Source organism: Chelonia mydas, chromosome 1 (assembly GCF_015237465.2).
Source record: "Chelonia mydas isolate rCheMyd1 chromosome 1, rCheMyd1.pri.v2, whole genome shotgun sequence".
Lineage (NCBI taxonomy): Eukaryota > Metazoa > Chordata > Testudines > Cheloniidae > Chelonia > Chelonia mydas.
The window spans coordinates 61875167-62451882 of NC_057849.1; the positions used below are offsets into that span (position 1 = coordinate 61875167).

Consider the following 576716-nt stretch of genomic DNA (forward strand, 5'->3'; position numbering starts at 1 on the left):
TCAATGATCTTTCTATCTTATGCTGCCTAGGATCTAATGTCTTCTATTTGCTTTCATTATTGCCATTTCAAGCTAATTGTTCATTGGGATTCAAGTTAAGCTTTGAATATTACAACAAATCATTTTGGGTCACTTCAAAAATAATACACAAAAATAAATAAATGAAAAGTATTCCAAGTATGGGCTCTGATCCCAAGAGGAGGTGAGCACATGGAGCTCCCACTGCATTCAAGCTGCCAGCTCTGACATTTAAAAGATCTGGGTTACTAGAAGAATGCCTTTCTGATTCCATACCTTTGCAGTTGTGTTCAGCAATGACACTCAGGTTGGAGACAATAGGCATTGCAAGTGATCAGAACCTCAGGAACAGGCCCGTAAGTCCAAGAACCGAATCGGGTTAATGTTTCACTGGTCTTTCATTGGGGGGGGGGGGGGGGGGGGAAGACTCTCCTCTGCATACACCATGATCAGTGTAGCTACTTTCGCATCATGTCCCCTGTGAGTACGAGGCCAGTAGCCTACCGACCCAGAGAACAAAAGCTAGTCCTCGTCTGCTGAAGTCGCCTCTGAATCTTGACAAGAGATCAGGTCATTCATCAGTTTAGCTGGGATGGCCGCTCAGATGTTCAATACATACCTCTAGAAGAAAACTGTTTGTACTACTATCACTTACCTTGGAAAAATGGGCACTGCTGTATATTCAAATTTAAAGTCAGCTGTTACTTTAGATTTACACTTGCATCCTTTTTTCCCCCTTCATTTAATTTGCTGTATGTCAGCAACATCTAGCATAAGATCCCTTCAAAAGTAAACACCTACACACACAGTGACCTACTTAGAAATTACACGCTGGCTTGTACGTAGGCATAAAGAAGGATTTTTTTAAAAAAAAATCACATTTAAAGGCTGTAATTTACAACTTTAGGGCTTTGAGTGGCATACTGCAAGGAGGTGATGCACGATAGCCACACCCCCAAATTTTATTCCATTTGAATTTACAGAGTTTTCTTTTAAACTTCAAAGGCTCAGTTGTGCCAACAGATTGAGGCAGAATGTCCTCTTGATTTAAATGGGGAATCTTGCTTTAAAAGTGATGGCATTGACAAGGTCCCAAGTTCTCAATTCCACAGCTTAGCAACTAAAAATGCATCCCCACTAACATTTAAAAGTCAGGAAATGACAACTTTATCCAAGACTTTGTTCAACATCCCCTACATACAAAGAACCCAAAGACTTATTACATTGAATGCATTCTGTTTATTTAAGAAGGAAGATCTCAAGTGAGTGCCCATTACAGGAGGCATCTCTCATAATGTACAATAAAATCAACCATTGCTTCCAGCGGAATACAAAAATACACATCTCAGTGACTTCCATACAATAATAAATATGTAATCATGCATCCGACAATAAAAAGGCACAGAAAACTGGTCACTTAGTAGTCATAAAAATTACTAACTATATTAACAAAGCCACCCGAATTATCTGTACAAGGAAATGTAACAATATATTCCAAAGGTGAAAACACATAAACCATCTTTAAAATAGTATATGCAATAAATACCTCAACTGTTTTATATATTAAAAATAAAACTGTGCCATTGTAAACAGTATGTAAACAAACAAAACTCACTGTTCCTTACCATTATTAAAAGGAAATAAAGCTAAAAGTTACAACCCTGCTCTGTTAGATATATTTCATTGGCAAGTTTTTCAGGCAGTTTAAAGTTGTACTCTTTTCTGCAGCAAACAGAGCCCACTGTGTGTCTTACTCTTAGAAATAAGTACTACAGCATTACTATCTTTCAAAACTGACCACCTGAAATGTAGTAGGTCCTTAAATATCAACAAGATTGTCAAAACTGAAACTTAAGAAAAGCAATTTTTGTAGTGTTATGGACAAAAGTAACTGAATTATATGAAATATTATAGCGTCAATAAAACTTAGTCACCTATATAACACCGTTCATCCACAGATCTCAGAGTGCTTTACAAAGGTGGGTAAGCATTATTATCCCCATTTTACAGAAGGAGAAACTGAGGCACAGCGTGGTTAAGTGACTTGCCCAAGGTTATACAGGAAGTCAATGGCAGAGAGCTAGGAATATAATACAGGGCTCCCAACTCCCAGTCTGGTGCTCTATCCACTATACTATACTTCCTCATTCCCTATATATTCTTAGTTTGAGATTTAATTTATGTCATGTCCTTTAGGACAATGAGTATGGAGCCCTGCACTCACAATTCCCAAGTATAATTATAGAAAGATAAGGAAGATGTGTAGGAGAGTTATCTGCTCACTGAGCCCAGAATCTGCTCCCACTGAAGGAAATGGGAGTTTTTCTGTTGACAACAGTGGGGGCACGATCGAATATAGGCAGACTGGCGTGCCCATGCAAAGCCTTAGTAAGTCTCTGCACTAGCCTAGCGGTCAGCCCTTGCAGGCCTGATTGCAGAATCAAGGCCTTTATGTTTACTCTTTTGGGGTCTGATCCTTCAAGTAACAAGCAGACAAAACTTCCAGGACGCTCAACCAGGGCGGCAGATCAGGCCGTTTTCCAACATCATTTTTATCAAGGGGGTGGAGGGGGTACAAACAAAAAACCTAAAGAACTCTGAACCTAAATAATTTTCCCTTGGAAAAGAATCATCAGGGAAGAAGTGACATACTGTAAAAATGCCTTTAGAATATCTCGGCCAAAGGAAAATGTTTAGCTTCTCAGTTCTTCAGCTTTTGATAACACTGGTACAGAGTCATAATTTTAAGTACCCTATTGTATCCCTGGGAGGTTCTTCACCAGTGATTATCTGTGACAGACAGACACTGATCTTTTTCAGATGTGCATATGCCAAAGTGCATGTGGTTCTTATCTGAAATTAATATATTTAGGTCTAGATTAAGGTATTAAATGTAGGAAGGTATTTTTATGTTGATGTTTCACAATATAACATCTTTTCATGGCAAGCAGTGAGAGGCATTCACCTAAAGTATACACAAGTTCACATATCCCCCTAGAAGGGATTCAGGAAGCACTTCATTATTGTATTTCTATTCTACTAGTGCATATCAAGGGCCTGATCCGTCAGTCGTTATGTTAGCAGTTCAATTCACTTTAATTGGTTGCTGCATTTGGCCCCTCCACTGCATACTTATGTAATACATTTTTATTTATCTGAAGAGAAAAGAAAAAATGCCACTCTAGGACTAAGAGGTTAACACAACCCACGTCTTAGTTATAATTTTAAATTAGTGTATTTTTGACCCCCACAAAAAAAGTTTTTAAAGTGTCTAACTGAAAATCTACAAAAGCCAAGAAACAAAGTGAACTATAAAAAGAAAGGAGTACTAGTGGCAACTTAGAGAGTAACCTGAACTATATGATATCTGGGAGTGTGAAAATTAAATGAGACAAAATAATTTTTCTGTGTCCCTCACCAGTAGGCCATATATGTGGGGGGAAGAAGAAGAAATGTGATCTTTTTAAATGCAGATCCTACATTAATTTTTACACATTTTAGAAAAAATGTATTAAAATTCATTATTAATTTTCTTAGGTGTATTAAAGGAACAGAACAAAAAAAAAATGTGAATGCTCTAAAATGCATACATTCCTACCTGTGCTGTATTTTGCAGGTTCGATAGAAAAATCCAAAAAATAACTGTAGAGTTCACATTGGGAAAAATAAATAATTTCACTTATTAAAAAAATCACATGAAGAAAACAGCTCAAGCACAAAACTTTCAAAGGGGGGAGGTCAAATCCTGGCCCCATTCAGGTCAACGGCAAAACTCCCATTAACTTTAATAGGGCCAGGATTTCACCCAGAATCTTTAAGGACTCTTTAGATGGCAACAATCAAAAACCTGCTATTGCATCATATACTTTATACATATTTAAAATATTCATTAGCATCTGTAAACATCTTGAACAAACATTAACTAGTTTCTGCAATTCATCTGATTTAAAAATACTACTATGAAAAATCCATCTTTAGTATCGGATATACACCTCTACCCCGATAGAACGCTGTCCTCGGGAGCCAAAAAATCTTACCACGTTATAGGTGAAACTGCGTTCTCTCGAACTTGCTTTGATCCACCGGAGCGCGCAGCCCTCCTCCCCTCGCCCCCCCCGCCCCGGAGTGCTGATTTATCGCATTATATCCAAATTCATGTTATATTAGGTCACGTTATATCGGGGTAGAGGTGTATTTTAAGTTTTCCTGCACAGGGGTTAGAACCATTACACACACACACACACACACACACAGTATGTATGTAAACATACACTCTTGCTTACACACTATATATTATCCACATGTATACACATACCATGGACAATATAAATATGTATATGCCTATGTAATTTAAGTTTGCAGACTCTAATGTTCACCAATTTGATACCCATTTTTATGCGAGGAATGATTTCTATTTGCATTGAGCTGGTACACCCTGATCCTGTGAAGACTTGTGTAAATGCTTAGCTTTAAACACATGAACAGTCTTAGTTTAAAGCTAAGGACATGCATAGGAATTTGTAGAATCAGAGTCTCATTTTGCATGATGTTTGCAAAGATATTGAATTTTCCTATATATAACAAATTGTAGAGCAGTTTGGCATGTTCACACCAATAAGATCTCTGAAAGAGCTTTGATTCAACAAAAGTGTCCAGGACATTCACAATGTATCTGTAGATAAAACAGCATAAAGCATGTTGGATTGTTCTACTTGCCAATTAATATACTCAACTCCCTCCACCTCATTTGTAAGTCAGGTCTTACTTTCAATCTCTAATATAACTAGAAGCATTTGAACTATATGATGATTTCATAAAACATTTTAGCAGATTTTATTAACTACGGGATTTATCCTGCAACTCTTATGTATGGACTAGTAGTCCTTATTCATGCAAGTAGTCAAACATTACTAAAAATAAAAACAGAATAACTTCACGATTAAAGGCTGAAGCCAACAGGAACAGACTTCATTTGGACTGCCAGTTTTAAGGACAGTTGCAGGATTGGGCGCTACTTGCACATTTGTTTGGTGGGTGGTGGTTTTTATTATTGTGTTTGCAGTATGGATAATAAAAGACTCTATGCTAACTGTCCAAATAACTTCAGTGAATAGATATTGAATAGCAGCTGTGTGGGGAAAGGAATACAGCAATGGTGTTAAAATGCAGTCAGAATCTGATAGTGATATTTAAATCATCAGGATGATTTAAATTAACATGACTACTACAATTTTAATGATTTATTCCTCAATTTTTGTTTGGCAATCACCTTTTTTGGTAGCCACTGTATATATAGGTGGGAACAAGAGAAAGAAATCTGATTAAAAAACAAATATGAAATGCAGAAACTAAACTGACAGGTTTCAGAGTAGCAGCTGTGTTAGTCTGTATCCGCAAAAAGAAAAGGAGGACTTGTGGCACCTTAGAGACTAACAAATTTATTACAGCATTAGCTTTCGTGAGCTACAGCTCACTTCATCGTATGCATTTTAAGCACGAAAGCTCATGCTCAAATAAATTGGTTAGTCTCTAAGGTGCCACAAGTACTCCTTTTCTTTAAACTATTTCTACTACATTAGATGTCTTTAATGGGACATCTGAAGAAGTTAGTCTTTAAGGTGCCACCGGACTCCTTGTTGTTTTAATGGGAATATAATTGTGATAAACATTTACAGCCTAGCATTAAAAAAAAAAAAGGTATCTTCTCTTCAAGGTGTACTGTGAAAGTTAGTTGAAGGGTTTGTGCTCTGGGTGATTTAAGAGATCATCTGGTCCTGAGTGAACTTTACTGCTTAATTCTCTTTACTGCATTGCTGTCCTTAGGCATACGCGGCTGCGTAGGGCACCCACCACAGCTGGCTGCTGCAGCCTGCTGAGTCTTCCTCCGGAGGGGATCTAGTACTTAAAAGTGAGGTTTCAGAGTAACAGCCGTGTTAGTCTGTATTCGCAAAAAGAAAAGGAGTACTTGTGGCACCGTAGAGACTAACCAATTTATTTGAGCATAAGCTTTCGTGAGCTACAGCTCACTTCATCGGATGCATACTGTGGAAAATACAGAAGAAGTTTGTTTTTATACACACAAATCATGAAAAAATGGGTGTTTATCACTACAAAAGGTTTTCTCTCCCCCCACCCCACTCTCCTGCTGGTAATAGCTTATGACTTTACATAAGCTATTACCAGCAGGAGAGTGGGGTGGGGGGAGAGAAAACCTTTTGTAGTGATAAACACCCATTTTTTCATGATTTGTGTGTATGAAAACAAACATCTTCTGTATTTTCCACAGTATGCATCCGATGAAGTGAGCTGTAGCTCACGAAAGCTTATGCTCAAATAAATTGGTTAGTCTCTAAGGTGCCACAAGTCCTCCTTTTCTTTTTACTTAAAAGTGAAAAAGCCTTCCAGCCTGCCAGACGTATTAGCACAACACTGAAACTGTTAAAGAGCCATTCAAGTGGTAATGAAGCCATTTAACAGGCATTTGCCAAGCCCCAGGTATATACTGTCAGTTTCTGAATTTACTGATAAAAAACAGTTGTGCATTACTGTAATATTTACTCAAAACATGTTAAAATTTGTTTTAAAAATATTTCATTAGTTTGTTGTTGAAGATTACAAAATCACATCTCTAAAAAATCCTTGCATAGATTTTTAGATGCACAATCTGAGTATTCATCTTTAGCCTTAAATGCTTGGATCTTCAGACATATAGTTTTTAAATAAATCCTTCAAAAGGCCACCCGTATCTAAAATACACATGCGAGCCCGGGCTGCCGTCGGGCATAGGGGCACCAGTTTTATAATACTGCATAGGGACTCATAAATCCTAGGACGGAGCTGAATACAACAGTTAAGAATGTTAGGAAGCTGTATACTCAACTCTTCAGGAGAAGGACAATATTTTATCAACAAGTTATTTTCCTGAGGCTGTGACACATTAAGGTGCCTGGGATTTTAACAGTGAGTGCTGTTAAATAATTTAGCTAAACCTCCTTGTGCTGTTTTGGGGCCTGGTCCTACATTTCCTGTACTGGCAGAACTAACTTTGGCTTCAACAGGAGGTTTGCCTGTGCTAGGACTGTGCCATCTAGTTCTATTAATTTTAAATAAATGTCTGCTTTTACTTAACATTTTGCTCACGTTATTTAACTGATTCGTGGACTGCCATTATGGATTAAGACATGAGGCTTCTGGTTCTAGATCAGACAGAGGCATTAAGCTGGTGTTTCTGGTTTTTCAAATTCAATCCTGAGAGTTGCCAAGAGTGGGCATTCCTCACCTCTCAAAAGTTACTCAGTGCCTCGTAGGCTCAAATGAAGCTAAGGTTTTCGTAACAGCAAATCCCATTTATTGTGACTATAATCCCCTGCCGTGAACATTATTTCCGCTGTGTGACAAGAACTCTCCCCTTACCCCCGCTAAACACACCAACTTACAAACAAACTAAATGACCAGATAGATAGTTTGCCTGCTCTAGGAAGGTTCAGTGTTCCAGCCTTCCCAGGCTTCAAAGTACATAGTATGAGTGTGTGGATAAACTAAGTAACTGTTTCAAGGTTCAGACACAGATCAACTGTTTGAGGGAGAGTAGCGTTTGTGTGGGAAAATGATGATTTTATCATATATATGGCCAAATTTTCCAAAGTGTGTGTTTTAAGCATTTAGCCAATTTGACATAGGAAACACTCAGATACTACAATGAAGGGTGCCAGTACAAAACCCTAAGATAGCTGGATAACTAGAAGGTAAAGCCTGTTGCACACACAAATATAGAGACACGAAATTCTGTGAGTCTAGGGTAACTGGAAATAAGTGTTTTGTGTGTGCACCTGCATGCCTGAACACTTCCTTACACATGCTAAATATCATTTTTTTCAAGATGTCCAAAGAAAAGCATATATTCTCACAATTGCCTACTGATCACCCCCAGACCCCTGATCACCAACATACACATTCTCTTTAATTTATGCCTTCATCTGAACCATGGCACAGTAAACAGCCTCCAAGAGTTTTCCTGAACCCCCTCATTCTCACAAACAGTTGCCTCTGTAACCAAAACGAAAATTAGTCTCAAGCAAACCCTTCTTCCACAGATATTGAGAGGAAAATGTTATTTACCTTAAAATGTTAATAATTTGTTCCTTCTGAATTGCTATTAAAAGGATGCTATAGAATAATTATTGCACTAAAAACAACAACAAGGATTTTAACATTCTAATTTATTCCTTATTATTCAGATTCATTATTTATTTCTGCATTTCTCTCAACTTCCACAATGAAAACAGACTCATCAGTTTCACTTTTGCTTTTAGTCCATTTCATGTCAGGTTCATTTTCCTGTTCCCATGCTCTAGCCCAAAGCTGATATTTTGGGTTGCAAACACTACTTTTGAATAAGGATTTGTTTCCACCAGAATTAAAAAAAAATCATAGAAACATTTCTACTGGTCTTAGGTTTTGTAAAATATTGTTTTAGTTTTATTTTAAAGAATATTTTTGACGCTGTGTGTGCCCATTCCAATTTCTTACAGATATTAGTTTGTTTTTAACCTCTGAAATATTTGTTCCACAAAAAGACCTAAGAGACTAACCCTTACATACTTTACCTATTAGAAATGTAAAAACATCTCATTGTTTTCACAAAAAGAACAGGAGGACTTGTGGCACCTTAGAGACTTACACATTTATGAGAGCATAAGCTTTCGTGGGCTACAGCCCCCTTCATCGGATGCATAGAATGGAACATATAGTAAGATATATATATATACACACAGATAAGTTGGAAGTTACCATACAAACTGTGAGAGGCTCTATCTATCTATATCTTACTATATGTTCCATTCTATGCAACCGATGAAGGGGGCTGTAGCCCACGAAAGCTTATGCTCTAATAAATGTGTTAGTCTCTAAGGTGCCACAAGTCCTCCTGTTCTTTTTGCGGATACAGACTAACACGGCTGCTACTCTGAAACCTGTAATTGTTTTCAGTACTTTAAAAACCACCATCTGTGATCATAGGGGTTTCTGTCTAAAAAATATGCTGCAATCGGGAGAAATGTTAGTTGCTGGTGGAACACACATGTCTAAAGAGCAGCAGGTCAAATACTATCCCCAGTTGGGTCTGTGCAAGTATAACTAAGGGCAGAATTTGGTCCCCTATATTATTATAAGTATGAACCAACCCCTGCAGCCCTTACTCAGATGTGTAATACTTACATAAACAGTCTCATAGAAAGCCACAGGACTGCTTGTGTAAGGACTGCTCACATCAATCAGGGTTTCAAGATCAGGTCTAATTTTGGATCAGAGTTACAGTATTCTACCGTATATTGTTTTATACAGATTTTTATTATTTTAAAAAATTATATTTGTCACTTTGGGCTATGTGTTATTTTTAGATTTATAAAAAGTTAATGGTAAACTAATTTCAAATCAAATATACACTCTGGGAATTTGTGTACAACCATATAATACACAGCACGTTTCATTAACTCAGCTGTTGTCACATACAGGTAACATTGGTTTTAATGAAAGTGCACTTTTGTGATTACTTAGCTTCCCAGGCCCCTGCTCTCAATTGGGTATGCAGTAGTATTTGGCCCAGATTTTTGCCAAACAGCTTCTTTTTTAGGCACCCAAATAAGTGGCCAGATTTTTAAAAGTGCTCAACTTCTACTTAGACACTTATGATGGAATCCTGGTCCCAATCCCACCGGCTTCAATGGGGCCAGGATTTCGTCTCTAAGATAGCTGGATAGCTCAGTGGAAGCTGATAGGCAAAATCAATCTGCTTCATTTAGGTTCCTAAGGCTACATCTACACTACAGCCGGGATTGACGCTCTGACATCGATCCACCGGCGGTTGATTTAGTGGATCTAATGAAGACCCGCCAAATTGACAGCAGATTGTTCTCCAATCGACCCCTGTACTCTACCCCCGAAGAGAAGAGTAAGGTAAGTCGACAGGAGAGTTTCCTTATTCACATAGCTGGAGTTGCATAGCCTAGGTTGACTTACCATGGTAGTGTAGACATAGCCTAAGTAGGAGCTCAGGTCTTTTGAAAATCTGGCCCATTGTGTTTAAGCGCCCTACTTGTTGGAAATATTAAAGCACAACTGCACGATCACTTAGGTGCACAAAAGTCAGCATTTTTGCCAATTTAGCCAAGGATGTTAAGTGTTTGAATGTCATTGATGAGGGTGATAATGTTTTATTTTTCTGGGCTGTGAATGGATGAAATACGTCTTTTGTTGTAAAATTTAGCATAGCAATACACATGAAAGTTTAAGACTTGGTGAAACCTGCCTGTAAGTGCTGGAAATATTAAAATCCTACATTTCTGATGGTTTTACTTCTCCTTTTTTGGCTGTTTTGTCCTTTATCACATTCATTTTTAAAACAAATGAATTTGTACTTAAGTGCCTATTGTTACAGCCTTTAATTCAATAATTCAAAAGAAGAATAGGAGCCTCTTCTTATTTCTACTGAAATTAATGGGAGTTTTGTCACTGACTTCAGTGGGTTGCAGGGTTGGACCTGGGAATTCTAGAAAATCTTTTGTGAGAGTAAAGATGGGAAGCTTTCCAAGTGCAATATAATTTCTGAGAAATAAACTGGGCTTCTGTATGGCAGAAATGAGCATTTCAAGTACATAAGCAAACCATTAACAGAGCTATTAAACATAACACAACAGCAGTAGAAAAGAACTAGAAAATGCATTTTTGTATAAAATATCCAATTCCACACTATATCCCATAGATAGATAAATACACAGATTTATACAACTGGTGAAGACCTTCTATTGATGATTATCAAGTGATACTTTATAATATTATCAACACTGCTGATAGCAGTATCAGGTTTTTATCTATAAAAGTATACCAGCCAAATTTTAATTCCTACCCAAACTCCTCAATTATCTCAAGTCACCAAAAAAATCCAGCTAATTATTTTACTCAAGCCAACAATATAGTCATGTACAATTCCTGAAAACATTAAAATCTTTGCAGCTTAAATGAGCAGCATTTTGATATAAAAATCATACCCCCAAATTTATAACCTGTTAGTAAAGAATCAGCAAAAGGAGGATCTTGTTGTATAAATGTAACACAGTATAATGCAGTAGTGAGATATTTATCCTACTTGGGAGAAAGGAGAAAAACTCCATATAACTCTCTGTGGCTTTGAATTACTCACCCATGAATGATCAGCTAATTCCCTGGTTGCAAGATAAATATATTACTCCAACTCATTTATCCTCAACAATATATATATATCTCACATAACTGAAACTTTGACAAATATCAACACTTTTTACACCACTAGTTACTAGTTACCAGAACTGTCAAACAAATGAAGGAGCCTAATACTTAGAGGTACAGATATAGCTATGAATAAACAGTGGTAAACATTAATAGTGCAATTATAAACATTAGGAATCAAGCAAAATAGATTCTCTTTCCTTTTTGTCTTTCATGTCCAATTGGCATTATCTATGTACAATATATTTTCTTAAATACATTTTTGAAAGTAACACTACTGTACTTTCTGTTATGTCTGGGTTTATATATTAATTTACCATTCAGTATGAAACAGGTTATCTGTCAACCTGCCAGAAGGCAGGGCTATGATACAATGACAGAACACAGACAATCTTTACCAGGATACCTTGCGAAAAAAAGTATGTGTCTCATGTGGGTAGTGTGCAGTTTTCATAAGGTGAATTGGCATTATTTAATCCAGTTAAAAAGTATAAACTGGCAGATTACATATTTGTATAGACAAAATATCAGAGAATGCAGAGAAATCCACAAAAATGGAATAGGAGCATTATATTTGAAAATAATAATTCTTGTTTGCATTAAAATGATACGATTTAGTGCACATTAGCTATAATGATACTCCTTCCCCAGAGCACAAGAGGCTGAGAGAACTATTATGTTGAAATAGACACAGTTCAGCTGGGGTTTTTTTATTACTGATTTTCTCTTCCCCCTTAAGTGTAAAATCTTTTCCTTTTAAACAGAAGTGTACTGGGGAGTAGATGGGAGGCAGGGGGAGGGTTTTACATGAAAAAAGTAGAAAGGGGAAAATGCACAAAAATATAGTGAAAAGAAAAAAATATAACAATTTCACATTTTTGCACATATTTCCCCCCTTACAATACCGTAAAAACGAATACCATTTGCATTTGTGATTTGAACAGACTTTTTTAAAGAAGGCATTTTGTATTATAAAGGCAGCACATGTACCATCTGAAAAAGTGGTTGCTACAATAGTTGAATGCAAGAAAGTAGAAAACATTATATAAAAAACAAACCCTGATTTTAAGATAATATCTGCCCATGACAATCTACTACCATTTTAACATGCATGTCTCCTTTTCCTCCTTCTAAGTAGTATAGCCAGGTCATCTGAACAAATACTGTCACTTCCATTTTAATAACAACTGCCCTGTTTTGCCTTGCACATATTTGCAATGGGGCAGAGGAGAGTTGTCTACATGTAGGAGCAGAAGAGTCATCTTAAGTGTATTAAATCATGTTTTTGTTTCCTCCAGTGGGGTTTTATTTTTATTTTTTTGGTTATAGTATTACCTGACACAAGATTTCAACTGTCATGAGTCAGATCCCCCCAAAATCATATTGGTAAAAAAAAAATGAGATTTTTAAAAATAATAATTGGGGGGAATCTCTTCATTTTCCTTCTGAGCCCTTTGAGTACATGTTTTCAACCTTTTCTCCATAGCCATGAGGACCTGAAATTCACTTAAAAAAAAAAAAAGGACTCCAGGAGCTGGGGCTTTAACAAAAAACACTAAATATTTCCAAAGTTGCTATAAAATCATAAATTAGTAACATTGTGTTTAAAAAGTACTTTCTGCAGAAAATCGACATAGGTAAACAACATTATAGACTTATGCCTTCAGTAAAAAGATTCCTTAGTTATTTTTGTTCTACTCATCAATGCACTTGGAACTGATATGAAATACATTTTTAAGTCATAGTTTCTTATAAAATTTGCTCTCCTGGACCTCTGTCAAATAAAGTATAAATAAAGTCTGAAATACTTAGTCTACTTGTACATTAAAAAAACCTCCACTTACATAACTGATGTTAAATTCTTTGGCAGTCATTTAAAAAACCTGGACTACTGATAGAAAGACAACAGCTGAAAAGTTGCCCTATCCTGAGGTAATTTTAGGAGTGTTATAACAAAGAGGAATTATTAATAATACATTTTCCGTCCAAAAGGAGTTTACCCTTTCCAGAGGCAGTCACTGAAGCCTACACAGAAATTGAGAAAGAAGACTAAAGAAATTCTGCTGCATATGCCCAATTCTATGCATTGTTTAGTGAGACAGTGGGTATGTTAGAGATAATTCATCCTATGACTAGGAAATTATAATCTTGAGTTTACCAGCAAGATTAATTATATATTCTATCAGAACACCCACAAATTAGAATGCTGCCACACATTAAAATGTACACACTGTAGCTTACAGAGAAGCTGGGAGAGAAAGGAAAGATGGCTTATGGAGACATAACAGATGTCATCTGAACATAATTAAAGGGTCAGCGTCAAGTACATTTTTAAAACTCTCTATTGTTTGCATACCTTTTTAGGACAACAGCTTGAAAATAATGCACTTGGCAAACAGTTTTTGTTTTGGTTTGGTTTTTGCTGAAAACCTAATGGAACACAGCTTCTTTCTTTTGTTTGTTTACCAGCATAATCAGTTATGTCAGCACAATTCTCGGAACTGCGTCCTTCTATTTACTCTACAGCACATGGCGCTTGAGACAGACAGACTTGAGCTATTTTTTTTTTTTTAAATAAAATTTCCTGGCAAGAGTGGTGAAGGATGTTAGAAAAAAACTTAAAGAAGACATTTACCTTCCAGGGGACAACCCCTACCAAATGAGAAAGATAGGTCAAAGTTAGGACCTAACACTTGACACTTTTCCCTTTAAAACATGTGGGAAACAAACTTTTTTAAACCAAATGAAAGTCTGCTCAAATATTAGAAAGGAATAATATATTAACCTACTCTTTAACCTTTAAGAGTTGACAAAGCCTCTGCTGTTGAAAAGGAGGATCTATGATTAGTAAAAGCCATGCCTCTTCAGCTGGCATGCTGCATTCTTGCAAATGGCAAGGAGGTATCCATTTTATACAAGCTCAGTTAGGGTATGTCTACACTTAAAAGGCTACAGGTGCTACTGTAGCACTTCAGTGTAGACCCTCCCTACAGTGACAGGAGTGGTTCTCCTGTTGCTATAGTTAATCCACCTCCCTGAGAGGCGATAGCTAGGTTGACAGAAGAATTCTTCCGTCAGCGTAGCACTGTCTACACTAGGGATTAAGTCGGCATAGCTAAGTCTTGCAGGGCTGCGGATTTTGTACATCCCTGAGAGACACAGTTATGCTGATGTAAGTTTTCAGTATAGAGAAGACTTTACCGTGTAACTATACCCAAGCTGTGAAACATCAAGATATCCTAATTATTTAAGTAGTTTTACTGTAGTTTTTACTTCCACAGATATTTAAATTCTTTACCCATTAGATAAATACTTGATGAAAAATTATCTGGGAACTCAATTAATTATAAATCTATGTCTTGTTTAGATGCACCCCAACTGAATTTCATAAAGCCTGTCGTAATGAAATGTTTAGCATCGGAGTAATTCTAAATGAACCTGTTTACACTCTGTATTATTGTTTTGCATGTGATTTACCTAAGCATGCATAGCGTACAATACTTGGGAAAGGATTACCGTTTTTACTAAATATGTATGATTTACCAGTGCAGTAGTACTGGTAAGAAACAGACTGAATATAGATATGTGGAGTAGATGCGTACATTGTTTTGGTATTTAACGAATCTTTAAAAAACAATATTAAAATGGTGCACATGGCTAAGTTCTTATATCAGACTGGGGAAGTTTACCTCACAAAATCAAATCAGCTGTAACATTAAAACATTTTATACACATAGTAAACAACATTAAATTACTTCTGGCTTTTAAAAAAAAATTTCACTAACCTTTTTAATCCTCTTTTTGCATAACAAATAAAATGAGTAACGCCTAAAGTTCAGATATGCTACAGATATTCAAGGTAACTGACTAGCTATATTAAAATGCGCCATAAGAAAGCTCTCTGATAATTTTCCATTTGGGAAGCTGATTCATAATTTTGTGAGGTACCTGTCACTCCAAAACACTCAGGAGTTAATTACCTGATATACCTACTCTACATGGGTAATTTAAAACCGAACTACAGAATGTGTCAATTATATACAATGCACATAATTTGCTAAATATGGCACAGATGCTAAGTGTTCACATCCACAAGTCTTTGCCACATAACATGTTCAGGTAAAATACAACACTGAAGAATAGAAAAGTGCCTGTAACCAAATAAAAGACACACAAGTAGTAATAAATTAAATCTTATTAAAACCGATATAAAAATTGTTCAAGTGTTTAAAGTATCAGATATGTCATGCAACAGAAAGACAGACGATTCAGATAGGTACACCATGCATTATAGTTTGCATTCGTGCTGTCTGTAACCATACTCCTTGGCCAGTGAGTGCTAAGTACCTGAGGCAATGACAGTCTTGCGAGCAAAACCAGGAACATTCCATCTCTCAGTCTTCTGTACAAAATGTTTTAGGGAAGCTGTGCTTCAGAAAGTTAACCAGGCAACCTCAGGCTCTACAGTGATATGTTGCTGCATTGTAAGAGAGCTGTACTGGGCCATATGTAAGGAAAGCGATCATTACTTAATTACATTTTCCAGGCAATGCAGTTCACTATATACCAACCTCTTTACCAAAATGTGCTCACTTGAACTTGCCAAGTTTGCACACTAAGAAAAGGTCTTCACTGAACATATAACCTTTTTTTTTTTTTTTTTTTTTGGCACAAAACCGTTCAGATTCTCAGATCAAGCTCTTCACCACACAAGAATGCAGATATATTAACCTGCATTGTACACCAGTGCTTATCCAACCATATAGTAAACTACAAACTAGCAAAGTGCTTCCACTTTGCTAACTAGCAATTCTCCCTCCTTCCAAGGATAGCACCAGTATAGTTACACTTCTGACAAGGGAGCGCTCTTGCCAAGCTCTTTAATTCCCTGGAGAATTCGCTTCATATGACCCACTTTCGTTATCCCCAGGTCCTACAAAAGAAAAGGAGAGGAGGGTTTTATTTACAAAAGAGAAAAAGCCCAACATGATTCAGCTATGCAGCAGATACAGAATCCTTTACAGTTCATTGTAAGTAATTTGCAACAGCAAACACATTTCTAAATGTGGAAATAGCAAAGTGTTATCTAACGTTGCAAAAAATATACATTACAGACAACTTATCATGAACCTCTTTCTATTCAGCACAGAGAAAATTACTTACCTGCAATAATCGCTGTACCTCACACAAACCCTTACTTTTGTGTTCTCCTGACTTCTGTGCACAGCCATTAGGTTTTTTAAATTTCCAGAAATTGCTCAATCTCCCTCTCCTCTCTAACATAGCAGTTGTTGGCTTCAAAGGATGTGATAGATCATAGCTTCCATCCATCAATTTTTATTTTATCTGTGGCCCTAACATGCCTATCTTAATCAGCAAATATGCACATCCCCATGGGAAAGTGGATGTAGGTCTACAGGTATGTAGGACAACTTTCCTTCAGAGAACAATAGCTAAGGCTAGAGTGAATTTCTCAGTCCAGAAAGGTAAGTATCTTAACATGGATATGCTTGGTAATTAGAGGAAAGTTTCTGACAAACATGGCAATGACATCCAGAAGGAAAATGGGAAAGTACACATGAAACAAATCTGAATGTATTGTATAACTTTCTCTATGTACATCAATGTGGCAGTTAACATCAGCTGAAATGTTCTCGATATTGTTTTCTGGGACCCAACCTTTCAGGACTGGCACTAGCAAGGACCTCTTAAGAAAAGGCTGCCACTCCCCACCCACCCACACCTTTGGAACTCATTCCCTTTGGCAGTGAATTTGCAGAATTTCAAGGGCATTGTGCAAGAATTATTTATTTGTTTCAGCTTACTCATTGTCATTCACGTTATTTCAACAATTTGTCTACATTTTTTGCAATGGCCATCATACTTTTATTTAACCCAACCCACTATGGATTGCTGATGGAATTCATTTTTTATTTTTTTGTAAACAGTGTGTAGTTGAAATAAAAAAGGAATCGAACCTTGTTTAATTGGTATTGGTCTAGTGGTCAGAGCAGCAGAATGGGATTCCTGATTGTGCTACTGACCATGTAACTTCAAGCAGTTTACCTAACCTTTCTGAGTCTCAGTTTCCCCACATACAAAACCCACCTTTGTTAAACACTTTGAAATCTCCTTGGATTAATGATGCCAGGCAAGTACAAGGTATAAATATTATTAAAGTTATTTGAATAATTATGAACATATTAAATATTTCTGAAATATAAAATCTTCCACTTTAGGAGAACACATTTTCCACATCAAGGATAATAAAGAGGGAAAGGGCAGCATAAAATAATTCTTATTATTTTAATGTACTGTAAAAACTGTAGTAACAATATATATCCTGGTATGCACACTTTCCACAAAGAGTTCATATATATGTTTTCTGCAGTTATCAAAAACTCTGGAAATAAGCACTGATATTAAGATATTATGCAATTTAATTTCCATTTACCAACCTGAGACAAGGAGAGTGTGGTATAAAATTGAAAGAAATCCCTTTCTCTCTATAAAATTTAAGTGGGTACAAACCGAACACATGGGCCTCTCTTCACCTTTGAAGATTTGAGTTCAAATACAGGTTAGGCTGGAAATGGAAAGAAATCGGTCCTGTTTCCTAATGGACAATTATCTACACTACAGCTCAAGATCATCATATATGATGATTCGGCATAGTTAGAAGGTCCTGCTCAGAATGGACCCCAGACTAAAACTGCAAGGGTTTTGCACATTTAGTTGGATTGACAGACGAATGTGAAGAAACTTGTAGCACAGCTGTCTGTACTGCACTTTGCTCTATCCTCTGCTGTCAACCTCACTCTTTCTTGAATACTCAACAAAAACATCTAAGAAAGAAAAATAGTTAATGTATGCAACAATTATTAAATGCCCATAATGATGACTGCAACTTTTTTCCTGAGAACGAACTGGCATAAGGCTATAGATTCAAAGCTGGAGAAATTTTCTTATTTGCCTTCAAGTTAATTTTCTAATGAGGAAAAGAAAAGTTCAAAGCAACTACTCAGAAACCTCCTTGCAACAATTTGTCAGAGGATCTACTGTTTCCATCTAAATTACAGTCACTACAAAATAGAATGAAAATAGAATATATATCTTTCACCATCACCACCAAACTTGGGCATGCATTTGATGAGGCTTTGCCAGGGTTTTCATTCGTAGGATTTTTTGGTAGTTGAGCGTTGTAGCAGAATTTTGTCAGATTTCAGGGACTAGAAAGAGGACAGGATCATGTTATGACACTTCCAACATATCAACAGCTCTTTCCCAACCCTAGGCCTCAGACTCTCATTACAAATTCTCCTGGCCCCTCAGTTAAAGTTTGCCACCCTCAAGAAAACAAACAAACAAAGGTAAAAAAGTTCTGAATTTTCACTTGTGGAGATCTTCCTAAATCATTCTGTTGAGAAGACACCACATAAGACAACTTTGGAAGCCATCTAGATGCCAAAAAGTTTGCAGGGATTTTTTTTATTCTGACTTTTGCCCTACACAAAGGGAGGGATTTGGAACAGCAACACACTGCAAATCATTCACAAAGTAGACCCCACCCTCCAAAAGCATACATTAATTACCTTATATATGGTACCATATACCTCTATTTAACTAACATCTGATTAACGAACTTCCATTTGTCCAACATTTGTTCCATCCTCTGGGTTTTCAAAGACGGCAGGCTAACATATGTTGGAAGGGGGACCCACAGCACAATTTCAAGTCTAGTTCCAGAGCAGGACCTTCTCCCCCCACCCCCATCCTTTCCATGCCACACTGCTAGGCTACATTGCCAGCCCATTTCAGTTTCTACCGCCCAGTGATGTAAGTACTCAAGAGGTCCTTGAAAAATAACTAGAGAAGTACCTGATGAAAGTTCTTGCAACAATTTTTTTCTTAAATTGTTGTCAGCTGTCAGGGAGTCTTCATCTGTACTATACTCTGGAGGTGAGGCTAGAGACGGTAGGCTGCCTAGCCAGCTTTGCCCCCTGCCCCCCGGCCAAAAAAAAGGTTTGCCACTCAATCTTTGGCAAAAAGGGTTCCATTCTAATATTTCCAAACAAATAATACATATAGAATTCTCTGTTAACATCTTTAAGATCAGAGATTTCTTCTAGCTGTATTACTAATTTAACAAAGACATCCAATAAGGCCACAATCTAACAAATCTCAAAGGATTTTTTTTATATTCTCTAAAGGAGCTTTTTTTTAAAACTGTAATTCCTATGAGAGACACAAGGTGGGTGAGGCAGCAGCTTTTATTCGACCAACTTCTGTTGGTTAGAGAGACAAGGTTCACGACCTATGCCGACAGGAGGGGTTCTCCTTTCAGCGCAGGTAAGCCACCTCCCCGGGAAGCAGTAGCTAGATTGACTGGGGGTCAGGTCGGCTTAACTACACCACCCTGGGGTATGGATTTAATTTTCTAGTGTAGATCAGGCCACTTCTTCTTCAGGTCTGGGAAATGCACTTAGGCCTGGTCTACTGTAGGAAATTAGGTTGGTATAACGACATTGCTCATGGGTGTAAAAAATTTGCACCATAACTCTAGCAAAGTTATGAATTGGGAGCTTAAATTCATAACTTTGCTAGACACTAAAAATCATGGACTGAATAGAGACATCAGCTTTATAGCTTATTACAACAAATCTATAACACACTAACATCTCCCCTCAAGCTGTCTTTCCCCTGCTCCCCCTTTTCCTTCCTCCTTTACTGGAGTGTGTTAAAGTGCCACTTCATCTTGAATGGTCCATTGAAATATATGTTAACTAAATAGGCTAAACAATCTGTTCCATCTTGTATTTACCTGTGACACTGAGTACGTTTCTCAGACCTGAAGAAGGGCTCTGTGTAAGGTCGAAAGCTCATCTCTCTCACCAATGGAAATTGATATTGATATTGAGATAATGATATTATCTCACCCACTGTCTCTGTCTAATATCCTGGGACCAACACAGATACAACAAACATTTAATTCCTATTACTCAGTAAACAAAAACTAAAGATGAAAACAATACACAACTCGCACATTTCAGTTTGACTCTCATTATACAACCATCCAGATTCTGCATCTTCAAATATCGGACACACTACTGTGCTGAAATCTTTCTATAGAGACATTAGAACTACAGTACCACTGTAGCCCAGTAGATACTCTTGCAGCTAGGAATATTAGCAACCAGCTCTCGTGCACAGGAGCAGTTTTAAAATGCTAGTAACTGTTAATATTTCTTTCTGTAAATTAGTAGAGAGGTTAATTCTCAGGGAGAAGAACTCAGCTACAATTTTCCTATTTTTGAGTAATCCATGTGAAAACAAGCATTTTAAATGCCTTAACAATATAGAATTAAAGAGTTGGGACATGCTGAGGGAGTCTGCTTGTAGAGCAGACAAAGAGAACTGAGGTCTAAGTCAGGCCTTCCTTCCGCAGCTTCTGTGGCACTGACACTCAATGTTTCATTCCCACGACCATCAAAGGAAGGGAGAGATCTCGTGGATGGAAGGTCCATGCTAAGATCAGGTACTTGGGGCTTGGGAAGGGGCATTATGAAAGGGCAAGAGAGGCAGAGTCTTGAGGGACATCTGGCACTGCTTGCAGATGTTCTCCATTTTGAACAGATGCCACAGAGGCACAAACTGAGTCCAGGACACACCAACTATGGCAGAAAAAAGACTGGTGTCATGGGCTCCTCAGCTTGTTGAGTTACTTTCAACCCACTTGGATGCTGGGGTGAGGAGGAAGTGGTCTCATTCCAGGACTGGGGATCTGGTTCATGAAAGGGCTTTCCTGGTGCTACAATTTTGCAGTAACCCTCAGATAGTAGAAGAGAGAGGTGGGCCAGCAGGCTCAGATATAACGGGCAACAGACAGAAGCCATTTCCCATAGCTCAGGCAAGATGAGAGGTAAATCCACTGCAGACAGTCTAGGGAACAGGATGGTTACATACAGGTGAGGGATCAAAGACCATGCCACATAGTACAAGTACAGGCCTTGTACAAATGTGGATCGCAATGAGGAAAGGATGTACATGGATCCTAACTTCCATGTGTATTGAAGACCCATTAAGTTTTCACATTTCAGAAGTCATGTGGGAGAAAAATATGATAGGGGAAATTTGTGGATGTGTTTTCCAGTGTCCTTGTAGCACAGGGATATATCTTTGATCAACTCAGCAGTCAGAAAACCGTAGGTGCCGAGCACTGTCTCTAATTGGCAAACTGAATTCAGAGTTCATGCCAGTATGGTTTGCAACAAACAGGCTGAGTGCTCCTCTCAACTATTCAGATATGCTGCTATAACACAAAAAAACACAAACATTTGGCCAAAGGGTCTGCTGGGATTTAATGAGCACTTTTGGTGAAAGTTCCACAGCGATTCTGGCAAAAATATGAAACACTCCCGACATGACACTGTGGTTACTGCACACGACCCAGCCTCTAGTTAATGGACAGTGGCTTCCCTGCATCACGGGCAATTAAAAATCAGTCTGATTCATCATTTGCCCTAGCTTCCAGGAGAGTCAGTTAATGGTCATGTTGCAGAAAGCTACTTGGTTAAGTTTCAGTTTGATCACACAATCAAAATGATCCTTGAATAAGCCAGAGGGACTTTACTTGCCTACTGTAATGCTGTTTACTACCAGTCCACTCCAATAATTTTAATCTTTTAGGTTTTTTTCTTTCAAGGAAGCCACAGCCCTGGGGTGCCAAGTTTCCTCTCTAGCTTTTGAATCATCTAGTCCCTGTTGAGAATGACTGCACTGCACCTGAAGCTTGGGGGGAGGAATGTAGCAGTGCTTTACAGGTGTGGGGGAAGGAAGGAGGTCAGAAGCTGATCTAAAAACGGTGGATGGAAGTCAGCATGGCAATGCTGACTCATCCCCTGGGTACCTAAGTGTGGAAGGCTTTAAAAGGGGCAGATTCAGGCATTAAAAGCCCTTTCTCCATGCAGCGGACAAGGCAGCACCTACCCTCCTTTCCTCTTGTCAGTGTTCCTTCCTGACTCTGAACTCTAGGGTACAGATGTGGGGACCTGCATGAAAGACCCCCTAAGCTTATTCTTACCAGCTTAGGATAAAAACTTCCCCAAGGTACAAACTTTGCCTTGGCCTTGAACAGTATGCTGCCACCACCAAGCGTTTTAAACAAAGAACAGCGAAAGAGACCACTTGGAGACGTCTTCCCCCAAAATATCCCCCCAAACCGTACATCCCCTTTCCTGGGGAAGGCTTGATAATAATCCTCACCAACTGTACAGGTGAACACAGACCCAAACCCTTGGATCTTATGAACAATGAAAAATCAATCACGTTCTTGAAAGAATAATTTTAATTTAAGAAAAGGTAAAAGAATCACCTCTGTAAAATCAGGATGGAAAATACTTTATAGGGTATTCAGATTCAGAACACAGAGGATCCCCCTATGGGCAAAACCTTAAAGTTACAGAAAACAGGAATAAACCTCCCTCTTAACAGAGGGAAAATTCACATAAAACAAAAGATAAACTAATCCACTTTGCCTGGCTTACCTATACTGGTTGCAATATTGGAGACTTGGATTAGGATGGGTTGGAGAAGATGGATTTCTGTCTGGCCTCTCTCAGTCCCAAGAGAGAACAATCATGTAAACAAAGAGCAGAAACAAAAGCCCTCCCCCCACCCCGCCCCGAAGATTTGAAAGTATCTTGTTCCCTTATTGGTCCTTTGGGTCAGGTGCCAGCCAGGTTAGTTGAGCTTCTTAACCCTTTACAGGTAACAGGATGTTGCCTCTGGCCAGGAGGGATTTTATAGTTCTGTATACAGAAAGGTGATTACCCTTCCCTTTATATTTATGACACCTCCCCTCGAGATGCAAATATCAGGTTGGGTTAGGACTTGCTGTGAGCATAGCGCTAGCCACTCCTTTTTAGGGGGGCTGAGAAGGAACGTTTTCCCTCACCACCAAATTGGCTTCGGTGGAGTAGGGTTTTTCCGCCTTCCCTACAGTGGGTGTCAGGGAGGACCTATTATGGTAAGGAGGAAAGGTTGCTAGGCTATATGTCGCAATTTATTCTGTAAGCGTGGGGCGGATGTCCAGTGCAGGTACTCCATAGAGAAGGCATTCAGTGACCAGATAAATGGGCTGGTAAAGGACTTTAAAAGGAGGTGCTAGTTAAAGGAAGAGAATGGGGGGGTGGGGCAGGTTCGGGGCTTCTATGATTGGTATGGCAGAGAGCCAACCCCCTTTCTTATAGTCCATGTTAACCCTCCCCTACAAGGTGGGGGGTGGATGCTAAGATCTAAGCCAGGGGTTGGCTGGGGGACCTGGATGAAAAATGAAGCGTGGTTGATAGAAGCCCCACATAATTATTTGAATGAACATGGAGTTGCCTGCACCGTATACTTTTATCTGCCAGATAGTCCCAGACATCTAATAATAAAGCTGCGGCCTCATTAAATCCATATAAAGTTTCCTTCTTTCAGTATAACTGGACAATGGGCAATTACACCAGAGACTGGAATGTTGTCTGTGATGTATTATTTGGATAATTTTCTGTTTCTTGGTTCTTGCAGGTTTGGACTCTGTGAGGCCTCAATGGAAGCATTTAATTCAGTGACAAAGAGGCTCCAGGATCTCACTGATGCAGGATAAAACAGAAGGACCAGTGACATGTATCAAACAAGACTAAGTACATTACAAGAACACAACTACCTATGCCAACAACATTCCTCCTATGGCAGATATACAATGTCAGCACTCTCTTATCAGGAAGTATTGCAGGCTATGGGAGCAATTTTTAAAACAATTTAATGGCGCATCCTTATAGATATCCACATGGAAAAATAGCCTAGACATGCAGCAGTATTCAGATGTGGCTGGACACAATGACTTGTGTTTTAGATGTAAATGTTAGGATACTGTATAAATTGAAACCTCTTGTTTTATGCAGTATGAGAAGTTGCAATTTGTTGCATGCAGATTTCTCAAACACATTATCAAAAGGTCATGATTTCTGTTTCAGGAAAAAGTAATTTAATGAATCGCCAAAGATACTGTCTCTATTACATATAATGGACACACTTAAGTAGATCCAGAAAAAGACCAGCAATCTCAAACAACACCATTTCAAAGAGCAAAGTAACTATCATCTGCCAGGCTAATGTTTTTCAACACACTAACACAGGGGTGGGAAAACTTTTTGGGCCGAGGGTCACATCTGGGTGGGGAAATTGTATACAGGGCTGGGGCAGAGGGTTGGGGTGCAGGAGGGGGTGCGGTGTGCAGGAACGGACTATGGGCAATGGAGTGGGGCAGAGGAGGGGTGCCGACTGCAGCAGGGGGTTGGGGTTCAGGAGGGGTGCGAGGTGCGGCAGAGGGCTCAGGGCAGGGAGTTAGGGTGCAAGATGCAGGCAGGGAGTTGGGGGGCGGGGTGCAGGAGGGGTTCAGGTTCAGGGGTGGCACCAGCGCACACCGGGGCCAGGGTAGGCTCCCTGCCTGCCTGCCCTGGTCCCACGCCATGCCTCTCCGGGAAGCGGCCGGCACCACGTCCCTGTTCAGCCCCTGAGGAAGCGGGGGGCATAGGGCTCTGCGTGCTGCCCTTGCCACGCCTCCAGGTGCCTCCCCCGAAGCTCCCATTGGCCGCGGTTCCCCGTTCCCGCCAATGGGAGCTGGGGTGGGGCAGTGCCTGAAGGCAAGGGCAATGCACAGAGCCCTCTGCCCCACCCCCACAGGGATCTGGTGCTGGCCGCTTCTGAGAGCGGCGCGGGGCCTGCAGCACCACGGGGGCAATCCTGTGGGCCGGATCCAAAGCCCTGAGGGGCCGGATCTGGCCCGCGGGCCGTAGTTTGCCCATCCCTGCACTAACATTTCTTCTCCCAAAACATGGTTCTTATTTATTTGAACTGAACAGGGAGGAATGATTTTTCATTTTTTAAATAAGTGATCTCAGAAAGATAGAAGGCTTGATTTTTTTCACAAAATTAAAAACTGACCAAAAACAAAACAAAAAGCTGTTCTGAAGGATATATTTGGACACCTGACAGACAAACTCATAAGCCTGCAAATGGCCAATGCTGAAGACTATCATCAAATTGTTCATCTTCCACACACTGACTACCGAAGTAATGTATTCATAATTTTAAATGAACTTTTACCTGCTGACCTTGCACTAGATACATTTAAAATAATTATCACTAGCCTAATAAATTGATTATGAACAATCCACCTTCCACACTGATCCTCTTTACTAAATCTAGTTAAAACCGAGTTTTTTTAAAGTTAACCCTGTAATATATTGATGTAGCTAAGACAATGGGAGTGCTTTCACTGAGCCTGATGAAACATACTATAATTCTATATGAAGCATGAGAAAAGATAATCTCCAATATTGCTAATATCCATGGCTTGAAAATACAGGACAACATGTAAGAAATTCAGGCCACAGGACAGCGTTTAGTAATTTACTGCATATTTGCACAGTATAAGCCAAGCTACAAGCACATAACAGAAGCAAGGACAGTAGAAAGGTTTTGTTTTGTTTTTGTCAAAGAAAATTCTGAAGAGCAGAAAAGTAGCACAAAGGAAATACCTTAAGATCTCGCCTTTCCAGGTGTAAAAGCTCAGAGCCTCGGATGTCATGGCTGATGAAGATTTCTTTGTACTCTCCCAAACTGAGCAGATCCAGCCAAGCAGCAACTTCATCTGTGCCCCATTTTTGAACTACCAAAGTTAAGAGCAAAACCCCCTTAATTTCTACATGCTCAAATGCATTACAAGCAAAGGTCAGGCCAAAGAGTGTGGAAAACAGAGTAGAACTGCCGTGCTAGCAAAGGGAAAGGTTAAAGGCGTCATTTCCACAAAAACTGAGTTTCTTTTTACATGCAGGTTAGAGGTTAGCAATAAATATGAGAAGGTATCTAAACAAAGATGGGGTTCTTTGCTTTGCAGCCGAGCTTTCAGCTTTACTCCAGTTTCCTCAATAAAGCCATCAAACCTCATATACTTCAACAAATTCACTTTTAATCATCTTAGGATCAGTGGTGCAAGGTCCAAGTTTGTTCCACTGTATACTAATGACACTTTATTGGTTCAGTGCAGCCAGAAATAACACACACTTCAAATACTAACTAAAATGTAAAATCAACATATATACTGTACTCCTATAGAGATCGCAGCATGCAAGCCCAACTTTAGAAGTTTTTCTAGTGTTCTTAATTAATGCAACAAATATTCTATTAACCATACTGGTTACATAGGCCATTAAAAAGCTCTCTGTCAACATTGTTCTCTAAGGTTAGTTGCCCACATTAGTCTTAATAGGCCAAGTTTATTCAAAGAAAGTAGGTTTATGTTACTATTATTCTTTTGCACCTTTGTTTATCTTTCATTCAATGCTGATTAGCTTCAGACTGAAGTACTCTAATATGTTTTATATTTTAACATATTAGAGAACTGAAAAGCTAAATTCAGATTAACAACTGTAGAGAGCTTGTTTTGCATTTGAGGGCAGTGTAGCACACTACCTGCTATGAAAGACCAAGGCGTGGGAGCAGTTTTAGGTCTATTGTGACACCAGTTATTTTCAGGGCATAATATCAAGGCAGTATGTTCACAGAAAACAGTGGGGAGAGAGGAGAGTGGAGTTTGTTCAACTTCTACTAACTAATTAAGAGAGCAGGATTTTGTTTGATGTACAAAATTAACTGCAGTGAAAACTTATTTGGGACTTTAAGGGACAACTGGTTCAATTAAACAAGTGTTAATGAAAGCCATTGTCCAGCCTCTCAGACTACCCTGAAAAACCGGAATCAGTGCTTTATACAGAAACAGAACTGGTTTATGTATGACTTGTATTGGCATGGAGCTAGTTAAACAAAACCACCCAAACAGACACATGGGACCTAACCTATCCCAAAAGTAGATGGCAAAACAATAGCTACTGAAGTATTTTTTTAAACTACTTCTTCTATTCACCTAGTTGTTTGGGGATCCTATTGACACACACCTGCTAAATGTACTGCATGAAATCCTCCTCCCTTTGAAGTCATCAATCAGCAAAACTCCTCCTGACTTCAATGGAGCTAGGATTTTATCCTCTAGGTGTTGCACATTATTTTAGCTGTTATGAAAGATACGAAATCATGTTTTCTTCCAAAAGTTATGATCTTTCTTGCAATGTCAAAACACATACCAGGCTGAGGGCTGCTCTTATGCTTTTGGACTTTTTCCTTTTTAAATTTTGGCACTATGCGAAATACTGTACTTCTGTTGTTTCTCTTAGAATAATCCAGAGGGGGATCCTGCATGGAAAAAGAGGAAAACAACCACTAAACTTTAAAAATGCCTCACATGATGATGGAGAATTCTAATGTACTCTTGTCTAGTGAAGTAAAATTATGTTCACTTAGAAGTAATCACCTGACTTACCTCATCATCATTTGGCTGGAAAACATAATAAAGCCATGGAATCTCAGCAAGTTTTCTCAATTCAATCTCCACACTGTGTAGTGCATCAGACAGCAGCTCTTCATGGGGAGGATCCAATTGCTATTTATGAACAAACCAGAAAAGGAATGTTAAATGGCTGCCTTATACTGAAAGTAAACAAATGGGGGATTTCTTACCCCATTTAATTTCCCTGCGCATGCATTTCACCATTCTGGAGACTGCATTTGGGTTGGTCCTAACTACAAGAATGACAAACAGCTAAAACTTTGGTGTGTGCCCACCTATCCATTTCTGCCATCACTCATCGCACTCCAGAAATATAAATGGAGATTTAAAGCACAAGGGAGAGTCTCCCAAACTAATGGATGTACAAACCCAGAGAATCCAAACGTACAGAAAGAAATTCCCTAGTCTTGTGGCCTTCTACCTCCATCAATCCAGAAGCACAACTGGTAATCAGCACAGTGCCAAATGTAGAAATATTAATATTTTTTGCTTTTCCCAATTCTGCTATAAGCTCATAGTTGTATGCTCTTATTGCTGGACTATGATGTCATGTAACAATGGAGGTAAGAATTTTAAAAAGGCCAGTGGCCTGGAGAAAACTTAGATAAAAAACAGCATCAGAGAAAACAAGTGTAACTTATAGTGTCAGGAAGCCCAAGGTTGCCATTCCTCAAATTTTTTCATGTGATGCACAGCTCTTCTCTGGTTAGGAGGTAGAAATGGAATGGGTGGAGTAACCAGGATTCTTCCATGAAAGCCTTTCCAAGATTTCAAAGTCCCTTTAACAGACTAAGCAAAGAATTAGCAACTAGGACAGGGGTCAGCAACCTTTGAGAATTGATGTGCCAAGTCTTCATTAATTCAAGGTTTCGCGTGCCAGTAATAAAATTTACATTTACAGGGACCCCCGAGGGAACCCCAGACTGGCAGCGGGCTGAGCGGGGCCAGCAGCCAGGACCCCGGCTGGGAGGGGTCCGGGTGGCTGGATCCCCAGACTAGCAGCAAGGGGAACAGAACCCCAGGCCGGCAGCGGGCTGAGCGGGGGCCAATGGCTGGGACCCTGGCTGGCAGCAAAGTGCCAGTAAAAATCGGTTCACGTGCCGCCTTTGGCACGCATGCCACAGGTTGCTGACCTCTGAGCTAGGAATTCCCAAATTCTAATCCCAGCTCGCACAGTGACTCACTGTCTCTCTGGAATGAGCAGGGGGAAAAGTAGGTATGCTGGGGTCAGAAATAGTAACTAGCCCTTTGACAGACCACTTAATCAATTGCTCTAAAAAAAAAGGAAGATAAGAATCGTTATCCCCTTTTGCAAATAAGGAAAAAAGAGGTGTGCAAGAAGGCATCTTTGTTTTGCTGAAACCAAAAAAATCCATACCGAATTCCACATTCAGGTTATTTTGAAAATGACCACCAAAATCAGTACAATTGCTCCCCTTTGAAAATGAATGTAATATCCACTAATAATTTATTTTATACTCCTTCCACATTTTCAGTCTTCAGTATGCCATAGAGTTTTGTACGGAAATGTAGCACTGCATAGAAGTTGTAATGGAGGAAGCTGGAAATATCAGCTGAGACTTTTGGCACCAGGAAAGGGGTTGGTGGTCATTTGTGATATGGGATAAGCACAATAGCTGGATATTTCTGCTAAAAAGAGCCATCATGTTGAAATTTTAATTTGCCATCATGAGGTTTCAAAGTAAACACCCCCACTGAGATCGATGGGACCATTCACACTTCTCAGAGATACAGTTTAGGGTTGGGAGCAGACTCAAGCAGACACATGGCATCAGTTTAAACTGCCATTACATTTTCAAAATTTCAAATTTAATTTTCATAATTAAGAGGACTTGAAGTTCATTATATTTTCTATTGAAATGAAAGCATAGATTCGAGGACACAGTTCTGCATCGAAAGGTTGGATTCTGTGTCAAGTTCTGCAGAGTTACAGAATACATGGTATCCTGGATTTGATTTCAAGAGTCCATTTGTCTGTGGCCAAGATAGTCCAGAGTGGTGCTCTTGCAGACTTTATCTGTAGGGGTTGGACCTGCTGGATAGCAAAGATTTACACAGTTGTTGAAAGGGCCTTTGATCTCTAGTTCTGGAGAAATTTTTTTTTTTTTTGGAGATATCTTGGAAGGTAGAATTTAACTATAGGTATAGTAAAATACTTTCTTCCTTCCTGCCATTAGAGTTTGTGTATGTTAACATTTTTTTCTAGTGAGAGATCTTCTCTTGTAAGATGTTACTGTAGTGTAATGGGATTGGAAATCTTAGTTTTCCCTTGTTATGGGATTTTTTAAAGGGAATATTTTAAAGAAGTTTCTAAGATTTATGGAGAACATACAAGAGTCACAGCAGCCTTAATTCCCCCCCTCCAGGCTGCTTGAGGTTCTCTGAGCTGCACAGTGGTGTTTGGGAGAGGCTTGGAGTCTGGGCATAGATAACAACGAAGCCTCTCTCTTTCCACTGAGGAACACATCACTCTAGAATGTTTTCATTTTCTGGATTATTCTGTTTTTGATTTATTCTTCTCAGGGGAAGATGAAAGAAGTGGACCAGTCCAAATGGTATGTGTTTCCTCAGATGGCACCTATCTACGGTCTCACAAAGAGTCTCAGAGAATTACATTTTGGCAGTGGAAAATCAATTAATTCTGAACTTATGGTGAGAAAGTGCACTAAGGGCTTGATCCTGCTCCCACTGAAATCAATGTTGAAACTCCAGCAGAGATAAGAGAATTGACCAATTTAGTGCAAGATCTCTTCTCTGCATGTCAAACAGACCATGAAGTCTTAGAACCTCACTGTTTCTAATGGAAAGATTAGCCCAGCGAATTAGAGTCGGACTTGTCAATTAGATCTTCTTAGTAGAGAGATGAGAAGTTTGAGATGGAAGGCGCAACACTGGTGGAGACAACCCCAGCTGCCTCCTCCCCTCCCCAAAAAAGATCAACAGGCAGTACAGGCAATGACGGCATCAACTGCATGGCTGTCAGGAGCACTGGGCGCAGAAAAGGGGAGTGTGGAAGGAATGGAGGGATAAAAAGAGGTAAAAATAAGGAAGGAGCAAATTAAGAGATCTGCTTCTTTGTCAGGGGAGACGGTTAAACTGGAGTATGGTGCGGGACTGGCAGTTTAAGTAACACCAAACGTTTCAGCTGTATCCATCATCTCCATGGGTCAGCCCAACCTACATGTTGTTTCAGCACTGACGGAAGTACAAGCCAACAAGACTGTCCAAGACTAAGTTATACTGCTGATTCACAAATGAGAGTTCTGGGTATCTCTAAAGTCAACATGCGGACTGACACAGAAGATATATTGATATCAGATAACAGCCTTGTTTAAAAAAAAATGGTTTGGCACAGATACTCTAAGAGTAAGGTTACTCCCTCTATTGGCTGAAAAATGAGAGGTGTCAGTGTGTATGATTTCATAATTTAATCAGGTCCTATCATCCCTTGATACATTACACCACTTTTAGTATAGCATCCCAATCATCATCTGAAGACTGTTCGACGAAATTCCTTACCCCAAACATTTTAAAATCCAAATATTGCATTCTTGCCTTCACATTAACATATAGGAATTTGAAATCTCAGCAGATTTCTTCCCCTATATTTGATAAATTTATCTAAAGAGTTTTGTTCCCTTCCTAAAGTTAAATAAAACAGAGCATGTGCCTAACATGTTAATACTTCTAGAAGTGAACTGCTGACAGAGTCTTCAGATGGCAATGACTTTTAGTCACTATGGAAATAGAGTGGATTTGTACCATTTATTTAGGATGTGAAAGGGTCTTTATCTTAATATCAAGCCTTTCAGACTAAAGTCCCTCTACAGGAAAATATTCCAATCAATATCCATTTGTAATTATCACACACTTAGGGTAATTAATAAAATATTAATAAATTTTCTCCTGAATCTGAAGACTAAAGGCATGGAACAGACACAACCATTCCTACTTAGTGTATCAACTGGTAGAAAAGCATGAGGAACCCTATCAAATGTACCAATTTCTAACTGTATATCCAGAGCACAATGTGTTATTATTGAAGAACTTTACTACTTTTAGATCCACACACAAGCAACCAAGGGAAGAGATACAATGACTTTCAATGCCAACAAAACTCTACTGGACATCACCAATTAACAAGGGTTTAGGAAGAGAAACTAATGCCTGCCATGCTGCAGGTGAATGGAGAACTAGGAGAACAATTCATAACCCATTTCAACTCAGATAATAGGTGTAGTATAAAATCCTCTGGTCCAGCCTTTTATAGGTTCTGAGGTATAGTATTTCATTGCACTATAACCCTATGGTGCTCCTTTAGAGAAGCATGACATACACAGTGACAAGTTACACAAGATGTTTATGAGTAAACAAATTAAACATTTATATTATCTTCTTACCAAAGGAACCCTTCCTACTAGTAGAGATTCAGTTTCATTATGTAGTGCCTTCACATTGACAGCTATTTCAATGGCAGTATTTCTAGTAAGACTCTGGGGAATAGAAGCAGAACAGTCAAATAAGTTAAACTGTGAGCACAAGTACATTGAGTTTACAATCCCAACCTTAGGCAGTTTTTCCGAAAGGAACCAGCTTGATTCAGCTCTGCTTGACAAGTTTATTCTACCAGACCAAAGGGAATAAGATATAGAGCAATGTACAAAATCTGATCTCAGATGCATCTGTATAACTGCCACTGAAGCTTGTGGGACTTTCACCTGTTTATTTAGGGGCAGAACAGACTGTATTAGTTTATGTAAGCATCCAGAACGGAATGGCGGGGGGAAATGTACTGTATCTTTGCTGGATGGTTTTCACCTGACTCGGTTTACTGAGGTCTCAGATGTACTAGAGCACCAAGTGACCAGCTGCATGTTCTTTATGACTGGTTAAGGGCCACTAGAGAAACTCTGGGCCTTTTATTAACAAGGATTGTTAATGAGGGTTGTTCACATCACCCTTGAGCGAGGCAAGCTGCCACACTTTAACAAGCAGTGGTTAGCCTGCATAGTTACTATGGTGATGAGGGCTTAAGTAGATTAGGTTAGGTTAGACAAAATTAGACCGTGAAATCAGGTTAGTGCCCAGATCTTGCAAAAGCTCAAATTGTGGGGGTTGGGCTAGGAGATAAGGAGCTCAGTTCTGCTCCTGCTGAAATTCTCCCATTAGCACCATGTCCTCCATTAAGGTGTGTGTGTGCATCTGTGTGAGTGTGCCCGCGTGACTGTACCTGGGTGTAGTTCTTTGTCCATCTCCCAACACTCTGAGTCATGCCCTTAATGCGATGCTCTGCCTTGCCCCTGTATCTTCCTTTGCCCCGTTCACACACACCCCTATTTCCAATATACGTAATGTCCCACTCCCACTTAGGTCCAGTCGCCACAAAAGGGAATGTTTTTCTACCCAGCAGTACCTTCCTCCTCCCCAGTGGGAGCTGTCAAGTACCCTCTACCTCAGGGGGTCAGCAACCTTTGAGAAGCGGCGTGCCAAGTCTTATTAATTTAAGGTTCCGCGTTCCAGTAATAAATTTTACATTTACAGGGGCCCCCCCCGACAGAACCCCAGATTGGCAGCCCACTGAGCCGCTCAGCCCGCTGCCAGTCTGGGGTTCCGTCCACTGGCCACTAAAATCAGCTTGCGTGCTGCAGGTTGCCGACCCCTGCTCTACCTCTTCCAACGTGCTCCAGGTCTGTGGGGAAGGGAGTCTTTCTCCCCCTTCCTCTTCCCTCTGGTTGCCCCTGCTGGTGCTGCCTCGGCCTTTCAGACTCACTGCAGTAGAGTCTCAGCAGAGCCCATCAGCTATTAAGTGGCCCTACAAGCGTAAAAAGGGGGCACTGAGGCTGCTGCTGCAGGGGCAGGAGAAAAGGCATTGTTGGTTTTCTCCCCATCCCATTGGGTGGTTGTGCCTATGTCACACTCTTAAAGTTAAGCACGTTTGCAGGATCAGGAGCCTTGCATATCAATAACCTCAGCAGTTAACATATTAGCCATTGGAAAATGGTGACTGGGACTACGGGACTACTCCGGTGACTCCAGAAACACTTCTGCACACAGGGGCTACAGTTGATTTATAATTAAATAAGGCTCTGTTGTTCCTTTACCTCAGGAAACCTTGGATTGGCTTTATTTAATGCATGTGAACACGCATTGACAGCATGAGCCAGCTCCTGTTCCAACAGGTTGTGTATTTTTGCGGCTTCACAGATTCTACAAAAATATGAAAAACAGGAAAGGTACTTTGCCACTTTCTTTTACATCCAGTTAAAATGTGATTGAAATTAAAAAACATTGGCAGATGGAAAAGAAATATTTCACAGAACATTTACACAAGCTGTACTAGCTGTACTAAGCATATTGCTATGTATCTAAAGCTTAAATATAAGTATCACCTTAGACAACAAAGAACTTTTCTCTCTTGTCTAAATGACATTCTTAGTACAGAAGATCTGCTCTGATATGAGGGCTTGAGGAACGTTTATTGTCTTAACTGGCATGTCATCCGACCAGCAATGGGTATATATAGATTATACTGATTAAACCAGGAATATTCATTCACATAATTCATACAGGAAACACATTCTGAAGAGAATTATTATGGTGATGTCATGTGACAGTCTGTATACCCTGTTAGTGATGCATAATAATACATGCAACATAAAGCTGAATTTGACCACTTGTGATCATTAAAATTCCAGTGCAACTTACAATCTAAGTACAATTTTTTACAACAGTAAAGGTATTAACCTGTGACCTGGCTACATTTCATTTTGGATAATTATATTTCATTATGCCTACATAAATTCCCCCTTTCTGCCTACATGAATCATCCCTGCAATTTAAACTGAATATGCTGTTCTATAATTCCTGTCCTAAACTTGTTCAGTTAAACAGTTGCTCTGGTGCAGTGTCTGGTGCATGAAATGATTTCTATATTATAGCATTTGTGACAGTGAGCACCATAATACAGTCCACTGTAAACTGGTATTTTCACTTGTTCATAATGGACTCAAAAACATTTTTTAAACTGAAAATATCTATGTTTGTCTCTGCCCAAAGGTGAGCGTTTTAAAAAAACATATACAAGACTGGTTCGGCGATTTTTCAGGTTGAGATTGATGGGTTGACAGGGGGGAGGGTAAAAATTCCACACACACCTGTTGCAACTGAAATTTTGCGCTCACACAACTCAGATGGCGCTAGTTAGAAACATCAAATGTGGTGCTATCCTAGACATTGCTGAGCCAGGAAAAGCAATCCAAGTTTGAAGACAATCTCTGTTCTAAAATTATGAAGGTCTGAAAACGGTGTGTGTGTCTGCATATGTGTGATAAAACATTTTTTATTTAAAATATAAGACCACCAAAAAGCTGATCTGTGTTAGTATTTTGAGAGGGTGCTGGAATATTTTAGCATGAAGGTGCCCTTAAGTTGCTGGAGGCTGTCTGATTCAGGACCACAGCTCTAAAAGGATTTAGCATGATGCGGCGGACAAAGTCAGGAGGACAAGGACTCTATTCCCAGCTCCATCACTTGACTCAGAGTGTGCCCTTGTGCAAGTCACTTATTTTTCTGTACCTCAGTTTCCAACTGTAAAATGGAGAGGATGCTGCTCACCTTTGTAAAGCATATGGTGATTTACAGGTGAACAGTGCTCTACAAATGCCACATATTTTCATAAAGTTATTTAGTGCTTCCTATCAGCAGCAGCAAAATGGTGGCTCTAAGACCGAGATGTCAGGTCTTCAGACTGCTTCTCCAAGCAGCAAATGGAGAGAAGGGTGGGGCCACCATCATCACATTGTGTGCCAGGGAAGGAATAATGATGAAGCTGCAGGGACATTGCCTGACATCTGTCCTCAGTGCACATTGTGGGGAACAGAGGGGAGTATGAAGAAGGGACCGGAAACACAGGGGTCTGTCTGTGGGGAGTCATGTGCTGAACTCAGAGATATTCTCTACACCTGTCTAGGCAAGAGTTCTTCCTACAACACAGAAAGCCAGTGAAAATGCAGGAGGGGTACGACAAGGCTGAAGCAGTGAAAACAGCCAGTGAAACAAAGCTGGAATCAAGGCTGTGCGGCACTTCAAAGACTGGCATAATTAAAGCAAAGACCAGAGACTCTCCATTGGATATCGAGAGATACCCCTCCCTAAACACATCTATCATCTCAGACATAAAATCTCTCATTCAGCGTCATCACTTAGGGTGCCTTTGTAGCAAGACTAAAGGTATTTACACTATTTTCTGTTGAAAGATATCATCTGAAACAGAAAATGGGATAAAATGCAACATGAGTTTGCCAAAGATACATCATGTTAATCTAAGCCAATATGTTTCTCTGATAAGATAACTGATTTTTAAAGACAAGAGAAATGCAGTAGATCTAATCTATCTGGACTTCAGTAAAGCAATTGACACAATGGACTATTATTAGTTAAGACAGGGATTAATACTGGAATTGGAAACTGGGTAAGGAACTGGCTAAACAGGGAAAGGCAACAAGTTATGCTGAAGGGAGAGCTATCGGCTGCAGAGAGGTTACTAGTGGAATTCCTTAAGGATTGCTCTTGGGACCAATCTTATTTAATATTTTCTTCAATGACGCTGGCAGAGAAAGTAGGTGTGTGCTAATGAAATTTGTTCATTACACAAAGTCGAGAGGCATCATCAATGCAGAGGAGGATCAGATTATTATACAGGAAAATCTGGGTGATGTAGAGGACTGGAGTAATAGAAATGGGATGAAATTAAATAATACAAAGTGCAAGGTAATATACTTATGGACTAACAACAAGAATTTCTGCTACAAGCTGGTGGCTCAGCAGTGGGAAATGAAAGAAGAGAAAGAAAGAAAGAAAGACCTGGGTGTATTTGTCAATCAGACATGACTAGGAGCCAGCAAAGTGATGTAGTCATAAAAAAGGCAAATGCTATCTAGGATGATTCAGATGAGGTATTTCTAGTAGAGATAGGGAATTATTAAGGCTATCGTATAAGGCACTTCTAAGACCTCATTTGGAATATAGTGTAAAATTCTGATCATCCATGCTCAAGTAAGATAAATTGAAACTGGAACAGGAGCAGCACAGAGCTACTTGGTTGATCAGGGGAATAGAAAGCCTAATTAAGAGAGGAGACTAAAAGAGCATAGCTTGTTTGGTCTAGCAAAATGAAGGCTGAGGGGGGATATGACTGCTCCTCATAAATACATCAATAGGGTAAACACCAGGGAGGAAGAAGAGCTATTTAAACTAAGGGAGAACATTGGCACAAGAACAAATGGGCCATGAATAAATTTAGGCTGGAAATTAGAAGAAGGTTTCTAACCAACAAAGAAGTGAAGTTTTAAGATGGAGCTTGATAAATTTATGGATGAGATTGTATGATGGCATGCTGTGATAGCAAGGGACTGGACTCGATTACCTAGGAGATCCCTTCCAATCTGTGTCCCGTGTTTCTCTGAAACATTCAGTAAACTGACTTAAAAATGAGTGAGTGGCTTTGCTTGCAGTACACGCAAAACAAATACTTTTATAAAAACAAACATTTGCTTCTTTGAAAGCATAGGGCCTTTATTTTTTAAAAAAAAACATAAAGAATTCTTAGTGGGCCTTTTCGCTGTTTTTCAAGGGGTGTCTCATGTAAAAATAAAAGAGCTTTGCAAGTTGCCTGGAAAAAGATGAGTGGTGATTTGGGGGATTAAAATGTTTTATAAGCTTTGCTGGTGGCTTTTAAAAATGTTTGTGACTCAATAAAAACATACTTTTCTTTGAAAAAGTGGGGTACTTCTGTGAAAACTGAATTTTCACCTTCTTAAATTTTTTTTGCATTTTAGGGGGAAACGGTTTCTGGGGTGAGTGGGAGAGCAGAATCAGTTCCGTGTAGGCATATCCCTAACAGCCAAAAATAATTTTTTAGATGCATTACTCAAGATTTGGAAAATATTGAAACCAACAGAATTTGAACTCCAAACTGACATTACCACACTTCTAAATAAAGTGTGGCTCTTGTGTACTTTGGCTAATGCAGAATGATTCAATGGATGGAATTCCTCTGCCACATAGAGGAAATGATTTGGAGCGTGACACTGAGGGCTTGTCTACTTGGGGACACTCAGAAGGTTAATCTTAATTAACTTTTAATGTGGATTAGTTAAACCACATTAAATCCATGTGGATGCTCTTACTAAAGTGTCCTTAATTCAATTTAGCTTAATTCACTTCCAAAGTGAATTATACTGAACCAAATTAAGGCCACTTTCATTTTGAATAAGAGCATCCACACCATGTTTTAATACAGTTTAACTAATTTACTTTAAATTCACACCTTTGGTTAATTCAGATTAATTTTCCTCAGTGGCCCCAAGTAGACGAGCCCTGAGAAGGCAAAAGAATTGGATGCATCATTTGAATTCCTGAGACAAGAAAGCAAAAAGGGATTAGTTTGTGTTTGATTATGAATAGAAGGATGGGAAAGTGTATGAGCCAAAATTTAAATTCAAAGTGGATTTCTTTAGTATGTCGCTGGATACAACACTGGTTTCATACAGCTTGGAGTTTTCAAATTAATAGCTGAAATAAATCATTCCAGCTTGTAGCTGATTTGGAACTTTATGCTGATTTGGAATGGAGAAAGGAACAGCAAAGCCTTGCTGAAATGATACAAACCACTAGAAATTCTTCACTGTTCTTGTGAAGAAAAGATTTCAGCAGATTAAGCCCTGGTCTACACTGGGGGTGGGGTGGGGGAATCTATCTAAATGACGCAACTTCAGCTACGTGAATAATGTAGCTGAAGTCGACGTACTTAGATCGACTTACTGTGGTGTCTCCACCACGGTGAGTCTACTCTGCCTGCACCTCTCACGGCGCTGGAGAGTACAGGAGTCGATGGGAGAGTGCTCGGGGGTCGATTTATCGCATCTAGACTAGACGGGATAAATCGATCCCTGCTGGATCGATCACTGCCGCCGATCCGGCAGGTAGTGAAGACATACCCTTAGCCACACGTAAGCCCCTAAAGGGCAAAACTTCAACTGATCAACAGTCAAGAGACCCTTGGGACTTGCAGCAGAATGTGAACTCTCATAACAATGAATATGTACACAAAAAGGTAAGAAGGGTCTATCGGACAATTAGACTTGCTTAGACTTGCAAATATTTAATTGTTCAGTAGTTTAAGAGTTAAGACTGCGCTTATGTTAAAAAACTGTTTATAAAAGCAGAAACTGTGCTGTGCATTTTCATTAATGCAAATAATTGGGTGATTGGGGGACACAAAATTTTTTGTGTTGGGGTAAGGAATAGGAGTCATTAGAGATAAAAGTTTGGCAGATGGAAGGATGGAGGAAAAGCCTGAGAAAAAATGTTAAGGATTGAACACCCATGTCTAAGGTTCAGGATTGAACACATGAGGAGTCGCAAGATATCAGAGATTAAAACCCTTTGTATTTTATGCACAGAAGAACTGTTCATAGATTCAGAGATCACACTAAGAGGCTGTTACTGGCTCAGGATTGAATTCTTTCCTAGGACAGGCATAATTTCGGGGGGAAATTCCACATCTGAGGGGAGAAGGAAGAAACTTTTCTGCGGCTTGTGGATTTTCTTTTAAATCGAGGATTTTTTAAGACGAGGTGGTTATTGGCATGTGTTTAATGTATTGTTCTGTTTATCACATGGATGTCACCTCCACGTATGCATTGTATGTGTGTATTTTTATACATTTCTCACATGCACAGTGAGGATGTGTTTTCGGTTTAAATGTAACATTTTGGTGACCTCCAATTCAATCCAGTAACAACAGTATATTTTTAACTTTAATGTATCACTTATTATTAGGGCTGTCAATTAATCGCAGTTAACTCATGCGATTAACTAAAAAAAGTAATCACGGTTAAAAAAATTAATTGCGATTAATGGCACTTATAACAATAGAATACCAATTGAAATTTTGAAATTTATTAAATATTTTTAAATAATTGAAATTTATTAAATATTTTTGGATGTTTTTCACATTTTCAATATTGATTTCAATTATAACACACAATACAAAGTGCACAGTTCTCACTTTATATTAATATTTTTTAATACAAATATATGCACTGAAAAAAGGATAAACAACAGAAATAGTAATTTTCAATTCACTTCATACAAGTGCGGAAGTGCAGTCTCTTTATCGTGAAAGTGTAACTTACAATTGCAGATTTTTTTTTTGGTTACATAACTGCACTCAAAAACAAAACACTGTAAAACTTTAGAGCCCACAAGTCCACTCAATCCTACTTAAAAAGAAAAGGAGTACTTGTGGCACCTTAGAGACTAACCAATTTATTTGAGCATGAGCTTTCGTGAGCTACAGCTCACTTCATCGGATGCATACTGTGGAAAATACGCTGTAGCTCACGAAAGCTTATGCTCAAATAAACTGGTTAGTCTCTAAGGTGCCACAAGTACTCCTTTTCTTTTTGCGAATACAGACTAACACGGCTGTTACTCTGAAACCTGTCAGTCCTACTTCTTATTCTGCCAATCTCTAAGACAAACAAGTTTGTTTACATTGACGGGAGCTACTGCTGCCTGCTTCTTATTTACAATGTCACCTGAAAGTGAGAACAGGCATTTGCATGGCACTTTTGTAGCCGGTGTTGCAAGGTATTTACATGCCAGATATGTTGTTTGCCCCTTCCATGCTTCGGCCACCATTCCAGAGGACATGCTTCCATGTGATGATGCTTGTTAAAAAATAACAATGAAATGTGTGACTGTACTCCTTGAGGGGAGAACTGTATGTCTCCTGCTCGGTTTTACCTGCATTCTGCATATATTTCATTTTATAGCAATCTCGGATGATGACCCAGCACATGTTAGTTTTAAGAACACTTTCACAGCAGATTTGACAAAATGCAAAAAAGGTACCGATGTAAGATTTCGAAAAATAGCTACAGCACTCGACCCAAGGTTTAAGAATCTGAAGTGCATCTAAAATCTGAGAGGGACAAGGTGCATGCTTTTAGAAGTCTTAAAAGAGCAACACTATGATGTGGAAACTACAGAACTCAAACCACCAAAAAAGAAAATCAACCTTCTGGCTGGTGACATCTGACTCAGATGATGAAAATGAACATGCATCAATCCATACTGCTTTGGATCGTTATCAAGCAGAACTAGTCATCAGCATGGAAGCATATCCTCTGGAATGGTGATTGAAGCATGAAGGGACATATGAATCTTTAGCACATCTGGTACATAAATATCTTGCAACGCCAGCTACAACAGTGCCATGTGAATGCCTGTTCTCATTTTCAGGTGACATTGTAAACAAGAAGCAGGCAGCATTATCTCCTGCAAATTTTAACCAACCTTGTTTGTCTGAGTGATTGGCTGACCAAGAAGAAGGACTGAGTGGACTTGTAGGCTCTAAAGTTCTACATTGTTTTATTTTTGAATGCAGTTTTTTTTTTACATAATTCTACATTTGTAAGTTCAACTTTCATGATGAAGAGATTGCACTACAGCACTTGTATGAGGTGAATTGAAAAATACTATTTCTTTTGTTTTTTACAGTGCAAATATTTGTAATAAAAAAATATAAAATGAGCACTGTACAACTTGTATTCTGTGTTGTAATTGAAATTACTATATTTGAAAATGTAGTAAACATCCAAAAATATTTAAAATAAATGGTATTCTATTGTTAACAGCACGATTAATCACGATGAATTTTTTTTATCACGCGATTAATCACGATTAATTTTTTTAATCGCTTGACAGCCCTATTTATTATTAATAGTTAGGCATAAGAAAGATAATCATTTTCATTTGCTGATCATAAATATGGAGCCAAATATAACATGAATAGATTCTGTGTATTTATAATTTTTCCATCACTTGTTACCCCTCTCTCATTAATTTTAACACAGTTACCCACTAGATAACTATTGGGTTTGTATATTAAAGCTATGTTCTTATGGTCTCATCTAGTCCAGATAAAGAAAAGAGATGAGTACCACTATTTTATTGTACTTTCTATCTCTGAGAAATGGTACAGCTATGAGTTTAAAACAGTGATATTTGAAGAAGAAGTTATATGGCTAAACCTACTTTGATTATCAGAAAATAAAATACCAAAGTGTGTATTATTTTATGTATGCAACAGGCCCAAATTAACAATTTTTGGTCAAAATTGTTTTTTGACATAAAATTATATTTTCGACTAAACTAGTATTTTTGTGAAACGTGTCTGCTTTTTGCAAAACTGCTGAGTTTTCATCAAAAACTCTCTGGAGAAACACTGAAAACATTCAGTTTTTGGCAGAAAATGTTTGATTTATCAACACAAAGTCAAAAATTTTCATGGGAGAAAACAATATTTGCTGATCTGCTATAGCAGTGGTTCTCAAAGCTGGTCCGCCGCTTGTTCAGGGAAAGCCCCTGACGGGCCGGGCCGGTTTGTTTACCGGCCGCGTCCACAGGTTCGTTTACCGGCCGCGTCCACAGGTTCAGCCGATCACAGCTCCCACTGGCTGTGGTTTGCCGCTCCAGGCCAATGGGGGCTGCGGGAAGGACGGCCAGCACATCCCTTGGCCCGCACCACTTCCCACAGGCCCCACTGGCCTGAAGCGGCGAACTTCAACCAGTGGGAGGCGCGATAGGCCGAACCTGCGGACGCAGCAGGTAAACAAAGCGGCCTGGCCCACCAGAGGCTTTCCCTGAACAAGCGGCAGACTGGCTTTGAGAACCACTGTGCTATAGTATATAAAATAGACTTTTAAAAATACTGATACTGTGATAATAAATCTTCAGTCAGAATACAGAAATACCCTCAGTTTTATAAATAATTTTACCGTGGGGAGTATGCTACTATTCCATTAAACCCATTTGTTCTACTGTACCTGGTAATAAGTTCTTCTGCGGCTTGTGAACACAGCTGGATCTGTGCAACTTCTTCTTCCGTAGCCAACTCAACAGCCTGTTGAGGGTACAAGTGAGATCGGAGGACAGGTTTGCAGGAATCATACTTCTGTTTGTCTTCCCAAGACTTTAAGGTATTTTCAAAAGCCTGATGAAAATGGTATGCTACATTAGCTGACAGTACTTGCAGTTTTTTAATTAAGCTTATTAGGCACACAGATTGGTACATCATTTTACATAAATATTACAAATACTCCACATTATAAATGGTGTTTAAAATTAGTCTTTAAAACTAAATTCAAAGAACAACAGTTACTTCTGTGAGTAACCTCTCTCTCCCCTGTCCTCTGTAAAATATGCTGTTAGTTAGAGATACATTTACATGAACACATTACTGTAGGCATACTTTGTCAGGACAAGATGTTCTGAACCTTCTGCTGAGCACAGTGGGAATCTAACAGTCATGCAGAGTCCAAACATGAAAACAAGGAAAAAAAAAAAAAAAAAGCCCTAACAAACTTTCTTTAAACAACAAAATAGCTATCATAACACAAGCCATGATGCAGGGAGAGGACTGAATTTAGCATCCACTCAGGCCAATGGACTGAGGAATTATGGGGAAGTTGAGAGTGTTTACATCAGGGGAGGGCAAACTACATCCCACGGGCTGGATTCAGCCCATCAGGGCTTTCAATCTGTCCTGCAGGATTGCTAGCCCAGTGGCGCAGCGGGGCTAAGGCAGGCTCCCTGCCTGCCCTAGCCCTGCGTGGCTCCCGGAAGTGGCCACACCACATCCCTGCGGCCCCTGGGGGGTGGGGGGTGGGGAGGAGGGCGGGAGGTCTCCATGTGCTGCCCTTGCCTGCAGGCACCGCCCCCCGCAGCTCCCATTGGCCGGGAATGGGGAACCGTGGCCAATGGGAGCATCGGGGTTGGTACCTACAGGCGAGGGCAGCACACAGCAGAGCCGCATGCCCCACCCCACCCCCAGGAGCCACTGCCGGACATGCTGGCCACTTCCGGGAATGGAGTGGGGCCAGGGCAGGCAGGGAGCTTGCCTTAGCCCCGCTGCGCGCTTCTGCCACCCCGGAGCCGCTCAAGGTAAGCGGTGCTGGGCCAGAGCCTGCACCCTGAACCCTTTCTGCACCCTGCACCCCAACCCCCTGCCTGAGACCCCTCCCGCACTCCGCACCCCCTCCTGCACCCAACCCCTGCCTGAGACCCCTGCCGCACCCCGCACTGCCTCCTACACCTCAAACCCCTTCCCCAGTCCTACATTCAGGGCCCTACATACAATTTCCCCACGCAGATGTGGCCCTTGGGCCAGAAAGTTTGCCCACCTCTGGTTTATACCCTTGATTCTAGAGTGCTAGAATAGCGCACATGCCTCCAAGAGGCGAACTGGTTTGAAATAGGTTCTGTTACTATTTGGCAGGGCATGCAATCTTGCTGTGGCAGTCATGAAGGAGGCACGTTGTATACCTTATTACCTATGTAATTGCAACTAAAACTTCCAATTTATGATAAAGTACAAAGCTAGTGTCTGAAAGAGAAAGTACATTATAGTCACTAATTCTCTTTTATGTTTATACAAAAGTATACATAGTACTACGGGCAAAGACAGATAATCAGAACGTTTCCTCCTGGAAGTTTGAGGATTTCATCTTATCAAAAAAAGATGGGAGTTAAGCTATTTGTGTACAAGAACATATCTGTACCAACCTTTTATTTATTATTTCATAAGCTATTTTCTCTTCTTATAACTGAACCAAGTTGTTATAATAATGGCACTAATGAAGCATCCCATACAAAAGATAAAATGCTTTCTGTAACTTACTCTGTCTCGTGTTAGCATCTGAGCTCTGTTTTTATGCACAATTTTAATAACTCCTGGAGGTTGGATCCATGCCTCTCCGTCTACTTGCACTGGAACCCCTTCATCTCCAAGTATGGTGATCTTTACTGACCGACACTGAAAGAGAGTAAACACGTTATTTCACAGAGTAATATATTAATGAAATTGACAGTCCACCTGCATTAGACTGGTTGTTAGGAGCTGTGGCTTCTATCCAGGTTTGTCTTGAGGGTAAAACACTGTTGTATTTCATTAATCATTTATGATGACTTGTTACCCGTTACAATTAAAACAAAGTCAACATTTTATTAATGTATAATGCAGTAGTTGTCTAGACTACCTCTTTTCTCTGCAGCCTCCCAGCATGCCAGCTATCTTGGTTGCTTTCCAACAAGACACATACCTGAGCTATTCTGTGGTGCTGCAATTTGATGACTCTTGAAACTGCCATCTGCATGCTGCCAAATACCGCAACAACTTCTAAGATTTTGTCATCAAATGATGGTGCTCCAAATATCTGAGAGGAAAAGAAAATATCAATATTAGACTCTAAACTCTTATTGCAATCTACACAGTGCAGGGATTCTGTCTCCTTTTGTGTCTGATGCAATTCCAAACACACGTTAGGTATTTAAATAGTAGAACTGATGTATTTGAAAAATAAAATTCTAGATTCAAGTATATATAAATTATACCGTCACTTGAACACAGCAAAGGACTGTCATAACAAGGGTGATTATAATGGCCACAGTATATTATCCATATATAGGGTTGAAAGCCACAGTATATTATCCATATATAGGGTTGGTGGCAGGTTTAAATGCACATACTGGGAAGTGTTAGTCAACTCAAGATTAATGTGGCAAACATTACTATGCTAATCTTCACCTGGTCAATATTTCTGAAGTCCAAGAGTAATTAAGAAGGACATTTATTTATTTTAACAGAGCTCAAAAGTGTTTATCTTTCTTTGTCCAGAATTCTCTTTAGACCATCTTCAAAATCTATACGAGTAAATGAAGTGTCAATGCCACTTCATTTAATGCTGAAGAAGAATCTCATTTTATAGCATAAAATTTACCTGTTTTAATAATGAAAACTTTACTTGAACATTCTGTTTGTGTATCAAAATAATGCCCTAATCCAGCATGTACTTAAGTACGTGTCCGTTGACTTCAATTGGACTAATCACAGAGCATAAAAGTTAAGCACATGAGTAAGCGTTTGCAGGACCAGGACCTAACACTGAAAGCAGATTTTGTAAATTAGCTTGGCAGTTCCCTAAAATAAAGTCTCTCTCTAGGATATTATATGACCCTCATCATCAAGAGCATGCAAATGTCTTACACGAATATAGAACAAAAAGATTATTCTTTGCCAGGTGCTTCTCCTGCCTTTTCTATTTCAAGTAACTTTTGATATATCCAGCTTCAGCTTATTTGCCTTTAAGAAAAAAATGAAAGCATTTCTTTCATCCCTGAAATTATTCTTTAAAAAGCAGAGATGAAATGATTATGCTGTTTCAAAGCATGGAACAATTATCTATGATGGTTTAACTTTTCTGCTCTATGATTCAGACCAGCCTACCACTTTTTAAAAGAAAAATTAAGATACTACATATGATGAATTAACTGACGAAACATCCTTTAGAGATACTGAGTAATTTAATGTGAGACTTTGTTTATGTTTTTTAACACTTATTAATTTGGTGAATTTTTTGGATTCCTCTTTAACTGGATGTGTCTGTCTTGTTTCTGTTTTTTCTCTTTTAAATTTAAATTGATAGGTGGTGACTAGATAAATTGTCCGTTGCTTATCCAACTGAAGATCAGTGCGAACTTGTCCAAAAGTTCCAAATTGGATCATAGAATCATAGAATATCAGGGTTGGAAGGGACCTCAGGAGGTCATCTAGTCCAACCCCCTGCTCAAAGCAGGACCAGTCCCCAACTAAATCATCCCAGCCAGGGCTTTGTCAAGCCTGACCTTGAAAACCTCTAAGGAAGGAGATTCCACCACCTCCCTAGGTAACCCATTCCAGTGTTTCACCACCCTCCTAATGAAAAAGTTTTTCCTAATATCCAACCTAAACCTCCCCCACTGCAACTTGAGACCACTACTTCTCGTTCTATCATCTGCTACTACTAACAACAGTCTAGATCCATCCTCTTTGGAACCCCCTTTCAGGTAGTTGAAAGCAGCTATCAAATCCAGGATACAGGCTGCTAGGTGTTTCCGGCTCGTCTTGTGACATTTGTAGGCATTGTATTGGTTGTTTATGTTGCTTTACTTCACACGTTCTTTTTGTTGATGAAAAGCTGATAGGGCCAGAAGTACAGTTTGTTAAACCTCTACAGTGCAGTTAATCTAATGATCTGCCAGAAATGTACCAAGGCATGATGTCTCATTAATAATTACTGACTCACTCAGTCATGCAAAGAGAGATGTTCCCTTCTTTACTTACATAATGGCAAATACCCATTAAAGCCTTGGGTATTCAATTCTGTGCTTGCAGGCCTTTTTAGTCTCCTTCTTAGCATAAGCACAACATGCCTCAGGTGGCACATGACCAGGACTCATCACTGAATGTGGTCTGCTGGTTGGATCATTAGGTTCCCAAGCTTGGGCCTGGTACTGGTACTGAAGGGGAGTGTGACATGAACACTGATCTATGCCCCAGGCCTTCTTAGTGACATTCCACAAAATGGCATCCTCCATGCAGTGTGACCTGACTTTTTGGACCACATTTGAATTCTGAGGCATTCAATGCCTGCATAGTGTAACATAGGTGGCATGCCCCTGCATTTGGAAGGCACTTTGCTTGTAACCAGTGGATCTGAAATTACTCCAGGATACCACTTTTCCATCTTCCCAGGAACTGGATTACAGCCTACTCACAAGTTGGGATGAATTCCATTCCCCTTGCTTGCTTACAAAAGCCCATTTAGCTTGTGTTTTATCTTTAGTGCAGGGATGGGTGTTGTTATATTCTGGTTTTTCTGCATGTATAATTTACTTGCATAGAATTTCTGTAGCATGCTTTTTTCCCAACAACAAAAAAGAAATAACAGTCTTCTAAGAAATCAAATTCAAAGATTAGGATATCCCCTTTTCCCCCCTGGGTTCTATTTCTAATCTCCCTGTTCTTTCCAAACTAACAAGCTCCCTGGGATAACTCCGCATATACAAAATTCAGTAAGGGTGTTGTGGCAAACCCCGCCAGGCTCACTGAGCAATATTTTAGGAATAGACATTGCTGTCAAGATGATGACTTTCTTCTGTCCAGATAAGCAGAACCAGCAACCTCTCAAAGACTACAACTAGTATTGCTCTGTTGATCAGTCACCTGAGACAGCACGAAGAGCAGTGAGTTGTGCACCTAACCTCCCACAGAATAAATACGTCACCTTTTTGACGTTTGATTATGAGTAGCAAAAATATTGCTCCCAAACATACATGTGTGTTGCATACAAATATGATTGCTAGAACAGTTTCCTCTCTTTCTTGACCCTCTGGGGATAAAAGCAGAAATTCCTGAACGTAACCTAGATGGATGTTAGGGAAACTTCCATGCTGCAAATGTGAATATGGAGGCCACCAAAATGCTTGATATCTTCACTGAAATGCAGCTTGAGCTGACTGCCATGCTCAAAAGACATGTAGTATGAATAGGAAAAAGACTCCAAAGAATATGAAATAATGTTTTTGATGAAGAAAGGCGGGGGAAAAGGGTGTGGGATTGTGAACAGTAAGAAAGTTAAGCACTTCGGGGAAAACGTAAGGGATAGTCTATGTTAAAACACAATCTTACTAATAAATCTAATTTTACATGATAATTAAATGTACAAAACCAGGTCAAAGCAATGCTGTGATTCAGACTTCACACACACTAAATCAGGAAATTAAAAATTATGCTAATCCCACAGCAATCATACTAGATCTTTTGTGCATAAAGTACACTTCAACAGTAAGAATCCCATCTGGCATACCCTCAAAGCAGTGAAACAGTAGCGTATGTAGTGAAGTGTCTGTGCAGTATAAGGTCTGTCAAGAAAAAAAAGGACCATTTTGGATCAGTCCATAAGCTTACTGGCAATAATATATACAAGATATAGACACAGAAAAAGGTAATTAAAGGATTCTACAATTTTTAATCCTCTCTTTAGTTAATTTATTCTCAGTCCCCGTTTTAAGATTCACCAATCCACCTACAGCTTTTTAAAGAATAGGAACAAAATGAAGATATAAGCTGTGGGAATGATGCAGCTGGCCAGCTTCCTTTTCTGTTGGATATAGCACACAAAGTGCGTGCACTGGGAAACCTTGATTATAGCAGATCATAAACTAGTACATAAAAGAGGAGAGGAATTGCTATAATTCATCATTGTTTGACAACGAGTCATGGCTAAAAATTCCATCTTTATAGCCATATATTCTTTGAGTATTGAGCCCTATTTGGAAATTTTGGTGACTTTAAGGGGAAAGGAAAGGAAAGAAAAAATAAATGAAAATCAAAGTGACATATTTTCAGTAAAAATGGAAAAACTTAATGCAAGAGCACACACATTTCTAAACTGAAATCACCTTACAGAACAATAGCTTCCTGTTAGCTATCCAAACTATATACCAGTACTATTACAATTAAATGAGAACAACAATAGTACAAAGTGCTTTTTGTAAATTTTGCTTCAAAGGGTTACTTTTCTTTAATGTTACTTACATCATCCTCTTTGGTTCCACCCCAGAAATTAGTCCCACCAGCATAGCTTGGAATGTTTAGCACAGCTATGCCTTGAAGACTGGGGAGGGGGATATATTGTCCATCACACTGTAATGCATAAAAACCTATGTGAGAATGTAAAACAAATGACCTGATAAAGTAATCAACCATTTCTAATTCACAAAGCATTTCAACAGAGCCAGCAATGGAAGCTAAAGTCAATATTGCATTAGTAGCTCTATATGAGTCTATTTTCCCTAGGCTGGGAAGTAGCTCTACATGAATCTATTCTTCACACACTAATCAAGATTTTTTTCTTACACTACAAAATATTTGAGCTACAAATATCTGCAACAGCATCAAAAGGTAACTCTCTCTGTCCCTTCATAGAAATTTGCTCAAGTTCCCAGCAGTAACTTCCTGCATTTATATGTCAGTCTCTAACTACTAGGAATTTGGAAGTTTTTTGCATCTTCTCCTGAAGCATATGGGGCTGGCTGCTGCCAATGACAGGATACCGGGCTAGCAGGACTGATCTTGGTGCATATGGTCCAGCATGTCTACTCTCTTCTAACCAGAAATACTACCAACAGCAGATAGCATCTTTTAGTTGCAATTTAGATCTCATCACTGGAAAAATAACTATACTACTGCCGCGCAAAGAGGTCAAATGAGCATACAAAATATTATAAGCATAAATATAAAATGAAAAATTATTAAATTAATGTTTAAACAATGTATAAAATGTTAATAAAATGTAAAAAGCTATGTAAGAATATATAAAAAGAGGAATACTACTTTCTTAAATAAACTAATACACTGTAGCATTCCATTTGTCAACCACATAATGACAGAAGCCATTGCAGCATATCTACTTGTTAACTCTGGGATAAAATCTAGAAAAAAATTGCTATGAAAAATGAGAAAAAGTACTTATTGTGAGATTTCACTTTAAACGTGAGATTTCATTGGATGCTGCCACTTTCATCTCTCATTATTTCAAAAAAGGCATAATTCACCCACTGGATAATTAGAATCTCACCCTGCAGAGGTATTCATAGTATTGCTAAACTATTATTATTAAGATCTAGCATCCAAAGCGTGCTAGATCCTTTGCTAAATATGCAAGAAGACTGTTTCCTACTCTGAAATACTTAGGATATAATCAGACAAACAATGAAAGATGGAGGGAAATGATTTAACAAACAAGCACAATGAGAAAGGTGGAGTTAACCAAAAGTCCAATTAGTGCTTATATGCTTGGCTTCACTTCTGTATTTGCCTCAGTGCCCTGAACTGTTCATGCCCATTTGCCAAGATGAAAAGACTTCTTTCACCATTTCCCTTGTACTCTGCATCGTCCACTTCTGACAATTTACAGAAAAACAGCCAGTCAGAAGATACTCATGAAATTCCAGATGTGGACAGAGTCTCTGGAGTAGTCCCTCTTTCTACATCCCCTATCACTAAAATACTTAAACAACTCTGGCTGCTGCTAAAAAGTAACCCTGGAGTCGGTGAGAGAACAGTTCTGGAAGTACAACATATTGAACCCACTTCTGAAAAAGTGGCTCAAAACGTATTAGAAATATGCTTAGTAGCACCTGTGATCTCTGCTTTCATGTTATTCCACCTTAGCAGCAATTCAAAATATAAAAACTTAAAATATGACAGTATCCAAAGTATGGCATGAAATTAATAGATCTGACTTCCACTTGTGAGTTATAGTATATGATTAGTTCTAACTTTTGAAAATGACTAATTTTATTTCACTCTTCAATGCTGTGTATTTTATTACCGCACATAACACAGATCATTTTGTAAGACAATACTAAATATGAAGCTTCCACTGACTTTTTTACTTCCAAAAATATTAAGAAATAATTATGAAAAGGTCAGATTTGAATGCTAAAATATATCTTATTCAAAAGAAATGTTACATTTGCAGGTTCTTAAATTAGAAATTCACCTGGAGCATACATAATGTTCTTTCCTATCATCATCTCACTAACTACAGCACAATTTCTAGATAATTGCTAAATCCTTCGGTAATGGAAACTTTCTTCTATAAGACTAAACCTTCTAAAGTGCACTCAAGAGAAAGAGTTATAATAAATTAAAATTACGCCCTCAGGTTAACAGGTATCTTCATATAAATAAAATGAACTTCCAGATAAAATATTTAACACAAAGAAAAAGACAATGCATGTTCTTTCCTTCCCCATCACACTTTGGAAGAAAACTTACGTAACAATTTCCCAGACTTATATCACGGCTAATCTCTTGCTACATATCTGAACTTGTTAAGCATTAATGTTTTCAAGTTCCCAGTATTTTGAAAAAGGCTTAAATTTGGTTTTAGAACTAGAGTAGGAACTAGCCAGATTGAATTGATTTATACATGTATCTGTGTTGTGGCAAGACACAATATCTTGCTACTTCTACACAGCTCCCTCAATATTGGAATTAGGAAAGTCTCTCTAAATGCCCTAGTTCTTTATGTACTAAATTCTTTATGTACTACATTCATCTGTCATTTATCATGAAGTCATTTTTAATGATTCTTAAGCCTTCTTTTCCAAGATGTTTATTATGTACTTTGTATAGACATTTAGTCAGTTTCCATACAGGTTAAACCAACCTGATAGGATTAATGATCTTTTTTTTCCATCAACGTATATATGTTTTTATTGTTGTTCTTGAGATCTATTCTCCGTTCAATGTGCCCCCAAAACTCTTATTGGTGTCAGTGGGAGTTGCATATTGAGAAAACAGATCACTTAGAGTCTATTGTCTCTTTAATTATACAAAAAAATAATAGGAGTGACAACGATAAAAGTTATTCAGAAACATTGGATGCCATACTTTTGCAGATTTCAGAATACTTATTGTGTGTCCAAGGAGTCACATTGTGATGAACTTCTCATCCACGGCATTTCACAGACTACATTTATGAGGGACAGATTTTTCATAGTTTCACCTAACTTAGGTAAAAAACAAGTGAGATATTTCAAGATGATCCCCATGTTCTGCACTGTAAATTTTAATGGCAAAAACTCATTGAATCTGTAAATAAAATAAATATTACCTCAAGCTGAACTTTTTGTTCTAAGTTCTTATAGGTCCTTTGCAGTAATTCTTTGGTACCAAGCACCCCATACCACATCATGTTCTTTGTCCGGCTTCTGGAAATAAGTAAATAAAAATTCATATACTGAAGCATGCAATTTGTTATGTATCAAAGCTGTGGAAAGAGTCAAAAGTTAAGGATATAAAATAAAGCAAACAGAATAACAACATTAAGAAAAATTAAATTCCTCTGCTTTATCACTAAGAAGTCCATTACCGGCACTTTTCAGGGTGTTCCTCTCGCTTATTATTAAATTCTAATGAAATTTTTGCATCTAATCCAATTCCAAAGTAGTTGTTCATGACACATTTTTCTGAATATCCTTCCCTGTGAAAAGAATACATATATGTAAGTATCCAGTTATGAAGTTATCTGAACAATTACTTTAGAGCTTTGAGCTAGATTGTGGCTGGCCCGAGCACAGGCACATGACCGAGGCAGGGTGCAAAGCATTTGATTGATTGATCTTAGATACTGATATGGCCCCATCACTCAGTATCTGAACACCTCACAAACTTTAATGTATTTAAACTCTCAACACCCCTGGAAGACAGGGAAGTGCTATTATCCCTATTTTACAGATGGGAAACTGAGGCACACAGGAAGTCTGTGATGGAGCAGGAAATTGAGCCCAGATCTCCCATGTCCTAGGCTGGTGCCATAACCACTGGACCATCCTTCTGCTCTATAGCAGTCACAGGGACCATGGAGTGTAAGTCACCTCAAAAGGGACAGAGAAGAGACAGGGCTTTACCTCCCCAACCCTACCTAGGGGAGCTTGCCCATGGTGGAGGAAGTTGCATGCTCCTAAGGTGAACAGAGAACATGCTTCATGTGTGTATCAAGGAGCTTCACTGGCCACAACGCCTTCCAGTGATCCTGCTGTAGCAATGCGACTCTGCATTGCCTTTAACTCAGCGCCTCTGCCTAAAAGACACCATCTGGCTCTTTGAATTTATTGAGCATTATTATCTATAAAAATTGTGCTTTAAGGCTTGCGTCATACATTCTAGTAATTACAAAGTACAATTTCCTAAAGAAATGATTAAGGAAAAAAGACTGAACCTCAACACAGTCAATTTGAGAAAACAAGGAGATTTTCTTACAGTGAATCTGGATCAGGGTCAATAAATGGGGTAGCACCAAATGGATCAATGTTTGCAAGTAACATTTTGCTGATAATAGAACTCCCCGCAATTGAGGCAGCTAAACCAGCTCTTAAACCTGAAGGAGAAAACACAGAAACAAAACAATATTAAAAAACAGAGTCACAGCAATATTTTTTTAATGTAACGCATGAAATCCTGAGAGATAGTATTGTCTATAGCCAAGCACAGGATGGACAGGAAGTGCGCTTTCTCAGACAGCTCTGCTACTGCATCTCAGTTCTACCTACATTACCTCTTTCTTCCAGTCTTGGCCTCTCTTGAGCAGAAAGCCAACTGAGTTGAATTCTGTGGTGGTTCACTGTCCACCATTGGAGAAAAATGTCACGATTTCAATCCAAGACTCCGGAGGTGACAGGTTGCACAGTAATTAACTGGCTCACCTAATGCCACTGAAGGTTACCATATTTTTCATCTCTTAGTCCAGTCACCCAGTCTCCAAACTATTTCATTACTTCGGGTAGGTTTTGGGAGGAGTTGGGGGTGGGGAGGCGCGCAGGCTTCCAGAGCAGGATCATTGTTCATGCAGCCTGTCATCACATTTAGAATCTTTGAGAAATGCTTAACTCCTTAATTTGGCTTGATAAATGTATGTTCAACAGGGAATTCTTCCCTTGCCACCCTTTTACACAAGAGAACTTCCCTGCAAAATGTGTAAAGCCAGCACTTTGATCTCTTAGACAGGGAGGAAGGGGTTGAAGACAAGTGAGAGAAGGACAAAGAGACAGAACAAACAAGTATGGGTGGAAAATGAGGGCAAGGGGAATAGAGAACAGAAAGACAGTGCTGGAAAGAAGAGGGATGGGGAGGAAAGAGAGAGAGAGAGAGACAGACAGGTGTAAAAACACAGAAATACAAGTTAAATGAAAATAAATAAGGAAGACAGAAGAGGAGAGGCTGGAAGGGAGAACTTGACTAATGAGCTAAGAAACAATTTTTGTTTCTACCATGGGAAGGGTCAGAGCCTGATTAGTTTTGCCTACTGGAAAGTTGGCAACCCTGCCATGCCCATTTTGGCTAATATCAAAGTAACATGCACAGCTGTGTTTAATTAATGCAGACAGAAATTTGCTTTCAAAAGCTTTTAGTTAAAGTGATCTACAAACAATACATGCTTAGTTTCAACCTATGTTGTTAATATTGATAATGAAAGTTCATTAAGCCAGTGTTTTAGCAATGCTTTCTGGTATACATTTTTAATTTGGGATGTGTACAGATTTCCTAACTGCTATTGTTGCAAAGTACCTTTTTACAGTTTAATTTATGATATTTTTACTGACAGGTATGTCCCCTTGCATTTAATTCAGTCAAAAGATCATTTCTTACCGAACTCTGGCCTTTAGTCTCTTACTAGGCTAGCACAGCCTTCATCCACTAGGGGATCAAGGTTCCTTTGACTCCACTAATCAGTCAGTAATGGACGATGAACACAGCCCTCCCATTTCTGCTCCTCATTCCCAAACCAAGTGCAATGCTTTTGCAATATATCTGGTGCTCAGGACAGTGACCAGAAGCATTTTCAATTAACATACTTTCTCAATTGTACCACACAAAGAGGTTATGCATAGAAATTCACTCATTTTTGTAAAGTCTTTGACATCTCTGGGTGGAAGACACTATGTAAGTGCAATATTATTATTTAACAACTAATTGTGGCATATAGCACGATACTAAAAGGACTAATAGAGTTCAGAATCATCATTACCTGGGCAGATTATCCTGGTGTTAAGTACAGGGAGGTTTTCTTTGCCGGCTGCCACAGCTGGGGCAGAGAAAGAGCCAGTATGAGAGGGGATGCCCCGACTCGTATGTCGATCTGGAGATTTTGGTGCAGTTTTAACTATGCCAAAAAAAGAAGAAGAAATAACAAAGTTAGAACAAAATATACACCCACACACGAATTGTAGATACAATTGCATATGTGCTTATCTAAGGTTCAGAGCCTCAACATATTGTACAAGCATGAATTATTAATCTAGCCCAAGGGTTCTCAGACTTTTGCACTGGTAACCCTTTTCACATTGCAAGCCTCTGAGCGCGACCCCCTTTATACATTAAAAACAATTTTTTATATATTTAACACCATTATAAATGCTGAAGGCAAAGCGGGGTTTGGGGTGGAGGCTGACAGCTCGCGACCCCCCGCATGTAATAACCTCATGACCCCCCTGAGGGATCCCGACCCCCAGTTTGAGAACCCCTGATCTAACCTATTAAATCTCTTTGAGATCTCTGGAGAACTGGCAAATATCTATATTGTTTTGTATGAATATTGTGTGTCCCTCTGTGTGTTTGCTTGTGATGGGTTACTTGCTATAGAGTTAGATCAAAAGGAGTTGTTAAAGAAACCAAGCAGGAAAGATGAAATAATGCCCTATATAAGAAGCACCCCAGGAAATGTTCAAACACAATAACCAGGAATATAGCTGTGAAGATGTAGCTGTTTTGCCAAGGCGGAGAATCTAGAGATCAAAAGACACAGATCTGTTAAAAGATCTGCCCTGCAGAAAGGGAGTGGGGAGAAAAGGTTGTCAGCTGCTACAGACTGACAGAGTCTGGGTCTGCTGAAAGCACAATGTAACTTGGTCCCCAAGAGAATGCAGGACACCACAGCTAAGTCATGTCTACTGAGGGGCTGAGAAGGAATGCCAAGCGTAGTTAAGACAGTCAGCACATAGATGTGTTATTTTAAATCCACTTCTTGGAGTGCTGTGCACCTTTGGCAAATAAATCACAATTTGTTTTAAAGAAACTGCTTCTGTGTCACTGCATATTATTACTGTCCACAGGCTGCCGAAGGGAAACTCTGATAGGTGCCATGCCGATGGAGCCTGCTAGATATCCAAACTGGCAATCAGGGGGGTGTAACCCAGACACCCAGCCAGGGAGTGATTGGATCATGGATATCCACCCCAAAGAAAAGCGAAGGCACAATCATGCCTTGCAAGGGTGCATGGAACTGGAAAAGGATCTCAAAAGGGTCAGCCTAAGCACGGGACTGTAACCAGAAATATCCCCATTTATTTGTTTATTTATTTCATTTATTTTACTCATGGAGAAACTCAGATGCAGGAAGTTCAAGTGATTAGCCCAAATGAAAATCCTCAAAGATACACAGAAGACGACCTCTGGAGTTCCCAACTTCCACTTCAATTCATTAGGGAAAACACTAATTTAATATTACCTTAAACGCTGCACTTCATTTCTGATAAATGTAATAGGATGTCCCATTGAAAAAAAATGCAGAATTAAGAAGGAAAAAAAGGCAAAATTAATTCTAAGTTTAAAAGATTTGCTGCAATATGAATTATGTATAAGGCCACTAACCCACATCCAAAGTTCTTGGAGTGCTATATAATAATTTCATAATAAATTATAAACAAATCTAATAAAAACTGCCCTAATAAAAATAAAGAAAAATGGAGGAGAAAGGAAAACATTCTAATAGTTGGGGTAACAAGTAATCTATAATTAGGGGTAAGAGTACTTCCCATTTTTTAAAAACTGGGAATAAATGCAAGTCTTTACTTGGTGTTTAAAGGAAGGGAGTGGAGGAGCTGTGGCAAACGGAAAGAGGAAACACCATAGAACCGACTACAGTTTGGGACAGATTATAGGTCAACATGAGGCCCTGGTTCAGGAAAGAATTTAAGCAAAAATACTTAAGTATGTGTTTATGTCCATTAACTTCAATGGGACGGAAGCGTGTGCTTAAAAGTTAAAGTGTTTTCCTGAACTGGGACCTAACACATGATCATGACATCAGCTCTAGGTGCAGGCTCAAAGGGGAGATCAAACTTAGCTGGGCCTACAGTCAAAAATATGGTCCTGCTCTGACAAGCAACTCAATAAAATGGCTTTGTAGGGGGTCTATGTTTATTGTCTCTACATGACATCTAGGTCAAACATGATCCACTTACAAGTAAAAGAGATGGGGGAAGGTGTTTTCTAATTACTAGCTTTGCAAAGTCAGCATGGGATCTGAAAGCTAAGCTCATCAGCAGTGTAACCACACTGTCTTCAGACTATACTTTCAGTGACGCTTGTGCAACCTCCTAATGTCAATGGAATTACATAAGTCTGACTGATTAGCCAGGTAGTTGGACTTTAGTAAACAATTTTGTTAATGATGCACAAACTGGAAATAGAATCCAGCTCAGACTCTCTCAGCTGTGTTGTGTCTGCAGGAGCAACAGCAGTAAAAATGTATTATTGTCACTAAAGTGAGCAGATATACTCACTATGCCACAGAGAAGGGATAAAGATAAGTAAAGAGATACCATTTTAGAAGTCATTTTCAGAGTAGAAATTCACATTAAAGGCTCTAACAGTGACAGTTTAAAATTCATCCACAACGTTACAGGCAGTCAGTGTATAAATAAAGAACGCAGGGTGGGAGTATTACACAGTGATGGCTTCTTAAATCACTAAGGAAACACCCTGCAGCATTCTGTACTAGTAAGCTGTGACAAAAGCCCACTGCTGGAAATCATACCAGGAGGGAATTATAATAATGGAGCCCTAGAGCCGCCAGAGCATGTTGCTGTTGTAACGTCATAAAAAACGGTTACTTACCTTCTCGTAACTGCTGTTCTTCGAGATGTGTTGTTCACGTCCATTCCACAATAGGTGCGCGTGCGCCACGTGCACAAGCGTCGGAAACTTTTTGCCTTAGCGGCTCCCGTCGGGGCCCCCCCGAGTGGCGCCACTGCACCCCGCATACATACCGCTGCCGCCCGACCCCCTCCGGTTCCTTCTTGCCGGTGACTCTGACAGAGGGGTAGGAGGATGGGTGGTGGAATGGACAACACATCTCTAAGAACAACAGTTACGAGAAGGTAAGTAACCATTTTTTCTTCTTCGAGTGCTTCTTCATGTCCATGCCACATTAGGTGAATCACAAGCTTACCTCTGGAGGAGGGTAGGAGTCACGGAACAACTGCTCGGAGGACTGCTCTGCCAACCGCCGCATCCTCTCTAGCCTGCTGGTTGACCGAGTAGTGGGTCGTGAAGGTGTGCACCGAGGACCAGGTGGCTGCTCTGCAGATCTCCTGGATTGGGACCTGAGCCAGGAAAGCCGTGGAAGTCGCTTGCGCCCTGCTCGAGTGGGCTGTGACCATCGGAGCCGGAACACCTGCGAGCTCATAGCATGCCCAGATGCAGCTTGTTATCCAAGACAAGATCTGCTGCGCCGACACTGAGAGGCCTTTCATTCTCTCGGCTACGGCCACAAACAGCTGCGCAGATTTACGAAAGGGTTTGGTGCGCTCCAAATAGAACGCTAGCGCTCAACGGACATCCAGGGTGTGTAAGCTGCGGTGACTCAGGTCCGTATGGGGTTTTGGAAAAAATACCTGCAGACAAATGTCCTGGCCCAAATGGAATTGCGAGACCACCTTAGGGAGGAACTTGGGGTGCGGTCGGAGCTGCACCTTATCCTTGTGAAACACTGTATGTGGTGGCTCAGAGATGAAAGCCCTCAGCTCGGACACCCTTCTGGCTGAGGTAATGGCAACCAGAAATGCCATCTTCCAGGAAAGGTGGAGGAGGGAGCAGGTAGCGAGGGGCTCGAACGGGGGTCCCATGAGTTTAGAGAGGACCAAGTTAAGGTTCCAAGGAGGGATTGGGGGGCGTGAGTATGGAAACATCCTCTCCAATCCTTTAAGGAACGGTCCCACCATTGGGTGGGAAAACACCGAGCCCCCGAAAACCCCGGATGGAAGGCGGAGATAGCTGCCAGGTGCACTCTAAGTGAGGATGGGGCCAGCCCCTGCTGCTTGAGGTGCAGGAGGTACTTGAGAATGGCTTGCACCGGGGCCTGGCACGGCTGCACCTGTTGGGGCTCACACCAACAGGATAACCTTTTCCAATTGGCCATATAGGTAACCCTGGTAGAGGGTTCCCTACTGCCAAGCAGAATCTGCTGCACAGGAAGAGAGCACTGGCTCTCCAAGACATTTAGCCACAGAGCTTCCATGCCATCAGGTGTAGTGATTGCAGGTCAGGGTGGAGAAGCCGCCCACGGTCCTGCGTGATGAGGTCCCAGTGTAGGGGCAGGACTACAGGGGCCTCCACCGACAGCTCTAGGAGCGTTGTGTTACCAGTGCTGGCGGGGCCACGCCGGGGCGATGAGGACCACTGCCGCCCTGTCCCTGCGTACCTTGAGCAGGACCTTGTGTACCAAGGAGAGCCGGGGAAACGCATACATCAAGCCCCTTCCCCACGGGATCGCAAATGCATCTGCAACTGAGCCCGGGCTGTGGCCCTGGAATGAGCAGAACCGTGGGCACTGGGCATTGGCCCTTGGCCCTGGTGGCAAACAGGTCTACCCGGGGAAACCCCCACCTGCGGAAGAGCGAAAGCACGACGTCCGCTCTGAACGTCCACTTGTGCATGTGATACAACCTGCTGAAGTAGTCCGCCAGTTCGTTTCGCACCCCCGGGAGATAGGACGCCTCAAGGAGAATGGCGTGGGCTATACAAAAGTCCCAGAGGAGGAGAGCCTCACGACAGAGCGGCGAGGAATGGGCCCCGCCCTGCTTGTTTATATAAAATATGGCAGTAGTGTTGTCTGTCAGAACTGTCCCGCTGTGACCATTCAGAGTGGCGTGAAAGGTCTGGCAGGCGAGACGAACTGCCCTGAGCTCCTTCACATTGATATGGAGCGACCGCTCTGCCCCGTTCCACAAGCCCTGAGTCCTGAGGTCCCCCAGATGAGCCCCCGATCCATGGTCTGATGCGTCCATCACCAGCATCAGGTCCCGCTGTGGGGCGGCAAAGGGGATGCCTTCTCAAGCCACAGGATGGGACTGCCACCACAGCAGGGAGTCCAGCAAGTCCCCTGGGGCTGTCACTATCACGTCCAGGGAGTCCCTGCCTGGGCGGTATACCCAAGCGAGACACGCCTGCGGAGTCCTGAGTCTCAGTCTGGCATGCCGCAGGCAGCACCTGGCCGTTGTCGTTGGAAACTGGCGCAGGAAGGCCACCTCTTGCTGGATAGCTCGGAAGCGGGATACTGGAAAGGCTTGCCCTGGCCTGCACCGCGTCCAGGACCGCCCCTATGAATTCCACTCTCTGCGTGCGCACGAGAGTGGACTTGGGGAAGTTGATCAGGAGCCCCAGCTCATGGAACAATCTCAGGACCACCTCCACGTGGCCCCGCACTTCCGCTTCGGATCAACCCTCCAGGAGCCAATCGTCGAGGTACGGGTACACCCGGATTCTCTGCCTCCGTAAGAAGGCTGCCACCACCGCCATGCACTTCGTGGACACCCGTGGGGCCACAGCTACACCGAATGGGAGAACCGCAAACTGGTAATGCTGTTGGCCCATGGTGAAGCGCAGGAACCGCCGATGAGCTGGATGGATGGCGACATGAAAGTCCGCGTCCTTCACGTCGAGGGCAGCATACCAGCCTCCCGGATCCAGGGAAGGGATGATGGTGCCCAGAGACACCATGCGGAACCGGGCCTTGACCAGGAACTTGTTGAGCTTTCGTAGGTCTAAAATGGGACGAAGGCCCCCTTTGGCCTTGGGGATGAGGAAATACCTGGAGTAGAAACCTTTCCCCCTTAGGCCATGCGGCACTGCCTTTACCGCTCCCGCCTGTAGCAGCGAGCGAACCTCCTTCTCTAGGAGATGCTCGTGAGAGGGGTCCCTGAAGAGGGACGGGGCAGGGGGGTGGGAGGGAGGGAAGAGAACTGCAGCGAGTACCCATTCCGTACCATGCGTAAGACCCAACGGTCCGACGTAATACTGGACCACGCACGGGAGAAATGGGACACGTGGTTCAGGAAACAAGGGGACGGATCTGGTGACTGGTCTGGTATGCTGTCCTCGAGCGCACCTTCAAAAGCCCGGCTTAGTGCCCAGCTGGGATTTGTGCTGACCTTGGTTCTGGCCCGGCACATTATTATTGTTATTATTGCGCCGTCGCCTGTTACCCCTGCTTCGCCTACGGTAAGGCTCATGCCTATGACGAGGCTGGTACTGACGCTGAGGGGAAGGCTGCAGCTTAAAGGGCTTCCTCTGCATCACTGGGGTGTGCATACCCAGCGACTTAAGTGTAGTCCTTGAGGCTATGCATCCTTGCGTCTGTCTGGTCCAAAAAGAGCCTGGACCCTTCAAAGGGGAGGTTCTCAAGTGTACTCTGGACCTCAGGTGGCAGGCGTGACTCCTGCAGCCACGCCGAGCACCTCATGACCACCCCCGACAAGATTGTTCTGGCCATCGCGTCTGCTGAATCCAGAGAGGCCTGGAGAGAGGTCTTAGCCACTGCCTTGCCCTCATCCACCAGGGCCATAAACTCCTGTTGGGAGCCTTGTGGGAGGTTGTCCTTAAACTTCCCCACCGCTGCCCAGGAGTTAAAATTATGCCTGTTGAGAATGGCCTGCTGGTTAGCAATCCTCAACTGAAGGCCCCCCGACGAGTACACCTTTCTGCCAAAAAGGTCCGGGCGTTTCGCCTCCTTGGCCTTAGGTGCCGGGGCCTGTTGACCATGGCGCTCCCTTTCGTTCACCGCCAAGACCACCAGTGAGCAAGGACTTGGGTGGCAAAATAAGAATTCGTAGCCCTTTGACGGGGCTTGTGCTCCACACCCTTGGCCGTTGGAGCGCTGGAGGCCAGGGTCTGCCATATAGTCTTATAATTCGATTGGATGGTCTTAATGAGCAGGAGCACTATTCTAGATGGACCTTCGGGGCTCAAAATGTCCACCATGGGGTCCTCCTGCTCAACCATCTCCTCGTCCTGCAGCCCCAGGTTCTGGGTGACCCTATACAGTAGCTCCTGGTGGGCTCTGTGGTCTATGGGTGGAGGGCCAGACACCACTGTTCCTGCCACCGCCTCATCCGGGGATGACGAGGAGGTTAGCAGCTGCTCAACCCCCTCTGGCTGGTCCTCCTGCTCCCCTTCTCCCGCGGGAGGGGCCTCCGGCTCGGGAGACCTCAGGGCTGCACCGGGTTCAGTGCTGGTCTCTCCAGTTTACCCTGGGGGGATGCTGGAGGCCTGAATACTGTAGCTTCCAGCGCCGTCAGGCATGGTTGCAGGGACCAGGAGCACTGCACCAAGTAGCTCGCCCTGGATGGGGCCTCTTGGCGCTGTTGATAGGCCCAAGGAGTCCAGAAGGGCCAGTGACCTGTTGGCCCCCATTGGGGGTGCCACCCCGTCTGAGGGTCCTTGCTGTCCGGAGCACAGTGCGATTAACTGCAAAGGCTGGAGTCGGCACCAGACTGCGGCAACGCCAACTGCAAAGGCCACAGCAGTGCCAGCGAGAGATTGACGAGTGGCTCCTAACAGAACGGGAGTGAGACCGGTACCAATATCCCCAGGACAGGGATCCGGACCAGGACCGGCGTTCTTGAGACCGGGATCGTCGCCTGCGGGAGTCCTCCGGTGAGGGCCGTCTCGACTCTTCCTGGTGCCAGTCTCCAGTTGGTGCTGGGGAGTGTCATGCCTCATCCGTTACTTCCTCGCGTCGATCCACTCCCAATACCGCGACTTCCTTCTGAGCCGTGGGTAACTGGGAGTCCGCAGACAAGGAGCTCGACCAGGACCAACTCCGGGAGCAGTGCCGGGATGGCGTCCTCAAACGGCACACCATTTCCAGCTTACCCCTCGACAGCACCCGTGGCATGGGTGCCAGAGGATTCTCCCTGTACAGGAGGGGGCTCGTCGCCAACAGCTCAATGAGGTCCTTTGCCATCTCAAAGGTGTCAGGCGTGGAGGGCATCCATTAAGTCCTCGAGCCAATCATCCGCACTGAGCTCACTTAGGACTGGGCTCGGTGGGACTTGTGGTGCTGGAGCCGCCGGTGCCAGGGCCGGTACAGCGGCCTTCCCACTCTTATCGGCGCTTGGGGCCTTGGAAGGTGCCGGCCTCCTATGCGGGGAACGTCCACACCTTCCTTTTGGCTGCGCCGTGGGCCGCACTGGGGAGGACGATTGGTGCCGGGGCCTAGTCTGGTGCTGTGGGGCTGACAGCTTTCGGTGTTTAGCCGGTGCTAGGTCTCCGGACAGCTCCGGGGCACTACGCACAGAGGAAGCTGGAGCCGACGCCGGGCGCTCTGGGTCTGGTGGCTGTAATGCGGCTTCCATCAACAACTGCTTTAAACGAAAGTCTCTTTCTTTCTTTGTTCTTGGCTTGAACGCCTTGCAAATCTTACACCGCTCAGTTTGATGTTCTTCCCCCAGGCAACATAGACACGAGCCATGGGGGTCACTAACTGGCATAGGCTTGCGGCATGTGGCACAAGCCTTAAACCCGTGGACTTGCGGCATGCCCCGTGGCCCGGAGCCGGTGCTGGAAGCGTCCAAGCACCTAATCACTTAAGTTTGCACAACAAAGGTATGCTAACTGATAACAGCTATCTATAAGAGAAAGGCTAAAGGACCGCTCTCATACAAGAGAGAGAGGTTGTTCCAATGCCGTCACGGACAGTAAGAAGGAACTGGAGGGGGTCAGGCAGCAGGGGTATATATGCATGGCACAGTGGCGCCACTCGGAGGCCCCGCCGGCCGCCGCTAAGGGGAAAAGTTTCCGATGCTCGTGCACGCAACGCACACACACATAATGTGGAATGGACGTGAACAAGCACTCAATGAAGAATGGGATAAATTGGGGTATAGCACAAGAATCTGGGAAAGTAAATAAATGTCTCCTATCCATGCCCAAAACATGGTTTGCCAGAGTAAAGCTGCCATGTAGCAGTAGTGAAGTATCCAGAAAGACTTACACGATAAGAAACTTTTTTAATTTAACAAAAATACTATTATTTCTGAAGCTACTCATTACGTGACTGTAGAATCTCAGCTAGAACCTTCCTCAGTTCCCTCCTGCTTGGCTTTCTGCTACATACAATCTCTTAGGGCATGATCAAAAAAGACTACCTGTTTTAAAACCTCCAAACAAGACCCCACTAAATGGGAATAGTAGAGAAGAGGAAGGTGTCACATACTGATGACCCTCCACCCCAGCAAGATTTCAATCTTCCCAGGGTTGAGGACAGAAAACTACTATAATTCCAGTGCATCCAGCTGGAACTGACTATTGTCAAGTAGTTCGCCAAGTCAAGACAGATCTAGTAGGTCTATGTGCAATAGATGATATTCAGCTGTGTATCATCAATACACTGGTGATGTTCTATCCCGTGTTTAGAAATAACTCCCAGGGCTGTAAATGGTCCTCGTGGCTGCTCTGACCCCAGGAGCAGCCAAGATTTGGAAAAGCGCAAAGAAGGCTTAAAGACACCTTAGCCCCCCACATCCCGTTAGGCTCCTTAGATGTGCAGCATGGAATCTCACTCCATTTCTTGAGGACAGGGAAAACCTCTACATAACTGAGGATGGTCAGCATCCTTCTCTCTAAAGGCCTCTCAGCACATGAAGTTATACTGGTATAATTGTACAGATACAGTTAAACCACTGCAACTCCCCATGAAGACACTCTTATTCCAAAATAAGAATGGCTCTTCCCATTTTAGCTTAAACTGCTTCTAAAACAACATAAAGATAAACGAGAAAAAAGGCACAGTTTTACAGAATAAAAGTTTCCTCTTGGAGAGTTATACCAGTATAACTGTAGCAGTTTAAATTCACACAGTACTTACTGTATACTGGTACAACTTCCTTTGTAGAAAATCCCTAAGTTAATCATTGACAGTGGCTGCCAACAGCGGCATCAAGTAACTAGGATGTGGGGGCAAGAGAGCTTCCAGGTATTGAGTTTCTGGGAAATCAGAGAAGTACTGATCTTCCTCGTCCAAAACCAAACTGAACTCAACAGGGGAGAGAAAGCCTTTTGAGGTCCCCTGTCTCTTGATGTCAAAAGGCTTGGTAAGGGAAACCAGTCAAGAGCTGACCCTTCACAAAGACCACAAACTCACGGAAGCGATCAGCAGAAGTAACTGCTAATAGAATGGAGGAGAATGGATCAATAAGACATCACACTATGTAGAGGAGCTGAGTAGTCCATCAAACTATCAGTGTTAAAGACTGTGGATAGATCAAAGACGAAAGGATGGAAAAGTGGCGCTTAGCCATGGCCAGGAATAGGTCACTAGTGATCTTGGTAAGAGCAATTTTGTAACACCTATTGGCATTTGGCAAGGCACTTCTGTGTGCCTGCATAGACAGAAGATGATCACACTCCTGGTAGCTCTTGGCCATCTCCTCCGCAGTTTACTGTACATGTCCAAACTACTTCAACTTCTGATGGCCTGAACCATGCTGACCTCCACGTACATGGAAAAGAAAAAAACCCACGGAAATCAGCTGACCTGAACATTTTCTTTCACCATTTGCACTATCATGGTTTCAAAAAGTTCACAGAAAATATACTATAAAAAGTCAACAGTTAATATAATCTTGCACATTACAAACAGAACAATGTGAAAATGTCCTGCATTTCATATGGGTGAATTATTATGCTGACAAACTGAAGAGAGTGCAGAGAAGAGTCACAAAAATTATTTGAGGGCTGGAGAAAATGCCTTACTGTGAGAGACGCAAAGAACTCAATCTGTTTAGCTCATCAAACAAAGACTGAGTAGTAACTTTATTATGGAGTGTAAGTACCTTCACATGGAGAATGTAAAGGGTATCAAATCTAGTAGAGAAAGTTATAACAAGAACCAACTGCTGGAGGTTAAAGCCAGACAAATTCAGATTAGAAATAAAGCACAATTTTTTAACAGTGAGGGGTGATTAAGCATTAGACCAAACTACCAATTAAGTGATGGTTCTCCAGTATCCTGAAAAATTAAGCCTAAATACATTTCCAGAAGATATACTTGAGTCAAATTCAAGTTATTGGGCTCAACATAGGGGTAACTGGATGAGGATCTATAGCCCGTGATACACAGGAAGTCAGACTAGGTCATCTAACTGTCCCTTCTGGCTTTAAATTCTAAGAATTCACAAATTAACTACAGACGTTATAAGGAGATGATGTTGAAGGACATAATATCAACACAAAAAAATGATTCTCGTGTGTATGACAAAACACCATTCTTACGTGTTAGGGAGCTAACAGAAATACAGATGGAAAATGATATTCAAATTTTATCTAATTAAACATTATTATCTATTTAGACTAAGTTAATTAATGCATGGAAAATACTACTTTCATAAAGCAACTGAGGAAGAATCTCAGAGGATTAACAAATAATACTCAGAACACAATTATCTTTCACTCTGCTTAATGCTCCTCAAAAATTCACAGTGCTATTCTTACAACTCGTTTTCTCGGTACTCAGGAACAAGGCAGTAGCATTAAAAGAAAAATCAGCAGAACAGCTGCTCTTTATTTGACAGATGAGACTCATGGGGATAAGCTGCAATAAAAATAAAGTTTTGCTGTTCATGCTCTTATAAAAACGAACACAGTCCTCATGAGTAAAACTGATGTTTCATTGCAGGTAATTGAATTAATGTTTCATGGTTTCTCCTGAAACACCCATCTCCCACTGACAACATTAACATGTACTCCACTTCACACATTAGATGTCTGAATATTGATACAACTTCCTAATAAGTACACTAGTATTACTATAGGAATCAATGGTTATTTGATGCACAAACAAGTTCAGTATTGTTGGCTATTCCTATCTAACAGAAATGTTTATCGGCCATGAAATCAGCAAATGCAAACTACCACAAAGTTAGGTTAAGCTTTGTCTCTCTCTTTTTGCAATAACGAGGATGTTATAATAACGAGGATGCTCAACTCTGCACATGCTGTTTTAAATAAAGGTCTACATATTTATTTTTAAATACTGTGGTTCTGATATGCAACCCTCCATTATTTTAAGAGCAGAATTTGTGGAAGAACAAATTCAGCACAAGTTTCTGTATATGAAGCAGAGACTTCTTAGAAAAATATTTTTTCCTAACATAACAGACTCTTTGGCTTGTCCACCTCCAAATAACTCAACTCAGCCCATTTCTGTTCAAGTATGGCAATGGGGAGCCCCAGCACATGGTACATCCCCATTCTAAAGGTAATTCCCAATCACCAACAATTAATTAACAATATAAGTAAAATAAAATTCTAAGTTTCATTCTTTATTATTGTGATAAATAAAGGGGGGCGATAGCTCCCTTTGATGGACACCCAGCCAGCCAGTTAGATGTAAAATCCCTCTTGGTAGCTGTTCTTTACTTGCTTTACCTGTAAAGGGTTAAAAAGTCCCCCAGGTTAAAAAAAAAAAAAAAAAAAAAAAAAGTGGGCACCTGACCAAAAGAGCCAATGGGAAGGTAAAACTTTTTAAAATTGGGAAATAAACTTTCCCTTTGTCTGTTGTTCTCTGGGCTGGAGGGTCAGAACAGCCATGCTATAAGTAGCTTAAGCCAAGAATGATCATAAATCATCACATCATGCCTAGAACTACTTATCTGAACTCCAAATGTGTAAGTAGACCAGAATGTTTAGCTAGACGCGATTAGGGTTATTTCTTTTATTTATTATTGGCTTGTGGACTCCTCTGTGCTAACCACAGATGCTTTTGTTTGCTTGTAACCTTTAAGCTGAACCCCCAAGAAAGCTATTTTGGGTGCTTGATTTTTGGAATTGCTCTTTTAAAATCTAGCAAAAGCCTAAGTTCCAGACGTAATTTTTTCCTTTTTGTTTTTAATAAAATTTACCTTTTTTAAGAACAGACTGGATTTTTGGTGTCCTAAGAGGTTTGGTGCATGTGGTTTGATTAGCCGGTAGCTACAGCTAATTTCCTTTGTTTTCTTTCTCAGCTCTTCCCTGGGGGGCGGGGAGCGGTGTGTGAAATAGCTTGAGGGTACCCCACAGGAAGGAATTCCCAAGTGCTCCCTCCTCAGTTCAAAGGGGTTTTTTTTGCACATGGGTGGTGGCAGCCAAGCCAAGGTCAGAGACAAGCTGTAACCATGGGACTTTAATACAAGCCTGGAGTGGCAAGTATTAATTTTTAAAATCCTTGAGGGCCCCACTTCCTACACTCAAAGTGACAGAGTTTGGATTCAGCCTTGACAACTATAATTAAACTTTAAACATAATGGTCATAAAAATTTCCAGCCTTAGAGTCTGAAATCCTCTCAAAAGGGCTCAGCATAGGCAGCAGGAACAGAAGCTTCCCACATTAGCCCTTCTTTGTGCTCTAACCCTGCTTTAAAAGGAACCACCTACACGGAACAAGTTCGTTTCCATGCCCATTCAGTCCTTCAAAACCCTAGCCTCTCTGGTAAGTGCACACTTATTTATTGCCGTTTGTGCCAATTTCAGTAACATTTTGTTCCCTCTTTAAAATATTTAACAACAATACAGATCTAGCACATAAAATCAGGTTTCTGTTATATAGTTATGATGTCCTAGTATGGATATCAAAGTAGATGAATATGGCCCAGACTCCAAAGGGCACATTCTGGATTCTTAGCATGTCATCTGCCCAAATACCACACAGAGAAACAAAGGTTTGGAAAGATACCCACATAGAAAAAAATAAAAGTTAGGGTTGTGAATGTTGCATCCATTAACTAGCATTAACAGAATGCTATAGTTTAAAAAAAAAAAAAAAAAGCCAGAAATTCAGGATATTAACAATTAAGGTTCCAACATCATATTAAACTCACCCGCCTCCCACCTATGGATTAAAAACTATCAGCAGTTTCCATCTGAAACTAAAATCTGTCCTGTTGAGAACACGAATTCTAACAGATGATCTTAAATTGTCTCATATAAACCTGCACTGATCTTTTCAACTTATATCAGGTGCAGGAAGGTTTCACGCTGCTGTTTCTCAGGAAGGTGTCAAAACAACAGAACAGAACCGTACGATACCTCAAAGAAGTTATAAGCTTTGCAAAAACAACAATCAAAGCTTACAGCACTGAGCCCCACTTTCAGGCTTCATACCAGTTTCAAGAGCCACTACAAGTGAAGCCAGGTGAAGTTCAAGATGGCTGCTATCGAGAGATATATAGGACAGTTTACTCACAAAGACGACTTTTTTTCCCAAAAAGTGGAGGGTGTATATGTGCATCAGAATCAGGCTAATAATGGAAACTGTCTAACCAGTTTAACTATGAAGTCACTACTTTGGTTTCATAATAGAAGTAATACGCTATAGAGTTTTAAAGAATTTTACTCTGGATTTACTTACTTGTCAGAGATTCATATTCCTTTGTATCTTCCTCTTTTTCTTCTTCTTTGGATTCATCCAATTCCTTACTATATTCTATAGGGGATTGGTTCACTTGTTCTTCAGTGTGAGCATTCTGTTCATCCACAACTGAATAGCAGGAGGAAAAATAGTTAAAATTTCTTCAGAGAAAATACACATATGCAAAGCTTCTGTAGAAAATTAACATCCTACTTCTGTAGCACTAATTTAGGACATACAGATATTAAGAAAAGGACCGTTCTGCCTAATCAGTTCAAGAGCAGTTTATCAATCCTCTGCCAGTGATAATGAAAAAATAAACTGAGAGGTGATTCACCACCATATCGATAATAATACTTTAAAAATGGAACTCTATGATGGTTTGGCAAAGCGTCCTGCTGATAATTTTCAGTACTTTTCTTTCTGAAGGAGAAGAGTTACAAAAGTAAACAAAACATATTACATCAGAAATCCCATTTAGCCCAGTTATACACTATATAGTTGGGTCAAATTTTCTAATATCACTGTATTTTCTGAGAATATATTTTGGGTCTAATTTTCAAAATTACATGCACACAACTGTGTGCTTAATTTGTGCATGCAATCAGTATAGTGTCTGAGCATGCTTAAGGCTAGTTATGTATAACTGGCCACCTGCATTCACAAATACCCACAGTAATTGTGAGACTCAGTGCAAAGCAGGTGCTTTGCTACAAGTACATTTTTGTAAACCTCACTAATTTTGTAAACAGAAGTTTTCTCTCTTACTTTTGAATAAATGAAACTCTGAATTATAGTTATATAATGTAGCCTACCTATGCTATGAGGAACCTGAAGAGAACACTCAGACATTGTCACATCCTGTCCATTTTGAAGTAAACATTTGCTGATATACAACATATGAAGCTACACATTTAATCAGAAAAATAGGAACAGAAAATATATGTACCTATGTGTACACAGGTAAATTAACACTACTGTTGAAAGCAAAACTTAGCACTAAGAAGCCTGATTTCCCAGCCGCTGCATGCAAGCTAATCCCTCTGACACCTATGGAAGCTGTACACATGTAGCACCTGGAGAAGTGGGTCCCTGACTTCTGGTGATCAACTATGCTATCTTATTGCTACTTTCACCCAATTTTGGCATCCAATTTCTTCATTTTTAAAGAAAAATATTCCTGTAAGCTACATTACACCATAAGACTTTTCTATAAGAAAATGAATTCAGTAACTATAAATTTAGTTTTAGTTTTAGTGCAAGATTAAGAAAAAAAATAGGAATGCCATTTATTTCTGCAAATTTAAAAAACAAAACCCAAAGCATATGTGATTGTACTCCTCTCAGGAATTCAGACCAACATGACAATAGGAGCAAAGAAAGAGATTTCTTACATTGTTGAGTACATCTCCACTAGCTACTCCCTTTGGCAGCAAACAAATGTCATGTTAAGGACTCCATCTTGTCCATCAGATAGCACAGGAATGAATATGGTATAAAGATGCAGACAGACAGACAGACAGAATACTCCTCTCCTCTCTCCCTCTCTCTCTCTATAGGATAGGAGTATTCTAACACATGGCATGTCTTGCCAGATAGCTTATAACAACCATCTACTGAATTTATGTAAGAATATGGGAATCAAATATTAACAATGGAACTTTATGCAACAGTAACAGTGACACTCTATGGTTAACAAGTAAACCCTTGCTGATGTTCACCTTTTTCTGCTTGTTCAATGATTTGCCTCACTGCCTTCTTTAAACTGTTTGCCCGCAGCATTAACTGTTCTCTTGGTTTGAAGATTTTCTGAGTGGAAGACTTTGCAATGCTGTCTGTTAACTGTTCCTTGCTTTCAGACAAGGATTCTTCACTTGAAAACTCCTCAACTTCTTCCTCTACAATGGGGGGAGTGATCCGTGGTAGGATGGGAGTAGCCTGGGCTTCGGTGTGAAGAGCCTGGAGCAATAGGTCTAACTTCTCATTTAATTCTGAACACTAACAAAGTTACACATACAAACAAAAAGAAAAAAAATATCACTTGAGTGTCAATTCAAAAGTTAACTACCAGATTGTAGTGTGGGGACCTAAGAGTCTAAGCTGGGATAATGATTTCTCTTGTGCAGGATATTTGTTGTATTCTTCATTAAACACTATTTTAATAGTTTTCTGTTTTGTTTAAGCATACAGTGAAGAAATAATATCAGAGACTGAAATACAAAGGCATCATTGTACAGCAACTTAGTCAGCAGAGTAAGTATTCTTTTTTCTGCTATGTAATTTTTCTCTCTCAAACCAGATTCTTAATTTCCTTCCCCTCTCTAAATCACGGGTCCGTGATTTCAGCCTGGCCCACTATATGTACTATTGTCTCCCCTCCTCCAGCTGGTTATTTTCTCTTCACAATCTCATTGTTTTATTGCAATTAATTGTATCCCTTTTAGAGAGAAGTCAATTCCAACAGCAGTATATTTCTGCAAATGACTGTGGTTGTAGCCATGCATTTTACACACTTTCCAAATATATGCCTAGGACAGCAGTTCTCAAATGGTAGGTCGGGACCCCAAAGTGGGTCACGACCCCATTTTAATGGGGTTGCCAAGGCTGTCTTAGACTTGCTGAGGCCCGGGGCTGAAGCCCAAGCCCTACCGCCCAGGGCCAAAGCTGAAGCTCATGTTACAGGCCCCATGCCTGGGGCTGAAGCCCTTGAGCTTCGACCTCCCTGCCCAGGACAGTGGGGGCTTGGGTTTGCCCCTCCCCCCAACCTCCACTGGGCAGCAAGGCTCTGGTGGGCTCAGGCTTCGGTCCCCACTCCTAGGGTCATGTAGTAATTTTCGTTGTCAGAAGGAGGTTGCGGTGCAATGAAGTTTGACAACCCCTGGCCTAGGATACATGCTCTCTACTAACTGAAAAGTAAATAAATATTTTTTTCAATTGATAAGCTTTTCAATAACATCAAGTGTCCACTATTTAGCCTAACCAAAACAAGGCTGAGGGGAGATATAATTGCTGTTTATAAATACATCAGAAGGATAAATACCAGGGAGAGAGGAGAGTTATTTAAGTTACGCACCAATGTGGACACAAGAACAAATGGATATAAAGTGGTCGTCAACAAGTTTAGACTTGAAATTAGATGAAGGTTTCTAACCATCAGAGGAGTGAAGTTCTGGAACAGCATTTCAAGGTCAGCGGTGGGGGCAAAAAACCTAACTGACTTCAAGACTGAGCTTGATAAGTTTATGGAGGGGATGGTATGATGGGACTGCCTACAATGGCATGTAGCTGCAGTCCCATCATACCAGTAGCAGCAAATATCTCTAATGATTGGTTATGGGACACTAGATGGGGAGGGCTCTGAGTTAGCACAGATAATTCTTTCCCAGGTATCTGGCTGGTTGGTCTTGCCCACATGCTCAGGGTCTAACTGATTGCTATATTTGGGGTCAGGAAGGAATTTTCTCCCGGGTCAGATTGGCAGAGAACCTGCAGCATGGGGCACCGGTGACCTGCACGTTTAAAATAGTGCAAATGGTGGATTCTCTGTAACTTGGAGTCTTTAAATCAGGATTTGAGAACTTCAGTAACTCAGCCAGAGGTTAGGGGTGTATTACAGAAGAGGGTGCATGGAGTTCTGTGGCCTGCAATGTGCAGGAGGTCAGACTAGATGATCATGTCGGTCCCTTCTGACCTTAAAGTCTATGAGTCTTGTGTTTATTTTGTGGAATGGGAAAGAAAAAGGGTCATCTTTAGTAAATTTAATAGATTGTTTTCTAATGTAAAGTTGGTCCCTTTAATGGAAAGAAAAACAACTTATAGCCACTGACCTCATTGAGAATAGGGTCAGGTCTCCTAAACTACTTTTGAATTACAATACCCAGTCCCCTGAATTACTTTAATTTTCATTAAATTTTAAAAACCTAATAGTAGCTGGAAAAAAACATGTTATGAAATGTTCTTACTTTAATGGCCATGGTATCAGCTTCCTCTGCATTTTCCATTGTTTTTTCATAGGTCTTCCCTATTTTGGATACAAAGTCCTTTACAGTTTCACATAATATCCTTTGGATAAAAAAAGGGAGTAAAATAGAAATAAATGAACTGGATGTATCTATTAATATTGATTATTGGATGTATTTTTTAATTACTAACTTATTTTTGGTTTTCTTACTACAATTCCACCAAACTCAAAGAGAACTCCCATGCTTCTTTTGCATGAGAACATTAAGAAAAAGTTATAGTGAAAGTTTTAAAATCACACACTTCACAGGTGGAAGTGGACGAACCAATACAATTATAACCATTACTCTACAGTGTATACTACTGTAAACCATTCTGGTTGTAAAGGGGACACCATCAAATCATTTTTAAAAGTAGATTTTATATTTTTCTTTTTAAGTCTCCAGTGCCTTTTGGTACACATTGGTTCCCTACTCTTTCCTTCCGTTTTCCCTTCTATTTCTAACTGAGATGACATTAACATGGTCATTTTTATTTATTGCCTTGTTTGCATACCTTTCATTATCAGTATCATCAACCATACCAGCAGAGTTGATAGCAACTTGTGCTCCCTCTATGGACTTAGGCCAATCTGCAAATCATTCCACATGGGCAGACCCTTGCACTCATGCAGACTTCAGTGAGACTCTACGTGGGTACAGGGGTCTGTACTGGGCCAGCACTCACCTCTCGAGAGTGCCCCCTTCTGGTACAGTGTGTCTGCAGTCTTTCAGTTCTGGTGACCCCTCTCAGTGGTTCCCAGGTGGTTTTCCAGTGACTCAGCTCTCCGCTGAGTCACACACACTGTGTATGTGTATCAGAACGGACCCCTTCTGAGGTATACAGTCCACAAGGGGCCTGTCTCATCACCCCTTGGCTGGTGTCTCTCTAGCCCTCCCTGGGCTCAGTCGTTAAGTAATCCTGGCCCTGGTATGGGGTCATATCCCTAGAGCTTCCTTTCTGGAGACACTATCTTCCTGTGGCCCTCCCCAGGCTCAGTCCTTACTCAGTCCCAGCAGCCAGCCAGGAGCTCCTTTGTTGCTCCCCTGGTCCCTGCCCACATTGAGCTGTCCGTGGTTCTGTTTGCCAGAAGCTGAGAATGGTCAACAGGGGATGGATCACTTGATGATTACCTGTTCTGTTCATTCCCTGTGGGGCACCTGGTATTGGCCACTTTCAGAAGACAGGACACTGGGCTAAATGGACCTTTGGCCATTTAGTATGGCCGTTCTGATGTTCTTTTTCTCAGCAAGGTCAAATGGAACACTAGGATTTCATATGGGATTCATGATTTCCAGAGAGATGTGCCCTCATATATAGAGGTGTTCAAATTTGGTATCAAAATTTTGTGGCTTGAGCTCATATTTAATTATTACATATAGCTGCAGACTCCTACTTCTACAATGGTTATGTGTGTGCTTCTAAAAGAAAGGATATGAACAACAAAAAAACCGCTTTAAGTAAACCAGATCTCTTATATGCAGAAGTAACAATATGGCTTACATTTTAACTCAGTATACTAATGTCTTAATTAACTAAGTGATTTTTGCATTACATGATCTTTAAGATTTTTGTGTGATTGATTTGTTTAAATTACATTAACACATACAATATAATTATACAATACAACATAATTACAAAAAGAAACCAACTGTACTTTATAACATGTAAATCAGGATACTGTTAGGTCAAACTAGCTCATCAAGAGTCAGAAGGAATTTGAGCTTACTGGAAAGGTTATAATGTTCATATATGTATATGGTACACAGGAATTTATCCCACACACTATACATCAAAATCATCAACTCACTTGGCAGATGATATGACAACTGAGTGTTGATCAGAATTGAGGATTTTTGTGAGATGAGCAGCAACTGAATCCTCATAAGCAGATATCTGAAAATGCAGCAAAAATGAGTCTTCATATTCCACCCGTGTTAGCATTTAACACAAAGTGGTAATTATATTCCCAGATAAGTGGGATTACTTCCAAAATATTAGATCTACACTTAGTGCAGAAAGGTCAAATGCTTCCCCTTAACTGCAATTTAATATTCAAAATCACGGTGACTGTGAGATGTTGAATTAGAGTTCTCTCTTTTCTGGATAAAAAATTAATGATAGTTATTTCTGTGCTAAAAATCCAATTAAAGGTTTCCTTTAAATTATTAGCCTCCATAGCCAACAATATCATCCTATTTTTCTAGATGATGGTCTGAACAGATTTCAGATCTATAATAGTCAGAATCTTTTTTTCCAGAAAAAAGTGAAAGATACCCTGCAACTAAATCAATGGGTTGGGAATAAATCACAGTTTTAGGGCCAGCTTCTGAAATCCTTATTAGTACTGAACAGTACCTCATTCTACAAGTTGTCCAGCTGAAGTGAATAGGGTGAGCAGTGGAGTATGGGCTTCTAAACTGGTATAATACTATCAAAGCCTAGCCCTTAGTGAATAAACCATTTGTGATAATAAACCATTTGTCACCAAGTTCTGCTTGGCCTTCATGTAGATGCATTCAGGGAAGAGCACAGAGACCTCCCATGCCCCCAGCTTGCATAGTCTGCGTAAGGATCACACAGAACTGCACCCCCTATGCTCAGGGAGGGTGTAGGGAGGCATCATGGACCAGAACCATGTCCATAGACTTCACCCTGCACCAGCATGTAGGAGAAGCAAGCTACACCTTAATAGCATATGATTTTTCTCTGTGCACCAGTGAGCCATTCTGCCTCCTGACACTCTCTCTAGGGTGGTGCAGCTCCACGCTGTCCCTAATAGTGGGCAGTCCACATCAGGTATGGATCTAGCTCTTAGTTTAAAATCTAAGTTCTGCTTCAAAATGACTGTGTGCTCTTGAGATTTAAACATTAGTTACTTGAGTTTCCATTCATGACATGGAATAAGTAGAAATATAATTTCTTCTTTTCCTTTATCCACCCACCTTAGCTCCAGAGCTCTGATATGAAACATCTTTAATTTTAAAGAGAAAATAAATAAAATGTAGCATGGGAGAACAAACACTGATGTCTGAGCTCCCAATGTGGCCCAAATGAAATGGTTATGATGACAATGAGAGTGTGTGTGTGTGTGTGTGTGTGAATATCTACCATTTTAAATCAATGCTGCAATTTGGTACAACACATAATGTAAGATTGGTCTATTAGTCTCTACTGTTTCAAATACTTAAAATTCAGTTTAACCCAAACTAAACCATACAGAAAATATTAATATGCGGGGGAGTTCAAGGTGCCCAAAAGAAAATGATCCTTTATATTCAGAATACTTACAGTTAGCAAAATGGCCTATGGTACCTAGTCTCTAAATACTAAGATTACAAGTATTCTACAATTAGTTTCTTTAGCTTTAATTGGAACTAAATTTAACAATTTCATAGGAAGATATAACTAGAACATTCCATACATTTTCTTTTTCTTAACTATAGAAGATGAAGATGTATTTGAAGGCACTGACTGTTCTACAAAATGTTAGAAGAATACCTAAACTCTGCAGTGCATTACTGACATCTATCCACTGGTGACAGAGTTGTGTGGCAAAGGACCATAGGTACGGGAAATACAGGTGCTCCACTCCTGGCCCCCAGCTGCCATCAGCCCCGCACCCGGGGTCCCCTGGCTGCCACCAGCCTTGCACCTGGGGCTCTGCTCCCATCCCCAGCTGTGGTCCCAGCCTTGGCCCCCTTACCCCTGTCTGTGTGCCCCCCGCCCAGAGCCACAACCCTGCTCCTGGCCCCAGCTCTGTGGGGTAGGGAGAAGAGGTAAAAAGTTGGGGGATCACTGGCTTTCAGCACCCTCACTGTAAAAAGTGTTCCAGCGCCACTGCAAAAGGACAGTAGAAATTCAGCTGTTGGGACCCCAGCCTCTCTGAATCTCAGTTATCTAATGAGCTCCCAGAGTTTAACAACTCCTGACTATCCAAATAGATTTGGTAATGTTTGAATGGTTAAATTAATCAGCAACCTACTAATTAATTTCTGTTTCTCAAGCATTCTCAAGTTAAGATTGATAGCTGCATGGAATCTTGCAGGAGGGTGACATTTTACCATTTCCAGACATAACTACATTTTTATACCACATGAATTTAATCACAACACTTCATTCCACCCCCAGATCGATGCTACAATAGCAGTGAGGTAGGCAGCTAGTTTGAAAGCTGTATTAAGATATTCCACCAGTCCAGCAATTATTTGGAGACTTCTGAATGGACAAAAAGGGGAGAGGAGAACATGAAGTCCTGTAAGGCACTTTCATCAGGTCCAAAATGCCTTTATTCTTGGCAAGAAAGCACATTCCTTCCCAAAAAACCTCTCATTTAATTTTTCCCAAATTCAAGATATACTAGTAAATGTTTGCTTTTACAAGAAAATTATTGCACTGTTGGTATGAGTTATTTCTGATCCCTCTGATGAGGACCATCCACTCACCTCACTCTTTTTTGGAAAAATCATATGAAATATTTTAACCAAGAAATGGAAACCTTATTATCTTATATACTTATGACATGAACTAGATCTGTCTTAAAGAGCAATTGAAGAGACTTCTTATTTCCTGTACCACTTCTCAGAACTGTTTTCATTATCTTTTCAGTGTTGTCACTCAAATAGCTAAGTGTATGCAAAATAAAGCTTCACCTGACATTCCTCAGATTCCTCTTCTGGAGTAACTTGAAGAATAGAAGGCTTTGATGGTAATTTCAGTTCATATGACATTATACTCCATCTGAAGGAAACAGAAGCAGCAGCTTTTGAAGTTTTCCAAATTATCAGAGTCTTCTAAGAACATCCACAAAACAAACACTTTCACTTGTCAACAGAAAGAAAATTCAGTGACCAATTACTAAATAATCACACACATAAGGGGTCTTTCCTGGAGTTTTCAGCCTCAAAAAGGATTTCACCCTGAGCATGCTGAACAACAAAAACTCTTATTAGAAAGTTAGTGGGAGTTGTGAATTATCAGCATGTCTTGAAGTCAAGGCACTGAGCTATGAGAATTTGTTGTCATCTCACAACAATTCACTGTTTAATTATTTAACATGTATTATCTATGATATCCAAATTACTTCCTGTATAAAAACTTCCCCATCAACTTTCATTATGCATCAGATACTTATAGCAGGTAGTGTGGTGCACTGGATACGACTCTGGATTGGAAGTCAGGAGACCTGGCTAGTATTCCCAAATTCTGCTACTGACCTACTGTATAACCTTAGGAAAGTCACTTCACACCTCTCTGTGCCTCAGTAACCCCATCTGTAAAAAAGGACTAACGATACTTACCGTCCTTTCCGAAACACTTTGAGATAAGAACATAAGAATGGCCATGGTGCGTCAGACCAATGGTCCACCTAACCCAGTATTTTAGAGTAATTTTGTATAGTCTGCAAACTTTGCAACTTCACTGTTTACCCCTTTTCCCAGATCATTTAGCAATATGTTGAGCAGCTCTGTTCCCAGTGCAAATCCTTTGGGAACTCTGCTATTTACCTATCTCCATGTGAAAACTGACCATTTATTCTTTCCCTTTGTTTTCTATTTTTTAACCAGTTACTGATCCTTGAGAGGACTGTCCCTCTTATCCCATGACTCCTTACTTTGCTTAAGAGCCTTTGGTGAGGGACCTTGTCCAAGGCTCTCTGAAAGTCTGAGTTCACTATATCCACTGGACCACCCTTGTCCAAATGTTTGTTGACTCCCTCAAAGAATTCTAATAGACTGGTGAGGCATGATTTCTTTTTATAAAAGCCATAATGACTCTTCCCCAACATATCACGTTTATCTGTGTCTAATAATTCTATGCTTTGCTGTGGTTTCAACCAATTTGCCTGGTACTGAAGTTAGGCGTACTGGCCTGTAACTGCAAGGATCACCTCTGAAGCTGTTTTTAAAAAAATTAGCGTCACATTAACTATCCACCAGTCATTTAGTATAGAGGCTGATTTAAGTGATAGGTTACGTATAATAGTTAGTAGTTCTGCATTTTCACATTTGAGTTCCTTCAGAACTCTTGGGTGAATACCATCTGCTCCGGGTAACTTGTTATTGTTTAGTTTATCAATCTATTCCAAAATCTCCTCTACTGACACCTCAATCTAGAACAGTTCTGGGACAACGAATCTTCATTAATATCAACTTCTTTCTGGCATAGCACAGTATTGCATAGCACTGACAGTATGAAACTGCTAAAACTAAAATGCCTCAATATATGCAAAAGAAAGCAAGTAATTGCCAAAAAATGACCTTGGAAACAGTCTATGGAATTTATGGGGAGAAGTGACCAAGTTTTTTTTAATTAAAACAGAAAAAAGTGATTTATTAATAGTCTTCTAGGCACGTTTCTGAATGCCTACATTAAAGTTATTACTAAGGATCAATAACAAAGAACTTTTTTATGTTGTAAAATGATTAAGTGATCAGATGAGGAGTTCACATTAAAAAGGACTCCTGATTTTGTGTGAGACATGGGAATGGGGGTAGTATGTAATTATTTTATAATATCCACATACATACACACACGTGTACAAAACACATATACACACCAATAAACAATATGGTATGATGTCTTCCTTGGATTGTCAGTACAGCCAATTTGTATTTTAAAAACTCAAAGATCTTCCTTTGCTACATGAATGAACACAGCTGGCATGCAGCTCTCATACAAAACAAGGAAGAGGGAGAACAGTTGCTTTTGGACCAAGAAAGTCTTAACAAAACTAAGAAAATGAACTCAGCTGGTCATGGGTTTTGTTAATGTGCTACCTTTTAAGCTGTTTAAACAAACAACAATTAAACCGCTGAGAAAGAGTTTTAGGCCATTAGAAACCCAGGCAAATATTTCTGAAATTTGTCACAAATACACATACATACTTATATTTTTACCTGTCCAGCATTTTAGTGCTGGCTCGTTCTAACTTTTCCAAAATCTGAGGAAGTTGTGTGTCATCATCACATGACCCTCCCCAACCAAGGACACGGGCAAGATCATTTCCAGTACCAAGGGGAAGCACTCCCAGCTGACACTGAAATACAGCAAAAGAACAAATCTTTTATTGCAACTAAAAGAACTGGAAGCATGAACTAACACAAATGTTTCAAGAAGCAAATGTTAATTATATAGCTGATTACTAATTCAAACCTGTAGGTCAAATCCTATGGTCTATATTCAGTTCAAATTTCCCAGCAACTTCAGGGGGAGTGTTGATTAAGTAAGGACTACAGGATTTGGCCCTCTCTCTACCTACCTATCTATCTATCTGTGGGAAAAGGGAGAAAAAAAAAGTAAGTACATACACTTGCCTGTTTGTGCAAGCTGAGTTTATCAATTTCTGACAAAACCCAACCAACGCTTCCATCTCCACCACATACAAGAATCCGGAAATTGTCAAACTTCTGAAATAACCGTAAACTGAAGGGAAAATGCAACTGGTTAGAATTCATGCCCATTAATGGATATTCAGTGAAAATGCTTGTGGGGTACATAGGTGCCTGCTTTTGCTTTTAGGATAATAGGGATGTAGATAAATCCAACTATTACACCATATGTAACTTACACGTTGTCTGTTATAATATACTCTACCACATTTTCTGGGAAATAACATACAGAATTTTAATGAAATTTTTCCCTTTAAGATATCATGCACAGTTTTCAGGTTTTTTAAAAATATGAGGTTTGTCAGAATACTGGGCAAACCATAGAGTCCATGCTCTGAGAATGCCAATCAAAGTCAGATGTTTGAGGCACCATAGCAGTCAATGGGAGTTTTGCACCAGTAAAGGTTAAGTAATGACTGCACGGTGTGGTGCAGAATGTGGATGTCCCTTGCCAACTTGTGACTTTTCTAAACCAAAGGAAAATCAATCACTATACATGACATGGTGCTCATGGGTATATAAGGCAAACAGAGCGAATATATTTCATACTGGATCTTCAAACAATATCTTGTTTCTGCTCATAGACTTTACCTGCCTCCAGTTCCTTCAGTTCTCCAAATTCTGCCAAGATATACAATACAATACTCTCCGTAGGGGATAAAGAAAAGGAGGACAGAGGAGACAGAGAACAAATGGAGAGGTGAGACTATCAGGAAAGGAGAAGGAGACATGAAGAAATAGAGATCAAAGAGGAGAGAGAGCAGGAATGGGAAAACTAAGAGAAAATAAAGGGAGAAATACTAAAAAAATACTGATTCTTTAAACGATAAAAATAGGGCTGGGTATTTTTGTGCATTTTATTTTCCAGAACATGTATCATCTTAGCATTATTTCTGTATATAATGTGAATGTCAGATTTTTGAAAAGTAGTGGGAGATAGATATATTAGTTCCAGGCTAAACAAATCCCTGGTACCAGGATAAGTGAAATGGCAGCTGCTCGAGGTCAATTAAGACACCTGGGGCTAATTAAGAACTTTCCAGAAGGCAGGGAGAAGGCTAGGTTGATTGGGACACCTGAAGCCAATCAGGGGCTGGCTGAAACCAGTTAAAAGCCTCCCAGTCAGTCAGGTGGGTGTGCATGTCAGGAGCTGTGGGAGGAAGTTGTGCTGTTGGAGAGACTGAGAAGTACACACCATATCAGGCACAAAGGAGGAGGCCCTGAGGTAAGGGTGAAGTGGAGCTTGAGGAACTGAGGGCTGCTGTGGGGGAAGTAGCCCAGGGAATTTTAGTAGTTTCTAAAAGGTCAGCTACCATAGCGGATACTATTAGGGTCCCTGGGCTGGAGCCTGGAGTAGAGGGTGGGCCCGGGCTCTTCCCCCCACTGCCTCCTGATTAATCACTGAGACTGGGAGACAACAGAGACTGTGCAAGGAAGGATAACTTCTCCTCACCTCCCTTGCTGGCTTATGATGAAAATGGCTCAATGAAGACTGTGACCCTTGTCTCTAGAGAGAGAAGGGTTACGAGGAGGGTCACAGTGAGCCTCTGAGGCTAGTGAATTCTGCCAGGAAATGCGGGACCCACAGAGGCAAGGACAGAGCTTTGTCACTATATATACACACACACACACACAGAGAACATGAAAAGGTGGAGTAAGAGGCTAATTAATTAAAATGAGCTATTATCAGCAGGAGAAAAACTTTTGTAGTGATAATCAAGATGGGCCATTTAGACAGTTGACTGGAAGCTGTGAGGATACTTAACATGGGGAAATAGATTCAATATGTGTAATGACCCAGCCACTCCCAGTCTCTATTCAAACCCAAGTTAATGGTATCTAGTTTGCACATTAATTCAAGCTTCCTGATGTCAGATTTGTGTCCATTTATTCTTTTGCACAGACTGTCCGGTTTGGCCAATGTACATGGGGGGAGCGATAGCTCAGTGGTTTGAGCATTGACCTGCTAAACCCAGGGTTGTGAGTTCAATCCTTGAGGGGGTCATTTAGGGATCTGGGGAAAAAATTGGGGATTGGTCCTGCTTTGAGCAGCGGGTTGGACTAGATAACCTCCTGAGGTCCCTTCCAACCCTGATAGTCTATGAAGTGTTTGACATTTCTAATGAAAATAATGAATCTTGTATAATAGGCAGATGTATATTCAAAACAAGACAATATTACTCTTCTCAAACAGTGTTTGGAATCACAAAGCTGATGCCAAAATGATATTTGCCATGCCAGGAACAGAAATAATCCTCCAGAGAGCACACTATACAGAGAATCAGATTTTGCCTTTCAAATAGCTGAAAACAAGAAGTTATCAGCATCACCTGATAGACCAGGTGCCACAGACCCCTGTTTGGGAACCACTGCCATAGTGAATCACCTCCCAACTTTAGTACTGTGTCAAGTATTTAAACCAAGGTGCTTTTGAGATACAACTTTACAAAAACCTCAGACGTTTAAAAAACTTAAGATTCATTTTTCAAATTTTCATCTCTCAAAAATGGCTTGTCCAATTCAATTGAAGCTTCCTCTCTTTTTCCTCTGGCAAGAGACCACTGTGAAATATTAGGTGGAAAGGATGTTTAAGTTAAGTCTGGATCTAAATTAGGGTTATGCTGGAAAGTGAGTTACAGATATAGATATAGAGAATATAAATATAGATACATGCATTTTTTATTGGGGTGGGGGGATTTTTAAATTTTTATCATAGAAACATAATTCTGCACGTAAGTGCTAGAACTAGGGGTGAGGGGGTGGAGTAGCACCCCTGTCTTGCAGTGGTTTCTATTATATACAGCGTTTACAGTTTCATTCAGTGGCTCTCAGCATTCCCACTTCTGCATCTTAAAAAATGTAAAATCAATATATTCACTTGGTGTTACCTGCCATGACTAGGCCATTTAATCACAAAGCAATATTTGAATGGAATCGGTTTAGGTCACAAACATTTGTATATAAATTTAGTATTTTATGAAAGCATTGAAGTAGATAGAAATATGGCAAAGACTGGGCAAGTTTCCCTCCTATATCTCTACCAATTTACTTAAACCTTGTCTTGCATTACCTCTGCTATTTCAGTCCTGGCTTTGTCTCAAACAAAGACATGACAAATTCTGTGTAAAGCTCACAGAATAACTCATTTGCATTTGTGACCTAAACTGTAACCTGAATTTAGGTCTCCAGTGGTGAAAAGCTATTGTACTTAACCAACCACATGATTTCCTATAGTATTTTCAAAGTGCCATTTGTGTCCAAAATTCTAAGGGCAAGTCTATACTACAGCGCTACATCGGGAGAGCTGCACTGATGCAGCAGCACTGCGGTAGCATGCCTGGCGAAGGCGCGCTATGCCAATGGGAAGGCGTTCTCCTGTCAGCATAATTACTCCACTGCGGTGAGAAGCAGAAGCTATGTCGCGAGAGAGCATCTCTTGCTGACATAGCACTGGTGTGGACAGTGCGAAACTTGTGTTGCTCTTGCGGGGGCTTTTTCACACCCCTGTGTAACGTAAGTTAGATCAGCTTTACCGGTAGTACAGACCTGCCCTAAAGCTTTTTTTAGATTATTATTCTAAAGCTATTTTAAGACATTACAGAAATAGTTACACGTACATATTTCTGTATATAGATATTCACAATGAGCTGCCAATCATGGCTGAACTGTATGTTGAAAATACACACAAAAAACAACAAATTTCTTTCAGCTGTGTATAATGCCCTGATTCAGGAAAGCACTTCAGCATGTGCTTAACTGCTTTCCTAAATCAGGGCCTTAGTAGGTATGTCTACACAGCCTGTGGCAGATCAGCCCCCTCCCTGGGCTTCAGAGCCTGAGCTCCAGCCCCAGTCACAACTTCAAAGCGCTGTCTACACAGCTATTTTTAGACCGCTAGCACAAGCTCCACAAGCCCCAGTCTGTCACTGCTGCAGGCTGTGTAGACATAGCCATAGAGACCACAGCCTGGAGCTAGCCAACAGTCCATGAAAAATATGAATAAATTTTTAATTTCAAGTGAATCTTTATTAAATATAAATAAAATCCTACACACCCACAGAACTGATAATGACGTTATAGGTGACTGGTGTTTTAAATTTTACTTTTATCCATTACAAATGTTAATAGGAAAGCAAATATCAGAGATTTGTAAAAAAATACTATAATTAGGGAACAACTGAGTCACTTTGTACTCAATTCCCTTTGAAAATGCTTGCTCAAGATTGCAAAGTTCATTACCCTAAATGAGGTCCTCCATTCATTAAATCAAACACCTGAGCTGGATTTAGCGACTGTTTGAATCGACGAAGAAACTTTACTCCCTGATTGTCTCCACTCTTTGAGTTAACAAAAACTAAAAGAGGACTGGCACAGGATGGCGGGCATGTGGCTTTCCAGAATCCTGTGAACAAAGTTAGAAAGAATGAAATAAATAAGATCTTTATATATGAACACATTCAAGAGAAATCACGAGAAAGAGGAGGAAAATGGATGAAAGGACAAAAGGGATGCTATCATACGATGCATAATGCAAAAACGGAATTGAGTATTAGCCTCAAGGAGAATGGCACTGTTATATTAAACCTACTTCAGATTTACTACTTTGCTTTTTGTCTCCTGGATTTTTACCTGAATTTTTTGTCTAAATTTAGCAAAACACAAAAGAAAATAGCTTTATTTTCCACAGCAAAAAGGTGGGGTGATGGAATGTTGCAATTATTTCCAGCACACATCACCATAGCATCAAATACATTTTCCAGATACAAAACATATTTTTTTCTGACTTTTTTTTTAAAAGCTTCTATTAAGTTGTACCAGAGTGCAGTAGTGTCAATTGAGTCCTCCAATCTACAAAAGTTCCCATTCCCACCAAATCTAAGAACCCCCATACATTTCCACAAAATGTTATATTGTTAAATTACTCCCAACTGAGACTTTGCATGAAAACTTTTATTTCAGACTGAATTCATACAGCTGAATTATAATGGAAGGACAGAACAACACACCCTTATGGTCTAATCCAAAGCTTTGCAAGACTTTCAATTGATTTCAATGGGCTTTGGATCAGGACTTTAGTAAACAGTGCTAATGGACAGTGTTGTCATGAAAATCACATTCACTGAGGGCCCAATGGGAGTTATGGATACTCAGCACCACTTTGAATCAGGCCATATGTGACCAGGTTTTGACTCTTATTTCAGGCAAGAATAAAGCAATTATCTCTCTTTAATTGTCTAAAAAGAAATCTGAAAGCTAAAAATCTTATCAGTTCTAATGAATTAAAAAAATGGACTTTGAAAGTGTAAGAAGTTTAATATAATTCCACTTTCTGTTAATGCATAATTTAAAACAATATTTTTTTAATGGTAAGCAATCTAATTGCACTTATAATGAAAGCAATCTTCTTAGCATGAATAATAAATAGCAGCAATTTCACTGCTTCAGCCAAAGACATTAGACAGTAAGTTCACAGAGTCAGTGAACATCTCCAGTATTCAGTCATTTATATCAATCCCATACAAAAAAAAGTGCCTAACTTAGAGGTAAAGTAGTTGGGTTGCATATGCCACCAACACAAAGTATAAAAAAAAATATAATAAAACAGTTGTTTCTCAACACTCCACTCAACAATTCATCTTCCCAACCTCAACTTCACCTTCTTTCCCGCACCTATAGTCAAGCTCATCTCTGTCCTGAACAACCAATGCGCACCTTTCAATTTTCACTATTTTTAATGGTGATCTGTTCATGTTTCATGTTTCTGATTAAAATAAAATCTTGACAGAAAATGGAAACTATATTTCTTTATCCTCAAACTTCAGAAGAGTGCATCTGAGGAGTTCAGTAAGCTAATCTGTGTAACACACATTTTGAGTTAAAAAAACCATTCTTTGTGTTTTTTGAAAGTGGCCCATGTCAGAATGCATGTGTGTGAAGTTTTCAAGGACTCTGGTTATTTAGCTGGTGGATCCCAGAGAAACATGAGAACAGAAAATTTTTAAAGGGGAGCATTTAATAATATTTCCTCTGCAAGCTAGTATGGACTTTTCTAAAAAATAATTACATGGAAAATTCAATTACCATCTGAAGAGTTATTGTGCTAAATTTGGAGACTAAATTTATCTGTGAAAAAGAGGGATTTTAGCCCTGCTTCAGGTAGAAATCTCAGTGAAACCATAACTGCAGAATTCCTACTAATGGCCCCGTTATACTACATACCATCAGAATCTATGCTGTTGAGTGCTGTTGGAGGTATGATGGATACCTTACATTGTCCAAGCGGACATTTATGAGGATACAGATCTTTACAGGCAGTGTGAACCTGAGGAAAAATAAGTTAAATGAATAATTGCTTCCCAACACATAATCTCATTTTATGGTAAAATTGCAATAGATACAGTAGCTAGATATTATTCAGAGATGGGGTAATATATAACAGACTATATTGCAGTATATTCAAACATATACAAACATTAAACCATAGATTTAGTTATCTAGTTCTAAACAAAATATTCTGAATGCACTACTATACTTAAAAATTCTGCCGATTTCCCACTTCTAGGAAAAGCACTGAATTGCAGGAGAGAAGCTAACAAGAGATAAAGGCATCAAGGGAAGAAATGCAATTATATATTGATGAGAAGACAGTGATAGAAAGATGGAGAATTTAAATCTATACCACATGAAGAATACTACAGAAGATAGGAACAAGGGAAACAAAGTCTCAGCAATTATATATTTCAGGATAGATTAAAGACAATTAGTTTTATATTTATTAGAAGAGACTAGGAAGCCAAAATGATAGACATACATATAATTATAAGGGGCACAGAGTATGTCACCAACTATTCAAGCAGATGACCTGCTTGAAACACAACGGGCCTCTAGTATAGGATGAAGTACTAAGGGCCTGATCCAAAGCCCACTGAAGTAAAAGCAAAAAATCTCCCTTTGATTTCAGTGAGCTTTAGACCATGGCCTCAGGGAGTTAGGAGAAATGCAAAGGATACATGATACGTAGCAAGGACTATTAAAGAAAAACTTGTATTTGTGGACCTATTAAAAACAACAGACAAGTGGGAGAGACATTCTAGATTATGAATGTTACGCATCTGTCCAGGTCACTCACTATGAACTGATCGGTCCCCTTCCCTTCCAAAAGGTTAAATAATGAAAGATGAGAATAAAGGGTAAATAACCATCCTGGCAGAATCCAAGACATTTTTACAAGCCATATGGTACCTACCATAGCTTTACACCAAAGGCACTTCCAATCTTGGAGGCGTAAAACGCTGCCACAGGTCTTGTCGCAGACTGCACATTTGGCACTAACAGGCAAATTACCCTCTAACCATTGGTGAGGCATAGCTATCTGTGAGGAAGTTGTTAGAAAGTTAAATACCATTGCACGGAAACTTGCCATTAAAACTACACAAAGATCAGTAATTCAGCATCCTCCTGAAACTTTCTTCTAATTTACTCTTTGCACCAATATCTAGGTATGTAAATTTCTGTATGCATGCATATTTTTGGCAATTCTAGCACTAATCTTCTAGATAAGAATTATATGCCAGTGGCTGTAAATTTAACTCATCTACTTTGACACAACTCACAAAAAAACTGTTGTTACATTTTCTACTTTTAATTTTAACAGTTACATGTATCAATAGAACTACAATCTGTATGTCAGTGAATTCCAAACAGATCTTCTGGAGAACTGGTGTCAGTTACAAGTAGACAAAGCAGGCCGAGAAAACAGCATATCAACAAGACTAACACAAATACAACTTCTTTGCTCAGGTTTGAGGTAGGAAAGAGAGGGGCTTCTCACAGCAATTCTCAAAGCTCAGAGGATCCGTCCATACTTCCCCCAGAATTCTGTAACATGGAATTCTTCCTTCTAGAGCCCATTGATGGTAAATGCGTCTCCTGAAGAGCCCCTGAATTAGGCTTTTAATATAGTATCTATAGCAATACAGCTAACTACCATTAACTTTAATGGGTCACAACATTCTATACTTGCCAATTAAAAAATAAAATACCCACCAAACAATTAACTGTTGTGAAGTACTGAAAGCCTGAATAATACTTACACCATCTTCATCCTCAATGATATCTTTCCCAATAGAGGCTAACGTAGTCCACTTGCAATTATTTGTTGCCCTGACTGCACACCTTTTATGTGCTTTAAATTTACACACTAGAAAAAAGAGACAAATGTACTTTATATTATTTACTCCCTGATTGCAGTCTCTGTAAAGCATTACATCAACAGTTAAATTTTCAGAAGTTCAGTCAAATGCAAATCACTCCATAAAACAGAGGAGTACATGTTCATGTACTGTTTCAGACAAAACACAAACCAATTAAAATAAAGAAAATTCAGAGTTCAAACTCTCAGTCTGCCTTTTACTTGCTGAACTGCGTCTAGGGAATTACAGACTGCTGTTTGCTGGCTGCAAGATTACTCACTATTCTGTGTCCTCTGAAATTCTTTAAGATCTACAGACAAACCATGGAATGGCAGTCTTAAGTCGTCTTGCTCTTCTCAACTATTCATCTGTAAAACTTTAGTTATTTTAATTACTTTTAAAAATGCAATTGTTTTATACTGTAGCTTTTAAAAAAATCTTCAATTGACATTATAAAAGACAGCATAAATGTCTTGCTCGATACATTTTGAATGCAACCCTCATTACAATTATCAATGGCTTTGTCACCTTGAAACTGAATTACTGCAATTGGAATACTCTGCATGTGGTTATATTTGGAGACCATTTGGAAACTTAAGCAGATGCAGAATGCAATAGTCAATTTGCTTAGTTATTCATGGAAGGAGCATATTATATCTGTCCTCTGAGATTCACATGGGCTTCCAATTTCCAAGTGCAATTCAATGTACTTATTTTGACCTATAAAAATGTAATTGTTTGAGTCTTGACTACCTGAGAAATTGTGTCTCTGTGTGACAGCAGCAGCTGAAATCACCTGAGGCATTTGAGCAGCTAGCGCTCTGGTTTAAATGTGAAGGAAATGCTTGCCGGGCATTTCCAGAGAAGGAACTTTATACTGGAACAAACTTTCCCCTTTGTCCAACATAGCCTGTTTTCGTAGATTTCTGAGAAGGTGGAGGATTAGGAGGGCATGTGTCTATTCAACAGACTGGGGGTTATTGTTGATTCTCATAGGTTACCTGAGTAAGGACAAACCTAATTTTTAATAGGTTTATTTGGAAAATCCATAGTTCTTTTAATATATTATACATATGCCTCATGCATGTGGCTTGATATTTTAAAAATCTGAATAATTTTTGTTTTGTTTGATATAATTAGCATACCATGTAATGAAATCATATTGTACCAAACAGACTGATGGATTACATTTGAGTCTTTGTTAGTGGAAGTATATGAGATCATTCCATTTATAGAACTTTATATAAATTATATTTGCAATAACCATGAAAGCTTTATAAGAGCATGGGCAGTAGCAGTAGTTTCATGGGCTCCAGCGGTATCTATGTCTAGCCCTCCTTAGCCAGAGGAATAGGGCCAGATTCTCAAAAATGCTGAGTACCCACATTGGTGACAGATTTCCAAAAGCGCTCAGCTCCCCTTGAGGCACAGAAATAAGGGATGGATTTTCAATGTGATCAGCACTCTGCACTTTCCACTGGAACAGCCTGGGGAAGACTTTTCAAAGAGTACCCCATGTGCTCAGCTCACTTGAAAATCCACCACTTAATCTGGTATCTGAATGGGAGCTAAGCACGTCTGAAAATATAGCCTTGAAAGTGGGTGCTGAATGCTTTTGAAAATCCAGTCCATGAATGTGGGGTCATGAGAACAAGAGCAGCACTACACACAGTGATTCACACTTTTGTCACCTGCAGGTGGTCTATTGCAAAACCACTGTGGACTAAATTGTAGAGTCAACCATGAGCCCTAAGTAAGAGGCAGTGTGGAGTTGTACTGCCTGAGAAGCAGACCAGAAATGAACCTGACTCAGTCACAGTCTGAAGCCTACTTGACTCTTGCTCCAGGGGAAGCAAGCTGTGCTACTTCTAGACCTAGCAGCTTACTTCCCCCTGTACATCAGCTCAATTGCGATGGTGAGCACATGGGTGGGAATAAGGGGCTGCAGAACCAAGGCTCCCCACTTCACCAACCTTGCCTGTCCTCCTATACAGGAGCAGCAACCCCACGGAGGCCACTCACTCCTACAAACAGACCTACATTGTGGGTAGCCAATACAAGGGAGTAAGGGGGTTCCTTGTGCCCTGTTACTCCTTTGAGAGCATGAAAAGGGAATCCCAACCAAGCCCTGTATCTAGGCCTGAAGGTGGAATCAATGCAAAGGCTCCAGTTCAGGCAGAACGCAGCAGCAAACCTCAGGGGGACAGGCTGTTGTGAGGCTATCACACTGCGGACTGATCCCTCCACTGGCTACCAGTCTGCTTCTATTGCCAGTTCAAGGCTTTTGCCCTGACCTATACAGCAATCAGCAACTGAAGACCAAGCTGCATCATACCCCACATCCTCGCCATGACCCACTAAGACAGCTGTACTCTGAAACAACACAGAGTATGAAAGCCATGACAAACACAAGAGTGGGAGGAAGAGGGAGCTCTGCTGTAGAACAACCTTCTGGAGGGGATTAGACTAATTCATAATATGATCACCTCTAGGGCATGCTGCAAGGAAAGCATTTCTCAGCATACCTGAAATGATTTTTAACAAATGTTTATATGTATATATCCCAAGCAGAATTTCCTGTGACCTTGGAAGGGAAAGGAAAGGAATGAAGACTCCATGAGGTCCACCAGGAACTTGCTATGCAGATCCAATCCACCTGTGAAGAACCTGGAAGCTCTAGTGATGGGAATGAGAGGTAGGAAATAATTGTACGTCCTCACTTCATTACAGTACATTGGAAGAGCTACCATCCAATCAGATAGCATGGCTCTGTGTCCAATGTCTCATCAACCTGGATGGCTTGCTGCCCGATTGGCTAGGGCTATGGGTGCTAATTAGGACCTGCAAATTCAGACTCAGAACCAACCAAAAAGTAACTCAAACCTACTTATAACCAGCATTCCAGTAAAAAGGCAAGTATCCAGTCAGGAACAGTGGATAATACCCTGGCAAGTGACCGCTCACATGTGCTCTCTGAACACCCTGCCTCTTGTCCATCTTCAAATGTGGCTGTCTTTAGGCAGCCTTATTTGAAGATGGACATCTATAAACCCACCCACTACCAAAAAACAATGCCTGCCACCCTGTATGTTAAACACTGTCAGAAATAAGGGTGGTGGGAACAATGACCTTTGGAAAAGAACAAATGAATAATGGGGAAGAAGACTTGCAATTTCTTTAAATTATGAACTTGTTCATAGTGTCCCTTTTAGCAATGCCACCATTTAAAGATAACATTTATAAAGAAAAGTGGAATTCAACCATAACTAACGTAGAGCTTTGCAAATGTGACATTTTAAGCGCTCCTATCTCAAATGATACTGGGGCTGATTAAAAAATGAGTTCTGTAGCATTCTGTATATCTCTGGATATCAACTGACAATTTTCTGATAAAGCTGGAAAGGAAAGGAAAGGAAAAATGCAGCCAGTCAGAAACCAGGTTATTCACAATATATAGTATAATTTTAAAAAGTATAAATTGTCTGGTATAGTTCTCTGATTAACTGTAATATACAACATTTTTCCCTGAAAAGCAATCAAGTAGACCATTTAATTACTCAACATTGTCACAGTTGCACCAACATCTGTTGCCAGATACAATAATTAAAATCTATAGCAATTATTAGGTATAATAGAAATAAAGTTAAGGAAATAATACACTGTCATGGGACCTCTTGCTTTGAAAACAAACATCTCTGTTATAACATGGTTTTGCATTAAAGATATTTCATTTTCTTGACTGATTTATTAATTATACTGCATTGAAAAAATCTGCATGTCCTGCCAAGCCTCTCTGTTGTCCTACAAGGTTTTTTTGGTGGTTTTCAAAGAACAGCTGCTTATTTGGGAATGTTTTCCCTGACTTTAAAAGCTAAAGCCAAACTTTTGAAACTGACAAGGAGATCACTGTTCTGGTACCCATAGTTTATGTTGTCAAGAAACAAACAGTTGTCCTGTGAGAGTCCACAGAAGCTATTATTTTGTTACCAAGAATACTGGGCTTAAAAACCCACACTGAAAAGAGATTCAAACACTGACATGAAAACAACAAAATTCAAAGCACTCCAATTGCAGCCTGTATTAGGTAAACCTGTTCAGGAAAATAATTTGGAGATCCCTTGTTAGCTTCCTCATTGTCATGTAAATTTAGTCAGCCAATAACAAAATATTTATATACTACACACACAAAAACTATATTAAAACATTAAGATTGAATGGGTAGGCATTCAAATATTAAGAAATGCCACAATTAAGGTTGCCTCTGCAACCTTAATTCGACCCCCCCTGTGCATATGCATTATGATAGTCTTTAATTATAAAATCACATACTATATTTTCCGCACAGGACCCCGGTCTCATTCAGTGCACAGGATGGACACTGCACAAATAACAAGCAGCTATTCAATGTTATCTTTTATCTGCAGTGTTCCACATGTGCCCCTAGCCCTATTTAATCCATACTATTCAAACCCTGCTCTGAATACACAAATATTAATTTCCTTATGGACTTTTCTATGGCACTCATTGCTATAGAATCTGAGTGCCCCAGAAACATTAATGAAATTTATCTTCACATCACAACAACCCTGTGAGATGAGGAGGTGGTGTTACCCTCATTTTATAGATGAAGAACTGAGGTACAGAGAGAATACGGTCAAAAGCATCCACTAATTTTGGATGCCCAAACTGAGATGCCTAGAACCTGATTTTTCAGTGCACTTAGCAACACATAGTACTATATATGTTCAAAGCTCTCCACTCATTGACTTCAGCTGAGGCTGTGAGCACTCAGTACTTCCACAAATCAGACCCCAGGGTCTCATGTTGTGTGCCCAGAAAATGAGGAACACGCAGTTAGTGACCACCAAGAAAAGTTTGGTTTAAGTGACTTGCTTAGCATCACATAGAATCCAACCCTCCAGGGCAGCATTCAATTAATGATCTTTTCTCTTCGTACAATCCATTGCCTCACTCACTTCCAATTTCTACAATAAACGAGGCAGAAGTCCTACCACCCACAGCCTCCTACACAACACAATCCTTATTCGTCCTCAGAGCAGGTCCACCGTGTTCACTGAATGAGGTAAGGGTCCTATGGAAAAAATATGTGATTATGTAACTGAAGACAGTCTCATAATACACAGGTGCCACCAGGGGGACGGATTAAGGTTGCACAGACAACCTTAATTCTGACATTTCCTAACTTTTGATTGTTTGACTTTGCAACCTAAAAATGTTAATGTAATTTGTGTGTGTAAGAAATAAGGTTGAAAGTGTCTCATTTGCACTGAAGTCTTTAACTTACCTATGACTGACATTGAATTGTCAATGTTAGCTCTGTTATGAAAAATTTATCGACTCTCTCTATAATGCTATATTCAGAACTAAACCTGGGTTGAGTTTACTCTATTTGTATTCAGAATACACAAGAGCAATATTCCTTAGAAAGTGATATGGACAGAAGCACCAATAAATACTAAACTTATTAGTGGTGAGTGACTGAGGCCAAGGAGCATTCTTAGGGTTCTGTGGGTTATTATGCTTCTTTGTCTGAAAACTGTCTCTACACTTAACCAACCTCCTAAATTCAAGACTCCTAAATAAGGCAGACTTCACAACTTTGAGGGAAAGAGAAGTTTGGAAGGGATGGGGAATGAGAATTTCACTTAACTGAAATTATTCGCATGGAATTCCAAAGCAAGGCACTTCATGAATTTTTCTGTATTACTAATGTCTGTGCACAAATGCAATAGGAATCAGGATGTTATTCACACTAGCTAGATGCAAACCTGGACTTGCTGGCATCACATTTAGTGGGATGATTCTGATAACGGTAGATATTGTACTTAGACGAGATAAAAAGGAAAGAAAAACTGGAGGAATAGCACTGTATCGCAGAAATAATTATGAGCTACAATTAAACAAAGAGGAAAAAAACACCTTCAGACCAGAAGGACTGGAGGGAATGAAATATTACTGGACCATTTCTCAAAAGTTTTTAAGCTGCAAGATACTAATTGAGAGAATTTTGTTTAGCTACAAGGTAACAAATACAGCTAACCATGAATCAAAGAATACAAACAATCTAAGTTACACAAAAGACAATTCATGTGCCAGAAAGCAGAAACACCAACAAGAAGGAAGACATCCTGGATCTACTGATAAGGAGAAAATCACTGAGTACATATGAACAACAGGGAAGCCTGGAACCAGTGACCATGCACTAATTGAATTTAGCATAGAAATGATTATTAGGTATAATAGAAATTATACAGAAGTACATGGGTATCAAATTTCACGCATGACCATTTTAGCAAATTAAAAGAAACAAGCGAGTAAGATGTAATGGGAAGAAGTGGCATTGAAGATTTCTGGGTTACTCCTAAAAGACATCATACCTCCTACATTACCTCTGATAAAAAGACTGTGTAGTACAAGAAATGGCCAACATGGTATTACAAAGGACAGCTCAAGCAAGATCAGATTTTAAAAAAATGTTCTGGAAACAAACAAGGGAGACAACAAAGAAAGTACAGGAAAGCAAACAACCAAAATGAGCTTGTTAGCCAAATAAATTAAAGGGGATTAACTGTGGCTTTTACAGGTATACAATATCAGAAGATGAGGTGGAAATACTGCAATACTAAAAAGTGAGTCAATCATAGATAAATTAGGAAGATTAATTTAATGACTAGCTGAGATACTCCTTTTATGAAATTTGCCCTCAATAAGATTAAATTATATTTGAATGATTAGAAAGGAAGGAAGACTCTGTAAATATAAATTAAGAACAGGTGAAACTGGTGAAAGAATATTTGAATATACATACATAAACCAGTCCAGATTATATACATTCTAGAATCCAAAGGACATTCAGAAACAAATTACTCTACCACTAAGAATTAGACCTAAAAATCATGAAGAAATTGAGAAGTAACCAAAAACTAAAATAAAAGTAATATTAATTTTCAAAAAGGGAAAAAAGAGCGATCCTGGCAATTACATTGATGTAAATGTAACAGCCAGTCCTAGCTAACTATAAGAACATTAAGAAGCAAAAAACAAAGGTACTTAACAGCTAGAGGACAATGGACTACAAAAGTTGAAATCACCGAATCATGGAGTATAGGAGAAATACACGAGCTTACAAAAAATAATTCTTGCTAGAAAAAATTTACTCTTTTCTATTAAATAAGTAGAATATTAGCTCTTAAAGGGGACATAGTAGATGCAATATATTTGAATTCTGATTAAGCATGAGATATTGCTTCCCCTAAAAACTTCATGAATGACTGAAAACTATTTGAATGACTAGGGAAATTAAATGGGAAATGATAAACAGCAGTGACTGTGGGGGTCAGCTACACATCACTAACTTCTGTGATATATGCAACCCTCAAGGAGATTACCCATATTCCTGGAGCTCTGTGTGCTGGTGACCTCCCAAGCTGCCCTGGTGACCCTGCCAGGAAGGATCCTGTCTTTTAAACTCAGACCTTACATTTACCCGTGCTGATTTCCCAGGAAAAGTGAATAAATTCCCAGTATGGATTACGAGAAGTAACTTGGTGTGAGCTGGAGGGAGCCGACCCTGAACACCACTTCATACTCAGTAATGTACCCAAGTTAGACAAATTGAAGAGGAGACTGAACCCTGCAAGCAGGCCTGGGACTCACCAGCCCCCTTCCCCCAGCCAGTCCTACCCTTTCCCTGACTGGCCCAAACTGCTCCAAAAATGGCTTCTCCCCTCTCCTGAGCTCCCAGGGAAGGGCATCTCACTCCCTATTGGGTGCCGAGCAGACTCTGAGTCTGCCCTTGTCTCCCCTTTCCTACCAGTGACAGTGTGCCTCTCCCTGAGCTACCAGCACACAGAGCCCCAAGAATCTAGGGAATCCCCTTGGGGTTTACATATATATATTCATATCAATGTCCTCGGACAGTTTCATCCCACTGGATGCCTTCAGATGGTGAATACTAAAGGACAGGGACCTGACACTGGATTTAGCACAGTTTACCAGCTATGTAGCACTGAGTACAGATAACAGGAACAGAATTCTATAGGTAGTTAGGTAACATATAATTTAAAATCTATTTCTGTATAATATACCATGTAATAACTGATTACCATATTTACATTATTATACAGCAGCAAGAGTTTGCTGGGCAGTTAACTATTTTGTAATTACAGGTCTAACCATTATTATAAAGAGTATTTAGAACATAGTTTTCTTCCCAGTGAAAAAGCAATACCAAAACGTGTGTGTAAATGTCGTATATATTCCATAAGGACACATATGACACTTAATTTACTGCCACATTCCAAGAAACAAGGTAGACATATCACTGAAGTTTTCACAGAAGTTACAGTGGAAAGCCAATAAATGATAAAATAAAACTGAATATTTTCAAGGTTATTATAGAAATGTGCCTGTACTAGATAATTTCTGCACTCTAGTTTAACAGTGAACATTTAGACCCATCCCATTTTTTATTTATGTTGGATATTAGCTCTTTAGATTATCAAATTATGAAAAACATATAAATGATTTTTTTCTATTATATGACCAGTGAAGAAGCACATTTTACCCTCCCTGCCTGTACTACAATATCAGTCAGCAGCAAGAGAGCAGCAAATCAGACAAAAACTCAGAAGAAATAAGGTCATGGACCCAACTAAGGAGTTAACTGTTGTTCCAGATTTTTGCCGATGAGAGACTAACAATATTTCTATTTTTTCCTCTTTTCTTTTAAAGGAATGCTATATCAATTCTGAAAATAGAGGAAAGAAAATGTTGCACTTTTGCTCCACATCATTTTTGAAGTGCAAATCAAAGTAATCTCATCTTCTCTCAAAAACCTTACACTCAAGCAAACATATACCAAAAAAAAAAGGTATTTGTAGCAGGAGGAACCTTTTATATTGACATGAACTAGAAAATAACGTCCAGAGTGTGAATAATGCGTGTCATATTGTTCGCATTTATTCTAACCAACAGAAAGGTTCCTTTCTATAGCAATGAGTAGGTTTCTTCTTACTCCATAACATTTTCAGTACTTAGACTTAGACTTAATTTTTTATTAGCTTATGGGACATTGTAAGGAAAAATATGTTGACTTTACCTTCACAAGACAGGCCATGAGAAGTAACTCCAGAGAGGCTTTCTCTGCACACATTACAGAAGGTAGGTCGGGCGTGGGAGCAGGCGTACCAGTTATGCATCCCTGAGAAATGTTCCACATTAAACTGTGCGGTCTAGTAAGGGAGAAGTTAAGACAAATTTGCAAGTACAGAACACAGCTACAAAAACTGAAAGTACTTAGGAGTTCCATATTTATGCTGGAAAATTCAATGTGGAGAAGTAAAGGAGACTAAAAGCTCTCTCAAAACCTCAGAACAAGAGCCATAGTAGCATGAATTGTACTGGTAAAATAAAGGTTTAACACGAAACTGCATTTTAACCTTACAGGTTTTTCACACTCCACAAGACTGTATGTCTTGGGTTCTGCGTACCGTAGAGCTTGGTATATTAAATCAATATTTATCCTGAAAGAACAACAACATGCACTGAAAGGGATATTATCTTACCTCATAATGTTCTCTAGACTGTACAGACTTCAGTGAGCTGATCCAGTCCTCCATCTCTTTTCTGTTCTCAGCACACAATATTAGCCTCCGGAATGGAGTGATTATCTGAAAAAGACTTCTCAATGTAATGATTCTGAATTTCATAGATAGGAGAGATCATTACAGAATGTAACATCTGACAAGCCAATTTTTTCTCTCTGATAATGCAAGTGAAATGCACACCCTAAAACTATATGATAATGAAAACCTTGAATATCAATGAGTTGTGTTTTTTTTTAAATCACTGTCTTAAAATGGCAAAGTGAACTTTTCTCATTTTAAATTCCCAGGTTTTGTATCAGGCTTTCACATGGGCTTTAAAAAAAATGTATTAATTACATCTCTTTTTCAGTTCTTTATCCATATGTAAATGTAAAACTCCCTGCAAAGCTCTAAAATTGCTAATAAATCTTTCCATAAATTATTTTAAACAGATGTCAGTTCTGTTTCATAACAACATTATAGCAACTGCAAAGTCTATAATTACTGTAGGCGAAGACAAATCATACTGATACACAAAAGCCGGAGATTCATAAACATTCTGCGCATTTCTCTTTCCGACATTGGTGATGACATTGTATTTACATAATTGTTTAATCAAATATAAAAACTTGATTTATGAGTTAATATAGGAATACACCTACACAAGCTGTATAATCAAAAGAGACAGAGCAAAAAACAAACAGTTCAAACCCTATGCAATGGTGCCTATGCAGAGCTTCAGTGCGCTCTTGGAACAGGTTGATGTTGTGCAGCGTTTAGTAGTCTGGATTTAGATCTTAGACACTGTAGTTATCTTGAAATCTGAAGACTGCTGAATCTTGGAGATTCAGAGTAAAGGTGTTTTTTTCTTCCCCCACTAGTAGATAAACAATTAAAAATAACAGTAAGGCACCAAAAACTATCAGCTAACTCCCACAGAAATTATTTTGAGCACCGCACTAAAATAGATATTGTAGTTGCTTTGAGAACAACGAAGGAATTTAAAATAAAAATCTAAGTAGCCAAAGGAAGAGTCATTTGCTTCTTCTGCAAAAATTAAAAAATAAAAATAAAACCTTGTTCAGTCTGAACATGTATTTCATTGTCCATATTGCCTACATTTGGAAATTATCTAAGTAAAGTGAAGGCATAAACCACAGGAAAACTGTTAATTTTCTCTCATGGTGTTATAATGTTCTTGCAACATTTACAATACATACATTATTAGTAAGTAATTATTTACAACTGTTTTTTACTCACCCGGTCACCACGAGATAGCCTCTGCTCCTGGTTTGTGCTATGCAGTTCTTCATTAAGCTGAACTGCACTTTAATATATCTGACAAGCAACCTAACTGAAACACAGCAGACTACAAGTCACATGGAAGGGCAGCACAAACCTTTAAGCTTTTTTTTTTTTAAATATACAAGCTGCACATGAAACTGAAGGACTCCACTCTGTTTTCTATTTCCTTCAGTCTTCCCCACCCTTTTTTTGATAAGACTTATTAACATCTGTCCACTTCTCTTCCTGACTAAGAGTTAATGCAAAGAGCACATCTTCTCTCATTAGTTAGGAGCCAAATGGATGCTTTATTACTTCAAAATGTTTTTATATGACAGCTCATCAAATGAAGCACAAAAAAGCCATTAAACCATAATGTTTCCAATAACAAGCACCGGGCTTCATTGAACTCATAGATATTATTTGTACAAATACTTCCCCTAGTCTTTATTTCCCAATATACTGTATGATATCATAATAAAGATACCCTTTTATAGCTTTAAAATAAGGACAAGGCTGCCTTAGTCACACAGCTAGGTCAGAGCATTTCATGTCAATTCCTGCCTTCTGACTACCAACAGACAGTGTAGTGAAACACATTTAATCCAAAAATACATTTAACTACCTTTGCTCCTTAAAGTTCCTCTTGAAAAACTCTTGATAATCTTTCCAAAAAAATACAGATAAAATATATATATATAAATCACTGATCTCTTATCTTTAGTAATATCATTCACATAGAATCCCTTAATTGAAAGGGACAAAAAGTCTCTTTGCCAAAATAACTTGTGTATAACCATACCAGATATTCCTATAACAATACCTTTTTATTTAGTATTTGTTCATATAAGTTACAGCAGGCTGCAGTAGAGTCATTAAGTTATACAATTGATGGCTACATATGAAGTGTTAGATAAATTATTATTAGAGCCATTAAAATAAACACACTGGAAAGTTGGAAGAGCCCCACATATTTGTAGATACAGGACGTAAAAGGCTATGAAGACTAATCTACTTATATTCTTTCTGCTTCACACACTTCCAACAACAAGCTTCAAGGAACAGTCAGTCTGGTTATTGTAAGGGAGCCAGACATACAAAACAAAAAGACAACCTGATGTTATATGAAATAAAAATACCTATGCTGGAATAACATTAAGTTTCTGACCTCCAACCAAGAGAAGCAATGAAGCTATGAATTCAGGTTCTCTCTATCCTTAAGGGGTTTCCTGAGTTGAGAATGATCTTAGGTACCATACAATACCCCATCCTTCTCTTCTCCATTTATACTGAAGGCCCCTCTATATGGGAATATTCACAAAAGGTAAGCTGAATCGACTACATTTGACTAAATTTAAAGTGCATTAAACCTCTGTGTGGATGCTTTAATTCAGAAATAAAGTGCTCTTAGTTCACTTTAAAGTATACATACAAATACATTATCTCAACAATGGCTCTTTTCCAATGGTATTGCACTGCAACATCATATTTAGTTTCCTTTCTATTATTACTCAATCCTTACTCCACAGATGGGCTCCCCTACTCAATTTGTATTTGTATGTTTTTTCCTCTTCTCCCTGGAATTGGAAGAGAAAAGGTACCGAAAACAGCAACAAAAATTATTAGGGACATGGAACAGCCTCCATAGGAGGAGAGAGAGATTCATAGACTTTAAGGCCGAAAGGAGCCATCATGATCATTTAGTCTGACTTCCATATTGCCGGCCGCAGAACCCTGCCCACCCACTCCTGTAATAGACCCATAACCTCTGGCTGAATTACTGAAGTCCTCAAATCATGATTTAAAGACTTTAAGTTAAAGAGATTCCAACATTTATGCTAATTTAAAACAGCAAGTGACCCGTGACCCATGCTGCAGAGGAAGGCAAAAACCCCCAGGGTCTCTGCCAATCTGAGCTGGGGGAAAATTCCTTCCCAACTCCAAATATGATCAGTTGGACACTGAGCATGTCAGACACTTGGGAAAGAATTCTCTGTAGTCATTCAGAGCCCACCCCAGCTCTGTCCTATCTCCAGCCACTGGGGATATTTGCTACTAGCAGTCGCAGGTGGGCCATATACCATTGTAGTCTTATCATACCATCCCCTCCATAAACTTATCAAGCTCAGTCTTAAAGCAAGTTAGGTTTTTTGCCCCCACTGCTTCCCTTAGACAGCTGTTCCAGAACTTCACTTCTCTGATAGTGAGAGCCCTTCGTCTAATTTCAAGCCTAAAATTGTTGATGGCCACTTTACATCCATGTGTCAGCATTGGCACTTAGCTTAAATAACTCCTCTCCCTCCCTGGTTTTTATCCCTTTGATGTATTTATAGAGAGTAATCATATTTCCCCTGAGCCCTCATTTGGTTAGACTAAACAACCCAAGCTCTTTGAGTCTCTTCTCCATTGCTCTGATCATCCTTGTAGCCCTTCTCTGCACCTGTTCCAGTTTGAATTCATCTTTCTTAGACATTAGCCTTTTCATAGCTGCATCATATTGGCTGCTCCTAGTCGTCGTGTCATCAACCAATACACCCAGGTCTTTCTCCTCCTCCAAAAATTCTTAAGCAAAGTAAGCAGTCATGGGATAAAAGGGAAGGTTCTCTCATGGATTGGTAACTGGTTAAAAGATAGGAAACAAAGGGTAGGAATAAATGCTCGGTTTTCAGACTAGAAAGAGGTAAATAGACCCCAGGCGGTCTGTACTGGGACCAGTCCTATTCAACATATTCAGAAATGATCTGGAAAAAGGGGACGACAACGAAGACAACGAAGAGCTACAAAAGGATCTCTCAAAACTGGGTGACTGGGCAACAAAATGGCAGATGAAATTCAATGTTGATAAATACAAAGTAATGCACATTGGAAAACATAATCCCAACTATACATATAAAATGATGGGGTGTAAATTAGCTGTTACCACTCAAGAAAGAGATCTTGGAGTCATTGTGGATAGTTCTCTGAAAACATCCACTCAATGGACAGCGGCAATCAAAAAAGCAAACAGAATGTTGGGAATCACTGAGAAAGGGATAGGTAATAATCATACTCGTTCTATATAAAACCATGGTACACCCGCATTCTGAATATTGCATTCAGATGTGGTCGCCCCATTTCAAAAAAGATATATTGGAATTGGAAAAGGTTCAGAAAAGGGCAACAAAAATGATTAGGGGTATGGAACAGCTTCCCTCGGAGGAGCGATTCATAAGACTGGGACTTTTCAGCTTGGAAAAGAGATGACTCAGGGGGGATATGATTGAGGTCTATAAAATCATGACTGGTGTGGAGAAAGTAAATAAGGAAGTGTTATTACTTCTTCTCATAACACAAGAACTAGGGGTCACCAAATGAAATTATTAGGCAGCAGGTTTAAAACAAACAAAAGGAAGTATTTTTTCACACAATGCACAGTCAGTCGTTGGAACTCTTTGCCAGAGGATGTTGTGAAGGCCAAGACTATAACAGGGTTCAAAAAATAACAAGATAAGTTCAAGGTCCATCAATGGCTATTAGCCAGGATGGGCAGGGATGGTGTCCCTAGACTCTGTTTGCCAGAAGCTGGGAATGGGCGACAAGGGATGGATCACTTGATGATTACCTGTTCTGTTCATTCTCTCTGGGGCACCTGGCATCAGCCACTGTTGGAAGACAGGATATTGGGCTAGATGGACCTTTGGTCTGACCCAGTATGGCCATTCTTATGTTCTTGATGTTAGTCCCTAAGTGCATGGCCTTCCACTTTGCACTATTAAATTTCATCCCATTCATTACTCCAGTTTTCAAGATTGTCCAGATCTTCCTGAATGATATTCTGTTCCTCCTCCATATTGGCAATACCTCCCAACTTTGTGTCATCCACAAATTTTGTTAGCACACTACCACTTTTTGTGCCCAGCTCAGTAATGAAAATGTTAAATGAGATTGGTCCTAAGACCGATCCTAGAGGAACTCCACTAGTAACCTCCCTCCAGCCTGACAGTTTCACTTTCAATATGACCTGTTGTAGTCTCCCCTTTTACCAGTTCCTTAGCCACCTTTCATATCTCTTATTAATCCCCATCTTCTCCAATTTAACTAATAATTTCCCATGTGGAACTGTATCAAATGCCTTACTGAAATCTAGTGAGTTCCCTTTGTCTAAAAAATTAACTATCTTCTCAGAGAAAAAGATCAGGTTTGTCTGGCACGATCCACTTTTATAAAACCATGTTATATTTTATCCCAGTTACTGTTTACCTCTATGTCCTTAACTACTTTCTCTTTCAAAATTTCTGTCAAGACCTCAATACGATTGAGGTCAAACAGACCTGTTGTTTCCTGGACCACTCTTCCCCCTTTCTTAAAAATACGTACTAAATAGGTACAACCCCTGACTTATTGGATTCATTAAAAATCCTTGCTATTGGACTTGCAATTTCATATGACAGTTCCTTTAGTATTCTTGGATGGAGATTACCTGGGGCCCCCAATTTGGTCCCATGAAGCTGTGTGAGTTTGACTTCCACCTTGGATGTGATAATTTCTACTTGCATATCCTCACTTTCATTCCTGCCACTACCCCTAAACTCCTCATTACCCTTATTAAAAACTGAGGTAAAATATTCATTTAGGTGTTGCGCCATGGCTAGATTATCTTTAATCTTCACCCCATCTTCAGTGTTTAGTGGTCCATCTTCTTCTTTCCTTGTCTTCTTTTTAGTTATATGGCTATAGAACCTTTTACCATTGGTTTTAACTTCCTTTGCAAGGTCCAACTCTGCTTGGCTTTTGGCCGTTCTCACTTTTTTTCCTACACTTTCTGTCCTCCAAAACGTAGCTCTCCTTGCTAATCCATCCCATCTTCCATTCCTTATAGGTTTTCTGGGACTGTTCAGTTTGAAAAAGAGATGACTGGGGAGATGACTGGGGATATGACATAGATCTATAAAATCATGAATGGTACAGAGAAAGCATATAAGGAAGTGTTATTTACCCCTTCACATAACACACGAACAAGGGGTTACCAAATGAAATTAATAGGCAGCGGGTTTAAAACAAACAAAAGGAAGTACTTCTTCACACAACACACAGTCAACCTGGGTAGCTCACTATCAGGTTGTTGTGAAGGCCAAAAGTATAAATGGGTTAAAAAAAAAATTAGATAAGTTCACAAAGGACAGGTCCAGCAATGGCTATTAGACACAGTGGTCAGGGACACAACCCCATTCTCTGGGTGCTCCTAAACCTCTGACTGCCAGAAGCGGCGACTTGATCAATTTCCCTGAAGCATCCGGCACCGGCCACTGTGGGAAGAGAGGATACTGGGCTAGATAGACCATTGGTATGACCCTGTGTGGCCACTCTTACATTGGCAGGGTCTGTCCTCAGATATTTCTAGTACATCTCAATTTTTGCGTCATCTACATATTTCTTCCTCTTTCTAGATTATTAATGAAAATATTAAACAACATGATCTCCCATAGATATCAATGTAGTACCTCCACTTACTCTTATCTGTATGGCATACAATATGCGAGGTGCTTTACAGAAAAGTAAAAAAACCTAGGTCCCAAGCTGGAAGAGCTTGCAATTCAAGGACAGAGAGAAAGAGGAAGAACTCTAACAGGAAACACTGAAAGTGGAGTTGAAAAGGTAGGATCAGAACCGGGAAAGCACTAGCTCTCTGAAGACTAGGAGACATTTAGGAGGTACAAGTGTTCAACCACATCAAAGGCAGCAGATAGGTCAAGAACGATGAAGATGGAGAAAAGGCCTTGGATAAATTTTACTCTCCCTTTTTATCCCCCTTCAGGTGCAAATGTTTCTATGCTTCCCCTATCATCTCCATCCCTGAGGTTATCGCAAATTAGAAGGCGAAAAAAAAGCTCTTGCGATGACATGTTTTCCAAGCTCATGCAGTCCTCCCGCACTGATAGGGCACAGCTGAATGCATGGAGGCATTCAGTGGCAGATTCCAGGAAAGAGCAATGAGAAGAGGCAGGATGCAATGATGAGGCTAATGGGCATGCTCAGGTGTCTGGTGGAGCTGCAGGAAAGCCAATAAGAGCACAGACCACCGCTGCATCCACTGTACAACCACCTGCCCCTCCTCCCCAAGTTCCATATCCTCCTCACCCAGACACCCAAGAATGCCGGGGGGGGGGGGGGGGGGGGAGCTCCGGGCACCCAGCCACTCCACTCCAGAGGATGGCCCAAGCAACAGAAGGCTGTCATTCAGACAGTTTTGATTTGTAGTGTGGCTACAATAAGCAATGTGCCCATGTCCTTCCCTCCTCCCCAGCCCACCCGGGCTACCTTATCAGTTATCTCCCCATTTTTTTTTAAATTAATAAAGAAAGAATGCACGGTTTCAAAAGAATAGTGACTTTTTTTCCTTTGCCAGCTGTGATCGAAGGGGGGAGGGTGGTTGGCTTACAGGGAATTAAAATCAATGAAGGGGGTGGGTTTGCATGCAGCAGACACACACACAACTGTCACACAGTAGCCTGGGCAGTCGTGAAACTGGTTTTCAAAGCCTCTCTGATGCGCAGCGCGCCTACCTGTGCTCTTTTAATCGCCCTGGTGTCTGACTGTTCAAAATTGGCAGCCAGACGATTTGCCTCAACCCCCCACCCTGCCATAAACGTCTCTCCCTTATTCTCACAGATATGGAGCACACAGCAAGCAGCAATAACAATGAGAATATTGGTTGCGCTGAGGTCTAACCTAGTCAGCAAACAGCGCCAGCGAGCTTTTAAATGTCCAAAGGCACATTCTACCACCATTCTGCACTTGCTCAGCCTACAGTTGAACTGCTTCTTACTGTCCAGGCTGCCTATGTATGGCTTCATGAGCCATGGGAGCAAGGGTTAGGCTGGGTCTCCAAGGATAACTATTGGCATTTCAACATCCCCAACAATAATTTTCTGGTCTGGGAAATAAGTCCCTTCTTGCAGCTGCTCAAACAGCCTGGAGTTCCTAAAGGTGCTAGTGTCATGCACCTTTCCCGGCCATCCCACGTTGATGTCGGTGACACGTCCCTCGTGATCCACCAGTGCTTGCAGCACCATTGAGAAGTACCCCTTGCGGTTTATGTACTGGTTGGCAAGGTGGTCCGGTGCCAAGATAGGGATATGTGTTCCATCTATCACCCCACCATAGTTAGGGAAACTCATTGCAGCAAAGCCATCCACTATGACCTGCACATTTCCCAGAGTCACTACCCTTGATAGCAGAATGTCAGTGATTGCATTGGCTACTTGAATCACAGCAGTCCCCACAGTAGATTTGCCCACTCCAAATTGATTCCCGACTGACCAGTAGCAGTCAAGCGTTGCAAGCTTCCACAGGGCTATTGCCACTCACTTCTCAACTGTCAGGGCAGCTCTCATCTTGGTATTCCTGCGCTTCAGGGCGGGGGAAAGCAACTCACAGAGTTCCAGGAAAGTGGCCTTATGCATGCAAAAGTTTTGCAGCCACTGGGAATCATCCCATACCTGCAAGACTATGCGGTCCCACCAGTCTGTGCTTGTTTGCCGGGCCCAGAATCGGCTTTCCACTGTATCAACCAGCCCCACTGCCGTCATGATGTCCCAATTGCCACATCTCATGCTTTCAGGGACGTCTCTGTCCATGTCCTCCTCACAATCGTCCTTGTGCTGCCGTCTCTTAGCCAGGTTCTGCAAATGCTGCAGTATAATGTGCAAGGTGTTTACAATGCTCGCAACAGCAGTGGTGAGCTGAGCAGGCTCCATGCATGCTGTGCTATGGCGTCCGCATGGGTAACCCAGGAAAAAAGGCGCGAAATAATTGTCTGCAGTTGCTTTCATGGAGGGAGGGAGGAGAGACTGACAACATGTACCCAAAACCACCCACGACAATGTTTTTGCCATTACGCATTGGGAGCTTAAACCAGAATTCCAATGGGCAGCGGAGACTGCGGGAACTGTGGGATAGCTTCCCACAGTGCACCGCTCTGTGAGTCGATGCTAGCCACGGTAGTGAGGACGCACTCCGCCAACTTAATGCGCTTAGTGGGGACATACACAATCGACTGTATAAAATCAATCTCTAAAAATTGACTTCTATAAAGTAGACCTAATTTTGTAGTGTAGACATACGCTGTAGGGTAAGTAACTGTTCTTTCCTCTGGGTGGCTGTCCACCCAGATTCCACTCAGGTGACCAACAAACAGTTATCCTCATAACTCATATCCTCAGAGCCAGTTGGGAATTTTTAGACAAAACTTTTTTCCATCAGAAAACAATGATTTGTCAAAACAAACTATTTGAGGGGAATAGTTGGTTCCAATTAATTTCCCATCTTGAAAAAATATTGAAAAAAGTTGAGATTGTTAAAATGTCCTGTTTTGAAATTTATGTTTATTAAAGGTTAAAAAAAGGTTTTTTTAGATGTAAAAGGTCAAATTGAAAACAAAACATTTTGAAATTATTAAACCAAAGCATTTTGATTGACCCAATCTCTTTGTGGGGGGTGGGGGTGTGGGGGGGGGGGTCTGAAAAAGTTTGAGTTGAATTTTTTTGTTCCAATTTGGGATGAGAAAAATTTTGAAATCTTAAAAAACTCTTGCAGGACAAGAAAGCCATTTCCCACCCAGCTCTAGCAGATGCCCAGTTGAGGAGTGACTGTACAGCAGCTCTATCAAAACTGCCATCTACCCTGGAAATTTCTGCCAGCAATCAGTGGTAAATCGAAGTTGTGAATCAAAGTCCATGTTGCTACTCTACATATCTCCAGTATGGGGATGTTACCTAAGGAGGTTACAGAGGCTGCCTGAGCCCTCGTGGAATGAGCTCTCACCTATTCAAGTGGATCATTCTTAACCGAAATATAACAAGTCCTGACAAAGTCCAAGACCCATTTAACCTCTGGGATGATACAGATTGCTTCTTAACCCTTTCATAAAATGCCACAAAAGAGACTTGGTGTACATGTGAATGGCTTGGTCCTAGCCAAATAAAATGGCAATGTTTTTGGGGCATCCAATGTGTGAAGTTTCAATTCACCTGGGATAGAATGAAGTTTAGGGAAGGAAACCAGGAGGTGAACAGACTGATTGAAGTGGAAGTTGGAAACCACCCTAGACAGAAATTTCAGATGAGGTATGAAAGTGACTCTGTACTTGTGAAAGATAATGTAAAGGGTGGTACCAGGAGGGCCTGGTTGTCTTATGTCCTCCTACCTGATGTAAAGACTCTAAAAAGACTGTCTTCATCAACAAGTGGTAAACAGAACAGATAACTAGTGGCTCAATGGGGAGCTCATCAGTCCAGTTCACATTAAGTTAAAGTCCCAGAATGCAAGGGGTTCGTAGACCCGTGAGAAAACATGTGAGCCCTTTGAGGAATCTCGCCACTACGGGGTGTGAAAAGACAGTGCAGCCTTCTATAAGAGGATGATTCACAGAAATTGCTGTCAAGTGTACCTGTATTAAACTAAGGGACAGACCTGATTGTTTCAGATAAAGTAAATAGTCCAATATAACTGGAATCAAGGCTACCACCAGCAAACACTGACACTGCGCTGGCTAGACAGAAAACCTTTAACACTTGGCACTGAATGTCAGTTTGGTTGAGGGTTTCCTGCTTTGAAGCAAGATGAATTGAACTGCAGCATAGCAACTCTTTCTATAGACATCAGCAAGCCAGCATCCAGGCTCTGTCAGGTGCAGGGACGATGAATCCAGGTGCAGGATCTGGCCATAGTTCTGCAAGATGGGTTGACATATTGATATGTTCATGAGGTCTGAGTACCAAAACTGCCTGGCTGATAGTGGGGATATCATGACCTGCGTCCTGCTTCAGTTTCCTCAAAACCCTGGATACCTGTGGAAAGGTGTACATCAGACCAGGAGCCCAAGTGATAAGAAAGGCATCCCAGAGGGATCCCAGACTCACATCTCCTCTGGAGCAGAACCTCTCACCCTGGTTAATGTGACAGGTCACAAAAGGGTCTACCTACGGGAAACCCAATCTGCAAAAGATGCACAGGAGGACTGATTTCTTGAGGGATCACTTGTGTTATTAAAGAGTACAATGATCAACTGTTCTCCATTCTCACTTAAGGTAGGACAAGAAGTAAGAGGCTTAATATACATCAAGGGAGATTTAGGTTTGATATTAGAAAAAACTTTCTGACTATAAGGGTAGTTAAGCTCTGGGACATGCTTCCAAGGGAGGTTGTGGGATCCCCGTCGTTGGAGGTTTTTAAGAACAGGCTGGACAAACACCTGTCAGGGATGGTCTAGGTTTAGTTGGTCCTGTCTCAGTGCAGGGGACTGGACCTGATGACTTCTTGAGGTCCCTTCCAGCCTTTATCCAGCTATTTATCCAAAAATTCTTTTTGTCTGCCTGGAGAACCCAGTTTGAACTATTATAAGTGAATCTCTCCATAGGGTGGCTTCAAAGGAGCTAATAACCAAAAAAATTACATTAGCATCCCTCTCCTCCTAGAGGAGTTACATATAATTCCACAATATCACATACACAACTGCATTTTTAATATAATGGACACCAAAGGTATTAAACTAATTCAATAAGGTTTAACTTAATTGCATAAGGTTTGCCTAGGATATTGCAGGATTTTGTCAGTCTATCATACTGTGCATTTTTACAGAGGCACAATGTTGCCCTGACCTCAGTTGGGTCCTGCAATGAAAGCCCCAAATTGCATTATTCACGATAAATTTGTGTGTGATGGTAACATTATAATTTTAACACATATTGGAAAGGGATGAGGGCAGATGAGGGAGGGGGAGTTAAGAAAATCTAAAGAAACCATAAAATATGGTTTCATTTTTTAAAAACATCTCATGATTTTTTGGGGTCTGACTCATATTTCTTGTATTTTTGGGGTAGGCAATACTGCATTTGACTTGGGACATTGTGACAGGTGTTTCAGGGTGCAACCTGAACTGTGGGACCTCTGAGCCCTCTGTTCCAGCAACCTGGGCTCCCTCTCACACTGTGATGCTGTTTCTAAGCCACAAACCTTTGTCAGGAACTGTACTTACACAGACATCCACAGGCAGGGACACACCTAACTGTGTAGCATGCTTCTCCCAGCCACTCATGAACAAACTAAATAGAGAGGCTCCAGCCAATTCCCCCCAGCTTCCCAGCCTTGCACTCCAAAACTGTACTATTTTGCACTAGTCAGAAGCCTGACCAGTGTAAGTTCATTACATTCGCCACTTCTACAAAGAAAAGTGGACATACACCAGCCTTTGTAACCTGAGCAGGTTTCCCAAGCACTTCAACCAAAACACACCGTTTTAGGTAAAACAGATATCTTAACTACAGAAAGATAAGTGATTATAAGTAATAAGCATAGAAATGAAAGTCGATTACCTAAAAAATGAAATAAATTCGCAGTCTAAGTTCTATAAACTAAACAGGATTTGAATCAAGCAGTGTCTCAGCCTGACAGATAGTACAAGCAAGTTATAGATCTTGAATACACAGGCTGGAACTCTCCTTCAGCCCAGGACCACCTTCCCAGTTCAAAATCTTTGTCCTCCAGACATGTTTCTAGGTGTTGAGTTGTGGGGGGAGTGAGGCTAAGTGGTGATGTCACTTCCCCTCTTTTATAGTTTCTTCCAGCTTGCTGGAAAGATCTATGCTTGTGACCCCATGGGTCAACCATTCTCCATTGTCTACGTGCTCTTTCTGAGAAGTCTCAGTTGTATACAGTCGTTGGGAGTGTGGGCCATCAGCGCATCTGGCTACTCCACTGTTGTACCTGAAAGGCTGGTTGTGGATGTTCCCAACCTCACAACATATTTCAGTAACACATACAGTAAAACTCTGTATCTTCACATACAATGATAGCACATACAATCCAATAGGATATTAACGTTCAACAGATCAAGACTGTCAAGGTTCCTTCCCCACTCTGAACTCTAGGGTACAGATGTGGGGACCTGCATGAAAGACCCCCTAAGCTTATTCTTACCAGCTTAGGTTAAAAACTTCCCCAAGGTACAAACTTTGCCTTGGCCTTGAACAGTATGCCGCTACCACCAAGCGTTTTAAACAAAGAACAGGAAAAGAGACCACTTGGAGACATCTTCCCCCAAAATATCCCCCCCCCGCAAGCCCTACACCCCCTTTCCTGGGGAAGGCTTGATAATAATCCTCACCAATTGGTACAGGTGAACAGAGACGCAAACCCTTGGATCTTAAGAACAATGAAAAATCAATCAGGTTCTTAAAAGAAGAATTTTAATTAAAGAAAAGGTAAAAGAATCACCTCTGTGAAATCAGGATGGTAAATACTTTACAGGGTAATCAGATTCAAAACATAGAGAATCCCTCGAGGCAAAACCTTAAGACACAAAACCAGGAATATTCATTCCCTCCAGCACAGCTTATTTTACAAACCATTAAACAAAAGAAAATCTAATGCATTTTCTAGCTAGATTACTTACGAACGTAACAGGACTTGTAAGGCTTGCACTCCTGATCTGTTCCTGGCAAAAGCATCACACAGACAGACCATAACCCTTTGTCCCCCCGCCACCTCCAGATTTGAAAGTATCTTCCCCTCATTGGTCATTTTGGGTCAGGTGCCAGCGAGGTTACCTTAGCTTCTTAACCCTTTACAAGTGAAAGGGTTTTGCCTCTGGCCAGGAGGGATTTTATAGTACTGTATACAGAAAGGTGTTTACCCTTCCCTTTATATTTATGACAAAGACTTTTAAAAATTGTACCTCACAAGGCATACTTTGTACAAAACATATCATAATTATATGACAGTGGTGAATATGGGGGTGTTCCAGGGTGTTGCTCTGAGGCACAGAGTTCCACAGACATTCTGTAATATTATAGGTCACAAATATTTTAAACAGATAGCAACTAACAACAGAGAGGCAGGTGAGCAGCACATGTGGAACTTGAACTGAAAGTTGGAACAACCCTGGATGTCTTTAAATAGTTTTGCCTTTATAAAAAGGCTAGAGAAAAAGTTTTGTAGTGTCTGCAACGTACCGCACCCAATAAAAGCATACCTATTGTATTAACTGGTTATATTCACAAACAACATAAAAGCACATTTAGACACACAAAAATGTTCAGAAGCAGATTCCTTTTAAAGAACCTAGAGCTCAAAAAAAGCACACTAAGAATCTCAGTTACTGCTGCGAAAGTAGAATGAATTATATTGAAATTATAATTCATTAAAGAAATGCTACTTGAAGGGTTTGTTGAAATATAGTTGTCAGGAAGAGAAACATTAAGGAATGTGAGACAATGGGTCCTAAAACTAATTAACTTAGAGCTCCTACTGAGCTAGGAGATTGGTAAACGTTAGTATGCAAATAAGATATGTATGTATATTTGTCAGTTTCTGCTTTCTTTTTCTCTTATGTTAAATTGGCTTCGGCTTAGCTGTATAAATAAGGTATCTTGAGCCTCAGAGAGGGGCTCACATCTGGGTACAGTAGGCAAGCGCTTTGCTAATAAACAGAGTGGTCTGACAAATTATGTGAGTCCTGAATCTGACTTTGACACTGCACAGGGTAAGTAACCTTCTCTTCGTCTTTGAGGAGTGTCCCTGTGGGTGTTCCACTTTAGGTGACTGCACAGCAGTGCCTGTCAGTGGAAGGAATGGGCTTCAAAGTTGTAGTCATGGTGGGTGATAAGATGGTAAGTCCAAATGGAGCATCCGATGATGAATGCTGCTCTAATGCATAATGTTGTATGAATGTACAAGTTGACACCCAGGTTGCTGCTTTGCAGATGTCCATTGTGACGTTGCACTCCATATGTTTTATGAAAATATGTTTATAAGTGTAAATATGATGTAACTGGAATATGCTTCATGCAAAAGATCTCTTGTAAGGTATCATTAAAAAGCTTATAATCTTCTGAGTGTTCATCCTATTTGTATGAATGTATCATTCTTGTATCTAAAACTAGAAATATGAAGTATTACTCTGAGGTCCTATTGTAATTATGCAAAGTGTGGGCCATTAATGGTGACTTAGGATCTGGATGGCTCCCATAAACTGGAACAATTGGTTGTAAATCGCTCTGTTTACTTGTAAGCCTTCCTGTATAGTTGGTGCCAGCCAGTGAGGAATGAAGTCTCACAGGACATGTGAACATGTCACATGATACTGGAATCCATCTTAAACCTGGTGCTTTTCCATTTAGAAGGAAGGTTGGGAACCCAGAGAAAGATAAAGGATTCCTGCCTTGTGCCAAAGATATGAAAGGGGATGGAACAGAACAAAGGGGGCTGCAGTCATGAGAAATCCCCTAGCTACCACCTGAGCTGGAACTAACAAGAACTGTACCGGGGAAAGAATTGGGGCCAGACTAAGAAGGAGTCTAGTCTCTAAAAGAAGCTTATTGGAACATCTCTGAGGGTGAGATTTTACCTGTAATCAGTTTCTTAAATGTATTAGGCTTAAACTTGCATGTTTTGTTTTATTTTGCTTGGTAACTTACTTTGTTCTGTCTGGTATTACTTGAAACCTCTTAAATCCTACTTTTATACTTAATAAAATCACTTTTGTTTATTAATTAATCCAGAGTAAGTGATTAATACCTGGGGGAGCAAACAGCTGTGCATCTCTCTCTATCAGTGTTATAGAGGGCGCACAATTCATGAGTTTACCCTGTATAAGCTTTACACAGAGTAAAACAGATTTATTTGGGGTTTGGATCCCCTTGGGAGCTGGGTGTCTGGGTGCTGGAGAGAGGTGACCTGCTGAGCAGTTTTTGGTTAAAGTCTGCAGCTTTGGGGACATGGTTCAGACCTGGGTCTATGTTGCAGCAAACTAGCATGTGTGGCTCAACAAGGCAGGGTTCTGGAGTCCCAAGCCATCAGGAAAAATGGGCTCAGAGGTAATTTCTGCACATCAGGTGACAGTCTCAAGGGGATCTTTGTGACCGAACCTGTCACATCCATGATGGGGACATTGTTAAGGAAGGTTATCGAAGCAGCTAGAGCTCCAGTGGAGTGTGTGTGGGTCCCCGCTGGGGGTTGAAGCCGTTGTTGACGATACAAAAGTCAATGCATCCAGAGATCCATCCTCTGTTTAGATATGGTGCCTCCTTTTGAGCATGCTGTGATAGACAGAAATAATTCTGGTGATTTTCAAAAAGCCTTTGTTCTCTCGATGTAAAAGACCAGCATCCTTTTTACATCCACGGTTTGGAATACTGCTTCTTGTTTGTTCCCACGGGGTTTCAGGAAGAACGATGGGAGATGAATGGGTTGTTTCAGATGGAATGAGGCAGCAACCTTAGTTAAAAACTTGGGATGCAGTCTTAAGGTAATTTTATTTTTGAAGAATGTTGTGTATGGTAGGTATGCCATTAGAGCTCCTAGCTCCCCCACCAATTTGGCAGATGTGATGGCGACAAGGAAGGCTACCTTAATTGAAAGGTGAAGTAGTGAACATGTCTCTAGTGGTTCAAGTGGTTGTCTGATAAGGCCCCATAACACTATATTAACTTCCCATGATGGAGTAGGGGTTTGTATTTTGGGGTAGATGTTACAAAGGCTCTTAAGAAAATGCTTGGTGGCTGGGTGAGCGAAAATCAGTAACTCATCTACCTTATGGTGGAAAGCTGTGATAGCTGCAAGGTGTACTCTGACAGAACTCATGAAGAGACCTGATTTCTTATGTTCCAATATATAGACCAGTATCAGAAGAAGAGGAGAGTAGACTGCGTGATTTATTTATTTTGGCCCCATATAGTGAATAGCCTCCTGTCAGGGCTAATTCCCCACTCTGGTACTTCGAGTGCAGAAGGTAGGGGCCCACAAGGATTCTAAAAATTAATACTGGCCACTCCAGGCTTGTATTAAACTCCCAAGGTTACAGCTTTTCTCTGACCTTGGATTGGTACATGCTGCCACCACCCAAGTGCAGAATCCCTTTGAGAGCCCACGAAGGCACACTTGGGAATTACTTCCTGTGGGGTACCCACAAGCCCTTTCACACACATCCCCTCTGGGGAAGAGCTGAGAAGAAAAAAAAATGAAAATCAGCTGTTGCCATCAGCTAATTAAACAACGTGCACAAACCTCTTAAGACACAAAGATCCAATTTTTCATTAAAAAAGGTAAATTTTATTAATTAAAAAAAAGAAAGAAAATATATCTGGGAACTCAGGCTATTGCTAGATTTTAAAAGAGCAACTACAAGGATTAAGCACCAAGAATAGCTTTCCTGAGGTCCAGCTTAAAGGTTACAAGCAAAACAAAAGTGCCTGGGGTTAGCACAGAGGAATCCACAAGCCATAACGAAATAAAAGGAATAAATTGTGTCTTCCTAGACATTTCTTTATCTACTTACATATCTGGGGTTTTAAATGAGTAGTTTCTAGGTATATACTGATGATTTTTTCATACCTGGCCAAAGCTTCTTACAGCATAGCTGCTGCTCTGTCCACCTCTCCCCGGGAGAACAGACAGACAAAAGGGGAGTCTTTTTTTTTCAATTTTAAAAAGTTCTAGCCTTCCCATTGGCTCTTTTGGCCAGGTGCCCACTCACTTCCTTTTACCTATGCATAGCAGTGAGATTTTTTAACCCTTTACAGGTAGAACAATTAGAGAACAGCTACTAAGAGGGATTTTATAGCTACTGGCTGGCTGGGTGTCCATAAAAGGGTGCCACTTCCCTCCCTTCATTTATCACACCTCCATTTGTGTAGTTATGTATGTCGAGTAGTTCCTCTACAACTATTTAACAGAGCATCCCTTACTTCCTCTAAGCAGGTAATTTCAGCTTCTCGGAGCCATGGAATAGCCACGCCTTGAGGTGGAGTCTTGTCAGGTTCAGATAGTGAACTTGGCCAGCATCTTGTGAGAGGAGATGAGGTAGAAGAGGAAGAGTGTGTTGTGGGCACATAGCCATTCTTTAGGAGGTAAAGGAACCACGGTTTGCCAGGGCCACATGGGGGCTATCAAGATGACTTTGGAACTGTCCATTCTGATTTTGTGCATGACTCATGACAGAAGCGGGGTCAGTGGGAAGGCACACAGTAGGGGTGCATCCTATTTGATGAGAAAGGCATCACCCAGAGAATGGGGACCCAATCCTGCTCTGGAGCAGAACTGTGGACATTTGGCTTTTTGTGTTGTCCTGAGGAGCTGTACAGTTGGGAACCCCCATGGTTTGAATATATTCTGTAGTACTCAAGGGTCCATTTCCCACTCATGATCCTGGGAGAATTTTCTGCTTAGCGCATCTGCAGTGGTGTTCTGGCATCCTGGTAGGTAGGAGGCTGGGATGTCGATGGTGTGGCTGATGCACCAGGTCCAAAGTAGCATGGCTTCATTCATAGGTACTGTGAACATGTCCCCCCCCCCCCCCCACTGGTTTATAGAGAACATGCAAGTAACGTTGTCTGTGAGGATCTTTATGGTTTTTTTCTCGATCAGAGGTCGGAAATTGGAGCATGTATTGCGAACCGTCTATAGCTCCAGTAGGTTTATATGTAAGAGGAATTCCGATGGGGACCAACAGCCTTGGATAGTATGAGTCTGCACCTACGCCCCCCAACCTAATAGGGAAGTGCCTAGTGATCACCACCATTGGAGGGTTCTGTGAAAAGGGGACTCCTGCACAAATCTTGTTTGGTCGTGTCCACCACCATTGGAGTCTTTTACTTTGTTTGGCATCATAATGCATTTGTTTATGCTGTGCCTGTGCGGAATGTAGACTGTTCAGAGCCAGGCTTGCAGGCATCGCATGTGCAGTCTGGAGTATTTGACGATGAACGTCATTGTGGACATGTGGCCCAACAGTTGTAAGCAAGCCCTGACCAATGTCTGCAGACTGTCTGATGTTGTGGAGATCAGACTGAGTGAAGCTGTGAACTGTTGTCAGGGCAGAAAGGTCGCAGCCTCCAGAAAATTGAGGGAGGCTTTAATGAACTCCATTTTCTGCACAGGTGCTAATGTTGATTTTTGTGCATTTATTTGTAGGCCTAGACATGTGAAAAGAGCTACTGTGTTTTAAGTAGCTTCAAGTGCCCCTTGTTGAGTCAATGCTTTCAGGAAACAATTGTTCAAATAGGGGAATATTATGATCCCTTGTCTGTGGAGGTGAGCCGCCGCCACTGCGAGGACTTTCGAAAATACCCGTCGGGCAGTGGAGAGTCCAAAGGGCAGTATTTTGTACTGAAAGTGGTCTGCTCCTAGAACAAACCCAAGGAACCTCCTGTGTGAGGGATGTATTGTTATATGAAAATGTGTGTCCTGGAGGTCGAGGGCTGAGAACCAGTCCCCTCTTTCCAGTGCTGGAATTTTAGTTGCTCATGTGAGCATCCTAAAGCGTTGGATCTTCAGAAATTCATTGAGTTTTTGTAAGTCGAAACAGGGCCTCCATCCTCCAATTTTTTTCTGGGTTAGGAAGTATTGTGAATAGAATCCCTTCCCTCTGTGTTGCCTTGGTACAGGTTCTGCTGCACCTAGGTGTAGCAGATGTTCATGAGAGGGGTCCCTGAAGAGGGAGAGGGAGGGAGGGTGGATAGGAGGCTGCTGTAGGAGACCATTGTCCAGGGGAAGTCCGTGATTTGGGCTCGGATGCCGGGCACGGAGATTTCTCCATCATAAGGAGTTTCAACTGCAAGTCTCTCATCTTCCTGGTGCAGGCTTTCAGATTATGGCAATGTGAGCACTTCTGTGGGATGTGTGGCTCACCAAGGCAGCAGACACACTGAGTGCCCATCAGAGACTGGAACAGAGAGTCTGCACGTAAGGCAGAGTTTAAAACTCAGGGAGCTGGGCATGCCCCTCAGAGAAGGCTTTTTCCCCAGAAGGGAGAACAACTACTCTACTCTAAAACGTCACGAACAATTGAAACTTAATTTCCTAATATGAGAGCATTTTTTTAATAAAAGGGAAGTAAACAGAAAAGGAAAGTTAACTATAAGCTAATCAACAATTAACTTTTAACTGAATAACTATGCTATTTAGGTTGAGTACTGAGGCACTGCTAAGTGCTCCGACTCAAGCAAAGCAGTAGAGAAGGAAGTGGGGGGGAGGGAGGGAGGAAAGAGAAGGGAGGTTGTTCGCACCGTGCTTCATAACTGCCAGAGGCACTGTGAGCAGAGACCGCGCTTATGCGACCCAACCAGGCATTGCTACTACAAATCTCTGATTACAAGCACAGGGCGCATGATCACCTTAAACTGCGCACCCACAGGGATACTTCTCGAAGAAGAATATTTTAGTTCGTGCCTACAGGGTCCACATGGGGTAGTTACAGTGCAGCGCTTTGGTGCATACTACTATTTAAATCCCTGTAGTTAGAACTTTTGGGCAGTGTAGACACGCCATAAGTTATTCATAGGATTGTTTTTGGCATCCAGAAGATTCTTTCTGTGTTGACAGATAAAGAGGCCTCTTTGGAAGAGATTTTTTTTCCAGTATATTAACTTCTGCTTTATTTCAGTATCTCACTTGTAAAACCATTTTTCATCATCAGTAACACAATATTTGTTAGACCAAATTCTGGGGATGCACATTAGTCAGAAGTCTGCAATTTATTCTCACATCTGTTTCTCGGCTCTTTGGAAATTATGAAGCACAGATCAAGCATAATTTCATGCTTTCTAAAGTACGGCTTAAATTCATTCCTTTTCTGTACCTATTTCATTCAATCTCTTTTTTCTTGTTCTCCTCCTTCTCCCCACCCCTCATTCTCCAAAACAAATCATTCAACTTTTATCATTCTGCCAGGCATTCCTTGAAAACTCTTCCTTTACCCATCTCCTAATTTCTCCTCCTCCAAATATAACTTTACCTGGTAATCCATCTTAATTATCAATAATCCCCATTTTTGGCTAGCATCTTGTATTTGACTGGACTATTTAGGACTTAAATCCTGCTCCCACTGAAGTCAATGGTAGATTTTCTATGTACCTTCAATGAGATCAGAGTCACACCCTTTGAATGCTCACCTAGGTCGAAGAATGCTCACCTAGGTTTGTAACAATGTATGGCACTGAATATATGATTTTGAAAATAGTAATACTGCAGTGCATTTATTCAGCTTTTCATAGCAATGTCTGCAGAACTGCTGCACCAAGCAACATCTTCAAATGACTCATATGTACTTTAATACAATGACCTATTTCTTGGCAGGAAAACAAAGCACACATACCAAAAAGGCACAGTATTTATTCCCATCTTTTGTTAAGTATACTCAGGTCATGAATTCAATAAACTAATAGCATCACCCTTCACCATATTAGTATTTGGGATACAGGTGGTCTCTGATGCGTCAGCAGCTTAGCCAGTAAACAAAAACAAAACATCTCAAGACACTGTAAGTCTGGGCAAGAAAATTATAGATACCGAGTTTCTCTCAATCCCCAGTGAAGCCAACGAAAGGGGAATCTACTCAGCATCACTTAGGAGAAACTTAACATCTCACAGGATCATGTGTCCTGTCTGTATTTAATAGAATGATGATGCAAAATCATGTAGTTCTCTCAGTCTCATTTGACAGTTGCTAGGCTGGGAATATGTATTTCTTCGATAACAGAATTTCACCGGTCACTAAAAAGTGTCACTTCAAAAATTCAATCAGTAACTACAGGTAGGAAAAAAACTACCGCCTTCCTACAAATATTTATTTTCTTCTTATATGTTATACGCACATTAGTTGTTATACATACTGTATTGTATTTTTTAAGATATAATTATTTCTATAATGCCATGATATATGTCTGATAATTTATAGACACAAAGCTTTACAAATAAGTTATAAATGTATTAAAAAAGAAGAAACTCTGTCTCTCTTTTTTAAGGAAACACTTTAGACCATTAAACAGTTTTATGCATTGTAAAAGGATGATTACCAGTCTATTTTAATTGAGACGAAGAATGTAGTTTGTATTAGTTGTTGATTCATAAAAGAATACATGCAATTTTGTAGCTATGTCAGAGTTTTATGAGACTTGAATATGTAGTAAAAGCAATAGTGCAGGTCCACTTTCTGATCTTGCTGTATTATTTACCATCCTGCAAAAGGATCAATGTAGTGCTATAAAGATCTTCCTTAATGAATCCCTTTGCAGGGCCAGGGTCTTATTTACAGTCAAGAACAAGCAAAATAAAAATGACATAGGAATTGCCTTGCTAAAATGTACAAATAGAATAGATCCACTAATGCAACATCCTGTCTCCAGCAATGTCTAACTGCTAAAATAAGAAAATAATTCCTTCAGATGAAAGGATAAAAGCCTAATAATGAACCTAACTATGTGATTTACAAGGAAGGGAGATTTCTTCTTGATATAAACTGGGATTGAGTTTATGACACAAAGGATTAGACAGAAGGAGAGAGAGATTTACCTTGAGCCACTATTTACATCTGTCACAAACCAGCAATTTTCTGGATATCATCTTATTCCTTGAACATCTCCTCTGTTCAGGTCTAAAGCTGCTATTTCTGATCTTATACTTGCCCATCCTTTTAAAAGTGATGCACTTGTCACAGAATTACAGGCTTCTGTCTCCCAGCTCTCTTGGTCAAAGACCCACATCTCTCCCCTCCTGACTGGGGATTTTAAGGCTGCATAACTCCCTGGATTACACTGTGATATTCCCAGCCAGAAAGACAGCCTAAAAAAAGGCCAGCATCTATGCTTTGTTCTCTCTGAGGGTTATGATCAGTATATTGTCCACAGTTATAAGTTACCATGCAGCTCCTTCTAAGCAAGCATATTTATATGGTAAAAGCATTACAAAGAAAACACATTAAAACAATAAAAGAACCTACATCTATACTAAACATCTTACCAGAAGTTACCCCAACCTCTAACCTGGGGCTCTGGTAGGTTTTAGTCCTTCAAAACTCAACTGGGTTTTCTCCGTGGTTACAAGTTATCTATCTTAGATTCACAACCAGAACAAAGGCTGGGAAGATCTGCCATTTATTTATATAGCTCAGGCCTTTGATCTTGGTCTTCTGTAGCAGGCAATCAGCAAGTAATGACCCTCTCCTGAGAGGGTTGCTTCAAAAAGCGGGGTTTTACATAACCGGAGTAGGGGAATTTGTAATAACCTCTCCCAAGGGATTCCTCAGGAAATCCACTTTAATTATTCCAAAAGTCCATACCTGTCTGGCACATTTTCAATATAGTCTTTCAAACTCCTATACGCTTCTCAGGTCTCATCGATGGCACATCTCCCCACTAGGGAAGCTGTATGCAAATGCAGCTCATCTTAATACATAAACTTAATATGATAAGGTCTTCCAAGGTTATTGCAGGAGATTGCCATACCTGTTACAACAGTCTCATACATGGAGAAGGTAGTTGCTGTACATTGCTATGCATTGAGACCTTGATTCAGCAATGTATTTAAGCATATGTCTAAAGGTATGTCTTACACTGCAACTGAGGGCATGAGTAGCAGCTTGCATAGATGCATCTGCCCTAGCTGTACTCTGCTAGTCACAATGTGAGCTTCAGCACTGGCTGCACGCATTAATACCAATGAGCTTGTGCAGCCTGCGCCGAACCCCATGTTGTGGCATCATCTCCACTATTTTTAGCAAGCTATCTAGAGTACATGAGCTCCCATTCACTGTAGAGGTACCCGAAATGTCACATCGGAAGATTTGCATATGTAAAGGAAGGCACTCTCTTATGTATCTTGTTGAATCGGCGTGCAAAACAACACACGGTATATTGAAATCAAGCACCAACCATTTTCCTTTTTGAAACAGTAATATACCTGCATAAAAATAACACGTGCCTGAATTTAGAGATCACTGTTTATCAAACAGTAAATATATTTGTTCTTTACATCCAAGGCATTGTTAACAAACACTATTTTGCATGCTGAAATTGTTCTAGAAGTATTTTGCAAGATTTTTACTGGCATTTTTATCAGTGTTTTTGTTCATAGTTATAATTCATCTTAGTGTATGGATCTGCAGCTGGGTGGGTAGGACAACAATTTAAAAGCAAAACTTCCCAAAGAATGAAATTAGATCATTGCATTAATTTCTAAAACACTTCTCACTCTCACTGACTGCCTTTACAAAGTAACATAAAATGAGACAAGATAAGGAAATAAAACATATATTTAATCTATATTAATCTCTTCACTGATGTAGTTATCTTTAAGTCTTTTTAACATGTTTTTTTTCAAATTCTGCAAATTAAATAAGCTATGTCATTCCCTTTTTGCCCCTAAAGTTATTAAGTTACCTGTGACCTGCTTAAGACAAATAACTGTAGAAAACAAGATCCATGAAAATATTACTAAAACAAGACTATTCATGTAGCCAGTGTCTTAAAAATCTGCTAATTATTTTTTTCTCTTCTGAAGTACTAAGCTTCCATTGTAATAGCCCCATTCCCATGGAGTTTATCCATGGATTATAGCCTCACCACTCAAATGCTTTATTGCTATTTCATAATTAAACTTAGAGCTTCACTGTCTCCAGGCACACTAAGGAAGGAGACAGCAAGCGTGCCATGTCTGACCTAAAAATGCTTAATCTTAACAGTCACACCCAGAGCCATCAAAGCATCCAGAGACAGTATAAAATGGTGCATTACTCTGGAGAGCTTCCAGTTTCATTACATTTTTTTAATCATTATCAAGGAAAAAAGTATGTGTTAAATGGAGTAAAAAATTTAAATACTTCATAAAACTCTAACACTAATTGTTTCTGTAGCTCCCATTCTTTGCTATAACGTAATTAATTTGCTATTTCAGTTTGGTTTGTGTTTAAAACAGCATGAATATGAGAAAGACTACATATGGGACTGAACGGAATACAAAGCACTTCCTCGACTAATTCAGTAGTATGACTATCATTCAGATAAATAGCAGTCAAAACTCGTTATCATCCATGAGCTATTTAATAATCTCTCAAAGAGCAGACAACCTAAATTACTAGAAGACCACAACCAGGTTTCAGTTACTAGTAGACTAAAATCATAAAGGATATTAATTGACACCCTTGACAGCAGTCTCTGCAGAAATGCCGAGAACTAAATGGAATGGAGACTGAACTATCCACTCCTGGGTGAGACATACTGTTGAGGTATGTGTGTACAGAAGCTTGAACTGTTGCTACCCATGCTCTACCTTATTTTGATAAAGAAAGGGCTTCAGTCTGCAGACAATCACCTTGGGACCATTTGTTAGCATTGCATTGGAACAAAAAATAAACATCATATGGAAGTGTTTAGATGTGCCGGTTTTAAATCTTAGAGAGACACTACTCATCGCCCTTTTTGATAATGGCAGAGGACAGAATTCAAAAGAAAAAGTTTATAGGTAACTCATGGGAAAAGAAAATAGAAAGGTTACTAAAATTCTTAAAAATTAGTCTTTTCAATTAGCATTGCAAGCAACATAATCCATCTGACTCCAGAAAACCGTGGAGTGCCGGTGGTTGGCAGATTGATATTTGTTGTTGTTAAATTTATTTAAGTGGCTCTACAACAAAAAAAATATTTTAAAATATTACATGAAGCTGCAAAATTAACTTATATTCAACTCACACATCTGATCTAAGACAGGGTGAAAGGGAGCCTAAAGCCTTGCTACCACAAAATTTGTACCAATTGAACTGTAATAATTTTTAAAAATTAGTGAAACTGATGCAAACCTCTTTGTGGACGCTCTTAAATTAATTTAAATCTGTCTTATATTGATTTAGCTTAAGTTAGAGTAAGGAACGGACTTAAACTATATCAATACAAGATAGATTTAAATCAATTTAAGCATCCACACAGGGGTTTTCACTGATTTAACTAAATCAAAATTTTAAAATATTTTGGTTATTTATATATAAAGTATAATCCTGTACAGAAAAGGCCTAACTAAGCAAGCTTTTCAAGAAATATGGAACAGTTTCAGAAAAGACACTCATTCATTTTATTAAATGAGTGGCCAGAGAGAACAGTCACCCTTGAAAGGAATATCAGCAGAGACTATACATCAGGGGTGGGCAAACTACAGCCCGGGGGCCACATCCAGCCCTTCAGACATTTTAATCAGGCCCTCGAGCTCTTGCTGGGGAGCCGGATCCGGGGCTTACCCCGCTCCGGTGCTCCAGCCAAGGAGCGGGGTCGGGGGCTTGTGCAGCTCCATGCGGCTCCCATTAGCTGACAACCACAGCCAATGGGAGCTGCAGGGGCGGTGCCTGCAGATGGGGCAACACACAATGCCGCCTAGCCATGCCTCCACATAGGAGCCAGAGGGGGGACATGCCGCTGCTTCCGGGCGCTGCTTGAGGTAAGCACTGCCCAGAGCCTGCACCCCTGACTCCTTCCCGCGCCCCAACCCACTGCCCCCAGCCCTGATCCCCGTTCTGCCCTCCAAACCCCTCGGTCCCAGCCTCCGCCTGCACCCCAGAGCCTGCACCCCCAGCTGGAGCCCTCACTCCCCCACCACCTGCACCCCAACCACTTGCCCCAGCCCAGAGCCCCCTTCTGCACTCTGAACTCCTCATTTCTGGCCCCACCCCAGCACCCAACCCCCAATTTTGTGAGCATTCATGGCCCACAATACAATTTCCATACCCAGATGTGGCCCTCGGGCCAAAAAGTTTGCCCATCCCTGCTATACATAGAAATCTAGTCAAAAGATATTTTCACAAAGAAAACCAATGGCAGGTAAAGGCACTTCAGAGTATTCCTACAGACCATAATGAAAGATCTAATAATTAAGGTTTTAGAACAAAACACAGGTCCCGCATTTTTTTGGCTTTTCTTGAGCGGTGGGGTTTTGGGGTTAAACGGATTTTCACAAGTGTTGGCTACTCACTAATCCCCCTGGAGTCAGTGGGAACTGCAGGTGCACCGCACTTAAGAAAATTTGCCGTATGTATTTAGCCTGAAGACACAGCAGAACACTGAGCTCTTCATCATGGAATAATCGACTGGAATTGCAAACTCAGTTATCTAGCAATTTAACACGCAGAGGCCAGAGCAACAAAAGCACTATGAATGGTGCAGATGAACAGAAGAAGCAATGACATAGTTACAAATTGATGATAGAATAACATGGACAATGACGGTGAAGGGAATGCAGCCAGTAGTGAAGATGACAATGTTGTGCTGGGCAGTCACACCGTTCACTGAGGCTGTTGGTCATGGTAGCCACCTTCCATTCAGACTAAATTAGGGAAAAGTTAAATGAGTCTTTGTTTAGTGACAACTGGAACAATAGAAAACCACCACCAAAGAACTAGATTGCATGCTAACCTGGGCAGTGGCTGGGCCATGAATTCCGAGGGGTTTGCTGGGGGGGCCTTATTACAAACCAAAATGGGGTAAAACTATGTCTGTGCGAGAAGCAGCAGAAAGCCCAGGAGACAGCCAGAATGAGCACTAAGAGAACGGCCCTGGGAAAAAAGCCTAAAGAGAGCTTTTTAAGCTGTGTGCTGGCTTGGAATTGTGAGGAAAGAAACTATCTCCTGCTGTTTGATTCCTATTGTGTTCAGGGAAACAGGACTTTATGGACATTCTTCGTAAATAAACAGGATTTCATCAAAGAAATTACCTGACTCTCATTAATATCTCCTTCTGCTGGAAACAACCCACAAGGCTCTGAATACTGGCTAATCAACTGGGCCAAAGGGGGTAACAATAATAATTTTGATGTAAAATTATCCACAGAGAAAGTAAACGGCATTTTGTACCAAAACAGACATCTTCTAAACTGGGCTTGGGCTCTGATTTATGAAACCTGAAATCAAAAGGACAGACACCTTCTTGGAATAACTGGAGTCAATTTTTTATTTCAGAAGGTGGAGAAAGCAACTAGGAGAGAGGCTGTTCTGGATTTGATTTTTGACAAATAGGGAGGAACTGGTTGAAAATTTGAAAGTGGAAGGAAGCTTGGGTGAAAGTGATCATGAAATGGTAGAGTTTATGATTCTAAGGAATGGCAGAAGGGGAAGCAGCAGCACGAAGATCATGGATTTCAAGAAGGCAGCCTTTAGCAAACTCAGGGAGTTGGTAGGTAAGATCCCATGGGGGAAATTTAAGGGGAAAAACAGTTTGAGACAGTTGGCAGTTTTTCAAAGAGACATTATTAGACAAGAACAAACTATCCCCACTGCGTAGGAAAGATTGGAAGTATGGCAAGAGAACACCCTGGCTTAACCTGGAGATCTTCAATGATCTGAAACTGAAAAAAAGAGTCCTGAAAAAAGTGGAAACTAGGTTAAATTATGAAGGATGAATATAAACAACCACCACAAGCATGTTGGGACAATATTAGAAAGGCCAACGCACAAAATGAGAGCAAACTAACTAGAGACATAAAAGATAACAAGAAAACATTCTACAAACACATTAGAAAAAAGAGGAACACCAAGGACAGGGTAGGGCCCTTACTCAATGACGGGGGAAAGATAACAAAAAAAACATGGACATGACAGAAGTGCTAACTGACTTTTTTGCTTCAGTTTTCACCAAAAAAGGTTAGAAGTGACTGGGTGTCTAACATACTGAACACCAGTGAAAATGAGGAAAAAACAAGTTAAAAATTACTTAAACAAGTTAGATATATTCTAGATGTCTGTGCCTGATGAAATACATCCTAGAATACTCAAGGAGCTGACTGAGCCATTAGTGATTATCTTTGAAAACTCGTGGAAGAAGGGAAAGATTCCAGAGAACTGGAAGAGGATAAATATAGTGCCAACTTATAAAAAGGGGAATAAGGACAACCCAGGGAATTACAGACCAGTCAAGCTTAATTTCAGTACCTGGAAAAATAATGTAGCAAATAATTCAGCAATCAATGTGCAAACACCTAGAAGATAATAAGGTGATAACTAACAGTCAGCATGGATTTGTCATGAACAAATCGTGTGAAACCAACTTAACAGTTTTCTTTGACAGGGTACACTTGTACAGTTTGCAGATGATACCAAGCTGTGAGGGAGCAAAAGGGTGGGGAGGGTTTGCAAGTACTTTGGAGGATAGGATTAAAATTCAAAATTCAGACAAACTGGAGAAATGTTCTGAAGTAAACAGGATGAAATTCAATAAGGACCAAAGCAAAGTACTACACTTAGCCCTGGTCTACACTGGACGGGTTGGGGGAATCGATCTAAGTTGCGCAACTTCAGCTACATGAATAACGTAGCTGAAGTCGATGTACTTAGATCAACTTACCGTGGTGTCTCCACTGTGGTGAGTCGACTGCTGCTGCTCCCCCGTCGACTCTGCCTGCGCCTCTCGCGGCGCTGGAGTACAGGAGTCAATGGGAGAGCACTCGGGGGTCGATTTATCGCGTCTAGACTAGACACGATAAATCAATCCCTGCTGGATCGATGGCTGCCCACCGATCCGGCAGGTAGTGAAGACATACCCTTAGGAAGGAACAATCAGTTGCACACATACAAAATGGGAAATGACTACCTAGGAAAGAGTACTGCAGAAAGGGATCTGGGGGTCATAATGGATCACAAGCTAAATATGAGTCAACAGTGTAACACTGTTACAAAAAAAGTGAACATCATTCTCGATCTATTAGCAGGAATATTGTAAGCCAGACATATGAAGTTATTCTTCCACTCTACTTCATGCTGATAAGGCCTCAGGTGGGGTATTGCATCCAGTTCTGGGCGCTACATTTCAGAAAAGATGTGGACAAATTGGAAAAAGTCCAGAGGAGAGCAACAAAAATTATTAAAGGTCCAGAAAACATGACCTATGAGGCAAGATTGAAAAAAAACGGATTTGTTTAGCTTGAAGAAGAGAAGACTGAGGGGGGATACGATAACAGTTTCAAGTGCATAAAAAGTTGCTACAAGGAGGAAGGGGAAAAGTTGTTCTCCTTAACCCCCGAGGATAGGGCAAGAAGCAAAGGGCTTAAATTGCAGCAAGGAACATTCAGGTTGGATATTAGGAAAAACTTCCTAACTGTCAGAGTAGTTAAGCATTAAAACAAATTGTGCAGGGATGTTGTGGAATCTCTGTCATTAGAGGTTTTTAAGAACAAGTTAGACAAATACCTGTCAGGAACGGTCTAGTTATTACATAGTCCTGCCTTGAGTGCAGGGGATTGGACTAGATGACCTACTAAGGTCCCTTCCAGTCCTAAACTTCTATGATACTATAATTTATTAGCTTTCAAAAGGCCTTTGACAAAGTCTTGCAGAAGACGCTACTAAAGTAACTAAGTAGTCATGAGATGAGAGACAAAGTATTGTCAAGGATCAAAATCTGCCTAAGACAGAAAACAAAGGAGCAGGAATAAATGGTGAGCTTTCATCACAGCAAAAACTTAACAGCTGGGTGCCTCAAGGTTCTGTACTAGTGTTGGTGTTGTTTAATATCTTTACTAACAATCTGAAAAGTGGATCAGGAAGTAAGGTGGCTACATTTTCAGATGACAAATTATTTTGAGTATTCAAGCCCAGGGAAAACTGAGGAACTTCAGAGGGACTTAAACAAGCTAGGTGAATGGACAACAGGATAACAGATGAAGTACACTGTTGATAAATGCAAAATAACGCACACTGGAGGGAAATTTTTAAATATTCATACACCTTACAGGGATCTAAATTAACTGCATCAACTCAGGAAAGGGACCTCACTGGGGCATCACTGAACAGTTCAAAGAGGACCTCTGCATAATGTGCAGTTGCTGTCAAAAAACCAAAATGTTAGGATGCATAAAGAATGGGAGAGAAAATAATAAGGAAAACATTATAAAAATCAATGGTTTCCCCTCATCTGGAGTACTATGTGCAGTAGTGGTTACCCCCACCTCAAAAATTATATTGCAGAATTTGAAGGGGTCAGAGATGACTGGTGAGAATGCATAGGGGCATGGGAAACCTCTCACCTGAAAGAAAGATTAGGAATGATTACCTTAGGAAGTAGCTAAATGAGAGGGGAAGTGACAGAAATAGAGAATAATATGTGGTGGACTTAGAGAAAGTAGATTGGAAGCTTCTGTTTTCCCCATCTTGTAAGACTGGAAGAAGAGACTGTTCAGTGAAACTGAAAACCAGCAAATTCAAAACTGATCAAAGGAAATACTTTTTCACAGAGTATTAGACTGTGGAACTCCTTGAAACAGAATGTCACGGAAGTCAAAAACTATCAAATTCCAAGAGATTAGACACCTATTTGGATAACAAGAATATCCAGAATAATAAACAACAAAAAAAATTATAAGGGATATAAAATCTCTTGCTTCAGGGATTAAGCCAATTTCTAACAATGTAGGGTAAGGACAAGACTTCCATAAGGAGCAGATCATCCCATATCTACCTACTGTAAAGTTTCTTGCACCTTCCTTTGAAGTATGTGGTGGTGGCTACTGTCAGAGGCAAGATACTGGACCATAAGTCTGATCTAGTGTGGCAATTCATATATTCCTAGCAGGGACAATGGTCCAAAATATGGTTTCATTATTTCCTTTATTGCCCACAGAAGAGACTAGGCAGCAGAACTAAACCACTGAAGTTTTTCCCATTACTTGATGATTTAGAAGAGATAAAGGAAGGGAGCATTTATGGTTTTGTGGGCATGTGCAGGAAAGGTTAGAAATACAACTTAACAGCTCAGAGCTAAAATTCATACCCTACTGTTAACCATCTTTCAGTCACGCCTGTAAAGGCAGGTGATATCGGAACTAAAATTTTCCAAACATCAATTAGGACTAAAAATAGGTGCTATACCACCTGATGCCTGTGCATTTCATATGATTGCACTAAGCCAGGTGGATTTGCAGTAACCATAACATTTTACATACACCTGTAGATCAATGACTGAAAATAAATGTGGTTAATATTTATATGTATTTTAAAAATGTTTTGAAGTTATTTAATGTACTTTTTTAATAAAAAGCAAGACAGTGATAAACACTGAAGATAAAAGCTACATTGTCAAAACTTGAAAAAGATCCCTATTAGTAATTATATTTGTTGTCCTGAGGTGTTTTATATTAATTTGGACCTGCCTGTGGAACCATAATAATTAAATGTAGAAAGATTCCTACTAAATATATCCACCTAAGCCAATGGCAAATAATTCCCCCACAAGACCCCTCAAATGCTCCAACTGATTAGTGTCCCACTGTCACATCTTGGAGAAAACTCCTCAATGTCTAACAGAATTAAGAGTCATTTGCAAAATGATAAAGTCATTTTCCTGAATAAAGATCTGATATTAGTGAGGCAGCTTCCATTTCCCCCTGTTCAAAAGTCCAAGTAGAGTTAGGATACAAAAAAACTTGGAACCTCTTCTCACACAGGTAGACTACACTTCATCATCATTCCTCAGCTATCCCACTGCTGGAATGATAAATAGTTCTTGTCTAAATCTAAAACCAGGCAAGATGGAAGTAGAATTTCAAATAGGTAATGAAAACGACTATGAAAAAATAGCTAACATTCCATCACCCTCACTAGAGGGCATCTGTCCCACTGTCATCAGAGTGGCTTGCAGCCAAGAGGGCTTTCTGGACTCTTCACTGACAATAGACACCCAAATAGCAAAAGCACCAAAAAAAAAAGGGGGGCCTTTTTCTACCTTCCCCTAGCCAAAAGATCTCATATTATCCTGCCAGATGTGGATTTGATCCTCCAAACTTTGTTACTGAAAATCACTGTATCTAGGAAGGAAATTATAAATGTTAAAGAAACTTTAGTCAGTGCAACAACCTGACCTCCAACCTACACTGATGAAAGCACACTTGCTCTGATCACTTTAGCTACTCATCAAACACCAGAATGAGCGAGCCCCTGGAGTCTTCATCAGCAAAGCTTTCATCAGGCTGGCACTGGACTTCCTTGGAAATTGACTCTTACTATGTGACTATGATCACCTGTGACAACTAAAATCCTCAGGAAAAATGGAAATGTTAATAGTTAGATTGAGAGTGGTGGGAGTTTCTGATAAGAAGATGAAATCCTAGTACCATTGAAGTCAATGGTAGACTCTCCATTGATTTCATGGAGCAGGATGTCACCCAGAGTCTTCTTGGCAGCTAGTCCTTGGCTATAAAACACCTTTCCATGAGAGTTAAGAATGTTCACAAAACCTCACCACTTTTGGGGGGAAGAGGGGGAGGAACGGACATGACAGACTGATCTGTATCACCTATTTCCCATAATGAAATAATTTAAAACAATTACAAAACATTCAGCCTTCCCTTAGAAGTGTGAAAAGACGACAAAATTCTAGGTTTTTATGTAAAACTCCGATATGGATTTATATAAACTTGTAATGCCCTCATTCATATGCCACTGTATAAATAAGGTATAAATACAAAGACAGTGAGGTTGAAACCAACTAAGAATAATATGGTCAGCAAAAAACCCAATTATTTTAATACAGTTGAGGATCAGAATTATCAATTTAAGAATAGGGAATTAAAATCACATTTAGTGATAATCATGCAGGAAATTTAACTTAAAAGAATATGACACATTAAAAGATAAACTACATCATAAAATAAAGATGACTGAAAATAAGGACAGTTGATATTCACCTTCACTATTTTTTAATGTTCTGTATCAGCATTTTATGAAACAAATGTTAAATATACTAAAAGATGACCATGAAACTGGGTTCAGAATTATCAACAGTTAATATAATGTTGTCATGACACTACAGGCTATTTCATCAATACACTTCCAAATAAAGGAAAATGAGAAACAATTTTATTGAGAACATTCTTGATTGTCTTAGTTAGTATCTTTTTATAGCTTTCAAGGCTACAGCTATGATAATGGCACCATACCGTGAAGCTGTTGTTGACATTTTTTGTGCTCGATTCAGCTACACTGGCATCTGACAGGTCAACTTCATCAAATATTAGAGACTGTGAACAGAAAATAACACAAACACATTAAACACCACTTTTAAGCACACTTACCCTACTGCACTTTCACTTCCACATTACTGTTTTAGGAATCAAATTAAATAAGTAGAAAAATTACTAAGCAGATAAATCTTTCTAATTTCGCCTTTCAAAGGGAGCCATGTAACAATCTCATCAGTAGGAAAATTCAAAAACATAAGCGGGCTGAAAATGAATTTTATCCCAGTCAAAAAAGTAACCTTCACTTTAAAAATACCTTTGAGAAAATGTACAATATTATATTCAGCCTTGAAGGGCCACTTAAGGAAGCCATAATAGAATCAAAGAAGATAAATACATATAACAGTCTGTCAGAGTTTACTTTAAACATCGCAGCCTATTAGCCAGTGTTAAGTCTGCTGGGAAAGGGTTAAATGGGTTCTGTTGGCTCACTGAGACTCATTGATGAAGAGTAAAACAATTCCAGTCATGTGTCTCTTCTCCCTTCCTGCGGGAAAAAGCGTAAAAAAGAAAGGTCCCCCCCCCTCCCCCCATACACACACTCAACTCATGGCAGGGAGTTGAAACTAAGGATGGTCCTGCAGTTGAAGCAGGTATGACTGGGATGGCAGGGGATCTGCATTTAATTCCCAGATCTGCCTCAGTTTCCCACCTGTAATATGTGGATGATCCTGCCATTTTCCCACCTCTTGTCTATCTTGTTAATTAAGGTTGTCAGTTCTTCAGGGCAGCAACTGTACAAGTGTGCCTAGCGTGGGTGACTCATGCCCTCATTTTTACCTATGTGACCTTTGACACCTTTGACGCACCATGCAGCTGAGTCTCAGGGGAGATTGTAGTGCATCATGGGAAATGTAGTGGGTCAATCAAGAGGAGCAAATGAGGGCCTGAAGCACCTGAACTACCACTCCCAGAAGGCACCATGGGGGCTCATGCAGAAGCAGCTTAATGATAAACTGATTTGAAATTAAATGTTTCCGTTCAGTTCAACAAACTGAAACATTTCCATCTGGATCAAACTGACCTGAAATAAAATATTTCATTTAGATTTTCCCTGACAGGAAGGAGAGTAATTTCTCAAAATGAAATTTTCCCACTGAAAATTTCAGTTTTTCAGAACTTCATTTTCCATTGAAAATTCATTTCAAGGGATAACTCCTGACTAGCAGTATTTAGCATAATCATAAAAACTTGAACTTTGAGGTTTAACATTTGAACAATATCCCTCCAATGTTTTTTTCCTTTTTAAAATTTATTTTCCTAAGTAAAAAAACAGAAATCCACTTATTAAGGTTATTTGACTAATTTGTTTAAAAAGGGTAAAAGAACAGAAACAAACCACAATACAGAAAACTCAGAGGTGTATGTAACATGTCTTCTTTTGCAAGTTAATTTTGTATACTAATCTTTATAAATAGCAAATTGGTTGTGAAAACAATCACTGTTATTTTAAAACTGATGTTCTAATTTTAATAAACCTAAGAAACAATTGGTGTTACAAGCATAAGGCATTCGTTCCTAGTATTATACATCCTTACCTTTGAATCCTTGGCATAGTAAAGGGTACGGCCTCGAAGTTTGAAATAACGTTTTTTCCACCGCTGAAAAGAACTTGTTTGCTTCAATAGTAACCCTTCCTTTATACTTGTCTGAAAACAAGAAAAAAATATTTAAATACATCAGACCCAGTAAAAATATCCAAGTATCTAAATATACTATATAAAAAAAAATTCTTAGACCCTTGTAAACAATTTTCTGTTCTGTACAAAGATATTCATTGTTTTTTATTTGTATTCACGTATGAGATGATGATTGATTCTATCATTTGACAATCAAACTATGCACAATTATTTTTAACAATGCGAATACTGGCAAAAGGTTACTTCTGTGTACGCATTCAAAAAGCAGTGGAGATATACACTGAAAATGCCAATAATTATTCTGGAGATTAAATTGCTATTTAATTGTATTACTTCTATAATTCCAAAAGCACAATATTGTAGTGAGCAATGATTGGCAGTTGCACAATTCTGAAAAAAAATATTAGCTATCAATGCCATATAAGCTCATGCAGATCGTACTCTGTGGCATCTGTACTCTTGCTACCCTTTTTTTCTAACTATTAAAATGGAAAAGAAGACAGAAACTCAAACTTGGAAGAATAGTGTCAAGAGCACAATAAATTAATGTGTTTAGAAATGTTTTGGTAGTATCTGTGGGCCTCATCACACCATTGATTTTTAAGCACTCCCCATGTACTTTTCATAGGACGAGTTTTTATAACTCAATGGTATAATATAGTTCTGCACAGTGGCCTATATCACTGAGTGTCTTAAATACCCAATTTTCTCTTTTGAACTACACTATTAAAAGGGAAAAGCAGATAAATATGGATCTGGATTCTCTGCTCTAAAGCAGCCTCTGAAGCATGGTATTTCCATTTTGTATCATGTCGTGATGCAGATGTCATTGTACAGTGCAATTTCTAGACAACATGATGCAAAGGTCACTTACAAGTTGATCTGGACCTCTTATAAGCTTAATCAAACCCTGAAAAAAGGGCATGACATCTTCTTTCAATGGATGTCAAATTCTTTTTAACTTTAACATAATACATTCACAGAAAAAAGGAAAATATACCTTTTTGTTTCACTATTTCACATTTATGAATGTGAAATAATTGTTAAATATATCCATAGCATGGCTACTATACTAAATTCTTTAATGGTTTTTTCCTACTAAAATGCCCCCAAATATACCTAACAAAGATAAAATATTTTCATATGATGTAATGGATTTTATTTGTTAGCAATTCAGTCACAGGCACACACACCAGTTTTGGTTTTATTTGTTATAGCCATACTGTACTTGTGTTTTGTTTCCCTCTTTGAAATTTTCATGGTGCACATGAATTAGGTGCATATGATTTATGTATATGCAAAAGTGAGAATAATATACAAATCAGTTCCATACAATACAATTTCTGTATTCAATGGTCCTAATTTCCTCTTCAAATATATAATGGGCATTGGCATTTATCTTAATATTATCCTGAAAGTGGAAACATCTAAATGTATATTATGATATACATGGCATACATTATGGGAAGATCAGAATGTACACTAAAAACCTTTTTCATGAAGGAGATACATGAATTTAAAGTCTATTGAAAGAACATAAATCTGTTGGCCTATTTTTCTAGACTTTAAAAAACACACAGTTTTCCTGAAGATTAAATTAATTCCTTCATGCCATTTCTACAAAAACAGGCATTATCCCGGCTTTCTCTCTCCCTTTTAGAGCACTAATAATATTCCACAAACACTCCAACCTGTTTAATGTAACCAGGGGATTGTTGTCCATTAAATGGCTCTGGAATCGTAAACGGCTTATGAATCAAAACTCTATGACAAATCTTTTAAACTACCATTTTAACTATGAGAAAGTTGTTTTCTCAACAAAAAAAACCCTTCTGAAGTTGGAGGTGAAAACACATTTAACTGCTATAGCATATTTTTTCATATGAAGCTATTACAACAGATCCTGATAATAAATATTCTTATTAATTTAAAATAACCAGGTAATGTACTTTCATTCATTTGTGTACAGTGTAAATGCTTTCATCAACAGACATACTCTACTGAGGGCAGAGCACTTCCATCATCCAGTTCCACTGGTACAGAATCCAACCCTTGCTACAGAACTTTGCTCCAGGGATACAATAAGCCCAGACCCCCACTTCGTTGGCAAAAGATGATAGATAAAGCTACGATCTAGTAATGGAGGTCACGGAAGTCAAAGGCCTCCGTGACTTCAGCCAGTGCAAGCTGGGAGCTGCAGGGTCCCCTGCTGCCTGCGGAGGCAGGGAGCTGTGGGGTACCCATGCCACCGCAGGCAGCAGGAGCCCCCCACCACTCCCGGCTACCGTGGGCAGCAGGCGGAAGCCCTGCAGCTCCGAACCACCAGCGGAGGGAGACCCTGGAGCTTCGAGCCTGCCCACCGCTACCCAGGCTCTCCATTTTGTCATGGATATTTTTAGTAAAAGTCAAAGACAGGTCACGAGCTTCCGTGAATTTTTCATTATTGCCCATGACTTTTATTAAAAATATTTGTGACAAAATCTTAGCCTTAACGATAGGTCGCTCTGGTGGGAGACGGAGAGGTCTTGGCTGGTCTCTCTTACCTGGGAGCAGTCCTGGGAGATGGGGAAAAAGTAGTAACTGAAGCTGTCAGCAAACAGCATGGCCTGGAGAAGGGGCAGCAGCTTTTCCTGTGGCTCCAGCCCTATCCTAGCTCCCTGTTTTTCAGAACCCTGGGCTGCCCTCTCTTCAGGCTACCTCCTCAAACTCTTCTGCTTCCAGACATGCTTCAGAAGAAGAGGTCGTGGCTTGGAAAAAGACATACATGTGCTGTGCAGCAATGAGAAGGGAGGAAACCTACATATGTGGGTGCCTCCTGGAACCCAATGCATGCACAAAACGGGATGCTGCTGAAAAGTAAATTGGGATCATTGCATTCACAGAGGTGTGCAGCTCTTGGTTGTATGTTGATTAGCAAGTCCCACAGGTCAGTGTGATGCAATCCTGGAACACACGGGCTTTAATATTTTGTGTAACATGTACAAATACAGACTTTTATCCCCATACACTTTTGGTAGTGATCTCTGCTACTTGGCAGATTACCTGGGCCCCCTCCTCAGGAAAATTCTGGTTGTGCCCCTATTTTGGTCCAAAATCTAACCTTTATAGTGTGACACTTCCTAGGGTTATGAGGAACCTCCCCACCACCTGTCCTTAGCATCAGGAAGTCTTGTCTGTGCCTGCTGTGGATCAGCTGTCTGAAAGCATCAGCCTCTGGCAAGACAAGCCTGACCTTCCAGGCCTAATTCTCTCTGCAAAGGTTAGCAATAGGTAAGCACCAACCACTGAGTCCTCTGAGGGTCCCTCTGGACTGCTCAGCCTGTTCCACAGAACGCTCAGATACACTACTCCCAAAGCAACAGCACTCTTCCATTTACAAGGTTCAGCTCAGGATCCACCTCTTGGGGAAGTGGAGTATCTACGCCAACGGAAGAAGCCCTCTCATCAGCGTAGGTAGCGTCTTCACTAGTAAGTGTAGACATGCCCATAGTTTATCATCAAAGAATAGTGATTCAAATGATAGAAAGTAAGAATATTGGAAACAAATGGTAAAGCATAAAACAAAATCATAACATGCTTTCTAGAACCTAAACTTAATTAACAAGACACTGCCTAATTTCCTACAATATAGCTTACCCCAAGGACATTCCCCAGCATTTTCAACCAGTTTGGCTGAGATCCCTTCTCATAAAATCAAGCCCGCTGGCAGCTTGGCCTCACAGATTGAAGGAATAAGGGTGTGCCTCCATACCACTTAAGTATTTCCCCAAAAGTTCATTGTCCTTACTGGCTCACTTCTTCCTCTAAATGTCCTCTCTTTGAAGATTTCACAGTCCTTCATTAGCATTTGGCTCACACTGTGAATAGATGCCCATTTTGAACCATACAGTCCTTAATTTACACGTAAACAGACAAATAGACACACATTTCTTGCCTGAAAGAAAACGTGCTTTTCACCATTCTGGTGATCAGCCTCTAGTCACAGACCTTAAGAACATAATTTTCAGTGTATATACATAACTCCATATGTTTTGCAATGATTATGATGACCAGTGTGATACAGGCTTTCATTAGAGACCTTACATGACATTCTTTTGATGAACCCCCTGCCAATCAATCTGCCAGCTGGCATCCAGAGGTCCTTGGGTCACATATAGATCATATTTCTAACACCCAGGGTTGAGAGGAAAACCTTCAGTTACAAATGGAGCAGAAACCAAAGCAGTAATAATGCCTCCCTGAGTCGGCAGACAAGAAAACATCAAAGAGGCATGAACTGACGCATTCATCTCAGCAGAATATTAACTCTGAAGCATAATGGAAACAATTGTCAATATTGTTAACTACTTCACTGCTGTAATTTGGCAGAAGCACCCAGTTAATGGGCACATCTCACAAGCCCGAACTGCAATGCTTGCCAAAAGTTCTATCTCCCATTCAATTGCTAAAACCTCCAGCTTCCCCCATGACAGCTTGTGCAATCCAATTATACACCATCACTGTAAAAATCTGCACACATACTGAAAACTAAAAATGTAGGGACAGAGCAAACATTCATGAATAAAATTGCCAGTACAATGCAATTTTCCTTTAGTTATTAATGAACTTGGTGGTACGCTCAGCAAACTGAAATTAATGCCTATCACCTTAGATATCCTTACCCTTTAGCAACTTAGCAAACGGAAATTAATGTGCTACATAATAGTATTATATTCTCATCAAAACTCAATTTAAAAGATATCTCCACATTTTATAAAATTAAGTATTTGCAAATCAGTATTCAATTATTGAAAAAGGTAGAAGCCCAATTCTTCATTGCAAAACCCCAGTGATAAAGATGATTGGGGTTTGTGGGTATTACAATGATTGAAAGATTAAAAGCACCTTCCTTTATAAAGATGAATTCTTAGATATTTAGGTATCATTCAAAGTTCCAAGACTAACAGACTTGTTTCTGTGAAAGTGAGCTGTAATCTTCAGAGAGTGTCAATGTCAAAAATGAGTTAGAAGTGATTTCAGACACCACACAAGCCCATGAGTCAATTTTTGTACTTTTATAATCAAATTTTCCTATTTAAAAAAAAAAATTCTCTTTTCCCTGTTTATGTGAGAAAAACCCACAGGAACAATAGGGGAAATCTACTGAGGGGAAATATTGAAACCAACTATGTACAAAGTACTGCCAAGCACAAAAAAACACATGGAAAAATCAAAGAAAAAATTACATTTTTCCTAGTCACTTTCAGTTATATAATCTTCGGTACAACTTAAAAAATTCAGACAGAGGAGTGATTTTTCAAGTTGACCTTTTGTTTTAAATTTTGTTTTTTGACTTTACCTAGGTCATCAGAAGCCTGGACAGTTAATATTTTGGTTGCTAAGATCACAAAATGTTTTAAATAAAACAAGAAAATATATTAAACATACAGTACATTCCATCCTCCAGAGACACTGCCTATTGATTTACCTTCCTAAATTTGAATACCAAAATAGATCAACGATATTTCTGTGAGATTTCTATATGTTCACAGGGCACACAGTTATGGTCTGAAGCAAGCACAATTCTAAGCACATTACAGAAAAAGAAAATCTCATGGTTCGCATTAACTCATACTCCCTTAACATTCCAAGTCTTCTGCAGATCATTACATTTTTAATAATATGTCTTTTTCAATCAAAGTCTTGAATTTTGATCAAGATGGGATCTTGGATTGCAAGTCTGTGCTTTGTTGACAACGTCAAAACAGTAGTTTCAATACTGCCATTTATGCTGACAGCTCTCTATTAATGGTTTCAAAATAAAAATAAATTGTATCTACAGAAAACAAAATCTTCACCCAATTGTTAAATGTAACCGTACATTTTTATTGAGGGTTTCTTGTGACCTCAAAAAAGACAAAAGGATGATGTTTAAAAATAGCTATGCCAGGGATATGAATGAGCACAGTTAAATAAATTAACAGAAAAAAAAAGATAGAAAGGGGATTAGTAATTTAATGTAATAAAAAAAGATTGTAACAGTTTCAATATGTATCTTAAGATAAAAATAAACCAACAAAAACTAGAAACCCAATGTAAATTATCTTTATGCAGCAATTTTTTGTGGTATCATAACCAGTTGTACTTCTCTGACCTGTACTTCTACAGATTTCTCTCCTTGTTCAGCTGGTAAATCACCTCTGGCCACAACTAAAATTCCAACAATTTCTTAGTGTGATTTGATCTACCTTGTTTTCAAACAGAACTAGATCAATGTGCACTAAGGAACTGTTAGTATGTGTTAGCAGGGTCTGAACGGACAGTTAGCAAGCGGCAGGCTAGCGTGAGATAGAGTCATACCCAAGCTTAGCGTGAATGAAATGTTCCTATAACCAAGCCCTTACTCTCTCTGTGACCCTGAGTAATTATTCTTTCTGCTTCAGGTTCTCCATCTACAAAACGTTTCTCTCATTAGTTCATGTTTGTAAAGTTCTGAAAATGGAAAATACTATGTAAATGAAAGAAGATTAACTGAAAGAACAGACTGTTCTTATTAATAAGGGGAATAGAACAGCTGTAAAATATTTCACAAAGGACAGATCACTTACAAGGTTGTGCTTTAGTGCCAAAGACTTGGTTATTATTCACAATTGAGTATTTAGTGCCAAAGACTTGGGTATTATTCACAATTATTAAGGGCTTGGGTATTATTCACAATTGAGCTAACTTCTGTCTTAGAACAATAATTTACAGCTACAACTTGGAATATCAAGTACTGTTCATTTTAGTTTCATTAGTTCTGAGTAAAAAGGTTTAAAATGGGTAAAATGACTCTTTCCCAGGCAGGACAGTGACATGGAAACACCACATACATCAGAAAATCAAAATTACAAAATTATAGAAATGTATATGAATTTTTCCAAAGAGACTATCAAATTAAAATGCTGATTAGGCTAATTTTAATAAAGTCATTCTGGCCTTGATCCTGTACCAAGTGAAGTCCATGGGAGCATTGCTATTGTCTTCAATGGCTGCAGGGTAGGCACTCAAAAATTTTGTTGTTCCATAAAGTACATGTAGGTGTAACTATAAAATAATATGAACTACTAAAACTACTCAAGAGAAGATGCCTCCCACAAGCAAAATGCAAAAATCCCATTACAATTCCACTGGGAAGAGTAGAGTTTCTGTGGTCCTAGGGTAATGGTCTAACACATTTAAAATGTAAACAGTAGCAATCATCCCTTACTAAAGGTGTGTAACAATAGTATTGCCGAAGAGAGGCATATTAACACTGCTGCCCACTTTCAAATCAAAATCATTCTCTGAAAGAAAATATAAACAAAAATTACAATAACATCAATATTATAATTAGGTCTGTCTCAACAAATATTCAATTTTTCATTTATATTACTCTGTTGGTTTTCTCCCTTTAAGACCACTAACAAATTCCATTGATTAAGACATAACTCTAAGGAGTTGTACTCAGTAGAAAACAGCCTATTATTTCTGGCTATCAAATCCACTAAATGTTATCAACATTTGTGAAAATACTAAACTTTCAGACAATATAAATGTTGAGAAGACCTATAAAGCGAAAGGAGAGTGTTCCCAGAATCTTAATATGTATTGACTTTTCTGAAGAACCTAAACATGCATCAGTACTATACCCCTCCATTCGTAAAGGCTTTCCAGACTATTTTGGTTACAAAATGATCTGTCATTATACCATATTGTTTCTGATATTTTAATAGGTTTAAGTCTGTATAAGACAACTACAGGTGTTATAACAATCTGCAGCTCATATCATAACTCTAGTTTATCAAACTCCTGTTAGTTGACACATTAAAGTGCTGGGTATCTTTGAGACTTTATAGATAGGCTTGGAAGGATTAGATTTTTACTGGTAAATGTCAGTAAATGTCAATTTCAGCATACACACAAAACTAACAAAAAGCTATTTCCATGGATAATAATCGAAATATACAGATAAGCAAACTAAGAAAAATGCTGAGAACTTAGAGTTTAAGAATACTTACTGAGTATATTTTGACATCTGACGCGGACAATTTGTGTTTTAACAGTTACAAAGTGTTAACTTTGTGAATCTCAGCATCTAATGTCATTAAATAATTACTGTCAGACCCGCCTCCATAATTTCCTGCAACTGTGAAAATGTATATTTGATAAAAATAAAAAATAATACTTTAAAATGAACAGAGGTATTATCCATCAAAACTCAAAAAAATAAAAATAAAAAAAAATTGAATTCTGCCAGGCCTACTTATAGAGCATTTCCTTTTGAGTTACAGATTATACAGTTTAAAATAATTCACTGGTTTCACTCTATTCCAAATTTATATTGAGTTCACTCTACTTTACTAGAAGGTGTGGGAAATTCTGATTACTTATGTCATATTTTGAATTCAGTTTCCTAACTATTCCTCAACAAGTTTAATTCATCTACTCTTTGATTAGCCAATTCAATTAAACCTTTCATCCACAATAACTCCTTGGACAGGGCACCTCTTTCCAGCAGATCTCAGTGGTGAAAAAAAAAAAAAAACATTACTGTCTAAATCATTATTCACTGCCCAGAAATTCATATTTTTAAGTGTGAAAAGCAGCAATCTAATTGATATGACTATGGTAAAAGCGTGCCAAGGAACTGTGCAATATGGAAAAAGCAGTTTATAGCACCAGACTCCAGATAAAGCTGAAGAATTATGGACTGTGCTTACTGGTTTTTAAATTTTCAAGATTTATGTACTCTGGCATCCTGGGGACTGGATTAGGCTTTTCATATTTTATTAAAATGTTTGATTTAGCTTCAAAAGATGCCTTTATATCAGAGGTGGGCAAACTTCGGCCCGCGGGAAACTCCTGCCCAGCCTCTGAGCTCCTGGCCCGGGAGGCTCTCTCCCGGCCCCTCCCCCGCTGTCCCCCTCCCCCGCAGCCTCAGCGCGCCACGCCACTGGTGCAATGCTCTGGGCAGCCGGGCAGCTCAGTTGCAGAGCCACGGCCTGACCCGGAGTTCTGGCCGGTGCGGCTGTAGCGCCGCCAGTCACCGGTGCTCCAGACAGCGTGGTAAGGGGACGGGGACGGGGGGGAGAGAGGGGGAGATAGAGGGCAGGGGAGTTGAGGGGGGGTGGTCAGGGGCCGGGGGTGTGGATAGGGGTCAGGGAGGTCAGAGGGCGGAGAACAGGGGGGTTGAATGAGGGCAGGGGTCCGGGGGGGGGGGGGGCAGGATTGGGCAGTGGGGGGCAGTCAGGGGCAGGGGTTCTGTGGGTGGTCAGGGAACAGGGAGAAGGGATGGTTGGATGGGGCAGTGGTCCTGGGGGGCAAGTCAGAAATGAGAGGGAGGGTTGGATGGGACAGCAGGGGACAGTCGGGGTGGGGGGGTCCAGTGGTGGTCAGGGGACAGGGAGCAGTGGATGGTAGTCCCGGGGGGGCCGTCAGGGAACAGGGGGCAGTTGGATGGGGCAGGAGTCCCGGGGGAACCGTCAGGGGGCGAGAAGCAGGTGCGTGGGGGTCGGATAGGCGGCAGGGGCCGGGCCACGCCTGGCTGTTTGTGGAGACCCAGTCTCCCCTAACCGGCCCTCCATACAATTTTGGAAACCCAATGTGGCCCTCAGGCCAAAAAGTTTACCTGCCTCTGCTTTATACCATGCAGTTCTGTGAAGATATGGTGTAAACCAACGGCTCTCAAACTGTGATCAACAGAGCACTTGCTAGTAGGGCAGTCCGAAAAAAAATTATTCTGGTTCATGAAAAATTTAGAGGTTTCAAGATTTGTTTTTGTTCCACACTGGAAAGAGACCAAGACCTTTAGAAATTTTTCACAAAAAAACAAGAGAAGAATAGGGACCAGCCCAGAATCGCCAATAGCCCAGTGGGTAGGGCACTCACCTGGGATGAGGGAGAGACAGGATCAATCCCTGCTGTGAATCAAACAGAGCTAAACAGTCAGACTCTCTGGAGCTCTCCTGTTGGAGCTGTTCCACTTTGTAAAATAATTAAATATTCCTTGGGACAGAGAGATACGGATTCTCAAGCCAGTTGGTTAGCGCACAACCAGGGATATGGGAGACCCAGGTTCAGCTCCTTGTTCTGCCCAATTCAAAGTGGTGACTTATTACATATTCACTGGGCAGAGAGAATCAGGCAGAGACTTGAACCTGTCTCCCCCATATATCAGGTGAGCCCACTAACCACTATTGGCTACGCTAAGGGTTTTTTTTTCCTTTCTCCCCCGCCCACCTGCCCTGAAATTTCAGACTGGAACCAAGAAACTTTCCCAACAAAAGTTTTGATGAATCAGCAGTTTCTGACCAAAAAAAAAAAGCTTTGTGGCAAAATTCCCCATCAGCTCTACTTGCCAGTGATCTGTGGGGAGCTGACTAGTCACATGGTATGGCCTCCACTCCTTATTTCCAGCTACAACTTCATTCTCATTAAGAGAATAAAAGCACAGATGGGTATTTAGAAGACTGGACTCTTTTCTCAGTTCAAATATAGACTTTCTCTGTGACCTCAGGTAAATCACTTATTCTCTGCGCTTTGGTTCCCAATCTGCACAGTGGGGATAACACTTCCTTACCTCATAGTGGTGTTGGTATTGCTAGGTGTGAGGGGTGTACAAACCCCACACTGAAAAGGCAGGAGTTAAGTGCTATTTAGGGCCCAGGCCACCTCAACCCCCCCACTTGCAAAGGATATATGGGCTGGAGGAGGAGCTTAAAAAGAGAACAGAACAACTCAGTAGCTGATAGTCAGTGGAGGTAACAGATCTACACTCTTAGCTCCACTGTGGGAGGTCCAGCTGCTTGGGGATTCTGGCTACTGGAACTCTACCAGACCTACTGAGGAGAAGAGGACTCTGGACACTCAGAAGAATCAATTCTCTCCAGTCTCTTTCAACATCTACATGCAACCACCAGGTGAATTGGTCAGATGACATGGACTCAATTGTCAGCAACACTAGCTGACCTATATGTCTACCTTTCATCACAAACGATCACATCACCACCATTTCCTTTGATTGAAGGTTCACATCCACAATTGGTCAATTCAGTCTGCAGTTTGGGTATACTCTCGGATTACTCCCTGACGCTGAGCTCTCACATCATAATGGCCAGGACTAATGCTTTCTACCATCATCAATTAGCTAGGAGACTTCATCCCATCCTGGTGGATGAACATCTGGCCTCATTTATTCATGCCTTTGTCACTTCTCGGCAGAACAAAAGCAACATAATATACAGGTACCTGGAAATGAAACCTACAGCACTTAGGAAACTCCAACTACTACAAAAAGCTCCACTCTCTCATTTCCTTTTCCTAGTTACTAAATCTTTAGATAGTTTATTATAGGAGTATCTTTGGTGCAAGATCTAAGGTGTAATTGACCTGGGGTAAGTGTCTGGTCCTTTGGAACTGGTAGTAATCTGAATATTGCTGAGATGTTTGGTGTAAGGAACAATCTATCACAAAGGTAAGCTTAACTGGGTGGTAAGATGCACAAGGGACTGTCTATGCCTTCAGAGTGCTTGAGGAGTTTTTTCACTTGATAATTGGTGATATCTAAGTATAGAACTCACAACCAGTTCCGGGTTTGTGCTCTGCTTCTGAACAGTCTTGGACAGGTATTCATGCTCTTAAGCCACTGGAGGACAGCTTGACAGATATTATGTATCTTTTTAAGCTAACAAAATTGCCTTTGCTTAAGAGGGCCCTAGAGTGAGGGACTCTCTTTCCCATGACCTCTCTCCACTTTTAACCATTACCTTAAGACTTTTTCCCTAAAGTTATTTTCATTAGCTTCTGTGATTACCACCACCATTAACTGTTTGCACCCTCTTTCTCCATCACTGCACCTTGTGTTTTCCCCCCACCACACGCACACAATTTGTTTTAAAAGAGTTTTCTCTTTAAATGTTTTTCTTCTGTTGTATTTCCTGTTTTACTGTAGAATTCTCAGGCACTCTGGTATGAGAAGTCCACCTATCACTTGGCAGCCAGTGTTAATTAAATTAGAATAATAAGCATAAATAGGACTATTCAATTACCTTCATTGCAATGAAGATATTGTTATTATTCATTCTTTTACTGCAGTGACTTGTGCAGTTAAATATGCACTTTGCATTTTAAGTTTTAAGTAGCATGATGTCTGCTTTTTCCATTAAAACAACTGAACATATTATTAAAGTATTTTTAATAGAAAAGCATGGAAAAATAGAAATGACAAGCATGGAAATAAATGTGCTAGAGTATCAAAACTGTCAAAAAAAGTTATACTTCTATAATTACTGCCTTTCGTTTTATCAATAAAAATCTGTCTATAAAAATAAATTCCCAATTTCTTACAAACAGGCATCTTATCCACATATGTTGGGTAAGGATTTAGCACCCCTTGTAGCTGAGAGCATCTAAGTACCGTGCAGCATGTTTATGTACAGACTAGTATTCAAAAGTATAGTAAGTGGAATTAAGGTCAAGGCAGGCTTCATCTCCTGTGGAGGACTGGGTTTATTAATACAAAAAACTGCAAATAAAACCCAAAATCCCAAAACAAACTCCATTCATAAACCACATGACACAAGGTTTCTCTTTCTCCTCCCAGCTCTTTCTGCCTGGGGCCTTTGCAGTCGCTCCTCTGCTTGAATAGGGTCTCACCCAAGCCTCCCTGCCTGGAGAGTTTTCCTTGATCTCTGCAGACTCTGCCACAACTCCCTGCTTCTTTTATACTGGGATCATCTGACAGGTGGGGCTCAGCCAGAAATCACAACTGTCTTAGCCCCAGGCTCTCCAGCCCCTGGGGCAAGCCACCCTGTTACACTGACCTAGTCAATTTCTATTAAATTATAGTAGAACCTCAGAGTTACAAACACCTTGGGAATGCAGGTTTTCGTAACTCTGAACAAAACGTTATAGTTGTTCTTTCTCAAGTTTACAACTGAACATTGACTTAATACAGCTCTGAAACTTTACTATGCAGGAAAAAAAATGCTTTCCCTTTATTTTTAGTAGTTTGTTTAATATACTACTGTACTTATATATTTAAAAAAAAAAAAAAGTATCTGCTGCCTGATTGTGTACTTCAGTTCCAAACGAGGTGTGTGGTTGACTGGTCAGTTCGTAACTCTGGTGTTCTTAACTCTTGAGGTTCTACTGTACATTGTTTGAAAAGAAAAAATTATCCTGTGTAAAGATGTGGTATACCAAACTGTCAGCCACTGAAGAAATGTAGGGACTATTTAAAAACTCCTGAACCAGTTCAAACTAGTGTTAAACTTAGTATATACATTAAAGATAGGTAAAGTTATTTTCTGACACCTCTCAATGAAGTGTCATATATGAAAACAGATCAATGAGTTTCTTTGGTATTTGCTTGTCTTCTACAATAACAAACCAGAAGCTAATACAATTTTTTCCTCATAACTGTTTACCTGTTTCTGTTGAGTTTAGCTTTGTGTGAATCTCCAGGTGATCGCTTCAGGATTGTCTGAAGAGACAGGATTAGTTCTATCCTACTGAGAGCATGAAAGTAGTGAGGAGACCTTTGGAGACAGTACTGAACCGCTGAACCATCTTCTTTGTGCATGTGGCCAACGGGCTGTGTTGAATGCCCAGTTGCATGAGATGCAATAAGATGAGAATTCTGTGTTAAGAATTTATAATAGGCTTTGTGAAGAAGACAAGTTTTTAACATCCTAGCATGGAAGACGCAACTGCCTTCATCACAGGTTCTGATAGCTCATGAGATAATGTTGGATATAAGAACAAATGGATATAAACTGGTGATCAGGAAGTTTAGACTTGAAATTAGACGAAGGTTTCTAACCATCAGAGGAGTGAAGTTTTGGAATAGCCTTCCAAGGGAAGTAGTGGGGGCAAAAGACCTATGTGGCTTTAAGATTAAACTCGATAAGTTTATGGAGGAGATGGTATGATGGGATAACATGATTTTGGCAATTAAATGATCTTTAAATATTCATGGTAAATAGGCCCAATGGCCTGTGATGGGATGTTAGATGGGGTGGGATCTGAGTTACTACAGAGAATTCTTTCCTGGGTATCTGGCTGGTGAATCTTGCCCATATGCTCAGGGTTCAGCTGATCGCTATATTTGGGGTCAGGAAGGAATTTTCCTCCAGGGCAGATTGGAAGAGGCCCTGGAGGTTTTTAGCCTTCCTCTGTAGCATGGGCATGGGTCACTTGCTGGAGGATTCTCTGCTCCTTGAAGTCTTTAAACCATGATTTGAGGACTTCAATAGCTCAGACATAGGTGAGAGGTTTATCGCAGGAGTGGGTGGGTGAGACTCTGTGGCCTGCATTGTCCAGGAGGTCAGACTAGATGATCATAATGGTCCCTTCTGACCTTAATATCTATGAATCTATGAATGTTGAATTGGCTTCCAAAGGGCCCTCATGCAAGATCATTCCAGTTAGTGGCAATGAAGGGCATTTGGCACTTCCAGCCCTACATACCATAGCATTGCCAGGTCAATGATTAATAAAACTGATCCATGATTCTTGCAAGCAGCATAACCTGAATTTGATATGCACACACCTGACAGCAGAATATAGTAAATGTAAAACATTTCCATCAAATAGTCTCATGCAAAAAGAACTGGTTTGCATAGTAGCACTTGGGAACTCTCCTAAGACAGTACTTAGGTACAAAAGAAGTACCTAGAGAATAAGTTTGGTAGCAAAGAAATCCAGAACTTACACTTCAAAAGTATATTTCTAAAATTACAATTTTCCTGCCTTTGTTTTTGGTTGTTTTTATTAATTTTTTTAATCTAGTTTATTTGGTTGTGGTTTTTTGGAAAGATTTAAGTTCAAATAAATTAAAGAGCTGTGTTTAGGGGGCAAGAAGGAGAAAACAAAAAAGTTATTACAACTACTATTGCTAGCATTTATAAAAACCAAAGAATGCAAAAGGGAATGAAATCTTACTATTCATATCACACCATTTTGTAACCCAACTGTATTTTTAAGCTTCTTTGCAGATTTTTAAAACTATGTGTAACTACAATTGGGATTCAAGCTATCACCACTAATTTACTTATCTATGTCTCTTTCCCTTCCCCATGCCAAACACATGCTTGCTAGAACCATCATGGGGCAGGGACCGCGTCTGTTTGTCTAACTTCCAGCAGTTAGGGCACTTTACTATAAAGTTTTAAATAAACTTTCAAAATAATTTAAAAGTCTAACATAAGGGACAGAAACTACAGTCACGCTAACTTGAAAGTATCTGTATTCCTCACGCAATTTCATTTGATAGATATTTTCTTTCTACTTAATACCTCTACCAGATCACTCCTGGGAAGTGGTTGGATATTTATATATAATCTCAGTAAACTGGTATAGTCTTCAACAGCAATTCAATAAGTCAGCATTATAAGAATGCTTTCAGAATCCTTTCATTGCCAGAAAGCATTCACACTAAATTGATTTACGAAAAAAGTTTTCACACAAAAGGAGGAGGCACAGAGCATTAAAAGTGTCTCAAACTTGTTTTATCAGTTTTCCTCTTAAGAGCCTTGGTCAGCTTTTTGATTGCTACTCTCAGTCATCCAGCTACCAGGGGTTGCCCTATAAAGCTGATTAAGTTGAGGCCATTTGCTTCTCAGAAAGCCCAGACATGAGCCCCTCTCTCTTCAATCATTTGTTCTGACCAGTCATCCAAACCATCCCAACCTGCTCAGTTGTGGGAAGCAGAAGACTTTAGCAGAGTGTTAATTCTATCTGATGGTTTTGGTTGAAATCCTCTATTCTCTGTTCACTTGACTCTAGTGAGAGCAGTGTGCAAGAGATGTTTTATCTATTCCAGCACCATCCAAAATTAGATACAGAAAAGGGTTAAGACACACTGACATGTATTCAATGGATTTTTAAAAGGCTAAGGCAACCTTCACTTTCTACCATGTAAAACGACACCAAGGAACTTACTTACTGCTAACTTTTTTACTAGCAATGATGCAACAGAAAACTAGCTTATTTGAATTTACTTAGAGTACAATTCTCTCTCCAGTTGTTGCGTACTAAAAAAATCCCAGTGCTAAGTAGATTACTGTACTTCATTTATCCCCCCCGCCCCCCCCCCCCCCAAAAAAAAAAAACAGACTATGAAAGAACATAGTTTAAAGGAAACAGTATAAGCTTACAACAGTCTCATTTGCATATGTGTGCTATTAATTCATGCTCTGATTCTAGGCGTATGCCTATGCCATGTGCGCTGCAGTGGCATTTCTGCAGCTATTCTCTAGCCCAGTGGTTCCCAAACTTGTTCCGCCGCTTGTGCAGGGAAAGCCCCTGGCCGGCCGCACCGGTTTGTTTACCTGCCATGTCTGCAGGTTTGGCCGATCGCAGCTCGCTGTGGCCACGGTTCGCTGCTGCAGGCCAATGGGAGCTGCTGAAAGCGGCGGCCAGTACGTCCCTCAGCCCGCGCCGTTTCCAGCAGCTCCCATTGGCCTGGAGCAGCGATCGGCCAAACCTGCAGACGTGGCAGGTAAACAAACCGGCCCGGCCTGCCAGGGGCTTTCCCTGCACAAGCAGTGGAACAAGCTTGGGAACCACTGCTCTATAGTGTAGCCATCCGTAGTGCAGACACTTGCTACAGAGAGAAGAGATTTTTCTGTCATTGTAGTGAACATACCCCTTTGAGAGGCAGAAGCTAGCTAGATGGAAGAATTCTACCATTGACCTATCTGCATCTACAGTTGAGGTAGGTCGACCTAACTACATTGCACAAGGTGTGACATTTTTCACAGCTCTTAATGATGTAGCTAGCGTGATTTGTAGGTGTAGACCAGGCCTAGATCTTAGACTCCAAGCCAGGACCTTGGAAGTATACTACACGGGAAAGGAAGGTGACAGTGAACCAAAAGCCTTTGAAACCTATTAGAAAGGCAGCGAATCCCATCCAATCTCACTTGTTTAAACAGATTTTTAATATAGTCAGTCACTAGCAACATGACAAGAAATGAGAACAGGAGTGATTAATCCTATCTCAAGGAGATTTTGTATTGAAAAAATCTCTCTCAAACAATAACATTGCGCTCCTGAATGTGATTTCTGTGGTAAGAGAAGAAACAGAGTTTGGCAATAGGGATATTGACAGGGTGAAGGTTTTTTGTTTGGTTGGTTATTTTTGCACATAGTATTGATTCCTTGTCAGATTTTAGAACATGAATTTTGAGCAGATATGATGCAACTGGACCAAGACAATTAATAATACCATGAAGGCATAAGCATATATCAACAGACAACTGTCCTTATTTTTTTCACCACAATAGGCTAGTCCCATCAGTGTCCCCAGTGTTTGGCAGTTACCATCAGAAAGAATCAGATTGTCTGAGGAATTACATTTGAGAAGCATAAAAAAAAAGACAACTCCCCCCTCCATATGGAGGAGAAGTTGGCTTTATCTTTCTGCACTTCAAAACCATCAACAACTGGATACATGGCAGCTAGTACTGCCAGGACAGGCCCTTTCCCATGACCTGAGACAATTTAAATTCAGGCATGTTGTTTGCAGTAGATTATCCCATCAGCTGCAGATACGGTCACTGCTGCATATTTTTCCTTTTATAAAGACAGAAGACTTTTAGTCTGTAAACTGAAATATTGACTAATCAGAACCACAGCACAATGGAATTAGCTAAAAGCAGCCAGAGCATTTCAGGAGGGCAACTGAGCCAACTTCACTACAGCAGAAGCCTATAAGAGTATGTCTATCCTGCAGCTGCGGGCGCAACTCTCAGCCTGGGGAAGACAGACTCAGACTAACTCGGCTTGAGCTAGTATGCTAAAAATAGCAGTGTGGACATCACAGCATCAGCAGAGGCTTTGGCTGGCCACCTGAGGTCAGACCCAGGGAGTCAGATGGGACCAAGCTCAAGTGGCTAAGCTTGAGCCTACACTGGAGCCACAACATCCACATTGCTATTTTTAGCACACTAGCTTGAGCTGAGTTAGCACAAGTCTGCCTACCTGGGCTAGGAGGCATGATCCCAGCTTCAGCGTAGTCATACCTTAAATTTGCACATTCACTAGAAGGTTGCCTGAGTTACTGGCAGGATGGTTAAACTAATCTAACCCATAGTTATTTCTAAACTATTGTGTCACATACTTTGAGCTTCTTTTTGCATGTCTGATAATGGCAACACTGAAAAAGCAGACCATCTTTTCTGGTTACAAACTTGAAATTCCTTAAAGACTCTTGAGAAAACATCATTGTTAGTACAAAGTGAACTTTCCCCTCTAACCTGCAAATCAAAGAAAGGTAGCTCTGGTAGCTGGTAGGTCCCTCAAAGACTTCCTCTGAACCTGTGAAGGCAGAGAAAGTTTTAAAGAGTTGGAGTTATCTCCCCCTTTCATTAACTGGCATCGTAAGTGTCTTAAGGATCAATGTGCTCTCTAAAAATAATTCTGTGGGGCAGTAGCAGGGCTATATTCTTAAACCTGTTTATGCTACACTGAAAGTCAGGTTTGAATTTATATACCTGTAAGTTAATGCAGGTCTGGATTCACATGGGGGTTCCACAGAAAAAAATTAGGACAAACATTGACAAGTTAATACCCGATGAGAATGGCAGGGGGTCTGAGGTGCACTGATTATTGTAGTCTAATCACCTAATACATCTCCTCCCCAATCCCTTTCTGGACTGTGGAACCAATCAAAACAGGGTTATTTAATTAGTGGACTCAGCTAAGAATCACAGGCGCCAGGAATTTGCTTTTTTTCTGCCATGGAGACTGGCTGGGTTATAACTGAGGAGGCGGGCAGTTACTTTAATTGCTTTTAACATATTTGTTTATGATGAGTTAAGTGGTGATACTAGTTTTATATATTTAAGTAATTTGGCTACTCATGTTTGCAGTGTAAGTGTTTTTCTATATTGTTCCATTTGCAGTAGAGGCTGCTTTAGTTGAAGTCTCATTCACAATCATATTATAATCCACTTTGTTTCAGAGCTCTGCTTGGGTTTTTGTTTGTTTATAAATGACAAACATAACTAAAAACAGATTTCACACAAAATTCTGACCTAAATGGAAAACAAAGTGAATTTGGGGGAAAGTGTCCTCTTGGCAAATAACCTTTTTTGCTGTACTAGTCACCAAAGATCTACTTCAAACTGGTGGCAAGTTGGCAAGTGGTGGCTGGTATTATACTTGTAGATACTGAAAATGTACTTAGCATTGTCCAGGGTACAAAACAAAGAGGTCCCACCTCAAGAAAGCTGCAGTCTAAACAAGCCATGTACGAAGACAACAGGATACACCGGGAAGCCCAGAGGAAGGAATAACTTAATTATTCTTTTAGAGGGAATGGCAGGATGATATTATTATTGATTCACTTCTTCCAGGCACTGTGGAAGAAATAAGTCTTTAACAGGAATTTTAATATATACAGAGCAGTGGCATGGCAAACAGGAAGTGACGGGGATCCTTACAGAGGTGATGACATAGAAAGAAGTACAGAGAGGAGACTGGCTAAGTATGGCATCATTGCCAGAGAAGTATACAACATGAGGCTAGTAGGATGCAAGATGCAATGGAGTTATATAGGGCCTTGAAAGCAAGAAAAAAATTTAACTTAATGAGTTGACAATGGGAGACTGAGTGATCCCAGTGGATGGGGTGATATAGTCACATAGATAGCAAGGAAGGCAATCTGGCAGCTGCATTTTAGATGGACTTGAAGGGTCACTGAATATCTTGCTTTTTTGATGAAAGAAGCGTGCACTTCTGTGACACCCACACCCTCCAATTTAACACCTTTGTCAATGATAAAAAAATTAAAAGATCAAAGGTTGGGTTTTTTTTTACATCTTCAGTCATGTTGCCCAGGACTATGGATTCAAAATATCTAACGTGAGTCCAAGCTTTGAGACAAGGGGACAAAAGTGGAAGTCATAAGGCCAGTCCCATTGCCTATTTGGTACTCAACGTAACAAGGCCTAAAGCTGTATTTTGATAATACAACAGTAGCTCTGGCTTTAAATGAACAAGAATATTTCCAATATTAAACAACATGAATGCAGTATAAGCTTCTTAAAGGTCTGAAATGAGTCACTAGGAGACTGAAAATTGTTATGACTCATAATATAAGCTAATCCATCAATTAAATTTACTGAAGCTACCAACAATAAAAAAAAAGACTGGGATAATTTAAATATGTAAATCTAAAATTTTATTCAAACATTTTATTTATATTCTGTTTGGCATTTTTTGTAAAACACAGTCCAGATTTTGGGCCTAAGTTCCCAGACATTCTCCTTTGCAGCCCAGAAAAAAATCTGTTGGCAATAGCTAGTTCTCATGCCAACTTGCTAGACAATATATTTTTGCATACAAATAATGTATATATTACCCTAGATTTATGTGTACCAGCAAAAGTGTGCTGGTGGAGAAGTCATTCTTAATTAGATATACCTAACGTCTCAATCAAATTCTAAAATGGTAACAAAAATGCCTCCTTATGAGAAATTGGTAGCCTCTTTATGAAAAACTACAATTTCCTTTATTTTTAAGTAGAAAAGATATTTATGTATGTGGTCTAGCTATATCATCCTTCACATGAACAATAAGGATTTGTTGTTACTTGTATAAAATTCAATTATAGCCAATTACCACAAGGTGGTAGTGGTGTTATGGTAATGCTCAAATCCATGCAGTGCCTTGCATTTAGCGTTCTACATGCTGCGTATGCTGTCATTTAACAAAACATCTGTAGACCCATTTCTGCAGTAGACTGTGGAGGGGCACACCCATGGGCCTGCATGATGCTACATTTACTTCTACCCCCTGCAACTAGAGGCAGTTAATTGCAGGGTAAGGTCCTAAAATATGGAGGGGGGAGCAAAAAGGAGTAATATAACAAACAGTCTCTGCTGTCTGTGAACAGTTTGTTGTAAAAAACAAAACAGTCACAAAATAACATTCAGGCCAGAAAAGGTCTGAATAATTTCTTGCAGTGATTTACAGAATTATTCCAGTATGGACCTATCAAATTCATGGTCCATTTTGGTCAATTTCACAATCATAGGATTTAAAAAATTGTAAATTTCATGAATTCAGCTATTTAAATCTGAAATTTCAAGATGTGTAATTGTATGGGTCCTGACCCAAAAAGGAGTTGTGCGGGGTTTACAAGGTTATTGTAGGGATGGTTGCAATACTGCTACCCTTACTTCTATACTGCTTCTGGCGGCGGCGCTGCCTTCAGAGCTGAGCAGCTGGAGAGTGGCAGCTGCTGTCCGGGAGCCCAGATCTGAACGCAGAGCTGTCGCCAGCAGCAGCACAGAAATAAAGATGGTATGGTATGGCCACCCTTACTTCTGCGCTGCTGCCTGCAGAGCTGGGCCCTGATTCAGCAGCCACCGCTCTCCGGCCGCCCAGCTCTGAAGGCAGCAGCACAGAAGTAAGGGTATGGTATTGCACCCCTTACTTCCATGCTTCTGCTGGCAGGGCGCTGCTGTCAGAGCTGGGCGCCCAGCCTACAGCCGCTGTTCTCTGGCCACCCAGCTCTGAAATCAGCACAGAAATAAGGGTGGCAATACTGTGATCCCCTAAAATAACCTTGTGACCCGCCCTGCAACTCTCTTTTGGGTCAGGACACCCAGTTTGAGAAACATTGGTCTCCCCCACGAAATCTGTACAATATAGAGTAAAAGCACACAAAAGACCAGATTTCACAGTCTATGATGTGTTTTTCATGACGGTGAATTTGGTAGGGCCCTAATTATCAACAAGCTTTTACTGACCATCTGTTGCACTGAACCTTCATTAATCTAGGAAACAGAGCCCGATGCCCGAAACTCGAGTGCTATTTAACATTTCTGAAGTACTTAGTGACTTGAGGCCGGATAAGTTTTTGCTGACTCAAGTTGGTAACACATCAGTGGTTGATTATTCCTTCCATAAACATAGGATTCAATATTCTACACACTTATTTTTAAGTGACAATGTGTAGAGTTGATCTTCCTCAAAAGGAAGATTAATTCCTTTCCACTAACTTTAGAGCAAGGAAGGTGAGAGAAAGCATGCCACTGGGTGATGCAGCAGTGGGATAAATGACAGGCAACACACAAGAGGCTTGCGGGTTTTGTTGTTTGGGCTTTTTTAGGTTAAAAATGTTATTGGACTATTATATAGTGCAAATATAGAAGGAGAAAAAAGAGAAGTAGATACCAGATATAAATCAAGAGGATTAACTATGTAACTAGGCATTGCCACAAATGTTTACAGTTATTAAATGCATATTGTTCTCATCCGTACTGTCATTAATAACACATGTTCACAAATTTTCCAATTTTTTTAAACACATGACAGTCATATCCATTTGATAAGGTTTTTTGAGATGGTTGAGGATATATTCCCAGAAGAGTGGAGGTGGTGGGAAAAGAGCTTTTTAGGAGTTGGTGGCCAACTTGGCCTGGCAGGGATGAGTTATTTGCTCCCTTTCCCCCAAACCCTCCCCAAAAATGTTTGTTTTCTAATACACCTGCGGTATTATGTTGGAATGTTAACTAACACACCAGGGATCCTCCCTTTGCACAGACAGCATATTTTTATTATTTAAATCTAAATAAATAAAGAAGAGTAAGTCTGAAAAGTATCCACTGAGTGTCAAGGGTTGCACCATTGTTAAGGTTGAATCTAGCTTCTCATTATTATCCCAATTTTTAAAAATTGCATAACTAACCCAAGAAGAAATCATAGAGGTATTGTACATGTGTACTACTGGCAAGGGCAGCAGAAATCTTTCATATCATTAGGGTTGCCAATTTTGGTTGGATGTATTCCTGGAGATTTCATCACATGACAATCTATAATTCCTGGAGACTCCAGGACAACCCTGGACCTTAGCAACCCCAGCTATCATATCAACACTGCTCTTGATAATAAGAGGATTTGTCTGAAGCACAAGGTACTCTAAAACACTTCTTTAATGTTGGTAAGTTCCATTCTCACCACTATACTATCAGACCAGTAACTCTCATTGCCATGAGATCAGTGCCACAGGAAAAACACAAAGGAAAGAAGAGAGGGACAGATCCTCAGGTAGGGTAAACTGTCATAGGCTCATGAATGAAGTCAATTGGCTTGTGACAATTTACATCACCTGAAGATCTGCCCCAGACAGAATTTAAAGTCCATCACATTAAGCAAAATTTGTCTGTAGGTACGTGTCTTTCCTACTATTGTATCGAACTGTTCTTTAATGATCTTCAATTGAGTAAAAAACAAATCTTTTCAGATAAAAATGTATTGCATTCTCTGAAGTTAAAACCTTTAAATAAAACTTCCATTCTTATTTATAAGAACTAGATCCAACTGGAAAAATAACTCAGTGACACTATCTACAACTTATTGTGTTAAATTCAAGTATCAAAGTATCCACTGAGTATCAAGGGTTGCACCATTGTTAAGGCTGAATCTAGTTTCTCATTATTATCCCAGTTTTTAAATAAAAATTATTTTATTGCTTTATTATTTATTGCATGCTATCTTTTAGGTGCTGTGTAAAGCCATGTCTAGGCTGGTATGTATTATTTTTAAAACAATATCTTCAGAGTATATTACTGAAACAAGTCCATTTGAACTATTTCTAGTACCCAATGAGACAAAGTAACATATTAAAGATATACTGTAACTGATACAAATAATTGTGTGTCACAGCACAATAAGATTCCTCTTGAGTAGCTTGTGAAAGAGTCCAACAGCTGTCTTGGAATGAAGATTGCTTTGTAAAAGGGACACTATTACTTCTGTCTGAACATTTTTACCTACCATTGTCCCAAGTAACACAGAAGGCTCTGTCTGCTGTTAGCTAACATGTTTGTCAAAAAAAAATTTTCCCTAGACTAGACAAGCCCTAGGGATTTGGGCTAGGGCACCTATAATGATGGCTACAAGACCAATGTTAAACAAAGACCTAAGATTACTATAACCGAGAGCAAAAATATGTATTTTTCAGTTTTACTTCAGGCATTTGACAGCATTTTTGCGTATAGTCAGTTTCACTATTTACTCAGTGTAGTAAATAATGAATTTTCCCCGTTTTTAAAGGTTTCTGACACTGATACAAGGATAATTTCCTTTAAAAAAATCATAAGGAGTTGCAGGGAAATGAATGGTACCTGAAACTTTTTTAAATTGACTGGACTTGAATGTTTACATCTCTTTAATCTGAAGCATCAAATTTCAGACACTACTAGAAGTTAAATATAATGCCTTTTAGACTGAGTGGCTGAGACATAGAGATGGTAGAGTGACTTGCCTAACTAAGGTCTCAATGAGTCAGCAGTAGTAGAACTAAGAACCCCAACTTTCACTCCTCTGCTCTAAACACTAGACAACATTCCCTTCTCTCATCTGAGTCTGGAAAATTAACTTGTATATAACTTATTAAATACTTCTCTCATGCACCACAAAGTCACCTTTGCTAATATAATCTTCCACGTCACAGGCTTCACTTTGAAGAGGGAAACATTCTGTGTAAATTTTTTAATGAACTTCTGTGATCTCATTTCCTGTTTCATTTTATTGTACTCGTGCTTAATACTTTGATAATGCCACAATAAGGGAGCTACATTAAGTGTGGCATGCTTACATATTGATATATGCCCCTCTTACTGCCCTTCATTAATACGTCCATATGTTCTTCTGTAAGAATCTTTGACCATTAGGTAAAATACATTTATATTTAATCACCACCACATCTACAAATTATAGATAATACAGTAAAAACTGCCCTAGAGACCACCTCTGAAGAGAGACTATCTGTCACAAGCGACTACTTGCAGAGGTCACAGAACCACCACTCTCTGGCGTGCAAACCTTTGAAGATAGACCACCTCTTATAAGAGACCACTTTTGCTAACTCCCATGAGGGGTCACTCTTGGCAGCTTTTACTGTATTCTTCAGTGGACAGCTACTCTATACTAGCGAAAATTAAAGTGTAACTAAACCGTTTTCCATACAAAAATTACCTGTTCATTTTAAAGTTTCAAGGGACCAGTAAGTGATGCCAAGAATATATCACCTAATTTTCTTTAGAGCTGTTACTAGACTACCCGCACTGCTATCCCTTCTCCAGATCTCTCTGACTGCTCCCATCATGGATGCCAGACCTCCAGCCTTTACCTCTCTTACAATGGAATTCTACAACTTCCACTCTCAGGCCAAGACCTGGGTACCAACCATGACTAATTCACCAGACCCTGGGAGTTCTCTTTGGGAGTCTCTGACGGTATATGTTTGCAGTGAGACAAACAACTTCTTCCAAACAAAGCTTGATTTATTTTGCCCCAATGGCACAGTGGTTAGAGAAGAAGAAAGAGACCCAAACACTTAGTCCCTTACCTGATCTTAATCTCTCCAATCACGGCTCAGACTGGTCTTACTTATTCCCCCTCTCTTAGTTGGAACAGCCTACACAGCTTTCACACTTCCTGCTGTCTCTGAATGTCTCAGTTGGACTGCCAGCCTTTTTACTGACACGTTGGCCAGCCCCTCTCAGCTCACCCAAAAAAACACACTTCCCCCTTTTCTACCATTTTTGAATCCCCTTTGATCCCAAGCCTTGTTGTGTGAAGAGTAAAACATGCTATCCTGGATGAAGACAGCTAGGTAAATTCTCCCACCAACTGGTGGCCTAACCATTGTTACATTAACTGTGTACATGAGAAAAGGAGTACTTGTGGCACCTTAGAGACTAACCAATTTATTTGAGCATAAGCTTTCGTGAGCTACAGCTCACTTCATCAGTGCCACAAGTACTCCTTTTCTTTTTGCGAATACAGACTAACACGGCTGCTACTCTGAAACCTGTGTACATGAGGTGACTTATCTCTGTCATTAGTTTCTCTTTCCTACTAGGTTCTGTAACAGCCCCTTACAGCCTCATTTGATTTACCTCTATGCATTGAGATAGGATACAGTACCAAACTGAACAGGGAAACTGAGTCATCCATAATTGTAAAGTAATGCAGACACGTTACAAGAGCTACCATCAAAGAAAAGTGTACATATAAAAGTACAGTGAGAAAACTATGGAGTTAATTCAAAGTAGGATGGCATAAAAACAGATTTTCCAGGTATGTTTGGAAGGGCAGAATTGAAAGAGGCCAAGACCTATAATTATTATATTGTTCAGACACTTGGCCATTATATACCTCAGACCACTTTGACAGAGAGGGCAGATGTTCTCATTAAGGGTGTGGTCACATTTTCTGCTAGTTCCTCCAATCCTTCTTCCGACCTGCATTGTCACAGTCTAATCTGGGGTGAGTTTGAGCCACTAATTTTTCATCCAGATTCCCATTTCCTTCAGACCCTAGGACAGTCAGATAATTCTATTGTCTGAGGAGACAGTGAATGAGTGGCACTGTATTCCCAGGTTCACACAACTGCTTCACATAAGACTTGACAGGACTGAGCCCATCAGAAGGTCCTTGCTTAATAGCATTTGCCTAACCCCAGGCAACTATCATTCTGGGATGTATTAGTCGGAGTGTTGTAAGCAAGACATGAGAAGTAATTCTTCCACTTTACTCGGCGCTGATTAGGCCGCAACTGGAGTATTGTGTCCAGTTCTGGGCACCACATTTCAGGAAAGATGTAGACAAACTGGAGAAAGTCCAGAGAAGAGCAACAAATATGATTAAAGGTCTAGAAAACGTCTTATGAGGGAAGATTGAAAAAATTGGATTTGTTTAGTTTGGAGAAGAGAAGATAGAGGGGACATAACAGCTTTCAAGTACATAAAAAGTTGTTACAAAGAGGAGGGAAAAAAATTGTTCTCCTTAACCTCTGGTGACAAGAAGCCAGGGGCTTAAATTGCAGCAAGGACAGTTTAGGTTGGACATTAGGAAAAACTTCCTGTCATGGTGGTTAAGCACTGGAATAAATTGCCTAGGGAGGTGGTGGAATCTCCATCATTGGAGACTTTTAAGAACAGATTAGACAAAAATCTCTCAGGGATGGTCTAAATAATACTTAGCCTTGCCATGGGCGCAGGGGACTGGACTAGATGACCTTTCAAGATCCCTTCCAGTCCTACCATTCTATGATTCTCTGCAATCTCTTCTCCGGGATTTAGGGATTTTTTATTATTATTATTATTTTTTACTCCTGCTACAGCACAACAGACCATTTGCTGATAGGTCAAACTGTTAAAACATGGCTTTGGGATCACGCATAATCCAGACAGGGATAGCCATTTGCCCTATTACTATAATCTTAGTCCCAAACCTCATTTTAGTGCCAAAGTCAGATTGCAAAGGACCACTCTGTCATAGCAAGTGAGGTGCTGCTGAATTTGTCTAGTCACCACCTTCCCAATTATCTTACCCAAGAAGGGGAGACTGCACAGTAATTGGCAGCAAGTGCAATTTTCTTGAGGTTGGATCTGATCACTGGATGCGTTAGGATTGTTAACATTATACCGTCTCTGAGGGGACAGGTAGCAATTGTCCTAGTTATTCTTACCTGGCTTTCAACTGCTATGAAAAGCAAAGGCCAAAATTAAATATAAGTAGCAAAGGCTTCCTTCAATAGTTTCGACATCTGTGCTTTAAAGTCAGACCTAAACTTAGTTGGACCCCTTTCAGCTCTAGCACTTCCTAGGAAGCTGGAGACATTGTCATAGTTACACTTGATCTTTTCTGTGAAAGCTCAATAACCTACACATCTTCCTGTTTATCAGGCTGGATATGAAAAAATATGGCCAATCCTTCCCGCTTTCTTTGCTTAGATTTGTGCTATGCTTGCTACAACAAGTGTGCCAAATATTAGGTAAACTGTGTTATCCAAACAGGTCTTACTAATGCAAGCAAGGTCAGGTATTTAATCAGAGATCAAGTCATACATGATGCTGGTTCATTGACAATGTTCATCAAATCCAAGACGGTGCTATCACAGCAGACTCAAAGCAGACTTTGTAGGGGACTCTTCAAATTTCCAGAACCAAAGTTTCATAGAGTTCCAGTGACTTAGATTAGCTGCATATTCATTTGTCAGAAAAAAAAACCTCATTTCCTCTACACAAAGTATAAGGCCTGAACATGAGCATTAGATTTTAAAAAGGGGGGATGCTCTGTGACTAAGTGTACACTGTGCAAAAGCGTAGATGTAATTCCCTCAAAATAACTCTATTCTGATAAATTTAGAAGGACAAGGTGGTTGAGGTGATGTTCTCTCTCACCAACAGAAGTTGATCCAATAAAAGTTATTACCTTACTCACTTTGTCTCTCTAGTATCCTGGGACTGACATGGATATAACTACACTGCATATTCTGACAAATGTCACTTAGCGGATTATCCTTTAACTATATGTTTGAGATCCTTAACTACCGCAGCATTCACAATGGGCATTCTGAATCCAAGATATTAATGAATGAATGTCCTAAAAGCTGGCATTGTTCACACTGGAAAGCACAAACTCTAACAGAAGCACTGAAGTTCTGATGACATCACAAAACATTTTATAATTGTTTATTCTGAAGAGCAATGATCTCAGCAGAATTTAGAGAGGTAGTACAGTCACTGATGACTTCCAACTGTGTCATGATAATCTCATTTACATAAAATCCCTGTGCTCTGATTGACTGAGGAAGTTTGATTTGCACTATTATTTCTCAATAATCCCAGTAAAGATGCTAATGACACGTACTCACAGCACAGCGATTTACACTGATGTATGGCTATTTCTCTAACAGTGCTGTATGAAAATTCACTGACTGTTTACTGCCCTCAAATGTCCACAACAAATATGGATGCATCAGTTTGGTCTCCCTCCCTAGCATCAGTCACTCCATATAGCCCGGGTCCTCCTAACCCTACCTACTTATGTGGAGTCTTGCTTTTGATGAAAGCTAAATCAACTCTTCAAAGAGTAATTTTTAATGATTATTTGTATTTATTTTTAAAGCTCCTCATCTTTCTTTATTGTAAGTAAGAGCAGTGTTGACTTGCAGGTAAGGAACAAGGGAAGGGGGCAGTACCCTCACAGTTCACTTTCAGAAAAAAGGAGAGAAGGGAAGCTTTTAATTTATTTTAAGCAAGTAATTTACTTGTGGGTGTGGGGAATAATCCTGAGTAAGCAGCATATAGGACTGAGAGGTGCAGTCATGGAGGAAGAGACAAGGAAAAGAGTAAGAAGGAACAGCATATTGAAATATACCAGCTTCTTGGAGATGCTCTGTGCTAACTCAGTCATAACGACGATTCCTTTGGCCTCTGCATAGCCTCAGCCAAGGATATAGTTACCACCACATAACAATGTACATGTTCAAGCAATCACAACCTCCTGACATCTATATGACCTTGTATCCGAAGCTCTGTGTATCATCTCTCTACTGCATATTCTTTTACTCTCACTTGCTTCCAGAGTTCTAAAATGCAACTATAGGGAATCATTCTGTACTCTGGGTGCCTATTAAAATAACACCGTAATGCAAAATAGACTGCCCATAAATCTATTCACCCTCTCAGGTTTAGGAAAGAGAGAAAAGATAATAAATAAACATGCACATGTCCTGCTGTGTGCAACTACCAAATCCCAACCAGTGCATTTCAATTCAGCCAATGAGTTTCCATTAGCCACTAGGTCTTTGTGAGGATGCCAGGGAGAGCCAATAGCCCCTCTAAATTTAGATGGTCTTTGAGAGCAGGTGATGGATTGATATAAGTAGGTCTGCTCCTCCAAACTCCACAAGGAGCAGTACAGAGCCATCTCCCACTGTTATTAACAATTTTTCTTCTCCCTAGTTCAGAGAACACCCAAATTGCAGCCACTCTCTCATAGTTAGAATAACTTCTCCCAAGCTTCTTCACTGTACAGGGTAAACTTAGCCAATCAGAAAACTAGAAACAATCTTATGTGATTTGACAGGCCACAATCAATCAATCCAGTTTGAACTATTTTAATTCAATGCAAACAAATCTGCCACTGAATTTTCAGTTATCTAAGCAGCAAACCACCCTTAATATAAAAGTGAGTTGAAAATTTCTGGAATTTCAGAATATTGCTCTCATTTTGTCAGAATTATGGTGTCAAATCCTGACAAAAAATATTTTACCGCAAATATTTTGCCCTACTACTTTTGAAACATGAACTATATTAAATCAGCAAAATACTAAAAGTGGAGTTATCAGCTGATATGCTCTAAAAGTTTATCACAATTTTAGGCATATCTTTAAGTTCAGATTTTTTTTAAAATTACCCAAAACAGTCACAAATTGGTTCCAAAGTATGTCGCTTTAAAAATAATATCTATATAAAACAAATGTGTTTTATGGGATTTAATTAAAACTTAACAGTACTTTTGAAATGTAAACCTGTTAAAATTACTTCCTACAGAAATCCTGGTAGTTTTAAATATTTATACCTAAATGAAAAAACATACAGGCTCTCATATATACAAAAGTGAACAGCCAATGGAAGCACCTCCTATTTTGTTAACTATGAAAAAAACCGGTTCCTGGTATGTGTGTGCAGTAGTGTCATGCATATACCTTGGGATCTTGGAACAGTACCAATTTCAGCATCTTCCCTTTCTAGATGAGATCTGACCAACAAAAGGGTAGCATGTCATGCCAAAAGAACAGTTCCTCACAGTGGGACTTATCTTCTTATGGAATTGGTATGTTCACAGCAAAACCAAAAAGCCAATAGGCTCTGAATTAACAGCTGAAAACTTTCTACCCAAAGTACAAGCAAGCCATGTGGGACATATAGGAATCTATGGATCACACACAAAGAGAGTCCAGTCTGTTTATCAGAGGTGGAGAGAAAGGACATTTGGAGAAAGGAGTGGATGGAGGGAAAAGACCTAGAAAGTTCCAGCACAAACAGTTCTTTCTTTTAAAAAGAAACCGGAAAAATCGAGGATAGTGGGTTGCTCCAGACAGTGTGAGAGACGCAAAGAGAATAGCAGTAGTAACCTCTCACAATGGAGTGCCTAGCCTAGCTAAGTAATCTTACCACAGTAAAGGATTAAAAAGTATCTGACAAACGAGCCAAATTAAAACCCTAGCTCAGCCCATCTACAACCTTCACCAGCTGAGAACAGAAAGGCACTGAAAATTGACCTCAACAAGTTTTAGCTTAAAAAGAAAAGGAGTACTTGTGGCACCTTAGAGACTAACCAGTTTATTTGAGCATGAGCTTTCGTGAGCTACAGCTCACTTCATCGGATGCATCCGATGAAGTGAGCTGTAGCTCACGAAAGCTCATGCTCAAATAAACTGGTTAGTCTCTAAGGTGCCACAAGTACTCCTTTTCTTTTTACGAATACAAACTAACACAGCTGTTACTCTGAAACAAGTTTTAGCTTGCTTCCCATCTCCATCTGCTGGTAGATCATATTACCTACATTATGTGCTAAAATATTTGGCTCCTGAAGAACTGGAAATTAGATTTTTAAACTCATGTAAACCCTTCAGATGTTATGAAGTCACACAATGTAGGAGAGGTTCAGTTTCATCACTTTTCTTCTCAGCAGTTGGAAACTTTAGCGTCATAAGATGACTGACGAGACTATAAAAACATCTGGGCTCCCCATCTGTTAATGTGTGCCACTTCCACTAGCATGAATAGAATTACAGCTGAAGGGTGATGAGAGAATAAACCCATTAAAGTGTCATCTTTAGAACCACAGTCAACATCACTTTAAATAGAAGAGGCAACAATCCATGACTGAAACTGTAATGAATACATAGGGCCTCCAAACATTTCATTTAATCACATTTAATGATGAGCTAGTTTTAAACCTGTAAGGATGTTATTTCCTTCGTCATTAATCAACCCTTTTTACCTTGCCAATTTTACTCCGTTTTTATCGTTCCATTTACACAAAAAATTCTTTAAAAGAAAATCTCTCATCTTTAACTCTGAATTATCAGAGGTTCTTTAACAAATAGGAACTTTATAGGTAACAATGATGTTCAGATATTAGTCAAAGCAATATACTTCCACACCCACAAAGTAATAACTGTTGTAAGGACATCCCTTCTTCCCCTCCTGCTTCACTGTCACTACAGAACTAAAACAACAAAGACCGAGTATTCTGGTCACTGGCTGCACCCATGTTGCTTAGCAGATCCACAAACATTTTTCAGGATCAAGCATACATAATTACAAACTTGTTCACTGCTTGGCTGTTCATGCCTGTGTTAAATAAAACCTGGATTCATTTCATTCTTTAAAAAAGAATCTATTTTTGTCAAAAGCATGTCTATAATTAACACAGCCTTCAATCATCCTTGAAGGTTAAGTGAGGACACTAAAAAAGAAAAGAAAAGAAAATCAATAGACATTCACCCACCCATGGTGGGTCATTGAAAAAAATCAGCTTGACTTTAGCTTTCAGTTGCCAATGCAAATGTTAAGTTACTGTTCTCCAATAAGCCTACTTCAAGTCAAACCACGGAAAAGCACTTTACAGGGACAATTATGGCATTTGGAAAGAAATATAAAGCTAAGCAATTTATATCTAACTTCAGTGGAATAACTTCAACATATAACTACAATTCACATACATTTCAGCTTGTCTCTCAAACCAAATTCAGTACATTTCCTATCATGATAATAGGGTTTGTTTAATATTCCTTAATTAAAGGTGAGCCGCAGGCAGCATAGGGGTTTTTTTGTGTGTCTTTTAAATATAAAAGAAACTTATCCAAAGAAAACTAAATACAGTACTGATTTATAACAAGGCTGTCTGACAAAAATATACTGCCTTCGGCTTCTTGAGAGTCAGCACCTGGATACACTGATGAACGGGTAAATCCAAATTGAGGTTGAAAATAAAAAACAGCCTCCCATCTTAGTTTCTTTACAAATACCACCAAATAGTGGTAAGGCCTTTGGAAACGCTGAGCACATAATTAGCCCCATCCATTCTTCTCCATTGGTAGCACAGGGCCAGAGGTGAAAGTAAATATAGTGGCAGTCTGCAAAAAAACCTTCATTACTTATGCCAATTGGTAGCATTCACAAAGAAAACAAGAGGCTTTTTTTCAATTTTAGACTTGTATCAGATAAGTTGCTCGTCAATGACCCAAGATTTTTAAGTGCACATCCACAGCTTGTTCATCAGCCAATAAGCAACTGAGTTTTCAGTTTTATTATCCAGACCAGGGTTTCTGGTTGTACCCAATGTAAGTTTGTTTGACAAGTGGCATTGCCTCCTTCTTTGGTTATGCTTATGAAAAAGTATTTGTTTTCAAATAGGAAAACTAATTAGTAGGTGCCTCAGTACCTGCCCACCTCCTCTCTGCAAACACGTAGGACAGGGAAAGATTTTGTGAGCTCTTGTTGCTAAAATACCCACAGCACATCACTGCCTTGGCCTCCTGTGAGATGTGGGTCCTGTAGGATGAATCCCCTTCCATTTCAATGGGGTTTGGGAAGGGAAGAAGGAGGGGAAAATGTAATCCCTCTTCCCTCAAATCCAGAAAAATGTAAAGGAAACTGCAATGGAAATTCTTTATCTTCCGGTCCCCTCTACACAAGAAAACTACCTGTGAGGGGAAATTTGACTATAACACATTTATATAGGATTCAACTTTGTTTGGGGCTCGAAGGGACTGTTGGGGCAGAGCCTAATCAAAAAATATTATAATTTTATTAATCTTTATTTTACTACAGATATAATTGGTTTCCTGTTAATTTAAAATTAAAATATGCTCTAATGTAAAATTTAAGAATACACGTAGAATAGATTTAGGGCCAGGTTTGTTTGTTTGTTTCTTGCCAATACATGTAAGAGTGAGCAAAAACTATGCATGCAGTCATTTATGCCTTCAAAACTACAGGCACAAAGAGATGAACTAGGCTAACACCATGCTTCTGAAAATCAGGACCTCAAAAATATATTGCCTTAACAGATTGTTTTCATAGAGAGTCTCAGGAATAATATCATTTGCAAATAAAATATTATTCCTGACTAAGCATAACTACTACTTGGCAAAATGCATTAAATTTTTTAACCCACTTATCTGTTTTTCATTTCTGAAGTACACAATTTCATCCTCTTTTGTAACATTAAGCCAAGAAAATTGCCAGTGGCAAAATAAACATAATAATGTTTCATGTAAGGTTTCCAAGATTCTGGTGGGTGTTCTGCACGCAAAAAATACTCCTGTACTCTGGGTTACAACATTCTGCTATTTAAATATTAAAACAGTGATGTAAACCAAATTAGAAAACAAAAACCTTTTCAATTAAGTTTATTTTTAGAACAAGTCCTAGTATTCTCATTTCAGCAGCATTTTCTGAACAGTGTTTTTCCCTTAAGATTTCTAACTAGCAAGGCTCTATAATCTACTCGGTGGTGGGAAGTGAACTTTTGTAGACAGAATATAGACATTAAAGGGCAACATACAACATTTCTAAACAGGCTACCAAAAGGCTTGTGAATGTCATGTATTAGTGTTTAACAGAGTTCAATTCAAGATTAAATCTAAAACTTTGCATTTTTAACATCATGAAAAGCTTGACTATAAGGAGTCTCTTCCAAAAGTCTATACGATAAATTTTAAAGAATTAAAAACAAAGAAACCTAATTAGTTCACAACGCAACAGAACACAGCTTAATTATTACAGATATGATGATAATGTGAGTTCCACTCATTCAGCAGACTGATACAGTCCAGCCTGAGCTGGACTGGACTGTCACATCTCTGTGTGGAAAAACCTCAAAAGCTGGTTATTTGGGGGGAAAAAATTATTTATTTTTTAACATTTCTGGATAACAGCCAGTAATACAGGGCTATGTCAACCTGATAGAACCTTCCATCTCTAGGCACCACTGTCACAGGAAACAGGGGTCAAGGTTAAAATGTGACCTGTTATGGGAGGATATGGTTAATCTCAGGCTTTATGTGGAACAAATCTGTCTTTTAAAAAATATTGCTAAGAATGGGGGTCAGAAGATACTTATTTAGTAAGGAAAAAATAACCACTTGTATTTTCCTCTTGCTCCACACTTACATGAATGAGGCGATATGCAGCTCTTTCACACACATTCTTTCAACATATCAGTTAGAAGTGAGACCTAGTTTTCATAGAATCGTAAAACTATAGGGTTTGAAGGGACGGCAGGGATCATCTAGTCTAACCCACTGCCAAGATGCAGGATTTGTTGTGTCTAAACCATCCAAGACTGACAGCTATCCAGCCACCTTTTGAAAACCTCCAGTGAGGGCTTCCATGACCTCCCTAAGCAGTCTGTTCCATTGTCCTACTGTTCTTAGGATTAGAAAGTTTTTCCTAAGCTTTTATCTAAATCTGCTATGCTGTAATTTGAACCTATTGTGTCTTGTCCTGCCGTCTGCGGCAAGAGAGAAAAACTTTTCTCCATTGAACTTTGTTATTCAACAACATCTTGTAAACAATACCAAGGAAACATTGTTCATTCCATTAATGATCGAGTGAAGGCTCAACTGTAGTTTTTTGGTAACAATATTTCTCTCATTGCCACCTAAAACACCTGCTAACAGCAGGAATTTTATAACAATTAAAAATCTCTAATACTTAATACAGCACCTGCCATCAGTAGAACTGAAAGCCCTTTAGAGCATTTATGGAATTAGTTACAATGAGCCTGTAAACAGGCAAGTATTAGCCCTATTGAATTTTACAAATGAGGACACTGCAGCCTTCAGTGTGTGCCTTGTACAAGGTCATAGAGGACGCCTGGCAGTCAGGAACAGAACCCAAGTCTCATGACTCCTAGTCCAACATTTCAATAAAACCTCTCCTGATGAACACAGCTTCTGTGCTGCTCATAGCTCCCACTTCTCCATGTGTATATGTGAGTACACAAACATGAACCCAACATGGGGGCAAAAGATAGCTCAGTGGTTTGAGTGTTGGCCTGTTAAACCCAGGGTTGTCAGCTCAATCCTTGAGGGGGACATTTAGGGATCTGGGCCAAAAATTGGGGTTTGGCCCTGCTTTGAGCAGGGGGTTGGACTAGATGACCTCCTGAGGTCTCTTCCAACCCTGATATTCTATGATTCTATGAACATGGTCCAGAAAAATGAATCATAATTACACTGTTGCTACTTTTGCAAAAAAGAGTGCAATATTTATAAATATTCCAAAATAAAAACCAATCTGTAACTAAAATGCAGATGTGCCTCCTCAGTGGCAAAATTCTGATCAATAAGAGAACATTAAGGACATTACTATTAGGGCCAAGTTGACAATCAGAAAGTGCCAAAGGCAAAAGAAAAGTGTCTGGTAGCCCATCTAATGGTCTGGGTCACATATCCATGCTGATTAAATTGATATGCAGAATTTTTATCCACAGCAGCAAAGAAGGGGGTGGGTTGGGGAAGTGATTGTACTGGTTAAAAAATGAGAATCCTAAGCATATAGGTAAGTTAGGAAACCGAGAGATTCAGAGAAAGCAAACTCAATGAGGAGTCCTTGTGGCACCTTAGAGACCAACAAATTTACTTGGGCATAAGTTTTTGTGGGCTAGAACCCACTTCATCAGATGCATGGAGTAGAACATACAGTAGCAGGTGTGTATATATATACATACATACATACACACACACACACAGAGTACATGAAAAGATGGGAGTTGCCTTGCCAAGCGGGACGGGGGTCAGTCTAATGAGACAATTCAATGAACATTAGAATACCAAGGGAGGAAAAATCACTTTTGTAGTGGTAATGAGGGTGGCCCATTTCAAACAGTTGACAAGAAGGTGTGAGTAACAGTAGGGGAAAAGCAGTTTATTAAATATTGTTATTTTTTTTCTGTTTGTGGGTGCATAAAAATGGAATTTGAACATGGAGAGATCAGGGCTCTGATGCACAAATGACTTCTAGAGAAAGGAAATACAGAGTCTAAACTCACACATTTAGCTAAATGTTCAAATACATTACTGATGACCTTAACGGGAGTCCCAATTGCCTAAATATAAAAATAACTGAAAACATGGCATCAGTAAAAATCCAGCGTATTTAACAAGAACAGCATGAAGATCCCTTTAACCAAAAATACATGATCAAAGATGGGAATAGATTTCAAAAGCAGTAATACAGACATACAACATAAAAGAGCCACATCATAGGAAAATGTCTGATATTTGATGATGAAACAAGCATTCTTTTCCCAGACAGTAAGCCCATACTAGGTCACATACCCATATGCATGCATAGCAACCACATAGCAGGGCGAAAAGTAGCAACAGACTGTTGCTTCATCATAGGTCACGATAATTGGTAGACTAATGAGGACAGGGGCCGATGACTAGGAATGAGAATTTAAGAAACAGACGCAACACATGCTCAAGGGCAGAGTTTAAGTTAATGCCAGGCACATTTCCAACTCTTTAAGATTGGAATGTGCTTTAAAAAAAAAAAAAAAAAAAAGACGTGCGCGCACACACAGCCTCCCTAAACATGAGAAATTTGAGTATCTACAATCAATTACAACCTGAAGAAGAGCTTTGTAAAGCTCAAAAGTTTGTCTCGTTCACCAGCAGAAGTTGGTACACTAAGGGATATTGCCTTACCCACCTTGTCTCTCTCATATTCTGGGACCAACATGGCTACAAAAACACTGCAAACAACGATCATTTTTGTAAGTGTTCTTTCAAATAGGACCACGTAACACGAACTAGATACACTTAAGCTTGTACCAACAGCGTTCACACAGGACAGTTAGTTCACAACACTTTGGTGGGCTCTGCAATAGTCCACAAGGCGATGCAGCGTAGAAAAGCCCTAAATGGTGTTTAAATGTGTGTTCCTTAAAATATATTATTTAACATATTTTTAAAATATACCTTTTTTCCCCTTTATTTAGACAGTGCAGTGTTTGAAAAACAGCTATCACATTTTGGATTTTTCCACAGATTAATGAACCAATCACCACGCCATTAGAGGCCTGACCATGAGGGGTGCTGGACATCCTCCACAGCCATTAAGGATAATGGAAATAGAGTACTTAACACTTCGTAGAAGCACTCAGCACTTTGCAAGCCCTGGCGAGTGACTACTGTATGTGGTCTGGTACCTTGACTGGTCTATGCTGTGTCTGTTGGGGATGTTGATAGACACCGACCATGACTGTATGGGCCTGAGATGGAGCCATGCATGCTAGACCACACAAGTACAGGCTGACATGTGGCCCAACAACCTCAGGCACGTGTGAGCAGTGGTGAGAGGGTGGCCCCACATGTACTAGATCAGGTCTGTCATGGTTCAGAACTGGGCCTTGGGGAGGAAGCCTCTGGCCCGAGTTGAGTCAAGGACCGCCCCAATGAACTCTATCCGTTGCACCAACATCAACAGAATTTTCTTTATCAACAGACCCAGATCGAGACAGGTGGAGCGTACCAGATTGAGGTTCCTCCGCACCTGATCCCGAGATCATCCCTTGATGAGCCAGTCGTTGACATACAGATAAATCTGAACACCTCAAGCCTCAGGTTTGCGGCCACTGGCGCCATGCACTTTGTGAACACTCTCAGGGCTGATGAGAGACCAAAGGATAGTGCCGTGAATTGGAAATAGTGCTCACCCAGCACATAATGGAGGAACCGACTGTGTCCTTGGAAAATGAAGATATGGAAGTATGCGTCCTTCAAGTCAAAGGCAACGTACCAGTCTCCTGGAGGCGGCGTACCAGTCTCCAGGGAAGGAATGATGGAACCAGGGACACCATGCAGAATTTCAACTTTCTGAGATGTTTGTTGAGGCATCACAGGTCCAGGATGGGTCTTAGGCCCCCTTTTGCTTTCAGGATTAGGAAATAGTGGGAGAAGAACTCTTTTCCCCTCATTTCCTGAGGGAACTCCTCTACTGCCCGCAGTCATAGGAGGTTTTCTATCTCCTGAGTAAGGAGTTGCTCATGAGAAGGGTCCTCGAAGAGGGACGGAGAATGGGGGTGGGAGGGAGGGGTGGCCAAGAACTGTAGGGTGTAGTCCAAAGATATTATCTTGAGTACCCAACGGTGCGAGGTTACTTGCGACAATGCTGGTTGAAAGGGGCACAGACAGCTGAGAGGGATGGATCTTGTAATCTGACTGGGGTGCCATGCTCGAGCGCACCCTCAAATGCCTGCCTCTTGCCCTCCTGTTGTCTCAAAGGGCCGGGCTGAGCAGGTGAGTGAGAGGACGAGAAGCGTCGTCATTCAAACCCTTTGTCTCTGTCCTTTCTCCTGTAGGCACCTTGCTGAGGAGGCCCCCAGGATCTAGGAGCAGGCGGCGGCCAGAAAGCACTGCTAAACGTGGATGCCCAGTGAGCATAAGGTGGCATGGGAGTCTTGAAGGCCATGCAGCCTCGGGTACGCCAGCTAAGAGAAGAGCCCCGTGCCCTCAAATGGGAGGTCCTGAATGGTGGATTGCATCTCTTGGGATAAACCCAAAGATTGCAGCCAAGAGCTGCGCCTCATTACTACCATCAAGGCAACAATTCTGGCGGCCGAGTCTGTAGCATCCCAGGCCATCTGGAGGGCACCCCTTGCTACTGCTCTGCCCTCCTCCAGGATCGTGGCGAACTCTTGGGAGAGATCCTGTGGGAGGACCTCCTTGAACCTGCCAAGGGAGTCCCACCAATTGAAATTGTACCTGCCCACCAAGGCCTGATGGTTGGACACCTGTAACTGGGCACTGAATAAATTTTCCTGCCAAAAAGGTCCAGTCTCTAGTCTTCTTTATTCTTAGGCGTGTTGCTTACCTGGCCCTGCCTATCCCTTTCATTGGCTGCGGACACAACCAACAACCCAGCTAGTGGGTGAGTGTAGAGATACTCAAACCCTTTTACAGGGACATAATACTTCTCTTCTGCCCGTTTAGAATTGGGCGGAACAGCTGAGGGGGTCTACCACAATGCTTTAGCGATTTTGAGGACCCCTGGGTAGACTGGCAGCGCGACCCAAGCTGGGGTAGCAGACAATATTACATTAAAAAGGTCATCCGACTGCTCTGCCAACTCTTTGACCTCCAAGTTTAGACTGGAAGCCACCCTCTTGAGGAGAGCCTGGTGCTCCTTAAAAGTCATCGGGAGAGCTGCTAGTCTGAGAAGGGCCTGCCACCACTTCGTCCGGCGATGAAGACGACGAGGGCATCACAGAGAGAGGGGAAGGAGGGATGGGTTCACCTTCTCCTTCTGGGGATGGCTCCCTAGGCGTTAGCGCCTGCTGTGCTACCCATGTCGGATTCCGCACTGGGCTCCAAGCCTGGTGAGGGTGGTTTGTCCAAGGCGGCCAGGGAGGAGTGGTGAGAGTATGGCACCAGCATCATAGGCATGCCCCAGGGGTTCCAACCAGGCCATTGTGTCAGTCACTGGCCCTGCTGCCATGCTGGTCCCCAGAGCCGCCGGAGATCTATGCTTCCTTGCCAAAGGGCTGAACTTGGACCAGTCACTTTCCGGGACCAGGGTGGGGCCGCGGAAGCCTGTGCGTCTGCCGACTTACTCCTAGCACTGGAGACCCACCAGAGGGTGGGTATCGGCACCTTTGCACAGAACGGTACTGGGACAATGAAGACCGGTGCCGTGATGGTGAGAGGTCTCGCACCAGTGCGGACCGATGCATGGGGGATCGTCTAGATTATAGGGACCTGCATTGGGGTGATCGCTGGCGAGAGGCTGGTTGGTACTGGGAATACAGAGACCGGTGCCTCAATTCCGGTGTCCCATGATGCATAGAGGGAGATTGCGACTGTGGTGCCGGAGAACTGGGTAGTCTGGCCGGTGACCAAGATTGCAAGGACAGGGTTTTAAGTCATGGGGATGTGGAATTATGCCTGTGTTCTGGAGATTGGCAGTGCTCCACCACCCTTTGGGGTGGCCCCATGGCTGGCTGGCTTGCCCTTGAGTTGCTGGGCCTTAGCCACATCCAGCACCAGGCACAGTGTATGCAGCACTAGCAGGCCCATCAGGTCTTTAGCCACCTCCGCAGCCTCAGGCATCCAAGGCCCCAGTAGGAGCCAGGGTCCCCTACCACTCCCAGGAGTCGAAGGCAGATCCCTGGTTGACCTAGGGGGTCCAACCAAAGCAGCACATCCTTGCAGCTCCGATGGGCCCATGGCCTGAACTGGGTCCTTTGTCCAGAGCCCTCTTCCCCTCCTTGGACAGCACTGGAGAGCTTCTTTGTTTCTTTGTCTGATGTTTGGTCACTCTGAAGGGGGAACAGTGCTAGGGGGAACCTGGTGCCTGTGGGGCGCTCTGCCCCAACACCAAGGTGCTGGGCGCAGAGACCGACTGGGAAGGTTCTGACGTCAGCTGAAGTGCAGCCTCCATGAGGAAGGCTTTCAGGAGGATGTCCCATGCTTTCTGGGTTCTCGGACGAAAGTTCTTGCAACAAATCCTGCACTTCTCCTTTATGTGGGACTCTCCCAAGCACTTCAAACAGCTGCTGTGGGGGTCACTAACAGGCATAGGCCTGTTGCATGAGGAACATGGTTTGAAGCTTGGGGAATGGGGCATGCCCTGCCCCAGGGAGCTAACTACTAAACTACCACCTAACACTTAATGGCTAAGTATCTGAGAAATATATACAAAGAAGAAAAGGAGTACTTGTGGCATCCGATGAAGTGAGCTGTAGCTCACGAAAGCTTATGCTCAAATAAATTGGTTAGTCTCTAAGGTGCCACAAGTACTCCTTTTCTTTTTGCGAATACAGACTAACACGGCTGCTACTCTGAAACCTGTGGCACCTTAGAGACTAACAAAGAAGACAGTCAAGGGGCTGTTAGAAAAACTGCTAACACTCTTGCAGGGAAAGATAAGGCGCTCTGACCAACCCTCAAGGACGGTAAGAAGGAACTGAGAGGGCGTAGGGCTGGCGGCACCTAATATACCGACTCATGAGCGTGGCACTCCAAAGGGCACCACTGCCGGCACTACAGATATCACTAAAGCAAAAATCTCTGATTGTGCACATGGGCGTGCACACTTAGAATGGATCTGACATGAGCAAGCACTTGAAGAAGAAGCCTGCTTCTAGTTTCAGGCTGAAACAGTGAAAATCCTATTCTGTGGGCATATCTAGACCATGGATTCTTGAATACATTCACATTAGCATCTGAACTTGTAGATACCTATCTGCAATTTTGAGGAGTCACCCACCACTAACCTGTCTGACTCTATCACTTAACCAAATACCATCAAGCAGCAGCAATAAAAGCAAAAATAGCTTTTTAAAATCATTATTTTTGGCTTGAAACGCTGTAGTCAACATTTGCTGGCTTTCTATAGTAAGCGAAACTAGTACTCCAGTTTAAACACTCCACAGCCCACAAAATGTTTACGCCTATTTTAAATGTCAAATAATTTGGGTGGTTGAAGTTTTGGAAAAAGGAGGTTAGTTTAAAAACAAAACTACAGTGAAATACAAAAATAACTCTCTACTAGGATAAATATTCCAATATAAAAACTTTGGATAATACATTCTTCCAACAGCGACCAAGGCAAAGATAGGACAAAGATGCATGATAACACCATATGTTATACACCCAGATACTATGGTGATGAGCATAGTATAAAAACCCATATAGATAAACAATCCTGAGTAGACCTGCAAAGCCTTTAAAAGGATATTCTCAAGAAGCCAGCCTTTTCTTTCTTTTTATATTCATGCAGTACTCCCAAAAATAGGTACAGCTGTTTATCATGTAAGGGCCCAATCTAGTTCCCACTGACAACAAAGGAACTCTCTCATTGACTTCAGTGGGAGCAGGACTGGGCTCCCAACGAAGAGCTAACAATTCAGCTTCTCTCGTAAATAATTCTTCTCATCCCAGGCACTATGAGGACGGTGGCTGAGTTTTTTGTTTTGTTTTGTTTTTCCTTTCTTTTTTTTATTCTTACTTGAACTATAAAAACAACAAGCCTTTCCTGTGCATGCTTCCAACCAAACAGTGGGCACATTTTACTTAGATGTAAATTTCAGAGTACTCTAGAACTTTATGCTAACACAGATACACAGAAAGAATGAATTGTCATTTACAGTAGTGTTTTTCCCCCATCTGTTTCCTACCATATGTTAGATCAGTCCACAAACATGGTTTGGCACATCTCATTTCCTCGTTATCTAAAGTCAAAATGCTTTTTTATTATGAAAAACAATATCACGGAATAAAACACATATATCCATCTACAGTATTTTAGGTTAGGCATTGCTGACTCAGAGAACATTACCAGCATGTTTTCTTTGGCAACATACTGACTTGGGATTCACACTAAAGTGTTGTATTCTACAGGGTCTAACGAAAGAGGAGGTATCATACATTAGATCAACCAAGAAGTTTTAATTTAGAAAATGCTAAGCTTGTGTCCTATTTATTATGCTTTCTTAAAATAAATGAATGCAAAAACCCAACAGTATCATGTAAGTAATAGCAACTTACAACTATGGTATTGGCTATTTAGAAATACTAATTTCTACTGAGACAGATATGAGAGGATACAAAAAGTCCCTTTTTAACAGTCATCCTAACAATAAAATGCCGAACATTAAGGAGATTATATATCAACATTATTACCCACTATATTGTTACACAGTTAACACTTTTGTCAGGAAAAAAAAAAAAAGTCCAAAGCATTGAACTATAAATAGTACCCTTTAATGTTGTGCATAGTTTTGGCTTTCATTTACACAAAATATAAATAAATTGACTCGGGCTGTCGATTAAGCGCAGTTCACTCACAAAAATTAATCGCGATTAATTGCAGTTTTAATCGCACTGTTAAATAATAGAATACCAATTGAAATTTATTAAACATTTTGGATGTTGTTCTACATTTTCAAATATATTGATTTCAATTACAACACAGAATACAAAGTGTACAGTGCTCACTTTTATATTATTTTTATTACAAATATCTGCATTGTAAAAATCATAAAAGAAATAGTATTTTTCAGTTCACCTCATACAAGTACCGCAATGCAATTTCTCTGTCATGGAACTGCAACTTACAAATGTAGGGGTTTGTTGTTTCATAACTGCACTTGAAAACAAAATAAGTACACTCAGTCCTACTTCTTGTTTAGCCAATTGCTAAGACAAACAAGTCTGTTTACATTTACGGGAGATAACGTTGCCCACTTCTTATTTACAATGTCACCATAAAGTGGGAACAGGTGTTCGTATGGGACTTTTGTAGCCAGCATTGCAAGGTATTTACGAGCCAGATATGCTAAACATTCATATGTCCCTTCAGGCTTTGGCCACCAATCCAGAGGATATGCTTACATGCTGATGATGCTCATTCAAAAATAACGAGTTAATTAAATTTGTGACTGAACTCCTTGGGGGAGAATTGTATGTCTCCAGCTCTGTTTTACCTGCATTCTGCCATATATTTCATGTTATAGCAGTCTCAGATGATGACTCAGCACATATTGTTTGTTTTAAGAACACTTTCACTGCAGATATGACAAAACACAAAGAAGGTACCAATGTGAGATTTCTAAAGATAGCTACAGCACTCGACACAAAGTTTAAGAATCTGAAGTGCCTTCCAAAATCTGAGAGGGATGAGGTGTGGAGCATGCTTTCAGAAGTCTTAAAAGAGCAACACTCCAATGCAGAAACTACAGAACCCAAGCCACCAAGTAGGAAAATCAACCTTCTGCTGTTGGCATCTGACTCAGATGATGAAAATGAACATGCGTCAGTCCGCACTGCTTTGGATTGTTATCAAGCAGAACCCGTCATCAGCATGGAAGCATGTCCTCTGGAATGGTGGCTGAAGCATGAATGGACATATGAATCTTTAGTGCATCTGGCTAAAAGACCAGTGATCTAGCCACTAGGTCATGCACAGAAAACCCTATCACAGTTTCATTGATTAGTTCCGAGAGGGGATTCCGTGTCAAAGAAAGCATAAAGGTTCTGATAAGAGAAGCACACAAGTAAGCACTGGAGGACAGCATCACTGATGGAGTAGCCTGAAAGCAGAAAAGAAGGGCAGGACTAAGTTATAAAGGGCCTTGAAGGTATGGATCAGAAGCTTGTATTTAATGTGGTGTAGAAGTGGAAGCCAGTGAAGGGATTTTAAAGAAGAGTGACATAGTCTGAATGATGAGGCAGAAATTATGAGATTCAAAAGAGTACTTAGTAGCATTTTATATGTTTCTTCCTATAAAACATCAAACCCATTGCCTATAGCATCTGTGGCAAAGGGCCATTTATTGGACAATGTTATTTTTTGCCAAAAAAAGAAATTATGGCCTTCCCTTTCCCATCTCTTCATCATGTGTTTCTACAGAAATTGTCTTTCATATAAACAGCAACATTCAGTAATACATGAAAAAACAAAGAAGGTATGTAAACTTGCACCTACAGACGTTTTAATCAGGCCCTCGAGCTCCTGCCGGCAACTCCCATTGACCGGCAACCACAGCCAATGGGAGCTGCAGGAGCAGCGCCTGCAGATTTGGCAGCGCACAACGCCGCCTGGCCATGCCTCCACATAGGAGCCGGAGGGGGGACATTCCGCTGCTTCTGGGAGCTGCTTGAGGTATGCACCGCTCGGAGCCTGCACCCCTGACCCCTTCCCGCACAACCCCTAGCCCCAGCCCCGATCCCCATCCCGCCCGCTGAACCGCTTGGTCCCAGCCTCCACCTGCACCCCAAGCTGGAGCCCTCACCTCCCCTCTTGCACTCCAACCCCCTGCCCAGCCCAGAGCCCCTTCCCGCACTCCTCATTTCTGGCCCCACCCCCCAATTTCGTGAGCATTCATGGTCCACCATACAATTTCCATACCCAGATGTGGCCCTCGGGCCAAAAAGTTTGCCCACCCTGGTCTACTTGGTAGATTTGGTAGAATGAATGCATTCCTCCTCAACTGATGTGTCTGTGACTTTTAGCAGGCAAGAGAAGCAGTTTTCTGCTTAAATCTGGGCCCACCTATGAAGGAAGAGGAAATGAGATGAAGCTGTTAGCATCTGGATTGGGATGAGAGTGCTAAAATGAGCACAACCCCCTTGTGTCAGGTGAGGCCTTGTTCTGACTTGTCTATTCTGCTAGTTAAATAAAATACCTTTTGCTAGTTTTCAGTAAAATTTTGGTCTTTAAATCTCAACTAAGCAATACCCACCACCAATTAAGCTTTCAAGTAGTGTAAGCTATGAATGGTATTTCTAAGGCTTTTATAATTTTACATGGCATCTGTTTCACATACTATGTCTGGTTTCTGTTGCCAAATGTTTACTTTTTATTGGAAACCACTGGAGCATAGTAAATGTATGGCAACCAGCTATAATTAAACAGTTTAGTAAAAAAGATAATTTCTCACTTTAAGAATAGGGAGGCCAGTATGGATTGAATTTCAAAGAAGCTTTAAATATTGTAAAAAGCCAGCAGATGGCACCTAAATGCAAGCAGCCAAGTCCTGGAGGATCAACTGCCTAGAGGAGCAAGAAGCCAGAGGATTCCATGACAGTCAGGAGCAACCAGGGGGCAGGAGAGTGTGCGCACGCATGGTGCCTCTGTGGAAAGAAGAAAGACTGTGTTTCCCTGAGTGTGGGTATGCATGAGCCCAGGGAAAAGGACTGTGATGAACACTGCTAGCCTGGGACTTGTGGTAAACACTTTGATCTGAGGCTTGCATGTGTCCCAAGGGCAGGTAAAAGCCAAGAAGCTGAGGAACAGCACCCCACCAGGCTGGAGGTCCAGAATGAGCAGCCACCAAAGGAGCTATGAACTTCACCAGACTAGCACAGCATCGTTTTATGTGTAGCATTAAAGGCCTCAGGTTGGGGATAAAGGTTTTGGGCACCTCTGGAGGTGGGGGAAGGAATCTTCTGGTTCATTGTCTCATTGTCCTTATTGCATTCCCTTAGTTTCCTATCCCTATTGCAGCCCTCTGGTCTGAACTTATTCCCTTGCCTAACATTCTTTTATATAAATGGTTACAAACTCTGTGTAACTGGGTTCTATCTCAGGAGCTCCCACACCCATGTAAGCTAAAGGTGCAAATGCCCCATCTGGAGAAGAATAGGTGCAGGTTCGCTATCTTTACTCCTAGGGGAATTCTGTGCCATTGTGCAAAGCAGAATTTTTCAGAAATTAACGTGCACACAGAGTTTCCTTTCTTCCCCCCACAGAAATGGGCTGTAGAGATGATGACCACCACTAGGGGGCCGCTGGAGCCCGCAGAGCCCAGCTCACAAATAGAAGACAAGGCGGGGGGGGGGGGGGGGGGCAGGAGAGGGAACTGGAGGGTTCCCAGCAGCTGCAGTTCCCAGCATGCCCTGAAGGAAGGAGGCGGCGGCACACAGGAAACTCCATGCAATCCCAGGCCCCACCACCAGGCTGTTTCTCCCTTTGTATCCATGAGGAGTAGAGAGTGAGTGTGTCTGGGCCGGGGTGGGCCCGCAGCTAGCCTCTGTGGGTGTAGAGGATGAGAGTGTCTGGGCTGGGGGGTTGGGCTGGGCTGTTGCTGAGCTCTGGGGGAAGATGGGGTGTCTGGGCCGGGGGGGGCCCACAGCTGGCATCTGGGGGGTAGAGTGTCTGGACTGGGGGGTGTGGCTGGACTCTGGGTGGGGCAGGGGGCACAGAAACCGGAACTGGGTTGTCATAAGGATTTCTTTAACTCTCTACTCCTAGGGGAATTTTTGTATGTGCCTGTATTGTTACAGACATACTTGCTGACCGGTATTTTGAAATAAGTTACCAAAATAATTTAAATTGGCATGATAATATAGTGTTATTTTGACAAATAAAATTTGCAGAATTTTGCAGAATTTTAAAATATTGTGTGCAGAATTTTTAATTTTTTGGTGCAGAATTCCCCCAGGAATATACCTTAGAATATCTACCAACACCTGTGTCGAGTCCAGAGGGGATGGAGTAGTGTTTGGCACAAATTGGTGTGAGTGGTGGGATTGCAGGAGGGTATCCCTAGACTCTGTTTGCCAAAAGCTGGGAATGGATGACAGGGGATGGATCACTTAATGATTACCTGTTCTGTTCATTCCCTCTGAAGCACCTGGCATTGGCCACTGTTGGAAGACAGGATACTGGGCTAGATGAACTTTTGATCTGACCCACTGTAGCCGTTCTTATACCACAAGTGAGACAAGTGGAAATCTGTGGTCCAAGCCATACGGTGAATGATAAACTGCTTTTTAATTGTAATAGGGGGTGGGGTTTTTAGCTGTTAGAGACATTAGAAAGCTAGAAAATGAGTGATGAGAAGAAGGAGGTACCCTTGGTGGGAGAGTCAGATATGCCACTTCCAAGAGTGCCATGACCCATATTTAACCCAGCATCTTATGATGGGCAGCAACAGGAGTGGAGTGATTGGCATGTGCAATTTGAAATGGCAGCCAAGCTGAACGGGTGAACAGGTACAAGCAGTACAGAAAGTTCTGTCAGAATATGAAGACGTACTTAGTCCTGGTGACCATGATCTAAGGCAGCCTGGAGCAACAAAACAGTGGATTGCTACTGGGAATGCCAGTCCTATCAAACAAGAACCTTGAAAAGTCCCCATTCATTTTCAGCAGGAGTTCAAGCAACAGCGGCCAGAGAGAAAGGGTACAGGGGTCATGAGTCTTTCTGTGAGTTTATGGGCTGCTCCAGTGCTGTTGGCATGGGGAAAAAACGTGGTTGAGTGCAGTTCTGCTTGGATCATCATAGACTGGATGATGTCACTGTTAAAGAGGACGGTCCCTTGTCCTGGATTGATGATATAATGGGTCTCCTGACTAAAGCTTGATGGTTCTCCATCCTTCACCTGACCAGCAGGTATTGGCAAGTAGAGGTGCATCCAGAAGATAAAGGTAAAACCCCATTCTGCACCAACCAGGGACTTTCTGAGTTCAGTGTAACGTCATTTGGTCTCCAATGGCTCCTAGACATCGGGTTGACAGACTTGCAAGGAACGTTCTGTCCAGTGTACAAGGACAATATCGTTATAGGCCGAACCTTTGAAAAATTGCAGAAACTTAAATTGGTACTAGAGACGCTTAAGGGTGCCAATTTGAAAGCTAAGCTTGATAAATGTAAGCTCTTCTGCATGGAGATAAAATATCTGGGACGTGATTTCTACATAGGGAATAAGCCCAGATCCAGAGAGGGTGGAGGCTATCAGACTATGGCCAGTACCTCGGGAGGTAATCAAGTTGAGCTGATTCTTGGGTAAAGCCTCCTACTACAGAATATTGGTGGCAGACTTTGCTAGCCCCTTACTCAGGGTTCTGGACAAGGCAAAATTCCTCTGGACTGAGGAGAGTCAAGACACCTTCATGGAGATGAAGCAGCAGTTGATGTCAGTTTCCCTCCTAACATATCCAGACCCTCAACTGCCTTTCTTGATGGATACCAATGCAAGTAAGTAGATATTGGGACAGTTTTGTCACAAGTGGAAGACAGCTGGGATGATAGCCTATGCTAGCTGAGCCCTAAGCGGAGGAGAGTCAAATATGTGATGATCAAGAACCTGCTAGCTGTGGTGACATTTAACAAATGTTCAGGCATTTTCTTCTTGGGACACAGCTCTTGAGGACAAGTCACCCTTCTCTCTGGTGGTTGCACAATTTCCATCTACCTGAAGCAAGCCAAATTGTTTGAAGAGCTGGCTCAGTTTGACTCCCAGATTGTACATTGCCCAGGGAAGCAACATCAGAATGCTGATGCCTTGTCCTGGAGGCTTCATTTAGGAGAAGATGAACCAGAGGCGGAGGTGTGCTATTCTCTAAGGGTGGGCTGGGGAATGTCAATCAAGTTTGTAATCCTCAGAGACACAGAAAAGGTCAGTGGGTCAATAGACTGGCATAGGAGCCAGCAGGAAGATACTGATATAGAGAAATTGATAAGATGTGAAAAACAACTGGTAGCGGTGAGTTCCCAGAGGAAATTCAGCATCATCCTCACCTGAAAAGGTATCTGACTGTGGATGGCAACCAGCTATAATTATACAGTTTAGTTTAAAGGATTTGGTGATTTCTCACTTGAAGAACAGGGAGGCCAGCTTCCATTCCAATATGGTTGAAGTTTGAAAGAGGCTTTAAATATAAATCCCCCACTGAAATCAAGTAAAACTGAGAACTTGGTAAGAATGGATCTTTAAATTGACATGTGCCCAAGGGGTAAATTTGAATCATAGTGCCATTGATACAATATGAATATTTATTACTAATGTCTGAACTCTCATAATTACAGTTACACAGATTCTGAATTAGATAAAATTGGTAAAATATTACTTAAGTTTTGAATATGGGTGCTTTATCTTATGGTGATGTCACACACAAGATGGCTTTTGGAGATTCTCTCACACATGACAGAATTACCAACTTGAGATCATTTCTGCGGGGCTCCTGGTATTTTGAAATGTAGCACTACATCACTCGATATAATATACAAACAGAGTGAACAGGAGAGGTTTGCAAATATTGTTAGTTCCACAAATTTGGGGGGGGAGGGAATAGGGGAGAGGGGTTTTTAGTGTCACAGTAAGATTTGTTGGCAAAATGTGTTTTGCTTTTTGTTTTGTTTTGGGATGGACATGTCAAATCAGGTTACTCTGTACTAACATTTGCTCTCACAAGAATATCAGAGAATTACAGAAAATCTGCAATTATTTCAATCACAAGACTCCATTGATGCCAACTGGCAAAGGGTTCATTGTTCTGCAACAGCAACTTCTATGAGGTCTGACAAACTCACTACACCTAGAAGGTTGCTGTATTAGTATTTATCGATACAGAATATCATGTGGGATCTTAAATGAAAGCCAGGATCATGCTGGTTATTAATATCATTGTGAAATGTATGTACTGATTATATTTTTAAAGTTACGTTTTTATACTGAAAATAGGCCCTTATAGTTTGTATCAAGGTGTTAATTCCCACCCCCCAAAAGAAGTAAAGAATTGATTTTGCCAGACAGCGATGTATAGTCATGTCTGCGTAGGTTCATATGGAGAATAAGCATTTTAAACCAAACAAAATGTGAGCTACACTTGCATGTCAAGTCAACAAGAGGATGTGAACACAACCTGGAGCCAGCACACCAAAGAACAAACGGGGGGGGGGGGGGGGGGGGGGGGGTAAGGGGCATCTTTACGCTGAGGTCAAAACACTGAATTTTTGGAAATATAAAAAAAAAAAGCTGAAAGCCACTGTGGTATCCATTTACTGAGGAAACTCCTTGTAGGGTGTAGAAATATTCATGAAAACTTGGTTTTGATTGAAAACCAGCAGTTCTGTCAAAGACTGAATCCTTGGGAGAAAATTTACTTTATAAAATAGGAAGTGTAACCATTAATAAGTGTAGAGCTGGGATTGCATTTTTTGTTTTGTTTTATATGTGTAACCAGATCTGTTTCCACCCTCAGTATCTCTTAAATCGTAAGAATGGCTAAACTGGGTCAGATCAAAGGTCCATCTCGCCCAGTATCCTGTCTTCTGACAGTGGCCAATGCCAGGTGCTTCCGAGGGAATGAACAGAACAGGCAATAATCAGGTGATCTATCCTGTCTCCCATTCCCAACTTTGGCAAACAGAGGCTAGGGACACTATCCCTGTCCATCCTGGCTAATAGCCATTGATGGACTTATCCTCCATGAACTTATCTAGTTCTTTTTTGAACCGTGTTATAGTCTTGCTCTTCACAACATTCTCTGGCAAAGAGTTCCACAGGTTATCTTAATCTTTGAAAATAAACTTTTTGTTGCTTTCACTCTAAATATATTTCATGCTGTAATGTTATAAAGGACCTGATCCTGAACTGCATTGATCAAGCTGCATGTATTCTGTTTCTTTGGGGGGACAGTTTAACTGATAGTTTCTGTGAGAGTCCTGTGATGAGGCTGGATACTGCAGTGAGTGTTCTGAGAACTCGGGGGGTTAGTATTACGCTCACAGAGCCGAGTAATTATTCCAGAATCAACATCACTTTTATTCTGGAATAGTGTCAACATTGGGATCTACTCTGGAATAGCTACTGCAGGTTAGTTATGCTGGTCAATTTCCCCATGTAGACAGCCTAAGAGAGTTAATAAGAAAATACAGATGGTTATGTCTAATATGCTGAGAACACTCAGCTTTATATAGCCTTTCCATCTAACCCTGAATGGGAGAAAATGGCAAGTGTCTAATAAGAATGAAGCTCAATCAAGATAAAACCAAAGTACTCTCTGTGGGAAGCAACTGAGGCCAACAATTTCAGGAGCGACTACTGACTGTGGATGCCTAACCTGAGCTGCCTTAAAAGGATTCAAGTTTCATATGGCGACTTCTCAGCACTTTCTGAAAATCAGGCCCCTTCAATGTGGTATACATTGAGCACATAAAAGCTGAGCTACTCAAAATCACTAGTTACTCTTGAAATCTTGGTTTGAAAGAACTGGTGAAATTACCTTAGTACCCTTGGCTGAGGGTGTGCAGCTGCCATTTACTATTTACAATATTACAGTTTAGGAGCCTTGTTAGCATCCAGGAGCAACCCTGGATTTCCAAGAGCATTTTTTCAATCTGTATCTGGCAAGACAATTGTGACCATTACTTGCAGAAGTAGAGCTTGCTACCATCATCCATGCCTTTGCCATTTCAAGACCACACTATTGGAGACGTCTGCTTGAGGCTACATCTGGACAGCTCAAAAACTTAAGCTACAAGAGTTTGAAAATTTCAATTTTTAGCAGCATCCAAGTGAACCCAATTAAAAAGAGAGTGTTAGTCAGTTTATGGCCAGTCTATGGATTTGAAATTATTTGTTTCAAATTCAATTAAACTACCCAACATCTCCATTTTCAAATATTTGGCTGTCATTACCCTTTATACATATACTTCTGAGTGAAACTATTTTAGGAATATTTATCCTAGCTAAAAATAAATGAGAATTTACTTCTCAGCAATGTCAACCTCTAATTAAAACCAGTTCTCCAGCCAGACACTATACTAAAAAGAAAAAGCCCCTAGTAACAAAATTTTCATTGCTAAAGCAGACCTGTTCATAAGCAATTATACCTTGTCAACTCTAACAGTTAATCTAACCTCTTCAGTGACACCCAGTTATTTTCGCACTGAACATCCTGATACAAACCAATAATTATGGCCCTCACTTTCTATCTCCACTGACATTGGTTTCCAGACTATAAAGACATAGGCACATGAACTCATAACCTTAAGGTAACCACAGGATCATTAAAATGTTATTTTTTTGAAATATGACATTTCTGAAATGGTTTGACCATTAAATAACAAACATTTTAATCTTCTCCCTGCTTGTATTTATTCTGCCATTTTAATAACTGCTACTAATAGAATACTACTAGCAATAGGAGAACTTTCCATTCTATGTGTCATCTTTTCACTTGCAGTAAGTCACTTAAAATTAATTAGTACCATATTGTACAAACCACACCAAAGGTACAACTTATTAGCTGCTATCTTGTTTTCTCCAAGGAGTACTGGGCTGTTTCTCACTAGAGAAAGGAGGCAGCACAAAATTGCCAATCAGAGGTTGTAGAAGTACGGACTATGTCCCCTGCCACCCTAAATTTACTGGTAGAATAGGTCATGTTACAAACAAACATTAAAATCACCTTAAATTAAACTATTGTAACTACTTACATTTCTATTGTATACACACATTTAGAAGTAGAATACTAACAAAATTGGAAAAGACGGAATGACACAGATCAGAAGAAATTACAGTTAAGAAAGGTTTCCCTCTTTATTGTAGTACAGTAGAACCTAAGAGTTATGAATACCTCAGGAATGGAGATTGTCACTCTGAAATGTTCGTAACACTGAACAAAACGTTATGGTTGTTCTTTCAAAAGTTTACAACAGAACATTGACTTAATACAGCTTTGAAACGTCACTATGCAGAAGAAAAATGGTGCTTTTAACCATCTTAAACTGAATGAAACAAACAGAAACAGTTTTCTCTCTTTTTTAAAAACTTTCCCTTTATTTTTTTAGTAGTTTACATTGAACACAGTACTGTTCTGTACTGAAATTGCTTTTTTCTTTTCTTTTCTTTTTGTCGCTGCTGCTGCCTGATTGCGTACTTCCGGTTCCAAATGAGGCATGTGGTTGACTGGTCAGTTCGTAACTCTAGTGTTCAGAATTCTGAGGTTTTACTGTATGTCTGTCAATCACCCAAAATAGGGATGAAATTAGCCGTAAGTTATTAATAGGGAAGGCAAAAATAGACAACCCTGTATTTTTAAAGAAAACAAAGATGGGTAAATTATGTATACTATGACTTTAAATGAGACTCCATAGGCTGGAAGACATTTCTCACAACAGCTGCATCAGACGATGCTTGCAATAGACTTTCTAATGTTTAGCAAAGGTGTAAACGCCAACAGGTAGCAGCTTTGCAGGTCAGTCTGAAATGAAACACTAAATTCTTTCTGCTTATGGTGCTTACATTGCTCTGGTCTTGGATTCTTACTGACTATACATATTAGTGAAATTCAGGTTTTTTGCCAGCTACCTAAAGACCTCTTCAAAAACACATATTTTAATGCTTCCTGATATCTGACACTATGACATGATTTTTCCTATGCGAACTAGGATTTCCTCTGCACTGTGGAAAAGAGAGTTGATTTTAGGGACAATGAACTCTGACAAAGTTGTTTAACCACCTTGATCTGACACAAGATGCAAAATGGAGCCTAAACGTTCATTAATCTCCTGGCTCTTAAATTTTCCTAGCTAGCATAATGGCTACAAGGAATGTCACTTTGGTGGTTAAGGTGAATAGACATGGATCATCAGCTCTAAATAAGGCATATGGAAGAAGCTGAAGGACCCATATGAAACCATGGAGGACATATTGTCACATTTTGGGGATTTAGTATAAGTTGCAGCAGTAGGTCAATCTAATCAAACTGGCCAGATGACCTACTGAGGTCCCTTCCAGTCCTACACTTCTTCGATTCTATGATTCAGTGCTCTTCAAATGCACCTAAAGGTAACATGAATGGGCTCAAGCAGTCTCCTTTACCTCTTCCCTCACATACTTAAAAGTCCTTGTGACAGGTTTCCCCCATCATCTGCTAAAGACGACAGAAAACCCCAATTAGAGTCATGCTTTGGACCTGTGAGGTGATTGACTGATTACATCCCACTCAGAGGAGGCAGACGTAGGTAACATTTAAGGCTTATAGGAGCCTGAGGGAACTCAGTAGAGGGGAGAATGCAGAGAAGGCAGTACTCCCCTAAAAGGAGAGAATCACAGAGAGCAAGACAGGCTTTTGTGAGGGAAGTCCTGAAGGAAGAATGACAGCAAAGTTGGCAATCTTGATGTAGCCCTGTGAAAGGCTACCACTGATTGGATCTTATTATGTTGGCCTTTTGCTACCCTGAAAATAAACAAGACTGGAGTAGTGTCTTGGCCAGAGGACTAAGTCACAGCGCACAAAGGTAAAGGACAAGCTGGTGCAGGACAGCAAAAGCAGCCAAAGCAAGTGCTAGAGGGGCAGATCAGTATAATGTCAACTTCTTCTGAACGGAGGCACTTTTATCACAAGTAGAGACTGCTACAGTCCTTAACTCTTCTTCCTTTGCAAACAAAACTGATGCTCTAGGCAGAACTGCAAATGCTGTAACTTAGCAATTTTTCTTTAGTTTGTCTCCCATTATATACTGCTATCTTGTCAACCAACTTCAGAGCAATACATTTTCTATTAGAAAAATTTCCATTCATTCATTTTAAAAAAAGAGACTGCAATAGTTTTTATCAATGATTAAAAAAACACTTTCACACATTTGAAAAGAAAGTCGATGGAACAGACTGCGAGGAGTTAATTTTTTCTGCAACAGCCTGTTACACAGGGATAATAATGAGGAAGGAATGGAAATGAAGACTATCTCCAGACAAAGGAAATCTCTAGGGCATAGCCTTGGTATGTGTAGAGGATATGTATTACACCATCTTTTTTCTTCAAGTGTGTAGTACATTAGCAGGGGTTCCATTATAAATAGCATTGACTATGAATGAATTTATATTAATCTGGTCACTGCACTAAAAAATTTTGAACTATTTTATTCCTTTGTTTTCCTGTCTCCTTCCACACATCTACATTTTTGTAGTCTGCTGAGTCCCTTTTAGTGACCAAATTTTCACTGAAAGAAAGGATTACAGCAACCAGGAAAATGAAAGTAGGTCAGAGGCAGCAGTGATGGGGGAGGGGACAGCAAAAGGACTTGAGGGGGAAGAGGTGAATGGCTCTCTCGATTCCTCTTATAATGAGGAACTATTACATTGTTTGATTAAAGTGCCCTGATCAAGTTGTATTAAAGTTATAAAACAGAATTAAAATGACTAAAAAAACCCAAAAACCTCAAGGAAACCCAGACACATGAAGAGAGCATTCTTCCATCAATGCAGTTTCAGGATACTGAATCTCTATTATACTGATCTCTACTATAATAATCAATCCACTGTGCTCACAACAGCTCACAATTTTATTCTTTCTGACAACAAAAATAAGGTGCCAAGTTTCACTCAAGGGCCCTGATTCTGCAATTGGGTCTGTATGGGCAAATCCCGGCACTGATGGAGAGACCATTGGCTTCAGTGGGGTTCCATGCAGGTTTAAGGATCCAAATGCAGAAATTTGATTACAGGATCAGGGCCTAAGTGAAATATCAAAGTACAATTTAAATTAAAGGTTATGACATTTATATGAATGAGGTAAATGATGTTATTTTCCTAAATGCAACACTATTTTTTAGAAACTGATTAAAAAAACTGATTAAATCAAATACCATCACTCCTGCAAAGCCATGATATAGACTTCAACAATAAAAGGCATTCTCTTAAAGAGATTAAACTGATAATGCTGATAATTACTCTAAATCTCCACAAATACAAAAGTAACCAGGTCATCAGTTTATAACTGGGAGTTGCTTTGTGAATTCTCATCCCGACTCAAATTCTGAGCTAGCAAAAGCCTTTAATGCTATTTCTGCTGTGCTTTTTCCTTAAAACAGGTGATGTCTTGTTCTCCAAATAAACAGAAGATAAGAGAACCGATTAAACATTCACCATATTGTACATACCCTGTTAAATCAAGTTGCATAAGGGACACTGTGGTAAATGCACATGAACTTTCCTTTGTTCCTAAAGCTCTCTAGGAACAACAACAAAAACACAAGAATACATCCAGAGAGCAGAGTTATAAATAGGGATTTTTTTTTTCTAATAGAGTTATTGCTAGGATTTATGGTAAAGTTTTAGCTGAAACAAGCAGCTAAGCCTCATGCACCTGAACTCGACTTCTAGGCTTAATGTAAAACTGACTAGAGGAGGTGTGATATGGTACAAGATTGACCATAAGAGTCATATAAAGCAACATTTTAAATTAGGCTATACAGCATTCCATTTAAAAAATCTGACCACTTTTTCCACACACATTGATACTGAAAGCCAAAAGTCCTAGTTACATGATCAGCATCACTCATGCAAGTATTACTATTATTTAGTAGCACCCAAGATATGCTAAACACTTTCGAAACACAAAGAAACAGGAGCAGAACCAAACACAAATGTTAGCTTATTTTGGCTTTATTTTTACTTCTTCCTATATAATATTACATATCAAAACAATTAAATTAAACGAATGGTATTTTCAGTACTTGCCTTTGCAACCTGAATACCAGACTTCAGAATAGGGTGACCAGATGTCCCGATTTTATTGGGACAGTCCCGATTTTGGGGTCTTTTTCTTATATAGGCTCCTATTACCCCCAACCCCCTGTCCCGATTTCTCACACTTGCTGTCTGGTCACCCTACTTCAGAATGCTTGTACAACTTTAATTCAGCCCCCTTGTGCACATACATTTTGATAGTCTTTTAATTACATAATCACATACACTAGAACCTCAAAGATATGAACTCCAGAGTTACAGACTGACTGGTCAACCGGACACCATGTGAAATCGGAAGTAACCAATCAGGCAACAGCAAAGACCAAAAAAAAAAAAAAAAAAAAGCAAATACTGTACTGTCCCTGTATTGCATCTGGGCTGCCTGTCCCCACCCCACCCCACAGGTGGGGGAGCCACTTACAGCAAGACGCTGGGACTGCCAGCTCAAGGCAGCCGAAGTCAGCAAAGCAGGAGCAGCGCTGGGGTCTGTGCTGCTTTCACCCCTCCTCTCCCCAGCGAGGGGGACATGCTGCTTACAAACTCATGCCTGTGCTGAGTATGGAGATCTGTTGCTGCTGAAACCTGGCCTGGAATATCAGCTGCTGGATCTGGAGCCCAAACTGCACTTTGTTCAGAGTTACAGACAACCTCCATTCCCAAGGTGTCTGTAACTCTGAGGTTCTACTGTACTATTTTCTCCACTGAACCCATTCCTCATTCATTGCAGAAGATGGATGGTGCTCCACGAATGTGGCAGCTGTTCAATATTTATTCAATGTGCCTTATTTACTGCACTTCATCCAAACCTTGTATTGAACACAGAATTGTTCATTTCCGAATGATCTATTCTAAGGTGCTCATCGCTATAGAATCTGAGTGACTTACAAACACTAATTTTATCTGCACATCTCCCCTGTGAGGTATTATTCTTCCCATTTTACAGATGAGGATAAAGAGACTTGCCTGAGGTCTCCCAATGAATCAGTGACAGAGCCAGGACCAGACCTCGAGATCTGATCTCTGGGTGCCCATCCCTGTGCTCATTCCTCCAGAACACATGCCTTACTGTCAGAGCAGCCGAGCATTCACTGTTAATAAGCATTCACTGACTTTCGCTGAAGCTGCAAGTGCTCAGATCAGGACCCAGGTGTCTCAAGTTGGGCACCAAGAAAATGAGGGGGACACAGTTAGTGCCTCCCTACCAAAATTTTTCTTTAAGTGACTGGTTCAGTATCACACAGGAAGCCTCTGGCAGAGGCAGGAATAAACTGAGTTCTCAGAGTGGCATTCATCAGCCTTGTCCACAAGAACATACTTTTCCTTCCTGCAATCCCCTTCCTCATTCTCTAAACATCTGCCAACCTCTACAATGAAGGAAGCAAAGGTCCTATAGACAAGAGCCTCAATGACTACACAACCATAATTCATTCCCAAAGTAACATCCATCCTTTGTTATCCCAGAGGACTGAAGGGCCACCGGGGCTGTTTAGTGAGTCAGAGAGATGGTTGTTGCGGAGAGCGCAGCCTGGCACTCCACACCTCATCCCTATTCTCCTCCCAGAGTTTCCAGTGGTGCAGTGTATGCTGCTGCAGAGGAGACAGATTAGATTAGATTAGGCTGCCTTAGACTAGAATGTGTATGTTCAGTCATAATGTTGACAAGCTGCCAGAATGCTGCTGACAACATACACGAAAGAAGGAAAATGTCCATTTTCAATAGTTTATATCTCAGCTAAACCTGAGTGGAATGGCATGGGACAAGACATCGACAATTCTCTGGCCCCGTATTTCTCCCTACTGAATTGTAAATGCCTGCTGCAAATAATGGAGTTGACTGATCTTGTTTAAAAAAAAAAAAAGTTACATGATTCTTTTATAATGGAAAGGGTTAGGCAAACTGCATACCAGAGTTGCTGCTAGCTGCCCCTATAATAAAAGAATAACTATCCAAGGCTCTTGGCACCCTTGACAAATTAAAAATACAGTTCAACAGCAAGTGGCGGCAGCAGCAGTCAAAGGCCAGACAATGCACAGGTCTCAATCCCACCACAGTGAATTGGGTGCTCTCGCACCTGTGCGGCACCCACCTCAGTCCTCCTCCACTTCCACAGACCTTATCCAATTAAGATAATACACCAGGAGGCTGTATTCCCTTTGCCATGGCCCAGAAGCAAGAGGGAGCTGCCAGGGGTCAGAACTAGTGTGGGGGCAGACTTCCACAGCCTTCACTCCCAGAGGCAACCCCTGCCTTTACTCTCAATGATACATGGAGATAAACATGGAGAGGAATCTTTGTGAGGATTTCCAGGGAGAGAGTCCTTTTATGCAGCTTTATACACTGTGGGAGTGGGACAATGACTCCAAAAGAACATTTCTTCCCACAATTTACAACTCTCAAATGTCCCCATTCAGCTCCTCAAAACCCTATCCCGACACAAACATCAGCCATCTTCAGCGCCTGCCCAAATAGATGCCTACACATTTGGACTACTTGGAATCCTAATTACTTCAAATGAGTAAATAATTCAGTATATAGTGCATCTTAATACTCATTAAATAGCCACAAACAGATTGAGATTTCCTCAAGTATTTTCTATTTAATTTATTCAATAGAGAGCTTTTTTTGGGGGGAAGGGTTAAATCTATAGATTAATTGTACCTTGCTGTGAGAATTCAAGATAATCTTTATTAGATTTTACTGTAACAACCATCAGTGTAGGTAAAAGCACTGACTAGGTCGCACGCCAACAGCTAGAGTAGACTCCTCATCACCTTCTTCCAGTTCTAAAAAGCTCTCCTAGGACTGCAGAATTACTGTTTGCTTTGGTTTTTAAAAAAGCACTCCAGCAATGGTGTTAGCAAAAAAGGTGAGTCAAGCAGCTGCTTCAAAATCATTCGCACCTTGGCTCAGTCCCATCTCCTCTTGTAGCATGTGCCAAAAACCAATTCCCTTGACCAAGAAACCCGTGTTTATATTCTCATGCAATCCTTTCTGGTTATTAGCACCAGATGTGTCCCACAGAATTGCAACTAATTTGGCGAGTCTTCCATAGAAGTCAGGCTCTAATGTAGCTGTGTCTTGCTCCATTAATGGCTTGGAAAATCATGCCCACAGCCTTCAATTGTTACCAGAAATGAACTAAAATAACACAGGACACAGAGCATAGGGGGTGATGTGCTCTCAGTGGCTAGTACTGCTGAAAAGACAGCCTGCTGGATTCTACACAAGATGGAGCAATCTCTAACCCAAATACAATACACTACAGTAATCCAGTCTATAGTGGTATGTCTTCATTGCAGGGTTAACCCCAACTCTTACCCTAACCTGGCTCCCCTCCACATGCACACAACCCAAAACTGGTGGTGCTTTCAATCCAAGCTAGCTGGTCCATCTTCGGGTATAGGCTAATGCCTACATGCTGCTTTCACTCAGGCAGGTAACCTGCCCACTTTGCAAGGAGGATGCAGACTAAACCACTCAAGTGCTGATAGTCCACCAGTGTCTCCCACAATCCCCCCCATATACCCAGGACAAAACTTCTCCCACAATTTACTGGGAAAAATCATGGAGTGACTTAGCCTACTGCTGCACTAAAAACCATGAGATATGCCCCTGAAATTCCTACAACACACACAGGTGAATGCAGCACCAGTGAGGACACAGTAACTCAGGCATGGCTTTGCAATGTGGCTATTCATCCCCAGGCTAGGTTAACCCTGAAGGACAAACATACAAATGACCATGGCCAGTGTCTCCTCTGGAAAGAAGGAGTGAAGTCTACTAAAAGAAGATGAAGTTGGAAGAATCTGTTTCTCACTTCTGTCATTGCCTTAATCAGGTCCACCCTACTTGTAAAACAGCAAGAACATGGCTTTTCTCAGACTGAAATCTCTGTTTTGTGGATCATAAAGTTATATTCTGTGTAACTGGAATATCTGTGATTATACATATTTGGCTTTTGCTACCCAGAGTTAAAATCCCTTAAGACAGAGGTGGGCAAATTATGGCCCGCAGGACAGATCCGGCCCGTGGGACCGTCCTGCCCAGCCCCTGAGCTCCCGGCCAGGGAGGCTAGCCCCCAGCCCCTCCCCTGCTGTCCGCCCTCCCCTTCAGCCTCAGCGCGACGCCAGCACTCTGGCCCACCAGGGCAGAGGTGTGGCCGCGAGCTCCTTCCGCTCTGAGCGGCATACTAAGAAGACAGGGAGCGAGGGTTGGATAAGGGGCAGGGAGTCCCGGGGCAGTCAGGGGACAGGGGGCAGTTGGATGGGGCGGAGGTGGTCAGGGGACGGGGAGTAGGGGGGCTGGATAGGAGGTGGAGTCCCGGGGGGGCAGTTAGGGACAAGAGGGATTGGATGGGTTGGGAGTTCTGAGGGGGGCAGTCAGGGGGTGGGAAGTGGGAGGGGGCAGAGTCCAGGCTGTTTGGGGAGGCACAGCCTTCCCTACCCAGCCCTCCATAAAGTTTCGCAACCCGGATGTGGCTCTCGGTCCAAAAAGTTTGCCCACTCCTGCCTTATGAATACAGTATGATTCTTAAAAAAAGAAAAGGAGTACTTGTGGCACCTTAGAGACTAACCAATTTATTTGAGCATAAGCTTTCGTGAGCTACAGCTCACTTCATCGGATGCAACACGAAAGCTTATGCTCAAATAAATTGGTTAGTCTCTAAGGTGCCACAAGTACTCCTTTTCTTTTTGCGAATACAGACTAACACGGCTGTTACTCTGAAACCTGTCAGTATGATTCTTGGTTTCCCAGCATCTTCAGAGTTTTCATTCATACTTTCCACAAGCCCCAGAGAGTTGTAACCAAAACCAACTGTCATTTCTGCTTTGTCTTTCAACCCAAAGATTTCATCAGCACACTTCTCTACTCTTAACTTTCTGGCATTGTAAATACTTTTTACATCAATATCTCTTCCCTCCTTTTTCTCTTCCTGTCTCTCTTGTACTGATTATACCTCTCTCTACTGACACTCTTGTGGGGATCACCACCACCACCAGTTTTCTGTATCACTCTCTAGAAGAGACTCGCCATAGTTTAGCAAGAAACATGGACAGAGAAGGCAGTGTTTGGATCTGTATTGGATTTGAGCTAGATTTTAGGCTAGAGAATGAAACCAAGCTTGGGTTTGAGTTGTGATCAAGACCATACTGAAATTTCATCTTGAATGTTGGAAATCACATTATATCAACTGTTCTTGCAAGATTTTGTGTGCATCTGAACTGAAAAATAGGCCTGATTTTGTATCAGATCCAGAGATTGGAAATTCAAAATTCTTCCTAACATTCAAAGAGCTTGAATAAAAGGTTCTGGTTTTTCAATTTCTAAGATGCACTTTAGTTGTCCATGGTTATTTTTCATACTCCTTGCACTTTTGTATATATACTTTAGTACATCAGTCAACTTACACCTCATTCAGAATTAATCCATTTTACATCTTGCTACATTTTAATTAAATGAAAGCTCCCTTTTCCCTACCTAGTTTAAAAGCAGCATTAACGAGTCCCACTAGTTCAAAATTCAAAAGTCAGTACTTATTCTAAAAAAAGAACAGCAGACTAACATGGCTGCTACTCTGAAACCTACTTATTCTAAGTCGGGACCATGAAATCCAAACCAACTATTCCTCATATTCCGATTCTAGGAAAATTCTTTTATGAAAGTTTCTTATTAAACATCCTTGTAAGCAGCTGAAGTACTGCATATATATATATACACACATATACAGCATAGCAGTCGGATCCTACTAGACTATTCACACCTGCAGTTGCACCTTAACTACGGAAGTACAGATATATCCAATAAGACAGTGCTACAGTGGTCCACTGATCATTACATGTAGCCAAAGGCTCATCCTGGGTTCACAAGCTACAGAACATAGCTATTAAGGGGACTAAATTGTACCTATATCTTCAGACAGGTGTTTTACATTTTACATGCTCAGGTTATTTGAATGTTTTTATTTTTTAAGTTAGAGCTTCCTAATGTTGTCAAAAGGCTTATAATTAACAGATGCAGAAGAACTATTGGAAATATCTAGTAAACTTTGATCAACTGTAGAAAAGAATAGGTCCCAATTGTTCTATTTTTTCTGTTTAAATATTAAAAAATGAGCCAAGAGACCACTCTGAGAGGTTGATGAAGATTCCAATCTGTTAATTGTGAAACTACATCCATATAATTTAAAACCAATTGCAAAATGGGAGAATATTACTATTATAAGTATAATGCTCTTCAGAATATCAAATGCTCCTTCTGCCAGAGACAGATGGCCTTTAATTGTGTCCTTCAGTTCACCCAAGGCATGTCCATAAGATACCTCAACCTTCAAATAACCCTCACAAGCAATATACTGGACACATGGTTACGTGACAGAAAGATTAGATATCCTGCTGCCCAATGTGAAAGAGAGGTTAGTAAGTATGTATAGCAGCAAAAAACAGTTGTTCATTTGGGAAAATCAAATATAACAGGATGTTCAAAATGTAGTGTTTGCGCCTTAAAGTAAATCACTAAAACATTAAAGCAGAACTTTAAAAATAGCTGTATTTATCATTCTAGGATTTACATTTTCATGTCACCCCATGTTTATAACAAGCAGCTTCTATACCCAAACAACAAGCTGACAACATTTGTTATTTTATACCATGTATATCAGAGCTGATAGCTAAAAACAAGATGACCTGGCAGCATTACTGAGCAGAAATGACAGGAAGAGGAAGGACTAGAAAAAACTATTTTAATAGATTTGTTGGACAATTTAAGTTATACTTTTCCAAAGAGAAATTAACATTCATACTGCATTAATTACCTTCTTCCACTAGTTGCTAAGCAACAGCATCTGTCTCTATACAAACAGTCCACCAAAAAAAGACAGACAGACACAAAACACTATGTAGTAGAACACTAAGTAACAGAACACTTACGTGTTGTGCTCAAAGGTGGTTTTCAACCTGGAGAAAATAATGTCATTTTAATGTAGTAAACATGTAAGATTCAAAATCTGAATTTGAAACAGGAACGAGTTCAGGCCAAATTTTCTGAAGTATCCCTAACTTTGTGCACTTCAGCTTTTGAGTGCCTAATATGAGATATTTCAAGCCTGATTTTCATGAGTGTTGCATACCCACAGATCCCATCGATTTATGGTGAAACTGGGTGTAATCAGTAGCTGGGAGGGGGAATAATCAAGCAGTAATTGCACCAAGGGGAGCACCCAAGAACTGAGGTACACAAAACTAGTGGACACTTCTGAAAATTTTGGCCTCAGCTTTTACTGACAAATGTATAGAAGCTTAGTATATGGTATGTTCAAGCCACGTCAACTTCAGTGAATAAGGGTAATTACACAGCAGTTGTCAAATAAGAGGCTGGTTTTGACTCCCAGTAGAGAATGGAGAAACTGGCTTTCAAAATAATTAAGTTACATTCAACACTAAAGTGAAATAAATTTAAATTAATCCTGATGACTAGTTTTACCTGTCTTGTTTGTCACATATCCAGAGAAAGGAGGGATGTAAAGGATATCTGAAAATTTCAAGGAGGAAAGCCACATGCTTCCTTCCTCTCTTCCTTCCAGGGCCTTGATGGCTTTCCTACTAGAGAGGCAGATCTTTGGAGGTCTCAAACAGCAATGACTGCAAGTTTTAATAGTTAATTTTACTTTTTTCTGCTCTACCACAAAAACCATGCAAGTAGTTTTCAGCAGTGCTTTTTCTGTATAAGTCTACTTTAATTTTGGGGTTCTCTGTGCTTCATATCTTGTACAAAGTGTAAACACATTTAGGCGAAGTACTCAGAATACCTTGAAGATGCATAGGTTCCAAAATTGAAGGTGAATCTCTTTGCTCCTCATTAGCAGAGACAAACAGAAGACCAAGTTTGAATTGCATCCTTGGTGACTAAAAAATTCTCTTGGGTCACAGGATGCCTCCATTGCTACCTGGTGAAACTCGCTGCCTGGCCAGTTCAGATGGTTTTGCAGTCACAAATGTACACTGGTCTGTTTATCTTTCACCAAGGTGTGCATTTATTTCCCTCTTACATAATACCACTATGCAACACAGCCTTACAGCAAGGACAGGCTTCCCTGCAGCCCCCAGCCCAGACTCACTCTAAGCTTCCTTGGAGCTTCTCTTGAACTGGCCCTTGCTGCCTGTTTCCTCCCCTTATAGTCTCCCCAATTACATTAACCCAGTGGTTGTCACCCAGGGGTTCACAATGCCCCACCAGAAAGTACATAATGGCCCTAAGCTGGGCCTGCAGCCTTCTCTAAGCTGCAGCAGTGTCAGTGATCAGGGTACTGCTGATAGCACCATGTCAAATCTTGCTTTAATTTTATGAAGTGACCAGGAGTTATGGAATGCTGAATCCCAAGGCTAAGTATGGGATGGGTGAAAGGTTGCAATAACTTGGAGAAAAGTCTGTGATGATGACTGCCACTACTAAACACTTAAACACTGTTTTATCAAGACTAGCTACAGAAACAATAACTGATTGGTCCTCACAATACCCTTATGAAATAGGCAAGATATAATGAAAACAAAATGATCAAGCCGTTTGCTTTTTAAAATTTATTTTTTCTAGAAGTTATCTGTATAACATTTTCCGCTGAACTACAAGCAATTAGAAAAACCACTCTGAAAAACAAACTATTATATTCAAACACTGTATTGAACATATTATAAGACAATCCTGCATTTACAAACATTGAGAGGGTAACAAACATTCCAGGCAGGGCGCTGCCTTTTTTTTTTTTTTTTTTTTTTAAGAGAGCAAACACATACTTATTAAGAGGACTCAGATTTGAAAATTATGGCATTTTAGACTTTAGGCAGGTGCATTTTGAGAATGGTGGTTTTGGCCATATTGTTCTTATCGGACAGTCCAATAACGAACTAATAGAGATGCTGTATTAAATATTTTAATCTTTTTTAATATTGGATGTGTTTTAAATGTTGAGATATATGCCCCCACATCAAAGTAAAATACGTTCATCAATATTACTGTTCCTCTAACTCCTCGATTCTCTTGATGGGACTTTTATAGGTGTTCATCAATTTTGTTTAAGCAAGGGCACTGCATAAACAGGCATAAAAGCCTGTTACTTTTATACTCCATCCTTACATCAATTGATGTCTCTACAGTAATACCTTGTGGAGTCATAGTTCTGTGTTTGTGACTTCACTGCAGAATCCAGAGGAAAAGTTAGTTTGAGGTTCTATATTTCAGTAATTAGCAGTGGCAATAGAATATATTGTCTTTTAATAATAAATGGCCTCTTATAAAGTTTACCCTTGTGTAAAGCTCCATATTTAATACAGAATTGTTACTGTGCTCTATCTGTGCTACAAATTCAGCTTTGTTCAGTTACCAGTTAGTTCATCTTACCTGGTTACAACAAACAAGGTTTAGTTGTACCCACAGAGTGGATTTTTATTTCCCACAACACAGTCACGTGTTAACCACATCTGTGCCCCCAGACCTAAACCGCGCCTACATATATCAGCGCATTCTCAGGGGGGAAATGGGTTGTTATCCCATAGTGCCTCAGCAAAGAAGAGTGTGTTCAAACATCATTCACCTTCAGCAAGATCAGAAAGCTGAGAGGAAGGGGGACCGGCCAGTTACAGGATTCCAACCCAAGAAAGTGCAGGTATTAGGAAAGGATCACAGGAAGGCAAACAAATTCCAGTCTAGATTGCTGGCAGGAGCAATATTACTGCTAGCTGCCATGGTTACTCAGAGTATTGACCAGCTTATATAGAGACATAAACCATATCCACTAACTTGTGACAAAGTTATTTAAAAGTTGCAGTGTAGACGGGGCCTAGAAAAAGAACTTAAAACTAACATTCAGGGCCAAAAGTTGAAGTGTAGGTGGGGCCTTAGAACTAGAACTTAGAACTAAAGTTCAGGGCCAAACTCTTATTTTTTCTCTTTTCTGAGGCTGAAACATGGAACACGCTGCTTTTTTTTAAAAAAAAAAAAATTCAAATGTTTTTGTGCTAACAGGTGAAAAAAAATTGTGTTTAGCTGCTCCGCCTGTCAGGCAACCACACCCACAACTCATAGTAGTCTTTGTATGTATCAGTGTATCTGCCTTTAAGACTTCATACACTGTCTGAGAACAATATTATGTCCACCGTCCTTTTAGCTGAGAACACCACAATTTGTATTAATCACTTAAGGGGATTTGTTGGTTGTTAACAGATACTAATCCTAGTTGTCCAGATACTGACCATGGTGCATTCCCAGGTCATGTTTGGAATAACAGAGCAATTAAAAAAAAAAAAAATCAAACCCTGTTACTAGCTATGCCATTATACTACTATGCTATACTACTATGCCATTATAATCCCCAACCAACATACACATCATGCATTTTCCCCATTTGTCTGGACATTCCCCCTCTCTGAAATGATGAAAAAAGGAAGCCCAGTACTCTGCCTCCCGCCAATAGTGCGCCAACGACCAATGAGTGGTTCACAGATCACAGCTTGGGAACTTCCAATATAGAATACTGAATCTCAAACAAGAGTCACTACCTCACTGTTAAGAGTTTCAAGTCACATACTCTATTTTAAATTTTACATGTTGTTCACTGGTGCCTCTACACCATTCAAGATTCTCCCCAAACTCCTGCACCCCATTTCTTCAATCTACAGTTAGACAGAAAAGGTATCAAAGTGTACTTGTAGGAACAATTACAATACAATGGAAATTAAAATTGAACATCACTTATGAACTGCAAGAACAAAGCTCTCTGGTTCTATATTTTCCTTACACTCCCTTCTTTTTCTTCAAAGACCTCTGTCTCGTGCAAATATGCTGGTTTTACTTCAGCTGCCTCAGCACTATCCACCTAGATTTCTTCACCAGGAACTTCATCAGGCTCAGAAAAGTGTATGAATAAGGGAGGAGAAGAAAGCAAGCAAGAAAAGCTAGTACAGAATCCGGTCATGTCAACCTATATGCTTCTACAGCTCTCCATCACAATGGTATCTAAGCACTTGACAAGCATTAATGTACTTATTTCCACCACACCACTGTAGGATAGGGAATTTTTGTTTTTTTAATCCTGATTTTACAGATGGGGACAAGAAGCCAACTTAAAGGCTCCCATTGACTTCAATGTGGTTTGGATCAGGCCCTAAACAATTTACCAAAAGTTACACAAGAAATCTGTGGCACAACTAGAAATTGAACCCAGATCTCCTAAGTCTTAGCCACAGACAATCTCTCATCACTTTGACATTTGTTTCCTGAATCAATACTAATGTGATATAGTTATGAATTTAAAGTAGTTAAAGCAAACTGTAAGAACTTCTTCCCCCCAAATGTGACCTATCAGATTGCCTGGAAATTACAGTGTTTGTCAGAACAGTCAGTTTATTGAAAGCGTGGTATTGCACAATTTTAAACACTCCCAATTCTGTCACAAGTGTAAGCTGGTTTATTGGTGTGTGTTTTTTGTTTATTGTTTTTAAGGTTGATAAGCACTGACACCCATTTTACTTATTCTTCTCAGAACATAGTCAAGTGGAGAATATGTGGATGCAATATAAGTTTATAGGAGGTGCTACTATACTATACCGCTGTGTTCATACTCTGACTGAATAAGCAAATAGTTTTGATAATCTGTGTACATACAGTTTAAATTTTAAACAAATCCTATTAGATATAATATATTCCAATGAACATATCTCATACAATATATATTCTTTCATTAGGTTATTGGGGTTTTTTTTCCCTATAATATAGGGGTTAACTTTTGCAAAATGTTTTAAATCTGTCATGTACAAGTTGGAAGTGCTTCATAGAACATTAAGGGCACACACTCTATTCTGTTGTAAATAACGAGCATAACTCAAAATAGGCTTCTGGAGGAAACAGAGGTGAACATTAACATTTGTTGTAAGACTCCTCCCCATGTACCTCAGAAAAACAGTTATACTCACACAAAAGATTCATACAGACTCCAGAAGCACTGAATGATTATATTGTCAAGATTCTGGAAGTGAGGAAGTATATTTAAATATAACATATGTGTTTCCAATATCTTGAATTCTGTTATTGCTAAAGTTATTCCACTTCCCAGATTCCCATAGTATTTTGGGTGGAGATTTTAACCTCTTTATTACTTGAGTAATACAAAGGCGAGCAAGTTAAAGCTTTCTGTAAAGATTTCCATCTTTGGAATCAACAAAGCAGAAAGATTGTACTTTTCCCCCCCTTCCCACACAATTAATCTTCTACAAATGATTGTTTATTTTTAACTTCCTGGTATACTGCATATCTGTCAGAACTTGTTCAGCTATAACAACCAACATTGTTATGTCAGGTCACTCCATTCTCTCTCTCACACCCATACCACCTTCCCTCCCCTTTAAAAAAATGGATGTGGATTTTTTTTTTTATTAATATTTTTTGCTGGAGACTTCAACCTTCTTTTTTTCTCTCTCTCTATGATCCAATGTTCAAATAACTTACTTTGTCTCAGTAAGAGTTCTTCTATCTGATTGAAAAAAATCTTTAAAAAGAACTCTACTAGAACTGAGTAAATACAGCAAAACATAGCTGCAAACATTTGGACCAAAAAGTAAAATGTTTTTGTTCTCAAGAACATCTGTGGAAAGCAAAAGACTCAGTCTGGGAGCACGTGTAATTCCATGGGCAAGCTCATGATAGAAAGGTAAGGGTGGTGTCATCTGATTCATAAATATCTAAATGTCACCTTCTGCAGTAAGGCAGGGGGACTCCCTGGTCCCTCCAGCTCCCAGTCGGTAAATAACAGAATTTCATTAGAAATGGGTTGTGTTGGATATCATTCAAAAACCCTTTCTCCCACAAACACAATGGTTTCAAACGTGACAACCCTAGAACAATTATGTATATATGCAAGGAAATGTTTAAAAATCACCTTTTTAAATTATACTTTAACATGGGTCTGTCAAACATGCAGCCCTTACAAAGTTAAATAGTGGCCCTCAACTGACAGTACTGTGTTATCTGTTAATGCTCAGAACATGATACCTGATTCATTTTTTCAATGTTACTATATTTACACTAATTACTATAAGTGGAAGGAGTGTGTCAAGGGCAGGTTTATATATTTTGCTGCTGCAAACTTCAATTTCCTTGAAGATACAGCAGATGGCAAAGGTATTCTTCATACTACTGTTATGATCGGCTATCAGGAGCAAATTAATGGGGACCAGTCTCAGCCTCAAGTGCTGTCTGGATCAGCATAGAACCCTTCCTTGAAGGAGCTTCCTGATTTCATGGCTCACTTACCTTCCTACCAATATCCAAAAATATGGAAGCCAAGAAGTCCAGTTTTCAGTGAAGCAGCAGTTAATTCGACTACAGTAACTCCTCACTTAACGTTGTAGTTATGTTCCTAAAAATGCTACTTTAAGTGAAACAATGTTAAGCGAATTCAATTTCCCCATAAGAAATAATGTAAATAGGGTGGTGGGGTTTGGTTCCAGGGGAAATTTTTTCACCAGACAAAAGACTATATTTTTATATACATATATACACACACACACAGAGTATAAGTTTTACACAAACAATTTAATACTGTACACAGCAATGATGATTGTGAAGCTTGGTTGAGATGGTGAAATCAGAGGGCGGGATATTTCCCAGGGGATGCCTTACTGCTAAATGATGAACTAGCACTCGGCTGAGCCCTCAAGGGTTAACACATTGTTCTTAATGTAGCCTCACACTCTACAAGGCAGCATGAATGGAGGAAGGGGAGAAAGCATGGCAGAAAGAGACAGACACACACCTACACTGTGTGTGTGTGTGTGTGTGAGTGTGAGAGAGAGAGAGAGAGAGAGAGAGAGAGAGAGAGAACGCTGACCCTACTCTAAGTACATTGCCGTTTTAAACAGATTAGCAAATTGAGACTGCAGCTGCTGCCAGCAAGCTTTCCTCCGTCCTGAGCCCTGTCGTGTTGTGTCCCGTCCCCCACCCCCACCATGGAGATAAGCTACAGGAGATGGGGGTACAGGAGCGGGGGGGGCGGGGAGGGGACACCCTGACATTAGCACCTTTCTTCCCCCTCCCCCTTTCTGCACAGCAAGCAGGAGGCTCCCGGGAGCAGCTCCAAGGCAAAGGGCAGGAACAGCACACAGCAGTGGGGGGAGGAACAGCTGAGTTGCCCGGCAACTGATAGCCTGCTGGGTGGCTGCCACACAGGGAACTTACAGGAAGGGGGAACTGATGTGGGGCTGCGGTCCACCCTGGTTCCAAGCCCCCACCAGCTGGCTCCAACAGGCTGCTCTTTCTGCAAGCAGTGGACAAAACAGGCGGCTGCCAAACAACGTTATAAGGGAGCATTACACAACTTTAAATGAGCATGTTCTCTAATTTACCAGCAAAGTAGCAACAAACAACGTTAACCGGGACGACTTTAAGTGAGGAGTTACTGTATAGCAGAGCTTTCTATATTCACTAGCCTTCTCCTCACTTGTGCAAAAGTGGGATGCACTCCAAAGGTAAAAAATCACTGAGTACGGCTTCAGGTGAAGAGCTAGAAGACGAACCATCAAATGATCCACACACCCAGGACACATCATGCTATACTATTTTAGGAGAAAGGTATGTTCTAACACAGTCAGCTTTTAACTCGGTTCTACACGAAGTGCCAGAGCAAATTACCTGGGTATGCATCCTGCTGATCATACCTGCTAGCTCCACTGATCACTGAGTTCAGTTATTCCTTATGAAGCTGAAATGCATGAACATATACATCTGCGGAACTGAATCAAAATGTGTTGCAACACTAGACAAGAGCCTTTATAGGCCTGTTCAACAGGTAATAATGTCCATGATGATCTTCGTGGACATTACAGTCTATGTCTTGGCGAACTACACATATTCTTCACAGCAATACGTGCAATTGGCTCCTTTGTTCATGGCTGAGATCTGGGGGATTTTGTACTGTGACAGTACTGTGAACCAGATTCTTGCAGAGAAAAAGCTGTGACATACTATAGATGCACACACCCAAACGCTGATTGCCTTTCAACAATACTCGACGTCGTCTTTGAAAAACACACATGTGTTTTAAGCCATATCCCAAAGGGTACAGGACTTGCAAGACAATTTCCACATATCTATATGTTTACCAAGAAGCGGACAAATGGAGAAGAATTACAACCAACAAGGAGTGCAGTTATACCTGCTATCAAGGGCAAATCATCAAACGATGGAATGGCTCTGGGATGATCAAGCGCATCCAAAACAATGCTCCTCCATTGGGCATGGATGGGGCTTCGAGGATGGACTGATTTCACAAGTTGTGTGTCAATCAATCCTTCAGCTAAACAAATGCATATATACAAAGAAGAGATGCTCACCACCCTGCAAATGTTTGACCAGCAGCCTGCCTTGTACAGAGATGTGCAAGTGCGGTGCGGGTGAGGGTCAGTATGAAAACACGTCTAGCACTGGTGCCCTCGATTGAGATAACACTGATGAAGACTTTGATGAATAAATGTTACATATGAAGACTAGCTTCCCTAGGATTAGCAAAAATCAATGTTGTTTTTATGTAAGCAATGCATCCGTGTTAAAGTACAATTTTAAGAAAAGCTGATTTTAAGCATTTTCTTGAATATATATCTATATAATTGTTCTAGGTTTGTAATGTTTGGTACTAATGGTTAATGGTAGAAAACACTTTCAAATGATACCCAGCTCAACCCATTCCAGACAAAAATGTATCATCAAAATTTCTACCAATACGAGGACCTGGAGCTGGGGGGCAGCGAGCTCCCGCTGCCATGCCTCAGAGGATGACACCACTGAAATTATGATTCTGTACATTTTTACAAGCCAAATGGCACCGCCCTTACCTTTCTATCACTAATTCACCCACAAAAGGAGATTTTACTACATTATGCTCCCAGAGTAACTAGCGAATATTCAGGCTTGCTCAAGTGTTTGCACTGCCATCTGGAAATCTCAAATTTCCCTCCTGTTTACAAAAGTTTCAGTCATGCAATTGGATAGGTTAAATTTAAGATATTTAACCAGATGCTGGGATCTGCCTGCGAGACTGCCTCTCTAGGATATTGCCGCAGCTGTTGTCAGGGAAGGGACTATTATAATAGTTGGTGCCTAACAGGCCTACCCCAACTGTGAGCTCAACTGTGGGGAAAGTGGAACATTTTATAAACATGTATCCAATCACCTATGTTAATGGGAAAAGGTACAAAAGGGAGACACATGGAATTAGCCCAAACAAAAAAGCCTACTCATGTAACTCAAGGACTGTGTTAAGACCATATCTGGTAAATAAAAAGTGGGGGACCGAAATTATGGACCAAAATTGGAAATTAAGACCATGTTGGAAATTAAGACTAATTGGTAGACAAAATAATAAGAGGATGAGGTATTTTGAGGTCTGTAAAGAGAGAGTTTAGGGAGAAATCATTACATTAGTTAATTAGATGCCTGGCTCAGAAATGGGTGAACTGCTCCACCATCATAGCTCCCACCCCCACCATCTCCTGGGACCCCCGGATCCAGCATGACTCCCCATTTGGCTTTCATTGTCCTGACTCTGAGCTATGTCCTGACCAAACCAGATCACAGGGAAAGGGACACAGATGACATCGCCACCTCTACTGTGTCCAGCTAAATCTCAATTATTACCAAAGATGCAAGACGTGGGTTCCTGATAGTTAGTTCTTTTCTTTTTCCCCACCCTATTTCTCCTCTTTCCTCTGTCTCTCTCTTTTTGTCTTCTGTTTAATAAGAGTCTGACTTAGTCAGCCAAAGCCATCTTGTTTGCAACACCACTGTAAGCCTGTGACCAGAAAGGCAGCTTAAAGCAATCCCCTAAAGAACTTCACTCTGGTACAAGTTTGCCAGGTCTCAGAGTGGCTAATGAAACCATGCACTGTTCCTGTCTCTCTCCAATGGTGAGGCTGCAAGGAAGAGTCAGCTCTGGGCAGGGGGCTCAGGGCTTCTGCCCTGCGGGATCACTGAGACTCAGCACTTTAGACCTGGTGGGGAGCACTGGGGCCTGGGGCTCCGCTCCTGGTTTCAGCCTCTCAGGGGGCACCAGAGCTCGGGGCCTTAGCTACGGGGGGAGAGCTGGGGCTGAAACCGGTGCTCCCCTTCTACCAAAACCCCTGAGCTCCGGCAACCCCCATGGGGCTGAAACCAACAATGAAGCCGCAGGGCTAAAGCCCTGAGCCCCAGCACGTCCCGCAAGGCTGAAGTCCCAAGACCCAGCACTCCCACCCTGCAGCTGCAGCCACAACCTTTAGCCCCGAGGCAGTACAGTATTTGCTTTTTTTTCTTTTCTGGTTTGCGCTGCTGCCTGATTGAGGACTTCTGGTTCCACGGGGTGTCCAGTAAGTCCGTAACTCTGGTGTTCGTATCTTTGAGGTTCTACTGTACCACTTTGATCAGGTTTAGCCCAAATTTGTTGATGTTATGGATATGCTGCAAGGTCCATCTATTGACCCCAGCTTTTGGGAGAGAGGACATGGTAAATGTTGCTATTTGCAATGAGGAAGTGTTGATTTGGTTTTTATTGTGTTTCTCTATAGTCATTTTCTGGTTTTGTGGTGAGGAACTGTTAATTTCTAAGATATGAAAAGAGATCTACACCTTAAGTTAGTCATTATTCCATCCTTCTCACACCGCTGTTGACACACAAAGGTTGGAAACCAGTCTCTTCCATCCCCTTCTGCCATTAGCTGTTGTTTCCATCTGCTCTCTGGTGTTGAGATCGACTGTTCTGCCCTTCCTGATAAGGGTTCTTAAGGTTTCTCTTGAGTGCCATCATTGCCTCACACCAGTTGGTTTCCACTTGACAGTGTCAGGATTCCATCATAGGCAGTCAGAACCAAGGATCAGAGCAGGGAGTAGGGAAGCAGTGCATAGTCAGGTTCCAGGCCAAGGTCAATACCAGGGATCAGAGTCAGGTTTTAAGGTCCAAATCAGAAGGCAAAGTCCAAATCAAGCCGAAGCCAGGAGTTCAAGAGCAAGGAATGGTTGTGGCAGCTATAGGAAGTCCACGCTGTTGTCTGGATGCTTCCTGGAATGCCCCGTAGGTTTAAATAGGGCAGGGAGACAATTAGGGGCCACAGGGCTGCTGCCTGTCAGACCGCTTGAGATGGGACTTCCCATGGTCTGTGTCCAAAACAGACTGCAGGCAGGGGAGTGCAAGCTTGTTACCGCTGCTGCTAAGTGACACCATAGCAATGTCAGCTAACTAGCAGCTCTGCAGGGCCAAGTTCTAGACCAGTTGGGCCTTACAGACAGCTTCATGTGGGAGTGTGCGCGCTGGCATCTGGAGTACATGCTCCAAATACATCCAATATATCTATCTAATTCTAGTGGAGACAAGCTGCTGGTTAGTGATTACTTGGATCTCTTTGGTTGGTGATAAAGTCTCTCCAAGCAATGCCAGAGTCTTTCACAGGCACTTATTTTCAAAGGCATCTAGTTTTCTAACATTTTTACAGATATCCAGCTCTTGCAGCCCTAAGAAAATTCTCAGTTTTGTTTGGTACAGTGTATCTTTCATTTCCATACATTGAGTTTATGCTGTGGATGCCTTTCCTCTCCTTTGATCTCACATCTTTCTTGAGGTCACTGTTGGCTAGTATGGTACTTATCAGAAAAATGAATTGTTCTACTTTCTTGATGTTTTTGTCTTCTAATATGAAGTTACTCCTTGATGTCTGGGTTTCAAGGATGTTTGTTTTGACACAACTGATTTGGAGCCTTGCTTGGCCAGCTGTTTTTGCCAAGGTGCCTGTCTTTGTTTATAGCTTTTCGGGGGTATCACTCAATTGTGCAATATCACTGGCAAAGTCCAATCTTCTAGACGTTTGCCCTCAACCCATACTATGCCAATGTTTGTGTTGCTAATTCACTCCTACTTTATCAAGTTTATGATAATGCCAAACAACAGCAGAGACAGAATACAACCCTGTTTCATGCATATTTTAAATTAGGCACTTTTAAAAATATATATAATAAAATCAAAACAACTAACATAAGTAACGTTTGCTCTAGGTTTCTTCCACACAGCTGGAAGAAGGCACATGCCCATATCCCTTCAATTTGCTTTGTCTGTAAAATCATTAACTATTGCATTAAGTTACCAGCTGTTCTCAAAGAGCATGGGGGACACTTGAGAACCATAGAGAATAAATTGCTCAACTATGATATTATTACTTGCATCTAATCCCAAATCCTGTATTCTACCAACAACAATCAAGTGACTTAGGTGTATTTTCTCAACAAATCCAAATAATTGCTCTGGTCCAGGCTGTGTGCAGTTCATTTCTGTGTTAGCACCTTTCTCTGTTATTCTACACTTTGTTCACGCCCCCTTCTCCTTACTTCTCCTTCCCTAAAGTCCCCTCCAATTTTGGAGTTGGATTGTTCTGTTTTCCCCAATTTATACCTATGGTTAGTATTTTAAAAAGCGCCATCTGTCCTCCAATTTGGCGTAATAATACCTCTTCATGAAACAAACCTGCAGCATGCTCAAAAGAAGTTTTCTGTAAGCTTTATTTGGATGAAAACATGAGAGTTACTTGTTACTATTTTTAGCTGTTTTGCCATAGTTAGAAGTTTACTTCCTTAAATAGCAATCTGGATGTTTAGCTACATGTAGCTACAATCTTAGGGATCACAGATTAAAACAAAGCATATTCTCCATTTCATATGGATTACTATCTTAAATCTGCATGCCCCTTAAATAGGATCAGCTATAGTTCAGAAGTTTTGAAAAACAACTTCACAAAGCAAAACCATTAAGATTTGCTGTTCTTGCTGATTTTTTAATATGAAACTAATTTACTGAGTTTTAGAGATAGGCTGTTGAGAATTATGGAGTTGGCAGCAGCCACTCTAATGAAGCTTGCCACTGAATTTCTAGTATAAAACTTATTCTGATCCCTCTTCGCTACAATTAAAATAAATAAAAACTAGAGTCAAAATTGATCCAGGTAAAGGGTAGAATTTTTCTAACAATTTTGACGTGAATTGAACAATAGGTTCTCAAGTTAATACAGAGATCAGGGCTCAAAAATATTTTTTTTGGCCACTTTGAAGCAAACAAAAGGAAAGAAAAAGAAACACCCACAGGAAGAACAAGAGGGAGAGAAATAAAACTTAGTTTACTGGATTCAATTGGTTGAAATCTAGTGTTAGCAGGGCCAAAGGTTAGTTGATTAAACTCAAATTATAAAGATTTTAAAGTAATTTCAGAATAGCTTGTCACTTCCTGGAAGCTCACACAACCACTGGAGATCTAAGTATTCATCTGAAAAACCAATAGTCTCCAGACAGCTTCCTTGAAAAACATACTTGGTATAAAATAATCCCTGGGGAGGTTCTATCTCTTTTCCTGGTGCAGCATAAATGGGTGGAACAGTAAATTTAGAAGAAATAATGGGGTAAAACTTAGGGCAAATGAGGTAGGAAACATGGAAGTGAAAGAGGATTGAGATTCAGGGTGTAACCCACAGTCTATTGACTTCAATGGGCTTTGGATCAAGCTTAAAGGGTGGGAGGGGAGAATGGAAAGAACAGAGGATGAGAAATGAGAAACAAATTTACATGTAACAAAAAGGAGAGAGAAAAAGGCAAACAGAAGGAAAAATACGTAAGAATCAAAAAGATGAGACTTATGGAGTAAACAATTTGATGGTAGTATAGGAAGTTTTGTGTCAAAATACTACAATAAAGCACACACAAATATATTTTGGGACATGACTGCATAGGAGGAAGGGACTTGCAAAACCTAGGTTTAAATGAAAGATGAGTACAGGAACTTTGTTCTTATAGGGATGCATCCATACTAGGAAAAAGATGTGTTCTTAGCTTGTATTAAATATGGCTAACACAAAATAAAATTCTAGTGAAGGAAAGTTTGTAGTTTTCACATGTGTTAGGTGGTCAAGGTAAATGTGTTAGCTAACACAAGATAGCACCACACCTTTTCTCCTAGTGAAAATAAGGCTATGGACAGGACAAGAGATATGTAAGACCCAGAGCAGTTTATTGAGACCAGCTTGTTTGGGTAGCTTTGGTGCACATTTGAGATTTTAATAAAACCAAAAAAGTTGTCTAGCCTGTTAGACACATTTTATATATGCTGACTATAAAAATCTTAATTCCTAAAATACTGGAAATTGCATCAATTATCCAGGCAGCAAAGACCAAGCTCTAAGTTTATTTGTTGTATTTACAATCAATACAAAACCTAGATCTTTATAAGGTCTTAATGACAAGGGATATGCTCCTAAGCCCGTATACTGCAAACAGACATGCATACTTTTTTTCCTGTCTCCTTTCAGATACAATTCTTCTCCTTTCACTACTCGTTTCCTCACAGTGTATCCGAACATGACGAAAGGATACTATGCTTCATCGCTACATAGGAGACTTCGAGCAACCTGATGATGACCCTCTTATTTTGACCACCTATCCTTAAATACCAGACTTCTGCACTCGTCTAACATGAACGCTAGATATCCTCTTATGCTGCCCTCACCTTCTAGAACAGGGGTGGGCAAACTACGGCCCGGGGGCCGCATCCGGCCCTTCAGATGTTTTAATCTGGCGCTCGAGCTCCTGGGCTTGCACTGCTCCACATGTGCCGCGGCTATGTGTGGCTCCCAGAAGCAGTAGCATGTCCCCCCTCCAGCTCCTACGCGTAGGGGCAGAGGGGGATCCACACACTGCCCCCGCTCCAAGCGCCGTCCCCACAGCTCCCATTGGGCGCCCTCTGAACCCCTCCCACCTGCCGAACCCCTCGGTCCCACCCTCTTGCACCCCAGAGCCCGCACCCCCAGCCGGAGCCCTCCCCGCACCCCAATCCTCTGCCCCAGCCCGGAGCGACCCCCCGCCCCGAACTCCTCATTTCTGCCTCCCCCCCCCCCGAGCGTGCACCCCAGCCGGAGCCCTCACCCCCTCCCACACCCCAATCCCCAATTTCATGAGCATTCATGGCCCGCCATACAATTTCCATACCCAGATGTGGCCCTCGGGCCAAAAAGTTTGTCCACCCCGTTCTAGAACATCCTCACTGTCCTATATAAACACTTGACTCTTTTTATAACTGTGATGATTTGGGGAAATCTATGTACAATTTACAAATGCTGTTAGAGATTATGAATTCTCTGTATGTTTAAACTCTTATGATTAACTTCACTGTATCCTCGCCTCATACTCCTTGCGTTAAGGAGATAAAGAGGGGAGTCGGAGTGTGCCTGTCTGAACAGGACCTTTGTTAAAGACCAACCCCTAGCTAGATCTTGCCCAAACAGAACAATGGGATGGCTGCATCCTAAGTGAAACCAGTTTTCTCCACTTGTCTATGGACACCTAAAGTTTTAAGGAGTGGAAAACCCCCGGAAGGAAACAAAAAGACAGACGATGTCAGAGCAGGGGTTAAAAACACTAAGGCTGTGAAGTCGAAGAGGGACTCAGAGGGGAAGGTTTCCTGAGCAAGAGGCGGCCTGTTGACTGTGGGAGTAGCTAAGGCTAAAAGGAAGCTGACTGTAGGGGCTGAGAAAGGAAACTTCTTGGTCTGGAAGAAAAGCCTGACCTGGAGGAGTGAAGTCTCAGAAAGGGGACCTGGAACCCTGAAAAGACACTGACCCAAATCTGAAAGGACACTCAAAAGCGGTGAGGAAACTTGGGGAAGGGAATAGCATGCAAGTGTTTATTATTTTGCTGAGATTAGTGTATCTCTTGTGCCGTCTCAAATAAAGATTTTAGAAACCCTTCTGCAATGTCTATGTATATTATGCTACGTCTCTGAAGGGATAAACTAAATCAGAGTGCCCACAAGGGTGGATCTGTGTGGAAGGTGTGCTTAAACTACAGGAGTATCTTGAGGGTCAGTACTTGCTCTGGGTGCCTAGGGCAGCTGGCCTGTGGGATCCCACTTCTCAAAGAGGTATCACACAGAGCTGGTGCGCAAGAAGCGTGCTGGAGCCTACCCAGTGACTAAAGAGAGCTTAAGGATAGATGAGCTCAACATGTGGGTCCAAACACTGCAGCCTGGTGGGCATCCAGCAGGGGGAGCTCAACCAAAACTATGACAATAACACTGCAGTACCAAAGTTACATAGTTATGATTGGTTTCAGAGTAGCAGCCGTGTTAGTCTGTATTCGAAAAAAGAAAAGGAGTACTTGTGGCACCTTAGAGACTAACCAATTTATTTGAGCATAAGCTTTTGTGAGCTAGAGCTCACTTCATCGGATGCATTCAGTGGAAAATACAGTGGGGAGATTTACATACATAGAGAACATGAAACAATGGGTGTTACCATACACACTGTAATGAGAGTGATCACTTAAGGTGAGTTATTACTAGCAGGAGAGCGGGGATTGAGTATTCAACCAATTCTGTTCTTCTGTGCCTCTATTTTTTCCAGACATTTATACCTTTCCACTAAAATCATAATTTGAATGCAAATTTCTTAAGTTTGTTCTCTGTCCAAACGAGACTTTATTATTATTTTTTTTTAAATGATGGTGGTGATATACAAAACACATTTAAAATAGACCTTGTTCTTCAGGCATTAGAGTGCAGACTATAATAAAAAATGTCAGTAAATCAAGAATACAAGGTACTGGAGACATAAGTACAATATTATGTTAAAATATGTCATTTATTCCAGAATCCAGTTACATTTTAAAGGATTAATAATATAATGTAAATAATAAAGTAGAATGGAAGAAAGCAAATATGAATTCAAGAGGCAGCCATTAGCAACTTAGCACATATATAGTTGCTTTGAAAACAAAGTGTTGAACATGTATTAACTAATTAAGCTAATTAGTACTGCATATTACTAATTATCTAGAGACACATCAAAGTAATTGCCTCTCTGATACGGCGCAGAAGAACTGGTATTCAAAGTAGATCAAGCACAAAGTTTTATTTGCATAGAAGATACCAACTCATCAGTCTTTGGAATCAATAACTTCAAACTGGATTTAGATCTCAGAAGGAAACTGTTCTCACAAGAACTAGCTGATCATATTTAAAAAAAAACTCATATCATAATTAAGAAAGTGGACATACAGAAAGACCAATACAAATTGCAGAGCCAGGTTTCATCACACATTTCACATTGCATTAATCCACCACATTATTTTTCGCTATCTATTTAAGGTTCTTATTCAGCCCTCAACCCTATAGTGTCTGAGCCCTTCCATCACCAACATAGGATCACAAATATTATTCCTCCACAAGTGGACTCAGCATCCTTTTCAATGCTGACAGACCCAGTGCTCACACCAACAAGCTGCTGAGACTCTCCATAGCAGATCTTACAACTGGCTGGACTATGGAAGGTTTTAACTCTTGTCGGGGGGGGGGGGGGGGGGGGGACGGAGCGCGCGGGGGGGAAACAAGAACTTCTGAAGAGCGACATAATTTTAATGCTAAGAGTGACAATGCAGTGAATGAGTTTTAGTGCAGCAAAACAGATCAGACACTTAAACACCAAAAAGGAGGGCAGTGACATGAAAAAACGAGCAAGCCAAAAGAAACAGTAATAAAAACCAAGGAGAAAAACTTTAATGTTGGGGGGAGGGAGAATGAAAAACAAAATATGAAAGCCAGGTTGAGTAACTGAAACCTCTATACCCGAACAGAAAAAAAAAAGGCAGAAATAAAGGGAAAAGAGACAAGAGATGCTAAGGGAAAAATATTAAAATTCTAAATCAGGCACTCTGATGGACTAAACCAATGTTAATATAGCAGTGGATTTAAAATATTTAAAAATTATATTTTAAAATATATATAAAATCCAAAAGACTAAGAACAAAAATGTAAACAGATGCAAGACCAAAAAGAAGATAAATACTGAAAAAAGAACAGCTTTATTTTCTCCCGAAAGTGATCACTAAACAATGGAAGAAAAGCAGCAGGAAACAATGTCAGAAAAGAAAAGCAGTTATAGAAAAGAAACTGAAAGAGGTGGTAACTGTCTGGAACAAGTGATCTTACTGAACACAAACCGAGTTGCACATTTTTAACATAATTAAAAGCATGCTATTATCTTAAAACGCATAACAGTCTGAGTTGCTCATGATTTTTCCTGAAGAAAGCTCTATTTCAAGAATTCATGACAAATAACACCATACATATCAAACGGTTTTACACAAAAAATGTTGTTTTAATTCATTAAGCTGTGTAACATTTTATACAGTACCTACTTCTTCACAGAATTTGCAGAGCCGGCTAACCCAGGTCTTTTACAGGATCACAAAAAAATCTCAGCAACACTGCCCTGGACAAACCTTACAAACATGAGATAAAAAAAAGAGAGACCTTAAATTTTTAGTGTGGTTTCACTCTCTCTAGATTCTAAATTTCCCTACTCCCAGTTATATTTATTGCTTCAACATAATCTAATGTAGGTAGAATAAATCTGATTGGCTAAACTGAACAGCTGGACTAACAAAGTGTTTCTTTATAATGCAATATTTTGTGCTTCAAGTTTAAGATACCTCACGAGCATACAACCTTCAGGGGGGGTGGGGGGGGAAAATCCACTACTTACCAGTAAATAATGAATTACAAATTTTTGTGGTGTTTATTATATTTTTAAACATCTGCACCTGCCTACTAGCATCATGAGGTTCTAACTGCTTTCAGTTAATTTCAGACTAAGAACTGAGAGGCAGAATCAAGCATGGACAACCAGAGTAGCCGCTCACTATGCCCCTCCTGCTTTCCCACCTCAGCTGTTCTCCTTGCCCTTGGAGAGTCAGGGAAGAAGTAGGGGCTCTGAATAAAGAGAAGGTAGCACACAGTATCCAATGCTGCCTCCCCTCTCCCAGCATAGCACTAGCCTGTACCCCCCTTAACGCCTGCCTGCAGTGAGTATCTAGGGCTGTCCAATTCTCTCCTGTAGCTCATTTCAGGACTGGGACATGGAGGACACAGCAGGACATGGGTGCAGACAAGAGGCACAGGTGAACACATAAGGGGATGGACAGAGTGATAAGGGGAGGCAAAAATGGAAAGGCACTGAAACAGGGAGAACCACAGGGGGAAATTGGAAAATACAAACTGGGACAAGAGGCGATTGGAACTTTTGCTAACATTCTCAGACCCCTAAAGGAAACTAAAGGTCCCTGCCTCCCAGAGAGAGTTTAAGAGTTCACATCGAGCAGTTAATATATGGCAACTTGCGTTGTCTCCACTAGAGTCCTCAAATGTTTTTGCCAATACATTTTAAAAAAAACACACCATTTATCCTAGTCCAGACAAGTCCACTGACTAAGTAATTTCCTAATAAAGTATAATCTGTTGTATTATCTCTTTTCAGCATTTAGTCAAGGAACCGCGACAGCCTTTGCTCTAACAAAATTACTCTGATTTATTACAAATAACAATTAAAGTTAAAACTTCTCAAGCATCCAATCACATTAAGATGATGAACTCTTCCCCTATTTGGGGGCATCAAATTAAACTGCTTATTAAATAACATATAAAAGCCATTTAACCTAATGTGAAATTTAGCCCCACAGTGAAATCTTGTGTAAATTCAATCCTCTGATAATTTACTTTGTGAATTACCGCTCCATGTCCTTAGTTATTTGGATCCATACTTTCAATAAAGCCATTAACTAAGCAAATCACAAAACATTCACATTTTGTTCTTTTACCTGACAAGTTTTTAAAACTGGTAAAACTGCCCTATTATGAACAGCTTCTCACAGGGTGGAAACTAGCATCAGCAAGGGGAGGGGCAGGGAACACTGTAGACCAGCTCTGGTTCAGACAGTGGCTGAAACCTGATCTTATGAACATTGGACAAAGGTGTTTGTGGATGAATAGTTTTCTTATTATTCAACCAGATAGCTATCTTTCTCAGGTTCTTATTCAATCCCAATATTCTATAATGACGCTCATTATCAGATTATTTTAAAAGATGGGAAAGAGTTGAAGGAAGTCAAGCAGTACATATTTTCTTTTCTGTTTTGTTTTTTTTTAAATGCCAGGCAACTGGGCCACCCAGACCACGCCAGCACAATTCTGCTACATTACACATGAAGGGTAGAATGCCCCTCAGAACCTCTAGCAAGCATGAAAACTAAATTACAGGGTAAAAAAGGGGCAATGCCACAAAAATCTCTAGCACCTACAGAAGACAGCTGAGATCAAGACCCCAACTCTGTACTCCTTGCAACAGATAAACCCCTTATCAACTTCAGTGGGAGCTTTTCTTGCTCATGGAGTATGGAATCAAGCTCTGTGTCAAGGAAAGTTATCCACACTTGAATGTCAAGTGTTTAAAGCAGAGATCTACCTAGATAAAACTAAGTGATAAAGTACATATATATAAGAAAAAAACTGGTGAAGTAATTGAGTGTGGGGTTCACAGCTAAGAAAGGGAAAGTTATGAACATCAATCAAGCATGTGCACTTAGGATAAAACTTAAGCCACTTCACAATACGAATGCTCGATTTTCACCAGCTATCACAGTGATACCTGCAGACATGTTTACATACATTTCCAGCAATATGATTTGATTATGTTAAAGTAATTTTGTAACCTATAAAGGGAATACTTTTCAGACTTATTCTGTTTTTACACAGATAGGAATTATGTTCCTATTCTCAGCATGAAGGTTTAAAAAAAGGCTTCAGACAAGACATCTAATATATTTGCTTGTATCATATGAGGTTTCTTAAAGGCACAGAAGCTGAATTTTTTAAAAACCTTTAAATTGTATACCTTAACAGGAGTATGAATTCTTACTTAAAAAGAGAAGTTAATAGGAACCAGTCAGAACACACAACATTTAATGTAACATTGAAGGGTTTAGAACAATTGTCCCATGATTCATGGTAAAATGCTACATGGGTGTGAAAGTTAATTGATCTGACCTACCACAGTTGCAGTTGTTCACGCTGGAAAACCTGGGGAAAATAGATTTGATACCTAAAAGCAAAAAGTTACTTCAGCAGCTGCTTCAAATATTTTTCCATGTTCTTTATAATGAAACAGATGAAAACCTATCCATTACTATTCTCAGCAGAATTAATGGGTTTTTTTAAGCATTTTTCTCTATTTGTACTGACTTATATTTTCACAGTTGTGGGAAACTGATGGGGGGGGCAGTCAGACAATAACTATTTAATGACTGCAGATATGAGATTCAAAAAGTTAAAGCTTTAAAACCTTGAAAACAAATTGTCAACCTCACATCAAAATATACAAAGAAAATATCCTTAAATCAAACTCTAATAAATTCTCAAGCAGCATTTTTCTTATTTTGCCTACCTGTAAATAGATTACCACCTACAGAAATATTTTTGTCAGTTTGTGTAAAGTGAAATTGGTATTTACTGACATTTACTGATAAAAATCTAATCCTTCCAAGACTAATTATTACCAGACACTTGTCCAGATGCATCTGCTATATCTCACTTCCGAAGTTTATTAGTTTGTGAGTTTTCATTAGGCAGACCCAGGAGTAACAATGTAAATGGGACGTGTTCATTAGCAGCTATGAGCAAAATATACACTAACTCAGTGTTACAGCACATAAAATTAATACAATTTAAGAAAGCAGTTTCAGTTAATAGATGATCAAATATTTAAAATTTCATTAAGTTGTTTCCAGAGTCAATCAGACAAAAGACAGAGACAAAAATCAGTCAGACTTAATTATCCTTCTTTTAGATCTTTCAGATCAGATAGTCTGCTCTACTGATAAATTAATTCATTGCATTGATGTTGCTCTTACAGACGAGCAGAATTACCGTGGACCACTAAATTATGTGTATATATAATTCTTCTGAGAACCGATACGTGGCAAACTGTTCAAACTCTGTTCAATAACCACCACCTTAAAAAACAGAATTTGAAGAAAAACAGATTGCAAATATTAAAATATCAAAGTCTTACTGTAAGATCATACTTGGGTTTATAATTTTAGGGTTCCATCCTATCCCAGTTCACATTGCCGTGTACCTTGCAAAAAACTGCACACAACTATTTGCCAGTGTGTATTGTTAATTGGAATAGAAGGTTAAGGTTTAAAAACTGAAATCTGCTTTATGCTAAATGCACCTGATGTAACAAAACTCATTACTTGTAATGTATAAAAATTTGAAAGCGTAAGAAAATAAGGAAACATACATGGGGACTCCCAAACTACTGGGAGAATTCTGGTGTATCAACCCAAAATACAGCAGTAAATACAAAACAAAGTACAATATTATTTCTTCATTCATTATTTCTGACACCGCAAAACAGTGAAACACACTATTAACAGGTGTTGGAATTGAGCCCTGCTAACTCACTGGGGCGTGTGCAGCTCCTTAACCTACACTGGATATAAGGGAGGTGGAAGAGGCCCCTTTGGTCAGAAGAAGCTGGAGTCTGGGGCTGAGCAGTCCTAAGGATAAACCATAGGAATTGCCATACGCTGGAGTTTGTCTAGTTAATATGTTAATGAGTAAAACCCCAGGAAGCTTTGAATCGACACAGCATGTGTTGATTGTTTCGGAGCAGGGTAGGAATGCAATTCAAAAAAAGCTAAGGAAATCAGATTTTTTTTTTTTGAGATGCAACAAAGAAAAAGCTGACTGACACCGCTTCTCCCCCATGAACAGAAGAATAGTGTAAACCTACAAAAATACTGGGAAAATATACAACACATTGAACTACTGAAATGAAAATTCTCTACTGGATCCAGGGACAGTTCTCTTGAGTATCCTTACTGACAACTATTCTACTACTTCTCAAACAGGCATTTCTGCTTTCCCCCCGCCCCCCATTTGTTTGTTGGTTTTTGTTCAGCTGTGTGTGTCACACGGTAATGGAACTCAAAGAAGGCCCCAAAACATATGTGAATTGATTTCAGAAGTTTCACAAAGTACCAACAGTGAAGAACTGTTTTATAGGCTGAGAAATAACAAGACCTTTCAAAAAGGATGTTGAATACTTAGCGTATTTTATACCATTTTATCTAGACCATTTCATTCTATTCCCTATGTTTGTGATATCAAAGTTCTGCTAGATGTAGCAGAGATCTGTGATATACTTTGCATACTCATTTCAGTAAAGAAGTGGGTTTTTTTTTTAAACTGTAGACTGGGACAATCCTCAGAGACCTAGCAAAGCTAAAGAGGCCACATCCTCTTTCCCCACACGAACTTCTAACTAATGGTTCCAGGCAAAATCTTTAAGTCTTTGTGACATTTTGTCCAGAAAGAACTCCCATTTACACCATTCATTGAAGTCAATGGGAGTTTTTATGAACAAGGATTAAAGCTCCAAAATTTGAGCCACTGAGGAAGATCAACTTAACTTCCCATCAATCCTTCAGTGAGAGACTTTACAGAAATACTGCCACATCTTCGCTTTCCCACTGACAAGAACCCTCCTAAATCTCTTCTCTCTCTGCAACAGTTCAACCAAGGTATGAGTTAGTAGCTATTATGATGAAGCAGAAGTGAGCTTTCTTTTGTTTCTCCCATGCCCAGGTCATAGGTTCACAAGAATTCTGTGTGCCAAATACCATTTCCATTTGAATGTTTCCCCTTCCCGCCTCCCCCCACAATCACCACAGCTAAAGTTTCCTTCCTTCCTGCTGCAAGCTTCTTCTTTCACAAGTTATCAGATACCCAAGGAAATCTGAGTGTTAATGAGAAGGAGGTGGATTCTCAGTGTAATAGTTGTAGTTAATGACTGGCCACTGATTCACTAGATCTTTACTCCTGGAGGAATTCTGTGCCACTGCGCATGCACAAAATTTATGTCCCCCACAGATTTCTTTGCTTCCCCACAGAAAAATGACTGTCTGATGGGGAAGCAAAGGGAAGCCACAAGAGTGGTCATGCGACCCTTCCGAGCAGTATGTTTCAGATGCCCAGGGCAGCCAGCAGAAAGGTAAATCGCTGTGGGGCAGGAGGCAGGCCTGGAAAAGACCTGACTACCCCTGCGCTGGGCTCAGCTGCTAGTCCTCCCCAGCCCAGCTGGGACAGATGGGACTTCCTCTTCCCCTGCACGGCATCCACCCCCAAATTGTGAGAAGCTCTGCAAATTCCCACAGCGTGCTACGTACACCCATCACTCCTCAGCTACAGTGTGAGGGATCACTGTACAGGGAGCTGCTCCCCAATCTGCCCAACCCCCATGCATCCAGTCCCCCTCATACCCAAACCCTCCCACCAAGCCTCACCCGCCCACACCCAGAACCCCCCTCCCTGAGTCCCACTCCCCCTGCACCTGGACCATCCCGACGAGCCACCCACACCACCACTGTACCGCGCCCCAACCAGCTGCATATGGATCCCCACTCCACTGAGTCCCACTCCCCCAGCATCTGGCCCCTCCCCCATGAGCCCCCCACATCCTGCCAAGCTCTATCCTCCCCACTCCCAGACCCCCCCGCTGAGCCCCAACCACCTTCACCTGGACCCCCCCCCCCCCAGAGTCCCATTACCATTGCACCCAGAACTCCCCAACAAGCCCTTGGGCATCGAAATCTGCCCCATACCCAGATCCCACACTGAGCCGCCTGTACCCAGTTTTCCCCACACAGAGCCTTCTCAACCCATACCTGGATCCCCCCACACTTGGATCCTGCCTTGCTGAGCGTGCCTGCCCATACCTGGTGCACGTGACACAGAGGGGCAGGACCCTGGGGTGTTTCTGGGGCAGGCCCAGTCCTTACGCTATGCCAGGGTTGGGCGCAGCCTCACTGCTGAGTCCGTGTCCCGGCATGGGGAGCTGCACAGTGATCTCCACCTCTGTGCAGCCAGTGGCTTGTGCTCCCCAATGCCATGCTGGAGCCTCCACATTTATTTGACAAATAAAACTGGCAGAATTTTAAAATATTGTGTGCAGAATTTTTAATTTTTTGGCACAGAATCCCCTCAGGAGTAGATCTTCTATTGCATGGCATTTTGGTGGTGTGCCTTCACCTGGAAAGATGTTTGAGAATTCGATTGGAGCTCATTAACTTCCTGGATTATTATGGTTGCTTCCTTTTGACTAGAAACTGGGAGACTTCTGATCTCAGCCTGGAAGATGGGCCGGTAAATCCAAGATTGATGTAAGCAATATGAAGTCTGCAAATCAGGTTCAGGATGTGACTGGATATGTGTGGAGGTGAAAGTACCTGTGAGAAACAGGGTGGAAAGCGTGGAGTGCAGGTTCTAGGTCACTGTAGCAAAGGTGTTGTCAATATGGATGTTGAAGTCTCCCAAAACAACAAATCTTGGGAACTTAATTATCACACCAGACAACTTCTCAGTTAGTTCCACTAGGAGATTTTTGCTGTTTAACAGCCTATACATTTGCAGGATGCATCTGATGAACTTGTCCTTGGATTCAGATTTTTACCTTCTCTCAATTTTCCATGCCTCTTCATCTTACTCCTTCCACTGTTACATTTACAACAACTGAATGTTTTAAACAAGATAGGCCAGATTTTCAAGAGAGCTTAGCACTATCCACTCCCATTTAGGCACCAAAATGTCACCAAATTGGAGTTCCTGGGTGCTGAGCAGTTCTGATATTCTGGCTGATATTTATTTGAACCACTATTTGCTATACCACATACTATGCACTACATTTTAGGATGTTGATACAGTTTGTGAAAGATGCTATGTAAATTTGCATTGCACTAAGTACAATGTCTTGTAAAACTTAGTTTTCCAGGACTATTTTATTTTACAAAGACATTTATACAAATAAAGTATAGTACTACTTTACTAAGAAATAATCTGCAAATTTTTATGTATCCATGGAAACTTTAGTGATGTTATATAAATGAAGTGAATTATGTAATTACACACTGCTCCTTAACATCTCAGGACCTAATAGAATAAATGTTTATATTACTTACTTCATACAAATGTCAACACTGAAGTTACTCCATGAAGATAAAATCAACTTCTTTAACATCCTAGTTTCTCTGCACTTACACTTAAACCTGTAACGCGATTACAGAATAGGACTAAACTTTTGTACTTTTATCCTCTCAAATGCACATGGATGTTTCTTAAGCATGTGCTGAGACACCAATATACCTTCGATGTTTCACTTAAATGCTACTCTTACTTTTAAAACTCTGTGGTACTAAAAATGAAAACTTGACAGAACCTGACACTCTGTAAACTTGACAGAACTTAATATTTAGTGGTTGAAGAAATTGAATATGCTTTAGCAACTTGCAAAAACTTTTCTACCAAACGTTCCATTAAGAAGGTAAAAATTCATATTCTTCTGAAAAGTTAAGTGGCACAGACATTCCCAGTTGTTGTCATGGTTACAAGTGCCAAGAAAAACGTCATTGTGTCCCTAAAGATAAATGCATATGCCAAATGCTTAGAATATATTGTGGGTAAAACCACAGATGTTCAACATTTTCACATTAAAGAGGAGTTTCCTCTCTAAATATATACTGAATACAAAGTTATTTTTAAGTAAAAAGGTCGTGGCATGAAAAAAGAACAGGCCAGGCAGTTTTTAAAAAAAAGTTGGCACTTGCATAGTTCATGATGTAATGGAGGAAAAAATATTATGGAACAATAGTATGAGTAAAGGATCAAGTGTCAAACCAACTTTGAGTTGTCTGGGTTTTGTCAGTCCATGTACAAATGTGATGTTTAACCACACTGTAACTCTACTTCATAGGGTGGTGGTGGATTTTTTTTTTTTTAAACTCAGATTGTAAAATGTTTTGTCCAATGAGGTGGTGACCGTGATGGGCTCTCTAGACACCAGTGCAATACAAATAAGTGTAAAGGTGTAAATACTTCCAGTATGTAGGCATTTTTATTTGGAGGGGAAGTAAGGTAAGTTGAATCACTCCCTACTCTTCCCTCCTCTCCATAGAAGTGCTCACTGCAAAGACAAGAGTTAAAAAATTTTGAAGAGATCCAAACATGAAGCAGTTTTCCTCATTCCCTTTTCCCACAACCTGATTGTTAGGTATAGGAGGAAAGAAGTTGTCTCCACTCCCCAGAGGTCCCTTTCTGCCTTAAGTTTTGCTACACATTAGTTACGACAACAGTGCTAAACGAAGTGCTTGGTATGAACCAGGTGGGGGAAGGCAGAGACTGTCCTAGCACAGAGAGACATTTAAGCTCCTTCTACCAGTAATGAGCTAGGGACCAAAAATTCTCTTTCCAATCATGTTACCTTTACTATAAGTGCAAGCAGAACTAAAGGCACCCCGCTCACCTCAGTGAGCTCCTAATACAAATATTCACATATTAACCCCATAAAACATCCTTCTTTAGAAGGAAGAGCTGAGTTTCAAGCAAATCCACAACCCAACCACAATAAAAACACCATAACAGAGGCTCAAACTACACATATATACACACACTGAAACACACACAGAAACAGTCAGAGGACCAAAAAATGTCACTGTGCCTAAACAACAGAATAAAAGAAGCAGAGACAAAAAGACATCTTTTAAAAATTGGAAGTCAAATCCTACTGAGGAAATAAAGGAACATAAACTCTTGCAAGTCAAGTATAATTAGGCAGGTCAAAAAACAATTTGAAGAGCAAGTAGCAAAAGACACAAAAATTAACAGCAAAATATTTTTAAATTACTTCAGAAGCAGAAAGCCTGCCAAACAATCAATGGGGCCATTGAACAATTGAGGTGCTAAAGGAGAACTCCAAGTAGAAAAGACTGTTGCAGAGAAGCTAAATTAATTCCCTGCATCGGTCTTCACTGCAGAGGATGTGAGAGAGATGCCCGCACGGGAGCCATTATTTTTAGGTGACAAATTGGAGGAACTGTCCAGACTGAGGTGCCAGTAAAGGAGATTTTAGAACAAATTGAGTAAAAACAGTAATAAGTCACCAGAACCAGATGGTATTCACCAAAGAGTTTTGAAGGAACTCAAATACAAAATTGCAGAACTGCTAACTGTGGTTTGTAACCTATTACTTAAATCAGCTGGGTACCAGATTACTGGAAGTTAGCTAATGTAACGCTGATTTAAAAAAAAAAAAAAAAAAAAAAAAAAAAGACTCCAGAGGCAATCCTGGCAATTACAAGCCATTAAGCCTAGTTTCAGTACCACGCAAATTGGCTGAAACTATAGTAAAGAACAGAATTATCAGACACATACATGAACATGATCTGTTGGGGAAGAGTCAACATTGCTTTTGTAAAGGGAAATCATGCCTCACCAATCTATTAGAATTCTTTGAAGAGGGTCAAAAACATATGGACAAGGGTGATCCAGGCAAGATAATGTACTTGGACTTTCACAAAGTTCTGACAAGGTCCCTCACCAAAGGCTCTTAAGCTAAGTAAGCAGTCATGGGATATGTTGGAAGGTTGTCTCAAGGATCAGTAACTGGTTTAAAAAAAAAAAGGAGAGGAATAAGTGGTCAGTTTTCACAACAGAGAGAAGTTAATAGCGGGGTCACCCAAGGATCTGGACTGGGACCAGGGCTGTTCAACATATTCATAAATGATCTGGAAAAAGGGGTAAACAGTGAAGTGGCAAAGTATGCATACAATACTAAACTACTCAAGATAGTTAAGACCTAAGCTGAGAGTTACAGAGGGATCTCACAAAACTGGGGATTGGGCAAAAAGATGGCAATGAAACTCAACGTTGAAAAATGCACATTGGAAAATGTTATCCCAACTATACATACAAAGTGCTGGGGTCTAAATTATGTTACCACTCAAAACAGAAATCTTAGAGTCATTGTGCATAGTTCTCAAAACATCTGTTCAATGTGCAGTAGCAGTCAAAAAACTCACGGAAAGTTAGGAACCATTAGAAAGGGATAGATAAGACGACAGAAAGTGTCATAATGCCACTATATAAATCCATGGTATACCCACACCTTAAATACTGTGCGCAATTCTGGTCATCCCATCTCAAAAAAGTTATAACAGAATTGAAAAAAGTACAGAGAAGGGCAACAAAAATGATTAGGGGTATGGAACAGCTTCCATATGAGGAGAAACTGTTCAGCTTAGGAAAGAGATGACTGAGGGGAGATATGATAGAGATCTATAAAATCACAAATGGTGTAAATAAAGGTGAATATGGAAGTGTTATTTACCCATTCATCTAACACAATAACCAGGGGTCACCCAGTGAAATTAATAGGCAGAAAGTTTAAAACATACATAAGTACTTCTCCACACAACGCAGTCAACCTATGGAACTCATTGCCAGGGGATGTTGTGAAGGCCAAAATTATAACTGGGTTCAGAAAATAATTGGATAAATTAATGGAAGTTAGGTCCATCGATGGCTATTAGCCAAGATGGTCAGGGACACAACCCCATGCTCTGGGTACCCTTAGACCTCTGACTGCCAGAAGCTGGGACTGGACGACAGACAGTAGATCGCTCAGTAAATTGCCGTTTTCTATTCACTCCCTATGAACCATCTGGCACTTGCCATTGTCAGGCGACAGGATACTGGGCTCAATGGACCATTGGTCTGACCCAGTATGGCTGTTCCTATGTTCTCACCCTAAGATCTCCAATGAGCCAAAAGCAGAAAAAAGACGGGCTCCCTGGATGGGGCAAAAGGCCTTGCTCAGCATAGAGGCAATCACCCCTCAGGCAGAAAAAGATTCTCCAGCTTACAATGAATCGGAAACACAGGGGTGGGCTTAGAAGAGCACAATAATGTAAAGCCTATCCAGATAAGTAAAGATATCAACTGAACACTTAATACTGCCCAACACACCTTTTGGATCTGTACACACTGTACTATGGTTAAGTTATTGGAATGTTAATTTTAGTTAATTACAGATACACTGTATATAAGAACTCTGACCACATACACTGGTGTTAAAAGATTTTGATAAGATCCCAAAGCTAACAGAGCAGGAAGGGCATTCCAAGTAAATTGATGTGCAAATTGGCAAAGCAGGTGTTCTGTTTTAGCACAGAATTCTGATCCTATTGCTTATCTAGCACTTTTATAACAAGTAGTAATACTTATCCAAGCCAAGTGTGCAGCTACTGACACTATGCCATATCAGGACCCGACACTATGCCCTGGCATCCTGATCTGGTATACAATGAAATTCACATGCAAGATTCTACCAACCTGTTTTAGAAAAACAATTGAATGTAAAAACATTTTTAACAAAAGGCTGCTAGGCAGCTCTCTAACTCCACATTCTACAGGCCATTATCCTCTGATCCCACCAAAGATTACCAAAAGAAACTACACCATCTGCTCAAGAAACTCCCTGAAAAAGATCTGTACAGACACATGCCTAGAACCCCGACCAGGAGTATTCTATTTGCTACCTAAGATCCATAAACCTGGAAATCCTGGACGCCCCATCATCTCAGGCACTGGCACCCTAACAGCAGGATTGTCTGGCTATGTGGACTCTCTCCTCAGGCCCTACGCTACCAGCACTCCCAGCTATCTTCGAGACACCACTGACTTCCTGAGGAAACTACAATCCATCTGTGATCTTCCAGAAAACACCATCCTGGCCACTATGGATGTAAAAGCCCTCTACACCCACATTCCACACAAAGATGGACTACAAGCTATCAGGAACAGTATCCCCGATAATGTCACGGCAAACCTGGTGGCTCAACTTCGTGATTTTGTCCTCACCCATAATTATTTCACATTTGGGGACAATGTATACCTTCAAATCAGCAGCACTGCTATGGGTACCCGCATGGCCCCACAGTATGCTAACATTTTTATGGCTGACTTAGAACAATGCTTCATTAGCTCTCGTCCCCTAATGCCCCTACTCTACTTGCGCTACATTGATGACATCTTCATCATCTGGACCCATGGAAAAGAAGCCCTTGAGGAATTCCACCATGATTTCAACAATTTCCATCCCACCATCAACCTCAGCCTGGACCAGTCCACAAAAGAGATCAACTTCCTGGACACTATGGTGCTAATAAGCGAGGGTCACATAAACACCACCCTACAACCTATCCTGAAAAATGATCCCTCACTCTCATAGATCTTGGGAGACAGACCAGTCCTCACTTACAGACAGACCCCCAACCTGAAGCAAATACTCTCCAGCAACCACAAACCACACAACAAAAACACTAACCCAGGAACCTATCCTTGCAACAAAGCCCGATGCCAACTCTGTCCACATATTTATTCAAGTGACACCATCATAGAACATAATCACATTAGCGACGCCATCAGGGGCTCGTTCACCTGCACATCTACCAATGTGATATATGCCATCATGTGCCAGCAATGCCCCTCTGCCATATCCGTTGGCCAAACCGGACAGCCTCTACGTAAAAGAATAAATGGACACAAATCTGACAACAGGAATCATAACATTCAAAAACCAGTAGTAGAACACTTCAACCTCTCTGGCAAACTCAGTAACAGACTTAAAGGTGGCAATTTTGCAACAGAAAAGCTTAAAAAACAGACTCCAACGAGAAACTGCTGAGCTTGAATTAATATGCAAACTAGATACCATTAACTTGGGTTTGAATAGAGACTGGGAGTGGCTCGGTCATTACACATATTGAATCTATTTCCCCATGTTAAGTATCCTCACACCTTCTTGTCAACTGTCTAAATAGGCCATCTTGATTATGACTACAAAAGCTGTTTTTTTCTCCTGCTGATAATAGCTCATCTTAATTAATTAGCCTCTTACAGTTGGTATGGCTACTTCCACCTTTTCATGTTCTCTGTATGTGTATATATATCTTCTTACTATACATTCCATTCTATGCATCCGATGAAGTGAACTGTAGCCCACGAAAGCTTATGCTCAAATAAATTTGTTAGTCTCTAAGGTGCCACAAGTACTCCTATTCTTTTTTAACTAAGTAGCTGAATCATTTTTATTCCCCTATCATAACAATCTAAAACATATTTTCCTTCTAACAATAATGGATTAACAATAAAACATTAAAAAAACCAGAAGGCATTAATTGTATATGTGTTCAATATATCATGTAAAGCAACCACTTTCAACTTGTGAGTGCTAACACTTTTTTTCCCACACAGTCACAACATTTTCTGTAGCATCTATTAACCCATTTACAAAAAAGGCTTCTGGTTTAAAAGAGAACCTTTAGAATGTAAATTGCTGCAGTAATTAGAAGTATTGCTTATACAGCATATTATTGAACAAATGTGTAAGGAGCATAAATTCCATAATATGTAAGTGAAAATTATATATACAGTATTCCTAAGAACACGGAAACAGCCATACCAAATCAGAACAGTGGCCTTCTAGTTCAGTATCTTATCTGACAACTTTGTGGTGCCCATTTATGGAATAACTGGCCATAAGGTAAGTTTCTTCTTAATCCCCATCCATTAGCAGCTACCTTTTGCCCTGAAGTATGAGGTTTGTATCTTCATTGTTTTACTTAGGAAAAAATGTACAAATTTTTTAATCAAACTTCTAGAAATGTAGGCAATTCTATCTATTTTAACTTTGGTATAATGAGCAAAATTAAACTGTGTATTTGCTCTTTTGGCTGCAACACCAGAATGAATTCTAGGATATGTACTCACATGAGAAAACAAAATTGAGTGGTTCAGTGTTTCCAGGCTGGGGAAAACTAAAAAAAAGATCCTTCATATGAACAGCACAGGCCCTTCCAATGCCAGGTGTCATATGCATGCTCAGAGCAAAGCGAAGTTCTTTTACAGGCATACAAAGGAGACTGCATTGAGGAAACTACACACTGTGTCTGATATGCACTTTTGGAAACACGCAGAAGCTGCAGGTGCACAGCCAGCTACAAAGTGACATGGCTGGGGTTGTGTTACATATCTCAATTTATACACCATGATCCAACATAAAAACAACCTGCAGATAATAATTGTGTAATGTAGCTCCCACCAGCACTAACCAGTCACACACAATTGACACAATGGAGAGAGGACATTACAAAACCATCACAAGGGAACAGTTCCAAGGCACGACAAAGTGTTAGGTGATGCATCATCTAGTCGCACCCGAAAACCAGCAATACTGACCTGTGTGCAACTACGGTAGCTTATAGGCCAGTTGCTTATAGATGCAATAGTGTTCACATACCATAATGATTCATGTCCCTGCCATGCACATCCTCAGCCAGTATAACCTGCACACTGTGCAGTCAGGGCATTGGTACAGATGGGCATGAGTCTCTTCACTAATCCTAGAAGCTAAGAACCCTACCCCAGTGGGATTGTGTGGGTCAGTGTCTTGCTGCTACAATGTGTGTTTTTCTCTGTCCAACCATCCAGCACCACCTCTTCTTGCATGCAAGCTGGTTCTTGCTCCACCTCTGTCTGTGAGCTCTGCACTAGGTCCTTCCTTGCCTCTGCTCTGGAACACATTCCCTTTCCATTACACTTTATCTGGGCTCCAACTGGCTATAATACACATCAGGGCACCTTCACTGTTGCAAATATCTATTCCTTCAAAACACTGCATCAGAATGACAAGGTCAAACAATGACTCATGAGGTTACCATCCCCAACCTATGGTATGACAATTCTATAAGCACAAGTTACCAAGTCGGCCTACACCTATCCAACCCCTAGAACCCCTGCCCAAACAGCTGTTCTCTAATGTGACACATAATAGTCTAGTCTTCTGTGGGTCTCATTTACTTTGGTCTCACTTCCATTGTGGGCTTATTGTACGGTCATGCTGGCGGCCTGTAATATAGAGGAGGTCGAACTAGATGATCTAGTGGTCCCTTCCGGCCTTAAACTCTATGACTGGTGTTGGAGACAATCCTGCATACTAACTGAATCTATGCTCTCAGTGAGCTGCTGTAACCCCTGGAACATGCTTTTGCTCTATGCCCTAGGTCACGCTGTCTGAATTGACTCCCAACTGAGTGTGCCAATCTCAGCTCAGACTATCAGAAACAGGCAGACACCCCGAACTGGTGGTATATGTTCTATAAATAGATTTCACCAAGTCAGTAATAATTGTGTAGTCCTGGATCACTATACCAGTCCTACCATGGAGCCACAGACAGTCCCCTTAGGCACTCTAGCCTACACTGCCGCCCAGACAAACTGGACTAGTGATAATGGTCATACAAACCGCATACTCCCACTCCAAAAGGATCAATCTCTTACCCCAGATCAATTGGTACTTTGGATCTCACACCCAGGGCCATCTTTAGGCATACACAGCAAATGCAGCTGCTTTGGGCACCAATAAATTGGCGGCACCACCGCCAGGATGGGACAGCAAGCAGGTAAGAGCAGGGTTGGGTCGTAGAGTCTAATGCGCCGGTGCATTCTGAGGGAGGGTACTGGCTGCAAGGGTCTCTGGGAAGGGGCGGGGGAACTCACCAGTGTGACTCTCTCCCCACTGCCATGAGGTGAGGCGGGTTGGGCGGCGCCAGCTCCAGTGGTATCCTTTTGCTGCCCTCCATAACGCGTGTTCTACTTCTCCCCAAACACACACAAATTGGAGTCCCCCCTCAGCACTGAGTGCAGCTCCCCCCTCCCCCCGCAGAGCGGCAAGCTCCCACCCCCTTACCCCCCCGCAGGGCTGGGTGGGGTGCAGGTGCCCAGGCTGGCTGGCTGCATGCCGAGGAAGTGACTCACTTCCTCAGCAGCCAGCCCTGGCGTCTCCACTGCAAGTGACCGCATAGGCTGGAATGCACACAGCTGGCTGGGCAGCGCATCTCTCACCCAGCGGGCACAGCAGCCTGGCAGCAATCCATCCGATCTGGGGGGGAGCCGCATAGGGCAGGAGGAGCTGTCGCAGCCCCACGGGTCTCCTGTCCCCGAGATGCCGCACTTCACCGTGGTCCATGGTGCTGTCGGCAGTGCCCACTGGAGTGACCTGACCTGAAGGTTTGCTGCTGTTGTTGCCACTCTGCATCCCAAGAGGTGGATTTTGGGATCCCACAGCTTTCCACCTATCTCCTCCTCTACTGTAGCTGTTGGACCAGCAGGCCAGGGGTGAGCCAAGCATGAAAGCAGTACTGTGTTGCTATTGATCAGCTTTGAGCCTTTTATTTTTTTTTCAACCTTATGTTTGGCGCAGGTTTCAAAATGGATTGGTTTTCCCTTTTTTGCCAGTCTTGGTGACATTTTACATACCTTTATCAAAATCATGTTAGAATGCTTGTTTGCCAAAAATGCTTGCTAACAATCCTGAATCCAATTTCAATATTCTTTTTTTTTTTAAATCAATATCTTAGCCAAAACCAGAAAATTAAGTTGTTGACAATTATTTGTGACAAGTTTGGTTTGGGGGAGGGAGTGGGCAAGTTTTCATCAGAGACACAAAAAATGTTGACAGGCTTTCCTATAACCCTGTTACCGCTAAATAGAGCCCTCCAACAACTGTAATATGCTTATCTCCTTACTAGTCTATAGAGTGACCATGTTGTACTAAGAGTCTCTTGCTTTTTTTCCAGTGAGTCAGTATAGCTTTTGCCAGCCCAGAGGTCGGGCACCAATGTCTTAAGTTTTCACAATGTTTTGTCCATCTTTCATAAAGTAAATAACTCTCATTAACCATGTAAAAAGGCAAGAGACACTTCCTTGTGAAGAATCTGTGCAGCAGATCATGCTAGAGCTATGAAAATGTCAGTTTTTGATGGAATTTTAGAGGCAGTGATTTATCATATATTTCTGGCAGTGCCCAAAATGTGCTGCTATTTTTAATGTCCTTCTAAACAAAAATAAGGCAAATTTAAGGACTGGACAATTTTAAGGTCAGACATATGAACAGGCAAAGCTTAGAGGTGTGGGTGCAACGCAGAAATATCTCAAAGAATTTTTTTTTTCTGAATAAGCTCTTGATATCCAGACAAGATGGCAGGTGATCAGAATCATCATCTGGTTACTCAGTTGTCGATGTAAAACGTACTGGTGACGGAAGTTCAGTGTCATAATTGACACTGTTTATCAGAAAGGATGAGTGACAAAACCTGGAGAGGGTCCTTCTGTAACAAAGGCACATTAGGTTGGAAAAAGAAATTAGCTTGTCTCTGTCCATGCTGCACTAATTTTAGTGGATAGGACTTCTGTAACATTTCTATCCTACCTTAAGCCAGATGAGATGATTCTGTGCTGGCTTCATTTTGGTCACTTTGTGCTTTACCTAGGAATAAAACTAGGCTCCTATTTTCCCACTGCTTGGAAACCCAGCTTATTAAACTGTATAATGCTATTGATCTATTTACAGTATAACGTTGATACAGAGTTGTAACTAACATTAAGACTAACGCCCCACTACATATTTAAAACTAAAAAGTGACTTTGTAAAAATGACATGGGCTTCCAACTCTATTGTGTCTCAGTGAAGGTGGAGTGCCTTGCGAGGTGTCTCCAAACTAGCTCAAGATCCGACTTACAGCTATCCTATATTAGTTATTTTAAATATTTCTGATAATCTGACAATTTTAACAGTTATTTCTTCTAAAAAAAACCAGCCTTATAAGTTATGTCATATCGAAAACAACCTTCTGGGTCACAAAAAAGAAAACTGAAAGATGAAATAGAATTAGCTATACAAGCACAGAAGGGTTCTATACTTAAGTCTGCGCGTCATGAAAACAACGAAGTTGATCAAGATCATCAAATAATTGCTGAAGAACTTTTTTATGCAGACGAAGCTCAAGAAACTCAACAAAACACAGAACAATCATTTGAAACAGATGCAGACACAAAACAAGAAATTACAACAGTTGAAACTGTACTAGCATGGGATATAGCTGACGTTGGCGCATGGCCGCAATCTTTAAACAAAGAATTATGCACCATTATACTTGAGAAAGGTCCTGTGAGAATAGAAAGTCTTGAATATCCTAAAGACATTAGAGGTAAGAAATTCACAGAAAACAATTACTACAAAAGACTTTCTAATAGTGAAATTGTCAACAGACCGTGGCTTGTGTGCTCTAAAATGCAAGAATGCTGTATTTTGTTTCCCATGCAAGATTTTCAACAGTTGCAATTTTAATATAGCAACCGTGGGTATTAATGATTGGCAAAATCTTAGTCACGCATTACTGCAACATGAAAAGACATAACACCACACTGAAAGTATGCACAAAATGGTGTGAGCTGAGTGTAAGGTTAAAAAAAAAAAATTAGACAAATCTTGATGCCCAAAATCAAAGATTGCTGGAGTCAGAAAAGCAGCATTGGCATCGTGTTCTTGAACGTCTATTATCTATTGTTGAATATCTATTGACAAGCAATCTTGTTTTTAGAGGAAGTGTTGAGAAATTATACCAGCCCAAAAATGCCAATTTTTTGGGCCTTGTACAACTGCTGGGAAAATTTGACACAGTGATGAATGAACATCTCCAAAGAGTAACTGAAAATAAAATACATGACCGTTATTTGGGACCAAGAATTCAAAATGAACTGATCATGCTAATGAGTGGTAAAAGTGAGAGACAAAATTGTTTCATTGGTTTCTTTGGCAAAATATTTTGCCGTAATTCGAGATTGCATTCCAGATGTAAGTCATAAAGAACAGATGTCGTTAGTAGTGAGATTTGTCGACATTAGTGATTCAGCACACATTACAGTTAAGGAATCATTTATCACATTTTTAGAAGTAGAGAACGCTACAGGTTTTGGACTTCACACTCTCCTTGAACTAAAACGAATGGGATTGTCCATAATGAATATTAGAGGAAAAGGCTACAATAGTGACGCTAATTTGAGAGGATGCATTTCTGGCCTGCAAGCTTTTTTTTTTTTTTTTTTTTTTCCTGTGTGCATGCCACAGCCTTACTTTGATTTTGTGCGATATGGCCAAGTTTTCTGTAGAAGCTATTTCTTTTTTTGGTTTACTGCAATGCATTTACGTGCTCTTTTCAGCATCCGCTTAATGACGACAAATATTCAAAGCACATGTCAGTGGTATTATCCTTAAGCCTCTATCCAAGACACACTGGGAAAGCAGAGTAGAATGTGTAAAAATGTTGAGATATAATCTGAGGAAGTTTATGAAGCACTGATTGCTATTTTGGAAGAAGCCAGATATCCAAAAACTAAAAGTGAAGCACAGTCATTGGCCTCTGAAATATCCAGCTTCAAGTTTCTAACATCTGTCATAATCTGGTATGCCATTCTTGTTAAAATCTCAAGTGTAAGCAAAATAATGCAGAGTCCAGCGATGCAGCTTGATTCAACACCTATCTTACTAAACAACACACAAGACGTTTTAAGTGAAATACATAGAAAATGGATTCAAAGCAGCACAGGTTACAGCAAGAGAGTTTGCAGAGGCACTTCTCATAGAACCAAAATTTCCATGTCTGAACATGACAAGAGTTTCCAGGAAAAACGGCAAGAAGAATATGAAGAAGCAAATGAGCCCACAGAAGATCCAGAAAAGAAATCTGAGGTTGAATTTTTTAATGCTGTGATGGATAAAGCAATATCTGCTGTTGATGAAGGGTTTAATACCTTACGACCACACCATGAACAGTTTGGATTTTTGTAGGACATAACTAAATTCAACAAAATAGGAAACCAAGAGCAACTAATGACAAAGTGCAAGAACCTAGAAAGCCTCCTGAAGCACAGTGATAGTTTTAATTTAAATGTACTTGAACTGTACGAAGAATTGAGCACACTGTCATCAATGTTGCCACATACAAAGTCGGTGATGGACATTGTACAGTTTATTCATACCAGCAAACTTGTTGACATATATCCTAATGTGTACATTGCCACTCGTATTCTATCCTGTATCGTATCCTCTAACAGTATCTATCGTATCCTGTAACAGTAGCATCAGGAGAATGGAGTTTCTCAAAACTAAAGCTCATTAAAAACTATCTCTGCTCTACAATGAGTCAGGAATGCTTGACTAGTCTTGCTATTCTTGCAGTCGAACAAGGCATCACTTTGTCCTTGTCATATGATGACATTATTACTGATTTTGCAGCAAAAAAAGCCTGAATGATTGCTTTTAATTAAAAACAAATCCTTGTTTCAATACCTCTTCACAGAAATTTCCAATAAAATGCTGACAAATTTTAAAGAATTATATTATTTGCATCCTTCTGTCAATAAATCAGAATTGTAGCGCTACTTCTTTAGCGCAAGTATAGTCCATCAGCATTATAGTGTGCATAATTTATTTACACTGGTTTTAATAAAGTGCATGGGGCAAGTTTTCCAACACTGTAAACTTATGTTTGTGTTGCTAAGGAGCAAGTCGGGCATTGGGGCACCAGTTTAATAATACTGCGTAGGGCACCATAAATCCTAAGGACGGCCCTGCTCGCACCAAAGACAATGCTGACAGCCAAATCTCTAGTAAACTAACTAAAGATTTATCAGCTAAAACAAGAAATGAGTTATTGAGAGGTTAAAACAGGTAAAATACATTAGACGGGTGAGTCAAAGTTTGTAAGTCAAAAATGATAGCAGAGATGTAGTAATCTCTCAGTTTCCCAAAAACTTTTCAGGGAACCCAGATGTTTCTGGGGATCTCCACTTTGCATTTGATATCTTCCCTGTAAGAGTCCAAAACAGTCAGAGATACAGGACCATTCCTTAAATCAAGATTTATAGCTTTTTCTCCAGAAAACAATCTGAACAGTGTCTTCACCCACAGGGGTTTGAAAAGTAGGAAATGCAGACTCTCTCTGTGAACTTCCATTGTTGAACACAATGGCTCTCGATTTGAAGTTAGCAGATCTTTTTAATTTACATTTCCAAGGCTCCACTTGCATTTGGTGGATAATTTAATTACAAGGATATACACAATGTAAAAACAAAAAGGAGTACTTGTGGCACCTCAGAGACTAACAAATTGAAAGCTTATGCCCAAATAAATTTTTTAGTCTCTAAGGTGCCACAAGTACTCCTTGTTGTTTTTGCTGATACCGACTAACAGGGCTACAACTCTGAAACCTGTCACAATGTAAAAAGTAATGTAATAGCAAACAATAATCCTTCATTAGTTTTTGTGAGGTTTACGCATCAAGTACAGTCTTCATCTTAACTCTAGCAAACACACTTAATGTCGGGTTAACTAGTTACAGGAATATGCATAATGAAATGCAATAGCAATCAACAAGTATCAGGGGGTCGCCATGTTAATCTGTATCCACAAAAACAGCAAGGAGTCCGGTGGCACCTTAAAGACTAACAGATGTATTTGGGCATAAGCTTTCGTGAGTAAAAAAAACATCTGAAGAAGTGGGGTTTTTACCTACGAAAGCTTATGCCCAGTGATGAGCTGCCAAAATCTTAACAACGGGTTCCCTCCTCACCCCATGAGGGGGTCGTTGCCCACCCCCGCCCCCAGGACTCCTGCCCTATCCAACCCCCTCCGCATTCCTTGACGCCCCCACCCCCCCGGACCCCTGCCCCATCCACCCCCCTCCCCTGTCCCCTGACTGCCCCCAGAACCGGCCAGGAGGGTCTCGTGGGCCACCGTAGTGGGTGCCCACCCCTGATCCCTAAGAGCCAGAGGCACCTGCCGGGGGGCGAGGTGGGAAGTCCCGGCGGTGCTTAGCTGGGACAGCTCCCAGGAAGCATCCGGCAGGTCCCTCTGGCTCCTAGGGGCGGGGGAGTGTAGCTGGGGGGGAGCAGGGGGAGCGGCCGCTCACCCCATTGATCACATCAAAAGTGGCGCCTTAGGTGCCAACTCCCTGGGTGCTCCGGGGCTGGAGCACCCACGGGGAAAATTTGGTGGGTGCACAGCACCCACCAGCAGCTCCCAGCCCCGCGCCCGGCCCCAGCTCACCTCCGCCTCCCCCCCTGAACGCACCGCCCCGCTCTGCTTCTCCACGCCGCCCCCCGCCACCTCCTCTGAACGCATCGCCCCGCTCTGCTTCTCCATGTTCCCCCCCCCCCCCCCCCCCGCTTCCCACGAATCAGCTGTTTGGCGGGAAGCAGGGGGGACTGAGAAGCAGGCCGCGGCTTCCCGCTCAGGCCGAGGGTGGCGGAGGTGAGCTGGGGCGGGGAGCGGTTCCCCTGTGTGCTCCCCCCTCCCTGGTTACCTGTTGCGGCGCGGGTGGCCCTCCTCGCCCCTCCCCCCCCCCGAGCTCACCTCCGCTCTGCCTCCCTGGGCCTGAGCGGGAAGCCGCGGCTTGCTTCTCAGCCCGCCCCGGCTTCCCGTGCAAACAGCTGATTTCCAGGAAGCCGGGGGGGGGAGGGGGGCGGGAGGCGGAGAAGCAGAGCGGGGCGGCGTTCGGGGAGGAGGCGGAGCAGAGGTGAGCTGGGGCCGGGGGTAGGGCGGGGAGCTGGGCCGGAAAATTGCCACCAAATTTTCCCCTTGGGTGCTCCAGGGCTGGAGCACCCGTGGAGTCGGCGCCTAAGGCGCCACTTTTGGCCGGTTAAATTTAGAAACCCTTTTAGAACCAGTTGTCCCTTGCGGAACAACCAGTTCTAAAAGGGCTTCTAAATTTAACAACCGGTTCTAGTGAACCGGTGCGAACCGGCTCCAGCTCACCACTGCTTATGCCCAAATAAATCTGTTAGTCTTTAGGGTGCCACCGGACTCCTTGTTGTTTTTTTTAAGCAATCAACAGGTTACAGATACGTGAAGACAATACCATTAACATTTCTTTTGAAGTAAGCTGACATACAAATGAATTGACCTGATTACACTACAATACTTTTTGACAGTCCTTTGACACTCTATTAGCTTATGAGTGAATCAGCCTGCAGACCTGTCCTGAGCTGGCACCAGGGTAGACAGTGTCACACCCTACACTGCAGCTTTTAAGTATGGTGTTCAAATTGCACTGAACCCACGAGTGCACCTCTGTCTCTATCCTGCATTGCTACGCCCAGAAGTTTCCAAGAACAGTCAGCATATCTGTCCCCATGTCTTATTCCCAGGATGTTGGTACTTCATGTTGTGTTGTTTCCCATGCCTTCTATGAACCTAACAAAAAGGACAAAACCAGCATACATACTCCCCTGAAGTACTCAGGTTGCTACTTACATAGGCTACAATTCAGCGCAGATCACGAGGTTTTTCATACTGTAATGACCAACAAAATTAACTCTTGATTGCTGTGAAATGGGTTTTCACTCTAATATCAGCTCCTAAAGATACAAGTCCTTGGGTCAGTGCACAATGAGTTTTTATAGCCAAATTATAAATCCCTAAGACTAGATGTTTGTAAAAGAAATGCTAAAATGGTCTTTAAAAGAATAGTACAAATGGTACTGGTGTAATAAGTGATGTACTGCCAGGATACTGCCTGAACTACAGGCTTAGCCCTTGGTCCTAAATGTTAAAATTAAAAGGAACATTGCTGAGGATGTGAATACATACAGTACATAAAAAGGACTGAAGAGTTATGACAACAAGGAATTCTCTAACTGACAGCACACACAGAATATTCCATGTAAGCTCCATTCTCTAGGGTAAAATTCAAGTGCGGCACTCAGTCAGATCTGAGGTGTTTTAAAATTAAAAAGATTAATTAGCACTATATTGTTAAGTGGTATGTTACTTGCAGCCCTTCTACCTTAAAATAAAGTACTTTTGCAATTAAACCAAAAGCCATCATTAAATGTAACATGTCAGAAGCTTCTTCTTTCTTTATACCTCTGAGATGAATAATCATTTTGTACATTGCACGGCTACCTAGGGAGGAAAAGCTTGACTGCAAATGTTTCTAAGACAGCAATATTACATCCCTGTATGTAGTCTCAGAATTTATTGATTTTATTTTCATCAAAACCCAACAAAAACAATATGTATTTTTCTGCAGGTTTCAGGCATAATTTTTTTCTATATTCTAGTCTAGCCCATGTATAAATTACATCACATATGCCTCCTCAATAAGGGAAGATGTAAAGATCATTTCCTGATCATTACAAAACTCTGCACACATCAAAATCTAGGCTTTTGGTATTACTTAACACCTTGGGGTTGACAGCTGGAGTCTGTATTTCTCCACTGCCATATGTTGTAGTAAAATGGATTAGTGATATTAGCAGCAACTCCAGACCCACCAACTTCAAGGTGGTTTAAGGTCAAATAAAAGCGAAGAGGAGGCTTAGGATCTGAGAGATGACAGACCTAACTGCAAGACTTCCTAACAGTTTGAGAAATGTTTTATTACAGCCTACATGAAAGACACAGCACTTAAAGGGAAAAAATTTAAGAAGGAAATAGACACAGAGTGATAAGTGTTAATGGGGAAAAATGCACCCACACACTACTGCACAGCTCCATGCTTTTGTGAAAACTTAACAGGTTACCAAAAGAACCCAATCAAGAATGCTATCTAGCTTCCTTTTGGAGTTCTTACAGGAGGGGCTACTATTTTCTGTTCACCACAGAATGAAAGGATTCAAGGTAGGTAAGATGAGAGTAAATGACACTGAAAAATTAAAAACAAGGAGACCCTTTTAAGATCGCATCTATACTACAGTTGTGATTTGCAAGGGAACAGAAGGAAATCTAACTCCCTTCAGCTCCTTTGAAAATCCCAACCTACAAGTCTAACTATAACGGCTTGCAACTGTCTGACACAAAAAAGCATTACTGGAGTGGGGATCATATTATAATATGGTTTTTTGTTTGTAGTTTGGACAGAACAAGTTTATGGACCTTTCCCAGGACATAACAGAATTCCCTAGCACTGTTTTATAATCATGCTGTCTTATCTGCAGCACAAACAAAAACTTATGTCAGAACAGACCCCTTATCAAGTAAGAACTGTGCAGTGGCACTCTAAAGGGTGTACTGGTACGTAAGAAGCAGTCATTTCGTGTCACTGTACTGTGTTATATGAGTCTGTGGGTGGAGATGCTGATATGCTAAAGGTGTCTACTGTGGGCTCCCAGGAGCCCTTTATTAAAATTGTGCCACCAAATGGAAGAGAAAGTTGAAGTGATTACCCTCCCTCTGATGGAGTAGCCCAGTCTTTGGTTGCTGCTAAATCATCCCTATCAGGGATAATTTATATCTAGGAAGCAAAGTATTTCCTTTGAAATAAATGAGACTGCAGAAGCTGTTTTTCAGAAAAGTGGCAAACATTCACACAGATGATATCTCCTGGGGGAGGACATCTCCCTACATCACTTATAAAATCTTTATTCTACAACAAACTCCCAACTCCTTTCCCTTCAAATTACTAATTAAGCTGTGTGTTATGCTATTGATAATACAATATATTTTTCAAGAATAAAGTATAGTTGTTGTTAGCACAAGTCAGCATAATATGTGTTGTTTGCTGCCTCTTTCCTTGGTTGTGGTTAATGAAAGTATTTAATTCTAATGGGAAAAAATATAGATTCCCCAAGCACTCCCCCCCTCCTTTCTATCAGCACTCCCTTGGGACACAAGGCTTATCACAGGCTAAGCGGGTAATTTTATGTTTTATTTTAAGTAAGAGCTCTATATGAAATTATTGGCAGTACATCATTGTGCTGAAAGAGGATGGGGGAGGATCAGAATCCATGATACAAATTTTTTTATTTCACGTTTTCCTCTTAGTGACAGATTTACTTCTCCAAGAATCCACCCATGTTTGCCTCTTTTTTCAATACAATATAAATTATTCTTTACATTTTGTTATATATACACACATACACCAAAGGCATGCAATTACAGTCCACTTTATACACAAAGTGTGATAATTCACAAACCTACCATCAGTCATGATATTTGGAATTAAGTTGGTATTGCAACAATGTGATCACAGTTTCTAGAAAAACATCTTTCTCGATCAATAATGCATTCACCTAGATTTTTTTTTTTTTTTAGCTCAATGAGACTACTCACTATATAAAGTTAAGAGTGTGTGTAAGTGTTTGCAGGTTTAGGGTCTAAACTAGTAGTATTTACTTTAAAATTAAAAAAAATAAAGGGAAAGAAAAAAGCGTCAAATCAGTATGATGTACTCTGGAACACAACAGCCTAGATAGGTTTCAGAGTAACAGCCGTGTTAGTCTGTATTCGCAAAAAGAAAAGGAGTACTAGTGGCACCTTAGAGACTAACCAATTTATTTGAGCATAAGCTTTCGTGAGCATCCGATGAAGTGAGCTGTAGCTCACGAAAACTTATGCTCAAATAAATTGGTTAGTCTCTAAGGTACCACAAGTACCTCTTTTCTTTTAACAGCTTAGATAACTCTGAAGTCATGAATCAGTGTATCCAACCGACACAGAGTGACAACGGCTACAATCCAGTGATTATATATAGAACAAGAAAAGACAGCACAGGATAGAAGAGAAAGTATTAGATGGTAAAAATGAAAAGAACAGAAGGCTCTAGGAAAGAACTAGGGAAAACTGAAAGTTGGGTGGGGGAGACAAACCCTGCTTAAGATCACTTCAGCAACCTATTAGCAAAGCATCATCAGGCCGCAGCCATTTTACCAGGTTCCAGCCTGGTTCACTGTTGTTGATTTTGACTACTTTCAATGGAGATTTGAGAAAGTGTTAAAATCACTGGTAGGCTTTTTAAATAAGAAAAAATATGAATTATGTGGGAAAGAGAAATTATGACAAATGGCTTGGTTTGTAGCAGAAGGTGATGAAACAGAAAATCAGAAATCTCTACAAAGAATTTTAGCAAAAAGCAACATTTTCCTGTAAGGTCAGTGTTATAACCTAAGAAGCAAACATCCACTGAGATAAACTTCACTGATCCATGGAAAGCATAGTTAAAACAACATGATAAAGACAGGAACCACAAACTATTTGAGAAAAGGAGTTTTAACGGCATAAAAGAAGGAATGGGATTCAGCTCTCTTTGTATTGCTGTATGACAAATCAAATACTTGGGACCAAAAGGATTGAATAACATTCCTGATACAGTGTTGCAAAAGAACAAGGACAAAATGTTATGATACAGCAGTCACAGACATGGAATATTGGCTTCTGATAGACCTAAAAAAGCTCAAAACATCTTAAAAGAATAAGATTAAGAGGAGAAACCTGCCTGCTAGCAGACAACACACAAAAAGGATTCCAACTGCAGCACTGTTAACAGTTTTTGAAATTTTGCGTGGTCACACGCTTTGCTCTCTGAAATTTTATAGGTTTCAGAGTACCAGCCGTGTTAGTCGCAAAAAGAAAAGGAGTACTTGTGGCACCTTAGAGACTAACAAATTTACTTGAGCATAAGCTTTCATGAGCTGCAGCTCACTTCATCGGATGCATCTCACGAAAGCTTATGCTCAAATAAATTTGTTCGTCTCTAAGGTGCCACAAGTACTCCTTTCCTTTCTGAAATTTTACAGATCACTGAAACATACAAGCTTGGGGCCCTGACCTTGCAAACACTTACTTACGTGAGTATTCAGGATCAGAGCTTATTTTTATATATTGCTTAATGCAAAAAAGAAACAGTTTATTATTTATTTATTTAAAAATCACAGCTGTTAAGGACAGCATTCTGGGCTGACATCTAGCGACCAGGGGCAGTAAACAGGGAAGTTTTAAGAGGGAGTTCTCCAGGTGAAGAAAATCCCTAAGTGATCCTTGGGGTGAGTTTGTTGTCTGTTACTGTGTGCCTGCTTCACTGAAGTTTATAGTGTGGTCTGTTTGGGGGACTGTGTGCTGAGCCTAATGGCCAGCAAGGCAAGGCTGAGAGCTTCTTAACAAGGCTCTAGCTTGCCATCCTTTGATCCCTAATCCCTTTAGGATCCCTTGATGAGGGGGCACAGCTAGCTAAATCCTGGAGAACAGGGGTTTAAAAAGCCAGCTTGTAAGCAACCACAAAAGCTAGTGAACAGGAGCGGCAAACAGGGGAATTCTGGGAGGGAGTTTAGAGAGGGAGCATGAGAGCCAGATATACCTACTAAACAGTCTCTAAACTTGGGCCAATAATCCCGCCAATGGAAAAACCACACACACACACACAAAAACAAAAAACCCCTTCAGGAATAGAAAAATAATGCAGGCAGAAGTCCAACAGCAGAGATGGGGCACTCCATTTTACTGCACTGAATGCAGCGTGTATGACTACCTGCCTTGTGGGCAGGTGGCATGTGTACACATCTGGTGCAAGCAACTCATGGCCCTCAGAGACAGAATTGGGTCTCTCAAGCCAGTGGGACTGAATTGGAGGAGCTAAGGAAGACAGAGAAGTATACAGACAAAACTTTCTGGGACACAGGAGAGCTGTCCCACTCCCAGTCTGACAGCCTCTGAGCTATTGAGGAGGATGAAAGTTTCAGGGAAGGAGAACATCCAACTGGAGCAGAAGAAAATGCTTCCAGTTCCACGTGCAGTGCCAGTTTGACAGGCAGAACCGCAAGATATCAAGGCATGAATGAGACAGTGGTTTTTGGAGAAGGGATTTAGGTTTATTAGGAACTGGGGAACCTTTTGGGAAAGGAGAAGCCTATACAGGAAGGATGAACTCCAACCAACCCAAAACAGAACCAGATTGCTGGCATGTACAGTTAAAAAGGCCATATAAGAGTTTTTAAACTAAGGGCTTGGGGAAAGCCACCAGCTGCGGAGGAGCACATGGTTAGGACAGACACATCCTTTAGGGAAAGATTTGTTAAAGGGGATACTCTATATCCTAGTAAAGACCAGAGGATAGAAATTGATAAAGTACGGGTAGGAACTGAAGAGAAACAATTAAACAAAAAAAATCCCATTCAATTACAGCATATAAAGGCAGACAACTAAATATTGACAAATTTTATACGTGCTTGTACATAAATACAGTAAGTCTAAATACTAAGATGGGTGAGCTTGAGTGCCTGATATTAAATGAGGATATTGATATAATAGGCATCATAGAAACTTGATGGAATGATGATAATCAATAGGACACGGTAATACCAGGGTATAAAATACTGTAGAACTGCGTTTATCCGAGCCTCCATTATCTGGCTGTCCATATTAACCAAACTGGGGCTGACAGTCCGGGCAGCAGGGCTCCAGCTCTCAGCCCCAGTTTGATTAATATGACTGGGGCGTGAGCCCTGCTGCCTGAGACTGACAGCCCGAGTCCCATCGCCCAGGGCTGAAGCTCTGTGCCCATTCTCTGGATTATCTGATCAGGCCCTGGTCCCAAAACGGGGTTCCACTGTATATAGATATGACAGAGTAGGTCATCTTCTGGAGGGAGTGGCACTATATGTGAAAAAAGGATAGAGTCAAGTATAGTAAAAATCTTAAATGAATCAAACAGTACCAGACAATCCCTATGGATAGAAATTCCATGCTTGAACAACAACAGTATTGCAGTAGGAATATACTACTGACCACCTGACCAGGATGGTGATGTGATTGTGAAATGTTCAGGGAGATTAGAGAGGCTACAAAAAACGGAATAGCCAATAATAATGACGGATTTCAGCAATTCCCATAATGACTGGGAAAAAGTCACCTAAGGACAGGATGCAGAGATAAAATTTCTAGACACCTTTAATGACTGCTCGTGTAGTAGCTAGTCCTGAAACCCACGAGGGGAAAGGCAATTCTTGATTTAGTTTTAAGTGGTGCACAGGATCTGATCCAAGAGGTTAATACAGCTGAACCGCTGGGTAATAATGATCATCATGTAATTACATTTAACATCCTTTTGGGGGGGGGGGAGGGGAAATACTAAAGAAAACCTGCTATAGGAGCATATAATTTCATACAGGGGAACTACACAAAAATTAGGAGGCTAGTTAAATGGATATTAAAGGGAACACAAGAGTGAAATGCCTGCTATCTGCATGGAAACTTTTTAAAAACACCATAATAGACTTTTAAACCAAATATATACCCCAAAATTTTAAAAAAACAGTAAGAGGACCAAAAAAAAAAACATTACCGCGGCTAAGAGTAAAAGAGATCATGGAATCATAGAATATCAGGGTTGGAAGGGATCTCAGGAGGTCATCTAGTCCAACCCCCTGCTCAAAGCAGGATCAATCCCCAACTAAATCATCCCAGACAGGGCTTTGTCAAGCCTGACCTTAAAAACCTCAAAAGGAAGGAGATTCCCCCACCTCCCTAGGTAACCCATTCCAGTGCTTCATCACCCTCCTAGTGAAAAAGTTTTTCCTAATATCCAACCTAAACCTCCCCCACTGCAACTTGAGACCATGACTCCTTGTTCTATCATCTGCTACCACCGAGAACAGTCTAGATCCATCCTCTTTGGAACCCCCTTTCAGGTAGTTGAAAGCAGCCATCAAATCCCCCCTCATTCTTCTCTTCCGCAGACTAAACAATCCCAGTTCCCTCAGCCCCTCCTCGTAAGTATGGCTAGACACACAAAGAAATCTTAATTGGAATTCAAATCCTCCTAAAGAAATAAAAAGGAACACACTTCATTTGCCGGAATTTAATAGTATACCTAGACAGGCCAAAAAACAAACAACTGGAAAGCAACTAGCAAAAGACACAAACTAACAAACAAAAATTTGTTTAAGTACTCAGAAGCAGAAAACCTGCCAATCAATTAGTGGGACCACTGAACAATCAGTGTGATAAATGAGAACTAAAGGAAGACACAACCATTGTGGAGAAGCTAAATTAATTCTTTGCACTGGTCTTCACTTCAGAGGATGAGAGAGAGATTGCCACACCAGAGCCATTCTTTTTAGGAGAAAATCAGAGGAACTGTCCCAGACTCAGGTGTCAGTAAAGGAGATTTGGGAACAAACTGATAAGTTACACAGTAATAAGTCACCAAGACCAGATGGTATTCACCAAAGGCTTCTGAAGGAACTCAAATACAAAATTGCAGAACTACTAATTGTGGTATTAACCTAATACTTAAATGATCCTGTGTACCAGAACACTGTTGGATAGCTAATGTAATGCCAATTTAAGAAAAGAAAAGAAAAAAAAAGACTCCACAGGCAATCCTGGTAATTACAGGTCAGTAAACTTGACTTCAGTACCAGGCAAACTGGCAAACCACATAAAAGAACAGCATAATCAGACACATAGATGAACACAATATGTTGGGGAAAGAGTCAACACAGCTTTTGTAAAGGGAAATCATGCCTCATCGATCTGTTAGAATTCTTTGAGGAGGTTCAAAAACATGTGAAAAATGGTAATCCAGTGGATATAGTGTACTTTGACTTTCAGAAAGCCTTTGACAAGGTCTCTCAGCAAAGGCTTTAAGAAAAGTAAGCAGTCAGAGGATAAGAGGAAAAGTCCTCTGATGGATCAGTAACTGGCTCAAATATAGGAAATAAAGGATAGGAATAAATGGTCCACTTTCACAGTGGAGAGAGGTAAATAGCAAGGACCCTCTAAAGATCTGGACTGGTACCAGGGCTGTTCAACTTATTCATAAATGATCTGGGAAAAGGGGTCAACAGTGAGGTGGCAAAGTATGCAGACAATACTAAACTACTCAAGATAGTTAAGACCTAAGCTGACTGCGAAGAGTTAGAGGGATCTCACAAAACTGGGGTTGGACAAAAAGATGGCGATGAAACTCAATGTTGAAAAATGCACATTGGAAAATGTTATCCCAACTATACATACAAAATGCTGGGGTCTAAATTATGTTACCACTCGAAACAAAGATCTTGGAATCATCGTGACTAGCTCTCTGAAAACATCTGTTCAATGGGGGGAGGGATTCTATGAATGTAAAGTAGCAGTCAAAAAGCTCACAGAAAGTTAGGAACCATTAGAAAAGGGATAGATAAGACGACAGAAAGTGTCATAATGCCACTATATAAATCCTTGGTACACCCACACCTTAAATACTGCATGCAATTCTGGTCATCCCATCTCAAAAAAGTTATAATAGAATTGAAAAAAGTACAGAGAAGGGCAATAAAAATGGTTAGGGGGATGGAACAGCTTCCATATGAGGAGAAATTAAAAAGACTGGGACTGTTCAGTTTGCACAAGAGATGACTATGCGGAGATATGATAGCAGACTAGAAGATCATGAATGGTATGAAGAAAGTGAATAAGTGCTCTTTACCCCTCACATCACACGTGAAACAGGAGGTTTAAAACAAACATAAGGAAGTTATGCTTCCAAGCCTCCAACATAAGGAAATACTTCTCTATGCAACTCAGTCAACTTGTGGAACTCATTGCCAGGGGATGCTGCAAAGACCAAAGGTATAACTGGGTTCCAACAAGAATGAGAAGTTCATGGAGGATACGTCCACCAATGGCTATTAGCTAAGATGGTCAGGGATGGAACCCTATGCTCTGGGTGTCTCTAAACCTCTGACTGCTAGAAGCTGGGACTGGATGACACTCAATAAATTGTCCTGTTCTGCTCACTCTCTCCAAAGACAGGATACAGAGCTAGATGGACCATTGGTCTGACCCAGTATGGCCATTCTTATGTTATCTTGCTCACCTACCTCTACAAGGAATACCCTCCATCAACGGGTCTGTAAGGCCAATACCCACACTGTCCTCCTTAAGACCCACTTCTATCAAAAATCCAAGAAACTGCCCAGCTGACCATGGCTACTTAGAATAGCAAAGGGAATAGCTGATATTTAATAACAGCTGATTTAAAATAATAATTTAATTTTCTATTCCTTTTCCCTACCTTTATCTGTTGCTTGTCTTCCTAGGGCAAGAGCATGGCCTAGGGTTGTGCAGTTGCACAGGGACATAAGGAGGGTAAGATTACACTCCTGTACAAAAGCTGCCTACCCAGGCCTTAGCTTCAGGGGTGAATGGGTACTAGTCACACGCTATTCTCCAGAAATAGGTGAGCAGAGTGTAGGCACATTTCCTTTCCCTGCTCCTGGAACAGAACAGCTACACATCTTTGCATACACAGCATGGAGTGCCGAAGCACAATATAACCTCTAGAGGTTAACCTCTTTGAGACAGGGACAGTGTCTTGCATGGCTATAGCTCTTAGACAGATTATGAGCACTACTATAATGCTAATAATAAATTCATAATAAAATAAATAATAAAGCATTAGTGTGTGTAAAGGGGCTACAAAATTCTAAGCAGGGGATCCAGTACAGGGAGAAATTCTTTCATTGAATCTTAAAAGACAAAACCTGAAACAGACAGGAAATAGTGTCTTGCTATAAAACACCTTAGTCCAATGTTCATTCATGACACAAAGAACAGGCAGCAGTCAATCAAACTTCGTGAAGAAAGCTTCTTAACTTCAGTTATTTCCTGCAAAGGTACATTATATTGTAATGGAGACTTCTATATTGTATGCAGTGTCTGCTCAGACAAATTCACTCCTGGGGAAAAATCAAATTTAACAATATCAAAGAGCAATAGGTCTGACGACTACGAAGGTTAAGTCTGTTTATTCTGCCTTTAATGAGAAGCTGTGTGAACTATAAAAATACATTTTTGTTTCCTTAAAAGCTCCGGTTTAACCTGAAATGTTTGCTCTTCTTTGCTGACTCAAGTGACTCATTTCTTGGTTAACCTTCTATTGCAGATCTCTACCCAGCCTTCATCCCCAACAGTATTCATATATTATAATACTGAAAATTAACACACAAAAGAAATTAACAATGTATGTAACAATTGGTACATCATAATCTTTCATTAATGCAACCCTTGCCTTCCATACCCCACCCCATTACCTTTTGCCATCCTTTGTTACAGTATATCTCATTTTAATTGTCAGTTCCTTAGGAGAGAGACCTGTTAATGTTTGTCCGTAAAGCACGAACATAGTGATGTGTGAATAGTCAAGTAATAATAAATGGTTACAATACTTCGGCAGCAGTAAGGAAGGGATTTATTTCGCTTCCAGAGTAACAGTTCCACAATGATCAAACTGAAATAGGTCGGTACTGATGACGCAGAAGAGAGTAGAGTTGCCTAGCACACATCACACAACAGTAGAGAGTGTCACCACTCAGGAGACAGCAACCACATGTACCCAGGATTCCTCCAAATATACATCCTCAACAGCCCTCCTTGAGCCCTGTCCCATTCTCTCTCTGTGCAAGTTACCACATGAACCCTCACAGAGCAGCAGTCAGGAAAGAATGAGGGGATGTCAGGATGCACAAGTTACTAAGAGAGATTCAAAACAAGTACAGGTGTGGCTGTGTGCATCTATCTCTTCCATGATCAATATTAGATGCATAAGTGGAAGGAGGAATCTCTCCCTGATGGGCAGCTGGGACTAACAACTGGCTACAATGACCCATTCAGACTTCCTCGGCTGTTACTAAACCAGGGAAAGCCCATCCTCCTCATTGCGGCCTTGTCTACACTACAAAATTAAGTTGATCTCAGTTAGGTCGACATACAGCCACCATGGTAATTACTATGATTTTCCATGTCTACACTACCCTCCTTCTGCCAGTGATGTGTATCCTCACAGGGAGCACTTGCACCAACTGAAGCGGGGCAGTAGTGGGTGGCTGACAGCCTGAACTGGAGCCCCACCACTGGGGGCTGACAGCTCAGGGCAGGGAGGCTCCAGCTTTTAGCCCCGCACAGGGCTGACAGCCAACAGACGATGTAAGTAACGCAGTATCTACATGGACACTGTGTCACCCTAACTACATCAACCTAAGCACTACGCCTCTTGCAGAGATGGAGTTATTAGGTCGATGTAGTGGGCGACTTCAGTGTGGACACTCACAGAATTAGATCTGGTGTAGGCACTGCCCCCGCTGTTGTTCCTGAGTATAACAGCCATAAGTGATGTCAGTGAGACAGTCACAAAATGAGCACCTGGGATTAAGCAACCATGTAACAGTACGTGGCTATCCAATGTGGCCTGTAACCCCTCTGGATCTAGTTAAATCTTCAGAGATGTAGCATGTAGGGTATGGATACACTTCAAAAGTTACAGCAGCACAGCTGCACCACTGAAGCTGGGCCGCTGTAGCGCTTCAGTGTAGACACGATCTACACCAATGGGAGCAGTTCTCCTGTAGCAGTACGTAATCCACCTCCCCGAGAGACACTAGCTAGGTTGATGGAAGAATTAAACCAACATAATTTTCTAGTGTAAACCAGGCCTTAGTCACAGCACAGAAGCATGCTAGACCTGCAAGATTACATGAGTACACAGCATTGTTTTACACAGGGGCAGCGAGTTGTATTGGCCGGTGGTGCCCGGGCTCCAGCAATATTCAGGGCCTGGGGGCCCAGCTCCACCAACATTTAGGGCCTCCTCCCCTCAGCTCCCCCCCCCCAGCCCCCACTTGCTGCCCCCACTCACCTCCCCTGGCCCCGGAGCCTGCAGCTCACACTGCCTCTGCTCTGCCAGCCCCCGGCATCAACTGCTGCTGCAGGGTCCTAGTGCCCCCCATTCACTAATGGCAGGGCAGGCTGCCCTTACCCTACCTTCTGCCATAGCCCTGAGCCTCTCCAACACCCCAAACCCCTCATCCCCAGCCCTAGCCAGAGTCCTCATCCCCCCGCACCCAAACCCTCTGCCCCAGCCCTGAGCCCCCTCCTGTATCATGAATCCCTCATCCCCAGCCCCACCCCACAGCCCTCACCCCTGAACCCTCTCCTATCCCCAAACTCCCTCCCTCTTCCCACACACCCCTCCCCACACACTCCCTCCTGCCCCCAAACTCCCTCCCAGAGTCTGCACCCAAACTCCATCCCAGAGCCTGCACCCCCTCTCCTGTCCACAAATTCCCTCCCAGAGCCTGCACCCCAGCCCTCTGAACTCCCTCCCAGAGCCTGAATCCCTCACCCCTCCCCTTGCCCCAGCCCAAAGGCTACACCCAAACTCCCTCCCAGAGCCAGCACCCCTCACCCCCTCCTGCACCCCCATCCCCTGCCCGGAGCCTGCACCCAGCACCCAAACTCCATTGCAGAACCTGCACCCCAGACCCCCTCCCCCACCCAAAACTCCCTCCCAGAGCCTGCACCCTGCACCCCTCCTGCACCCTAATCCCCAGCCCAGGGCCTGCACCCCAGACCTCCTCCCCCCACCCAAACTCCCTTCCAGAGCCTTAGGCAGGTGGGGGGCAGAGTTTGGGCACTACCAAAGTTTCTACAAACCTGCCACCCCTGGTTTTACCCCAGGAGTTTCATTCATTCCTTTCAGGGAGGACCCACAGGATTGTGATGTGTAAATCCTCTCAAAGCGTTTTGTTGTGTAGTCCTGGAGGGGGATTGAGGGAGATTAACTTTCCATTGAACAAGTATGGAATCTCACAACCTCACAAAAAAGAAATACTTAGTTTCAAATACCCATTAAGGTTACTAAGTGACCATAATGCAGCTACCTCTCACATCATTTACAAAACCCAGACACTTAAAGCAGAGAAATGAATTGCTAAGGACATCATAAAGGCCACTACACACATAATAAACATTTTTCTCAATATAAAGTAATGCCTATTTCATCACAACACAACAATGTTAAAATCTCCAACAATCCCTGTAGGAGAGTTATGTTATTTTGGCTTCAGTATTTATCTAAATCTTTTCTTTTTAAAAGAATACTGCTTAACATTAACATTTATCAAATGACAAACTTATTTGAAAAATATATTATTCAAATAAAATAGCAAATATAAGTACTGTAACAGAGAAAAGCATAAGTATATATATGGACTTGTTGACCAATGTGGCATTAATATGTATATATAACTTTTATGGTCCTGATCCAGCAAAAGCACTTAAGCACGTGCTTCACTTGAAGAATGTGATAAATACATAAACATCAATTGGACTACTAACATGCTTAAATTTCAGCACATGCTTAAGTGGTTTGCGGGATCAGGGCCTATGTTTCTTTTTCTAAGTATCTTGTGTAGTGTTTATATTTTGAGCTTACCAATGAAATAACAGCTATTTTGGGCCACCATTATGGTTGCTGCATTGTGATGAAACACGTGCTTTGTAAGAATAATATTCCTGTTTATTATGCGTGCAGTGTAAGACTTACATGCCACAACTATGTGTTTGCCTGCTCTTAGTTGCCCCTTGCTCTTAGTTTCTTGGCTTTAGTAACAATGTGAGAGCTAACTAAATTGTTGTCAATCAGCAACCATAATTGTTAGGGAGGCTTTTTAAATGAAGTTTTGGTTTTGAAATTTCCCTTTTTGGGAGGGAGGGGTGGAGGGTGCCAGGGGGTAAGTGGAGATATAATTTTTCCCCTTCTCCACAGGTAAAGACAGAAAGTTGTTTTGTTTTTTAAAAAAGTGAGATTGTCAGGTCACCAAATTATTAAACTGGGGCGGGGCGGGGGGAGAACCAGACCTGGCCATGTTAATAATTTCTGAGGAAGCCAATCTCATTCATTACACACTTAACAAGATATGTATGTTCACCATACAGCTGAGCAAATAACACATGCATACACAGCACAGCCTATCCTCACTCCAAATACTAGTAAGAAACAATAAGCAAATCACAGAAAAGTAGACTAGAATCCAGTTCTCTTGATTCTGCATCCAATGCCAATTCCAGGGGTCCATTCTGCCACGTCACTGAACCTCTCTCTGCCTTAATTACCCCCATCAGATAATGTTAATATGGTTTTGCACTTACACAGTGCTGCTTCACCTCATATTTGGGGCTGCAGTCATTTAGTATGCCAATACCCTGCTCTACATGACTTTCTCATTGAGCTCAGACTCTGCAGTCTCCATGCCATATGTGCCTGGCTGAGATAGAATTCTGGATGAAAGCTAACCGAATGAAGCTTAACCCAGACAAAACGAAGGTGATGCTCATAGATGGATGGGTGCAGAAACTATAAGGAATGGGCAGTGTCTGCAATTTATCCCTCAAATAAGGAGTTATGCTCAGCCTCCATTTCAGAGGTTCATAATGGTCTTATTGAAACCATCACCATTCCTAAATCAAGTGACATTTTTTGTGTAGGGTGCTTTCTATCATCCTCAGATAGCCTAGACATCCTAGCCTTCCATTCTCATGTATCACAGTAATCTAATGCGTTGGTTACTTCCAGGACAGACTACTGTCATACTATGCATTCTACTATAGGCTACTATTGAAAACTACTTGGCTGTTCCAGCTAGTACATAATGAAATGTGGCAGTCTAATGTGAGCAAATTAAACCTATGCTCTGCTATTCACCGCTGGGAACAATTCAAGATGTGGATGGATTATCTATAAAGCCCTAAATGGATTGAGGCCCAGCTGTTTCCTAGAGTATTCCATCCCTGTGCCTTGGCGTGGCAGTTACAGAATACTCTTGCCATCTGGGGCTAGAGTTGGACACGTGAATTTGATGGGATAAGGTATTTTTGTTAGAGGGGGCTCTTTCTTCAGGAATACACTCCTTCTTGCACTCCACCAAAGCCAGAGTTTGCTGATCTTTAGGTCATACTGCAAGATGTTGTTCAGTCTGACTCTTTATCCAGAAGGGCATTCGGTAAGCAGAGGGGAAAGGTGAGAAGCAGTCTGGTCTTCAGGTATTATTGTGTGGCCATTAGGTATTATTTATTTTAATTATAATTAATAAAACAGCATCAATTATTCTTACATGGAGTGCAAACACTTCCTAGTCACACCCATCTGAACAAACAGAATTTGCTAAAACCCAGAAAAACTGAGAGGACATTAATTTTAAATGTCAGTTTTCAAAGAAGCCTTAAACAATCTTTGCTAGTCAAACATAAGCCTTAACATTTAAATGTTCATTCCACAGTTAAAAGGAAAACACATTGCAAGGCTAATAATGTTAGACCTTGTCCATTTTCCTCCTCCATATATATATTACTACAAAATTGCATTCAACTAATTGGAATAATCCTGATTTAAATAACTTGACCTGGAAAGCTGTTTAAAGCATGTAAAGTGTTCCTTAAACCAGCACTCAGGAATACTGAACTATAATAATGTGAGTCACTCAATATTTAAAAGGCAGCACCCAAATATACAAAGTAGGGCCAAAAAAACAAAAAGAAAGCTACAGTATTGCCTTGAGGATATATTTACCAATTATGTTTCAGCAAATGCGGTCTTCCTCTTGGAAACTACCAACATATAAATAATAGATTATCCTTAATATTTATTGTTGTTATAAAGTCTTGAAAGATTTGCGGAAAAGACTTTCAGATATAGACAGGTTACACAAACACGTCTGAGGAGTTCTGTGGAAGTTTTCCACACATGCATAAAACTGGGTAAAGATTCTCTTGACCTTTGTTCCCCAACCCCTTTTAAAAAAAAATTGATACAGAAAGCAATAAAAAGAAAATTTCTCACACTAGTCTAGATAAATGTCTGATTATCTTGCCTTTCTTCACATCTGTAGCTCACCAGCCAGCAGGAAACAGTTCTATTTCTGTTATTTTTCTAACCAAAATAGTATCAACCCTTTCAAGAAAATATACTCCTCAAAAAAAAAAAAAAAACCACCAAAAGCAATTAGTCTCTTTCAAGAACTACTTGCGGCTATCTACCACAGATTTTTATAAGCACCTCACTTTCCTTCCCCACTTCTGATATACAGCGAGAAGCAGCATAAGTTTTGCCAATGTATATATTACAAAAAAAAATTACAACAGATTTAATTTCAGCTATACAAACGTATATTACAGATTGAAGTGGCAATGACCACTATTCTTAAAATAGAATAACTTTTCCATTCTAACTGCACTCTCCCCTATACTCCATGTTCAATAGCTCATAACTTTCTGAAACTGTCATGTTTTGGGCTAAAATTTTCCAAGAGTGATTTTTTTCTGGAAAATTGTGTAATGTCGTTCAGTAATATAATTATGAGCAGGGTGGAGAAAGAGTGCACTATTCCAAATATGAAAATAATTATTCTACTCTTTTGTGAACAAGACTACAACTGAAACATCCTAAAGTGAAAAGCTGATTTTGAATTTACAGAACAGCCCCCAATGACAAGAGCTGCTTGAATTCAAAACTGTTAAATTGAATTGAAAAAAAAATCTCATTCTCAGTAAGTTTCAGAAACATTCAGCTAAGGACGGTTGGGCTGTGCATGTCTGCATAACTAACTTAGTTGTGTATTGGAAACAACAGTGCAGGTACACATGGGTTGAGGCAAGCACTTCCCAGGCTCATTCCCTGTAGAGTCTGCAGACAGTGTCAGGCCAAAGAAATTAAGGACGACTACTGCACATTTTCTGACTTTAAATCTGCCCCTTGTGAATATGCATGATATAATTTAAAGATGCTATGTGTGTTTCTATTATTGAAAAATAAATTGTCAGTTACTTTGAATTTGAGAATTAGTATATGGTCAAACGGACATCCATAACACATACGCAAAGAGAACTAAGTTAAAGTTCGATTTGCCACCTTAACATTCTCATGACAGATTTTTGTACAGAAAATAATATTGTTTTCTCAAATTACTATTGGGCTTACAACTGGTCAGATGGTATCCAAGTCTGACACTGCCAAATAAACCCTAGACAAAACAGATTACAGAAGAGAAAATAATATTCACTGAAATCTAATATTAATACTGTCATCAGCCACTTACTAGAGAGAAACCTATACCAGAAGCAAACAGCAACTGACTAAAGAGACTTAGCACTATGAAGCATGTGGTAGAATTTAAAACATTTCTGAAAGTTCTGTTTCATAAACGGTTGGTGTTACATACTGAAGACAATAAAAATATAGTGTCAATTTAATTATTTTACTTTTATAGTCGGAGGGTGAAAGTGATCTCTCTCCTGCCATCCATCTCCACTCTCTGACAAACAGAGGCTAGGGACACCATTCCTTACCCATCCTGGCTAATAGCCATTAATGGACTTAACCTCCATGAATTTATCCAGTTCTCTTTTAAACCCTGTTATAGTCCTAGCCTTCACAACCTCCTCAGGCAAGGAGTTCCACAGGTTGACTGTGCACTGTGTGAAGAAGAACTTCCTTTTTGGCTGCCCATTAATTTCATTTGGTGGCCTGTCATAAATATAAAGGGAAGGCTAACCACCTTTAAATCCCTCCTGGCCAGAGGAAAAACCTTTTCAGCTGTAAAGGGTTAAGAAGCTAAGATAACCTCGCTGACACCTGACCAAAATGACCAATGAGGAGACAAGATACTTTCAAAGCGGGGGAGGGAGGAGAAGGGTCCTCTCTCTGTGTCTGTGTGATGCTTTTGCCGGGACCAGAGCAGGAATGCAGGTCAGAACTCCTGTAAAGAGTTAGTAAGCAATCTAGTTAGATATGTGTTAGATTCTGTTTTGTTTAAAAGGCTGATAAAATAAGTTGTGCTGAATGGGATGTATATTCCTGTTTTTGTGTCTTTTTGTAACTTAAGGTTTTGCCTAGAGGGATTCTCTACGTTTGAATCTGACTACTCTGTAAGGTATTTCCCTTCCTGATTTTACAGAGGTTTTTCTTTTACTTTTTCTTTAATTAAAATACTTCTTTTAAGAACCTGATTGCTTTTTCATTGTTCTTAAGATCCAAGGGTTTGGGTCTTGTTCACCAATGCAAATTGGTGAGGATTTTTATCAAGCCTTCCCCAGGAAAGGGGGTGTACTGCTTTGGGGGATATGGGGGGGGGAGGGGGAGATGTTTCCAAGTGGGCACTTCCCCTGTTATTTTTGTTAGACACTTTGGTGGTGGCAGCATAAGGTCCAGGACAAAAGGTAAAAGTTTGTACCTTGAGAAAGTTTTAACCTAAGCTGGTAAGAATAAGCTTAGGGGGTCTTTCATGCAGGTCCCAACATCTGTACCCTACAGTTCAGAGTGGGGAAGAAACCTTGACATGGCCCCTAGTTCTTGTATTATGGGAACAAGTAAATAATTTTTCCTTATTTACTTTCTCCACACCACTCATGATTTTATATACTTCTATCATATCCCCCCTCATCTCCTCTGTTCCAAGCTGAAAAGTCCTAGACTCTTTCATCTCTCCTCATATGGGACCCGTTCCAAACCCCTGATCATTTTAGTTGCCCTTTTCATCCCACAATAAACCAGAGGTTGGAAAAACAACCACACATCTGAGGAGCAAGGTCAGCTACAGAAGATACCCACTTGGTCAATGAGGAGCAGAACTTGTAACTACACTCATCTATCTAATCTGCTTCATAGTGTTTCAGGGACCATTTCCCTGAGACAAGCAAACTTTTTAAAAATGTACCAGCTCTAAATTGAAACCTCTTTTCCCAGATAGGCTTCAATTCCTAAGAACTGAAACAAGGCAGTTTTCTTAGATTGTAGTTTGCTCTTCACTAAACCCAGTTGCATTTTAAAGTGACTAGAACCAAACTGAATATGATAGGCAGACTTTTGGAACTGCTGCCCCAAACAGCTGGAATAAGCTACCTGTTCTGTTTAAGTAGGTACTGTCTACTTTGAAGAAACTTTTGAACTATCATCTTGAAAGGAACTGAAATAATAAGCCACATTTTAGTGTAAATAAGGACAGAGTTTGGCCTTTGGACTGCAGAGTGTTTTCTGCTATTTTAGGTTAATTGTCTTGCATATAATATTGTTGGTACAGCACTGAGCATGTAGCTATAAAACTGTATGAATGCTGTTTCTCAACAGCCCTCATGAAAAGGAGATGTTTATTTTATAGGGTTATCCCAGTGAGCAACATTTTAAATATTAAATGTGTACTTCCTCATTCACAGTGAGGGAAAAGAAGTGGGGGAACTCAAGTTACTTACGAATTTATTGCAATGCCCTCTATTTGGGACTGCAGCTGAAGACCTCTCAAACTTCAGATGATACAGAATGTGGCAAACTGTTTATTTAGTGGCATTTTCTGCAGAGACTATATTACACCTGTGCACCATAGTAAGCAGCAGCTTCCAGGGTAAGCTTTAAAGATTCTGATTTTAAATTATAAGAGCACTAAATGATTTGGGTTCTGGATACCTTATAGACTTTCTATCTCTTTGCATGATACCCTGGCAGTGGAAAACAGCAAGGTGCTTAAGCAAACAGCTCCCAGGTTTAAAAGAAGATGCTTTCTCGAAGGATATTTTCAGTCTTCAACTTCACAACTTGCTCCCTCCACCTCAGTTTGTCAGAGCCCAAATTTGTTTGCCTTCCAGCCTTCTGGAGGGTACAGAGGATAATTAAGATTCACTGACAGAATTTTGATATGGACAATGGTCGTATTTGTACCATGGACATGCCCTTAGAGTGTTGACAGGTAGTTTTTGTTGTTAAGCTTGAAACTTAGCCATCCGAGCCGAACCCACACGTAATATCACATTACTAAATTCTCATCCAAATAAAACAGCTAAGTTACTTAAAGATCTGATCCTGTCACTCTTACACATGTTGAGTAGTAACGTACGGCGAAAATAATACCACTGAAACTTGTGGAGACAACTGCTACTCCACATAAGTAAGTGGGGCAAAATTGGACCTTCAATAAATAATGCTGAAGCAGAAGTCTTAGTTGAGGAGCAATGTATAACTGATCAGTCTAATGTGGTCTTCAAAGGCAGTTTTCTCTCTCTTCATTTCCCATTTCATTATTCTTTTTTAGTCAAGTAAACAAGTTTTTTGTATTTAATTCAGGAGAAGAGCTGAAGTTTAGCAGTTAACTTTGAGCACTGCCAGTTTTAGAAATGACAAAATATATATTTATGAAAGGAGCAAGACAGGCAATCCTATTAAGATAAACATATTTGATTAATGCTATGATATACACAACATTAAAAAAATCCACTACTGAATGATTACCATATGGTGGTTCTTTGCAGATGGAGTTTTCACCAGTGATCAACTGTACCAAAACATCTAAAAATAAAGTCATCCTAAACTAAAACTAAAACAAAAACAATTACCAGCAGAGGCTTTTGCATTCTAAGCTAAAGAATCAATACAAGCTGCAGAAATGTTTCAAGAAAGTATGTAAACAACCACTTGAGAAAAACAGCAGTGTAAAACTATACTGCCCCACAAACTTGAGCAATAAATGTAGTACACCTCTTTGGGTCTCTTTCAAAAGTCTATTCTTAGCTGTCAGAGGAACCCAATCCATTTAAGTAAAACCTTGGCCTACAAACACACTCACTGAGTAAGTGAATCTTAACAAATCTAATTTCAATGAAAGGGACTAGCTGCATCAAAGAGCAGTTCCTTGGTGTTCTTTGCTCCAGTGGTTTCACATAACCACTGATCACCACCAACCACTACAATATCAAACATACAACACCCTTAAACTAAATGGGAGTTGTCTGTCTAAATATAGCTACTTTTAAATAATGCATCATGAGTTATTAGATAAAGTGCTAGTGAAGTATTTATTACATCTCTTTTCTTTAACAAAGGTCTATCACTTTTAACTAGGTGAAGAGAGTCATTTATATTCTGGTTTGCATACTGTGAGTTGTAACTGATAAAGCAAGAATCTAGATTTCCTGAACGCACACTGCACAACAGTTAAATCAGTAGTTAGTTTTTCCTATACAACTCTGATTCACACACACAAAACAAAAAAAAGGAACAAAAGATGAAAACTAAGTTAAGTAAAAGTGTCAATTCATTGGGTGTCTTTTTAGCATACAAGACAACAGGAGACTTATGGAATCTTATCTCTCATAGAACTGATTCTATCACATTCATATACTCCATAACATCTCTTTATGTGATTATAAACCTTTTCAGATATGCTTGAAAATTAACAAACACACCTAACATTGCTATATTAAAAAGAAGTGTCACACATTGTTACTTTTTAAATATTCTGAAGATAGTCACATACAAGAGATGTCAAGACTGAATTTTTTATATGGTTTTAAGTTTAAAGAATATGCAATATTTATCAAAAACAAATTTTAAGTAATGCTTTGCTACAAGAATTTCCCCCAATGGGGAAAGTACAGGTATGTAATAGTAAAACTGACTTTTAGTAACCAAAAGGGAATGTCACAGTGCTTCTCAAGCTATCTGATGTGGGGGACCAGCAATTTTTTTCCCGCAATGTGCGCGCAGACCGGCAGCCGATGGCTCGTGGACCATCACCAGTCCACAGACCACTACTTTGAGTAGCACTGGAATGTCACCCTATCTTCTTAGCAGGGGATTTCTGAGTAAGATTTCTTCCTACCCTAAACTGTTGTATAGTGTTACTCTATGCTGTTAAACAGTTAATGCTTTTCATCTGGAGGTGGCTGCACTTAATCTTTTACTTAAGTGAAATCCATATTCTGCCGCTGATCCTCAAACTACCTGTTGTATAGACAATGTGGGCATGGAGAGTCGTTTTGCGCCTAAAAACTGATTTTATAATTGCTGAGTAGTACAATGTCTTTACTGACTTCACTACATCCATAGAAACATTAACTTCAATGGGGCATTGGGCAGGCAGTTTCTCTGTACTGATCCAGTTGCAGGATCAAGGCATAGTTTGTAAAGTGTTTTGAGAGCCTCCTAAGTATTTAGCACTGGTTATTTAGAGCCTCAAGAGCAATCTTATCTGCATTAGTTTTACAGGAAAGGTGTGAAGTCGATAAGAATGAGAAAGTAATGTAAGGTTTCAGAGTAGCAGCCGTGTTAGTCTGTATCCGCAAAAAGGAAAGGAGGACTTGTGGCACCTTAGAGTCTCTAAGGTGCCACAAGTACTCCTTTTCTTTTTAAAGTAATGTAAGCAATTCCCACCTGGGTGACTTCAAAGCCCCGAGCCAGCCAGAAAACTTTCCCTTAGGCATTAACATGAACTTTTGGCAGCTATTTTTACGTATTCACGCCTAACCGGAGGAATGGATAGACGTTTCCTTCCATATTTCCAGCGTGGGTTTCAAACGGAAATCATGTTTCCTTCGTAGCTCTCCTGCTTTCAAAGAGGAATCGTACGTGCCGTTGTGGGCTTCAAAAACTTGTGCCTGTACTTGGCCGTAGGTAAGGCGCGGGTCACTGGGGCTAGAGAGCTCCCCACGAGCTGGGGCACACACTGGACCCAGCCCCGCCTGGCGTTCTCCCAGCGCTGAGGCCGCCCAGCTGGGAGCCCGAGGGGCATGCAATGGAGAGTGAATGGAGAAAGCTCCAGGGCTGGGCTTCGGCCAAGGAAGAGGCGCTGGGCTGGCGGGACGGATGCTGCCCCTCTCTGCCCGGGACGCAGCAGGCGGGCTGCGAGCTTTGCAAGCGGCTCGCACCGAGCCCGGTCGCTCAGCCCCCCTGCAGGCGGGGACAGAGGCGGGCGCCCCAGCTCGGGGGAGGCAGGAGGAGACCCCAGGGGCTGGGGAGGGACGCGGCAGCCTCTCGGGCTCCAGCAGGCAGAAGCTCCCCGGGTGTGCCGGGGACCATCCCGCCCGGCGCGGCTCTTACCTTGCTGCGGATCTGGCCCGAGGTGGACACTTTCCGGATGAGTTTCTGGGGGCCCTCGTGCTCCCCCTCGCTGTCCGAGGACTCGTCTCCCGCCGCCGCCGGGGGCTGAGGCTGCTGCTGGATCCCGGCCCCGCTCATCCTCGCCTCGGCCCCGGCCATCTTCTCGGACTCCTGCCGAGAGAAACACACGAGTTCGGCTCAGCCCGGGCTGCCACTGCCGCTCCCCTCCCCGGGCAGGAGGCGGCGCAGGGGGGGGGCGGAGGAGGAGGAAGCGGAGGCGGCGGCGGGGACAAGCCGAGGAGGAGCCCGCAGCCAGCGCTGGAGGAGCGGCCCGCCCGGCCGCCATCTTCCGCCGCCCCCCCCCCAGCGCTCCGCGACCGGGGCAGGACCGCGCTACCGTCTCCCGCCTGAGTGGGGGGGGGGCGGCCGCTGCGCCCCGGGAGAGCGGCGGGGGACACGCTCCCCACTGAGCCGGCTCCCCCTGCCCCGCCGCACAGCCCCGGCGGCACCGGCTCAGAGCAACAGGCTGGATAGCGCCCCCGGGGCGCTCAGGATCCAGCCCACGACGCTGCCTCAGGTCGGAGCTGCTGGGGGTGAGGGGGAATCGATCCCCCACCGGGGCCCCGTGCCTCAGTCTGGCCAGCGCCTGAGCCGCTGCGGGGGGCTGCGTGTCCCGCTCCCCTACTCGCTGCCCAGCCGCCCTCTGTGCAACTTCCCGCGCTGCTTGGCTGTACAAAGGGACCTATGGCCGAAGGGGGGGCAGCCGTAGGAGCCACGGCGTGCCTGGCCGCCGGGCGCTGCAGGCTGGGGGCGTGCAGGACGAGTGCATGCCCCCCCCCCGACCCCCGAAACGCGGGCCGGTCCCACCACGGCAAGCGCAGAGGCTTTAGGGTTCGCTGCTGGAGTCTCAGCTGCTGACTTTACTCTCGCAGCCGCACTCTGACCGCTGTGTGGGGATGCTGAGCCGCTGGCAAGCAGGGGTGCTGGAGGTGGAAACCATGCACGTGCTGTTTGTTATTACTACTTCAAGCTTGCTGCACCCCCAGTTCCAGCACCACTGCTGGTAAGCAGTCTAGTCTGTTCTCCTAGAAGTCAATGGCTATGTCTTCATTGCACCACCAAACTTTTTAATCTGGATGTAAAAATCCTAGATAGTTCTCCATGTAGCTAGTAGAGGTAGACCCCACGTGGGAGGTGTAGTGTTAACTCCGACTAGCTACACTGAGGTGAAAAATACCGTGCCCCTTGTCTCCACTAGGATTTTACATTAAGAGAGTTGTCTCTAGATTTAAAAAACAATACACCTTTATTGTAGTGAAGACAAAGTTAGCAACCCCAGTGGTAGTGCGACCAGCATGCCTAGCAGTAAGAAACTCTCTGAGGGCTTATCTACATTACAAAGTTTTGCTTCTTCAAAGCTGCAGACTTCCTCTATTGTGTATCACAATAAAAGCGCTTTGCACAGGTATAACTTCTTGTGGTTCAGGAAGCATAATAATGTATCCCAGCATAAAGCACCTTTATACTGGTATAACGCCATACACAGTAGGGTTTATAATTATATAAATATATAGGTTTTTTAAATCACACTCCCACCAACATAGTCATGTTGATATAATTTTATAGTGTAACATAGACCTGTCCTAAGGATTTATACTATCACCTGTCTCTGTAGAATCTGAGCCCCTTCAATGTAATATCAATTAGCAATAGCAAAGTCACTAGTGGACTTCATGGAGGGGTTTTTTGTTTTTTCTCCCTTTGTGAGGTATAAAACATTGCTTGGGATTGGGTTATGTGTATGTAGAAAGCCTTTACAAATAAGATACTACTTTGCTCTTGATGAGAAAGACCTTTGTTGCGTTGGGTCAGTTTAAAGTTTGAACCTTAGCTTGTAAGCTGTTTGGGGCAGAAACTTTTTATTCTTTGTTCAGTTCCTAGCACCGTGAGGTCCTGGCCCATGATGGGGCTTCTAACTGCTGCCACAATACAAACAATAAATAACAGGACACCACTAGTATCTTTTGGTTTTCTCCCACATGTCTGAAATATTACACATCTGCTAGGACAGGTTTACAGTTATTTTCTCGTATTGTCTGTGCATGTCCCTAATGACCATATTTGTTGTTTTCTACATTTGCATCTTTTGCTTATTGTCACTTTTTTAGTCTCATGTTCTGCAGCTCAAACTTTCGTGACACACTGCAAAAGTGTTTCAGCTGGGAGAATCTTTTTAAAAAAAAAAAAAGATCATCCTTGTGGCCTGTTGGTTTATAATCAGTGTATATGGATAAGTATTTTATCCCAGAAACATTTAAGAAAAACACAAATGTTTGTCTGTGTGTGTATTTAACATAAGGCAAAGAACTGCCTATTCCATCCACAATTCCATTCATGTTTTTAGAAAGGAATCTGAAATCCCTGATATGTTACAGGAACAAAATGGAAACCATAGTTTAGGTCCCGCTCCTACAGACACTTATTCATGTCTTAATTTCACATACTGTGAGGAGTCCCACTGATTTCACAGTATGGGAAATTAAGCACTGCATAAATCTTTGCAGGATCGGGGCCTTGGTTTCATGTTGTTATGTCGGATGCTTAAAGTCAGATTCTGCCACCCTTGCTCATGTTAAATAGTGCCTTACTCTACTGGAAATATTCTAAAGGAATTTGCCCATTATTTTCTGTGTCATTCGTTGGAACAGTTATCTTTAGGGGCCAAATCCTGCCATAAGCATCACACCACAGATATGATAACTGCCTGTAATACAGCACTTTTCATCCTATCTTAATTGCCTTTGATTGTGGGTAACAAAAGAAGCTAATGAATGAATATGCCCATGTTTAATTCTTCTCCAAAGGGGAGCTTATGAGTCTCCTTTTCTATAAGCCTATGATAATGAGATGACAAACTGCAACAGATCCTGACTCATTTACAAATACTTGAGTATACTTTAGGAATGTGTATTCAAACTGAATATTTGTGTATGTTTGGTTAATATTCAGATACTAAGGTGACCTCACATGCAGCTATATCCTGATCTTATAAAACACTTGCTACTACATTAGTGCTTACCACTGTGAATTGTTGAATTTAAGTCAATGGAATATCTCACACTGGTAAGCACTACGCTGAAGTTATTGGGACAACACATGTGAGTAAGGTGGACAGGCTTTGGTCCCATATTTGCGAGTATGGAGCCTGATCCTGCAAATATTTGTGTATATGAATATTATTATTTCTTTGTATTACTGGTTTGGGGCCCCATTGTGCTGAGTGCTGTACAGAACCAAAAATAAGTGACATTTCTTGCTACAAAGAGTTTACAAATGGACTTCTGTTCCCATGTGTTGCACCACTGCAAGATCAATGTCTACAAAGAGCCAGGACATGACAGGAAAAAAGGCACATTAAGACACCAAGCATGTTACCAGGTTGCATATTAACTAAGTGTACAATTCTGAGGTTGTATGTTATAACTCAATGGGATTACACAATTGGGTATAGTTACTCACCTGCATAAGTGTTTGGAAGAGCAGGCCCTAGATTTATTTTTTTTTTTTCTCTCTCTCTAAAGCAGCATTTAGTTGCATGTAATGTAGACCCTGATCCTGCAAATACTTAGGTGCTTAAAGTTAACCATGTGTGTAAATGTTTCCAGGTTCAAGACCTCACATTGGAATTTTTACATTTTTAAATGAATAGTATCAGTATTTTCCAGATCAGAATACTCATCTAATTTTCTTTTTCAAACCAGTTTTACTTTTTGGAGAGTCAGTGAGTAATTTAAAAATATATATTGAATTTGATAAAATATAAAATCAATTGCTACATGATTTAAAATATGTTTTACCATATTAAATATTAAACTTACAATATTAGATATTTTTAAGTTAAAACCCCCGATTTCTGTCACATATCTAGAACCTGTGAGTAGTGGACCCTAGACCACCTGCAAGGGAACTACAAATTTATCTAGACTGCTAACAGCTTCTTGCAGCCAGCCAAATGCAAAGTAATACATCTAGGAACAAGAAATGCAGTCCATACCTATAGAACAAATGGAGACTGTACTCTGTAAAACAGTGACTCTGAAAAGGATTTAGGGGTCATACTGGACAAGCAACTGAACATAAGTGCGTAGTGTGATGTTGTGGCAAAAATGGCTCATGCAAGGATTGAATGTATAAACAGGGGAGTAGTGAGGTGGAGCAGGAAGGTGTTAGCTCTATATATGTGATCGGTGAGACTGATACAGGAATACTACATCCAGTTCTGGTGTCCACATTTTAAAGGATGTTGGAAAAATGAGAAAGGGACAGAAAAAAGGATGTGGGATTGGTGAAAATGCCTTTTAGGGAGAGATTTAAGGAGCTCAATCTGTTGAGCGTATCAAAAAGATTGAGAGATTATTTGATTACAAAAAGAACAGGAGTACTTGTGGCACCTTAGAGACTAACAAATTTATTAGAGCATTGATTACAGTGTCTAAGTACCTTCATGGGGAGAAAATACCCCAGGGGTTTTTAACCCATTAGAGAAAGACATAATAAGAGCCAATGGCAGGAAGATGAAGCCAGACAAATTCAAATTAGAAATAAGGCACACATTTTTAACAGTGAGGGTGATTAACCACTGGCTACCAAGGGAAGTGGTGGATTCTCCATCTCAATGTCTTGAAATCTGGATGCCTTTCTGGAAATTATGCTTTAGCCAAACACAAGTTATTGGGCTCAATGCTCGGTAACCTGATGAAATTTAATGGCCTGTGAAAACAGGAGATCCAATTAGATGATCTGATGGTCCCTCCTGGCCTTAAAATGCTATGAATTTATGAAACCCCAAGTAATTGGATGAAGTGGAGGAGGGCTAGGAAAACAGCCAGTATGCAGGAATACAGTGTAGCTCCCCAGTGGCTGCTACATCACCCTGTGAGCTTGAGCAATAGTCCTAGATGCTCCTTGTACTGTGTAGGACTTGCCAGATATGTTTAAATATGGATCTCATAATTCCTCCTCAGGGCTGTCCCCACTGCCATCCTTCACTCTTCAGAGCCAATGCAAGACTCTTCCCTAGCAGCCACAGGCCTTCAGTTGTGAACAGGGCCATGGCCGTCCCCAAAAGAATGATTTGTATCTCCTAATGCAGATTTCAGCTTTACAAAATTGGAATGCTGGGGAAAAGAGCTACATTGTTGGGGGGTGTTCTGTGCTAATATTTGATTATCTTAGTAGCAACAGTCTAGATCTGTCCAAGTGGCTGGATATGGCCCATAATTACAGATAATTCATAATATGGTTTCTTCAGAGTTTTTAATGGAAGTTTGTGTGATAATATGCTCTATATTCTGCACTTAGTTAATGTTTGTAGAGTGCTTTGAAGGTGAAGAAAGTTGTGTAAGTGCTAAATCACCCTGAACTGTTCATTTATATAAATGTGAAAAGTTCTTATTGTAAAAGTACCTATTGTGCCTGTACAGAGTCAATTTATAAAATGTCAATGTTTCTACAGGTTCTACTTTAGAGAGGCGCTAGTCGACATAATCAGGGCCACAGTCCTCACACAGGCAAAACTGACAATATTTTCCTCATTGAGGACAGCAGGTTCAGGCTCTCATCTTGCTAAACTACTACAATTATACCTTTGTTATTATACTTTATCTTATAACTTAATAACACTGATTTAAGTCAGATTTGGTATAAGAAATTCTCTCCCAAGTTGAGATTTATACATCATGTTATAGCCAACAGTGAATTTGACTGTTAACTACAGTAGAACAATGGTAACTCTAAAGGGGCACTTTGCTGTGAGTTAAATTTGGTTCATCGTCACATAGGTGAGACATTTATATGTACTTACATAGCAGGTATTATAAAATATTTGGATATGTTTTTATTCTTGCTTTCTGTTTAAAATGTTTACAACTATTTAAAATAGTATGAAATATGTTAATCAGAATTAAAGCAGATGAAGACTGGTGGAAAGTAAAAGGTGAATACTTCAGTGCAGATCCTCAAGTGGTCAAATCTAGCATAGTCCCATTGAAGTCAGTGCTGTTATGACAGTTTTTACCAGCTGAAGTTCTACCCTTTCATACTCAAAGAACCCCAAAGTGCTGGACAAATCATCTTAAAAAAAAAAGGATTTTAGCTGTACCACTTTTAATATTGTCAATAGGAACAGCATGACTGAAACCCATTTACAACAACAGCATTAGATATTATAATTTACTGTGAGAAAAAAGAAGATTTGATCACAGAAACATGAGCAAAGAGTTCCAGCTCTCATGTTGATTCTCGTGATTTTGGGCAAGTCACCGCACCTTTCTGGCACAGTTTTCCATATATAAAGTGGGGATAATACTTATTTATACACCTCACAGGCTGTTCTGAGAGGAGCTGATCAAATAATGCACTTAGATTAATAAAGCATTGTTCATCTCATTATTAAATATTAAACCATTTCTAATTGTGAGGATTACTGTTTGTATATAAGTGCTAAGTACAATTGTTTAAGTGGACTTGGTATCCTGAGCAAATAAATTTCAGGTGATTATGCACTGCCTGTCCAAATGCTGTTATTCTGTCTGTTATTCTTCACGTGACCTCCTTAATAATAAAAAAGGCAAAGCAAAATATAACAATACACTTGTATACTGTTGTTGAGCAGAATGGCTACAGAAATTTTATCATAGTGGTGGCTGTATTTCAGTGGTGACTGAGGTTGCTCTGTAAGTACAGGCTACAAAAGCCTATCAGTATACTTCTAGATGAAGAGCTATAGAATATCATGAAAAAGGCAATATTAGCCAAGACAAAGGGATTATTTTGAAAAGTACCAGCTCTTATGTCCCACGAGAATGATCAGACAGAAGAGCAAATCCACACCATAGGTGGCCAGCATTAAGAGTCAATAACTGAGTCTAGACTCTTAAAAGTGTTACCAACCAGGTATACCACACATTGTATATATTTCTAATTTAAATACACACAAAAATTGGCTGATCCTTCAAGCGTAACAGAGACAAAACTATTGAACCTCTGTATGAGGACTGGGCTTCACAATCTTATGTACTACTTCTACATATTTGAAATTACTAAGGGCCTGATCCAGCTCTGGCTGAAGTCAGTGGGAGTTTTCCCCTTGTAAAAGTGTGCCCTAAATGCAGAAAATAATTGCATGGAAGTTTGAAATTTTACACATGTATAGCCCAGATTTTAGAAGCAGATGAACTTGTGTTTTCCGTTCCACACCTATTTTTGGTAGTGTACAGAGAATTATTATAGGAATAGCCATTCCATGTAACTGTGGACAACTTGAATGGGTAATTAATATACACTGATCTGGAAACTGCAATAAGTGGAGTAGCTTCCCCTATAATGTTTGTCCCTCTCTATGGTTTTTCAGGGTCTGTGCACTTCCTAATTTTCCCTGCTGCAGTTTCCTCTATGAAATTATTTTGTTTCTTAAATAAAAAGTCAACTGAAATAATAGTGATGTGGCTCTTGCTGTAAAGATGCAACCGGCTAAAAAAAAAAAAACCAAACATTTTGTTCTAACAGAGGTTACAGTTTTGCTAGGAACATCACTAAAGCAGGTAACTTTAAAACTGCATTCATTTTTTTGCTCTGATAATGCGGACATTAAATGTTAACTAGAGGTACCGGGGCAAATCTTGCCCACCATGAGGGGTGATTGAGAGCAGATTTGTTTCTTGTTTAGTCAAAGCAACTGCATGTGTGAAGGAAGGAAATGTACCTCAATCGTTCAACCAGAAATGACACTAGGATTTCCAACCTGTAGGACTGAATTTGCTTTGTGTTCTGAATTTTGGCCGAGTTTTAGACAGTGGCCTTCAATGTAAATACTACAGTTTAATAAAGTAACACATTAAATGGGAATCAAATTTGCCGTTTTCCTCCCACAGTGTCTAATCTCTTAGGAAGGCTTCTTTTCACATTTATTTAATCGTTTCGGTGTCAGCAACATGTTATTGAAAAATGAGTGCAGCTGTTTTCTCTATCAAAGCTGCTTCTCAAGTAGGATTTGGGAATTCTGTGTAGGAATGGGTGGGGGCACTGAACTTTCAAACAATACAGACAAAAGACATCCAGGAGTTAAGGGCAAAGAACTATAGAGCAATTGAACAAAGGTAAGGTTGACGAGTCTTAACCACTTTTCCCTCAAAGCTGTACACGGGTGCACATGCACACAGATCCTAAACCCTATGCACAGTGAAACACCATGCGCACAAAAATTTGCACAGAAGAAATTTTTTGTGTACGCAGCCTGTCAAAAATTAGAGGGAACACTGATCTTAACTGTTAGAATTTGAGTTTAATTCACTATGGGTGTCTTCAAAGAGATACAGTGTAAGACTACTACACTCTTGAAAATGCAAATGCAGAAACAACCAGCCAAAAGAGTCTTATCCTGGACCATCTGTACAAAACTGACAATAAAACAAAGTGAAATTTGCACGTGTAGGTGCGGGTGAAGCTAAACCCTGAGCGGTGGAGACAGCAAGCAGGGGAGAGGAGAGCACTGAACTGACACTTCAGCTTGGAAAGAAATCACACAGCCCTTCAGACAAACTCATAATCAGATACAACATAACCTTGTATTTCATCCATTTCAGGTACAGTATCAGGTCAGTATGTCAGAGAGAAAACAGCCTGAGATCGTATTAAATCCCACAAGTGACTTACCCACAGGCTATTTTTATCCTTCACTGCACTCTGTGTGTGTGTGTATTTGCACAATACAGAAAGGCTCAGCAACGGAATCTGGTAACATTTCAGAGGGAAAATTGATATAATCTAGTGGCTACATAGGTGGCATGATTTCCTTTGACTGAAAGGGGAGACTAGGGTTTGCCTAAACAAACTGACATGCCCCCCCTCAGCAGCTTTCTTCAAGTTTGTGTCATATCCTCATTTCATGTTTATCCAAATAAATTTGCCGTCAGCATGGAAAGGCCCCATCCCTCCGAATGTTTTGCTAAGAGAATAGTTAAACCAACGACATAAACAGGACTATTTCGATTAGAGGAATGATCTTCCTTTGAAATATGTGGAGAGCTTCAGATTGTTTTCGGGACATAACCCCCCATATCAGAAAACTGGCTCTCTCCCCTCGGCCTTTCCCTGAAAAAAAAAAAAAAAAAAAGACTGTTTCATACTAAGGGGATCATCTTATTTCCTTCCCCCTCCAGTAAAGTTGTGCACTAGCCTTCCGAGCTGAACCCAGGAATTCCACCAAACCGATGAAACTAGAACAGCAAAATAACCCCACTTCGCACGGAAGACAAGACCAAGAACAAACCAGACAGACATTTAGGGACGCTAATAATAGCGGGGAGAGAGAGAGAGACCGCAGAGGAGCTCTGGTGAGTAGGAAGAAGTGAAGGGGAAACTGATAAGGAGGAACGAGGACAACACAAACCCTTGGCTAAACAATAGCGGCAGGCAGGCAGGCAGGCGAGTAGGAAATGCCTGTGCACTGCCGAGCGTGCATGTACCTACCAGTTCCTCCCAGGCAGGGCTGCGGGTGCTATAGGAAGGGTGCCCATGCTGCTCCATCACCCCCCACAGCAGGGCTCTCCCCCTCCAGGCTGGGGAGAGCGGGGAAGTCAGGGCACCGCCGGCAGCTGCCGCTTCTCCTGCTGCAGGTTGCGGCAATTAACCAGCTTTGCTGTTCTCTCTTCCCCCGTGCACGGCGCTCCCACCCTCCTCCTTTACCCGTCTCTTTTCACTCAGCCTCCTCCGCCCCGACCTGTTTCTCTCCCCCTCTCTCCCCCAGACTCGGCGCGCAGATCCCTCTCTCCAGGGACCCGGGGCTGCAGCTGCCTCGCAGCCCACATGACCCGCCTGTCATCCCATATATGGTGTTGAACCAATAGCGGCAGCTTTTGCCGTCACTGCCGCCTCAGGATCCGAGCCAGAGGGAGCTGCAGCGAGCGGCTTCCCCTGCTCCCTCTAGGGCTCTGAAGCAGGAGCCTCTCGCTATGGCACCGAGCCCCCCGCCCACTCCCCCGGGGAAAGACGCTGGCAGTCCAGGGAGCCGGGTCAGCGACTCCCGGTAACTGGTTACAATGACAACTGCGCCTCGGTTCTGCTAAACTGGTGCGACCTACATACGTCGCCGGATTTCCAGCCATCCAGCGTGGAGCCTAACCCCCTGCTCTCCGGCCCCTATCCCCCTGACCCCTGCTCCCCATCTCCCTGCTCAAGAGGGGTTCGGCTACTGACTTCAGTAGCGGCAGGATCCGGGTTTCCGACCGTGCCCCAGAGCTTGCAAAGCCTCCTGGCGCTTGGTTTGTATCGCCCCGCCCTCCTCTTTTGCGCCCAGCAGGTGTCAATTATCCAGCTCATCCCCCAGTAACACGGTCCGGTTAATCTGCTGTCTCCCGCCCCGCCCTCCCGCTGGCTGCCACACGCGCAGCAGGGCACTAAATTATCACATGCACCAGGGAGTGCACGCAATCGCATTTGACATAAACCGGTTTAAAAAAATCGTATATGGGCTGTATCCATTCTTCAGTGTGGGTACTGTCCAGCCGCCTGCTCCTGCCCGCTTATTTCTTTCTCGAGGGTGCTGAAAGGATCGCCCGCTCCGTGTAGACAGACTAGAGCGCTCCGGAATCATGTTGTAATTTTTAATCCTCGAAGAGTGTTGGTCTCCTTCTCCCCCACCCCCAGAGCGCTGTCTGATTGACCTAAAGATGGAGCATGTTTCCGGAGCGGAGTCAGAACCGCAATAGGATCAGTGTGTACACACCCAGGCGGCCAGGCCTGCTTTAACACGAGCAAGTCAGATTGATTGCTACCTGTCCAGAAAGGTAACTGTGGAGGAAAGAGCATGACAAGAGCTTCCAAATGCTCACATCACGCAGCTCCTGTCTCAAGTTCTTTACCGCAAGGTCTTTGCTAAATCGAGAACCTCTGGATTTCTCGCTTCACAGTGAAGAACTCCAGGTGATGGATGCGGTCAAGATCCTGAGGGGGGAGACTTTGTCTTTAGGTCTCTAACCTCCGTCTCCAATGGTCCGGGTGCACTGCCAACGGTCCATCTTTAGTGGCTCTCAGCACACGCTATCTCCACCGGTCTCCTGCAGGACGAAGTGTGCCTGGGTTGATTTCAAAAGAGCCCCGTGGAGGGTGAGTGTGCAGGGGCACGCCACTGTGTGCTTTTCATTTCCTAGGGCCAACCTTCCTTGTGGCGACTGGTAGGATTTCTTTGCTCTCCATGCCATCAAGCCTTTTATTAACACACGCTGTGTATACTTTAGACTTCTCAGTTTACTTGTTACCGGAACACCCTTGAACCACAGCCAATGTATTAAAACTGCTTCAAGTGGATGTTGTTGTGCCTCTTTATGAGCCGCAACACGTGTACTCTTTTGCCTCTGCCAGTTGCTGTAGAATTGGCAAATAGTGTCTACAAGACAGATGGGAAGGCTTGGCACATTCGAAAGGCTGCATGTACAGAAAGACAGATTAAACAAATGAAACTCGAAGAATTGTTGACGACAGCTAAAAACAATACTTACACGATCTTACACTAACCCAGTGGTTCCCAAACTTTAACAACCTGTGAACCTCTTTCAATAAAATGTCAAGTCTTGTGAACCCCCTCCTAAAAATGAATATTTCCAGGGATTTTCTCCTTTATCTGAGTATAAATTATAAAATTATTGGACATATAAAATTAGTTTTTATGACATGCTTATTACACACTATTATTAATTATTATTTATCATTACAGTATTTTTATTACGTTATGAAAACGGCAATGCTCTTCCAAGATCTCACTTTTGTAGCTTGTATTACTTTGAATAAGCCTGTTACAAGACAAGGCTCCTACGCTTCATCAAGGAGTATCAGATGTGAAACAGCAAGAAGATATTTAAGAAGTCAACTCAAAGAGTTCCTCCTACACAAGCATTCAGGTCTTGAGCAGTCCAGGAAAACAACGCATGTTACAACAAAGCTTAAACTTGTTCTTCCTAATAATTTTAAAAACAATACTAGCTGTCTATTTAATTTTCAAAACACCAAAAACTATCTCCCCCTTTCCATTTCTTATAAGGAGTCTTGACATTTAAATCTCCTCAGTGGGATAGATACGCTTGCTTTGATCTGCTTAGCTCTTGGAAGTCCTGGGGTCCCTAGGGACAGCTCTGTCTGCCATTAGGGAATTTTTTCCCCCAGAACCCGTTGTAACATTTCACGAATCCCCAGGGGTTCACAAATCCTAGTTTGGGAACCACTGACTAACCTATCCCTTCTGTATTCCTTTTCATTCCAGCGTGCCAGAACATGCCCTTTTGAATCTGAAGCAATCAAATCGGACTTTTAAAAATAATGTCAATATCACCTATTCAAAAAACACTAATAATCAGAAGAGGACTTACTATTTCTAAACTATAGTTGCAGTTCAAAAGAAACAGGAAGGGAATTTGTCTTTATGATGATACTCTGAAAGATAGTTTTTGTAAAAACGACTATCTTAATGTTTAAAAACTTTCCTTTGGTACTAACATTTTGGGAAACAACTATCTGATCTCTAGTTTTCCCATTTTGTAAAATGTATTGAGAGTTACAGAGACCCTACCCCAAGTAGAGCCTTCTATAGCCAGGAAGAAGACTGAGAGGACTAGTCTACAAGTGCGTTTTTGGATTTTAGTTAAATTGATGCAGTCTCATAACTTGGACCAGGTCTGTTTGCACAATGGCATTTATAGGAGTATAGCTTGTTTTGGTAACTGGTATAACTGCATCCACTCTAGGAGGTTGCACCAATTTAATGAAATTGGTTTTTCTAATGATTTGTTAAATCAATGCAAAAACTGTATGTAGACAACCCCAGAGACCCCATGAAGTCCATCCACCATGAACTCTGCTATTGTCAATCTATTTTAGGTGGAAGGTACTCAGTTACTATATAGATGGGTGGCAGTATAAAATCCTAAGATGGTGATAGATTAGGTCTTGCAGGTGTAGGATTCAACCTTTTTTACCATCTTTTATTATGGTTTCAGTCTGTTTCATGGCATAGAGATAGATCTGCTCAAAGTAATGGATGGTCTTCTAGAAATGGATGAAGGGAGCTATTCTTCTTGATAGTAGTAGATCTATCAGCAATCTGTTGATAGGTGGTGGTGGTAAGACTGTACCCCTGGTGGAAGTAGATAAATTGCTCTTCAGTGGTTCACCTTGTTATTGGAGGGGAGGTCTCAAAATGTAATGATGGGTGATTGCTCATCATTGCCTAAGAGTTTTGTGTGTGAGGGCCAACGAGCTTCTCTCTTGTCACTCCTATTGCTCATGTAGATAAGGTGCTGCTCGGAGATGTGATCGTATGAAGGGTGTCTTTACTAAGATACTATCTTTACACTGATGTTACTCAGCTCACTTCTTTTACTGGTGATCTACAGTAGATTCTGACATGACTGTTGTTTGCACTCTTTGTCATCTGATCTTCTTTGGCCTTGTCTACACTAGGCTTTTATGACAAAAATGTCACACCACTGACACCAGCTAGTAGTAGCAACAGTAGGCATGCTAGTGCAGAAAAACTGCCAGCTGCCACTGGCATTTTAAGCACCATGTTTGTAGACCTGTTTTGAGCAGAGCTGACTGATGTGGTGGTCCCTCTGGAGACTTGTGTACCCGAGCACTCACTGTTGCTACAACCAGTAGTAGAAAGAGTGGGAAAATTTGGGCAAAAACTCTTTGTTGATGTAACTCATGCTAGCACAGTTTTTGACTTTGTTGCCCTCTAGTGACAGATTGACAGAATAGCATAAAATTCTACTACAACTAACAGCTGAGGAAATTGTTCTTTTAGCTCAAGTGGTAGAGACTCATACTTTTACCACTGAGGTACCAGGTTCAACCTCTGCTGACTTCATTAATGACTAAGATAGTGGAGTGGAGAATTTACTTGTAAAATTTGCAGATGACACCAAGCTAGTAGGAGTTGCAAGCACTTTGGAGGGCAGAATTAGAATTCAAAATGACCTTGATAAATTGGGGAACTGTTCTGAAATCAACAAAATGAAATTCCATAAAGACATGCAAAATACAGCACTGTCACTGAGTGGATATGGGCAGTCATGCCTAGTGGTTGGAGCAGGAGTCAGGCCCAGTGGTCTGAGCCGGAGTCAGAGACCAGATATCACAGAGCCAAGAGTCAGAGCTAAAGTCAGAGGTCAGGAATTGGAGCCAAGGGTCAGAACCATATTACATAGAGCAATGCAAGGCAAGAACAGGGCTGGGCTGGGCTGGGCTGGGAACAGTAGGCACAAGAGCTATTGCAGCCCTGGGCAGATGCTTTGGGCAGCCACTAAATTGCTGCTGCTGCTGCTGCTGGGCTTAAAAGCTGGTCAGGCAGTGTAGCCAATCAGGCAGCCTACTACAGGCCAGGTCATGTTGCCCGAGACTGGCTCTGCTGCAGGCCCTGCTTCCTGACAGTACTGTCCACTCAAGGGCACCTTATAGCGGGACTTGGGGCCTGATTTCTTGGGGTACTTCTGATGGAACTTTTCCACAATGTCTGGGGCATTCTCTACTGGTTCCCAAGACCACTTGTCTAGACTGTATCCTTCCCTTTCCACCAGGTACTAGAGCCTTACTCTAACTCACAGAGAATAAAGGATTTGGTGGACCAAGTACTCTTCCTGTCCACAGACTGTTATGGGAGGTGGTGGAGGAGTTTGGGCATAGGTTCTCAGTGTAGGGCTTTAAAAGTGAGATGTGAAAGACGGGGTGGATCTTCAAGGAATTGGGCAGCTGTAACCTGAAGGCCAGTGGATTCACCCATTTTATAATCTTGAAGGGGCCCAGGTATTGGCAGTCTAGTTTGGTAGATGGGTGGCTTGATTTAAAGTTCTGGACAGAGAGTCACACCTTGTCCCCCGTGGACAGATTGGGGGCAGCCTGATCATCTTGGTCTGCAGGTGTTTATAGGCCTTTTTGGCACAATGCAAGTGTTTCTTGAGCTCCTAGTGCACCTGGTGTAGATGGGAGGCTGTGTCCATGGTAGCCAGTACCAGAGAACTCACAGGCAAGTCTGTGAGTAAGGTGAATGACCTCTTCAGTTGATTAAAGGATGGCTGAGTTGACATTGCCCAGGTGAACCAGGCTCCCTTTTGTATCCAGGCTTGGAAAATCCTTTAATAAATTGCCTGTAGAAATTAGTAAACTCCAAGATTTGCTGCACCCCATGTACGTCCTTGGGTGTAGCCCAGTCAGAGATTGCTTCCACATTCTGCGGGTCCATGGCGAGTCCCCCGGGGAAGATGGTATATCCCAAGAATTCCACTCTGTCCTTATCAAACTCACATTTTTCAGCTTCATAGACTCAGACTCATAGACTTTAAGGTCAGAAGGGACCATTGTGATCATCTAGTCTGATCTCTTGCACATTGCAGGCCACAGAACCTCACCCACTCCTGAAATAGATCACTAACCCCTGGCTGAGGAAATGAAGTCCTCAAATTATGGTTTAAAGACTTCAAGTTACAGAGAATTCACCATTTACACTAGTTTAAACCTGCCAGTGACCCATACCCCATGCTGCAGAGGAAGGTGAAACCCCCCCCAAGGTCTCTGCCAATCTGACTGGGGGAAAATTCCTTCCTGACCCCAAATATGGTGATCATGTGGGCAAGACCCACCAGGCAGATACCTGGGAAAGAATTCTCTGTAATAACTCAGAGCACTCCCCATCTAGTGTTCCATCTCTAGCAGTTGGGGATTTTTGCTACTGCCAGTTGCCGATGGGCCACATGCCATTGTAGGCTGTCTCATCATACCATCTTCTCAATAGACTTATCAAGCTCAGTCTTGAAGCCAGTTAAGTTTTTTGTCCCCATGCTCTCCTTGGAAGACTGTTTCAGACCCTCACACCTCTGATGATTAGAAATCTTTGCCTAATTTCAAGCCTGAATTTGTTGATGGCTAGTTTATATCCATTTATTCTTGTGTCCACGCTAGTGCTTAACTTAAATAACGCCCATGTAGAGTGTCCATATGATGATTGTGGAGATCTTAATTTTGGAGAAAATGTAAATGATGCCAGGTAAATGATGACAAGTTAGACCAGCATGTCCCTAAAGATGTGAAGATTATGAAATGCTGGAAGATTGCCGGGGCACTGCACATCCCAAACAGCATGGACAAATACTCAAAATGGGCATACGTGGTATGGAAGGCAGTCTCCATTTGTCTACTTCCTGGATCTTCACCAGGTGATAATCTCCACAGAAGTCCAATTTTGTGAAGACCTGGTAAAGCAAAGTCTTTCAAACAGCTCATTAATAAGTTGTAAGGGATACTAGTTGTGACAGGTTCGGTCACAGAAACTCCCTCAGACTGTCACTAGATGTTATGGGATACCACTGAGAACAAACCTCCCTGCCAGAGAAGGTTTCCCTCCACTCCTGTCTTGCTGAGCTGGACACACCAGTTGGCTACAGCACAGACCAAGAGGTTGGGCCACACCCCCCTGCAGTTCACAGAACCTAAGATTCACTTAACTCAGGGGCTTCTCAGTTAACAGGGACTTTCCCAGCACCCAGCATTCAGTCTTTTTGGGAGCTTAAACCACAAATGAATCCGTTTTACTCTGTATAAAGCTTTATACAGGGTAAACTCATAAATTGTCCGCCCTCTATAACACTGATAGAGAGATATGCACAGCTGTTTGCTCCCCCAGGTATTAATTACTTACTCTGGGTTAATTAATAAGCAAAAGTGATTTTATTAAGTATAAAAAGTAGGATTTAAGTGGTTCCAAGTAATAACAGACAGAACAAAGTAAGTTACCAAGCAAAATAAAACAAAACACGCAAGTCTAAGCCTAATACAGTAGGAAACTGAATACAGGTAGATCTCACCCTCAATGATGTCCCAATAAGCTTTTTTCCCAGACCAGACTCCTTCCTAGTCTGGGCCCACTCCTTTTCAGACCAACGTTTTGGCTTATGGCCTGGGTCTAGCAACCACTCACACCCCTGTAGTTACAGTCCTTTGTTCCAGTTTCTTTTAGGCATCAGTTTGGGGTGGAGAGGCCATCTCTTGAGCCAGCTGAAGATAAAATAGAGAGGCTTCCAGGGCCTTTTATATTCTCTCTCTTGTGGGTGGAAACCCCTTTGTTCTTCTGTGCAAAATCACAGCAACAAGATGGAGTTTGTAGCCACCTGGGCAAGTCACATGTCCATGAATGATTCAGCTTTTTGCAGGCTGGCGCCATTGTTTACATGTTAGTTCAAAAATTCCCGGGAAAGCTCAGATATGGATTTGTGGCTCCCAAAGTCCATTGTCAGTTAAGTGTTTCTTGACTGGGCACTTACTCAGAATAGTCCTTTCTTAAGAGGCTGACGAAATGCTTCACAGATGCTACTTAGCATCAAACACATTGAGATTCAAGTACATAGCCAATATTCATAACTTCAAATACAAAAATGATACACACATACAGACAGCATAATCATAACTAGCAAATTACAACCTTTCCATAGACACCTTACTTGACCTCCTTTGTACAAGATTTGCTGCAACTATAGGATCTTGGTTGCAACAATGATATGTACAGTCACAGTTCATGTCAATAACATCACACCAGTTTCAGATTGTGATCTTGTTCTGAGCTGGGTAGACCAGACAATGAAAGAAGGAGACATCTTTCTTTACCACAAAGCAGATTGGGGCCCTCACTACGGATGAGGAGGGGCAAATGAATCCTTTCTGTAGGTTTTCCTCAAGATAACTCTGGAGTTCCTGTAGTTTGGGTTTGGAGAGGGAGTAAATGGGAATCTCTGTCCCCAGCTGGAGGTTGATGGGGCAGTCAGCTGCAGTGAGGTGATAGGGTGTTGGCTTTCTTTTTGTCAAACACATCAACATAGTGTTGATATTTAACAGGAATGGTGAGGTCCTGGGGATTGCCACGGTCACCTTTGAATCCTCTCTTTGTGCCTCTGAATTCTTTAGAGTAAGCCACAAAGGGTTGCTGGTCCTGGGTTGGCTCTTGGGAAACAGGATTGTCTGTGAGACGGGGAGTCAAAGCGTACTGTGCCTGACCGCCAGCGGATGTGCGGATCATGGGTGACAAGCCAGGGAATGCCAAGGACAACTGATGAATGCAACTCACAAATTAGCTCAAACTGGAGGACTTCTCAGTACCTCAAAGGGTAGTTATCTCTAAGGGAGCTGTCTGGTAGATGACTAGTCCTAACAAAAGGAATGACCCATCTATGGAATCCACTAAGTCAGGGGAGGGGCACCAACCCAGCCTGGACCCCCCCAACTGGGGGTGGAGCTTGGTGTTTCCTGACCAGAGCACAACTTGGTGGGGCAGCTTGGTGCAAAGTGTCCTGATTCTCTGCAGTACAAGCACAGGTCTGATGCCTGACATCAATTCTTCTCCATGTCAGAGAGCTGGGCTGGACCTGATTGACTTGCATGGCTTTGGGTAATGGAGGAGGGACTGGTAATGGGGGACCCAGGATCAGCAGGGCTGGAGGGAGCAGGGATTACCATCTTTTTATTTGATAGCGTTTGTTCAGGCCATCGTTGATCTTGATGCATATGTCAACTAAGGCGACCAGGCTGGAAAGGGATTCCACCTGTGCCAATTCATCTTTAATACAGTCATTGAGGCCAAGCCAGAAATGACACTGCTAGACAGCCTCATTCCACTCGGTGTCTACTACCAAGTGTCAGAATTACACCGCATATTGAGCAACTGGCCACCATCCCTGTCATGATACCTGAAGGGCAACTTCAGCTATATGTTCATTACTTGTGTCACTGAAGATCACCACTTAGCTGTAATGAAGTCCTCAAATTGTCTCAGAAACAGGTTTGAGTTTTCCAGGAGCAGAGACTCCCAAGCCAGTGTCTCTCCAGTAAGCAGGCTAATAATCAATCCCACTGGTCAGTATGACCATGGGCACAGAAGAAATAGGAATTGACACTGATTTAGAAACCCTCAACATGTGTCATGATCACCAATGAACTTGTCAGGCAGAGGGAACTTGCACTTGTGGAATGTGGGGGTCAGAGCTGAAGGCAGTGCAGCTTGAGCGCGCAGAACTGCATTCTGCGCCTGCAGCGGGACAACCCACTGCTCTACGGCAACTCTATGTTTCCCACTATCTCTCTCAGAGAGATATTGGCCTTTGTAGGATCAATATGTGCTATATCATCTCTAGTCCCCTTATTGTTTGTGTTGGGGCTGTTCAAACCTTGTTGGAGAAGAAGTCAGGCCTTTTGGTCAGAACAGGAGTTGGTAGCCAGGAATCAGAGCTCAGGGTCAGAACTGGAGTCAGTGGCCAGATGCTAGAGCCAAGAGTCAGAACCAAAGTCAGAGGTCAGGAATTGGAGCAGAGTGTCAGAACTGCGTTACCTGGAGTAAGGCAAGGCAGCAGCAAGGCTGGAGTCAAAGCAAGAGCAGGGCTGGGTCCAAGGTAGAAGCAGGGCTGGAACAAAGCAGGAACAGGGCTGGGAACAAGCAGGTGTAGGAGCTATCACAGCTGTGGATGAATGCTTTGAGACGTCACCAAACTACTGCTGCTGCTGGGCTTAATAGCTGGTCTGCTGACCCTTCCAACCAATCAGGCAGTGTAGCCAATCAGGCAGCTACAGGCCAACTGTGTTTGTTAGGTTGTCCAGAGACTGCTCTGCTGCAGGCCATGATTCCTGGCACACATTTTATGAAGAAAAAAAAATCCCTTTTCCTAGGGGTTGGGTCACCGGGTCAGTCTTTTCGAGGCTTGCTGGTCCAATGCTCACTCCATATCCTCTCCATCCTCCCATAAGCAGTCTAGACTCCATTTTCTTGTCCATCCTCTTGTTCTCTGCTCACAAGAAAAATCAAAGGAACAAATACAAAATGGAGAATAAGTGGCTAGGGGGTCTATTGGATTACAAATTTAATATGAGTCAACAATGTGATGCGGTTGCAAAAAAGGATAATATCCTAGGTTGTATGAACAGGAGTGTCCTATGTAAGACATCTGAGGTAACTGTTCCACTCTGCTTGGCACTGGTGAGGCCTCAGCTGGAGTACTGTGTCCAGCTTTGAGCATCCTACTTTAGGAATGATGTGGGCAAACTGGAGAGAATCCAGAGGGAAGCAACAAAAATGATACAAGGTTCAGAAAACCTGACCTAAGAGGAAAGGTTAAACAAACTGGGCATGTTTAGTCTTGAAAAAAGAAGACTGAGGGAGGACCTAAGAGCAGTCTTCAAATGTGTGAAGGGCTACTTCAAATATGTGAAGGCCTCTATAAAGAGGATGGTGATCAATTGTTCTCCATAGCCACTAAAGGTAGAACAAGATGAAATTGTCTTAATCTGCAGTAAGGGACATTTGGGTATGTCTACACTGCCAGAGTTACAGCGCTGGGAGTTACAGCGCTGCTCAGAAAGCACTGAAGGGAAACTGCCGTTGTGTGCTCATGCTGTCAGCTGCCTGTGCAATAGCGTGTTCACACTTACGGCACTTGCAGCGGTATTTGGATCAGTGCACTCTGGGCACCTATCGCACAGAGCATCTCTTCCTCTTCTGCCACTAAGAGTTGTGGGAAGGCAGAGGGGGTCATGGGGCATCCTGGGTCCTGTCCCAATGCTCCGTGATGCATTGCTTCGCATCCCAGCAATCCCTGTGCTTCCGTCCATATTTGGCGCCATCTTTCAACGGTTAGTACTCTGCGTGCTCTGCTCTTCCTCTTCAGCCTGCAGCAATGGATCCTGCACTGTTGACCAATATGCTGCTCGCTCTCACTAACACGTCACACGTGGCAGTGGAGTTATTCCTTAAACCAAAAGGGCAAGAGCAGTTCGACATTGATCTCACCACGCAAAGTAGCTACGACACGATATTGCTTGTGGCATTCACGGAGGTGCTGACCACAGTGGAACACCACTTTTGGGCTCGGGAAACAAGCACTGAGTGGTGGGATCACACTGTCATGCACATCTGGGATGACAAGCAGTGGCTGCAGAACTTTCGGATGAGGAAAGCCACATTAATGGGACTGTGTGATAAATTCACCCCAGCCCTGCAGCGCAAGGACATGAGAATGAGAGCTGTCCTGACATTGCAGAAGCGTGTGGCAATTCCACTGTGGAAGCTGGCTACTCCAGACTGCTACCGATCAGTCACTAACCAGTTTGGAGTGGGAAAGTCAACCGCTGGACTTGTGTTGATGGATGTGTGCAGGGTCATTAATCGTATTCTGCTCTGAAAGACTGTGACTCTGGCCAACGTGCGTGACATTGTGGATGACTTTGCACAAATGGGCTTCCCTAACTGTGGAGGGGTGATAGATGACACACACATTCCAATTCTGGCACCGGACCACCTAGTCACAGGAATTAATCATTAATCATTCAACATTAATCACAAGGGGTATTTCTCAATGGTTCTCCAGTTGCTTGTGGATCACCATGGGCATTTCATGGACATTAACACAGGCTGGTCCGAAAAGGTGCATGACGCATGCATCTTTCGGAACACTGGCCTGTTCAGGAAGCTGCAAGCAGGGACTTTCTTCCTGGTCCAGAAGATCACTGTAGGGAAAATCGAAATGCCCATTGTGATCCCGGGAGACCCTGCCTACCCCTTAATGCCATGGCTTATGAAGCCATACACAGGGCACCTTGACAGCAGCAAGAAGCAGTTCAACAACAGGCTGAACAAGTGCAGAATGACTACTGAGTGTTCTTTTGGCTGTTTAAAGGCCCACTGGTGCTGCCTATATGGGAAGCTGGACCTGGCCAATGACGATATTCCTATGCTTATAGCCGTGTGCCATACGCTCCATAATATTTGTGAAGGGAAAGGTGAAAGGTTAATTCAAGGCTGGGCTGCTGAGGCTTAGTGCTTGGACGCTGAATTTGAACAGCGAGAGATCAGGGCTATTAGAGGGGCACAGCACGGGGCCATAAGGATCAGGGATGCCTTGAGGCATCAATTTGAAGCTGAAAGCCACTAATATTTATTGCTATGTTTGGGAGTGCAGTGCTTGTAATGCTAGGAGGTGATTGTGATTGGTGCAGACGATGCGCTATGAAGGTTTAAGAAAATTGCCTGTTGTTTTGCAGGGCTCTGTTTGTTTTCAAGTAATGAAATAAAGAGTGCTTTCAAACCAAAACAATTCTTTTATTAAAAAACAACAACTGGAGGAGATAGACAAACAAAAAAACACATCAGCACTGAGGGGGATGGGGGAAGGGAGGGTCCCAAAAGGAGGTGGGGTCCTGGGATGGTTAAAGATTTGTGTATGTCCAGGTATCATATCCAACCTTCTCCTTTGGAGTACAGTGCAGCAGGTACTGTACTTCAGCAGGGCTAAACTGCAGAGGGGCGAGCATTGAGTGCAGTGGGTACTGGGAGTCCGCAGTGCTGGACTGTGATGGGGGAGGAGTGGAATGCAGCGGGTACAGACTGGAGCCAGAAGGTTGATAAGAGTGTGTTGGCGGGGTCTCGGGGGTGTATGGGAAAGAGTTTTGCAACAGTGGCTGCAGGGGAAGGAGGATGGGTGCGGAGTTGCTCAGTTTGCCGTGCTAGTAGCGCCTGGAATAATGTGTGAAAGCCACTCCATGGCCTCATTCTGGCGCACCACGTTCTCCTTTCGGTCCCTCTTCTCGCTGTCCCGCCACTCCGTCAATTCTTGTTTTTCAGCCACAGAGTGCGTCATGACATCACACAGAAAGTCCTCTTTAGTTCTTTGTGGCCGCTTTCTAATTCTGCGCAGCCGTTCAGCCGGCGATAACAAAGAGGGAGGCTGGGTTCCCAAGGTCATACCTGTGAAGCCAAAATGCAACTTTTTACCTAAGCAGTATTGTTTGCAACACACAGACCACTGATTCAGTGATTTAAAACACAGCCAATATTCACATACCTATCACTAACTGACTGACCCCAGGCAAGCACAAATGAGCCACAAGACCCCCAAAATGGTGAGTAACTGCAGGGGCAGGGGAAATCAGTGTTCCAGGACCGTACTGTACACTGGACACATGGCACTTTGGGAAAGCCAGCACCGGGTGGGGGGGGGGGACTTATAATCATTACTGTCCCCACATTTTCCACAGGCTGTGTTCATTATGGAAGATATTTCACTGCTGAGGGTGAGCAGGGAATCAAGGGAGGGTCTTCTCCAAGACTGCGGCTTCTGCCCTGGCCCTTATGCGGCTTGCCTGTGTACAGCAATGGTCCCCTCCCCAGTAATGGCAGAGTGGCGTGGGAAAGTTACCCTTAATGGGGAAAGAAACAGAGCAGCTCTGCCAAAGAACCTGCGGCAGCGGATTGCACAGTATCTCCATGGGAGTTTCGGGGAGATCTCTGAGGCAGATCCCATGAAGTGAGGGAGTCAATCAACCCCCTGTTCTGCCACTCAGACTAGACACATGGAGGTACGCGTATCATAGAGACACAAGCCTGCTTTCTGCAACCCTCCTGCCCCCAAAAACTCACTTCAGCAATTCCCAAAATCAAAGCCACTTACCAGGGGCCTCCTCTTCTGCTTGCGCTTCACCAAGCTCTGACAGCTGTGACTGGCAAGCCTCCTCCAGCGTAGAGAAAAGCTCCTGGCTGCATGCATCTCTGACCTCCGAGTCATCCTCTGCCTTTGGGTCCCCCTCCCTCTCCACATCCTTGTCCAAGATTTCCTACTCCTGGCTCAGACCACTCTCAGCTGGCACACGAGCCACCAAAGTATCCACAGTGGCCTTCACAGTGGAGGTGGGGTCACCACCAAGTATTGCATCCAGCTCTTGGTAGAACCAGCAGCTGACGGGTGCAGCACTTGAGTGGTGGTTAGCTTCCCGCAACTTGTGGTAGGCGTTCCGCAGTTCCTTCACTTTGACCCTGCACAGCAGTGTGTCCCAGTCATGGCCCCTTTCTACCATGCATCGTGAAATCTGTCTGTAGGTATCATATTTCCTACAGCTGGAGAGCAGCTGTGACTGCACAGCCTCCTCTCCCCAAATGCCGATGAGGTCCAGCAGCTCGGCATTGCTCCAAGCGGGGGATCGCCTGGTGCGTGGAGCAGGCATGGCCACCTGGAAAGATGCGCTGAGACCACTGCACATGTCACGGAGCAAACAGGAAGGGGACTTTCAAATTCCCAAGGAATTTAAGGGGGGGGCTCACGGTTGGTCACCTGAGGGCAGGGCAGTAGAATTCAAACCGATGACCAGAGAGGTGAGGACAGGCATTGTGGGAAAATGTCCCAGAGGCCAAATGCAGCGCTGTAATCAACCAGGGTGTCTACACTGGCACTGGGGCGCTGTAGCCCCAGCGCAGAAAGCTCTATGCCTCTTGTCAGGGTGTTTTTTTTTACAGCGCTCCAACTGCGCAGTTTCTGCGCACTAAGTGGCTTGGTAGTGTGTGCACCTCGGGAGTTACAGCACAGAAAGCTGCTTTACTGCGCAGAAACTTGCCAGTGTAGACAAAGCCTCAGATTAGATATGACCAATAACTTTCTAACCATAAGACTACTTATGCACTGGAATAGGCTTCCGGGGGTGGAAGGGGGCGGGGGCGGGGGGCTTGTTTAAGAACAGGTTAGACAAAATCCTGTCAGGGATAATACTAGGTATACGACACAGAGGGCTGGACTTGATGACCATCTAAGGTCCTTTCAAGTCCTACATTTCTATGATTTTATGATTTTGCCCCTAATGTGCAAATGACCACCCCTGCACTACATATTCAAAGAACATAGGTCAAAGAACATATTCAGTTTTTTATATTGGTTTATGTTTCTTGCTGTTACAAACATCTATGCTACTTCGAGTATATTATAGCATTGGTGTGTACTAATTTTCCTCAGTCTATGCGAACCTGTTTCTTCCTTCTTGGTATCTGGCACATAGTAACATATGCCCATTTCAAACAAATTCTTTGAAGACAGATATCTCTTCAAGGAGGTGTTACTGTCCATCCCTCATTTTGTATATGTGCCAGTTGGCTTTTCTTTTGTGTTAATAATTCTACATAACATTTTGAAATAGGGCTTAATCAACATGTTAATTGGGTGGTTCCTGCCAGACAGATTTGTAGTTGCAGCTTGCATTAGATCATTAAAATGAGACAGATATTAAAAACAGAGTAAGCTGGTTATATTTGTCAGTCTGGCAAACATTCTGAGAAGACTGAAGTAACACCTGTGGACTAGGGAAAGCATTTTAAAGAACTTGCAAGCGTTGTATGCTGTCCCATTATACACTGCACATAATGCTGGCAGCTTCTTCAAACCCCTCAAGTCATTACTTCTGAAGCAGCACTTTGACAAATTATTTGTAGCAAACAGCTTGTGACAAATTCTGCATTTATCTAGTTCACAGACAGAATGGATTTTATGGATTTGTTTGCTATTCGTTATAGTTCAACAAATGGTTCATGTGAACAAATATTAGCCTATAGTTTTTGCTCACAAACTGCCTTCACTTTGTATATTTGCTATTTGTTACTACCCCTGGGTGACTATGATGGCCACTCCCATGGTATTATTTCCTGGATGAATGAGTACCTATAAAAGAGAGGAAAGGTTTACTCATTTCACTGGAAGTTTGAGTTCTGCAGTGAGAAGCACTTTATGAAATAAGGAGGAGCTTTAGGTTTTTTTAGGACATTTTAAGCCTTTTTCTTAATGTAGCACTTGAGTGAGGCCAGGCCTGAGAAAATCACTGCTGGAAAAAAACATGGGGAGAGTGAGGCCCTAATTTAGTATGGTAAGCATGTACATTACTTTGTACATTACTTTAAACACAGGTGGTCCCACTGAAGTCAGTGGGATCGCTTGTGTACTTGAACTTGGGATGTTATGTTCAAGATGGGTTTTAAATTTTATTTTGACAGAGGTGAAGTTTCTGGGGATTCTCAAGTATTCAAGAGCAAAGTCACTGACGGGCCAGTTACCATGAAAGTGTTGTCTCTCCCGTGAACACAAGGCTCATTCCTGAGGCTGACAATTCCACTGGAAAGAAGCTGTTGCAGGAGGTCATGATCGCTGAGAAAGAAACCGTCCTTCTGGTAGCTCACAACCATCTGGTGAAGGACTTTGAAAAATGAATTTTGAAGCACCGAACTTTGTTGTCAATAGAGATCAAGTGCAGAAAGCTATAACTGAGTCTCTAGAATTATGGCTGTGTTTCACCATCAATATGATTGAGAAGGCTCTTCGCCAAAGGCAAAATGCTATTTTATTTCAGAAACAAAAAATATATGAATGTACATAAACAAAACAAATAAGAAATTAATCTCCAGTTATCATTCACAGCAGCCATGGGGCAGTGCAGAGAACGGACAGCACCAGGAAGCCCAGTGCTGGGGTACCTTATCTCTACTTTTGCAGCATAATGCACACTGATTACACTATATGAATAATGATTGAAAGTGTCCATTGAAACAAGATAGTGGCAGGTTGTCTAGTTGTTTTAAAGATGTGCTGGGTCAGTCACTGCTCAATGATGGAATTCCATTCACTTTTAATAAATTCTAGAGCTTCACTGAAATATATTTCTACTGTCATTGTTCCATTTGGTAAGGATGTTTTTAATGGAAGTGGAATGCATGCCAAAGTGAAATAGTTGGATTTTCCATTCAAGGCAGCTGTGGATCTGTCAGGCAAGTGAGAGGCTAAGCAGAATTAGGACCAGAGCAGTGACCCCCAGGAGTAGTCTCACATGGCCTAATCCCCAACTGCAACTCTCAGTACCGCCAAACCCATTCTGGTACCACTGTATCCTGAAAACTGCAGGAAACCTTTGGGAACATGGTGTATGGTAGGGATGGTTGTTACTGCATTCCTTGTTTGTCAATCAAGATATGTCTTCAGATTTGGCCATGTCATCCCCACAAGTAATCCCTCCCCCCCATTCAAGTCCTTCAAGTCCTCTATTTTGGGGGGGCTGGTGTGTGACTCTAGGCAAACCAGTGTTAAGGACCAGGAGGCAGGCAGTCTAGTGGTCAGAGCAGGCATCCAGGTCAGGGAACAGAGTCAAGGGCCAGCACCAGGTCAACTGCTGATTACCAGAGCCCGGGGGTGAGCCAGAATCTGAGCCAGGAAGTGAAGCTAAGAGTCAGAGCCAAGGTCAGATACCAACTGCCAGAGCCAAGCATCAAGCCAGAGTCAGAACTGGGGTCAGAGCCAGGACTAGTAACCGATGGACAGAAGCAAGGCATACGGGCAGGAACTGGAGGAGAGGAAAGGATCAGACACAGAGCAGGATCACTGTGGGAAGTAGGAGCAAAGGGCAGGGGCAAGGCAGGAATCAGAAACTGGCTTGGGTGCAGCATACAGGGTCTAATACAGCAGCAGAGGGATCACCTAGTTGCTCAGACAACTTGCTATGCCTCCTTCTGGCTTATATAGTATGGTTGGACCAATCAGTGGAGCTGGGCGATCCTCCAATCAGGGGTCCCATGGGTGGTGCCTTTGCTGAGGCTGTAGTCCTGTTAGTTTCTCAGCCTTCCAGCTTTCACTAGATATTGCGTGGTGGCCGAGATGCAACAGCTGTCTGAGCATTCAGCAGCTTGGGTTTGAGACCTGGGATGTCATAACCAGCTCACTGTAAACCACAACAGTAGGCTGTAAAAATGATTGATCTGCAAGAATGAAGAGCATCCTCAGTCAACCAGTTGTATAATTTTGGAAACCATAAGAGTAAACTGGTTGGTGGTTGGGTCACACAGATTATATCATTTTCACAGAGTTGAAGGAGGCATTATACCAAACCCTTCTAAATTATAATGGGAAAGAAAATTCCATCAAAGCACCAATATGTGTATTGGCACATCCTTTGACTATAACAATAAAGGAAGGGAAAACCAGTCATGGGTGACTGATTGGTAAGAGGAGATGCTTTGGAGATACTTTTCAGAGTAGCAGCCGTGTTAGTCTGTGTTTGCAAAAAGAAAAGGAGGACTTGTGGCACCTTAGAGACTAACCAATTTATTTGAGCATAAGCTTTTGTGAGCTACATCCGATGAAGTGAGCTGTAGCTCACGAAAGCTCATGCTCAAATAAATTGGTTAGTCTCTAAGGTGCCACAAGTCCTCCTTTTCTTTTTGGAGATACTGAGACTTAACTCACTCAGAAATTAACAGTGCAAATTAAGATGTAGGTAGTGTGTGAAGTAGGGATTTAAAGCCATTAGGCTAGGTATTGTTTTCAGGATCAGTGGTGAAACTCTGGATTCACACCACTGATGACTTTCATGGATTTACTCCAGCCTCACACTAGTGCAAGTGAGATCAGGATCCAACTTGTTGTTTTACATTTTAAAATTGCAGAGTGAATTTTGAAAAGAGTCTTCAGGGCATGGAACAGGAAAGCCATTTTTGTATAAAGGAGTGTTACTTTCTGATCTTCCAGATCTTACAAGGCTTAATACAGCATGTCTCACAAAGTCTTAAACCTTTATAAAGGGCCATTGTCTGATACAGGAAGCTCTTAGTGCCAACTGGCAAGAGGCACAGAGAGGGTGCATAGGGGTTACAGGCATAGGCGCCGACTCCATGGGTGCTCCAGGGCTGGAGCACCCACGGAAAAAAAATTCTGGGTCTTAGCACCCACCAGCAGCCAGCTCCCCTTGCCCCTCACCAGCACCTCCTGCCCACTGTGATCAGCTGGTCCAGATCAGGAGGCGCTGGGGTGGGGAGCAGGGGAGCAATGGGGATAGGGTGTGCTCGGAGAAGGGGGCGGAACTGGGCATGAAGAGGGGGGTTGGGGCAGAGCAGGGGCAGGAAGAGGTGGGGCAGGGGCGGAGCAGGGGTGGGAGGAGGCAGGGCAGGGGTGGGAGCTTGGGGATAAGAGTGGGGTGGGGACAGGGCCTGGAGTTGAGCGGGAGGTTGAGCACCCTGGGGTGGAGCACCCCGGGGGTCTGGAGGAAGCCGGAACCTGTGGTTACAGGAATCTCCTGACTCTGCTCACCAAAAGAGTGTCATGTGAGGTCTTGAATAAAAGCCTGTGTCACTCTCATCATCAAGATAATTGTGAAATGTATGTACAGATACTATGTAAGAAGTTATATAAATATACTGAAAATATGTTTTTAATGTCTGTGTCTGGGGGGGTTGGTCACCAGCAAAGGTGAAAAACAGGCACTGTCAGAGAATAGGTGTTTGTCCTTCCATCTGTTTACAAGTAAATTGGGTATTGAATCATTCACAGTAGGTCTCCTGTCACCAATATGAATGCAAATGAAAGGTTGTAAGAACTTCAGAAAGAAAGTAAGGGCTTATCTACACTGGCAATTAACAGCGTTGCAACTTTCTCGCTCAGGGGTGTGAAAAAACACACCCCTGAGCTCAGCAAGTTGCAGCGCTGTAAAGCGCCAGTGTAAACAGTGCCCCAGCGCTGGGAGCTACACCCCTTGTTGAGGTGGTTTTTTTAGAGTGCTGGGAGTATCTTGCCCACATGCTCAGAGTCACTGTTTGGGGTTGGGAAGGAATTTTCCTCTGGGTCAGATTCACAGAGACCCTGGGGGTTTCTCGCCTTCCTCGGGAGCATGGGTCACTTGGAGGTTTAAACTAGTGTAAATGGTGAATTCTCTGTAACTTTAAGTCTTTAAGCCATGATTTGAGGAGGTCAGTAATTTAGCCAAAGGTTGGGAGTCTATTTCAGGAGTGGTTGAGGTTCTGTGGCCTGCAATGTGAAGGAGGTCAGACTAGATGATCACAATGGCCCCTTCTGTTCTGACTTTAAAGTCTATGAGTTAAATCGGTAGAAGGAACATTGTAGTGTAGACCAGGGGCAGGCAAACTTTTTGACCTGAGGGTCGCATTGGGTTTCTGAAATTGTATGGAGGGCCGGTTAGGGGAAGCTGTGCCCCTACCCCCTATCAATCCCCCCGCTTCTCGCTCCCTGACGGCCCCCCTGGGACTCCTGCCCCATCCAACCCCCCTGCTCTCGGTCCCCTCACTGCCCCCGGACCCGCCCCGCCCCAAGTGCCCCCCGCCGCCCCATCCACCCCCCCTCCTTCCTGAGTGCCCCCCCAGGACCTCTGCCCCATCCAACCACCCCTTTTCCCTGACTGCCCCTGGACCCCTCACCCTTAACTGCCCCCCCACCCCATTCAACGCCCCCTCCTTCCTGACTGCCCCCCCGGGACCCCTGCCCCATCCACCCCCCCCCGCTCCCTGTCCCCTGACCACCCCCCCCCCACCCCATCCAACTCCTCCTCTCCTTCCTGACTGCCCCCCCCGGGGCCCCTGCCTCATTCAACCCCTCCGTTCCCTGCCCTCTGACCACCCCGACCCCTATCCACCCCCCGAATTCCCCTCCCCCCCCGCTCCCTGCCCCCTTACCACGCTGGCTGGTGGCTGGCAGCATGGCTGCACCAGGAGAGGCAGCCGCGCCGCACAGAGCACCGGGTCAGGCCAGGCTCTGCAGCCCCACTGCCCAGACCATTGCGCCACACTGTACAATTCCCTGTGCAGCGCAAGACAATATAATTTTGGGTTTATACTCCAGAGGGGGTGCATGCCTAGAAACTGGGAGGTACCCTAGCTGGAGCCTTCCCATGCAGGGGCTGGTCAGAGCATCTGCATGTAACTGCAGCTGGGTGTGTCTCTACCTGAATATATGCTGGTGAAGGTGCAGGCTTGAGCCTAGAGAGGGCTTGTCACAGCAGTACAGTGTAAAAGGGAGCCCAGGCTGATGGCTCAGGGGGGCTCAGTAGTACCCCAGTTCCAGGTGGCACCTCGGGGGGAAACAATCACATGGGGGCCATGACCCTCTTGGCCCTTCCAGTTTCTGCACCCCTGACCACAATGCCATCCTTTTGCTTCCTGAAATCTCCTGCCTCATTCACTACACACCAGGAGCGATAGAAGCTATCTAAAAGTGTGGGGGAGGGCATGGGTGCCCATACCATAGCCCTTCCCCCCCACACTGCTCTTTCCCCTTCAGGCCCCGCCTCTACGTCACCCCTTCTCTCCCGCTCTCACGCTGTCCCTTCCCACGAGACCCTGGTCCTGCACCGCCTCTTCTCCCCAAGACCCCAGTCCCCGCTTGCTCCTCTCTGCCCCTCCCCCCTGTTGCTCGCCCTGAAAAGTGATGGGGCCATGGCCCCCTGTCCTCCCCTGTTCCGGCACCCCGCTACACACCTTCCAACTTCTGTAGTCAACAGGTCTGACAGGCAACAACTGCATTCACTACAGACACCTGATTTATTTCCTATTTGTGCATGTTGACGCATCCCAAGCTTAACAACCCTTTTTGCACTTGCTCCAGTGGCTCTGGCAGGTTCCAGTTGCTCCTGATACTTGGACTGGAGTCTTTAGAATGCTTCAGAGATTTTGTCAGACACCAAATGTTTCCTGAGGAACACAAGTGAGAGAAAGGAAGTAGTGATTGTTAACACTTTGCAACTCAGCTAAGGGCTTGTCCACATTGAAAGTTATGCTACTATAAAGGTAGAGTATAAATTTAAACTGCTCTAGTTACATCAGTATGACTCCCTATGTAGACACTTATTCCAGAGTGCCTTTTTCTGGTTTACCTTATTTGGAAGTGGTTTAAACTAAGACGAAAAAAAATCCACTCTTATTCTGGAGTAAAAGTATTCTCATGGGGAGTTATATGGATATAACTATAGTGGTGTAATTAAATGCTATAACTGGAAAAAAATATCTGTATAGATGAGCCCTGTATCTGAACAGAATTTCATGGGACAAAGAAGAGTTGCTTCTGTAACTTGAGAAGACTCTCCCTGCTGAGTATCAAAGGCCTGCTGAAAACAATAGATGTGTTAATGCTTCTCAAACAAAAGGTCACAAGAATCCTTAATAATTAAATGTGTTCGAGGACCTAAATCTAGGGGTCACTGTTCTCTTCTGCAGACTAAATAACCCCAGTTCCCTCAGTCTCTCCTCGTAAGTCATGTGCTCCAGACCCCTAATAATTCTTGTTTCCCTCCACTGGACTCTCCAATTTGTCCACATCCCTTATGTAGTGGAGGGACCAAAACTGGACACAATACTCCAGGTGTGGCCTCACCAGTGCCAAATACAGGAGAATAATCACTTCCCTCAATCTGCTGGCAATGCTCCTACGAATACAGTCCAATATGCCGTTGGCCTTCTTGGCAACAAGGGCACACTGCTGACTCATATCCAGCTTCTCATCTACTCTAATCCCCAGGTTCTTTTCTGCAGAACTGCTGCTTAGCCAGTCAGTCCCCAGCCTGTAGCAGTGCATGGGATTCTTCCTTCCTAAGTGCAGGACTCTGCACTTGTCCTTGTTGAACCTCATCAGATTTCTTTTGGCCCAATCCTCCAATTTGTCTAAGTCACTCTGGATCCTATCCCTATCCTCCAGGGTGTCTACCTCTCCCCCCAGTTTAGTGTCATCTGCGAACTTGCTCAGGGTGCAATTAATCCCATCATCCAGATCATTAATAAAGATGTTGAATTCATGGTTGCTGTATGTTGAAAACCTTGATTCCGACTTCAGCAGTATCAACATACATGCCTGTTGGATGTCCAGGCAGCAGTGGATTATTTCCCCAAGGGAAGTATGTGGCTTCACTTCCTTGTGTGCCTAAACTCCTTGATTAAACCCTTCTCCCACTGTCCATGCCCCACTTAATTACTCAATAGTGAACTCCAGTGTATTGACCATAGGGAGAGGCAGTTCTTCCCCCAAATCCCATTTCTGTGATTTTTCCGTTAGTTAAATTGGCTCCTCTCTGTGCCAAGTTGCAGTGGGATTCATATAATTCCAAATCCTTGCAAAACAGAAAAACCTCTGTTTCATGAATCCACAAAATCAAAAGTTTAAAAAAGTCAGAAGAACTACTGCTAAAATTAAGATACAGAATCATTAATCATTGTGTCTTAAGACACTGAGAAAATTTTCCATTTTCCCAGCAAGAGAAATACAAAGAACTTCTAACTCACCCATGGGATTCCTCTTATTCCGAAGAGCCACTGATGTGGTCTGTTTTGTATAGATTACAAAATGTTCAGGAATAAACATGTTAAGGACATGCAGTACTTCCTCTTTAAATATATATATTTTTCTTTAGAAAAGACAAAAACTGCCAGACTCACTTAAGAAACCAAGCTCCATGCCTTAGAGCAGCCCTTAGGCGTTCTGTAGCAGTTATAGAAATCCTTCTGACTCACCTGTTTGGCCTTTGCAAGAGTTCAGAAACTCTTACTAATATCTTCCAGTGTGGAGAGAAGGAGACAAGTCCTAGCAGGCTTTCCTAAATCCAATGCTTTAGAAGGAGCGTAGGTTCCTCAGAGCAGACGGGAAGTTTTGCCTACCTTGGCTTGAATCAGACAGGGTATTCATTTTACCTAATGTTACAAACTCTCCAAACATGGCTTTACCTAAGTCCATCTCAAGTGCTTGGCAGCCATACTAATTAAAAAAAAGCCATTTTCAGAAGCAAATTGTTTGCCATGGTGTGACACTACGCTCCATATTCTTTATGAAAATATGCTAATAATATGTATATGACATAACCGAGATATGCTTTATGCAAGATGGCTCTTGTGAGGTATCATTGGAAAGGTTATGATTTACTGAATGTGATTTCCAATTTGTATGCATGTATCATTTCTGTATCTCAGTTACGAATATGGACTATGTAACCATTACAACTGGGTGTGTATTGGGAAGATACCCACCAGACAACAGGCCATCAGATTTGATGAGCCATCAGGAAGGGGCAACAAAACCAAGAAGATACTAACTAATCTCTCTTCCTCCTGGGAGGCATCCGGGGATGTAACTGTGACACTACTAGGTCAGGTGGTCTTATCATCTGATACTAAACATTACCTGGGACTTCTTGTAACTTTCCACTGAGAGGGGAAGGGGGGTCAAGTTTGGGAAACAAAAGGATTCCCGCCTTACGTAAATCCTATTTAAGGGTGGGGAGGAAGGCAAACGGGACTCCTCCTCTCCATGGTCTGTCTGCCTAAGAAGAAAGACTGCAAAAGACACATGAAGGGAAAGCAAGGGAGGAGTCCAGACTGAGACAGGGGTCCAGTCTGAAAAGAAATATAACTGGAACTCTTAACCACAGAAACTTTGAAACCTGCCTAAAATAATATTTAGGGTAAGAAATCACATTTTGTAACCTGTTTCTTAAGTATATTGAGCTAGCTTGTGTAGTTTGTTTTACTTGCTCAGTAAACTTCTTTGTTCTGTCTATCTCTTATATTCACCTAAAGTTCACCTTTTGTAGTTGTTAAACTTGTTTCTTGTTTATAATATAACCCCAGTTGTACAACTCACCATTGGGGTGGGAGGGTAAGAGGCTGTGCATATCTTCCTCCACATTGAGGGGAGAGGCAGATTTCATAATATATCTTTGGGTCTGCACCCCAAGGGAGGTGGATGCTTGAGTGCTGGAGGCAAACCCCTTAAGCTGAGCATTCACAGAACTGATCTCAGTGTCTGTTTCGTTCTGCAGTTTGGTGTGGCCCTGCCTGTGTGTGTGCTGGAGGAGACTTAATAAAATAGCTTGGCTCAGCAAGACAGGTAAAAAGGGTATCCAGGCTGGCATAATAGACAGGCTCAGTGGTATCTCAAGTACATCAGGTGGCAACCTAAGCAGGGCAACTCGTCACACCTGGGACCCAACATTTCTGCTTACTTGAATCTGACTTAGAAGAATATGTCCACCTTTCAGTGAAATTGTCTAAGGTAAGAAGATTATCCATGTATGTCTGTAGTCTGCACTTTTCTGAGGAGAAACTTCTTCAATATGGGGCCTTAATAATCATGAATGACAGGGATGACATTGGCTACTTGCTTGATCATTTAGCCCTTAGCACGCTCACACAGCTCCCATTCAAATCAACACAACTATTACATATGGAAGGATTAGAAGTTTAGGAATCTAACTGGAGGAGGGACTGCAACTTTTCTACATTAAAAGGACCATACCAACTCAGAAAAGTGTTATTCAATAAACTAATGATGGACCTATAGTGAGAAGTGTATCTTACACTTCATTACATCCCATGCTCCCTTTCTCACAGCAGAATCTTCAGAGGCTTGGATACCTCATCAGCCAAGACACCCTTAGGAGTGCAGCTACCCCCTCTACACCTGGCCAGCTCTTCTAGCTAGTGTAGAAGGGAGAAAAGGGCCACTGACTCATCTCCTCCTGTGATATGGTGTCGACCCCACACAAGGCAAAGCAGGTTGCTAGGATAATTAATTTGATAGCCCGCACCTAGGGCCAGCCAGGGACTGAAAGCCTAATTGATGATGAAACCTATAGCTGACTCTGTATAAAGTCAGCAAGCTGAGACCAGAAGAGGGCTGTATGGGAAGTAGTCTGCAATCATGCCCTGGGACAATGTTATACCAATAAAATAAAAACCAGCAGGATCTTATTAAAGGGAAAAAGGCAAAATACCACATTTATTGTGAATACAGAAAGAATCATAGTAAGCAGTTAGTTACAGCTATAACATTCCATTCAATCTCATCTTTATTCACACATTCATTCATACACGCACACACACACAGGTTCTGCAAGGTTGTTATCATAGTAAGCAGTTAGTTATAGCTATAACATTCCATTCAATCTCATATTTATTCACACATTCACACACACACACACAGGTTCTGCAAGGTTGTTATCATAGTTACCAGCCTTAGAGTTGCTCATGCCAAGCCACTGGCCAGGTGGCCTGGACATGAGGAGGGAGCAGGGCCTTGTCAGATGCTCATCTGATGCTCCTGGAAGTTAGTTGCTTTGCAGAATCAGACCCCAAAGTTCTCACTTTTTAGAGTCTATTTTTATAAGAATTTCTTCCTATGCCAGTCTATGGGAATTGCTTCATCATGCTGTTGCTGAATCAATCAGCAGATAGCACATTCCTGACGGCTCCAAGATGTTATCTTGTTCTTTGGTTCTTCCATTCTTGAGGCTGTTGGGTGGATTCCAGTCTGCCCTCCGGGGGTCCTCTGGTTATTTCCACTTGACGCCTTCTTCAGCCGATGGACACTGGATTCTTAGGCTGGCACCTCCCTGATCATTCAGTTATTATCCACACCAAGCATCCATCCACATACATCCTCTATCTCTATTTTAATCACAATTGTTAATACAACAAAAGGGCGGGGAGTCTCTGGGTGCTGTTTCTGTTGTTAGAGTATTGCTTTGAGTCTCTCTCTCTGTGAATTGCTTTGAGAACAGACTCTGTCTTAGAATGTACTAACACAATTAGCACCTTGCAAGTTTCACACACAGAGGGAGAGAAACAGTACCAAAAACCAAGAGACCTCTTAATTAGTAATACCCTGGAATTTAAACTATGGGGAATCAAACTCATTTGTGATTTTAGTACAGAACTTCTTTAATATGATCCAACAACAAGGGAGGTGTGTTTGGGGCTACTTGTCTGGCAAAAACCCAAAGAAAGGAGTAATCTACAGTTACTCCCTAGGAGGCAAGAGTTTGGGCTGGTAAACCCAGATGAGGGGGCCAGACAATAGAGAAGGGAAGTAGGAAGGAGTCCAGAGAAACAACAACAGCGTCTGGGAGCAAGCAGACCATAGTTGCTAGACATAGGGCCTCTGGGCTGGAATCAGGAATAGTGGGTGAACCCAGTTTTCCCCTGCCAGTCAGTGGGGAAGTAGCATAGGACCTGGCCTTGGAGCAGAAGACTGTCTAGAACAACTTGTGGACAGCTGACCCAGTGGGACTTTGATAACACAGAAGAGGAGGAGTATATAGTGACCTGGCTGGAGGGCTGAGTCACGAAAAGGGAGTGCTGCGAATTCTGTAGAGTGAATCAGAAGCGGGGAGTGTCAGACCTGAGTGGAGCTAACCTAGACACAGTCACATGAAGGTGACCAGTGGTGAGTGAATCCTGTGACAACCATTTTATGCCCTGAGAGGTACATGTAGAGGAGGGTCCCAGCACTCAGGGAAATACATGGTTTGTCTATAGTGCAATTAAACACCTACAGCTGGCCCGTGTCAGCAGACTCATGCTGTGAGACTATAAAATGGCAGCATAGACATTCAGGCTCAAGCTGGAACCTGGGCTTTGGGACCTCCCCCCCCCCATAAGGACATCTACACTCCCATTTTACAGCCGTGTAGCCCAAGTCTGCTGACATGGGCCAGCCATGGCTGCTTAACTGCAGTGAAGACATACCCACAGGGACTACCCAGCTGCTGTGCATAGCAGGGGAGGAAGGCTTCTTGCACACTTTTCACCCCTCCTGTGCATCTGCCCAATAGTCAGGCACTAGCTGGCCCTTTGCGTGTTTCTTTTTCTTCCATGTAGCCTGTCATTTTAGATTCACAAGAGCAATGGAGTCTGTGTCTGAGTAGCTGAGAGAATGCCTGGTTGGTGCATGAAATTCTTGAACTGGATTTATCTGTTACTTAGTGATTGGGAAGTGGCAGCAATGAGAAGTTATGGAGTGGTGAGACTGAATAACTGAAAAAAGATGACATTTTACAGCAGTAAATCAGGATTTATGGGACTAGTTATAGTGAAGGGAAGATGGGAAGCTGAACTAATGAGAGAATGGAAAGGGTGAGTAACATCCATCATTCTGCCTACTCATATTGTGGTAGGTGCTACTTTTTACATTCCTTTACTTAACTCTTTCATACCGAAAGAACAGCAAAGAAAACGCTGTTTTTTTCTTCAGTACAGTTCCTCTATATAATTGGCTCAGCTGCAAGATTTATACATTTACATGCCAAATATATAAATCAATACAAAGTAGAAAAAAAATAAGTAAGCAAAAATGGAAGACATTAGTGCTCTTACAATCACTAGGTTAAACGTACCACTGGTGTAACTCCGTTTAGGTCAACTGAGTTGAAATTATCCCTTTATACACTGATTAATACACTATGGTATTGTACTATGCTTTTTGGGGAGCTTTAAAAGGAAAGTTAACTAGATCAGGGACAACGATTAGGTTTATTTTTCAAAAGTTAAAAAAAATCTAAACAAAAATTTAAGTGAAATTTAAAACTCACTGAAAAGAAGAAAAGAGATGCAGCATGTTGGACATAGAAGCAAAAAGCATAAACATTTGGAGAAAGCTGGGAAGATAGCTGAGAAAAATGCAACAGAAACTGAAGGTGAATGAACCTGCAAGTCACAATGTAAACATGCCAAGTTACTAGGAATGCTTCATTTTTGTAAGCCTGGAGGAGACTCAAGAGTTACAAAGAACAGTATAGGCATCCTTGTCTGATGGGTAAATAATGGGAAAATCCTTCCTTATGAAGTAATCACCAAACCTATTACCTCTTCTGCTCCTTTAGGCTTTGCCTCGTGTTCACCCTGACCACACCTGGAATCCACAGGGCAGCTTTTGGGGTAGTTCCCACACCTTTGAATGAAAGACTAGAATAGATACAATTGTTATTTTCTCTTCCCTTGAGAACATTTTACTGCTGGGGCACAGTTAACCTGGGTCTGCAGGGCACCCTCTAATGCCACCCCGCCCCACCCCACCCCTAATGCCCCACCTCTAATGCCACCCCACCCCACCCACAAGCCACACTACCCCTGGCCCTAGGCCATCGAGAACTAAGATTTCTTTGTAGGACAAGTTTGACAATGACTGTCAAAAGTTCCATGGGGTTTTTTAAACCAGTGTCATCTCCTGTTCTTGTTGCACCCATAGAGGTATCCCACAGACTGGTCCAGGGTGGGACTTATCAGTCTGCTAACTGGAGAGGCATTGGCCTGGGCCTCTCCACTTTTGGAGAAATCTAGTTCCCGGACTTTGTCTAAGCCACAGCAGTGATTTTTGATGACCTGAGTCATACATGTATGGCAGAAGCTGCATGCCAAGCACTGAGGCAGGGATGCCAGCTGGTTGTTAATTATGCCACAGAATTTCAGTGCTTGGTGGCAGACATTGACTGGAATGAGGCCATGCAGTGCTAACACTTCCCACTTGGTTTAAACAATGAGATCAAAGATGAGCTGGCATGGGTGGAACCCCTGACTGGGCTGGACGCCTTAATCAACCCAGGTATCAAGATTGACAATTGCCTTTCAGAACACAGTCAAGAAAGAAGGATGGTTTCCTGACCCATACCTATGTTGATGGAACCTGCCAGACAACCCCCTTTGTCCAGCCAACAATCTGAACCAATGTAGCTTGGCATGGCCCCATCTCTTCAATGAAGAGAAGAACCGATGTTGGGTGTCTAGTCTATATCTGTGTTGCAGGGAACCTGGACATTTTGCCCTGAGCTCTCCTGCCAAGGCTTGATCCACATCTTGGTCAGGAAACACCAGGCCCTACCCAGATAGGGGAGTCTGAGCTGGCCTGGAATTTCTTTCCTTGCTCTCACCTGCAGCACCCTCATTTTACCACTGGTAGTCTGGCAGCATCTAACCAGCACCTGACACACATTCAGATTCTGCTTGGCTGTGGTACTCTTCCATGTCAGAATCAACTGGAGGCACTAGTGACTCTGGTACTTCCAGTAATTTTATGGACTTGGAATTCACTTGAGTGAATAAGATCGCAACACATTGCAAGGCTTTCTCCGATTTGAAAGAGTCCACTAATGAATCCCTTTTTTCATCAGGCCCAATCATGCAAGAGACTGTGCCCTTGGAGTTCAGTTCAGTTAGGTCTGCATCCCGCATTTCCCAGTTATTCTTGGCATCGCCTGGCTCACCACTCATGATCCACGCATCCTATGAGGTGCATGCATGGTACATTTTACTTCTCCATACTATCAGTCTTGTCTCCCTGAACACAGTTCCAGGTTGGAGGTTCTCTGTAGTTCAACCTTGCATAAACCCTGTGTGCCTAGGGATTCAGAGGGGGAGGAGGCCAGTGCAAACGCACTCTTATTAGCTACCACAGCCCTCCTAGCAGCCTTGATGATCCCAATGAAGTACCAAGACTGAGCAAATGTTCTCAGTAAGAAGGCTGGGATCTTGCCACCTCATCGTCACTGTGACTGTCCCATTGACTTCCAGTCTGGTGCCAAGTTTCCCTTGAGGAGTATCTACTTCCATCCTCTCAGTGTCCTGACCAGAGCTTGGGTGGGCAGAGCAGTGATGGTTAGAGTGAGGAATTAGGAGTCAGAGCCAAGGGGCAGGAGTCCAAGAGCAAGCTGAGAGGCAGGTCCATCATTACAACTGGCGAGGGTGTCCACTTTGTTGCACAGACACTTCCTGGAACTCCTCCTGAGCTTAAACAGGGTCCCTGGACCAGGCAGGAGCCACAAGGAAAGCTGTCAGTTCAGCCTGTGAGGTGGTACTTCCTGTGGCATTTACCTCAATGGGATCTAGGGGTAATGCATACAACCCTATGATGGCTGCCAGGTAGTGGCAGTGGAGGTGTTGGCAACCCCACAGACCTGGGTTCCAGGCCCGTCCCCACAGAACCTTGGACTTGGAAAGGGGTTCATTTGTTCCTCCACAATCTCAGTGCGGGTCCTGATTTTCTTTGTGGCTAAGACAGACAGCTCCCTGCATTGTTGTGTGGATTACAAGGTAACTATCTGGAATAGGTACTCCCATCAATGAGCTCTTCTAGAGACTTTGCTCCACCAGAGTCTTCACTAAGCTCAGCCTCCATGGGGCCTATAACTTGGTCTGGATTTAGGAAGCTGAGCCTGGCACTGTTTGTTTGCACCATGCTATGAACATTGCAATGACTGCTGTGTGAGCCAGACTATAACAATGCGCATGCGCCTATTACTATTGTCTTGGAGGTTAGCAGCAGCCACTGTGTGATGGAGAATAATAAAGATAAATTCAGTTTCCATAAGTAGATTTTTATTCCACAACCATGCAGACATACCTATGTAATACTGAAGTAAACTTCATACATGCAGGGGAAAGTATCTTTAAAGGGGAGGTAACAGGGAATTCACAAGCACATATATCAACGAGGTTCTCACAGCTGGGTGTGTATGTGTCTGTTATTGTGTTTAATCTCCCACAGCGTGGAGTGCCTTGGGTACTGCTGCAGTATCTGCTGCTACTGCTGTGGTGTCTGTTTTTACTTCTCCAGGGAAAGTTTTAATTTTGTTTCTTTTCATTCTTCCTTAAAACCATACTCTCTTTTCCCAGAGCCGGAGGCGAAGTATCCTGACCCTCTCCCTGACTGCTCCCCCACCATATACCATCACCCTGACCCCAGCCCCCTCCTTGTAGAAGTGGCATGTCTGCAGCACCACACCAGGGCGAGAGTTTTCCTCCCTATCACAGCCCTTCTCCTCCACGCCCTGAGCAAGTTCCTGCGGCTGTAGCGGAGCTGTGCCTGCACAGCCTCCTCACCCCACAGACCAAGGAGATCCACCACCTCCCTGTGTAGTCCAGGCAGGAGTACGTTTGCTGTGTGGAGCTGGCATGCTCACCTGGGCAGCTGCTATGAGAGCTCTCCATGCCAAGCAAACAGGAAGAGCAATTTCAAAACTTCCTGGGGCTTTAAAAGGGGAGGGGCACATGCCTGTACACCTGGCTGCAGAGCAGCAGAATTCAAACTGCTGACCAGAGCAGTCATGATGGGCATTGTGGGACATGTTCTGGAGGGTGACATAAGCAATGCAGTGTTTAGACTGACACTGTGTCACTCTAACTATGTCACCCTAAGCTCTATGCTTCTTGTCAAGGTGGTTTTATTACATTGGCGTAACAGGAGAATTAAATTGGCAGGAGGTGCATTGTATACCTCCATAGTTAGGTTGATGTAAGCTGCCTTATGTTGACTTAACTTTGTAGTGTAGACACGGCCTAAGTTTCCCAGACCTGAAAAGGAGCTCTGCATAAGCTCAAACTCTTGTCTCTCTCACCAACAGAAATTGCTCTAATCAAAGATATTACCTCACCTCCCTTGTCTCTCTAATATCCAGGTACCAAGATGGCTACAACAACACGGTATTGTCCATGTTATCATTTGAAACATGTGGGACAGTATGCCATTCCCTCTAAAGTAATTAAATCCTGTGTTACAACGTATCAAAACAGAATGCCACAAACTATTTTGTATTATCTAGTGTTTTGTCTGAGCAAGTCTTCCTTTTTGAAAAGTTTCGAGTAGCAGCCGTTAGTCTGTATCCGTAAAAAGAAAAGGAGTCTCTAAGGTGCCACAAGTACTCCTTTTCTTTTTGAAAAGAACTCCTAAGTCATTAATTAACCTCCTCCCTGAAGAGAGTCTGAGCAAAGTTTCTGCATGGAGCAAATTTTAACATTAAGTACTTTCTCATTCCTGATCTTATTTTTTGAGATTCAAACATTTGTACTATTTATAAAAATTGACCTCTCAGTTATAAAGCAAACATAAAATTCTAATCAGCTAGCAAATCAGACTGTCCCACCTTGGCAATGATGAAAAATAGACAGAATCTGAGGACTTCCACATTGCTCTCTCAAATTCTCTGACTTTTTTTTTATACCTATTCACATGGCCTTAGGAAAACCAAATGCTGCTTTCAATTTTTGGTTTGATAAAAATAGCTCATTGCTAAAGTTCCCATGATGTTCACAAAGCTGCACTCCTAATTTGCTGAGCTTTTGAACTATGTTCAATTTGCTTGGTATATCAAATAGTTCAGTACATCCCTAATAATTACTTAAAAAGAAAATACTTTAAAAGGTGAAAACCCTTTTGAAGAGAACATTTTTCAAGAGATAAGATTCTTTACCCAATTGGAAGAATAAAAGAACAACCTAATGACTGCAGCATTTTGTCTTTGTTCACATCTTTTCTGCTAGATTTGACATATCTATATTAAGACTGTGGGTCTGTTTTTTCTGCAACCTATTATGCATCAATGTAATACAAAAATATCTTTTGAATGTTAAGATTTAATTTAGGTGGTACAATCTATGTCTCACTTTGCATTGCTACTTTTCATTTCATCAAGATTTTCAAAAGCAGCATTGCTACTGGTGAAATACACAAATGTAAAACAATCTGCCTCCATGATGTTTTTCATTTCACTTCAAAGAGAGGTTTTAAAATTAAAGTCAATAACCATATATGTATAACTGTCCCAAATATTAGATCAGGTCTGTGACCCTAAGTGGCCCTGAATGCCTACTGGCCAAGGGTTCACTGTCACATTGCAGCAACTCCTATCAGGCCTGACCAGACCTGCCAATGGGGGGGGCCACAGGGGGCAATTGCCCAGGGCCCCCAGCCACCGCTGCCGCCAGCAGCGCAGTGGGGCTAAGGCAGGCTTCCTGCCCGCCCTCACTCTACGCGTCTCCCAGAAGTGGCTGGCACATCCCTGAAGTGGCTGGGAACTGCGGCCAATGGGAGCTGAGGGGGCAGTGCCTGCGGGTAGCGGTGCCCCCGGGGCCCCCCACCGAGGAGCCGCTGCCAAAGGGTTGTCGGTCACTTTTGGGAGCCGCCCAAGCTAACACTGACCACCTGACCCCCTCCTATACCCCAACCCCTTGCCCTAGCCTAGAGCCCACATCCCGCACTCAAACTCCCTCCCAGAGCCCACACCCCCTCCTACACCTCAACCCTCTGCCCCAGCCTGGTGAAAGTGAGTGAGGGTGGGGGACAGCGAGCGACAGAAGGAGCAGGGATGGGGCCTTGGAGAAAGGGCAGGACAGGGGCATGGTCTCAGGGAACGGGTGGGGCAAGGGGCAGGGCAAGGGTGTTTGGGCTTGTGCGATTAGACAGCTGGCAACCCTACCAAGAGGGCATGTGGAAGCCCTGGCCATACCAGAAAAGCATGTCCAGCCACGCAGTCAGCAGCTCACTGGGCATCAGCAGTGCAGCCGGCAGCTCTCTGGGCACCAGCCAAAGCAGGCACAGCAGTGCCCACATGTCAGGCGGACCGCATCCACATGGGCGCAGCTTGTGCATGCATGGGGGCCCATTGACTGTGTGACGTTGCACCCCATAATACTTTATAGAAATATGCTTATGAATGTAAATATGACATAACTGGAATATGTTTTATCCTAGATATGCCATGTAACATATCTTTGCAAAGGTTATGATCTACTGAATATATTCATCCTATTTGTATGCATGTATCATTGTTATATCTGAAGTTAAGAGTGTTGGCTCTATGCTTGTATTTAAAGTTTTTGCTGTAGGAAGCACATAAGACAGATTTGGTCAAGATAGTGTGAAGGGGTTATTCAAGTAATTGGGAGTACTTAACTAACAATGGACTTTGGGAGACGCCAGTCCACATCTGAGCTTTCCTGGGAACATTCAAACTAACATGTAAACAATGGCATCGGCCTGCAAAAAGCTGAATCATTCATAGGCATGTGACTTGCCAAAGTGTCTAGAGATCCCATCTTGTGGCTGTGATGTTGCACAAGAAAGAGAATATAAGAGGCCCTGGAAACCCCTCCATTTTGTCGTCAGCTGGCTCAGAGGATAGCCTCTCCACCCCAAAGAGATGCCTGAAAGAAACTAGAACAAAGGATAGTAACTACTGGGGTGTGAGTGATTGCTGGACCCAGACTAGGAGGAAGTCTAGTCTGTAAAAGAAGCTTATTGGAACATCTCTGAGGGTGAGATTTCCCTGTATTTAGTTTCCTACTGTATTAGGCTGAGATTTGCGTGTTTTATTTTATTTTACTTGGTAACTTACTTTGTTCTGTCTGTTATTACTTGGAATCACTTAAATCCTACTTTTGATATTTAATAAAATCACTTTTTACTTATTAACCCAGAGCAAGAAATTAATTCCTGGGGGAGCAAACAGCTGTGCATCTCTCTCTATCAGTGTTATAGAGGGTAAACAATTTATGAGTTTAACCTGTATACCTTTTATACAGAGTAAAACAGATTTATTTGAAGTTTCGACCCCATTGGGAACTGGGTATCTGGTGTTGGAGACAGGAACACTTAAGCTGTTTTCAGTTAAGCCTGCAGCTTTTGGGGGACATGGTTCAGACCTGAGCCTGGGTTTGCAGCAGGCTAGCATGTCTGGCTCAACAAGGCAGGGTACTGAAGTCCCAAGCTGCCAGGGAAAATGGGCTCAGAGGTAGTCCCAGCACATCAGGTGGCAATCCCAAGGGGGTCTCTGACTCAACCCGTCACAGACTGTTCTGCCCTGGGGTCCGTAATTGTTGTCGGTGGGCCTGGGCCTGACAAACTCCCTATACCTAACACATTGCTGTCATGTCATGTAAGTTATCACATAAAAACATCACACTAATATCATTAAAGCATTAATGTCATTGAGAAATGTATGTATTAACACTATGGGGGGAGGGATAGCTCAGTGGTTTGAGCATTGGCCTGCTAAACCCAGGGTTGTGAGTTCAATCCTTGAGGGGGCCATTTGGGATCTGGGGCAAAAATTGGGGATTGGTCCTGCTTTGAGCAGGGGGTTGGACTAGATGACCTTCTGAGGTCCCTTCCAACCCTGATATTCTATGATTCTATATCAAGAATTATGGTGTAGACAAGTCCTTAGTAATTTTCTGTGAGTGTCCAGTGACAGGGGCTGTATACTGCAGGGCAAAGCTTTTCAAGAGGGTTCAGAAATGAATATGTAGCAAGTGTTACCCACAAGACCAAGCAAGGGCTGGCAGAGTCCTGAGGCATTTGTTGGGCTAGCTAACAGATACACAATTTAGCAGTTGAGCCAGGGGAGTAACAAGTTGACTTACAGTTCTGGACACCCAGAGAATAAGTTAACACATTTCAATAAAACTTAATATACATATAATAGACTGTGGTTTAAAATTCTACTTTACAGTACTCTCATTCTTTTGTTACCCAAAAGAATAAATGTGCTTTAAAAATGAAGCAGCGCAGAGAACTGGCAACTAAATGTTTAATATAGAGCTGGATTCTGAAGTAGAAGTCAGGTTATTAGAGGGTAAATGTATCACAGTGATGATTGGTTCACAATCTACTTAGGACAGTGATTTACAGCCAAATAGTTTATGACACACTGACCTCAGATGAGCTATGTAGTAACATTGGCTTTGGTTACTTTAGGCAACTGACCAACAACTTCACTCCATCTACTACGATGCGGGAAGGAGGTTCAGAAAGGTAAAATGAGACATAGGAAAAAAAGAGGTTGCTTAAAGTTGGATTCATAAGCTGAGAAATATTGTTCGTATTAAGAGATCATTAAGTAGTATTTATTAATGAAGGTACCGAGGAATAGAGTGTCAGTTCTAGAATGCTTATATTGTTAGTTTTGAGCCTTGTCAGCCACATCAGTATAAAACTAAATGGGATTTAGAGAAGTGACAGGAATAGATTAGATGGGATTAAGGAATTTCACAGCCTTTTCTAACTGAACCTTAAAGAAGATGCCAGGTACTTGTTAAACTCTGGGGATAAAGTATTAAGGAAATATTTCAAAAATCACCCCCCCCCCCACTCCCGGCAGTGGGTGAAACCTTGAAATTAAAGGCACCTGTATAATTTAGCTGGGCTCTAGTCCTGCAAACAATTGTGTATATGATTAACTTTAATACCATGAGTAGCCCTATTGAAATCCTCTTCTATTTTCAGTGGACATAATATTCTTCTTCATTTCCTGTTCTAAACCTACTGGATAGTGTTGCACTGTTGAACAGCCTCTCTGTTCCACTCCAGAAAGAGCAACATTTCATTACTGATTGAAATTATTTCAACAGGTTGGATGAATATATATTAAACACTAAACTTGAGTACCTGTCAAGATAGATAATTATATCTTCATGTGTACACTACACTATCTCCTTGTCTTCCCTTCAGTCAGTAGGGACTGGATTTTCTTTGTTTGGGTTTTGTATTGCTCTTTAATGACCTGAATCAATCAGGACCTTGATTTTACATCTCATCTGACAGAGTTTACTTCAGCAGCACTGAACACCATGTGGTAGTATTGGGTTAGTATGCACTCTTAAGGAAGAATGCCTCCTACTGAAATACGGATACCAGCTCCCATAGACTCTGGGTTTTTCTTAACTGTCTTCCACCCAAGTGCTGATGAGGTCCAATTCTGCTTAGCCTATGAGAGCAGACTAGGCAGAAGTTGCATGGGATGCAGTTTTTAAAATAAAAAGTATATATATGCCAAAATATTTTGTACACATAGGGAATGACATCTTAATTGAATATGAAGTTGGGAAGTATGCTAGAATTATTAAAACTTAGATCTCATCCATGCTCTGAATGTCCCTAGCCTCTGTCTGCCAGAAGCTGGGAGTGGATGACAGGCAAACATCAAGTGATCCATCATCCCCTGTTCTGTTCATTCCCTCTGAAGCACCTGTCATTGGCCTCTGTTAGAAGACAGGAGGATACTGGGCTAGATGGACCATTGGTCTGACCCAGTACGGCTGTTCTTATGTCCTTCTGCATCTAAAGTATTTATAAGAGATGAGTTGATATGCTTCTTCAAGTGTTCCTGGCAGCTTGCACAAGATGGTGTAACTAGTTACCAATACCACTGAAATTACTGGCAAAAGTATTTATTCTTAAAAATTGCATTGATTTCACCCCTATATATCTGGTATATCAGAATATTTCACTCTGTAACCCCTTTAATTTGAAATCTCCAGTTTTTCTTAATTTACCCACATTCTTCCAATAAAACTATTTTCATTATTTTATAATTAAAAAAAGCAAAAACATACACAAATACCCTTTGAATAGAAAAATTCCTCAGAGCTCTACAAATATCCAGTAAGTTTTTGGAATGTAACAACTTTGTTTCAGAAGGAGGAGGAAGTAACCAGGGAGGACTTCATTGTGACTAACAGGGAGGAATTGGTTGTGAATCTGAAGGTTGAAGGCTGTTTGGATGAGAATGATCCTGAGAGGACAGATTTCATGATTCTAAAGAAAGGAAGAAATGTAAGGCGCAGAGTAAGGACAACTGACTTCAAAAAAGCAGACTAACAAATTCAGAGAACTGGTAGGTGAGGTCCCATGGGAAGAAAAGAAACAAGAAGTTCAGGACAACTGACAGTTTCTCAAAGAGACAATATAAAATGTAAAACAGCAAGGTATCCCAAGGTGAAGGAAAGATAGGAAGAACAGTGAGAGGCCGATATGGCTCCATCAAGAGATCTTTAGTGACCTGGAAAAAAAAAATCAAAGAGTGGGAATATAGATAAACTGTTTAACATGAGAACAAAAGAACAGCATAAACATGTAGGGACAAAATCAAAAAGGTTTCGGTGCAAAATGAATTACACCTAACAGGGGACATAAAAGGCAATAAGAAAAGGTTCTATTAGGACTAAGAGAAAGACAAAAGAAAGCATAGGTCCTCTGCTTAGCAAGGAAGGAAAGCTAAGAATAGAGGACATCAAGAAGGCTGAGGTGTTTAATGCCTATTTTGCTTTGGTCTTCACTAAAAAGGTTAATTGTGACCATATACTTAACTCAAACAATATTAACAACAATTGGGAAGGAACACAAGCCAAAATAGGGAAAGAACAAATTAGAGTATTTAGATAAATTAGATGTATGCATGTCAGCAGAGTCTGATGATATTCACTATAGAGTACCCAAATATTGGAATTGTTAATTATGTTTGAGAACTCATGGAGGACAGGTATGGTCTCAGAGGACTGGAGAAAGGCAAACATGGTACTTATCTTTAAAAGGGGAAAAAGAGGAGCTGGGGAATTATAGGCCAGTTACCCTCACTTTGATACCTGGAAAGATACTGGAACAAATTATTAAGCAATCAATCTGTAAGCAGCTAGAGAACAGAATTATAAGTAATAGCCAACATGGATTTGTCAAGAATAAATCATGCCAAACCAACCTAATTTCATTTTTTGACAGACTTACTGGTGAGGTGGATGGGGAGATATCTTGATTTCAGGAAGGCTTTTGAGAGAGTCCAACAAGACATTATCACAAGCAAACCAGGAAAATGTGAATTTTCTAGAATTTCTAGAGGAAATTACTATACAGTGGGTGCAAAACTGGTTGAAAGACCATACTCAGAATAGTTATAAATAGTTTCCTGTCAAACTAGGGAAACATATCTAGTGGGGTCCTGCAAGGATCTGTCCTGAGCCCAGTACTTGTCAATATTTTTATTAATGACTTGGATAATGCAGCGGATGTCACCAAACTGGGAGTACTTTAGAGGACAGAATTAGAATTCAGAGCAGCCTTGACCAGTTAGAGAATTGGTCTGAAATCAACAGGATGAAATTCAATAAAGATAAGTACTACATTTAGGAAGAAAAAAATCAAATGTACAACTAAAAATGGGGAATAACTGGCGAGACAGTTATAGTGCTGAAAAGCATCTGTGGGTTGTAGTGAATCACAGGGGGCCATGGATTAGTGTTCACATTCCATTCTCCGCCAGTACCTGGCCCAAGATGGGGGAGCTAATGATCCAACCACTGGACCAAATTCGGTGATGAATCCTGGTTACATTCCACCTGAGGCACGTTGTGCATATGCTAAGAAGAAGTGGATCACAAACTGAATATGAATCAACAACGTGATGCAGTTGCAAAAAAAGCTAATATTCCTGGGCTGTATTAAGAGGAATGTTGTATGTAAGTCACAGAAGGTAACTATCTCACTCTACTTAGTACTGGTGAGGTCTCACCTGGTGTATTGTGTTCAGTTCCAGGCACCACATTTTAAGAAAGATGTGGACAAACTGGAGAGAGTCCAGAGGACACCAACAAAAGTGATAATGGGTTTAGAAAACTTGACCTATGAGGAAAAGTGAAAAAAACAGGACATGTTTAGTCTTGAGAAAAGACTGATGAAGGACCCAATAACAGTCTTCAAATATGTTAAGGGCTGTTATAAAGAGGACAGAGATCTATTATTCTCCATTTCCACTAAAGGTAGGACAAGAAGTAATTGTCTTAGCATGCAGCAAGGGAGATTTAGATTAGTTATTAGGAAAAACTAACTATAAGGATAGTTAAGCCTGGAATAGGCTTCCAGGGATGGTTGAGGAATCCCTATCATGGAGGTTTTTATGAACCAATTAGACAAACACCTGTCAAGGATGGTCTTCGTATACTTGGTTCTGCTTCAGCACAGGGGGCTTGACTCAATAACCTCTCCAAGTTCCTTGCAGCCACTGTTCCCTCTAAGCTGTGCGCACGCACACAGATCTTAAACCCCGTGCACACAGCGAAACACCGCATGCACTCCAGCTTCGGCTTTTTTTTTTTTTTGCTTCGGCGGTGACACTTCGGCTTTTTTTTTTTTGCTTTGGCGGCGGCACAGAAGAAATTTTTTGTATACATGGCCTGTTAAAAATTAGAGGGAACATTGCTTGCAGCCCTACATTTCCATGAATTAGTTGATTGGTTAATTAACTGAGTTAATTTGAATATTTAGCTGCCTTTCCTTAACTGCTCATTTCCATATTTATAAGTACAGAGGTCTTTATTTAAAAAAACTAACCCTAATATTTCATTATGTATGTACTGTGACAGGATTGGGCCAGATGGCTATAGGAGAGTAATAGAAGGCAGATATATTAGCCCCAGGCTAAGTAGGTCCCTTTTCAGGAACCTTCTGGAGATAATTAAGACAGGCTGATTAGAACACCTGCAGCCAATCAAGAAGCTGCTAGAATCAATTAAGGCAGGCTAATCAGGGCACCTGGGTTTTAAAAAGGAGCTCACTTCAGTTTGTGGTGTGCGTGTGAGGAGCTGGAAGCAAGAAGCACTAGGAGCTGAGAGTGAGAACGCAGACTGTTGGAGGACTGAGGTGTACAAGCATTATCAGACACCAGGAGGAAGGTCCTATGGTGAGGATAAAGAAGGTGTTGGGAGGAGGCCATGGGGAAGTAGCCCAGGGAGTTGTAGCTGTCGCACAGGTGTTCCAGGAGGCACTCTAGACAGCTGCATTCCACAGGGCCCTGGGCTGGAACCCGGAGTAGAGGGCAGGCCCGGGTTCCCCCCAAATCCTCCCAACTCCTGGTCAGACACAGGAGGAGTCGACCTGGACTGTGGGTTCAGAAAAACGGCCAAGCTGAGGGCTGCCGTGAAGCTCCAAGGTGAGCAAATCCGCCAATAAGCGCAAGACCCACCAAGGTAGAGCAGGAACTTTGTCACAGTACATAGCAATAAACTTAAAGTCAATGGAAGTTTTGTCATTGACTACGATCAGGCCAGGATTACACCTAGTATTGTTTTTGAGTGCTACTTTCTTACTTATTATATTGATCGACTTGTCCTGTACCCATAGCTTTCAGCAATATTCTACAGGGTCTTCAAAGGCACTACTCATCAGGGTGGACTGGTTTAAATCAAATGATGATCAAGATGGTCCTTTCTGACCTTAAAGTCTATGAGTCTAATCACCAATTTCAGTCCCGATTTAAATTAGCAAGCAGGAAACTTTGACTTTAGTAACTGATTCTAGTCTCCTTTTGCATTTGTATCTTTTACTTATTTTCCTAAAGAAATCTTTGATTCTTATTGGTTGGTAAACATTAAAACATGTTGATTTGCAACTAGATATAGCCTTTACACTGAATTTGGGCTTCTTTTTGCTAACCAGAAGATACACATTTATATAACAATTATACAGCTTAACTGACATTTATTCAGATTCTTAATATTTACCCTTTTATTACACTAGTGGTGAATAATTAGTTTCTCCCTTAATAGATGATTATTAATTTTTGCTTGTGATTTGTTTCACGCTCTACTTGGATGGAAATTAATATTCAATTAATGCACATATGTCAAGGTTCCTCCCCCACTCTGAACTCTAGGGTACAGATGTGGGGACCTGCATGAAAAACCTCCTAAGCTTATCTTTACCAGCTTAGGTCAAAACTTCCCCAAGGTACAAAATATTCCACCCTTTGTCCTTGGATTGGCCGCTACTACCACCAAACAAATACTGGTTACTGGGGAAGAGCTGTTTGGACACGTCTTTCCCCCCAAAATACTTCCCAAAACCTTGCACCCCACTTCCTGGACAAGGTTTGGTAAAAAAGCCTCACCAATTTGCCTAGGTGACTACAGACCCAGACCCTTGGATCTTAAGAACAATGAACAATCCTCCCAACACTTGTACCCCCCCTTTCCAGGGAAATGTTGGATAAAAAGCCTCACCAATTTGCATAGGTGACCACAGACCCAAACCCTTGGATCTGAGAACAATGAAAAAGCATTCAGTTTTCTTACAAAAAGCCTTTTAATAGAAATAGAAGTAAATAGAAATAAAAAAAAATCCCCCCTGTAAAATCAGGATGGTAGATACCTTACAGGGTAGTTAGATTCAAAACATAGAGAATCCCTCTAGGCAAAAAACCTTAAGTTACAAAAAAGATACACAGACAGAAATAGTTATTCTATTCAGCACAATTCTTTTCTCAGCCATTTAAAGAAATCATAATCTAACGCATACCTAGCTAGATTACTTACTAAAAGTTCTACGGCTTCATTCCTGGTCTATCTCCGGCAAAGACAGAATATAGACAGACACACATACCCCCTTTGTTTCTCTCCCTCCTCCCAGCTTTTGAAAGTATCTTGTCTCCCCATTGGTCATTTTGGTCAGGTGCCAGCGAGGTTACCTTTAGCTTCTTAACCCTTTACAGGTGAGAGGAGATTTCCTCTGGCCAGGAGGGATTTTACAGGGGTTTACCCTTCCCTTTATATTTACCCTTTTATTACACTAGTGGTGAATAATTAGTTTCTCCCTTAATAGATGATTATTAATTTTTGCTTGTGATTTGTTTCACGCTCTACTTGGATGGAAATTAATATTCAATTAATGCACATATAACATTTTTTTTAGTTAAATAAAAGTACTTTAAGTGTGCTGGATATATAAGAGAAGAGCTTATTAAAATATGTTTTACATTTAAAACTAACTGATTTATTAAACAAAGTATTAGTTGTAGTTAATGAATGGACTGATTGGTTTTGCTCACCACTGACCTTCAGGATTTTAGAACTAGCAGCTCTCTTCTCAAACCTCGTTTTTATTAATAGATTCTAAGAGAAAAATAAGCTTCCCTGCTTTTTCAACTCCCAGTTGATTTCTTAACTTTGAATGAACTGTCATTGAACTCAACCAGTCAAATGAACTGAAGTGAAGAAAATTTTCTCTGTGCACCTGCAGAAGAGGCTACTATTGACAAAAGCTGGCCTAGCATTTCAACAAACTACTTCAAAGTGCTTAGCCAGTGACTTCCATCAGTTCTGTGGTTTGACTTTTAAAAAATCTTTGGCAGTAAACATGCTAATTAATATTTTTAAAATTTTAATTTAAACAACTTTAAGAGATTACAGTAAGTTTGTTGCAACGTAGGTTGTCAAATCTATTTAAAATAAACTTTCAAGTTACTTTTTAAAATAAACCTGTATTTAAATAAAAAATTCCTGTTTAAAAAAAAAATCAATGATTTTTATCCATCCTGTTACTCGCAGCAGTAAAGCGAGGCAAGTGAGTACATGCATGCTGGATCAGGGCCTTATTTTTAAATCTTCATTTTTTTTACCTCAAAATCCTCTAATTGCCAGTTATTTTCCATTTTTTCTTAGACCTAAACCACTAGAACCACTGTCAGTGCTTAATACAGTACCATAAACCTACCAATACTGAATGCCTTGTTTTTCATAGCTTAACCAAAATATAAAATACGATAGGGGAAATCTATTCAGCATTGTATAACTCATTTGATTTGTGCTATCTTCTTCAATAAGCTTGTATTCCTATAGGGCCTAGACCTGTAAGGTACGGAGCACTATCAACTTCCATTGACTTCAAAGGCAGCTGAGAGCATTCAACACCTGCCAGAGGCACAGAGACTATCTAGCAGGATAATGCCCTTTAGTTCTGCCAGCAGCAACTTACTCCATGAGTAATACCACGGGTTTAATTGGAACTATTCACAGAGTAAGTATTACTCAAGGTGAGTAATAGTGGAAGAATTGGGCACTTAGAAAACAAAATGAATTGGGTCTAGTAAAAATCTGTACACAAATTACAATTAAACAGTTACAAAAATTCCTGAGCAAATTAAATTACAAAATCAAATATTTTACAAACATCCTCAGCAGTATCCAGAGTTGTGTACCAGCTGCAGAGATTATAACGCTGGTTTGAAAAGTTCACGATATTGTATTTAAAACTGCTCCAAACTTCGGTTCTAAACAAAATGTATTTTTACATTGTTACCATTTGCTTTTTGCACTACTTTTCAAGATACTAAATTCAGTCAGAACGTGTCCCTCTTTTCAACCAAGCATTTGCAACTGTGTTCTGCAGCTTTGAGATGAGACTAACATTTGGTTTTACAGAGTCATAGTTTAAATCAATATCAATAATAAAATAATCATGTCTTTATAACACCTCCACAAATAATCAGAACAATGACATTTTAGCTAAAAAGATTAGGGTACCTGTAGATTCAGAGGAGACATAGCTCACTATGGAACTGCTACAGGTAGCTCAAACCCGCTTCTGCAAAGTATTTCAAACCAAGTATTTAGGCACTTACAGATGCCAATAAGTGGCTAGTGGGATTTTCAAAAGCACCTGGGCACCTAACTCCCATTGATTTCACTAGGTATTAGGTACCTAGTGAGATTTGCAAAGGCACCTAGGTGCCTATCTGCATCTTTAAGTATCTAAAGAGCTATAAAAAAAATCTGGTACTCTGGCTTACCAGAGCTGTGCTGACCTTGGAGCAATCTCCCCTGATTTAAGGAGGCAGAGGAACGGAAATACAGAGCACTGATTTTACCTAGCTTTGTGTACAGCACATACTTTCAAGAAAATCAAAAAAATCTACAATGAAAAAATATTAGAATCTGCACTTGCTTTGATTGCATCAAAAGCATACATCAACAATTGCTGCTACTCGTACACAAGCCAATTCCATGACTTTTGCAACAAGTGATGAACTTTCCCTGTTAGTGCCCATCCACAGCTGGCTTTTACATTTGCTGGATTCTAATTTGAAGTTGAAACTATCTAAGAAGATAATTTTTCAGAGTGAAGCTTGACTGTGGTTATTACTATCATCAAGGAGTAGCTTGCTCATTTTGATGTTTACATTATTGTCGACATGTGTGGATTTCCAGATCTAGTTGTACATGGTACAAAGATTCAGACACCAACCCTTCAGAAAGGAGAACAAATTAAGACCTTCTGAGATACATGTTTTCACTTAAGTAATCTCAGTATCCCTGCATTTTTACATAATGGACCAAATTTTGCTCTCAGATGCATGCAAACTCAGAGAAGTCTATATGAGCAGAATTAAGCATATTTTAAAATTGTTTGCTATCTAAGGGACTCACTTTTTTCCCTTTTTTATTTCATGGAGATGAGGGCCACAAAGGACCAAAAGATCATCTATTAGACCCCCGCATATCACAGGCCATTAAATTTCACCCAGATAGTCCTATATTGAGCCCAATGACTTTAGCTGGGCTAAACTGTAGTATACCGCATGCAGAGAACAGAAGATACCAAGGCCAATGCCCAAGGCCCCTGCAATGGCAGGGAATTATTAGGTGAGAATCATCATTCCAGGTGACCTGGCATCCGCCCCTTGCAGTCAGGCATGGTGTTGCAGTTGAGACCTTACTTGACTTTTCCATCACCCAAGGTGTCAACAAGTCCAAACAGACTGATTAGATGCTAAAGAGCATCTCCTTGTAGAGGGTCTCGTTCTCATTTATTAACATTTTTTAACAGAACATAAACAAAACTTTCACCCCAGTATCTTAGCTGGGTGACCAGGTCATTCTTAGTCCATCTGTGCCCCACATGATTCCAGGGCTTGCCTCTACTCAAGCTCTTCCCCAGGGGTTCTCTTGCTCCAGCCTCTGGCCCCTATCAGGGTAAGATCCTTCTCTGGAATCAGGAGTCCTTGGAGATCTGTCTACTGCAACTCTTCTTCAGGAACAGTGGATGATCCTTGCCAGGCTGGGCTTCTGGCCAGCGTCTGGAAGGCCCCTGGCTGAGAACAGGCCCTCTTGAATGCCTGGTAATGGCAGTCCTCTACCTAAGACACTCCGCTATCTAGGAGCACCTTTTAGAGGCTCCCCATTCTACTGGGTTCCCTGGAAAGCTAACCCTCTAGGCTCCCAACTCAGGCCTTTCCTGGGAGCTTCTCTCTACCTCCTTTTAGAGTTCCCCTCTAACTGAACTTTATTAGGTCCAGGTACTTGTTTACTATTCAGCCATCTGGAGTAGTCAATTACCCACAGGTGGGGCCTTCATAAGGCTGTCACAGACTAACTCCCCGCAAAGATATGCCCATATGATTCTAGAAGGCAAACCATATCCCATGCTGCAGAGGAAGGTGACCCGCCCAGGTCACTATTGATCTGATTTTGGGGGAAATTCCTTCCTAGACCCAAATCTGGTGATCAGCTAGACCCTGAGCATGTGAGTAAGACACATTACTCAGGCTTCTAAGAAAGAAGATTCTCAGTAGCACTTCAGAGCCGTGGTCCACCCTCGCCGGTGTCCTGTCTTCAGCTGTGGCCAATCTTTGATGCTTCAGAGGAAGGTGAAAAAAACAATCAGAATAAATCTGCTCAATTGTGCATCAGGGAAAAATATTCCCTCCTGACCCCTGCAGGCACCTTGCTGAAGCCTTGAAGCATGAGTTTAGATTATATTCATTGTCTCAATGCAGAACTACAAGTGTTGTGAGTGTCCTGAGGGCAATCCTGTTCTCCCCAAAACCAGAAAGGAGGGAATGAACAAGAGAATTCATTTTAGATAACTATTATTTAATCTATGTCCTACGCATAAATCCAGGGTTTAACAGGATACAAGACCCAAAGCTCAACTACTGAATATTTCTGTATGCAAAGTAAACACATCTGAAAATCTTAAGTCTGAACGTTGTGTACCATTAACTCAGTATATGACAGAGCAAGACAGATAATTAGAGAATGGAAATCTGTAGCATCATTTAAATATAGCTTTTTTGCCTCAAACACAAGAAAGCCCTGTTGTAATAACTGGATCTACAAATGTACCCTGATTGTGAGCTCAACTGTAAAAAGTGTGTAAAAGCTTATAAAATGTCATAATAACCTATAGTAACAAATGTTGACGGGAAAAGTATGAAAGAGACAAAAATTGGTATTAGTCTAAACAAAAAGGGGCTACTTATATGGTTCAAGGACTATGTTAAAATCATGCTTGGTAACATCAGAATATGTGGAACCCACTAAAATTAACAAAGCATAGTTGCTGTGTCAGATATTAGGCCTAATTGGTGGACTAAGGGATGGGCTATTCCATTCACCATTCTCTTTTCAGGTCCTTAAAGAAACAAACTTGGTGGGAAAATATGAGAAAAACAAAATGAGGCTAGTGGAGCAAGCCTCACCATCATGGCTGCCACCCCCACCATTTTCTGGGATCCTGGACCTACTCTGTCCTAATTCTCTGGGATGTGCTGCCTAGATTGGGTGAGAGAGAGGGATCCAGATGACTCAAATGAATCTTTGCACATCAGGGAATTCTGGTTGATCATCTGTGTAGACATTAAACAGCAAGGGTGATACTGCTGAACCATGGGGCAATCCATTCCACTGAGTACGCCTTTGACTTTTCTGACCATCCATCTCAACAAAGAAACAAAATAAATTTAAACATCTGTGCAAGTGCTTGCAAGATCAAGGCTAACGCCCAATTCTGCAGACTTGTGCAGGTGTTTAAACTTTATGCCCCATAGGTGCAGTTCAGCTGCTCACAGTGAGTAAAGTTAAGTGCACGTGTAAATCTTTCCTGGATCAAGACCCAAGCCTCTATACTAACTTCCTGTTCTATCCATGGTGCAGTTTCAATACTGACCCTAATTTTTAAAGCCTTGAATGGTATGATACCCAGACTTATCTCTTCATTGAAGATCAGTTGGGAGTATTTTGCTGTCACTTTTTGTGGTTAAACACTTCAGGGCTGATGGCAGAAGTTGCTCATTGGAGGAGGTCTCTCTGTGGAATTTGCTTCCCTGGGTGGTCAATTAGATTTGAAGTTTAGCAAGCCTTAGAGGATGGATATAAAATATTTTCAATTTTTTAGGTGTAGTTTTTGTCCTCATTTTTATTTTGCTCAATTTTATTCCTTAAGTAAGAACAGCAATATCTATTCTAGGTGATTTTTTCATAATTTAGTTACAGCAGTGAGGTTGCATAGGGTGTAAAAAAAAGAGTAGAATTTCAACCTCTGTTTAATATTTGTCTCGTAAATAAGTGTCTCACTGCTAAAGCTGATGCCCTTAAAAATCAATAAAAGAAAAAAACCCTTTTTTCTTCTGCAGGAAATCTTTTTTATACCACTGATTCTCAAACATTCTTAAAAGCAGTAATATAAAAATACAGCTTTCAGACAAATCTGACACCTTCATAGTAACAGTAAGTGTTAGCATAAGGGGGACACTTCTCTCTTTAGTGCCTCCTTGTGTATGGGTGTAGTACTGCAGTCCTTTTCCTGCTCTGAGTACCCCTGTAGGTTGTAAACCACACTGGGCAGGTCCATAGTGGCTTGGCCTCTGACCACATCACACAGTCAAAATGAGCCTCTTCCAGGGTAGCAAACAGTCAAAAAAATAAGACAGTCTATCTGTCCCCACCTGGGTCTTCAGCCCCAGCTCTGGGCCCTTCGTTTGGGCTTCCAAACAAGCTCTGTCCCCTTCTTGGGGCTTAGGTGAGGCATGCCCCCTCTGCTCTTGGGTTTACACCACTTTGCCAGTTGGGGAACCCAGGCCCTCCCACCCACCACTCCAGGCTCCAACCCAGAGACCATATTACAAGCAGCAACATACTGCTCAATTTAATTAAGTGCTAGTACTTCTCTGGGCTTCTTTCCATCTGACCTCTTTATCTTAACCCCTAGCTCAGGGCCAAAGTTCTCAGATCCCTCTCTCCCTGCAAACCCAGCTATGCAAGTGTAGCCAGAGATAAACCCTCACTAATCCTCAGACTCCTGTAAATAGATCTTTCTTTCTCCCTCCCTGCTCTGGTCCCAGCCACTGACTGACCTGCTGGGCTCTAATTGGCTGTCTCTTGCCCTTCTAGTTCTTGGAGGACCAGCTTTCTGTAGTTTCCAAGATAGCTGCTCAAGTGAAGCCTCTCTGGGCATGCCTGGAGGACCTACCTTTGCTACTACTTCACTCCACTTTGCTGCTGCGTAGTGGGTAGTAGGACCATGGTACCTCCTGTAGGGAGCTGCAAAGGCCAGGTACACCCCATCACAGTTACCCAATACATGAAGTGTTTGTTTAAATTCAAAAGCAAACAGCTGAACTAACTCCTATGTTAGGCTTCCTTTTAATGTAAATAATACCATGTAGTCATTTGATGAAATATTTCTTATTTTACAAAATGCTGAAAGTATCATTTTCTATATAACAAATGTGTGTCTTCTGTTGTATATTATTGGAAATCTGTGTCAAAATATCTATTGTACATATTACTCAAGAAGTTCAACATAATTTAAGAGCAGAAGAAAATATATTACACTAGTAAGGATGCTTAAACTGGTCATTTTGATGAGCTACCCTGTTTCTCTCTCACCAGCAGGCTTGTTACTGTTCAGGGATATCCCTGGACAAACAACCTTGAGTCTTAAGACACCCAATGAAATATATATTAAAAACAAAAGAAAAACACCAAAATGTGTTCACTATCACTAAGCTAAATCAATTTTGTACTTGTAACTCTCATTATCCCTCCTTCTTTCTTTTATTTTGTCCTGTTGCGTCTCTGCTTAGATTGTAACTTCTTTCAGCACAGGGACTGAAAACTGGATTCTACGTAACAGCCAGGCTCTAGTTGGTACATGAATGTGGGATGATAATGGCATTAAGCCCCCTTTATGCTGCCCCTATTTTCCACTCTCCATTCCACTGCCAGTGCCCAGCACACCCTCTACACTGGGGACTGTGAGGAGGACCAGTATAGAACAATTACACTATCTTTCCTCCATCCAGCGAGCCTGTCCATTTTTTGGTCCCTTTACACCACTGTGGTGTTCAGACACCCAACTTAAAATGTTTCACATCCTTGCTCCTCATATTTTTTGTTCTTTAATAGTAAATTTCCAAACATTATTTCCTGCTCACATTTTTCTCTCTAGTTTTGCTTCTCTCTCTTCCCATTTATTTCATATATTTTGACACAATCCAAGAAAACAACAGATGGCATCTTCATTCAAGTGGGTGTTATCCACAAGGGACTGAATCGAGCTCTTGTTTTCCAATAACATCCTGTCTTTCATGTTAAATGTTTCAGAGGCACCAATTATGATTCTCTTGTTTGTCTCCCAGTAAAAGGACCCGCTCCAAAGCCCACTGAAGTCAATTAAAAGATAAGTCCGTAACGGAACAAAATTTGGGGAAAAAGAGAAAAATACACCTCAAAATCAAACTCAAGCTTAGAAAATTTGGCTCTAGTGATTCTTATGCACAATGCATTCTAGGGTGTAATTATAAGAGACAATTTCTAGATACACTGAAAATACAATCCATAAAACCAGCAAAACAAACCGAAAATGCTGTGAGAAAAGTGGAGGAGTGGGAAGTTAGGCTCTCTCCTACAAAATGTGGTTGGCAGAATAAAAGAGCTGGCAAAAGTTGTTCTAGAATGCAGGAAAGAGTAGTTAGCTACACCAGCAATCTTGCTGAGTCCTGCTGCTTACTCGTACTTGTTCCATTATATAGGACCATCAGCTGCCAATAAGGCCTAGAATCTAGGGGATAGGTGCTGTAGAAATGCTTATAAATAGACAGGTTGGTCTCACTCCACCTAGCAGGGCAGGAGGCCACCCACCCATCCTCTGAATATATTATCTGGGCAGGAAAAAGAGGAAAAAACTGCCTGTCCATCACTACAAAAGACCATCTCACCATGATGGAAGAGTGGCTACATATATCTTGGGGTAAATGCGGTAACAGGCCATGGAACTGTTAAGGAGGAGTATGATCAACAAAGTGCAAAAGTTTATCTCAGGAGATGGATGAAGGTTTTAGCCTTTTTTTATTTGCTTGAACTGTTTAGCCTATGTCTGACTCTGCTGCTTAAAATACTACATTTAATCTGATTAATACCTGCTGGTTAGCTAAGGAGCACACCCCACTACAAATCATGCAAAACACAGAAGAACATTGATTGGTTGGGTCTGCAAGTTGATGGGCTTATCGCTAAAGCATGGGGGGAAGCACAGTCCTGTGGTGAAGGCACTGGGCTAGAACTCAGATCTGTGCTGAAGCTACCATGTGTAAAAAGATATGTGCAGCTAAGTATCATCAGTAAAAAAGTGGTAGTTAAGGTGAGAAGTACAGATAAAATGACTAAGAAAGTACCCCCTCACAAAATAAAGCACTTGAAACAAAATCTCTACATTATCTATATTTAGACAAGCTAGAAACTGGTCTTTGAAAAACCATGGCCTGGTCAATCTTGTATGAAGTGAAATAAAAGATTGCTAAACAGCTGTTTGGAATTCCATATAGGCATAAAACAATCTGCAGTTCTTCTATAAATAAAATGTTTTGCACTACACTTTTCTAGATAGTAAACTACTTACTACACTGAGAGCTGAAATGATGGCTCTTTCCCATGAACTTCTTAATAATCATAAACTATTCCGGGACTGAGGAACAATTTTTTTGAAATATTTTTTAAAATATAAGCTGAAGTATTTCTGCCTGAACTAATATATTTAGCAAGAAACTTGATATAATGAAATGTATATCTCTTTTCTAATAGCGACAAGCAGGTAAGATGATAAGCAAACTACAGTAGTAAATAAAACAGTATTTTTGATGTTAAGGTTTGCTCTGGCTAGAAACTGATCTCCATGCACCTTTCTGTGACTTTTTTCCCTCATTCTTTGTGATCCTGATGTAAGCAGGTCTGCTGAATTCTTCCCTGACAACTAGCTGGGAGAGGGAGAGACTTCAAGAGCAAACTGTATTTACATGAACACACCTACTCTGCTCAGATATCCAGCAGATAGAGTAGTGTGTTGCTCAAAGTGATCAACTTTGTCTGGTGTTGGGTTACAAATCACCTTAGTACTGAATACAGGGGTAGTGAAATGCTGTTACCAATGTTAGCATTACTGCGAATAAAGGGGAGCAGAACTGTGCTTAACCTGTCCCAAATAAGGGGGTCACCCTCAGCTGAAAGGACCTTGTTAAGCCAGGGGCTCGAATGCCAGAGCCCTGTGGAAGTAAGAGGGGTGACGACAAGTATCTCAGGCAGGATTGTGTAGCTCCTCCCCAAGGGTCCTCTCTGGGCTGGTTTAACATGTTCCTTCCTCGCTGTTCAAAAAGAGTTAAATAGGCTCTATTAGGAGCCTCTTCATTATTTTAAAATGTTCAATCAGAGCTGAAATCACTTGAGATAGGGCAGTGTTTCTGTCCTGCTTGCTAAGAGCTGAGACTGATGTGCAGAGGTCACAACAGAGAGGCAGGTGGCAGCAGAAGGTGATTGATAGTCGGCTGGTAAACGAGTGGCTGGCAAGGTGGTGAGTAGAGCGAGTGGCTGGCGAGGAACTGCAGAGAGGAACTGCAGCTGGCAGGATGGCCAGTGGAGAGGAGCAGCAGTTGGCGGGGCGGCCAGCTAAAGTAAGTGCTCAGATGCCAGAGCAAGCAAGGTGCCTTCTTTCCCGTGTGAGAGGTGCCTCTGTACCCTGGGGTCCCCTCTGACCAAGGACAACCACTGTGAGTGGGGTATGGAGAGGGGCAAAGAAAAGGAACTGCTGGTTGTAGGACTCAAGAACACGAGGCGGAAGGCACTGCCCCACGCACTGTGGGGTGGGTGTCCTGCTCACAGTTCTATGATTATTAATCCTGCTTGTGACATTTTCCCTAATTAATGTGGGTGACTTCCCTCTTTTCATTAAAATTTTCTTCTCTACACTCGGACTCTGTGCTTGTGAATGGGGAAGTATTGCCTCTCAGAGGTGCCCAGGGGTGGTGTGTAATTTTTCCAGGTTACTGGGTGGAGGCTTGAGCCAGTTCTGTGTTGTGTCGATGAAAAGGAACCCCTAGATATTGAACCCGGCCCTGGTTGCTGCTGGCTCCACCTGGCAGAAGGGTTACACAAATGCAGCCATTTACACTCTGGCAGTCTCCTTCTTAGATTGTCTGTGACAGAGTGAACCCCCACTGGAGGCCTTGCCATCCTATTACACCTTGCCCTGGGAGAGGAGCAGTGAATGTGGGTCCACCAGGCCTGCCTAGAAAGGCTGCACAAAAGTAGCCAATCAGAGCCCCCAGTAGGCTTACATAAAATGAGCTGCAGGCCTGTAGCAGCTCATTTCCTGGCTGGAAATAAGAGGGGTGAAGATGGATGTACCTCGCTGTCCAAATGTGCTCTATGCACTGTGTGTACTGGACTTGGGAGAGAGGACCTAAGACTTTGAACCCTAAGTGTAAGGGGACTGTTGGCCCCTTACTAAAACTTAGTGGGGGGACTTTGGGTTTGCTAGCTCCCAGTACCAAAAGAAAGGGGAAGGGGTGGTGGGAAATCAGGACCCTGAGACTGACAGTTCCCAGGGACAATGGGGAGAGGCTAATGCTTCAGGTCAGCCTGATTGACAGAGTGGGCAGGCTAATGAGGGAGTTAGGAGGTCAGGGGGTTCCATCCTCCGTATGAGCTGGAACTTCCTGGGCCAAAGTCGGGGTGAGCTAAAGAGAGAGCAGGAGCCTGAGCTAAGCTGGGGAGCAGAGCTGTGCCAGCCACAGAAAAATCCCAAGGAGCAGGTCAGTGCTGGGAGCAGAGCCACAGAAGCAGCCCAGAGAGCAGACCTGTGCTGGGAGGAGAGCTGCAGCAACCAGAGCCAGAGGGGCCAGAAAAGCAGCCCAGGGATCTGGAGGCAGAGCAGCAGCAGTGTTGGGGCTGGGGTGGAGCAGTATGGAGCCACGTGCGGTGAGCAGCTGGGGAGAGTGGAGGGGCCCTGGGCAGCGGGCCTACCTCAGGGAGATGCCCCCAGCCAAGAGGCCTGGCAGGCCAGACTTGGAGGGGGATCATAATCCTGATGGGGCAGGGGTACTGATGCTGGGAAGAAGAGTCCTGCCACCTAGAGCCTGAAGGCGTGTGGCCACCGCCAGAGCAAGTATCCGACCCACAGCATCCCTGCAGCACAGCCAGGGCCTGGCAGGAGGCCTGGGAATGTGAGAAACAGACTATGCACTTCCCTTACATCCCAGAGACTGCTGTTTACAATGTCCCTGTGCCACAGAGTGGGGTTATATGTTTTCCTTTAACCTGTCCCATTTTTCCTTATTTATTTTAAATTGATTGCTGCTTAATAAATTGTATTTGCTTGAACTATATGTAATGACCAGTGTGTCAGGGAAGTGTCCAGAGCAGAGAGAACACCCTGGAGTGGGGACACCCTAGTGTGGCGGTTCAATGACAAGACAGAACACAGCTTTTAGCAAGCAAGCAGGCTGGTCTCTGCTAACAGGCTTCTGCCTGTCAGCTTTCCACCTTCCCCTTTATTCTCTCTCTCCCCCCGCGCATTACATTCTCCAATAGATAAAAGGAATACACTGGCTTTGTTTAACATTCTTATTTACCAATTTCTATCTACCGCATTCCTTGCTCTTGGGCCTTGAGCCCAGTCCTGAGAGGCTTCCCACGGTTCATGTCATCTTGGCGAGATTCCAAGGTTGATGCCCTTGGATGGAGCAGTGTGTGCACTGCTCCTACACAACACTCCGGGTGTGCCCTGAATGTTGCCAAGCGCATAAACCTTTATGAATCCTACATCCCCTCCTTTTTTGTTTATTTGTGCTCGGCCATCTCATGGTAGCCATCAATTTGCATTTGCAAGCCAATTAACTCCCGGACAGACAAGGTCATAACTCGTGGAGCCTGCCAGAGCGGGTCTCGACAAAGCCTTAACAAAGAGGGAATACATTGTACACAGCAGCAGCAAAAAATAAGCTTAAGAAGGTAAAGTGTGATTGGCTGGGCCCCAATTAGCCATGCTAGAGTACTGGGAAGAGAGGTTCGAGTAAGCGGCGAGCATCATCTCATTCCCAATTTCCTCAGGGTGATGACATACTGGAATAAGGCACGTACCTAACAATTCTTCAGCTGCTACAAAATCAAATAAACAAAAGTGGGTAACATTTGCTATTGAAGCCAATCTTTCCTATAGGTTACATGTCATTCGGGCCCGTAACGGAGAAAGCGCTCCCAAGTCAACCCCTCCAGGAAATAGCAGGCACAGAAGGCATACAATCAGTACAGAATTAGCAGTAATTTGGGCGAGAATCGCCACAGACAGAGTCTCAGGAGTCTCTGGCTGTTGGTTTGCTGCCAGTCTTCGTTGAGCCGCGGCGACCAATGCTTTTACTGCTCCCCATGTCACGGGCTGGCTTGGGACGTTACGTCTCCTCCGTCTCCGTCCCGCCGTTGTCGACCCGGGAGGCACCGCGTTCTCCTCCAAGGTCAGCTGAAACTCCGGTATGGGGTTCAACAGCCCCTGGTGCCACGCCATGCTGTTTCAGTGCCGGTCGCACACACCGGCCTGGAACCCACAATGGTCCTGCAGGGAGAAACACAGCAGCATATCCCCGACCCCAAGTGTTTAAAGGCACTGGGCCCAACCATTGCGGATCGGGCAGCTGACGGTAATAGACACGCGGTCTTTCCAGTACCTCAGATTTGTGAAAATGCCGATCCGCGGGGGTCTGCTGATCTGCGTTCAGCGTTAAATTATTTAAACAAAAGGATATGCAGTTGTTGCTGAATGTCTCCTAAGGTTCGGAGACGCAGCTCCCCTTGTTTTAATTGTTTGTCAAGCAGGGTTTTTAGCGTGCGATTTGCACGTTCAACAATAGCTTGGCCTGTGGAATTATAAGGGATCCCGTGTATGAGACAGATGTCTCATTGGGCACAAAAGGTGGAGAGGGCGGTGGAGCAATAGGCCGGGGCATTATCCGTTTTTATCTGGCTCGGGTGACCCATAACAGCAAAACAGGCTAGCAAATGGTGAATAACTTTGGGAGTGGCTTCCCCACGCTGTGGGGTCGCCCAAAGGAATCCCAAATAGGTATCAATGAAAACATGTAAAAACGAATAGGGGCAGAATTGTGGCACGTGAGTGACATCCATTTGCCACAGCTGATTCGCTGCGGTACCTCTAGGGTTAATGGCATAAAAAAAGGTAGGGGCAGCAGCGGCGCAGTGGGGGCAGGAACAAACAATAGAACGTGCATGATCAGCAGGAATGTGAAACTGTCGGGCCAAAACAGAGGCAGACTGATGAAAAAAGGAATGGCTTTCAATGGGGTCAGAAAAAAGGGAATTTACCTGACCACGTAACGCGCGATCGGCGCGCGCATTGCCTTCAATGAGTAGCCCAGGCAGAGGGGTATGACTGCAAATATGAGCAACAAAATAAGGGAAATTACGAGTGGTGATGAGATACTGTAAAGACAAAAACAGGCGAAGGAGGTCCGCATCGACCTGAGGGGTAATGAGGGCTAGGGGTAAGTGATTAATTACCTGATAAACATAATGCGTGTCCATGATCAAATTAAAGGGACAATCAGGAAAAAGTTAAAAGGCCAAAATAACAGCAGCTAGTTCCAAGGACTAGTGAAGCTCTCCAAGCGCTGTGCATGCAAATATTGTTGTACAAGTGAATGAAGCGCTTTCAGCTTTTCTAGAGGGAGGGGCCACTGGTCAATCCATACGGGCTCTAAGGATTGCCATACCAATGGTAATGCGGATGGCAAGGTGGGTGAGGGAGGATTTTGGGCCATTATATATTAATATCAAGGGTGGTGTCCAGCTTTGTAAGTAAATCACGGCCCCAAATATTGAGGTGGACAGGGAGTACAAAAGGGCGGATTGTAGCAAGGACACGGCCTCCCGGTTTAGAGACCGTGACCCAAGACAAACTTTGGCGCCCGGGTTTGCTACCCCCGATCCCCCACAACTCTTTAGAAGGAACTGTTGGCCAACCGACTGGCCACTCTGGATCACGAATCACCGTAACGTCAGCTCCAGTGTCCACCAGCCCTGTAAAGGGAACATTATTTAAGAGAAGTGTTAACTGAGGTTTCGAGGAGCGGACCGACATTGTTAGAGCAACAAGTGGAGAGGACGTGTTGTGAGACGGCAAGTGAGCCAGTGTCGATCCAAAGCCGCCTCCGCCCCGGGCTTGATCCTCTGCGGCTGGCACCTGATAGGGGACTAAAATCAATTGTGCAATTGACCGTCCACGCGGGAGCGACTGCAGAAGATGGGTCCACACCTGAACCTTAATAATGCCGGTGTAATCGGCATCGATGACCCCTGGGATGACAAAAAAGCCCTGTTTCCCAGCGTGTGAGCGAGGGAGAACCAGACCCACAAACCCGTCAGGGAGAGGTCCCATCACCTGCGTAGGTATGGCGCAAACCTCCCCCGGCAACTGAAAATCAGCATCCTCCTGCATAATCAAATCAAGCCCTGCACTTCCGGCAGTCGCCGCCCTCATAGAGTCTATGGATTTTAAGGCAGAGGAAGAGTTGTCTGAGTGGGAAACACCCCCGTTTGGCCCTGGGTTCGGGGGAGACCCGTCGTGCGGTTTCCTGACCCACTACGACACCGATTAGCCCAGTGATAGCCCTTCCGACACTTGGGGCACTTCTTTGAGGGGCGGGCGGGCGCCATCGATGAGCGGCACTCCCGCTGAAAGTGACCCTCCTTACCACAGCGGTAACAACGCTTCCCCTCCTTCCCGCTTTTCTGCAGGGCGGCAGCCAGAACTCCAGCCTTATGGGCTTGGGTTCCACTGTTTTGGCACGCCCGCAGCATGTCCAACAGCTCTAGAATTCCAGAGGCTTGTGCAGCCTGGAGAGCACGGCGGCAATCCTCGTTCGCATTTTCAACAGCCATTTTTAACAGGATCTCCTGAGCTGCCGCAGGGCTATCCACCTGTCGGAGGATAGCCTCCTGCAATCTGTTGGTAAAATCCATAAAGGACTCTGATGCACCCTGACGGATACTGGCAAAGCTTTTAGTAGGCCTGCCTGAATCCCGGACCTTCCGGAAAGCATGCTGGGCGCAGGTGGAAATAATGGGGAAGATGGCCTGAGGGAGTTGAGACTGCAGCTGAACAGTAGCAAACTGGCCCTCCCCTGCCAATTGCTCACAAATGATACCTTGCTCTCTATATACCTGGGCTTGGCGTTCCGCCATCTGCCGATACTCACTAAGCCAAATAACATACTGACTAGGTGTCAGCATCATGCGCAACAGCGCCTTCCAGTCTTCAGGGACCAGGGAGTACCCAGAACCTAGCCCTTCAATGAGACCACGCACATACGTGCTAGTCAGGCCAAACTCGCGAATCGCTTTCTTTACCTCTCTGATCACCGAGTAAGGCAAACTGACCCAGTTTGCAACCTGGTTGCCCTGGCCATCATCCTGCCAGGTCACCGGACAAACTGAGACCAGATCAGCCAGCTCCTCTGCTGTAATATCTGAGCGAGTCTTCGCTGCGTGAACCATTTGTTGCACCAGCGAAAGCCCTTGAGCAGACGCAGACGACCCCCCGGGGGGCCCCAGAGCATGGGGCCCCACGGGCGGAGGGCGATCACACACCGGCTCCGGTGGGGAAGGCCAGGGAGGCGGTGGTAATAGAGGCACTGGGGGCAAAGCAGGGGGAGGGATGGTTGCAGGAGCGGACCGGGGTGGCGTGATCGGCAGCCCCTCTGTTGGCGCGGGAGAGGGTCCTTCCGAGGCGACACACTGTGTTGCATCGGTGGGGGGGGGCGCAGGAGCGGACGGGCGTGGCGAGATCACCAGCTTCGCGAGGGAGGGCCTGTCCGAGGCAACACGCTGTATCGCGTCGCGGCAGAGGTGCCAGGCATGTAAAGCCTGTACGGGCGCCCGAGGCTCTTTGTGCAATGTCTGGCCCAATCACTCCCAGTCCGCTAGCTTAAGGGTTCCGGCTTCAGGGTACCACGGGCACTGGGCACTCACCTCCTGTAGCAGGAGAGTGAGTTCTCGAGTGGGGCAGTCATGCTGAGCCTTACGCAGCAAATACTGTAGCTCATTGTGGTGTTGCACTTGCAAAGCAGAGAGGGAGCTTCCCATACTTACCACAACGAAAAATACTCACCGGGATCCGCGAAGCGGATGAGTGACGCGTCTGAAACCCTTGCCGGGCAAGGTGAGTGCTGAGGGCCCCACGTTTGGGCGCCAGTTGTGGCGGTTCAATGACAAGACAGAACACAGCTTTTAGCAAGCAAGCAGGCTGGTCTCTGCTAACAGGCTTCCGCCTGTCAGCTTTCCACCTTCCCCTTTATTCTCTCTCTCCCCCCGCGCATTACATTCTCCAATAGATAAAAGGAATACACTGGCTTTGTTTAACATTCTTATTTACCAATTTCTATCTACCGCATTCCTTGCTCTTGGGCCTTGAGCCCAGTCCTGAGAGGCTTCCCACGGTTCATGTCATCTTGGCGAGATTCCAAGGTTGATGCCCTTGGATGGAGCAGTGTGTGCACTGCTCCTACACAACACTCCAGGTGTGCCCTGAATGTTGCCAAGCGCATAAACCTTTATGAATCCTACACCCTAGCTTCTGTTCTAAGTGACCACAACGAATCCTGGGCCCAGCCTTGTTGAGGTTATGAGGACTTTGCCACACAGGAGAATGGAAAGGGATCCCTTGAGATCAGGCAGGCCTCTGGGTAAAGGAAATGGGAGCGAGGACTCAGATCCTTTGGCTAGCCCATTTCACAGGGGTAATTTATAAGCCAGGAACGTTCCCCACAATAGCGGGACCATTCCCCCACTTCCGTAAGGTAACAGGTGAGAAGAGGCCCAGGGAACACAGCAGCAACTAACTGAAGGGAGCAGTATGTGACTGCTGTTTATATACTCCCTGGATTAGAACCCAGAGTGAGGTGGGTGGGCCTGGGTTCCCCCATGGGCTGCTAGTAAACTGGCCTAAGCCCTAAGAAGGGAACAAGGCTCCTTTAGAAGCCCAAGCAAAGGGCTGGATTAAAAGGGCCTAGAGATGGGGCTGATGACCCTGGTGAGGGCAGACAGTCTGATGAACTCTTTGCTACCCCAGAAGGGGTTCAATTTTGACTGTCTGACTTGGCGGGAGGGCTGAGGCACTGAAGACCGACCTAGTGAGACTGGCAACCTTTGGGGAGGGTGCCAGGAATGGAAACAATTGTAATACCACACTCAACTGCAGCACCCCTGTGACACTGCTGCTATAGCTATACGGGCATAAAACACTGGCTAAGTGTGTTTTGTCTCCCACTTGATTGGACAGAAGATAAGAATGTATTTCTCCTAATAGCTGATACAACTATTCTATTAGCTCAAGTGGTACAGCCTTGTCCTCTGCTACTGAAGGTCCTAGGTTCAATTGTCACTTGATGACTTGTATAAGGAGTCATTAAACACTCATCTCTGATTCACTGCTAAACAAACCTGTGGCTTTGTATCAGTTTATTTCAGTTACCCAAATGACTATGTTTTAGACATGTAAGAGGAGTATACCCAGGCATGGCTCTGTCCTTATATTTCCCATGTTAATTTACACTTCACATTTGTCTCCACTGTCTGTAATAATAGCAAGATCACTTACCCTGAACTTTCCTACCCATGCTTCAAGTTCACCTCTAATGAAAACTCATTCGTGGTTACATTTTATTTTATTGCCTCTGTGACAGTGTCAAGGGCTAGCACTCTGGCCACTATTAATATTGAGTAGGTTTCCCTCGAGAAGGCCTAATTGGACAGGTGTACCTGATTACCTGGACAGATGGGGGCTAATGAGTCAATAAGCCAATCAGCCCATTAATAAGGAAGCTGTATAAAAACGCACAGGAAGGGGTGTTTGGGAGGGGGGAATCTAATCCCACCACTCTCTCTTGTCTGAGTAGAGACACCTTACCCCCGTTCCTTTTGGTGAAGGGGTTAGAAAACTGAGATACAGTAAAGGTGTTGAAATACTAATGTGCATCAGGGGAGGGATTAAAACACTGTAAATAAACTAGATGGCAGTGTTCACAGGCAAAGCCTCAGAGCACTCTGTCTGTGGAAGAAGTGGGGGTGTGGTATGATGCCCCATCACAGCCCCAAGTTTCAACTGTCCAGAATTCAGTGTGTGCAAAATGTTCCTGATGCTCCTTTTCACGCTACCCCATTCCCAAACATTTCTTCTGTCTCCCTGTTCAGTGCAGAAACTGGGTCAAAATGGATGACTCTGTGCCAGTTCCACAAAGCAGACATCAAGATGACCCAGGAAAGAGTTAGAAACTCTGGTGGAACAAAGCAGACTTTAAGCTGTCCCTAGGGTAGTGGTTCCCAAACTTTAACAACCTGTGAACCCCTTTCACTAAAATGTCAACTCTCGCGAACCCCCTCCTAAAAATGAATATTTCCAGGGATTTTCTCCTTTACCTGAGTATAAATTATAAAAGCAGTGATCTTGGAAATATAAAATTTGTTTTTATGACATGCTTATTACACACTATTTATTATTGTTATTTATCAATACAGTATTTTTATTACATTATGAAAATGGCAACACTCTTCCAAGATCTCACTTTCGTAGCTTGTATCCCTTTGAATAAACCTGTTATAAGACACGGCTCCTACATTTCATCAAGGAGTATCAGATGTGAAACAGCATGAAGGTATTTAAGAAGCCAACTCAAAGAGTTCCTCCTACACAAACGTTCAGGTCTTGAGCGTCCAGGCAAACAACGCACGTTACAACAAAGCTTAAACTTGTTCTTCCATAATACTTTTAAAAACAATACTAGCTGTCTATTTAATTTTAAAAACAGCAAAAAATATCTACCTCCCTTTCCATTTCTTATAAGGTCTTGAAGTTTAAATCTCCTCAGTGTGATAGATAAGCTTGCTTTGGTCTGCTTAGCTCTTGGAAGTCCAGAGGCTCCAGGCTGCCGGCCCTGTGCTGCCCAGGGTCCCTAGGGACAGCTCTGTCCGCCATTAGGGAATTTTTTTCCTGAGAACCCCCTGCAACATTTTGCGAACCCCAGTTTGGGAACCACTGCCCTAGGGGTATTTCTGAGTAGCCAGAGCTGGCAGAGAGCTTATGCACTCCTATGTGAGTGGGATTTTGGGGGCCTACGCGTATCTGAGTACCTGAAGGAAAAGAGACAACACAGTTCACTCTGGTTTTAATGTTCCAATCTGTAATTTGGAGGATGATATGAATTTGATGATAAAAGGCTTGGGAATTCTTTCCAGCACACTTACTATTTGTATTATTGTTGTGCTTAAGGGCCACAGTCATGGTTCAAGGCCCCACTGTACTAGGCATTGTACAAACCATAACAAAAATCAGCTCACAATCTAAGGGCGCGTCTACACTTGCAAAGTTACAGTGCTGGCAGTTACAGCGCCACTCAGAGAGCACAGAAGGAAAACCGCTGTTGTGTGTTCACACCGTCAGCTGCCTGAGCAATAATGTGTTCACACTTGCGATGCTATTCGGAGCGGTGCACAAAGGCAAGAGGAGTACGACATTGATCTTGCCATGTGTAGTAGCTACAAGATGAGATTTCTTGTGGCATTCACGGAGGTGCTGACCACTGTGGAAAGCCGCTTTTGGGCTCGGGAAACAAGCACTGAGTGGTGGAATCACATCGTGATGCACTTCACGAGCAGTGGCTGCAGAACTTTCGCATGAGTAAAGCCACATCATGGGACTGTGTGATGAGCTCGCCCTAGCCCTGCACACGAGAATGAGAGCTGCCCTGCCCTGTTGGAGAAACGCATGATGACTACACTGTGTAAGCTGGCTACTCTAGACTGATTGGTTGCTAACCAGTTTGGAGTGGGAAAGTCGACCATTGGACTCGTGTTGATGCAAGTGTGCAGGGCCATTAATCGCATCCTACTCTGAAAGACCATGACTCTGGCCAACGTGCGTGACATTGTGGACTGCTTTGCACAAATGGGCTTCCCTAACTGCGGAGGGGCGATAGATGACACACACATTCCAATTCTGGCACCAGACCAGCTGGCCACCGAGTACATTAATTGCAAGGGATATTTCTCAATGGTTCTCCAGGCGCTTGTGGATCACCATGGGCATTTCACAGACATTAACGCAGGCTGGTCCAGAAAGATGCATGACGCACACATCTTTTGGAACACTGGCCTGTTCAGGAAGCTGCAAGCAGGGACTTTCTTCCTGAACCAGAATATCACCATAGGGGAAATCGAAATGCCCATTGTGATCCTGGGAGACCCTGCCTACCCCTTAATGCCATGGCTTATGAATCCATACACAGGACACCTTGACAGCAACAAGAAGCGGTTCAACAACAGTTCGAACAACAGTTCGCTGCTCCCAGACTACTGCACTGGGCAGCACAGCATGGGGAGGAGGTAACCAGCCCTCTGTGGAGAAAGAAGTGGTTCGGGACTATTTAGAAAAGCTGGACGTGCACAAGTCCATGGGGCCAAATGCGTTGCATCCGAGAGTGCTAAAGGAGTTGGCGGATGTGATTGCAGAGCCATTGGCCATTATCTTTGAAAACTCATGGCGATCGGGGGAAGTCCCGGACAACTGGAAAAAGGCTAATGTAGTGCCCATCTTTTAAAAAGGGAAGAAGGAGGATCCTGGGAACTACAGGCCAGTCAGCCTCACCTCAGTCCCTGGAAAAATCATGGAGCAGGTCCTCAGGGAATCAATTCTGAAGCACTTAGAGGAGAGGAAAGTGATTAGGAACAGTCAGGATGGATTCACCAAGGGCAAGTCATGCCTGACTAATCTAATTGCCTCCTATGATGAGATAACTGGTTCTGTGGATGAAGGGAAAGCAGTGGACTGGACGTGTTGTTCCTTGACTTTAGCAAAGCTTTTGACACTGTCTCCCACAGTATTCTTGCCAGCAAGTTAAAGAAGTATGGGCTGGATGAATGGACTATACAGTGGATAGAAAGCTGGCTAGATTGTCGGGCTCAATGGGTAGTGATCAATGGCTCCATGTCTAGTTGGCAGCCGGTATCAAGTGGAGTGCCCCAAGGGTCGGTCCTGGGGCCGGTTTTGTTCAATATCTTCATAAATGATCTGGAGGATGGTGTGGATTGCACCCTCAGCAAGTTTGCAGGTGACACTAAACTGGGAGGAGAGGTAGATACGCTGGAGGGTAGGGATAGGATACAGAGGGACCTAGACAAATTGGAGGATTGGGCCAAAAGAAATCTGATGAGGTTCAACAGGGACAAGTGCAGAGTCCTGCACTTAGGATGGAAGAATTCAATGCACCGCTACAGACTAGGGACTGAATGGCTAGGCAGCAGTTCTGCAGAAAAGGACCTAGGGGTTACAGTGGACGAGAAGCTGGATACAAGTCAACAGTATGCCCTTGTTGCCAAGAAGGCCAATGGCATTTTGGGATGTATACGTAGGGGCACTGCCAGCAGATCGAGGGACGTGATCGTTCCCCTCTATTCAACACTGGTGAGGCCTCATCTGGAGTACTGTGTCCAGTTTTGGGCCCCACACTACAAGAAGGATGTGGAAAAATTGGAAAGAGTCCAGCAGAGGGCAACAAAAATGATTAGGGGACTGGAACACATGACTTATGAGGAGAGGCTGAGGGAACTGGGGATGTTTAGTCTACGGAAGAGAAGAATGAGGGGGGATTTGAGAGCTGCTTTCAACTACCTGAAAGGGGGTTCCAGAGAGGATGGCTCTAGACTGTTCTCAGTGGTAGCAGATGACAGAACAAGAAGTAATGGTCTCAAGTTGGCGTGGGGGAGATTTAGGTTGGATATTAGGAAAAACTTTTTCACTTGGAGGGTGGTGAAACACTGGAATGCGTTACCTAGGGAGGTGGTGGAATCTCCTTCCTTAGAAGTTTTTAAGGTCAGGCTTGACAAAGCCCTGACTGCGATGATTTAATTGGGATCGGTCCTGCTTTGAGCAGGGGGTTGGACTAGATGACCTCCTGAGGTCCCTTCCAACCCTGATATTCTATGAACAACAGGCTGAGCAAGTGCAGAATGATTGTTGAGTGTTCTTTTGGCTTTTTAAAGGCCCACTGGTGCTGCCTATATGGGAAGCTGGACCTGGCCAATGACGATATTCCTATGCTTATAGCAGCGTGCCGTACGCTCCATAATATTTGTGAAGGGAAGGGTGAAAGGTTCATTCAGGGCTGGGCCGCTGAGGCTCAGTGCCTGGACGCTGAATTTGAACAGCCAGAGATCAGGGCTATTAGAGGGGCACAGCGTGGGGCCATAAGGATCAGGGATGCTTTGAGGCATCCATTTGAAGCTGAAAGCCACTAATATTTGGTGCTATGCTCGGGATTGCAGTGCTTGTAATGCTAGGAGGTGATTGGTGCACTTGATGCAAGAAGGGGCCTTAACACAGCTGTATGTATGTTGCTTTCCAGTGCTCTTTTTGCTTTCACTTAATAGAATAAAGATTGCTTTCAAACAAACACAATTCTTTTATTGATAGACAACAACCAGAAGAGAGAGTCAAATGAAAAAATTAATCCGCAGGGAGGGGCAGGGGGGGCAGAATGGAAGGTCTCAAGAGGAGGAAGGGTCCCGAGACGGCTACAGATTTGTGTATGTCCAGGGACCATACCCAACCTTCTCCTTTGGAGTACGATGCAGCGGGTGTTGTACTTCAGCAGGGCCAAACTGCAGATGGATGGGTGTTGAGTGTAGTGGGTATTAGGAGTAGAATGCTGCAGAGATTGATAAGAGTGTGTTGGCAGTGTGTGGAGGCGCATGGGAAAGAGTTTTGCAACAGCGGCTGCAGGGGAGGGTGGGCGCGGAGCTGCTTGGTTTGAAGAGCTAGTATCTCCTGGAGTGTGTCTGCTTGGCGCTCCATAACTGTTAAGAGCTGCTCCGTGGCTTCTTTCTGGTGTGCCGCGTTCCTTTTGATCCCTCTTCTCGCTGTCCCGCCACTCCAATTTTTTTTTCTCGGCAGCGGACTGCATCATAACCTCATGCATAAAGTCCTCCTTAGTCCTTGGCCACTTGCAAATTCTTTGCAACCATTCTGCCGCCGATAAGGGAGGCTGGCCTCCCAAGGTCATTTCTGTGAAGTTTAAATGCAACATTTTACAGAAGCAGTATTGTTTGCAACACAGACAACACTGTTTTAGTGCTTTAAAAGACAGCCAGTACTCACACACCTGACACTAACTGGCTGACCCCAGGCAAGCACACATAAGCCAAAAGATCCCCAATATGGTGAACAGCTGCAGCAGCAGGGTAAATTACTGTTGCCAGACACTGCTGTACACTGGGAACGTGGCTCTTGGGCATGTGGGGAGAGCCAGCACTGTAGGCTGGGCCTGATAATCATTCCTGTCCCAACACTTTCCACAGGAGGTGATCATTTTGGAAGATATCTCACTGCTGAGGGTGATTAAGGAATCAAGGGAGGGTCTTCTCCAAGTCTGCGGCTTCCGCCCTGGGCCCAATGCAGCTAGCCTGTGTGCAGCTATGGTCCCCCCCGCATCTCCTCCCCCCCGCCCCCCCCCCGATGGCACAGTGGTGCGGGAAAGTTATCGTTAATGGGGCAAGAAACAAAGCAGCTCTGGTGAGGAACCTGCGGGAGCAGATTGCCCAGTACCCCCACAAGAGTTTCCTGGAGATCTCTGAGGGAGATTTCCGTGAAGTGAGGGAGTGTATCGAAAGCCTGTTCCGCCGCTCAAACTAGGCATGATGTGGGAGACAAGCCTGCTTCCTGCAACCCTCCTGCCCCCAACAACTCACTTCAGCAATTCCCAAAATCAGATCCACTTACTGGGGGCCTCCTCTCCCGTTTGCGCTTCGCCAATATCCGCCTGCTGTGACTGGCTAGGCTCCTTCAGGGTAGAAAAGAGCTCCTGACTGCATGCATCTCTGGCCTCCGAGTCATCCTCTGCCTCTGGTTCCCCCTCCCCCTCTTCATCCAAGATTGCTTCTTCCTGGCTCGGTCCACTCTCGATTTGGCAACGAAGCCAAAGAAGTATCCACAGGAGACTTCACAGTGGAGGTGGGGTCATCACCAAGTATCGTGTCCAGCTCTTTGTAGAACCGGCAGCTCGTGGGCACAGTGGTTTGCCTCCCGTGCCTTGTGGTAGGCATTCTGCAGCTCCTTCACTTTGACCCTGCACTGCAATGTATCCCGGTCATAGCCCTTTTCTATCATGCTTCTAGAAATCTGTCTATAGGTATCAAAATTCCGACAGCTGGAGCACAGCTGTGACTGCACTGCCTCCTCTCCGATGAGGTCCAGCAGCTCGGCATTGCTCCAAGTGGGGGATCGCCTGGTGCGTGGAGCAGGCATGGCCACCTGGAAAGATGCGCTGAGACCACTGCACAGGTCAGGGAGCAAACAGGAAGGAGACTTTCAAATTTGCAAAGGAATGTATGGGGTGGGGCTGACAGCTGGTCACCTGAAGGCAGGGCAGTAGAGTTCAAACCGATGGCTAGATAGGTGAGAACAGGCATTGTGGGACACCTCCTGGAGGCCAATTGCAGCACTGTAATCACAACAGTGTCTACACTGGCACCGCAGCGCTGTGGCCCTGGCACAGAAAGCTCTACACCTCTCCTTGAGGTCGTTTTTTTAGAGCACTAAGTGGCTTGGCAGTGTGTACACGTCGGGAGTTACTGCGCTCAAAGCTGCTTTACTGTGAACAAACTTGCCAGTGTAAAGAAGCCCTAAGTTCAGAACACACAACAGGTGAATAAAACAAACAGGGAGTACAAGGAAACAATGAGACAATACTAGGCAGCCTGATAAGTCACAGAATACCAGCTGCCTAACTATGATTAAGTTTTTTGGGGTTTTTTTTTTTGGTAGTCATCATGTCAGAGGAGAGTTTAAAGGTATTCAAAGTGGATTTGAAGGAGGACAATGAGATGGCCATTGTTTACTGGTATCTCTTGCCATGTATAAGAGGCACACCTCCTATTTCTGTGAATGCATTCAAATTCCCCCCTATTTCTCTTTCCTTTATTGCTAATGCTGGATGGATACCACTATCCTATTTGGTCACTAAATACATTTTGTGATGGTTAAATAATTAGGTGCACAACTAAACTGGGAATCAGATCTATATGGCTGAGCATACATTTGCCAGTGCAGTGACACCAGGGCCATTTGTTCCCTGTTCAGCTAGCCACCACCCTCTCCTCATTTCAAAAGCTTCCTAAAAGCTCTTTTCTTCCACATTGCTGAAAGCGAGTTAACGTTAAATAAATAATGTATTTGAACTAAGAGATGCACACATCACTAAGAGAATAAATATATGTATTTGAACTAAGAGATGCACACATCAAAACTAAGTAACTGATCTTATCACTGTAATTCTTGTCCTCCCTGACACTTCCTCTGTGTGTTACACATTCATTGTGTCACATGGCTCAAGCCCACTAATGTACACAAGAGTAACTTCACTCATGTGAGTACTCCTATGGATATCAAAGGATCAGCGAGTAGTGCGTGAACATGCACAGTCAAGCTCTTAGACTAAACTTTTGAGGGCAAATGCCTGTGTTGTTTGCTTTGTAATGCTTAGTACATTTTAAGTGCTGTATAAATAACAGTCAGATTTTTAATTCTACCATCACCCAAAGCCAATGTAAGAGATGGAGAAAGGAACTGTAAAGGGAAAGAATAACCTCCCAGGTGTAGATGAAAGCCTAAGTGGGATTATACAGCTATTTTAAGGAACATTAATCCGTTTTACGTATTAAGACAGTGAAAGCAACCCCCTTGATCAGGATAGTGAGAGAAAGTCTAAGACAGTGTGCTGGGTCACTCCCTGTAGGAAGAACAAAAACAAAAATATCTTTTTCAATTTTACAAATATATTCAGATCAATTTGTGGGGGTGTGACGGGGTATACCAGACCCTTTGAGGTGCTCTGGAAGACCCTGCAGTCCTGCCACATTCTGTTCCAAACAGGAGCAGAAGAGACGTCCTCCAAGCAGCCTAGAGTGGTTGTGGGGAAGCAGCCAATGAGGGAGGTCACAGGAAATAGCCAATCTGGAGCCAGCAGGTTCACCTACAAGGAGCTGCAGGGCCAGAGTCACTCAGTTCCTTGCTGGAGCTAGAGGAGTGTGCCTGGCTGGCTGAGGGAGCTACAGTAGCTTGGACAGAGCAGTGCTGGCAGAGACCAGGGTGGAGGTGTTGGCTTGAGAAGGATCTCCATGCTGACTGCTGGGACTCAACCAGAACAAGGCCCTGAGATAAGGGTGAAGAATGTGTTGAGGTTGTGGGGAAGTAGCCCAGGGAAGTGTAGAAGCGATGCAGTTTAGTTAAAGGGATGTGGCAGATGGCTACTATTTACAAGGTCCCTGGGCTGGGACCTGGAGTAGTAGATAGGCCTGGGTCTCCCTCCCCTTCTCCCTGTTAGCCACTGGGGAGGGGTGCTCACAAGATGTGAGTGCCAACCTGTTACAGGATGGAATCTTGATTTGAGAAATCCATAAATTTCATGGATATTCAAAGCCAATTCTGGTTTAAATGTTCTAAAACAGAATAAAAAAAAGCAATCCAATTCTGAAAGCAAGACATAATCTGTGTTAACCCTGCTGTGTGCTGCCTTAATCAAACTTTCTTTGCAATGAAAATTTGCACATTCTTTCACTTGTCATAAGATAGACTCTTCCTTGATGGATTATCTGATTAAAATTATACAGTGAGCTACAGTACATTGAAGAAAGATGGTGAAAGGAACCTGCACGTTCAAAGATCCTGAAATTCAGACTACAACAAAAAAGTGGTTTGTCTGATTGTTTTTTTGTTTGTTTTTAACATTCCATGCACCTTCTTTTAGAAGCCGCTCTCAATTAGTTATGGTAATATTACTAACTTTCAGTTTATATTGTTTCACCTGAACATTACTAAGAAGCAGAAGAAATAAGTACAGAAATAATCCACGAGTGTGGTTTGTCTTTGCTTAGTTAGTGAAAGAGAGTGCTGTATTAATCAAAATACTGAGAGAATTTTAATCAACTCAGTTTCCCTTGAGGTTCTGTGTTAAATACTCTTTATTCAGAAAGAGTTCAGATTGTACTTGGGTCCAGAGATGGACTTTACAAGAGTTGAATTTCAAATATGTTCAAGATCTTTCTTTAGAAGCAAATCCTGGCATGTCCTCATAGGTGATTTTTTTTTCATTTTTCAAAGATAATTAATTTATAGTCCATTTTGTAAATGTAGGTTTAATTAATTTTCAGTTTAAATTCCGGGAAAAAATACACACACACACACACACACACTTCAAATGGCCCTACTCACGTTAATTTATATTCAGTGCAATAGAATTCATTAATACAACATTGTTTGGGATTTCAAACACCAGGAAATTCAGAGAAAATTTAACTCTACCCTTTTGTGTATGCCCAATATAAGGTTTTACATTCCAAGTTCACATAGATATGTCATATAGGCTGTAATGGCTCTTCCTGCAGGTGACAGAGCAAAAGGCACAAGTTTGTTTCTTTTATTTTATTTGGAGTGACAGGGTTGAGGGGTTAGGCAGCAGAGTATGAACTCTCTTCTGCTTTGTAATACAGCCCAAGAACACATGCCAAAGGGGTTCTCATCAGCTACTCCCTAAAGCAAGGACTTAGGATATTATATTGCCTAAATGGAAGTTGGGTGTTGACCTAACTCTCCATTCTGGGCTAAATTTTTGTACCATGTGTCACCAGCAGCACCACCCTGTGGCTAGCTAGGAGGGCTGACAATTTTTAATGAAATTAATGCCTGTAGAGAGGCAAGTCTTCAAGGGTTCAGGAATAATATAATAAATATTCTCTTCCTCTGGGTTTGAGTAACCTCCATATTGCTCTCAGGCCCTGCTGGCCAATGTTGCAAATTCTAAGGCTAAACCAAAACTAAGTTTTGTACATTGCTCTTCCATATTAGCTCCTCCACTACCTTTTTAAATGTTAAACTACCTTTATGACACATGTAGTTAGTATGCACTGCATGTGGGACTTCATCCTGTATCAGTGGGATCAGGATTAAGCCCATATTCAAAAACACCATATTCATTGAATTCATTTTATTGAAGCATCTTTCCAATCTGCATCTGTTCTCAGTGACTGATAGCTTTTCTTGTGGCTTTTATTCTATCTTAAGCAACTTTCACATTATGAAAGAAGTTAAATCCCTTTCCTCACCTGCCTCGAGTACAGTAGTTTAATCTTTTGTTAACTGCTGCACAGCTGTTACACTAACAGCTTTACAGGCACCTTTGTGGCTGCCTTGTCACCAGTTACACTTGTTATCCACTTAACTGGGCAAAGAACCCAACTATTAGCATCACACAAATGTTATGGCAAGAAGCTTAAAAAAACAAGACTGCGGCTAAACCATATCTGGGGGATCAGAGCAGAATTTAAGATGGTATTCAATGAGCATAATGATGGAATCAAATGTGTGTAGTATATTAAAGTAACTAAACTCATTTCTAAAAATGTCCAAAAAAATGAAGAAAGTAAAGAAGCCAAAGGAATTATATCATTCATCTGTAAAGTAATTCTATTCAAGAAATGGGTATTGAAGAATCACAAAACACCCACTTAAACAAATGCTTAAACTTTAAAATAAGCAAATAAAAGGTTTCCAAGGGCTGTGATCCAGCTCCCACTGAAGTTAATGGAAATTTTATCACTCTGTCACTGAAATCAGTGGGAGGAGGACTAGGCCTCAGAACCACTAAGATCTGGTAGCAAACTTCAAGACATCTCACTTAATCTGCTAAGAAGCATTTCTCTAGCTGTTGTTCTGTACAGCTGCACCCAGACTAAATTTATATACAAAAAACTACATTAAAATAGCATTAAGGTTGCAAAGTCAAGCACTCAAAAGTTAGTAAATGCCACAATTAAGGTTGTCAATTCAACCCTTTGTGCCTATGCATTATAATGGTCTTTCATTACATGATCACATACTCTTCTCTCCCCTCCCACAGTTCCTAACTCTGATTTAAGGGACAGGATGGGTGGCACTCACTCCAATGCATAGCCATATGCCTTATTTACTGCACACTATTCAAACCCTACTGCAAATATAGAATTGTTAGCTGCCTCAGGGACTTTTCTATGGTGCTCAACACGGCAGAATCCGAGTGCTTCAGAAACATTAATTTATCTTCACAGCAACCCTGTGAGGGAAAGCAGTAAAATTATTCCCATTTTACAGCTGGAGAACTGATAAAAATGAATGTCAGATATAACCTAATTTTAGATGCCCAATTTTAAATGCTGAGGACTTGATTTTTTTCAGAGTACTTACCATTTTATAGCACTCTGTGGTCAAAGCACAGCTCTCATTGCCTTCACTTGCAGAAGTAGTGAGCACTCCCTGCTGCAACTCAAACCCTATGGTGTCAAGTCAGGCACCTAGAAAATGAGGAACACTCAATTAGTGGCCACCTGAAAAAAGGTCTGTGTAAATGATTTGCCCAGCATCCCACAGGACCCCTATGGCAGAGGCAGTGATAGATGTCACCCAGTAGAACTGGATTCTGACTGCCTAAAGCACAAGTCCCTCCTTTCTCTCCCTGAAATCAGCAGCCATCCCTTTCAACAAATGAGGTAGGGGTCCTACAGACTGCAGCCTCATTAATTACAAAGGCCTGATTCATTCATTGAGCATGGTCCATCCTATGCACTGAATGAGGCATGGCTCCTCTGAAAAAGTAGTGTGTAATTGTGTAATTAAACTGTCATAACAGATATGCCCAAGGGTGCCAAATTAAGAATACACAGGCAAACTTAATTCTGGTATTTCCTGGATTTTGCAACCTTAACATTTTAATCTACAATTTTATATGTAGTTTCTGAAATTTAAAACAAACAGAGGAAAAAACCAAATTCCATTATGCTGAATCATGTTGACTCCGACCTGGTTCATCACTGGAGTTAGAATCTTTAGCTCAACATCACAGTCCTCCGCCAACGGAGCTAACACAGTAAGTGATAGCAGTAGTAGGTTGTCATCCTCTGTGTAGACCAGTCACTAGAGTGAGCTGAGGCACACACTTTGCCAGTACATTTCACAGCTATTTGCTGACAGCAGAGGAATGCTGAGACAGAGGAAACCTTAGCTCTCTTCTAGGTTCTGAGGGGCGTGTATTCTAGTGGTTTCAGACCCTCCTGCTTCTGCCCCCCCACACCTGTCCCTGTCCCAGTTGTTTCCTTAATCCCCCATGCCTCTACATCCCAGGCCCCCACTAGCTTGGATCCACATCCTTGTTTCTAACCCCGTTCCTCCTTGGACCTTTGTCCCAGTATCTCACCCCCAAGTCAATTCCTCACCCCTCTGCATTCCAGGCAGCCTGCTTCCTTCCTCCTCCTCACTGCCTGAGAGCCAGCAGAGGGAACAGTGAGAGCACACAAGAGACAGTCTTCCTTCCCTGTTGCTGTGCCAGCCACCACAGTGGCCCCTGGTGGCTAGGAGGAGCAATTGCATGGAAAATCCTGCTCAGTCCCTGCAGTTCTGGACTGGCATATGCTAAGGCTTGGAAGCATTAGATTTTTAACGGTACTTGTTGGTAAACATCTATTTCACCATATACACAAACAGATAAAATGTATTTCCATAGAAAATTATCTAAATTTACAGGTAGGCAAAACAAGATAAATGCAGCTTAAGACCTTTAGTTTAGGCATATTTACTTTGTATTTTGACATGTGATGTTGACAAACTGTTTGTTAGAAAACTTTAACTCTTTGAATCTCCCGTCATTAAATAACTGTCTGACTGCACAACAATTTCACGCAACTGAAAATTTAAATCAATAAAAATAAAATGCTTAAACCCCATAATTTTGCTGTACAAATTTAAATTGATAAATGTTTATTTTTAAGTGATAAAAATAAAAAATTCTGCCAGACCTAAGTATGCTCAATTTTTAATGGAAAAAACAGCACATTAACACAGAGTTATGGTTGCTTGGTGGTATGTTGTCCCTTTGCAGAACGCTGAGTTCAGCAAAACTCAAGTTTCTGAAAACCATGAAATGAGCAATTAAGGTTGCCCATGTAATCTTAACTCTGCCCTCTTTCAGCAATGCCCCACAAGGTAAGTCCCATTTACACACATACCTTTTCTCTGCTATCCCCACAGTTGCTGTACAAGCTCTTTACTTCCTACAGACCATTCACACTCATCCACAGGATTCCATCTAACACTACAATTGTACATTTCTTAATTAGCAGTCTCAATTTGGGTCTCCCAAAATGGGTGCATTGCACCAATGTTGGGTAAAACTTGCCAGAGTGAGACCATTTTGACCTGTTTCACATCAATAGTTTGAGCTTTAGCTCTGAGCAAAAAACAAAACCCCAGTCAATCAAAGCTAGAAACTTTTTCAAAATGGTTATCTTTTCAGGGCTTTTATCTCTACAACCCCTACATCAAATGTCCCCAAATAAGGGTCACTAACCCTATGCTGTTTCTGCCTGAAGCACACCAAATTTCAAAGGAATATAACTAAGCATGTTGACTTTAGAGGTTGACCTTTAAGTCCTCTAAACAGAAGTTGTGATGCAACCTTAACTACAGTGATACTGCTATGCTACTGTAATACAGACAATTGTCAGAGAACTTAACTACCAAACTCTAACAAATCTCTATTGACCACATGAAAACTATGATTTTCAGAGACTCATAATTTGGTCAAATTTAAGCAGACTTTCACAAGGGTAGCAAAAAACACTCCCGCCATCAAGATGAATTCCCTGCCAAATTTCAAATCCTTGCTCAAAAGCATTGAGGCACTAGAACTTATTAATGTTCAGTGATCTCTAATGGTCCCATGTATTGGTGATGTAACTTGGCCACAGGCTGGGGGGGACCAGAGATTTTTTAATTGACCTCCAGTAGCTAGTTTAGGTGTGGCTTGATGGCCCTTATCTGCATACTTCTTGTAGAGCTTTTTAGCTGCTTATAGGTGTTCTGTGAGCTCTTGTACATAATGCAGATGGGTGACCAGGTCCAGTGCTGGAGTGACCAAGGCGCTCATAGGCTGCCCTGTGTGGAAGTGAGGGTGGAAACATTGGCATAAAACAGGCTCTGCTGAGTGGAGGCCTGGATCATGTTGTTATAAGCAAATTTGGCATATGGGAGCAAGTAGACCCAGTCATCCTGGTGGCATGAAGCACTACAGGTACTGTTGGAGAATCTGGTTCACCTGCTCTGACTGTCTGTTGGTCTGTGGATGATATACAGAGGAAATAAGGCATTCTATATCCAAGAGTTTAAACAATTCTTGCCAGAAGAAGGAGATAAACTATGAGCCTCGGTCTGACAATGCCCCACAGTAGTCCACGGAGCCAGAACACAGGTTCAAGAAAGAGACCAGTGGCTTCCAGGGTGGTGGGAACCATGACAGAGGGGAATAAAGTGTGCTATCTTGGTCAAGAGATCAACAGTGACCAACACAACTAAACATCCACAGGAGCAGAGTATTTCTATTATGAAATACTGGGACATAGTAGATCAGGGCTGAGTCAGGATGGGTAGGGGCTGAAGAAGACCAAATGCCCTTTCACGAGAGTTCTTGGTCTTGGAACACAGATCATAGGAGTCAATGTATTTCCTGACATAGGAGTGTAAATCTGGCCACAAGAAGTTTTGCAAAACCAAGTTCCTGGTTTTAGTTCGACCAAAATGGCAGCGAGCTGGGAGTCAGGACATAATCTAAGAGCCTTGCACCTCAGCTGGCCAAATGGAACATAAATGCAGTCTCCATGGTAGAGAATTCCATCCTACAACCAAAACTCTGAACCAATCTGAGTGCCTACATCATTTGAGGTCTTGCAGATCTGATGGTGAAGTGCTCATGAGGCAGTGGGAATTGAATGAGTGACATTAGGTCCCTGTCTATTGTTCCAAGAGTGAAGTTGGATGGCTAAGGATGGCTGAACGAGGTGTGCATGACTCAGCAAGTTCATCCCTGCACAACAGGCATCTGCCTTCCCGTTTCTTGCACCTGGGCAGTATGTAACAATTAAATCAAATTGGGTGAAGAAAACAGACCAACAGATCTGGCACTGATTTTGATTTTGGGCTGTACAAAGGCATGCCAGGTTTTTGTGGTCTGTAAGGATCTGAACTGGGAATTGGGCTCCTTTAAGGAGATGATGCCATTCCTCAAAACCTGCCTTAATTGGGAGTAGCTCCTTGTCTCAGATGTCATAGTTCCACTCACCCAGGCTTAGTGTTCTGGAGTAGAAGGCACAACGGTGGACTTGGTTACAGGGTCCCACTTATAGACAATTCCTGTAATGAAATTCAATACATCGGCCTCCATGATGAAAACCTTGGTAGGGTCAGGATGGGCAAGGAGGGGAGCAGTAGTAAAAGCCTTCTTCAGCTGGTTAAAGGCAGATTAGGCCTCTGGAACAGATAAATTGGCTCCACTTTCAAAGGAGTGCTGTAATGAAAGCTACCAGGTGGGAAAGCCTCCTGATGAAATGCCAATAGAAGTTGGCAAAACTGAGGTATGAATTGTACCCCATCCATGTCACTTGGAGCAGACCACTCAGAAATGGCAGACACTTTGTGGGGTTCCATAGTTAACCGACCTGGGGATAATATACACCCAGGGAACTTGAACACGCTATGATCAAATTTGCATTTCTCTAATTTACAATAGAGGTGGCTCTGGTGAAGCCACTCCAGAACACAGTGTACATGTTGATTATGAAGGGCCTTGTTCTCAGAAAACATAAGGATGTCATCTAGATAGATCAGTAGAAACTGGTCCAACATATCCCTAAATGTGTTATTGATAAAGTGCTGAAAGATTGTGGGAGCATTATATAGCCCAAAGGGCACCAATAGGTATCTGAAAAGCTTGTCGTGGGTGTGGAATGCCATCTTCTATTTATCCTCTGCCAAGATATGGAATAGGTTGTAGGCCCCACAAAGGTCCAGCTTGGTGAAAATCCTTGTGGAATGAAGTCTCTCAAAGCTCATTAATGAGGCAAAGTCCCTGCAAGAGCACAGGGAGCCATCCTTCTTAGACACAAAGAAAACTGGGGTTCCTGCTGGGAAGCTGGATAGGCAGATTGGATTAATCTCTTTTTCAGGTTCTATCCAACACAGGATCCAAGAGGGAGTAAATACGGCCAAATGAAATCTGAGCCCCTGGCTGGAGGTCTATGTGCCAATCACAGCAATGATGGGGTGGCAGGGAGAGGAGAGGGGGAAGTATGTCTGACTTCCTCTTGCCATAAACATCTGCAAGGTCCTGGTGTTTTACCGATCTTGTGTGGGTAGCCGATATCTGTGGTTTCACAGTCCATCACTGCTGTTCTTGTGGCCCCAGAGGGGCAGTGTGTCCTTGGGGTTGAATTGCACATTGCTTCTAATTTGAACCCAGGTTTGAGGAAGCAGGACTGTTTGTTGCAGAATGATGAGCAGAATGGAACCTTGCCAGAACTTCCAAAGGATCTATAGGTCACGGGTAGAAAGCCAGGTGATCCTGAGGATGACCAGAGAATGTGGGGAATGTACCAGATTGAACTGAAGGGTTTCATGGTGTCCCTGAAGAGCTGGTTTGGAAGCTTGACAGGACTCCAAGAGAGAAGTGATCTGTCAATGGATTCAACCAGGTGAGAGAAAGAGCCTTGAAGTGTACCTGAATTCCGCGACCTCGAGCAAAATCTGAGTCCATAAAACAGCTGGAAGCACCAGAGTCTATTAGTGCTGTCAAGTTGACCTCTGACATGGCAGAATCTCTCAAAGTAGAAGGTTGACTGCTAGGATACTGGTGGACAAGTGCAGATGTCATTTGCGGTCTTGAGGGGAAGATACCCAGCCCTCTCTATTTCCTGCCTGAGATGCAGACCACCTCTTCCTGTTCAGCAGTAGACTAGAAGTGCACCAATCCCACAGTAAAAATGTTGGCCTGGTGTCCGGCATCAGAGAGATAAGGCCATGTCTATGTCAGCTTGCATGGGTTTGGTATGTGTGCATGTGGAGAAGGTTACTGGAGGTCAGCAGACCAGGGTTGGTGGAGCAGGTATGGGTTGAGTGGTTCTTTCTTTCGAGGTGATCTGATAGCCAGTCATCAATCTTAATACATGGGTTAATAAATGCATCCAGGCTGATTGGGGGTTCTACTTGTGATAGCTTGTCCATGTTGTCATCATTCAAGCTGAGCTGGAAGTGGTAGCACTGAGCAGATTCATCCATTTGATGTCCACCACAAAGGTCGTGAAAACCTGCAGCATAGCTGGCTACCAGCCAGGGTCCAGAGTTTGGCCTCAGTTGTGCATGTATGGTACAGGTCATCAAAAGATTACTGATATGGCATGGACAGACTCCTTAAACTGACCCAGGAGAGGATGAGACTAGGAAGGCTAGGAGCAGGACAGGCATAGGAGAGATCACAGCTGCAGGTACGTATGTTGAGCAGCCAGGGACCATTGGTTGTTGTTTTCCACTCTGTCTGATAAGACAAAGAAGCTTATCAGGCAGCCCTAATGTGGCTCAGCTGTGCTCACAGGCAGTCTGAGCCCAGGTAGGTGCAACTGCAAGTCCTCATTCCTTACAGGCAGCTCCCCATCTAGCATACTGGCTTTCTGTGGATTGCATTCTTAGGTGCCAATTCACCGGATAGCCGGCTGCCTATGTGCCGAACCCAGGCTTTGTTGATAACAATGTTGTTCCTGTGATTTTTCTAGGTGTCTAAAAGTTAGGCATTGCTATACTGAGCCTCATAGCACTTAAATCCCTGTGTATCCAGACCATATTGATTAGTGTCCTACTGATCAGCTTACATTGTCAAGACTATATGTGTAATGAAAAGGGCTAGGACCTGATCCTTCAAGAGCATGCACATAGAGTCCTGAATCTACATGGAACCCCACAGAAGCTAATGGGAGCCTGTTGGCATGAAAGCTGTTGCAACTAATCCTAGACCCTTATTTAAAAAAAAAAATTGGCTTGACATTTCTAGGTCTCCCAAACTGTGACAGACATACCAGAACAATGGGGTTTGTAGTCCCCAAAGGCTGGCTGTAGCCATGGCCCTGATCATGTATTATGCAAGAGGCCAGACTAGATGATCACAATGGTCCCTTCTGGCCTAACAGTCTATTAATTTAATTTATGTGGAATAAGCATGGCTTCTGTGGGGACCAAGTAGAGAGAAAGCATGCAGTGGAACTCCTTCTATTCCCTACACACTTATACAAGCTTTTAGTGCCATCCATATACTTATGGAAAGTGGAACATTAGAACCAGGGCCGGCCCACAACATTTTGGCACTTGAGGCAGGGAGCTCAAATGACGCTCCATACCCTTTCGCTTGGGCCAAAACTTTGAAAGGTCTCAATTCTGCCTTCTTCCTGTTCTACTCCTCTCATAGTACTGCTCTGCTACCTACCCCAATAAAGGAGAACTAACAACTTAAAATGCCTTGTTCAAAAATTTTAAGTAACACTTAACCTTCAAATGCCTGAACAACAAATGTCACTTTTCTTGTCTGCATAGTAAACACGGGCATTTTTATCTGTTTGAATAATCAAAGTGGTGCTTTCTGTGCCGCCTTGGCTGCAAAGGTCTGAACTGATTCCTGAAGGTCCACAGTCTGGGCCAGCTCATGCTCTATTGAGATGGTTGCAAGGCTGACCAGCCTCTCCTGTGTCATTGTGGAGCGTAGATATGTTTTTATTAACTTCAGCTTGGAGAAGCTGCATTCTCCACTGGCAACTGTTACAGGAAGTGTTAGAAGTATGCGCAGAGCAACAAAAGCATTTGGAAAGAGGGCGGTCATTGTATTTGTGCACATATATTCCAGAACAGCCTTTGGAGTTGATCCTGCTGAAATGTATGTTGAAAGGGCTTTCAGTTCATCATCTAAATCATTCACATCAATATCATGCATGTCATCACGTGTCAACACTGTCTCTAGTGCCCTGCATTGCTGGTGTAGGTCTTCCTCAGGTATAGTGCAGAGTTTTGGAATATCATACAACACCCCAAATATACTGCTGTGTTCCTCGAGCTGCATGAAACATTCTTCAACTGACTGTATTGAGCAATCTAACACCTGGTTAAAGAATTCAACTTTGAATTGTTGTTTGGGGCCTCTTATGGGATTACCCCATGCTTCATAATCAAAATGTCTTTTTCTTCAGCGACTCTTGTATTCTTGAATTGGTGGGAAAATAGCTTCAGTGTGAAGTTCCTCTGTCAACTTCTGTGCACTTTTCAGAACGTTTTGAAATCCCTCGTCTGACCGGTAAGACTGTAGGGATGACTTTGCTTTGTCCAGTTGTTCCATTGCTCCAGATATATCAAGATCAACACCTTGGAGTCTCTTGCTTACAACATTTATTTCAAACAGTATGTCATGCCACAACACTAAGCTACACAGAAATTTGAAGGTATGTATGTTTCTGGTGATTCCATTTCCCTCTGACACTGTTCTCCCACAAACAATTCCTGTCATAGCATTATCCTTCATAATGGCAACTATGGCATCATCTATCTTCCGAATTTGGTGTTTGATAGGCTTTATCGTCTCCACTCAACTTTCCCATCGTGTGGCTCAGTGGTTTCAGTGTCAGAGAGGATGTTCCCAGATGTTGCTTCAAAATTTGCCATTGATGAGTGATGCAGAGAAAAATACATAGATGCTTTGAAGTACATTAAAAAATTCAGCAGCCTCACTAGAAGCTGATGCTGCATCATGGACCACCAAGTTCAATGAATGAGAACTGCATGGGATGAAAAAAGCTCGACGGTTTAACTCGGATCCGTGTCTGCACTCCTCTGTTCTTTCCTCTCATGTTGGCATCATTATCGTAGCCCTGACCTCTCATGTCAGCTATCGCAATTCCTGTATCTTCCAGCTTTTTAAGAAGCACATTTGTCATTCCAGCTCCTGTAGTATCATCAATGTCAATACATTCTAGAAAATGCTCTCTGACAGTCACTATTGCAGGGATATTTTCACTAGGTTCTGTTGTTACAAAATGCACCATTAAAGTCATTTGGTCCATATGGCTGATGTCAGGTGTGCAGTCTAGAATAACAGAGTAATATCTTCCTGATTTCAGATCTGCCACAATCTTCTGTTTGACTTTTGTTGCCAGTAACTGTATGATCTCATTTTGAATTGTTTTTCCAAGGCAGTGGTGTGTGTACATTTCTTGGGTGGTGACGAGTCTTAGATGCTCCTGGAGTACAGCATCAAACTCAGACATCAGCACCACAGTTTTAAGGAAGTTTCCATTTTTTGGCACATACAGCTGATCTGAAGTGCCATGCAGTGCTAGGTTTTGGGTAGCAAGCATTCTTACAATGGCAATGAGCCCTTTCAGAACATTTTGCCAGTAAAGAGACTCTGATGCAATCTTCTCTTGATGCTGATCATCTATGGTAGCCTTTAACCTTAGTCTCATATCAAGCTCTTTCCACCTATGGAATGATCTCTGGTGATTTGCTGCCTTCTCATGGCATGCCAGATTTCTAGCCAGCTTTTCCAGTCCTTTGTTCCTGTAGAACACAATGTGGCTGGAACATTAGACTGGAAGAGTTTGCAACAAAAACAGTATGCAGCATTCTGGGTTTTCAGTATATAAGCCATGGCCTCTCCACTTTGTCACCACTGGGGATTTCACGCCAGTAATGTGTTGAATGGAAACTTCTGTTTTCATTGTCTTTGGGGAACATGAAGTTCTTCACTTGCTGTGGCCCATGCAGTACAAGGAAGTCCCTCAGGCTACTGCTCAAGTGGGTCCACAGTCCTGGATCATCTAGACTTAAGGAACTAAACTCAGCAGCAGCTGTTTGTTGTGCCTCTACCACACTCTTCTCTGATCTACACTTTTCTTCAGGAATGTGCATGATTACATCCATTTGAGATGGAGATATGGATGCTGCAATAGCTACCAGGTCACCTGCACTCTGACTAACTGGAAGATCAGGCATCTCCTCACCACTCACATCCTCACAGGGCCAGAAGGCTCACCGTGAACATTTGTGTCTATGTATCTCAGGAGAGCTCCTTCCTTCTTAGATAGAAAAGCTTCCTTTGCTTTCTTTCTTTTTCTGAATGCTGCCCCAGGGGGGCGTTTTCTTCTTTCACTCATGACTGCTGTTCTCTGCCAGCTAGATTGGCTCTCAACACTCAATTGAAGGGGACAAATAAGCAGCTGGTAGCAGGGCCTGAGTGAGGGAAGATATCAGCATCTTAAGGGCCTAACTGGCTCCTACTACTTCAGTTGACTGCCTGTCAGAGGTGAAAGTAATTCAGTACGCCCTGGTACGGCGTACCGGCAAGAGCCGGTGCGCCGTACCGGGAAGAATCGGCTTCCCCAGGCTCAATTTAAAGCCCCCAGCCCTTTAAATTGCTGCCAGAGCCCCGCTGCCGGAGCCCTGGGGTAGCGGCGGCGGGGCTGGGACAGCAATTTAAAGGGCCCTGGGTGGTAGTGGGCTCCGGCAGGGCTCCGGCAGGCTCCAGGGACGATTTAAAGGGCCCGGGGTGGTAGTGGCAGCCGGAGCCCCATCCCCGAGCCCTGCTGCCGGAGCCCTGGGGAAGCAGCGGTGGGGCTCCGGGGACAATTTAAAAGGCCCAGGGCTCGGCCGCCACTACCACCCAGGGCCCTTTAAATTGCTGCCAGAGCCCCGCTGCCGGAGCCCTGGGGTAGCGGCGGCGGGGCTGGGACAGCAATTTAAAGGGCCCTGGGTGGTAGTGGGCTCCGGCAGGCTCCAGGGACGATTTAAAGGGCCCGGGGTGGTAGTGGCAGCCGGAGCCCCATCCCCGGAGCCCTGCTGCCGGAGCCCTGGGGAAGCAGGGGTGGGGCTCTGGGGACAATTTAAAAGGCCCAGGGCTCGGCCGCCACTACCACCCAGGGCCCTTTAAACTGCTACCAGAGCTCCCGGCTGCCACTGTTACCCCGGGAAGGGGGAAGGAGGCACTTGGTACAGGGTGGACCAGGGCTGGCTAGGACCTCCCCCAGCCCCACCACTTCCGCCCGAGGCCCCGCCCCTTCTGGGCACCAGAGCTGGCCCCAGCCCAGCCCCGTACCAGTAAGTCACTAGACTTACTTTCACCCCTGCTGCCTGTTCTCCTCAAGTGGGTTCAGGGAAGCAGCAGGAAACAGGAAGCTCCCTGAGAAGCTGGTGTTAATCAGTCCAGACTCCTGGAGGTGCTAGAGAGGTACATAAGAGGCTCCTCCTCAGGAGTGAAAGTAAGTTAGAGGACTTACTGGTATGCCGGAGTCCTGAGCAGGGGGCGTGGCCTCAACCAGAAGAGGCGTGGCTTTAACCAGAAGAGGCAGGGCCTTAAATCCCCAGGCCCTTTAAATCTTGATTTAAAGGGTCAGGGCTCCAGCTGCGGTAGTGGCAGCTGGAGCTCGGGGCCCTTTAAATCACCCCTGAGCTACCAGCTGCAGAGGTGGCTGGGAACTCCGGGGCTCGGGGGCAATTTAATGGGGCCCAGGGCTCCAGCTGCCACTACCGCAGGGGAGCCCCGGGCCCTTTAAATCACTGAGGAGCCCTGGGGGCTCCTGGCTACCACCACTACCCTGGGGCTCTGAGCTCTGGCAGAGCTTTAAAGGGCCTGGGGCTCCACTGTGGTAGTGGCTGCCGGAAACCTGAGCCCTTTAAATCCTCGCCTGAGCCCTGCTGCCCGAGCCCTGGAGTAGCGGTGGCCGGGCTTCATCGGGAATTTAAAGGGCCCCGGGGCTCCAGCCGCCGCTACCGCCCCAGCCCTTTAAATCCACTCTGGAGCCCCGCCGCCGCTAGCCCAGGGCTTTGGCAGCAGGGCTCCGGCGGGGATTTAAAGGCCCTGGGCGGTAGTGGCAGCTGGAGCTCCGGGGACCTTTAAATCCCTGCCAGAGCCCTGCTGCCACTACCCCAGGGCTCAGGCAGCAGAGCTCAGGCAGGGATTTAAAGGCCCTGGGCGGTAGTGGCAGCTGGAGCTCCGGGGACCTTTAAATCCCTGCCAGAGCCCTGCTGCCACTACCCCAGGGCTCAGGCAGCAGGGCTCAGGCAGGGATTTAAAGGGCCCTGGGGCAGTAGTGGTGGCTGGAGCTCCGGGGCCCTTTAAATACCCGCCAGAGCCCCGCCGCCGCCGCTGCTACCCCAGAGCTTCAGCAGCAGGGCTCAGGTGGAGATTTAAAGGGCAGGGGCAGTAGCAGCGGCTGGAGCTCTGGAGCCCTTTAAATCCCCGCCGCAGCCCCGCCGCCACTATCCCAGGGCTTTAAATTGCCTTCTGGGAAAGCCGGTCCCGGTACGGCGCATCGGCTCTTACCTGTACGCCGTACTGGGGCTTGCTGGCTTACTTTCACCTCTGCTCCTCCTCCTCCTTTCTCTCCCTGCAGCTCCTGCTGCTTTCTATTATTCCCTCTCACCTTTTCTCCTGCCTGCCTGTTATGTCTCTTGTGCCCTCGTTCCTCCAGCACAGCACTCCACGATCTCTGTGCATCTAGAGCAGAGAGAATACACATGCATCAGCAGCAGACACAATTTTCTACACTCTGGGTCCTAGTGGCGCTCCCCCCTTTCTCCTCCTCCTCCCCGCCACAATCTGGCACCTGAGGCAGCCGCCTCAGTTCGCCTCATGGTAAAGCCAGCCCTGACTGGAACTAAAATGTTCCGAAAGAAGTTTTGTGTTTACAATGACTTCCATTAACTATCTTTAGCTGCTAGAAAACAACCAGCATAGTAAATTAAAAGGCATAATTCTGCAATCGCCAGAATGGGCAAAGGAAAAAAACAAAATAGCTTATTATTACCTTGTGTACTTAAAAAAAAATAATCACAGCATTTATGCCTGCAATAAAATTATCTTCAAAGCAGGCATTTCCAAGCAATCAGATACTAGCTAGGTAAACCTCAACTCTTCCAGTCAGCCATCAATTGCCAAGAAGCTCCTGACCTAGATGTCATTATTGCTTAAAATTTGATAATGTTCTTCGTTAATTAACTGTTCAATTTAGAAAAGGGGAATAAAAAAAAAACCTAAAAAATTCTGAAAAAAACAGGGCTTTGGAGCTTTGCTCTGGCTCTGCTCCAGCTCCAGGCAAAAACCTGCAGCTCCACTATTCTGGAGCTGCTCCGCACTCCAGCTCCAGGGTCTGCTCCAAAGCCCTGGAAAAAACACCAAGAAACAATTTTACGTAGTGAATGTTTGCTTCTTGAGTAAAGTACTAGTACAGAGAGTTAAACAAACCATCAACTAATTAGGAGACAATTACATGCTATTCTGAGGAGAAATAATATGTTAAAATACTTTTTGTGGTAGAATAAATAGCTTGATTTTTAACCCTAGATCAGGGATCAGCAACCTTTAGCATGTGGCCCACCAGGGAAATCTGCTGGCAGGCCGGGACGGTTTGTTTATCTGCAGCGTCCACAGGTTCCGCCGATCGGACCCCCCACTTTCTGCGGTTCGCCAGGCCAGGCCAATGGTGGCTGTAGAAAGCGGTGCGGGCCAAGGGATGTGCTGGCCGCTGCTTCCTGCAGCCCACATTGGCCTGGCACGGTGGACAGTGGCCAGTTAGAGCTGCAATCGGCTGAATCTGCGGACGCTGCCGGTAAACAAACCATCCTGGCCTGTCAGCAGATTTCCCTGGCAGGCCGTGTGCCAAAAGTTGCCAATCCCTGCCCTAGATTGAAGATTTTTTTTATTTCATGATTTAATGCAAGGCCATGTAACACCATATAGGACTTAAGAAAAGAGAAACACTGGAAGTGGTTACTTGTATCTAAGGGTTTTTCTAAACAGAGCAGTAAAGACTGGGGGAGGTGTAATTTCTAAAGCACACTAAGGTGTTGCACATTAATTGGTCCATGTAGATCCTTCTGGTATGCTCTACAGTAGAACCTCAGAGTTACGAACTGACCAGTGAACCACACACACCTCATTTGGAACTGGACGTATGCAACCAGGAAGCAGCGGAGAAGGGGGAAAAAAGGTGAACATACAGTATTGTATTAAATGTAAACTACTAAAAAAAAAAAAAAAAGGAAAGCAGCATTTTTCTTCTGCATAATAAAGTTTCAAAGTTGTATTAAGTTAATATTCAGTTGTAAACTTTTGAAAGAACAACCATAATGTTTTGTTTAGAGTTACAAACATTTTAGAGTTACGAGCAACCTGCATTCCTGAGGTGTTCATAACTCTGAGGACATTCAGCTGTAAATGTTTCCTAGTGTGCTTTAATATAGTGCTTTTTGAAACAGCGCTAAAGTACACTAGGGAACATTCCAAAAATATTACTCATTACAGTACATATTGTAAAGAGAGAACCCCTGATTTTTGGACATCTACATAAAACTTGAATTTAAAAAAAAACAGAATGAAATTAATAAACTCAAAAAAAAAAAAAAGCCCTAGTTATTACTAGCACTATCAGATGATGGAATAAAAAATACTGAATTCCCTAAAGAACATAACAAAATGGGTTTCCTTTTCCATCTTCTGGATATGGCTCTGGAAGATCCTCTATACAAAAGATTATGAGCAAGTAAAGGGTTATTTATCTTTGCATATATTGCAGATGGGTCAATCAGAACATGAGGCATTAAATCCTGGCTTCATTGAGTCAATTAAAGTTTTGCCATTGACTTCAGTGCAGCCAGGATTTTTCATCACAGGTGTCTGCTCTCTTTATTGGGTGCTAGAATTGACTGGGAACAGGTCAAAGATGATATATTGTTCTTTACAGCCTGCACCTGTATCTAATTAATTTAGTCTGGATATACAGCTGTGCAGCAAAGCAGCTGACAGCTACTAGAGAGAACAGTCTGGAAGCTGTCAGAGAGCTGCTGTTTGATCTCTCACTCTCTGAAATATCTTTTCTCTCTTTAAAAAAAGTAAAGCATTTTGTTAAGAATCTTCAAGTTCCAAACAGGAATGTATTAGTCTGTTAAGTCTAGGAAATGAAACTATGAAATATGTTTGTTCCTGGTGTTAAATCATCTGTGGAAAACCACCCTGAGCATCTGCTCAATCCTTCCACTCCATCACAGGAGAGAACTACATAAGGAGTCATTCTTCTAACAGAAGAGGAATGATTGAGTGCAATGTATAGAAAGTAATACAGGTTAGAGCTAAGTCAGTTGTGATTAGCCAGGAAACAGAAGGAATACTAAAGCATTAAAAGAAATAAAGATTTATAACTAAACACAGAACCACTGTCGGCATGAATGTAAAGAAATCTCCTGCTCAAAGGTCATTGGATAATAGTGTGTTGTCATAGAATTCATAGTAGTTGCATTCAGCTTTCTATTATATACATTTTTCTTTGAAACTTTCCATGTTTCTTCTTAACCCAAAGATGGCTTTTTTAATTTGAGCAGTTTTGAAGATACAAAAATGGAAAAATGTATACTTTGGAACGTAAAAAAGACTTTTTTAATATACACAACTCAAATGACTGAACTTTAAACTTTGAACTTTACAGGTGTTAAACTACATACACAATTAACAATGGGTCTTGTACATGCACAGTATGAAACAGTTGCCATTCTTTACTGCACTGGTATAGCACAATTCTATAGTTGTGCATTTTAATTGTTTCCCGCTCTACAGAGTGGTTTATCATCTGTATTAGTTATGCCCAGAGCCCTCTTATCAAGATGAGGTCCTTGTTGGGGTAGATGTTGTACAATTACAGGTGGCAGAGACCACCTCTTATCAAAGCTGATAATCTCAGGGTCTGATCCTGCAAGTGTTTTTACATGTGCTTAACTTTATAAACATGAGTAGTCCCATTGTTACCTCTCTTCCTTGGCATTTTAGTATACTCTCCCAAGCCTTCCACTCACCTCCATATAATTATTAACACTCATGGCCCTTGTTGCGTGTCCTGGGCTCTGGAGCTGTCCTCTTATAGGTGGTTGTGCCCCGCCTATCCCACTCCCCAACTGAACTGTGTGTGTATAATGGCACATTCTACTTCAGGAATAATTCATGTCTTATTAGCTTCCCCAGGATCTGATGATCGTTTCAGAGGTTCATAAATTTCTCTAAAATTAACTCTTAAATCTTCCAAATATATTTAAATATGAGTTTTAATTGAGGCAAGATGAATAGAACTGGCACTTTCTAAACCAGGCCAGTTTTGAAATACTACATTCCAAAAACCTTAGACTTTTTTGAAAGTATAAAACCTGCCAGTATGCAAACTCCTACACAGAAGAATTCAGAATTAAGGACACCTCGGGAATGGAGGTTGTCCGTAAATCTGAAATGTTCATAACTCTGAACAGACCACAGTTCAGGCTCCAGATCCAGCAGCTGACACTCCAGGCCAAGTTTCAGCAGCAGCTGAGCTCCCTATTCAGTGCTGGTATGATTGTGCAAGCTTGTCCCCCTCCTGGCAGGTGTGTGCGTGAGACAGATAGGGGGAGAGAGAAAAAACAGAGTGTCCCCCTTCTGGGGAAATGGGGATACAAAACAGCACATCCCTCTCCTGGCAGGGGGAAGCGGTGAAAGGAGCGCTGCTCTGTCTTGGGCTGGAGCCCCAGCATCTTGCTGTAAGTGGCTGCCCCACATGTGGGGGTGGGGATGGGGATAGGCAACCCAGATGTGCCTATATTTAAGATGCAATACAGGTACAGTACAGTATTTGCGCTTTTTTTATTTTTTGTCTCTGCTGCTGACTGATTGTTTACTCCTGGTTTCACATGGTAAATGACCAGTCAGTCTGTAACTCTGATATTTGTATCTTTGAGGTTCTACTGTATGTGCAAAAGATCTCAGCTGAGTAATCTAAAATTTTGGGTAAATTCTTCTTTGGCTATAGAAAGAGAAGGAATTTCAGCATTAAAACTTTTTTAAAAAAAGTTGGGGTTTGGGGCAAGAGATCACATCAAATCACACTTACAAGGGCAAACTAGTTAAAACCAGTGGTGAGCTGGAGTCGGTTCGCGCGAACTGGTTGTTAAATTTTGAAGCCGGTTTAGAACTGGTTGTTAAAGGGGTGGGCAAACTCTGGATCGCGGGCCACATGTGGCCTGCGGGACCGTCCTGTCCGTCCCGCCTGAGCTCTCGGCTGGGGAGGCTCCCCTGTGAATTTTTACTCACCCACTGGCACTCCGAGCCTTTGGCAGCACTTCGGCGGCGGGTCCTTCACTCGCTCCAGGCCTTCGGTGGCACTTCGGTGGTGGGTCCTTCAGTGCCGCCAAAGACCTGGAGCGACTGAAGGACGTGCCGCCGAAGTGCTACCAAAGATCCGGAGTGACTGAAGGAACCAGTTCTTCAGCTTCTGGCAGCTCATCACTGGTTAAAACTACCTATGGAATCATGGCTTCATAATATACAGATACACAACATAAATGACTGCTTCTTGGAATCCACAAGGGGCGAGGCAATTCTTGATTTAGTCCTAAGTAGAGCACAGAATCTGGTCCAAGAGGTGAATGTAGCTGAACTGCTCAGTAGTAGCAATCATCATGTAATTTAACATTCTTGTTGAGCAAAAAATACCCAAGAAACCCACCACAGTAGCATTTATCTTCGAAAAAGGCGAATTACACAAAAATGAGGACGCTAGTTAAACAGAAATTAAAAGGAATGGCCACGTAGGTGAAATGCTTGCAAATTGCATGGAGACTATTAAAAAACTCTATAATAGGGGTTCAAACTAAATGTATATCCCAAATAAAAAAAAAAGGACTAAAAAAATGCCACCGTAGCTAAACAGCAGAATAAAATAGGTGCTTAGAGGCCAAAAGGCATCCTTGAAAAAATGGAAGTCAAATCCTACTGAGGAAAATAGAAGGGAGCATAAACTGTGGCAAGTCAAGCAAAAAAGTATAAGAAGACAGGCCAAGAAAGAATTTGAAGAGCAATGAGCTAAGGACACACAAATTAAATGGCAACTTTTTTTTTTTTTAAGTACATCAGAAGCAGGAAGCCTGCCAACCAGGCTCTGGGGCCAGTGGATGAGTGAAGTGGAGTATAGCCAATGAAATGCCTATTTTTACAAAAGGTCCAGAGGGAATCCTGGCAATTACAGGCTAGTAAGCCTAACTTCAATACCAGGCAAATTGGTTGAAAATATAGTGAAAAACAGAATGACCAGACACAGAGATGAACATGATACATTGGGGAAGAGTGAGCATGGCTTTTGTAAAGGGAAATCATGCCTCACCTATTAGAATTAGAATTCTTTGAGGGGGGTCAATAAGCATGTGGACAAGCGTGATCCACTAGATATAATGTAGTTGGACTTGCAAAAAGCCTTTGACAAGGTCTCTACCAAAGGCTCGTAAGTGAAGTAGGCAGTAATTGGATAAGAGGGAAGGTGCTCTCATGGATCAATAACTGGTTCAAAGATAGGAAATAAAGAGTAGGAATAAATGAGTAGTTTTTGCAATGGAATGGGTAAATAGTGGGGTCCCCCAGACCTAGAGTGGGAGCTGTGCTGTTCAACGTATTCATAAATGATCTGGAAAAGGAGTTAAAGAGTGAGGTGGCAAGTTTGCAGACCATACAAAAATTACTCATGATAAGGCTAAAGCTGACTATAAAGAGTTACAAAAGGATCTGTACAAAGCTGGGTGACTGGATGACAAAATGGCAGGTGAAATTCAATGTTGATAAATGCAAAGTAATGCACACTGGAAAACAAAATCGCAACTATACTTACAAAATGATGGGTTCTAAATTAGCTGTTGCCACTCAAGAAAGAGATCTTGGAGACATCCCGGATAGTTCTCTGAAATCAGCCACTCCAGGGGCAGACAAAAAAAGTTAAGACTGGCGAGAGCCATTAGGAAAGTGATAGATAACAAAACAAAATATTGTAATGCCACTATATCAATATATCAGTGTTCCCTCACCTTGAATACTGTGTGGAGTTTCGGTCACCCCATCTCAAAAGATATATTAGAATTGGAAAGGGTATAGAGAAGGGCAACAAAAATGATTAAGGGGAAGGAACAGATTCCATACAAGAAGAGATTAAAAAGACTGGCACTGTTCATCTTAGAAAAGAGATGACTATGGGCAATACGATAGAGGTCTATGAAATGATGAATGGTATGGAGAAAGTGAATAGAGAAGTGTTATTTACCCCCTCACGTAACTCAAGAACAAGGGGTCAGTCAATGAAATTAATAGGCAGCAGGTTTAAATAAAAAAAGGAAGTATTTCTTCACAGAACCCATAGTCAACCTGGGAAGCTCATTGCCATAGGATGCTGTGAAGGCCAAAAGTATAACGTTTCAAAAAAGAATTAAGAGAAGTTCATGAATGATAGATCCATCAACGGCTGTTAACCAAGATGGTCAGGGATACAACCCCATGCTCTGGGTGGATCCTACAACTGCAACTGCCAGAAGCTGGGAGTGGACAACAGGGGAAGGATCACTCAAAATTGCCCTATTCTGCTTATTCCCTCTTAAGCATCTGTCAGAGACAGTATACCGGGCTAGATGGACCACTGATCTGTCCCAGTATAACTTTTCTTATGTCCAGTGAGTTCATGTTGCTTTGAGATCTTGAGCTTTTGCATTTCCTGACTTTTATGTCTTTAAATTTGCAAACTTAACATTATCTGTACATAGTGTTTTGCATGTAATATCTAAAAATTGTCTGTACATGAAGTGCATGAGGAATCGTAACTATATTTATCCACAAACACTGCATTCTAAGTGAATAAATGGCAAAGGGTAACCAAACAGAATTAGGTTTATTTTTAAATAAAAAAATCATCCAGTACAAAAGGGGAGGTGGTTCCAGGTTTGCCTCTTTGCTGCCAAGACCAGAGGCTTGAACTTCAGATTAGGAACATAACTAGATAGACTATCCTCGCAAACTAAAGAAAGGAATAATACCTAGATACAGGAAGGCAGAAAAGCGAGACATGTATGTTAAATTACAAGAAGCCAGAAAAGAAAAAATAATCCAATGACTAGAAGCTCTTGTTCATAAAAGAAATTAGGTCACTGAGGGCTTTTATCTAGGGGAAGAGAATAGAGTGGAAAGGGGACGGGGGGCCAGGTTACAGACGGATAAAATGAGGCTAACATCCCTGAGCCTGAAGCAACAGTGGAGCTACAGTTTTTTTAGTCTTTGCAGGAAAGATAATTTAATCTATATAACACTCTTCCTTCAGAAGAATCTCATGGAATTACAGAAATTAAAAATGGAAAAAATCTTTTAGGCATCATCTCACTGCACTGAGTGTTCCCTGTTGTTTAATTTCTAGTATGTTTTAAATATCTCCAATGATGGGCTGTCTCAGGTTCACTTGTACTAGAAAACAAGCCCACCTTAATTTTACAACAACATATTGGTATTTAACTCAAGATAGCCATTGGGGTTTTAAACACTGAAAAACAATTCTTCACTGACTCAACCAAAAAGGTATTGTCAGAGTGAGGCCCACGATGAGGCCAGGCATCTTGGGTTAAGACAGGGGACGTGCTTCCTCCTGTATCCCAGCCCCAACCAGAACTGGACCCTAGAAGAAGCAGTCAGCCCTTTTCATCTTACCTGCTGGTCTGTAATTGACTTCTGCCCACTCCTGGCCCTTCTAACAGCTAAGAACCAATTCTTGTTGTTTCTGCCAGCAGCTGATCCCAAATGGCCTCTCTAGGCAATTCTTGGAGATATGAACTAGCTGTTTTCCCCTAATATGGGCATCTTTTTAGATGGGGTGCTGCAGAGCCTCCAGGAGAAGATACAAATGTTTGATACATCCTACCACATGGGGATTCAACCATTTCCTTTTGAAGATTATTCCACTCTCTCAGTTCACACACTCAGGTTTCCTTGCAGTTTGTTAAACTATAATCTGCTGTTTTTAAAATGTCAACCCATTACTTCTAGTTATACCTTGTGCCATACTAACAAATTCCTGTCTTCATTGTTTATACCCTTCAAATATTTAGCTATCACTTAGTCAAGTTAAGATACTATGGAAATGGGGGCATTGTAAGAACCAAGGTAGATATTATTCATATTTAATTATTTTATCTCTTTCCTCATAAATTAGTCATTCCTGGCCTTATTCATTTGGGCCCCAATCCTGCATTTTGCAGAGCCTGTGTGGAACCTGATTGCCTGGACACAGTAAATTGCAGGATTAAGGCTTTAGATGATCTTCTCCGAATTCCCACCCGAGAGTGTTTCTTCTCTGGTGATGCGATACATGCAAATGGATGCAACATCACACAAACTGTATGCCTCTATGCTCTGTCATGTCTCTGCAATCCAAAATTACATTGACCTTTCTTGGTGTCACATATAATTGCAAAAATCACCTCTAATTTGCTATCCACAATCATCCCAAAGCCTGTTTTGGCATCACCGATTTTCAAGATTCTGGTCTCATCAAAAACGTTTCTGATTATTTTTCTCAAGGGATATTAGTTTGTATATGCCCCAGTTGTATCTCATTTTATTGTTTTCTGTCCATACTTTTAACCTCTCTTGGACCCTTTGTCCTTTGATCCTTCTGCTGGTCTCCTGTCTCACTCTTGAGACCTTTTCTACTCCTGAGGGAATACTGCACCACTGCATGGGCGCAGAATTCACGTCCCCTGCCAGATTTCTTACTGTGACCTTTATGTCTGTAATAGAGTGACCAGGGAGACTGAAGTGTTCTCCGACTGGTTTATGAATGTTGGTGAGTATTTGCTTCAGGTTGGGGGGCTGTCTATAGGCAAGGACTTATACAACCTATCCTGAAGGACGACCCATCACTCTCACAAATCTTGGGAGACAGGCCAGCCCTTGCCTACAGACCTGAAGCAAATACTCACCAGCAACCACACACCACACAACAGAACCACTAACCCAGGAACCTATCCTTGCAACAAAGCCCGTTGCCAACTGTGCCCACATATCTATTCAGGGGACACCATCACAGGGCCTAATCACATCAGCCACACTATCAGAGGCTCGTTCACCTGCACATCTACCAATGTGATATATGCCATCATGTGCCAGCAATGCCCCTCTGCCATGTACATTGGGCAAACTGGACAGTCTCTACGTAAAAGAATAAATGGACACAGATCAGATGTCAAGAATTATAACATTCATAAACCAGTCGGAGAACACTTCAATCTCTCTGGTCACTTGATTACAGACCTAAAGGTCGCACTATTACAACAAAAAGACTTCAAAAACAGATTCCAAGGAGAGACTGCTGAATTGGAATTAATTTGCAAACTGGATACAATTAACTTAGGCTTGAATAGAGACTGGGAGTGGATGTGTCATTACACAAAGTAAAACTATTTCCCCTTGTTTATTCCCGCCCCCCCCCCCCCCCGTTCCTCAGACGTTCTTATTAACTGCTGGAAATGGCCCACCTTGATTATCACTACAAAAGGTTTTCTCCCCCCCTGCTCTCCTGCTGGTAATAGCTCACCTTACCTGATCACTCTCATTACAATGTGTATGATAACACCCATTTTTTCATGTTCTGTGTGTATATAAATCTCCTCACTGTATTGTCCACTGAATGCATCCGATGAGTGAGCTGTAGCTCACGAAAGCTTATGCTCAAATAAATTGGTTAGTCTCTAAGGTGCCACAAGTCCTCCTTTTCTTTTTTCCTCAAGGCTACTGTGCAACTGAACAGGGCAGGTCACTGATGGGTGGTTGAAGGCTGATCCCAGTGCTGACACACCCACAGAGCAACCCCCACCCCCTCTGTCCACAGAGAGAGGCAGTGCCGGTGGCGTCCACAGAGCAAAATCCCCCTGTGCCCATCCCCACGAAAGGGGGGGTGGGAGACTATGGCACAGCACCTCAGCAACATCTCCCCCCACCCCTGAGCTGGGCAGAGACGGACCCACTCGGGGCAGGTTCGCTCAGTCCCTGCCTTTCGGGGCCCGGGCCTGCTCCCATGGAAGCGGATGGCAAAGCGCTGGGATTGGCTCCCAGGGGCCAGGATCGGGCCCCGGGGCAAACGCGGTCACAACCAGCCGCCGGGGCGCCTCCCTCCCCGGGCAGCCCGAGTCCGGCCGGCACCAGTTTCCGGTGGGACTTTGTGTCTCGGCGTTTCCCTTCCCCCCCGGCCTGCCGCTTCCCCGGTCCCCGCCCGCCCGGTGCGCGTCTCCGGCCCGGCCTTCCCCATGCAGTCCCGGCTTCTGTGCTTCAGCGGCGGCCCCGCAGCGCGGAGAGTCCGGCTCCTTTTGCAGCAGGTGGTGCGCGGCCGCCTGGCTGGGGAGAGGCAGCTGCAGCTGGAGGTCAGGGCGCTGCACGGCCCGGGAGCCGCCGCAGGTAACTCAGCCTCCCTGCTCCCGGGTTAATGGGGTGTGACTCCGCCCCCAAACTCCAGCCACTTCTACACCCCTGTCAGCCTCCACGGCCCCCCATCAGCTCTCCAGCCACCATCAACCCCATTGCCCCAGATCCAATCGCTATCAGCCCCACCGGCCCCAGCCCCTTCCACACCCCGCCATCAGTCCCCACTGCCCCAAACTCCAGCCCCTTCCATCCCCTATCAGCCCCCACTGATCCCAAATCCCGCCACCATCAGCCCTGGCCCTGAACTCCAGTCCCCTCCACCCCCAAACTCCATTACTCCACATCCCACCATCAGCCCCCACTGCCCCCAAATCCAATCACCATCAGCTTTCACTGTCCCCAAACTCCAGTCCCCATCCACTCCCACTGACCCTAAATCCTACCACCATCAGCCCCCAGTGCCCCAAAATCACACCATCAGCCCCCAGTGCCCCAAAAATCCCAGCTCCCAGATTCAGCCATAAACCCAAATTCTAGTCCCCCCATTCACCATTAGCCCCTCACTACCTCATATCCAACCACCATCAGCCTCTAATGCCTCCTCCACACCTCACCATCAATCCCCATTACCCCCAAATCCCAGCCCCCAAATCTAATCCACATCAGCCCCTACTGCTCCCAAATCCCAGTCTCACCTGTCCAGATCCAGTTCTAATTCCCTCCTTCCCTCATCCCCAAACTCACTGGCTACATGTTTTTAAGCTCCTCTAGTCTTAATCTCCTCTTCTTCTCACACACTAGTGGTATCTTCCATCTCATGCTATCTTCAACACACTGGGTGTGTTGGGGTTTTTTTGGTGGATTTTACTTTAAAATTTTTCTCAGGGTCTTGTATCCCTTTTATTTGTCTGGAAAATCAAAACAAAAGTAACTGGGGAATAGGAGCAGGACAGTTCCCAGCTCCTCTTTATCTAAACTCCACTGGATGTATAGGTTTTGTAGTGAAACTGGGGGATGTTGCCTCATTTTAGGGCAACAGTTCACCAATTTTTCCATTCTGAGAAGCACCTCATGAGAGAAAAAGCCTCCAAAACATTTGCCTTATCTGTCCATTACTTTTGTTTCAAAATGCTTCATTTTGTGGATCATCAGGAAGAGCTCTGCAGCCTATAGTTTGAGAACCACTCCCCTGGGACAGAGTAGTGATACTTGTATCATTACATTGCACAGGTTTGCCACCTTATGAAGGCAGAACCCCACTAAATTCAGGTGTCCAATGGTGCTGATCTATTTGCAGGATTGGACTTGCCTGTAGAATATACTCCTCTTACCTTGAGGCAATTTTACAGGTTTAAAACTTGGTCTCAGGACCTGTATATGTTCCCTTAAGCAGCACTGTTAGAACATATAATTGACCGTTGTCCTGCATATATTGGGATGAGTGGGACCCTGTTCCTTGAACAGTCCCAGAGTATCTTATAATGATGTTCAAGAAATATGACAGCCTCACACAAATTAGTACTGGCTCTTAAAACAATAACATACGCCAACAGTAGGTGACGTTTTTCTGGGTGTGTGACAAAGGCATCACAGTTCCTAAATATAGAATGAATAATGACCAATTATGAATTATTGAGCTAGAATCCTTTTGAGAGGTCCTGATGGTCTCTTAAATTTATGTACTTGTTTTAATTCTTACTTACAGCATTATTACTCAGATTTGCTGCCAGATAATGAGACAATCAGTCAAGTATTTGAACAGATTTGAGTTAATCAAGGAAGGAGCTAGTCTGAGGAATGAATATAATGAGCTAGTATAATATTCAGAGGATGTTGGAATAGGAAAAAATTTATAAAAAGTGAGATTGAAAAGATTGGGATTTTTTACCTTAGAAAGGAGATGCATTAGAGGGGGGGGGGGGTGATAAAAGTTATGTAAGTAATAGTATAGCACAGGTAAATCAGCTTTAGTTCTCCCATCTCATAACTATAGCTTTAGTTCTCCCATCTCATAACTCAAGAACAAGAAGGCATTCAATTAAATTAGAAGGTGGAAAACTCAATACTAATAAAAGGACGTACTTTTTCACCCCATGCATAATTAGACTGTGCAACTTTTTAACACAATGCATAATTAGATTACAAAACTCTGTGCCACAGGATGACATTGAGGCCAAGAATTGAGAGAGATTCAAAAGAAGATGGGGTATGTCTATGGATAACTCTGTTGTTGTTATCAAAATTAATGATGATAATTTGGAAGGAATAGTAAGCCTTGTGCCTCAGGGTTTGCACGTCCTCTGAAGCCACTGTCAGAGACCAGCTACTGGACTAGATGGATTTTGGATCTCACTCAGTAAGGCAATTCCTATGTTCCTATAAATTGTGAGGTCTTGATATTAGGAATTCTGTTTATTGCCCATTCTCCTCCAGTGGACTCATTCTCCTTAGGTCCTCCCTGCATCCTCTTGCAGGACCCAGGACTCCTATACCTTTGATAACTTTGGGTGTGCAGTCGGGTAACCTCCTCCTCCTCTTTTGCAACAATGGGTACTTTCATTACCTTCTCCATGGGCTTTCAGGGGGCTGCCCCCACTTCTTGATCAAGAAGCCTTCTTGCAGGCTTCTTGATATAGTGTTTCCTCTCTTCCCCCATGCAAAATGAGATTTTTGGGAAGGGCTGGAAGCTGCAGCCAGCTAGGTAAGCAACATCAGTCTGGTGCCCTGATTGTCTGAAGCTGAGACACATCCCAGATACTGGTGTGGCAGTAGCTCCTCAGTATTGGGACAGAATGGTTGCCTGCCTGTAAAATATGAAGAGGTGGCACCCAGCTCCCCCTAACTTTCTTTGCAATAGGGAGTAGTGGCCTCCTGGCACCCTATGAAGAGCTGTGGAAGAACAGATGCAGGCAGCCAGTGTCAGAAAGTTATGAAGAGGGGGGTGGGGAAGTCATAGAATTATGGGAAGAGAAAAGGGGTTACTAAAGCTTCATGGAAATACTTGTGAGAGATTTGCACTTGTGCAGCTCAAATGGGAGATCCTAGTTTTTTTCTGAGTATTGTTTGATTTCTTGAATAAAGGCCAAGAGTTGGTCCATTTGAGAATTTTTATATTCAGATTGCATGTTCCAAGCCAGTGGAGTATAACTGTCTGTTACTTTTCTTCAGTGAAGTGGTAGTGATGAAAAATTTTTAAAAAATGTATTTAATTTGTTGGCTGAGCTTATGAGCAATGAAGTGTGCAACCTTTTAGTTGGCTGAGCGAAGTGAGGCCTACACTCCTGATGGCATTTCTCTGCTTGTGTGTCTGGGCATAATTCTTGAACACCACAGGCGATCAATTCCAAAATTGCAGGATATGTTATACACAAAAATGGGAAGAATCCTATTCATTTTTGGTGGAAACCAGAAACGGGTGGGAGGGAGACAGCTCTTGGCATTTGGTTAGCACACCCTCAGCTTTAACCACATCTGTTGTTGTCTAGAGAGTCTAAAAAAAAATGGCTGCCATCAACTTTTTCTTTTAACACCTTCCAGCATAACAAAATACCCCATCTCAGCTCTGCCTATCGTTCCAAAAGCGTTTAAAATGTTGACAGCCTGAATGACTTATATTCCAGACAGAGAGAAAAGAAATAATTTTACAAATTCCAAATTAGGGGGGAAATGGAGGGCAGCAAGGACCCCCTTGTGTGTGAAAGGAGGTTGGCAACCCTCTAGATGTAAGCAGGCTAAGATGAGCAGTTACAAGGGAAATGGGGAAGACTGTGAGTTCTTGGCATATGGTGAAAGGGAGAATTTTTGAGGGGGCATACAGAGCCTCTGGCATGAAGATGGGACTAGGGGAATTGCAGGGAGTGGTTTTATTTAGTCAGCAAGAGACCTCTCCTGCCGACAAAGAGCAGCTACATTGCATACCTTAAAGGACACAGCTGTGCTGCTGTAAGGTGTGCAGTGTAGACATAGCCATGCACAGCTCAACAGGTTATTAACACTTAATAAACATGATTTCTTGGTCATTCTCTTTGAGTAAAATTTAGTATATAGGCTGTGAAATTCAAAATCTGGCAATTGTTTTAAATTTAACTTCTGATATTTAGTAAATATTTATTTAATTATAGCCACAGTTGTTTGTTGGTTTGTTTTGCAAATATTTTTTGGGTTAATACATAAACCTTGTTGTCCTTAAGTTGAACTTGTTTAGCCGATTCAAGCACTCGATAAGGACTCTTATTAATAGTCACATAGGAATTGCCAGGGTGAATTTTGAAGGGTGTTTCATCTAGTTTTCAATAAAAGGAAGTTCTTTTTAATAAGTCTCTTTGATTTTCAGACACAGTTTATTTTCTTTTATTGTGTCACTGAAAATATTCTAATGATCCATTATGCTTGATGTTTAAGCTAATTTAAGAATAGGTTGACAGCTTGGATATTCCACTTTGAACAAACTGTACTTTGCAAACCTTATTTTTGTATTGAAACACTAAGTTAATTTTCATATTACAGTACTGACAAGCCTGGACAGCTTAGCACTGATAAAGCACACTAGTGGGAAGTGCCAACTGCCTAATTGGTGAACAGGACAATTCTCAACTGTTCAGCCCAGGATATCATTCTCTTTGAGCCAGAGAATTTTTGGCCATTAAATTCATATTTTTACTGGAAAAATAAAGCAGCTGGCATATACTCCCTCCATGTCACTAAGATTCAGAGAATGCTGTCTCAACTGCGGGCCTCAGAGAACACAACCAATGTCTTTATTGACATTCTAGACCAGGGATCGGCAGCCTTTGGCACGTGGCCCATCAGTGAAATCCCCTGGCAGGTCGGGATGGTTTGTTTACTTACAGCGTCCGCAGGTCAGCTATCGCAGCTCCCACTGGCCGTGGTTCACCGTTCCAGGCCAGTGGGGGCTGCGGGAAGCGACATGGCCCGAGGGATGTGCTGGCTGCCACTTCCCGCAGCCCCCATTGGCCTGGAACGGCAAATCGCGACCAGTGGAAGCTGCGATCAGCTGAACCTGTGGATGATGCAGGTAAACAAACCGTCCCGGCCCGCCAGCGGATTTCCCTGACGGTCCGTGTGCCAAAGGTTGCCGATCCCTGTTGTAGTGAACTAGTGAAGAAAATCATTAGTTCATAGCAGGGCTATTAGCACAGAAGAAAATCAAGTCTCAGCCAAAAAACATCAGAACTTCTCTGGTTCTAACACAGCTAATGTTGATTAGAAATGACATTATGTATTATGAAAACATTGGATGCTGAAAGTCAGCACTGTGTTTCCTTAGAGGGAAATGTGGCACCACATATTTTGTCCAGAAGAGTATTGGTTCTCGCTTGAAGAAATTTTGCTAACTAAGGCAGGAGACTTTTTTGGAATGTTAGCAGAATTTCAACGTAGGTACCTTTATTTGCTAACAAGTAACCCCCAACTCTGCAATGTCTGCAGACTGTTTAATGCAGTGGATATAGAGCTAACTTCGTCAGTTAACCCAAAAAAAGGAAGCAGTGGAACAGATTTTTGCTTGTGATACTGTTTTCTTGGAACACTTAAATAAAAAAACAAAACAAAACACCCCTAGTATTCCAAAGACCACAGTTATCCTTCAGGTGTGTATAGAATAGGTCTGCGAGCACGAATAAATTTATAACTAAAGACTACAATGCACAAGCCAAAATGCAGGCACAGAACTATTTAAATAAGTGTAAAATCTTGCATTCAACTCCAAATACATGCTTACTGTACTTTGTAATAATTTATTCAAAAAGGCTGCGGAAAAGGAAAAACCACATTCTTAATAACAATACCATTACCCTTTTCAAGCTTAAATTGGATCTCTAAGGATGAGTTGCCGTTCTCTTTGCTACATGTCCTTTTGTAAAGGTGTTTTATAAATGATATCAGTTGGAAGCATTTATTTTCCTTTCCTTCACTTTATCATGAAATGAGGATCTAAAAATATATATACAGATGTAATTTAGCTGTTGAACTTTTTTCAAACAGATGTGGTATAATCACACAGAAATTAGTGTTAGCAGTGCATAACACCACAGTTTAAATGTGTTTGTGCTATTAGTTGCAGGGAGAAGATGAATATTTTATATAAAACTGAATTATAGATATTTTGAGATCACTTTTTCAGTATGGTAATCATATAATTTCAGACCTAAAGAGGGCAAAAGAGAGAATCCTCAATCACCCAATAAGAATGCATTTCAAACCTCCCCGTGTCTAATTAGGGTCCTAATCCTGCAAGGACTGACATATGTGCTTGGAATTATTTATATGCATAATGTTACTGACCTCAGTGGGACTGCTCACAGTGAGTAAAGTTATATACATGCCTACGTCCTTTCAGATAGGAGTCTAAAATTATAGAGGGGATTCTTTGTTTTAAAATGGCCATTTTAAATTTACTGTATTTCTTTTGTTTTTCGTGATGCGTTATTTCACCATAAAAAGTAGCTAAAAGAAAAATGTAGGAAAAACTATTTTCTGCTACTTTTTTTTTAAATTGAGGTAAAGATATAATCTATTTATCTGTCTTTATATATGACTCACTCTCATACACAATAGTGGTGTATGTCTACACTACAGAGACCATACTGGCATAGTTATGTTGCTGTAGCTATGCCAGCAAAACCCCACAGTGTAGACATAGCCTATTCCAGTGTAAGGGTTTCTTCTGTCAGTTTAGGAACTCCACCTCCCTGAATGATGATAGTAAGGTCAACGGAAGCATTATTCTGTTGGCATAGCTGCATGTACACCAGGGTTAGGTTGGGATAGCTGTTGGTCAGGGTTGTGGATTTTCCACACCCCTGAGCAAAGTAGCTATGTGAATCTAAATTTTAAGTGTAGATCAGGCCTTTGTATCTCACAGTTTTTAAAAATAGATCTAACAATAGCTCTTTATTCACCACTTGTAGGAAAAATAATTTGATGGGGTGGAAAAAATATCAAAGTAATATATGAGTTTTTAAATGAGATGTAAACCTAGGTCTCCAATCCTGCGATTGTGATCCATGTGTGTGGACAGCTGTCTGCATGAAATTATTACGTGGGATTAGGCATGGGCTTGATAGTCTGAATGATAGACCTAATTCTTGACCACTACCCGCCATGTAGACACAGTTAGGTCCACAGAAGAATGCTATTTACTGTCACTTGGGGAGGTGCAGTTCCTACAGCAATGGAAAACCCCCTTCTGAAACTGTAGTCTGTGTCTACGCTATGGGGCTATGCTATAGCTGCTGTAGCAACCATAGTGTAGACATGGATTTTTTTCACTTCTTGTAGGAATAGGGGTATATTAAATGTGTTATCCAGTCTAAATTGCAGTTCTAGAAAAATAGCGGGTGTTAGTTTCCCTGGGTTGTCACATTTTTATTAGCTAAATTAACTCAAGATAAGCAAATGTCTTTATTTAGAAGCTCACTTTCCAACATTTTTGCTGTGTTTGAGTGAAAGTTAAAAATTGCACAGCTTCAGGAAAGTGCTGTTGAGCTACTGTGTTAAGGTTCACTTTTAAACTGGCACTTTTTTCCCCAAAGCTATCTGTTCAGCTGTGGGTTTCAGGACTTCATCTGTGCTCATTTTAGGGCCTGGTCTACGCTACGAATTTACATTGGTATAGGTATGTCTCTCAGGCGTGTGAAAAATGTAGGTGAGAGACGTAGCTATAATGACCTAACCCCTGGTGTAGATAGTGCTAGGTCAACAGCACAATTCTCATCAACCTAGCTACCGCCTCTCGGGGAGGCTGATTACCGATAGCGATGGGAGAATCCCTCCCATTGGCCTGGGTAGTATCTACACTGAAGCGCTACAGTGACACAACTGTGCCATTGTAGTATTTTAACTCCATTTTGATGGAGGTAGTACAAGAAGAGGGAAAGTTTGGAATGCTCATAATATAGGTTTGTAATTTTTAAAAAAACAGTGTGTCAGTAGAGGGAACCCAAATAATATACTTGACTATGCTGATGTTAGAAGGACAGGTGAGGTCCCTTTATATATGAACCATAGAGATAAGCATGAATAAGAACTTAGACTAGAGTTGCACACTGTGGTGTTTCTGTAGGCTGAGCTCATTGCACACACCTGGAGCTCCTTGCATTCCTCCATTTCACCACAATTTGTAATTTGTAAAATTATTTATTTTCTTTCTGTCTGGGAGATAAGTCATTCAGGGCATCATCATTTTAAATTCCATTGCCATCATGAGCAGAGCTGAGACGGGGAGGAGGATGTAACCTGGACAGTGTTAATGGATGTCATCAACTGGTCTTTTTATAGAGCTGGTTAAATCTGATGTGTTTGCTAACCAGATGTCAGGAGCTCTGTATGTGCCCTATTTCCACCTTCCTGTTTTCCCATTTTCACCAAATGGGCACTGTATGGGCCTGATTTTAATGGAATTTCAGGCTTTTCTGGTTTTCTGATTTTCATCAAAATCAATAGGTTCTGCTCTTTGATACCTAGAAGAGTGCATGAAACTTTGGGATTGACAGGATGTGGTTTTCAGAATATATCATGTTACGGGAAGACAGACAAACAGAGAAATGCCATCAAGTTGAGTGTAAGGCCTTGCTTTGCTTGGCGAATAAAATAGTCTAAAAAACTGCTGTAGTTTCTATTGTATGCAGTGTAGTTGTAGCTGTGTCAGTCCCAGGATATTAGAGAGACAAGGTGGGCGAAGTAATATCTTTTATTGGACCAACTTATGTTGGTGAGAAGTTGGTCAAATAAAAGTAGTTTCTATTATGATCCTAAAGCTTATAGTGTCTTATTTTTGTATACAAGAAACATCAAAAATAGAAGGGAAATTGTTTTGGTTTTTATTTTCTTCTTCTTTTTTTTTTTTTTTACTGGCCCGTTCCTTGTCTGGTATCACACACCTTATTCTTTCAGCCCCTGTCTCATTCCTGCTGTATTTGAAAGAATCATGTGTATATGGGAGAGAGACAGTATGTTTACAGCTTGAATGTAAATGATTTAAGCTAGAAGCTAATTAGTCATATACACTTGTTTTGTTGCTCATTGGGTGGGGGAAGGCAAGAAAACAAACTGACACTAAATTCCTGAGGCAGACAATCAGACAAATCTGTTTTAAGAGGAATTTTAGCTTTCAAGAAGATGACCTGAAGAAGGAGGTTGTGGGGCTTCAGGCAAGCAGTGGACCCCTTGGGACAGTTGCCGAAATTTCAGATGTCTTCCACCTACTTGTATCCAGCTTGCTTAGCCCTTCATTATCACCCTAGTGAGCAAGAGAAGTTAGAGCTGCAGACGCATAAGGAGAGTGGGAGGGGATGCTTTGGTTGTAGTTTTCAGCCCTGGAGTGCTGGCTTACTATATTTTTTATAGCAAATGGAAAGAGTAAGTTTTAAAGGGATCCTGAGCTTAAAGGTACAGTGACCATCAACTAGCCACAGGCAAAGACTGACCTATTATATTGATGTAAGTGGAGTTACTGTAGGAAACACTGCATACGTTGTTTGTCGATACAGTGCTTCTTGTAGCCTGTTAAAGGTATTAAATAATGAATGTTAGATTTGTTCAAGCATTTCTTAGGAACCAGGATTCAGGAAACAGCAAGAGGAATATGGTATTAAAATAGAGTAGCATGAAAGGAGGCTACAAAATATCATAATTCAGACATATTACATTACTGTTGATTCAAAAATGAAGTGTGTAAGAAAAGGAGCTAATGTGTTTTTTTTTTTTTGAGGGATTGGCCAAGGACTGGAAGTTGAAAATAAAATACAAATCTGTACTGGAAATGTAAAATTGAAAAGTGCAACTTAACGCAAGAATACAGCCAATTAAGGGGTGCTGGGAAAAGATAAAGGTAGCAAAGCTGGAGAATGAGCTAATGCTAGTTGAGAGAGTCAAGGGAATAATTAGGGTTTTAGAATTTATCAGGGAAAACTTGTAAGACCTGAGAGAAGGTCCATCAGTAAGGACTAGCTTATGGGTTTGCCACAGACCCTGGGTAAATGGCAGTACAACTAGGTGTTGCCCAAGGAGAACCTTAGGGTGTCACAAAATGATCTCTAATTCCTCTCTTGCTCCAAGGAGGAAGTAATCTGCACCAGCTCTGTGCCTGGCCCAAATACTTTCCCCTCTATGCCAGCTCAGCTGTGCTGGCTGGTGAATTTGTGGGGGTATAAGAGGTGTAGTGAAGGCTTGACCCACTTCCCTTCCCACCCAACTATGCAAGAATGGGAGAAGTGGCTCTGTGGAGTCTGCTCTCATTCCTCCATGCTGTGATATTTTTATGTCCCCTAATTCCGCTGCATACTCTGGTCTCTAATGGTACTTAAAATGAGGAGGGATGTGTCTGTGTCTAGTGAACTTTTAAAAATGTTTTTTTTTAAAAAACCCTCCTAGAAGAACTGTTTGAACTAGAGAAAGGTTGGTAGGAAAAATCAACTACTTAAAAAAGGAGGTGAAAGACCCTCTAAAATAACCATAGATAAGGGATACTTGGAAACTTTGAATATATACAATCAACATCAGACATTTTGCATACATGTTAAAATGATGAGCGAACACATTTATTGTCCCCTGTGGCCTCTTGTGAGCTGCTGCAAACAGGTAGCTGTGGCCAGGATCCTTTTGAAGCACATGGGCTGACCTGGGGGTTCATGAGAGGGTTCTGGGTGCTAGCTCTGACTTGCAGGCCATATATTTGCCACCCTAATCTCTCAGAAAAATATAACCGTAAACTAAGCTACCAATTCTAAAACTTCACAAGAGCTGAAAGGACTTAGTGTTTTGTGACATCTTAGGAAGATACCAGATTCTGCAGGCTCAACAACAATTGAGTTGATGGGGCACTGACTGAGATGAGTGGGTCAGTTTGCACAGCTCAGAAGTATTGTTTCAGGCTGTCTGCATACTCTGGAAAATCACCACTCCATTAAGTTATGCTCATTTCACATTTTCAAGGTTCTGCAGTCATGAGGGCTAGAAGATTAATTTTTAAAAGATGAAAGCTCAGATTCTGGAGCACAGCTCTGCGGCGAAGAGTGAATTCCATAGCTGTGGAATACAGAGGGCTCTGGCTATAACAACAGCAAAAGTACTGTCTATGGAAGTGTTCAGTTATTATTTAAACCAAAAATATCCTGGTGCTTGAACCGTTGGAAAGTGTTAGATGCTAGTACAGTAATAGTTCTGAAACTCAGCAGAGGCTGTTCCCTGAATGTGCAGTCATACCCTTCTTCACTTTTAGGGCTACAGTATCAGCATTATTGAAAGCACATGTATGTTTTTAAAAAAGCGTACAATATATTTTAATATTTCTTCTTTTTTTTAGGTGATACTGTTACTATTGGAGATGTGTCATTTAAACGCAAAGTGCCAAAGAGCCCTGAACTTGTGCCACTGAACTACAGTAAGAAACCTCTTTCCTTTGGCTAGTGAATGTATAATGTGTCTAGAATATTGGAGGCCAGTCCTACAAACCCTTACTCTCATGCAAACAATATGTCTCAACTTATCCCTCAGTATTTTAAAGAAGAAACTGAGAAGAATATATATTTTAGAGGGAAGCTGATTAAAATTGTAATGGGTATTCACCCTACCCTGCCATCCCCTTTGAGAGAGAAGCTGTGGGAATGAGAATGGAAATGCTTTTTGTGGTGGGTCTGTTGCTGGCGCTAGGCGAGGCAGGCACTGTTGTGGTAGGACTGTGGTTGCATTAAAGTTGTTTGGATTTTTAGATAATATGGTCTTACTTCATTCCTTCAGATACTCTTGATGTTACAGTACTTTTAGTATAAATTACTTATGTTCATTAATGTTAATACCTTAGATTAGTGTTTCTCAATCTTCTCAGATTGGCAACCCCTTATTTGAAGTAAAACATTTTCACAACACTTGTACTCATTTACTATAAAAGTCAGAGTACAAAATGTATTGGTAACAATAAACCTATATAATTTAACTGTGTATGTGTATGGAGAGGTTGATAGAGCGTATTTGACCTTGAAGAGTAAGGGTGTGCAGGGAGCGGGGAAGTGAGATTTCTTTGCTTTAGCTTGTAATAATTCTCTCAATGCCTTGTGACTCCCCTGGGGGCTGTGACACACCAGCTGAGAAATACTGCTTTACTTCATTTAAAATTCCTAAACATCTGTGCTAAAAAAACAACAAGGAGTCTGGTGGCACCTTAAAGACTAACAGATTTATTTGAGCATAAGCTTTCATGGGTAAAAAACCCACTTTTTCAGATGCATGGAGTGAAAATCACAGATGCAGGCATACCCCTGATACTTGACACCATTTGTGCTGTACATTTACTTTTGCATTTCACCCAATTTTAACAATGAATATGCACTAGTCCATTTCACTTTTGTTTAGTCAGTTTCCAGTTCTCTTACACTAATACAAATGCTTTAATTTCAATAACAACAAATTACAACATTTTAATTCTGTTAGGTTGGTAAATCTATATGGGTATGTATTTATTTTCTGTGATCTAAATTTGAGGCCTGAATTATTGGATAGTGTCTCTTAGTTTTTTGGCATAGAATCATAGAACTGGAAGGGACCTCGAAAGGTCATCTAGTCCAGTCGCCTGCACTCAAGGCAGGACTAAGTATTATCTCTAGACCATCCCTGACAGGTGCTTGTCCAACCTGCTCTTAAAAATCCCCAATGATGGAGATTCCACAACCCCCCTGGGCAATTTGTTCTAGTGCTTAACCACTCTGACAGGAAGTTTTTTCTAATGTCCAACCTAAACCGCCCTTGGTGCAATTTAAGCCCATTGCTTCTTGTCCTGTCCTCAGAGGTTAAGAAGAACAATTTTTCTCCCTCCTCCTTGTAACAACCTTTAATGTACCTGAAAACTGTTATCATGTCCCCTCTCAGTCTTCTCCTCTCCAGACTAAACAAACCCAATTTTTTCCATCTTCCCTCATAGGTCATGTTTTCTAGACCTTTAATCATTTTTGTTGCTCTTCTCTGGACTTTCTCCAATTTGTCCACATCTTTCCTGAAATGTGGCGCCCAGAACTGGACACAATACTCCAGTTGAGGCCCAATCAGTGCAGAGTAGAGCAGAAGAATTACTTCTCGTGTCTTGCTTACAATACTCCTGCTAATACATCCCAGAACGATATTTGCTTTTTTTGCAACAGTGTTACACTGTTGACTTGTATTTACCTTGTGATCCACAATGACCCCCCAGATCCCTTTCCTCAGTACTCCTTCCTACGCAGTCATTTCCCATTTTGTACGTGTGCAACTGATTGTTCCTTCCTAAGTGGAGTACTTTGCATTTGTCCTTATTGAATTTCATCCTATTTACTTCAGACCATTTTTCCAGTTTGTCCAGATCATTTAGAATTTTAATCCTATCCTCCAAAGCACTTGCAACCCCTCCCAGCTTGGTATTGTCCACAAACTTTCTAAGTGTACTCTCTATGCCATTTTCTAAATCACTGATGAAGATATTGAACAGAACCGGACACAGAACCGATCCCTGCGGGATCCCATTCGTTATGCCCTTCAGCATGACCGTGAACCACTGATAATTACTCTCTGGAAACGACTTTCCAACCAGTTATGCACCCATTTTATAGTAGCTCCATCTAGGTTGCATTTCCCTAGTTTGTTTATGAGAAGGTCATGCAAGACAGTATCAAAAGCCTTGCTAAATCAAGATATATCACATTTACCGTTTTCCCCCCTATCCAAAAGGCTTGTTATCCTGTCAAAGAAAGCTATCAAGTTGGTTTGACACAATTTGTTCTTGACAAATCCATGCTGACAGTTACTTATCACCTCATTATCTTCTAGATGTTTGCAAATTGATTGCTTAATTATTTGCTCCATTATCTTTCAGAGTACAGAAGTTAAGGTGACTGGTCTATAATTCCCCGGGTTGGCCTTATTTCCCTTTTTATAGATGGGCACTATATTTGCCCTTTTCCAGTGTTCTGGAATGTCTCCCGTCTTCCATGACTTTTCAAAGATAATTGCTAATGGCTCAGATATCTTCTCAGTCATCTCCTTGAGTATTCTAGGATGCATCAGGCCCTGGTGATTTGAAGACATCTAACTTGTCAAAGTAATTTCTGACTTGTTCTTTCCCTATTTTAGCCTGTGATCCTACCTCATTTTCACTGGCATTCACTAGATGTCAATCACCACCAACCTTCTTGGTGAAAACCGAAACAAAGACGTCATTAAGCACCTCTGCCATTTCCACATTTTCTGTTGTCTTCCCCCCTCATTGAGTAACGGGCCAATTCTGTTCTGGGTCTTCCTCTTGCTTTTAATGTATTTGTAAAATGTTTTTTTGTTACCCTTTATGTCCCTAGCTAGTTTGATCTCATTTTGTGCCTTGGCCTTTCTGATTTTGTCCCTACATACTTGTGTTATTTGTTTATATTCATCCTTTGTAATTTGACCAAGTTTCCACGTTTTGTAGGCCTCTTTTTTGAGTTTTAGATCACTGAAGATCTCCTTGTTAAGCCAGGGTGGTCTCTTACCATACTTCCTGTCTTTCCTACTCAGTGAGATAGTTTACTCTTGTGCCCTTAATAATGTCTCTTTGAAAAACTGCCAGCTGTCTTCAATTGTTTTTCCCCTTAGACTTGCTTCCCATGGGATTTTACCTACCAACTCCCTGAGTTTGCTAAAGTCTGCCTTCTTGAAATCCATTGTCTTTATTGTGCTGTTCTCCTTCCTACCATTCTTTAGAGTCATGAACTCTACCATTTCATGATCACTTTCTCCCAAGTTGCCTTCCACTTTCAAATTCTCAGCCAGTTCCTCCTTATTTGTCAAAATCAAATCTAGAACAGCCTTCCCCCTCGTAGCTTTCTCCACATTCTGAAATAAAAAATGGTCTCCAATACATTCCAAGACTTGTTGGATAATCTGTGCCCTGCTGTGTTATTTTCTCAACAGGTGTCTGGGTAGTTGAAGTCCCCCATCACCACCAAGTCTTGTGCTTTGGATGATTTTGTTAGTTGTTTTAAAAAAAAGCCTCATCCATGAGGACATGTGGTTAAGTTAGAAGATTTGCTAAACATGTGAACAAGACATACCAGCCAGATATCTAAGAAAGAGGATTCTCTGTACTACCTCAGAGCACTGGTCCACCCTGTCTGGTATCCCTGATGCTTCAGGGGTAACACCACCCTCAAATACTTTTGGCATATGGTCCATCGGAAAAAAAATTCCTGCATGATGCTAGGCAAATCAAATAAAACTAAAATTTCACAGAGGTCACTAAAAAGAAAAGGAGGACTTGTGGCACCTTAGAGACTAACCAATTTATTTGAGCATGAGCATGAGAGGTCACTGAGTTCTTCATTTTCTGGGTGCCCAACTTAAGACACTGGGGGGTTTGATTTGCAGAAGTGCTGAGCACTCAGTTGCAGCTGAGGTTAGTGGGAGCTGTGCACTGAACATATGAAGTGTTATAAAATGTAAGTACTCTGAATAATCGGGCCTTAGGCTTTTGAAGTTAAGCACCCAAAATTAGCTGACACTTTTGAAAATGTTGGTCTTAATTTCTCTGCATTAGTTCTCCATGTGTAAAATAAGGACAATAATATCACCTTACCTCAGACAGGGTTTGAAGATAAATTAATTTATGTTTGTAAAGAACTAAAGCCTGAAAATGAAAACACCATAGAAAAGTCCCTAGACAAGAATAATTCAGTATACAGGATGTAAGGGTTGCATGGTGTGAGTAAATAGTGCATGGGGGGACACACTGAAGGGTGAGGACAAAAATAAATATTGAATGGCTACTTATTCAGTGAGTAGCATCCATCCTGATTGCACATGGATAAAATAGTACGTCACCGTGTAATTAATGACTGCATTATATGCATATGCTCTGGCAATCCTTATTTTGGTATTTCCTAATTTGTATGTGGTTGACTTTGCAACCTTAACAGTCTTTTAATGTAATTTTCTTGGACGCAGTATATATTGTAAAATCAGATTACCCGAAAAAGACTTTCCACATATTGGATTTTAAATTATTATAATGTAATATTCGTAAATACAACCTTAAGTCTGTCCAGTGGATGAGCATCTTGTGGGTGAATAGCATACAGAGACCATGAGTTGAACTTTCTGTAGAAGTATTCTACTAATAAATTAAAGTATTCTTATATGGTCCCCTCTATTTACTTCACAATATAGTATAATTAAAGCAGTAATTCCTACTGATGTTGACTGCAAAACAGAGCCATCTTGTAGCACTGATCTTTAAACAGAATTCCCTATTGAAGCTAATTAGCAATTCTGCTTAAAAAGTCAGTGACATTACTAGGCCCATAAATGATTAATACGTTTGTGTTAATAGCAGGATTTACAGCAATAACTGCACTTAACTGCAAGGTAAAATAAGCTGTGTTTCTCAGGTAGTCATACATTTCTGAAACTTTCAGCTTGCAGGCTGAAATTGTCAAGGCTTTTTCCTGCTCAGGGGTGGTTGGTTGGTTTGTTTGTTTGTTTGAGAAAAAATTGTTCAGCCACCAGTGTTTAGGAGGAGAGTGAGGCAAAGTTATATTTCCTCCTTTAAATAGGCTCCCCAGAGTCACAAGGAAGTTGCAAAAAAATGTTGACCAGTTTTAGAAAGAAATGGTTGGATTAGAAATATAAGAAAGCAGATATTGAGGTGTCAGAAGAAGAGGTGGTAGAACAAACTGATAATTTAAAAAAAACATGAAATCCATAACAATGATTTACATCTAAGAGTTCTGAAGGAGCTTAAGTATGAAATGGCTAATGTGCCTACAAAACTATCCAATCTTTCATTTAAAAACAGCCACTGTTCTTTTTCGAGTAGTTGCTCCACTTGTGGTTGCTCCACTTCAGGAGTGCATGTGCCCTTTGCCTTTGGTCAGAGATTTTTAGTAGCAGTGTATGTTCGGCCCGTGTGTGCACCCTTCACATCCTCTTCATGTCGCATGTCAAGGCTATATAGGTGTATGCATGTTAAACACCCATAGTTCCTTCTCAACCGCCTTCGTCCAGTGACAGAATTTAGTGTGTGTCTGTTTTTCTTTTTAGCATTAGAATATAGTACATAGTGTTAGTTCTTTAGTTAGTTTATAGGATACTTAGCTGTATATAGTTGTTATAATTGTTATTCCCATGTTCTTTTTTCCTTCTAAAAAATAAAAATACTGTTTTTTCCCCTATTCAGGGGTCAAATTTTTTTTCGTGTATCTGGGATGCTGGGTTCCCTGGGTTTTAAAAGGTGCCTCTCCTGCTAAGTCAGGCATTGCTTGGGAGACTTGCATATCCCCTGCAAGTGTAAGATTTACACTTCTCTTAAGGGAAGATCCCATAAAAACAGGAAAATTAAGTAGAGGCTATTTATGATGAAGCAAACCTTAAGACCGGCTTCAGGCCCGGGTACGGAGAGCCCTCCTGTACAGGAACCCTCTAGTTCTGTTAGTGCCCTGTGTACTTTAAGATCATGGTCACGAGAGCTTCCAGCGTGAAGGCAGCATCGAGATCCCAGTCTTCAAAACTCTCTGTGACTGAGGTTACCTATAACTGGTCCATCAGTTCTGAACTTTCCACTCAAAGACGAAGGAAGGGGATAAAAGGAGCAGGACTAAGAGTTTCTCCTCAAAGAAGATCCAGTCCCTAGAGACTTCAGTCTCCGAAAGGAGTGCTGTTGAGGCACTGACTACTTCAGGTATGGTAAAGCACTCTAAGATTTCATCTCAGATCTGTCTCTTGGCAGGAAAAGAATGGGACCAAATATGACTACTACTACCATCAGAGCCCACAATAGCAAGAAAAACAGCCTCCTTAGAGTCTGTGGTGCCATCAGTATTTTCATCAGTGCTTTCGACAGCAAGATCGGGAACAATCTCGAAGCCTATGTCAAGTTCTATCGTGTTCCTGGTATCTCAGGAGTTCCGGTGCCCTAAAGATCTCATGGTACCGAACGAGCCTCCTTGCGACTTCCAGACACCTCTTAGTACCAAGATCTGCTGGGTCTCCAAGTGCACATTTTGTATTGAAACTTACTGCTTCCTAAACTTCTACCATTCAGGGAGAAGGTTTGTCACCCCCTTTACAATATATGGAGGAGCATTCGGACTCAGACTCAGCTTTCTGTTCAAGGGTCTCCAGTTTATTCGAGAAGATGTTATTCCCCTCTGCAGAGGAAAGAGAGGCAGCATTGAAGACCTCTGCCTATTAGTTCTTGGGAAGACCAGTGATGGCTACCTTCCACCGTGCCTCATGGTCCTCCTCATTGGCCTTATTGAAGCCCATAGGTAATGTACTGCAAGTAGTTTCGAGGTGCCCAGATTCAGTCTTATAAGGAATATAGTGGATCTTGTTCTCTGATGCTTTCCATCTCCGGCTGGGGGTGTGGGCTCTGGGGTTGGGCTAGGGATGAGGAATTTGGGGTGCAGGAGGGTGCTCTGGGCTGGGATCGAGGGGTTTGGAGGGCAGGAGGGGGAACAGGGCTGGGGCAGGGGTGCAGGGAGAGGCTCAGGAGTGCAAGCTCCAGGCGGTGCTTACCTCAAGTGGCTCCCAGAAGCAGCAGCATGTCCCTCTTCCGGCTCCTACGAGGAGTCGCGGCTGGGCAGCTCTATGCACTGCCCTGTCCGCAGGCACCGCCCCCACAGTTCCCATTGGCTGTGGTTCCCGGCCAATAGGAGCTGCGGTGGTGGGGCTTGGGGCAGGGGCAATGTGCAGAGTGGAGCCCCCTGGCTGTCCCTATGCGTAGGAGCTGGAGGGGAGATATGCCGCTGCTTCCAGGAGCCACATGGATCCTGCTCCCCGGCTGGAGTGCCAGAGCACCGAAGTGGGGCACGCCTCAGACCCTGCTACCCAGTGGGAGCTCGAGGGCCGGATTAAAATGGCTGGCGGGCTGGATCTGGCCCCCAGGCCGTAGTTTGTCCACCCTTGTTCTAGTTCAACTTCAGTACAAAGGAAAAGGGTTCTATTCAAGGTACTTTCTGATACCCAAGAAAAAATGGTTTTGGGGACCAATACTAGATCTCAGCCATTTGAACAAGGATGTCAGACAGCTGAAATTCAGGGTGGTGTTCCGAGTAGTTATTATTCCCTCCTTGGAGTTCGTGGACTTGTTTGCGACTTTCAACCTCTACTTCCATGTAACAATTCATCCCTCTTGCAAAAGATTTCTTCATTTCATAGTTGATCACGGTCACTACCAGTATCGGGTCCTACCCTGCAGCCTGATTTCTGCCCCAGGGGGTTTCTCAAAAAACATCATGGCTGTAGCTGCCGGCCTCTGTTGTAAGACTGTAACAGACAGCATAGTTTGTATATATCATATCAATCATCATAGAGGAGGACTTTCCCCGTCGCTCTGCACCAAAACAATAAAGCTTTTGAGCAGGCGCAGAGCCAACCAGATAGTCATTTGATCTTCTTACCTCCCAGGTATACAAAACACCATGGCAGACGGTCTCAGTAGACATTTCCCCCTAAATTGTGAATGGGCTCTGGCCTCTCAAGTCCTCGACAAAATATTCCTAAGCTTTGGGGTTTCCAGAGGATGATCTTTTGGCCCTGCTGCCAACATGAAGTGCATGAAATTCTGTTGTTTAGGAGGTGCTTTTCTCGTTTTATGGACAAGTTGTTCGTTTTATGTGTATCCACCAACTCCATTGCTTTTAGAGGTTCTCAACAAAATCAATCAGGACCAAGCCAGAGTCATTCTGATTGCACCAACTTGGCCAGGGCAAGTTGGTGTTCTTATCTCATCAGACTCACCTCTTGCCCTCCATGGTGGCTCCTGATCAGTTCTCAACTATTGTCTCAAAATGCGGATTGAACGCTTCATTCCAGTATGAATGTTCTGCAACTCCAGGCATGGTTCCTGTCTGGACTAGAGGCATCCTGTTCATTGGAAGTGCAATGGGTGCTGTTAAATAGCAGGAAGGAATCTATAAGACACATTTACCTCCAGAAATGGAGAAGATATCATCTTTGGTGTAATTGCCATTATCTTTTACCTGTCCCGTCATCTCTTTCCACAATCTTGGATTATCTGTTGGAATTGAAGACATCAGGACAGTCTGAGTTCCATCAAGGCTCACTTAGCATCAGTAACAGCTTTCCACTCACCTGTAAAAGGTTTCTTAATTTTCACACAGTTGACTACAATGAGGTTCCTGAAAGGTCTTATAAATTTTTCCCGCAGAGTTGAGATCCTACTCTGCTTTGGGATCTCAACCTTGTTCCTAATCATCTCATGAAACAGCATTTTGAGCCACTGACTATGTGCTCTATGTTACATTTGTGTATGAAGATGGCCTTTTTGGTGGCCATCAGTTCTGCTCCAAAGGTTGGGCTGATTGAGGTTCTAATGGCAGGCCCTCCATTTACTTTTTCTCCAGGGAGAAGGTGTCATTACAACCCCTGCAAAAATTTTATCAAAAGTTTCTTCTGAGTTTCACATTAATCAGACTATTCACCTTCCAGTTTTCTTTTGTAAGCCATGTCAGACAGTACAGGAAGTTATGTTCCATACATTAGATGTCAAGAGAGCACTGGGCTTTTACTTGAACAGAACCAAACCTTTCAGGAAGTCCTCTGGACATTTTGTGTCTTTTGCGGATAGGTCTATGTGATCCACTGTTTCCACACACAGACTCTCTAAATGGATTTCTGTATGTGTTACCTGTTATGGTTTCACTGATGTTCAACCTGCCCTATGAATGACTGCACATTCTATTAGATCACATTCTACATCTGTAACCTACTCAAGGACGTTCCAGTTGCTGAAATCTTTGGAGCTGCAATGTGAACCTTGGTACATATTTTTTTCCCAACCATTATGCTTTCGTTCATGCTGCTAGATTGGATGCTGCAGTAGACAATGTGGTTCTCTCTTCAGTAGTGGAATCTGTTCCAAATCTCCTGCCTCCTTAAGGGGGTTACTGCTAGGGAGTCTCCTGAAATGGAGCACTCCCAGGGACACTAGTTGAAAAAGGAACACTTACTCACCTTGTGCATTCTTTGAGGCATATCTCCCTGTGGATCCACTACCCACCTTCCTTCCCCTCTGCTTTGGGGTTTCTCTGTGGACTTCGTGGGAGAGAAAGAACTGAGGGCAGTTTACCCACACAGCCCTATATAGCCTTAGTACAGGGCACAAAGATGTGTAGAGTGCATTTGTGGGCTGATTGGGCACTGCTACCAGAAATATCTGATCAAAGGCACTGGACACATATGCACCTAAAGTTGAGCACCCACAGGGACACGCATCTCGAAGAACTCTAGTTACTCTTCTTCCAGAGCATTGGAGGGTAATAAATGTTACTGTATTTATAATTGGCTCTATGGATGATCCATGGAATTGCAGACCAGTAAATATCTGTACCTGCAAATTGGTTGAAATGGTAATTAAAAACAGAATGACAGAATACCTAGAAGATCATGATATGACAGCGTCTAACCAGAATGGTTTTGCAAAGGAAAATCATGTCTCCCTAATTCTCAGAATTTTTTCAACGTCTCACTAAATTAGTGGATAAAGGAGAACTGGTTGATGTCTATTTAGACTTCCAAAAGGCCTTTGGAAAAAGTACCATGTGAGAGTCTACTAAAGAAACTAATAATTGGGTGAGATGCAAAGTACCGTCATAGATCAAAAATTTGCTATGAGAGAGAAGGCAAATAATAGGATTAAATGGTCTATGTTCATCATGGCACAAGGTAAACAGCAGGGTTCCGTAGGGTTCTATACTGGATTTCATGCTGTTTAATATATTAATGATCTAGAAAAGGGGCTGGTGCGTAGTGAGATGAGGAAATTTGCAGATGACATGATGTTATGTAGATTAGTAAAGGCGAGAGAGGATTGTGAGGAGTTTGAGAGACCTAACCAAACTAAGTGAATGGGCAATGCGATGTTATATAAAGTTCAAAGTTGATAAATGCACACAGTTGGTAATACACATTGGAGGAAAAAACTGAACTACTTCTACACCTTACAAAGTTTTAAATTAACTGTATCAACTCAGGAAAGAGACTTGGGTGTCATGATAGCTCAATAAAGAGCTCTGCTCAGTGTGTAGGTGTGGTCACAATAGCAATCAGATATATAAGGAATAGGTTGGAGAATAATAATGCCATTATGTAAACCAGTGGTGTGGCCTCATCTAGTACTGTCACCCCATCTGAAAAAGAATATTGCACAATTAGAGGGAGTTCAGAGAAGGTGATAAGAATGATCTAGTGGTCCATAGATGCTCTAATGGCTACTTCTGGCCTTAAATTCTATAACTCTATGAATTATTAGGGCTTAGAAAAATTCTCATATGAAGAGATATTGAAAAGATTGGAATTTGTTTACCTTAGAAAGGAGATGAATAAGAGGGAACATCATAAAGGTATTCTAATAGTGAAAAATACAGAAAATATAGATTGGAAATTTCTGTTCCTTGTTTAGTAACACAAGAACAAGAGTTCATTCTATTAAATTTTAAAAATGGCAAATAAAAAGCTGATAAAGGGAAATGCTTTTTAGTGTGGCACATAATTTTGTCGTGGAACTTATTGTCACAGGAAGTCATTGAGTCCTAGAATTTAGCAAGATTCAGAAGGGGATTGGACATTTATATTGATATCAAGAATACACATAATTAGAATTTAATGATAACAAAAATGTGGGATGGCTATTAAACCTCACGTTCAAGGACAAAGGTAATCAGGATGAGACCTACTGTGGAGGGCAGATAATCCCACATGTGCCTACTGCTTAACCCTTCCTCTGAAACATCTGGTACTGCCTTTGTCAGAGACAGGATCCAGGTTTAGATGGACCTCTGGGCTGATCCATTTTGGCAATGCCTATATTCCTAAAAAAAACAGAACCAAATTCCAGAAAATTGCAACTTGCTTCTTTACCAGCTTTAGCACAGAAGTGGCTAGGGTTAGAAATTTGGCAGAGAAATAGACTTGACTAAGAAAAAAATATATTTTCTGTGCTCCAGTGAAAATTGGTTTGGACTTGATCAAATTGTGAGCCTTTGAAAACTGTACTCATTACATGCAAAGTAAGACTGGTCTACTTGTGGTCTCCTTAGTTTTACACTTTACCATTGTGCATGACTGCTTGATTAAGCTCAGCCACCCTTCCTTGCCTCCCAATGCCTGGCTATTCAGCTCAAGCTCCCTGCCTCTCCTTTATCCTTTTCATAGACTCAGAAGGCAGTGGGGTGAAAGCCCAGTGGGCTGGATTTGCTGCAGGTTTTCCTAGATGATTGTCAAGGGCTCCTTGGCACCCAATCATAGCCTGTCTGTGTGTTGGGCTGCACCTTTGGTGACTTCTCTGGCGCTAAGGATATCTTGACTGGGACAGAAGAAGCAGCCTCCTTCCCCCATATTTAGTCTCTTCTGGGGAAGGAGCCAAAGGGCAATTCAAGGTCTTCTGATATCACAAGGTTTTCCCTCTGACCCCATCCACACACTGTAGGCAGGGCTCAGGGTAAGCCATCATCCTTTTCTATTGAATGTTCCATTGGTATGTTATCGCTAAATGTATGTTGTTGTTATCCTGACTAACCATTGCATTTTCTTTTCTGTTTTTGCCAAGGCAGTTTGGGTTTCTACGTGATCTAGTATGTTATGTTGCTCCTTTGGGAGTGGATGTTATCTTGTTGGGGGTAAATTTCTTTGCCAGCCTGCATAAAGATGGTAGCTATGAAGGAAAATGAATCTTCCAGAATGATGGGATTCACTCTAGCTGGAACAGAGAGACTTGCCAGGAGAGACTGCCTAGAGTCTTTCAGTGGTGTCTTTCACCCTCTCTGTGGGGGCAGAGTTGGTACAAGCTGCAAATCCAAGCATTAGTGGGCTGGATTGTATCTTTGGCTGGGTAACCATTTTGATTTTGACATCTGCCAGTTAGGAAGAACAAGCAGCGACAGCCATCCTGTGCTGCAAAGACTGTATTTTAGGTGTTTTTGAGGATTCTCGGGCTCAGGCTTGACTACCTACTTTATAAGCAATGCATGCACACTTTGTAAGGTGTCCTCCTGCTTCTCAAATAATATAATATAATATCATGCACTTTCTTTCCCCCAGCCTAGATATACAAGCGTAGCAACTTGTAATACTGTGTACTATTCTGTATGTGCCTGATGGTCTTTTAGTGTATAACTTACACAGAATATACTGCAAACTCTTCTTATACAACATCTTACAGACTCAAAATAAAAATATAGTGACAGATCCTCAGCTGGTGTTAATCAGCTTACCTCCATTGAAGCCAATAGAGCTACACTGAATAATAGTGAACGTTTTGTGGCATATATATGCAATCTAACTTTCAACTAGTTTGCCTCAACCCCTAAATTTCACCTTAAAAAAAAGCTATACTATTGGCCATAAAGTAAATGTATAGTACTTCTATGATGATAATAGATAAGAGAATATAACCGTATAAAAAGTGTAAGTCAATATAGATATACTGGGTATACAATGTACTGGATATACAATGAAAATAGTGTAAGTACACAAAAAATAATGTAAGTTAGATGCACTTGTTCAGTATAAGTTGCTAAAGAAAGTGTCGAAAAAATGTGATCACCTAATTATGGACTGAATTATAATGCATAGGTACAAGGAGGAGAGGCGAGGTTGTATATACAATCATAACTTCATAATTTCCTGAATTATTGAGTACTTAACTGTGTAATTTAAACATGGTTAATATATAGAGTATATGTATAGAGAGGATCAATGATGTATAGAAGTTAAATTTTAGTATAAAAATAATTTCTGGAAAAACAAGAGAGGTAGTGTCATGAGAGACTATCTAGGAGCATACTTTCCTTGATGACTTTTCAGCATTTATTTGAAACACATTGCCTCTGATTGATTTTAGAAATACTCAATGTATTGACTTTTGTTATTTTACAAAATGTATTTTAATTGATAGAACTTTAATCTGCATGCTAACAGAATGATTTGGAACGAGTAAGCAAAGAAACATTTCTCCAGCTCCTGGGTACTAAATATGTCAGTAAGGAATTCTGCCTATGGTGTTATTATCCCTAAAAAGGGATATTATGAAATTTTGTAGGAATTTAATAACCATTATTTCTGGATGTTAAAACTCCAGGGTAAATACTACAACCAGGAGAACATAAGTGCACTGGAGTACATTAAATCCATGGGGGAATGCCCTAGAGACTTTAGAATTTTCTTGTATGCTGTACAACATTTATGTTCTGTTCTACATGACAGTTTGTTTTGCAGATGTTGCTGTACATTCTTAAATCTTGTTTCTATTTCTGGCACTGCTTTTAAGTCTGACCCAAGTTTTTTCTTGAGGCCATCCTAAAAATAGAACTGGCTACTCATATTATTGTGAAATACACCAGAGGCATTCACAGTCACGCTGCATGACAGCTGACTTTGCCATGCTTTTAATGCATGATTAGCGAAATTGAAGAGTTCAGTTTTACAGCAAGATTTCCTACCTACTTAAAACATTATCATATATGGCTGTTGTAACCCTCTTATTAAAGAGTAGTCATGATAAAAAAGCACAAGGGACAAGTTCATAAAACAGGTTAAAGAACGTAGTTAATGCCTTTCAAGGATGGTCTGCATCTTACAATTTTTAGGATAGGTTTATTTATTAAAACAATTTTACATTTGTGGTTATGTTTTTTAAAAGCAAATACTTTTTCAGCAATTATTTAAATAGCAATCTCTTGGTAGTGCAGTTTTTCTGATTTGCTGCATGAGCCCTCTCTTCTTGAACTATGTGTTATAATGAAGCTTTTTTTAATTTCCCAAAGTCTCTCATAGAAAGTTTCACACTGTTAAGAACATAAGAATGGCCATACTGGGTCAGACCAAAGGTCCACATAGCCCAATATCCTGTCTTCCAACAGTGGCCAATGCCATGTGCTTCAGAGGTAATCATCAAGTGATCCATCCTCTGTCACCCATTCTCAGCTTCTGGCAAACAGAGGCTAAAGATGCCATTCCTGCCCATCCTGGCTAATAGCCATTGGTGGACCTATTCTCCATGAATTTATCGAGTTCTTTTTTGAACCCTGTTGTAGTGTTGGCCTTCATAACATCCTCTGGCAAAGAATTCCTTAGGTTGACAGTGCGTTGTGTGAAGAAATATTTACTTTTGTTTGTTTTAAACCTGCTGCCTGTTAATTTCATTTGGTGTCTCCTAGTTCTTGTGTTATGAGAAGGAGTAAATAACACTTCCTTATTTACTTTCTCCATACCAGTCATGATTTTATAGACCTCAATCATATCCCCGCTTAGTGGTCTCTTTTCAAAGCTGAAAAGTCCCAGTCTTTTTAACCTGTCCTCATATGGAAGCTGTTCCATCTCCCTAATAATTTTTGTTGCCCTTTCCTCTACCTTTTCCAATTCCAATATATCTTTTTTGAGATGGGGTGACCACATCTGCACACATTATTCAAGATATGGGCGTACCGTGGATTTATTGAGAGGCAATATGATATTTTCTGTCTTCTTATCTATCCCTTTCTTAATGATTCCCAACATTCTGTTATTCTCTGTGGGGAATTTATTTTTCATAATCTGTGTGTATGTGTTATCTATGGAATGCATATTGAATTTGAAAAAAATATTTTTCCAGCATAGATGTGTTTATATGGTGACACCAGATGGAATAAACAATATGTTATCGTTTATACGTCCATAAATAATCTGTTGTTTAAAAGCACTTACTTGAATTGTCTGTTCCCTTTGGTTGTGTAATACAAATGTGTACGTTGTTTTAAACAGTTCGTGCTTAGGGCCCAGTATTGTTCCCATTGAAATCAATGACGGAAATCTGATTGACTTCAGTGGAAGCAGGATCAAGCCTTTAGTGGTTTTCCTGGATAGCAGGTCAAAATATTCAGTTTAAAATGTTGAAGTTTTTTATTCTGCACTGAAAATCTTACTGAACAACATGGAGTAGTTTTGTATGCTGCATTGTAGTGTACCCTGTCCACCCTGATACTTTAAACAGGTGCTTTTCATACAAGAAATGTGATTAACTTTAAAGTTGAATTAAAATGCTTTTAAAGTGAATAGGTACCAAATGCTATTTTTAGGGCAAGAGATGATTAGCCGAATATCTAGGTAAGATGAAATGATAAATAATTTGTATCTATTTTTAATTGATTGCATTTATTTAGATTTATAAAACAGACGCTCATCTTATTCTCTGGGTGTGCATATAGAATTAATTTTTCATAACAATATAAAAATGGTTGGATCATCCCACAAGCCAGTAAATGCACATAAAATATAATAAATAAAAAATGAAAGTCAGACATAGAAAATCACTTTGTATATTACTTATCTTTCAAGATCTGGTTTCTTTGTTTCTTCTGCAAGGCTTGGGTACATCACTAGCATCTGAAATTGTCTGAGATCCTCTGATGCTTTATGCCCTGATTCTGCAAAGACTTTCACATAGCAATTATCTCAGAGGACAGCAGATAGCTGTATTCTGTGCCTCTTACTGGTCTTGCATAGAATAAAAGTGGTCCTACGTATTAGTTCCTGCTTCTTATTGACTGCACAGCCTAGTTTAGTTAATTAGTACCCATTACGCCTCTGGTGTTTCGGGCAGCGATGGAGCTCCTCCACTCATGTCCTTTTCTGGCAAGTCTTTCAATGGTTCCCCTGCTGCGCCCCAAATTTTTCAGCTCAGCTTCACCAAGTTGTTTTCGGGCGGCCTCGTTTTCGCTTGCCTTCAGGTGTCCATCTTATTGCTATTCTGTTGATGGAATCAGTTTCCATCTGAAAAACATGGCCAATCCATCTCCAACGCCTCCTGGTAATGATGGTGCTCATATCTTCTTGGCGGCACTGTGTGAATAAGTCTTGGTTTGAGATTGTTCTGGGACAAAAGATAGGGAAGGCAGATTGAATGGAATGAAGATAGTGTGTACAGCCTAATATCTTTCTAAGTCAAGGGAGATGTGGTAACCCTTAAATTTTTCCAGCGCTCTTATGATTTACTGCTTCCCATCCTGGTTTTTTTGAATGTTTGATTCCTTGTTCTCTTTGAGGACCCACTCTGAATTCATGGTTCAGCTTAACCAGATGGCTCAGACCACACCCTTCCTTAAAAACTCTGCACTCTACAAGAATCGTCTGCCTCCATGGATGGAGACAGTGAAACCTATGTGAAAAAAGTTATGCCAGTTGGATATGTGACAGTCTTTCCACAATTCTGGGAGCTTGTATAAGGACAACATGAAATCTTTGGTTTGTTCAGTGCCAGACTCCCAAGGGCTTAGGGCCCTGGGAGGAATCCTTGCTTCATTGAAGTTAATGGCTGAATTCTCATTGACTTCCTTGGAGCTCAAATTTCACCCACTGCCTTGGAAGGTCCTCTCTGATTAGAAGGAAAAGGTGAAAGAACTTTTTTCATCACTGCCTAATTTCTGTGTTCCTTCATTGCCTCTTCTAAACAGTCTGCCGCAGTGGCAAGTCACAGAGGAAACATATGCTGTACCTAATGGCTAATTATTTTGTATGACTCAGTGCCAGTAGCTTTCCCAACACTTAGGATCCTAGGGGAGTTCTTCAGTGGCATGTCTGAGATAAAGAATAGGCTAACTTTTATATTGCTTTTGCCTTGGAAGCTAATTGGGAGTATGCTGAGGTGAGAATTGGATGTGTTGTGGAAGGCACAAAATCTTCTGTGACAGTTTCTGTCTACGAGAGAGATTGACTGGTATAGTCGGTGGTGGTATAACCATTCATAGAAACCATTTGCCTTTGAACGTATTTTTGTTTTTTGTTTTAAATTTTATCAAACGTTTTGGGCACATTTTTTGTTTGCAAGTCCATTGCTATCTCTAGTAATGTACTGTAAACAGACTTAGGATTGTTTGATAAAAGGCTGCTGCAAAACATATAGGAAGTATGAAAATAAGACACAGAAGAATCTTGTTAATTTTTATTTTTGATTGGGAAATCTATTCCAAATTGCCAAATTTTGCATATCAGAGAGTAAGCAGAAACACACAAAGCAAAAACTATATCAACTGTATCAATTTATGCTTTGAGCAGTATACTGGAATGTAAATTAACAGGATAAGTAGTATTTTTCTGGTATACTTCCATCCCTGACTTCAGCAACTCTAATGTAGAGCCAGTGGATCTGCTTTGAGTCTGTTAGCTTTCAGTCTGTCTTTGGAGGCTGCATAATATAGAAGACTGAAGTACTAAGATTTGACTAGAATTTTTAACTTTGCGTAGCTACTTATCTGTATTACAGTAGATTAAAATGTATAGAAGAATTTGATTAAAAAAAACCCTAGCAAATTAGACCTTATTTGTCACTACAACTTAAGCTACTTGATCTGGTGCAAACATTACTATTTAATAAATATAATTTTATATGAAAGCAATGAGATATAGGCTAGATAAGTCCTATTTCTCTAATAACAGTAGTAATTCATTTATTATTCATGTTACAGTAGTCAAGACTGGGGCCACATTGTGCAACTGTGACATGAATTTAACAAACAAATGAACGGAATGAGGCAGGGAGAATGAGGATAGGTAGGGAACATATGTGGTTACAGAGACTATGTGCACAATTAGTTGCTTTTGAGTTATTCAACTTTGGATTTATTTATTTATGTATTCAGTTTTAAAGTCTAAATAAACAAGGAGTACGATGTCAGTAATCCCTACTGGCCACCAACCTCATTTAATAGTATTTGTTTAAAGCTGCATAATTCAGACTAGAGTTAATTTATATATATATATTTTTCTTACAGTGTCAGACAATTTGGCCCAATCTGTAGTCCAGCATCTAAGATGGATAATGCAAAAAGATCTTTTGGGGCAAGATGTCTTTCTTATAGGCCCCCCTGGACCCCTTCGACGCTCTATTGCCATGCAGTATCTGGTACGTTTTAAAACTTTGTTTATATTAATGAGAATGGAAGTAGTTAAGATTATTTAGTTGTTATTGTGTGTCTGTGTGTGTGGGTGCACGTGTGCATGTGTGTCTATATGTGTGTAGGTCAGTGTATGTATTCTATTACTTGTTGAATTGTAAAAGGTAGTATTAGAAAAGCTTATATGACTTGTTATTTAGTTGCCAAAGAACTTATTCCATGCACATGCTTTTCAAAGTTTGATTTTTATTTTACAATGAATAAAAAGTACAAACATTTAAGTGAATATTTTTTTTGCTTAATCAATTAAATGTTACTAAGAAAACACAGTTGAAAAAGTGTTACCATATGCAATCACAAATGGAAAGATAGCCTATTCTTTGTATTTCATACCTTTCGGAATCAAGATCTCTGCATACTGTAAAAGACAGTGAGCCACATTGCTTCCTCCATGGAAAAACTGAGGGAAGGGGTTGAGGGAAGGAATACTCTGAGGTTTTCCTTGCAGATTTTCCTCATAATGTTTAGGCAGAGATATGCATTTGTTTTTATCCTCTGTCCCCTGGGGAAAGGGGAGGGAGTGTGGCACCCACACCCTGGATCTAAAGTATCTGCTGGAGGTCTTGTGACTGCACCATGTGTGAGGTTTCCTGCCCACCCCACTATGATCCATGGGTGTGTGGCTTCATCCATTAGCTTTGAAATCTACCACAATGTGCCCTTTTCTGCTTCCTCAAGTTGTATAAAGAAAGCATTTTCCTTGCCATATGTTTTTCTTTTGTTTTGTTTTTTTACATTAGGAATGCAAATTGCATCTGTCCTGGGAGATAGTATGGACCATGAGAGAACTGGTATCATTATAACTTACTAGATGTCAAGGAAATGAAATGTAATTAAATGGTAGTTATTCATAAGAACGGCCATACTGGGTCAGACCAAAGGTCCATCTAGCCCAATATCCTGTCTTCTGACTGGATAAGATTGCGTAAAAATTTTTTATGTTTGTGTGATGGGTTGCCCCCATTTGAGATGCCACCTGATGTGCTGAGATACCACTGAACTTGCCTGTTCTGCCAGCCAGTGCACCCTTTTTACCTGTCTTGCTGAGCCAGGCTATTCAGCCTCCTCCAGCATGCACACAGGCAGGGCCACACCCAACTGCAGAACAACAGAGACACTGAGATCAGCTCTGGGGACCCAGCTTAAAGGACTTGCCCCAGCGCTCAGGTGTCCACTTCCCTTGGAGTGCAGATCTAATGGTTATTATGAAATCTGTCTCCTCCCTCAATGTGGAGGAAGGTATGCACAGCCTCTTCTCTCCCCCCCCCCCTTTCACCCTCAGTTATGAATTACACAAACTGGGTTGTATTATAAACAAGAAATAAGTTTATTAACTATAAAAGGCAGATTTTAAGTGGTTAAAGGGGTAGCAAACAGAACAAAGCAGATTACTAAGCAAATAAAACACAACACACAAACTAAGCTTGTTTCACTAAAGAAATTGGTTCCAAATAGTAATTTCTCACCCTAGATATTGTTACAGAAAGTCTTGAAAGGCAGCTACACTGGCCGGCAGCTTGAGACTTCAGGTATTTCCACTCACAGACTGGTCGCCCTCCCAGCCTGGGTTCAACCCTTCTCCCCTCAGTTCCGTTCTTGCTTCTAGGTGTTTTTCAGTATCTCTTTGGGTGGAGAGGCAAAGGAGAACCACGATGATGTCACTCCCCTGCTTTTTATAGCTTTTGTGTATGGCGGAAACCTTTTGTCTCCCAGGGGAAGAACACTGGCATTTCCAGGGGTGGGTCCAGTACCAGGTGACTCAGACCAATGTCTCTGCAGGGCTGTGGCAGCCATTACTCGTAGGCTGTCTGGGGTGTCCACAGGAAGACTAAGCTCTTTCACAGCCCATTGTCTTTGCTAATGGGCCATTAGCCCTGTCTGGCTTTTCCATTATTGTACCTGAAGGGCTAGTTGGGAGTGACACCTAAAGTAACACATTTGAAATACAGATACATAGTCAGTATTCCTAACTTCAGATACAGAAGTGATGTTGGCATACAAATTGGATAATCACATTCAGTAAATCATAACCTTTCCAATGATATCGTACAAAAGCCATCTTGCATAAAGTATATCTCAGTTATGTCATATTCATATCATAAACATATTTTCATAAAGAATATGGAGTGAAATATCACAGTTTGTTTTGCTTACAAATGTTCAAATGAACTGTTTGGGAAGAAAGTTCTGGTAAAGAGGCAAAACGCTTTCAGCTAAGAGCTGAGAGCATTCTTGGTGTGTATCTCCGAGTCCCCACTGAGGCCTACAGAAGAACAGGAGACCCACCTGATATTCCTGCTATTTCTAAGGTTAAAAAAAGCAAAGTAGGATACAAACATAAGGGGGGAAATTCAAACGTATTCCATAGAACAGCAAAATGGCACAAACCCATTTTTTTGTCTTATAAAGGGAATCTATTAATTTCCGGATTTAAAACTTTAGTTATTAATATAAATAATAAATACCATAGTACTCAGGAGCCCAGTCATGGACTTGGACCCCATTGTGCTGGGCGCTGTATAAACACAAACACAGTCCTTGCTCCAAAAAGCTTACAAAAAATAACAGCATGATTCAGTAGGCAAAAAATGTAGTTCTTCAGCATACTCACAAGAATGTTTAAACTCAGTGGTTATTTTTCTGAGACCAATATTAACATCACTGAACAGAAGAAGGGTGGGAACTTATAATACTCCTGAACTTAATAGGAAACTTGTGAATTTTTGCTTATGACTCATTGCTTTTCAGTGGCCACTACTAGAAAGTCATCTTGGAGATAAAGCATTTTACAGGGCTTAGCTGTTCGGTTTAGAGAATTTATAGGTGGTTGTTATGATTTTTAGAACAGGTTTGGGGAGTATAAAAATTTTATTGAGCAAAAATTCAAACTGTTATGTGTGAGGAAGAAAACACTGTAAACATCTTAAAGCTAAGAGAGATTAAATTTTTGTTCAGAGCTACTTTAAATGACTGTGCTGCAGCCTAGGGCTGTGTAAAAATTTCTCACTACTGCCCACAGGAGCTGACCAAACGAGAGGTTGAGTATATTGCACTATCAAGGGACACCACAGAAACGGATCTGAAACAACGCAGAGAGATCCGAGCTGGGACTGCTTTTTATATTGATCAGGCAAGTTGCTATCACATCCCAAACTTCTTACTGTTTACAGCTAGTCCAAAGGAAATTGCAGTCTGAAAAATCAAAAAGAAATACATTTAAAGCTGTAAATTGGAATTCCAGAAATATTGATTTAAGGTGCTTTTTTCTGTAGACCGAAAGGCTTATGTAGTCCACTTGATTTTGCTGCTTCTGAAAATGCTTAGGCACTGTGGCCTTGTCTACGCTACCGCAGTAAGTTGACCCAAGATATACTACTCCAATTATGTGAATAATATAACTGAAGTTGATGTAGCTTGGGTCGATTTACAGCGGTGTCTACACTGTGCTGGGTCAATGAGAGATGCTCTCCCACCAACTTATGTTACTCTTCTTGGGGAGATGACCGGAGTTGACCGGAGAGCGCTCCGTGATTGATTTAGCGGGTCTTCACTAGCTGCACACTGCTGCATCGATTGCCGCAATGCCGATCTACTGGTAAGTGTAGACATGGCTTGAGACCCTAAATTAGCAAAGTACTTAAGCACTGAAGTTAGTGGCACTGCTAATATGCTTAAAAGTTACACACATGCTTAAGGACCACATTTCAGGCCTTAAAGAGAAATGAGGTGAACTTATTGGTACGTGGCTACATGCATTTTAAATAGAACTGTGTTCATTAAGAGCATTAATTTAGATACTGATGTTCTACCTACAATAATGAAACTTTCATAACCTAAACTTTAATTGATGGTAAGTAAATGTATGTGCCGTGTTACTATGTATAAAACCATAACAGATCTAATGACCTTTTAGTAATAAAAGGGAATATTATACTCCTCGCACAGGTGCATTAAATCTTAATTTATATTTATAAAGTGCTTTTGAGTTTCTCAGATGTAAGGTGCTATATAAATGCAAAACATTATAGAAGCCAGATACTAGTTTTCTATAGTTTGTGTGATCCACAGAGTATGGGTTGTTTCAAAATAGAGGAGGCTCTGTGTAGGCTATCTTGAAATATACCCCAAAAGGATGATATAAAATAATGTATACAATAGACTTTGGATTTGAATTACTTTCATTGGCATAGCTGAGCCGGAGTTGAGAGGCACCCCTGCGGGTAAGATTATAATAGACTCCATTGGCAATACCAGGAGGGATGAGCTAGCGTGTCGATGAGAAGCACAGTCAGGAAAGTAACAAGTACTTCCCTCTAAATGGACAACCAACCTAATTCTCAATTACTGAGGGACAATCTCCACTCTTTGATATATTTCACTTTCCACAATCAAATCTCTGTGCAACTTTTCATGAGTGAGATACCTGAGTATCCAGATTCTAATATCTAAACCGTATTGTTAAATATATTCATCTAAATATGTGTTATTGCTGATTATGTATTCTATGTATCATATGACGTTTAAAAACTAACACAATGCTCATCTGTGACTGCTCTGGAGATCATTCTCAACTCTGCTGCACCTCAGCCAGGTACACAGGAAACAGCCCGCCCCTGCTAAAGCCCTGGGAATTTTTGATTTCCCATTTCCTGTTTGATCAGCATTGGGAGCATGCCAGCTTGAGCAGAGCTGATCATGGAGATTACCTGCCCCAAATGCGCTCCAGCCTGGTCTGCACAGGATGTGGTGGATTTCATTGCTGGGTGGGGAGAAGAGTTTGTGTAGGCAGAACTCTGATGCAGCAGAAGAAACGCTGACATCACTTGTGGAATGGGAGAGAAGGGCTACATGAAGGACACACAGCAGTGCGGTGTGAAAATAAAAAAACTTCGCCAAGCGTACCAGAAGGCAAGGGAGGCAAACAGTTGTTCTGGTGCTGAACCCCACACATGCCCGTTCTACAATGAGCTGCATGTGATTCTCAGGGGTGACCCTACCAGCACCCCCACAAGCAACGTGGATACCTCACGGGTGTGTGAGTCTAGGGACAACAAGGAGGACAATATGGTGGATGAGGAGGAGGCGGCGAATGGGAGACAGGTGAGCGGTGGATCCATTCTCCCCGAGAACCAGGAAACATTTTTAACCCTGGAGCCCTGTGGGTCGCAGGACATCACGGTGGCTGACTGTGATGCTGGGGAAGATACCTCTGGTGAGTATACAGTTACAATCAAAGTTCAGTTAAACTTTAGCGGACACACCCATTTGGTGGTATGGCATGTTTACTGTGAAGAAAAAGCGAGGTGCTGTGGCTCTCTGCTTACAAGAGGCCGCTCCAGCTACGCAGATGGTGTCCCCCAGAAAAGACTGTGTATGTGGATTGGGCTAGCCCAGGAATCCTCAATGGATATCTCTAGGAAACTTTCATGGAGGTACTCTGCAATCCTTTGCAGAAGGTTTCTGGGCAGGGCAGTCTTATTTCTTCCGCCATGGTATGACACTTTTCCACGCAACTCCTGAATTAATTCTGCTGGCATCATTGCGGTACACAGCATAGCAGCATAAGGACTGGGTCTATACCCAGACGCTTGCAGCATCTCCTTCCTTTCTGCCTCTGTTACCCTCAGGAGACTGATATCACATAGGGTTGCCTGGGGAAATGGGGGAAGTTCTCATTAAAAGTGCTCTTACAAGAAAAAAAAGGGCATGCAGACCCCCCTCCCCACACACACATTCAGGATCGCAAAACACACAGCTGCTAATGTGCCTTTACTGTGCTCGGCATGGATCAGCAAGTAGTTTAAAGTGGCTGATAGGGGACTGGGGCCCCACATGAGAGATTCTGCAATTTGGGAGTGAAAATGTTCCCCCCCGCCCCCGCCCACTGTAAACAGCTTCCCATGGTGCTATGGGGAAATGCTATTGTTCTTCTAGCTACCTCTGCTTCCGAGATTAGCCTTCCATAAACTTCATAAAAAGTGTGGTCACCCATGACCCAGGGGGGCCTACTCACTATGGCTGGCACAGCAAAACGGCACAGTGAACGGTTACGGATTCTGATTATGTTGTGGCTTGCACCTAGTATAATAAGGATTTGTTTTTTTTATGAGAAAGGCCTTGCTATGGAAACATTTTATTCATGTACAATGGCTCCTTTATTTTTTCCTATGACTGACAGAGGGAAAAGTGTCCTTCGGTGTGTCATCAACACCTGAAAACAGACTTTTGATGATTAGAAGGAGGAGAAAGAGAACGTGGGAGGACATGTTCACTGAGCGAATGAACGCCTCTGGGACAGCTGTGACAGAGCTGAGAGCGTGGAGGATTTCACTTTCCGAGAAGTTAGACATGGACATGGAGAGCAGGAAAACTTCCAGTGAGCAAGAGTGGGCGGCGCAGGATGTGGTGCTTCGGATTATGAGGAACCAAGCAGACATGCTGAGGCATCTGGTTGAACTGCAGGAACAGTAGCAGGAGGGTAGAGTCCCTCTGCAGACTCTGGTGGACAGCCAGCATGGCGCAGAAACACCCTCCCCGAAGTGTTCCCTGGGGCGTGGACGAAAAGTCCATTATCCCTTTCACTTAATGCATGGGGAGGGTACAAGGAACAGAAGGTGCCAATTCACAGCCCTTTGATGGTCTGGAATGCAGTATTATGTTACACAGCTGAAAATGTTTCTCCCTTTTCACGTTTACAACCCCTTTTCCCCAAGGTTACCTTTATTTTCTGTTCTCCCTCTTTACTTATGTTTGTTAAATAAAGTAAATGGATTTGAGAAATAAATGTTCTTTATTGAGTAAAAGCAGTGGGCTTGGGTTGGGGGTTGGCTTTACAGGGACACAAGGCAGGTGAAGGTTTGGGAAAGCACAGTGCAGACAAGCAGCTCACATTACTGTGACTCATTATTGAAACGGCTTTTCAAAACTTTGCTGTGCTCTTCTTATTGCCTTGGTGTCTGGCTCAAAAATGGCTGCAATCTGTCTCAGCTGTCCCCTAAAAATTTCCTCCCCTTTTTTTCACAGATATTATGGAGCACCCAGCAGGCAGCTATAACCATGGGGATCTTCCCTTCACTAAAGTCCAGCCTTGTTAGTAGACTTCTCCAGTGCCCTTTCAAATGACCAAAGGCACATTCAACCACCATTCTGCACTTGCTGTGCCTATAGTTGAACCGCTCCTTGCTGCTGTCCAGCCAGTGTATGGCTTCATGAGCCATGGGAACAAGGGGTAGGCTGGGTCCCCCAGGATAACTATAGGCATCTCAATGTCATCAGTGTTCATTTTGTGGTCTGGAATAAAGTCCCGGATTGTAGCTTTTTGAACAGACCCAAGTTCCTAAAGATGCGCACGTCATGAACCTTTCCCGACCATCCTATATTGATGTCGGTGAAATGCCTCCTTTGATCCAACAGAGCTTGCAACACCATTAAAAAGTATCCCTTTCAGTTTATGTACTCTTTGTCAAGGTGGTCTGGTGCCAAGATGGGGATATGCTTGCCATCTATTGCCCCACTGCAATTAGGAAACCCAATCGCTGCAAAACCATCCACTATGTCCGGCACATTTCCCAGACTCACTACCCTTCATAGCAGAAGTCAATTAATGGCCCTGCACACTTGGAGCACAGCAGCTCCCACAGTTGATTTACCTACTCCAAATTGATTCCCCACTGACCGGTAACTGTCTGGCATTGCAGGCTTCCAAATAGCGATCGCCACTCACTTCTCCACTGTCAGAGCAGATCTCATTTTTGTGTTGCTGAACTGCAGGGCAGGGGAAAGCTCTGCACAAAGTTCCTGGAAGGTGGCTCTCTGCATCTGAAAGTTCTGCAGCCACTGCTCGTCATCCCATACCTGCAAAACGATGCGTTCTCACCAGTCAGTGCTTGTTCATGGGACCAGAAACGGCATTCAGCAGAGTACAGCTGCTCTGTGACTGCCAGCAGCAACTGTGAATTGTTTTTTTCAATGGCTTGCAGCCGGGCTGCTTGCAGGACATTGCTATGTTCCATGTGGCAGACCCTACTTCGGGTCTGGCAATACTGCAGGAGAAGGCGCGAGGTGTTGGAGATGCTCACAGCAAGAGTGCACAACTGAGCAGGCTCCATGCTTCTGGGGTTATGGCATATGCGCAACGGTTTTAAGGTGCGAAAACCACTGGGTTGTTTGCCATTGAGCACAGTGCATCATGAGATGCCGACGCAATGTTCCCATTTTCCCTTGTGACAACGTTTTGGTCCCATGAGGCATTGCACGAACTTCCCAAAACACACTGCGGCAAGTTGCACTTTGGGATAGCTACCCATGATGAACTGTTTTGTGCATCAATGCAGGTACTGCTAGTGAGGACGCACTCCATCGAGACAATGTGCATGGCCACATCATGCTCAATCAACTTAATTCATAGGCTCAAGGTCGAATTAGATAAAGTCGACTTAATTTTGTAGTGTAGATAAGCCCAGAGTTCTTACACCAGGTCCGTCACCCCGGTATCTGAGTGCCTCCTGCTTCTGACCCCCTGGAAAATGGAGAGCAGCTTTAAATTCTGAACATCAGGGAAGCCTGTAGCCTGAGTGCTGCTGGTGGAATAAAGCCCTATGTATTTCTCAGCTGCTGAAGATAAGTGAGGCTCTGTGTAGCACAGCTTGTGCCATGATGATGTCTCTGAACACTGACATTTTTTAACATTTAGTACTACAATCTTATACAGTACTGTAACTAAATAATACTGTACCGAAACTAACGCTGGCATGCTGTTACCAGAAATTATTTTAAAATAGTGAATCAGGATTAGGCTCCATGATCACTGAACTAGAAAATACGGTGCCTTGCATGGTGACAGGTTTCAGAGTGGTAGCCGTGTTAGTCTGTATCAGCAAAAAAAACTGAGGAGTACTTGTGGCCACCTTCATGAAGTGGGTTTTAGCCCACGAAAGCTTATGCCCAAATAAATTTGTTAGTCTCTAAGGTGCCACAAGTTCTCCTCGTTTTTTTTTTTTGAACTACAAAAGTTTGCCGAACTTCTGTCTGAGACTGTTAAGAAAATAATGTTCTTATTTATAGCTCTAATTTTAATATATCTATATATAGAGAGAGAGAATAAATACTGTAAACTGACATCTTAGTTGTTTTAGAAGCATTCATATTTGAATGTAGTCTTTTTACGTGGAGTATCTGAGTATGAGGTTCTAATCTTAAATGTGATTTTTTTTTTTAAATGTAGGTTTGAGAGATCTTAATGGATTAGAAATAGTAAACTTAACTGCATATTTTTATTATGAAGCAATGGGTTGAATCTTTTTGAAAATTATGGTGTCTGTGTCATTTGGGAATGGATCTTTTTGATGGGTGAAAAAGTATTTACTTTTGGACAGGTAAATTACTTCAAAAGCTGAGAAAACTAAGCTGTGGTGAAATAATGGAAAACCTCAAATTATATGTTATACTTAGTTTCTGTTTTAAATTGTGTAAAATAAAAATTTTATAATGGGTTAATGACCAGTTACTTGGCCTCTGTCAGGTAATGAGAGTCAAGTATTGTTTTCTTGTCTTTGCCCATGGCCATTAATTTCTCTATCCAGTCATTACATGACTGTTACAAGCCTCCAGAGATGCCGTTATTGCTGCTATGAAGACAATTAAGTAACCTCTTGACCTTCTGTAATTTATTACATGTGTTAATTATGTTGCATGTGAAGTAATTAGTCTGAATTTTCTTGTATTACTTAAACATTCAAATGGCCTCTTCTTCATATTTGGTTCTTTTTATAGACAGAGGAGCTGGTCTCCAGAGAATTTTTGTACCGCTTAAACTATATCTGTTTAGAACCTGTCAGGGCATACTGCCTTCTGAGTGCCCCCTCATGGTCAGGGGTGGCTTTGCAGCATCCTGCCTCAGTTTTTCCCTTCCAGGGGCTCCTTACCTAAATGCCACACACAGGAGTACCATCCAGTACCATCCCTCCTTGGAGGTATGTTTGATTAATAAAACAGTTCAAAATAAAGTTCTCAAATCCATTCATTTACCCTGTTATTAGGTAATGTTCAGGCCTTTTTTGCCTATCTTCTCCCTTTTCTGTAGTCTCATTCCCAAGTTCAGATTTTTCTGATGGAGCCTACTTGCTCCCAGCAGCCTTTGTACTCCCGTCTCGTCTCCCTTCGCATTTTCCCCCTCTCTGAAACTTTCTGCTGCTCTTTATGGGGCTGGGAATCAGCTGATCCCTGCTCAGGTACGTCTCCTTAGTACTAAGGTTGCCAGCCACAGGCCTCTTGCCCTTACAAAAACAATATAGTTAAATCAGTGTAACACCTTAGGCTATGTGTACACTACCATGGTAAGTCGACCTACGCTACGCAACTCCAGCTACGTGAATAACGTAGCTGGAGTCGATGTACCTTAGGTTGAGTTACTGCGGGGTCTACAACACGGGGGTTGACGGGAGAAACTCTCCCATCAACTTACCTTACTCTTCTTGTTGTGGGTAGAATACAGGGGTTGAGTAGAGAGTGATCTGCTGTCTATTTGGCGGGTCTTCACTAGACCCGCTAAATCGACCGCCACTGGATCGATCTCAGAGGGTCGATCCCAGCTGTAGCGTAGACCTGCCCTAAGTGTAGATGCAGATAAACTGGTATGAAGTTTCTTATACAAGTTTAGCTTATTTTTGTAAATTTACGGGATTTAGGTCAAATTTTTTTGTGTATGGTTGCACCGTTCCCATTCTTATTTGTCTTTTTACATGTCACATACCAAAGAGCAATATATACATCAACTTAAATTTGCATCCAATGCAAATCATTAACGGCGACCTCATATGCTTTGGTATCAATTATTGCATCCCAAAGAAACTGTACAGAAAGAATGTTAAAGTCTCATTCACCTCAGTTGAACCTATGAGTGTCATTACTTTTGCAAATGAGAAACTAGGTGCCTTACAGAGGGGGCCCAGAAATAAAAGGACTTCACTGTTTTTTTTTAAATTTGCTATTTAAATTTTGTCCACAGAGCAGGTAATTGTGTATATCATTGTCCATTTTGTGTGTGCAAATACATAGCCATAAAGTCAGTACATGTGCAACATATGGGAGCACAGTATTTTTAATACATGAGTTTTGTATCCCTATGGTGCATCTTCATGAAGCACCTGAATCATAAGCTGAAAAATAAAATATTTGCAGTGTTCTGATTGCCTAGACAGCAGAAAGATTTTCTACGATAGGTTGCAAGATTTATTGTAATAATCAGTTAAATGTCAAAAATGACAGAAATGACAGCTAAACAATCCTGTCTAGAAAATGAATGTGACAAGAAGTCCCCGAAGATAGCACCACACAGAACTGAGTTTGGTTTCTGTGAATCAGAAGAGATCAGAAAGCTAATTAAGACAATGAAATGAGACATGGAGTTAATTACATGAAAGCGTTGAGATGATTGCATTTGTTTGAGTGCAAATAGCACAAAAGTACTATGTAGTGCAATAAAAAGAGTTGGGCAAGAACAACCCAATTTCTTGAAATTCTTGGTTAAGGATGCAAATTTTCTCTCTCCTCTATCTGGCATTTAATTATGAATTAGTTGCTGTGTCAGTGCCTGCCAGTAGCTCCTCGCTAAATCTTCATTACTTTAACTAATTTGGGACTCTGACTACATCTGGATAATATTGTGTGATATCCGCCATCACCTAAAAATTGAGTCATAGCAATATTATTTTTAAAAAATACCCTATAACTTTTCAAGATATTTTCCTAGCCCTTTTTTCTTTTGGGGGTCATAATTCACATGTACATTATTTTGATGTTCAAAAAGGGTAAAATTAACCCAGCTGCAAATAGCTCATGCACACCCTTCCACAGACGAGCCTCATGAAGGAGCTGTACTAGGGGTGGCATAACATATTTGCCTAGGGAACATAAGAACATAAAAATGTCCCTACTGGGTCAGACCAAAGGTTCATCTAGCCCAGTATCCTGTCTTCCGACAGTGGCCAGTGCCAGGTGCCCCGGAGGGAATGAACAGAACAGGTAATCATCAAGTGATCCATCACCTGTCACTCATTCCCAGCTTCTGACAAACAGAGGCTAGGGACACCATTCCTGCCCATCCTGGCTAATAGCCATTGATGGACCTATCCTCCATGAATTTAACTAGTTCTTTTTTGAACCCTGTTATAGTCTTGGCCTTCACAACATCCTCTGGCAAGGAGTTCCATAGGTTGACTGTGTGTTGTGTGAATAAATTCTTTCTTTTGTTTGTTTTAAACCTGCTGCTTATTAATTTCATTTGGTGACCCCTAGTTCTTGTGTTATGAGAAGTAGTAAACAACACTTCCATATCTACTTTCTCTACACCAGTCATGATTTTATAGACCTCAATCATATCCCCCCTTAGCCGTCTCTTTTCCAAGCTGAAAAGTCCCAGTCTTATTAATCTCTCCTTATATGGAAGCCGTTCCATACCCCTAATAAAATGTTTTTTTCTGGAATTTTTGAATGTAGGAATTCATGGCTTTAAAGTTAACTTTTTTTAGGTGTGGAATAGGCTGTAATAAGCAATATTCATAACATATTTATTCTATAAGCCATTACCAGCCAAATAACATTTCATTAAAGGTTTTTGCTTTAGGACAACAAATCAGCCTATTTTAACCACTGAATTTTTACAGCGTATATCCCCCAGGGCAGGTATCCAGGTAACCATACTGTCATTGCTTCTGGGCACAGGTGGTCGGTTGGAAGGAAAGAGCTTGTTTCTATCTGATGAGCAAAATAGTCCCTAGCTACAGCTACAATAAACCTAGAGAAAAACATTTCACAAATTCCCCTCACCCTTTTAACAAGAACAAATATTCAAAACCAGGATTATCAAGGTGATTTGTTGCATAATTTCAAAACCCATTGATTGATATTTTGAACATGTTGAACAAACATTACAATGAGCCTTGGTTGGAGGCTGAGAACCACAACAATCTCTGTATTTTTATTATATAACTAAGAAGACAGTTTCATGGAAACATTTTTAAAAAGATTTTCAAAGAAAGATTTCAAACTTTTTCTGTCCCTCTCTCCTTCCCCCTTTATTTTTGTCTTTTTTTTTTAAACTAAAATACATATCCTGATGCAGATAAAACTGAAATAATGGATGTTTTGCATTATGTCTGGTTTATTGAAAATACTCTAGTTGTGAGCCATCAGAATGCATAAATATGTTTTTCCAAAGGAAGATTTATAGCTGTTTTGCTTTCAGGAGCAATCTTCATTGGATATAATGTTAATACTACTTTCCATGAGTTCTCTAGAGGTAGATAAATGCTGTGTGCATATTTCATAGGATTTTGGAGAGTGATTTCTAATACTTCATAGCTGCACTGTAGAAATCCATAGAGAGCATAATCGGATGAATATCATAGTGATAAAATTAATACCTACATATTATGGTGATGGGTGCATTATAAATAATTTTCATGGAAGGTGAAAGAAATTGGCTGTAGACAGAAGCATTTAAAAATAAATAAAATTGTAATAAATGATAAGCAAAAGAAGATATAGCAATAATATTTGGAAAGATAACATATACTGAGAAATGTGTTTTTAAGGCAAAATCTTAAATAATTTGTCATGTCCAGAAGAACGGGTTATAAACGGAGTTTTAATTAATTCTTAAAATTTGGTCCTTCAGACTCATTTTCAACTTAAAAAAAAAAAAAGTTAATGTAGAAAAATATGTTCCTTATGGATTAAAATTCTGATCATATTATTAACTGGTAGCCTGCTCATTCCTCCAAATTAGTGATTCTGTCATACACCTGCTCATAACATGCAAGAAAAAGCATAGATTTCCTTCATGTTTGAACCCTCACAGTGAATTTGCACTGATGTTGGTAGGATATAAATTCTGCAAATCTACATCCATAGTATGTGTGTCTCAACTAAGGCAAAAAGATACTATGGATACTCAAAATATTTTGAAACTATAATGAGCAGTTTGTGTATTTTCCCCTGGCTAGTAAAACTCACTCATAAAGTCTTTATAGCTTTATAATATGCAAATCCTTCTAAACTGGAAAATTAGTAGTTTGTTGAAGTTTATTCTGGGTTTCTCCACACCCCCTATTTACACAAAGTAGGAGTGTTTTGCTCATGCAAGCTCTTGGATTGACAACTTTGGAGACTAAAGTTTTCTATTAAGTCAGTTGGAGCATATTATTGACTTGATCGATGATCTCCCTAAACAAGAATGTCATAATAGTTTTCCTTTGATACAAGAATTGTTTAGTTGGGGATGGAGGGTAGGAGATAGGACATTTTATGCTATGTGTTTGAAATAGTAGTATGACCAGGGTGTTGTTTTAAAAACATACTTTTTGCTCTGAGTCAACAGAATAAAACTAATTTAGAAATCTTTTGCTTTTGGAAGCAATTAATTTATGTCCACCCAATGATTCATTTTAAGGGAAAATAACATGAGGGCTGCTTGTTATTTGCTAGTTGCATTCCAGATTCCTCAGATGTTTATTTTGAAGCTAGATATTCAGTCAGAAGTTTCTGTAGAATTTATCTGCAGGTGCAAGAGAAGGGGACTTGATTTGGAGGCAGGTCCCAGGGTATTCAGTTTGCCTTTCTCTTCTAAGTCGCTGGCTTCAATCCAGTTTATAGAGGATAGTATTCAGGAGTCTTGAGCTTCTGATGATTCTTTAACCTTTGTGAAATGAGCCGGTGGTCTCCGTCCGTTTGCTAGTGGACACATATCACAAAATTACTGTCACAATTGACTCAACTATTTGCAATCTTACTAGAAAAGCCAAGGATTTAAACAGAAATGATCTTCCACACTGTCTTCAGAAGTGCCTCTGCCAAAACAGGTTTTAGACATGCTGTCAAGGTTCCTTCCCCATTCTGAACTCTAGGGTACAGATGTGGGGACCTGCATGAAAGACCCCCTAAGCTTATTCTTACCAGCTTAGGTTAAAAACTTCCCCAAGGTACAAACTTTGCCTTGGCCTTGAACAGTATGCTGCCACCACCAAGCGTTTTAAACAAAGAACAGGGAAAGAGATCACTTGGAGATGTCTTCCCCCAAAATATCCTCACCAATTGGTACAGGTGAACACAGACCCAAACCCTTGGATCTTAAGAACAATGAAAAATCAATCAAGTTCTTAAAAGAAGAATTTTAATTAAAGAAAAGGTAAAAGAATCACCTCTGTAAAATCAGGATGGAAAATACCTTACAGGGTAATCAGATTCAAAACATAGAGAATCCCTCTAGGCAAAACCTTAAATTACAAAAAGGCACAAAAACAGGAATATACATTCCCTCCAGCACAGCTTATTTTACAAGCCATTAAACAAAAGAAAATCTAACACATTTTCTAGCTAGATTACTTACTGACTTTACAGGAATTGTAAGGCTTACATTCCTGATCTGTTCCCGGCAAAAGCATCACACAGACAGATGAGCCCTTTGTTGCCCCCCCTCCAGATTTGAAAGTATCTTGTCCCCTCATTGGTCATTTTGGATCAGGTGCCAGCTTAGCTTCTTACCCTTTTACAGGTGAAAGGGTTATCTTAGCTTCTTAACCTTTTACAGGTGAAAGGGTTTTGCCTCTGGCCAGGAAGGGATTTTATAGCACTGTATTCAGAAAGGTGATTACCCTTCCCTTTATATTTATGACACATGATATCTTACTAGTGATATGAGAAGCTTGCACTGCTGCTGCTTGTGCTGTATCTCTGCTGTCCATAAACAGAACTAAGGTAAGAGGTTCAGAGTCTTCTCAGGTTGGAATGCCGTCTGCCTCTTGTGAGGGACCTGCATTTGATTCTCGTCATATCCACAGTGCTACACACCGGTGTGTGGTTGCATCTCACTTGGTTTTGGTCCATTCTCTCTCCCTGCCTTATCTTTTTTTGTTCTTTTTTCCTTTTCATCTCAATTATCTGTGTTTTTCTGAGTTTTGCTTTCCATTTTTCATTCTTATTTTTGTTCTTTGTGCTTCTTCCTCCTAATGCCTTTTTGCTAGTTCTCTTCATCTGAGTCTTCCTGACCCAGTTCTTGGTCTCCCTCCCTTTCTTCCAGCTGCAAACTCTTCTGATTTTACATTTTCCCTACTTTTCCTCCTAGTTGTTTCCTTATTTCCTCCCGTTTCCTTTCTCCTTCCCTTCATTCTCTTCCAGTTCCCCCCTCTCCCTTTTCTCCCTGTTCACTTTGCCTGCTATCCTCTTCCTCTCACTCCAGCTCCCAGCCCTTGCTTTGCTCTCCCTTTATTTCCCTCTCTTATTTAACAAAGGGCTCGATGCTAGGAGGACATGAGGTGCTCCTGTAGGTGCTTAGAAGAAACATGCTGCAAAGGGACTTTGGTAATTTTTCCTTTGCAGCTATGTCCTTAAGTAAAAGTGCTTTAAGAAAACTTCTGCTAAGTGCCTTAATTTAGGTGTTTGAATGGAGTTACATTGGTTTAAAACTCCTTGATGTAGTGCCTTATGAGGCTGCCTATGCCTAAATCAAGCCCCGTTGCTACTTTCTAAACATGTGTGATACGCCACCCCATTGTGTAAATCATTTATTTGTAAATAGTCTAGTATTATGATTCAGGAATCTTCTATAGGATGGTAATTGTGAATATTTGGGTATGAAGTACTGTAAGTTTATAGGGACTAAGATGATGGGCAATGAGGAGGTTGCATGTAATTACTGGCACTAAGGGTCAGTTTTGACCATTGGCTCAAATTATGTACTATAAATCAACACCCAAAGATAAAAGATCCCCCAAACTAAAATATGATGAAATCTAGATAAGAGAACATCATTTTGAGGCAGCCTTCTGTTTCAGAAAGAGCTCCAAAATATCCCCAAATGTTTTGAATATAATTTTGCTCTACATTTAGTAGCAGCCTATTTCAGTTAACTAACAGTTTTTTTTAAAGTAACTTGTCATCATTTTAAAATAATATTGGGCTTGATTCATTACGGCATTACTTCACTTTTACCATGGGATAAACAAAGAACCTTTGGTTTTAATGGAGTCACGTTGGTGTAAAACTGGAGCAGCAGAGTAGTGATGTAGTTACACAGTCATAAAACTGGTGATTCAGTTTGTAAACTTTTGTAGGATTATTGTAAACATAATATTGAAGTTTTCTATATTTTTTTTACTTTTAAATACCTTTGTTCCAGAATTGTTGTGTGTGCTAAAAGTAAATGAAAAATATAGGGGAAAAATCAAAAAGCATAAATCAAAAGAAGTAAATATTCATTGGCACATCTGAATACCTAATATGTAATATTCACTATGTATATTTAAAAAATACATGCCAGCAAAAGGATTTTACATCTTACTACACTGATACAAAGGCACTCAAAATATCTTTAAGCAACTGATTTTGTTGGTCCCTTGTGTAGCTGCTTAAGATATATTTAATTGATGCAACATTTCGCTGCCCAGCTCAGTAGACAGGCCTGCTAGGTGTGGTGCTCTGTCCCACTCTAGGGGCAACTAACCTAGCTAGAGATTAATGAGTTTGTTATAGCCTTAGCTAAGAGCCATGTGGCTTTTAGCTTATGCAGTAGAGACTTATACTTCAGAGGTCCCAGGTTTGATCCCGTCCGACAACGACCGGGGTCTGTCAGCATTACAGTAAGAGGTGGTTTGAGTCTTGTTGCCGTGTGCTTGATTGCTGCTTATGTGCTTTAAGGGCCTGAACCTAGCACCCTTATGCATACAAAGTAGTCACTTACTACACTGATTTCAATGGGACTGCTTGCATTCAGTGAGGTACCACCCAATGTGAGTGTCAGAATTGTGTCTTCTCTGCACTTTGATTCAGTAAAGGAATGCTTTGTGACCATGGAACAAGTTGAACATATTTGGCGTTTTTATTGTTTTAACTTTTAATATTTAGTTTTACATTCTGTGCTTGAAATATTATCAGATTTTTAACAAAAAAATATTGCACAAAAAATTTCCAGTGTTTGTTTTGATGCTGTTTTGTTGCCTGGATTAAATAGTTTTTTAGATAAACACCTACGGTAACTAATCGTTTCTACAGAAAAATGTGTTCAATTTAATTGTTATGTGAGGGTAAGATCCTCCAAATGCTACTAATGGAAAGAGTACTTACTACCATGCTCAGTCCCATTGACTCAGATTACTTAGGCATCAGTGTGTGCAGGATTAAGCCCTTCATTTTCAGCTGGATTTCATGTGCTATATTATGCTGTATATGTCTCTTAATGTTGTTGTTTTTGTTGAAAAAGTGTGCAGTCCGTGCAGCTACAGAAGGCAGAATCCTTGTGTTGGAGGGTTTGGAGAAGGCAGAGCGGAATGTCTTGCCTGTGTTAAACAATTTGTTGGAAAACCGAGAAATGCAGCTTGAAGATGGGCGCTTTCTTATGTCTGCAGAACGTTATGACAAACTGCTACAGGTACAGGAAAGCATTATGTTGTTTTGAATTTTTATCTGTTTCTGACAGGGAAGTGACCCTATTAACTATGTCAGAGATGTCCTGAGATAAACAGGGTACATCCCTTGGATGGGTCTTCACCTGTGTGAGGATGTGACTCAAGATGATAGCTGGCTAAGTGAAGGTCATGGGTTAAATCAGCCATTCGGTCATTTAAAAATAATTTTTTAAAAAAAGTCTCCTGAATGTCCTTTATTCTCATAGACAGAGACTGGCTACTAATTTTGAAGTAAATTCTACTTACTTCTAGCAAATACATGCTATTCTGATTCACAAAGAAAAACATTTGTGAACAAAAGTTGAGATTGGAATTGTTCCAGTGGAGTTGAGCTAACACTTCAAAATAACATTACTCTCTTTAGAAAGCCCTCTAAAAATTGTAGAATGTCTGAAAACGAACGATTAAGGGATGCAATGCATTCCTTGCTGCCATATAATCCTTCACTCAGAGGTGAAAGTAAGTACCAGTAAGAAAGTGGCGGCCAATATGGGCCAGTACGCAGCCAATGTTAAAGCACTGCTGCGTCAGGGCTTTAACTGCCGTACTGGCAGGGCTGCTGATGCGGGGGGGGCACACAAAAGGAGCATCTGCCCCGGGGTCTGGTGATTTAAAAGTGATTGCGGCTCTGGCCAGCGGTCCCCGGGCCCTTTAAATTGCTGCTGGAGCCCCAGGCAGCGCTGAAGGGATGGCTGGGGGAGTCTGGCCCCAGCCCTACTCCTTCCACCCAAGGCCCCACCCCGCCCCCACCTTGCCCAGGACCCTGGCTGCCCTGCGTACTGGTACGTCCTTTAAGTTACTTTCACCCCTGCCTTCACTCATCCTATAATTTGCAAAAATATGTGCAAAAGGCCAATATAAATTACAGCGTGATTATTGGAAATTGATCCCTTGAATAGGAAATGGGATTTTATAATTTCCAAATGATGACTTTGACCTTTGGTACATTTTTTCAAGTTTTATGAGGCAAAATTAAGTTTGAGCAGGTTGTTTGTCAGTCCTCTGTACTCTACTTACATGCCCCATGGTTTCCTGTCCCATACCCTGTCAGTTTCTTACCATCCACCTGACTCGTACCTATCCATATTTCTTCCTATTATGTCTACCCCCGTCTGCCAAATGAGCAGTAGCTTGTCAGTTGATAATCATTTTTAAATAATGTTAGACTTTGGTCTGCAATATTTCTGAAACATCTCTGTATGAACATGGCCAGTCTGTAACTTCAGGGGACAGGAAAGCTGACGTAGGGAATGCAAACAAAACATAGTAGCTTCTCAGTTAAAGGCACACATACCACTGTACGAAGCGTGTTTCCACCAGGCATTAGGTACAGGGAGTTAGAACTGGGGCTTTCTTCTACCAGGTTCAAAAAACCCAGCAAACGAGAAATAGCTTAAGCTTGCTTTAAGCAGAGTGGGGGAAAAATACAGTCCTTCATTTCAAGTCTCTTAAGTAGTGTATATAGTTCATCAGCTTCTCAGTTCTTCATTGCTTCCTGGCCCTATAGCATGGCTGAACTGGGTAAGTATTCTGTTGTTTCTTTTCCCCTCAGCATTTCAATTGCTCCTTTTTCTAACCCTGTCTTAGTGTGGGATATCAATTATTATGAGCTAATACAAGTTAACTTTTCTAACTTCAGATTAATTTGAAAAAGTGACTTTAAATGTCCTTTTTCTAACCTTCACTAAACTTCCCATAAAACTCAGTGCTGGGCTGAGATGGAGCCCCATGTGGCTCAGGCTACACAAGTCATAGGAAGGAAAATTGCAAATAGAGCACTGTGAATAATTGATTTTTCAGTTCTCTGGACAAACCAAAAAGTTGAAAAGAATTGTTTCGGATCAATCTGAAACAAAAATTTTTTAGTCCCTTCAGCAACACAGGAAAAAAAATTGTTTCAGGTCTAGCAAAATTTTCTGTTGGACCAAAATGTTTAATTTAGATTTGGGGTGTTTTTAACTGCATTTTTAAATAAAAGTAAAGGCAATTTGGAACACTGTTCACAAAACCACCACAGGATGAAGAGATGGTGTCCTTTGCCCTGATACTATATAGTCCTATGGTTAGAGCTCTCACCTGGGATGTGGGAATTCTAGGTTCAAGTCCCCATTCTGTCTGATTCAGAGTAACAACTTTAACTTGGGTCCTTTCACTTTGCAGGTGTGTGTCCTAACCACCACTATAGGGTATTCCAGGGTGAGTCTCGCCCAGTTTCTTCTGTTGAAGTTGTTTCACTTTGTATTAAATAATTAAATATTCATTAGGCGAGAGAGAGAGAGAGAATGGTGGTTAGGGGACTCACCTGGGAGGGGGAGTTCTGGGTTCAAGTCCCTGCTCCAATGACTATTTATACAAAGTGGAACAGCTTTAATAGGAGAGACTGAGTGAGGCCTATTCCAGAATACCATATATGGTTAGGGTACTCATCAGGGACAGGGGAGATCTAAGTTCAGGTCCCTGTTCTGAAACATGCTTAGCAGGGACTTGAATCCAGTCTCCAGCATTCCAGGTGACTGCTCTAACCACGAGGCAATAAGGCATAAAGAGGCCACCACCCCAGGCTCCTTCTCTTTCCACTTCATGAAGCTACCTTGAAAATATTTTGTCAGAAACTATTTGGCAGATTTGTGTTGAATTCATGAATAGTTTTAGTAGACCTAAAACTGCATTTTTCAACAAATAAACTTTGTCCAAAATTTTTGTGCCCTACTCCAACTTAAATACACCCATGATCCTACATATTATTGCACAACATTGCCCACTGAGCCATTAAATACTGTAACTCATTTCTGAGACATTATGGTTGGTGGTTATGCCTCTTTTTGCTTTTAGAGTATTTCTGATCCATTCTAGTCTGTTTCGTTTAGGAGAGGTAACTTATGAAAATGTAATCAACATACTGAAGTACAAAATGTGGTTTTTTATCATAGCTACATTTAAGGAGGAGACAGGAAAACTGACTTTAAATTCAAATAGGAATTGATTGAGATTGTGCAGTACATTTTTTTGTACCTTGCTAATGACAAAATGGCTCTAAATTGGTCCCTTAGGTATACTGCTAATGTTATCTGATTTGAATAAATCTCCTATAGTGATACTAAATCTAATATTGTTGTTTTTTTGTTTTGGAATATTGTATTACATAAGTTATGGCTCATTTTCTGTTCTTCTATGTGAATCATTATTCTTGCATTGGGTCTGCACGAAGTAGTCATGTATAATTTCAAGCAAGACTTGATTGTAATGTGGGAAGACTGCAGAACTGCCTTCTTTGTCTGCAGTGAGTCTTTTCCTGGCAACGTGATTGAAGTTTTCAATGTGAAATAGATGTACTCTTCAGAAAAGAGTACAGTGATAAACCTGTATTGTTATTACTTGTGGTACAGCATATTATATACAAACAAAATGTTCTCTTATTCAGAGGAGCATCCCTTCATTATAGTTAAAAAAACCAAACTTGCTAAAGTTAGACTTTTAATTCTGTGGAAGAAAATACATAACACAGTTTCATTGTTTTTTCTCTTCTTTATAAAGAGAAAGATATTTGTAACTCTAATTCATAGTTTCCAAACGTTGAGCATCTGTGGAAATCCATCATTAGCTTGCCTGAAGGCTGAACTCAGTGAAGCATATTTCAGCCACCCTTACCTTAGAAGTCCTCGATATATGATCTACAAATTGAATACCTTAAATCAAGATAGAACATTTCATCCTGACCCCTCTGTGTTAAAGACAAGGGAAGCAGAAGACCAAATTTAACTGGAAGACCACTCTTTTGATCCCTCCCCTATAGGTCTTCAGTCTGTAGCTCAGGCATCAGGGCCCTCACTAAAAGATGTCATTGCATTCTAATTATTACCTTATTTTAATTGATCCAGGAACATACTAAAACTGAGTTAGATGCATGGAAGATTGTTCGAGTAAGTGAAGATTTTCGTGTGATAGCTCTGGGCCTGCCGGTACCTAGATATTCTGGTAACCCATTGGACCCTCCTCTTCGTTCTAGATTTCAAGCAAGAGATGTTTATCATCTACCCTTTAAGGTAAGTACCATTGTAGATCAGTTAGAGCTTGTTTACAGAGGAGGACTAATTGATACTTTAATCTTGTATTTTACCTATTATACATTCAAAAATTAATCATTGAACATGAATAAAATATTTTGACCCTTTTTTGGGTGGGGGTCATATTGATGCCCAGTTAATTACTGAAAAGAAAGAAAGAGTCTCCAAGAGATAAATTCATGGAGGATAGGTCCATTAGTGGCTGTTAGACAGGACTGAAAATCATACTCTGAAGTGTCCCTAGCCTCTGTTTGCCAACAGGGGATGGATCACCTGTTCTGTTCATTCCCCCTGAAGCACCTGGCACTGGCCACTGTTGGAAGACAGGATATTGGGATAGATGGACCATTGGTCTGACCCACTATGGCTGTTCTGATGTTTTTATTTTGTAGCTAAAATTAATTTCAATAAAACAATATAATCCTAAAACAAAGATATGCTAACTTTTTTTTCTTTTAGAAAATTAATTCTGTGTGCAAAGACCAGGCTCTTTGCTACAAAAGGCTCGGTGTCTAATTAGATGAGAAATAGAAAACATCTCGCACAATATGCACTGTTATCCATGGTATAACCCAGAAATTAATCTGATATGTGATGCTATGTTCTATTTTCAGGACCATCTTAAGCTATTATACTCGGTTGGATCAAATGTTTCTGCACAGAGGTAAATTTTCATAATTACAAAAAAGTAGTGTTGAGAGGCTGAATGTTCTGTCCTGTCAGGATTGTTTGCAATTTGTGTGCTGTATCCCTTCTGATGGACTCAGACCAGAAGGCTATAAAAGAGTAGTGGAAGGCAAATATATCAGCTTCAGGATGAGCAGGTCCCTGTTTCCTGGATAGCCAAACAAAGGCTAGCCCAGGCCAATCAAGACACGCAATGCCATTTAACCTGTCTAAGGATCAGTTAAGGCTGTTAGGCTAATGCAGGCACCTGATTACAATTAACCATCAAGGGCTCAATTAACGCCATTAGGCTAATGGAGACAGCTGGAACCAATCAAGGTCCCATTTACACTGCTTAAAAGCTCTCCTTCCAGTGAGTTCCAGGGGAAGGAAATTGGAGGAGAGGAAGCGATAACTGAAGCCTGAGGAAGGGTCAAGGTAGAGAAAGAGTTGGAGGAGAGGAAGTGTTGCGAAGGACCGAGGTAAAGGAGAAGGTAGAAAAGGAGGTTGTGGGGAAGTGGCCCAGGGAGTCGAAGCAGCTCCGGTGGTGAAGGGAAGGCCACCAACGGCTGCTACCATTAGGGTCCCTGTGCTGGAACCCGGAGTAGAGGGTGGGCCCAGCAGAGACTGTGGGGTATCCCCCTTCCCACCTCCCATACTGGCCTGTGATGAAAGTAACTTGGTGTAGGCTGTGGTCCTTGCTGCTAGGCTAAGGCAGCTCAGTGAGCTTCTGACGCCACAGAATCTGCCTGGAAGCGCAGGACCCACCAAAACAGACTTGGAGCTTTTCACACCCTAGAGACTGATGAGAACTAAGTGAATTTTTAGTAAGTATGGGAATATGTTTAAACAGTTTTTCATATATAATTACAGTTTTCATATTGTGAGTCCTTAATTCTGTAGAACTTTATTAGATAAAATTTACTTGTATTCAGAAGTTGTTTCAACATCTTATGCTGTGTTTAGCTTCATAGGGCTTAAAGTTTTAAAGTATGTTTTGCATGTATAAAACATTACAATTTCTTGTTTATTTTCCAGAATCTCTCAGCTCTTGTCTTTTGCTACAACTCTCTGCTCCCAGGAATCTTCTACGCTAGGACTTCCAGATTTTCCTTTAGACAGTTTATCAGCTGCAGTTCAGATTCTGGTATGTGCATGTAACTGTGAAGTGAAATTTTAAAAGTGAGGAATTTCCTCAGATATAATTTGAACTGTTCATATCTTATTAGTGTCTTTGGAACTACTAGATTAATAAGAACGCTAAAAAAATCTTTCTCTCTCTGAATTGGATCTCATTGGACACATCCTTAATTGGATCTCTGTGGGCACCATAAAGACTGCAGAGATCCAGATGTAAGATCAGGAGATAAATTAGTATGAATCAGGAGACAAGAAAGATTTCAGCAGAGCTTCTTGGTGTATTGAACAATGATTAGATTCCAATAATTCATTAGGCGTGTCTATTAGCCAGGTGATTTAAAATTGATTTAAGTGTGTTTATTTGGGGGGGAGGAATTTATAACAATTTCTCTCAGAGAAACTGACTTATTGATACCACATAAAAAACTATGAAGTGATAAGCACAGAAATTTGACTAATTTATAGTGTGCTTTAGGAAAGGAATATATGTTGGATTTTTAAATACATTATATCATTTTATTCTTCTAGCCCTGTAGTGAAAATGACTTTTAAATTAATGTCAGACTGCTTCCAAAATAGTGGAAATAAAATGTCCACTCAGCTATTTATCTGACCTGAGGGGTGAAGGAAGTATTTTATTTTACATTAAAAAAATGTAGTGTGTTATCATTGTGTGTCAGTGTCTGATCTATTTATAGCTTCCTAAACCAGGTTCTCAACTTTTTCCATGCTGTGGCCCTGTTCCCCTCTGGGACCTTATGTTCCTCCCCTCATCTGGCTCGCACCATTGACCATTTAGCAATATGGGAAAGGCAAGGTGGTTGCTTGCTCCCCACCTTTCAACACATTTGCAAGCTCCTACAGGGTCATGACTCCCAGACTGAAAATTCCTGTCTGAAACAGAAGGCTTTTTCGAGTGAGGAGGAGGCTAATCTCATCTGTGCCATTGTAATTATGCTCTCTTTGTGGCCCTTACAAAAAGTGCTTTTTAAATGCAATGTGAATGTCTGATCACCTGAGCAGCACATTTTACCTAGAATGCGCTCAAGTGGATGATTTTTACTACATCCATTTATAATGCTCCAGATTCAAGGAGCATCACTGAATAACAAAATGAGTTGAGTTCGCATTTCACAAAAATATACTTGTGCCAGGATAGTTCATTGCTGTTTTGCCCATATATGTTGGGGATATGTGCAAACAAAAGAAACTAGAGAATTTCGAGTGAAAAATCTATTTTGCTTTATTTAGGGCTTGATTATGCAACTATTACTCACCTTGGTGAGCACTTAAACAAGTAGTTCTTCTTCTAGTGCTTGCTCATGCCGATTCCAAGTAGATGTGCGTGCTTAATGTACCCGTCGGGTCGGCTGTGGAGCCCCCTGGAGTCGTGCCTTCATGGCAGTGTATGTAGGTCCTTGCCGACCCGCTGCCTCTTAAGTTCCTTCTTACCGCCCATGACGGTCATTGGAGCTGCTGCTTCTCTCTTGATACGGGAAGCGATCCCCTAGTGGTCTTTCTCTTTGTACTTGTAAATAGTTAACTTAGTATTAGTTAGTGTTTCAAGTAGTATTTATAGTTGGTTAGATAAGTTTCTGTTAGGGTTTCCCCCACTGTGTTCTTCCCCTTCTGGGGACTGTGGCATGCCTCGGTCTCAAGGGTTCAAACCATGCAGGTCCTGCCAGAAGCCTTTCCCCGGGGTGACCCCCACGACTCTTGTTAAAGTGCTTAGGGGAGACTCTCCAGACCTACAGATGCAAGATCTGCAAAGACTTCCACCCAAGATCCAAGAAGGAGAGACTTTAGGTTAAAACTACTCCTTGTGGAGTCAGTTCTCCATCCCCAGCCGGGACAGCCTGTGTCAGACTCGAAGTCCAGTGCTTCGATGCGGAGTGCATCAGCCTCAGTGAGAGAGATTGCGGCGTGGAAAAAGGACTCTGGGTCCAGAGACCCTTGGCACCGCCACTTCCTGGCACCGAAGACCTCCACTGTGGCTACCCAGCACCGCTCACACTCGCTGGTGTCACACAAGAAGCAGAAGAGAGCCAAAAGGAGGGGGCGTTCGCTCACAATTAGAGCCGTGGAATGCGAAAGCGCTAGCGGAGTGCATCCCATGCCAGGACACCAGCTCCTGCTCCGGCTAAACTGGCACCAGCCTTGCAGAGAGATCCGTTGAGTCCAGTACTGGTGGACTCCCCCACGCGGGAGAGTCTGGTAGAGGATCTGGATCTTCCGTCCACCCCGGACATGTTCGAGGCAGCCAGGGACCTCGTAGCTATGACAGCTCAGCTGGCACTGGCACTGCAGAAAAATGTTATCCCTTCCAAGGACAAACCAGCCATAATGCGGCACCGGCCGCCCTCCCCTTGACACTACTTCCTGGCCACCACCCCATTTGGCATCCCTGTGGTCACCGAGATCAGAGTCCTTATCGGACTCAGAGCCAGAGTAGTATGTCTCGAAATGGAGTTGGCACTGTAACCCCCACTCAGAGGATAGGGTTAATTGAAACTCTTCTAGACTTAGGTCAAGCCAAAGCATTCCTTCCGGAATCGCGTTTTCTGACCAGGGGCACCATCATAGAGGGCTGACAACGACAGCCCGCTGCTACGGTGCAAAATTGCCTGAAGCTGCTTAGTCGTGTGACTGCTTATACATATGCGGTTCAGCACACGAGACTGTGGCTCCGACCTCTTCAGGCCTGGCTGGCCTCAGTATACAGGCTAAACCGAGACCGCCTAGACAAGATAGTTAGTTAGTCTTCCTTCTCCAGTTATTGAGTCCCTCCCGTGCAAGGGCGGCGAGTTATATCTCCACGTGGTGCCTTAGCACCAGCAATATTTGGGGCCCAGCTCCACCAATATTTGGGGATGGGTGTCCCCCCGACCCCACCTGCCACCCCCCCGCGCCTCCCCTGAGTGTCCCCCGACCCCCTCTTGCTGCCCCTGGTCCTCTGCATGCCTCCCTGGGCCCTGGAGCAGAGCATCCCTGCCTCTGCCTCGTCTGTGCAGCTCCGTGCTGCCTCCCTGCAGCAATTGCTGCCGCAGGGTCCTAGTACCCCCCCCCCATCTCCACTGCCACGGCACACTGAGTCTGAGCCTGCCATTCCACCTCAGACCCTTCCCTTTTCCGGCGGGACCCTCCACCAGCACAGGGGGCCCCTCCGCCCGCAGTAACCGCTCCTGCCCCATGCAGGTCAAGGAGGCAGCCCCATCCCTCACCCCCAGTGAGGCTACAGTCAGGGGCAACAGCAGGGGAGGAGGCGGCACCCACCATGCTGGAGGTGAGGGAGATTCCTGGACCTGAGAAGGCCTAGGAGTACATGCAGTGACAGTGGTGGGGGTAAGTGTGCTGCTGGGGGGGGCGGGAAAGGGGGGCTCCTCCCCCAGAGCTCACTGTTGCTGGCAGGGAAAGGGCTGGGGGGAGTCCTCCTCTCTGGCCCCTGTTCCACCTCCTGAGTCTTCCGAGATGCATCCCCCATCCCATCGCCGAACCATCCATGACTAGAGACAGCGAGGGCTGGAGCCTGGAGAAGGGTACTTGTGCATACACTGCTTGCCACCACAGGAGCAGGGGTGGCAGGCTTGTAGAAATTTTGGTGGTGCCCAGAATCCGCCCCTGCCCAAACTCCACCTCCCACCTGCCCAAGGCTCTGGGAGGGCGGTTGGGGATGGGAGGGGGCTTGGGGTGAGGGCTGTGGGGTGTGGCTGCAGATGAGGGGTTTGGGGTGTGGGAGGGGCTCAGGGTGAGAGTAGGAGTGTGGGGGTGAGGGCTCTGTCTGGGGCTGGGGCCTTGGGGGGTTAGAGAAGCTCAGGGCTGGGGCAGAGGGTTGGAGTGCAGGGGGATGAGGGCTGTGTCTGGGGCTGGAGATGAGGGGTTTGTGGTGTTTGAAAGGCTCAGGGTTGGGGCAGAGGGTTGGGGTCAGGGGGGATGGCGGCTGTGTCTGGGGCTGGAGAGGAGGGGTTTGTGGTGTTGGAGGGGGCTCAGGGCTGGGACAGAGGGTTGGAGGGGGATGATGGCTCTAGCTGGGGCTGGAGATGAGGGGTTTTTGTATTGGAGGGGGCTCAGGACTGGGGCAGAGGGTTGGAGTGCAGGGAGATGAGGGCTCTGGCTGGGACTGGGGATGAGGTGTTTGGGCTGTTGGAGGGGCTCAGGGCTAGGGTAGAGGGTTGAGGGTGCAGTGGGGGGGCTGAAAGCTCTGGCTGGGGGTGTGGGCTCTGGGGTGGGGCAGGGCTGGGGATGAGTTTGGGGTGCAGGCAGTCTGCCCTGGACTTGTTCACAATGAGGCACAACAGGAAATGTCAGCAGTTCTGTTCCTTCCTGAATCTCAGCCTGGACTTGCTTACAGATGCTTTTCTCCTTCCTTGGAAGGATGGTTGGTTTTTGTCAACACGATGGTTGGCCGCTTCCTCAAAGGACTAGTTAGACTGAACCCTCAAGTAGGACAGCCAATCCCCCCCACGGGATCTCATCCTGGTGCTCTCAAGACTGATGGGTCCGGCCTTTGAGCTCTCTTCTCTACCTTTCCTGGAAAGTAGCGTTCTTGGTGGCTATAACTTCAGCCAGGAGGGTGTCTGAGCTTAAGGCCTTAACTTCTGAGCCCCCATATACAGTCTTGTATAAGGACAACGTGCAGTTGCAGCCACACCGAGCTTTTCTCCCAAAGGTAGTTTCACAGTTCCACATAATCCAGGACATATTTCTTCCAGTGTTCTTTGCAAAGCCACACGCTAGCAACCGGGAGCGAATACTGCACTCCCTGGATGTCAGGTGAGCGTTAGACTTTTACATTGAAAGAATGAAGCCTTTTTGGAAATCAGTGCAACTTTTCATTGCGGAGCGGATAAAGGGACTTCCAGTATTGTCCCAAAGAATCTCTTCATGGATCATGGCCTGCATCAGGGCATGCTATGACCTGGCAAAGATACCTGCCCCTGCGCTGACGGCATACTCCATAAGAGCGCTTGTATCTTTGGTGGCATTCCTGGTGCAAGTCCCTATTCAAGACATCTGCAGGGCAGCAACGTGGTCATCGGTCTACACTTTCAAATTGCTCTACGCCATTATTCAGGAGGCCAGAGATGATGCCACATTTGGCAGAGCGGTGCTGCAGTCTGTGACCTACTGAGCTCCAACCCTTTCTCCTAGGAAATGCTTGGGAGTCACCTACTTGGAATCGACATGAGCAAGCACTCAAAGAAGAAAAAATGGTTACCTACCTCCTTGTAACTGTTGTTCTTTGCGATGTGTTGCTCATGTCCATTCCAAGACCCACCTGCCTGCTGCTCTGTCAGAGTATTCTGGCAAGAAGGAACTGAAGAGGCAGCAGGTCGGCAGGGACCTATATACACCGCCATGAAGGCCCAACTGCAGGTGGCTCTGTAGCCGACCTGACAAGTACCGCTAGGGGAAAAAATTTCTGAGGACCTGTTAACGCATCACACATACCTGCTTGGAATGGACATATCTCAAAGAATAACAGTTGCGAGAAGGTAGGTAGACTTTTTTTTTCATTCATCTGTGTAAAGGTTGCACGATCTAGCACTTAATTATATGGAATTCCAACTGTAGAGCAGGTAAATTGAGCATTGATTGGGCTTTTAGTTTTCTGGAGTTTCTTTTTCTCCCATTGAAGGGTATACATAGCTAATACCTAGTGATCCCCAATGACATTCATAGCTATGCTCAGCTTTTTATTTCTTTTTTACTTTGCCACTATAACTCAGTTATTTATAGGCTTGCTGAGTATAAAAAAAAAAAAAGAAACAGAGAGACATATTAGTTATTACTTACACTTAGTAATCAAATTGTTTTAGACTGCTAATACAATTTATTTTTTCTGCAAATAATTGGAAGTAAAGTGTAGTAATTTTTAGTAGCCTATTTCTACGCTAAACAATATTAACTAAACTATTCAGTAATTTCCAGTAATTGAATTATGAAGTAAAATCTGTACAGTGTAATGGAATCAATATTTAATTATTATAAATTGCTATGAATGACTCAACCATGCTGCAGATTTCTGTAATACAGATATTTATTTATTACTTCTATGAAACTGCCCATTGCATTGCATTTCTTTGCTCAGAGATATTTAGAAAATATATGTAAGCATGATTTATTCTATATTATAGTGTGCAATACAGAGAATGGTTCAAGTAAGTGCAGCAATCATAGTAAAATAAGGCTTAATTTATAAATATCTTGTAGGGAGGGCGAAAGAGCCTTTTTAGTTCCAAGTACCTAATAGCCAGTATTGCCTAAACTTAAATGTCATCGCTGAATTTCCTCATAAAAAATCTTGCTTTACTACAGTTGTGGCTGCTGTTAGTTTCAGTTCCTTTTTGAAAAGTGATTAAAAAGTATACCCTTAAGGACCACAAAACATTAGAATTTAAGAACGTTAACATTTTGTAATCAGTAACTCTTCTTGAGAAGTCCTACCATCACTGTATACAAAGTTAAGTCTCTACACCCAAGAAAAGCAGATTGCAGGTATCAGAAGTGACAGAAATGGGCCTGATTTCTTGACTTGCATATGAAAATGGATTGAAATAGAAAATTGAAGATAAAGGAAAAATGTGGAGGGGCAAAGTGTCACATTGGTTTCAGCATTAAAATGTTTCTAAACTGCGTCCACTTTTAATAAATCTTAAAAATAGGAAAATTGTAGTCTCCCCTTGCATGTGAGTCTTCTCGGTCCTTTTTATAGTTTCAAACTCCTGTCTACTTTTATGGGAAACTGTCTTTCTGCAGTTTAGTGGCATCAATCTCCAGTAATTTTTATTGATCTCTCTATGGTAGTTCTGTTGTTGGCTTGTATTCTAACTGATTATTCTCCCGTCGGCCTTCAACATGCTGCAGCCAAAATGTATCTTTCTTTCCTGTTGCTTTAATCGTTTCCCACCTTGTTTGAATTGCCCTACTGGCTTCCTGTGTTTCCACATAAAGTTCATACTCCTCCTCACTGTCAAGACTGCGTTGCATCGCTCGTCTCCATCTTTGACTTTTTTTCCTGTTACACCTTCTTTTATGTTCTAGTCTTTGGCAATCCTTGCCTGCTTTCTCCCAATCTTTCACCTCTTTCTCCCACTCCTAACTTCACTCCTTTCATGTTACCTCCGATACTTGAAACAGCCTCACTGTCTAGGGGGCCTCACCACTTTGCTCTCTTCCTAAAATACCTTTTGTCTTCTCTCCCACCATTTATGACTTAAGTAAAAAAACAAACAATCCCCCACTCCCAACCTGGTAAATATTTATATTCTATCAATTCTGTTGAAATCCAGTCAAATTCTGTTAAGATCCAATTACAAGATGCATGCCTAACCTCTACAGTGTATATTGATGTAACTGATGCATCTAGACCCACCTCCTCATGTTGTCTAACCTCGATTATAAAGTCTTGCAAGCTGAGATTTGTCTTTTTAGCACTATTCATACCTATAGTGCAGCAGAAACAACAAAGACAGTCTGTGAGCAGATAAGATTTGTTCAAGTGTACTGAATTTCTTGGTTACAGCACTTTTTAAAAAACATACCAGATTCTGACCACTGGCAGTCTGCAGTGGAGGCCAGTATATGCAATAAGAAACTGCAACACTCTTTACTTCTCCCTGATGTCTTCCAAGACCTCAAGGGAGTTAAGTAGCACAGAACACCAGAAGGAAAGACAGCAGCTGTCATATCTTGAAACTACCCTGCCTCCTCTGCGTGATGTTAGAAATCAACAGCTGGTGGCTCATTCTTCAGTTCATATCGAGATTCTTTAGAATCTGCAGTTTCAACAATTGACCCCTCTCTCCACCATGAGAAAAGAGTATGAGACCTAGTGGGAGTGGAGGTGGGGAGGTAGGTGAGACAGCTATTGGGGAAGCATGGATGAAGTGTCCCTGCTTTTGTCTCAAAAGCTGAATGGTGCACTTGTTTGTTGTCTCTCTTGCCTCTTTTGCACTTGTGTCAGTATAATGTGTTCCAGGTTAATGGATAATCGAATTAATCTTTCCTGTATTTTTATTTCTAACTAGGATTCCTTCCCTATGATGTCAGTCCGGCATATAATCAAATGGCTTTACCCTTATAATGTCCTACTAGGAAAGGAAGGCAGGACTGCAGTAGAAGATGCATTAAAAGTGAGTACTGTGCATTTTATATACAAATCCCAGAGAGCAGTCAGTTACTACAGTAGCCCCATTAAATCATAATAAGACATCAAAGCAATGCTAATTATTTAAATAATATATGTTAATGCTGATGTTAAAAAAAAAGATTTTGAACAATACCTTCATAAACCAACAGATTTCATTAGATGAGTGTTTTATATCTTCTACTGAATTTAGGCCACAATTCAGAGGTTCTTAAACACATGCATAACTTTAACAATGCGATAGTCCCATTGATTTCAATGTGAGTACTCACATGATTAAAGTTAGGCATGTGCTTAAGTGCCTTATTGAATCAGGGCCTTAGCGAGAAGATATTGACAAGATAGGTCTTTGTCACTAAAATGGAAAATAATAATTTTTCTAAAATTCATAAACTTCTTAGAAAATTGTGATTAAATTACCTCACATGAAAAATATTGAGTGTGTCGTGACAATTCTACTAGTTTGTTTATCTTTATGGACATTCGTATCTGTTAAACATTCAGTTAATCTATAGAGCTTTCTGAAATAATGCTGAACAAAAACTAAAAAACTAAAAAAGAAAGACAGAGAAAATGCGTATTTTATGTCTCTTCATTTCCTTGCCCACTTTCTCCTCCTGCCAGCATTTTCCTAGATTCATAGTCTTTTTCAGAGTCACTATTTCCAGATAGAATTTCCCGACTGGTAAGTGTGCCCCGCATTCTTTTTTTTAGATGTATTACTTTACATTTGGCCCTATTGAAAGGCTTATTGTTTGCTTGTACCCAGTTTACTAAGCAATCCAGGATCCGTCCTCTTCATTATTTATCACTCCCCCAATCTTTGTCTACCAACTTGATCAGTAATGATTTTATGTTTTCTTCTGAGTCATTGATAAAAATATTAAAGAGCACAGGCCTGAGAATCAATCCCTGCAGAACTCAGCAAGAAAAAATACATGCTCAGTGATGTTTGTCATGTTTGTCATTGACTGTTACATTTTGAGACCTGTCATCCAGATTTTTATAAATTTGTGTGCCATATTGATTTTGTATTGTCCTACGTTTTAATCAAAATGTTGTGTGGTACCAACACAAATGCCTTACAGAAGTCTAGGTGTATTACATCAGCACTGTTACCTTTATCACTCAAACTTGTAATTTCATCAAAGAGTCTCAAGTTTGTTTGACAAGATCTATTTTCCATAAACACATGTGGTTGGCATTAATTATATTACCCTTCTTTAATTCTTTATTAATTGAGTCCTTTATCGGGTGTTCCATTATTTTGCCCAGGTTCAGTGTCAGGCTGACCTATAATTACCTGGGTCGTCCCATTTGCCCTTTTTATATACTGGCACAACGTTTTTCCAATCATCTGGAACTTCCCCAGTTTTCCAAGATTTATTTAAATCAATATTAACTGTTCAGAGAGGTCCTTGGGGAGGTCTTTTAAAAAGCTTGGGTATAAGTAATGTGTACCTGCTGACTTTAAAATGTCTAAATTTAGTAGTGGGTATTTAATATCCAGCTTAGTTAATGCTGGAATGGAAAGTATTTCATCATAGGATATGCATATATCATCTGGCTTTTTCCCACATATGGAACAGAAATTTTTATTGAACACTTTTGCCTTTTCTGCATTATTATTGACCATTTTACCCTTTCCATCTCATAACGAACCGATACCATTAGAGTCCTTTTGCCCTGATACACTAAAAAACATTTCTTGTTTTCCTTAACTCTGTTAGTTGTAGATATTTCCTTGTGTCCTTTTGCTTCCTTTATCAATTTCTACAATTTCTAGCTTTTAGTTTGTATTAATTGCTATCAACATTTCCTTTCTTCCACTTTTAAAATTTATTTATTGCTTCTTTCGCTTCCCTAAGCCAGTTTTAACCTGTGTAGTGTTCTACAATTTCTACATTTTCTAGCTTTTCTACAATTTCTACAATTTCTAGCTTTTAGTTTGTATTAATTGCTATCAACATTTCCTTTCTTCCACTTTTAAAATTTATTTATTGCTTCTTTCGCTTCCCTAAGCCAGTTTTAACCTGTGTAGTGTTCTTCCTCAGTTGTGATTTTTTGGGAATTCAGTAAAATGTATTTCAACATCTCTCAATTAACAGTTATATTTTTTTTGTTTAAATTCTCCCAGCTGATTTGGCTCATAATTGTTTTCAACTTTGTGAAACTGGTCCTTTTAAAAGCACCCTGTATAAATATTACTGGTTGGAACTTTATTCTGTTTGCACATAACAAATATAATTAAGTCATGATCACTTGCACCAAAGCAACCACTAACTTTTAGTTCTAAGATCATTTCCTCTTTATCTGTCAAGATGAGGTCAAGTATAGAATTCTTTTTATGTTAGATGCAATGCTTTGTGAGTTAGGTAATTGTCATTTATACTACATAGAAATTCCAAAGATGTTTTACTATTAGTAGCATGAGACTTCCAGTTGAGCTGGGCAGGAAATGGTTTTTTTCCTGTTTCTAATTCGGACAAAAAATCAATCCTGGAAATTTTTGTGAACTGAAAAATCCAGGAAAAAAATAATTAATTCAAATCAATCAGAATGTTTCATTTTTATTTTTTAGTATAATTAGCTTAGATTTTGATACAGAACTTTATTTTGAACTGGAAGACTGGAATTTTTCATGTATAAAATGTCAAAACAAAACATTCTGAAACTATTTTCAATATTTTTTCGATTCAAGAAATTCATTGAAACTGACCATTTCCTGTGAAAAGTTTTGGTTTCTATTAACCTATTCTCTGATGAAAAGAAATTTCATTGAAAAATTCCCTACCAGCTCTAACCTCCAGCTTTATGTTACTCAGATTGAAGTCACAAACAATAATGCAGTTTTTTCTCTTACACGTTATATAGGTAGGTGCTTAAGGAGTTGGTTACTATATCCTTGAATGTGATTTGGTGGTGTGTAACCATTTTGAGCTTTATCTGTTACATAATCAGTATTCTCTTTAATTTCAGTTAATTTTTTGAGTAATGATTGAAGGATTGAAACTTTACTATATTCGTGGGAAGTATTTTCTTTATGTTGTGATTTTTAATTTATTTTGCTAGCACCCAAAGCATTAGATAGCCATCTATAGTTGTATTTGAGAAATGTGAAGAAATAAAATGTTTCCTTCTCTTGTTATAATTGCACCTGGAAATGATGCTGTAATTATAAGAGTCTATCAGCAATGCATGTGGAAATAGCGTTGGACCTGATCCAAAGTATATTGAACTCAGTGGGAGTCTTTTTGTTTACTTCAGTTAACTTTGGATCAGGATCTCTAACTTGCCAATTAAAATCTTAGTTCAAGATGAAACTCAGAATGCACATTCTCAGCTTTTTTCTATTCTTCTTCCAGTGTTTGGTGGTGGTTGAAATTGGTTCAGCTGTTAAAATAAAAATAGAATTTTTGGCAGTTTTACACTAAAGTTCACTTATGCTTTTTTTAAAAAAAGTTCACATTTAAACATGAAATATTTGTAGTCTTTTAGTCCAGAATGTGAATCTGAGAGTGAAGAGCCAAAGTATATGTCTGATTATGTTACAAAAAATAATTGTGTTTCTAACCTTAATTTGCAATGTTGTGGTATCTTGTACAAATAAAGATACATAGATTTTTATATTCTTTGCAACACACTTTTAATAAAAGCAATCGAATGTGCCTAAAATAATGTGAAGCTTACTCTAATGTTTTCAAGAGACAAGGTGGGAGAGGTAGTATCTTTTTACTGGACCATCTTCTATTGGTGAAAGAGTCAAGATTACGCAGAGCTCGAAAGCTTGTCTCTCTCACCTTGGAAGTTGGTCTAATAAAAGATATTACACAACATGGCTACAACAACGCTGCATCAAATGTTTTCATCACAGCAGCAATCTTCATCATTATCTGAATTACCAGACAGATATTTATCATGATATTTGAACTCTGAACCTTCATAACCTAATTCCTATGGAATATCCTTTCACCTGCTTGGAACATGAGGCTATGGCCAAGATGGCCAGCCAAATTTAAGATGCTCTGGAAACAATTTTTAAAAATCAGTTAGGGTCCTTTTTGCTTCTTGATTATGTAGAAAAAAGACGAAAAATCATTTCCCAAATAAGTGTGGGTTGGGTTTTTTACTTGTTTTTTTACCTCTGAAATAGCAGGTTTTACAGGAGGACTTTTTGGGTATCTTAGGGTTGGTTTTCAATAGAAAGTTAGGTCAGTTTAATTACATCTGTCAGGGGTATGAAAAATCCACATCCCATTGTGGCTTAGTTAAGCTGACCTAAGTTCCTGGTGGATTAAGTACAAGGATGGGAGAATCCATCCCATCAGCATAGGTAGCATCTACATTCAAGCTTTACAGTGGTACTGCTGTGTCACTGTAGTATTTTAAGTGTAGGCAAGCCTTCAGATGTGTGTGGCGAGTGCTCACATCCTTATTGAAGTGTGTGTGCGTGGGTGTGTTGAATCTTACACATGGACATATCCTCTCTTGTAAGTGTTCATTAGGCAGTAGAGTTAGAGGTGTTAAGAAAAAAAACAGTAGTTTAAAAAATCTGACTAAAAATCCCTTGCTCTCTATTACTTAGCTTTCACTCTTTTGCCTCCTTTGATGTCAATAGAGTGACACCATAACTTTTTCAAGCATAAGAAGACCTGAATTTCTAATATAACCCCAGGCTCCATCCAGATAAACAGATAAGATGAAAACAAACCAAAAAACCTCAAACCCCACCGTTTTTAGCAAAAAAATTTCACGCCTCCTGCATACAGCGTAGAATGTTGGAGGGGTGGTGGAGGGCAGAGGTGGTGATAAAAGGGGCAAAAGGCAATTTTTTCCTTGGCCTATTAAAGGGTATATAAGAAAAGTTTCTTGTGTGTAGGGAGCCCTCAACTGTAATTACACACAAGGCTATCAAACTAAATAAACATCTTAACTTGATGTGTATTTTTTTTTTTTTTTAAGCTGGATGTTAAGTGGTCATAATAGTCCTCAAAGATAAATGGTGTGGTAACATAAGTGCTGGAGGCTTGGAGCTTTATTTCAGTCTCTCTGGCTTCAACATCAACAAGTCAGCAGTGGGAAATTATATCAATAGGGCTATCTTGCAGTCAGAATAACCTAGATTTTTTTTTTAATTTAGAAAAGAAACATTAAAATCTATATAACAGAAAATTCTATAAAAGATCTGGAATTCGTGGATTTCTCAGAATTCACAGATTTCTGTTGTTCCAGCTCATGACTTAGTTTAATTTGTTTGACAAGAGGAGCAGCAAGCTAATAGTTTAATAGAGAACACTTAATAGATACATACCAATGTTAGCATCTTAAAAGGTCCATTTTAATTTTTCCAGTGTTAAGGTTCTTTCAGCAAATGGATATTGAACTTCAGAAGAAATTAGTCTTGCATCAATTTCTGCCATGTTTTCAGTGGAAATATTTAAAAACACAGCACTTTGTTAAATAATTACTACTTTTTCAATTTTTACAGCGTTTTGAGCTCCAAGATTCAGAAAGCCCTTTGCTTCCCAGTAGGATTAAAAAAGTGGAAAGAATACATGGAAGCAAGACCTTACAGGCTGATGTAATTCTCCAGATTGCTGAAAAAGAAGTGAAATTCCAGGTAATGATTCACAGATTCAACAAGCTATATCGGGGTGGGCAAACTTTGTGCCCCAAGGGCCATATCTGGGAATAAAAATTGCATGGTCCATCATGCATGCTCACAAAATTGGGGTTGGTGTGCGGGAGGGGGTGAGGGCTCTGGTTGCGAGTGTGGGCTTCTGGGTGGGGCCAGAAATGAGGAGTTCAGGGTGCGGGAGGAGGCTCTGGGCTGGGGCAGCAGAGTGGGGTGCAGGAAAAGGTGCAGGCTCCAGCTTGGGGGTGCGGGCTCTGGGGTGGGGCTGTGGATGAGGGGTTTGAAGTGCAGGAGGCTGTTCTGGGTTGGTATCGAGAGATTCAGAGGGCAGGAGGGGGATCAGGGCTGAGGCAGAGGGTTGGGGTGCAGAGAGAGGCTCAGGGGTGCAGGCTCCGGGCGGCACTTACCTCAAGTGGCTCCCGGAAGCAGGGGCATGTCCCTTCTCTGGCTCCTATGCGGAGGTGTGGCCAGGCGGCCCTGCAGCTCCCATTGGCTGAGGTTCCCGGCCGATGGGAGCTGCAGGGGTGGCGCTTGGGGTGGGGTCAGCGTGCAGAGCTGGCTGCCCCTACATGTAGGAGCTGGAGCGGGGCCATATGGCTGCTTCTGGGAGCTGCATGTAGCGGCCCCTGACCCTGCTCCCCGGCTGGAGCGCCGAAGCAGGGCAAGTCCCAGACCCTGCTCTCCAGTGGGAGCTCAAGGGCCAGATTAAAACGACTTGATGCCCGGATCTGGCCCGCGGGCCATAGTTTGCCCACCCCTGAGGTATATTCTTGGTTTCATATCACTACCGCAAATTTGTTATGCTACTTTCTGTTGACTCCCACCTACATTTTGATGCTCTACGTTGATAAGGAATTTGACTGAGAGCCTCAGTGAATATCCACTTTTTATGGTAATATTTAGCAAATGTAATTTATGAACTGGAAAAGTAAGGCTTTATTTTTAGGTAACTTGTGCAGGTTTCTATGTGGTTATTTTTTCAGAGACATGACCTATTTATTTAATCAATTACTAAAGTGTTGGTGGAAAAGTACTTTCTTGATTTCTTATTTTGCGTTGCGCCATGGAATAGCATAATACAAAGTGTTTGTGATGCTCTTGGGGCTATCTTCTATATAGTTATGTTTTTCTGAAAGAATCATTTTTTCCACTATATCTTTAAATAAAAACAATAGTAGTTTCTTTCCTTTTGTCCACCACATCAAATAAAATGTGCTTGGTAATATTATTCCAACACAGGATGTTGAAACAGAAAACGGAGAAAAAGTCTTCATATTACTCACATCAAATACAGTTAGTCTGACTTTCTTCCAGTGAAGTTTATGGTCTGTTGGGTGGAGAAATAAGGCATTTTTTAAAGACACACATGTTGATCTGAGTTTAAAGTAGAGATTGAATTCAGTGAGACTGAGGTATCTATGTAATAGAAGAGAGTTAGTTGGAGGCAGAGAGAGATCTGAGTCGCACTGGGGAGGGACGGCCTCATAGAGTTTGTACAATGGAGGTGAAGAAGGAGGTTGGAGAGCAGGAACAAATTGGGTAGAATCTATGAGAAGCTGATTGGAGAGCTGCTCTGAAGGAAATAGTTAGCTTCATTAGGCACTGGGGTGGACTCAGAGTTGATTGAGGAGTTTCTCTGAGGAATGAACAGCCTCTTTGGGAACAAGAGTAGAGGAGGAATTTGAAGGGGAAGCAGTGACCAGTGTGTGTGTGTGTGTGTGTGTGGAAAGAGCAACAGAATTTAGTAGCTTAAGCAGGGGTTAAACTAGAGGAAAAACAAGTGTTGCTATTCTGCAAAGCTCTGCCCACTTATAACACCGGAGTGAGATTTCCCTCCAAGTGGATTGTTCATATCTTCACCATAGGATCATTTCTCCTCTTTCTTACCGCCTGATCTGCAATAACTGATTCTAGTGTTCACTTCGTAATTGGGTTTCAGTGTTAATACCCTACTGAGGTGAGTCAGAGTCCTCTCGAGACTATTGATTCATGTTGCCTGCAAACCAAACCAAATACCATTGCATTGTTTTCCATTTGATTCCTATTTCATGGGTGTTTTTTTGGGAGGGGGAGCGGGGGCAACCACAAGCCATAAAGGCAACTTTTTTTTTTTTTTTTTTTAAAGATTTAGATTCTGGAGCACAAGAATGCAATCACCAGTGAAAAGTTACAGGGCTACTGACCCAGTGTAAACCAATCTGCCCCCGAGCCTAAACCACTTTCATATAACTTGTTTATCTTTTTTCTCCTTGTAGGTCCCAGCTGGGACTCAACCATTAAAACTGTGTTCTGGATCAGACACTTTCATAAAGACTTCCAGCCATAAGCAGCTGTTGGCAGAAATGATGCAGTCACATATGGTTAAGGATATGTGTTTGATAGGCGGAAAAGTAAGAACTGTAAACTTTTCTTTTTTTTTCCTCCTTGCAAGATATTTTAAATCTAATGCCTTAATTTTTATTTTATTTTATTTTTTACTTTATAGGGCTGTGGCAAAACAGTTATTGCTAAGGAGTTTGCCAATATGTTAGGATACAACATAGAACCTGTCATGCTGTATCAGGTAAAGTAAATTATACAGTGGTGCGTATGCCTTACAAATGGTCTGAAACATGAAATACATGGTTACAGATGAAAGAAACTAGATGGAATCTCTGTGTAAGGCTATAGCCTCTGAAAAATCTTTTATCTAAGGAAAGAAGCAAAAGTAATGTAAGAATGAAAGGAAAGTAGTTCTTGAGATACTTTGTTCACTTGATGTCAGAATACTGAGTTGCAGAGTCTCTTCCAATTTGCAAGGCTACGTAGAGCGATTATTATATAGAGTGTGGTATGGAATTCTGAGGTAGGTTACTATGTGTATAGGGCCGGATACTCAGTCAGTAGCAAAGGTAACATTGACTTCAGGCTCTTAGTAGAGATAGAAAGAGAGAACGTCAGTGAGTGGAGTATAAGGAGATTTGTTCAATAAAGTAAATTATGATATTTCTTAGTTGCAAAGAGCTGGCAGCTGGTGCTGTGAATTAGCATAACAATGTAAGAAAGAAAAGTTTTTTTTTCTTTCTAGTCTTTGGATGTTGTTCTCCTAAGTGTGTTTCCTGCCTTTGGATCTGCATGGTGACCAGTTGTTTTGGCATATTTAGAGGCCCTGGAAGACCTTTTCCCCTTCCTTTTTTTGTTTGTCCGTATGCTATAAAATTGTGAAATGGAATTCTCCACCATCTTCATTTTTCTATTCTGGAAGGCAGTTTCTTTATTGTGTTGAAAATGCATATTTGCTTTTATGTTTTGGGGACCTTCTTTTTGTGTTACTTTTTATGTTCTGTATACTCCTGGGGGAATTCTGCGATTCTACACGTGCAGAATTCATGTCCTGTGTAGAATTTTTTTTCTCTGCAGAAAATACATTCTGTCGGAGTGCAGTATGCCTTTTGCCCACAAGGGGCTGCTGTGGCATCAGAACAGAGAACAGCTGCCCCAGCTGCAGATAGGGAAGAGAAGCGGCTGGGTTCCTCACAGCACCCTGCTTGTAGGGCCAGGTCAGGAGGCATGGGATATGGGGGGATGGATAGCCTGGGGCACATGGGGTTGCTGGGGGGTCACAGACTGGGGTTCAAAAGGGCTAATGGAAGGGGGACAGACTGGGACGGGGACTGAGTGGGGATGTGGGGATATGGGGGAGGGGGTGGATGAGTGGGGATTCAGGGACACATGGGGATGGGGGAGGGGCACAGGGACACATGGGAACAGGGGCAGATGTGCCTGACAATGAGAGAGGCTAGGGATCAGCCAGGGTCTGCATGGGGGAGGCTCCCTAACAACTCGTCCCCCTCAAAACCCCCAAAACTTCCATACTTCTCCCAGTCACACCCAACAACCCTCCAAGTTCACACCCCGGCTCCTTCCCAACAATTACTTCCCTCTCCCTCAGCTCTTCCGTAATCCTTGACTCCCCCAAGCCTTTGCATTGCTTCTGAGGGGTGTAGGAAATGTGTTTCTGTACTGTAGTTTAAATGAATTATTACTCAGAGTTCTGTATTAATAGGCCTAGTAAGGAATCTATTTGTCAAAAAACATTTTCTGAATCTCTTTTGTTGTTTGTATTGTTACAGACATACTTGCTGACAGTTTTGAAATAAATTACCAAAATAATTTAAACTGGCATGACTATATTGTGTTATTTTGACAAATAAAATATGCAGAATTTTGCAGAATTTTAAAATATTGTGCACAGGATTTTTAATTTTTTTGGTGTAGAATTCTCCCAGGAGTATGTATAGCTTTAATCTTTCTTTCTTTGTTCAGATTCCATAATCTTCTCATATTGTCTTACATATTTACTTTTCTGATGCATAATATATAGAATTTAAACCACTACTATTTGATTTTTGTCATGATTCTTGTTGTTTAATGTTTATATTAAAGATAACACAGATCCCAGTCAGGATTGAGGCTCTGTTGTGGTGGGTTCTAGAAAAACACATTTAAGGATATGGTACCTCACTCTCAGAGCTTAGAATCTAAGATGAGAAGTGATTTATGAAGTGTAGGGGGAAGGGAGCAGAGAAAGATTAATCAAATATATCCAGTTTTTATACAAATTTACATTTTTTTCATTGTAAATAGATATGTAAGTGCCACTGTCTCTTTCAGTCCATCAGCCTAGCCATCATTAATTGACTGATTACCTATGTGTTGTGTCAGAGGTGGGTCTTGAGGAGAGATTTGGAGAACAAGGTTGACGATTTACAGAGCAGTTCAGGGAAGGGGTGGAAAAAGGTATAGAGACATTTTTGCAAGAAGCTGACAAATGGATGGCTTTGTTGGTTGACTGTAGGAGGCATGGGACAATGACCTCACTACATGTTAAGCAGTGTTTCGCTTGCAGGAAAAGGTGTTTGGCCAATTTATGGGGTAGAGAGCCAGACTGACTATCTGCAATAGCGTTAAACCAGATCATCATGGGAACACTGACCCATTCCCCCTCCCAGGTGGCCAGAAGAGAGGAGGGATCTATGCAGGTCCACACCGGTGCAGGAAAAGTGCACCTTTACCTGGACCAGGCAAAGCAGCACCCACTGTCCCTCCTGTGGATGTAGTTAAATATCAGGTTTTGCCATGATTTGCTGTGGGCATTATGTTAGTTGCTCTTTTCTTGGGGGGCTGGGAAAGGCTTTTTATCTCACTGCCACATAGGCCAAGACAAGTGGGGTGGGTTTTGCCTTCCCTATAGCAAGTTGGGGACTTACTTAGGGCAAACATGAAACATGAAAGGGTTGCAATTATACCGTTGCAACTCATTATATCAGTGCAAGGTGGTTGTAGTGCTAGCCTCAGAGATTAAAAGAACAATTTTTTCACCCTCCTCCTTGTAACAACCTCTTATGTACTAGAAAAATGTTATGTCCCCCCACAGCCTTCTTGTCTCCAAACTAAACAAACCCAAGTTTTTCAATCTTCCCTTATCAGTCATGTTTTCTAGTCCTTTAATAATTTTTATTGCTCTCGTCTGGACTGTCTCCAATTTGAAATGTGGTTCCCAAAACTGGACACAATACTCCAGTTGAGGCCTTATCAGTGTGGAGTAGAGTGGAAGAATTACTTCTTGTGTCTTGCTTACAGCACTCCTGCTGATACATCCCTGAATTATGTTAGCTCTTTTTTTTGGGGGGGACAACAGTATTACACTGTTGACTCATATAGTAGATGACAGGCTAAATAACCCCAGATCTCTTTCTGTAATACTGCTTCCTTGACAGTCCTTTCCCATTTTGTATGTATCCCGTTTATCTTCATCCCCTTCATCTCCAACATTCAACAGAGTGTTTTACAGCCAGCAGCAGTCACTCTTCTTTGTCACAGGGACAGTATTGCGAACCTCAAGTATCAGGCCCCAAAACCATGAGATTGGCTTAAAAATCATGATATGCTAATCATGATATGTTAACGGAAAAGATGGACTTTTTATTTGTCTTCTGGTTTTTGAGCATTTAAAGTTTTGTTTTCAAGTTTCTTTCTGCAGCCATAAGGGCTAGACATTTTTTTTTTTAAGGAAGCTGTGATTCTCATAATCATGTGGCTAAAAGAGTTGGGGCTTTAAGAAGAATGTCAAATATCACAAGACTCTTCATAACTTAGAGGTGGTTGGCTGTCGAGCCTGGTTTCAGGCAACCTGGTGACCTCTCTACCTTCCTTATCTGTGCTTCCCCTGCTGATGGCTGACCAGGCTGGAGCCTCCAGGTGATAGTAGCTTGTATGTAGGTGAAGGGAGTGAGGGTGAGGAGGGACTTCCAAGCTTACACAGGGCTGTCAAAGTTGGCCAGTTTAAGAGGGCCCACCCACAATATTCCTTCCCAGAAGTGTTCTGCCTCTGCAGTAGCCATGTGTGGCAGCTTCTGAGGTCCTACTTTTTACCTACCACTGTTTCTTCTTGCTGGGGATCCCAGCTGTACTTTTTCCTTTTCTTCTCTCATTTCTCTTTATCTTCATTCAGTTTTCCTCCTTTCTTTATCCCTGCATCTCTCTCTCTCTCTCTCTCTCTCTCTTTTTCCTTTCAGTACAGAGTGTCTGAGCCTCTTGCTGAGGAGTTGCTGCAGCTGGATTCCAGATGGTAGGTTGTAAGAGACTCCTGCCAGTGTAACAAGCGGGGGGGCAGTTTTTTTTTTCCTCCCAGTGGATGGGCCCAAGTGTGTTTCTTGCTCACAGGCCCTCAACCCCATCATGGCCCTGCTTGAGCTTGGAGAAGAGGAAAACCAATGACCTGCCAAGTGTCCCCCACGGGAATGGAGGGGAGGAGGTGGGAGAAAAGGTCTCAGTAGTGTCTAATTTAAATTATCTTTTCAAATGACAGTGAAATAAAAAGAGAGAGCTTTTTTTTAATCTTATTCCAGAAATAATAAATCTCTCTTTAAATTGCTAAGTTATAGCCAGAAAATCTCAAATTACAAGCAGTAATTTTAAAAAGAATATTTGCTCCTGTTAGAATGGATATATGTGTTATTACATCCTGAAATCTGACTATGTATTCTCAAATAGCTCACTATTTGAGCACATTTGGTAAAGTAAAGAATCATTAGACAAGTAAATATTATTATAAAAAAGAAAAAGCAGCTCACGCAAACCCTGTCTGAAACTGAAATCTGGCATAGCTCTGCCTACGGACCACACTTAAATTTTAGATCTGTAACATAGAAAGGTTGACAGGAACATATCTGGAAGAATTTCAAATCCACAGCTGATGTCTGTTCTGAGTCTGACAAGTTATTCCCTGGTTACCATCTTTTGTCATTTTCTGTCATATAATTCTGCAGGATAGAAAATGGCTGTGAGGTATTTCTCTCAGTTAAGGTTTGATTCCCCTTCCCCCCACTGTCTTTTTCTTGTCTCTAAAAACAGGCCTTAAATAAAAGAATATGAAAAGTATATCTTCCTTCAGAAGGAAGGTATTGAGAATCATCTGAATGGCTCTGCTTTGAATGAGACATAAGTCAAAATCAACCTGTGGCACATCAACATCTTCAGGACATTCCATATATTCAGGCATGCCAGTCAAAGGAATGTGATGGGAGAAGACTTCGAGAATTGACCAATATCTGAATAAAACTAAAAACACTAAACTATAGAAAAACATTTCCTGAAGAAATATTTTTCTACAAAATATTATTGGTTTAGTTCTATTCACATTTATATGTGAGTGTTTAAGTGATGAATAGATCAACCTGTCTCTTCCAGTATTTACCTCAGGATTATATGATGAGGTTCAAACTCCTCTGAAGATGGTTATTGTGCACATCATTTCCCCTTCCTGTACAATTTTTCACTTTCAATGGGCTTATCTAGTATATACTTCCCAGGGGACTGGTCTTCTTTCTCTGCAGGATGGCTTAGAGTTTGATACGAGAACAGGCTGAGAATTTCAGCTAACTGGTATCAAGGGAATATGTGCTCTTTGCAGCTTGACAAATGAACCCACTCATGACAGATGAACCCTGACCCTTGTTATACACTAAGGGAAATCTTCATTGTTTGTGTACACAATGTCAGGGTATTTACTCATCGCCAGTATAGGAAGCCAGTTGGTTTTGGAAACTTAGGAATGTGGCTACAAATACCAGTGATTCAGGCAGAGTTTTTTCCAGGCCCCACCTCTAACCTGTATGGATCTGCAGAAAGGCAGTCAAGGACTTCCCATTTGGGGGCCCATGACAGATAAAGCTGAAAATCATAGAATATCAGGGTTGGAAGGGACCTTAGGAAGTCACCTGAACAAATGAACTCAGTCCCTTTATAAAATAGCTTAAACTTTCACTTTCAAAAGGGTATCTATGATGCCTATGCAAAAGGGCCTGATCCAACTCCCACGGAAGTGAATGGGAGTCTTTCCATTGATTTCAGTGGGAGTTGGATCAGATTCTAAGGAAAGAGAATTTACAAAGACATTTCTTTGACTTTTAGGAATTATAAAGCTATATTTAGGTGATATTAATAACTTTTATAAACTTGTCATTCAGTGTATGTATATATATGTCTGCCAGAATAGAGAGAGCTATTTTCTGCATAAAATAATTTTTAAAACATATACTAGTGTTTTTATATAACATCAACAATTTTATTATAGAAATAACGTAAAATCAAGACAAGATTAATGTAAAGGATCAGAACCATTAAAACACAAATTGTATCTAATCTTTCCAAGCCTAACCATAAGTACATCTCCAAAATACGTATCCAGTTTTGACTGGAAATTACTAAGAACTTGAAACACCCTAGGGATAAACTAGAAAAAAAAGTAGGACATATCTGGTTTCTACAAAAAAATTAAATTCATGATATTAAGTAATTAGCATTGGATATCAATATCATAATTTAATCTGATACTAGAACAAATATTAACGACATGCATCCATTCAATAACTAGGCAATATAGAATTTAATATCTAGTTTCACCTTTTTGGGTCAGGAAAAAAAGTCTTTGTGACTTCTTTAAGAGGCCAAAATCTCTTACTATAATCCTAATATTCAATAAATTTTTGTGTCTTCAGAGTCAATTATAATTTAGCAAGTAATAATATAGGCACAGAAATATGCAATGAAGTAAACTTCAGCTGAAGAAATAACATTTTTCCCCTCTTCAGGCTTAACTCAGTAGCCTTCAGGAGAAAGTTCTGGGAAGAAATTAAATTTCCCACAATTTATTTCCTAAAATATCTCCAGAAAGAAAGCAAAAAAAAAAGAGAGAGAGAGAGAGAGGGAGGGAGGGAGCATGTTTTTACTTAGTGAACTTTGCATGGCTCTCAAGGGTCTAATGAAAATAACAGTATTATGTCCCTTACATCTCACTCCCCTTTAACAACTGTGGCAATAGAAGCATCCCAATTAGCCAGTTTCCATTGCTTCATCAACAGTTATCATTTTCTTCGCAATTCAGAGGCTAGAGAGTCTAGGTTTCTTACTTTTGATGCCATGTTAGATTCACATTCTGCTAAGATTTCTCAAACAGAAAATAGGAATGAAGGAGGTAGTAGAGAAAATTTTGAGATCATGAAACAACAAATGGCTGGGTTAGTGAAAGACACACCTTAGTTTAAAAAAAAAGTATTAAAATGCTTATAAAGGATAATTATTTTCTAGAAAAAAATCAAAGTGCGAATTTGTGTTAAAGCTACTACTATTTGAATATTAGATTTTTCTGGAACATCTGCAAGGGAGGAATGTTTTAAGTTTTTTTTGTTGTTGTTTGCTTTTTTTTTTTTTTAATTTTTTTTAAGTAATTTAGACTAGCGTTTCCCAAACTGTTGTCCACAGGAAAGAGCTGGCTGGTTATATGGTACTTAGGCTGCTGCTTCTCCTCATTTCCAGTTGCTTAAGTGCATTCAAAGACAACTAAAAATAAATTAAATACTTTCCTAAAATTACTTTCCCATGTAAGCAATTGCTGTAGTTGCTACAGGGATTTTATGCAATCAGAAATGGGAGAAAAGGTGGTATATGAGAACAAAATGAGAGAGGAAGGTCTCCATGAGACAATCTCTGCATTAAGTTTTTGGGAACCACTGCGATAGATTATTTGGATCCTCTTCTTTTGATTTAAAAGGTTTTCAGAATCCTCAGTGAAAGTTCTTTCTATGTGACATTCACACTATAAGAGTAGTTGTCAAATCACTTTTAGACAGAGAAAGAGTAATGAAGCAAGTATGAAGAATAAATTGAAATATCTGGTGTAAAATAAAACAAAAAAAATCAAAGAATTAACCTCCTTAAAACACAATGAAAGCTTGAGTCTAAAGGGACTTAAGTCCAAAGGGAAACGAAATAACCTTTCTGTCTTATAACTGAATCAGACTTTACAAAGACTTGGCTCAAAACAGAAAAAAAAATTAAAAATGCAGTTGTTTTTCAACTTCAGAGTGAGAGAATATGAAATATATTACTAGTGTAATATTTAAATAAGTAATCAAGGTTAAATAAATACTAATAAAGAAATCTTTGGACAAAAAACTAATAACTTTAACCGCAGCACAGAAATTGAATAATTGAGAGAATTGGTAACAAGATAGTTTTTCATCTCTACATAACCAGATAAAATTCAATTCAAGTCATTTAGAATATGATGTGAAGTTTGATTTTATTTCTGAATTACACTTTATTGCATTCTGCTCTTCTGATTTTCTATCTTCAGCAAATTTAGATTTTCCGTTTGGGCTCTTGGTGTCTGTCTTTGTTTGCTTTGAACATTAGTCTTAGCTTAATGAATTCATACTATGCACAGTTAATTTCATTCCCAAAGAGGAGTCAGGTATAAAGCGAAATTTAATTTAATTTTGAATTATAGTACATTCTCCTGTGCAGCATTTATTAACTACAGAATGTATAGAGAATTTCTGAAATAAGTGGCAGTTCAAGGGCACAGAAATATTTTTGGTATATTTTCCTTTGTTTTGATAAAGATATGTTTCTCATTCTGTGTGTAGACTGAGTATTTCAGTAGTAAAGCAAAATGGTGGATAAGTACAACAGTAAAAAGATGTGTTGTTTTTATGGTACTGACGGTGAAACCTTAAGTACATATCCGTGGACGCCTCAAAGGAACAAGACTTTGTCCTGTTATTTTAAGACTGTTAAGGAAATGCAGAAGGAGGAAATGATCCAGGCTATATGATGTAATGTATTCTGTTTTCATTGTTTAAAGTTCAAAGGATTTACCGCTGTAAGAAGAATGTATGCAAAAGCGGCAACTGCAGCAACAAATATTTTTTCCACCTCTGATTTTTAGGCCAAATGCTGTTCACTGCAAACAACCAAACAGGGTGGATTTGATTTAAATCATGATTTAAATCACTAGTCAGGAAGACTCAATTTAATTATGGATTTCTACATAAAAGTGCATTCTTTTTGGTTACCACCAACCTGAAGATCCTGCATGTTCAGACATGTTCCTTTCATCATCTTCAGTGCAGCTTCCTCCTGAGAAGGAACACTTCTCGTGATGTTTCATTCGGGAAACCAGGCCTTGCACTTCTTTGTTGCACTGTTTGCATTTTGCAAGCATGCCTGTCTTACCCACAGGTAGAGGAACTTTATTAAAATATTCCCAAACTGGGTCTCTTTTATGGCCTGCTGTGATTATAGGTTTTCCCTTCTAGTGAGAGAATGGTATGGTAGATCTCAAATCAATGAAGGCTACACTCAGAAAGACCTCAAGACTTCTGGAATATGCTGCTCAAACAGTTTCACTTTTGTTTCTGCTGCCTGTCCCTTCCGTCTCACATTTATCTCCAGACTTCTTCTCCTTGTCCAGATCTATTCTGTCCCCAACAATCTTCTATTCATTGAACTTCTTGAAACTTTGCACTTTTACAGAGAGGTAAGGGATTGACTCTGTCTACACAAATTTGCAGAGGGTTGAGGTCTGTTATTTTATTTATTTATTTATTTAAAACCATTTTTGCTGTTAACAAGCATGTTATCTCTGGAGACACAAAGCCACAGTTTGAGAATTGCAAAACTAAGCATCTCTGATGGTATCTTCTAGACTGAACACTGAGTCCAATTGGGTAGATAGAAAAATTAACCTAAATAATCTATACAGAAGGCCCTGGAACCCCATAAGATTGGGTCCCTAATCCATTAACTGTTGGAACTCATTTACAAAACTTTTCTTAAATATTACATGAATATATTGTCTCATACTGTAGAATTAGAATTTATAATCCCTATTCCATGATGAGATATCTTTGAGCTATAATATATTTTAATTAAAACTATCTTTAGATAGGTTTTTTCCTCAGAAAGCATTTTATCAAAAAAATCTGATTTAAATTAAAAAAATCAGATTTTTTTGATTTAAAAAAAAATAATCATTGATTTTTATCCATCCTGCCACCAAAGTTGCGGGGCTATCTGCAGATCTTCTGCAGTCTAAACAGGAGGAAGGAATTCATCTTCCAGGCCACATGGTGGCCACTATGATTTCCTCTATAGCAACGGGGAGTACCTCCTATGAGGGAACCCACAAAGAATATATATGTAGTGGTTGATATGCTGGCCCCCTCCTCTGATTTGCTGTTGCTTTGTCTACAAAAGTACCTTCTATGCTGAGGTGCAGCGCCCATATGGAACTCTACTCTATTTTGTATGGGGGCTCTTGGTCCCTCTATTGCTTTACCTTCTCTTCCCCCTCTTAAAATCTCAGTTGTATTTTATTTTTCTGGGTCTTAGAAATTAATAGAATTTTTTACCTGTGTTCCACATCAGTGAAATCAGTACCTGATTTAATTATAATTTCTGCAGAGTCTTACAACTGAGTGTCTTCAGTTGATGCCAGGTGACAATTGCTGCTCCCTTCTATACTCAAAGCTCTATAGTTCTCAAATACATGTATTGCATACAACAAAAATTCCATTTAAATTGCTTTTAAAAGTTTCCCTTTTGTTGGAGTATTGAAAAGGCAATGTTAATGTGTATAGAAACTAAAATTTTATTTAAAACAAAGATTTCTTGCCTAAATACATTTGGGTATTTGCCCCTTAAAGAAACAAAATATAGTACTTGCAAATGAAATCAAGCTCTGATAGATCAGTATAATATAGTTTAAATTAGGGCAGTCAATTAATTGCAGTTAACTCATGAGATTAACTCAAAAATTAATTGTGATTAATTGCAGTTTTAATCACACTGTTAAACAATAGAATACCAGTTGAAATTTATTAAATATTTTTGGATGTTTTTCTACATTTTCCAATATATTGATTTCTATTACAACACAGTATACAAAGTAGGCAGTGCTCACTTTATGTTGTTGTTTTTTATTACAAATATTTGCACTGTAAAAATGGCAAACAAAAGAAATAGTATTATTCAATTCACCAACAAGTACTGTACAAGTACTGTAGTGCAATCTCTTTATGGTGAAAGTGCAACTTACAAATGTAGATATTTTTGTTATATAACTGCACTTAAAAACAAAACAATGCAAAACTTTAGAGCATACAAGTCCACTCAGTCCTATTTCTTGTTCAGCCAATCACTAAGACAATTTTTTTTACTTTTATGGGAGATAATGCTACACACTTCTTTTTTACAGTGTCACCTAAAAGTGAGAATAGGCATTCGCATGGCACTTTTGTAGCTGGCATTGCAAGGTATTTCCGTACCAGATATGCTAAACATTCGTATGCCCCTTCATGCTTCGGCCACCATTCCAGGGGACATGCTTCCATGCTGATGACACTCATTAAATAAATAATGCTGTCAGGGTTCCTTCCCCACTCTGAACTCTAGGGTACAGATGTGGGGACCCTCATGAAAGACCCCCTAAGCTTATTCTTACCAGCTTAGGTTAAAAACTTCTTCAAGGTACAAACTTTGCCTTGTCCTTGAACAGTATGCTGCCACCACCAAGCATTTTAAACAAAGAACAGGGAAAGAGACCACTTGGAGACATCTTCCCCCAAAATGTCCCCCCAAGACCTACACACCCCCTTTCCTGGGGAGGCTTGAGAATAATATCCTAACCAATTTGTTACAAAATCATCAAAGACCCAAACCCCTAGATCTTGGAACAATGGAAAAATCAGTCAGGTTCTTAAAAAAAGGATTTTATTTAAAAAAAAAAAAAAAAAAAAAGGTAAAAATCATCTCTGTAAAATCAGGATAGAAAATACTTTACAGGGTATTCAGATTCAAAACACAGAGGATCCCCCTCTGGGCAAAACCTTAAAGTTACAGAAAACAGGAATAAACCTCCCTCTTAACACAGGGGAAATTCACATAAAACAAAAGATAAACTAATCCGCCTTGCCTGGTTTACCTATACTGGTTGCAATATTGGAGACTTGGATTAGGATGGATTGGAGAAGATGGATTTCTGTCTGGCCTCTCTCAGTCCCAAGAGAGAACAACCACGTAAACAAAGAGCACAAAACAAAAGCCTTCCTTCCCCCAGGATTTGAAAGTATCTTGTTCCCTTATTGGTCCTTTGGGTCAGGTGCCAGCCAGGTTAGTTGAGCTTCTTAACCCTTCACAGGTAACAGGATGTTGCCTCTGGCCAGGAGGGATTTTATAGCACTGTATACAGAAAGGTGGTTACCTTTCCTTTATATTTATGACAAATGCATTAATTAAATTTGTGGCCGAACTCCTTGGGGGAGAATTGTATGTCTCCTACTCTGTTTTACCTGCATTCTGCCATATATATTTCATGTTATAGCAGTCTCGTATAATGACCCAGCACATGTTGTTTCTTTTAACAACACTTCCAGTGCAGATTTGACAAAACACAAAGAAGGTACCAATGTGAGATTTCTAAAGATAGCTACAGCACTCGATCCAAGGTTTAAGAATCTGAAGTGCCTTTCAAAATCTGAGCAGGACGTGGTGGAGAGCATGCTTTCAAAAGTTTTAAAAGAGCAACACTCCAATGTGGAAACTACAGAACCCAAACCACCGAAAAAGAAAAGCAACCTTCTGCTGATGGCATCTGACTCAGATGATGAAAATGAACATGCGTCGATCCACACTGCTTTGGATGATCATCGAGCAGAACCCGTTATCAGCATGGACGCATGTCCTCTGGAGTGGTGGTTGAAGCATGAAGGGACATATGAATCTTTAGTGCATCTGGCACATAAATATCTTGTGATGCCAGCTACAACAGTGCCCATGTGAACCCCTGTTCTCACTTCCAGGTGACATTGTAAACAAGAAGTGAGCAGCATTATCTCCTGAAAATATAAACAAACTTGTTTGGCTGAACAAGAAGTAGGACTGAGTGGACTTGTAGGCTCTAAAATTTTACATTGTTTTGTTTTTGAATGCAGTTATTTTTTTGTACATAATTCTACATTTGTAAGTTCAACTTTCATGATAAAGAGATTGCACTATAGTATTTGTATTAGGTGAACTGAAAAATACTGTTACTTTTGTTTTTTACAGTCAAATATTTGTAATAAAAATAAATATAAAGTGAGCCCTGTACACTTTATATTCTGCGTTGTAACTGAAATCAATAGATTTGAAAATATAGAAAATATCCAAAACTGTTCACATCAATGGTATTCTATTATTGTTTAACGGTGCGATTAATTGTGATTAATTTTTTAATCGTTTGACAACCCTATTTAAATGCATTCTTTTGATAATTGTTACTCATAGGATATGACAGCTCGAGATTTGGTGCAGCAAAGGTATACTCTTCCAAATGGAGACACTGCTTGGAGACCATCTCCACTTGTTACTGCTGCCTTGGATGGGAAGCTTGTTATTCTTGATGGTATTCATCGCGTCAACTCTGGCACCCTAGCTGTACTACAAAGGTCGGTATGGGAACCCTGTTAAGCAGAGTGCTTGAGACTTGTTCATTCAGGACATTCATGCTCAGAAGCTGTGTCCTGTTTGCAAATACACAGCTGTGCAACTCCAGGTATATTGTAAAATTGCAGTCAACGTATTGGATTTTTACAGAATACATTATGTTGGGACCTCAGATATGGAGAGCAGCAGCAAGCCATGAGTGTGTTATGTAAACCTTTATTAGTATTGGCAATTGCAGCTGTTTATTCATGCTGTATTCTAACTGAATTAGAAAATGTAGTCGTTTCTATCCTAGTGAAAACTATGAGGCCTAAACATCAATAAGTTAATATTTATTAAGTAGTAAAGACATTATAAATAGTATTTGAAAATGCATTCTGCTTCTAATAAATGACTGATTAATTATAGGTTTCAGAGTAACAGCCGTGTTAGTCTGTATTCGTAAAAAGAAAAGGAGTACTTGTGGCACCTTAGAGACTAACCAGTTTATTTGAGCATGAGCTTTCGTGAGCTACAGCTCACTTCATCGGATGCATAGCATATCGTGGAAACTGCAGAAGACATTATATACACACAGAGACCATGAAACGAAACTTCCTCCCACCCCACTCCCCCGCTGGCAACAGCTTATCTAAAGTGATCATCAAGTAGAGCCATTTCCAGCACAAATCCAGGTTTTCTCACCCTTTCCCCCCCCGCCTCCCCCCCCCCCACACACACACATACAAACTCACTCTCCTGCTGGCAACAGCCCATCCCCCTTTGAAACCCCTCTTTATAATGCGCATGATAATCAAGGTGGGTCACCTCCAGCACTAATCCAGGTTTTCTCACCCCCCCCCACACCCCCCCCTCCAAAAACCACACACACAAACTCATTCTCCTGCTGGCAACAGCTCATCTTACAATGTGCACAGCAATAATCCAAGTTTAACCAGAACGTCTTGGGGGGGGTTTTGCAGGAAAAAAACAAGGGGAGACAGGCTACCTTGCATAATGACTTAGCCACTCCCAGTCTCTATTCAAGCCCGAATTAATAGTATCCAATTTGCAAATGAATTCCAATTCAGGAGTTTCTCGCTGGAGTCTGGATTTGAAGTTTTTTTGCTTTAAGATAGCGACCCTCATGTCTGTGATTGCGTGACCAGAGAGATTGAAGTGTTCTCCGACTGGTTTATGAATGTTATAATTCTTGACATCTGATTTGTGTCCATTTATTCTTTTACGTAGAGACTGTCCAGTTTGACCAATGTACATGGCAGAGGGGCATTGCTGGCACATGATGGCATATATCACATTGGTAGATGTGCAGGTGAACGAGCCTCTGATAGTGTGGCTGATGTGATTAGGCCCTGTGACGGTGTCCCCTGAATAGATATGTGGGCACAGTTGGCAACGGGCTTTGTTGCAAGGATAGGTTCCTGGGCTAGTGGTTCTGTTGTGTGGTATGTGGTTGTTGGTGAGTATTCGCTTCAGGTTGGGGGGCTGTCTGTAGGCAAGGACTGGCCTTTCTCCCAAGATTTGTGAGAGTGTTGGGTCATCCTTCAGGATAGGTTGTAGATCCTTAATAATGCGTTGGAGGGGTTTTAGTTGGGGGCTGAAGGTGACGGCTAGTGGCGTTCTGTTATTTTCTTTGTTAGGGCTGTCCTGTAGTAGGTGACTTCTGGGAACTCTTCTGGCTCTATCAATCTGTTTCTTCACTTCCGCAGGTGGGTATTGTAGTTGTAAGAATGCTTGATAGAGATCTTGTAGGATTATTGGTTTATCTTGGATTATTGCTGTGCACATTGTAAGATGAGCTGTTGCCAGCAGGAGAATGAGTTTGTGTGTGTGGTTTTTGGAGGGGGGTGTGGGGGGGGGGTGAGAAAACCTGGATTAGTGCTGGAGGTGACCCACCTTGATTATCATGCGCATTATAAAGAGGGGTTTCAAAGGGGGATGGGCTGTTGCCAGCAGGAGAGTGAGTTTGTATGTGTGGGGCGGGGGGGGGAAAGGGTGAGAAAACCTGGATTTGTGCTGGAAATGGCTCTACTTGATGATCACTTTAGATAAGCTGTTGCCAGCGGGGGAGTGGGGTGGGAGGAAGTTTTGTTTCATGGTCTCTGTGTGTATATAATGTCTTCTGCAGTTTCCACGATATGCTATGCATCCGATGAAGTGAGCTATAGCTCACGAAAGCTCATGCTCAAATAAACTGGTTAGTCTCTAAGGTGCCACAAGTACTCCTTTTCTTTTTTTGATTAATTATACTCACTCTGAAAAATGCTTTTTTGGAATTGTTTACTAAATTGATTAAAGGAATCTGAAAAAGGGGGTGAACAGTGAGGTGGCAAAATTTGCAATGATACAAAATTACTCAAGGCAGTTAAGTCCAAATCTGAGTGCTAGAGTTATAAAGGGATCTCACTAAACTGGTTAACTGGATGACAAAATGACAGATGAAATTCAGTGTTGCTAAATGCAAAGTAATACAAATTGGAAAATATAATTTCAGCTATACAAACGAAATGATGGAGTCTAACTTGGCTATTACCACTCAAGAAAGAGATGTTGGAGTCATTGTGGATAGTTCTCTGAAAACATCTGCTCAATGTGCACTGGCAGTCAAAAAAGCTAGCAGAATGTTAGGAACCATTAGGAAAGGGATAGATAATAAGTCAGAACATATCATAATGCCAATATATGTATCCATCGTAAACCTACACCTTGAATACAGTGTGCAGTTCTGGTCACCTCATCTCAAAAAAGATGTATTAGAATTGGAAAAGGTGCAGAGAAGGGCAACGAAAATGTTTAGCGGGATAGAACAGCATCCATACGAGGACATATTAAAAAGACTAGGGGTCACCCAATGGAAATTAATGGGCAACAAGTTTAAAACAAACAAAAGGAAGTATTTCTTTGTCCAGCACACAGTCAACCTGTGGAACTCACTGCCAGAGGATGTTGTGAAGACCAAAGGTATAACTCAGTTAAAAAAAGAATTGGATAAATTCATGGAGGATAGGTCCATCAATGGCTATTAGCCAAGATAGTCAGGGATACAACGCCATGCTCTGGGTATCCCTAAATCTGTGCCAGAAGCAACTGACACTAGCCACTGTCAGAGACCGGATACTGAGCTATATAGATCATTGGTCTGACCCAGTATGGCCATTCTTATGTTCTTATGAATTCAAAACAAAAATCCTAAAAGTTACACATAATAGTGTAAACTGTATTATTAGTAAATAATTACTACTTATATAGGGCCAGATTTTGACACGTGTTCATGTTGAATAGTAATACCCTTCTCCGTGAGTGATCACGTTAATGGGGCCACTTGTGTAGGAAAGTGCTAATCAGAAGTAAGGAGGTACCAGAGTCTGCCCCATAATAAGGAGCCCAAAACTGCCTGTAGAAATGAAAATTTTCTTTTTACTTGGAACAAGTAAAAATATCACTTTTGAATATACCTATCTTCAATTCTTTTTGGTTTCACCTGATAACATGTTATCACCTTTTAAGTTTTATTCCAAATAAGACTTTCATCATTGACTTACATATTTGATACAAATATATGACAGCATTTGTAGTGCATAAACTAGAAAATTCAGTTAACATCTGAACTTTCTGAAAACCTAATAATCTCTTCTGATCTTCAGTTTTTTATTAGATTCCAAGGTGATCCTTGCATTAGACATAGCTAGCCCATTTTATTTTCAAACTGTATTTGTACCATAATATGTAATTAGGAAGATGGCAGTTCCAAATTGCTATTGGTCAACCTGTCAGTTTCACTATAGTTTGATAAATATGAAAAGTGCTTCCTTTGCTTTCTGTTCCTCTTTATTTTTTCTTTGACTGAAGTGATCTGAAAAAGAAAAACCGTGGATTTGTGCTCTTTTTTGCCTCTTTATGATGTGTTGGTCAAAGACCTGAATAGTTTTTCTCTCTCTTTTTTCACAACTCCAAAAATATTCTGCTTGTTTTGTTTTTTGTAGAAATAACAGGAATGCCAAGTCTTGTCTTCCCTTTTTTGTTGTTGGTGCACTTCTTGGATGGCTCTGAAATGTGTATAGGGAGTTGTTAGAGACAAGTTGGGTGAGGTAGTATCTTTAATTGAACGGAATTCTGTTAATGAGAGAGAGACAAGCTTTTGAGTCACACCGAGCTCTTCTTCAGGTCTGTGTGGCTCAAAAGCTTGTCTCTCTCACCAACAGAAGTTGGTCCAATAAAAGATATTACCTCTCCCATCTTGTCTCTCTAATATCCTGGTGCTGACATGGCTAAAACTACACTGCAAATAGGGAGATTTGTCAGCCCATTGCTAATGGGGAAGTGGTGTTGAATCCTTAACAAAAAGAGCTTTTCACCCAAGTTTTGTAGTTACATAGCTGTTAGCAAAACCAACAGTCTAAATAAAAATAATTTCCTCTCTTTCAACTTGGTTTCACTTCCCTGGTACCTGTGCTGTCATATTCCCTGTTAGTTCTCCATTCATCCAAAGAGTCTTCGAAGTAGACAAGACCTGAAGTTTTAATATAAAAACTTAAGCAGAACCCCATCTATAAGAATAAACAGACTTGAAAAGACCTTTCATGCCTTCTTCACACATTACAAAAAAAAGAGGACAAGGTAGTGCAGGGCTGGGCATAAGTCCATGTTTTTTCTCTTGTGCATTTTGTTCACCTCTGATTCTTTTCCTTTTCACTAACAGAGTATATATCAGTTAAGATGACTCCTAAAATGTATTGCTTCTAGGAGCAAAATAGGAGTATAGCACTGTGTGCCAGTTGGACAAAAATATTCTGAATTTCGTGCCATACACAGTGAGAGTATAATATAAAGTCTTCATGTATGGTCTTCAGTGGTTTGTTTATCTCTGAAAAAAAATTCTGTCATGAATGGTGTTATGTACTGTACTTACAGAAAATAGTTGAAGTTCTTTCTTGAGCTTGCCATTTAACTGGTATTTTTCTCATCACCAGGTCCTTCACTGAAAGATATAGGTCCCAACTTTTGTTAATAACTCAGGCATTGAAATTAAGACTTCTTGGGTAGAATTCCTCATTAAAGTAACATTGGTTGAGATAACTGTAAAAACTAAGGCAATTAAATACTAGATTTTTGTTCTCTTTTGAATTCCCGAATAGGCTAATCCATGACAGAGAACTGACTCTTTATGATGGCACCAGATTACTGAGAGAAGATAGGTATCAAAGTTTAAAAGACGAACTGCAGCTCTCCGATAAGGAACTACAAGAGAGGTAATTTGTTAGATGCTAACATGGTATTCAAAGTAGTTTGTATGTGATTCAGGTTGTAAAGAGTCTTCTATTTTATTGCTTGATATTACTAAGGTTTCTTGCAAGATGCTTGGTTTTTAAATCAGTAATAGAATCTGTTTTTAATACTGCTATCCTCAGTACTTTTTGTGTTAGCATGAGAAGAAAAATCTTAAAAGGGAAACTTAGAGCAGAAACATTAAAATATCCTAGCTGAAAGAAACAATATAAATACATAAAAGTTTAGACACATAAGGTATGTCTACACAGCAAAGAAAAATCTGCAGCTGGCCTATGCCAGCCAACTCCGGCTCACAGAGCTTAGGCTGCAGGGCTGTATTATTGCTGTGTAGACTGCCAGGCTTAGGTTGGAACCCTAGACTCTAGGACCCTGTGGGGTAGGAAGGTCCCAGAGCTCGGGTTCCAGCCCAAGCCCAAATGTCTACACAGCAGTGAAACACCCCCGCTGTCTGAGCACCATGAGCCCAAGTTGGCTGGCCTGGGCCGGCTGCAGGTTCTTCTTTGCTGTATAGACATATCCATGGATGCACTGCATTGTTTTGAAGCATTTTATTAAGAGACATTGAGAGTTAAACAAAAAAAAGTTGAATGTTATAATTATTTCTTCCAATAGATTAGCTAGAAAACTGGTATGTAATTTAGAATTAACATGAGGCAGGAAATCCTAAGGATGGGTTGGTGCCTGTCATGCTTATTCTTCTTGCTTTTTGACTTCCAGTTGTCTGCTAGAAATATTCTCTGTGTTGAAATATTTCAAGTCCTTGGATGGCCAGACAGATACACAGTCATTGTACTGACTGATTTCAGTTAATTGCCAGGATTCTATTTTATATTACTCAAAACAAATATAATTTAATATGTAATACTATCTTCCATAAATTCTGAAGAGATGAAACTGTTATTCTTAGATGACACTACAGTTTAAATAATGTGGTTTTTATACTACTTATATTGTGATAAATAAAAATTCTTGTTTTACAGGGTCCAAGAGCAATAGCTGATTTTTACAATATACAAGTCATTATGGTTTGCCTGTAATTAGAACAGAGTCTTGTGCAGGAAAATAAACATGAGGGATTGTATGTCAACTATATAATGGGTACAATTGCATGGGTCTTTTGTATAATATAATATTTGGATTCTGAAGTAAAATACAAAAAATCTTCTATTCTTCTCTATATGTCCTTATAACTTTTACCTCAATAATAAGGTGACTCTCTGTAGTAAATTAGGTGAAATAAAACACCTCTTCTGTACTGGGAAAGGTAAGTTGATACTACTTTTCTTGGTTGTCCAATTAGAGCCTATACTATACGAATGTTAAAACTGAATTCCTATTTTTAATGAAACCTGTTTGGTCAGTTCATATAAGACATGGGAGAACAGACTCCAACCAGTGATCCAAAACTTTTGCAAAAAGTCTCAAATCCAAATTAATTGAGGAGATTGGATGATATGGGGCAAATTCCTTATGGTTTTCCCTTTTTAAGAATGAGAAGAATGGAGGCATTTTTAGACCTTTAGACCTTTAAACCTTTAGAGGCACTCAAGCGGAATGCCTCAAGGGTCGGTCCTGGGGCTGGTTTTGTTCAATATCTTCATTAACTATCTGGAGGATGGCGTGGACTGTACCCTCAGCAAGTTTGCAGATGACACTAAACTGGGAGGAGTGGTAGATACGCTGGAGGGTAGGGATAAGATACAAAGGGACCTAGATAAATTAGAGGATTGAACCAAAAGAAATCTGATGAGGTTCAACAAGGACAAGTGCAGACTCCTGCACTTAGGATGGAAGAATCCCATGCACTGCTACAGACTAGGGACCGAATGGCTCGGCAGCAGTTCTGCAGAAAAGGACCTAGAGGTTACAGTGGACGAGAAGCTGATATGAGTCAACGGTGTGCCCTTGTTGCCAAGAAGGCTAACGGCATTTTGGGCTGTATAAGTAGGGGCATTGCCAGCAGATTGATGGACATGATCATTCCCCTCTATTCGACATTGGTGAGGCCTTATCTGGAGTACTGTGTCCAGTTTTGGGCCCCACACTACAAGAAGGATGTGGAAAAATTGGAAAACATCCAGTGGAGGGCAACAAAAATGATTAGGGGACTGGAACACACGACTTTTGTGGAGAAGCTGAGGGAACTGGGATTGTTTAGTCTGCAGAAGAGAAGAATGAGGGGGGATTTGATAGCTGCTTTTAACTACCGGAAAGGGGGTTCCAAAGAGGATGGATCTAGACTGTTCTCAGTGGTAGCAGATGACAGAACAAGGAGTAATGGTGTCAAGTTGCAGTGGGGGAGGTTTAGGTTGGATATTAGGAAAAACTGTTCCACTAGGAGGGTTGGTGAAGCACTGGAATGTGTTACCTAGGGAGGTGGTGGAATCTCCTTCCTTAGATATTTTTAAGGTCAGGCTTGACAAAGCCCTGTCTGGGATGATTTAGTTGGGGACTGGTCCTGCTTTGAGCAGGGGGTTGGACTAAATGACCTCCTGAGGTCCCTTCCAACCCTGATATTCTATGAATTGTAGAAGGTATCCTCTTCTAAAGAAGCAAGAAACATTTTAACAAATCTTTCAAGTGATCTTTCCATCTGTAAAAGGATTAATAGTAAAGTAAACATGATGGGAAAGATTATACCTGCATTCTTTTAGTTAGTTTAATTAACCACTAACATATTTTTTAAATCTGGGCACCTATTCAATAATAAGAACACAGATGCTCACCCAGAGTAAATTTGTGGTATTTTAGATACTGTATAACCCAACGCTTAATGAAAATTTCCAAAGCTGATAAGATGATTCTTCTGACAGAATAACAGCTGCTTTATTTTAACATCACTTTATTTTATTTTTAGAGGGGAGGGTGGAGGAGAAAGGAGAATTACACAGGCTGTATTATGACCCAGAGAAATTACATGTGTTCCTGAGAGTTGAACATTTTTAATTAAGAAGGGGTAGAATTTGAGGGATTGAGTGGGCGTGATGGCATGTTATTTGTTTAGTTTACAAAAATCAAATGAAATAATATTACAGTGACTTCTGTTTTTTTAGGCTAAAAATCATAGTTTTATTCTTGAATTAAAATTTTTGGAGGATGTATGTTAAAGCTGATAACTTCTCTAAGCGCTAATAAAATATATTTCTGACTCAAAAGATCTTACACATGCCATCAGTTACATTTTCGCTTGATGTTCCACCACGTTACTACTTCCATAGTCTGCACTAAGTTTTTTAAACAAGGTTTACATGCCACGCAGGTGGGTGGGATGACTCTGGCAGACATGACAAGAGCTCAAGCAGCTGATTTGCGGTTCTGGGGATGGAGGATACTCATTGGCCAGTTGAAGGCCTTTTATCTATGAGCTAGCTAGCTGCCTGCATTGCAAATTGTTTCCACTGGCCTTGTCTTTAGCCAGTTGTGCTGTGTTATTACTAAACAGTCCAGGTACAATGGAATCAGGTCACATGGAGAAATTTTATTTTGTAGATTATGGATAATGGGGGAAGAAATCTATGCTGGCGATGAGGAAGGGACTTAAAAAGACTCTCTATGTATAGAGAAATTGTTGCTGCACAGTATTAGCTATTAATAGAATTGTATGATTCACTATGTTGAATTAGTTCTGTGTGAAGAAATGCAGTCACTTAAAATTGATTCAGAATGTATATCCAGGCTTTTTGTGTAGAATTTTCCTACATAAGCATTTGCTGAGGCAGATATTGTGAAGGTGGCATTCCATAACTATAAATACAGTTGGAAGACATAGGGCAAAGCACTAGTTTCTCTATGAAACAGTATTTTAACCTGTTCAGATGGTTTTTTGTTTTATTTTGTTTTTAGACTTTTCCACATATTAAGCATTTACTATAGTAAACAGGCAGCTAGTAGAGAAAAATATAGAAATGTTTATATAATCAGATTTGCTTCAAAAGCTGAAAGGAGCCGATTATAATGCATGGGTGGGTATTCCTAACACCCTTAAGGCAGTGAATTACTGTCCATGTGACTAGGCTGAAAGAGAGCACATACAGCATATGAGACAAATATAAGCAATGTGGCAGAAGGTGAATTTTGTAGACAATAGAAGCTCCAATATGTTAAATTTTAACTGAATATATTCACCACCCTTTAGTTCTGAGTTGTTTATTTTCACTTCTTTTTGTTTGGTCATTTAGTTTTAGTGTGTTTGAACATATACTAAAGCAGTCAGTTAATTAAAAAACACAATAATCCAAGCCAGTGTGTTATACATTGCAGAAAAGTAAAAAGGAAACAGGTGCTTGATAACTTTTTATTCTGGCAGGGATAAGTGATGGAATATTTGAAAAGATGCAGCATAGTTTTTCCCTTTAATTTAAATATATGTCTTCTATCTTAAACACCTTTAAATTATAGTTATTGTTAAATTTTGTTGTCAATACGTGAATTACATAAATATTTCATATGCAAACACCTAACCTTCTGACACACAATTATACTCTTGTGTGGCGATAATAATTTTTAAACGATCGCCACTCCTACATTTGTTCTCATTTTGTTTGCAGTAGTAAATGATGGTTTGTGAACCTGGAGAAGAGGAAAAGACAAATAAATTAAAAGTTTATGTGTGGCAGCAAGGGAATGCTCTTTGTGTGCCAAAGACAAGAAATCAGTCTTTAGCATTGTACTGGTGAGGCTGCATTCTCTGTTTGACCTTCAGTGAGGTTATTTTCTGTAAGGGCTTATCTACACTTACGGGGGGATCAATGAGTGGCGATTAATGGATTGGCAGTCAATTTAGTGGGTCTAGTGAAGACCTGCTAAATTGATCGCAGATTGCTTTCCTGTCGACTCCTGTACTCTACTGGATCAAGAAGAGTAAGAGGAGTCGACGGGAGATGCTCTCCCGTCGACATCGCATATCGTGGACCCCACAGTAAATAGGTCTAAGCTACGTCAATTTGAGTTACGCTATTCACGTAACTCAAATTGTGTAGCTTAGATCAAATTTCCCCTGTAGTGTAGACAAGTCCTAAGATTCTTCTTACCCCTGGGTGGAGAGAAAAAGGGTCTGATGATCTCTCCTACTTGTCTGACCTACAGATTGAACAGGCAAGAGGAAAGGATGAAGATGTCTGGTACTCAACATTAATAAAGTATTGCCAATCCCTCCAGCCAATTTTATTCTAGGTCTTAGTGTGTTAGGCTTTGGGGTTACTTACATGGCTTCTGTCTGCAGAGTGATCAAATATGGCATAGACTTAATAAACATAGCTCCACAAAGAAACAGTGGCTATGATTGTTTAGAGCCTGATCCTGCAGGGTACTGAACAACCTCATCTCCAGTTGACGTTGGATGGAGGATTCTCTCCAGCTTGCAGGATTAAGCCCTTTTTAAAATAATAATTAAATATTTGGCTTTACATTTTCAAGAGATTGAACAAACATTAATCCAAACAACACCCTTGTGAAGCAGATGAATGTTGTTCCCATTTACAAACTGGGAAACTGAAACAGATGGTGCACTGGGCCACAGAGCAAGTGATGGAGAGGAGAATATACCAGTAAAGTGCTCAGTAGATTAGTTAATGAGAACAAAAAGAGAAATGCATTTGTAGATAGCTTTCCAATGTGCAGTAGCTTTTACTGTTAGAAAGCTTTCCTCAGCGAATAGCTGGTTTATTAAAAATTCCTTTGCCAGGGAAATTTTCTATTTGTAAGTTATTAAAATATGCAATTTAAAAATTCAAAGATTTTTTTGGAATACTGTTGCTGGTAGCTAATTCAGAAATAATGGATTCAGTCCTCAGATGTACTCTTTATCCCTGAGAGGAGCGGGGGGCAATGGGGGTGCTGTTTGTGTCTCCCCACTCCTGATCTTTGACTCATCTGGGGGCTTGTTTCTCAGAACAGCTCAAAACTGTGCCCAACTGGCCATAACCGTAAGGGGGATTGCCATAGTGCACTGTGTTCTGGCTGTGTTACCCATCTCATCCACTCCCTGCCACATGCTAGAATGGCCCCAGCTGCATTGGGGGAATCCCCAGCTGAGGAAAGCTGACTGCATTTTGGATCCTTTATGACATAGAAACATTGCAAAAGGACCAGAGCCAGGATCAGGAGTGAGCTTAATGTATGTTGAATATTTTTATTACTAATGAAAAAAAGAGGTTAATCGAAAATTAAACATGCCTTCTCCTATCTTCAAAACAGTATCTCCTATAATAAGGTTGGTCACTGTTCCCTGACCTTTTCTGTGCGTAGAGATAACGACATACCCATTGGTTCCTATTTCACATGATGCTTTCAGACGTTTCCTTCTATTTTTATCAACCTGGGTGTAGCTTCTAGGCTTCTGACTTTAGGCTGAGAGTAACCGATGCCATCCACTTTGTTTGCTTTGATTTGGGAGTCTGATACAGCGCAGCATATTCAGGAAACAGTTTTTCAAGGGTGTTCACTGTATATGCTTTTCTGTATCAGATTCGTTGTATATACCAGATCTGCCTGCTAAGCTATTATACACTGTGTAATTTAAATTGAAGGGTCAAATTCTACCTTCGGTTACACCCATAATTTCCCCCAAAGAATAACCAAAGATGGAATTGGGGCCAAAATATTCTAATTTCAAACAGAATTATATGCAAAGTAGCATATGACAACAGGCAGGAGAAATATAAATGATTGCATTACAATTTTCTCATTTTTGAATACTAAATTATTTGTCTGGAATTGTAATTGAGGTGTTGAGTAAATATTGCATGCCATATTGCAACATCCAACTAATTTACATCTGAGTTGCTATTATTTACTTGTATAAACAGTTGCACCTGGAGACCGCAAGTGAAATCAGCGTCACATTATGCTAGGCACTGTATAGAAACATATTAAAAGACAGTCTCTGCCCTGAAGATCTTATAATCTAAACAGAAAAGAGAGACAATGGATGGGAGATAGTATCATCCCCATTTTACAGATGGGGATCTGAGACACAGAGAGTTTTAAATGATTTGCTCTAAGTCACACAGGAAGTCAGTCTGTGAATTAAACCCAGATCCTCCCCGAGTTCCGGGCTAGTGTCTTAACTACAAAATTATCTTTCCTGTCTGTCTAATTGAGTAGAAAAAGTTACCCATTGTTGCTGCTTCAAAAGATATTGCCGCCCCCCAGATCTGCCTTTTAGTAATGCTGTTTTAGGTGATACTATTGGAGAATGTTTCAAAACCATCACATTTGTAAATTTTGTCTATTTCATACATACAAAAGAGTAAACAAATGGTAGCATGGTTACTGGTATTTGCTCAACTTGAAGCATGCAGGTCATGCTGTAGATGAAGCCAAAACTTGGGTAACCTTGTAGGCATTACAACTTACGAGAGATATATTTTGTTTTTTACATTGCTAGTTACATTATGCAATTTTTGTCAGTTTTGATTTTTTTATGTTGCATTGCAAATGTCCTGAATATAAATTGTGGCTGTGGCTTTATACAATAATTCACTTGAAGACTGATTGTACCTCAGATGGAGTTTGTAAGTTCAGATTTGTTATTTGCTGCTTCTACCAGGTAATGCATTTAAAAAAATATTTTCTTGCAGGTCCATCTTTCCTATCCATTCCTCGTTCAGAATAGTTGCCCTGGCCGAGCCTCCTGTCATAGGAAGTAGCACAAAGCAATGGTTAGGCCCAGAGTTTCTAACTCTGTTTCTGTTCCATAATGTTAAATCCTTCACCAGGAATGAAGAAATTCAAGTTATTAAAGAAATGGTAAGCACTTGCAATGGTTTGGCCAGTTATTAATATTGGTTCCTATTTAAAATGCTGAATATGATTATGAACTGGAATATTTTAATATACCATAGATACTCCCTTTTCTTATATGATGTGAAATCCTTTCACACAGCCTAAGTGACTCCTTGATTTTTAAGTCTAGGGTATCTTCTACTGTAATTAGTATAAATTCATCTTGGTAGTTTTCTATTACAGTATATTTTCATATTTTGTGACACAGTTATTCCTTTTGGTTATTTGAAATAAATGTATATGCAGTACATACATGCAGGCTGTGTTTATGTAGGTGCATACGTGTATGTCTATATAAATTACATATGCACACATGAAATATATATCAAATAATTTTTTTGTCTTTTAAACAGATTCCAAATGTGCCCATGGTTGCGGTGGAACAGTTGTTATCGTTAACACACAAGCTTCGGGAGACAAATGACCCCACAGTGAGTCTAGTTTTTCAGATTTGTGTTCTACTTGTTGTCATTATATGTGTAGTTGTTTTTAGAGTCAGGATTTTATCTCTACTCAACAAAGGAATTATTTTCTCCAGCAATGTGAGGATGCTTCCTTATTTCCTTACGTTCTTTGCCTTATGCTGACCTATCTTGACCAGTGGAGGCTGGATTGGGCTCATTCTGGAGCCAATTCCTTCACTTCTTGTATGGCCACAGGAGCAGAGTGTGCTGCCAGCATGGTATTCGTAGACCCTGCCTGCATGGGATTTGAGAAACCAGCCTTGGAAATCCAACACGGGTTCTTGTGCTATATACATGTGGCACCTTTTTTATTTTTAATATACTCATTTAGGACCTAATTAAGCAAAGCACTGAAGCATATACATAATTTTAAGCATGTATGCTCAAATTCTAGTGAAGTCATGCAGTATTATAACATGTACATCATAGTCAATATGAATTAAGCAAATGCATAAAAGAGGAATGGGACTTAAAAGCACGTGCTGAATAGGGATGGACTAAAGCATATGCTTAAATTGTTTACTGAATTTATTTAAAATCGCCTCCCCTTAACAAATACTGTTATGTGTCATACAGTGCTTTAGTAATTGTAAGTTTGATACCTGGATTTGTTTTGGGATTACTTGGGCAGGGAGGACTATCTAACCATTAGAAAATGCAGACAGGGAGGTAGGGAGATGGGGAAAAGAGGAAAGTGCTCAGAACTGTTGGTAGTATTACTGTGGTAGGCAGTTCTACTAAAGCAGTAATGTAAAAAAAAAAAAATTACTACTGGCACAAAAACTGCAGAACTCTTTTAAAACTGATACAGTCAAGACTCAGTTTTAAAAATTAATTTCAATGGCAACTAAAATAGTGAATTGATGTTTTACTTTTTGCAATAAAAAGTTTCAAACATTTTTATTGGAGCCACCCAACATGAGTGTATAGGTGTGCACATGTAACTTGTGTTAGGTTAGGTTATACACAGTAATCTACTTTCCTCAACTCTCAGGAGGTTAGCACCAGTAATAGTTTACCACCATGTTACTGTTTAGATTTTTGATTGGCTGCATTCCAGGAAGAAATAAAGTGCACTGTCCACATCTTAGCGGACAGCAATTTTGTTTCACATGAGATGAAGTATTTGTAGTCCATTAGTAACCAAGGATGACATTAGAAATAAATCTTTTAAAATCAGCAGGTCTGGATAATTTCCACCCAAGAGTCCTAAAAAAGGTGACTTGAGGAGATCTTTGGCCTGCTATTGTTCATGTTTAATAACTCTTGGAATGCTGAGGAAATTCCCCAAGACTGGAAAAATGTTAATGTTGGGCCAGTATTCAAACAGGGCAAGTGGGATGACCTGGGTAAGTATAGGCCAGACATCAATCCTAGACAAAATAATGGAAAAGCTGATACAGAATTCAGTTAATAAAGAACTGAAGGATGGGATTATAATTAGGGACAGTGAACATGGTTTTATGGAAAAATAGGTCTACCAGAAAAAGCTCATTTCATTCTTTAGTGAGATTACAACTTTGATTAAGTAAAGTGTGGCGAGGTAAGATACTTAGATGTTTTTATCAGGTGTTTGAGTTAATACCATATGACATTTTGATTAAAAAATTTCCATTATACAATGTCAATAAAGCAAACACTAAATGGATTAAGAACTGCCTAAATGACAGGTCTCAAAAAAAAGGAGTTGTTCGTGGGGGAATCATCACTGAAGAGGGGCCTATATACTAAGCCCACAGCTACTCAGTTTTTTTACCAGTGGTCTGGAAGCATATATAACATTTGTGGCTGATAAGAAAGATTGGCAGAATGATAAATAATGGTGAAGACAAGGTGGTCATACAGAATGTTGTGAATTGCTTGGCCAGCTGGGCCCATTCAAACAAAATATATTTAATATAACTCGAGCCTTACCAAATTCATGGCCTTGAAAAATATTTCGCGGAGCGTGAAATCTGGTCTCTTGTGTGCTTTTACCCTATACTACAGATTTCACAGGGGAGGCCTGCATTTCTCAAATTGGAGGTGCTGACCCAAAAGGGAGCTGCGGGGGTGTGTGTGTGTGTCACAAGGTTATTTTAGGGGGGGTTGTGATTTTACCACCCTTACTTCTGCACTGCCTTTAGAGCTGGGCAGCTGGAGAGCGGTGGCTGCTGACTGAGGGCCCAGCTCTGCAGGTAACAGTGCAGAGGTAAGGGTGCAATAAATTTGTTAGTCTCTGAGGTGCCACAAGTACTCCTTTTCTTTTTGCGGGTATAGACTAACACGGCTGCTACTCTGGAAAAAAAAAAAAACCATACCATGTGATCCTCACTTCTGTGCTGCTGCCTTCAGAGCTGGGTGGCCAGCCAGCTGCTGACTGATGGCCGAGCTCTGCAGGCAGCAGTGCAGAAGTAAGAGTGGCAATACCATACCTTGCCATCCTTACTTCTGCGTTGTTGCTGGCAGCAGCTCTGCCTTCAGAGCTGGGCTCTCGGCCAGCAGCCACCGCTTTCCAGCTGCCCAGCTCTAAAGGCAGTGCTGCCACCTGCAGCAGCACAGAAGTAAGGGTAGCAGTACCGCACCCCCCCCAACAATAACCTTGCAACCTCCCCACAACTCCTTTTTGGGTCAGGACCCCTACAATTACAACACTGAAATTTCAGATTTAAATAGTTGAATTCATGAAACTTATGATTTTAAAAATCCTATGACCGTGAAATTGACCAAAATGGACCATGAATTTGGTAGGGCCAAATCAAGCGAGTAGAAAAGTTCATCTACTTGGGCAGCACCTGTCACAGTTCAGGGCAATTGCACCTGTATTTCCGCCCTGTGGTCCAGCAAGGTTCCCAGCTCCTCAGCCATCACCTCTTCGGGCTGGAGACCCACATCTCTCTCACTCCTAACCAAGATTTTTCCAGACTTCACAGTTCCCTGTCTACACTGTAAGTTTCCCAGCAAGACAGACTGCCTAAGCAGGCCTGCTTTGCTTTCTCCTCAAAAGCTATAAACAGCATAATTGCCCACAGTTATAGTTTCAAAACAGCTCTTTCTATACAAGCATATTTATTCTTAAGGTGATAGAATTACAGAGCAAACATATTAAAAACAATAAAAGAACCTACACACATTCTAATAACTTAGGCAGGATCTCCCCTATCCCCCCAACTCCAGCAAGGGCTATCGCAGGTGATCAGTCCTTCAAATCCCACCTAGGGGATTTTCTGTGGTTACAAGTTCAAAACAGGTGTTAGTTTAGAACAAGTACACAGCCTACACCAATCAGCCTGTTTCTTTGTACATCTTGTGCCTTTGATCTTGTCCTCATGTAATAGGTGATCGGCGGACAGTAGCTCTCACCTCAGGGCATATCTTCAAAAGGCTGGGATTTTGCATGTCTGGGTGGTGGTATATTTACATTTACTAGAGCAGTGGTTCCCAGACTCGTTCCACCACTTGTGCAGGGAAAGCCTCTGGCGGGCCAGGCTGGTTTGTTTACCTGCTGCGTCCGCAGGTTCGGCCGATCGTGGCTCCCAGTGGCCGCGGTTCGCTGCTCCAGGCCAGTGGGAGCTGCTGGGAGCGGCGCGGGCCGAGGGATATACTGGTTACTGCTTCCAGGGGCTTTCCCTGCACAAGCGGTGGAACAAGTTTGGGAACCACTGTCCTAGAGATTTCTTGCGAAACCCATCTAATTTTGTTTGTCTCAAAAGTTCATTCATGTCTGGCACATGGTTTAAAATAGTTCGTTGAAGCTCATAACCCTTCCCAAGGTTTAAGTTGGTCATTGGGTACATCCCTCCACCCTTCCCCTCGACATTACATACAATTTCACAATAATACATAAAGTTTGCATTTTTAATACAATGAAATCCAAAGATATTTAACCTTAACACAATAAGGATTTTCAAGGTTATTGCAGGAAATTGTCGTACCTGTCAGAGTAACTTATTGGCCAATGGAGAGCTCAAAAAGGAAGTGACATCAAGGATAGGAAAAGCATTCACAGCATGTACTAAACTTAACAACGTAGGGAAATCAAATATATATAGCATCAAAACAAAACTGAGAATTTTCAGTTCAAACATAATCTCATTGATAACATACAGCTGTGAGAGTTGGAGATCTACTAAAACTATACACCTTCAAAAAATAAGTGCCTAAGAAAGATTCTGGTCATTGGTTGAAACGATTTCATTACAAACAAAGAGATCCGAGAAATCCTGAACCAGCAGCTTGTTTCCACCAGGATCAGATGGATGTGCTGGACATGTTTGGGGCATGTACTCCAGATGACAACACACAGACTCCCACATGAAGCTGTCAAGTGGAAACCAAGTGGTGTGAGGAAACAAGTACCCCCAAGAGAAACCATGACGAAGAATTCTTAGGGAGGGTAGAACAGTTGATCTCAACACCATATAGCAGATGGAAGCAGTAGCAAATGGCATAGAGGAGTGGAAGAGACTAGTGTCCACCAGGGGGGCCAATATCGGTGCAGGAAGGATGGAGGGGACTTGAATTAATGACTGAGAAGAGCCACAAAAATGATTTGAGGGCTCCCTTACGGCGTGAGACTTAGCTCAATTTATTTAGCTAATTAGAAAGAAGATTGAGAGGTGACTTGATTAGTGTATAAGTACACTCATGGAAGAAAATAGTGGGTACTAAAGTGCCCTTTAGTTTAGCAGAGAAAGGCATAGCAAGAACCAGTGACTGGAAGCTGAAAGCCAGATACATTCAAATTGGAAATGTGACACACATTTTTAACAATGCAGATGATTAAGCACTGGAACAAATTACCAAGGGAAGTGGTGGATTCTCCGTCTATTGATATCTGCTAAATAAGACTGGATGCCTTTCTGGAAATTATGTTTTAACCAAACACAACTAAGGCTTTAGTCAAACACAAGTAATTAGGCTCAATAGTTGGTAACTGGATGCAGCTTAATGGCCTGTGATATACAGGAGGTCAGACTGGATGATGTAATGGCCTTAAACTGTATGAATCTATGAATGAATAAAAGGAAGTGAACCCGATACTTCTTTATGTATTTATTGCATTATTGGCATGTATGTGGTTCTTTAACAATATATATTACAAAAGGGAATGTATTTGTTTGTAAAGTGTTTGGTGTCTGAACAGAGCGATTAAAAAAAGGGTCTCTCTAACATCCATAGCATTGTGAAATATCCAGAGAAAGTGTATGCTATCAGACAAATGATTCACTGTCGGAAGATACCTGTAGATGAGTATGATATCAGATGTGCATATATGTATATAAAATAATCATACACATCACAGGTTGGGCGATATATATATCTATATATCTATCTATCTCATATATATATAGATAAAAATAGCATGCCCGTGCTGAGCGTTGACATGTGTGTTTCACGTCAGTGGTTCCCTTTATTACTTTCAGATTATCAAAATGAAACATTTTGATTGACCCAAACCAAATTATTTTTATGACTTTTGGTTCACGAACATTTTTGAGATTTTTGATTTTTCATTTCAATTTGAGATGGGAAAAATTTCCGAAATCTCAAAAATTTTCATGAGAGGAAAACCTTTTCCTGCCCAGCTCTACTATTTAATTAATAACAGTCCATTTTGTAAATGGACCCAGCAGAGACTCAAGAATGAATGGGCTTGGATCTTGAACTGTTATCTTGATTCTACAGGTGGTCTCACTCAGGCAGAGTTTAGAAACGTTGGCAGGACGGTGTGGAGAAGCTTGTATTTTTGTCACCCATGCTATGTACTTATTTTGTGGATTCATAAATTAGGCCAGAGGATACCATTATGATCATCTAATCTTTACTGTTGCATAACACAGCACACAGATTTTTATCTGATAACTTGTGGTTGAACGAAAGGATTTATTTTAGAAAGATCTCCAGTTTTGATATAAAGACTTCAATTTCTTCCAATAGTTAATTTACCCTCATTGTAAAATTTGCATCTTATTTCTAATTTGAATTTTTCTGACTTCAACTGTTAGACCCTTGCAAACATTATTGTCTTTGCTGCTAGATTCAAGAACCCATTAGTAGTTTGGTCACCATAGCTACTTCTGTCAGCTACTTCTGAAAAAACTACACCCCTGACCAGCATAGCTGTGCTGACCTAGCCCAACACAGACGCAGCTATGTTGACGGGAGAATGCTTTTGTCAACATAGCTGCTGCTGTTTGCAGAGGTGGTATTTCTACACCAATGGAAAAACCTCTGCCATTGGTGTAGGCTGTGTCTACATTACGGGATTATGCCATTATGGATTATGCCATTATTATACATTATGGATTATAGCTATACCAGTATATTCTCCGTAGTGTAGACATACCCTCAGATGAATCAGATACCTTCTTCCTATGTAATTACAGATTGCAATCAAGTAGTCTCTTAATCCTCTCTCTCTTTGATTAAATTAAATAGATTGAGCTCCTTTAGTGCTCATTATAAGGCACATTTTCCAGACTGTGAATCATTTTGATAGCTCTTTTTGAATTGTCTCCAACTTTCAATATCCATTGGAATATGTGGACACCAGAACACAAGAACGGCCCTACTGGGTCAGACCAAAGGTCCATCTAGCCCAGTATCCTGTCTTCCGACAGTGGCCAATACCAGGTGCTTCAGAGGGAATGAACAGAACAGGTAACCATCAAGTGAGCCATCGCCTGTTGCCCATTCCCAGTTTCTGGCAAACAGAGGCTAAGGACACCATCCCTGCCCATCCTGGCTAATAGCCACTGATGGACCTATCCTCCATAAATTTATCTAGTTCTTTTTTGAACGCTGTTGTAATCTTGACCTTTACAATGTCCTCTGGCAAAGAGTTCCACAGATTGTTCCACAAATACTTCCTTTTTGTTTGTTTTAAACCTCCTGCCTATTAATTTCATTTGGTGACTCCTAGTTCTTGTGTTATGAGAAGGAATAAATAACACTTCCTTAATTACTTTCTCCACACCAGTCATGATTTTATAGATCTCGATTGTATTCCCATTAATCCATCTCTATTCCAAGATGAAAAGTCCCAGTCTTATAAATCTCTCCTCATATGGAAGCTGGTCCATACCCCTAATAATTTTTGATGCCCTGTTCTGTATCTTTTCCAATTCCAATCCGTCTTTTTTGAGATGGGGTGATCAGATCTACACGCAGTATTCAAGGTGTGGGCATACCATGGATTTATATAGAGGCAGTATGATATTTTCTGTCTTATTATCTATCCCTTCCCAAATGATTCCCAACATTCTGTTCGCTTTTTTGACTGCTGCTGTCCCTTGAGTGGATGTTTTCAGAAAACTATCTACAGTGAATCCAAGATCTTTCTTGAGTGGAAACAGCTAATTTAGACCCCATCGTTTCATATGTACAGTTGGGATAATGTTTTCCAATGTGCATTACTTTGCATTTATGACAGGTTTCAGAGTAGCAGCCGTGTTAGTCTGTATTCGCAAAAAGAAAAGGAGTACTTGTGGCACCTTAGAGACTAACAAATTTATTTGAGCATAAGCTACATCCGATGAAGTGAGCTGTAGGTCACGAAAGCTTATGCTCAAATAAATTTGTTAGTCTCTAAGGTGCCTCAAGTCCTTCTTTTCTTTTTGCATTTATGAACATTGAATTTCATCTGCCATTTTGTTGCCCAGTCACCCAGTTTTATGAGTGTTCAAGTAATGCCCTGGACAGTACTGTATAAGTAGGTAATACAATCTCCCTATTCTTGCCCATTATTCCCTTGTTTATACATCAAGGATTGTGCTATCTCTTTTTGCTCTTTCACATGGGGAGCTCATATTCAGCTGGTAATAAATAGAAGACTTCGATTTCCAGGATGTCAATTCTGTTACAAATGCCAAATTCATTGAAAAATAATGGACATGAGATGATCTGAAATCAGGATACTGTATCTCTAATATATGCAGAGGCATGTCATATAAGTTGAGGCAGTGCCATACAGTACTGCAAGAAACGTTCAGATAAATCAGCTTTAACACAAGTAATTTAATTTTCACTTATTTGTCTTTTTGCTGTAATTCCTAATAATATCAATAAGTAATAATAATTAATAATATAATTTTAACACATCTTATATAGCACACACATCAATGAAATCATAATGCTGACATTTTGATTACATAATTATTTCCATGGTAATAGATTCCTGCCACAAACACGGAATTCTGACCTGTGAAGGATTAAGTGGTGCAAACTGGGATATGAGGACGAAAGCACCTGTTTAAGACCAAAATTTTGAAATAATTGCTTTCAATGTAAATAGTTTTTTTCCAAGTTTGTTCCAGTTTAAATCCAAGAGGGCGATTAATAAAATTACCTTTTATTTTTGGCAGGCACAGTCACTGGCATCATCTTTGTCCACACGACAGCTATTACGAATTTGTCGTCGGCTATCACAGTATCCAGATGAAAGTCTTTACCATGCTGTCAATAAAGCCTGTCTTTCCAGGTAGCCATACTAATTTTACTGTGAAAGTTTAAAGTTCAAAGAAACAATTGCTAATATGCTAAAAAGATGGCTTAAATTTTTTTAAAGGAGTTAGACATTAAAAGTAGAACTCCTACTATTCCGATCCTCCCTAATCAAAGAATGTTAGATTTCACTTCTATGGAATTCCCAGATTTCAAACATCATTTGAAACAAATCATTCAGCACTTCTTTCTAATCTGTGTGTGTGTGGTATATGCTTAATGACTTAATAGAAATAGGTCTTCAGAACTAATGATTGTCAAAAATGTGATGCTGTCTCAAAGATAAAATATTACTCAGGATTGTATTAATGGAATACAATGTGGTTAGGTGTCAGTTGGAGGTTTGTATTTAGTTTTAGGCATTGCATTTTTTAAAAAAGTTGTAGACAACTCAGATATTGCAAAGGAAGGCAACAGCAGTTAGAAAAAGTTCTGAAAATATGAGTGACGAAAATCTAAGGGCCAAATTCTCCAAGGTACAGAGAATCTTAAGCTGTCCAATTCTGGGGCCTGTATGATCTGGGATCAGTCACAGCTGAAGGATCTGGCTCCAATTAACTGTGGAAGGAACAACGTCATTGTCCCCTCAGCATCCTAACTCGTTCGTCATTACAGCTTCTTCACAGGAATCCCACATAACAATGTAGTGCTTTAAAATGAGCATTTATGTTAATATAATTTTGGGACTGAAATTTAGATTAAGTCTAAAGGATACTTGGCTGCTACAACTTTCCGTATGTTGTGATTGTATTTTTTTTTTAAACTCATATAACTTTGGAATTAGTAGTTATTGATGTGGGGAGAGGAAATTGGACAGTTTCCAATAGCATGAGGACCCAGTTCCTTTGCTAAGCACAGATAGAGTAAGTGAGGAGTTGGAAACTGTCAGAGTGGGACAGGATTTGTTATTATTTAGGGCATGAAGTCAGGGTGAAGTGTCACATTGATCTTGGAAGACAAAAAGAACCCTGAGAAAAGTAAAAACTGACCTTCCTTTTTTCCCCCCTCCTTGGTTTAGGTTTTTGCCGAATCTCGCAAGATCAGCTTTACATAAAAATCTGCTGGATTCAGGGATTGAGATAAACCCGGATGATATTAGGAAACAAGAGGAAAAGGATTATAGTTGTAAGCTTCTGTCACCTTTTGTTTTTAATCTTTCATGAACATTACTCAACTGTTTGAACACAAAAAGATGTATTAAATGTTCCCTTAATTAAGTGTGCCCTGCTTTAGATACATCCCTTAGCCGTTGTCTTGCTAAAGAATGTACCTATATTTCTCTACGTACGTTCTCTAAATTTTCATAACTGTAGAACTTCCTAAATCTAAGTGATTCTTTATCATAGCCTGGCCCGTGGAATTCTGTATGTGACCTTTACATTTTTAAGTCTCCCAGATCAATGGGGCCCTTTTTCACTTTGCTTTATTGGGTCACTTTGCTACCTTCCTCTGTTAGCATTCTTGACAACTGCGTGCGTCATCCTTCTTGTTGTCCAGGCTTACAATTTTTGTGTGATTGAGTCTTCTAGATCTTTCTCCATTGCAGCACGTCCTCCACCTCCCCAATACTCTGCGCGTCCTCCTCTTTAATATGACCCAAATAAGCTCTTCTCGTTCATTATCGTGTTTGCAAAAGACCTTGGTCATCTCTCACTCTGATTATGGCAATCTGTCTCTAGTCTGGCTTTCCCTGTTCTCCCTCTCTGTACTATACAAAATATTACTGTTACAGACAACTTCTTCTCCCATCACTCTGATAACATTTCTTTCCCCTCTTTGGTTCCGTCTCTTACCACGTAAATTTTGTGCTCCCCCCCCCCCCCCCCCCCCGTTAACTTTGTACATATCATTCCCGCTTCCATCTTTTATCTCACTTCCTATCTCTCCCCCCCCCCCCCCCCCCAATTTACTCCTCTCTGTCCTCTGGCCTTCCTGTTTCCATCTTTTTTTCTTACACTCAGCTTCATGTTTACTGTCATGTACCATAGAGTCTGTCACTTCCTGTCCACTAAATCCTTCTTTTCAACTTATTTTATTTTCTTCTAGCCTCACCAGTACTCTTTGCTGTTCTTCTCCTGCATAGTTGTTGAGAGTTTTGTTATACATGTGTTTGTCTTGTCTGTTTTCATTGCTAGATCTTTAAAACAGGGGGACATGTCTTAACATATATTTGGAAAATGCTGTACCAGTAAAAATGTCTACAGCTACTGTATCTAGTAATGCAGGCTCTCTTCAGTTTCAAAACATATGTGGTATAAATTAGGGCCAAGTACTAACTTCATATAGGTAGGATAGTTTGAATTATAGTAATATGACTAGAGAGTCATTCCATTGCATTCAAAGTTTAGTTTTTTGCAAAACTGACACTAATATGCAAACTGTATATTACTTTATAAATCTGATTGAACCTGATTCATTAACAATGTGCAACATTAGAACTACCAAAAATACAACAGATTTAGTAAGTTCATGTTCATATTACCAGTAATTTTGTAATTCCACCATTTGCAAAACCATAGCAGAGTTAAACTAAACAAAATAAAAACAAACAATGGAGAGCAGTTTCTCAGTATTACAGTTCAGGTTTATCCAACCCAACAGGATGTCTGAATAGAGGAAAAGGGCAAGCATCTGTGGGAGGCAGAGTTGACTATCTGGAACTGCTGTGTTGTACCGTAACTCCTTGTAGCAGACTACTGTGGTTAGCCAATACAGTGGTTTTAATTATTTTTCTCTCCAAACTACTTCTGAATGTTTCCCCAACACATGCAAATTTAGCCACTTTTCACCGACATTTTAAATGTGCCTATTTTGTGTTGTTAAACCATTTGTATAAAATGTGCTGAATGGAGAAACCAACAGTGACTTTATCTTGCCTAAAGTTTAAAGGAAATGACTGGCATGCTGTTTCTCCAAGGGGTGAGTATGGTCAAACAGTTTTAATAACACTCAGTGATTAGAGGAAGGGAGTACCAAGTTAAGGCTGCAGCCAAAGCAGCTGTCACAATTTGCAGTGTTCTTTCTGATACTTGTCCCCCTAACATCACCAATTTGTCACATATTGTAATGGAATTGATTTTAAGCCTTAGAGCTTTATGCTATTCCTTTTCTGTCCTCTTTCTTCCGAAAGCTGGAAGCTTTGCTGTACCCATACATTGCAACAAATGTATGCATTATCTCATTACCAGTATTGTTGACCACATATCTGCAAATCAGTGTTCTAAGTAATTCTTTGTTTTTCATAAAATGTATAGGTGAAATACATAATGGGTTTCTGAGGATTGGATCTGCCACCATGCCTGTTTATAACCCCAATGAGAAAATGAAAGTGCCTGATGTTCTGTTTTATGAGAACACCCAGGTGAGTGCACTTCTCTGATGCTACAGATGCAATAGAGTTTGTTAAACATTGTAGTAAAGATTTTTTTAAATAGCATGTTGGTGAAGTGGTTGCGTCAGGCTGAAACAGTGATCCTTGAAAATTTTTAATCTTGTTGGTAAATTTGGTGCTCATTTCAGATGACTAGAGATCAAGCTTCTTAACCATCCCTTTGTGAAGAGATTATAAAAATCTTGTAGAACTTTAATAAAAAGTAAAGAAACAACTATTGAACCTGGATTTTGTTTATAGTGAATCAATAAAGTACTGTGTTGAGAGGTTTTATTATTGCAGCTTGCCTAAGCCACTATTCTTATAGGTAAACAGTTCCTTTTTAAGATCCTATTTTTAGAAGTTTATAACTTGAAGTTTGGCAGGTTGCAGTACACAATTTGGTTTAGGAATTACTTGTATATATTTTTAAAATACAAAAACAATTAAATTTTTGAAGACCTATCACTGTTCATAGTAATTTTATTTGTAACACTTTTTTAATACACAAACAATATGCTTATTAACAGCATACTGAGCCAAATCGTAGACTGATGCACTCCTGTTTAAATACATTTCAGTTATTATTCTAAAATGGACTCTCTAGAGTGCAGAAATTCAACAAAAGTTGCTGCAGCATAGTTTTCCTCCATTTATGTAGTCTGTGCACTTTCATTGGTTCTGAGTGTCTAACTTGTATAATCACTGTACAGGATTCTTAATAACTATATTACGTGCAAGTCCCAGGATTCTAATTGGCTGACAGACATTTTTAGCTAATCAGAGTGCAAGAATTGCTCGAGAACTATGCTGTATATATGCAAATCTTTAATATGGCTACTAGTGGTTAAAATCTCTGCTCTGTACTCACAATTATCATGCTATTTGGTGTTAATAGAAGTGTTGTTTCAGCCTCTCATGCTGTTCAGCTGACCCAGAGAAATTCCAAAATGTATATGAAGGGAAAGAGAATAAGAAAAATAACAAAAAGCAAAGATGTGGGTCTGCAAACGTGCTATGAAAGGGGAAGTGTTTTTCTCTAGCAAAGGCAGGTCCACTGCTCTTCACTAGAGAAGGCAGGTGTCTGGTCACCACAGCACTGAAGCGTCAGCTGTCAGTCCAGGGTATGCTTAGCCATAGGGCCTGCCCACTGAGTGAATCTCCTGAATGCTTTGCCATCCAAAGGCAGCATAGGCAGCTCCTGTGAAGTGTTTGCCTGTTAGCACTAGCTTTTAGAGCGTTGGCAGGGCCTCTTCCTTAGGGAGTTTCCTTTCCTTCATTTTTTCATATCATTTTCTTTCTTTTCCCCCTCATTTGCTGGTCCTCCACAGAGCAGAGCGTGCAGCCTCCACTGCATGGGCCCTGCTGGCAATGTGAATCTGTGAGAATCTTCTTAATTTTCCCTCGTAAAATTCGATGTTTGAGGTTTTGTTCTGTGCTATCATTTCAGTAAAGTACTTTAACTTTGGGACTCTCACAGATGAAATCCTAAACCCTAGAACAATGCTCTTGTGTGTGTGCTACTCTTTCCATCTTCTTGTTCAAGGAGGCAATAATTGCAGTGATTACAAATTGAAAGCACTGCAAAAATCTGAACCTGACCTATGTTAGAATATTATTTATCTGCTTTGTTTAGGTGTCACATTTTTGTTAAACATGTTGGCTAAAGGAAATTGCCCCAAATCTATCTTCCTAAAAAACTGTCAGAAAGTAACATATTACCAACTAAAAATAAGTTTTCTTCTTTAGTCCTGCACTGCCAGCTCCCACCCCAGTGTGACACACTAAAGTGCTCTGATGATGATTTCACAACCATAAAACTCTGCTGGAGAATGAAACTGGCAATATATTCCATTATTGTGTGATGTTGTTAAAAACCCAGCATTGAGTTATGCACACTTGCCCCCAAAACATTTCATGTTCCAGTGGGGTTTCAGCATTGCTGTGAAATCACAGCATGCTGCAACTGAAGATGTAGTACCAAAGCTGGAGCCAGCTATCTAAACTGGGCTGCATATTGTGAGACTCAGAAGAAGAACAATGATTTTTAGATATGTGCTAAATGCCCCAATCAGCCTCGCTTTTGGGGAGCATTGAATATGTATTGCCAAAGCTAGTGGAATTTTGACATTTCCATTTGCAAATCTCTTATATGAACATGACGTGATTGTAAATGTTCTCTGTATATCTCACTACAATACTAGCTTGGACCCTGTTGCTAGGAAAATTAGACAATTTCTAATGAGTACTTGCATTTATTGTGAAAAAACAGTTGTTTGAGGGAAACAACTTGAGCACAGTTATTTATACAATTAGGATTTGTTTGTTTAAATGAAGAATTGTGAGGAAGTACTCCCATGTTTTTAGCAATTAACTCAGAAAGTGTAATGGACGTGGCTTGCTGGGATACATGATGTTAAATCGAGACTAAAACTAATCGGGTCAGCTGTAAATTTACAGTGTATGCGTAAATACAGTAATTTGTCTTCAAGCCTTCTCCCCTACTCCTCAAAAATTATGGTGCATTTGATAGTCTCTTGACCTGGGTAGTTAGGATTTTGCAATATTAAACTTTGATTATAAGCATCATTAAAATATTGCCTTTTGTTCTGGTCTAAAGCGATTTGGAAAATCAAAACAGCTTTTGCAGTGTTCTAAATTGAATATTTCTGTATACTCAGTAATAATGCAGGAGTTACTGGTTTCAAGAAGCAAATACCAATGATGAGATGATGATGCTGAAAGAAAAAAATAGTATTATGCTACATTTATATAAAGACAGTTATTCCTTTTTCTAAGTACCCTGTCTGACCTACTTACAGATGACCTATTTTCACTAAATACAGAGGATACACAAGATTTTGATGCTAGTAAAGCAGCCTGCATTTTTCATGTTATCAGGCTCCTTAGACGATTGCATTATTTTTATTTGCAACAAATCTATTTGTTTGGAGCAAGTTTAGGTTGATATTTGTTTTCAAGTACATTACTAATTGTACATGTTAGAATGTTTTACAACATTTAGTTAGTATTAAATATATCAAGTATTTTAACAGTGGCTGTGATTAGTCAGTCTAATTCTGAGATTGTGAGAAATACACACACTTTTGATTTGGGATGGATTTTCATTGTTTTTTCTTGAAAATAAACTGTAATTGGAATAGAAACTTGTATTTGAGATGAAGTCAGAGGTAACTTGTATTTGAGATCAATGTCTCACCTTCAGGTGATATAAATGTGCGTAATTATAAACATATTGGATCAAATTCGTCTCTTGACTTAGTGGAGTTGTACCAGAGACAAATTTGACCATTGGGACTTTTCTTCATATCATACAAAAAATGTTCCTATTAGTTCTTGATTATTGTCGTTTGCTGTAATCTATTGCATGCTCTTTCCTCTCCGAAAGCTTGGGTAAAAGATGGACCTTGCTGCATGCCTTGAAGTTCAACAAATTCAAACTATTTTGATCCAGTGCAGGATGGGGGAGAGTTCCAAAGTTGTGGGTACTTCTGGAGAATGATTTGCCAGCCACTTTCTTTCTTTTATACCTCTGGCAGGGCTTCCAGCTCAAGAGTCTTCTCTAGGTACCGTTATGGACATAACAATAGTCATCTAAATTTGAGGTGACAGGGCTTGGTTTTGCAGTAGTAAAATCTGTGACCCAAAGAAACAGTCATAGTTTCCAGGCTAGACAGATCTCTAGCATCCATCACTGCTGGGGCTCTGGGGTCCCCCGCTGCTGGCTGGGAGCTGCAGGGGCCCCTGTGACTAGGAACTCCAAGGTTCCCTGCCCTCCGCTGCTTGGAGCTGCAGGAGTCCCCCGCCACCCTCGGCTTATCATTTTCCTTTGTGAGTTCATTTAAGAATATAGTAATTCTCTGGGTTCACCCACACAGCTTTATCGGGGCATTTAGTGCACTGGATGAGGCACACCACATGTTGTGATAGGCATGTGCAGGATCCATGGATCTTGAAAGGTGTATTGTCGGGAGTGGAGATATGTCTGCAGGTTTTGCATCTGTTCTGGCAGAGTCTGGTGCTTCTTTGAGTTGGTATGTCCTGGTCTATGGGGAGCTTGCTTCTGATGATGAGTTTGGAGAGGTTTGGGGGGTGGTTTGAAGGTCAGAAGAGGGGGTTAAGGAAAGATTTGTTTCAGGATGCTATCCACATAGAGTGCGGCTTGTACTTGTTTAATGATGCCCTGTATGGATTCCAGTGTGGAGTGGTATGGGACAACTAGGGGCGTGCGGGTGGCAGGGGTTTTAATTCTGTATTGAAGCAGGTTTTCTCGGCGTATTTGGGTGGCCCGTTCCATGATGCAGTCTACATACATACAGTCATTATATCAGTCCTTGCACTGTGGCTGACAAATATTAGCCAACCATACTAAAAGGAAATTCATTCTGAACAGTTATTGAGAAATACAGAAATCAGACACCTGACGCCAGTCAGAGTGCAGGATAGTATATCAATGGAGTTAAAAACTGTACTTCATTGTTTGTTACTGAATAGATTCCCTCTGCTCTGATTGAGACAATTCTATTTCATTAGAATACCAAATAAATAGATATAGATAAGGGTTCTGGTGAAAAATACTTTAAGTAATAATCTTGCATTTATCTTGTGTGTATAAGCACAGTAATTAAAATTCTTGTTTTCTTTGTCTCTAGCATATGATGGTGATGGAGGATATGCTAAAAGACTTTTTGCTGGGAGAACACCTTCTTCTAGTTGGCAACCAGGTAAGTTAAAACATATCTCTCTTTACACTGTGTGGACCACATTCACCATTGGTATAAGTAAGTGAAACTCTCTTTTGCTTTGTTGAAGTTGCATCTATCGTGCCATTGATAAATCTTCAGTTTCATGTGCCTACATCTGAGAATGTTATTGGAATCTAGTTTTAGAATAAGTAAATAACTACAGAGAAATCTAAACCTAAAAAGACAAATATACTAGTATTGTGTGTATATATATAGCCTTATTTGATAGGTACCTTAAATTACTTCTGTGCAGCAACATAGAAAACTGATTGTATATCAGATTCAGTCACTTTAGGTGCTCTTAAGAGTTGATAAGGACTCTTTCTTTTTGTCTGGTTAATCCTGCTCAGAATTCAGGGCGTGGGGTTTTTTTTTGTGTCCATAAAACACAGCTTGTTGATCACTGCCAGCACAGAAGTTTAAGTATGTTCCTATTAGTTCTTGATTATTGTCGTTTGCTGTAATCTAAGTAACAAGAGGCTAGATATTAGGAATTAATCCAGTTGACATATTTTAAATATTTTTAAAAGCAGCCACATTAAGATAAGCCTGCTTTTGTGCCATGAACACTATTACTTTCCCATTCAAGGTGCCAAGGTTTTCATCTTCTGCTTGCTTGCAAACGTTGTAATTAAAAAAAATCTATCCTTTTCTGTTCATTTAACTTAAGTTAAAAGTTTAATCTATGATTAGAAACTAAGTCTGATGTCACTGTTTTGTGTGATCTGTTTGATAGGGACTGAAAGATTAACTCTACCAACATTTCTTTAGTACTATAACACATATTTGTCTTTCACTTTCTATAACATGGGATCAGTGATGATTTGTGTGTTTGGGGTAGGGGAGGTCACAAAGTGCTGTGTGTTCAATTAGTTGAAGGTTTTTGTGTCTGTATGTGAGCGAGAGAGCGACAGAGAGACAAACTATACAACGAATAACTGTGACATTTAGGGGTTCATCCCAGACCAGTAAGGGGTTGTGTCACCACCTACCCTGTAGCCCTGGGTGCCTCTGTGCTGTGCAGTTTTGGCTCACATCCCTGATACCAGCAGCGTTCTCCCAAGCACAGTAGCCCCAGCATGGCTTTCCCCAGCCTGGTTACTCTATGCAGGGTGACACCAACAGCCCTTCCAGCCCTGAGCTTCCCCAAAATCATCTCCCCTGTTGAGTCCAGTCCCGCTCAATGGAACACACACTAAACCTTATCAAGCTTGCTGCTCCTTTAAAGAGATAGTACACAGTACCAGCCTGCTAGCTTGGCTGAGGGTTTCACTCTTCAGTTTAAAACACTACACTGAGATAACTGGTTGTGTAACAGAACAAGAATGAGTTTATTAACAAAGAACAGATATTTAAGTGACACCAAGTAGAAGTGATTGGGATAGAAATGGTTACAAACAAAAGTAAAATATGCTTCTAAGACTAAAACCTTACTTAGCAAACTGGAGTCTTTTGTTCAAAGTAGTTTTCTCACCACAGTGACAAACCAGTGGCCATCCCCCCACTGATTTGCCTGATGGCTTTGTCTACCTTGCATGTAAATTTAATTTCATGGTCTCTCCTTGGTTAATTTACGTTGGAGATACCTTCAAGGAGGTGGAATCACATTCCTTTGTCTAGGACTGGGTGACTTAAGCCCTGCTTCCCAAACACATTTTGCAAACATATTTCCATCACATATTTATAATTTTTCATATATCACCCATACATACACCATGCAATAATATGAATGACCAGCATGTTGCCATTTCTCATATGATATCTTACATGACACCTTTTAGATACAGATTATAACAATAGTGAGTTGTGGTACACTGAGCTGGTCAGGCCAGCTAAGACTCACTGCTAGATACCAGGGAGACTCTTACCTTCTGGCTGTCACAGTACCTAACAGTTTTGATCAGTTTGTCTTTGCACGTGCACAGTGATTTCCCTTTAGATACCCATGCACATCTCCCAAAGACTTCAGTGGGTTGGTATGCATCTTAGAACAGAATCTGATCAATAATGTTAGTGTATATGCGTGAGCTGTATCCTCCTTTTAACTGCAAAGGAAGATGTACAACTTGATCAGAGAAGTCTTTTTTTATGTTCTTGGACTTTTGGGTTTCCTCTCTCTTCCCCTATTTTCATCACCAAAAGCCACCACCACAGTGAGGAATTGCTTGAAGCTCCTCGGTCACATGGCAGCATGTATGTATGATCTTAAACATAAAAAAGAAGCTTACAAGAAGTGGAAGGTTGGACATATGACCAGGGAAGAGTATAAAAATATTGCTCGGGCATGTAGGAAAGATATCAGGAGGGCCAAATCGCACCTGGAGCTGCAGCTAGCAAGAGATGTCAAGAGTAACAAGAAGGGTTTCTTCAGGTATGTTGGCAACAAGAAGAAAGCCAAGGAAAGTGTGGGCCCCTTACTGAATGAGGGAGGCAACCTAGTGACAGAGGATGTGGAAAAAGCTAATGTACTCAATGCTTTTTTTGCCTCTGTTTTCACTAACAAGGTCAGCTCCCAGACTGCTGTGCTGGGCATCACAAAATGGGGAAGAGATGGCCAGCCCTCTGTAGAGATAGAGGTGGTTAGGGACTATTTAGAAAAGCTGGACGTGCACAAGTCCATGGGGCCGGACGAATTGCATCCGAGAGTGCTGAAGGAATTGGCGGCTGTGATTGCAGAGCCCTTGGCCATTATCTTTGAAAACTCGTGGCGAACGGGGGAAGTCCCGGATGACTGGAAAAAGGCTAATGTAGTGCCCATCTTTAAAAAAGGGAAGAAGGAGGATCCTGGGAACTACAGGCCAGTCAGCCTCACCTCAGTCCCTGGAAAAATCATGGAGCAGGTCCTCAAAGAATCAATCCTGAAGCACTTACATGAGAGGAAAGTGATCAGGAACAGTCAGCATGGATTCACCAAGGGAAGGTCATGCCTGACTAATCTAATCGCCTTTTATGATGAGATTACTGGTTCTGTGGATGAAGGGAAAGCAGTGGATGTATTGTTTCTTGACTTTAGCAAAGCTTTTGACACGGTCTCCCACAGCATTCTTGTCAGCAAGTTAAGGAAGTATGGGCTGGATGAATGCACTATAAGGTGGGTAGAAAGCTGGCTAGATTGTCGGGCTCAACGAGTAGTGATCAATGGCTCCATGTCTAGTTGGCAGCCGGTGTCAAGTGGAGTGCCCCAGGGGTCGGTCCTGGGGCCCGTTTTGTTCAATATCTTCATAAATGATCTGGAGGATGGTGTGGATTGCACTCTCAGCAAATTTGCGGATGATACTAAACTGGGAGGAGTGGTAGATACGCTGGAGGGGAGGGATAGGATACAGAAGGACCTAGACAAATTGGAGGATTGGGCCAAAAGAAATCTGATGAGGTTCAATAAGGATAAGTGCAGGGTCCTGCACTTAGGATGGAAGAATCCAATGCACCGCTACAGACTAGGGACCGAATGGCTAGGCAGCAGTTCTGCGGAAAAGGACCTAGGGGTGACAGTGGACGAGAAGCTGGATATGAGTCAGCAGTGTGCCCTTGTTGCCAAGAAGGCCAATGGCATTTTGGGATGTATAAGTAGGGGCATAGCAAGCAGATCGAGGGACGTGATCGTTCCCCTCTATTCGACACTGGTGAGGCCTCATCTGGAGTACTGTGTCCAGTTTTGGGCCCCACACTACAAGAAGGATGTGGATAAATTGGAAAGAGTCCAGCGAAGGGCAACAAAAATGATTAGGGGTCTAGAGCACATGACTTATGAGGAGAGGCTGAGGGAGCTGGGATTGTTTAGTCTGCAGAAGAGAAGAATGAGGGGGGATTTGATAGCTGCTTTCAACTACCTGAAAGGGGGTTCCAAAGAGGATGGCTCTAGACTGTTCTCAATGGTAGCAGATGACAGAACGAGGAGTAATGGTCTCAAGTTGCAATGGGGGAGGTTTAGATTGGATATTAGGAAAAACTTTTTCACTAAGAGGGTGGTGAAACACTGGAATGCGTTACCTAGGGAGGTGGTAGAATCTCCTTCCTTAGAGGTTTTTAAGGTCAGGCTTGACAAAGCCCTGGCTGGGATGATTTAACTGGGACTTGGTCCTGCTTTGAGCAGGGGGTTGGACTAGATGACCTTCTGGGGTCCCTTCCAACCCTGATATTCTATGATTCTATGAATGTGGTACAGCACGCAAGGCTGAGTCTCAGACCTTTCCAGGCCTGGCTGGCATCAGACTGTTGGCCAGGGCATGACAGTCTGGACAAGATGGTCACCCTCCCGGTGTCAGTTCTTGAATCTTTCCACTGGTGGCTCAATCCACAGAAGGTATGCGCGGGAGTCCCCTTCACCAAGCCCCAGCCCTCCCTGTCCCTGGTGACAGATGCATCAGCATTGGAGTGGGGTGCTCACTTGGGAGACCTTCAGACCTAAGGTCTCTGGTTGCAAGATGAGCTCTCACTCCACATCAACTTCAAGAAGCTGAGAGTGGTCCACCTGGCACGCCAGACCTTCTAGGCGCACTTGCAAGGGAAACGAGCAGAGGTGATGATGGACAACACAATGCAACGTTTTATATGAACAAGCAAGGTGGAGCTCATTCCTCTCCCCTGTGTCGGGAAGCCCTCAAGCTGTGGGACTTCCCTATAGCCCACTCAATTCATAGCATCCAGGTTCTCAGAATGAGTTGGCGGACTATCTTAGCAGATCCTTTCATAACCACAAGTGGTCTATTCACCCGGACGTGGTGAACAGCATTTTCCAAAGGAGTGGAGATCCCCGAATCGACCTGTTTGCCACAAAGAGCAACAGAAAATGCCTCCAGTTCTGTTCCTTCCAGAATCACAGTCCGGGCTCCCTCACAGATGGGTTCCTCCGCCCTTGGACAGACCACCTGTTGTACACATTCCCACCATTTCCACTTGTCAACAGGGTTCTGCTCAAGATCCACAGGGAAAGGGCTGCGGTCATTCTGGTAGCGTCAGCCTGGCTCTGCCAGCACTGGTAAATCACGCTCCTGGAGCTATCAGTGGACACCCCAATCTCGTTGCCCCTGCTTCTGGACCTGATCACCCAAAACCACCCAAAATCATCCTAGCCTCAAGTCTCTTCAGCTCACCACTTGGAAGCTTGATGGTTAAACCCGACTGAGCTAATGTGCTCTGAGGCCGTTAGGGAGGTCCTACTTGGCAGTAGGAAACCCTCCACCAGGGCCACCTACCTAGCCAAGTGGAAAAGATTCTCAATCTGGTGTTCTCAAGTTCACACTCTCCCGATGCGGGCACCTATACCTCTTATCTTAGACTACCTACTACATTTGAAACACAGGGCCTCTCAGTATCATCTCTCAAGGTCCATCTGGTGGCCATTTTGGTGTTCCATCCAGGAGCGGCTAGCTGTTCAGTCTTCGCCAACCTGATGGTCCCTCGTTTTCTGAAGGGTCTTGACAGACTCTACCTGCAGGATAGACAACTGATCCCAACTTGGGACCTTAATCTGGTCCTGTCCAGACCTTTAGTGTCTTTACTAATTTCCAATTTTTGGCAGAAGGGAGAGAAATTATGTCCATGAAAAATGTTTGTGTATGGTGTGTGTGCATGCATGCATGTGTGTGCGCGTGTATATACATACACACATGCACACACCCCTAACGGTTTTGCCAAATGTCTGAGTTTGCTTGTATGTATAAAATTTACTGAACAGTTTTTCAGGGAAGGAAATTGTCAGAACTGTTGGATTTTAGAAGCCATATCAATGGAGGTGCCAATTTCTGTCATTTCATTGCCCTTAATGTGGAGTCTAAGCAAATATGAACAGTCCTGAAGCGACCAAACAAAACTTGCAGCGTTTCAAGTGTTTTCTTTCCTTTTGGAGGGAGAAAGCGCACACCTAGGTAAGAAGTCACAAGGCTTCAGCTCGCCGTTATTTCATAATCCTAAAGTACTAACATATTCAGTCTAGTGTTGGAGGACTGAACTACTCCATTTTATAGTCACTTTTTGACACACGCACAGTACAAGCTATTCAGATAATTTAAGACATTGCTTAGACTGTGTCTACACTGCGTATCTTACAGCAACACAGCTGTGCTGCTACAGCGGCGCCACTGTAAGGTCTCCCATGTAGCCTCTCTTTGCTGGTAGGAGAGAGCTCTCCTGCCAGCAAAATGAACCTCCCCTTCCCCACAAGGAGTGGCAGTATCTTTGTCGGCAGGAGAGCATCTCCACTGACAAAGCGTTGTCCACACCGGTGCTTTTCGTCAGTAAAACCTTTGCTGGTCGGGGGTGTGGTTTTTTTTTTCACACCCCTGATGGACAAAATTGCAATGTAGACATAGCCTTAGTGTCTGTTGATCCCTAAGAGGCCTTCTTTGAAGGCTTAATAAATATACAGAAATGCTTCATAACAATCTATATCTGTTTTGGTCCACAAGGACACTTTATTTTCCTCATTCAAATGCCTCCTTAAAGTTCACCTCTGTCAGGACATCTACTAGTAACTAAAACAGAATGGTTGTATGATAATCTTCTTGTGTCAGGTTAGGTACAACTGGCATCAACAGCAGTGGTTCTGCCCTGGCTTGAGGGCAGTGTTACCCTTGCAATCTACAAAACATTCTTTACCACTTCATAGCAAAGGCAGAGTAGTTATGTTTTAAATCTTATCTGTCCTATAGTGTCTTGTTCAGATTATTCACAGTTCATGTAACTGAAGTTTCAAAGTAGATGGCCAGACTCATGTATTCTAAAGTCAGTTTATACCACTTTGCTTGACTAAGCACACTGCCCATGATGTACAGTGCACTTACGCAGTTCTCTGCCTGCATAGACTGTCTGTAATGCAGTCCATACCACTGTGCAGCACAGCGGGTAGCATAATGGAGAAAAGGGGCATGGCCAGAAGGAAATGGGGTGGTTAGGTGGGTATTCCCAAAATTATGGGTATCCTCTTCATTAATCTGCTCATAAAGAGAACAGAAAACCACAGCATGAGTTAGAGCAGTTCAGCTGCTGTATGTGACTGAGGAGTGGGACTCCGAGATGCATTGGAGAGCGTTCCACACCAGCCCTGCTCACCAGTGCTATTCCCTGTTAATGACCACCAGACGCACATGCTCTTACTAGAAATAAATTTTAGTGTGAGGAAATTAATAAAACAAATGCTTGACTCTTTAAGGTATTTCAAAGGCCGTGTTCTATAGAAAACTTGACCATGTTTCCTTCAAAGATAATATGCTTCTTCCAATCTAATTACATACACACTTGTGGAGAAACCAGGAGTACCATAATGGCATGTAACACTGAACAAAACTCAGAATAGCAAATGTATATTGTTTACCTGTTTTGTGGAGTGTGACAGGGTGCTGAGCAGAGAGACTGCAGAATCAGCCCCCTGCCACGCCATTTAAGTGAATAAAGTGAAGATAGCTGGAAAGAGCCTGTCCTAATTAGGGACTGAGAGCCCAATTAGCCCAGGGCTATATAAGAGGCTGGGAAGAAGGAAGCCTGGGTGGTGGGATGGAGGAGAGCGAGGGAGTGCAGGCAGGGAGAAAGCCCTTCCCTCTTGGGTTCAGACACAAGGAACCCAGAGCTGTGTACACTGTATGGTGAGAAGGAGGTGGGAACACAGACTTGTAAATAAAAGCACCAGTGGTTTCAGAACCAGAGGGTCACTGAGTGACTTTATCAGAGGCAGGAGCCAGGAGGGCCAGCTGTGCTCTGCTACATGGAGCAATTTAAAGGACTTTTTTTTTTCTTCAATCTATTGCCTGTGAAGGTGTGCAGCTTCCTCTACAAAGGAAGAATGTACCACCTCAAAGAAGGCCTTGCTATTAACATAAAGGTGTGCTATATTTGCTATATAGCTCAAGTATGCTATATTTCTGTCAGAATAAAAAAATGTACTAACGTTTGCTTTTCTCAGATATTTTTATTTGGCTTAGCCAAAACTTCAATACAACTGTTATTTATTCATCCTGATTTGCATATTTCTATATTTTTTGATTAATGCATATCTTTAAGCTTATATAGCAGAAATATTTCATACAGAAGTGCTATGCAGATATCTCAGAAAAGAAGAACTAATTTATTGTTCTTGTGCTTCTGATAAGCTGATTAGTCATGTTCCTTGTGGGCGGTGATGTTAAATCTGGCTGATCCATGGGGGCGAGTTACATGAGATTGAAGGAATTATTTGTTACCTCAGTCTGCCCATAGAACAACCCTATATTTTCAGCCTTTTTATATGAAGTGTGTAGTTAAATTGCTCATTACTCTAGATATCAGTGTGTATATAAGAGAGAGAGCTTTATTCTTGACGCTTTAGTACAAGACTCAAGGAGGGTGGCTTTATGCCATCCTTATGCTCCTCAATCTCCACAGCTACCACAGGCTTGTTTCAGGGTTATTCTAACTTGGGTCCACTGGTAACTTTTCCTAAGAGGCTGTTCCAACGTGCTGCAGTACTTCTTTTCCCTACCCATGTCCCAACACATTCTTTATACCATGGAGGCCAGGTTAGAGTTGTGTAGAGCCAGCTGGCTCTTTGTCAGTTAGGATTTCCTCAGGAAGTCAGTTAAGCTGGCGGTAGTGGTCTCTTGATGGCACAATGGAGCCTTATAATAGGCCTGGATCTGTCCCAAGTGTTTTATTAAATCATTCCCTCTTGCTGGAAGATTGTTCTTAATAATAACAATACATGAAGCTTTTGCATCCAGAGAGCTGATTTACAAACACTGTTTTAATCACTGAAGGACTCTGGTGAGGTATTCCCATTTTATAGATATGAAAATCTGAGGCAAACAGAGGTGGTGACTTGTCACAGTGTGAGTCTGTGGGACAGTCAGGAATAGAATGAAAGAGCTTTGACTCTGATTCCCTAACCATTTTTGCCAGTCAAGGATTTTGTGAGGTACACCACAATATCTTTGTAGGCACATACTGTACTCCTTCAAGCAGCTAAGTTTAAAAGTTGACCAACCTTAACATTTTTGACAGGTTTCAGAGTAACAGCCGTGTTAGTCTGTATTCGTAAAAAGAAAAGGAGTACTTGTGGCACCTTAGAGACTAACCAGTTTATCTGAGCATGAGCTTTCGTGAGCTACAGCTCACTTCATCGGATGCATAGCATATCGTGGAAACTGCAGAAGACATTATATACACACAGAGACCATGAAACAAAACTTCCTCCCACCCCACTCTCCTGCTGGTAACAGGAGGAGAGTGGGGTGGGAGGAAGTTTTGTTTCATGGTCTCTGTGTGTATATAATGTCTTCTGCAGTTTCCACGATATGCTATGCATCCGATGAAGTGAGCTGTAGCTCACGAAAGCTCATGCTCAAATAAACTGGTTAGTCTCTAAGGTGCCACAAGTACTCCTTTTCTTAACGTTTTTATAATCGTTACGATCTAGTGGGGAATGCCTGTTTCTAAATATTATATGGATATTTTAAAAATACATCATTCTCACTGATTGAAAATAAAGCTACAACAAAAAAGGGGTTGTATTTGATGAAACACACAAAAAATGTCTAAGGTGAAATCTTGGCTCTACTGGAGTCAATGGCAAAACTCCCATTGACTTCAAGGGGGCAGGATTTCACCTGTCGTGGTGTTAGTACTGCTCACTCCATTCCTTGGTGCTTTACAGTACCCATTTAGCATCTGAACATTCTTTTGGAAGCTAGGCATATTCTTACTCTCATCATTGGCAATGATAACTTAGAAAGAAGTAAACAAAAGGCAGCCATGTTGTCCTCTCTTACGTTAGAGAGATGAGGGGAAAAAAACCACAAAATTGTTTAATAGTTGGGAAATATCTAAATTGAGTATGTGTGAGTTCCTAAGAAGGGTGACCAGATACTAAATACAAAATATCGGGACCGCCGCAGGGGGAGCGCCTTTTCAATTGTTGCACTTAGCTGGCACCTTAGGCGGTGGGAAATAAATCTTGCCAGCGAAGAAAGAAGTACCTGCCGCCGAAGTGCTGCCGAAGACCTGGACGTGCCAGGTGAGTGTAACAATTGAAAAAGCGCTCCCCCTGCCTGGCAGCACCGCCTAAGTTAAAAAAAAAAAAAAAGGAAAAAAGACGTGCTCGAAACAAAATATCGGGACAAATGACGTCCCGACCGTACTTCGGTCGGGATGCAGGACAAACTGCTCAATATCGGGACAGTCCTGATTTTATCGGGATGTCTGGTCACCCTAGTTCCTAAGGCAGTATTAAAAACAAACAGATAAATCACGCTTTCTCTCTCAATACAGATGAAAGCCAAAGAATCTTTCTTCTTCTAATAGAGTATCCAATTTGTTTGATATTTGATGTGTTCTGTACTGATTCTGTATAGTCTCGCTGCAGCTTGCTTTTTGCTATAGTTGGCTCGAGTCCCATTCTGCAGAGAATTAGGCATGGACTGTACTAGGAATTGGCACACAATACTGACTGTAACCATCTGCCATAGTTTTTGACGGTCTTTTAAAAAAGTGCATTATGCAGTTCTCTTTCTGTGTAGCTGTGCTGAAACTAGGTGGAACATTTCAGTACATCAGCCCATTTATGGTTTTAAAAATCTCATAGCTTAAGTAACAGTAGTGTATGGCTGTGTAACCATCTCCATATGTGATATTACAGTTTTCCAGCTATGTTTTATTTCTACCTGATAAAATGTGTGTTCTTTGACTTTGTAGAAGAACTTATGATTTCGCTATATTATGTCTTGTTCTAAATACTAGAGAATTTTAAAAGTCCAATAATTCTTCAAGCATGTGATTACAGGATATTGGCAATTATTGAAAATAGAAATGTCAGTAATACGAAGCATATCTTATGTCCCCATCACATTTGTATATAAAGCTATGACTCCACTGGGAGATTCTGATATCAAGAAATCGTGAAAAGGTGGACTTATTTATGTAGTATAACCTAACGTGTGAAATATAGAGGTATCATAGAATCATAGAAATGTAGAGGTGGAAGGGACTGTGAAAAGTCATCAAGTCTAGTCTCCTGCTCTGAGGAAAGACCAAGTAAACCTAGACCATCCCTAACAGATGATTGTCTAACCAGTTTTTAACATTGTGGAGAATCCCCCAATGATGGGGATTCCACAACCTCCCTTGGAAACCTATTCCAGAGCTTAACTACCCTTATAGTTAGAAAGTTTTTCCTAGTATCTACCCTAAATCTCCCTGGCTGCAGATTAAGACTATTACTACTTGTCCTGTTTTCAGTGGACATGGAGAACAATTGGTCACAGTCCTCTTTATAACAGCCCTTAACACATCAGTTGTCTTTTCTCAAGACTAAACATGCCCAGCTTTTTTAACCTTTAGGTCAAAGATAGGTCAAGATTTTTTAAACCAGTCATCTTTTTTGTTGCTTTGTTCTGGACTCTTTGAGGTTTGTCCACATCTTTCCTGAAGCGTGGTACCCAAAAATGGACACAGTACTCTATCGGAGGCCTCACCAGTGCCAAATAGAGCAGGACCTTTTACCTCCCGTGTCTTATATAGGACACTCCTATTAATGCACCCCAGAAAGATATTAACCTTTTTCACAACAGCATCACATTGTTCACTCATATTCAATTTGTAATGTACTATAATCCTTGCATTCTTTTCAGCTACCTCGCCCTTTATTTCTCATTTTGTAGCTGCGCATTTAATTTTTCCTTCCTAAGTGAAGTACTTTGCATTTGTCTTTATTGAATTTCAACTTATTGATTTCAGAACAATTCTCCAATATGTCAAGATCCTTTTGAATTCTAATCCTGTTCTTCAAAGTTCTTGCAACCTCTCCCAGCTTAGTGTCATCGGCAAATTTTATAAGCATATTCTCCACTCCATTATCCAAGTCATTCAGAAAATATTGAATAGTGCCAGACCCAGGACTGATCCCTGCAGGACCCTACCAGATATATCCTCCCAGTTTGGCAGCAAACCATTGATAACTACTCTTTGAGTGTGGTCTTTCAACCAGTTTCGTACTCAGCTCACTGTAAGCATACATTGTGGTTCTGTTTGGTCACCAGCTTTTTTTTTCTTCTCTGTTCTCTCTTGGCAACCTTATATGCTTCCATGATTTCAACTGCTACATTTATGTGAATGATTCTCAAATCTACTTCTCTATTTCTTTGTTCAGTCTTACATTTTCAAATGTCTCTTTAAGTATCTTAGATGTCTCATCACAATCTCCATATTTTCCAAAATAGTGAACTTATCGTTCCTCCTGATCTCTTTCCTTTGTTTCTTTTCTCTGACTGACAACTGTACTATCTTTCCCATCTATCAATCTTGCAACCATTATGCTATGGTCTGTGTAAGAGAGGAATTGTTTCACCCTCTGATTGATAGATGGAGAAAGTTATCACTGCCCTCCACTGTTATCTGATAGTCTAAAAGAAACAATGGATCAGCATGAGCCATAACTTCAGTTTGTGGACTTGGGGCTTTTGCCACTGATTTCAGTAGAACAGGGTTAGAAAATATTGTACATGATATTGAACAAAAGGCAATGCTCTAACCCAGGGGTGGCCAACCTGAGCCTGAGAAGGAGCCAGAATTTACCAATATACATTGCCAAAGAACCTCAGTAATTCAGCATCCCCTCACTCCCAGTGCCTCCCGCCCACCGGCAGCCCCGCCGATCAGTGCCTCTCCCGGCACCTCCCAATCAGCAGTTTCATGGCTTGCAGTAGGCTTGTGGGGCGGAGGGGAAGGAGCAAGGGCATGGCAGGCTCAGATGAGGGGGAGGGGGTGGGAAGGGATGTAGTGGGGCAGGCCTGTGGCAGAGCCAGGGATTGAGCAGTGAGCACCCCCCGGCACATTGGAAGGTTGGTGCCTGTAACTCCAGTCCCAAAGTCACTGCCTATACAGGGAGCCGCATATTAACTTCTGAAGAGCCACATGTGGCTCCGGAGCCACAGCTTGGCCACCCCTGCTCTAACCACAGCCAATTGCTCCTAGATGTTTCCCCTGACTACCAAGTTTACTACTTTGCATTTGTATTTAGTGTAAGCCCACCATCTGCACCCCTATTGTACTTCTGTCAAATGCTGGGAATTAAAGGTACTAGAGTACTAGAAATTAGTTAAAAGGAGATGTAGATTTCAGTCATCCAAATACTGGTAACACTATTAGACAAAGTATGGTTGTAGATTATATTTGTATTCTGTATTTGCTGCTCACTTTCTCCTTTGCTTTGGGTACTTCACGTTAGTGTGCTCTGTTATTAAACCAGTTGCGCTGAATATGAAATAAAGCATGTAGAAATAAGAACTACAAAACTTATCATCGTATTTCTAAGGGGGAGTGTACAACTGGTAATATGAAAATTTCTGCACATCTGTTTCTATGCAGCTATTACTTGTGCAATGTATTTATTCCATGCTATACCACTTTATATATATTAAAATCTAGTAGGACAGACAAAATATGCAGTTACAAAGAATATGACTTTTCTTTTTCAAACTAAACATTGGTGTAAACCTAATAATATAGCATTGTAATTGTGATCAAAACTTTTGTATCTTGTGTGAGATTCTACTAGATTGTAAAGGAATTCTGACCTTATTCTCTAGACAATTCTTGGATATTAAAGTACTCTTCTTTGTCTGTAATTTTTTTAATATACGTTATTTCAGGGCGTGGGAAAAAACAAGATTGTTGACCGATTCCTTCACCTGTTAAATAGACCCAGAGAATATTTACAGCTGCATAGGTAAGAATGTCACTTTACATGATTTCTTTTTTTCAATGTCATCTTTATTTTCACTGCTGAGCTTTCAAATGTTTGCATCTCATGTTCCTGAAGTTTTATTTATTATTGTTTATTATTTGTATTACTGTAATGCATAAGAGCCCTAGTCAGACACCGGTATCCAAGTGTGCTCGGTGCTGTACAAACAGAACAAAAGACATTCTCTGCCCCAGAGAACTTACCGTCTACAGACAGACAAAAGAGTACAAGGAAACAATGAGACAATACTGGTCAACATGATAGGCAGTAGTCTCAGCACACAAGGACCTGACTGTTGTCTAGTTTATTGTAGGCATCAGAGCAAAGACGAGTTTTAAGAAAGGATTTGAAGGAAGATGATGAGGTAGCTTTGCAGATGTTTACAGGGAGCTCCTCCCAAACATGGGAGTAAACAGAAAGGTGTTTGTCTGAAAATTTACCAAGTGGGTTGTGGAGACTGGAAGTTGTAGCTACTATTCTCTTTTTCCTTTTGCACCCCTACTTTCCACCTCCATCACAGACATACAGAAAAAGGATGGGGGGGAATATGATATATTCTTTATACTTTTTTCATATGCGAACAATAAAAAAAGCAAAAAACTTTAAACTCACAAATCAAAATAATTCAAAATCTACAACAAAGGGTTGATATATAATGACTGGTTACATATCAACCATATATAACAACAAATGATTGATCTATAATGACTTATCAACAATTTACATGCTTAGTCTTCAAAAGTGAAGCTGTGGAGGTCCTCTCTGTTTCCTTTGGAGACACTGGAATGATGGATGAGACATCAATAGTCCAATACATTGGACCATCTAAATGAAGAATCAGTTTGGATCAAATTGCTTCCCCATCAACCTAGTTTCAAACAGTGTTTAAATTTAGCCTGCCTGTTTTTGCCCCAGTGTATCTAAAACAATGCTACTTAAAAAGGTTTCACTGCTGCCATTTGTCTGCATAATCCCTTTGTCGTTTCCACTCTCATTTCCCTTCACTGGCTTGTTCTACTTCCACATGAACTTTAAGTTTCTTGTCTTCACACTCAAGACTTGGTATAGTTCCATCCCTCTATCTCTCTGCTCTCAGTTTCCCTTCTAAATGCAGCCTTTGTTACCTCCTACTGTCAGCTTTGTGCCTGCTCTCATACCATCTCCTCTGCATGGGACAGCCTCCCACTTGCTGTGTGTGGAACACCTTTTCTCTTCTCCAGAACTTGTTTATTTCACAAAACTTTTCTGTGTTGCTGTCACTCAGAGCATATACATTTTTGCATCTGAATTGCATAGCTATATTGTGTTGTTACATTTTTCTGCTAGGCTGGAAGCTCCTTAAGGTAGGAACCGTGAGCCAGATTTTTAAAGGTATTTAGTTGCCTACTCCCATTGACCTTTAAAAATCTAGCCTCATGTCTCCTTGGATTTTTCTTGAATAGGGTAAAAGATTTTTTTAAACAAATACTTTAGCTAGCTCATTCTAACTAATGTGTTAAAGCGCTAGTCTAGACAATGCAAGTTGTACTTCAGTTTGGCTTCACATCAACCAACTAGCTAAAGTACAACTTGCATTGTTTAAACTAGAGCTTTAGAATTCTTTAGTTAAAATGTGCTAGCTGACATGTTCTAACTAAAAACCCAAACTTCTTCTTTGAGAGATGTCCCTGTGGGTGCTCCACTCCAAGTGTTGGTGTGCCCCGGCGCCTCCGCTTGAAGATTTTTACAGCAGTACTCGCACGGTCCACGCATGTGCAGTGCCTGCCAAACATGCTTCAGTGACACATGCACAGCCCGGGCTCCTCAGTTCCTTCTCTACCATCCCCGGCCTGAAACGGAGCTCAGCCGTCTTGCTCAGTTATTTCTCACTTTAGATAGTTAGTCTTTTTTTATGGTTTATCTAGTTTTTTTAAGTCAGATAAGTTTAATTTCCCCCTTCTTCTCTTAAAATAAATAAATAAATAAATAAATTTTTTTACTTCAGTTTTTTTCTGTCAGTTAGCCAAGTTTTAAGAGATGCACTACATGCAGAGAGGCCATCCCTATCTCTGATGGCTATTCTCAGTGTGTTCGCTGTTTGGGGGAGTCCCCCAAAAATGTGCCCACTGCAGTAAACTAAAGGCTAGAGCATGAAAAAAGTGAGACTCAAGGTAATTCTAATGGAGAAGTTCCTCAGATCTGCCTCTGACCCAGGTTAGGAGTCCTACTTGAGACAGAGCCCTCCTAAGTCCACTAAGAACAAGAAAACAACAGAAAAAGGGCCAGCTTCATCACTTCACAGAGACCAGGTCTGTCTCATCAGTGCCAACTGCTCTGCAATTCAGCACATACGCTGCATCCCTGGCACCATCCGTATCCCAGCTGCTGCTGGTATACAGCGCTCTGGTGCCGCAGCTATGGACTTAAAGTTGCCTGCCTCTTCTTATACGGCACCGCACAGCACCGCAAAGGACTCGGTGCCTACTCAGCTGAATCTGCCTGTGCCACACACAAGTACAGTTGCTGTCCTGGCACGACACCTCAATCACCTATGACTCCGCATACAGCGCTGCACCGCTCAGCACCAGCCAACCGTATGGCACCGCTGCCACACCCAGTGCTATATATTCTGGCTCCTTTTACCTCGGCACCATAATTTATTCATTCCAGCGATTTGCTAATCTCGCCAACTCCAGATTCCTCATTACTTGGTACCGATGTCTCTCTGGGACCATCTGCACAGCACTAACAGCTATCCCCTATTCCTTCTCACTTTTCTAGTGATGAGGATGACAAAGTGGAGGGAGTTTTTTCACCATACCATTCTTCCCCCTTCACGCTCCTGCTAGCATGGGACCAAGGTCCTCATATTCTGGGGATTTACCACCCTGATATGGACACCTGTGGATGTGACCACCCATAACCTTCTCCAGACAATGGCATTATTGGAACCCCTGGCATTCCTGCAGCAGGCACTACAGTAGCTATACAGCCCACGCAGAGGCAACATTAGATCTCCTCCTGTACCCGTCCACACTTCTGCGACGGATGGACAGGGGCAACCTGCAACGGTGCGTGCAGACAAGGAGGCACTTGAACCCTCCCCAAATAATAGTAATTCATCCACCTCACTAGGGAGAGAAGCTGAGCCCTGATTAGGGGGCGGGGCTTCTCTGACTAAGGGTCCTATAAAGGTAGCCAGCCAGTCAGGCAGCGACACAGACAGCTGTAGCGACACAGAAGCCAGCAAACAGAGCTGTAAACAGGGGAGTTTGAGTGGGAGTTAGTTTGTATTGCGGTGCTTGTTTGGGGTTTGGTTTTGCTGTGGGTGGTGGTGTTTTGGTGTGGTTTGTGTTTCCCAGAGTAACAGGATTTAGGTGGGAAGGCTATGACAGATACAGAGGCAGCAGTGGGAGTGACTCATATCGTGGAAGACATAATGAAGATGACTGGATGTGGAAGCTGCGGAAGCTCCATGATCCTGGAGGGGGTACCTGGTAATAGTTTTGTCTGCATGAAATGCCATCTGATAGAGCTGATGGAGGAAAAGATCCGAGGTTTGGAGATGCAGGTGGAAAGTCTGGTTGAGTTTAGGAAGGGGTTTGAGCAGATTATGGAGCAAAACATGAGGTATCTGAAGGGAAAAGCTCAGACTTGCAATTGGAAGCAGGACTGAGGAATTCTGAGGGGAGACTGGGTGAGGAAAGTGGTCAGTGGAAGCATGTGGCTAAAAGAACCAGGCAGAGGAAAAGATGGGCTAGTGAAGGAGAAATAGAGCTCAAGAACAGGTTTGCAGAGTTGGAAAATGAAGATGGGGTTCAGCAGGTCGTCACTGAAGGTGGAAGGGCAAGGAAGAAGAGAAGAGCGGCTAGTCCTATAGGAAAAGGGGAAGAGTCAATGGAGACAACACCAAATATGAGCCCTAGGAGGATACAGGATGGGTTGAAGAGGATTGCAAGGGAGAATAGGAATGGAAAGAACTTGCAGCCAGAGGGAACAGGGGCCATAGCACCATCACCAGGAAAAGGCTGGTCTATGTGATCGGGGACTCTTTACTGAGAAGAATAGACAGGCCTGTAACCAGAGCTGATCCAGAGAATAGAAGGGTATGCTGTCTTCCAGGTGCTAAGATACGGGATGTAGACATGAGGTTGAAAAGGATCCTAAAGGGAGCGGGAAAGAATCCCCTAATTATCCTTCATGTGGGAACAAATGTTACGGCTAGATTCTCGCTGGAAAGTATTAAGGGAGACTATGCTAGGCTGGGGAAGACGCTTAAGGAAATCGAAGCTCAGGTAATCTTTAGTGGGATTCTGCCTGTTCCTAGAGAAGGGCAACAAAGCTGTGACAAGATTATGACTATCAACAGATGTCTTAGGCAATGGTGCTATAAGGAGAGCTTTGGGATGTATGGACAGAGGACAGTTCTCTTGGGATGGACTTCATCTGAGTAGGGAAGGAAACAGACTTCTAGGATGGAGGCTGGCACAACTGATTAAGAGAGCTTTAAACTAGGAATTTGGGGGAGATGGTTGGGAGATGTCCAGGTAATCTCCACGCCAGATTTTAGCATTGAGAGGGAAGAAAACAAAGTAAGAAAGGATACAGCCGTGGGTAGGAGAATGTGTATAAGGAGGAAGGGCAGTGTGGATACCAGTCTAACAGGTTATACTGGCTGTAGAATGACCGTGCCTAATAGGGTACAGAATGTGAGTGAGGCCAAACAGCAAAAATAAAGATGTTTGTACATCAATGCAAGGAGCCTAGGTAACAAAATGGAGGAACTAGAGCTACTGGTGCAGGAAGTGAAACCAGATATTATAGGGATAACAGAAACATGGTGGAGTAGTAGTCATGACTGGACTACAGGTATTGAAGGGTATGCGCTGTTTAGGAAAGACCGAAATAAAGGTAAAGGTGGTGGAGTAGCATTGTATATCAATGATGAGGTAGAATGTAAAGAAATAAGAAGCAATGGAATGGATAAGACAGAGTCCGTCTGGGCAAAAATTACATTGGGGAAGAAAACTATTAGAGTCTCCCCTGGCATAGTGCTTGGGGTGTGCTATAGGCCTCTGGGATCTAATTTGGATATGGATAGAGCCCTTTTTAATGTTTTAAATAAAGTAAATACTAATGGAAACTGCGTGATCACGGGAGACTTTAACTTCCCAGATATAGACTGGAGGACAAGTGCTAGTAATAATAATAGGGCTCAGATTTTCCTAGATGCGGTAGCTGATGGATTCCTTCATCAAGTAGTTGCTGAACCAACTAGAGGGGATGCCATTTTAGATTTGGTTTTGGTGAGTAGTGAGGACCTCATAGAAGAAATAGCTGAAGGGGATAATCTTGGTTCAAGTGATCATGAGCTAATTCAGTTCAAACTGAACGGAAGGATTAACAAAAATAAATCTGCAACTAGGGTTTTTGATTTCAAAAGGGCTGACTTTCAAAAATTAAGGAAATTAGTTAGGGAAGTGGATTGGACTGAAGAACTTATGGATCTAAAGGTAGAGGAGGCCTAGGATTACTTTAAATCAAAGCTGCAGAAGCTATTGGAAGCCGGCATCCCAAGAAAGGGGAAAAGATTCGTAGGCAGGAGTTGTAGACCAAGCTGGATGAGCAAGCATCTCAGAGAGATGATTAAGAAAAAGCAGAAAGCATACAGGGAGTGGAAGATGGGAGGGATCAGCAAGGAAAGCTACCTTATTGAGGTCAGAACATGTAGGGATAAAGTGAGACAGGCTAAAAGTCAAGTAGAGTTGGACCTTGCAAAGGGAATTAAAACCAATAGTAAAAGGTTCTATAGCCATATAAATAAGAAGAAAACAAAGAAAGAAGAAGTGGGACCGCTAAACACTGAGGATGGAGTGGAGGTCAAGGATAATCTAGGCATGGCCCAATATCTAAACAAATACTTTGCCTTAGTCTTTAATAAGACTAAAGAGGATCTTAGGGATAATGGTAGCATGACAAATGGGAATGAGGATATGGAGGTAGATATTACCCTATCTGAGGTAGAAGCGAAACTCAAACAACTTAATGGGACTAAATCGGGGGGGCCCAGATAATCTTCATCCAAGAATATTAAAGGAATTGGCACCCGAAATTGCAAGCCCATTAGCAAGAATTTTTAATGAATCTGTAAACTCAGGGATTTACCATATGACTGGAGAATTGCTAACATAGTTCCTATTTTTAAGAAAGGGAAAAAAAGTGATCTGGGTAACTACAGGCCTGTTAGTTTGACATCTGTAGTATGCAAGGTCTTGGAAAAAATTTTGAAGGAGAAAGTAGTTAAGGACATTGAAGAAAGTGGTAAATGGGACAAAATACAACATGGTTTTAGAAAAGGTAGATCATGCCAAACCAACCTGAACTCGTTCTTTGAGAAAGTAACAGATTTTTTAGACAAAGGAAACCCAGTGGATCTAATTTACCTAGATTTCAGTAAGGCGTTTGATACCGTGCCACATGGGGAATTATTAGTTAAATTGGAAAAGATGGGGATCAATATGGAAATTGAAAGGTGGATAAGGAATTGGTTAAAGGGGAGACTACAACGGGTCCTACTGAAAGGTGAACTGTCAGGCTGGAGGGAGGTTACCAGTGGAGTTCCTCAAGGATCAGTTTTGGGACCAATCTTATTTAATCTTTTTATTACTGACCTCGGCACAAAAAGTGGGAGTGTGCTAATAAAGTTTGTGGATGGTACAAAGCTGGGAGGTATTGCCAATTTAGAGAAGGATCGGGATATCATACAGGAGGATCCGGATGACCTTGTAAACTGGAGTAATAGTAATAGGATGAAATTTAATAGTGAAAAGTGTAAGGTCATGCATTTAGGAATTAATAACAAGAATTTTAGTTATAAGATGGGGACGCATCAATTAGAAGTAACGGAGGAGGAGAAGGATCTTGGAGTATTGGTTGATCATAGGATGACTATGAGCCGCCAATGTGATATGGCCGTGAAAAAAGCTAATGCGGTCTTGGGATGCATCAGGAGAGGTATTTCCAGCAGAGATAAGGAGGTTTTAGTACCATTATATAAGGCACTGGTGAGACCTCACCTGGAATACTGTGTGCAGTTCTGGTCTCCCACGTTTAAGAAGGATGAATTCAAACTGGCACAGGTAGAGAGAAGGGCTACTAGGATGATCCGAGGAATGGAAAACCTGTCTTATGAAAGGAGACTCAAGGAGCTTGGCTTGTTTAGCCTAACTAAAAGAAGGTTGAGGGGAGATATGATTGCTCTCTATAAATATATCAGAGGGATAAATACCGGAGAGGGAGAGGAATTATTTAAGCTCAGTACCAATGTGGACACAAGAACAAATGGATATAAACTGGCCACCAGGAAGTTTAGACTTGAAATTAGATGAAGGTTTCGAACCCTCAGACGAGTGAAGTTTTGGAATAGCCTTCCAAGGGAAGCAGTGGGGGCAAAAGATCTATCTGGCTTTAAGATTAAACTCGATAAGTTTATGGAGGAGATGGTATGATGGGATAACATGATTTTGGTAATTAATTGATCTTTAAATATTCATGATAAATAGGCCTAATGGCCTGTGATGGGATGTTAGATGGGGTGGGATCTGAGTTACCCAGGAAAGAATTTTCTGTAGTATCTGGCTGATGAATCTTGCCCATATGCTCAGGGTTTAGCTGATCGTCATATTTGGGATCGGGAAGGAATTTTCCTCCAGGGCAGATTGGAAGAGGCCCTGGAGGTTTTTCGCCTTCCTCTGTAGCATGGGGCATGGGTCACTTGCTGGAGGATTCTCTGCTCCTTGAAGTCTTTAAACCACGATTTGAGGACTTCAGTAGTTCAGACATAGGTGAGAGGTTTTTTGCAGGAGTGGGTGGGTGAGATTCTGTGGCCTGCGTTGTGGAGGAGGTCAGACTAGATGATCATAATGGTCCCTTCTGACCTTGGTATCTATGAAACAGCAGATGATTTTACTCATTTTTAGGACCTCTTCAAAGGAGTGGTTAATGAGCTCAAGATCACTCTGGATGAGGTGTTGGAGACTCAACATGAGCTGACCGACATATTACAACCTTCGACCTCCTCCAAGATGGCCCTACCTATTAATGGAGCCATTATGGACCCTGCCAAGAATATGTGGCAAACCCCAGCCACCATACCCTCTATCTGCAAAAGGGCAGACCGGAAATACTATGTCCCCTCCATGGGCTCAGAATTCCTTTTCACATGCCCAGCACCAAATTCACTGGTGGTAGAAGCAGCCAACCAAAAGAACAAAAAGCAGCATTTGCAATCCACTCCCTCTGGCAAGGACAGCAAAAGAATGGACCTACTTGGCCGCAAAGTATATGTATCATCCATGCTACAATTTAGAGTGGCGAACTATGCAGCCCTACTGGCCGAATATGATCACAGAAATTACAGGAAACTCATGGACTTTATTAATGATGTCCCAGAGGACAAGAGGCAGCAATTCAAAGCAGTAGTCTCTGAAGGGCAGATTATTTCCCACACGGCATTGCAGCCTGCCCTCTATGCTGCGGACACAGCTGCCAGGTCCACCGTGGCGGCCGTAGTGATGTGTCAGGCTTCATGGTTTACCTCTTCTTCTTTCCCATGCAAGGTACAAAACACCGTGGAGGATCTCCCCTTCGATGGCGAGAAGTTATTTGCAGCAAAAACCAACGAGGTGCTGCACACCATGAAGGATTCCAGAGCGACACTCAGATCCCTAGGCATCCATACAGCGGCAACTAGAAGACGACAATACAGGTGTCAGCCTTACCAATGCCACGATACCTGGCCTACACACAACAACAACAGAGGCCATACGACCACCAGCAGCAACACTGCCAGAGACCCAGGCATCAGCGATGACTCCCCACAACATAGGCACCATCCCAACCCCCTGTATCTAATAAGCAGATTTGAAGCCTTGGTCGAGGGTATAGAAGACCTCCTCCCCCCCTCCAATGCTTATGCTTCCCATCCAACCTTTTGGTCACCGTTTACTCCCATTCTACCACAACTGGCGAGTCATCACTACGGACAGATGGGCCCTAGAGGTCATCCGATTGGGCTATTCCATCTCCTTCCTATCCATGCCTCCCCTACCCCACACTCAGTCCCTCTTCAGGGACCCGTCTCACGACCACTTGCTCCACCGAGAAGTGCAACATCTTCTGCAAATAGGAGCTGTCGAGACGGTTCCCGATCAGCACATGGGAAAGGGTCTTTATTCCCATTGCTTTTTGACAGAAAAGAAAAGTGGGGATAGCGACCCATCCTCGACCTCTGGCGACTCAACAAGTTCATCAGAAACCAAAAATTCAAAATGGTTACCCTCACAACCATAATTCCAGCACTGGAGCAGCGAGATTGGTTCTCAGCCCTCGACCTGCAGGATGCTTATTTTCATGTAACTATACACCCTGCCCGCAGGTGTTTTCTCAGATTTGTTATGGGCTCAAATCACTACCAATACAGGGTTCTGCCCGATGGCCTCTCAATAGCACCCGGCGTCTTTTACAAGATTCTCGTGGAAAAAAGGAGTCATAATTTTTCCTTATCTGGACGATTGCCTGCTCAAGGCACAGACTCTCGGGGAGGCCATTCAAGCTACGCAGATGACCATCGACTGCTTCCAGGGTCTGGGCCTACAAATAAACAAAAACAAATCCACATTAACGCCTACTCAACGACTAGAGTTCATAGGTGCTCACCTCGATTCCACAACCAGACTTTCATCTCTCCCATCCTCCAGATTCAACACCATAAAGTTGCCAAGTTGCAAAACAGCCCGCAGGTCACTGTCTGCAACTTCTCGGCCATATGGCCTCTTGCACATTTGTGGTCAAGAATGCATGCCTCTCCATGCTGTGCCTGCAGGGTTGGATGACCACTGGCTACAGACCGAATGTGCACGGCCTAAACAGACTTCTGTCCATACCTACCAAAGTTAAGGACTCAATCACATGGTGGACTCTTCCACACAACCTCTGCGCAGGAGTCTCCCTCCATTATAATTACAATGGATGCTTCCCTCAAGGGCTGGGGAACACACATGGAACACCACACCACTCAGAGACTCTGGTCCCCTACAGAAGCCTTACTGCACATAAATCTTTTAGAGCTTCGAGCATTCCGCAACGCCTGTTTCCAATTTCTCCCGCACATCCAGAATCAACACATCAGGATCATGACCAACAACATCACCTGAATGTTTTATATAAACAGACATGGGGGAGCTCAATCCCACTCGCTCTGCATGGAGGCTATGAAACTTTGGAATTGGTGCCTCCCACAAAATATCCAAATTTCAGCCTCCCACCTACCTGGTTCACTAAACACCACCGCGGACGAGCTCAGCAGATCTTTCCCCCTAGATCACGAATGGGAGATAAACGATACCATCCTACACAACATGTTCAAAATATGGGGCTATCCGCAGCCAGATCTTTTTGCAACTGCGACCAACAAAAAATGCCAGGAATTCTGGCAGGCCTAGGAAAGCACAGAGCAGGCCTAGGAAAGCACTCAATGGGAGACGCATTCACCATCAAATGGAGTGACAATTTCCTATATGCATTTCCTCTGATACCACTTCTTCACAGGGTATTACAAAAAACGTGAGCGGAGAGGGCTAGGGTCATACTAAAAGCCCGTACATGGCCCAGACAGGCGTGATACTCATTTTTAATGAGGATGTTAGTTTGCCCGCTGATTCCACTTCCCTATCCCTTTCAAACCTGTTATCACAATGCAGGGGTCAATTACACCACCCCAACGTAACGGTGCGGCACCTCAAAGCATGGCTCCTCAATGGTTGTCTAATGAGGACCTAGGCTGCTCTGAACAGGTACAAAGAGTACTATTACATAGCAGAACACAATCCTTACGTACTGCCTATCTCCATAAATGGACTAGGTTCACTCACTGGTGCTCCGCCAAGCAAAACCACTCCTGCTTCCGCCCTCTTTCACTAATACTAGACTGTCTTTTAGAACTTAAACTATCTGGGCTCTCCTTTAGCTCCATAAAGGTACATCTAGCAGCAATTACGGCATTTCACAATAAGACCGGAGACACTACTGTCTTCGCCCACCGCATCACAAAGCGGTTCCTCAAGGCCTCCAGACCCTATACCCGGACATTAGACCACCCACTCTACCCTGGGACCTATACTTGGTATGCATATGCTTGATGTGCCATCCATTTGAGCCACTTGCAATATGCTCCCTCCAACATCTATCCATGAAAACTGTGTTTTTAGTTGCCATTACATCTGCCAGATGTGTAGGAGAACTTGGCACACTTATGGCTGACCCACCGTACACTATATTTTTTAAGGACAAAGTCACACTCCGAACGCATCCTAAATTTCTCCCGAAGCTGCATTCCTCCTTCCACCTCAATGAACCTATCCATCTACCAACCTTCTTTCCTAAACCGCATGCGAACACTTTTGAATCAGTAATGCACATACTCGATATTCACAGAGCATTGTCCTTTTATTTCGATAGGACTAAGCCCTTTAGCGCTTCCCCTAAACTTTTCATTGCAATCGCAGAATGATCCAGAGGCAAATCCATCTCTACCGGAGAATATCCAGTTGGATAGCAGACTCCATCCGCCTGTGCTACCAATTAAAGAAGATGAATCCTCCAACTTCTGTTAGAGCACACTCCACCAGATCTGTGTCAACATCTGTGGCATTCTTACGTAACATTCACGTCACAGATATTTGCAAAGCCGCCAGCTGGGCTTCAGAGCATACCTTTGTTAAACATTATGCTTTTACTCAGGGACCCCTGACTGACATTCGAATGGGCTGAGCTGTGCTGTTTACAGCTTTCTTACCAGATCTGAAGTCCCTACCTCCTTAGCAGATACTGCTTTTCAGTCACCTGGAGTGGAGCACCCACAGGGACATCTCTCGAAGAAGAGGAGAAGGTTACTCACGTGTGCAGTACCTGATGTTCCTTGAGATGAGTGTCCCTGTGGGTACTCCACTACCCACCCTCCTTCCCTCTACTTCGGAGTATGGAGCAGTCTCCGTTGTATACAATGAAGTGAGGAACCCCGGCCGTGCACACGCATTATTGAGGCACATTCAGTGTGTGAGGTAGGCACCGCGCGTGCACGTACTGTAAAAATCTCCAAGCGAAGACACGGGGTGCACCAACATCTGGAGTGGAGCACCCACAGGGACACTCCTCTCGAAGAAGGTCAGTTACTGCACAGGTGAGTAACCTCCTCTTTCTATCTCAGTTAAGAAAAACCTTTTTGAGTTTTCTAAAAACTCTGTGTACACTTACAAGGATCTGTAAACACCCTATAGAAAAAATTCTATAGAATTTAATAGAAAATGATACAATCCTATGAAATTCTACAAAGTAATTTTAAAAAGTATATAGAAAGGTCAGCATTTCCTATTACATTTGATGGTCTTTTCTGAAGAAATTCTATAGGACTTTTCAATAAGGATAATAATAAATAATGAGGCATACTTTTAGAATCCAGTGTCAAGTAAGTTGTAGACTGTGTGTAGGTTTACAAAAGATATGTGCTTTATTATGCTTCTTGGTTCTATATCTATCTTTCTCTCCAGCAAGTAACTAGTTGATTGATAATATAGAGAATGTCTTTATTCAAAAATGTGTGAGCATTGCCTTGGGGTGATAATCACCTATTATGCCCTGCAGTATTTCTGCGGATCAGTAAGTGGCTAGCATCAGCACATCTGAACACGCTAACACATGCTATTTACTGCAGAAAAATAATTGCAAACTTTTCTAACTGTCATAGTTGTTTATATTTTATGCATGGGTTACATTAGCCTATTGTGAGCAGAGTTATACTTCCTGTAAATGTCCATCAGTTTGACTTGGTTCTGCAAGTGTCACATGGTGGAGACTGAAGGCAAGTATACTCTAACTGATGGATTGTGACCTTCTCTTTGTTGGCCCTTTCATTATTTGTCTGACTGCTTATGACCTCCGCATTCCTTAAAGTTTAGAGGTGAACACTCTAATTCCACCTCACTTTATCTCATCTGAATACAATGTTCACTTGCTAGTTCCTTACCTTGGGACTCTGAGTCCCGATGAGATATCTGTTCTACAGAATGGTTGGTAATATCTAGCACCTGTACTTGGACAGGCACAGGTTTACTGAATTCAGGGGGACTACTCATGTGCGTGAGTTTTTTATCAAAATTGGAACAGCTGTGTGTGTGTAATAATTATTATTTAAAACAAGTAATATACACACACAACAGCGAAGGACAAAGGTTAACAATAACAATTGGTACCACAATATAACAAAACATTGTGCTTTTTGGAACAAAAGACATGTATTCTTAAGTATCATATATTCTTAATACTGGTTATAATTAATGAATTGCTGCAGAAGAAACTGGTGGAACTGGGGAAAAAAGTAGCCAAGGCCTTAAAGATTAATGTAACACATATATCTACCAGTAGTTGAACCACTGTAAATATAGTAATTTATTTTGAAAAAATTGTAGAGAAATGGAAAAGGAAATAAAAGAAAATGATCATTAAAATTCAATCAGTGTAAAAGTTTTCAAAAGTGCCTTAAGTGACTTAGGAGTCTCAGATCTGGTCGATCCTTAAAAATTAGTTTGACCTAGCTATGTTGTTCAGGGCTGTGAAAAATTTCGCACTCTGGCCATAGTTAATTGATCTAACTCCTGGAGTAGATGCAGCTAGGTTGACAGAAGAATTTTTCCCTTGACCTAGTTGCCGCCTCTTGGAAAAACCCTTCCCATCAATGTAGGAAGCATTTACACTATGCTGCTACAGTGGCGCAGCTGCAGTGCTTCAGCAGTAGTTGTAATGTAAGCCTGCTGTAAGCTCCATTTTCAAAAGCATCTAATCCTGTTGACTTTCCATGGGACTGAGGGCTTGTCTACACAAACATTTAGTTCTGAACAAGCAGACGTGTGAATCTACCCCATACTAGCCTGCCGCATACTAAGGGTATGTCTACACCACAGCGGTATAGCTATGGTGCTGCAGCTGTGTCACTGTATTGTAGACACTTCCTGCATTGATGGAAGGGTTTTCCATCAGTGTAGGTAATCCAGGTAATCTCTGAGATGCTGTAGCTAGGTCATTGGAAGAACTATTCAGTCAACATAGCTGCATCTACAGTGTGGGATAGGTTGACCTAAATAAATTGCACAGGGTTAAAAAATTTTCACAGTGCTGAACGATGTAGCTAGGTCAGTCTAATACCTGTTTATATTAAGTGTCTGTGTAGACCCTGCTGACACGCGTTAACTATTCGTTAATGCTCTTTGATCTAGTCCTGTTTGAAATTGGATTTATGTAGTTTAATCAATCTCAAATTCACACCTTTTATTAATTTAGATTAACTTTCCTGGATGTCCCCATGTAGACAAACTGTAAGATATTTTTTGAAAATTTTACTTTCAGTAAATAATATGAGGGAAATAGAAAAAAAATAAAGTGTAACTGTAGTATGTCCTATTATAAGATGTAAATATACATTATGAAAGATTCCCCAACTCTCTTCTCAGCAAATGGGTACCTATCCAACTAAAAATGCTGTTGAAATATTTTTGTTTCATTGGTACAATATCATAAGGAGTTCTAACGATCTACCCAATTTTCATATCCAGAAGTTAATTTACATGGTGTAAATTGAATTTTGAGGGATTATTTAAATTATAGAATATATATTATTCAAGCATCAGAGGTCACTTTCCTAATCAGAGTCGGTGAGCTGATACCATGAGTAATTTTGAAGTCACATTTCATAAATACACTTGTACATGATGATGATGAAAGGAACTGAAAGGCGGAATAAGTAGGATTTCTTCTGACATTTGGATGTATTTGTATTACTTCTGATTCACATACAAGGGGTAATACAAATAAATCATAAATCATTCTTCCTAGCCTTTCTTACAGTTCTTAGCTGAGTTTTCTTACTTTCCTGAGTGTCATCTTTACATTTTAGGTATTTTTTGTTCTCAGACACTAAAATTGGTACCTGCAACATTAATTTAAGGGGACACATTGAGACAGTTAATAGGGAAGAACCTCCAAAACATGTTTGATTAACAAAATATCACTTAAACTGTGGACCATTTCTTTCAGGGTAAGTTATTTCCTGTACTTCAAATGTATTTTAATGCCTCATAACAAGTATACACATAAATAATCACATTTATTTATAATCGGAAATGAAATCCTAGTTAAAGACAGCTTCTAGGGGCTGTTGTATAACACATCAATAAAACCATACATTTAAGGTACATAAATCACATAACCTCAGTATGGCAGTGTAACAGGGTGGCTGGGAGGCTGAGGCTATTCTGATTACAGAATGAGTCATACCCCGGAGAAATCAAGGTGACTGCCCTATAAAAAACAGGACAAGGCTGCAATGAAGGGGAGGAGCTCAAGACATTTTAGAGAACCAGCAAAGAGTATGAAGGCCTCCTGTGTGGAAGTCCCCAAGACCAAAGGAGTTGTGACAGAGATGAGCCCAGGAGGCTCCTGTGGGGAAACTCAAATGGAGTTTGGGCCCAGAAAAACTGGCAAGACGAACTGTGAGAACAGACTGGGACAGAAAAAGAGCTGCAGCTGTGAGAGAAGACAGCAGAGTGAAGTATGGACTGTTGTGTGGTGATGGACTGTATTTTGGGACCCTGAGAATTGTTAAGAACTGCAGTTGTTATTAAACTAGTCCCAGGCAGGGGATGTTATTATCCACAATAAAGCTTGTGTGCAGCTATTAAATGGGACAGGGTGCCTGCAAAGCTACCCCGGCCACAAAGGTGCTCTCAGTCAATGGCTACCCTGTTACAAGCAGACATACAACCTCTAGCTTTGAATTCATAAAATAAGCAGGGTTAGGCTAAGTATGGGAGACCTCCAAGGAAAAAATTGTTTGCAGTTAGAGGTGAATATAGTAAGTGGCACTCTTCCTTCTAAGGCAGTATTGAGACATTAAAGACTCCATGGCATTTTTATTTACAAGAGTGGGAAGTGTGTAGAATCCTGGCTAAATTGTTATTTGGATAATTACATTCTGCCTATAGTTTCAGTTGCGTATTTTATTTTTTTACTTGCTGTCCTAAACTGTTTTTTAGTGTTGTTTGGTGCTGGTTAATGGTTGTCACATTTCTGTCTAGAAGAGATTATATTTAAATTATGGGTGAACTGATTCTTATATAGAGATTAAAAATCCATTGGTAAAATTAATATGGAACTTTGAGATCCCTCTAGATGAAAGGCACTATATAAATGTAAATTCATAGTCAAGTATTTAACATTTTTTTAAAATTATAAACTGTTGGTAGTAGTATTGTTCTTTTAATAGTCTTCGTCCGTCTTATCACTTTTGACATTGCTAACTTTTGTTTTCTGTTATATTAATCATTTAAAAAATTGCCATCACATGAAGAGAAATGAAAAATTGTGTATTAAAAACAATTGAAGCCAAAGTTAGTAGAATGAATGACTCTAAAAGTGAAAAGAAAAGGAGTACTTGTGGCACCTTAGAGACTAACCAGTTTATTTGAGCATGAGCTTTCGTGAGCTACAGCTCACTTCATCGGATGCATCCGATGAAGTGAGCTGTAGCTCACGAAAGCTCATGCTCAAATAAACTGGTTAGTCTCTAAGGTGCCACAAGTACTCCTTTTCTTTTTACGAATACAGACTAACACGGCTGTTACTCTGAAACCTGTCTAAAAGTGAAGTTTTATTTAAACGGGGGATCGGGGGGGGGTGTGGAAAAGCCTTCATCGGTTTGAAGAAAAATGGATGTGACAGCACTTATTTCAAAATTACAGAGCCTCTCAGGGCAAAGAGATTCTGCAATGGAAAAACAATTTAAGCTTTTCAAAAGACTCAAGGAAAAACATGTGCATTGTTAGACTATAAAACCCTTCTTAGCACTGATGAGAGTAACATATAAATGTAAAAATGTAAGCTCCCAGCTGCTACACAAAAACAACATAAGAAGGTACCATCAAGTTTAGTTGGCTGGCTCCCTTGATGTAATAAAATGGAAAAGCGTCATTTTGCTTCTCTTCTTCTATTACATTAGAAGCTAATTATATATGGAGGAAAGGCTTTTGCTGGAGTGCAAATATCTTCTGTCTATTATTTTAACATTTAGTTCTGCATCTCTTAGTTTTAAATGTATTTCCATCTGTGACACTGATTCTTTCTGAAGAAGAGCTCTGTGTAAGCTCAAAAGCTTGTGTCTCACCAGCAGAAGTGGTCCAGGAAAAGAAAAAAAAAAAACTACCTCAGCCACCTTGTCATCTCACTGGTTCTTCCTTTCTGTTAAGATGCCACCTTTTTTTTTTTTGTCTAGAGATATAATCGTTATCCTTACATTTCCATTATAAATTCTTTCCTTTGTGTGTAAAATTCTGACTCAAGCTCTTTCTTGGATGGAAGAAAGTTCAGTTTCTTGCCAAGGCTGTACAACTTGAGCTGTAGTTAATCAAATTTCAGAGGAGGTAAAAAGTTTCAGCAGCTAGGGACTGTGGAATTCACCTCAGTTTATACCAGTTTCAGAGTGCACAATCCAAGAATGGGGTCCTAGGTAGTAACCAGGACCTTGAAGAAGACATCCAGGACCAGTTGATAGAACAAGTTAAGAGGGGTCAGTATTTTGCACTGGAGCTTGATGAATCCTCAGACATAGCTAACATGGTTCAGCTTCTGTGTTATGTGCGATTTGGCAAAGCAGGTACAGAAATTGCAGTATTTTTATTTTGCAGAGAAAGCAACACAAACAACTAGTGAGGAACTGTTCAAGATCCTTCATAAATTCATAATGGCTGAAGGTCTTAATTAGGCAGGGGCTTGAGCACTGTTGGGGCAGCAACCCTGTTTGGAAAGAATGGTGGAACTGCAACACGAACAAAGAAAGCAACACCAGCAGCAATTTGGATACATGGTATGCTTCATCGTCCAAGCTTTAGCACAGAATATGTTGCAATCTGAAACACACAAAGCCCTCTACATTGCTATTAAAATAGTTTGTTATAAAATTCTGGGCAGCAAACACACATTGTTTTAGTATGCTGAGCAGAGATTGGCTCTGACCACACTCAGCTTCTGTTTCACAGTGAACTCAGTGAAGGTGATTGTCATGTGGGAAAGTGTTACAACGTGTCTTTGAATTGCATGACAAACTCAGAATTTTCTCCTTGAGAAAACAGACCTTGCAGATTACATGTGTAATGTAGACTTCTTGACTGTGTAAGCTTACCAGGTGGACATATTTGGCAAACTGAATGCACTGAACCTAACACTTCAAGGTAGGAATACAAAGATGCTAGATAAGGAAAGAGAAAATTTGGGGATTAATGATGATAAAGGCTCTGTATTTGTCACGGAGGTCTCAGAAGTCATGGATTCCTGAGCCAACTGCACCAGCTGCTGAGGCAGTCTCTGGCCCCTCTGACCCCCCAGCAGCAGGCGTTTGGGGGGAGGGCCTCAGGGCTGGGGATTGGGTTGTGGGCGGTGCTTACCGGGGTGGGGAGGGCCTCCCCGGAAGGGCGATAGGAACTCCTCTCCCCTAGCTCCTAGCCAGTGGGAACTGCAGAACGGGGGCTTTGGGCAGAGCAGAGGCAGCGTGGAGGAGCTAGGAGGTCGCACAGCTAGGAGCTGGAGGTCACTGCTTGCCAGGACCCAGGTAGGGAAACTGCCCCAGCCCTGCCAATCTGCCCCCCCCCCAGCACCCATGGCGCCCCCCCCGGGCCATGCTTCCCCCAAGCACCGATGGCACACCCCCCCCCCCCCCCCCCCCCCCAAGTTTTAGTTATGGGTATATAGTAAAAGTCATGGACAGGTCACAGGCTGTGAATTTTTGTTTACTGTATCCTGTCCATGACTTTTACTAAAAATACCCATGACTAAAACATAGCCTTCCTGATGTTGATTTGTCTTTAGAAAGCCCTATCGCTGTTTCCAGTGTTATCAGACTTTTAAAAAGAATAGAGTGAAAGTGATCAAAACGCTATTAAAAACCAAATATTAGCTCATTTGTCTGCTTTGTATTCCCATTTTGATGGTTATTTTCCTGGCATTGAACATGAATCTACAGATACTGGTCAGATTCAAAACCTGTTTGTGGTAACAGTTTACTCCATTCCAATTTTAAGTATCTCAGCTCAAGAAGATCTCTTAGAATTGTCAAGTGATCACATGCAGAAGGTTAAGTTTTCAAATCTAACAAACCAGGAATTCTGGATTTCTGTTAAAGAAGGGTACGAAAATTCGGTGATGTAGCTATGAAAGTGTGCTTCCATATGCTTTCAGTTATAGATTCAACCAAATTGAGCAACTATGCAATTTGAAACCGGTCCATTCTTCTCACTAAAATCTTTGGCTGTGTCTGACCATGACAAAATATCCATATTTCCAAAGTATAGTTTTAAAAACCCAGATTAGATCAGATGATATAAGTAAACAAACTCTATGTAGTTGAATATAGTTGCAAACCACAGAAACCCTGGTGTTCCTCTTTTATCTACTGTCTTGAACTCTTGAATATAGTATCCTAAGTCAGCAAAAAAAGGAATGAGAGGTATATGGTTGTGGGGAGACACCACGTTTTAAAATATCTGTAGGCTTGGAAGGATTAGATTTGTCAGTAAGTGTCTGTAAACATTGATTTCACCATACATACCCTACTTGTTGAAAAAACGTCTTTTGATAATAATCAAAATTTACAGGTAGGAACAGTAAGAAAAATGCTGCTTGAGAACCTGAGTGTCTGTCTGGCTCTGTCTTGAGAGAACTCTCCCCAGAAATATCTCCCTGGAAAATTGAAATGAGTCAGTGCCCAGAAAGAGAGAGAGAGGGCCTGAAAATCCAAGCTACTCCATGCTCTTGCCTTTAGTTTGGGACATAGTTGTTCTCTGTACTCTCCTCTGGAAGGCTGTCTTTGAGAATATAGACTACTGTACATTTTCTTGTAAGTAGAAGTTGCAGAATCTCTCTCTCCTTTTAATTGAATATAAATATAAAGCAGGTTTAGTCAGGGTGCTCCTTTAATTAACCATATTAAGACTTCAATTCATTCTTTGCTATCTTCGAACTGAAATTTCAAAAAACTACTTTCCCCTTGCCCCGCACTGTTTGTGTGCGTTAAGGTGCATAGTGGCTTTGCTGGTAGATGATTTGACATAGTATATTTGTATATTTATCACTGGTAACAAAATACCAATATTAGTTGGATATAGCAATGTTAGGTATTTGGAAGACTTTCTTACTATTATTTAAAATGACTTTAACTGATTTGTTGCTGGACTTCCCTATTTTTGTAGGGGGTTTTTTTTGGCTGAGAATCTGCACTACTACTTCTGCACCTCCTTGTCATAGCTAATATGTTTGTTTTAGTGATTGATGATTAAAGGGATATTAATTCCTGTTTTGAAAAGCTATACAATGTGTCTTGTGCCTTTTCCACTTCACTGATAAACTGCTGAAGTATGCCAATTTTAAAAAGAAGAGACCGACTTGACACACATGCTGTCCTTTTCAAAATAAACATGATTATTTTGAGATCTTTAACAATCAAATGAATGGGGGGGAAATGAGCTTTTGGTGTCCCTACAAGCAACACTTAGTATAAATTGTGTGTTAATCTTTTGATGTTAATTTTCTTTCCCCTCTTTACAGATCAACTAATCATTATAAATCCAATTATCTCTGTTCCCAGTTGGGATCATTTAAAATTACCCTTTAAGCTTTGACTTCAGATTTTTAAAAATTTTAAATTAAAAAGTTGATTTAAGGAAGAAGAGCTTGCGTGGTCCAAGACAGCTTATATAGTATAATTAAGATATAGCTGTTCTTGCAAGCTGATGTTTGATGGACATCTTTCTCTCAGGGTAGTTAGAATCTAAGACAGCAGGGAACAATTTAAATGGCAAAATATATCTGCATGTTTACTTGAGTTTGGCAGGTCTGTCCATTTTACAAGTACTGTTGGTGAGAGAAACAAGCTTCCATGCCACAAAGAGCAACTCTGTGTGGCTTGAAAGCTTGTCTCTCTCACCAATAGAAGTTGGCCCAATAAAATATACTACCTCACCTATCTTCTCTCTTCTTCTCCTGGGACCAACATGGCTACAACTACATTGAATTTTACAGGTAATCAATCACAGAAAAATCATTTTTGTACTAATGTCCCTGAGAATTTCTTAAATTGTTCTCTTATAGAACTTAGGTTTTAGGTTCAGTTATATACATTCATAGACAATTATGCCAAAGCGAGGAAGAAATATTAAGTGACAATATTATACCTGATGTACCAGTTGAAAGTGTCATAGTTGCTGTAATCTATGCAGACATATAAAGAATAAATATCTGTTCTTTGTTATGAATTTGAGTAGTAGAAATGCATGTCTAAACTATTATTATATTTGTTCATGCATCACTGAACAAAATAGCCTAAAACTGTGCTTTATTCTTTGAACAACTTATGAGATGGGAAATAAATATTAACAATAGTACCTTTGTGATATAAATTTCTCTTCATTAAAGAGCATTGAAGCAGTGACTATCATGTGACTGTTATTCCATTTTTGTGTATGTTTTCAGTCATTGTAATGTTACAGTGTAAGACTTGCAAGCATTCGTCCAAGCTTGTGTTTTCTATTCCCATCACTAGCCTTTCATAAACTGTCAGTCTGACTGGTACTGAAATTGGCAGATTCCAGCTGCTAGAGAGCTTATTTACCTTGTTAGAAACTGAATTCGGCTTGAATTTGCTGATGTTTGGTAGTCATGGAGAAATACAATTAGAATAGAAAGGCAGAGATTTTCACTTTCCTCTCAAGTTGATCTAAATGTTTCCAGCTGTTCACTGAGTGAAACATGTTCTTAAACACAATGTGGGAGTTGTAGAAGGACATCTCCCTCACTGAGGAGCTAGCAATTAGGGTGAGATGATTTCATTATAATTTAATAAAAAATTGGGGGGAAGGATATATAATTTCCCCATTTGAAGATGGCACATTGATTGGAAAGGTTAATTTGACATATAGTTTCTATGGGCTTGGTTCTGCCACCTTCCTCATGGTGAGTTGTACCTTTTATAGCACAAGTAAGAGTTCTGCTGATGTCAAACAAGTAAAATGTGTTGCTGAAATAGTGATAATAGCCTGGCTGAGGAATCTTAGGGATATAATTATAAGTGCACACAGAGAATGTGTTTAAGGTTACAGGCTCCAGAGCATCAACTTCCCAGAGAGGACAGCAATCGGGACACTAAACACAAGAATGGAGTAGCTTAGCCCTCAGCAATTAGACAACTCAAAACAGTCCCTGAACTGTCTCAGTCACCCCAGAATGACTTATTTGTGTTCAGCTGAAATACAATGGTGAGACTATTATTAATCATGAAAGCAGACCAAAGTTCACTGGAAGGAACATACATTCTGCCTCAATAAATAGTCGAATCAGGACCTCTGCTTTCTCCCCTTTCACTACTAGGAAATGTGATTTGAAAGCTAAAAAAGGAAGAAGCAGTGGTCAGTCTCATCACCTCCAGCTGGGGAGGAGGCAGCTGTCCATCTTCCTGGCAGGCTGGATCTTGAATCACATGGCCTGTTCCTGTATCTAAATTCAGTCTACTTGAGCCTAATAATTTGGCAGTTGAGCAGTAGATGCTAAACAATATGGGATAATTTTCCAAAGGGATTCTCCTAACATTCCACCCTCTCAGCCTAGACAAGGATTTGGACAAAATTCTCCTGCTGTTTTCAAGATAGAAAGATTAACCTTAGTGAAACTGAATGTTTGTTCTGGATTCCTTACAACATGCCCTAGACATCTTACTCTCCCATCTCAGTTAAACAGTGTCATATGCTTATTTTTCTGTTAGCTGAATGTAAGCCAATTATAAAAGGAATCAGAGTTTGTTCAAACACTTCCTTGGTAATGTCCTAGGTGGAAAATACATCAGCCAATACAGAAGAAATCTGTAAAGCTGTCACCTGGACACCATCAATGCTTCTATAAAACATTACTAGCTTGATGTTCATTCCTCTGGGGAAACATCATTCAGCAAGAAGGTGCTCAGAATACTCTAATAATACCAATTCTAGGGAAGAGAGAACGTTATTCTTTTGTCCTACTTCCCTCTTTCTTTCCCTCCTCCTCCTCAACTAATTTTTCCTTACTGTTAGTTACATCCCATATGTCTCAGAATGGGGAAGAGGTCAGGATCCAGAATGAAAAATTTGTTACTCAGTGATATCCCGTCTAGGACTGATCTCTCCACATAGTCTTGCCCACTCAAGTTAAGTCTTTACGTGGCTCCTCCAGGTTCCATTCCTATAGTTGAATAAGCAATTACTGTTAAATATTAATCTATTAATAAGGAGTTAGCATTTCCAAACAGCTTTAGAAATATTCATCTGGAGCGAGAGTGGAAGGAATGTGACCAAGCCACAGACCTAATGAACAAATCTGTACTACCTCCGGTATTTGCAGTAAGAAAGGATCAATCCAGTAGTCTTGCACTGGGGGAAGAAGTTAGTCCCAGAAAGTAAAATATCAGGTAACAAATTTTCCACTTATTTTCAAATAAGTTGCTTAGAGGACTTAATTTCTTGGGGAAATTGGCAATGGGATATGGAGACTTTTTCATTCTTTAGTTGACTGATTTGAATTATGATCCAGGTTGGTAATGATGACCAGTATGGTTGGTGGCCTGTGTGAAATAGGTAGTAATTTTGTTCCAGTCCCTTGGTGGCCTGTTTGAGATAAGTAGTGATTTTGATCCAATCCCTTAGTGAAGAAGTGACTGCATTTAAAAAAGGCAACATTGCATTTAGCACTAATTGGCGCCCTGGTTAGTCTCAGTGCTTAAATTGCCAGCAGGATTGAATGGTCATGGTAATTGCATTAATTAAGGTAATTAAATATACCCTAGCAAGAATGTCTTTTCTCCAAAATAGATTATTTTTGTAAGACTTACATAGTTTTAAAGAAAATGGTCAGAGTCAGCAGAGGGATTACCTCTTTTCTACCACCAGTACTTGATCAAACAATCTGTTCAATAAGTGCTTCTGCTAATGGGATTTTCCGAGGTCTCACAGCTACTCCATTGGATACTAGGAATCAAAATCAGATGGTAACTAATTGAGACAAGTTAGTGTTGAACAAATGTGTAAACCCCAGAAAAAAAATAAATCTGGACTAAACAAAGCACCAGCAGCAATGCACAGCTACCAGAAGGAAAACCTGCCTAGGCAAAATAAATATAATCATGGGATGGAGTAAGAAAAAAAATGCCAACAAGAGTTTTGGAGACACCGTCGTGAACCCAGCAGCGTCATGATTGAGAAGAGCTGATAGGTTTTTCTTTTTGTAGAGGCAAAAATAAGCCAGTAGGAAATGACACTACATCATTCCGGTGTCTGCTTTTAATAGGACAGAACTAATTGTCTCGGTTAAACAGGATGACAATTTATTAGACCATTTTTCTCACCTGCTCCTACATTCCCACTTCTTGCTTCTGTGCAGAGCGTGATGAGGCTGCAAGGCTCTATTGCTCATGTCTTTGATAGAGCCTGGCTAATGCTGAGAGATTCTAATTAGTAAACATCAACTAGGAAAACTGAGAGTTTAGGTCATTTGATGTGGGGAGTGAAATTCTGCAACCTGGTGACAGGAATGCCAGTTATTCATGGTTTTAGCTTTAAAAAAATCTACAGTCAGCAATGTTGAGAAGTCTCAAATATAGCACACAGTAGAACCTCAGAGTTACGAACACCTTGGGAATGGAGGTTATTCATAACTCTGAACTAAACATTATAGTTCTTTCAAAAGTTTACAACTGAACATTGACTTAATACAGCTTTGAAACTTTACTATGCAGAAGAAAAATGCTCCTTTTTTTTTAGTAGTTTATATTTACCACAGTACTGTACCTTTTGTTGTTGTTGTTTTGGTTTTTTTGTTTGGTTTTGTTTTTTGGTCTCTGCTGCTGCCTGATTGTGTATTTCTGGTTCCAAATGAGGTGTGTGGTAGACTGGTGAGTTTGTAACTCTGGTGTTTGTAACTAAGGTTCAACTGTAGTCACTTAATGTGTACGTCTCTACCTTAATGTAGTTCAGTACAAGATGGAGATTTTCTGAAAGACTTGAGTCAGTTTTGTATATGTTTTCTGTCATGTAATCCACATTAAATTTATTGAAGAAAAGTGGAAATTATTGAAGCCTAACAGCATATTTTATGTTTATGAAAGACTGACAGGTTGTTAATATCTACTGCACCTGGAATGCTAAGAAAATATTGGATCTTGGCATACTGGATTTGGTTATACTGATCTGCAGGACAGGAGGGAAATCACTGGAATTAATTCTGGGCTATGCCAGACATTTAGCTTTCCTGATTAACTGCAAGTCCCCCCAATACTTTTTAAAAATATTGTGAAAAGGGAAGGAATGGAGAATAGCCAGGGAATTGAGAAGAGATTTGGAAATTGCTTTGTGGCTATCCTGGAAACTTTGTAATACTATGCAAACTATCTTTCTTCAGATTTACTTGTTTTATCAAGAGATATTGTGATATTGTACATGCTATAACTCCTGCATGCCAGTAGGAACAATTCAACAATTATTTTAGAATAATAGAATCATAGAACTGGAAGGAAGCTCAAGAGGTCATCTAGTCCAGTCCCCTACACTCATGGCAGGATTAAGTATTATCCTGGACAGGTGTTGTCCAACCTGCTCTTAAAAATCCCCAATGATTGAGATTCCACAACCTCCATAGGCAATTTATTCCAGTGCTTAACCACCCTGACAGTTTGGAATTTTTTCCTAATGTACAACCTAAACTGCTCTTGCTGCAATTTAAGCCCATTGCTTCTTGTCGTAGCCTCAGAGGTTAAGAAGAACAATTTTTCTCCCTCTTCCTTTATGTACTTGAAAACTGTTATCGTGTCCCCTCTCAGTCTTCTTTTCTCCAGACTAAACAAACCCAGTTTTTTCAATCTTCCCTCATAGGTCATGTTTTCTAGACCTTTAATCATTTTTGTTGCTCTTCTCTGGACTTTCTCCAATTTGTCCACATCTTTCCTGAAATGTGATGCCCAGAACTGGACACAATACTCCAGTTGAGGCCTAATCAGTGCAGAGTAGAGCGGAAGAATTACTGCTTGTGTTTTGCTTACAATACTCCTGCTAATACATCCCAGAATGATGTTTGCTTTTTTTGCAACAGCGTTACATTGATGACTCATATTTAGCTTGTGATCCACTATGACCCCCAGTTCCCTTTCCATAGTACTCCTTCCTACGCAGTCATTTCCCATTTTGTATGTGTGCAACTGATTATTCCTTCCTAAGTGGAGTATTTTGCATTTGTCCTTATTAAATTTCATCCTGTTTACTTCAGACCATTTCTCCAGTTTGTTCAGATCATTTTGAATTTTAATCCTATCCTCCAAAGCACTTGCAGTCCCTCCCAGCTTGGTATCGTCCGCAAACTTTATAAATGTACTCTCTATGCCATTATCTAAATCATTGATGAAGATATTGAACAGAACCGGACCCAGAACCGATCCCTGCGGGACCCCGCTCATTATGCCCTTCCAGCATGACTGTGATTACTCTCTGGGAATGATTTTTCCAACCAGTTATGCACCCAGTTTGTTCCCTAGTTTGTTTATGAGAAGGTCATGCGAGACAGTATCAAAAGCCTTGCTAAAGTCAAGATATTATCACATCTACCACTTCCCCCTCATCTACAAGTCTTGTTTCCCTGTCAAAGAAAGCGCTCAGGTTGGTTTGACATGATTTGTTCTTGACAAATCCATTCTGACTATTATTTATCACCTTATTATCTTCTTATATAGGTGTTTGCAAATTGATTGCTTAATTATTTGCTCCATTATCTTTCCGGGTACAGAAGTTAAGCTGACTGGTCTGTAATTCCCCGGGTTGTCCTTATTTCCCTTTTTATAGATGGGCACTATATTTGCCCTTTTCCAGTGTTCTGGAATGTCTCCCGTCTTCCATGACTTTTCAAAGACAATTGCTAATGGCTCAGATATCTCCTCAGTCAGCTCCTTGAGTATTCTAGGATGCATATCATCAGGCCCTGGTGATTTGAAGACATCTAACTTGTCTTAAGTTATTTTTGACTTGTTCTTTCCCTATTTTAGACTCTGATCCTACCTCATTTTCGCTGGCATTCACTATGTTAGATGTCTAATCGCCACCAACCTTCTTGATGAAAATTGAAACAAAGAAGTCATTAAGCACCTCTGCCATTTCCACATTTTCTGTTATTGTCTTTCCCCTCTTGCTGAGTAACGGGCCTACTATGTTCTTAGTCTTCCTCTTGCTTCTAATGTATTTGTAGAATGTTTTCTACATTTTGCAGGCTCCCTGATGATTAAAACATTTCTGCCTTCTGTCACCTGATTCTGTTTCCTCCCACTGCTTTCAGTGTTGATTTCCCCCAAAGATATCCTTGTCAGTTAGAGCTCGTCTTCACTAGAAAATTATGTTGTTATGAGGAGTTGTGTTAATTAGCATGACATAAAGCATGATTTTAGCACTCTGTGTAGATGGGGACCATTTTTTAACATCATGTCAGATGATGTTTCATACTGGAGCCATATGATTAACTACAACCAGTTGACACACTGTTCTTACTTACACTGATTGCACTTATTGGTCTCTTGTTTTTCCTCTCTTCCAGTTCTGCCCATGCCCATTCATAATACCACTGTATATCTCCCCACCTCTTTTGTCTCTGCAGTGGTTCCCTCTCCTTTTTTATGAAGGTCACACTTGTAGTCTTCAAAGCCTTCTGTAACCGCCTCCCCTGTGCCTCGTGTTTTCTCCAGGCTTTTGTCCTGATTTCTCCATTTGTCTCCTGTTCCTGTGGTGCTCCCATATTTGTGCCTTTGTTGTGTCCCCTTTTATGCTTTGAACAGTCCTGGTAGTATATGATAAGTATCTTCCCTTTTATCCTTCAACCAACTCATGATAACTCATTTATTCCAGATTTGATTGATCACTGGATGTGTGTGTTCTAGTCTTTGATTGGCATGGTTTACGTGTCATAAAATTCTTGTACCCTTAAAGCTCTCTGGGTTTGGACTAAAGATTATAACTTCAATGGATTTATGCCAAAATACAGCATCTGAGAATTTGGCCTATATCATAAGTAATCGGTGATCAAAGAATAAAAGGTTTCCATAACATTTCCTTGATTGAAGTTGTTGCTGCATCTAGTATTGATTTCTCTGTGCAAGACAGAAATGGGTTAAGGTAGTAGGAAAGTGGTGTTTCATGTTGCGTTTGTCTGTAAAAAATACCCCGCTGCAAAGATTTAATTAGCAGTTTGTGTTTTTATTATGATCTTGCTTGGGGTTTTTTGTTTGTTTTGTTATTAGCAGAGACCTTAGGGCAGATCAATCATGACCTTTGTTAAACACGGCAGTAGTTGCTGGGGATAGAAATGCTACTGACAGCAAATAAAGGAGATTTGGATGTTAACTACTTCCAGTTTTCAGCTAAAATTGGATGCTTTCCATTTTACAGTTTACTACAAACAATGCTATATTTGATTTCCTGTGTCTGTGAAGCCTATCTGAGTTCTTGCTGGTTTTTACAAATGTGTTACAAAATCTGAAGATAAATCTAAGGTCGAAGTTTTGCGTGATCAATAACCTTAGGTTAAGCAAACAATTCTGGTTCAGTAGATGGCTATGAAGGTGAGTGTGATTTTTGTTAAATCAGATCTCATAATAAGGTTTGTGGTTTAAACAGATAAAGAGATATTGTTTGACCTTTCTGAATTGCAACCTGTTCTTCATTTGCTGCACACTTAGTTTTCATTGAAGTCAATTGTACTACCTGAAATTAAGGGTACTAACTGAAATGTACTAACTGAAATTAAGGGTATACTCTCCCCCACATTTTCATCAGACTGTTTTAAAAAAAAACCTCCCTAAACGTATGTTATTTTGGAAAGAAAGGAACACCATGCCATTAAAAACCAAAAAACAACAACTAACTTTAGCACTTTATGATACAATGATGTATCAAGTTCTAGTAAATAGTTATTCCATCCTATGCAGTTCAGGTAGTAAAAATTTTAAAATGAACTATTTTCTGGTCAGAACTATTTTTTTCTAATCCCACTTTCTCTTGGAGATAGTAGTATGGAGCAGGGCAATTAAAATATTAACTGGACTTCACTTTGACACTGCTAAGCAGTTTGCTTTATCTGAGGGGATTTCTTTGACATTTGGAAATGTTTTTCATGAAAATTATAGTTTAAAACACGCATGCTTTACCCAGAGCTAGTGGTAGCACGTTGCACTTCCATATGGGAGAGGTGGGGTTCAGTGTTTAGATTTCTCACTTCCCAGGTTCAAAGGGGCAAGAAATTGCTATGAAAACCTTGAGTGAGGAAGAGAAATTGCTGAACAGTAACTTCTCTGACGAATTAGGGATCATGGTGATGGGCTCTCTAATCATTCTCAGTCCACTTCTTCTTATGGGTCTTAGAAAGTGGAGTGGAAAAGTCAGGCTCTCTGGGCGCCCAGGCACCTATCACTTTGGTACCTCATGAAGTTAAAAAAATAAAATTACACTTCGTACATGACATCACTATCTTACTCAACCCTGTACATTGGTTCCATGAGTTTCTCCACTCTGGTGCATAATGGCTTGTGGGCTTTTTATTTATATTTGCTTTCCCTGTTACAGGAGAGAAAATTCCGCAGTATTGCTTTCAAATAGGGCTTTTAATATTTTTTTTTCCTTTAGTTTGACTAAAATCAGTTTTATTTTGTTTCCAATTGCATTTTTTTTTTAAATCTCAGGGATACCACTGTACAGAGCCTTACTCTGCAGCCTTCCGTTACAGATGGCCATATTACATATGAAGACTCACCACTGGTCAGTAGTTAAATTATATTTGTAGATTTGAAAATCTATTTTCATTTATAGAACAATGCTAAAAAATATATTGGAAGCTCCACAAAGACCAAGGAATTCTGGGCTAAGTTATAAAATTCTTATCCCTGTGGTCTGGGTACTGTAACTTTCATGAGAATATTATAATTCAGCAACAGAATCAAATATGGCAAGACATTATTGGCAGTATAGGACAATTATTGTTCATTTCACGTACATTTTCTGTGCCACAAGCTAATCAGTGTAGTGTTCTGGGGTCTTGGTGTATCTGACATGCAAAAGGAGCATATTATTTATTTCACTTTGGAATTACTTGATGCCCCTCAAATGCTGATGCACTGAAATTTTCCCATGTCTCCCTTCCAGCTTCTAAACACACATCCTACATACCCAGTGACTCAGCCTCCTGACACCGGTGCCCCACTCCCTAAACCCTTTACCGCCTTCTGCTCCATCCTCCCACGCAATCAGGACCCAGACTCCAATCAGCAGAATCTATTCCTGACCAACCTCCTCCTCTCCCTCCCAGCTGCAGCACCCCGTTCCACCTGGTTCTGCTTTAACAGAACCACTCTTGTCTGTCACGTCAGCTTCGCCTCATTCTCACCCCAGATCAGTGGCATTTCTTCATCCTCTTCTAGCATTCCCTCCTCATTTCAGTATCACCTGCTGCCCTTCCTCCATACACACCAATACACTGCATGTTGGCAAGGCCTTTTCCATGTGTGCACAGGCAATCACCATTCGTGCACAGGCACATGGTGTGCACATATGCAAGAGAATCTGTTTCTGCATGTCATGCCATTCACGGAGTTCAGGTTCTGCTATGATAGATGAGGTCTTCTCTCCCAGCAGCATTTGCCCATGCATCCACTCCATTAGCTAGACAGAATCCAGAGGTAGTCTTCAATACTACATATGTTAAGATTTTTTTTTTTACATGGGAGCCTGTAGTTAGACTTCCAAATCCATATTCAGACACCAAGATCAGTAGTTTGATTTTTCAGAATGCTGAACGCTCAACAGTTTCCATTGACTTTCTGTTGGAAGAACACTGGGAGTTAGTGAGAGTTGCTGAGAGTTCAGCTCTTGAAAATCATGCCACTGATTTAGGTGCCTGAACATGGATTTAGGAGTCTACCTTTAGGCATCCAATTTTTAAAATCTTGGCTGTAATTAAGGCTACATTTTAGTCACAGGTATTTTTAGTAAAAGTCTTGCACAGGTCACGGGCAGTAAAGAAAAATTCACAGCCCGTGACCTGTCCACGACTTGTACTATATACCCCTGACTAAATCAGGTGCTCTGGGGCAGTGTACAAGCCCTGGGGTGCCACGGGTGCTTGGGGAGGGGGGGTGGCCCAGGACCCCCACTGGTGCTGGGGGGTGGCAGTGCTGGCAGGCTCCCTACCTGGCTCCGCACAGCTCCCCAGAAGCAGTGACATGTCTCTTGGTTCCTAGGCAGAGGCGTGGCCGGGGGGCTCTGCACACTGCCCCAAGCATGGGCTCTGCAGCCACCATTGGCTAGGAATTGTGGTCAGTGGGATCTGCGGGGGTGGTGCTTATGGGTGGAGACAGCGCGCGGGGCCGCCTGGCCATGCCTCAGCCTAAGAGTCACGGGAGGGACATTTTGATGCTTCCAGGGAGGTCCATGAGGTAAGTGCCGCCCGGAGCCTGCACCCCAACCCCCCTCCCATGCTCCAGCTCCCTGCCCCAGTCCTGAGCCCCCTCCCACACCCAAACTTCTGCTGCTGCTGGGGGGCGGGGGAGTGGCGGTGGCCCGAGACTGCCCCAGCAGTGGCCAGTGCAGCTTCCCTAGGGGTTGCCCAAGCTGCTCAGGCAGCCCCTGGGCCAGCCGCACTGGCCACTGCAGAAGTCACGGAGGTCCCAGAAAGTCACAGAGTCCATGACTTCCATGATCTCCCTCACAGATTTGCAGCCTTAGCTGTAATATAGAATTTACCTATTTTCAATTAGAAATACAAAGGAAAACAGAGCTAGGGTTCATACATTAAAATGTGTTTTATTTCAATTCATTGTGTTTGTGTATACACATATATATAGCTACATATGTGTGATTGCGGCAGAGGGTCCTGTGGCACCTTATAGACTAACAGACTTATTGGACCATAAGCTTTCATGGGTGAATACCCACTTCTTCAGACGCATGTAGTGGAAATTTCCAGAGGCAGGTATAAATATGCAAGCAAGAATCAGGCTAGGAATAACGAGGTTAGTTCGATCAGCTAGGGTGAGGCCCTCCTCTAGCAATTGAGGTGTGAGCTCCTCCCTTGGTGTTCACACCTCAACTGCTAGAAGAGGGTCTCACCCTACCTGATTGAGCTAACCTCGTTATCACTAGCCTGATTCTTGCTTGCATATTTATACCTGCTTCTGGAAATTTCCACTACATGCATCTGAAGAAGTGGGTATTCACCCAGAAAAGCTTATGCTCCAATACATCTGTTAGTTTATAAGGTGCCACAGGACTCTTTGCCGCTTTCACAGATCCGGGCTAACACAGCTACCCCTCTGATATGCGTGATTGCTTATGCATATTTAAACAGAAGTAAATCTGCTATTATCAATTCTCTGTAAACTATACAGGATTGGGGCTTATTAAAGGAGTAGTGTAATACTTTTCTCGGAGGTTTGCTTCCATGCTGATGACTGGTTCGGATCGATAATGATCTAAAGCAGTGCGGACTGACGCACATTCATTTTCATCATCTGAGTCAGATGCCACCAACAGAAGGTTGATTTTCTTTTTTGGTGGTTCAGGGTCTGTAGTTTCTGCATCGCCGTGTTGCTCTTTTAAGACTTCTGTCAGCATGTTCCACATCTCATCCCTCTCAGATTTTGGATGGCACTTCAGGTTCTTAAACCTTGGGTTGAATGCTGTATCTATCCTTAGAAATCTCACATGGGTACCTTCTTTGCGTTTTGTCAAATCTGCAGCAAAAGTGTTCTTAAATCGAACAACATATGCTGGGTCATCATCTGAGACTGCCGTAACGCAAAATATATGGCAGAATGTGGGTAAAACAGCAGGAGACATACAGTTCTCCCCCAAAGAGTTTAGTCACAAATTTAATTAATGTATTATTTTTTTAACGCGCGTCATCAGCATGGAAACATGTCCTCTGGAATAGTGGCCAAAGGATGAAGGGGCATACGAATGTTTAGCATATCTGGCACGTAAATATCCTGCAGTGCTGGCTACAAAAGTACCATGCAAATGCCTGTTCTCACTTTCAGGTGACACTGTAAATAAGAAAGTGGGCAGTATTATCTCCTGTAAATGTAAACAAACTTGTTTCTCTGAGTGATTGGCTGAACAAGAAGTAGGACTGAATAGACTTATAGGCTCTAAAGTTTTACATTGTTTTGTTTTGAATGCAGTTATGTAGCAAAAAAAATCTACATTTGTAAGTTGCACTTTCATGATAAAGAGATTGCACTACTGTACTTGTATGAGGTGAATTGAAAAATACTGTTTCTTTTATTTACCTTTTTTACAGTGCAAATGTTTATAATAAAAATAATACTATGAACTGAGCACTGTACACTTTGTATTCTGTGTTGTAATTGAAATCAATATATTTGAAAATGTAGAAAAACATCCACAAATATTTATAATACATTTCAATTGGTATTCTATTATTGTTTAACAGTGCGATTAAAACTGCAATTAATCATGGTTAATTTTTTTTAATAGTGATTAATTTTTTGAATTAATCGCATGAGTTAACTGGGATTAATTAACTGCCCTACTGAAAACACACATTTTTGGTATTAACAGGACCCATTTCTTTCATCAGTTTTTCAAGCAACAATTTATTAATGCTTTAACATTATATTAGTAATCACTTACTGTCTCTTTGTTTTTCTATATTAACTTATAGAGGGAAAATACAAAATGTTACTACAAGAAACTGAGAAATCAATATTGCAATATTTGTGTGTGTGTGTATATATATATATATATATATATATGACAGTTAATTTCTTCTGTCTTCTAGGTGAAATCAGTCAAGTTGGGGCATATTCTGGTTATCGATGAGGCAGACAAAGCACCTACATATGTTACCTGTATTTTAAAAACTCTTGTGGAAAGTGGAGAAATGGTTCTGTCGGATGGAAGGCGCCTTGTTGCCAGTAAGTTGCTTTTATAGTCTACGGTAAAACATAGTATGTTGCCATATTACAGCAATTGCATTTATTAAGCCATAGCTACAAAAGATTCGAGTGGTCGAAAAAATGTTTGCTGTGCAAATGTTAGCAATTAGAGTTTTAAGTGTGGTACTTCTTTGTAGAGAGACTCCGTAAACATGCCCGTGAGACACCATGTTAGTGTTTCAGTAGTTATTATCATGGAAAAGTTTTCCGAATTGGCAACCCTCTCGGGTGGGGATTCAAAAATCAAGTTGAGCTCTGTCTTCATCACTTCCAGTAATAAGGATGCATTTGACCAAATTGTGCTCTTGGTTACATCTGTTTAGTCCTATTGCTCAGAACATATTTTGGTCTGCCAGATCCATATCTTAGGTTTTGGGTCCCAGGTTGAATTTTTTCAGGGCTGGCAGTTAGCAAAAATCTTTCTGTGGTTTTTTTGTTGCTGTTTTACTTGTACGATGAGAAAATTTCATCATTAGAATTTCATCAAGTGGAAATCATTGGGGGAAAAAACTGAAACACATTGGAATTTTTACAGTTACTTTTCAGAGTAGAGCTGTATTTGAAGTGCATCTTCACTGTTTGTCAATACAATGCTATATGTGTGATGAAAATAGAGGTGGTGTTTTTCTTTTAAACAGATTAGGAGCACAGATTTAAGTGTGAATGAAGTAATTATTCAGTATTCAAGTGATACAGTACTAGAATTATACTGGGTGACCACAAATCTCTAGGGTGTCATTTAAAAGAAATAGTTCTGGTTGTTTAAATTAATATCCTGGTTGTGTAATTGTGAGAGGATTCCCTGTGGTACCAATGAAGATACGCTTGCAGGGAGCAGGTGGAGAAGGCTAGCCTGAGCCAGTTTGCACATTCTCTGCAAACGTGGCTCTGGCTTCTCACAGCTTCCCGGGGGTCTTCAAGTTTGTGCACAGGGTTTTCTATAGGAGGGCAAGCCCCAGATCTCTTCTCCCTGCCTCACACAGGGCAATATGTAGAAATCTCCACAAGGGGGTTCTCATGGATATATCTCATGGTACCAGCCTTCTCCCACAAGTTTTACTGAAGGCACAAGTTGTTCTGGTCCTGAGATATTCAATGCATCGTTGAGCTTGGAACAAATTATTCCTCTAGGTTTATGAAACAAAATAATTATAGCAAGTGCCTAGAGCTCTCATAGTGGAGCAACATGCTGATAAAGCCTTTGGGTTTTTTTGGAAGATGTACAGATTTCTATTGTTTGTTTCATAAATGGTAAAACTAAAACATTTTTTAACAATCTGTTTTCCAGATCCTGCTAATGTAGATGGGAGAGAAAATGTAATAGTAATTCATCCTGATTTTAGAATGGTAGTTCTAGCAAATAGACCCGGATTTCCTTTTTTGGGTAATGATTTTTTTGGCACACTAGGTAAGTGATTTGTATTAAATGGGAGCACTGTAAATCAGGTATATTTAATGGTCTTGGGTATGGGAGAACATTAGCTTTCTTTCTTTTACTTGATCTCATGGTGAAAAGAAGAGTGGGGTGGTTGGGGTGGGGAGAGGACCCCTAAATCTATTACTTCCGGGTCCAAGGCAGGACACTCATTGCCTTAGACATGACCCTGTTTGGGATGTACATCTGTTCAGCAAGAAAGTTAGTTCCACATATTTTCCTGTGGGCAAGGGCAATCCAAGACCCTTCCAGGAAAGTGGTACTCAAGAGCAAATGTTTTACAGCCCTGTGTCCGTGTTGTAGACCTGTTCCCAGTGAAATTCACCCAGCAACACTGGACCAGGATGTCTTTACTATTCCATAGAACTTTCCCATGGTTAAATATGTCCTCTCCTTCTGCTTACATGGAAACTCCTAAAGAAAACTGCTTTTTGTCATAATTGTCCTGGGCTTAGTTCTATCTTTTGCTATTTCCAGGTGTCGAAACCCCTCTGCTTTCATGTCAAGATCATCTTCAGCAGGGTCCAGTAATGACCCTACATCCCTATGCCCTAAGCTTTAGGTTTCCGTCAGAGTACTCCTGAAAGAGCTGATCTCTCTCCACTATTCATTTAGCTCCCTGATGCCTTGAGTGTGTTATAAAAGTGATCCTCCTCAGCTTTTGTGAACTTCTGTTCAAGCATCCTGGAAGACTGTATCCTTTCCCCAGCCCATGAAGGATCGACAGTTTTATTTTCCAAATATAAGCAAAAAGAACAAAACAGTTCCTGAGCACACCATGGGCTACAACTTCCTGGGGACATTCCCCTTTGTCTTTCAGTCTCTCCTGCTTGAAGGCCTATGGCAGGATTCTCCTGTACTCCTTTAGCAGAGCACCTTCCAAGGCTTTCTTCTTGGAGGCTCTTTTTCCCTCCAATAGGTTCCCACTGCCTGTGCCTGCTCCTGCTCCATGAGCAATCCCCCTTCCATACTGAGAGCCTGGCTCATTATAGCCCTGGGGTGCCCCACTCTCATCATTGGTCCAACTGGGCGCATCTGTTCTAGCACAAGGGAGCTGAACTTCCTTCATTTCCAGGGGCCAGCCACCCTGTGGCACTTCTTCATTCAGTCAATTTCTGCTGCTTCTTCTTGAAGTTGGTTTCTGGCTATTGATCTCCTTAGCCAAGATAGGGGTAAAGCTCTCCATACTTTCCCACAACTGTCCATATTGGTTCTTCATAGTAACAAGTTGGTACTTTACACGTGTCCTAGTTTTTGCCAAACATTTTGCGCCCTTTTCACCTAGGCAAGTTACACTTCCCTTCTGATTTTCCCAATTCTGAACCAGGAATGGAAAACACCTTGTCTCTTTGACTTCAGAAGCACATTCAAAGTGAAGTTAGAATGATTAGAAGCAGGAAAATAAATCCCTTTTTCTTTGTTCTCTTCAAGAGTTGAAGGAAAGGCTTCCAGATGTCCAGTTATGCAATGGCCAAATGGACCGGGTTTGGTTTCCATAGGCCTTCAGAAATTATCTGTGTACTGAAATTTACTGTCCGCTCCACCTCCTTGACTGAGGAGAGGTGGTAGTGGACAAATTTTGCAAAGCAACCTCCTGTAGTCTACACAGGCATTTGTGGAGAGAGCACTTATCTGCAGAGTGCTTAAAGCAGGACTTCATGAAGAAGTTCTCATTTCCGGGGAATTATAGTGACAGTTCAGAGGTTCCTGTTGCATCTCTTTTTTTTTTTTTTTGGCCAACCTTGCCTTCAGGCATTTCTAATTCAGCTTTCAGTCTCTTTATTCAGGAAGAGTGAGTTAAGAATTTTGTATTTTCAAAGGTAACTAGTGATTTTTGGATGCCTCGTTTTTGTGTGACCAGCATGAGATGACTTCAGGTGGCCTGATTTTTCAGTGGGTGGGTGCTCAGTACTTTCTGAAGGCTTTCAGGGTTTTTCAACTATACAAGGTGGATATTATCTATTATTATTACACTCTCTTTGTATTAAAGCTTAAATGAACCCTATATATATTTTTTATTTTAGGGGATATTTTTAGCTGCCATGCAGTTGATAATCCCAAACCACAGTCGGAACTGGCTATGCTTAGACAGTATGGACCGGATGTTCCTGAGTCAATCCTTCAGAAACTGGTGGCTGCTTTTGGAGAACTGAGGAGCTTGGCTGACCAAGGAATTATTAACTATCCTTATTCAACCAGAGAAGTTGTAAATATAGTAAAACATTTACAGGTACAATATGCATTATCTTGAATTCAAAAGAATGCAATAAATTAAATGAACAGTAATGCAATATACTCTTTGAAAAATCTTCAAGTACTGTAGATAAAGATTTTTTTTTAAATAAGTAATAAATCAAATTTGTGGATGGAAGGATTTGTCCAACAACTGCATTTAGAAAGGGTAACAATATCTAGATGCTCAGATAGCACAATGGTAGGGTTCTATATGTATGTTGGTAGTTAGATCTTTGTGAACATTTATTTGTAAGTGTGTACAATGCATACAATACATTTTTATCTTTCATTATGTTCTTTGTGTGTGTGAGAGAAAGTGAACCTGTTATGCATTGTTCATATTGGTTTTTCTGATAGAATTCCCTGAGCTTTTATAAGAATAACATAACTTAATAATTTACACTTTTGCCTGCTGTTTCGTTTTTGATTTACATTGCCTTTATGGGAAATTGGACACTGTTGCTTAAGAATAATAGATCAAAAATCATATTGTATTATCAAAATTGTACATGAATATGGACTTGGCAAACAGTTGCTCATGTACCTTGATTGCCTCACACAGTCAAAATGCAATATCCTGAATTCTGATTCAATAATAAAGTTAAAAGGTTTAAGTTAGGTTCTGCTAATAGAAGAATAGCTATATAACTTGAAACGTATTTGCTGCTTATTTGAATATGGAATGTTTGTATTTTCTACTATTTATAATCCGTGATGTAGGTATTTTAATTATTACAGTGCTGTTTCTTAGATTTAAGATCTTACTGTGTTAAATTTATATTTCCTAGAAATATTGTTGTAATAATTATTTTAATATAATGTCTCTTATTATAAGTTCTTTGGCAAAAGTACCATTTCTACCTGTATGTTCATACAGCACAATGGGGCTGCATGATGAGGGGGGGAGGGTGTCAAATTTGTGTATGTGACACTAAGATATTATGACTCAGAAATAGTATAGTTTTTTTTACAGTGATACTTATACCTAGTAATTCTAGATTTCTGGAGCAGGGACTTTGTCATTCTGCAGTTTTAGTTGTTCTTTAGACAATAGTTCTTGAATGCCGATGAGGCCTTTGGGTGCTACCATTAATATAAATACAGCATAACAACACTGATAATTTGAATGTTTATGAAGTAATAACTATCCTGGGCTGTGAATGAGCTACAGGTCTGAAAGCTGAGGTGTTATTGACCAGGTCATAGTGATTTATCAGAATAATAGAAACAAGTATCGTGTGTTATTAGTAATATTAATATATTAAAACAAATAATCAAATTTTAAATGAAAGAGAAAAAATGGGCTGCCAAACTGCTGAAAGGCAGATTTGTTTCGAAGAAAAACAGCCCTTTTGGTTCTTCCTTCCTAATGCCACACCCCCAAATAATCTGTAATTAGAATATATGTTTTAATGGCAGACCTCACCAAATGACAACGTTACACTGCTTTATGAGTTATTTTTCGTAGTGCGCAAGAAGTGTACAATATTTGAAGAAACATGGCTTTGTTAGTTTTCTGATGCAGATTGTTTGGGGAAAGCTGTGGCAAACAGTATGAGAGTTGGTTCTCTTCCTCAATTTCCCTCACTGGAGTCAATTATTAGTGCAGGGTTACTTTCTGGGAACAGGGTATTGGTGTGTGGGGCTGAGATTTCCGAAAGAGGGGTTTCCCTGTTTGCCTTTTGTGCCCACTTCTGTTGAATAACTAATGTATGTAGTGTAAATAAACAAGTTGCACTAAGTAAATATGCAGATTGCATCACTGAGTTCTCCTTCAATGCAAAACCTATCTCCAAGGCCCTGACATCGGCTACTGCTTAGCAGAGGGGCGACAGTTTACAGTAAATTGTGTTTCAAAACTGGCAAGTAAAGGAGGTGGGATTAACCTAATGTAAACAATTAGTGTAAATAAAAATATAATAGTTATTCTGGAGTAAGGACCTTGCCGGACTTCAGGGAGGGAAGGGAGAGGAGGAAAGGAAGGAGGAAAATGAGTCAATGAACAGTGCTGGCCTGTAGGAAGGAAAGAGGTAATTTAGTCATATGGTTAAACAATTTCCTTTACAGCAGTTCCACAGCCTCACTTTCTTTGTACTCATGGTGTTGTTTTCTTTCATGTAATTTTGGAACTTTTCTGCTTCTACAGAAAAGGGTTAGAAGCTAAGGCAATATCTTTGTTTTTGGCAGAAAACCTGAAAATTTTAAGTGTATGAATCAGAAGTAATAGTACAGTGATTATGTAAATCTCTGCATTCTGACTGTCAGCCAATCAAAGTACAGTGATATGCATACTCTATGATTATGGAGACATAACCTTATGGAGATTATGAAGATAAATCACTCACAACCAGTCATAATGCAGGGATTGCAGAACTGAGGAAAACTGTTAAGCTGTGTTCCAATAACAGTTCAGCATCTCTGTGCTCATGCTGAGAAAACTATTTCAGTAAAATGTTTTAGATTGAATAATAGAATACAATGTTAATAGGTTGCTACTGTGCTTGCTATTTCTTCAAAAAAGTAGTTTTAGCAAAGTATTTGGTAAGATGTCAAGCTACATAGAATGTAAATGCTGACGTAACAGAATGACCGTGGGAGTACGGTAGTTTAAAGTAGATTACAATAGTACCCGTATTCGCAATTCACGTAAGCTTAGATTCATGTAAAGTACTTTTTTTTTTCAAGCCATACTATGTAATGACTTTAAGCATAAAATATATCCAGTATGAAGCTGCTAAAAGCAAAAACTGTTTTTGTTTTCAAAAATAACCAGAAATCTAGGAGTAAAATATTAAAGTACTCCAAGACACTCATAGAAGTGTTACTTGTAATGGAAAGACTCAGTGAATGAGAACTGGATGTACTGATGGGGAATCAATATTTTGTCTGCTCATCTGGTTTTAAAAATCAATATCCAGTAAATGATTTGTAAAGACAGACAAATTTTGTGCTTCAAGTAAACTGTCAGTGACATTTTTTGGTAAACAGTTTTCCAGCCAGATATTAAAAATTTGCTGAATTTGTACCATTTGAAGCAGTAGAGCTCATTTTTAAAAATGGAGTTAAGTGAAGAACCTATTGACAGGTTCTCTAGTTCAGAATAATTTTTGTGAAAGTGATGATCTGCCTCTAAAGAAATAAAGTTCATATCATATAATATTGGTACAGGAAGCATGGAGATATCAGTTTCAGTGATGTGAGGGATGTATGTCAGAAGAAACAAAATAGTTCAAAAGAGGATAAAGAGACTATTGGGTGGGCTGGATAACATTTGAGTCAATTTATTAAAGGTTTTGCCGTTTCCTCTGTAAGCTACATGAAACAATAAATGTAGAGCAAACGAGGCTAATCATTATCCTCTTAAAAAAAGAACAGGAGTACTTGTGGCACCTTAGAGATTAACAAATTTATTGGAGCACAAGATTTCGTGGGCTACAGCTCACGTCATCAGATGCACAGAATGGAACATATAGGAAGAAGATATATATACATACAGAGAACATGAAAAGGTGGAAGTTGCCATACCAATCCAAGAGGCTAATTAATTAAGATGAGCTATTATCATCAGGAGAAAAAAACGTTTGTAGTGACAATCAAGATGGCCCAATTCAGACAATTGACAAGAAGGTGTGAGGATAATTAACATGGGGAAATAGATTCAATTTGCTGATAATAGCTCAGTATCAATAGATAGACTAACACGGCTGCTACTCTGAAACCTGTCATTATCCTCTAGCGTATTCAGATACTGTATTGAAAGTTACTAATTAAATCGGTGCAAGCTTGTTGGTTACACTTTGTAATGAGAGGAAGAATGTGAGTTATTACTAAGAAATGCTACCTAACCATAACTATTCATCATTATTACTGTTTTATTATTCAAAATATACTCTGTGTACTGTTAATTACATGATCATTTGCTTTACTTTTGCAGAAATTCTAAAATTCAAGATATATCACACCATGTTTTTCAGTTACATTTACAGTATATACAAGTCCTGATAAGTTCTGTTTCCTACAATGTCTATTAAATATATTTTGCAGAATATAGAAGTTGTCCAAGTATAATTTTGTTTCAGGCAGGATGGTTTTATGTGCTAAGTAGTAACAATATAAGTAGATATTTGTGCTTTTAATTTTGGATAGTGTATGCAATGGATCTGTCTGATATACATCATGATAAATGTGTAGATTATTTTCTGTGCAATATATTAATTTTGATTCCAGGATAGTGAAATTATTCAGTGCTGTAAGTCTTATTAGTAGAAAGGAGTTTAGTAGTTCAGAAATGTCAATTAACTTTTTCCACCGGGATTCTATCTAAAATGTTTCAACCAACTTAACTTAGAACATTTATCACAGGACTTTTTTATATTTTATTCAGTAAGGAATAGCCACATTAAATGTGTTGGGGGCAGCTAGAGAATGACTTGTAGAATCCCACAGTTACATGTTTTGCAAAGCAAATAATTAGCTAAGTAATAATGCAGCCTTTTCTATATACTCCAGATATGCAAAATTTCTAGGGCATATTCTTGTGTATGTATTGTTCTTGTGTATGAGTGCTGTAGTATTTTGTGATACACACATTAAAAGGGCTTGTCTATACGGTGATTTAGTGTGCAGCAAGCAAGCCAGGGCGTGAATGTAGAGTGCATCAGCTTTTCATGCACTAACTAATCGTGTGGACCCTGCTACCATGCAGTAATAATTCCATAGTATGCTTCGATGTACCACTGTTTCAGACAGGAGTATGTCAAAGTGTGCAATGGAACTTTTAGGCTGTGAACCCCTTATTCCACTGGTGTGTAGTTACTTACACAGTTGGGACTCTTATGCGAGTAATTGCTACCAAATAAGAGTGATGGGTTCACAATATGCCCCTTGGGAATTTTTTGTCCCTGAAAACACTTACGCATATGCTTAATTATGAGTAGTCTCACAATGGTAGAAAAGTTAAGCATGTGCATATGTGTTTGTAGGAATGGGGCAATGGTCACTTAAGGCGGGGTATAATGGGGTTTACAAACCCCATACTGAGCATAGGAAAAAGGGAGAGGAGAGTCTTCCCTGCTGACAGGCTATCAGGCTGCTTGCACCCCTTCCCAGCTGCCAGCATTACCAGTTGTGAAGGTATGGACCTGTCTCTGTGACTGATACAGAAACAAGTCCAGCTATAAAGGAGGGAGAACAGAGAGGGAAAAAGAAAAGGAGTACTTGTGGCACCTTAGAGACTAACCAATTTATTTGAGCATAAGCTTTCGTGAGCTACAGCTCACTTCATCGGATGCATCCGATGAAGTGAGCTGTAGCTCACGAAAGCTTGTGCTCAAATAAATGTGTTAGTCTCTAAGATGCCACAAGTACTCCTTTTCTTTTTGCAAATACAGACTAACACGGCTGTTACTCTGAAACCTGTCATTATGCAAGAGAGGGAAAAGGGAAGCAGAAAGGCCTGGGATAGCAGAGGGGACAACAGCCCTATGCCAGGCTGCTTCTCAGGAACTGATAAGAAGAGAAAAGAAAACTGCAAGCCCTGGTGTTTAAGGGCTGATAGACTCAGTTTAAGTTAAGAATTCACGGACTGAAAGGGCCCACTTAGGAGAAAGCTGGGACCCCTAGAGAGACAGCACCCAGAGCAGCCAACAATGGGATTTTCAAAAAGTGTTCAGTGCTGGCCTGCCTCAGCTCCCATTAACTTCAATGGGAGCTGTGGTAGGCCAGCACTGAGAACCTTTGCAACTCCCACCCTAAATTAACTTCATTATTCATTCTTTATTTTTAAAAGTATGTACTTTCTAAATTGCCAATAGTTTGCTAAGCATTCTTACTTGTAAGAAGATAAGGTCCCTGCCTCAAAGATCATACAATCTAAATAGATAACATATCAAGAAAGCATGAGAGATGCAACAAAAAGCAAAGCAATAGGGCAGTGAAGTTTAGCATGCATGTTGTTAGTTCTGCAATTTTTGTGTTAGTTGTTTCTATTGTATTCTATCTAGCAACACTAAGAAGATGACTACTAGAGCTCATTATTTAGATGTATGAATCTAATGTTTTGTTTTGTTTAATTTAAACAGAAGTTGTCTTTCCAGGAAATAAATATACCATTTGTTTTATTGCTTCATGACAAATAAACATGGCATTTCTCTCTCAATTGACTTTAGCAGTTTAACTATACAGACTAACTACAATATAAAATATTTTAGTATGTGCAATAACTTAATAGATATGTGTAATAAGATGAATGTTGGGGTTTTGTTTCTGTGCAGAAATTTCCAACTGAAGGACTTGCAAATGTGGTTCGAAATGTGTTTGACTTTGACTCCTACAACAATGAAATGCGTGATACTTTAATCAGCACTTTGCACAAACATGGGATACCTATTGGAGCAAAACCCACCAGTATACAGCTGGCCAAGGAGTAAGGCTAACCTAATATATATTAACACTTGTCTCTATCAGCCATTTTTCGCTTTCTTTTATTTTGCTGCTAATTGATTAACAACAACCTGGGATACTTGAAGCTAAATACTCTTACGGTTGAAGTTTTGTTTTCTGCAAATAATGGACAATTATATTTTACCAGTAAATTTAGTAGTAATAAATTACTAATATTTCATCTCTATTTAATGTCCTTGTAAATGTTAATAGTATGTCTGAAAAACAGATACAAACAAATAAAGGGAAATATTTGTTTCTTTCTCCGTCTGTGTTTTTTATTGAATTACTACAGATCTTTTCCTATTTTCCATTAAACTCAGAAGCAAAACAAATCCCGTTGTCTTCAATGGGAGCAAGAATTGGTCCTTAATCCTCGGCTCTATAAAAATACATCATCATAGCATGTCAGAGCACTTAGTTATCCCTGCAGGCAACAAGAAGGGTTTTAACATTTGCTTATATCCAGATCCCCATTATTGTTTAATAATCATGGCCATTGACTGAACTTGTTATACTATGTACTATTTGAGAGATCAGAAATAAAATAGCCATTTAAAAAAAAAACTAAATTGTAAAATCACAGCTGATTTAGCTCATACCTTTGCACTTCACATGGATGTTTGTCTTTTTCTGCCTTCCGATAATATATTATTTGATAAATAAACATAATTAACAGCAATGTTTTTATTTTTATTTTTTTAAACTTCCTCTGAGATGTTTTGAAAAATCTAATACATGTTTTAAGGAATCTCAGAAAAAACAAACCATTAAATCAATCAAGGAACTGTTTATGGAGAAACAAATATTTCCCTTTTATAATAAAGCAAAGGATGGATTATGGAAAATTCAGTTTTACATAGGATTATATTACTTTTATGTTTGCTTAGTAGCAGCTTAGTTGACTCCACTGACAAAATGTCTTTATCACTTGTCAGTGTGTAGATTTCTCCTGCAGGAGCACCACTATAATCACGCCTAGCAACCTACATAGATGTTTTGAAGAAGACAGTCAGTCTAATTACTATGGCATAATTTTTCCTCTGTATGTCTGAGGAATCGCGTGTCTGAGGAACTCAATGCCTGAGTAACTACCATATGCATCAAGATGACAATATACCCCTAAAACTGGTGCCACAATCTCCATAATTTACTTGCTAAAAATCATTTGCTGAATTCTGTTTTGAAGGACTATAAAGTGGGTCTGAGTTAGAATGATCATTTATATTTGATAAGTTGGCATTTTATTTAATTTAATTAAGGATTTTAGAAAAATAAATGTACAGTTTGTTTTTATTGGATATGGTCTTAGCCTTGAAGTTCATGTACAGATTCGGAGGTGATTAGATACAGGGTTTAGCCCTTTATAGAGAAGAATATCCTATCTGAACTTCCCCAGTGCTCACAAGTGTTCGTTTCTAGGGATTTTGGTCTAGGTCTATTTGTATTTTAAAAAACATTTTACAGAAATTTAAGAGTGGAATAATGATGCTGGTTCGAGCCAGGAATAATGTGTTTGAGTGCTATGGAAATATTTCCACGTAGTTTTGCCACTGTACTTCAGTCCTAATTTTCAAGTCTCCTGTTTAACGTGATGGTTTTGTGAAATAAACAAATAGAGATTAGGATGAGACTGCCTGACTCATTTTCACTTGTGACTTGAATCCAGGTTTCCAGAAATATTCTTGTTATTCAGCAGATTGCCAATATTGCCAAATGAAGTAACAGGTTTTAGTGATTATAGACGCATTTCCATTAGACATTAGTTGGTAGAGACTGCTAAACTAAAGGATATGGAAGTAATTCTATTGATGCATTAACAACGAGGAGTCCTTGTGGCACCTTAGAGACTAACAAATTTATTTGAACATAAGCTTTCACGGGCTAAAACCCACTTCATCAGATGCATGGAGTGAAAAATACAGTAAGTAGTGTGTATATATATATACAGCACATGAAAAGATGGGAGTTGCTTTACCACAGGGGTGGCCAACCTTTGGCTTTGGAGCCACATGCGGCTCTTCAGAAGTTAATATGTGGCTCCTTGTATAGGCACCGACTCTGGGGCTAGAACTACAGGTGCCAACTTTCCAATGTGCTGGAGGGTGCTCACTGCTCAATGCCTGGCTCTGCCACAGGCCCTGCCCCCCACTCCACCCCTTCCCGCCCCCTCCCCGAACCTACTATGCCCTCGCTCCTCCCACTCCCCCTCCGAGTTCCTGCATGCCACGAAACAGCTGATCGGGAGGTGTGGTGAGGGAGGGAGAGGCGCTGTTTGGCGGGGCTGCCCCTGCGTGGGAGGCGTTGGGAGCAGAAGCTCCTGGGGGGCTGCTGACGTATTACTGTGGCTCTTTGGCAATGTACATTGGTAAATTCTGGCTCCTTCTCAGGCTCAGGGTGGCCACCCCTGCCTTACCAAATGTGGGGTCCATGCTAACGAGGCTAATTCAATTAAGCACTTGGTAAGGCAACTCCCATCTTTTCATGTTCTGTGTGTGTGTGTGTATCTATCTATCTATCTATATCTCCTGCTTACTGTATTTTTCACTCCATGCATCTGATGAAGTGGGTTTTAGCCCATGAAAGCTTATGCCCAGATAAATTTGTTAGTCTCTAAGGTGTCACAAGGACTCCTCGTTGTTTTTGCTGATACAGACTAACACGACTACCACTCTGAAACCTATTGATGCATTGTTTCACTTGTACAGGAATTCTACTGCATATGTTAATCTATTGGATACAACAGTTTGTGAATATTTTATTTTATTTTAAATATACTGAGCGTGTCATATTTAGCAGAGGTGAATCTTTGTATCTGTTCCATATCACTTTATCCAAGACATTTACAAGCAGGAATTATTTAATCTACCACTAAACCAGAGTGGAATGTGATAGGTGTTATTTATCTATATAGAAACAAGAGCATGCAAGGCACATGAACAACACACAGGAGTATTACGCAGCAGTTTAGGACAGGAAACACAGAAGAAGACTGTATCCAGTTAAATTTCAGGATGAATTTAGGTAGGCAGAATGCAGTTGTCCATTCTGGAATTTTTGCTTGGACTCTGGAATGAAGTCTTGTGACAAGGGTTAGGAGATCATTAATGGCCAGTAAAAGGGGATTCCTGCAATATGAGTTGTTTCATGGAAGTGATCAGCGTAGCCTACAGAATCTCACTCCATTTCTCCAAAGTTAAATGAATTATAATAGTTCCATTCTCCATGGTTTCAGTCTTTGGCATGAGATTTTGGAGCAGATTGTCAAGCTTAAAAGAACCGAGAGCCCTCAGAGAAATCAGTCATGTGTAGAGGCCAGGAAACAAAATTATAAACCTCCAAAAGCCGTTTCTCCACAAGAGAGGCTGACTAGGTAATCACAGATACTTTTGAGGAAATGCACCTAACTAAACAATACTGTAAGTTGGGGAAAATTCAGTGTGATTCTCCAGTTGGTTATTAGTGGCCCATAAAATATTTTTCTTAGCTAATTTAACTGCAGGTGTTTTTCTCATTCACATATATATATATATCTCATATTTTTAAAATGTACTAAGCTATTTTCCTCGATAATATGCTTTGCATTTCTTAACAGCCCTTCATTCTGTGATCTCAGTATACTTTCACAAACATTAACTAATCAATTTACAATATCCTTGTTAAATAGTTATGTATAAAAGATCACTTCACATGCCACTGAAAGTCAATCACTTCTGCAGCATTTGTTCAGGACAAGAAGCGAAGGAAACTATCATAGTTAATTGAAACTGCCAGGAAAATGTAAGACCTGAGATGAAATTTGGCCAAGACACCAGATTAACACTACTAAACTCACAAATGCTGTGAGGTCTTTAACTGCTCTCTGAAGGACAGAATCTCCAACAAATGTCTCCTAACACCATTCTGGACATTTGTTCACGACTGACACAGAGGGAAGAATGCTACTTACTGAGTCACCAGCATCACATCTTGTAGCATATTTGTTCTTTGGAGCTTTCTCCTGTCCAAGTACTGAGTAAATAGGACTCTATGTATTTGAGATCTTGCATGATAAGGGTAGAATATCATGTAGGCATGAGTTTCATGTGTGACTTTGAAAAGTTATTTTTTGTACTTTTTCTATTTTTGCCTTTTTAATTTCACCATGCTATTTTGGAAATATTAAATAGGAACACCAAATTGGGCTTCTTTAAGCCATTCATTGTTTTATCATATCTTCTCTAGATCTCCAGTTTTCCAAGTCAGAAAATACATTGCCCATTCCCATTTTAAAATCATCTGAACCTTTTTCTAATTGAGCTGGTTTGAAAATATCTCTGTGAGGTTAATCTGTGGTCAGATAATAGATTAGGGACAGGTCCTGGCTCCCAGGATCCTTTGAGTTAACGGAGGGTTTTTTTGGTATTGCCTGTTAAGTAAGGAGTGGGAGAGTATAATTCCGTTCTCTCTGCTCCCCATCTAGTAGTCCCCTCTATTTAAGTCAGGGTATCTTTATGAATTTTACAATATCTTTTGATAAATTTAGAGTTGTAGAATTGATGTTTATAAAGGAGAGATGACTTACCTACATATCCTGTTCTTGGAAGGTAGTGATTATAATTGGTATCCACTCAGCCAGGCACACTGGAAAGCTATTGTTTTTATGTATTAGTTTTCCTTTTGATTGATATCTAATGCAGCTGGACGTTGTGTACAAAATAACACACATCAGGGTGTGCACTGTTCATCAGATCTCCACACACCTTAGGTATGCTGAGGCCCATACAGTAGTAAAGAGCCTCAGTTCACATTCGCTGCTTAGGAGCTCACCATGGAGTGTATTATTACACCTAAAACTGGGGGAAAGCAATTTGTAGGAATTTAAATATCACACATGTAATGTTTAATCCCCGCCCTGCCAGAAAGTACTCTGTTGTCAATTCTAACTCTAGCAAATTACTACATTGAGCTCTGTGGTGTTTACATGAAATAGGACTGAATAAAGAGAGAGTGAAGCCCTCTGGATTTGGTCCTGAAATAATTTAAAACAAACAAACTGCTGTTATGAGGGTATCTTGCACATCTTCCTCCCTTTTTCTTCTCTACTGCATACCTAGTTCCCTATTCATAGAATCATAGAATATCAGGGTTGGAAGGGACCTCAGGAGGTCATCTAGTCCAACCCCCTGCTCAAAGCAGGACCAATCCCCAACTAAATCATCCCAGACAGGGCTTTGTCAAGCCTGACCTTAAAAATATCTAAGGAAGGAGATTCCACCACCTCCCTAGGTAACGCATTCCAGTGTTTCACCACCCTCCTAGTGAAAAAGTTTTTCCTAATATCCAACCTAAACCTCCCCCACTGCAACTTGACACCATTACTCCTTGTTCTGTCATCAGCTACCACTGAGAAGAGTCTAGATCCATCCTCTTTGGAACCCCCTTTCAGGTAGTTGAAAGCAGCTATCAAATCTCCCCTCATTCTTCTCTTCCTCAGAAAAACAATCCAAGTTCCCTCAGCCTCTCCTCATAAGTCATGTGTTCCAGTCCTCTAATCATTTTTGTTGCCCTCCGCTGGACGCTTTCCAATTTTTCCACATCCTTCTTGTAGTGTGGGGCCCAAAACTGGACACAGTACTCCAGATGAGGCCTCACCAATGTCGAATAGAGGGGAACGATCACGTCCCTGGATCTGCTGGCAATGCCCCTACATATACATCCCAAAATCCCATTGGCCTTCTTGGCAACAAAGGCACACTGTTGACTCGTATCCAGCGTCTCGTCCACTGTAACCCCTAGGTCCTTTTCTGCAGAACTGCTGCTGAGCCATTCGGTCCCTAGTCTGTAGTGGTGCATGGGATTCTTCCGTCCTAAGTGCAGGACTCTGCACTTGTCCTTGTTGAACCTCATCAGATTTCTTTTGGCCCAATCCTCTAATGTGTCTAGGTCCCTCTGTATCCTATCCCTACCCTCCAGCGTATCTACCTCTCCTCCTAGTTTAGTGTTATCTGCAAACTTGCTGAGGGTGCAATCCACACCATCCTCCAGATGATTAATGAAGATATTGAACAAAACCGGCCCGAGGACCGACCCTTGGGGCACTCCACTTGATACCGGCTGCCAACTAGACATGGAGCCATTGATCACTACCCGTTGAGCCCGACAATCTAGCCAACTTTCTATCCACCTTATAGTCCATTCATCCAATCCATACTTCTTTAACTTGCTGGCAAGAATACTGTGGGAGACAGTGTCAAAAGCTTTGCTAAAGTCAAGGAACAACACGTCCGCCGCTTTCCCCTCATCCACAGAGCCAGTTATCTCATCATAGAAGGCAATTAGGTTAGTCAGGCATGACTTTCCCTTGGTGAATCCATGCTGACTGTTCCTGATCACTTTCCTCTCCTCTAAGTGCTTCAGAATTGATTCCTTGAGGACCTGCTCCATCATTTTTCCAGGGACTGAGGTGAGGCTGACAGGCCTGTAGTTCCCAGGATCCTCCTCCTTCCCTTTTTTAAAGATGGGCACTACATTAGCCTTTTTCCAGTCTTCCGGGACTTCCCCCGATTGCCATGAGTTTTCAAAGATAAGGGCCAATGGCTCTGCAATCACATCCGCCAACTCCTTTAGCACTCTTGGATGCAGCGCATCCGGCCCCGTGGACTTGTGCTCGTCCAGCTTTTCTAAATAGTCCCGAACCACTTCTTTCTCCACAGAGGGCTGGTCACCTCCTCCCCATGCTGTGCTGCCCAATGCAGCAGTCTGGGAGCTGACCTTGTTCGTGAAGACAGAGGCAAAAAAAGCATTGAGTACATTAGCTTTTTCCACATCTTATTCCTTCCCTCTCTGGCTATTGGTGAGTGGGTTTTCAGTTGCTAAGCTGCTGCTTCTGTTAACTTGTCTTGTCATTGTGGTCAGTTCCTCAGCATCTCCCTCCCTGCTTTGTGTATCACTGAGTTGATCTGTGGTAGTGAAAATGTAAAGAGCTGGATAGGGCTGCACAACAGGGACTGTATGGAGAGACAGGGTGACAGTGACTTCCTTCAAGCCCTATGCTTTTCTGTTGAATGACTGGTCAGGCTGTTCCCATAAGGGAAAGGGGGAGAAAGGAAAGAACGGGAGAACTATTTAATTTTTAGTCTTCACTCAGCGAGTTGGAGGCAAGAGAAACTTCAAGCTGCTTGAATTTTTTAATGTCTCTTTTTTCCCCTTCCTGTCTCATGGATAAGAAATAGGAAGGTCATTAAACTGAAATCTTAAATAATACAAATAAGACTTTAATCAAAAGTTGTTTGTTTGAAGTGCCATGATCTGGTTGGCAAAGAACATAAGAATGGCTATACTGGGTCAGACCAAAGGTCCATCTAGCCCAGTATCCTGTCTTCCGACAGTGGCCAATGCCAGGCGCCTGAGAGGGAATGACCAGAACAGGTAATCGTCCAGTGATCTATTCCCTGTCGCCCATTCCCAGCTTCTGGCAAACAGAGGCTAGGAGCACCATCCCTCCCCATCCTGGCTAAGAGCCATTAATGGACCTATCCTTCATGAATTTATCTAGTTCTTTTTTTAACCCTGTTGTAGTCTTGGCCTTCACAACATCCTTTGGCAAAGAGTTCCACAGGTTGACTGTGCACTGTGTGTGAAGAAATACTTCCTTTTGTTTGTTTTAAGCCTGCTGCCTAGTAATTGCATTTGGTGACCCCTAGTTCTTGTGTTATGAAACATTCCATCCCACCTTTGATTCACAAGACTGTGAGTTCCCCAATTTGCTAGTCGTCTTTTATAACTCCTGCCTGCGGCTATATGAGTTCTGATAGCTACCTTCAGAAAACACAAATTACAAGTAACTTGATTCCAATAGACTTAGTCTCTTCATTTTTAGTGGACTCAAGAACTCCATTTATATTTTGCCTCTAGATAATTATTTTCTGACAAATTCTCCCATTAGACTATTGTACATAAAGAAAATCAAACTAAACAATTTTGTGTAGAATCACCATGTTGACTAAAGGTTTTGGGCCAATCTCCTCCTCCTTCAGAAAAACATTATTTACATAACCACCTCATACTTAGTAGTGAATCCTGGATCTAGAGCCCTCAGGGTAAAATAGTCGCAAAGTAATAATTGAAACAAAATGGATCTAAAGGATCTGACAGGTTGATTCACAATCAAATAACTGACTAGGAAATAATTCAATGGAATTGAGTGTTAGATGTTGGTCCTTATTCCATATGATGTCACATTAGGGGTCTCTAGAGACATAAAAACAAACAAGCTTTAGCTTTTGATGAAGAGTGTGAATAAGAGCTCTTGTTTGATACTGTAGATTATCATTCCAGAGACTGAAGGACTCTTCACAGCCTGCTTTGGACTTAACTATCTTGAGTAGTTTTGTATCATCTGCAAATTTTGCCACTTCAGTGTTTCCCCTTGTCATAAAAATAAAGGGAAGGGTAACCACCTTTCTGTATACAGTGCTATAAAATCCCTCCTGGCCAGAGGCAAAACCCTTTCACCTGTAAAGGGTTAAGAAGCTAAGATAACCTCGCTGGCACCTGACCCAAAATGACCAATGAGGGGACAAGATACTTTCAAATCTAGAGGGGTGGGGAACAAAGGGTTCCTCTGTCTGTGTGATGCTTTTGCCGGGAACAGATCAGGAATGCAGCCTTCCAACTCCTTTTAAGTTCGTAAGTAATCTAGCTGGAAATGCATTAGATTTCCTTTTGTTTAATGGCTGGTAAAATAAGCTGTGCTGGATGGAATATATATTCCTATTTTTGTGTCTTTGTGTAACTTAAGGTTTTGCCTCGAGGAATTCTCTGTTTTGAATCTGATTACCCTGTAACTTATTTACCATCCTGATTTTACAGAGGTGATTCTTTTACCTTTTCTTTAATTAAAATTCTTCTTTTAAGAACCTGATTGATTTTTCATTGTTCTTAAGATCCAAGAGTTTGGGTCTGTGTTCACCTGTACAATTGGTGAGGATTCTTATCAAGCCTTCCCCAGGAAAGGGGGTGTAGGGCTTTGGGGGATATTTTGGGGGAAGACGTCTCCAAGTGGGCTCTTTCCCTGTTCTTTGTTTGAAACGCTTGGTGGTGGCAGCATACGGTTCAAGGACAAGGCAAAGTTTGTACCTTGGGGGAGTTTTTAACCTAAGCTGGTAAGAATAAGCTTAGGGGGTCTTTCATGCAGGTCCTCACATCTGTACCCTAGAGTTCAGAGTGGGGAAGGAACCTTGACACCACTTCTTCCAGATCATTTCTGAATATGTTGAATAGGACTGAACCCAGTACAGACCCCTGTGGGACACCACTGTTTACCTCTCTCCATTCTGAAAACTGACCATTTATTCCTACCTTTTGTTTCCTATCTTTTAACCAGTCACTGATCCATGAGAGGACCTTCCCTCTTATCCCATGACAGCTTACTTTGTTTAAGAGCCTTTGGTGAAGGACCTTGTCAAAGGCTTTCTGAAAATCTAAGTATACTATGTCCACTGGATTTGCCTTGTCCACATGCTCGTTGACCCCCTCAAAGAATTCTAGTAGATTGATGAGGTATGATTTCCCTTTACAAAAACCATGTTGACTCTTCTACAACAAATCCAAGGGACTAAACCATTCAGAACTGGGTAAGAGACTAAAACCTTAAGAATTTAGGAGAAAGGTGAACTTAGTCCCCTTAGTGGAAAAGAAAAGAAAAAAATGCAGTATTAACAAAGCAAAGCTCCAGCAAGACATCATAAAGATAATGTAATAGAGGCTCAACTTGAATGTGTACCCCAAATTAAAAAACATAGAGAACCAAAAAAGTGCCACCAGGGCTAAACAACAAAGTAAAATAAGCAGTGAGAGGCAAAAAGGCATCCTTTAAAATGTGGAAGTTAAATCCTAGTGAGGAAAATAGAAAGGAGCATAAGGTGTGGCAAGTGAAGTGTAAAAATATAATTAGGAAGGCCAAAAAAGAATTTGAAGAACACCTAGCCAAACACTACCTCATACCACCAGCCTACTAGAATTCATTTTTAGGAAGTGGAAATAGAGGATTTATAAACTCATGATATTTTCATATGTTGTCTACATCTCAGATTTAAAACAAAGGCTCTAATCTTTGACATTTTCTTCAGGACATGACCCAGTTTCAAACGGGTCTGGTATATCTCTCAATTGATCAGCTCTAATTGCCTCTCAAAAGGAGCATGTAGCTTTTCCAAAGACTGGAGAAAATTGTAAAATTTCATAAATAGTCATCATTATTAGTAGGTTCATCGATCTATAATGCATGACACATGAGAGTTATGTGTAAGAGTTCAAAACTAAAATCTAAGTCCTTGTGAAGTTGATGCTACTGTTACCAAGTTCATAGTACCCACAGATAAATTTAAATTCATGTACTTCCTTCATAACCCCCATCACAGGGTCCGCACAGGCTTCCACCTCCTCGTGCCTGTGCCCTGTGTTGTCCAGCCAAATAAAGAGTCCCAACGCCTTCTTTGGTGCTTCACCCTTGTGTCTTTATTTACAGTGTCGCCGCGTAGTCCCTTTTATTCCCCCAACAGCTATCCCCATTCAGACCCTTCCCAGGGTCTCCTGGCCCATGAGGCTCCTTGCCTTTGGTGAGGAGACAGAGCTGTAAGCCTCCAAACCCCTCCCAGGCTAGCCTCCTGACTGAGCTTTCTCCAGGGCTTTTATAGCCCTTCCCTTCCTCAGCCCAACTGCCATTACTTAACTGAAGTATTGCCGTGAGCCGGCCCTCGTTAGGGCCTGCAGCTGGGCTCTCTGCTGGCTGCCTGGGCCCCTACACCTGGCTTCCCTACCAGAAAGCAGGGCTTAGCCAGCATTTTGGCAGGGCATTCAAGGAGTTTTACCCCTGCCCTGCCACACCCCCCAAAAATGGATCAAACCCAGGCTTTGCCAGAAAATCATTTTGAAATCCAAAACTCTTAGTGTGAAATTTACTTTCATTAATAAACCACCATGTCATTCTAGTAACTGACTCTATACATAAATGCATCTGTCTTGGGGTTATATGTGCATTAAAGAGTATACCCAGAATAAATGTTAATGATTGGATTGGATGTCATAACCTGAGCTGTGTTATACTTGCATTTCTTTTGGCTTTGGCTTAATTTTGACTCCTGACGTGGGAGAAAACTGGCCAGACTGGTTTGGAAACAGATTAAAAAGGTTGAGACACTATGAACAGATTCATTCAAAAGTATTAATCTTTTTCCAATCAATGTTAAAAACAGGCCTCACACTGCAAATAATTAAACAAGGGGAAATTGAAAATAGGAAGCAATTACAAGAAATATAGTTCTCAAACGTTGGTATTGACCGATGTTGTAAATAGGTGTAGGGGGTCATAAAAACTGTCTTCTCAGAGCTGGTTAACGAGCGAATTAAACGTAATGGAAAACACCGCCTGTCAAGCTAGTTTAAATTCAGCCCAGATTGCATCACCAAAAACCATTACCATTTTATGGCTGAACATTGACCTATGTGAAATGCTTTGATGGTTTCAATCCATTTCCTAATTCAATATCACAAAACCTATTGTTGGCAACTTTATTGAGAGTCTCAGCAAATGGGCCAAGGACTTAATGGGTAAGGAGACTGAACTACTCTCTCACCCCAAGAGGTGGCCCCCCCGGGTTGATTGAGGTACATGGGCAGAACAATTATTAGAATATTCTAATTTATTTTTCTTTTGCTATTCAGAAAGATTAGAAAATATAATTGTTCATTCCTAAAGTTGGAATAGAGAAAGATTTTAACTTCTCCAAAGTTCAGGGGGGCCTCAGACCCAGGCTTCTGGTTTGGGCCCCTCTGACCAAAATATCTATAAGAAACAAACCTCCTTTAATTGCAGAGCCTATTATTTTTAAAGAATTCTGACTGTAGGAACAGACAGAGACAAATAGAACAAGAGAGATCAAGCACAGACAACAAACAGTCTTGGAGAACTTACTTAAAATAGCCTTCAGAGATGTATTTTTAGAAGGATGTCTTCTATTCTCATGCCAAGTTTTGTAGTTGTGCAATAACGTAAGAGGTTTAAATAGTGTTTAGAAATATCTTGCACATGCTCTCAGTTTACTTACGCTAGAAGCAAATTAAATACATGCTACGTGCCAACTAGTTCCAAATAAGAGAGACCAAAAGGAAATTTTCTGATACTGTATCTTAGCATATCAGTTCATTGGTTTTAATTTAATTATTCTGCATTAGCAAAACTTTAAATCATTTTATTAGTAGTTGCAAATCACTTGAGAGAGAGTAGAGGAAGAACAAAAATGTGTGTATTATATTCTGTGAAACTGCTTTATCATATACCAATATTTTCAGTTATTACAGAAATTATTTTTGACAGTGGCCCACGTGTTCTCTTCCTGAATGAAAAACAAATGGAAAAAAATGAGGTCAAGAACATCGTTCAAGTTTAGGCAAATTAACCCCGTCTTTTCAGCAGGATTGGCAAAGATTGTGTTGTGAGCAGGTAACCATGGAAAGTAGTAGAGGCTAAGCATCTATGAGAAACCCTACACCTGCCATATAGATACCCTTAACAGGTCATACAGAAGGACCATCCGTCTGCACTTTCTTGTGATACATCAGAACATAAGAAAGGCCATACTGGGTCAGACCAAAGGTCCATCTAACCCAGTATCCTGGCTTCCGACAGTGGCCAATGCCAGGTGCCCAGAGGGAATGAACAGAACAGGTAATCATCAAGTGATCCATCCCCTGTCGCCCATTCCCAGCTTCTGGCAAACAGAGGCTAGTTTTGGCCCCATAGGCAATTAGCATACGGTCATTGTCTGTACTGTGTGACCCACTGGGGGTAGGAGAACATACAACAGCAATTAATGCTCCTTCTTGCAGCAATAACCTGGTACAACATTTACTGTACTCATTATGCATTTTTCCTAGAGGAAAATATCACTTAGAAGAGCTCCTCCCACTCATTCTGGCATCCTCTTTGAATTGAATTAAGCTGATCAAGAGAGCACTGAATATGCTTTGCTATACAGCTCAGACAATTCAGACTTTTTAAAGCTTTTCTTTTCAGAGCATGGTCTTTTAAATCCTGAGATTACTTGTGTTTCAGAAAATTGAAATTTTTGCCATTTAAAAGAAATTGAATGTTTCAGCAAGGGAGCATTTTCAACAAGAGAATCTTCAAAATAGCCTCTTGGAAAAACTCTGTGGTTAAATGACGTATCCCTTGTTCATTGCAAATTAACAGGGATAAATGTTTCTTTGTTCATATGTTGTTTGACAGGCTACCATTGCCAGACCATACATTTATGGGCTACTGGAGAATCAATCAATCAGGGAACGCACAGCAGAAACTACTGTGTCCAACAGAAACCCATCAGTTAAATATAAAGGTGTGTGTCTTTTTTTTAATGCTTAAAAATATTGATTAGTCATTTTTTCTTTACAGCAATATAATATCGCCCAGATTATGATTTAATAAATATAAGATGTCTCATTTCCTGCAGAAAGAAGAATCTGAGTTGATTTTTGTAACAAAATAAAAGCTGTTAATTGTACAGTTTAAAAAAGTAGACTATTTTGTGCATTCACACTGCAAGCTGAGTTGCTGTGGGGTCCTATCTTGTGAGTTCTCCATATGCAGGATATATACTGAAAGGAATACTGGGGTGGGGGGACTTTGCAGGGTTGAGTTCAAAAGCTCTTGCAGAGTTCTTGCTATGAAGGTGACAATGCCATTTTTAGAGAAGCCCGGAAACAGGCATGGATATGTGGGGAGGTCCAGTTTCAATCCCCAGATCACAACTCATCTGGATGAGATCTAAAATGGGAAGGAGCCTGTTTTCCAGTTTCATTTCACATGCAGCTGAATTCTTCTGAAATTTTCTCTCTCTCAAATCTGAATCTGAACCTTTGGTCTGATTTGGCCTCCAACCTGAACCTAATCCACATCCTCTACAAACCCAATCTCTTGGCCTGTCTTTATTAATTATTACTTCAGTGGGGCGGGGGGGGGAACTGTTATTGTAATGTTGTTTGATATTTTAAACCTTCCATAATCAAGAAATTCAGAATTGTTTCCTTGCACATATGCACTGTGATCCGGTCTTTCATTATTGATCAAAAACACTCCAGGCAATGTGACCTCTCCTCCATGGGATTAAGGATCATGGTTCCATACTAAGTTCCATGCAGTCCGCCATGACTAGATGGATGTAGTAGTTGAAATACGTAGCCTAAAGAAAGGACAACAGCGTGGCTTTTATATTATGGGGGAAATGATGTCAGGATCTTCAGGGCTCCAGGTGGGATACAGAGGGCTTACAGAAAAAGCAATCTGGTTTCTTCCCAAATATAAGCCTTTCTCTTTTGTTTATAATGCTTGGTCTGGCATTTAGTGCTAAAAGCAATAGAAATCTTTAGGAAAACTCCTAGCATTTATAAAGGTTGGTGAGTGAAATAAAATACCTAGTCCTCATGGTTATAATTTTCTCTTAGGGTCCAGTATATTTAAATGTTCAGGGATTTCCACTGGAACGGCATGAAGCAAGGTCCCTCAGTTTCACAGAAGAACTTGCTTTTTGGACACTGCCATTGAATGAAGTTAATTTAGTCTGTGATGTTGCTGTAGCAGAAGGTACAGTAAAATATTTGTAACTTTTGTAATGATCCCTCCCTGTTGTTGTATGATATAAGTTACACTGGAGACCATGCGGAATTGGACAGATGAGATCATAGCTGTTCATTAATAGTCAGTGCTATGTAGTTTGTATTCCCTTTTTTTGACATATGCAAGAGGAATATCACATTTTTGTAATGGCAATAAAAAAAGAAACTCTACAAATTCTGCACTGAGTGTATGCGCAGTAACACAGAGAGTGCATTTCTGGGAACCTGTACTGTGAGGCCTGCATGAGATATAGAAAAAATTATATTGCTTGCTTTTCTCTTCTTTGTGTTTAACTTTTTTTTTTTTTTAAGTAAAAGAAGACAAAATGCTAAAACCATCAATCACGACAGAGGAGTATAATTCCATTAAAACATATTGGTGATAATGTAAACTATGAAGGAGATTTGGCTCTAAAAGGAATATAGATGCGTAATTCAAAGTGTGCCTAATTTTATATTATATAATACAGTGGTTCCCAAACTTGTTCTGCCACTTGTGCAGGGAAAGCCCCTGGCGGGCCAGGCTGGTTTGTTTATCTGCTGCGTCCGCAGATTCGGCCGATCGCGGCTCCCAGTGGCCGCGGTTCGCTGCTCCAGGCCAATGGGAGCTGCTGAAAGTGGCGGACGGTATGTCCCTTGGCCCGCGCCACTTCCAGCAGCTCCCATTGGCCTGGAGTAGCGAACTGCGGCCACTGGGAGCCGCGATCCGCCGAACTGTGGACACGGCAGGTAAATAAACCGGCCCAGCCCGCCAGGGGCTTTCCCTGCACAAGTGGCGGAACAAGTTTGGGAACCACTGATATAATAATTGTTTCAAAATTAATTTTAAAAAGTCTTTCTAACTTTGCCCCTCCTTAATTAAAACCAGTTAAAATGCAAGACTTGTAGCATGCAAAGTTCTGTGCTTTCTTTCTGGTGCTTATGCCGATCAATGCCCTTTCTTATTGAATCAATCCTTCCTTATTTAACTACATTATATATAGAAAGATATAGATACAGATATGCCCCCATGCACATCACATCATTATTGATATTTGTGATCATTATTTATGGTATATTATAAAATGTAATAAATTTTGTGACTGTAATTTGTTTTACATTGTAAATACATTAAAATTATGAAAACTGACAACGCTGCCTTTTTCTGATTGTGGCTTCACTTTCTAAGCATGTTCACAATTTTTTGATGACACTAATAGAAATTACAGTTTTAATTTGATACTCAGAAATGTCTAAAGTGAGTCAAAAACTGTTGTGTTTCCCTTGCCACATGAAACTTCCTTCCTTTTGTCTATAATTATTAAATGACCTGGTGTTTTAGTTCCAGTAAGTGGACACATTTTTAAAAAGTCTGCATCTGAAAACTTTTACTACAGTTTTCTCTTCCCTAGAAACTTTTCTTTTTTATAAGTAAACTTGCGTATGCTGTATAGGTTTCTGGTTATGAGGATTCATATAACTAGAGTCTTTAGCAATTGATTTGGATGGCAAACGAGGTTTGTGTCTGCTACTCAAATATCTTTTGGAATATTTGTGGAGGGAGTAACTAGTCAGTGTGAAGCAGGTAGCAACTTGACTGTTAAAAGTTTAGTTTACATATAGACCACATCGCATCCTTGATTTATGTACAAAATTCCCTTTGTCATCATGGGAATGCTGCTGTAGGTTAAGAGTAGCACATAGTCCTACATGGATTGATTGATTGATTGATATATGTGACATAATAGTATAAACTTATTTTAAATATGTTGCTGTATTCCCACAGTAGTTTATCATTCAGTTTTCAGTTAATCTGCTGGTTAACATGATTTTGAATCATGACAGCGTCTTTTACTTTCATTAATTTTGCCTTACTTTCTTATTTCAGAAGATGAGACTGAAAATATTCTCTATGTGGCTACATGCAATCCAGTTTCCTTATATTTCATGAATGTATCTAGTAAAAATGGATACTTTGTGGATTGTTATGACATCTTCCCAAGAACGGTTGGAAGTATATGGCAACCCTTTGTGACTGTGGCACCTCTGGGAAATCCACTCAACGGGCAAGTGATTCTACATGAAGAGCAGGTAGTTTAGAAATCCTCCTGTTTCATGTTTCATTGTGAGGAAAGTAGTACAGCAAAAGTAGGATCCCTGGGGTTCCTCAGCCTCTGTAGGTTGTGAGATAAATATGCACACTTCTGGGTACTTAGTCTAATTGCACTTAGTCTAATAAACCTTTGGAGGGGGTCCCTCAGCTCTACTTTTTCTTGCGGTGTTTAGCCTGGTTTACTGTATGTTTTTATGTACTTTTGCATTATTAATGCTGAGATTTGCCTGTTTATCCTGTTAGTGGTAAAAGTAGACTGAGAACTATTGGAGGGGGGGAAGGAGATTATGATTTGAGTTTGGGAGTCTCAGATTAGCAGAGGAAATTTATTAAGTCTAAACTACCTTATTTTAGGCTGTGTATTCAAATCCAAGCCCTGCTCATCCCTGTTCTAGTTTTTGAACTTTTAATAAAAAATAAATGACTTCTGAATCACAATTGTTCATGCTACCATTGTTTTTTATTAAGTATCATGATGTTTTCCTTTCCATAGCATGAGTTTTGTGCGAACACAAAACGGAGAGTAGGATGGATGGGTAAAACAAGATGGTGGTGTAAACCACATTGTAGAGATGGATTCTAACTTTCTCAGTGTCAGATCTGTTTGGTTTGGGCCCATCAATTCAGTAGTCTTATTTGGAACTGCTATTAGAAATTGATTAGAATATTTTCAATTTAACACCTTTTTACAGGGGATGGGAGAGCAGCCACCAAGATGCTGACATGAGTAAAAAAAAGAATAAGTATTAATATGAGTTATAATAATAGCCTAATAAATATGATCGTGTCCCATTAATGCTTGAGGGGGGGTAGACGCCAGGAAGGAAGAAAAGTTATTTAAGCCAAATAGCAGTGTTGAAACAAACACAAATGGCCATGAAAACATTTAGACTGGAAATTAGAAGGTTTGAGGAGTTAGATTCTGGAACAGCCTTCCAATAGCAGTAGTCAATTAATTTAAAGATGGCCCTTGATAAATTTGTGAATGGGGTTATGAGATAGTATTACCTGCGATAGCAAGGGATTAGAATGAATGGCTCAGGGGGTCCCTTCCAGTATTACGTCCTGTTTACATTCCTAAGTGATATGAGACGTAGCATTAACAATTATCCTTATTGTTGGTCACCAGCATCCCTCTTCCTTTTCTTGTTTGTTTGTTTTTTTCCTACTGGTTCTTGGTTTCTTTCCTCATTTCCCAGTGGCTATTAGCAAGCTCAGAGGAACCTTTCCTGCATTTAGTAGAGAGAATGAGAAATTTCCATTAACAACACAGCTGATGAGGTGTCAAATATTTCATACACATTTAATATCCCAGGAAGCCATGCATATTGTCGTAGCCTAAATATAAGCATGCTTTACTGGTCTCAGACTTATGACTAAATTCAGTGCATATGTAAGCAGGGGCAACCTGTTACTGATCTCAGAAGAATTGCATTTGCCTATATCCGTGTTAAATTGGGCTCCTAGAAATGCATTTTCCCAATTCTCATCCAAAAGCTAACTTCCTTCACTGTTGCCAATGAAATTATCTTGATTAGTTGTAAAAGTACTATTTGAGCTATTTTGGGAAGCTCATAACAAGTTTGTTCAGTTCAAAACAAGGCTTTGCCCTCTATGACTAAAGTCAGTACAGGAAATTATAAAACAGATGGCACTTGATCCTGTGCCTTGAGTACCTGAGAACGTTTAGAATACTAGACATTTTCTGAAGGCAGAACCTAGCAATACTCTCCCATTGTATTTCTAAACTTCTGAAATTCCTAAAATGAAAATAATTGTCTTGTTAGTATTATTTTTAACCAAATTTCAGTAGCATGGAATCTCTTTGGGGGGGAGGGAATATTTTATCAAAGGCTTCTGTGAAACCTTAGGCAGTTAACTCAGTGATTGGTTTTACACTGTGATAATGTCTGTCCTTTTGGGATACATTTTTCAATAAAAGCCTGAATTAAAATCTGATATAAAGACTGTACTGTAGGTTGGCTACTGTGGGTCAGTGAACCATTGTTGTTGACTTTTGTTCAGCTTTTCTTTCTCTGACCATTTCTTTCTCTGAATATTGGCAACTTCAGCCATGTCTTTCTCAGCAAGTGCACAATTGGGCAAAGGCATTCTAAAAATAAACCTAATTATCACGCTGAAAAATAATATACTAACAATAATATTACTGTGTGTTTTGCATTATCTTAGGATTTCATATACAAACTTAATATTAAAATAGATCTTCACTGATTCTTAAAATATACTTCATTAAACTGACAGTTTGGATTTACAGAGCCTGTGTATGTTTAGGATCCTTTCAAAAATGACTTAACCTTTCTATAACGATCAGTTTCTTGCACTTTATGCATAAAAACTAAGGAGTATGATCCACTCATGTAGCATATTATTAATCACCATGGATTGTTGCCTATCGTTCTATTTAATTTTTTACCAGTTGAAAGCCAGGTTAATAATTTGCTCGGTGCAAGGCCCAAAATGGGATACCAAGGAACCGGGCATTTATCTGGTGGGCTGGACCCTGGTTTTCCCTTGATGGCCACTGCTGTGTGATCTGAAGCTTTGATCTGGGCTCTCCCTTAGTTCACAGCTCATTTAGTCTGTTTAGTTTCATATCAGGCAGAATGAACAGGGCCCAGATTACTGCTAACATTTGTTCAGCCTATTGCTTCCAGGAGGATGAGGAAGACCCCTGTGCTGGCATTTCCTCACCTGACTTTTGACATGGGAAGGGGAAGGAAAGACAGTATTGTCCACTTCAAAAAAATCAGGAGATTTTAGAAAATGCTACATTTGCAGTTCTTTTTATTTGTCCCTGGTTTTTGAAGGCTAGAGGTGGGCAAATTGGACAAGTCAGGTAACACAGCTTGTACTTTTATCCAGAATTTTTAACTTGAAGTGAAATAATCCTTCCTTAAGGCTTCAAAAAATAAAAATAGAGAGAGAGAGAGAGAGAGAGGTTTTTTTTCTTCTTCTTCATGTTTTGAATTTCTGCACTTCTGGTCCCCGCTGAGAAGTGTAAAAATATAGCACTTCGAGAATCCATCTGATCTTGAAATATTTCTAGTTGTAACCATAGGCCAGAAGGCTTGATAGTATTGCTGGCAAGCCAGTTCAGCCTTAATTTGTAGAATCAAGAATTTGGTATAGTTCAAGTAAAGTTCAGTTAAACTTTCAGAGGGTAGGTGTAATCTAGTGGACAAGGATGACTGTGAGGTTAAAAAACAGGAGACCTAGGTTTTATACCTAGCTCTGCAACAGACTTACTAGGTGGTCCTGGGCAAGTCATTTAATGTCTCTGTGCGTCTGTAAAATGGGAATGATGCTATTACTTACCTAAATGAGGCCAAATGTATTGATATTTGTGAGGTGATAAGCATCATAGAAGCGAAAACAAATAGTGAACCAAGCACAGGACTTCTGAGCGCTAATCTGAGCTCTGCCACTGACTGTCGGTGGCCTATGGCAAGTCACTTAACTTTTCTGTTTTGCATCTTCCTTGTGTCTGCATAGGGAGACTAATAACATACAGAACCAATGTTACAGGGACACTGTGAGGATTAGCTACCACTGGTAAAGTGGTTTGGAGACAGAAAGTGCTATAATAAATACCAGGTATCTTTATGTAAACCAGATCTCCAGTTATGAGTATTGCAAAAAAAGGGCCCAAAAATGCTAAAATCTTAAGGGAAACAAAAACCACTTTAAAAATAAAATAAAATAAAATCTCTGCTTCCCCTTTTGTTATTTTTGTTTTTAAAATACCCCAGTACTTAGTATCACAAAGTAGTGACTTTCCAAATAGCTGTTTTAATAAAACATTTTTAGATGAACATTTATGATTCAATTACAAAACACGCTTAAATAGATAATTATAGTGGAAAGGATGAGACAACCATATCTATGGCTGTGCAGACAAACTGCTGCTATTTATTTTTTCTTATATAATGTCCATCTGGATTGAATCAAGAGCATTGCACTAAAATAAAAGTTCTTAATTTCTTCCTCCTTTCTTAAATAAAATGTTACTAAAGTGTACTTTTTTGGGGCTTTAACTTAATTGCATATTTGTAGGGATTACCAACTTTTAAGCTACCCCCACATTTCCTTGGGAGAGGGATGGGAGACTCACATTCTACTGAATGGCTTGAGGACCTCAGTGGTGAGCGTGGCCCTTTTTTAATCTCTCCTATGTCAAACGCTTCAGTTGGTAATTTAGGAGGGCTTCCCCTTTATCACCTGACTCTTGGTGGTAGATCCATAATGGCTCTCATGTGGGGGAAGGAGTTCAGAGTGCTCAGCAGAGGCCTTCAGCTCTTCAGGGAAATAGCGTGGTGGTGGTGTTCCTTGCCACCACACTAAACTGCAGGGTACCCTCCCACTCACAGACCAAGTGTTTCCCCTCTGAATGCACCCAATGCTGCTGGCCAGTCTGAATGGTAACAGGTAGATAGCGGGTAAGTTTTGTGGAGTTGAGTGTGTGAAGCAAACCACATGCAAATTATTTAATTAGATTATTTGCATATTTAGAACCAATATATCTGTAACAGTAAACTTCTGTTTTAGAAAAAATTGTGTGGATTTAGTGCTGGTAAAAAGCATTGATTCAGCATCCTAGTAAATGAAGTTCCTGTTATCAGCAGGACAGGCTGTCCACACACAGTGCCCTGCCAGCATACTTTGATCTTTATCTGGAGGATGCGGTGGAAGAAACTTGCTCTATGAGTAGCAGGGGTAGTTCAACCTCTGTGGCCCATGAGGTTTTTGACCCCTCTGCTGAGTCTGCCAACTAGTGCAGAGTATAGTGTGAGTTTGTGACATTGGAACTGAAACTGAAACTCACCAAACTCATCACATAATGGGGGGCCACCAAACATCCATTAGGTGGGAACAGTTTTTAATCCATAATAATCTGGTCTGGATTAAAATTGGTGACCTACAGGTTGGAGGGTTTGCAGCCCATAAGCAATGCTCTGAGGCATCCAGTCCCCCAGTAAGATCTGATGCTACACCTTAATGAATGAGATTTGTTTTCTTGAAGGATACACGGATTAAATCAAGTTCTGACCTTTTTGGATCTTGCACAAGGTGAGGACTTCGACTCTGTTGACACAGAGACCAAATCTCCCACACATTGTTCTGTACTTCCATCCCATATTGTTCTTAAAGGGACAGCCCCCATTAACTGAAATGTAAACTGTAGAAATACAACAATAAAATATTAACCCATCATAATAATTTACTCTTAAATATAACATTTTGCCATATAAAAGCATTTTAACAGCTGGAAATATTCCAAGGTTCTCACACTATATTTTACAAACAATAAGTGTTATATAAAAGCTCATTAAGGACTTGTCTACATAGTGGAGTAATGCACTCTACAGGGGTGTGATTCCTAAAGCACACAAAAGGATTGTACATTAATTGGTCCGTGCAGACCCTGCTGGTAGGAACTAAAAGTTCCTGTAGAGTGCATTATCGCACAGTGTAGACAAACCCTAAGTTTACAAGTATAAACATCCACAATTTGGGAAAAAACAGTTTTTTGTTTGCTACAGTGAACCTTGCCTCCGCCTCCTTTTGTGTATGCATTGTGATTGTTACATGTTCATATACTATATGTTCCCAGCTCAGAGTTCAGCAGAGTTGGAACCCAGGACCTTCAAATCCACTACACAGACTTCTTGCACTTACTTTCTCTACCTCTGTTTTACGGATATACAGTGACAGGGCTGCTAAATGTGTCAGTGTCACCTGAGATGTGCAGGTCTGCAGGTAGCAGTGCTAGGAGAAGCTGCCTATGGAAGGGAGGCATTGGGAGCACACACTGTAGGGAGCAGTTTACTTTGCAAGGCCCAAAAGCCAGGAGGAAAGTCTCATCTATAACTGAAAGGGGAGGAATATTTGAATTTGTTGCATATATGTGTTTCCAGGGGGTGGGGCATATAAGACAAGAGAGGAAGAAAACTGTGTGTGTGAGCATGGCTGTGTTTGAGAGGAGGCATATAAGAGGGAGAAACTGGGAATAGAGTTAAGGACCAAGGGACAGGAAATTTTGTGGGCAAGAAAGATGGTTAAAAAGGAGGAAGTAAGTTAAATATTTAAATTATTACTTTTATCTGTGGCCGCTCCCCCCTACTCCCCACTATGCCGACAAGAATTGAGCACAGCTTCTCCACTCGGCAGTGAAATATCAGCCTTCTTTGGTTTAAGGACTTTTAAGAGGAAAATCCTAACTAAAATAAAAGCAGCAGTAAGGAAAGGAAAACTGCAGTCACTAAAAATAAAAGAACGCCACTCACAAGGCTGGATATTACATCTGTCCAAAGTTTGGAATTCCAGACATCAGGGTTATGAGGTCACTCAAAGGTTACTTTTCTCCCAGTCGAGAACAAACATAATGGAACTGCACATCACCATCTTTTCCCATCCCACTTGAAGGATTGCCAGAACTGCAGTTGGATGTGTTCACAAGTGACGCAAAATTCTATTATTAAACACAGACAGAATATGCCATCGGTCACTTAGCACAGAAGGAAACCATTAACATCAAAAGGGGTGGAGTAGAGAGGCTTTTTATATTACGAACTGCACGTATAAACTTAATGCTAAGTAGCAGAACATAACTGATTCATATGGGGATTTTTGTTTCTTGGAAGGCTAATGCATTTCTTCAGGTCAGCTATGCTGATGCAGAAGTATATAAATTCAATATGGCAGAAAACCAAAATCCAAGACAAACCCTCTCCAGGGCCACATTTCTATAATTTGGGTTGGAATACATGAGCATTTAACAAATTCTTCTTTTATTAGAAGAGTTGAGCTGCAGCTGAATTTTCCAAATGCTACAAATGTCATGATAATATTTTAAGTGTTTTACCATATTTAGCTACAGTAAGCTCTCATTAAAAATGAAGAGTTCATTGCTCTAAAATAACCTGCAAAAATAACCTACAGATTGAGTTAGTACGTATTTTATTTAGGAGAATCTTACGGACTTCACCTTTTTAGTTCTTTGTCATTCACTGTGTATTACTTCAGATTTAGACACACATACAGTTGACTTTTAATATGTCCTTAAAAAAAACCTTGAAGGAACGTAGCGTTTCACTGAATGACAAAGATTTAGATCCAAGACATTAATGAAGTAATGAAATGCAAGACTTAGAATCATAGAATCATAGAATATCAGGGTTGGAAGGGACCCCAGAAGGTCATCTAGTCCAACCCCCTGCTCAAAGCAGGACCAAGTCCCAGTTAAATCATCCCAGCCAGGGCTTTGTCAAGCCTGACCTTAAAAACCTGTAAGGAAGGAGATTCTACCACCTCCCTAGGTAACGCATTCCAGTGTTTCACCACCCTCTTAGTGAAAAAGTTTTTCCTAATATCCAATCTAAACCTCCCCCATTGCAACTTGAGACCATTACTCCTCGTTCTGTCATCTGCTACCATTGAGAACAGTCTAGAGCCATCCTCTTTGGAACCCCCTTTCAGGTAGTTGAAAGCAGCTATCAAATCCCCCCTCATTCTTCTCTTCTGCAGACTAAACAATCCCAGCTCCCTCAGCCTCTCCTCATAAGTCATGTGCTCTAGACCCCTAATCATTTTTGTTGCCCTTCGCTGGACTCTTTCCAATTTATCCACATCCTTCTTGTAGTGTGGGGCCCAAAACTGGACACAGTACTCCAGATGAGGCCTCACCAGTGTCGAATAGAGGGGAACGATCACGTCCCTCGATCTGCTCGCTATGCCCCTACTTATACATCCCAAAATGCCATTGGCCTTCTTGGCAACAAGGGCACACTGCTGACTCATATCCATCTTCTCGTCCACTGTCACCCCTAGGTCCTTTTCCGCAGAACTGCTGCCTAGCCATTCGGTCCCTAGTCTGTAGCGGTGCATTGGGTTCTTCCGTCCTAAGTGCAGGACCCTGCACTTATCCTTATTGAACCTCATCAGATTTCTTTTGGCCCAATCCTCCAATTTGTCTAGGTCCTTCTGTATCCTATCCCTCCCCTCCAGCGTATCTACCACTCCTCCCAGTTTAGTATCATCCGCAAATTTGCTGAGAGTGCAATCCACACCATCCTCCAGATCATTAATTTGCTTATTCTTTTGTAGCTTTTAAAATTTAATTTAGAGCAGTTAAGGTTGGCTGTGTGTGATCATTTTCTCGAGTCCTTAAAGTTTAATGCCTTAGGAACAACTTTAGAATGTTTTAAAAATAAATATTTAAAGTGATGCTACAGGGATCATGCAATAAGATCAAATTTTAGCTTAACCTTTTTCCATATAGTAGTTTTTCAACTTCCATATACTTTAAATATTTGGGGGGGCCCAGGGGTTCTGTTGTTCTAGCATAATGTTAAGGAAACACACAAGAGTTGCAGCAAATCTTTTAGTAAGATAGAAGAAGCAAAGCTGGTAAGACTTTTCTGTGTAGTTGACTGCAAATGGCTGCTGCAGGTGATTTAAGCCTTAACTGCATAAATCATGGTAGGCCACTGTAAATTAACATTAGACTTACATAATTCCCTATAAACAAACAAATTCGATTTTTTCAGCATGAATAAAACATTATAGAACTTTAAATAGGACCATTCATCTGGACCAACCATTGTCAGTTAAGTTGTACCTTTGCCTTACTTCACCAGTTCTGCACTGAGATCAGATTTACTAGACCAGAGGATCCAGTCTGCAATTTTCCAGCAAAGTAAAATCCAGTTCATACTTTCGAAATTAAATTTTCTTGTGATATTAGTTGGCTTCAATTGCAAAGAACAGAGACACTTCATGTAGACCTGTTGCTGTGAGCTTTAAAAAGACTGGGCGTAATGCTCTCTTTTCTGTTTACAGAGTAATGTTGTCTTGTTGCTGGATACGAAAACTGGTGCCATGCATAGACTTTTACTCTCACCAGATACCCAAGAAGTTCCAAAGAGAGCATCCTGGTGGGGCAACAAGGAGGAGCCGGTGAGGAACAGCAACTTCCTGGCTAGACTATAGCAAACGTATCAGAGCTCAGTATTACCGACATGATAGCAGGATAGCTTCCTTTCTATCTTTTATGGAACAAACAGATTGTGTACTGTTATATATTTACATATATATATATATATATAATTTTCTGCTGGTATAAAACTGAGAATTATATATATATATATTGAATTCCCAGTTTTGTACCAGCAGAATATATCATCGTTACAGAATAGAAGGGCAATAAATAAGGGATAAGAACATAAGAATGGCCATACTGGGTCAGACCAAACGTCCATCCAGTCCAGTATCCTGTCTACCGACAGTGGCCAATGCCAGGTGCCCCAGAGGGAGTGAACCTAACAGGTAATGATCAAGTGATCTCTCTCCTGCCATCCATCTCCACTCTCTGACAAGCAGAGGCTAGGGACACCATTCCTTACCCATCCTGGATAATAGCCATTAATGGACTTAACCTCCATGAATTTATCTAGTTCTCTTTTAAACCCTGTTATAGTCCTCGCCTTCACAACCTCCTCCGGATGCTGTCTAGGGATATGTAATTTTTACAATAAAACCCTTTCAGATATTTTGCTAAGAGTTACAAAACATTTTGTTACAAGCTGTTGTGGTTCTGTTGAGCCCAGAGCAGAGTGAGCTGTAATTCATTTTACTCTGATGCAGTTTTATGAATTTGGAGTAGGTGGAAAGGTGCTTTGAGATGCAGTTATCATAGTGAATTACTTAGTTAAAGAAAAACTAGCAAATTTGGTATGATTTCCGTGGTTGCTGCTTGATTCTCAGCACCCTTGAAAATCAGGCCACCTATTTATGTGCCTAAATGTGGGTTTAGAAACCTAACTTTAGGCACATTTTTTTGATCATCTTGGCCAAATATTTTAGTTTCTGACCTTTCTAAACAGTAAAAAGCATAACTATAAATGTAAGGAGTCAGGGTAAACTACTGGGGACTGACCTGGCAAATTGTAATTGATGTGTAATGCATTTTTTTAGATCAGTCACAAAATGTGCAGAGAGTTTTCACATAAAAACTGGCTGGTGTTCTACAAAGAAGAAGGGTGAGAGTTAACTATAAATTACATTGCTTTTATTTAAAAAAATAGATTTGTCGCGTACATTCTCTGCTTCATAATTGTTTTCTTGGTTTACATTTCACAGAAACCACCTTATTGTGCTGGATGTACTGGAGGGTCGAACTCATACCATCTCACTACCTATCAATCTCAAATCCTGTTTCCTAGTGGCTGAAGACCGTTGGCTCTTGGTGGAAAGCAAAACAAATCAGTAAGTTAACCAATTCATTATTTGTTTGGTAGTGTCTAGGAGCCCAAGTCATGTATCAGGATCCCCTGTGCTAAGAGCTATACAAATATAGAACAAATGGAGATATTTGGCAATATTTGCAGCTGCACACCAATATTTGTGTGCATCTAACCTATCTGCACAAATGCCTGATGTGTACACACAAATTTACTGATTTCATTTGTGTCTGTGGTTAGGTGCCTACAGTCAGATTTCTTAGAGGTGCAGATTTCCCCATGCCCAAATTGCACTTGTGAATCCAGAGTGGTGAGTGTGCAAGATGAGCCTATGTAAAATTGCACCACTGAAAATCTAGACCAAATTTGGCTGTGTCCACATTCATACCACATTTTACACAGCCTGTATAAATTAGGTCCTTGCAAATATTAGTGTGCCTAACTGAAAATCTAGCTCATTAGTCTACTCTCCCAGTTACTTTGATTCATAGTGTAATGGAACAAACAGTACTCCATTTTCCTGTTTCTGTTTAACCTCACAGTAAATAAAAGTGTAAAAATAGTTACCGTAAGCAAATCTGTCTCTCTGTGGTTTACTTTCTCGACCTGTAAACTAGAGAGAATAAATGCTTACCTACCTCATAGATGTGTTGTGAGGCTTAATTTAAGTAAAACATGTTGAGATCCTTGTTATATAAGTATAAAGTATTTTTACTATTTAATAAATAAATATTCTTGTTACACCATTTTTTAATAAGTCAGCATTGTTTACAGGAAATTTCTTTTAACCAAGCCAGCGCATACGGTATCTGAAGAAAGTGGAGTTTGCCAGCTGCATGCATTGAATGAAGACCCAGTTGACAAGGGTTTTGGTTTAACAACAGGTACTCAGTGTAAACCTGTGTCATTCTGTTTTTTTATCAGCTCTGTGTTTGTACAAACAACATTCTGGTACTTTAGATGTTTGAGTAATTTTGTGTCTGATTCTTTTCCTGTAGTGTGGTGTTCATACCATTGTTTCAAAAAAGATGGCAAAGTTCTGTACATGGGCTTGGAATTGTTTGAATAAAATGCCTCAGAAATTTTGAGAACTATACACACACACACAAACATCTATTATAGGGGGCGCTGGTAACAGCCCCTTTATTTAGACTGTCTATCACTTTCCATTATAAGTGATTCTTGCAACCTTTCATTTGAGGAGATCTCACACCTCCGTTGTTTGTAGCAGACTTTGATATTCAGGAGGAAGAATCCTTTAGGCTTCTGAAGTTCCTTTTCTATATCCCATGAAATTCCATTTAGATTTGACTGAGATATTGAGTTAAAACATGCAGTTTTCCTTCTCTCACTAGTATTCCTCAGAAAAATGTTGCCAGCATACCACAATTATTGAACACTGTCTGTAGAGGCAGGTTTGGAACAAATTGATAAATTAAACAGTAATAAGGCATAAGGACCAGATGTTATTCACCCAAGAGTTCTGAAGGAACTCAAATATGAAATTGCAGAACTACTAACTCTGGTATGTAACCTATTGCTTAAATCAACCTCTGTACCAGATGATTGGTGGATAGCTAATGTAATGCCAATTATTAAAAAAGGCTCCAGAGGAGATTCTGGCAATTACAGATTGGTAAACCTAACTTCACTACCAGGCAAATTGGTTGAAACTATATTAAAGGACAGAATTATCAGACACAGAGATGAACACAATATGTTGGGGAAGAGTCAGTACGGCTGTTGCAAAAAGAAATCGTGCCTCACTAATCCATTAGAATTTTTTAATAGAGAGGAGAGTCAACAATTATGTGAACAAGGATGATCCAGTGGGATTTAGTGTACTTGGATGTTCAAAAAGCCTTTCACAAGGTCCTTGACCAAAGGCTGTTAAACAAAGTAAGGAGTCCTGGGATAAAAGGGAAGGTCCTCTAATGGATTAGTAACTGGTTAAAAAATAGGAAACAAAGGAAATGAGGTCAGTGGAGAGAGAGGTAAATAGCGAGGTCCCCCATGGATCTGAACTGTGTCCAGTGCTGTTCAATATATTCATAAATGATCTGGAAAGGGGGGTGAATAGTGAGGTGGCAAAGTTTGCAGAGGATACAGAATTACTCAAGATAGCTAAGTCCAGAGCTGACTGGGAAGAATTACAAAGGGTTCTCACAAAACTGGGTGACTGGGCAACAAAATGGCAGATGAAACTCAATGTGGATAAATGCAAAGTAATTGGAAAACATAATCCCAACTGTGCATATAAAATGATGGGGTCTAAGTTGTCTGTGACTACTCAAGAAAGAGATCTTGGAGTCATTATGGATAGTTCTCTGAAAACATCTGCTCACTCTGCAGCAGCAGTCAAAAACCTAACGGAATGTTAGGAACCATTAGGAAAGGGATAGATAATAAGACAGAAAATAACATAATGCCACTGTATAAAACCATTGTATGCCCACACCTTGAATACTTGTGTGCCGTTCTGGTTGCCACATCTCAAAAAAGTTACAATAGAATTGGAAGAAGTACCGAGAAGAGCAGCAGATGGGTAAATACTGGGTGCCAGAGTTTTCCCAGGGGCAAGAGAGATCTTCATTAGGCTGGGCATCCCCCTGACCAGTCCCCAGACCCACCACCTGCAACGGGCAACCCATCCCCCACATCAAAAAAAGCCTGCTGTTGCTGCCAGCTAACACGGTGATTCCTGTAGTCCTAGTAGCATCCATCTCTGCTGCAGTGCGAAATGTTCCCGGTTGAAACCATGCTGCTGATTCACGATTGGGTGGGGGGATTGTTCCTGTTGTATATAGTAGAATTTGATTATGCTTTTTCCTTAAAAAAAATCCATAAAATCTAGGAAATTGGCAGAATTAAGGCTTTCCTAACTTTTGAGTGCTCAACTTTGCAACCTAAATAATGTTAATTTAATGTCATTTTTTGTATGTAGTACAATATAGCATAAACAGATCTTTACTTCTTTTCTTCATTTTATTTGTGTTGAATTATGATAAGAATAGTAGTAATTAGCGCTCAGTGCTTATAAAGATAATTGGTTCCTCTTGCTTATCTGGATTTAATGCTTATCATTTGATTCCCCACTTTAGCATCTGATTTGTGTGTGCCGCACACAGTTTCAAGTGACCAACTATCTTCAGAGAACCTAAGCATAGCTGTGGGACAGAAGATCAGCTCTCCCAACAGGATTCTCTTAGATGTGCATAATTATGCCACTATTGTTGTTGGCTTCCCAGAACTTATGGTAAAACCAGTATTATTAAATTGTAAAATAATGATCATTACATTTATTTCATAACCAGTTCATCTAAATAGTTAATAACCTAATTATTTGCAAGAGGTAGTGAATAATGAGGTAATAAAATTTGCAGAATATGCAATGTTTGTTAGCATAGTCAAGTGTAGAGAGATTTCTGAAGCACTTGACGGTGATAGGAAATTGGGTGACACAAGGCAGATGAATTCAATGGAGATAAGTTTCATGCACTACTCATGGAAGAACAGTCTTACTCCTCATACACATGGAAAAGTTTTAAATTAAATGTAACTACTCAAGAAAATGACATAATTATGAACAATTTTCTGTGAACATCTACTCAGTACGCAACAGCAAACAAGACAGTAAATGAGATGCCAAGCTGTATTTAAAAAAAAAAGAAGTCTAGAGAATACTACAGAAAAATACTATCATGCCATTGGCTGAATTGATGGTGTGCCTGATCATGAATACCATATTTGGTGTTGGTCACCCTGTTTCAGAAATCTTATAGCAGAAATAGAAAAGATCCAGAAAGGGAAATGAAAATGATTAGAGGAATATGAGAGGTTTCAGAGTAGCAGCTGTGTTAGTCTGTATCCGCAAAAAGAACAGGAGTACTTGTGGCACCTTAGAGACTAACAAATTTATTAGAGCATAAGCTTTTGTGAGCTACAGCTCACTTCATCGGATGCATAGAATGGAACATATAGTAAGATATATACACATACAGATAAGTTGGAAGTTACCATACAAACTGTGAGAGGCTAATTAGTTAAGATAAGCTATTATCAGCAGGAGAAAAAAAACTTTTGTTGTGATAATCAAAATGGCCCATTTAGACAGTTGACAAGAAGGTAACTTAACTTAAGGCAATAGATTCAATATGTTGTGACAGGGTCGGGCCAGATGGCTACAGGAAAGTAATAGAAGGCAGATATATTAGCCCCAGGTTAAGTAGGTCCCTTTCCCCTGGGTAAGGGAACAGGGAAGGTTCCAGAACAATCAGGAACCTTCTGGAGACAATTAAGACAGACAGGCTAATTAGAACACCTGCAGCCAATCAAGAAGATGCTAGAATCAATTAAGGCAGGCTAATCAGGGCATCTGGGTTTAAAAAGGAGCTCACTTCAGTTTGTGGTGCACATGTAAGGAGCTGGGAGCAAGAGGTGCTAGGAGCTGAGAGTGAGAACGCAGGCTGTTGGAGGACTGAGGTGTACAAGCATTATCAGACACCAGGAGGAAGGTCCTATGGTGAGGATAAAGAAGGTGTTGGGAGTAGGCCATGGGGAAGTAGCCCAGAGAGTTGTAGCTGTTGCACAGCTGTTCCAGGAGGCACTCTAAACAGCTGCATTCCACAGGGCCCTGGGCTGGAACCCGGAGTATAGGGCGGGCCAGGGTTCCCCCCAAACCTCCCAACTCCTGGTCAGACACACGAGGAGTTGACCTGGACTGTGGGTTCATGAAAACAGCCAAACTGAGGGCTGCTGTGAAGCTCCAAGGTGAGCAAATCCGCCAATAAGCGCAAGCCCCACCAAGGTAGAGGAGGAACTTCGTCACAATGTGTAATGACCCAGCCACTCCCAGTCTCCATTCAAATCCAACTTAATGGTATCTAGTTTGCATGTTAATTCAAGCTCAGCAATTTCTCATTGGAGTCTGTTTTTGAAGCTTTTCTGTTGCAAAATTGCCACCCTTAAATCTTTTACTGAGTGGCCACAGAGGTTGAAGTGTTCTCCTACCGGTTTTTCAATGTTATGATTCCTGATGTCAGATTTGTGTCCATTTATTCTTCTGTGTAGAGACTGTCCGGTTTGGCCAATGTACATGGCAGAGGGGCATTGCTGGCACATGGTGGCAGATATCACATCGGTAGATGTGCAGGTGAACGAGCACCTGATGGCATGGCTAATGTGATTAGGTCCTATGATGGTGTCACTTGAATAAATATGTGGGCAGAGCTGGCATCGGGTTTTGTTGCAAGGATAGGTTCCTGGGTTAGTGTTTTTGTTGTGTGGTGTGGTTGCTGGTGAGTATTTGCTTCAGGTTTGGGGGCTGTCTGTAAGCGAGGACTGGTCTGTCTCCCAAGATCTATGAGAGTGAGGGATCATTTTTCAGGATAGGTTGTAAATCTTTGATGATGCGCTGGAGAGGTTTTAGTTGGGGGCTGAAGGTGACAGCTAGTGGCGTTCTGTTATTTTCTTTTGGGCCTGTTTCTGTTGGGCCTGTCCTGTAGTAGGTGACTTCTGGGTACTCTTCTGGCTCTGTCAATCTGTTTTTTCTCTTCAGCAGGTGGGTATTGTAGTTTTAAGAATGCTTGATAGAGATCTTTTAGGTGTTTGTCTCTGTCTGAGGGATTGGAGCAAATGCGATTGTATCTTAGAGCTTGGCTGTAGATAATGGATCGTGTGGTGTGTCGTGGATGGAAGCTGGAGGCATGTAGGTCAGTACAGCGGTCAGTAGGTTTCCGGTATAGGGTGGTGGTTATGTGACCATCGCTTATTAGCACAGTAGTGTCCAGGAAATGGACCGCTTGTGTGGATTGGTCTAGGCTGAGGTTGATGGTGGGATGGAAATTGTTGAAATCATGGTGGAATTCCTCAAGGGCTTCTTTTCCATGGGTCCAGATGATGAAGATGTCATCAATGTAGCGCAACTAGAGTAGCGGTGTTAGGGGACTAGAGCTAAGGAAGCATTGTTCTAAGTCAGCCATAAAAATGTTGTTATACTGTGGGGCCATGCGGGTACCCATAGCAGTGCTGCTGACCTGAAGGTATATATTGTCCCCAAATGTGAAATAGTTGTGGGTGAGGCATATGGGGGGAGAGTATATCAATTAGGGATGTTGCACAGAATGAAGATGAACAAGAGGGACATGACAGGGGTATATTTGGTATTAAGAAGGTTTTTAGGATAATTCTGTTTGCTATCTAATAATAAAAGGACAAGGGGACACATGTTGGAATTAAAAGTCATCAGATTTACAATTGATAAAAGGAAATACTTTTTGACATAGCACATAACAATGTTAACCCCTTGAACTCACTGCCATAGCACTTGAAGGTACAGAGCTTACTAAAATTGAAACAAGACGTTTCTAAGAATAATTACAATATCAGCCACAGTTACACTGGCTAGGCCTGATGTTTCATTGCATAAGACAACCACTACCTCCCTTGGATTAGAAAGAAATGTTAGTCAGTATTACTGAATAGCTTTCCAACATGGGGTTTTAGTACATTTTATGAAGCAACTCATACTTGCCAAGATCAGAGACAGGATACATGACTATAAGGACTATTAGTCTAATGTTTTTCTGGTCATATAATATGTCAGGATAAATAAGAGAATGAAACCATTAGCTGGCATTAGAAAAAAGCTAGCTAGTATTCTGAAATCTAAAATAGATTAGGAAAATAGCAGGTAAACCTCCCTCTATACTTTTACAGGATAGTATTTCAGTTTGATCTGATTTATATTTAAAATACTATATAATTAGACTAGCTTTGTTTTCCATGTGTATATTATACATTTGTTTTAACTATGTTCTTGAATGTTGGGAAATAGACATTAAGTAGTTTTATACGTAATGCAGACCTAATGGCTTTTGCCAGTATCGCATGGTTGGGGAAACAGTTTGTAAATAGAAAAGGAGTACTTGTGGCACCGTAGAGACTAACCAATTTATTTGAGCATGAGCTTTCGTGAGCTACAGCTCACTTCATCGGATGCATACTGTGGAAATTGCAGAAGACATTATTATATACACAGACACCATGAAACAATACCTCCTCCCACCCCACTCTCCTGCTGGTAATAGCTTATCTAAAGTGATCATCAAGATGGGCCATTTCCAGCACAAATCCAGGTTTTCTCACCCTCCGCCCCCCCACAGACAAACTCACTCTCTTGCTGGTAATAGTGATAGCAATGGGCTATCACCAGCAAGAGAGTGAGTTTGTCTGTGGGGGGGCGGAGGGTGAGAAAACCTGGATTTGTGCTGGAAATGGCCCATCTTGATGATCACTTTAGATAAGCTATTACCAGCAGGAGAGTGGGGTGGGAGGAGGTATTGTTTCATGGTGTCTGTGTATATAATAATGTCTTCTGCAATTTCCACAGTATGCATCCGATGAAGTGAGCTGTAGCTCACGAAAGCTCATGCTCAAATAAATTGGTTAGTCTCTAAGGTGCCACAAGTACTCCTTTTCTTTTTGCGAATACAGACTAACACGGCTGTTACTCTGAAACCTGTCAGTTTGTAAATAAACCCCTTTATATAGATTGGTTACAGATCAAATTGTTGAAACCTTTTCTCTTCCTAGTTGAATGGCCCGAGGGCGTAAAAATCTTTTGTGGCATCATCTTTAATAATGGAAGTGCTTTTATTAAAAAGGCTTTAGAGAGTCAACTCTGATGTCCACAGCAGCCTGACCTCTCCTAAACAAGACTTGTGTGCTTTTGGCCTCTTGCTTGTCGTGGGCAGGTAGCATATGTAGGCGTGCAGTGCAAGCAACTCACAGCCGTCAGAGACAGGGATCAGGCTCTTGAGGCCACAGTGGCTGAACTGGAGGAGCATAGAGAGACAGAGAGGTACATAGAAGAGACTGTTCGGGACATAGTAGAGTTAGAGTGGTCCCACTTCCTGTCCAACAGCCCCTGTGCTGTTGAGGAGGGTGAAAGTCTCAGGGCATCAAGCTGGAGCAGAAGGAAACGATCTCATAGTTGGGACCCACCTTCCAGATGATGTCATGATATCCTCTTATACTGAGGATATCCCTCTGGGGACAGGGACCCCAGTTATTAGGAAGAGACAGATAATAATGGTGGGTGATTGGATTATTAGAAACATAGATAGGTTTGTGATGACCTAGAGAACTGTATGGTGAATTGCCTGCCAGGTGTGAAGGTAGCAGATCTCACGAGACATCAAGATAGCCTTATAGGTAGTGACATAGGAAAAGGCAGTAGAGAGGTTCTGGAGGCCAAACTTAGGCTGCTAGGTAAGAGAATAAAGTCCAGGACCTCCACGGTAGTATTCTCTGAAATGCTCCCAGTTCCCTGCATAGGGCCATAGACAGGCAGGACTGCAGAATCTAAATGTGTGGATGAGACGATGGTGTAGGGAGGAGGAATTTAGGTTATTAGAACCTGGGGGTATCTTTTGGTGAAAG

At 41.2% G+C, this 576716-nt stretch overlaps 3 protein-coding genes and 2 long non-coding RNA genes across 10 annotated transcripts in view; 2 read left to right on the plus strand and 3 right to left on the minus strand.

The window, feature by feature from the left end:
- Positions 1–13814: 13814 nt before the first annotated feature.
- On the minus strand, positions 13815–275392 carry DGKH (diacylglycerol kinase eta). 4 transcript variants are annotated; one of them, XM_037894669.2, is made up of 31 exons: positions 273743–275392; positions 264215–264385; positions 134457–134567; positions 132838–132918; positions 98821–98925; positions 98355–98487; positions 89135–89241; positions 88288–88413; positions 87261–87363; positions 85281–85443; positions 80967–81075; positions 80550–80689; positions 78303–78390; positions 75461–75546; positions 73614–73713; positions 71373–71649; positions 69652–69780; positions 55234–55368; positions 53469–53586; positions 52579–52689; positions 52321–52417; positions 49233–49340; positions 44917–45030; positions 44496–44630; positions 42643–42809; positions 33850–33955; positions 32149–32241; positions 27701–27820; positions 27465–27573; positions 25863–25993; positions 13815–16213 (listed from the first exon to the last, which is right to left on the minus strand). In XM_037894669.2, the coding sequence occupies exons 1-31, from the start codon at positions 273797–273799 to the stop codon at positions 16124–16126; spliced, it is 3720 nt and encodes a 1239-aa protein (XP_037750597.1). In that variant the 5' UTR covers positions 273800–275392; the 3' UTR covers positions 13815–16123. The 4 variants fall into 4 exon arrangements, with proteins under 4 accessions (XP_037750597.1, XP_043389297.1, XP_043389306.1 ...); XM_043533362.1 differs by having other exon boundaries at positions 80961–81075; positions 273743–274079; XM_043533371.1 differs by lacking the exon at positions 25863–25993 and having other exon boundaries at positions 80961–81075; positions 273743–274078.
- A 55066-nt stretch (positions 275393–330458) lies between these two features.
- Positions 330459–347446, minus strand: LOC119565204. Its single transcript, XR_005223846.2, has 3 exons — positions 347412–347446; positions 346387–346493; positions 330459–330495 (listed from the first exon to the last, which is right to left on the minus strand). It is a non-coding gene; the product is annotated as an uncharacterized LOC119565204 (long non-coding RNA).
- Positions 347447–369043: 21597 nt separating this feature from the next.
- Positions 369044–576716, plus strand: part of VWA8 (von Willebrand factor A domain containing 8) — a 283177-nt gene continuing 75504 nt past the window's right edge. Inside the window, exons 1-34 of one of the 3 annotated variants that reach the window (XM_037894686.2) lie at positions 369044–369313; positions 380604–380681; positions 399058–399188; positions 402260–402370; positions 417494–417661; positions 421577–421741; positions 422377–422426; positions 423467–423575; positions 431596–431700; positions 437203–437334; positions 439605–439739; positions 439835–439912; positions 453001–453161; positions 458295–458408; positions 466029–466197; positions 466587–466664; positions 475043–475158; positions 476200–476306; positions 478436–478542; positions 483225–483296; positions 496931–497007; positions 526886–526961; positions 531001–531136; positions 532446–532565; positions 534617–534822; positions 541100–541251; positions 554539–554647; positions 555753–555891; positions 557791–557993; positions 566875–566991; positions 568009–568073; positions 568174–568299; positions 569049–569158; positions 571376–571530. In XM_037894686.2, the coding sequence (XP_037750614.1) occupies positions 369166–369313; positions 380604–380681; positions 399058–399188; positions 402260–402370; positions 417494–417661; positions 421577–421741; positions 422377–422426; positions 423467–423575; positions 431596–431700; positions 437203–437334; positions 439605–439739; positions 439835–439912; positions 453001–453161; positions 458295–458408; positions 466029–466197; positions 466587–466664; positions 475043–475158; positions 476200–476306; positions 478436–478542; positions 483225–483296; positions 496931–497007; positions 526886–526961; positions 531001–531136; positions 532446–532565; positions 534617–534822; positions 541100–541251; positions 554539–554647; positions 555753–555891; positions 557791–557993; positions 566875–566991; positions 568009–568073; positions 568174–568299; positions 569049–569158; positions 571376–571530 (4125 nt within the window). In that variant the 5' untranslated portion in view covers positions 369044–369165. The remainder of the gene's footprint in view (positions 369314–380603; positions 380682–399057; positions 399189–402259; positions 402371–417493; positions 417662–421576; positions 421742–422376; positions 422427–423466; positions 423576–431595; positions 431701–437202; positions 437335–439604; positions 439740–439834; positions 439913–453000; positions 453162–458294; positions 458409–466028; positions 466198–466586; positions 466665–475042; positions 475159–476199; positions 476307–478435; positions 478543–483224; positions 483297–496930; positions 497008–526885; positions 526962–531000; positions 531137–532445; positions 532566–534616; positions 534823–541099; positions 541252–554538; positions 554648–555752; positions 555892–557790; positions 557994–566874; positions 566992–568008; positions 568074–568173; positions 568300–569048; positions 569159–571375; positions 571531–576716) is intronic. The other 2 variants (XM_043533390.1, XM_007061314.4) reach the window with 2 other exon arrangements.
- Positions 402387–405952, plus strand: LOC119565781. The gene is made up of 2 exons (XM_037894696.2): positions 402387–404452; positions 405419–405952. Exons 1-2 carry the CDS (start codon positions 404071–404073, stop codon positions 405709–405711), a joined length of 675 nt encoding a protein of 224 aa, XP_037750624.1. The 5' UTR covers positions 402387–404070; the 3' UTR covers positions 405712–405952.
- Positions 559169–564455, minus strand: LOC119565782. The gene is made up of 3 exons (XR_005224687.1): positions 564321–564455; positions 563084–563212; positions 559169–559244 (listed from the first exon to the last, which is right to left on the minus strand). It is a non-coding gene; the product is annotated as an uncharacterized LOC119565782 (long non-coding RNA).

What these genes read in the sequence shown, in the direction of transcription:
- LOC119565781 (XM_037894696.2), top strand. Translation starts at nt 404,071, where the DNA reads ATGGGAGAGAAGGGCTACATGAAGGACACACAGCAGTGCGGTGTGAAA. An exon ending in TGCTGGGGAAGATACCTCTG is followed by an intron (nt 404,453 to 405,418) that starts GTGAGTATACAG and finishes TATGACTGACAG; the next exon opens with AGGGAAAAGTGTCCTTCGGT.
- DGKH (XM_043533362.1), bottom strand. Translation starts at nt 273,799, where the DNA reads ATGGAGCAGCATGGGCACCCTTCCTATAGCACCCGCAGCCCTGCCTGG. An exon ending in GAACACCCTGAAAAGTGCCG is followed by an intron (nt 52,418 to 52,578) that starts GTAATGGACTTC and finishes ACTTATTTCCAG; the next exon opens with AAGCCGGACAAAGAACATGA. An exon ending in TAGTAGGAAGGGTTCCTTTG is followed by an intron (nt 27,821 to 32,148) that starts GTAAGAAGATAA and finishes GTTCATAAATAG; the next exon opens with CAATTGGATCCTCCCCATGA.